This window comes from Mirounga angustirostris, unplaced genomic scaffold, assembly GCF_029215605.1.
Source record: "Mirounga angustirostris isolate CCGP_5_RB_7025 unplaced genomic scaffold, mMirAng1.0.hap1 SCAF_17, whole genome shotgun sequence".
NCBI classification, from domain to species: domain Eukaryota; kingdom Metazoa; phylum Chordata; class Mammalia; order Carnivora; family Phocidae; genus Mirounga; species Mirounga angustirostris.
In genome coordinates this window covers 4,798,970-5,292,665 of record NW_026991725.1, presented here as the reverse complement: position 1 = coordinate 5,292,665, position 493,696 = coordinate 4,798,970, and the positions used below count along the sequence as shown (strand labels likewise).

Genomic DNA, 493,696 nt, shown 5'->3' with positions numbered 1-493,696 from the left:
GCCTCGGGTGAGGTGAGTTCCATATGATTTGAGCCCCGTGTGAGGTGCGCCCCCTGTGAGGTGGGCCCCGTGTGAGGTGAACCCCCTGAGAGGTGCTCAGTGTGAGGTGCGCCCCCTGTGATGTGAGGCCCATATGAGGTGAGCCCTGTGTGAGGTGCGCTCCATGTGAAATGTGCCCCGTCCGAGGTGAGCCCCCTGTGAGATGAGCCCTGTGTGGAGGTGCACCCCCTGTGAGGTGAGCCCCATGTTAGGTGAGCCCCAGGTGAGGTGAGCCCTGTGTGAGGCGACCCCCCTGTGAGGGGGGCCCCGAGTGAGGTGAGTTCCATGTGAGGTGAGCCCCCTGTGAGGTGAGCCCTGTGTGAGGTGCGCCCCGGCTGAGGTGCGCCCCTATGAGGTGAGCCCCGTGTGATGTGAGCCCCGGGTGAGGTGCCCCCAGGTGAGGTGAACCCCGGGTGAGGTGAGCCCCCTGTTAAGTGAGCCCTGTATGAGGTGCACCCTCTGTGAGCTGAGCCCTGTGTGACGTGTGCCCCTGGTGAGGTGTGCTCCGTGTGAGCTGAGACCCGTGTAAGCTGTGTCCTGGGTGAGGTGAGCCCTGTGTGAAGTGAACCCTGTGTGAGGTGAGCCCCCTGCGAGGTGAGCCCCGTGTGCGGTGAGCCCCCTGTGAGGTGAACCCCCGGTGAGGTGCGCCCTGTGTGAGGTGCGCCCGTGTAAGACACAGCCAAGGCCCCTCAGGCAAGCCTAGCTTCCTCACCCCCCCATTACAGGTCTACAGGTGTGCACAAAATTCCACAGGCCGCCCATACCTGGTGGCCATTTCAAGAAGTGAGCCCTGTGTGAGGTGAACCCCTGTGTGGTCCGTTCAGTGTGAGGTGTGCCCCCTGTGATGTGAGGCCCGTGTGAGGAGCGCCCTGGGTGAGATGATCCCCGTGTGGCCAAGCTAGTATATCCCTCTGTGGGGGATTTGGGTCCAGGTTGCACCACCCACCAGTCCCCAACTCTGTAGAACGGAGTTGCTTTCCCTACAAACACCCCTGCACACATACAATGTGGTTAAAATAAAGTGCATTTCATATAAATATCTCCATCAAGCAGTCATACGGGGAAGGCCCAACTGGCCCTTGAGAGAAGACCGGGGTTTGTTTTTTTTTAAATACAGAGTTATTATAAATAACTGTACACAGGGTGGTTAAATACAGGGTAGCACGACAGCGCCTCCTCCTGGTCACTCAGAGTGGTGCAGTCAGAAGAATGTTCCATCCTTTTCACCCACCAGCTGGGCCTGGCACTGCCGATTAAGTCTTCAAGGGACCTGGGAAGGCCCAACTTTCCATTATCCGGGAAGGGTGGGCTCACGGGAGACAAGAGGTTCCACTCAGTCCAGGCTGCTACTCGTAGCGGGTCAAGTATCAGGTTTGGTGGGGAAGGAGACATGAGGCTCGGGGATATAATTTCCTTCCATCTCCCCAGGCCCTGTGACCTCAGATAATCGAGAGTTGGCTCCATCAGTAAGTTCTGTGGCAGCAACTTTAACTTCTCCCGTGGGCTGCTGGAACTCTGGGATCGCTGGGCTGCCTTGCTGCCCCATCTTTTTTCACCTCATAGGGAAACACAGAGCCAAAGATATCCTCATGATAGCGCTTCTGGCTCTTTAAGGGAAAAACAGAACCAGGGTGTCAGCTCTGCTGATCCAGCCACCTCTCATTCATCAGGTCCAGGCCAGGACGAGCCCTGGGGCTCCCCCAGCTTCCTTATCCCACCTACACTCATGAGCCATCTGCCTTCACGACTGTCATGCTTAGAGTTTAATTGAATCCCACTAGACTAACTCCCATCAGCACCTGTGCTGCCGTGAACTGCCTGAACAGCTCCCCAAGCCTGCCTCGTACCTTTCCCCCAAGATGCTCCAGGAAATGGGGGCTCTGAGATAAATACGTTTGGAAAATGCTGCATACTTTCTCCCAGTCTTGAGGAGTCACGATGCACAGTAGCATGTTAGAGGCTCTGAGGAGTCTTGTCACCAAGCAATGTGTTGCCTTTGTTTAACTGAACAACCAGACCAGGAGAGATGGGCAGGCCTTCTAAGAGCCCATCTAGCTCGGACTTCTGGCCACCTCTAGGCTTCCCTTGAGGTTCAGGCCTATCCTGAGCCTGACTCCCCTAGGCCTGACTTTCCTGGTCCTGGCTCCCCCCCTCTCCCGTGGCCTTGAGCCGCATCCCTAGCCTGCACACCAGCTGCCATACCTTAAGCTGGAAAAAATAGTCTTCCACCTGCTCCTCACTCAGGCTCAGCTTGGCAGCCACCAGGAGCTTCAGGGTATGGGCCACATCCCGGGCCATACGCACATCCCCACAGACATAAAGGTGGCCATGCTCCTCATGGAGCACACGGAGCACCTCGCTGGCCAGCCGCTGCTGCAGGATGTCTTGAACATAGACCTGAAACCAGAGGAGATGGTGGGTCCAGGTCCCAGCTGCCCGGGGTGAAGCCTGCAGTCAGGTCTGCTGGCCAGGAGGAGGCAGCGAGGGGCACGATGGGCTGCCCGGCGAGGAACCTCCCAGCCAGAACCTTCTCCCGGGATCAGGCTCAGGATGAGGGGCACTGGCATCCTGCCCAGCTCAGGGCCGGGCTGGGGCTCAAGAGATGAACGTTGGCCACCGCCCCGCCCTCAGGAAGCTGACCATTCAGTGAGGCTCCTGCATTGACTTCGAATTCATCATGCTTCAAAGAGGCATCTGTCAACTCACTTCCCCTGCCCAGGCTCTGAGGCCCACCTGCGTACACCCCAGAACTGGAGCCTCTCCATGCAGACCGTTTGTGGAACCCCCAGGGTAATTCAGAGTAGGGCACAGAGCGCTGGGCTCCCCAATTACACAGAAGTCTAGGAGCCTCTGCTCTTGTTCCCCACAAGATGCCCAGCAACCCCAGCACTGGACACAAAACACTGGGTCTGGGAGGAGCCCAGATAGAACAAATTCCCAAGGCCTGAGGCGAGCGTCTATCCTGACTCCCCACGTTCATGGGGCTAAGTGCCCCCGAGGGCAGCAGGGACCATCAGCGGGGCGTGGTGGTGCCCAGACCACGTCATCCCAGGCAGGTGTGTATCCCAGGCGAGGGCTTTCAGCCAGCTGGGCACTGGGACTAACCCACCGTGTGACCCTGTTTAGTCCTCAATGTCTCAGGGCCCGTCTCTTCTCCTGGCAGAGTGAATGCATTCCTGTGATGGGTGTGGAACTGTGTTAGAGCTCAGATGCAGGCTCGGAGAGCAAGGGGCTTGTGGGGAGCGGGAGCGCCCACCAGTCTGGGCTTATAATGCTCCACCCACTGCACAGGCAGCTGCCGTATTTACCTTGGGCTGGCCAGGCAGGCGAGAATAGGCTGTGTGCACCTCATGCAGCACTCCATTCTGGGCCATCTCCAACATCTCCTCCCGATACAGGTGGTCCTCATCTGGGCGGCGGCACCCGAACACCAGGGTCATGCGGCCGGCCTGGAGCCCTGCAAGACCCAGCGGGCTGCAGTTCCCAGGGTGGCCACCAGAGGGCAAGGTATGGGTCAAGGCCTGCCCTGCCTGACAGACAGCTGACTTGAATTCTCATTTCCTGCCCGCAAATCTAGTATTGTCCTCCCCTTTACAGATGAGGAAACTGAGGCCCAGGGCATTCAGATCATTTGTCCACACAGGCTGAGGCAAATGAGAGAGTGGGCAGTGGCACAACCCCAGGAAGGCCCCAGGGAGATGCCAGGGAACCTCCTAACTGTACCTTTGTGCTTGGTGTCATGGAGCCGCTGCTGCCAGAAACCACGGAAGGGGGCAATGCCTGTGCCAGGTCCGATGAGGATGCAAGGATGGGAGGGGTCCTCGGGGAGCTGGAAGTTGCCGGCACTGAAGGGGACAGATGGAGAGGCTCAGTCCTCAGACACCCTGAGATGGATGCACACGCTGGACAGGGGCTGGGGAGCTGGGGGTGCAGTGGGGCGGGGGGGTAGTGTGGTGGGGGTGGAGAAGACAACGAGCTCAAATTTGATTTCCCAAGTCCTGGAGGCTGCTTCATTTCCCCTGTCCAGGCACACCCTCACCTCGTCGTGGGCTCCTTTTGGAAAAAGGCTGAACCTCGTTGTACTCTGGGGCCCCCCCACCGCTGTCCTCTCTGTCCCTACTGGAGTCCTGGCCATGCTCTATTGCCAGGGGATAGAATGGAGAGGCCCAGTGTGACCCCAGCACCTTCTTCAAGGGCCCAGATTCCTCCCTTTCAAACCAGAACTCCCAGGGGCCAGTGGTGCCACAATGGACAGAGTGGAGAGGGTGCTTACCTTCTCAGGAAGCAGGGTACTGGGTCTTGGGGCTTCAGGCTGCTGAGCCATGTGCTACAGACACCATGGTGCAAGGGACCTTGGCCATCTGCAAGGACAACACAGACTTGACCAACATCATCCCCCACCCTCCCCATCCCAGAGGGTGAATTGTCCCAGAGGCTCCCCCCAGACCAATGAGACTCCTGGGAGTGTCCACTCAGGCTCCCTGTGGGCTTTAGGGAGGGCACAATTCTTCTCCCTGTTCTGCAGTCCACCCTCTATGCAGCCAGAGCTGGGGAAAGCTGCAAGGTGCGTCGAGAGTGGGCCAGCTTCTCCTTCTGCCACTCCAAAAACAGTCTCAGAGAAGGAATGTGTACAAGGTCACTCAGGTAGCAGTAAAATCAGATGACAGCTCAGCTTCCCTGACTCCTACTCTAATGCTCCTTCCAAGAGTTTCCCCAGGGACCCTCCCAGCCCACCACTCAGCTCCGATGGCAGTCAGTGCGCCACCATCTTCATGAGGTAAAGCCCTTGCTGGTAGGAACTCTGAGTGATGGACAGCCTCCTGAGCACTCTGGTCTGCTCTGACACCCTTCCTCCCTGGGGGCCCCTCCTGGGCCTGTGGAAACCCCCACTTGCTCCAGGTTACATTCCCTTCCCAAAGCCCAGCATTTAAAGCTATCCCAACCAACCTGAGAAGTCCCTTTTTCCCTCTGAATGGGATCTGGCTCTCACAAGATGTACCCACCTCCCCTCTCGCTGTCTGAGCACTGAGACTTGACCTGGGAAGATGTTCTCCAGCAGAGCAGGCAAAGTCTGCCCATCGTCTAAAAACTGCATGACCATGCTGTGCATCCAGCTTTGCCAACCCAGGCAATGCTCAGTTACAGAGGGCAGGACAAGGGCATGGTTCATTCAGTGCAGTAGCCAAGTCCAAGTAGACAAGGTTTTGGACCTCCCAGTCTGTGTTAGCCCATCCCCTAACCTCTGCCCTCATAGCACCCTGTGCTTCTTAGCACCCACATCATGACAACTGTCTATTTCGATGAGTCTCTCTTCGCTACCCCCTCTAGACAGGAAGCTCCACGAGGTCAGAAGCTACATGTGCCGTGTTTCCACGCCCACCATCGTGGCAAGCATAGAGAGATATGAAAAAACCCATCGCTGAGTGAGTGAGCAATCAAGGCCTCATCAACTCTGCACCCAGGCTAGACTATCAGGTATACTAAGAATCACTGGGCTCCCACTAAGTATTAGGTGCTTTCTCCATGTGATCTCATTACATTGTCCCAGCGGTAGTAGGACCACAGAGTGAAGCAGGATGGACCCAGCAGTCAGACTGTGTGGGTTGGAATCCCAGGTCTCTACTTGCTCACGGTGCAACTCTGGGGCTTAACCTCTTTGTGTCTTAGCTTCCTCACCTGTAAAATGCAAACAGTACCCATCTCATGGGGTTACTGCTAATACATATATACAGAGGGTTTGCTTGGAACCTGGTTCATAGTAATCTCTGCCACACACCTGCTACTGCTATTAACACTCTGGGAGGTGGGTTTTTTTTTAAGATTTTATTTATTTATGTGACAGAGAGAGACACAGCGAGAGAGGGAACGCAAGCAGGGGGAGTGGGAGAGGGAGAAGCAGGCTTCCCGCGGAGCAGGGAGCCCGATGCGGGGCTCGATGCCAGGACCCTGGGACCATGACCTGAGCGGAAGGCAGACGCTTAACGACTGAGCCACCCAGGCGCCCCTGGGAGGTGGGTTTTTAACTGACAAGGAGACCACAGCTCAGAGATGTTGAACTGCTGCCCAGTAAGTAGCAGAGTTGGACTCTGCTCCAAAGTCTCTGCCAAGCCTTACCTCGGGTGCGGTACGCGAGCACAGCCACCGTGAGGTGGACCTCCGTGGGTGTGCGGTCCCTGGAGGAGCTGATGGAGTAGTACCGGGGTTTCAGAATAGGGAGCTGGGAGAGTAGGAAGCCAGCAGACACCCGCAGGGATGGGAACTCCTCTAGCACCTCCAGGAATGTGGGGCTGTTGGTGAACTTCCACTTGTTGTATTCTGAGGGCTGAAAGCCAAGAGCAGTGTGAGTGACTCAAGGCACGTGCTCACACGGAGGCAGGAGGCTGTCACAATCCAGCATTCGTTCATTCATTCACACGATGGTTCCAACCAACACGTCCTAGAGCCAGGTGCTGTCCAGGGTGCTGGAGAGAAAAGGGTGCCTTTCCTGGAAGCACTCAGGCCCGTGAGTAGCATTTATCTAATTCGTGTGCTCAGAACTCCACCATCAGCCACTGGTGGGCAGGAGTCAAATCTTTATTATAATCTAATTTTGGACAGGGCTTTGGAATTATACAGACCTGGGTTCGAATCTTGACTGGGTGCCCTTACTAGCTGTGGGATCTTGTCCCAATCCCTTAAAATTTGTGACGTGAGGATAGCGTCACCTCCCTCATGGGAACGTCATGAGAACGAAATGAGAGCATGTGTGCAGAGTTAATACACTGCAGCCACAGGATAACGGCTGGAATCAAGATAATTAGTGAGAAAGATGATGGCAATGATGCCATCCAGTGCCTTTTGCAAAAGCATGGGCCTAGAAAGTTGCCAGTGAGTTAATGCATCCTCTCGTGTCCACGTCTCCATTCATCCTCACCATCCATCCTCCAGCACTTCCTAAGTTCCATGCTTATGCCAGGTCTGGGGAATACACAAAGACAAGACACAGTGGCTCTCCTTTTCTAGGTAATTTCTAACAAAGTATGCTTTGGTAGCATCCTGCAGACACTCAGAAAAGTTCAGTTCACTCAACACAACTGTGTCCTAGAGATGGTATGGGAGAGGACACTGATTTCCCACCAGCTTTGACAAGTCTCGCTTTGAGAAGCTGGGTCGGATTCCGCCTTGGAGGTTAAAGACCAGCTCTGGGTTCTAGCTCCCCCTGACTCTGGGACCCTGCCCTTCCTTCACCCACTGGCCCAACCTTCACCTGGCACAGGGTCTTCAGCCTCTGCCTCTCAGCCTCTTCCGTGGCCAGGTGTGCCAGCCTTCGGAGCAGCACCTGGGTAGGGGGGGTGGTGATGTCCAGGAAGTAGGTGAGGGCCTGGCTGAGTGAGCACGGGGGCAGCCGCTTGTCTCTGACCCAATAGCTTCCTGGACAGGGAAAAAAAGGAGTCAGAATGACAAAAAGGCCCTATTTCAGTTTCCTGAAGGGTAATGAGGCCTCTGGGGAAGACACCCTCCACCCTACAGCTGCAGGGGAGAGACATTGACTTTCTAGCTCCAGGAACTGTGAAAGTGTTCATGTGCCCAGAGGTAGGGCTGCCAGGGAGGGCCGATCAACAGCCCTCCAAAGGGCACCCAAGTTGACATGATCCTGGAAAATCAACTATGCACAAGAGTTCAGTCCCCCTCTGGTTCACCCATAGGTGAACTACAGACTCACAGTGACTAAATTCACCAAAGACTGATACACACCCCAGAGGCCAGTTATTCATTTAGAGAAAAGCCCATGACTACAGTCCCCTGGGGCTATACCAACAGGTACTGGGTGAGCAGCAGATCAGCCCGAAGTGTCAAGTCCCAGGGCGTCCCAAGAGTCAGTATGCAGGGTGGTCACAGTGTGGACCCTGGAGCCAGCAGACATGGGTTTGAACTCTGGTTCCTCACTTAATAGCTAGGTGATTAAACCCTCTGAGCCTTGGGTTCTCTCTCTGTAAAACGGATGTGATAACAAAACCTGTCCCCCTGGGTTTGTATGAGCATTGAACAGAATGGTGTATATATAATAGTACAGTGTCTGGTACACACATGCTCAATAAACATTAGGTAAAAATATTACTATCACGTTATTTCATCCAGACCCAAGGTCTGAATGAACCACATCTGTCTTCCTACAGTCACAAGGCCATCTCTGTCTCCTCGCTCACATTTCTCCGGACAGTGGGAGACAATGCTGTACTTTGCTTCTCTGACCCCCACTTTCCTAATGTGGCCACTCTCTTTAGGGGTACACATTCTTTGGAGGCAAGATTATCACTAAGGCTAGAGAGCTATTCCTATGGGCTGGGAGGCTCATGATGGTTGATTTCGTTAGCTTATCTCTCCTAGTACCTATCGCCACTGTGCTGTGCTCCCCACATAGATTGGGCCTCACCATAGCCCGGGAAGGGGGTGCTCCAGGCGCCCCCAGGACAGCGTCTTTTCCCAAGTGAGGATGGCCAGGAGGAGTCTCACTCTCCTGGTCACCCACAGTGTGCCCCTGCCCACTGGCCAAGTGAGGTGGGGATAAATAAGACCCTCAGTGGGTGAGGTTAGAATACCTGGAACATGCAAGGGGGTTATGCACTTTGGAATCCAAGGAGACTCCCCCTTCTCTGAGCTTCTGGACAAATGTTCATTAGCCTGTAGGAAATGGACATTCCTCCATTCCTGCATTTATTTGGTGCCAGGAATTGTGGTGAAGGTTGCATGTGCATCTACTCATTTGGTCTTTACTACAACCTTATGAGGAAGGCTCTCTTATCTCCATTTTAGAGACAAAGAAATAAAGCTTCGAGAGGTTGACTTATAGGCCCAAGGTCACGCAGCTTGTAATGCTAGTCCCTGATGGCTCAGGGACTCTAACCTTCAAAGCGCAGCATTTTTACACTGTTCCCACATCTCTCCATTATGTCATCAGGCAAAGTGCACACACATGTTTATTGTGGGGCCTGAAGAGACAAAGCCTATAAAATGCTAGTATCTAGTAATTACCCAATGAATACCAGCGGCTACTATGATGATGATGATGATGATGATGAAGAAGAATACTCTTGCCTATCTGTCTCCTGTACTAGGTAGTGAGCTTTCTGAGTGTGGACACTGAGTCTCATTCATTTTTGTAGCCCAGGACCTGCCTAGTATATAGATGCGACCAACTAGTTAAAATTTTGATGCAAAAATAAATGAATCCATCCATTAACAAAAAAGTGGCTGAGTGAGCAAAAGAATGAAGGGAAAGAGACTCCCCAGCCTCTGGGGTTGGGGAGAGCCCCAAAGAAGCATCCCTTCTGTTGGCCAAATCGCATCAGCGTGGGCTTGGGTGGTCCCCCCACTCAGCAGGAAGGATAGGGTTAGGAGCCCACAGCACAGGGATGGGACCAGCCCATCAGCGGAGTTGGGGGGCTGCCGGGGTGGGGAGAGGGGGGTGGGATGCTAGGGCCACCATGCAGAGGTCTTACCACTCTCACTGAGCGTCTCCAGGTGCACAGGTTGGTGGGGTGCAGGGCCATCTACCACTCGCTCCAAGATGCCTCGCACCAGGGCTGGCTGGTTGCCCGGGCAAACCCCGAGGTGCTCTCCGGGCATGTAGCTCAGCCCGCAGCTGTCCTCCCAGGAAAGCTCCACCAGGAGGGTGGTGCGGCTGGAGAAGGGAAAAAGAAGCCTCTGGTGACGCCACCAGGATTTCCTCCCGAGCTCCCTGATGGGCGGGCCGACTTCCCCAGGAAATGTGCCCTCTTTTCATTTTCCTTCTCAGTTCGGTGAGCACGGGTCGGGTCGGGTTGCTGGCATCCCCTGGAGCTAGGGTGCTCAAGAGGGCCTGGTGCCCACTGGGCCTGGGGTTTCTCTGTGGGGAGAGGGTGGGCAGCCCCCTCCCTGGGCAGTACTCCCGAGCCCACCTGGGCTTGACCACACCCTCCACCTAAAGAGAGCATCCCCCTTGGAGATCTGTGGGCATTAGAACAAACACTTCCTTGTCCCCAGCACAAATCTGGCTCTTATTAGAACAAAGCCCAGTTTTCCTAATGAATGGGGGAGGACAGCACAGACAAACAAAACCAACAGGGAATTCCTAACACTCGTTTCTCCTGACGGGGAAATGTCCTTCCCTGCTAAAAATTTTCTTGGAAGTTCTTAAGAAAGAGCCAAATGGTTTGAGTTTCTCTTTGCCCACCCTCCACCTTTGGTGAAAGGGTTTAGTGACAAAGGATGGGTAGTAAAGCAGGTGCCTAGTTCTTAAGCTGGAAAACTGGCCCACGGTTAATGGAGACCAGACCTAAAGGCACCAGAGATCACAGGGGTTACCGGCCAAGTCGGTCCTACCCATGACATCATGGCTAATGCCAGTGCACACTTCTCTCCTTTCAAAGACTGACTTGCTCTGGTCTTTCCTTCATTATATTAAACCTGTGGGACATCACCCCTACCTGGATTGGGGACTCTGTAGATTCCGTTGTGATTTGAGCCTCAGGGTGAACACGTTCTTGGCGTGCATACTGCTGAGGGCTGTGGGGGACAGAGAGGATGAAGTGGCAGAGTGGCTCTTAAGCATTGGTGGGGGTCAGCCTCCCCGAGTCTGAGTCAGTTATGCCTGGACACTACCCCTGGGGTGTCCCGCTGTGATGGTGGGATAGAGTTTTCTTTTGCTGTTTCCCTGCCATGTTTCCAAATCACAAATAAAGACACTTGGTCTAACAGGGGTGTTTGTGCTGCTGCTAGGTGAGGAGGGGGAATGCATTAGGTGCCCAAAGAGGGGCATTTCTAGGCCATCCCCATGGCCTGGCATCTGTGGGAGAGCATAGTTGAACTTGGGGGTACCCTAAACACGCAGAAAGCTACACAACTCCTGTACTCATGGTACAAGAAAAGAGGAATCGTGGAGGCCCAGTGTCCAGAAGCCACCGTCGAGCAGCCTGGGATTGCCTCCACAAGATGTTTTTTACAATACTTGGCTGCTGTCAGAGCTGGACGGCTGGGGCTCAAATCCCAGCCTGGCCACATGCTAGCAACCTGCTTCACCTCCCCAAGCTTTCGTTTCTTTGTGCCCCCCCCCCTTTTTAGGTATTCTTTGCACCCAGCATGGAACTCAAACTCACGACCCAGAGATCAAGAGTAGGATGCCCCCACCAGCTGAGCCAGCCAGGCGCCCAGGTCCTTGGGCCCTTCTTGCAAGATGAATGTCAGGGCTTGCTTAGAGTGGGCGGGCGAGGAGCGCAGCCCAGTGCCTGGCACACAGGAGGCCGTCAGTCGGTGCTGGCTCCCCTTTCTTCTACCACCCACCCGGGGCTTCCTCCTGAAACAGCCTCCCTCAGAGATGAAGCAAGCTCTCCTGCCTCGCACCCCAGCAGGCTCTCAGATCCAACAAGAGAGAGTGCCTGGCAGCCCTAGGCCAGCTGCCTCTGTTCAGAGGGTCCTAGTGGTCTCCTCGACCACAGACTCAGGGCGCAGAGACCTCCACCCCGGCAGGAAGGGCCCATGCAGCGCGACGCATAAGGTACCTTTGTTGAGGTCCAGAGGCCGCGAGTCCTGCACAAGCCTGTAGTGGTGTGGGTCCCAGGTCACATTGCAGGTGTAGAGCTTGGGGATCTGAATGCTGTGTTTGCCTCGCACATTGAACATCTCACAGGCCGCCTGGAAGAAGAGGGAGCAGACCGATGTTAACCACGGTCACTGTCATCCTCAACGACGTCATCCCCATCAATGGGGCCACCATTTTGTAGGTCCTTACAAATTGGTGAAGTGCTTCCTATAATTACTAAGCACGTGGGTCAGACTGGGCCGCTGTGAGGACTCAAAGAGGTGGCCGGGCTCGGCACACAGTTGCTACTACTGTTCCATGGATGTTAATATTGACAGTATCTCACTTTACCCACATGCCCACCCCCTGAGGTTGGATAACTCCCATGCTCCTGGTGTGGAGTCACATGCAGGCGGTGTGGGCCTGGCAACCAGGTCTGCCCCGACTCAAGCTGGTGCTTTAAGTACCACTGTTGGGTGAAATGCTCTGCTTACACGAGGAGTTTGTTTGTTTTTCTTTAAGATTTTATTTATTTGAGAGAGAGAGAGAGAGCTAGTGCAGGGAGGGGCAGAGGGAGAGAGAGAATCCCAAGCAGATGCCCTGCTGAGCACAGAGCCCGAAATGGGGCTCAATCCCATGACCCTGAGATCATGACCTGAGCTGAAATCCAGAGTTGGACACTTAACTGACTGAGCGACCCAGGTGCCCCAATAAGGAGTTCTTTAAATCAGGGGCATCAGGCCACAGGCAGCGAAGCCCTACTGAGATTCTGACACAGGTCCAGAGACTCCACTGCATGGTCCCTGTCCCCAGGCTCTCTGTGGCTGGGAGACTGAAACAAGGCAAAGTCATCGAGGGGTGACCTGGGTAATCAGAGGGGAAAAGATCTTAAACCAAAGCTCCTGGAGGATGGGAGGTGTCTCAGCCCTCTTCTCCTACCCAGGGATGCATGCTTCAAGTGGAGTTCTGGGGGAGCTGAGGGAGAGCAGCAGTGACCTGAGCCCTCAGGCTACACCTAGGACCGTGCCTGTAGGACCAGGCGGGGGTCAGGCTACCCAGGATGCCCAGCACAGAAGTCCTGGACAGGAATGGGCTGTGGCCTCCCTGTCCCTGCTGAGGGGGCAGCTCCAGCTAAGAACTGACCTTGAAGGTTTGCACGGCCCAGCTGCGGAAGTCTTCCTCCTGTCCACTGAGCTCGTCCCCCTCCCCTGTTGGGGCGAGCTGAGAGGCCCCCAGATGGGACAGCTTCTGGTCGATGTCATGAGCAAAGGCACAGAACTGAGGGTACATGCTGGAGCCAAGGCCGAACACAGCATACCTGCCCGAGGAGGACACACACATGGAGACTGGAGTGAGCTCACCCCTGCAAGCATCACGTAGCATGACCGGCCTGTAAACCAGCCTCAGACACCCCCACTCCAGCTGGGCACAGGACCAGGCACGCCATCTTCAGGTCCTCTCCAGCTCCCAAGCCACAATTGTCACCAACTCCCGTGACCAATCCCATGCTCAGCTTGCAGACCTATGAGAGGGACTTAGTTTCCCCGGTTTGACCCTTGACACACTCTGAGGACAGGCTCTCATTGTGCCTGGACATCTTGGACGAGACCCCCCCCCCTTACACACAACCAGTACCCTCCCTGGAACCCAGGTCCCAGAACCCTTAGGTCCATAAGGCAGGGCTTGGACAAGTGCGAGTGGGGAAAAGCCTTACCTGAACTTGTTGGTAAGCTCTTTCAGCATGAAGAGAGATTTTTTCAGTTTCTAGAAAGAGAGAGAACCACTGAGTTCTCAGGACAAGATTCATAAAAGCACTGCTTTTACTTTTCTTCTTGTGGCCCACTTCAAAACTGGCCACATCGGTCAGAAGAAGGTTCAGGATCCACAAACGGAAGTCAGTTTATGTGTGGGGCCAACTGGCTGGGGCTCAAGGACCAGTTCAGCCTTAGTAACTCATGTGGGCCTGTAGCCCCGAATAGCCCAGCCCCATCCAGCTCTGGTAGAGAGAGGGCCCGGCATCTCCAGGGGATCTCCTAATGGAGCGTAAGCCTCTTTTCCTGTTTGGAACCTGGTAAGAATGACAACTGGTCCCGTACTCTCTAAGATAACCCTGATTTCCAAGGAACTCAAGATAATTTTAGGTGAAATATGGAACAGTGTCAAATCATATGGTAAGACAGTATTCTCTTTTTTGTAATTTTTTTTTAGTTATTCCTGTTTCTATAATTATTATCGTCTTTACGAAAACTAGGGAGAGTCTCAGCTTGGAGCTACTGGAGCCCGAAGACCTCTAATACTCGGCCATTGCTCATTTTAAAAAAACAAAGCAAGCCATGCTCAGGCAACAGTGTCTAGCAAAAATTCAAGAACTGTGGCTTTCATTGGATTTATTTTTTGTCGGCTTTCCATCTGTGGGGATGATACAAAGTTTCCCTTACACATTAATTTCTGAGTTTAAAAAAGGTGGGTCAACTTACTTAAAAATATAAAGTATGTCCTAGGAAAGGGGTCACATACATATGGTGATAATTACAAAGAAGGCAGCCAAATGCTGGGGCTAGGGCAGCCCAGAGTGATCTGAGCACTTACTTCCAAATGTCCTCCGTAGGACATGCTGAATCACCCAGATCCTTTCCTTGGCCCCCTCGGGCCCTAGCACCCCCGACCACTGGGACCCAGGCCACCCACCTCTCCATTGCCGGGGGAGTCTCCATTCCCAAACGTGCTGGTCACCACCAGAAGCAGCTGCTCCTCCTCCAGATGACTCAGCTTGTACTCGTCCATGCAGAGGACCTGCAGGGCCCCAAAGGAGGACATCAGCCCTCCATGCCGTCCCCAGACACCCTGTGCTTCCCTTCCCCCACCCAGGCCAGAAGCCCCCCTCATCATCTGTTTCCCCCAGGCCCCGCCCACGCCCAGCACAAGCGTGGCACAGAGGTGGGTGCTCCACGAATCCCCGTCAAATAAACCCACGTGAACACCTCGCTCCCCATCCTCCGGCCCCACACAAGCCCCACCACCAGCACATCCACAAGCCAGGGAGGGCTCGCCTCCAAAACCCTGCAGGCCCCCAGTCAAAACGCTCCCACTGCTATTTTGAATTCTGAAGTGTGTGGATGTGTTTTCCACAAAAATGAGATGAGCGCGTTACAAAAATGACGATCCTTTAATGCCTCGGGGATCCGAATGCTTCGCCTGAAGCTAATCTCAGGTGACAAGTGTCACCGCTTCCCTGTTCGACGCACACCCATGTGACGTGGGAGGTCTCCAAGAAGGATAAAATCCAACACTGACAGAATGAATGAGTCACCCTCTGGGGTTCTGTTTTATTTTCTATTCATTCTTTGCCCCCTTCACGTTTAGCACTGTGCCCTGTAGGGAAGGTGTTGAGTAAATAGGAATAAAATCCATCTACAGGAGCTCACGGATGTTGCGACTTGGGTTAGGAGAGCATTTCTCAAACTGTGTTCCCTGGAACACCATGGAAAAGTTGTGTGCTATGTAAATTTGGGAGTCCCTGGACACACACCTATCCTTCTGTCACAAATTTACAATGTACGATCAGCACATCCAAGGCTCTGGGACATTCAGGAGCAGAGCAACCATTTTAACTTTTGCCAACTTGTCTGTACGCAGGCAGAGAAAAAAGGCCCATGTCCAGCTGAGCCGGCTACCTTGGGGTTGAAGGCACAGCTGAACAAGGCCCCCAGGTCCCGGGCCAGCATTTCAGACTTTCCTGTCTCCGTCGCAAAGAGGATTGTGGCCCTGACTCGGGACGCCATGGTCCTGCGCATCAGCATGGAGGCGAAGAGCACAGCTCTGTGTGGACAGACAGACAGACACTGTGCTGACTCAACCTTCCAGAGGAACATGGGGGCCCCAGGAGAACAGGAGAGGGACAGTGTTTAAAGTGTGGCAGGATGAGGGAAAGGAATGCACGTTTCTTACCAGCTACTGACCCTGACCCATGGCCCTTCACCTCCCTTCACCCGCTCAACCCACTACTCAGCCCCTGGGGAGAATGGAGGACAGGGAAGGTTGGGCCAATGGCGGCAGGTGATCCCCCTTGGCATCTGGACCCCTGTGAACCATCCTCCATAAAGATCTCCATGTCTCTTGGTTCCCGGCCCGTCGAGGCCGAGAAGGGCAGCGCCTGGAAGGAAGGGCTGACGTTCAGGCCTCAGCACCAGCCGCTCCCACTTACTTAACCAAGACTTTGAACGGAATCTTTCTTCTCTGGGGTCTCCGCTTCTCGTCCTGCCAGGTGTGGGTTTTCCAGGCCTCCACCTTCAGACAGGAAGGCACACGTATATGAGGGCAGGTGGGCCCTGGCTCGGCTCTGGTGTGGGGATGCGAGGAAGATAGAGGACCCTTCGTGCCCTCTGTGAGGCGGGGCTCCCTGAATGCCCCACTGGGGAGGACTGGGGCTCTGTCTCCCTCGGAGCTACAGCCCCAGTGGCCAGCTTAGAGCCTGCCCACACCGGGGGGTCTGCTGGCTTATTCTCCATTAGTGTCCCCCCAGAAGGAAGAGGCCCCACTTCGCTTCCAGTTTTAGTGTCTAATTACTAGGCAGGTCATATGATGTAGAGTCCAAACCGGGTTCCTCCTTTGAGAGGAAAAGGAGGTGCTACCACAGCAGCTACAAACTGTCCCCAGCAAACAGTCACCCTGATCTGCTACTTAGCATCTTAAAGTAAGGAAGCTCTTCCCCAAATCAAACCAAAGTCCTTTTTTGACAAAAAATGAACTGGTTTCAACAGGTAACGGTGATAAAGTGCATTCTAGGTTGGGCATCCACCAGTTTGTGGGATCCTCCTATCGTGGAGCTAATAATGCTCATCGCTTTTAGAGATGAGAACAGCAGGGCTCACGTGGGTGAAAAGACCCACCCAAGATCCTACAGTTAGGAAGTGGCAGAGTCGCCTACAGGCGTCTCTGACCCGGGAGCCAAGCTCTTCACCATGATGGGCTCTGACTCTCTACAGGTGGGGGTAATGGTGGTCAGCCTCAGAAGTGTAAGCCCCAGCAAAGCAATGGGCCCCTGAAGGTAGAATAAAAGGTCTTTCCTGAAGTCCCACTCTCTGTGGGAACAAACGCTGCTCAGCATCTGTGACTACAGCCTGAAAAGCAGAGGGCTCTGCATCCCCGACCCCTCCCCGTGGGTCCTGCACGAGTGAGCATACACATGCGTGCATTTGTGCACATGCACGCTCATGCACGCGCACACACCTACAGACACACTCTCTCTACCCCTGAGCTCCCAAGACAGACAGGAGAGGAAAGCCCTGCCTTACCTGGTAGTAGTAGAAAGGGGACAGGACATAGTTTAACATCTCCTGGTGGAACACAGGAGTGATGCTCCCAGAAATCGGGGGGACCAGCCAAATCCAGTCAGCCGGGCAGCCCCCTCGGGAGCGGTACTCGTTCTGCATGTACTTCATGAAGGACTCTGCAGCTGAGTGGTGGTCCATGATGGTCACATTCTGCTTCTGAATTAGAAGGAGGCAAAGAGGGGGGGGGTTGAGGCAAGGGATGGGGGAGTCAGGAGCACGGTCGGTTGGCTGCAGGGTTCCCAAGATGGAAAGGCCGGGCACTCAGTAAAATGGGACAGCCATTGCCCCTGGGTACCTCCTTGCTGCTAAAAATAAATGCCCAAGTGGAAGACACTTTCGGAGCCTCCTAAGGAACCCCAGAAATCACCATAGCCATGGTGGGCCCACAGGTCACATGGTGGCCCCCCCTCGGCCCTCTAGGGACAGTGTCAGTTCTCAGGCCACACCTATAAGTCTCCCCCAACTCCCAACAAATGGCTCCCTCTGGATGCTGATAAATACAACCACGGAGTCTTCTTGCCACTTGTTAGTAGAGAGTTCCAGAAGTCACTTCTCTGAGAATGTGGCTCTCCCAGCCAAGAAGGAACTAGACATCTCTGGAGAGGACTGAGTGTTGGGGGGAACCATAGTGTACAGAAGACAAATCACCACCATGTCCCACATCCTAAAATTAAAAGCCAAGGGGTCTAAGCCTTCCTGGAATGACCTAACAGAGGCAGCCACACCCCTCACTGTCTGGGGCAACTCATCGAGTCAAGAGACATTTGTTTAATGTCATGATTCAAACCGTGGCCTCTTATTGGCCGTATGACCTTGAGCTATTAGCTGCTGAACCTCATTAAGCCTTGAAAGCACAGGACATGCGCAGTAAGCGTTAGCTGCCATCCTTACTTCTGTCTGCTAGGGCAGTGCGTCAGGCACAGGTATTACAGAGGTGAACGCAAGGCCCCTTTTCCGCATTAGATTATATTCTAAGGAGGGGAGGCAGTGGAAGTTGGCTGTCCGTGTGGTCTGCTATGAGATATAACAGAGGAGAGTGCAGGTACTGCTGGGGGACGGAGGGGGTTGAGCTCAGACACAGGCCTGGGGGAGAAGGAGGGGATTCCAGAAGCTACTTCTGAGTGGAGGCAAGTCTTTTTTTTTTTTTTTTTTTAAGATTTTATTTATTTATTTGACACAGAGAGAGAGAGAGAGAACACAAGCAGGGGGAGAGGCAGAGGGAGAGGAAGAAGCAGGCTCCCGCTGAGCAGGGAGCCCAACATGGGGCTCGATCGCAGGACCCCGAGATCAGGACCTGAGCCCAAGGCAGATGCTTAACTGACTGAGCCACCCATGGGGCGCCTGGGTGGCTCAGTTGGTTAAGCGACTGCCTTCGGCTCAGGTCATGATCCTGGAGTCCCGGGATCGAGTCCCACATCGGGCTCCCTGCTCAGCAGGGAGTCTGCTTCTCCCTCTGACCCTCCTCCCTCTCATGCTCTCTGTCTCTCATTGTCTCTCTCGCAAATAAGTAAAATCTTAAAAAAAAAAAAAAAAAAAATTAGAAAGATTGACTGAGCCACCCAGGCGTCCCATAAGCAGAAGTAAGTCCTAAGAGACGGGCAGAGTTAGGCAGGGCATGGGCATTCCTGGAGGTGGACACTGCCCCAGTCAAGGCGGAAGGCCCAAGAGCAGCCTGCTGATGGAGGGCTCATCAGGTCTTTCGCGATCTTACACATCTACAAGCAGGTGCCAGACCAATTGTAAGCTCAGAAGCTGATGACGGTAATAATAAATAATAAGAACAATAAGACTAAGGCCTACTGGGCGCCTGGGTGGCTCAGTTGGTTAAGCGACTGCCTTTGGCTCAGGTCATGATCCTGGAGTCCTGGGATCGAGTCCCGCATTGGGCTCCCGGCTCGGCGGGGAGCCTACTTCTCCCTCTGACCCTATCCCCTCTCATGCTGTTTCTCTCTCTCTCAAATAAATAAATAAAATCTTTAAAAAAAAAAAAAAAGACTAAGGCCCACTGAGTGTTCTCTAGGGACCAGGCAGCACAGCTCAGTGTTGTGCATACATTTTCATTTAATTCTTACAATAACCTAGTGAGGAAGGTCCTACTATTTATTTCCATTTTTACAGATGAGGAAGCTTATCCTAAAAGAGGGTGATGAGGAAGTCCTGGAGACTCTCTAGCAGTGGAGGGATGTGGTCAGCAATGATCAGGAGACAGTTGAGGATCAGCAGATTTTCTGGGACATATCTGCATCCTGCAGTGACAGGGCTGGTGCACAGAGCCCCCAGGAGTCAGGATGTGTGGTCCACGGGCAGCAGGGTCCTTCTGAGCTGGGCCATCCCCAGGGGGCTCTTCCTGTTCTGCCTCAGGCCCCCCCGCAACAATCAATCACAAGCTTCACCTGCCTATGGGGTGACCAGCCCTGGGAAGCTGTGCAATTGTAAATATTCACCAATGTTTGTTTAATGTCAACTCCCCACTCCACTCCACAAGGAAAGGGTTTTTGTCTATTTTGTTCACCACTCACATCCTTGGCCAAGCCTAGTGCCCGGCACATGCAAAATGTTCAATACGTTTTGCAGAATGAATAAAGGACTGTCTTCCTAGTGGTCTGGCTTTCAGGGCATCTGCTAGCTTTGGGGAGATGGTTTCAGCCTCTACGGTACTATCTTCACACATCCTCTGCTTCCTTCCCAAAAGGAAGGGGAGCGTTCATGAGTAAGAGCAGCAGACAGACCAGAAGGCTCAGTCCCACACAAGTACTAACCCGTGTGTGGGCCCATGGGGTGCGTACAGTCGCTCAGCAGAACAAGGGCAGCCCCTGCTCATGTGGACATGGGCTCTCATTCATTCAGTACGTATTTCTTCCCGTATCTACAATGGCCAGACATTCTTCTACGCTCTAGAGATAGAATAGTGGATAAAAGTGACAAGGCCCAGCCCTAAGAAAGGCATGAAGTAGATGTACTATGTGATGTCAGGAGCTAGTTAAGAATTATGAAGAAAAATAAAGACAGAGTCGAAGAAGAGAGAGGGATGAGATGGAGGTGGGGTAAGGGTGCCGTCTTCCATGGTGTGGTCAGGAAGAGCAACTCTAAGGAGGCGACCATAGAGACCTGGATGAAGGGAAGGAGGGGGTCATGGGATGATCTGTGGGAAGGATGTTCTAGGCAGAGGGAAAAGCAAGTGCAAAGGCCCTGAGGTGGGAACCATCTTGGTGAGTTTGGAAAACAGCAGAATTCCAGAGTGACCAGAAGAGCGGTAGAGGACAGAAGTCTGACTGGAGTGGCTGGAGGACGAGGATGTGGAGTGAGATCTTTCAGCGGGTTAGCTGTAAAAGGAAGCAGGAAAACAAGGTAGTAGCTGGAGGACTTATTTGGTTAGCTGGTCATTTCTTTCTTGGAGATGGGACCTGTTACAGCCTATTGGTCACTGCTGAAAATGATCCAGCAGAGAGGAAGACACTGATGAGACAGAAGAAGGGGGGCAGAATTTTTAGGAGTAAAGTCCTTGAGAAATGGAGAGGGAATAGGATTCAGTACTCGAGCTTGGGGATGGACAAGTCTTGAAAGATAAGGAGTTGCCTGTTGCTAGAAGCATTCAAGTTTACACTAGAAGACCCAGTGTGAGTAGGAGGGCTTATCTGTCTGCATCCCCAGCACCTAGCACAAACTAGGTGCTCAATACTAGTGTGATGCATATAAAAAATGGACAATGCTGTCAGGGGAGAACCAAGCATGAGATGAGCGGTTGGACCAGATAACCTTCTGACCAGAAAGTCTCTAGACTCACAGAACACGACGTACCTGGAAGCTGTGGAGCACAGCAACATTGATCTCAATGACAGCCCGGTCCTTCCAGAGTGAGGACAGCTTGTGCGTTTCCAGGCCCATCCTTCTGCCCACTTCCTGCAAAGGCAGAGTGATGGAGTGAGTTGGTCCTCACGAACCCCCTGGACGGACCCACATCTGCAGCTGGTCCCGCCCGCTGGGCCCCGTTACCTCCAGAATGTTGTAGCGCTGAACGTCACAGAAGTCCCGGACCCCGATCTCCGTGCCCATGTACCAGCCGTTGAAGGGGCACCCTGGGAACTCGAGGCCACCCACCTCGAGCAGCATGTTGGCCACTGCAGGCAGGGCGTACCACTTCAGCTGCAGCTCACGGAACCACTCATACCTGGCAGGGAGGCAGAGCCAGTGGTCACTGGGGCCTGCGTTATTGCCCACCCTCTCCCTCCACCCCCACCAACAAAAAAGGCTTCAGAAAAAGAGTCAAGCAAGAAAACTCCTTCCCAACTCCAACCTGGAGAGGGGAACAGGGCACAGTAGGTATCATTCATTAATTATGCATTCATTTACCCACTCGTTCATGCAAAGATATGTTAAGCAACAAGCATGTGACAGGCACCATGCTAAATGCAGAGAACCCAACATAACACAGCGGTTAAGGACTCTAGTGTCAGAAAGCCCAGGTTCAAGTTCTTCTTTACCGCTTATCAGCTGTGTGACCTTGGGATGTGACTAACTCACATCTCTCTGAGCCTCAGTAACCCCACCAGTAAAATAGAGATACTAGCACCAAACTCATGGGTTTACTATAAAGATAATGGTATCACTCATTTGTAAATTCATTTATTCCAGAAATATTTGTAATCGAGCACCTACTATGTGCCAGGTACCCTTCAGGTGTTAGGGATATATAGCTGAACAAGAAAGGCAGGATTCCTATTCTCAAGGAGCTTACAGACTAGAGTCTAGACTATAAACAAGTGAACAGATGAATAGAAAAATAATAGCAAGGTGATGTGGTAGACAGAAGGTGAGAGTATCTGCTCTAGATTGAGTGTTCAGGATAGGCTTCTCAGAGGGGGTGACATTCAGGAAATACTTCATTGTCAAGAAGAAATGAATCCTTTAAATTTCCAAGGAAAAGGCATGTCAGGCAGAGGGAATAGTGAATGCAAAGGCCCTGAGGTGGGACTGAGTTCAGCGTATGCAAGGGACAAAAAGAAGAGTCCAGCTCAGTGCCTGCTACACAGTGAGTCTCAATATAAGGAATATAAGGAGTTTTTGTGATGATGATTGCTGCCCAGAGCAGAGGCTGAAGCAGATGAGCTCCAGAAGTCACTATGGCCCTATAGTTTCATGACAGTACGAAGAGGGGTAGCTGAGAGAGCTGGCAGGAAGACAAGAGGCCTGGGCTGCTCAGTGTGAGAATGATAGAGCCTTTGAGGGTTCCTCTCCCAAGGTCACTGCTTTCCAAGTTCCTAGGGCCCCATCTGTCTAAGCCTCTGCTTCCCCCTCATCATCAACATATCCTCCTAAGTCTGAGGCCCAAGACCCAAGTCCAGGGTTGCTGTGCAAGCGTCGACAAGGCAAGCCTTGAGAGCCAGCCCTTTTGCACACCGCCTGCTGCTGGCTGGGCTTTGCGGGCAAGGAGGGGCCTGAGGACTGAGATCTCCCCAAGGAAGGGATGGAGCATGCACGTTGACACACAGCCCAGCACCCCCGCCTGCTTACTTGGGATGTTCCATGGGCACCTCGAGCACAAGGTCAGGCGGAATTTCAAAGAACTCAGGGTCCTGGCCATCCGCCTGTAGCACCAGGGGCACCACGTCGAAGCGGCCGTACTTGGGCTTCCAGCCCAGGTCGATGCACAGCTGCGGGCAAGACGGGCCCAAATGAGTCCACTGACCCAGGCCCCTTGACCCCTCTGGCTCCACTCTGTCAGCCACCAAGGCTGGATCCCGTACCTGAGTGAACTCCACGCTGGCGGGGTCCCCCAGGATGGTGCCGTCCGGCATCTGGTAACCGGCATACCGGATGAGCTGAGCATTCCAGACCCGGAAGTCATGCTTCCCATCGCTCCGCTGGGGGAACACAGTGATGGCCGACCTTCCCCAAGACAAGGACAGTGCCATTTACTCCTCGGCTTCAGTAGGGGCTCCCAGCCAGCCTCCCCAGGTCCCCCTCTGCCCCCTGTCTTCCTGTTCCCCATCCCCCTGCACCTGAGCTAACTGAACCAAACTCCTACAGCAACACAACATGCCAGGCTCTCACTGGCCTCAGTGTAACCTTGCCTCCCTTCCTGACATACCCTCTCTCTCTCCTTCTTCTCCTTCTGGCGCTTCCTCTTCCTTTGAGACCAATACAGGGACCACCCCTTCCAGGAACATTCCCTATCCTTTGGGCGGGGTTAGCTGTCCTAGCCTTTTCCCTCGCTGCACCTTTCTCTCATGCAGTCCAGTTAGCGGGATGCTTGTCTAGAGCCAGGCATAGGTTCACAGTGGGCAGGAGCAGGGTCCTAGGTCTTAGTCACCTCTGTATTGGCCCCACCCCACTGCCATGCCTAGTCATGGGTTGGGTCCCCATTATAAGGGCGCTGTTTGCTGAACAGAAAAATGAATGAATGACAGAGTGGGTTGTTCAGTCCTAACAGCCTTGACCTCTTTGGTTGGGGGTAGAAGAAGGTAAGGTTTGGGGCGGGGGTGGGTACTGATGAGCAGTGACTCTCCAGTTCTAAGAAAAATGACACATTGGAGCCTTGAGCTGCAAAACTAACCTCTCATCCCTTCTAAAAAGTGGGGAGCCTGACCTTGAGCAATGAGATGTTGCTTCTTAAAGATCCCCCATCCCCTCCAAATGGTTCCAAGTCAGAAGGAAACCAAGGACATGGGCTAGGAAGAGGGGCTAAGCTCATGGAGGCTTGCCGAAGAAGCTTGTTTCTTTCTCCTTTCTCTTTCTCCCTGGCTTCTCCTGGGGAAGCCTCCCCTAAACCCATCTGCATCCTTTGGCTCAGACTCCAGGGCAGGGTGGGCCCCAGCGGCAAGGTGAGGTGCACTCACCTGATGTTGCCGTTGTTGGTGGCATAACGCAGGTGTCTGCAGATGTGCTCGAACATTTCCTTGGCAGTGGAACAGCTCCGGGCATCAAAGACCTGCACACAGCCCACCCAGCCCAGACCATCAAGGACCGTGAGGACAGAGGTCCCAAGGGTTGATCAGAAGCTAAGTTATGAGGGACCGGGGGAGTGGCCTGAACGTCGCCCACCACCCAAACTCCAAGCAGAGGAGAGCGTTCTCTTCTCTGCATCAACACCTCCCGTCTCAGGTCTCCCCCATTCAGCCTTTCTCCTGCTGTCCTGCGGGAGCCCAGGCAACCCCTCTTGGAAAGCCCTATCAAAACCCAAATCCCAAGAAAACCTGACTTTCGAGCATGTGAGTGGGGATTCCCACAGCCCTAACCTAGTGTCTCTACAACATCAGCACATTTTACACCAGGCTCCCAGCCCGTTTTCTTTCAGCCCATGTTGGTTTCACTGGCATTTCTCATCAACTTCCCTGTCCCAGCGATTTCCATATTATCCAGCAATGAATGATCCCCCAAGGTAAAGCCGCCTAGAAGGCTAGGATAAAGACAGTGTTTCCTAGGAGCCAAGGATTCAAACAGTCCTCTCTTGAGGCACCAGGGTCTCAACAGGTTCGGTTTTATGTCTGTGTTTAATGTGAGACAAAAGACCTGCTAGAAATCCTGTGCTGAAATCAGATTCTAAACTTCCCGGGGGAGCCCTACGAATCCCCATCTCATGGTCACGAACGTGAAGAGAAAACTGGGGAGTCCCTCCCGACCGCTCAGAGCCACCTGCTCAGGGCCTGCCCGCCCTCCCGTTTCCTTCCCTGCCCGGGTCTAAGGAAGGCCACCTGCAGGTTGGACCACTGGATCCTCCCGATGCAGCGGGGGGCGTTGCGCCAGGCCTGCTTGGTAGCAAAGATGAGCTCATCCGCCGTCAGCAGATAGGTTCCTGTTGTTTCTATCTCCTTTGTTACCGCTTCCACCCTGGCCAGATGTTCCTCTATTTTTGCCCTGGGGGACAGGAAGACAGCAGGAAGATCAACAATGAGATGGCCTTAGATGGGGATTCATTCAATGCACAGAAGCAGGAACTGAGCTCCGCTACCAGGAGGGCAAGATGTCCCTGATAGAGAACCATCCCCCTCTGGGGCCGGCTTCACAGGTGTGGGACCCCAGCCCTAAGCTCAGAAGGGCTCCAGGCTTGGCTTAATGCTCTCTTGTCCCTGTCTTGAAATTCTTGAAATTCTTCATCATTTTTGAACAGGGAGCCCACATTTTCATCTCTCCACTGACTCCTGCCAGTTACCCAGCCGGTCCTGATCGTGTTGGCACCCTTGTTTCCAGGTGCTTTTTCTCCAATCCTATTCATCTCAGCTTGGCAAGCATCTGCAAGGAGTGCAATCCTCAGACACTTGAAAGACTAGAGAAAGACCCATCAAGTCAAGTCACAGCCACGTGCTGCCTTCTGGCCACCATCCCATGGTCCAGAGATGAGCAGTCCCTCCCATGCCAGCTCCCGTGTACTGAGTACCCATTCTGAGCCAGGTACTGGGCGACGCCACTCACAGTCAGGGTCTCACTGAGTCTGTGAGGGCGGCGCTTTTGTGTCCATTTTATAGTCTGGGGTATGAAGGCTCTGGTAGGTTAAGTACCGGCCCAGGAACATAAGTGTGATAAAGAGCAGGTAGGACTCAGATTCACAGTGCCCCGATGCCAAGCCCAGCTCTTAACCTTCCACCCTCCACCCTAGGGGGGATTGCAAGCGCAGAGATGTTGAGGGCCTGCCCACGCCTCTCTGAACTGGGATGGGCGTTCAGGACCCAGCCTGCAGGGCCCCAGGGCCTATTCAGGAAGGAGCCCTCCACAGCATGGTCCAGCCTCGCAGACCCCTCTTGAGCGTGCTTTTTCTCAACCTCTGCCCTGCTCAGCCAGCACTCCCAGGGAGATTTCTAAACTCTTCCTCCTCACCCCTCCCAGGCTGCAAAAATATCCCCCAGGGAGGGATTCAGTCAGAGAGGCTTTGAAACACACACACACACACACACACACAGAGCAACCTTGAAATTTCCAATCAACATCAAAGACAATTTGAAATGGCAACAAACAACACTATGTAAGGAATGAATTCCTGATTAAGGAGAGTGGACAACTCCGAACAGAATGGCCTTTCTATGGACGAAGAGTGTCTTTTTTTTTTTTTTTTAAGATTTTATTTATTTATTTGAGAGTGAGAGAATGAGAGACAGAGAGCATGAGAGGGAGGAGGGTCAGAGGGAGAAGCAGACTCCCTGCCAAGCAGGGAGCCCGATGCGGGACTCGATCCCGGGACTCCAGGATCATGACCTGAGCCGAAGGCAGTCGCTTAACCGACTGAGCCACCCAGGCGCCCTGGACGAAGAGTGTCTTGACGGCTCTTCCTTCATTAAAGAAAAAAGCTCAGGGGCACCTGGGTGGCTCAGTCGTTAAGCGTCTGCCTTTGGCTCAGATCATGGTCCCAGGGTCCTGGGATCGAGTCCCGCGTCAGGCTCCCTGCTCCGCGGGAAGCCTGCTTCTCCCTCTCCCACTCCCCCTGCTTGTGTTCCCTCTCTCGCTGTCTCTCTCTGTCAAATAAATAAATAGATAATCTTTAAAAAAAAAAAAAAGAAAAGAAAAAAGCTCAGAGACCAAACATTTGGGGCTCTTTATCTGCAAGGACACTCCTGGCATAAGGACCTGCTGGGTGAGGTTGCTGTTGCCACACTGGGAGCCCTCCCCCCACCCCACAAACTTCTAGCAAGACTCCCCAGTCTGAGTCCGAGCACGGACACCGTAGTAATCACCAGAACACGGATACCTTGAGCCCACTCCCTGGTGTTAATATGTGACTATGTAGGAAAGGGTTCGTCTTCACATTTCCCCCCGATTTTCCTTTAGAGTTTTATATTTTACCACTGTTTTCATAGAGTCGCACTTCCGAGGCACTACAGATGCTATAATGCCTATGAGTTCTGGAGAAAGAGTGTAGCTTTTGGCATCAGTGAACGGATCTGAACAGATTCAGCAAGTTACAGTTTCTAACTACACATTCCTTCTTTCGCTAAAAACCGAACCTTCCAGTCGTCTGCAACTCTGTGTGACCGTGGGGATGGACAGCCATTTGTCACTCACACCCCCCAGGACCTCTTGATGGGTTCAAGGTTTGGACTTGGGACTGAGAAACGGGCCTTCCATCTGTGAGAAACAAGTGGGTTTGAACACCACCAAGAGCAAGCCGGTGACTTCCCCGGGCTAACACCCACCCAGTGCCTTCCAAATGGCAGCAGGACCTCCCAGGTCCAGTTTGAAGTTGGAACCTTCAAGGTCAAAAAGCTGGATGCTAGAACACAGGTTAAAAGCAGGGGCTCTGGTGCCAAACTGCCTGGGTTCAAATCCCAGCTGTGGGACTCCCAAACTTCTGACTTCATGCAAATTACTTCATCCGTGGGCTTCAGTTCCTGTAAAATGGGGGAGTTCCTACAGGTGTCTGTAAAATGGGGAGGATCCTAATGATACTCCTCTCATAGAATTGTGGTGAGCATTGCTCACAAAGCACTTATGCAGGGCCCGGAACATACTAGTGCCCAGTGAATGTCAGTATTGATACCGTGGCCCAGTGAGGCCCATCTGGAGAATTCCCAGACCCTGAAAGGCTCATTAGTCATTGACAGAGCTGACAGCCCAAGAATCTTGAACCTCCTAGCCACAAAGCACTCCTATAGAGGTTGTGGTTACATAGCAAATAGGGCAGCCAAGTCCCAACAGGTTACTCAACCCAGCTCTATATTAGAGTCGTCAGAGGAGATTTTAGGGAACACAGAGCCCTGCCCCCTCCACACTTCTTGAGATCCTGATGTCCTTGGCCCAGGGTACCCTGGCATCAGCATTTTGCAAAATCCTCAAGTGACTCTATGCACAGCCAGGGTTGAAATCAGTGGCATCCATGCCGTTAATAGTCATATATTTTATGAAACCCAGGAATACAGAACCCCACAGAGTTCAGTGCAAAGAGCATGACCTGCCCTCTCCAAGTCAGACGGCATGGATTCTAGCTGGGACTGGGCTTCCCTGTTCACCCTTGATGGAGGAGGGTTTGACCAGGTGGTCCCCGAAGTCCTTTCTCTTTCAAACGTTTCATAATGAAAGGGTACGTATCAGCTCATTGTCAAGGTTACTCAGTGCTAAGACGCTGTTCTAAGCAGGTTCTATTCTCACTCCATTTTTACAGATGAGGAAGTTGAGGTGCAGAGAGGGTGAGCAGATTCCCCAAGGATACAGAGCTGGTTACTGGTGCAGCCAGGATTCAAAGTCAAACAGCTACACTCCTGGCCCACACTTTTAACCACTATTGCTATGCCTCTTTTTCTTACGATTATGAGAACTGACTCTGGTCTTTCCCCTCGGAAAACTGTACTTGAGCCCTGGCTCCATTGTGAATCTGGGAAGGGAAAGGGCCTGGGGTCAGAGGGAAATGACGGGACACCGAAGAGCTTGGGGAAAGGGGGCCGTAGCGATCCAGCCCAAGTGAGACTTACTCTTTGAAGGAGCTGTAATAGTGGTTGACAAATTCAATAGCTTGAGGTAGGAGCTCGTCTGGGGGGGTAGGCTTGTCCCTGGGTCCTCTGGTCAAACTTTTGGGGTTCATGATGGCTCCCAGACAAGACTTGGACTTGCAAGCAAGATACTGGGAAGAGAGAGACAGGAGGTGAGGGGGCTGCTGGACCCCTCAGGAAGGTGTTGATGGGGGTCCTCCTTCTGGGCCAGCTCTCCTAGCCACCTCCTTCCACTCCAGCTGTTCCAGCTCCCTGCTGCCCCTCTCCACCCCTGTGGCACCTCCTCCTTGGGGTCCACCAAGCTTTCTCACCATGCACATCTCCTTTCCTCTACTGGCTGACCCAAGTGGGTATGAGCCAGGGTTATTCCCACCACCTTGGGCTCAGTCTCTGACTCTGCTCCCCGACCAGACTCAGACACAGGGCCAAGTCAACAGCTTGATCTCTGGGAATATCTCAACTACCTTCTCATTTAAAGAGGCTGATGTGGCTCCTGGGAACACACTTTTGGTATTCAGCCAAAATGAACCGAAAGGAGAGGATACAAATCCTAAAGTCAGAGGATGGCACAGAAAAAATGCTAGAAGGAAGTACACCCAAATGTTAACTGTGGTAATTTTTAGAAAGTATGGGAAATCCTTCCACTTTCAAGGTCTTGAAATTTTCAATTCCTTTCTACTTTACAATCAGAACGCTTTCTATAGTTAGAATAAGACACTTAGGAGAAGGAGCCTTGAAGGACACTAACTCCAACTACTCACTAGCTGCTTGAACTCCTCTCCAATTTCCCTATCAAATAGCACTTGAATCCTTCTAGTGACAGGGAGTTCGCTATCTCCTGATGTAGCTCAGTCCAGCTTTGGGCAGTTCTGTTACAAAATTCTCCCTGGGGGTGCCTGGGTGGCTCAGTCGGTTAAGCATCTGCCTTCGGCTCAGGTCATGATCCCAGAGTCCTGGGATCAAGCTCCGCATCGGGCTCCCTGCTCAGTGGGGAGCCTACTTCTCTCTCTCCCTCTGCTGCTCCCCCTGCTTGTGCATGCATGCTCTCTCTCTCTAATAAATATATAAAATCTTAAAAAAAAAAAAAAAAGAAGAAGAAAGAAAGAAAAAGAAAAAAAAATTCTCCCTGTTACTATGCGGTCTCTCTAAAAAAGACTGAATTTCTTCCTGTGATCCTTTATCCCATCTCCTGGACTATCCAGCAACCATCAGGGGACTACTAGGGGGCTGACATCATCTACATCCTTCTGTTATTTGTGCGGACCACTGGCCTCTGTTCCCAGCACCCTGTGCCCAAGCAGATCACTGTCTGGTTTGCCCAGGGTGACATCATTTGATCTACTAAAGGCCCGAGTGGCTTCCCCAGCTTGGGACAAAGGTGGTTCTCCCTGAGCCACAGACTTCTCACCCCTTTGGCCTTGTGGTGAAGTGTGTCTTGGAAGGTCATCCCGCTGCCCCAGTTTTTGATCCTCACATGTCGCGGGCAGACCGATGGGGGCGCATCCAGCTTGATCAGGGATTCTGGAGACGTCTAAGAGGGGGAAAACACCAAGGATTTACAAATGCCTCCACCCTGGGGCCCCACAGGTCTCCCCTGGGCCCTATTTTGGCTTGGGGTGGGGGGCTATGGGCGGGGACCCAGGTCAGGATGTGGCTCTGTGTCCCTCCTCCTTTCCCGGCAGCCTGGACACCTGGGCCTGTGCCTGCTAAGAGCTCCAGGTGCCTGGGCCGCGGGCCAGGCTTCTCTCCTCACCCAAGACCCTGCCAAATGCTCCCTCAGTAGAATTGCAACAGAAGGGACTGAGGTTAGATGCAAGGCGGACTATCGTCACAGCCAGTACTACAGAGAACAGAAATCAGGACAAGGAAGAAGATACCACTGCTTTCCCTGGAGTTATTTAAGAATATGGAAACCATCTTCTATCCCACCTCCCACCCATTTCTCTGTCCACTTCTCTGGAACGCTAAGGTCCAAAGCTCTTAGGAAAGATGGAACCTGGGGGCTAGAGGCTGGGGGCTGGGACTGGGGCTCAGCTGCTGAGTCCAGGATTACGTTGGGGTGTCCCACCCCTGGCTCCATGAATGGCCGGCCCACACCGGCAAGCGATCCAGGGGCCATAGCACCACGGGGGCCACTATTCCTGCTCACCATGGATCATCCCACTCTCCCAAGGCCCTTCCTCACCCCTACCTGTGCCCCTGGGGGTCCCCACCAGGCTGCTCAGCCTACATCTGCCTGGGCGAGGGAGGAAGGGGCTTCCCACACCCGTGTGACTCACTGACCTTGACCGTCCCTGTGAGGGACTGGGGGGACTCATTCCAGTGCTTGCCGAGGCCATGACACTTGGGGTCATCCTGTGTCACTAGACTGTAAAAGGAAACAACCAGCATGAGTTAGAGTATCTAAGGGCAGAGAGGGATCTTGGAGCCCCGCCTGCCAAGCCCCCATATGATGGGTGAGGGAACTGAGGCTCAGAGGGTGGGAGTGAATTTCTCAGCTGCTAGTCAGGAGGATGTGTGTATGTGGTGGGGGACGCAGCCAGTCAGACCCAATCTCCCCACCATCATCACCCTCCCTCCTCCTCCTCTTCTCTTGCCTTCCCCCTACAAAGCGGGGAGCTAAGTCAGAGCTAGCTGCCCAAACGGTGATCCACAGAAGCTCTGGAAAGATGCCCCCCTCAAAAGCCAAGTACAAATGTGGGAAGAGACTGGGTGCACAGAGAATGGATCCTTCAACCCTGCCCTCCCAGGCCAGCAGCACTGCCCACTACCCACTTGTCTGGGGGGACTTGGGCTTTTTATGTAAAGCCCCTGATTTATCTTGGTTTATTTATTTATTCTAAATTGTTATTATTTACAGTAAATGTTAAGCATAAACGAGTAGAAAGAATGCTGTAATAAATCCCCATGGGCCCTTCACTCAGATTCAACCCCACCCAATTGCCAATCTCATTTGAACTCTACTCTCCCAGCGTCTGCTATCATTTCAAAGCAAATCTGAAACATCATGTCATTCAAAAATATCTCAGTAAGGATATCTGGAAGTCAAGGACTCTTTTAAAAAATATGTTGCTTATATTTATTTTATTTTAAAAACATTTTTTTTATTTATTTGACAGAGAGAGAGAACGAGCGGGGGGGGGGGGAGTGGGAGCGGGAGAAGCAGGCCCCCTGCCGAGCAGGGAACTGGATGCGGGGCTCAATCCCAGGACCCTGGGATCATGACCTGAGCTGAAGGCAGATGCTTAACTGACTGAGCCACCCGGGCACCCTCTCATTTTCCACTTTATACATATTTGTAATGTGTTAGAATGTGAAGAATGAGCATGTATTACTTTAATTATTGAGAAAAGTAATGACTATATATTTAAATTAACATTATATAATTAACTACATACTTTAATAGCAGTACATGATTTATAACTATAAAGAGATAGTGTCTCTTGAAGAGAACGTAAGTATGCATCAGAAAGCAACGTCTATCTGAATGGAGTGATTCAACAGCCTTGTGAAGGACCTTCCATGTGACCATCTGCTATCACCCCGCTGGTCCGAACTGGGGGCCCCGCCAGAAAAAAAGCCAAAATGGGGTTGTCTGTACAGTCAGAACAGGTACATCATGGCTGAGCGATCATCACGGGGCTCCTTACATCGGAAGATGCTTTGAGGCTGGGGTCCTCAGTGAGGCAATGCCTCGCTGCTCTTGATCTTTTGCCTTCACCCCTCACCCCCACGTCCACAATGCTTGTTCTTGCTTCCTTTTTCTTACTTGTGGCCACGGGACTGGAGAATTTGAGAAGCGTACTGGTACACAGTAACGTTTAGATGGAGAAACACTGTCTGCACACTTCACATAACTACTGCCCGCAAATATTAAAAAGCTACCTGAAAATCCACTCTACAGAGGGTCCACAGTCCACCTGAACCCATTGCCTATGGCTGCATATTTAGGTTGTGTCCAGTTTCTCCACTATTATAAATAATGCCTCAAACTGTATACATGGTCTGATGCCGTGTGTGTGCGTGCACGCGCGTGTGCAAGCATAGAAAAACACCAGGGGGAAATGCCAGTAAATATTAACAGTGACCAGCATTAAATGATGACAGCATGGGCGATCTGAATTCTCCTTTATAGGTTTCTGCATTTTCCAACTTTAACAATGACCATGCATTCCTTCATAATTAGGCATCTTTTTTTTTTTTTTTAATTTGAAAAGCGAATAAACAAAGCTATGCACAGTCCCCTTCTCCCCCAGGTAGCTAATTTCTTTGGGCTAGCAGCTGAGAGACGGGGGAGCTGGAAGCCAGGTGAGCATACTAAGGATCTGGATACTTGTCGCCCAATTACTGCCATTTGGCTAAACCCACAGCTATGCTCAGCCCTGTGTGGTCCTTCGTGGGAGCAGTGGACCCTTAAGAACCTTCCATCAGAAAGAGTGCAGGAGTGTGGTGCTTAGACCCAGCAACTATCCACAAGCCTCGGATGACTGAGGATGGCTGAGGTCGGAGCTGCGGTCTGCGGCTTGTTTGTGGTAACGGGGGTCCTGACTTCCCTTGCAGTTCCCACTCCTGACCACCGCCACTGCATACACGGGGAGGGGGGCGCTCTGGGAAATGGGTCTAATTCGTAAAACAAGAACCTCTCTGCTCTCTTAATCCTATCTGTCCTAAAGCGTGCAGCAGCCCCAGTGCTGAAACATCCAGAAAGTTCCCAAATGCTGAAACATCCCCGATTCCTACCCCTGCCCGCATAGACGCCTCTCTTGGGAGCACGCGGGCCTTCCCTGGGTCGTTTGTGGCTACTGAGCTGAGACCTCTGATGCGTTCTAAACGAGGAAAACACTTGATTTAAGTAAATCCGCATCGGAATCCTTCCATCCCTCATACTTTGACGGAAACCCGAGACTTGCAGCGGGTCAGTGCCGCGCGCCCGGGGGTTCGAGCCCGGTCCCGGCGCGGAGCCGCCCGCCACCCTCCCAGGGCGGACCCGGCCCGGCGGGAGTACCTGGCTCGGCGGGGGCCGCAGACGGGCTGCGCCTGGCCCCGGGGCCCGACCCTGCGCCTGGCCCCGGGGCCCGACGGTCGCGCCGCGCCCCCGCTTTCCCGGCTGCGTGCCCTGGCCCTCTACACCCCTCGGCGTCCGCAGGGATGTCGGCCTTTGGCGCGCCCCTGGACCATCTCCGGGCCAAGATCACCGGCCTCCGCGGCCGGCCTCGGCTTTGTTTATCCTTGTGAAATAACAGCAAGGTTTATAATGATCCCACTATACTTCGAGTTTAGAAAGCCAACTTTCCTGTTATTTCATCCACCCCTTGCTAAACCCAGTCCAAAAGGCGGTTCTGTATTGTTTCCTTGTGACTGAGAAGGCAGCTGGGGGCCCAGAGAAGTTGAGGATCTTGCCCCAGACCACACGGCAGCCCCCAGGCCACAGCTCAAGCTCTCTTATCTCACAGGGCTGCCCCAAGGCGTGCTATTTCTCTTCTGCATCTTTTGTGTGGTTCCAGGTAGGAAGCCAAAGGAAGCGCAGGGCTGGGAGTAAGGTTTAGTGGGAGGCATGGTGGGATCCGGGGTCCTGGCCCTTGCTACTTGAAAGGCACGGTGCCTCCCGACTTTGCTCCATCTGTGAGCTGCTCCCAACATTGGAAGCAGGATAACTTCTAGGGTCCAGGCAGGGACAGAACAGTAGCCCTCAACCTCAGAGTACAGGCGGCCCTCCTGCATGTACTCCACTATATTTAATCCCAAACCCAAATTAAAGTGGAATGAAAGAGGGTACCTATTTATTCTGAGCCAACTGCAGCCTGGCTAGCAACACTCAGCTCAACCTTGTTCAGAATGCCATGTATCTTCACCTGGGTGTTCCCACAGTTGCCTTTGTCTCTAAAACACACACGCACACACACATACGCACGCACACACGCACACACCCCATGCTCACTTTCTAATCATTTGTTTACATAAAATAGAGAACCATGAGTCACATATAATAGGTTCTTGGTCTTACTACATCTGAACAGATTTGAAAATTCCTTTTTAAAACCAAAATATATTAATTGGCTCCATTGCCTTCAGGATAAAATCCCCTTTGTGCTGCTACTTCCTTTTCCAGGAACATCCTCCACCCCCCACCCCCCATCACTGTATGATCGCAGTCCAGCTGGGCCTCCCTCCTCCCCAAGGCCTTCTCCCAGTCCCCACACTACCACCAGGCCAGGCCCCCTGCGGTCTCGGCAGAAGAGATTCTGGTGCACCCACGTTGTCTTCTAACCTCATGTCTATCTCTCTGCCTGCCCCACCTCTGCACCCATATAGAAAGCTCTTTTAACATCCCATTCTGCCTGTACGCCTGCTGAAGCAGAGGAAGGCACCGTTTCCCCCATCCATTCCCTCCCTGACAGCAGGAACTCTGTCTCTTTTCTTGGTCCCTTTCTCAGCCCATAGTAGGCCCTCAGGGAGAGCCCGCTGAGTGTAGAGGTTACTATTTTGGACTTGGTTCAAACCTCAACTCTACCACTTCCCAGGCGCTGAGCTTGAGTAAGTAAGTCCCTCAACCTTGTAAAGTAAGGGAAGTAATAGTTCCTCTGCCTCAACACTGACACCATAATAAGGACTTTATAAGCCTTGTTATTTTTAGCTGCTGTGTATGCAGCTAGTAAATGACTCAACTTATTGTTTGTTTAATTGCTAAACAGAAGGGTTTCACGGCCATCTCTAAAACCCCCAGCACCATGCCAGGTAAGTAGCCCTCGGCGAATAATTGTTCATGGGCCGGGACATGCCCAGGACCATGAAGTGGCAGCTTGATGTAGTGGTTATAAGCCAGACTGCTGGGTTTGGCTCCTGGCTCTGTCACTTTGCCAACTGTGAGATCTTAAAAATTACTTAAATCTTCTAGGCTCCAGTGTCCTCATGGCTATGGTAAGAGAATAACAAAAACTCCTTCCTCATGAATTGTTAGGAGGGATAAATGAATTAAGGCGCAATGTTTTCTCTCCAGCGCCTCTAATACCTGTGTGAATCCTCCCACCAGCTCACCCCAGCTTAAGAAGATGAGTCAGCAAGTTTGCCTCAAGTCAACCTACAGTTCAGGTTTCCTGAATGGTCCAAAACCACAAGTCAGGAATAACTGTCAGTGCTGGTGGAAGGTGTGGGATTCAGGGCTCAAGGCTGTAGGCCAGGGGGATTCAGGGCGATCTCAAAAGATGGGGGGTGGGATGGGCCGAGTGGTTCTGGATGAGTGGAGGGAGGAGTGTGCTATGTATGGGCACTGGGGAAATGGGCAGGTGGGATGCCCCCCTTCCCATCTGGGAGGGGTGATCATACAGAATGCCACAGTCAAGTCTCAATGTGGTGACAGGCCATGGGGAGCCACTGCATACTCTAGAGCAGGAGCATGGCTTGCTAGAAGTCAAGGTGGAGTAAGAGAGGTCAGAGCCAGTGTGAGGGGCTGCAGCTGGGAAGTGAAGAGAAGGAAAGGACGCATGATTTGGTGACCTCCTGAGACCGTGGGAGGAGTGAGGAAGTCTGCCCCATTCGCCTGAAGCACCAGGAGGACACCTAGAGGCTCTCCAGCCCTGCGCTCTCACCTCTCGGTCTCGTGGCCGCCACAGCTCAGACTGCCTGGTTTCCAGAACCCCCTCCTCCAGGTCCAGCCACACCCACACGGGGACTGCCTTGCTCAAGAATCTGCAGTGGCTCCCTGCCTCGCCTCTCCTATGGTGGCCCCCCCAAGCACAGTCATGCTTGCTTCTGTCTCTGAGGGTTTGCCACCCCCCCCGCCCCCTTCCTGGAATGTCTTTGCTACTTGTCTTCATCCCTCTGCCCCACATTCTACCCTTTCTTCAGGCCCACCGAGCCCACCTCACTTCTGGGAAGCCCTGAGAGGGGAACCTGTTTAACATTGCTCAGCCTCGTCCTCGCTGACCTCAGCAAGAGCAATGACAGCTGCTGCCGATACCATTTATGGAGCATTTCCTCTCTGCCAGGCACGGGGTGAAGTTGTTTACATGTGAAAACTCATTGAATTCTTACCATGACCCCAGGAAATAGGCCTTCCTGCCCCCTTCTTGCAGATGAGGAAACCGAGGCTCGGCGGCTAGGGGACTTGCCAAAGGCCACAAGACTAATAAGTGGCAAAGCCACCTGCTTATCTCCAAGCCCCTGCTCTTAAACTTGCTGCTTTTCTGCAGCCTCTGGCAGGTGCGCTCAGGGTGGCCCTGCTGCCCACCGGAGTCCACGGGAAAGCTTTCTGGGGCTGTGGGGCTCGGGGGCAGTCCTGTGCAGACTGGGGCTTTGTTCTGATTTATAGGATCGTGTTATTGCAGATTGACTGGGGGCGGGTGGGGGCGTGCGTGAGGAAATCAATGACCAGTCATGTGACCTGGGGGAAGTCACTCGCCTCTTAGGGCTTCTATTTCCTCATCTGTAAAATGAGACGATAACTCACACTTCACAGAGCCGCTGTGGGGATCAGGTGAGATGCAATGCAGGTGAAGTGCCCCATATAATCTTGGCACGGAGTTACTCAGTAACTCGGGGCGCCCGGTCAATGATAATGACCCTAACATTAATTGAGTTATGCTATGTATGGACAACTCTGCTAAGTCCTCTCTATGCACAGTCTCATTTCATCCTCAACATACTATGGGGCGGGTCCCATGGGTGTCCTCATACTATGTCTGAGCATCAGGGAGGTTAAGTTGCCCTAGGTCACACAGCTGGTGAGAGACAGCCCAGGGCCAGCTCGTGCAGCCTGGCACAAGGCTTGCCTAACATCCTGGTACTCTACACCACGTTGATACTCAAAATATCAAACTATTCATGAGGCATACACACCAGTGAATCCGAACTAAAATCAGCCAGGAGGCTGCCCTGGTTCTAACCACTGACCCCCACTGCCTCCCATTCTCAGGTCAGATATTCCATATTCCCTTCCTGTCTTCTTCCCCCAGAGACTCCAGAATCCTCGAGGGGCAGGACTCCGCCATGTCCCTTCCTTCTTCACATAGTATCAGGCGCAACGAGGTGTCCACGAAACAGTGGCTGCGCTAAATTCCAACAGGGACATCCAAGAAGCTACCGGCGAGAACAGATCTCCAGTGAGAAGCCAGAGTCAGGGAGAGGAATTCTGAGCTGGCGGCGCAGAGCAGGGAAGAGGAACCCAGGGGAGATGAGCGGTTGGTGGAGGCAGGCCAAAGCTTACCTGGAGGGGACCTGGCTGGCTTTCCCCACATTGTTGTTGATGTCTGTTTCCTTGGTCAAGTCAAACCGGTAGGATCTGGCCTTGAACAAGAACTGCCAGGGACAGGCCATCTCTATGGCTTTGCAGAGCTGGTCACTTGTCTGGATTTAAACTCCAAGGTTCTTCACTGTGGGGCTGACGAAGGGGAAGGAGATGGTGTCAGGTTAGGAAGAGTTTGCAGAACCGAGCCTCCTCGATATGGTTAGTTTATTACAGAATCAGTACAAGAGCTGACATAAACAGTCTTAAACACGCACTTCATCCCTGCTTGCAACCTCTGTTCCTATTTTGAGATTGGATTTGGGAATCCATGGACATGGGTTTTAATTCGACAAAGCCACATAACAATCTAAAGGAAAGACACTGAACCCCATAGCTCAATGAGGACAAAGCACATACGCTTTGAACCTCCTTAATGGGATCTGCTGGCCCCCCTAACCTCGGGCAAGTTGGGGAGGAGCCCACTTTCGTTGAAACGTGGATGCCTGGTTCTGCAAGGTAATTCCCAGCAGTCTAATTAGCAACTGTCATGTTACACCTGTCATTGGAGAGCGCACTCAAGTTGTAGCTGCCTTTAAGATTTTGCAACTGTTGGCAACCTTACCGTCTGCTCCTTTTTTATGGGGGGTGGGGAGTGATATCTGTTTGAGACTGTTTGTGGAATTGTTTGTGAAAAAATGTACTCAACCCTCAACATTTGAGACCACCTTCTTTAAAAAAGGTGAAAAAGGGACAGCAAAGTTGGGGCACCTGGGTGGCTCAGTCGGTTAAGCGTCTGCCTTCGGCTCAGGTCATGGTCCCAGGGTCCTGGGATCGAGCCAGGCATCGGGCTCCCTGTTGCGCGGGAGACCTGCTTCTCCCTCTCCCACTCCCCCTGCTTGTGTTTCCTCTCTCACTGTGTCTCTATCAAAAAAAAAAAAAAAAAAAAGGGACAGCAAAGTAGAGGCCCAGGTCAGGTCTGGGCTTGCCCCCAGCATGCCTTCTCAATGGCAAAACCCTCCGCCCTGGGAGGCAGTGTGTGATGTGGCCCATGGAAGAATCTTAGAGGCCCCCAAACCTGGGTTCAAGTCCTGGCTCTACTAGTTACATAACCTGGATCAATTTATTTACCTGAGACTCATTTCTTCATCTATAAAATGGATTTAATAATATTCATCTTCCAGGAGAGAGATGCCCCTTATAAGGACTGGACAGGATAACCTGGGTAAAAATTCTTAGTGGATTCCTCCCTGCTCTCCAATCTGAATTTTCCAAAAATGGTTTCCCTTGAAATGTAGCAAATTTTGCAGGAAAAATATCTGAGCGAGATGCCCTTTTCAAATGGCCCAACCTCCTGTGGGCATTTCTTAGATTTTCCACCAGTTTATCTCTGTAGGCAGAAAATTCCCACAGTTTTCAGGGCCTTCCCGGACAGGAAGAAGCAAAACCCTCTTGAAACAGCTGCTTCCCCAGAAATGAAGACAACTCACCTCGCAGCTGGTTGCCCTGCGTCTGCAGAGGATGGACAAACACACAGGGAGACTTGCACCTTGACGCCTTCAGAACCACCTCTAACCCAGTGCTCTTGCCAACGGTGGCTGAGAGTTCCAGAACAGCGACGCCAAGTCCTCTGGGGCCAGACAGTCTCAGGCTCAACTGACTGCACAAAGTTATAAGCGCACCGGCAGCTAAGATGTATTTATACCCACCCCGTGTTATCCAGAGAGCCTTTTTTGCATAAAGGTCTTTTTTGTTGTTTCCAAAGGGAGTGTCCCCAGCTGGGTGTATAGTTAGGTAATTTATGACTGGGGCTCCTGGCCTGTGGGTGACCTGCCCCTGCTGTTACATCACTCTGTGCAGAGCATCCTCAGTAAACCCACTGCTTCCTGGTCCCAGGTCCATGGCAGCAGCTTGTCAGTGGGGGTGGGGTGGGGGGGTGGGGGGGTCTGATAAAGGAGTCATCGTGGAGCCGGGTTTTATTTAGCTAAGCCACATTCGTCTGGCTTTCAGCATCTGGGTCCTTTTTTCCCTCAGCAGGGAGCTCTCTGGTTAATTCCTGTCCGGCCTCTTAGTTTTCCAGTCTGTGGCGGGAGTCCAGGAAGCTGGGGAGTATTGACAGCATGGAACACGCTGGAAAATGCCGAGGTTACAGAAGTCCGGTGATGTTAGATGATGCCAGTGTTCCAAACGGGTCACTGAAATATTCAGCTTGCGGTTTGGGGAGGGGAAGGAGAGCCGCGGGCACAGGGAGACTGCTCAGATGTGGGTGACGCTGATGTCTTACCCTTCAGCTGTAAGTAAGCTATGGTAGGACGGCAGGTAGAATTATTTTCTACAGGGGAAAAAATTCCTGTCTTATAACAGAAATTCTTTTATAACTTATTCTATGGAAAATTATCATTTCTTATGATTCCGTTTATTATAGTACTTCAAATACAGTATTCCTGCGTGGTATGAATTGCTCACCATGATCTCACCATCCTAACATATCACTGTCGCCATCCATCCATCTCCTTCCTGCCCATCCCAAATTAAATGCAGCATTATAATGGATTGAATTTGTGTAAGATAAACTGAGTCACAAAAAAGACATGAAGAGAAGCTCAAAGATCTTGGTTGAATGAATGAATGAATGAATGAATGAATGAAAAATAGGGGTAGACTGCAATGAGTTTCAGCATATCAAAGCCATCCTTCTTTCAGGCTTTAGCCAGTTCAGTTCAGGGAAACCAATCTACTTGAGGAAAGACCTGAGTCCTTGGGCTCAAGGAGTGCAAAGCTTAGAGAAAAGAATGATGGAAAATTCTGGTACAGTGTGATGCTTGCAGTGATAGAGGGATGCCATGGTTGAAGTAGCTGAATCTACATTGTTCAGAGAAGGTTCGCAGGGGAGAGGACACCAGGGCAGGGTTTTGAGGGATGATTAGGAGTTTGCCTCACTCTAACTCCTATTCCCTCTAACTATTTCCACATATTCTGGCTATTCTTGCAGCAAATACATATATCAATTCCTTTAACTCCTCCAGCAATCTTTTGAGATGGGTACTATTATTTGCCATTCATGGAATCCTCTAGAATCCCATCGAGCTGGCATCAGAGCACCTGGTTGGTTTTGGTTAGGAAATGCAGTTATTCAGCTATTCGATCTGTCAAGCATCTGACAGTCGGGCTTTGCATGCATGGGCCGAGAACCCCCAGGACGTGTGTGCATTGCCCTTCACTTGAGGGGGTGACCTGGCTCCATCTCAGATGCTCTCGTTCCCAGATGAAGAGGACCCCTCCCAAATGCAGCTCCTGGGAGTGTCTCTGTGTCCTCATTGTCTTGCTGTCAGCTGGCCTGTGCAAGAGGCCCCCCTTTACGGGACCCCCTGAAGTGCATGGTGCTTATAACTGCCCAGCCACCCATGTGTATCTGTTGCTGCCTGCCATTCCTCCCCTCTGGACAGGCAGGGAAACTGAGGCACCTGGAATCTCAGGGGCATCTGTGGCAGATTCAGGACGGAACCCAGATCCCCTGTCTCCCCAAGAAGTCATGAGCCCTTGGGGGTAGGGCCCAGGCTGTCCTCATCACCCACTATCCCAAACACCTACTGATCGGCGCGGAGTGGGCACTCAGGAAGCGCTAGCTGAGCCCTGAGTGGTGCTGAGCAAAGGGCCTCTGGAGGGGCCTGGGGCAGGGGGAGAGTGGGAGCCGTTTGTCCCCCTGTTCCTTTGCATTCTGCTCCCGTTACCAGCCTGAGTGTCGAGGCTGCCATGACTGAGTGGCTGTGTGACCCCAGAAAAGCCACCTCCCCTCTCCAGGCCTGACTTCTCACGCCACCAGTGGCGGCCAAGATTAAAGTGAGGGGATGAGAACCAAGAAAATGTTTCGTGCTATGGAGCAAAAAAGGCAGCCAAGCGAGAATCTGTGGGTCAGAAGAGTAACAATTTGCCTGTTGACAAAGAGCAAGCGGGTGACCTGAGCTCTCCTCTGGAGTGCCCTTCCTCGGAGGGTCAGCACCCACCCCCCAAATAAATCCCCAACTCTCTTTCTCTCTCTGTAACATTGCGTCCATTTATTTTTTTATTGGGATAAAACTCACCCTGGGGGGGAAAAATCACCATTTCCACTATTTTCAAGTGTACATGTCAGCGGTGTGTAGTATATTCATAATGCTTCGTATATTCACAATCACCACTATCCCCATACTCTCTTAGTCCAACAGCGAGGAGGGGAGTCAAAATAGCAGTAAGGTTGGTGACACACAGAGAGGTTGAGAGATTCACCAAGGTCACACAGCGGGAAGCCTCTGAGCTAGAACGCCGGGTGGGCCCTGGATGCCCTCCCCAGAGCTCCCATCTGCACGCGGGTTCCAGGGCTGGCCCTATCCTGGAGGTGTCATGGATTTCCCTCTCTGATATCCGGTGGCTTTCTGGGCCTGAACTTGGCCCCACTCACCCAACAGGCCGCATTCCTGGGCCTCTTCTGATGATGGACGACGCAGGTGAACGCTGCCGAGGAGAAATCAAAGAGCACCTGAAGGGCAGGTGGGGCCAGGTGGGCCCCGAGGAGTGTGGGGGTGGAGTCCTGAGGCCTCTCTGGAGAAACACCCGCCTCCCCTCATTACCAGCACATCTCGGGCACCGAGCTGACGGCAGGCAGCACTGGAATGTCTCAGCCTCATCATCTTGGGACTGAGTTCCCATCAACTAAAGTCAATCTGGTCCTGCGCCAGGTTATGGAGATGGTTCAGCTTCAGCTGGGCCTTGGGAGACAGACACCTTGAAGCTCTTTCTACAAAAATAACGTTCAGAGAGCACACTTCCTAAGCAAGGCACTTACATGCATCAACCGTTTAATCCACAGCACAGCCGGTGAGGTGGCTGTTATGACTTGCCCCATTTTACAGATGGGCAAATTGAGACTCAGCGAAGTTGAGTGATCACACAGTTAGGCAAGTGGTGAGGTTAAAACCCTGGAGTTCCAGCTCGCAGGCCGAGGTCCCCCTCTGCACCTCTGCACCTCCTCCAACTGTCAGCCCCTGTGAAGGGCAGAACCAGGACAGACAGTGCTCCAGGGGACTCCCCACCAAACTGGACAGCCAGAAATGCAGTCCTGGGTCCTCCCTGTGCTGAAGCCAGGGAGCCGTCCCCTGGGAGACACTGTGCTGACCCCAGTGCTGCTCAGATGCTGAGGGCATGGGGCCTCCAGGAGCAGTGGGGACTCAATGGGGCTGTGATCCTTCAGGCAGGAGAGCCCTGGAAGGACAGAAAGACTGAGATGGGGTGAGGGGACAGAGGAGGGCGTCCCAGGCCAGAGGAGAAGCCTCAACTTCCATTGCTTCTAAGTGAGAGCGATGATGTCCGTTCTCCCAGTGGAGATGCTGTACCTCTCTGAACCCATGGGATTCCCACCATGTCCAGGAAGCTCCAGCTCACTGGGATACCAGTAAGAATAAAGCAAGTAGCAGGGTGTCAGCATGTGGTTGTCATGGTGATCAGAGTGCTTGAAAGGGAGGTTGTGTCACCTGCTATCCCGGTGGCCAGGACGATTCAGCGGGGCCAGGTGGTCTCAGGCAAGTGCTGTCGTGGCTGATGGCCGGGTGATGGCCTTTCTGCAGGGCCCTGCGACAACCGGGCTTCTGGTCCCCGTGCTGTGCGCATGTGGCTGTGAGGCCAGACTGGACTCTGTTCCACTCCCAGCTCAGCCAGGTGAACTTGGCCAAGCCCCCAGCCTCAGGTTCTTTGGCTGCAGCGAGAGCTTCTTTGTGTGGTTTTCCTGAGGATTAAATGAGATCCTGTCTTCAAAGTACCAGGCACCCAAGAGACACTTGGAGTTCCCTTCCTAGCAGATGGGGAAGCTGAGGCCAAGAGTATCTCATGCCTGAGTCTCACAGCTATTCGTCCTGGCTCGCCCCTTCTTCCAGTCCAGAAGGCCCCCACCTCCCTTGTGCTCCTCTGGGCCCTCCTCCTCCTCCTCCTCCTCCCCAGGTTCGCTGGTACCATGCCCCTTTCAGATGGCGACGTGGCTCTTACTGATGATGCTAAAGGCAAGGTCCACATCTGGGTAAACCAGGGTCAGATGACAGGTGTCCCAAAGTGTGGTCAAGGTACCTAAGGCAATCCAGAGGATGTTTGGGGTGGTACCTGGAATAACGCTTTTTTTCTGTTAACAGTTTTTATTGATGTGATTACTGTCTGCGACCATTGACTGGTTTTTCACTTGTGGAATATGATAAAAATTTATTTTAGAAATATATTTTTTTAGGTTAAAAAGGGAGTCGTTTTAAGAAAAAATATTTAAGCAAAGAATAGTGTAGGTGGTATGCAGGTATGACAAGAATGATGAAGGTGGAATACAACTACAAGGAAAATATACAAGAAGGCATGCAAGTTTGACTTCTCAGCAATTGTGTGTGTGTGTGTGTGTGTTGCACGCATGCGTGCGCAAGCGGGATAGACTCATGGCAAGTCACGTGTCCTAGCAAGGCTTCCCTCCCCTCACCTTGATACACTAAGGCATCAAGTCTCCAACAGACCCTCAGCCCCAGAGCCCCATGCCATTTGTCGACTGACCACTGGAGGGCATGAGTCACACAAATTCCAGCCACTGGGTAGACCAGAAGCTCAGTGGCTGTGTACCACCACCACCTTGACTTGGAGGTGACAGAGCAGAGGGATTTTTGTTGGGAATGCCCAGGTGGTCACCTGGGGTGGACAGATCTAATGTGGCCCAGACGATGGAGGACTTTGCTCGCTGAGTCCCTGGAGTGTGACTCATGCTGGCTGGCTGGGCTGGCACAGTGGGTCAGGACCTGACCAGCTTGCGGGGGTGTTCCAGCCAGGAATTTTCTTTAAGAGATTCCTTGCTGACGCTCCCCAAAACATTCATTCTTCTCTGCCCTTCCATGCTGCTTCCTGGGTTGAGGATTAATACATACAGTGACATCCAGGCAGCCTCTGAGGTATGGTACTTTGAGAGGCAAGGATTTGGTTGCAAAGTAGTATATTTGGAAGGTGCAAGGGACATCAGTAGTCAAATGGGGAAGGGCAGGGCGCCTGGGTGGCTCAGTCGGTTAAGCAGCTGCCTTCGGCTCAGGTCATGATCCCAGAGTCCTGGGATCGAGTTCCACATCGGGCTCCCTGCTAGGTAGGGAGCCTGCTTCTCCCTCTCCCTCTGTCTGCCTCTCTGCCTACTTGTGCTCTCTATCTCTGTCAAATAAATGAATAAAAATCTTAAAAAAAAAAAAATGGGGAAGGGCAGGCAGCCATCAAGCGTGCACTATTAAGCCAGTTACCACAATGGGCAACTGGAGTTTAACCCCATAGGGAAACAGAGGATGCAACATAGAGCCCAGAACAGTCCCACCTGAGGGGCCAGGCCGCTAGCTCTTTGCCCAGCAATTCCAGAGCATCACTGCCTGAGGGAGGGATCCCTGCTCCCAGGGGGGATTTAACTCCCCAAGGCCTGCTGTGGGCAGAGTGGCCTTCCTCGGTTCTGGAAAAGCCCTTAGGCCCAGAGATGCAGATGCTGACAGCTGGAATTCACAGGGTATCCTGGAATGAGAGATGCGGGGCAGACCATAGGCTGTGTGCTGCAGGTGGGGGAGGGTTAGGCCAAATGAGGGAGGAAGAGAAGTGTCTGGTCACTTTCTCCCCAACTTCAGCCTCTGAGGATGTCGCATGCTTATCCAAGAAGAAATTCTAAATGCCTCCCAACCAGCTAAACACAGCCTTCTTGGATCCTTCCCTGAAAAGCTGTCCATTTTTTGGTTGGGCCATGTGGGCCCTCTGGGCCTCCGTTTTTTCAGTGGTGATTCTTGGGAGCCTTTACAGCTCTAATAGCTGGGCTTTTGGAGTCTCCCCCACTTCGTGGAGTTCTTGTCTCTGGTGCTCTTGGGAGAGTCCCCTTCCGGACCACAGCGCCCACCAAAAAGCAGGACAATAACCTCCCACTCCACACTCTGGCCACAAACATGTTCAGAGCATCACTGCATATAAGATGGTCATCATTGAAGAAAGGCATGCTGGTCCAGTTTTAGCATCCAGCTTTAGGGTGGACAATAATATAGTCAAAGAAATGAAGCATATTAAGAATTTTTTATGACAAGGAATGATGCTTATGGTATTGATAGAAAAACATCAGATGATAGTGCACAATGATCACCACATCAAATAAAAGCACCGGGGAAAAAAAACTGTGAGAAAAAAATACACTGATACACTGTGCCTGGCATATAGTAGGTACACAATAAAATTCTTTTATTAAGATATAATTCACAGGCCATAAAAGTCACCTTTTAAAATTGTACAATTCAGTGGTTTTTAGTATATTCACAGGGTTGTACAACCATCACCACTATCCCATTCCAGAACATTTCCATCACCCCAAAAAGAAACCCCATAAGCCATTAGCAGTCACTGCCTATTTTCTCCTGTCCCCAGCCCTAGGCAACCACTAATCTGCCTTTTGTCTCAATGGATTCACTTATTCTGGACATTGCATATAAACGGAATCATGCAATATGCAGTCTTTTGTGTCCGGCTTATTTCACTAAGCCTAACGTTGTCAAGGTTTATTCATCTTATAGGATGTATATTCCATTGTATGGACATACCAATTTTTTTTATCCATTCATCAGTTGATGGCCATTTGGGTTACTTCTACCGTGTGGATATTATGAGTAATGCTGCTATGAACATTTGCGTACAGGTTTTTGTGGGAACAGATGTTTTCAGTCCTCTTGGGCATATACCTGGGAGTGGGATTGCCGGGTCCTAGGGTAAGTTTATGTTTAGCTTTTTTTTTTTTTTTTTAATATTTAACTTTTTGAGGACCTGCCAGACTGTTTTCCAAAGCAGTTCCTCTGTTGTATATTCCCCACCAGCAGTGTGTGAGGGTTCTGATTTCTCCACATCCTCACCAACATTTGTTTTTGCCTGTCTTTTTTATTACAGCTTCCAAGTGGGTGTGCAGTCTTTTTTATTATAGCTTCCAATGGCCTTTGGATGGACAAATGGACAGATGGATGGATGGATGGATGGATGGATGGATGGACGGACAGGTAGAAGTGAATGCCATTCTCTGAGCCATGAGCTCTGGTTCTGGTAAGAGAGGCTGCTCCCCAGTCACTGGGGCCTGCACTGAGTAGGGACACAGCAATCCGCAGCCTGCCCTACACTGTGGTTCCAGACATCCACTCTACCTCAGTTCTGGGTGGTTCCAAGCATGCAGGGGGCTTGGACTCCCTGAGGCCCAGGGACTGGCTCTGGATGGGGCAAACTCTGGCACACCTCTAGGCCTCAGTTTCCTCTTCTGTGAAGTGGAAATAATGAGCCCGGCTGGTGGGGATGCGCATAAATGGCCCGCACAGGGCGCAGCACATGATGGGTGTTTCCTCTTTCCAGGCTGTTTTTGCAGAGTTCTGTCCAATATGTGCATCGATGTTGCTTCATTCAGTAACTACTGGAAAAGAGCTGGAGAAGAGGGGGCAGTGGAAGCGGGGGAGGGAGAAAGCCAGCTGAGAGGGTCACCTAGGGCCGGAAGCTGCAGCAGGGGCCAGCCGGTCACTGAGGGGGTGGGAGGGGCAGACATTCCTGGGAGGATTAGCACTGGCCTCAGGAGGGGATTTCTTCCCAGCCACTTGTAACCTCAAGCACTCCTGTTTGCCGGATCCCTGAGCCTCCTGTTTAGGGCCTCCCTGGGGGGGAGTGGGGAGATGGGGTGGGGTGGGGGGAACACCTGAGAAATGCTGGATCGAACTCAACCGAGGCTCCACAGGCAAACCTCACAGAAGAGTTTTCCAGATTCCAGGCCCAACCTTAATAGACAAGTAATGGCTACTCAGAGCCCCGCAGTGTGGAGGATTTTAAGGAAAAAGTAGCTGCAGCCCCTCGGGGCTCAGGAGTGGGGCGTATAAGAGCAATGACCTATATTTACTGTTGCAGCCCACTCTAAGGCCAGCTCTCTGTGGATGGTTTCTGGGTTGCCTAAGTAACTTGTTGGTTGGGGCAATTAAAAGGTCAGGAGAGAAAGAGAAGGATAAAATAAATTGTTGAAACGACTCTGGGGGGAGTAGCAGCCATGGCTCTGTCTGCCCCCCGGGAGCTCTAGAATTATGGAGGGCCCCGCAGAGGCCGCTGTGTAAGTGGCCAGATGATCTCAGGGACACTCCTCACGAAGGGAAAGGTGTGTGAATGGGTGGAGGGAGATCACACACTCTCTGTTTTACCAGAAGGGAAATGGGAGCGTGCGGTGGATTGAGAGAGGTGGAGAAAATGAAGAGAAACATGGGCAATGTTGTGATTGTCACTTTGTTCTGGGTCCTTGTGTTGTCTACAAGTCCATATTAATTGTTTTGTCGTGAGTACTTAACTCCTAGCTGGAGAGACCCCTTCTAGACCCCAGCAGGATATCTGCCCTGGCATGGCCACTTCTGCGAGGTTTTCTGGGCCTGGTTCTCCCTGCTGGGTATCATGTGACCCGGCCCAGTTGGCTGGACACGGTGGGCCCCTCTCCCTGGGGCAGCCGGTGGCCCTGGAGGCAGTGTGCTGGGCCCTCCGCCTCAGAGGGTTTGACCAGGAAACTGAGGAGCAGTGGTTGATAGTAGGGTGGATGTCCAAAAGACCCCAAAGAGAGAAGAGAGTGCAGGGGGGCCAAGGGCCAAAGCCACAGTAAGCAGCACTCCGTATGCGGGAGTGGGGGGCGCATTGCCCCAGACGGGCAGTGTGGAGAGAGCCCAGGCCTGGGGCAGACCAAGCTTGGGGTGTGGAATTCTCCCCAGGCTGCATGTCTCCAGGCCGTGCAGTCCCGCCGCCCAGCTTCCTTATTGCCCAGAGCATTCTACAGTAAGCTCTTATTCCCCGAACCTGTGGAGGGGCTCGCCCTCTTCGGGGTCCCCAACAGAGCCCGCTGGGATACTGCTGCTGTTTTATTGAGGAAGTCTCCTGCTCCGTGGTAAAAACGAGGGTAACCCTTTCACCTGCAAATAAGGAAGAAGGAGAGCTGGACTTACGATAAGGTGTCCCAGTGGAAAGTACCCTGACACTGCATTTTCCCCGGGGCGCCGAGGAAGTAGAACTCAGCGGAAATTCCTGTTGAAGGATGGGGATTAAGGAGGACACTTGTCTCCGCCGTGAGCACTGGGTGTTGGATGTAAGTGATGAATCACTGAATTGTACTCCTGAAACCGATATTGCTCTGGACGGGGACGCCTGGGTGGCTCAGTCGGTTAAGCATCTGCCTTCGGCTCAGGTCATGATCTCCAGGTCCTGGAATCGAGCCCCGCATGGGGCTCCCTGCTCGGCGGGAAGCCTGCTTCTCCCTCTGCGCCACCCCCGCAACTTGTGGTCTTTCTCTCTCTCTCTCTCAAATGAATAAATAAAAATCTTTAAAAAAAAATATTGCACTATACATTAACTACCTAGAATTTAAATAAAAATGTGAAAAGATAAATAAATAAAACGTATAATATTATTCAGTTTTTCTTGGTTTATAGAAACATCTATGCTACTGTGAAAATAAGTAATTTAGAATTAGGATTAAGGTGAGCATTTGCTTATTAAAAAAAACAAGAAAGAAAAAGAAAAGGCAATCCACCTTTCACAGCCTCTCAGGGACTGGAGCAAACGGCCTGTTTTCTGGTGCACCCATCTGTCCCATGGGGAACTCAGAGACTCGAGCTTTCTCACCCCTGCAGTTGGAAAGGTCACATGTCCTTGAAATTACAGGGCATTTACCACCTGACCTGCTGGAAGCGTCAGCAACTTTCTCCACTTCCACTCCATTTTCTGCGCGGTAGGCTGTGTGAAACTCTCTTCCTGTCTGTGGTCCCTCGGAGTGATGAGTCTGGGTGTCAGAAGGGTGGGACAGGATTCCCAGGGCAGGTAATTCCCCACAATGGTTGGATTTTGTTTTACTTTTTAGATTAGCATTGCCTTCTTTTTCTTTGCGGGTGCAGGTCTATGAGTTTTAAAGCTTGTGTAGATCCCCATAACCATCACCACCATAACCCCCCTGTAACCAATGATATGTTCTCTGTCCCTATAGTTTTGCTTTTTCTAAACTGTCATATAAATGGAATCGTGCTCTGTGTAACATTTTGGGACTGATTTCTTTCACCCAGGAAAATGCCTTTGAGAACCATCCGTGTTGTTAGGTATAGATAGTTTGTTCTGTTTTGTTGCTAAAGAGTAATCCATTATGTGGATGAATCACAGTCTATTCACCCACCGAAAGACATTTGAGTGGGTTCCAGTCTTTGACAATTATGAGAAGGGCTGCTTTAAACATTTGTGTGCAGGTTTTTGGGTGAACATAAGTTTAATTTCTCTGGGTTGAATAGCTAGGAGTAAAATTGCTAGGTCACATGATAAATATATGAGAAACCTCTAAACTGTTTTCCAGAATGGGTGTAGTATATCACATTTCCACCAACAACGTGTGAGCGCTGTGGTTACTCCACATACTGGCTAGCACTCGGTATTGTCAGGTTTTTGTTTGTTTAGCCATTCTAACAGCTGCGTGGAGGTATCTCATCGTGGTTTTGCACCCTGGGATCATGACCTGAGCCGAAGGCAGACACTTAACAACTGAGCCACCCAGGCGCCCCTCAGTTTTGATTAACTTAATCAGTTTTGTTTTTTATGGATCATTTAGCTGGGTTTTGAAGAACATATTCATTGAGCTGACAGGGGGAGAAAGGAAGTTCAAGGCAAAGGGCATAGCATGTGCAAAGATATAGAGGCCTGAAAAGTCAGGCTGGGGCTGGAATTCTAAGAAGTTCAGTATTGCTGAAGAGGAGCTTGGTGGGCAGGGGGTGGGGAGGAGTGACTGGACCTTACAAGGAACCAGATCACAAGGCTCTTGGATGCTCTGCTGAGGAATGTGAACCCCTCATCATGTAGTTGTAAAGGAACGACCAAATGATATGATAATACTTACTGTGATTTTGGTTAACTTTTTCTTTTACTGTAAGAATTATATAGAATTTACTGTAGAAAAATATAGAGCAACAAAAACACAATGAAAATCCTCTGTAATCCTACCACCTAGAGGGTAGTTATACTATTAATATTTGGTAACACATACCCACACACATAATTTGTTTACAAAAATGAGATCATGGCAAACATACTGTTTTGTAACATGCTTTTTGTTTTTGCTTCACAATAATACATGTGAATGAACACTCTTCCCATATCATTATTCTTTTCCATATCATGTCCAGAACAGGGTCCTGCTATCCCAGAACTCTGCTGGGAATGGGGCGCATTACTCAGCATTAAGGGCAGGGGGCAGGTTGAGGGATACGGAGGGATGGGGAGGGACGGGGAGAAACGGGGAGGTTTCAACCCTCCTTCTCAGGAGACAAAGGGCTCTTCATGATTTAATTAAAATGCCCATCAAAGGCTTCAGGAGATAGGGATTAGTTGGGATGAAATAAAAATAGTTGGAGTGAACATATTAAAATTTAATTTCATTCTGGGGGCATCTATGAGGTTCTATTAGAGAGACAATCCATCACTAAATTCCCATCTGTCCTGTGATATTGGGGGCATTTCTGAAGATGCCCAAGTCCTGTTTTGAGAGACCTGGAGGGCTCTCAGAAGCTGAACACATCTATCCTTTGTTTCTCAATGAGAGGAGACCTATAGGAGTTGGGGAAGAAGGAAGGAAGGGAGGAACGATGGAGGAAAAGAGGTAGGGAAGGAGGAAGCTTTGAATTTAGAATTTGCCTAACCTAGGGGCAAGCTAAAGCCTTGCATGGACAACTTTTCCTCCAGAGAACCCCATGACTCATTTCTTCTCCTCCTTGAAGTCTTTGAGGCCAACCCTATCACCCTTACTTAAAATTACAGCCCTTCCTTCCCCTGGCCCTCCTGATCCCTTATCCTGCAGGAATTATTGTCTCTTTTGTTCATGGATGTACACCCACTGTCTAGCATAGGGCCTGCCTCAATAAAAATTTGTTGAGTGAATGTTTTGATTAATACGCAGAGAATAAATTATTTGTTAATTGCAATTGTTATCACTTTCCACTACCACCTTCCAAGGAATGGACCTCAAGGATGGTCCTGGGTGAGTGAGCACCTGAAGGTGCTTTATCCCCAGGCACAGCTGCCCCTGCAGACTCCCGGTACTCAGAAATAAACCACAAGTCAGGGAATGAAATACTCTTCTAGCATCAATTCAAAAGCCAGACCCTCATCCCTGTGTCCACTCCCCGGCTCCCTGCCTTCCAGCCAAGTCCAAACACCACATACTCCAGAAATGGTGAGAAATAACAAGCACCCTTCTCCCCCATCCTTAGAGTATCAAAGCAATGTATATAACAGTGGTTTTCTTGGGATGCCTGGGTGGCTCAATCAGTTAAGCACCTGCGTTCGGCTCAGGTCGTGATCTCGGAGTCCTGGGATCGAGCCCCGCATTGGGCTCCCTGTTCAGCAGGGAGCCTGCTTCTCCCTTACTCTCTGCCCCTCCTCATGCCCCACTTAATGCTCTTTCTTTCTCTCAAATAAGTAAATAAATAAATAAAATCTTTTTAAAAATTAAATAAATAGGGGCGCCTGGGTGGCTCAGTTGGTTGAGCGACTGCCTTCAGCTCAGGTCATGATCCTGGAGTCCCGGGATGAGTCCCGCATCGGGCTCCCTGCTCGGCAGGGGGTCTGCTTCTCCCTCTGACCCTCTTCCCTCTCGTGCTCTCTGTCTCTCATTCTCTCTCTCTCAAATAAATAAATAAAATCTTAAAAAAAAAATTAAATAAATAAGCAAATAAAAGTGGCTTTCTTGTCCCTTACTGCTGCCCGGGTTCATGAAGCCAAAGAGCAGGTCCTGGGGAGTGGTCAGGAAAGATCTGGACAGCAGTCATCTGTCCGGAACGTATGAGTCCACAGTCTGATGTCTGCAGAACCTGAGCCTCGGACACTCTTTCTCTTTCACTTACAGAAATAATTAGTTTGAGGTCTCAAAATATTCAGGAATTTCCCTGATTACTGCTGCTGTCGGTACTAACTTACTTAGTTGTTCATAGTTTGAAGCCTGATTTCTCCCAGAAGCAATAATTTGGCCCGGGCAATATGAACAGTAGTGAAAACATTTAAACATGCAAAACTGGGTTCTTTTTTTTCCAAGGGTAGTTTCTTGGAAATCTCACTTTTCCAGCAATAGCTGAAAATTGGCCTAGTGTGGCATCCTTCTAAGCACTGTGGAGACAAGGAATTTCACACATAGAGAGAAGCAACCTCCTTTGCCTTTATGCCTTACCCACCTTAGAGTTGCCCAGAGCATCTAACCCCCCCGCTCTTTCATCTCTTCCTCCTGGGGTGTAGTCTAGAGCCCCTCCTCAGCTCTGAACACACTACAGGTGTCCAGAATCCTTTTAAAGACTAGAGCCCAACCTTAAAAGGAGGCCTGCTATGGTCTTCACTAAATGGTGCTGGAAAAGTGGATTTCCTTATGGAATATTATGAATGTTGACCTCTGCCTCACATCAAACTAAAAAAAAATTAATCCAAAATGGATCACAGACCTAGCTGGGAAAGGTAAAAGCAACAAAGTTTCTAGAAGAAAAGGTAAGAGCATATCTTCATGACCTTGGGGCAGGCAGAGATTGCTTAAACATAACACAAAAAAGCACTAACCAGAAAAGAAAAAAAGTTGATAAGTTAGACCTCATTAAAATTAAGACCTTCTGTTCATCAAAAGACATTGTTAAGAAAGTAAAAGGGCAAGCCATAAACTGAAAGAAGATTTCTCCCATGCTTCTATCTAACAAAGGACTTGTCTTCAAAATATATAATGAACTTCCACAAACCAACAAGAAAAAGACAAACAATCCAATTTATAGGAATCGTAGACAATTTTTACTTCACAAAAGAAAATATCCAAGTGGCCAACAAGCATTTGAGAAGGTGCTCAACATCATGAGTCATCAAGGAAATGCAAGTTAAAATCCACAACACACCTATGCGAATGGCTGTAACTAAAAAAACTGGCAATACCAAGTGTTATCAAGGATGGGAAGAAACTTTACTGGTGAGCGCAAATTGGTACAACCACATTGGAATACTGTTCCAGTATTCTGCAGTATCTCCTAAAGCTATACGTATGCCGATCTTATGATCTAACAATTCACTCCTTCCAAGCCACAGAATGAGTCCCTGTGTTCACCAAAACACGTGGCTGCACGAATCACTGTATCCAAGAGTGGATCACCCAAGTGCCCATAACAGGAGGATGGATAACTAAATATATTGTGATATATTCACATAACGAAATTTTACACAGCTGGGGTCAACACACGTTGTCCCCCTATTTTGCACATGTGTATCCCCCATGGCTGCGTTTGAGCTACAATGGCGGAGCTGAGTAGTTACAGCAGAGAACATATGGTCTACATAGCTGAAAATCTTTTATCTGGCCCTTTACAGAAACGGTTTACTGACTCCTTGCACACAGCACTGAAAAAGACTGAATCTCTACTACACACAAAAACATGGAGAAATCTCACAGACAAAATGCTGAGCAAAAGAAGCCAAACACAGAGTACACCCTGTATGATTCAATTTTAGGCAAAGTTCAAAAACAGGCAAAATTCGTTTATGGTGATGGAAGTCAAAATAGTGGTTACTTCTGGGCAGGGAGGTAAGAGAAAGGGGGCACGAGGGAGCCCATGCTCTATCTCTCTTTTTTTTTTAAAGATTTTATTTATTTATTTGAGACCGAGAGAATGAGAGACAGAGAGCATGAGAGGGAGGAGGGTCAGAGGGAGAAGGAGACTCCCTGCCGAGCAGGGAGCCCGATGCGGGACTCGATCCCGGGACTCCAGGATCATGACCTGAGCCGAAGGCAGTCGCTTAACCAACTGAGCCACCCAGGCGCCCCCATGCTCTATCTCTTGATGGGAATGGTGTTCCACAGGTGTGTAATTATGCAAAAACCCATCGAGCTGCTCAGTTAGATTTTGTGCACTTTACTGTGTATACCTTCTACCTCAATTTTTATTTTTATTTTATTTTTTTAGAGAGAGAGAGTGCACGTGTTTGAGCAAGGGTAGGGGAGGGGCAGAGGGAGAGATTTTTTTTACGATTTTACTTATTTATTTGAGAGAGAGAGAGAGAGCGTGAGAGAGCACACAAGAAGTGGGGAGGGGTAGGGGGAGAGAGAGAAACGGACTCCCTGCTGGCTCTATTCTAGGACCCCAAAATCATGACCTGAGCTGAAATCATGAGTCGGAGGCTCAACCAACTGAGCCACCCAGGTGCCCCTCTACCTCAAATTTTAAAAGGGAAGAAATGCTGGCCTCCAAATAGGATCTGCCACGGGCAAAGCACAGTGGGGGTATTTCTTCTTTCATCCCAGAGATAGGAGTTAGCCATGGAGCGGCCACACCATGGCCCCTTTCTGAATGGGGCATGTCAAGAAGAGAGCATTTTTCCCCACAGGCCTCCATGCTTAGTACAACTTGCTCCCATCAACCTGGCTCTAAATACCTGGATCCAACTGATGGTCCCAAAGGCAACCTCCACACCTGGCCTCAACTTTCAGTACACCTACGAATCACCTGGGAGCTTGCTAGTGATGCCGATTCCTGACCACTCCTCCCCCAATTTCTAGTTCTTCTGGGTCCTGCAAGGCATTGTCAACAAGCCCTGCTGGCGAATCCGATGCAGAAGACCTAGAGACCACACTCTAAGAGATGGATGAGAGGGTGCGAAAGGGAAGGCAAGAGAGCTAAATGGCTCCGGCCGAGACAGGGAAGGAGAGCCTGAGAGGAGGATGTAGCCAGAGGCAGTGAATGAGGTTGAGGGAGCAGGGAGATGAGGCGGTGAGCATGGGAAAGGAGGCCTGGGGGTTTTTGTGAAGTTAGGCTATGGCGGTGTGTAATGGAAAGCCTCTTCCCCATCTCTCCACCAATGTGGTGTAAAGTGCCCCTTTCTTAGTAATAAATATGCTGTGATGTGTGTTCAAGTGTTGAGCTCACCTTTCCAGGATGAGAAAAGAGGCTGTCCACAGAGAGTCAGTCACATCAGGTTTGATAACCATACAGGAAAATGTTTATCGCCCTCCTTCCAACACTAGGGTCAGTCATTCTCGTTAGACTCTCTGGTTTCCTTCATAAAGTCCAGGATTAAAGCTGCTTCTCCCCACATCAGGTAGGTGTTTGCGCAGGCGTGTATGATAGTCGACGTGACTGTCACGGGCAAGACCAGACGCTATGGCCAGAAGAGTCAGCATTAAATAGAGGACATGACATGAACTGATGGAAGTCCTCTGTAGCTGTTACAGAGAACTAAACAGGTCTTCATATACTGACATGTAATAACCTCCAAGGTAGATTTTTAAGGGTAAAAAGCAAGATGTAATAGTATCACATGACTTGTGAGAAGCCAATGGGGGAGTGATACATCTGTATATGCTTTTATGCATGAAATATCTCAGGAAGAACTACAGGAAACTGGCACAATAGTTGCTCCTGGGAGGGTTACCTGGTGTGGGAGACAAGCAAGGTTGAGAGGGAGACCATTTTTATTCTAGACTCTTCGGTACAGTTTGATTTTTTTTTTAGCCCGGGATAAATTTTATTCATTAAAAATTTTGAAATTAAGAAAGGAAAGAAGGAAGAAAGACAGAGGGAGGGAAGGGAGGAAAGAACAGTGTTTTACTAGGCAGACATTGGTTCTCGAAAAGCCAGAGTTCAGAGTTATCCCAGAGCAAGAAGCAAGCACAGGCCCTAGAGGGTTCCTGCTGGCTACACCATGATGCCCGCAGGCAACAAGCCAAGTCTGTTCATCATCCTTGGGGCTGCCTCCTCCACTGCTTCACTCACAGGCTGTGGTAAGAACGAGTTGTCTTGAGGTCGTGCCCACACCCTGGGTGGAAACACCATGCTGTGCCAACATGGAATTTCCAGCAGCTCCTCCAGCACAGTGTAGCAGCTCAGGGGACTCGAAGGCAGAAGCAGGAAGGCTGGAGAGCAGAAGGAACAGAAGCTCGGCAAACACACTAAGGGCTGTAAAAGGGCCTCCTGGTCACTGTCAGAGAGGAAGAGCCCAGAGGCAGGATGGAGCAGTGTTTACAGCTGGAGACCCAGGTTATCCGGGATCAAATCCTGGCTTTTCCACTTAGAGACTTTGAGACTCTCCGAAGTATCATTTCTCACATGTACAAGACAGAACCTACCATCTAGGGTATAGTGAGAATTAAATGAATTGATGTATATAGTATTTAAGTAATGCTTGGCACAGAACAAACACCCAGCAGATGTTAGCTATTATGGCTCTTGTATCTTATTTGAATTCTAATAGTACTCTGTAAGGCAGGAAGAGATTATTGGCCTAGTTAACGTTGATACACCAAAATTTAGACAAATAGATTTCATAAGGGTTAGACAGTGGAGTCACTGATACCAACCTATGCGCCCATCGCTCAGATCAAGATATAATACTTCCAGCTCCCCACAAGGCTTCTTCATGCCCCTTTCTTGTCAATCTCCTGCTTCAGAAACCACTATTCTGATTAGTTTTGCTGTTCTTGAGCTTCATGTAAGTGGAATGATATGGAATGAATTCTTTCATTTTTGACTTTCTTAGTTCACTGTTGTATCTATGAGATTCACTGTATTGTTGAATGTAGCAATAATTCATTCTTTTTCATTGCTATGTGAATTTATTTGATGGAATTTTGGGTTTTGTGGGTATTTTGTTGATACTCTTTGTTATAATATCAACAAAAGTACTTACTGTTAATATCCAATTCAATGGTAAAATATTGAACACTTTTCTTCTGAGTTTGAGAACAAGACAAAAATGTCTGCTATCCCCACTTATATTCAACACTTTACCAGAAGTGCTAGCCAATGCAATAAGTCAAGAAAAAGAAACAAAAGAAGATTGGAAAAACAACTGTAAAGCTCTCATTTTTTGCAGATTGCATGAGTATGTATGACAAGCCAAAAAATCCATTAGTGGAATTAACAAGTGAATTTAGCAAAGTTGCCAGCTACAAGGTAAATATAAAACATCAATTTTATTTCTGTATATTAGCAGCATTGAAAAATAAGATTTTAAAAATATCACTTACCAACAATATGTGTGTGTGTGTGTCTATACATATATCTGTGTGTGTATATGAGAGAGGAGGGGGAATGATAAAGCAAATGTAATAAAAATGTTACCATTTAGGGACTCTGGAAAAAGAGTACATAGGATTCTTTATGCTAACTTTGCAAAATTTCTTTAGGTCTGAAATGATTTTAAAATAAAAAGTCTCAAAATGCATTTACAATAGTATCAAAAACATCAGATACCTAGGAATAAATCTATTAAAAGACACACAAGAGCTACACTAACACCATAAAACATTGCTGAGAGAAATTAAAGAAGACATAAGTAACTGGAGAGAGATACCATATTCATGCATTGGAAAACTCAATACCACAAGATAGCATTGACCTAAAAATTCAATACAATATCAGTTAAAATCATTTTTAAAATACAGATATACAAAGAACTTAGAATAGCTAAGACTGGGGGTTGGGAAACTCTGTAAAGGGCCAGATAGTAAATATTTCAGACTTACAGACCATTCAATCTTTGTCACAACTACTCATTTTTATGTTTGTAACACAAAAGCAACCATAGACAATACACAGACAAATGGGTATGGCTGTGTTCCAATAAAGATTTATTTACAAAGGGGTGCCTGGGTGGCTCAGTCGTTAAGCGTCTGCCTTTGGCTCATTCATGATCCCAGGGTCCTGGGATCGAGCCCCACATTGGGCTCCCTGCTCTGCGGGGAAGCTTGCTTCTCCTCTCCCACTCCCCCTGCTTATGTTTCCTCTCTCACTGTGTCTCTCTCTGTCAAATAAATAAAATCTTAAAAAAAAAAAAAAGATTTATTTACAAAAACAGGCAGTGGGCCAAATTTGTCCTGTGAGTCATAGTTTGCTGACCTTTGGCCAAGACAATCATGAAGAAGAAGAAAAGAAAGTTGGAAACTGACTTTACCAGATATCAAAACTTACTAACCATAAAGCTAAATGTGGCGTATGACTAAAGTGGACTTTGGCTCCAGTCAGACTCAGTTTGTGTGATATAATCTCTCTTAATTTCAGTTTCTAAAGTGTCAAGAATATAATAGTAATAAAATGTAACCTCTCTTCCCCCTAAGTGGTTAACATCAACAGACAGAAAGTTCTCTCTAATGGGAAACTACCCAGCTCTGTGTATGACCTTACCCTCTTCAACATTTTTAGTAAAGACTCCAGTAAAGACATAACACCTGCTTGTATTGACCCAAACCTGAGAAGAATATCTAATATGTTAGGAAAGAAAATTGAGGTTCATAGAGACTTTGATAAGGATGAAAGAATCAAGTAAAACCAACCAAAAACAAGTTGAATGTTGGAAAAAGTACAATCTGGTGGATAAATTGTGAAGCCCAACTTCGATTCAGAGAGATTAAAAGAGAGTTATACACCAAAGTGTGCTTAATGCTATTATTTATAACAGATACTGAAGACAACTGAAATGTCCAACAATAGCAAAATGGTTCAATAAATCATAAAATGGAATATTAAGGTACAATAAACTCTAAATGAAGGAATTTTATATAGCCATTATGATCCTATATAGTCTCTTTATGAAGTGAGGGTTTGAAGAATATGTAATGTCAGAAAATATATGATCTGGGGACACCTGGGTGGCTCAGTTGGCTAAGTGTCTGACTCTTGATCTCAGCTCAGGTCTTGATCTTAGAGTCATGAATTTAAGCCCCACACTGGGCTCTATGCTGGGCATGGAGCCTACTTAAAAGAAAAAATATATATATATATATTTTTTCATCTGAATTTTGTTTTGTTTTGTTTTTTAAAGATTTCCTTTATTTGACAGAGAGAGAGCACAAGCAGGAGGAGCAGCAGACGGAGAGGGAGAAGCAGAGTCCCAAAGGGAGCCCGACTTGGGGCTCGATCCCAGGATGCTGGGATCATGACCTAAGCTGAAGACAGCTGCTTAACTGACTGAGTCACCCAGGCGCCTCAAACTGAATTTTGTTTTAAAAAGGTTAAAAGAGGGGCACCTGGGTGGCTTAGTCATTAAGCATCTGCCTTTGGCTCGGGTCGTGATCCCAGGGTCCTGGGATTGAACCCCTCATCGAGCTTCCTGCTCCTCGGGAAGCCTGCGTCTCCCTCTCCCACTCCCCCTGCTTGTGTTCCTTCTCTCTCTGTCACTCTCTCTGTCAAATAAACAAATAAATAAAAATCTAAAATAAAAAGTTAAAATATACAAATAGACAACAAGGTAGACTGAAGGGCGCCTGGGTGGCTCAGTTGGTTAGGCGACTGCCTTCGGCTCAGGTCATGGTCCTGGAGTCCCAGGATCGAGTCCCGGGATCCAGTCCTGCATCGGGCTCCCTGCTCAGCAGGGGGTCTGCTTCTCCCTCTGACCCTCTTCCCTCTCGTGCTCTCTGTCTCTCATTCTCTCTCTCTCTCAAATAAATAAATAAAATAAAATAAAAAAAAGAAGGTAGACTGAACACTAAACATTTTAATGGTTGATTTGTTTTCTTTTTACCTTTCTACATTTCCCCAAATCTCCCTCTTTTATAATCAAGTTGGGGAAATGGCAATAAACACTCTTTTAACAGATCTTTGGATATTTTTGCAGCTCATAAGCCCAGGATGAGTCAACAGTGAGACAGACACGTCTGCCAAAAAAACTAACACAACTCTCAGCTACGTGAAGAGAGCAGAGTGTCTTGTAAATAAGAGGTGACAACTTTCGGTCTGCAGATGGCTCATCCTCATATGGAGCCTGTGTCCAGGTCAGGAAACCACCTTTTTTAAGAACATTGGGACACTTGGGCATGTCCCAAGAAGAATGACCAAGATCATGAGGAAGATTTATACCATGTATATTTATTCACTTATAAGTTCATCAATTCAACCTCCTAGGCACTGTGGGTGAAATGGAAGAGTTGTATCAAAAGATGGTTGATGAATCTAAGGATACTTATGGGGACCATGATGGCTATGTACAATATTTAAAGACCTGTTGTGTAGAAAAGGTACCCGGAGATATCAAGACATCCCAGGAAGGCATAAATAGTCAAATGATTTTCTACAAGGATGCCAAGACCATTCAATGGGGAAAAGATAGTCTCTTCAACACATGGTATTGGTAAAACTGAATATTCCTATGCAAAAAATTGAAGTTGGGCTCTTACTTTACACCATATTTAAAAATTGACTAAAAATGGACCAAAGAACTGAAACTATAAAATTCTTAGAAGAAAAGATAGGGGGATAGCTCCATGACATTGCCTTTGACAATAATTTTTGTTTTGTTTTTTGGGTTTTTTTAAAGATTTTATTTATTTATTTGACACAGACAGAGAGAGAGCATGAGCAGGAACACAAGCAGGGGGAGTGGGAGAGGGAGAAGCAGGTCTCCCTCAGAGCAGGGACCCTGATGCAGGGCTTGATCCCAGGACCTTGGGATCATGACCTGAACTGAAGGCAGATGTTTAACCAACTGAGCCACCTAGGCGCCCCCACACAACCCAGTTTTAAAGACTTTATTTATTTATTTTATTTTGAAGAAAGAGAGAAAGAGAGAGCAGGAGCAGGGGGAGAGGGAGAGAATCCTCAAGCAGATTCCCCGCTGAGCGCAGAGCCCAACACAAGGCCCAAGGCGGGACTCAATCTCACGACCCTGAGATCATGACCTGAGCCAAAACCAAGAGTCAGACACTTAACTGACTGAGCCACCCGGGCACCCCACAATAAGAATTTTTAATGTGATACTATTTTTAATCTATTATATTGGCAGATATTTATTTAAAATATATTACAGAACCCATTGTAAGTGACAGCAGAAAAGCGCCATTCTCACATGCCACTTGTGGGTAGGTAAAACCATACAACTTTCCTGGAGAGCAATTTGGTAGTATGTATCAAATGCCTTAAAAATGTCCATATACCGGTGCTTGGGTTTGTGAAACAACATAAATGAATCTCACAGATATGTTGGATGAAAGAAATCAGACACAATAGAGTACATACTATATGATTCCATTTACATGAAGCTCAAGAACAGGCAAAACTCACTGGTGACGTTAGAACTCAGAATAGTGGTTACCTCTGGAGGAGGGAACAGACAGGGAAAGGGCACAAAGGAATCTATGGGTAAGTCTTGTCATTCCTTGTGGAAATATTCCATGTCTTAATCTGGGTGTTGGCTACATAGCTGTGTCTATATATAAAAAAAATCATCATGCTGTACACTTAAAATTAGTGTACTTTATGCACTCTATTATTATGAATTTTTTAAAAACAGCATTTTTTAAAAGGAGGAGACATTTTAGAAATTTAGGATCCCGTGGTACATTCGGTTGTGATATCTCTTTGAGACTCTTCCAATCCAAAACAGTTTTTCTGTCTTTCATGACCTTGATACTTTGGAAGAAGACTGGTCAGTTCTTCAATTTTAGTTTGTCTGATGTTTTCTCATTATTAGATTGAGGTCATGCTATTTTGGGCAAGAATAGCACAGCCATGCTGTTGTGTTCTCAATGTCTCTTACTCTCTCCCATTTATAATTGTCTTAAATATTTCCTCTATGTACATTGAGAACCACATCATACTTAGTAATTTTGTATTCAACCATCAAACATAATTTGGAAAACTCAAAAGGAGAAGGAAACTATTGTATTTATCCATAGTTTTATTCCTTCCCTCGTTCTTTCTTCCCTTCTGATGTTCTGAGATTCTTTCTTTTACCATTTCCCTTTTTTTTTTTCCCTAGAACTTCTTTTAGCCAGTTTTTAGGGTAGACAGATTCTGGAAGCAAATTCTCTTAGTTTTTCTTCCTCTGCAAATGTCTTGATTTATTGTTCGTTCCTGAGAGATATTTTCTTTGTCACTGGTATAGAAATCCGGGTTGACAATTCTTTTCTTTTGGCCTTCATGGCTTTTGCTGAGAAATACACTGTCATTCGAAGTGCTTTCTTCCTATAGGTGTCATTTCTCTCTTGCTACTTTCAAGATTTTTTTCCTCTGGCTTAACTTTTTAGAAGTGTGACTATAATGTATCTTGGCATGGATTTCTTTAGGATTATCTTGTTTGATTTTTTTTTTTTTCCAGCTTCTTGAATCTATGTCTTTTGCCAAATTTAGGACATTTTTATCCATCATTTCTTCAAATTCATTTTAAGCTTCACTCTCTCCTCTCCTGGGAGTCCAATGACACAAATGTGTCTTTTGTTATAGTTTTCTAGGTCCCTATGGTTCTGTTGTTTTGTTTTGTTTTTCCTTCAGTCTATTTCTCTCTGTTGCTCAGATTTGGGAATTCCTATTGTTCTAACTTCCAGTTCACTGATTCTTTCTTCCATAACCTCTATTCTTCTGTTAAGGCCATCAACTGAGTTTTAAATTTTTGGTTATTGTATTTTTCTGTTCTAAAATGTGTTTTATTCTTCTTTGATCTTCTGTTTCTTGGCCGAGATTTTATATTTTTTCATTTATTTCAAGCATGTTTGTCATTGTTTGTTCAAGCACTTTCATGATGGCTGCCCCAAAGTCCTTGTCAGGTAATTCTAATATCCGTGTCACCTTGGATTGGTGTCTGTTAACTGTCTTTTTTTTTTAGAGAGGGGAAGACAGCATGCAAACTGGGGGTAGAGAATCTCAAGAGACTCCCCGCTGAGCATGGTGCCCCAACATGGGGCTCAACCTTATGACTCTGAGGCCATGACCTGAGCTGAAATCAAGAGTCAGACACCTAACCAACTGAGCCACCCAAGCACCTCTCTGTTAACCATCTTTTCTCATTCAAGTTGAGATATTCCTGGTTCATGGTGTGATAAGTGAGTTACAGTTAATTCCAGAATTTTGGATATTATATTATGAAATTCTGAATTTTATTTAAATCTGTTTTAGCAGGTCTTCTCTGAGATAGCATCAAGCAGGAAAAAGAGGACACTGCCTCATTGCTTCCAGGTGAGGGTAAAAATCCAGTTTCCTCACTTAGCTTCCGCTGACACTCTGGGAAGTAGAGATAAAAGTGCCTTTTACTGCTCACTGTGTGGTTTCCACTAACATCATGGTGGGGAAGTGTTGTTATCACCAGGTGGTATGAAAGCTTTGACTCTCCCCTAGGCTTTCTCTGACACTACCTCAGTGGAGAGCGGGGAGGGATCCTCCCTACAGACAGCAAATGTGGGGCTCTAGACTCCCCATTCAGCCTTTGAAGATGGAGGTAGAAGTAGAGCCACAGTTCTTTCTGTGGTATTGCCTGGAGTAGAGCAGTTATTCTCTAAAAGTTCTCTGTTTTGCTAAGTTGTCCCTTTCCTTGTACTTTGGCTGGAGAGAGCAGACTTTTCTTAGGCCTTTTTCCCCCCATGCTCAATGGGTGTTTCTAGGCAGCTGAACCCAGGACACAGTCTGGGATATAGTAGGCAAAAAGAAAATCCTAGAGTCCCAAGGTCCTTAGCTGGTCAGCCTTCTTCTCTCTACCTCTATGAGTCTTGTTATGTTTATTTTATATATCAAGTCCAGGATATTTAGGTGTACTTAAAGTGGGAGGAATAGGGAAAAGTGTGTCTACTTCATCTTGTCTAGAAGTAGAAACCCAGCATCATAATAAAATTGTATAAATCTGTGTATTTCTAGGGGCGCCTGTGTGGCTCAGTCATTAAGCGTCTGCCTTCGGCTCAGGTCATGATCCCAGGGTCCTGGGATCGAGCCCCACATCGGGCTCCCTGCTCTGCAGGAAGCCTGCTTCCCCCTCTCCTTCTGCCCCTGCTTGTGTTCCCTCTCTCGCTGTGTCTCTCTCTGTCAAATAAATAAATAAAATCTTTAAAAAAAAAATCTGTGTATTTCTCAAGCAACAAGAAGATGGATTTTGCTCCATAGATGATATTACCACTGAAGTAAACAAGAAAGGGCTTTATGGTTCCCAAGAATATTGTATTTAATAAAATATCTTCCTTTGAGGATATCTACTTTTAAGGACATTTCATTGGTCAGGAAAAATTAGGAGGTACATCAATTTTTTTTTAAAGATTTTATTTATTTGACAGAGAGAGAGATAGCGAGAGCAGGAACACAAGCAGGGGGAGTGGGAGAGGGAGAAGCAGGCTTCCCGTGGAGCAGGGAGCCCGATGTGGGACTCGATCCCGGGACCCTGGGATCATGACCTGAGCCGAAGACAGACGCTTAACGACTGAGCCACCCAGGTGCCCGGAGGTACATCAATTTTTAATTGAACTTTTAATTTTGAGATCATTGTAGATTCACGGGCAGAAATAATACAAAAAGATCCCAGGTACCCTCTACCAGTTTCACCCCATGGTAAAAATCTTACAAAACTATAGTACAATACCGCAACTAGGATAGTGACATTGACACAGTCAACATCAGATAGAACATTTAAATCACCACAGCGATCTTCATGTTACCCTTTTATCAGCCATGTTCATGTTCCCTCCTACCCCCATTCCCCTGTCCTTAACCCCTGACAACCATTCATCTGTTCTCCATTTCTATAATTTCATCATGTCAAGAGACTGTATGAATGGAATCACACTGTATTTAACCCTTTAGGATTGGCTTTTTTCACTCAGAATTATTCTCTGGAGATATATTCCAGTTGTTGGGTGTATCCATAGTTCATTCCTTTTTATTGCTGAGTAGTGTTCCTCGGTGTGGATATACCACAGTTTGTTTGGTCCTTAACTCATTGAGGGACACCTGGATTGTTTCCAGTTTGGGCTATTACAAATAAAGCTGCAGTAAACATTTATGCATGGGTTTGTGTATGAATGTGAGTCTTCATTTACCTGGGACAAATACCCAAGGGTGCAACTGTTAGGTTTGGTAGCTGTATGTTTCATTTTTTAGGAAACTGCCAGACTGTTTCTCAGGGTGGCTGTACCATTTACATCCCCACATCAATGTGTGGGTGATCTAATTTCTCAGCATCCTTTCCAGCATTTGAAGTTGTAAACAATTTTTAATCTAGCCATTCTGATAGGCGTTCAGTGATATTGCACTACAGATTTAATTTGCATTTTCCTAATGGCTAGTGATGTTGGACATTCTTTTTCATGTGCTCATTTGCCCAGTAAACCTTCAGGGACACATCCCTTCATGTCTTTTGTTCATTTTTTAATTGGATTTTTTCTTTTTTACGATAGAGTTTGAGAGTTCTTTTACATTCTAGATAGTCCTTTATCAGACACATCACTGGCAAATATTCTCTCCCAGTGTGTAGCTTGTCTTTTCGTCATTGTAAAAAAGTTTCAAAGCAAGATCAAAGCAAGTTTTTAATTTGATGAGATTCCATTTTTCCTCTTATAGATTGTGCTCTTGGTGTCTAGCTCTTTGCCTGGTGCTAGATCCCAAAGATTTTCTCCTCCGTCTTTTTTTTTTTTTTTTCTAAAGGGTTTAGAGTTTTACATTTTACATTTAAATCTGTGATTCATTTTGAGTTAAGTTTTGCATAAGATGCAAAGTTTAGAGGGAGGTTTATTTATTTATTTACTTTTCCTAAAGATGTCTAATTGCTCTAGTACCACTTGGTGAAAAGCTATCTTTCCTCCTTTTGCTCCTTGCTCCTTGCTTTTGCTCCTTTGTCAAAAGCCAGTTGGACTCATTTAAGCTTTTTATTTGCGTGCTCATCTATCCACCTGGTTTCACCAAGGTCTGAGGCAGCAGTCTTTTCTTAAGGGGTTCTTTCTTAACTAAGTAACTTCAAGATCAGTATTTTACAAGGAGCCTGGGATCCTTTCATGATACATATGGCCTTTGAAGTTCCCTTATCATAAAACGGATCAGGGAAGTCTCAGCAGGGAGCTGACCACGCTCTAGGTGGAGGGTCGGACTAGAACAAGGGATAGCAGCTCAAGGGGTCCTGCCAAGGAGCCAGGTAAAAAAAAAAATTGGGCCCAAATGCAGAAAGAGGCTGGAGCTGAAGGGAGGGAAGCCCAGAAGCTTCAGGGCAAGAAGACAGTCCAGATCAAAGCAAGTAGGGGAACTTTGGGAGCCAGAGAGGACCTGGGGGGCAGGGAGTGGTTGTTGTTTGTGCCCAGGCAGTAATTGAGCTAGGGAGCTCCTGTGTGCCAATCAGGAAGAGGTCACCCCTTCCTTGGGGCGCATGCAGCTGGCACCCGGGCTCGGCAGGTGAAACAAAGGTGAGGAAAGGGCCCTGGTGACTAAGACACTGGCTGTGCCGACCCCAGCCAGCACTGACCCCCTGTGAGAGCCAGCCTCTTGGTGATGACACTGTCACAGAGGTTCCTGACCTGGGGCCCGGGCCTGGGTTTAAGTGGACCTGGAATTTTATACAGCTATTGCATGGTGGCCTGAGATGCTGAGAAGATTTGTTTCTGTTTCCCCAAAACTGAGAACGGCGGGGACTAGTATACCACATAGAAAGGGCCATGAGCCACCGGCTTGGAAGGAAGCGGCCTTCCCACCAGGCCTGCCAAGAGATAACCCTTGGAAGCACCAGAGCCGCAACCCCTTCTCCCCACCACCCCGCTCTATATAAAGCTGAGGGTTGTGGGAGTCTGGAAATGTCTCCTGGGAGAGGAGAGTGTTTGGGAAAAGAAGTTATTCCATCCTTCCTCTGGGGGTGGAGGGGGAGAGTGGGACTTTTGACTAGTTTCAACAGGGACAAGGGTCAATAAAAATCTGAGGGTATCTTCACAATGGGGAGACTGACACCTCATTGTTTATTTGGATGTCTGCAGAGCCACCAGGCAGCCCTGAGGCTCCTGGAGTGGTAGGGTCAAGAAAAGGCAAGGATCACTCCCTCCAATCCCAGGTTCCTGCCCGGTTCTCTCTGCAGGCAGAGCTGGGGCTGTGGAGGGTAAGATGAGCTGGGAGGCTACAGGTCTGCTGGCGGCGAGGAGGCAAGCGGCGCTGGGCACAGAGGCATGAGCAACTGGTGCTCAGCCTGAAGATTCCAGATCTCAAGGGACAGTCAAGGCCTGCCAAAGTGCCTTGACCTCATGGCCCACCAAGGGTGTGTGGTCTGCCCAGGCAGGAAAAAGCACTTCATCACTGACGTTGTTCAGTGTTATCTGTGCATAATGATGGTAGATATAAACTGACTTTTATCAGTCTAACGATTGCTTTTAAATTCTTTGTGGTGTCCTCACCATGCTCCCCACCCTCCCCGTGTGCCACTTGATGCTGACAAATGAGTGCCTACAAGCAGAGCCCTTAGCAGGCGCCTCCTCTGACTTGAACCAATCCAAAGATCAGCGAGGGAGTAACGGAGGGGGACCGAGCGGAGGAGCGAGAGCAGACATCCCTCACATGCTGCAAACACGCACACCTCAGAAGGAAAACAGCCTCCTGGTAGCCTGGGAGGAGGAGGGAAGCTTGGAACTGAGGACAAGATTGAAGGCTTTAAATGGACAGAACTTACATCGTTAATATTACGACTTGATAACTTACATAAGACTGGTTTCTCTCCCAGCTTTCCTGAGGTGTAATTGACACATACAACTATACATATTTAAAGTGTACAAAATGAGATGTTTCAATAAATACAAGTGACTCAGATGTAATGGGGACACACTGAGACATCCTTCAGGTTGCTCGTCGACAGAGGTGTACCTGCAGAAAAGAGGGTTGGGAGCAAACAGAAAAATAATACCATTCCTTTTGAGATTTTTTTTTTTTAAATCTATTTGTCAGAGCGAGAGAGAGCACAAGCAGAGGGAGCGGCAGAGGGAGAAGCAGGCTCCCCAGTAAGCAGGGAGCCCGATGCGGGACTTGATCTCAGGCTCCTGGGATCATGACCTGAGCCGAAGGCAGATGCTTAACCGACGGAGCCACCCAGGCATCCCATACCATTCTTTTTTAAAGAGTGAGTTGCAATTCCTCAAGTAAAGCAGCTATATTGGAATTTTTTTTCTGTGATAAAGCATATACATGTTTTTATGGGGAGAGGTTATATGCTTTCAACATATTCTCAAAGGGTTCTGGGACCCAAAGAAGATTCAAGAGCCTAAGGACCTCACGAGGCTGGCTACCGACCACCCAGACCATTAACTCAAACCACTCTTTCCGATGACACTTTCTTAGTAGCCCGTGTTCAGCAGACATCTTCCCAACGCTGTGTGACCTTGGACAAGTTACTAAACTTCTCTGTTCCTAAAGTCCCTGATTTGTAAACGAGGATAACAACCCCACCCACCTCACAGGGCTCTTGTGAACATGAAATAAGTAAATGCATGGGAAGTGCTTAGAACAGAAGCTGGTACATAATCATTGCTACATAAGAGATGGCTGTTATTACTAATATTTTTATTAATATTATTTGTTGGACCTCTGGGGGAACCTAGAGAATGTCCGCATGGATATCTGGCTCCCTTATGACTGGCTCACTTAAGCGATGCCCATTTCTGAGAGGTGTTTTTTTTCTAGAGCAAAGCCAATACTTAGAGCCAAAAACCGAGAAAAAAAATTAGCCAAAGAGCTGAATCACTTGTCTCACCCATACAGGGGAAACCCCATGCCCGGCATGCTCAGAACTGATCCAGTTGCCTCAGAATGCACTGGTTTACTAAACTGGGGAAGTTAGGGAGCTCTCTTCCTGTCCTTTGACTTGACAGTGGCTTACTGTCCCTCCAGTAAGGGGACAGCCCAGCCCTGTTTCACAATGCCAACTCATGCCCTCTGCTGGTCATAAAACAGCACGCTGTCCTACGCATCATCCCTGCCATTCACTTGGCACCCTGGAAGGAACCTATGCCTCCCAAAGGGCACATAGTTGGAATCTGAGCTGATTCACTGAGCTGACTCCCAAGAGCTTTCTCATTAAAAGGGATGGAAGCAGGAGATGGAATGCCTGCACTCAATTCTGTACCTACCTCCTGTGAGCTATGTTGGTTATTAATCCAGAGAAACTGGAAGCTCCCTCCCGCCCCCCAAATGGCCTACAGGAGTGATAGGGGCCACAGTGGTGCTATAAACACTTGTACCTGCAATGCAGATGTTGGCAGTCGGCTGTGAAAGAACTAGAGGAGAGAAGACAAGAAAACTAGCTCATTGAATCTCCTGCAAATGTGCTTCCGAAAAGCTGCCTCTGTGTACAAAGTCAAACATTGGAACCAGGCCAGTTTGTCTGCTGGTTCAGGAGGGAGAGCTCCAGGCAAGGATATTTGCCCTTGGGCAGGAACCACTCTTCCTACAGACGCTGACTCTGGCTTTCTGCCACCACCCGGGAAGTCCACGCTCCAGGTAGAAATGCCAAAATGGGCACATACTTCGGGAATTTCCAATAGCTGAAGCTCCTGCTCAGTCCACGAGGTCCGTGCTGTTCTTTGTGTCTCCTTTGGTCAAGACTCTCTTGGTTATTTCACTTTCTCTTTTGACGCATCACAAGGGGGCAAATACAGTATTGCGCAACCAGTGTGGGGGGGGGAAGGCGTGGGAGTTTTCTGGTGGTTTGCTGAAGCTGGCTTGTTTGTATCACTTGTGTTGGCTATGTCTCTAAAGTCCATCTTTTTAGAAGTCAACTCATTATGAGCAACCACCTCACATCCCTGAACCAAAGTTAAAAATAAATGTGACATGGGATCAGACTTTGATGCAGGAGCTTCAATATGAGTTAACTGCTCTCCTCAAAAGAGCCATCATTAATCTGTGCTTTCATGATTTCGTGGCAAGACCATTTTCGCTCCTGCAAAATCATGGTTGAAGACGTCTTTGAGCAACTGGTCTCAAGTCCCTTGCATGAGGCTCTACAAAATCTAATTTTCCAACCATGAAATGCCAGGAGAATGTTTGCTCCTCCAAACAAAATCATTCGTAGCTGCTACTGCTTCTTTCCTTCTCCTTCTTCAAATGATAATAAAACTCACGTGGCCTACCTGCCATTTCTATTTTTGCCTTGGGTACTAGGAAGCTCAGAGTTAAAGTTCCTGCTCAAACTATTTTATCCACATTCCTGATAGAATATTTCCTACTTTGCTATAACCAGCTTCTAGTCTCTCTCTTGAAATTCCTCATTTTCACTGTGTTTAAAATTATAAAAACCCCCACATGTCCTTTTTTTTAATAAAGAGGCAGGATAAAATTAGTTAATTAAATCTGACTTTGGGGGTAAGCTCCCATGCCATTTAAAATAGAATTGAACACCTCATGTTCAGTGAAGCTTGGTGACTGCTATTGTTCAGAAAGAATTAGCTCTGGGTGGGGTTTGCGTTACTGATTTGAATCTGTTTTCTTGGAGCTGATTTGAATTGATTGGTGAGGCTGAGGGACAGTCACTTCCTACACTCTTTTGTCTGAAAGGATTGTATTTTGCATCACAGCCCAGGGCGGCAAGCCGGTGCAGAGGCTCAAAACAATCTTTTCTGCTCTTGGCAAAGTCCTCACAGCTATACGCATCCATGTTCTTATCTTTCAGCCAAACCTTGCTACAAGTAACAGCTCTGCGAAAATCTCAATAGAACAAAAGGTGTCCAAGCCCTGGGAATTAAAAGAGGTCCACTTCTTAAAACAATCGTCAACTAACAAAGTAGCAGAACAGCTGAAATATTTGGACTGGGCTCAGGTTTGGCTACAGGGAGGTGGGACGGTTTCTGGTTCATGGAACGTGGGATGTGTTCCCAGCGTTGTCTTAGGGCCCCGTTATTTACAAAACCGATCATGGCAATTCAATCAATTAGAACCCTCAGTTAATTGGAGTCTTATCCACCCCATTCCTAAATGTAGGTGCTCAGTTTTTTAACATAAAAAGCCACATTACAGGAAGTTACATTTATGTCTGAGAGGTAACAAAAGTACCAATATCCAGGGAATGTCCTTGACTTAACCCAAGTTCTTATATAGCTGTCTGTACCCATACTGCGAATAGCATTGCTGTACTGAGCCTGCAGGTGGTACGGCATCCTCAGTCCCTACAGGAAAAAGCATTTTCTTTCACTGTAATTTTAACAAGGGTTCAAAAGTGTGTTAATCAAAATAGAGTGGGTTTCCATTCAGTTAAACCTGAACGGGCAAGATGTCATTGCCATCTCTTCCATGAGCACTTTGGCCAAGCAAGCTTTGTGAAAATGCTTCCTTTCCAAATGCCTCTCCTTGAGGCATTAAAAAACGACAACTAGGGCGCCTGGGTGGCTCAGTTGGTTAAGCAATTGCCTTCGGCTCAGGTCATGATCCTGGAGTCCCAGGATCGAGTCCCGCATCGGGCTCCCTGCTCGGCAGGGAGTCTGCTTCTCCCTCTGACCCTCATCCCTCTCATGTGCTCTCTCTCATTCTCTCTCTCTCAAATAAATAAATAAAATCTTTAAAGAAAAAAAAAACAAAAAAAACCAACAACTAAAACAAAAACAAAACCCAGGAACCTCCTGTGTGGCCCGAAGGGTTCAATTCCTTAAGGAAGTAATTACATCCTTCTAGTCAAAGTTACTGAGTATGTGTGTGGATGAAGACAGACAGGTACCCACATAGCACTGCTCTTCATCCCCGCAGAAGACACGTGGGTTGATGGTCCTGGGGCCCCTGCGTGGCAGCCAACAACCGCTATCAACCCGCGGTGCCCAGAAGACACAGCAGCTCCAACCTCCCACACCAATGTTCGCTGCTCACCTACTATGTGCCAGGCTGGGAAAACAACCATGAATAAGGCGCTGTCCTAGCAGAGCCCACAGTCTAAAGGGACAGGCAGACACACAAACAGACTCCTAGGGGCACCTGGGTGGCTCAGTCGTTGGGCATCTGCCTTCGGTTTGGGTCATGATCCCAGGGTCCTGGGATCGAGCCCCTCGTCGGGCTCTCCACTCAGTGGGAAGCCAGCTTCCCCCTCTCCCGCTACCCCTGCTTGTGTTCCTTCTCTCGCTGTGTCTCTGTCAAATACATAAATAAAATCTTTAAAAAACAAAAAAACAAAAAAACTAGACTCCTATCTTAGCAGGAAAGTGCTCTGACCAAGATGGGTCCTGGTATGGTGTGAGCACCAACAGTGTGGGGCCACCCTCCTGCTCGGCCTGCAACTGGGGGTCAGGAAGGCCTCTTGGAGGCAGAGACTTTGGATTGAGGCTTAAATGCACAACAGCAAAGCGCTGAGGCACACGGGCTCTGGAGGCAGGGGAGGTGGGTTCAAACCCTACCTCTACCACTTTTTAACCATGTGACCTTGGGCGTGTTACTTAGCCTAAGTTCTCATTTCCTCATCCATAAAATAGTAGCAGCATCCACCTTACAGTGTTGTTAGAGGATGAAATTATAGAATCCACAAAGGCGGCTAACACAGTGCCCAGCACATACTAGGAACTCGTAAATATCAGGTAGTCACGCGTTTGGCAAGGATTTAGTAAGCGCTCACTACCTGCCAGGCACTGTAATTGGTGCCTGGGATAGAATGGCAGGCAAAACACAGAAAAGGGGTGCCTGGGTGGCTCAGTTGGTTAAGCAACTGCCTTCGGCTCAGGTCATGATCTCAGGGTCCTGGGATCGAGCCCCACATCGGGCTCCCTGCTTGGCAGGAAGCCTGCTTCTCCCTCTCCAACTCCCCCTGCTTGTGTTCCCTCTCTCACTGTCTCTCTCTCTGTCAAATAAATAAATAAAGAAAAAAATCTAAAAACAAAACAAAACACAGAAAAATCCCTGCCTTCTTGCTTATACTGGTGTGGACACTTGGGTGAAAAGGAAACAAATCAGGGGGCACATAGTCTGTCAGGAGTGGGTAAGTCCGTGAAGGAACACAAAGCAGGGCAGAGCATTGCGAGTGTGGAGGGCTGCAGTTTTTTTAAATCAGGGGACCAGTCAGGTTTTCACTGAGCAGGTGACAACTGAACAAGAAACAGGGAGGCGAGGGAGAAAATCATGCTGCTGTCAGGGGGGAGGGGGCGAGTGACCATGCCAGCAGAAGAGACAGCAAATGCAAAGGTCCTGTTGGGATGGGCCTGGCTACATCAGGACAGAGCAAGGACAGTGTGGTTGGAGCAGAGGGACAGGGAGAGTACTCTCTAGGAGACGGTGTGAGAGGTCATGGGGGCCACACCACACGGGGCTCCTGGTCCATTTTAAGAACACTGGCTCTTCTCTGAGAAACACAAGGAGTCACTGGAGGGCCTTGAGCTGATGATCTGACTTACGTTTTAAAAGAATCAACCTGGCCACTGAAGTCAAGAATAAATTATTAGGGAGGGGGGACAAGGACCAAAGTGAGGAGACGAGTTAGGAGGCTACTAAAATCGTGCAGGTGACAGACGGTGGTGGCTTGGACCAAGGGGCAGCCGAGGAGGTGATGAGAAGTACTCAGATTCTAGATATATTTTGAACGTAGAGCTAACAAGATATGCTAATGAACTGATTAGATGCGGGGTATGAGAGAAAGAGGAGTAAAGAGCCACCCCAAGGGTTTGGGCCTGAGCAACCGGAAAGGTGAAGGTGCTTGTATTTGAGAAGGAGAACATGGTAGGCAGGTCAGGAGTGGGGAGACGAGGAGGTCAGATTTGAGAACCCCCTTAGTGGTGAGGAGGAAATGCCATCCAGGTGAGTACAGTGTGCTGGAAGGCAAGTGAAGGAAGTGTTGAGGGTCGGAGGGAGGGAGGGAGGGATTGACCCTGCCAAATGTTGCCATGGGTCAGCTAAGATAGGGACTGAGAACTGAGCACTGCATTTAGCAACACAGAATTCATTGATGACCTTGACGAGTACACCACTAATTATTAAAGGTTGCAGGCACTGCACCAAGCATGGAAATTCCGATCGTGGGATGTGGAAGATGTTGGAATGAAAAGCAAGCTCTTCACTCCAGCTTCTGCTGCTGTCTTAAGAATCACAGTGGCGAGGCTTATCCAGGCCTGCAACACCGTGGATACTGAGTATCCCATTGTTGATACCAACGAGTCCATTTGTATGAACACAGGTAGCTGCTGGGAGTTCAAAAGCAGGATTCCGGGGGGCGGAGCAAGATGGCGGAGGAGTAGGAGACCTGGATTTCATCTCCTCTCAGGAATTCAGCTGGATAGGGATCAAACCAATCTGAACACCTACAAACTCAACAGGAGATGGAAGAAAAGAAGAGCAACAACTCTCTGAACAGAAAAGCGACCACTTTCTGGAAGGTAGGACGTACGGAGAAGAGAATCCGAGGCGATATTCGGGAGGATAGATGGCGGGGGAGGGGCCTCCGTCGGCCGCTTCTGGCAAGTGATAGAGCCGCGGAGCACAAAATCGGAACTTTTAAAAGTCTGCTCCGCCGAGGGACGTCACTCTGGTGGCTAAGCGGGGGGTGGAACCCTCCGGGACAGTGTGGTCTCAGGACCCCTGGGGTCACAAAAAGACCGGGGGTGCCTGAGTGTGGCAGAGCTCCCAGGTATCGGAGCAGGGAAGCCGGCTGCAGAGGCGGAGCCCAGGCGCGGGCTCTCAGCTCGGGGTGGCCCTAAACCGTGATCCGCGGCACAGTCGGGCCCCTGCTCCCCAAGCAGGGACCCAACAAGCGGCAGATCCGGGGAGACTCACCTTCCTCCCCCAGGAGGAGCCGCATGGGAGCGCACTGCGGGGATCTGCTGGGTTTGGAGACTCCACCCGGGGTCGGGTGCCAGAGATAGAGGCGCGCGGTCGCAGGCCGGGTGAGCACGGAGTGCGGCCGGAGACCGGGGAGACGGGAGTGACTGACGGCTTTTCTCTGGGGGCTCGCTGAGGAGCGGGGCCCCGAGTTCTCGGCTCCTCCGGGGCGGAGATTGGGGGGGCCGCCATTTTCACTCTCCGCCTCCAAAGCTGTACGGAAAGCTCGCAGGGAACAAAAGCCCCGGAGAGCAAACCCGAGCAGATTACTTAGCCGGGAGGGGTAAGGGCGGGGCAAGTCCGCCTCCGGCAGAGACATTTGGGAACCACGGCAACAGGCCCCTCCCCAGAAGATCAGCCAGAACAGCCAGCCAAGACCAAGTTTACCGATCAATGAGAACGGCGGAACTCCAGCACTAGGGGACTACTGCACATAGAATTCACGGCTTTTTTACCATGATTCTTTAGTCTTTTAAAGTTAATTTTTTTTAACTGTCTTTTTGTTTTTTTATTTCTTTTGAATTTTTCTTTTTCCCTTTTTCAACCAACATCTTATCAATCCCTTTTTTAAAAAAAAAAAAACATTTTTATTTTTCATTTTTAGAGTCATATTCTATCCCTTCATAGTAGTTACCCGTATTTTTGGCTTATATATATAAGTTGTTCTCTCTTTAAAATTTTGAGATAGTTTCTTCTAACAGATTAAAATATACTCTAAATCTCTAGTATATGGTGTTTTCTATTCCCCTGCCTGATCACATCCTCTCCCTTTTTTTTTCTTTTTCTTTTTTCTTTTTTTAAATCCTCTTCTTTCTTTTTTCAAACAACTTCTTATCAATTCCTTTTATAAAATTTTTTATAATTTCCATTTTTACAGTCATATTCCATCCCTTCATCATATCAACCCTTATTTTTGTACATATATAAGTTTTTCTTTCTTTAAAATTTTGGGAGGCACTTTCTTCTAAAAGACCAAAATACACCCCAAATCTAGTGTGTGGCACTGATCTATACACCAGCCTGATCATATTTGATCACATTCTGGTTTTTTTTTTCTTGTTGTTGTTTTGTTTTGTTTGTTTTTGTTTTTATCTTTTTCTTTTTCTTTTTTCTCTCTTTCCCTTTCTTATCCCACTGCTTCAGGTCTTTTCTGATTTGTTTAGAGTATATTTTCTGGGGACGTGGTTACCCTGCTAGCATTTTGTTCTCTCATTAATCTATTCTCCTCTGCACAAAATGACAAGACGGAAAAAATCACCTCAACAAAAAGAACAAGAGGTAGTACCGACTGCCAGGGACCTACTCAATATGGACATTAGTACGATTCAGATCTAGAGTTCAGAATCATCACTTTAAAGATACTAGCTGGGCTTGGAAAAAATATGGAAGTTATTAGAGAAACCCTTTCTGGAGAAGTAAAAGAGCTAAAATCCAACCAAGTAGAAATCAAAAAGGCTATTAATGAGGTGCAATAAAAAATGGGGGCGCTAAGTGCTAGAATAAATGAGGCAGAAGAGAGAATCAGTAATATAGAAGATGAAATGATGGAAAATAAAGAAGCTGAGAAAAAGAGAGATAAACAACTACTGGATCACGAGGGCAGAATTCGAGAGATAAGCGATACCATAAGACGAAACAACATTAGAATCATTGGGATCCCAGAAGAAGAAGAAAGAGAGAGAGGGGCAGAAGGTATAATGGAGCAAATTATAGCAGAGAACTTCCCTAATTTGGGGAAAGAAACAGGCATGAAAATCCAGGAAGCACAGAGAACCCCTCTCAAAATCAATAAAAATAGGTCAACACCCCGACATCTAATAGTAAAACTTACGAGTCTCATAGACAAAGAGAAAATCCTGAAAGCAGCTTGCGAGAAGAGATATGTAACCTACAATGGTAGAAACATTAGATTGGCAACAGACCTATCCACAGACACCTGGCAGGCCAGAAAGGACTGGCAGGATATATTCAGAGCACTAAATGAGAAAAATATGCAGCCAAGAATACTATATCCAGCTAGGCTGTCATTGAAAATTGAAGGAGAGATAAAAAGCTTCCAGGACAAACAAAAACTAAAGGAATTTGCAAACACAAAACCAGCCCTACAGGAAATCTTGAAAGGGGTCCTCTAAGCAAAGAGAGAGCCTAAAAGCAATATAGACCAGAAAGGAACACAGACAATATACAGTAACAGTCACCTTACAGGCAATACAATGGCACTAAATTCCTATCTTTCAGTAGTTACCCTGAATGTAAATGGGCTAAATGCCCCAATCAAAAGACACAGGCTAACAGACTGGATTAAAAAACAAGACCCATCGATATGCTGTCTGCAAGAGACTCATTTTAGAACCAAAGACACCCCCAGATTGAAAGTGAGGGGGTGGAAAACCATTTACCATGCTAATGGACACCAAAAGAAAGCTGGGGTGGCAATCCTTATATCAGACAAATTAGATTTTAAACCAAAGACTGTAATAAGAGATGAGGAAGGACACTATATCCTACTTAAAGGATCTATCCAACAAGAAGATCTAACAATTGTAAATATCTATGCCCCTAACATGGGAGCAGCCAATTATATAAGGCAATTAATAACAAAAGCAAAGAAACACATCGACAACAATACAATAATAGTGGGGGACTTTAACATCCCCCTCACTGAAATGGACAGATCATCTAAGCAAAAGATCAACAAGGAAATAAAGACTTTAAATGACACACTGGACCAAATGGACTTCACAGACATATTCAGAACATTCCATCCCAAAGCAACGGAATACACATTCTTCTCTAGTGCCCATGGAACAGTCTCCAGAATAGATCACATCCTAGGTCATAAATCAGGTCTCAACCAGTACCAAAAGATTGGGATCATTCCCTGCCTATTTTCAGACCACAATGCTTTGAAACTAGAACTCAATCACAAGAGGAAAGTCGGAAAGAACTCAAATACATGGAGGCTAAAGAGCATCCTACTGAAGAATGAATGGGTCAACCAGGAAATTAAAGAAGAATTAAAAAAATACATGGAAACCAATGAAAATGAAAACACAACTGTTCAAAATCTTTGGGATGCAGCAAAGGCAGTCCTAAGCGGAAAGTATATAGCAATACGAGCCTTTCTCAAGAAACAAGAAAGGTCTCAAGTACACAACCTAACTCTACACCTAAAGGAGCTGGAGAAAGAACAGCAAATAAAGCCTAAACCCAGCAGGAGAAGAGAAATAATAAAGATCAGAGCAGAAATCAATGAAATAGAAACCAAAAGAACAGTAGAACAGATCAACGAAACTAGGAGCTGGTTCTTTGAAAGAATTAACAAGATTGATAAACCCCTGGCCAGACTTATCAAAAAGAGAAGAGAAAAGACCCAAATCAACAAAATCATGAATGAAAGAGGAGAGATCACAACCAACACCAAAGAAATACAAACAATTATAAGAACATATTATGAGCAACTCTATGCCAGCAAATTAGATAACCTGGAAGAGATGGATGCATTCCTAGAGATGTATCAACTACCAAAACTGAACCAGGATGAAATAGAAAACCTGAACAGACCTATAACCACTAAGGAAATTGAAGCAGTCATCAAAAATCTCCCAAAAAACAAAAGCCCAGGGCCAGATGGCTTCCCAGGGGAATTCTACCAAACATTTCAAGAATTAATACCTATTCTTCTGAAACTGTTCCAAAAAATAGAAATGGAAGGAAAACTTCCAAACTCATTTTATGAGGCCAGCATTACCTTGATCCCAAAACCAGACAAAGACCCCATCAAAAAGGAGAATTACAGACCAATATCCCTGATGAACATGGATACAAAAATTCTCACCAAAATACTAGCCAATAGGATCCAACAGTACATTAAAAGGATTATTCACCACGACCAAGTGGGATTTATCCCTGGGCTGCAAGGTTGGTTCAACATCCGCAAATCAATCAACATGATACAATACACTAACAAAAGAAAGAACAAGAATCATATGATCCTCTCAATAGATGCAGAAAAAGCTTTTGACAAAGTACAGCATCCTTTCTTGATCAAAACTCTTCAGAGTATAGGGATCGAGGGTACATACCTCAATATCATAAAAGCCATCTATGAAAAACCAACAGCGAATATCATTCTCAATGGGGAAAAACTGAGAGCTTTCCCCCTAAGGTCAGGAACGCGGCAGGGATGTCCACTATCACCACTGCTATTCAACATAGTATTGGAAGTCCTAGCCACAGCAATCAGACAACAAAAAGAATCAAAGGCATCCAAATCGGCAAAGAAGAAGTCAAACTCTCACTCTTTGCAGATGATATGATACTTTATGTGGAAAACCCAAAAGACTCCACCCCAAAACTGCTAGAACTCATACAGGAATTCAGTAAAGTGGCAGGATATAAAATCAATGCACAGAAGTCAGTGGCATTCCTATACACCAACAACAAGACAGAAGAAAGAGAAATTAAGGAGTCGATCCCATTTACAATTGCACCCAAAACCATAAGATACCTAGGAATAAATCTAATCAAAGAGACAAAGGATCTGTACTCAGAAAACTATAAAATACTCATGAAAGAAATTGAGGAAGACACAAAGAAATGGAAAAACGTTCCATGCTCATGGATTGGAAGAACAAATATTGTGAAGATGTCAATGCTACCTAGAGCAATCTACACATTCAATGCAATCCCCATCAAAATACCATCCACTTTTTTCAAAGAAATGGAACAAATAATCCTAAAATTTGTATGGAACCAGAAAAGACCCTGAATAGCCAGAGGAATGTTGAAAAAGAAAAGCAAAGCCGGCGGCATCACAATTCCGGACTTCAAGCTCTATTACAAAGCTGTCATCATCAAGACAGCATGGTACTGGCACAAAAACAGACACATAGATCAATGGAACAGAATAGAGAGCCCAGAAATGGACCCTCCACTCTATGGTCAACTCATCTTCGACAAAGCAGGAAAGAATGTCCAATGGAACAAAGACAGTCTCTTCAACAAATGGTGTTGGGAAAATTGGATAGCCACATGCAGAAGAATGAAACTGGACCATTTCCTTACACCACACACAAAAATAGACTCCAAATGGTTGAAAGACCTCAATGTGAGACAGGAGTCCATCAAAATCCTAAAGGAGAACACAGGCAGCAACCTCTTTGACCTCAGCCGAAGCAACTTCTTCCTAGAAACATCGCCAAAGGCAAGGGAAGCAAGGGCAAAAATGAACTATTGGGACTTCATCAAGATAAAAAGCTTTTGCAAAGCAAAGGAAACAGTCAACAAAACCAAAAGACAACCGACAGAATGGGAGAAGATATTTGCAAATGACATATCAGATAAAGGGCTAGTATCCAAAATCTATAAAGAACTCATCAAACTCAACACCCAAAGAACAAAGAATCCAATCAAGAAATGGGCAGAAGACATGAACAGACATTTTTCCAAAGAAGACATCCAAATGGCCAACAGACACATGAAAAAGTGCTCAATATCGCTCAGCATCAGGGAAATCCAAATCAAAACCTCAGTGAGATACCACCTCACACCAGTCAGAATGGCTAAAATTAAAAAGTCAGGAAATGACAGATGTTGGCGAGGGTTCAGAGAAAGGGGAACCCTCCTACACTGTTGGTGGGAATGCAAGCTGGTGCAGCCACTCTGGAAAACTGTATGGAGGTTCCTCAAAAAGTTGAAAATAGAGCTACCATATGATCCAGCAATTGCACTACTGGGTATTTACCCCAAAGATACAAAAGTAGAGATCCGAAGGGGTACGTGGACCCCGATGTTTATAGCAGCAATGTCCACAATAGCCAAACTGTGGAAAGAGCCAAGATGTCCATCGACAGATGAATGGATAAAGAAGATGTGGTATATATATACAATGGAATATTATGCAGCCATCAAAAGGAATGAGATCTTGCCATTTGCAACGACGTGGATGGAACTGGAGGGTATTATGTTGAGTGAAATAAGTCAAACAGAGAAAGACATGTATCATATGACCTCACTGATATGAGGAATTCGTAATCTCAGGAAACAAACTGAGGGTTGCTGGAGTGGGGGGTGGGGTGGGAGGGATGGGGTGACTGGGTGATAGACACTGGGGAGGGTATGTGCTCTGGTAAGCGCTGTGAATTGTGCAAGACTGTTGAATCTCAGATCTGTACCTCTGAAACAAATAATGCAATCTATGTTAAGAAAAAAAAAAAGAAGAAGGTAGCGGGAGGGGAAGAATGAAGGGGGGGAAATCGGAGGGGTAGACGAACCATGAGAGACGATGGACTCTGAAAAACAAACAGGGTTCTAGAGGGGAGGGGGGTGGGAGGATGGGATAGCCTGGTGGTGGGTATTGAGGAGGGCACATTCTGCATGGAGCACTGGGTGTTATGCCCAAACAATGAATCATGGAACACTTCATCTAAAACTAATGATGTAATGTATGGGGATTAACATAAGAATAAAAAAAAAAAAAAAGCAGGATTCCAAGTTCCCAGCCAATCCACTGGCTCCTAGAACACATCCTGAACACCAATCAACCAACCAACCAACCAACCAACCAAAATAGCTCAGAAGCAAAGCAAAATAGTAGCGGAGAGGCGGGAGCAGTGACATCACGAACGTGTTAAGCGACATAATCTCTGCCACGTCCAGAAAGAAGCAATAAGAATCATTAAGTCAGTTCCTTTAGGGCAGGACCGCTCTGCTTCATAGCTGTACCCTGTGCCTGTCCCCGAGCAGATGCACAGTAAATATTTGCTTGTTGACTGGCTGCCATGTATCCTGCACGAGATCTCATCTGATAATCACCACACCCTGCAATAGGACAGGTGCCAATGGGAGGCATATCAAAAAGACAATTCAAACACATGGGCAGAGTATGTTCTGGTGAATGTGGCCAGCACCGAGGAGGCAAGGAACACACCATGTAATTCACTCTGCAGTTGAGATGGTATGGAAGAGGGGAAAGAGGCTAGGGAGTAATGATGACACTTATCAGGTGTCGTGCACCTAAGGTCCAGGCGTGTCGCCACATATCTGTAATTCTATCACAATGCTCCAAGGTAGGTAATATGATTCCCTAATCTACAGAGAAGGAAAATAAGGCTGAATGAGCCAAAGTAACTTATTCTAGACCAATGCACCGAACTCTGTATCTCAGACAGAGTATCTGGAAAAAATATAGGAAGATTGTTAAAGTAGAAGACAAACTATCATGCAGGAAGAAGTCGAATAAAATTAACCCCTTAAGCTTATGCAAGTACTGTGGCCAAACACTGTGAGTGGGCAGCAGGGTGTCACAAATAGAATATAGGTTTTAGAGTTGGATAAATTTGTATTTGACCCAGATTCACCATTCCCTCATTGTAAAGCTCTGGGCATTTCACCTTTGTTGAGTTTCAACTCCTCATCTGTAAAATGAAGTAATAATTACTTGGAGGGTGTTGTATTAAATAAAATGAGATGGTTTGCATGATTGTAGATAGGCAATATATGCTGTTTCCTTTCCCTTCACCTATCAGTCAAGGCAATAGGGGAGACAGAATTATTGTTCTGATGCTTTGCTTCGGTGGTTTTCAGACTGTCATCCCTGCCCAGCAGCATCTCCTGGGAACATGTTAGGAATGCAAATTCTCAGGCCCTGCCCACACTTCCTGCATCAGAAACTCTGGGGGTGGGGCCCAGCAGTCTGTTTCCAGGAGTCCTCCAGGCCATCCCAATTGCCCTCAAGTCTGAGAACCATGGCTCTATCTCATCCTCTCGGGCTGCAACAGAGCAGTGGAGAAAATCAGGGTGACTTGGCGAGATCACAAAGTTATTCACTGGAGACACCGTGTGAATGTGAGTCTCAGGCAGAATAGTGCTCTCACTGGGAATCATAATTACCAATAAAACACAGACCTTTGTCATTTTGCATGGGGCAATAGGGGACTCTCTGCAACTGAGTTATACTGATAAGATTTAAAGACTTTCTTATCAGGCAGCTTCCCCATTCAGGTTTCTCTACCCGAATCCATGGGGAGGACAAATATGTTAACATGTATACATACATGATAAATGACCAGGCTCAAAGTAAATGGGATACATGTTATCAAGGAAATCCTCCTAATGCACCCACAGGGTGTCATTCCAGGACTAGGGGGACTTGGCCTAACACAGCTAATGGAAGAAGAGGGACACTTGGGCCTCTGTCACATGGGCCTGCAGTAGGCTTAGTATTGTGCTCATTGAATCGTAGCTCCTTGTGTCCCCGGGGAAAAGGTAGGGCAGATTAGGGGTGGCAGGAGCTGCTTTTCAAAATATGATAAATCTAGGTAAAATCACAAATACTGTCCTAGGTGTAGCAGGTTCTGGTCAATGGGCTCTTGAAGGTGCCCTGATGTGTAGCATCTGCTGATTTCTGCGGTGAAATTACTCTCACTATGGAAGATTTCCCATTACTAATAGTTGAACAGCCTGCTTGCTGTTTAAAGATAAAATCTTTAAAAAAAAGAAAAGAAAAAAATAAGTAATTTTATATATGTTTGTATTATTTTTAGAAGTTATATAAATATTAAATAAATAAATAAATTTTACATCACTTAAAATATTCAGGAGGTTTTATTTATTCTAATGTTGCTATTTATTGCTGAAACGAATTTTCACTGTATTGCGTTGTTGGCGTAAAGAAGCTTAGATAAAATGAATTAAATATTTTGAAATGAGGTGGTTGGCCATAATTACACAAAAAACAGGACGTTTCTAGAAAGAAGATCATGGTTTTATTTTTTGCCTGTGGTGTCAGGATAAAATAGTATTTTCACTACCAAATTTGTTTTTTTTTTTAATCTTAAGTTATCCCAGGATTCTTCCAACCTCAGACAGTAGGATAAATTGAGCACACTGTTTTTTTTTGTTTTTTTTAAGATTAATTATTTATTTATTTGAGAGAGAGAGAGCACAAGCAGGGGGAGCGGCAGGCAGAGAGAGAGGGAGAAGCAGGCTCCCGCTGAGCAAGGAACCCAACATGGGGCTTGATCCCAGGACCTTGAGGTCATGACCTGAGCTGAAGGCAGATGCTTAACCAGCTGAGCCACCCAAGTGCCCCAAGCACACTGTTTTAACAATATATAAATTCTTTTTTTTTAAGATTATTTATTTATTTGAGAAACAGAGAGAGAGCGAAAGAGAGCCCAAGCAGGGTGAGAGGGAGAGGGAGAAGCAGACTCCCCACTGAGCAGGGAGCCTGATGTGGGGCTCAATCTCAGGACTCCGAGATCATGACCTGAGCCGAAGGCAGATGCTTAACCACCTGAGCGACCCAGGCAACCCACATTATGTAAATTCTAATCTTAAAAATATCTACCTGTGAGGGTGCCTGGGTGGCTCAGTTGGTTAAGCAACTGCCTTCGGCTCAGGTCATGATCCTGGAGTCCCGGGATCGAGTCCCGCATCGGGCTCCCTGCTCGGCAGGGAGTCTGCTTCTCCCTCTGACCCTCCTCCCTCTCATGCTCTCTGTCTCTCATTCTCTCTCTCTCTCAAATAAATAAATAAAATCTTAAAAAAAAAATATCTACCTGTGTGGGAAGAGCATGGGTTGAGCCTCCAACCCTTGGTTTCAGCTCAAGTCATATTCTCAGGATCCTGGAACGAGCCCCTCATTGGGCTCCGCGAATGGCCTGGAGTCTGCTTGAGATTCTCTCTCTTGCTCTCTCCCTCTGCCCCTCCCACTCCTGCTCTCACTCACTCTAAAAAAAAAAAAAAAAAAGAAAGAAAGAAAAGAAATATCTGTCTGTGTATTTATAAAGTTTATCTTCGATTCATTTCTTGTACAGCACTTAATATTTAAAGCAGTTTGTTACTGAAAAAATATAGTACTTAAAAGGGCGAGAATCCCATTTTTGAATTTTTTAAAAAGATTTTATTTATTTTAGAGAGAGAGCAAGCACGTGAGAGCAGGGGGAGGAGCAGAGGGGGAGAGAGAAAGAATCTCAAGCAGAGTCTGTACTGAGTGGGGAGCCTGATGCAAGGCTTGATCTCATGGCCCTGAGATCAAGACCTGAGCTACCCAGGTGCCCCTCATTTTTTGAATTTTTACAAAGCTTAGAAATGCAGAATGTGGGTGCCTGGATGGCTCATTTGGTTGGGCGACTGCCTTTGGCTCGGTTCATGATCCTAGAGTCCCTGGATCAAGTCCCGCATCGGGCTCCCTGCTCGGCAGGGAGTCTGCTTCTCCCTCTGACCCTCCCCCTCTCATGTGCTCTCTCTCATTCTCTCTCTCTAAAATAAATAAATAAATAAAATCTTAAAAAAAAAAAAAGAAATGCAGAATGTTCTTCAATCTGCCTCTGTTTGTGTCCTGTTTAATACATTTTGTCTTAATGAATTGGAAAATGCTCCTAAAAATATGAAGAAAATAAAATCACCTATTAGCTTTTTAAAAATATCAGTAGCAGGCCTCTACCTACAGATTTCCATTGAATTGGTCTTGGGTGGGACCCAGGTCTCAGAGTTCTGAAACCCCTCCCTCCAGATGATTCTAGTGTGTAGCCAGGAATAAAAACAGCTGCAAGTAATATGGGGTAGCAAGCAACTCCCAAGCCTAGAGCCCATTGCCCTTAGTCTCTGCATGAGAACATATGTTATTATACCATAATTCTAAAGTTGTTTCCTGTGTGATTGCCCCCAGCAAGAGGCACTATCCCGGGATAGGACTGGCACCTCCTGCTAGAACGTAGCAGGGTTCTGTCTATAGTATACACTCAGGAGATGCCAAACAGGTGTCTGGTAACCAAATTTCTGTTCACGAAGACCTCCTTCGGGCTTGTCTTCAAATACCTGGCCACATTCGAAGGATCACAACCATCTGTACACATTAAATGACAATCATCAAAAGGAAAGGTGGGGAGAAGTAGGGAGAAGATCCTACCAGGCTATGGATATAGAAGGCTCCAATAAGAATAACAACTCAAAATTCCCAGCCCCTTGTTCCTTAATGCCCATGTACTTCTGGAAGTTCCCTGGAGATTTTTCCTGTGTGTCCATAGTTAAATCCTTTCCTGCTGAGCCCTGGCTTCTTCACAAAATTATCACAGGGCACCACCATGGCCAACAGACACCACAATCTCCTGTCATAGCCATTGAAGTACTAAAGTTGCAGGGTTTTCTGGTGCAAAGAGGAAGAGAACCCCTCTTTGCAATAACCCCTCTTTGCATTACACTCCTTTGAGAGGGGGTCCCTAAACAGTTCAAGGGAAGCTGTGCAGGTATGCAAATTTGAGAGATCATCAGAGTCCCAGCTCTCTTTCCCTGCCTCAGTCATTCTTAAGGGCTCCTTCCTACCCATTCATCATCCATGGCTGTATCTTCTTCTTCCCTTAGGACAAGTTCTCAGGGAGGTTCCATCCTTCGTGTAAATAGGGTTCTGGAAAGTCATCCCATTCAGTCTTCGAACACATCTGAACCCCAGGTTGGATTCCAGCTGGTGTCACCACTCAAGTCACAGTCAATATATGCCAGTAACAGCTGTTGATACCTAGAGGGCAAGGAAGGTGCCTCCAGAATCTAAAGACAAGAGGCCCCTCCATGAGGCATACTAGTCAAATTGACATTTAATGGAAGGGATTGGCCATCCGTAAAAGCAATATTCTGAAAGTAGGAGAAGGGAAGGGAGAGAAAATGAACACTTCTTGAGGACTAGCAGTTTTCCAAATATTTCATATATTTTGGCATTGAGTGCTCACAACACCTTCAGAGGTGGGTATAATCACCCCCATTTTACATGAAGAAACAGAAGCTCAGATCTCTCATGTGGCTTAGATTTTGATCTCAGATGTTTGGCAAGCACTGATCAATTTTCTGTCCCCATAGTTTTACCATTTCCAAAATGTCAAATGGAATCATTCAGCATACAGACTTGAGTCTGGCTTCTTTCACTTAGCATAAGGCATTTGACATTCATCCATGTTATTGGATGTATCAGGAATCCACTTGTTTTCATTGTGAAGTGGTATTTCATTGTATGGATGTGCCAAGTTTGTCTACATATTGCTCAATTAAGGACTATTTAGGTTGTTTCCAATTTGGGGCAGTTACGAATAACACAGCTATAATTCACATACAGGTTTTGTGTGATCATCATTATCATTTCTGTAGGAGGGAGACTTCTGGGTCACATGCTGGATGTATGTTAACTTTATAAGGAACTGCCGAAATGATTTCTAAAATGGCTGTAGCATTTTTGCATTGCCACCAGCAAGGTATAAGAATTCCAGTTACTTTACATCCTAGTCAGCAGTTGTATTGTCAATACTTTTTATTTTTTATTTATTTATTTATTTTAAAGATTTTATTTATTTATTGAGAGAGAGAGAATGAGAGACAGAAAGCATGAGAGGCAGGAGGGTCAGAGGGAGAAGCAGACTCCCTGCCGAGCAGGGAGCCCGATGCGGGACTCCATCCAGGGACTCTGGAATCATGACCTGAGCCGAAGGCAGTCGCTTAACCAACTGAGCCACCCAGGCGCCCCTGTCAATACTTTTTATTTTTATTTTATTTTTTATATTTTTTAAGTAGGCTCCACACCCAGAGCGGAGCTCAACATGGCCCCGAACTCACGACCCTGAGATCAAGACCTGTGCTGAAGGGCGCCTGGGTGGCTCAGTCGTTAAGCGGCTGCCTTCAGCTCAGGTCATGATCCCAGCGTCCTGGGATTGAGCCTCGCTTCGGGCTCCCTGCTCCACGGGAGGCCTGCTTCTCCCTCTCCCACTCCCCCTGCTTGTGTTCCTGCTCTCGCTGTCTCTCTCTCTGTCAAATAAATAAATAAAATCTTTAAAAAAAAAAAAAAGACCTGTGCTGAGATCAAGAGTCAGCTGCTTAATTGACTGAGCCACCAGACACCCCTATATTATCAATACTTTTTATTTTAGGCATTCTAAAAGATGGATAGTCATATAACACTGCGGTTTTGATCTGTATTTCATTAATTACTAATTAATGTACTTTTCATGTACTTATCCATATATCCTGCCATCCATATTTTTTGCCACTCATATATCTTCTTTGGTGAAGTAGCTGTTCAAGTCTTTGCCCTTTTAAAATTGTGTTGTTTGGGGCACCTGGGTGGCTCAGTCGTTAAGCGTCTGCCTTCGGCTCAGGTCATGATCTCAGGGTCCTGGGATCGAGTCCACATCGGGCTCCCTGCTCAGCAGGAAGTCTGCTTCTCCCTCTCCCACTCCCCCTGCTTGTGTTCCCTCTCTCACTGTGTCTCTGTCAAATAAATAAATAAAATCTTTAAAAAAATAAAATAAAATTGTGTTGTTAGCTTTGTTACTGTTGAGTTTTTAAGAGATCTTTATATATAAGTCATTTATCAGTTGTGCAGTCTGCAATGATTTTTCCCAAGTTTATGACTTGTCTTCCCATTTTGCTAACAGTGTCTTTTGAAGACGTCCAATTTACAATTTTTTTCCTTTTACAGATCATACTTTTGGTATTGTACCTAAGAAGTCTTTGCCTAACTCAAAATCACAAAGATGGTTCTCTTATGATTTTTTCTAGAAGCTTTATAGTTCTAAGTTTTGCATTTTGGTTCCTGATCCATTTTAATTTTTGTAGATGATGAGGTCCAACTATTTGTATGTAGATGTCCATTTGCCCCCATACCATATGTTGAAGACTCTTGTCAATTTTGATTTAACAGTTTTTCCCCTTGTAAATTTCACGTTTTCCACCACATGCCAGTGGGTCCTTCACTCATCTGTCCATCATCATTCACTTCCTCTTGCTTATTCGATTCCAACTATGCTGGTCCTCTTACTGTTCCTCTAACACACCTATTATGGACCTGCCTCAAGGTCTTTGCCATTCCCTTAGCCTGGAATGCTCTTCTTCCAAATAGCCACATAGCTCACTTCCTCATTTCATTCAGGTCTCTGCTCAAATATTACCTTATTTAAAAGAACTTCCTGAAGACTCCCAATCCTACTACTTCTTTACCCTGCTTTATTTCTTTTCATAGCATGTATCACAATCTAACATATTATATATTTATAGTTTATGTATTTATTTACTGTATACTCCTTCGCCCAACCACCATCAGAATATTAAGCATTGCAAAAGTAGGAATTTTGTGTTTTATTCACTAATAGATTCCCAGGACCTAGAACAGTTCCTGCACATAGGTGATACTTAATAGTCATTGATCTTATTGAATAAATCCGAATAAGAAATATTTACTGAGTGTCTGTTAGGTACCAGGCACAGTGCTAAGCTCTGGAGATACAAGGAGGAACAAAACAGACATGGTCCCTGCCTTCCTGGAGCTCACAGATCAGCACGAAATACTGACATTAACTGAATAATCTCAGAAATGAAATGGCCTTTTTAATAAATAGCTTCTGGGCCTTGAAGGAGAAATACACGGTGCTGGGGAGCTTATACCTAGTTGTAGAGAATTAGTCATGGAGGTCAGGGAAGGGTGTCCAAGAAGGAGTGGTGACTGAGCTGAGTGCTGAGGATTAAAAGTGGTTAACTAGGTGAGGAGAAGGGAGAATGGGCCTTCTAAGCATCTGGCAACCATGTACAAAGATCATGTGAAGGGAAGGAGCTTGGTATGTTTGAGAAACTAAAGAAAGTTGGATATGACTGAGGGTAGTGAGTCAGGCAAGGAAAGAGGAAAGCAATGAGGCTCGGGGTCATGCAAGGTGCCTGGAAGGAGGTTGCTCTTTACCTAAGAGCAAAGGAAAGCCATTAGAGGTTGGTTCCACCTTTTTAACCACCCGATGTACAATGAACAGAATACACACTCAATTAAATATGCTTGCGTATTGAAAACACTCTTTCACATTGCTGATGGGAGTGTAAATTGATCCAACCTTTACACAGGGCAATTTCGCCATATTGGTTCAAAATTACAAAGGTATTTACTTTTTCACCCAGCAATTCCCCTCTAGGAACATATCTTACAGATCGACTTGCCCATGTATGAAATGGCATTTATTCAGGGTTATTCACTGCAGTGTTATCTGTAATAGCAGAAGAATGGAAGCAAACCAGGTGTCTCTCAACAGGAGATCACAAAAAAGTCGTGATGCCTCCACACAGTGGACTACAACCAACCATAAAAAGAAGAATGAGGGCTTTTATGCAATTTTTGAAAATATTCCAGGATTTATTATTAAGTTTTAAAAAAATGAAGGTTCAGGGCTGAGCTTATAAATGACTAACATTTATATGAATTAAAAAAAAAAAAAAAAACAGGCCCGGGGGAAAAAATAGGTACAGCTTTTCTGTGTCCAGTATTTCTCTGGAAGGAGGTATAAGAAACTGGTACTGTTGCTTGCCTCCAGGCCTTCGGTGGGGGAGTGGGTTGGAGGGGGACTTTTACAGTGTACCTCTTGAATTTTGAACTACGCAAATATCTTACCTATTCTATAACTTAAAAAATTTACATGACAATTATTCATTGATTAAATGAATTAGGAAATTAATTTGCTAAACAAATGGCTTCTGATTAGTAGTCCCCCGTACTATTAGAGGAAAAGGATTTAGGGAGTCCTGGCCCCTGTCCCACTCCCTGATTCCAGGCATGGTCCCCAATGGGAACCCACCAACAGAGGAGTCCTTGGGGCCTTTTGAGCGAGCAGTGGGGTGAAAATGTTTATTTCATTCAATTGGCATCAGGGCCCCCCTCTTTGCCCCTGAAACCAGGGTCTTGTGGCCCCACGGAGGCACATTCATTTGGGGCTTTCTTGAGCTTGTTTAATTAGGTTCTTTGCTGAAAACCTGCACCATTCGTCTCTGAAGTGGCAACTAGCTTCCAGAGATGCAATCACCTCTCCATGGGAACTTTTATTAAAAAGGCTGATATTCATTCCGTGCTTTCCTACAAAAAAATAAGCATCCAAAAGTATTTGCAATATCGGGGAAAACAGCACAAAGTGGGTAAAGCCAGAATGTCTTGAGCTCCCCATTGCCAAACCCAAAGACCTGGTCTGTGAGTTCTGATTAAATTTCAGTGGTTGACAGCGCAGGTACATGTCTCGGATCATTCGATTTCATCACCCTGGCTTGATAAGGAAGATGAAAGCAAGACCAACGGGTTTGCCTCCAGAAGGAGTTCCCTGTTTGTCTGGTGCTAATGAAGGAAAGCAGCTGTGAGCTCTGCCCTGGAGTCCCCTCTGGCAAGTTAAGACTTGGACCAGAAAGGTGGATCAGGGAGGGGAAGAATCATGGGAGGAGCAACAAAGAGAAAAGAATGAGGACAAGGCAGAGTGGGGATCCTTTTGTGCTGTAATGCATTAATTTCTCTAACAACCCTATGGAGAAAGGATTACTGTCCTCTGCCCTACCCCACTCTACAGATGAGGAAGCTGAGGCTCAGAAAAGTGCAGTACCTTGCCTAAGATCTCACAGCTAGCAAGTGCCCAGGTCAAGTTATGAGCCCAGGCCTCTCTGATGCCATTCTCTTGCTTTTGAGGCAATTTTAATATATCAGAAGTACCCTCTTTTAAAATCAGAAATGGGGGGTGCCTGGGTGGCTCATTCGGTTGGGCATCTGCCTTCGGCTCGGGTCATGATTCCAGGGTCCTGGGATTGGGCCCCGAATCGGGCTCCCTGCTCGGCCCAGAGACTGCTTCTCCCTCTCCCACTCCCCCTCTTGTGTTCCTTCTCTCGCTGTCTCTCTCTGTCAAATAAATAAATAAAATCTTTACAATAAATAAATAAATAAATAAAAATAAAGTTATAAAATCAGAAATGAACTACCATTAAAAACCTGTCCCATTTTGGGGGCACCTGGGTGGCTCAGTTGGTTGAGTGTCTGACTCTTGATTTCGGCTCAGATCATGATCTCAGGGTCTTGAGATAGAGCTCTTCATCTGGCTCTGCACTCAGCAGGCAGTCTGCTTGAGATTCTCTCTCTCCCTCTGCCCCTCTCCCACTCTCTGTCTCTCAAATTAATATATAAATCTTAAAAAAAAAAAATCTGAGCATTTTCGTTTTCAATGTTGCATCTCAAAATGATATTTGGCATCTGTAAATTATTTCTATTCTAAAAACAAAGATGATGAATTCTTCCTTTTTTTTCCTTTTCCTTTCCCCAACATGATCTGAATGGGGGAATCTCAAGTCCTTTTAACAGTCAAAAAGACAAAGAGGAGGCCAGTGGTGTGCAGAGCAACATGGCTAAGTTTTATTGTGACTACTGCGACCCATACCTCACCCTGGACTCTCCATCTGTGAGGAAGACCCACTGCAGCCATAGGAAACACAAAGAGAAGGTGAAAGACTACTATCAGAAATGAATGGAAGAGCAGGCTCAGGGCCTGATTGACAAAACAACCGCTACATTTCCACAAGGAAAGAGACCTCCTACTCCATTCTCTGCTCCTCCTCCTGCAGGGGCAACGATCCCATCTCCCCCCAGGACTCCCCCAGTCCTCCCTACCCTAGTATATGCCAGCACCCCCTATGGGGGCCCTCCTCCTCCTCGAATGATGCCAGTGGGACCGGCTCCTGGAGTGAGGCTGCCTGTGGGAGGCCACTGTGCCATTGATACCTGGGCCCCCAGTGATGAGACCTCCCACCTGTCCCATGATGGTGCCCAATTGGCCAGGAATGCCTCGACCAGACAGATAAGGAGAGAGGGGAGCCTCTTTAAATCGTTTTATATTATTTGTTCTACTTCCGCAGGAGACCATGGTGCTATGACTCTGGGTGTTCTCTAACAGCAGGACAAGGAAGACTTGCTCCCCCTCCTTATCAGTGAGAGAATAGTTTTGGCAGAGGAGCAGTGGGACAAGAAAAAAAATTTTATTTGCATTATGAAATGTGAAAATAAAATTGTCAACTGTTTTAGTTAAAAAAAAACAAAAAACAAATGGCAAGATGGCGGAGGAGCAGGAGACCTGGATTTTGTCTCCTCTCAGGAATTCAGCTGGATAGGGATCAAACCATTCTGAACACCTACAAACTCAACAGGAGATCGGAGAAAAGAATAGTAACAACTCTCTGAACAGAAAAGCGACCACTTTCTGGAAGGTAGGATGTGCGGAGAAGTGAATCCGAGGTGATATTCAGGAGGATAGACGGCGGGGGAGGGGGCCTCCATCGGCCGCTTCTGGCAAGTGATAGAGCCGCGGAGCACAAAATCGGAACTTTTAAAAGTCTGCTCCGCCGAGGGACGTCACTCTGGTGGCTAAGCGGGGGGTGGAACCCTCCGGGACAGTGTGGTCTCAGGACCCTCGGGATCACAGAAAGACCGGGGGTGCCTGAGTGTGGCAGAGCTCCCAGGTATTGGAGTGGGGAAGCCGGCTGCAGAGACGGAGCCAAGGCGTGGGCTCTCAGCTCGGGGTTGCCATAAACCGTGATCCGGGCACAGTCGGGCTACTGCTCCTCCAGCAGCGACCCAACAAGCGGCAGATCCGGGGAGACTCACCTTCCTCCCCCGGGAGGAGGGGTGCAGGAGCGCACTGCAGGGATCTGCTGGGTTTGGAGACTCCACAGGGGGTTGGGTGCCAGAGATAGAAACGCTCAGTCACAGGCCGGGTGAGCACAGAGTGTGGCCGGAGACCGGGGAGACGGGAGTGACTGACGGCTTTTCTCTGGGGGCTCACTGAAGAGCGGGGCGTGAGTTCTCGGCTCCTCTGAGGCAGAGATTGGGAGGCCACCATTTTCACTCTCGTTCTCCAAAGCTGTACGGAAAGCTTGCAGGGAACAAAAGCTCCCAAGAGCAAACCCAAGCAGATTACTTAGCCGGGACCGGCAAAGGCAGGGCAATTCCGCCTCCAGCAAAGACACTTGGGAACCATGGCAACAGGCCCCTCCCCCAGAAGGTCAGCGAGAACAGCCAGCCAAGACCAAGTTTACCGATCAATGAGAACGGCAGAACTCCAGCGCTAGGGGAATAATGCGCATAGAATCCATGGCTTTATTACCATGATTCTTTAGTCTTTCAAAGTTAATTTCTTTTTTTTAACTGTCTTTTTTAATTTTTTTGAATTTTTCTTTTTCCCTTTTTCAACCAACATCTTATCAATCCCTTTTTTAAAAAACATTTTTGGGGCGCCTGGGTGGCTCAGTTGGTTGAGCGACTGCCTTCGGCTCAGGTCATGGTCCTGGAGTCCCAGGATCGAGTCCCACATCAGGCTCCCTGCTCAGCGGGGGGTCTGCTTCTCCCTCTGACCCGCTTCCCTCTCGTGCTCTCTGTCTCTCATTCTCTCTCTCAAATAAATAAAATCTTTAAAAAAAATTTTTTTTTATTTTTCATTTTTAGAGTCATATTCTATCCCTTCATAGTAGTTACCCGTATTTTTGGCATATATATATAAGTTGTTCTCTCTTTAAAATTTTGAGATACAGTTTCTTCTAACAGATCAAAATATACCCTAAATCTCATGTATGGCTTTGTTCTTCTCTTCTGCCTGATCACATTCTCTCCCTTTTTTTTCTTAAATCCTCTTCTTTCTTTTTTCAAACAACTTCTTATCAATTCCTTTTATACAATTTTTTATAATTTTTATCTTTACAATCATATTCCATCCCTTCATCATATCAACCCTTATTTTTGTACATATATAAGTTTTTCTTTCTTTAAAATTTTGGGAGGCACCTTCTTCTAACAGACCAAAATACACCCAAAATCTAGTGTGTGGCACTGATCTATGCACCAGCCTGATCATATTTGATCATATTCTGGGTTTTTTTGTTTTTTGTTTTTTTTGTTCTGTTTTTGTTTGTTTTTATCTTTTTCTTTTTCTTTTTTCATTCTTTCCCTTCCTTTCCCCCTGGCTTCAGGTCTTTTCTGATTTGTTTAGAATATATTTTCTGGGAATGTTGTTACCCTGTTAGCATTTTGTTCTCTCATTCATCAATTCTTCTCTGGACAAAATGACAAGATGGAAAAAATCACCTCAACAAAAAGAACAAGAGGTAGTACCGACTGCCAGGGACCTACTCAATATGGACATTAGTACAATGTCGGATCTAGAGTTCAGAATCATAACTTTAAAGATACTAGCTGGGGGCGCCTGGGTGGCTCAGTTGGTTAAGCGACTGCCTTCAGCTCAGGTCATGATCCTGGAGTCCCGGGATTGAGTCCTGCATCGGGCTCCCTGCTTGGCGGGGAGTCTGCTTCTCTCTCTCCGGCTCCCCCCTCTTGTGCTCTCTCTCTCTCACTCTCTCTCTCAAATAAATAAATAAAATCTTAAAAAAAAAAAGATACTAGCTGGGCTGGAAAAAAGCATGGAAGTTATTAGAGAAACCCTTTCTGGAGAAATAAAAGAACTAAAATCTAACCAAGTCAAAATCAAAAAGGCTATTAATGAGGTGCAATAAAAAATGGGGGCACTAACTGCTAGGATAAATGAGGCAGAAGAGAGAATCAGTGATATAGAAGACCAAATGATGGAAAATAAAGAAGCTGAGAAAAAGAGAGATAAACAACTACTGGATCACAAGGGCAGAATTCGAGAGATAAGCGATACCATAAGATGAAACAACATTAGAATAATTGGGATCCCAGAAGAAGAAGAAAGAGAGAGAGGGGCAGAAGGTATATTGGAGCAAATTATAGCAGAGAACTTCCCTAATTTGGGGAAGGAAACAGGCATCAAAATCCAGAAGGCACAGAGAACCCCTCTCAAAATCAATAAAAATAGGTCAACACCCCGACATCTAATAGTAAAACTTACGAGTCTCATAGACAAAGAGAAAATCCTGAAAGCAGCTCGCGAGAAGAGATATGTAACCTACAATGGTAGAAACATTAGATTGGCAACAGACCTATCCACAGACACCTGGCAGGCCAGAAAGGACTGGCAGGATATATTCAGAGCACTAAATGAGAAAAATATGCAGCCAAGAATACTATATCCAGCTAGGCTGTCATTGAAAATAGGAGAAATAAAAAGCTTCCAGGACAAACAAAAACTAAAGGAATTTGCAAACACAAAACCAGCCCTACAGGAAATCTTGAAAGGGGTCCTCTAAGCAAAGAGAGAGCCTAAAAGCAATATAGACCAGAAAGGAACACAGACAATATACAGTAACAGTCACCTTACAGGCAATACAATGGCACTAAATTCCTATCTTTCAATAGTTACCCTGAATGTAAATGGGCTAAATGCCCCAATCAAAAGACACAGGCTATCAGATTGGATAAAAAAACAAGACCCATCGATATGCTGTCTGCAAGAGACTCATTTTAGAACCAAAGACACCCCCAGATTGAAAGTGAGGGGGTGGAAAACCATTTACCATGCTAATGGACACCAAAAGAAAGCTGGGGTGGCAATCCTTATATCAGACAAATTAGATTTTAAACCAAAGACTGTAATAAGAGATGAGGAAGGACACTATATCCTACTTAAAGGGTCTATCCAACAAGATCTAACAATTGTAAATATCTATGCCCCTAACATGGGAGCGGCCAATTATAAGAGGCAATTAATAACAAAAGCAAAGAAACACATTGACAACAATGCAATAATAGTGGGGGACTTTAACATCCCCCTCACTGAAATGGACAGATCATCTAAGCAAAAGATCAACAAGGAAATAAAGACTTTAAATGACACACTGGACCAAATGGACTTCACAGATATATACAGAACATTCCATCCCAAAGCAACAGAATACACATTTTTCTCCAGTGTCCATGGAACATTCTCCAGAATAGATCACATCCTAGGTCACAAATCAGGTCTCAACTGGTACCAAAAGATTGGGATCATTCCCTGCATATTTTCATAACACAATGCTTTGAAACTAGAACTCAATCACAAGAGGAAAGTTGGAAAGAACTCAAATACATTGAGGATAAAGAGCATCCTACTGAAGAATGAATGGGTCAACCAAGAAAATGAAGAAGAATTTTTAAAAATTCATGGAAATAAATGAAAATGAAAACACAACTGTCCAAAATCTTTGGGATGCAGCAAAGGCAGTCCTAAGAGGAAAGTATATAGCAATACAAGCCTTTCTCAAGAAACAAGAAAGGTCTCAAATACACAACCTAACCCTCCACCTAAAGGAGCTGGAGAAAGAACAGCAAATAAAGCCTAAACCCAGCAGGAGAAGAGAAATAATAAAGATCAGAGCAGAAATCAATGAAATAGAAACCAAAAGAACAGTAGAACAGATCAACGAAACTAGGAGCTGGTTCTTTGAAAGAATTAACAAGATTGATAAACCCCTGGCCTGACTTATCAAAAAGAAAAGAGAAATGACCCAAATCAACAAAATCATGAATGAACGAGGAGAGATCACAACCAACACCAAAGAAATACAAACAATTCTAAGAACATATTATGAGCAACTCTATGCCAGCAAATTAGATAACCTGGAAGAAATGGATGCATTCCTAGAGATGTATCAACTACCAAAACTGAACCAGGATGAAATAGAAAACCCGAACAGACCTATAACCACTAAGGAAATTGAAGCAGTCATCAAAAATCTCCCAACAAACAAAAGCCCAGGGCCAGGTGGCTTCCCAGGGGAATTCTACCAAACATTTCAAGAAGAATTAATACCTATTCTTCTGAAACTGTTCCAAAAAATAGAAATGGAAGGAAAGCTTCCAAACTCGTTTTATGAGGCCACCATTACCTTGATCCCAAAACCAGACAAAGACCCCATCAAAAAGGAGAATTATAGACCAATATCCTTGATGAACATGGATACAAAAATTCTCACCAAAATACTAGCCAATAGGATCCAACAGTACATTAAAAGGATTATTCACCACGACCAAGTGGGATTTATCCCTGGGCTGCAAGGTTGGTTCAACATCCGCAAATCAATCAACGTGATACAATACATTAACAAAAGAAAGAACAAGAATCATATGATCCTCTCAATAGATGCAGAAAAAGCATTTGACAAAGTACAGCATCCGCTCTTGATCAAAACTCTTCAGAGGATAGGGATAGAGGGTACATACCTCAATATCATAAAAGCCATCTATGAAAAACCTACAGCAAATATCATTCTCAATGGGGAAAAACTGAGAGCTTTCCCCCTAAGGTCAGGAACGCGGCAGGGATATCCACTATCACCACTGCTATTCAACATAGTATTAGAAGTCCTAGCCACAGCAATCAGACAACAAAAAGAATCAAAGGCATCCAAATCGGCAAAGAAGAAGTCAAACTCTCACTCTTTGCAGATGATATGATACTTTATGTGGAAAACCCAAAAGACTCCACCCCAAAACTGCTAGAACTCATACAGGAATTCAGTAAAGTGGCAGGATATAAAATCAATGCACAGAAATCAGTGGCATTCCTATACACCAACAACAAGACAGAAGAAAGAGAAATTAAGGAGTCGATCCCATTTATAATTGCACCCAAAACTATAAGATACCTAGGAATAAATCTAATCAAAGAGGCAAAGGATCTGTACTCAAAAAACTATAAAATACTCATGAAACAAATTAAGGAAGACACAAAGAAATGGAAAAACGTTCCATGCTCATGGATTGGAAGAACAAATATTGTGAAGATGTCAATGCTACCTAGAGCAATCTACACATTCAATGCAATCCCCATCAAAATACCATCCACTTTTTTCAAAGAAATGGAACAAATAATCCTAAAATTTGTATGGAACCAGAAAAGACCCTGAATAGCCAGAGGAATGTTGAAAAAGAAAAGCAAAGCTGGCGGCATCACAATTCCGGACTTCCGGCGCTATTACAAAGCTGTCACCATCAAGACAGTATGGTACTGGCACAAAAACAGACACATAGATCAATGGAACAGAATAGAGAGCCCAGAAATGGACCCTCAACTCTATGGTCAACTCATCTTCGACAAAGCAGGAAAGAATGTCCAATGGAACAAAGACAGTCTCTTCAACAAATGGTGTTGGGAAAATTGGACAGCCACATGCAGAAGAATGAAACTGGACCATTTCCTTACACCACACACAAAAATAGACTCCAAATGGTTGAAAGACCTCAATGTGAGACAGGAGTCCATCAAAATCCTAAAGGAGAACACAGGCAGCAACCTCTTCGACCTCAGCCGCAGCAACTTCTTCCTAGAAACATCGCCAAAGGCAAGGGAAGCAAGGGCAAAAATGAACTATTGGGACTTCATCAAGATAAAAAGCTTTTGCACAGCAAAAGAAACAGTTAACAAAACCAAAAGACAACCAACAGAATGGGAGAAGATATTTGCAAATGTTATATCAGATAAAGGGCTAGTATCCAAAATCTATGAAGAACGTATTAAACTCAACACCCAAAGAACAAATAATCTAATCAAGAAATGGGCAGAAGACATGAACAGACATGTTTCCAAAGAAGACATCCAAATGGCCAACAGACACATGAAAAAGTGCTCAACATCTCTTGGCATCAGGGAAATCCAAATCAAAACCTCAATGAGATACCACCTCACACCAGTCAGAATGGCTAAAATTAACAAGTCAGGAAGTGACAGATGTTGGCGGGGATGCGGAGAAAGGGGAACCCTCCTACACTGTTGGTGGGAATGCAAGCTGGTGCAGCCACTCTGGAAAACTGTATGGAGGTTCCTCAAAAAGTTGAAAATAGAGCTACCATATGATCCAGCAATTGCACTACTGGATATTTACCCCAAAGATACAAAAGTAGGGATCTGAAGGGGTACATGCACCCCGACATTTACAGCAGCAATGTCCACAATAGCCAAACTGTGGAAAGAGCCAAGATGCCCATGGACAGATGAATGGATAAAGAAGATGTGGTATATATATACAATGGAATATTATGCAGCCATCAAAAAGGAATGAGATCTTGCCATTTGCAACGATGTGGATGGTCTGGAGGGTGTTATGCTGAGTGAAATAAGTCAATCAGAGAAAGACATGTATCATATGACCTCACTGATATGAGGAATTCTTAATCTCAGGAAACAAACTGAGGGTTGCTGGAGTGGGGGGTGGGGTGGGAGGGATGGGGTGACTGGGTGATAGACACTGGGGAGGGTATGTGCTATGGTGAGCGCTGTGAATTGTGCAAGACTGTTGAATCACAGATCTGTACCTCTGAAACAAATAATGCAATATATGTTAAGGAAAAAAAAAAAGATAGTAGGAGGGGAAGAATGAAGGGGGAGAAATCGGAGGGGTAGACGAACCATGAGAGACTATGGACTCTGAAAAACTAACTGAGGGTTCTAGAGGGGAGGGGGGTGGGAGGATGGGTTAGCCTGGTGTTGGGTATTTTTTTTTTTAAAGATTTTATTTATTTATTTGACAGAGAGAGACACAGCGAGAGAGAGAACACAAGCAGGGGGAGTGGGAGAGGGAGAAGCAGCCTTCCCACCAAGCAGGGAGCCCGATGCGGGGCTTGATCCCAGGACCCTGGGATCGACCTGAGCCGAAGGCAGATGCTTAATGACTGAGACACCCAGGCGCCCCTAGTGAAGGGTATTAAAGAGGGCACATTCTGCATGGAGAACTGGGTGTTATGCACAAACAATGAATCATGGAACACTACATCAAAAACTAATGATGTAATGTATGGTGATTAACATAATAATAAAAAAGTTAAAAACAAACAAACAAACAAAGACAAAGAGGAAATAACCAGAAGCCTGAGAGCAGGCAGAGCCCCTCACCAGAGGCAGGATCCTGCTGCTCAGGTTACTTGGGCCATTTCAAATGGCAAAAGCTTTCCACAGAGACATTTGGAGTCAAGATGAGGATATTTTCCATGGTGGGACTTTCCATAAAGTGTTTCATTTACCTCTTCTGAAGACCAAACCCAGAAAAACAACCTCATATTAGCAGTGTGGACTTAGGTTAAACATAAGCAAGAACTTTCTGACAATGAGTGATGGATGTTGGTTCATAAAATGGGTGATGAAGGAAGACAGGCTAGCATTAAATTGATTGGCAAGGTATCAGACATATAATCCAAACTCTGGATTGTAGTTGATTTGATTTGTTGATTATCTCTCACCATCTCCTGCAAACACCTTGCCACCTGGTCTGAGTCTCATCACAGCCCCACATCTCTTTATGCCTCTGAGCCTTTGCTCTTGCTGATCCCTCCACTTGAAATGCGTTTCCTTCTCCCTGACTGTCCTAATTCCGTTTACTTTTCAATGTCTAGCTCAAGTTCCTGGATCTGCTTAAAGCTTTCTCTGACCACTCCAGCCCATATGACTCTACCCTTCTTGAAATTTTAGTAGTCTAGAACTTACTCATGATCATCTGCCTAGAGGATAGCTGGTCCCCGCAAAGTCAGGTGGGAGAGAGGGAAAGGATTATGGCCAGCAGAAGCAGTAACTGTCAGAGTTGTCCACTCTGCAAAGAGCCTGCCACGCCACCCACCTGGCGATATGTAACCCTCAGATCCTCATTTGCATTCTCTGGTCCCTTTCCTGGGGCAAGAATGCCCTAAAAGCACACACAGATATCTATCTGCCAACTACATTCCCCAAATTACACTCAATTATGAAGTTGATGTTCTGGTTCAGTTTTATGTTGGTTTGGAGCACAGCCCTGATATAGAGTTATGTCACCACAGGAGGGATGCTCATGCGCATAAGTTTGCATTTCATAACAATTCCATAAAGCCCTTTTCACAGATGAGAAAACTGAGACTTGGGCAGGGCGAGTGGTTGGCAGCAGCTCACATGGCTAGAAGATAGCAAAGCTGGCACTAGCGGCCAACCTCTCAGACTGTGGGCCAGCGTACTTTTCATTATACCATCTGTGGTATGGAAGCCTGTGCCCCAGTCCCAATTACTGAAATGGGCACGTGGAGGACGTGACCCAGGTTGTCAGTTTACAGATGACTAGCCAATCAGTGTCAGTACCAGTTAAACTTCAGACTCTGACCACGACATAGAAACCCTCCTTCTTACTCATGTCCTGGTCTAGCATTTGCATTCTACTGTCCACAGACCTGATACAGGAGTATCTGGGTTACCTCCGTCATCTGCTGCAGTTCACACCAAAGACAAGAAACAGATCAGCTTAGCATACTGAGCTCTCAGTGTGATGCGCCTCCTGCCATTTCAGCTGAGCTGAGAAATCCCAAAGCTGTCTGTGCCAGTCACCTGGCCCTCTTGGATTATCCCCAACCTGCCCTCCTTCAGGTCCTTCTCTGCCAGACCCTGAGAACTTAGCTCCAGAACACCCCACAAGGTATAATCTCCGTTCTCCAGTCTTCCCAGAACCTGATTCTTGGGTTTCTCTTATAGACTTTGGCTTGATCTTGCCTCCTGGTACTGGAAAATAGGAGTGGATTAGAATGGGTCTTTATGTAAATTAATTAATATTTGTAAGGTGCTTAGAACAATGACTGGCGCAGTAAGCACAACATAAGTGGTTGCTATTACTATCATCCTCATCCCCATCATCATAATGATCACCTACTACCTGCTTAGTAGAACACATTCCAACCACTTAATCCAGCCTTCCCAATCCCTTGGGATAAATTCCCAAATCCATAGCATAGCTCTGGCTAGGCTTTCCTAGGTCATCTCTTATGACTCTCCCCCTTGTGATACGAAACACCTGGACTTCCTTACAGATATGCCAAGCTCTCTAGATCTTGACCCTGCTGTATTCTCCACTGAAGTGCTCTTTGTTTCTTATGCCCATCTGCATCACCGTCCAACCCCCATCCCTGCGCAAATTCATCCTTCCATCCTCAGCTGGAATCTTACTTCCCCTTCTTCCTTCCTTGTGTCCATTCCCTACCTTACCCAACAAGATTAGGTTGAGTCTTCTTATTACACTATCCTATAGCATCCTTTGGTAATTATCCTAATGGCATATGATTACTTCTCTACTGTCTTCTCACTAGACTGTCAGCCTCACGAGAATAGGAGCCATATTTTTTTTAAAGATTTTATTTATTTATTTGAGAGAGAGAATGAGAGAGAGAGAGAGCATGAGAAGGGGGAGGGTCAGAGAGAGAAGCAGACCCCCGCTGAGCAGGGAGCCCGATGCGGGACTCGATCCCAGGACTCCAGGATCACGACCTGAGCCGAAGGCAGTGGCTTAACCAACTGAGCCACCCAGGCACCCAATAGGAGCCATATTTAAAGACACACTGCTGTATCCTCAGTGCCCAACACAATGCTTTGAACGAATAGGAGCTCAAAAACCTACTGAATTGCATTGAATTGAATCAAAATGGGCTGAAAAATGATGATGACATTGATGCCAGTGAAAACAATGACCTTAAAGCTTAATATGCTGTGATTTATTTACTATATATGCCATGACCTATTCAAAACCAGATTCAATAATAAAAGGATGAAGACAGGAAACTGATAATAGAATCAATGCTTTCTTGTGCAATAGCATCTACAACTATTGCTATCCTAAAAGAAGACAGTAATTAAAGCTGAAAAGAAGAGATGAGGATCGAGGCATCATGGATCAACGTCAACAAGCAAGTTACTCATCCCTGATTGGTCAACCCAGAGGGTGCGCAAGGATATTGCTTGGCACTATTGGTGACGTCATTGGAGGAGTTTTGAGAATGTCTTTGCCAACCCAAACAAATACTACCAAGGGAAGTAAAGGTAATAACAGCTCACCTGCCTTCTCACAGTGACAGCTTCTGTCTACCAGAACCTAAGGCTCAACTCACTTCCAGTCAATAAGGACCTACCCAATCCCTCTCCCCGCCCGCGACAGCTGAATAACTTCGGTTTCCACGATGAGCACCGGAGGCCTTGCCCCACAAGACCCATTAAAGCTTGATCATTCCTCCCAGTTTTCAACACTGAGAGCTTTTTACTCCCTGTGGATTAGGGGTAAGAGGCTCTCCCAACACCTCACTTAATGGAAGTGAGAACCAAATGAGATGATGATCTATGATAGTTCTTTGAAAAAGTTGAAAATGTTACATTCAAATGCCATGATTTTACTATTGTTAATAGTGATTGTTTCTTGCTCTTCCCAATTAATTTTTTCTTTCCTATTTCTAGAAAAAAAAATTACTCCCTTCTCAGAAGCATGGGAATGCTATTTAATGAGAGTTTTTTAAATGGCTCTTTATTATGAATGCCCCCCAAATTTCTCCTTTCACACATCCCTTTGGACTAGAAATTCCTCAGGGTGCTGCATGACGACATCTACTCCTGATGGAATGGCCTTTTCGGTCCGACTCAGTGTGGGTGAAGTGAGTGAGTGGTCATCCTGACATGGACCCATGACTTCCTACAACTGCATTTCTGCCCTCTGCTTCCCTGACCTAGCCCTCTCCCCCTAACTTTTCCCTGAGTCCATGCACAGTGGTCAGGCAAGGGGTTTCAGCACCCCATAATCTCCACCATGCTATTGTAAAACTGCCTTATGTAAACACGCAGTCCAGAAAAAGCAGTATGAAGGTTGCCCAAATGCAACTTCAGACCATCCCTTAATGCTCCCTTTCCAACCAGACTGCTACTCCAAGCCTGCCTATCAGGGGATGACTGAGAATGCACAGCCTCCACCACCTGTAGTAACCACCACGTGGCTGAGTAATCCAGTTCAATATGGCAAAACTTGACTGAGGGTTGGAATCACACAGACCCAGTGTCCACTGTGGCTCTATCATTAACATCTGTGAGAGCCTGGACCAGTGCTTCACTTCTCTGAGACCCAGTGTCCTCATCAGCAAATGGGAACAACAATGCCTCCTCACATGGTTGCTGCCAGAATTCGAGAGAATGTATATCAAGCACCTAGCTCCATATCCAGTGCCTACTAAATATATCTGAATATTGGATAAGTGCAAGAAATGTTCTAGAGATGGTAGTATTCTTAGGGAGAGGTCAGCATTACCCATGGATAGAAGTCAAGAAAGACTTTGTAAAGGAGCCTTGAAGGAGCCTTGAAAGAGAGGTGGGTGTTTGGCAGATGGGCCGAGGGGTGGGCACACCTGGCAGGGGAATAGCATGAAAAAAGGCTGGGAATAGAGCCCAAAACACGGGGCCCATTTGGGCGGGTAACATGATGCAGCTGGAGCAAAGAGGAGGGAGGGAGCCCTGGGGTAGGAGCCCGGGGCCAGGAAAGAGCTGGATCAGAAGGGCCTTGCAGGGTTGCACTGCAGAGTTTTAGGGGATGTAGTTGGGCCCACAACATAGCCAGATTCTTGTCAGTAATCCCTGTCAGGATAAATTAATTACAATAGCTATTGGAAAATGTAAAATTGAATATCATGTATTCAAACCGCACAATATAAGGGTCTTTGAGCTAATGGAGATCTTTGCACCATCTGAGAAGTTCCTAACCAGAGAAAATGGCAGAACAATGAGAATGTGGGGAATAATGATGAGGCTGGTTTAGGAGAACTGAGTCCCCCAGATGCCTCCTTCCACAGTGGTGCACTAATGATCCTGTGAATTCCAGTACCATCTGGTCCCAGAGGCGTGGCAGGCAAGGCAAGTCTCAAAGTCAAGTCATAAGTCATAAATAACAACCTCGGAGATTCTCTCTATTCAACCCTTACTGTGTTCTTACCACATACATGGCATTGCTTTTGGCCTTGGGGGCACAAAGATGAACAAGACAGTCAGTCCCTGTCCCCAGGAATGCAGCCTCAGGGCCCAGCCCAGACTGGTACCCACAGGGAGTGCTCAAAGATGGGCACAGGTTGATTGAGGCTAGGCAGGGCCCCAGAAAACCCTAAGGTGGGTAACTACACTCTTGGAGGAGGAGAGGAGCATGGGCTCCCGAGACTCTTCTCCACTACCCTGATGCCTGAAGGGTTTTCCTCTATTATTATATTAGACCCATGCTTCATCTTATCTATTCTGGGGTGGCTGTCTTAAATAAACATGCGGGTTTTTTCCATGAAGGCAAATTTGACAAATTCAGAAATAGAAGGAAGAAAAAATTACCCACAACTTCACTACTGCTATTCACATTTTGGTGGCATTTCTTTACACAGGCAAGTTGTCTGATGGTTTCTTTGTTAAGTGAACACACTGTACATGCAATCTGTATACTACTTTCTCTTGGGAGCATATCATGGGCATTTTTCTTTTCATTAAAAATTATTTTGGGGGAGCCTGCCTGGCTCAGTCGGTAAAGCATGCGAATCTTGATCTCGGGGTCATGATTTTAAGCCCCACGTTGGGTGTAGCGCTTACTTTTAAAAATATATATATTTTGGGGCACCTGGGTGGCTCAGTCGTTAAGCGTCTGCCTTTGGCTCAGGTCATGATCCCAGGGTCCTGGGATCGAGCCCCGCGTCGGGCTCCCTGCTCAGCGGGAAGCCTGCTTCTCCCTCTCCCACTCCCTCTGCTTGTGGTCCCTCTCTCGCTGTGTCTCTCTCTATCAAATAAATAAATAAAAATCTTTAAAATATATATATATATTTTAAATTATCATCCCTTTAAGAGCCTCATGACATTGATCATGTAGCTACATCAGAGACCACTTGGACATGCTCCTGGTTTCTCTCCTCAGTTTTCTCTTCTCGGTTATGATGGAAGATATTAGGGAAATCTTAAAATGAGTTTGTTCTCCCTGATCAGTGAACTAATATGCAAAGAAGTCAGTCTGCAAGCCCAAACTCACCCCAACCACCAGTGCAGGGAGACTACATGCAATTAACAAGTACAGCAGCTACATTTATTGAGTGCTAGCTGTGTACCAGGCTCTAGCTAAGCATGTTCCATGCAGCATCCCATTGGATCCTTACAACTACACCGGGAGACAGCTATGATTTCCATCTCTCTTACACAAATGACAAAATTGACGCTTAACGAGGTTAGGTAACATCCCCCAAGGTCATGTAGTTATTAGTCCATCCCCTACAATATCAAGCCTCTTTTTCTGGGTTGTGGTGGCCATATACAAGTCAGAGAGACACCTCAGTTCGTGCTTCCAGCCACAGAAAACACCAAGAAGACTCCAGTGCTCGGCAACCCTTTTCATTCCCTAGCATACATAAAAAGTGACAATAATGGGAATAATGGGTTGAGGTTGCTTCAGGCAGAGGTGACAAGTTGAGGGCACTCCAGTTAAAAACTCAGTTAAATTATTTGTAATGCAAAGTCACTTCATTTCCCCAAGTCTTTTTGTGCCTCTTAAGACTTCTAAGAGGGGATGAGAATAAAATATTTTTCAAGTATAACTTAATGGAGATTGGTTATCATCTCTTCATACCTTTGGAAGAGCTGCCTTCAACCTCTAGAAAGGATTTAACTTGGGACATGTATGTTCTTGAGATGTGACCTTGGACAAATGTCTTAGCCTCTCTTGGCTTAGTTTGCTGAAGAAAAGTTGAGAACCACCCCCACAGGATTACAAGCTGAGGGCAGGGTGGTGAAGAAGGCATCAGGAGAAGCCCAGTTGAAAAATTCAACTTCAGACACCACTGAAGGGAAAAGACAATTGTTCCTTTCAACTGAGACTAATTGAGAAGGTGAGAATTTTCTAGAAATTGGTGACAATTTAAGTGGTATCCTCCAGACACACTGAGATTTGTTTGGTTTTCTCCTGGAATTTGATTTCTTCTTGGCAGTTTTATTGAGATATAATTCACATACCATACAATTCACATATTTAAACTGTACAATTCAGTGGTTTTTGTTTTTGTTTTAAGTAGGCTCCACACCCAGCCTGGAGCCCAACACGGGGCTTGCACTCAGAACCCTGAGATCAAGACCTGAGCTGAAATCAAGAGTCGCACATTTAACCAACTGATCCACCCAGGCGCCCCCAATTCAGTCATTTTTAATGTATTCAACAGAGTTGTACAGCCATCACCCCAATCTAATTTTAAACTAATTTTAAAATTCTAATTTTAAAATTCCAAGAAGAAACCCTGTACCAATTAGCAGTCACTCCCATTCCAGCCAACACCTGCCCCCCTCTCAGCCCTGGCCTAATCTACTTCCTGTCTCCATAGATTCTCCTATTACAGATATTTTGTATACATGGAATCGTACATTATATCCTTATCTTTTGTGACTGGCTTCTTACACTTAGCATTGTGTTTTCAGGGTTCACCCATTTTGCAGGGTTTACATGTTTTTTTATTACCAAATAATATTCTACTGTATGACTGTGCTACATTTTATTCATCTGTTCATCCGCTGATGGACATTAGGTTGTTTGCTTTTTTTTTGGACTCATAAATAAAGCCATGAACATTTGCATACAGGTTTTTTTCTGTGAACATATGTCATTCCCCTTGGGTATATATACAGATTTGTGTATAGAATTGCTGGGTCATATGGTAACTCCACATTTAACATTTTGAGAAAAATCCAAACTGTTTTCCAAAGCAGCTGCACCATTTTACATTCCCACCAGCAGTGTCTAAGAGTTGCAAGTTCCTCAAGCAGAGGTTTCTGACATAGCCAAGTATGCAAGAGAAAGATACAGCATCCGGAGCCAGAGAGAGAGCAATGAAATCACCGCAGCCAAGATGAAGAAAAGGATGAGAATGTTCATTTACCTCCATGCCTGGGGGCTGGAAGCTGAGGCTGACCTACCAAGTTGACCCCCTGGACAATTCCTCTTATCTCTCCAGTTCGAGAATTTTAAAGATTTATGGTAATAGGAAGGTGACAATGTCAGAAAAAAACTGTTTTCAAAGTGATTCACCATTTTCCAGTCAGACTTGTTAGCAACAAATGTTATGTATGTGTGTGTAAATGCGGGCTAATGTCTATAAATAGGAAAATTTTAGGGAAAAAAACTTTTTCCCTAAAATTGGTATGAAAGAGACTTCTAGATTCCTGGGGGTCATCATGGGTGCCTAAAACTAAATCTCTCCACACATTTCCAGAAACCATGCAGATCAGTGGGGGAGCAAATTAAACCACCCATAATCTCACCTAGATGGAGACATAGATGGAATTTTTGATACATGAGTGCTCAGTGTCTGCTGAATTAATGAATTGGTGAATACATGAATGAATGGCAACACTACAGAGGAAATGAAACTCTGAAGGATGATTAACATGATAGAGGACAGATCCAACCAGTTTGCCAGTCACTATTTCAATAACAACAACAACAAAAATGGTATTCTGTGAATAAAGCAGTTTATTTAGCTCACACCTCAAATAATTGTGTGCTTTTCCTCTGGACAAATGTTCTACTTATGTGTGCAATACAAATGCTTTATGTGTGCTTTCAGCTCATTGCACAGAATATTTTTATACTCAAGGATTGAGATTTAACAAAATTAAACATTTTGCTGTTTCATCAGGGACATTCATGAGTAAGCCGGTGGTGATAATCCCTATCCTGATTCATGCTTAGGTACCAGCAGCAGTTTTACTCATCATTGTTTTTGTACCATCAGTACAAATGTTCACAGAGTGGGAAAGAAAAAGTCTTAGGGTTATTATGAACGTAGTTTTGACTTTGAGGATCCCATGAGAGGGCTTGGGAGATTCCCAGAAGGCCATGGACCACACCTGAAAATCACTGCTCTAGATTTCACTCCCTTTTTTTTTCTTTTTTTCTTTTATTTATTATTATTATTATTATTTTTGTTTGTTTTTTATTCTTATGTTAATGACTCCCTTCTTCTTGATCCCATGTCTTTCTTAATTTGGCCTAAAGATTGCATTCATTTTTCAAGGAACCAGTTGTCATCTGATTGGTTTTCATTCACCAGTTAGCATGAAAAAAATCTTGGAAGATGTAATGCTAGGGGAGTAAAGAACATCTTCATAGAAATAATGCGATAGCTCAGTCTTGACAGAGAAAAGATCTTTTTCAGGTGAATAAGCTAAGAAGGGCACCGCAGACAGGAGGAGAAGCTTGGGCAAATACACATGGAATGAACAGGTTGGAGTGCTGGGAGAGTAAGGAATCTACATGCAAGGTGCAAGGGTTCCGGAGCACATCATGGACAGGGTGGGAGTGAGGCCAGCGATGGGGGTAAGAAACCCACATCAGTTTGGGAATGGGAGTATGTGAGACTTCTGATTAGAGATGGCTGCTTTCGGCTAGGGGCTGAAATTGACAAGCATAGGGGCTGATGGGCTCAACCAATCTCAAGGTTATGATCTGTAGTCAGCTTCAGAAGTCTGATGAAGCTCCTCTTGTGCACTCATTGCTCAAAGCTCAAAGAGAATGAGGTACCTCCCCAGATGTTGGTGGGAAGAGATTCTCTGTCTCCAGAGATGTGTGACTCCATGGTATTGGCAGCAGGCAATAGCAGTTAGGAGGTGGAGGTGGAGGTAGCTCTTAATCTCTTAAGGCACGATTCTTGAACTTCTGGTGTTTCCCTTGAACTACAGTCACCCACCCCATTGTTAACAAGGTCATTGCTGGGGCACCTGGGTGGCTTAGTCGGTTAAGTGTCTGCCTTTGGCTCAGGTCATGATCCCAGGACCCTGGGATTGAACCCTGCATAGGGCTCCCTGCTCAGCGGGGAGCTTGCTTCTTCCTCTCCCTCTGCCCCTCACCCCGCTTGTACTCTCTCTCTCTCTCTCAAATAAATAAAATCTTAAAAGACAACAACAACAAAAAACCCAAGGTCATTCCCTCACATTGAACCTGCCAAGTTTCTCTCTCTCATTCAACAAAGGTAGTTTGGTTTTCTTTGCCCCTGATGCTCATGTTAATCCCCATCCCCCAGGGAAACAAGATGGACAGAGGGACAGGTTCATTTCAGAAGTTGGGAGGAAGTTTGGGTTGTAATTCTTGACAATCTGTGCTTGGGGGAAGGTCTTTTCTCTGCCTCAAGACAAACTTCTTGTGGGAGCCACCCACGCCTACCCATCATGCTGTCAGAGTGAGTGTTCCCCCCTCCATATCAGCCCCTGAGCATCAGTAATAAGGAGAGACCCCCACGCCTCCCCCCCAACCAATACTTGGCCAAGAAATAATCACTACATACCAGCCTCCCCCATTATTAGAAAACAAGAAAAATCTAAACAAAAGAGAGACCTGCCCTCTGAAGAATGATCCCCTCCTGAAGAACGATCCCTATTGTATAGGCCTGTCCCTAAGTCCCCAATACCTAGGACAATAGCACACAATGGGGAACAGCATGTGTTTGGGGAATGAATGAGCACAGCACTCAAGACACCAGAGCTTTCAGGGCGCCTGGGTGGCTCAGTCGTTAAGCGTCTGCCTTCGGCTCAGGTCATGATCCCAGGATCCTGGGATCGAGTCCCACATCGGGCTCCCTGCTCTGCGGGAGGCCTGCTTCTCCCTCTCCCACTCCCCCTTCTTGTGTTCCTGCTCTCACGTGTCTCTCTCTGTCAAATAAATAAATAAAATCTTTAAAAAAAAAAAAAGACACCAGAGCTTTCAGAAATCGATATATTTACTTCATTACCTGCTGATCAGTCCATACAGATGTCCCTGAGTCACTTTAAGTCCTATAATTCATTGCAGGGTCACGAACCTGCTGGCTCATCCCTCTGGCTGAGAGTCCTTGGGGATACGCAAGTCCGGTGTGGCTCCTCCTCTTTTGGCTGCCCCTCCTGCTCTGGCCAGCCCCCCGAGTCCTTCCTGGACGCTTTCCCTCCCTCTGCTGCTCCCCCTTCCCTCCCAAATCTGTACTGTTTGGTAGATTCACACAGACCTCGCTTAGTAGCTTGGTGACCTTGAAAAGGGGTTCGACCTGTCTGTGCTGCCATCTCCCAGTCTGCAAAGCAGGGCTCCCTAACTGTGGTGACCGGCCACAGCAGTGCAGCCGGCTCCCTGAGCCAGCTTCTGCAAGAAGCACCTGGCATGCGTTAGAGCTCAGTACTCCTTGTTGCAGTCCAGGCAGGTAGGTGGGGGCATCACTGCACTGGAGATGGGGAAACCAAGGCTGAAACAGGCCAGGTAAGTTCCCCTACGAACGACTTCTATGGCATTGGGATGCGACCCAGTCTCACTCCATGGGTTTCAGGCTCACCATATCCCACAGGAATGCTTGCTCCCCACCTCCCTCCTTGCTGCCCTGCCTCCATTCTTCCTTCCAAGACATTGGCAAAGCAGGGAAGGGCCAGCAGGAGAGATCGCAGGTTCACAGAGGTCTGCACACTTCGGCATCCGCTGTAGCTGCTCTGCCCTTCTTCCTTGTTCCACGCAGCGTGAGTTTCACCACTTCAGGGACACTAGAAACTCCATGAAGGCGAGGACCAGGACTTCATGGAAGGACAGTGCTGGGAGGAGCGGCTGCTTGGGGGACTGCTGGGCATGGTGGGGCCATGAGCGTTCAGGGACAACAAGCAGGACAGGGCAGGCCCACAATCCCCCGGGCCCGACGAGGAGTGTGCCAGAGAGACATGTGGAGCACTGCGGGCGGGGAGGAAGGCACAGTGGAGGATGGCCTCCTCAGGGGGATGTTTGAAGCTCTTCGACTTCCTTATACTTAATCTTCACACAGGAGGAGGCTGAGCTCAAAGGCAACACCCTTGAAAAGCCGCAGAACTGAGATTCAAATCCAGACCTGGCTGGTTCGAAAACCCATGCCCTGTCCTCCCTGGACAGCCCGAGGGGATGCCCACTCTGGGTCTCAAAGGACAACACCCAGAATACATGCAGCACCTTCGGAGCAAAGTGACAAAACATATTCTCCCCAAATCTCCCGTGGCAGTGGCCAGAAAAGCAAACATAAAGGATGCTGGGACATACACGTGGAAAGAAGAGCCAGCTGAGCAGACGTCAGCTTCTCCTACCCCTGATTTCCTGCTCTCAGCCAATAAGGGCGATGGATATTCCAAAACGGCTGCCGCTGCTGACTTCCAGGAGAAGCAAGGTCTCTCAACCTCAATGTCTTCAGGACAGCTTGGTTCTCTAGGCCCCGGCATCTCAGTTTTGTTTCTTATACTGTAAGGCAGAGAGATCATTAGAAGTGGGTGAGGGAAGCCAATGGGGGAGGGAAGACCCAGGAAATCCCGAGAACCATGTTCTTCTGAGCCTTAGCTGCCTTCTGCAGGGGCTCCTCCGAGGTAGGGGGGCAGGTACCAGTCAAATCTCTAGCTGGCACCGGGCCCCCCTTTCTTCTTTAATGGAAAAGGAAGCTGATGGGCTAAGAGGGCGCACATAAGACAGATACGGGAATGTCAGAAAGGAATGCGGGGCATGCCCATCCTGTTCTTTAAGCTGAATCTTGGTTCAAAGAAAAAAATATCTCAGGGAGAGGAAGATCCTCAGAGGCCATCTAGTCCAATCACTGAGTTTTTAAAACAAACCCCGACCCCCACATTTGGAGACTCTGATTTAGAAGGATGGGTGGGTGGGGGGGGCATGCTCCACCTAGTTCTCTAGGTTGTTCTAACACCAGTGGGTAAGGACCAGCAAGTTAGTCTGTCTTCCTGACTCCCTCCCTTCCTCTACCAAAATAGATACTTGAATGTTTCCTCAATAACCCTGCCTCAGTATGAATACCCCTGGAGACGGGGAACTCACTACGCCCCAACACAGCTTTCCCGTCTGAGGCATCGCAAGGCTGCTGCTAGTCCTGGCACTATTGCTTCCAAGAAGACCTTTCTCTTCCTTCTTCCTGCTACCCCGTCTCAGCTTATTCAGCACTGTTGGCCTTTAGGGACTGAGAACTCCCCACCCATTGCAGAAAACAGATGCAACCAGAAAGGCATCTGCCACCGCCTCTGGGCTTCTGGAAGAGGGGAGCGGCTGGCTGGGGCTGTAGGGTGCCTCTGCAGGCCTGATAGGGCTCAACTGTGGGACAGGGGCGACCCCTGGTGGCCATGGAGATTACCGCTGTCAACCCCCCAGCGGGCAGGGGGAGCCGGGAGCCAAGCACTTACTTTGTTCATGATCCAGTCTGCATCTTCAATGGCTCTTTTAATAATCTGCTGGATTCTCTCAGGATTGTCTTCATCTGAATGAACCCGGAAACTCTGAAAGTTTAAGCATAAAAGAAAGATGACAAGGCAAAATTCACAGGATCAGCATCTTCAGAGCACCAGGCACAGGCCAGACACACTGCGGCCACTTTGCACTCAGCATGGCTCTTAGGCCTCCAGAGAGAGTTAGGATGATCCCACCTACAGATGAGGAAACAGAGGCCCAGACGCCCTAACTGGGACTGTGCATGGCGCCAGCATTCAAATCCCGGTCCATTCTAACTACACAGCCGGTCCTCCTGCCAGCAGAGCAGCTACAAGATGGAAGACTGGCCCCCAAGTTACCCCAAATCAGGCTGGGCCCAAAGGTTATCAGGCAGCAGGGGCCCCAGGAAACTTCCACCTCTCGGTTCCATTTGCTCCCCCCAGGGAGCTGCTTGCACCAGGCTGCACAATAGGAAGAAACAGGGCCTCTCCAGGCCCATGCTGGAAGGCCAAGCAGAGTGGGGGCCGTGGAGGGGGTGACTGGAGACTCCAGCCAGGCCCGGTGCAGAGCAACGTGGGGCTGCTCTTTGCCTTTGACCAGATGTTCACCCTTGAGAAGGAACGAGATTTGGGTTCACTGGTGTGGCACTCACGGCCCTCCAGAAGGGTACCTGGTACCTCCCCTGCCCAGTCACTCTTGACCCCACAGGTCCTCCTATTTGTCTTCAGGAGCACCTCAAATGCTCACTCTGGGAAGTCCTCCCTAATGCCCTCAGGAAGCTAGCTGCTCCCTCCTCCATGTTTTCACAGCCTGTCTGTTGCTACCTTTATTGATTTTTTTACTTTCCACATTACATTTGTATTCGTTTTTTTTTTTTTTTTGAAATAATTTCTAACCTACAGAAAAGCTGCAAGAATATAAACAAATTCCCTACCAGAATCACCAATGGTGAACATCTCACATTTGCTTTATCATTTTCTGGGAGCAATTAGAAGTTACCCTTGACCCCTAAATGCTTCAGTGTGTTTTAACGAGGAGATTACATAACGACAGTAGTCAAATTCAGGAAATTCAACATTAATATAATACTATCATCTCATCTACAGCCCATATTCCAATTCATGAAGGTCTCCAATAACGTCCTTTTTTTTTTTTTTTTTTTTTAAGATTTTATTTATTTATTTGACAGAGAGAGAGATAGCGAGAGCAGGAACACAAGCAGGGGGAATGGGAGAGGGAGAAGCAGGCTTCCTGCCGAGCAAGGAGCCCGATGCGGGACTCGATCCCAGAACCCTGGGATCATGACCTGAGCCAAAGGCAGACGCTTAACAACTGAGCCACCCAGGCACCCTAATAACGTCCTTTTTAATCATTGTTTTTTCTGGTCCAGAATCCAATCCACTCATTACATTTCATGGTCACATCTCTTTAGTCCTCTTGAAAGCAGAGCAGGTCTGCCTTTCTCTGGGCTTCCCGACACTGCCATGTTGGATGAGCCGAGGCCAGCGGTGTGGGAGATGGTCCCTCTGTCTGGATTTTCCTGATGTTTTCTCATGAGTAAATCCAGGCTGTGCATTAATGCCGGTCAAAATGATGTTATGGCCCATACTCTATTTTAATTATCCATTTAGCTGCCTTATTTGAGCCCTGGCACAAGCTGATGTGCTGGATGATACATCTTCTGTTTTCCGAGCAGAAATCAGAGAGAGGAGCTGGGCTGTGGTTTTTGGTGGCTCTTACCAGACTGCCGCCCCTCCCCTCCACCACCACCCGAAAGACCATCCCTGTCCCCTGCCCCCAGCCCTGAGACAAGCCCTCTATCATGGGAACCCCCCATCCCGAGCCCAGTACCGCTGCTCCCACCTGCCTGACAGCATGTCTGTAATGCTCCTGGATGCCCTTGGTGGGCAGCTGCTGGCAACAGCGCATCAGGTATCGGTAGAGCTGCAGCGGCCTCTGCACAAGCTCTGCCCCTGGGAGCGGGGCCATCTGCGAGACCCTCTGTCCCTGGAAAACACAGAGCATGACTTCTAAGGCATCAAGCCAAGCCTTGGCCCCGAGGCCCACGTCCCACGGCTCTGTGAGCAGGTGTGATACTCCGTGGAGGCCGGGTCCCCTTCGTGCCGCACTGCACAGAACCCAGACCCTGAGCTCGGGCGGAGCATTCTGTCCTGCAGAAGTCTCAGCCCAGGGCAGGCCTGCCGGGACCAAAGGTGAGATCGCACAGCCTCATCCTGGCGCCTTCTTTCTGGAAGCCAACTTGCGGTGGTGGGTGAGGAGGTGTCACGGACAGGCAGAGTAGGGGAGATAAGCAGGAAGACCCTGCACTGCAAGACTGAGAAACCAGCTGACTACAGGCAACAGAGGGGAGAATGGCCAGAGGTCTGAGCCTCGCCACTCAAAGTATCGTCTCGGACCAGTAGCACTGACGTCACCTGAGAGCTGGTTAGAAACAGACTCTCTCGCCCCAGACCTGCTAGAGAACAGAATACATTTTAACCAGATGCCCCACAGGCTCATGCCTGGACCTCTACCACAGCATCTTGCCTGCTGTCTGCCCCCACCTTCAGCCTGTCACTCTTCAGTCTCCTCCAGGCAGACGCCAGAATGCACTCTGGAACCAGTGGCCTAGGCCCATCCCCCAAACCAGCAAGTACCTCACCTCTTGGTCCCTTGGCACAAGCAGCCCCTTCAGCATCAAGCTCCCCTCCTCTTCTCTGCCATGGGAGGAACTCATGGTCATCCCTCCAGGTCCAGCTCCGTGTCACTTCCTCTGGGAAGCCCTTCCTGACTGTCCTGCCCTGAGGGGCTGCAGTGCCCTGTTTTGGAGCTGTTACAGCGCTTCCCACACTGCCGAGGATTCATCTGCTGCCAGGCCTGTGGAGGCTGGCCCAGGCCCCGGGGCTTCGCGCCCTGTTTGTTGAACTGGACTGAATGGAATCTGTTATCTGCTCTGTACAGATCTCCCCTCTCTGAGAGGGAAGCTCACAATGTTCCAAACGAAGGAGCTAAAAGACCAAGATTAAGTGATTGGCCTTAGTTTTAAAGTAACATAAAAAGAAGAAAGACAACTCCCTCCCCCTCAAAAAAAAAAGAGACCCAGAATACTAAATCTATCAGAGGTTCTTAAACTAAGAAAGGAAATTCATTAAGTAGCCCATTTCAGAGGCTCCTTCATTCCATTTCCAGCATATTATCTTCCTGGCAACAATAATTGCCTGTCTCCACGGCTAAGTTTGCCAATGCCTCCTGGTCCTCTGGGCTCCGGCCATGACACCAGGGCGGGCAGGTGGCGGTCTGCCCCCCAACCCTCCTCCCTTCCGCTAACAGCGCTGGACGTGTGACTGGCGATCCACCTCTCCCCAGGCCTCCGCCCACAGCTCAGGGTGGGGCTCCACTCCAGGTCTGACCAATCAGAGCCCTGCATCCACGTGGTCGCAGGGATTGGGCCACAGATGGGCACGTGATGGAAGCTGGCCCAATCAGAACACATCCTACCACCTCTGCAGAGGTGACCGGGAAGGCCTCCGTTCTTTCCCTCTACACTTGCTGCTGAGGGGATTTGCTCCTCTCTCGGGGGCGCCATCTTGCTTCCTCTGGAAGCCTGAGAGTGAAGCCACACAGCAGCAGGCAGAGCTGAGAGTGTGAGAGGAACCAAGTCTGAAGAATTCGTTTGAATCCTACAACCATCCACCTGAAGGCAGTCCTACCTCTAGACTTTTTAATGACCTGACTCAATTAATGCCCTTTGCCAAAGAAAAGGGGCTTGGGTTTGTTTTGTCACTTGCAACCCAAAGAGTCCTAACTGATGGACAGGTCTTGACCTCCCAAATTCTGCTTCCACGATGAGGTCTGATGGTTCTAGCTTTAAGAAGGAGTGCAAACACGGCAAGGCCCGTATGGTTCTCCTGCCACAAATCATCAACCTGCCAGTCTGACTAGCTGTGCTAAAGCCCCCCAAAAAACAGGGGAACCCCATACAATGGGGGCAAAGACCTTCAAGGGCCACCACAGAGGACATACCACTGAAGTCCCCACCTGATGGGCAGACTCCACTGGCAGGCTTCCCCAAACTATATAAAGTGCTAATCAAATATTGTAAAATGCTAGTCGTGTAACAGATGGTTACCATCTGCAGTCTTCAAAATTAACATTTGGAAAGAGCACAACTTTGTTTCAGTAGATAAAAACCCAAGCAATACTTAGAAACCAACCCAGCAAGTATGGGCGGGAGATTATTTTCAGCTCAATTATAATACTTAGTCATTCTCAGTAATAAGTAGCAGAAAATACATGTGTGGGTCCACTCAGAAGAGTTAAACTAAAAATGTTTTAATTTAATTTAAAGTGTGGGTGTGCTATTAAGGGGCAATGAACTTCACAGCATCATTGCTAAAACTGTAGTCAAATTCTGCAGCCTCTAACCATTGCTTGGCATATCCTGCTCTTTGCACTTGACCTTAGCCTCTCCTGGGCTCCCTGCCTCTGTGAACGCACGTCTGTCTTCTCAGGCAACCAAACCAAAACCATCACTGAGCCAACCTAGACTCCTCTTCCTGCCTCAATCCCATGCCACTCTCTAAATCCTATCAAATTCGACCTCTGAATGCCCCCTCTCATCTGTCCCCTCCTCTCTATTCCCACTGCACAGCCTTGCTTCAGGCTCTTATCAGAGCTCCCCTGGACAACGGCCAGAATTCCGAGCACGTCTCCCTATCTTCCAACCTATTTACCACTCAACAGCCAGTGAATCTTTCCAAAACCTAATCTCAGCATGGCATGTTCCTGCCTAAACCTCCAGATCTGATATCCCACCCCTACCCTGTCACTCATGACAACTTTCCCCAAATGTAGGAAAACTGTGAAATTATTTGAAGCAGTATATGGGCCAACATCTTTTTATTGTAATGATTTAATATTTATTTTCATGTGTAAAGAAAAAAAATCCCGTAATTTTATAGGTATTGTGGCTTAAACAGTTTTAAAAAGGAATGGGCATAAAACTGATATTTTTAAATGTATCAAAGAAGAATGCAGTTGAGATGTGAATATGACAAAAATCATGGAAGTGGTACTGACATTTGGAAAGCACTGGCCTATGGAACAAAATCCATACTCCCTCCTCCAAGGCCCCTGCCCACCCTCCATCCCATCTCCCACCACTCACCGCAGAGTCCGGGCAAACAGCTCTGAGTAGCGCACTCCATGAAAGTCTGTGTCATGTTTGCATGTCATGGTCTCTGCACCATGACAGAATGCTTAGCATATAGTAGATGCATTAGGGTTCCCCAGAGACACAGAACCAATAGAATATACAGAGAGAATATATATATATGTTATATTCATATGTGTACATTATTTATAAGGAATTGGCTCATGTGATTATTGAGGCTGGCAAGTTTGAAATCTCACAGAGCAGATGTCCCAGTTTGAGTCAACGTCAAACCAGGAAAAGCCAATGTCCCAGGCTGAAGGCCATCAGCCAGGAGAATCCTCTCTCACTCGGGGGGAGGGTCAGTCTGTTCTATTCAGGACTTCAAGTGCTTGGATGAGGCCCACCCATATTAAGGAGGGCAATCTGCTTCACTCAGTCTCCCGATTTAAATGTTAATCTCATCCAGGGGCGCCTGGGTGGCACAGTCGGTTAAGCATCGGACTCTTGGTTTTGGCTCAGGTCATGATCTCAGGTCAGCCCTGGGTTAGACTCTGAGCTCAGTGCTGAGTCTGCTTAAAAGACTCCCTCTCCCTCGTCGACCCCTCCCCAACTCTCTCTCTCCTCCTTTAAAAAATAAATAAATAAATGTTAATCTCATCCAAAAACACCCTCACAGACACACCCAGAAAAATGTTTAGCCAAATCTCTGGGCAACCCATGGCCCAGTCAAGTTGACATATAAACGGAATCATGACAGTAGATGTTTAAGATTCATGTGTCAAATGAATCCTCCCACTCTTGCCCACAATCTGCTTCCTGCAGGTCTCCTGATCCTACAACACTCAGCTGTTAGGTCTGGCACCTCCTCCTGGAAGGCTTCACTGACCCACCATCCCTGCCACCATGTTCAATGGGAGACCTGTAGGTACCTCAAACAGCCCTCGTGTCCCCACATCACTCTAGGTCGGGCTTCAGCATCTGTTACCTGCACTACCAGGGGGATATTTACCTGCCCTCGGCCCCCTTCCAGCCAGCCTCCACATGGCAGCCACAATGCCTTGTCTAACGCCCCACTTAAAATCTTCCCACAGCTGGATGTGACAGGATATTGTGAATTATTATCAATTATTAATTTTCTTAGGTGGAACAACAATGTGTTGTGTGGGAGAATGTCCTCATTCTTGGGAGATGCAAGTGGAAGGAAGTGTTTAGAGGTGATGTGTCATCATGTCTGCAACTTACTTTCACATGGTTCCACAAAAGGCAACACAAAAAGAGAAAAGATAGGGTGAGAAAGATAAAGCAGATGTGGTGAAATGTTCAGATTGTGTTTAGATGGCAGGAATAAGGGTGGACATTGTGCTGCTATTTCAACTTCTCTATATTTTGACATTTTTTGTAACAAAAAGTTGTTTTCGAAAAACCCTTCCACCACTTTCCCATTACCTGGGGGATAAAGTCTTAAACTTGCGAGGCTGGCACCAACTCCTGAAGCCTTCTTACCCCACCCCCTTCAGATTCAGACCTAATCACGCCTCCACCTGCCAGGCACGCTGGCACACCACCAGTAGTTCCTTTAGTAATAATAACAACTAATAAGCACTTACAATGATTACTACAGCAGCCTTACTGAGTATGTATCATGTGAGAGACACTATTCTAAACGATGCACATGAATTTATTTTAATCTTCACAGTAACTCTACAAGAAGAGTTATTATGCTCTCCTTTTACACATAAAGAAACAGAGGCAAAAAGAAGGCAAGAAATTTGGCCAAGGTCACATAGCTATGAGTGCAGAAGCCACGATCTCCACCTGGGAAGTCCAGCCCCAGAATCCAGATGGGTGTTACTCTTCCTAACGGCACCCCCCTCCCCAATTTCTTTCTAAGGGATGACTTCTTCCCATTGAGCCTGGCCTGCTAAGACTGTTGTCCGTGGCTCCATCTCTCCCGGCCACAAGGAGAACATCAGACCCCGGCGAGGCCAACTGACTACTCCCCACCTCTGGAAATGGGCTCTCGAGCAGGGTTACAAAGAGCCTGAAAATGAGTTCACACACCCCAGCAATGGTGTGTCCTCATCAGCCTCTTCCTGCTCTGAACTGTCCTTGTAGCTCTTGCCTCCTGGCCTGCCAGAAATGTCTAGATTCCTGCCCAATCCTCTAGCCTTCTCCCTTGAACCTGTGAGTCCCTAACACTCTTCCAGGAAATTTCTTCTTGCTTAAGTCTTCCTGTCCCCTCTTACTCCCTACACCGAACTACACTCTCTCCCTGATCTGTCTGCCCACAGCTTGCTGTGCCTGCTTAGATCAGCGGGAATCGCCCCGGCCCCAAGTATTTGCCTCTCCATCCTCCCCGACAGGACGGAACTCCCATGATGGCAGGGACTGTGTCCGATTCCCCCATCTCTGTCCTCTCAGTGCCGGCATGGTACAGCCTGGTACCGAGCACACTCCTCCATCAATGTTGGCTGATGAACCTCAGATTCTTCCAGGCCCTGAGCAGTCCTGCCCATCACCTTCGGCAGCAACAGCCTCCCTTTCCTGCCCATCTATGCCAAGCCCTTCCGGTCCCCTCAGCTTCCCTCCACCTCACCTGAAGGAACTCCCTGCAGGCAACCGATGCCTCCTGCCTCACTCTGTCTGGAGAGGCCATCGGGCAAGAATATGTTCAAATCCCCTCCTCTGTGAAATTCATCCTTGCCCGAGAGCTGACTGATGTGCTAAGCGTGGTGCTAGACATTTTTACGACAATCCTCTGACAAAAAGCATTATCATCCCATTTTGCAGATGTGGAAACTGAGGCTGATCATGAATACACAGCCAGAGAGTGGCGGCGCTGGGAAGTGGACTCTAACTCCAGTGCTCCAACCTCCCTGAGTTCTTTAAGGAAAGGGGTCCCTCCTTTTCCTTGTCTCTGTTAGCCTCTCAGAGCCTCTCTCCTGGATTAATTCAACACCCTTCTGACATGTCTCTTCTTCAGTCCCTCCCTAGGCTCAGCCAGAATGAGCAACGAAAAACAAAAATCTCATCTTTGAAATCCTTGCTTGATATCCTTTAAGGGCACACATAGAACAAACTCTAAGCTCATCAGTATGTGTGCATATGGTGGTGGTGGTAGGTGTGTCTATGTGTGTGTGTATGGGCGGGGGGTTGGGGGGGTGTCAAGGCTTTCCCCAGTCAACTGCCAATCTCTATCCCATTTGCAACCAAATTCCCCATTCCCTCCACCCTCTTCCCAGCTCGGCCTCCTCTGCAGCTTTGTTAGGCACATAGCGCCTGGCACGCAGTGATCCCTCAAAAGAAGGGTGTCACATTGAACCCTTCCTCTCTCCAACACCTTCCAGTCAACTCTCCCGCACCCTGAAGACTGAGTGGAGCAGTGAAAGTGCATGGGCCCCAGATCATGGCAAGACTGAGGTGAGGACTGATTAAGGCAGCAAGCATGACTGCCTGGCTCATGGCGGCAGCTCACGCAATAGGAGGCCCTTCTCTGGCCCTGGAAAAGCAGCAAAAGGGAAAACAATATGTCATGATACTTTTCGATGCTTCTATCTGAGACAAAAATGGGCTGCCGAAGGGAGCTGCTCGTGTAAACCGACACTGGGAGAGGTAGTGGATTTCACTGATTTAGTGACCTCTGCCGACATCAGAGAGAAAAAAAATATATCTTTTTTTCTTTGAAATCAAACTAAAGAGCAGGTGAAATTTATTTAGCTTTTTCCCAAATCAGAACTGAGCTCTGGTTATTCATGCCGTAGCCTCTGATGAATTAGAAAGTTATAAAAATACCTAAGGTGGCATGGCTTGACTCATGGTAGGTGCTCGGTCAGAGGTGTTAACTGAATGAGCAGAAAAGCCATCCAAAGTAGGGAGTCTTTCAAAACCAGAGCGCCGAAGGCGACCTTTTCCCATCCAGGGTAAAAGAAATCTCTTCTCCACATCCCTGGTAGGGAGCCCTTAAGCTTTTCTCCCTTAACATGCTCCCGCGTGGCAGGGAGCTCACGACCTCCCAAGTCTGAGCTCTCCACTTCATTGAGCCAGAGCTGTCACAGATTGCCTTTGCTTCTGAGCTAAAATCTGCCCTGTAAACTTCACTCATGGATCTGAGTTCTGCCCTCCGGGGCTCAAGTCTCCCTACCCGACCCCCAAGGCCAGTCTGTCATTGTTCAGCCAGGGACCCCAGCCCCACAGTCATTCTCTTCCAAGATCCCCACCCTGAAGGTGCTATCCTCTCCTAGAGCCTCCCCGTCCCACTCACGCTCCTCAGGACACACACACATCCTTATTATGGTTTCACTCTTAGATTTTTGTCCAGTGGGAAAGCCACAGTGTTCCTGGGTCCTGACCAGGTCCGTGGGTCCTGGAGCTCAGGTGGCAATGTCCCCTCCTTTACCAGGCAGTTCAAGGAAGGCCGCTCAGACTGCATTCTCTGCTTGGGCCCCCATGTGACCCTGGCATTCAGCTCAGAGGAAACTTTTTTCCATGAACTCTTCTTAAATCTGTTTCTCATCTTGTATTTGATTAGTTTAGTCCAGAGTCACCATCTGCCACAATCTCTGCGGTACCTGGCCCTGTCTGTTATCCAACTCCGCTCAATTCAGCACAACAAAAGCACAGAAACTATCCCATCCGGGGCACAAAGGGGGTCCAAAGAGAGAGACATTAACCCCAGCGAGCTGTGTCAGTCACCCATCCAAAGCCATTCAGAGCATCTAGCACGTGTGTGGCTCTGGGCTCGGCCCTAGGACCAAATATGGATGGCCTGACATGTTACCGAGCTGTCCTACCTCGAGCTTTCTGCATGGCTGATGCCATGTCTCATGACCTACCATTCAGGGAGTGATCAGTATGTGCCAGGAAGGTGTTGCAAGCTTCACATGTGTTACTTCATGTACCCTCACAACAATCTTACAGGGTACGTATCATTAGCCCATTCTATAGATGACAAAACTGGGGCTCTGAGAGGGTAAGAAACTTGCCAGAGACCACCCAACTATTAGATGGTAAGGCCAGGAATCAAACCAAGGACTGTTGCCCCGTGCCCCTACCTGCTTCTAACACTACCTGCTATGTCCGTATCCAAGCCATCCACAGAATGCTGCCCGGATCAGGGCTAAGGACCCCACAGAGAACTCTCCTGGGGCTCATTCAGGACCAGGTCCGCATTCATGAAAGCACTTGACTGTGCTATTATCCCGTACTTATTTTTCAACCTTCTCCGTAAAACTTTTCTCCATGCTTTTCTGAAACCCAAGGACATCATCTATAGCCTCCCGCTGCATAAAGATGAAAAAAAAAAAAAAAAAAAGTCACAAGGCTGATGTCAATTACACAGACAAAGAAAAGGAGGCAGCTAAGGAAATACTAAAAAAGCTCTTAGAAAACCCAAAGGGGAATGTAACAGAATAAAGGAAAAGAGTGAGAATAAAGCCACAAAGGGAATTTCCTGGGAGCCAAGGGATATCACTGGTACAGATGCTGAGAAATAGGCCTACAGCCCCATTTAACCCCCTTGGCTCTTTCCCTACCCTGTGCCCTGACATAGGGCACCTAAAAATAAGTGGGAAAAAGTCATATATTTAAAAAAAGAAAGAAAGAATGGAACTAGAGAACATGACCAGAAATTATGCCCTATTAAACACTGATACAAGGCTAAATTAAGCCTGCGCAGGCCATTGTTTAAATATGCAATTATTTCTCTGGATGGGGAAAGTCGCAATATAGAAGCAGAGTGGTTCTGCTCCCCCAGCTCCGGGGCTCCAGCTTGCACACGCACGTTCTCCCAAGCTAGAAGGGGGGCAGCAGTCCATGCTCCTTCAGTCCCTTTCCTTCATGGTCAAGGCTCTCAAGACCCAGACTCCCCATTCCCCTCACCCTCCCTGTCCTGAGTCCCCTCCCCACCCCCACCATGCACCTGGGCAGTACTTGGGCTCCCAGCTTTGTAACAATGCCTTGGTCGGACTATCCGAATATGGCTCTCTCCAGTCCGACCCAAGGATACTTCCTAAAAAACACACCATGTCACTCCCCCTTCTCCAGAACCTCTGTGGAGTGTTCTTTATCCCTCTCAAATCTGCTTCCAACTTCTCTCGTTAAACTCATCTCCTGCTGTCTACATTCCCTGCATTCTAGCCACATACTGAACTTAGAGGCTAAGTTCATGGACTTTGGGAACAGGCAGTCTACGTTCAAATCCTGGCTCCATCATTGGCCGGCTGTGGGACGTGGGCACGTTTCTCAATTTCCACCTCAGAGTCAGCTGCACATCTGTCAATGGGGCAACTAATAGTATCTCCTGCACAGAATCGTTGTGAGGATTAAATAATGCTCCTAATCCACTTAGCACGGTGCCCCGCACATACGAGGCACTTGGGAACTATTGTTAATCGTGTCTCTGAAACGCGCTGTGCTCTTCAACGCCTCTCTTCCCCCTACGCTGGATTCTTTGCCTGCCTCAAGAATTCCTCTTGATCCTTAGATTTAGCTCCCACGTCACCTTCTCAAGGCTCACACCCCACGCTGCCCATACTCCTCTAATAAGGTCTCACACTGTAATCCTTTCTATAAATTTGTGTTGATTGACCTCCATTTACGAGAGAGGACACTAAAGCCAGGACAGTGGCTGTCCTGGAATCACAAAGCCAGCAGGTGGCAGTGCCAGGTCTCAAACCCTGAATCCCTGGCTCTGGGTCCTCAGCTCTTTCTCCCACACCTGCGGTCTCTCTCAGAGGCCCAAGGAGCTACTCTGAACATCCCCTGTGTCAGCTCAACCACCCTGAGCCAGTTTACCAGTTGCAAGTGAACCTGGTGAGCTAGCCCAGTCAAAGCAAACTGGAAAAATCAGACAAAAGGCTAACATGCTGGTCTCAGAGCTGAGCAACAAGCATCGTGAATTGAGTCATTGTGACGTTAGACTGCTTTGTGCCAATGGCCTCCCACACACAGGCCACAACACACCACTGTGGACTGAGGGCGAAAGAAGGGAACCATTATACATCTGCCAGGTGTCAGCCACGGGGCTGGGTACTTCACAGGGGCTACTTCATCTACAACCCTATTACTCCCATTTTACAGAGGAGGAGAACTGAGGCTCCAGGTCACACAGAACTAGGTGAGAGCGTAGCTAGGCTTTGGATCCAGGTCTCTACCCTCCCCACAAGCTCTTTCTACACATATGCAGGGCTCATCTCAAAAGGACCCTTGAGTTGAAAGCTCTGGATTTATCCTTCTCTCATGCTCTCCCTCCCTCCATTACCCAACTACTCTTCCAGAAACCCACGTTGCTCTGCCCCAGAGGAATCCAGGTCTCATTAAGAGGACTTCCCTGACCACTCTGCAGTCCCTTCCATCTTTCTTCATGGCACTCTTCACCACCTGACATACATTTGTTTGTATTCCCTCACTGGAATGTAAACCCCATACAGGAGGGAGTTTATTTTGTTCATGGCTGTGTCCCTAGTATAGTATGGCAGTGCCTGATACATGGTAGGCATGTGTGCCCATGTATTGAAATAGTCACTGAGCACCAACAAGGTGCCAGGTACTGGGGTTACAGAAACAAACAGAAGCCCCTGATGGCGTGTATCTTACATATTAACGTAAAATTAAAACTAATTATTCAGTTATAACTAATTGCTACAAAGTGGAATTCAGGTCCCTGAGAGACTGGCTCATGGGGCCCCTCACCCAGTCAAGGGTCAGAGGTTTCTTGAGAAAAGGACATTAAATCTGAGGTCTGAAGGAGTAGGATTTGGTGAAGGGGCAGTAAAGGCAGAGGCAGCTTGCATGAAGGCCTAAGGGAGGAAGGGACTGCTAATCCCACAGGAGCCCAGAGGGGGAGCAAACAGGATGCTGGCCAGGAAGGCTGGGTCAGATCCAGAAGGGCCTTGGAAAGAGGTGAAGGGTTAAGATTAGTCCTAAGGTCCATCAGCTGATGAATGGATAAATAAAACATGGTACATCTATACAATGGAATATTATTTTGTAATTAAAAAAAATGAAGTACTGATACAGGGTACAAAATGGGTAAACCTTGAAAACATTACTCTAAGTGAAAGAAGCCAGTCACAAAAGACCAACTATTGTATGATTCCATTTATAGGAAATGTGCAGAATGGGCAAATCCATAGAGACAACAAGTAGATTAGGGGTTGCCCAGGGCGGGGAGATTGAGAGTGACAGCTAAAGGAGAGGTTTCTTTTGGGGACAATGAATATGTTCTAAAATTGATTATGAGTATGGATGCACAACTCTGAATATACTAAAAGACATTCGACGGTGCACTTTAAATGAGTGAATTGTAAGCTATATAAAAAAATAAAACAGGGCGCCTGGGTGGCTCAGTCGGTTGAGCGACTGCCTTCGGCTCAGGTCATGATCCTGGAGTCCCGGGATCGAGTCCCACGTCGGGCTCCCTGTTCGGCGGGGAGTCTGCTTCTCCCTCTGACCCTCCCCGCTCTCATGTGCTGTCTCTCTCATTCTCTCTGTCTCAAATAAATAAATAAAATCTTTAAAAAAATAAAACAAATAAAACAGTCCTGGGGACTAAGGGGTTTCGAACTCAGCGTGACTTGCTGTTATGCAGAAGCATCAATCAAAACGTGAAGGTTACTCCAGGCAAGCGCGCGCTCGGGGCAGATGGACGGTGGAGGGGCCCCGTCTGCTTTTATAAATGGCCCAGCCGAGGCTGAGCGCGGAGGTGTGTGCCAGACAGTGGGCATTTCGCAGAGGCGTCTGGAGGCCCCTGGCTCCCCGCGGCCCTCCCCGCGTCCTGGGGCCTGCTCCGCTCCCCCGCGTCGCCGGGACACCGGGCCCTCCGAGGCCGCGAAAGCCGACGGGGAAGGGAAGGGGGCGGCACGGGGCCCCCTGGGTCTTCCACCCGCCGCGCAAGGCCGAGGACGCCCGAGGCCTCACACCCCGAGCCCGCCCCGCCGCCCCGGGCGGCTCCGTTCCCCGTGCGCCCGCCCGCCCGCGTCTCCCCTCCCGCCCTCCGCCGGTGCCGCGCCGCTCACCCGCCTCCACTGGGGAACGTCAACCCCGGACGCGGCGGACGCGGCAGCCACGAGTGCGCCTGCGCCTCGGGACTGGCGCGGCACCGCCCCCGCCAGTCGGCTGTTCGTCGAGCGCCCTCTGCCGGCCGCGTGCGGGGCTGGGGTCTGTTTATAGGGAAACTACAGGCGAGACCGGCTGGGTGCCCCTGGCCTGACCCGACCCGACCCAGATGAAAAAGAAGGCTGTCCCACTAACAGCCTTCTCTACCTTAAACACCCACTCTTCCTTCTGGCTGTTGCTGCCTCGGATATAAGCCCTGAAGGCAGGCTCTTCCCCATGTTTCTGAATATGGATCGCTGCTAAAACATTAGGGGTGTTCAAGATTGGTGAAAAGGCTTGCTGGAGGACTTCCCCTAAACCACTCATGTTGATGACAAGAATTGTATTTGTAAGGGAATCTGCGTTTTGAGTCATTTCATCAAATTACAGTCCCATAACACCTGTCAAAAGAATAAATATGACAGTAATAGGCATGCTTCCTTTCAGACCCATCTATAATTATAATTGAGGAAAAGAATACAGAATTTAAACTCAGAGCTACTGCCAGTATCATTCTTTGAAAATGAAATAATGCTGTTTTATTAAATAGGCTCTCCCCGCTCTCTAATGTTTAAAGCTAAAGTGCTTCTCTGAATTGATTTAAATACAAGTTTTATATCCTGAAAGAAATAAAGATGAGTCTTTATCTTAAGACAAACCCCCTGTTCAATGATGCTGCTGATCTTCTCTCAGCTGTCTGAAAGAGAGTTGGGTTGTTAGTGGATAATATTGCTTCTGTTCACGTCTCACTTCTCCAGGGCTTTTTAAACCCATTTGTAATGAAAAGGCTGATTTCCTTACACAGACTGACTCCATGTGTAGCTGATTTAACAGAACAACTTTTTTTCTCTCTTTTCTTTTTTCTTTTTCTTTCTTCTTCTTTGAAAGGAAAGTATTGCTCCCTGGTAGCACCTGAGAATCTATTTTTCTTCTTTTAGACTAAGAGAAGCAGGGGATATTTCTTAACAGAAGTGGGGTTTTTTGTTTTTTTAGTTTAGGCTTTTCTCTCTTGTTTTTTGCTAACCCCCTTTGGAGTTTTTTCTCTCGTTTTTTTTTTTTTTTTTCTCTTCACCTAATATACTAGCCTTCACCTAACATATGAATCATGTGGGCGTTCCTCCCCTGAAATATTCTGGTAATTGCCTCAACCCTTCAATTTATTTTCAATATGTAGACTTGAACCAAATACATCTGAAAGATATGATTGTACCCTCATAAATCAGCCCTCTTAGTTACACACACAGAGTCAAGGGCACATCATTAGTGAAGATCCAATCAATAAATCATTAAGCTTTTAAATTCCTTATTAGGAACAATCTGCAGTATCACCATCCATTGCTGTTTTCAGCCTTGGGATCACTTGATATTTTGAGGAAATTTCACAGTCCGTTCTTTGGCCCCATCTCCCTTTTGTTCCTAGATCGTTGTGTTCCTGCATCAGAAACATTGTTCTAATACCTAGATCTCATAAAATATTTAAGACTCAAGCTGTTCACTCTACCTCAGAAAGACACCACCTTCAGAATTACTTGTGCCTCTTCTGTCTTTATAAACACACATGATCTTACGGTTCACAAAAATTCCTTATAAGCATCCAAACAACAAGAAAAAAATAATCCAAAGTTGAATAGGCTTGGACAAAAATTTCCAATTTTTGTCTAAGTCATAATGGAAAACCTAGTTTTTCAAAAATAACTGGATTATAATACCTTCAACTTGACAGCAACCTTAGATTCTTGACAGCTTCTGTTGTAAAACTAAAGCATTCTTACCAGGCCAAACTCACTAAAATGACACTGGACCCCCTAATCTAATGAAAATCCAACCATTCTTACTGTGTCATTTTCTTTTACATTGAAATTTTAGCAGATGAACGCCCTCATGTCAGACAGTGCAGGATATCTTACAGATAAATGGAATTGAAAGACTTACGTGAGAAATTTGTCACCCAAGAGTTGGCTGGCCAGGGGACATGTTCTCACAGGGGAGTTTATCGACTTTCCCAAGAAATACATTGCCACATTCTCTTGATTTCTGACACTATGTCATTTAACCTGACAACTGCTGATGTGTAACCAATATTTGTAGGAAAAGATACAAGTCGTGATGCTTCTTCCAGTTTAAACCTGTTTTTAGATTTCAAAGAGAAATGATACATTTGCATCCTCTGGTTAAATCAGGTTATTGTCTCAAAGGTTGACCATGTAAATAATTCAAATTAATTCATCACTGTACAATAGATTTAATAAGCATAATAAACACTATGAAGAAAACACTTAGGACCCTCGGTCTGCCCTTGCTCTCACTCCCATTATCTCAGATTTCCCTGTGAACAGAATGAGTGGTATGGTGTTGCTCCCTTCTATTGAAAATATGCAAAGTTGTTATTTACCAGTTTGCAATTTGCATGTCTCAAATCCTGCCAGAGCACAGGCTGAGGGGCACGGGGTGACTGTTGAATGTGCCAAAAGGGTACACCAGGGCAAAAATGGAAAACCCAAGGAACAGATCTTCTCCACCCCAGGCTGTTGCAAAACATAACCCTCACCAACTACTGAAGATTTGTCTTTAAGACAACAAAAATATTGGGTATAAAAGATTATGTAAATTCTCGGACACCTAGTGTCTTTTTTTCTTTAGTTGCTGGGATGAAGAAGAGGATGAGAGGGGATTTCAAGATTTTTGTAAAAAGGAGTACAAGAGGGGCGCGTGGGTGGCTCAGTCAGTTGAGTGTCTGACTCTTGATTTCGGCCCAACCCAACATCGGGCTACGTGCTCAGTGGGGGAATCTGCTTGGGATTCTCCCTCTGCCTCTGCCCCTGCCCCGCTCACACTCTCTCTTTCTCTTTCTCAAATAAATAAATAAATCTTGAAAAGAAAAGAAAGAAAGAAAAAAGGAGTACAAGAGAGAAAAGAGAACAGTGGTGACTATTTATAACATATACCAGGAGAGTAATTTACAGCCTGGGTTTTAGCCTTCCTGGACCTCTGTCCTGTGTTACTTTCTGCAGCTCCCTAAATCTAAACTCGCTGACTGGTGTATATCATTCAATATCTCCTCGTGTGTTCGGTAGTAATATATTCACAGTGGCCACACGTGAGAACACACTGATCATCAGATGTTTGTCATCTCTGCATATGAGTCTGAATATGAATAAGAGGGCCACAGATAAGAGTTAAATGCCCCAGTTAATAGAAATGGAGACTGTGAGATCTGATCAACTTTATTAAATAGGATAATTGGGGAAGAGGAGAGGCAGGGAGGTGTAAAGGAAAAGTGGGAGAGAGAAGAAGAGAGAAAAACAGGACAGTGGATAATGAGAAAAGGTAGGAAGGAGTTATCATTTCGGTGCTGTCCCAAAGAGAAAGGCCTCATAAAGTTAAGTGGGGCATCGTGAATTAAGGAAAACCATTATTCATTTTGGCCGGGCAATAGGGTATTCTGGTCAATCAAATGTGTAGTTAATAGATACCTTCCATTTCAGCAAACATTTGTTGAAACTCCATACGTGCAAAGCCCTGGGTCCCTGCAGAGGCCTCTGGACCCCTCTCTCCCGCTCCCCTTCTCCTTTCCTTCTCTATTTCTTGTTTGGGGGCAGATCCCATCTCGTCACCGGCCTGCCTCAGCCCTCTCAATGGCCTCGCAGCATTCTCTGCATAGAGGTGCCAGACTCCTTACCTGCAGGATCTATCCTCTTGGGCTTCACTCCATGGCCCCGGTCCCCTGCTGTGGACTTTCTGACCCTCAAATGCACCATGTTCCTTTCTGCTCTGCTTTTAGATCCCAAGTCACAGGTCTCTTTCTCAGCTTCCCTGACCCATTTGACACTGGGGCAGATAACCTTTCCCCTCCCCCCGCCCACGAAGAGTAGCCTGTACCTTGCCCCACGGCATGTGTCACAGTTTATAATGGTAGATACCTTACTTTGGAATCCCCCAGAAGAAGACTTGGAAGCTGTTAGTGAGGGCTGCGGAAATGGCACCGAACTGATGTATTTTACTTTCAATTTATGGTCTAGACTCCAAGGCATTCTGGATGCTGCCTGGGAAGAGAAATGAGAGTCTCTCCGAACTCCCACCCTCGCTCTCAGCGGATGACCTCACTGAAAAGTTAGACACCATCAATGGAGGGCTTCCTCCTCTTCTCACCCCCTCTTCTTTCCTGGAGAGTTGCCTTTGAAAACCCAATCCCTCTGCTGGTTCTCTGGACTCTCTCCCCTCTGCCTTCCTAAAATCTTTGCTTCTACAGTTATCACTTCTCTCCTGCTCCATTAATTTCCTTTTCTTCACCTGTTCATTCTAAGCAACATACCGATGTGGTCTAAGGGCTTTGCTACTGAAGATGTGATTCATGGAGCAGGAGCACTGGCCTCATTTGGGAGCTTGTTAGAAAGGCAGATTCTGGGGCGCCTAGGTGGCTCAGTTGGTTGAGCGTCTGCCTTTGGCTCAGGTCATGATCCCGGGGTCTGGGATCAAGCCCTGTGTCAGGTGTCCTGGCTCGTTTCCTCTCTCTCTCATGATCCCGGGGTCCTGGGATCAAGCCCTATGTCAGGTGTCCTGGCTCGTTTCCTCTCTCTCTCTCTCTCTAATGCGCACGCTCTCACTCTCTCAAATAAATAAATTTAAAAATCTTTGGGGAAAAAAAGGCAGAATCTTCAACCCTAGAGCATTAACAAGATCCCCAATATATGGTTCCTAGGCATATTAAAATTTGAAAAGCATTGGGCTATTTCTCCACTCTCCATTATAGCCAAACTTTTATCAATCCATTCAACAAATGTGTATAGAACATCTTCAAGGTACCAAGTGGACTTTCAGGTTCTAGAGATACAGGAAAAAAAAACAAAAACAAAACCCCACGCTAGAATCATGTATGTGTGATGTCTTAGGGGCAGAGAACAACAAAGAAAGCAAGAAGATATGATCAGATCATAAGTAAATGTTTTGCAGAGAAATAAAATATGGTCACGTGATAGTCACCAGATGGCTACTTTAGGTCACTCCAAAGAGGCGACACTTAGACTGAAATCGAAATGACAAAAAGCCATCATTAGAATTGTCTACATAGGCTGTCTTATCTCCGCACTTGTTCACCCATTCATCCTTCTGGAGGTACCGTTGGCTCCCACCTTCATGCCACCGAAACTGCTCTTCGTGGAGTTTTGGATGGCTTCCATATTGTCAGAAGCAACGGCTCCTTCTCTGTCCTTAGCCTCCTCTACTTCTCCAGCAGCCTTTGGGTCCTCTGACCACACCCTTCTTCTTGAAGCATTGTTAAAATTAAGTTAGTCCCCTACGTAACCTTTTCCTTCCCATATATTGTTCGATGTAGCTATTGTTAGGGGAAAAAAATGACTTTTATGAGGAAGAGAAGAGAGGGTGGAGAAGAGAAGGGGAAGGAGATAAAAGAGATCCTTTTTTATTCCAGCATAAGCATGGAATTCCAAATCAGAAAAAACATTTTTTTATTTTATGTTTCTAAAACCCCTTGTTACGTCAGGTGTATCTGGAAAGTGAGATAGATAGCTGCTTTGATCCAGCTCACAAAGGAAAAAGCTGGTTCAACATGCCTACCAGAGCTGCCTCCCTGAGCCCCAAGTTAGGTCTCAGGGAATCTGGGCGGGAAGGAGAGTTGGCAGGGGCTCTGGGGTTTCCCACAGGACCACCAGTCTAAACTCCAGGCTAGCCCCACATCAGGCTCCCTGCTCAGCAGGAAGCCTGCTTCTCCCTCTCCCACTCCCCCTGCTTGTGTTCCCTCTCTCGCTGTGTCTCTCTCTGTCAAATAAATAAATAAAATCTTTAAAAAATAAATAAATAAAAAATAAACTCCAGGCTAGTCCTGGAGGACAGGCTAGTCCTTAGAGGGGCTTTGGGGGCGGGCAAAAGTTGGGAAGGAGGAAAATCACTTGCTGGAAACTTTATAACCTCACGCAGGAGATGGATGGAAGTTATTATTAGCTGCTGATGTATAGAGAGACCTCATGAAGCACAGGGAAGGTAGCTGAGGGATGTGGGTTCATAAAAGCAAAGGGCAGTCTGTGTTCCACGTTTTCCACACACGTATGGTCAAAACGCTTGACCCAAGTATTTATTTTTTTATTACTAAATACTGTCAAGCCCATGGGGAGCGCATAGCCCTCATGAAGCCCTAGTGCTGGATGCTGAAGCTTGGTCCTGGCCCCCGACAGTGCAGATAACACGCTGCTAATGTCCACATGCACCATCAGAATCACCTGCCACCCTGACATCCAGCGGATCCAGGCTCATCTCTGCTTACAGGCATAGGGCCAAAGCTAAAGAAAAGCTCTACAGGTTAGAAGATAGTTGTAGCTTCACATCCCTGCCCCACCCCCAACAGCAGGGGACAGTAGTACAATCAAAAGAAGAGTATTTTGTGACACATAGAGATGATACGATATTCATATTTCAGTGTCCACAAGTAGAGTTTTATTGGAACCGCCCTTTTGTTTACTTGTCTGCGGATGCTTTGGGCTACAATGGCAGAGTTGAGTTAGATGGGAGAGAGACCACATGTCCCCCAAAGCCTAAAATATTTACTCGCTGGCCCTTAAAAAAAAAAAAATTGTCAGTCCCCTGTCTATAGAAAGCGGTGTGGATTCTAGGTTCTGCATGGTGGAGCCCTGTCCTCCCTGCACAGCATTATCTGCGGGGCTTTCCTTCGTATTCTTCCTGGAATGGCTATAGTAAACATCTTGTTCTTCATTTAAAGTTCATGCTATCCCACCTCTGTGTTTTCTTCCTGCTGTTCCCCTTGTCTGGAAACCACACCCGATACTCTCAATTTGCTTTTATGCCAATTTTCCCCAACCTTCAAGTGGGCCTTCCTGAATCTCTCAACTATAATTTATTTCTCCACCCTCTTTTGGCCATAATTCTTTCTGTACTGTCTCATGACACACCAGTTTCCTACTTTGCATTATAATTATTTATGCACATGTTTTATTCCCCCTCTAGACTATAAACTCCTTGAAGAATGCATTGGCTCATTACAAAATTAGCATTCTGAGAACCCTTATTTGCATCACACATAAGATCTCTTGTCTTCAGCAAAAAGAAGTATACTTATGACACATATAATTGGCACTTATCACACAAATCAATGATAATGGGGAACAAGGGCAAGATGGTTAATTAAAACCCACAGCAAATTCCTCCAAAATTCATTTTTGCCCTACCATTTTCCCAACGTAATATGCACGGGTTTGGACGAAATGCCCTTTCCACATACTTTGTTGATGTGTAACTGTGTTGGCCACCAGGCAGTTGGTGGGAGCAAAAAGATCAGAAGTGAATAATAATCCACCAGCTGAAATCATCAGGCCTCCAGTAATGGAAAGCTTTCGGGGCATCTTTCCAGGGGAGGTTATGAGCCTCTGAACTTTCCACCCCGAGGGCTCCATAAAGATTTGAATTTGTGTGTATGACATTTGGAACTTAGACATGGAACAATAATCTTTTAGTATGGCCTGGGTGCTCAAAAGAATAGACAGATTTAAAGTAAAAAAATAAGTAAATAAAACAATCAGGTTCCCCGCACATATGCTTGATTAGGCAGGCCAGATATTCTCTTGCAAACATTAATTCAACAAGAAATGATAAGGCAATAAAATAAATATGAAGAGTAACCCTGCTTGCCAAAGCAGCATATGCGTTTGGGCTGATTCTCTGCAGACTTGACTAGCGTACACAAATATTGTGTTAAACCTCTCCTCCTAATAGCCTCATTTCTCACATGCTCTTCAGAGGGAAAAATGTGATGCTAATTTAAGATGACTTATCCTGCTAAGCACATAAATAAAAAATAGTTCAGAATCCAGAACATGACAGAACTCCCCTTTCATGTCTAATTAAGTACTTTTAATTGGCAATTCAATTGGCAGACTGTATATTTTGCGCTGGAAAGTGGAAGGCAGAATAGACCCCTAGTAAGATACAAAAGAGATGTGGGCCATGGACAATTGCTTTACCGTATGTGATGCAGCGAAGTTATGTTAGGCATGGAAAAAAAGGCAGCTATCCGTACATCTGGGAAGGAATTAGCAGCGAACAGGGCAAATGCTAGAGGATCTGATGGTGATTATAAAATGTCATTTAGGAAGATATTTACATTGTTAATTAAGCAATGAAGCTGATAACCACTACTCTGTAAATTGTGCTAATTACCCCCGTGCCCTGGAAGGTTCTCTAATCAGCCAGATCAATCGGTTCCTGGTTTATGCTAATAATGCAGCGTCATCCTCCTTCTGAAGTGCTTTGCTTACAGCATTCTGAACCCAGTACAGCTCCCGCCCACCGTCCTGTGTTAGAGGCAGTCAGCATTCATCTGTCGGCCCACATCACAGCGGCGAAGCTGATGCCCGCTCGCCCCCCAAGGCCCACAGCGAGAAAACAAGAATCCTGCCAGGCACCGCGTCTCCATCCATTGTTCAGGGGAGGGGTCTGAGCCTTGTGTTTCATGAGATTTGTGTGTGGCCACAGCCCCATTTTCTTCCAATAATTAGAAAGATCCCATAGTCCTGAGGGATAAGGGCCACGAAGGAAGACCTAGATTCCAGGGTCCACTCTGCCACTGACTTGCCACCATGACCTTGAGGCGGGACAGGCCAGTTGTTTCGATGAGCATGTGTGCGGACCGGGAGGGTCAATTCAGTTCAACTACCGGGTGGACTTGCAGGGGTTTTTGTCTGTTTCGTTTATCGCTGAATCGAGTGGTTGTTAGTATGAACAGACTGGGCTTTTGAGCCAGAAGAACCTTTGTTGTCAGCTTCTCCAGGGCTCCAGCATGACACGAAGAGGTCTGAAATATGTAACACAGGCCAAGACAGTGTCATGCCTAGTGCTCTCCTGGGTTCGCCTGGCTCTCGGTCATCCAAGGAATGGGGAGCATGTGCATGAAGGAGACCCAGAGAGAACTGATTTACCTCATTGCAATTTACTCTTTCTATCTCTTTCCTCCATCAAACCTCAAACAAAAAAAAATCACCAGCCGGTAGCCAAGTGTCCTGGGTTGAAGATTAACTTATCTGCTTTCTCTCTCATTCCTTGGTAGGTGTCCCCATGAACAGTCAAAATCCCACCTGGAGGGTAACAGCGTAGAGAAGAGAATTAGCCAAGCGCTCGGGTAACTCATGGACTGATCGTCAGCCCCCAGGTAACTGTGAGCCGACTACCCGGGAGCTGTAAGCGGCGGCCAAGAGAGTGCTTGGAGAGGGAGAGCCGAGGTGAAGAGGGGTGCAGCAACACAATTAGGGTTGGAAACAGCTGGGATCCATTTCTTCACTTGAGAAATAGAACTCCTTCTGTGCACCTCTGCATGGGGCTCCTGAGCTTTCATCGCCAGCTCCCCAGCCCCCGCGGGCGGAGCCTCGGAGTTCAAGGCCAGCTCCTGTGCTGGGCTTTGGGATGGAGCCAATTTGTTGAGTTGTCTCAGTGCTTTGATGTGTGAACTAATCATCCGTCATTGTGCCCTAATTAAACCTAAGTGGTGCAATGGATTTGCTGTCATAGAGGCCAGGGCCCTTCCTGGGTTGGGGGAGGGAAGGGCAGCATCCGCTGAAAGCAGCCCAGCCCCAGGAGAGCTAGAGCAAGGAAATGCCAGATATGAATATGAAAGAACTGGAAAGCCTGTCCTGGTCCAGGAGGGCTGGAGAAAATGTGACAAACCAGAAATCAGGGCGGATCTATGCGTTTCTGATTTCCTGGGTTATGTTGCCCTCGGTGTGAGTGTCTAGACATAACAAGCTCAGGTCAAGCGGGTAATCACAAGGTGACCTTACTGTTTGCCATAGTAACAGACCTCGCGGGGCCAGCTGGACCTGGCATCGTCAAAATGTAACCCAGTTTCATAAGGCGTAGGAGCAATTTCCACCTCTACACGGAAACCAGATGACCAAAATGTAGAGGGAGGGCAGTTTCAGGACCCCTTAGAAAATGCTGATCTTCGTGACTGTTTTCCTTTTCCCTCCAAATATTTGCGTTCTAACTCAAAAGATGTGCTTCTAAAATTATGAAGGGGAGAGTGGGTCCTCCTTAGGAAGGAGAGTCAGAGGCGAAGGAGAGAAGATGGTGGTGATACAGTTGACATTGTGACATGTGTCCTGGGAGTAAAGCCACCTAGACTCAGATCCGACTCTCCCTGGCTCAAGTGCATCACCAGAGAGGGCAGGCAAGAGGAGGTTTATGTCCCTCTGTGCTCCACCATTTTGTGAGTCCTCAACGTGGATAATGCTGATTTGTGCCCTTAGCTCAATGCAATTGATAAATCCCACTCCACAGAGAGTAGGTAATGGCATAATGAAAAAGGTCTTCTCTCCTTCACCCATGTATTCATTCAGCACTATTGATTGACTATCTAGGTACAAAGCATGCTTTAAGATCAAGGGTGTGCAAGATACAGATTAAAGAACTCATGCCCTCAGAGGACAGATAAGATGACCACACATTGGACAATTGCAAGTAATTCAATAGTCAATGTACCTTGGAAAGAAAAAAAAAAATAGGTCAAGCATATCATATGGAACTATCTGGACACCTACGACAGGGCAGGGTAGGAAAAGAAAGAAGCAGACTCTGCCACCAATCCCTGCCCTCCCCAAGCCCCATATCTGCTCTCTCCTTCTCTGGTCATAGAAATGGGGTCTTTGGTGGTTGCCCAGACCACCTTGTAGCCAGCTCTGGCCCCACGACTAGGTCCTGAGAATGGGGCCTGAATGGATGTGATGTGTTCTCTTTTCAGGTTGCATCTTCAAAAATAAAGCAGCCTGTCTTCCCTTCCCTCTTCACCCCTTCCTGCGGGCTAGAATGAAGATGTGGTAGTGAGCCACCTTCAACTATGCAAATGAAAGGTGTGTACTGGGGCGGGGGGGGGGAGGGGAGTGGAGAGAGAGGAACAGAGCTACTGGCTCGCAGGATCCTGGACTGCCTACCTTGCAAAGGCTCGGCAGCACTTTGGACCCCTTCTACTCTTATTCCTCCATAGAAGCAATACACTATGTTATTGAAATCACTGATATAGGGACACCTGGATGGCTCGGCCGGTTGAGTGTCTGCCTTTGGCTCAGGTCATGATCCCGGGGTCCTGGGATTGAGCCCGGCGTTGGGCTCCTTGCTCAGCAGGGAGCCTGCTTTTCCCTCTGCCTGCCGCTCCCCCTGCTTGTGCTCGCTTTCTCTCTCTCTGACAAATAAATAAATAAAATCTTTTTAAAAAATCACTGATATATTAACCTTTGCTGTTTCAGGGGTATCCCAACCAAAACAGAATGATACAAACCAAATAACAAGGAGGTGCCGAGGAGAGGAAAACCATCATGAAGAGTATTCAGTTAGTCCAGAAATCTTTTTTTTCAAGTACCCATTATGTGCCAGGCACTGTCTTGTCTCTGGGGATTCACGCATGCATGAAGCCAAGTCCCTGACCTCAAGAAGGAAACATGCCAAACAATCATTTAATGTAGCAATAGCAGTGATAGAAATAATCATGGGGTGTCAAGAGGGAGTGGGAAGTGGACACCTATTTCGGCCTAAAGGAGTCTCGCATTCCTTAACCTGGGCCTGGAAAAACCAGGTTGGCTTTTAGTGGTGGAAAGAGCAGAGGAAAACCTGCTAGCAAGAGGCTGCCTCCTTGCCTGGCTTGTGTTGGTCCCCACAGGAACGGCTGCCTGGGAGGTCCACCTCTCTCTCCAGGTTCTAACATTCTCACATGCATGGTTTCAAGCCCTACCTTCTCTGGAAGCCTGCTGAGCCTCCCTCACCCTGACGCTGAAGGGCTATTTCCAATGACACTGCACCAAACTCCCCATGCAAGGCCACATGTCAAGGGTGCTTGCATGATGGACTTCTCTCCCCACTGAGATGAATCCTCCAGGGTTGGAATGATGTTTTCTGAGGTTCTGTGCATCCCGCTCAGCACATGGCCCAGAGCCTGGAACCGGGAGCCCAGAGCAAGGTAAAAAGACCTTGGACTTTGGACTGAGGCTGACACGGATTCAAGTTCCAACTGGCTGTGTGTGACCTTGAGCAAATTATTTATCCCTCTGGGCCTCACCTTCCTCATACACGAAAATAGGAAGAGCAGAACCTATTTGGAAGAATTGTTGTAGCTACTGAATAAGATAATGTTTGTAAAAGAACCTAACAGAGTGCCTGGCACAAAGATAATTTCTTCTCCTTTGTAAAATAAATATTTGTTGGAGAGCCTGGCTGGCTCAGTCAGTAGGGTGTGCGACTCTTGATCTTGGGATCGTGAGTTCAAGCCCCGCATTGGGCAGAGAGATTACTTAAAAATAAACAAAAAAGGGGCGCCTGGGTAGCTCTGTCGTTAAGCATCTGCCTTCGGCTTAGGTCATAATTCCAGGGTCTTGGGATCGAGGCCCACATTGGGCTCCTTGCTCAGTGGGAAGCCTGCTTCTCCCTCTCCCACTCCCCCTGCTTGTGTTCCCTCTCTCGCTGTGTTGCTCTCTGTCAAATAAATAAATAAAATCTTAAAAAAATAATAAAATAAAATAAAAAATAAACAAATAAATGTTTGTCCAAAAATACCCTTAACTCTGCACATTATATTATTTATTAGAAACTACAATATAGGGGCACTTGGGTGGTTCAGTTGGTTGGGCGTCTGCCTTCAGCTCAGGTCATGATCCCGAGGTCCTGGCATGGAGCCCCGAGTTGGGCTCCCTGCTCAGTGGGGAGTCTGCTTCTCCCTCTCCCTCTCCCTGCCGCTCCCCCTGCTTGTGCTCACTCTCTCTCCCTCTATCTCTCTGACAAATAAATAAAACCTTTAAAAAAAAACTGCAACAGGGGCGCCTGGGTGGCTCAGTCGTTAAGTGTCTGCCTTCAGCTCAGGTCATGATCCCGGAGTCCTGGGATCGAGCCCCGCATCGGGCTCCCTGCTCGAAGGGAAGCCTGCTTCTCCCTCTCTCACTCCCCCTGCTTGTGTTCCTTCTCTCACTGTGTCTCTCTCTATCAAATAAATAAAATCTTTAAAAAAAAAAAAACTGCAACATACAAGCAACTCTGCTTGTTCATATTAACGACATGCTGAGGAGTTTGGAAGATTCCCATAGCTAGAGCCTAGATTCAACTGGTTTAAGTGTTATGGTCGTTGCTGGTGCTAATTGGGGGAGGTGTGTGTTGAACGTGTGAGAGGCAGAGAAGGGGAGTTTGCTGGTGAGTCCTGGACCTCATTTACAAAGTTGGTTATTTATTAAGCCTTTAACACTTGCCAGATTGGACCTACAAAAGCAAAGATTGTTGTCAGCAACCCAAGCTGGGAAAACAGATCATCCATGTCCTGCGTGACTCCTGGAGGCATTTCTCATGCAGAGAAAGGAGATAAAGCATAGTATTTGCAATTCCATGGCCTTGAGTTTTTGATCCCTCCCCAACACAGTTTCCACACCCCCCAAAAAACCCATCCCTGCCCTGTGTCAATAAATGGTACCAGCAACCCCCAGTTCCCAACGCCATGAACCCAGAAGTTGTCCTTGATTCTCCTTTCCCTAGTTCCGCATAGGTCCTTCTGGAAGTCCTGTCAATTCTCTCCCCAGCCTATCTCTTGAATCCACCTTCTTCTCTCCATTCCACCACCAAGCTGGTCCAAGCCACCGTTGTCTGTTGTTTGGAGCCTTGGTACTCAAACAATGATCTGGGGACTGGCGACATTTGGCGTCATTCCATAGCTTGTTAGAAATGCAGTCTCAGGCCCTGACCTAACCCTAGGGAATCTGAGATCTGCACTTTAATAAGATCTCCAGGAGATTCGTTTGCAAGTTAGAGTTCAAGAAGCACCCCAAATCCTGCAGGACCCTAACTGGTCTCCCCCTCTTCCTGGCTACTTCTAATCCATTGGGCTGGGATCAGATCAGCTAATTCCCACACCTCTCCATATAATTATTGCACTCCAGCCCTCCAAAAGGCACCGGACTGAGATGTCTTACAGATTCTTCTTTTCTGCAAGACAAAGACAAGATTTCTTGCTTCCTCCCTGGGTTGCCGAAGGAAGGCATTTTAGGCTGTTTCATTAGGGGATGGGGGACCCCCCTGAGGGTCTTGCCGTTATGAAGCGTTTCAGTTCTAAGTCCCCTTTACAAGTAGGTCCAAGCCTGTCCCTTTTCCCAGCGCAAGCATGAAAACTCCAGCTCATATTTGTATTCTGGAACTTTCCTCCAACCCCACTCCCACCTCCAACCAGCCAGAATCCACTTGGGATCATCCTGCTGTGTCTTTAACTCCCCCTCTAATTCTCTGACTCAAGATTATTTGGCTTTCTTTCTATCAAAGTCAGATACATAGTTCAGTTTAGTTTTGTTTAGCTTTTTTTTTTTTTAATGAAGGCATTTCTATGTGTTTGTAGGGGGAAGGGGGAGGAGAGGGGTCTCTATTAGCCCAATTTACCCTGCTACCAGCCAGAGCCACCTTTTAAAAACTTAGATCAGATCCTGTTTAAAACAGGTCAGTGGTTTCTCTTCATGTTTAGGAAAAGTCCAAAATCCTGAGTAGGCAGTCTGGTCCCTGCCTACTCAGCTCTTTAGCCATTTATGCCCAGACACACAGCCATCCTTTCTGTAGTCCCCATGCAGAGGGCTTTCCAGCCTCAGGGCCTTTGCACTGCCTCTGGCCTCTGCCTAGAAAGGTCTGCCCCTCCTTAGACTGCCAGTTCCTTCTGTCCTTCAGGTTCCAGCTCAGATATCCCCTCCTGAGAGAAGGCTGTCCCCCCCCCACCCCAGCCCACCATGCTCATGCTCAGGTGTCCAAGTGACTCTGAAGTAGCTGATCATCACAATCTATAATTACCTGTATATTTGCATGTTTACTTGTTTACTGTACATTGTCCTCTCTGGAATGTAATTCCATGAGGTCTCAGCTAATGTAGGCACCTCACAGGCGCTCATATTCGAGAAATGAAGTTGTGGAAAGAGTTATGGTTTATAGCTGTGTTATCCAGTATAATGGCCACTAACCACATTGGGCTTCTGAACACTCAAAGAGTGGTTAGTCCAAACTGAGTTGTGTGCTCAATGCAAAATACACACTGGATTTCAAGGACTTAATATGAAAAAAAAATGTAAGGGGCACCTGGGTGACCCAGTCGGTTAAGCGTCTGCCTTCGGCTCAGGTGATGATCCCAGCCCCCCCTCCCCCCCATCGGGCTCCCTGCTCAGCGAGGAGCCTGCTTCTCCCTCTCCTTCAGCCTGCCTCTCCCCCTGCTTATGCTCTCTCTCTGTCAAATACATAAATAAAATCTTAAAAAAAAAAAGAAAAAAGAATGTAAAATACCTCAATAATAAATTTTCATATTTTTACCTGTTGAAATGATAATATTGGGGATTATTGTGTCAAATAAAATGTATTTTTAAAATTGATTTCACCTTCTTAAAAATAGAGGATTTTAAATGATGTATGAATCTCGCGATGTATTTCTATTGGATATGCTGTCCTAAGAGTGAATGAAGTCCGTGGAACCCAAGGTGATGGCAGGCATCATTTGAACTCACACCTCATTTCTGTTTGCTCGAATAGTACTGGATGCCTCTGGGAAGCCCAGTGATTTGGGAAGCAATTCATTCAGCGCTGAGCGACATCTGAGCTCATTCCTGACTGTGTTGAGGGATGGGCCACCTCCATGGGGGGAAAAACAAACAGCCCCATCAGGCTTTATTCTTAATGCTACTCCTAAGTGCTGACGACACCCCTGCTGGGTCCAGCCTCCTGGGAAACAGTGGGGAACTGATTGACAGCCATGAAGAAAATGGAATCAAACACCTCAGATCAGACATCAAGGCAGAATCTTTATCAAGCAAGCATCAGACCTTGTCGGCTCTCCAGCTAAGAAGGCTTGCCTTGAGGAACTTCACTGCTTGTGATTGTGTGATAGTCTCCTATCCTATTTACTATTCCAGAATTAGAATTGTAAAGGGACATTACTGTGTCCTGCTATTCACTAGGCGTGTAGGCAAGTTAGCTAACCTCCGTGTCCCTCGGTTTTCTCACATGTAAAGGAGTAATAAGAATTGGGCCTACCTCACGGAGCCTCCCGGAGTGGTGAAGATGGGGTGAATGTCGAGCAGCGCCCTTAGAACAGTGCCCAGTACACACTAAGTGTTTGATAGAGATTAGCTGCTGTCATCATGCGTGCTATTTATGTTAATATGAAAACTTATATAGGGGGGCCTGGGTGGTTCAGTTAAGTGTCTGACTCTTGGTTTTGGCTCAGGTCATGATCTCAGGGTCCTGGGATAGAGCCCGCGTTGGGCTCGGCGCTCAGTGCAGTAGCGTCTGCTTGTCCATCTCCCTCTGCTCATCCCCCTGTTCTCTCTCTCTCTCTCGAATAAGTAAATAAACAAAATCTTAAAAAAAAAAAACAGAAAAGAAAACTTATATACAAAAACCTTTTTCCTAAACCCCAGAATCTTAAGCTAAAGCTGAGAGATGTGCTCCTTATCACCCCCACAAGCCCAACCGCCATTTCTGGAGGCTGGTAATGAACCTGTCCTGAAATATTTTGCAAAAAGGGATCCAAGTTAAGACTCTTCTGCTGCTGTCATGGTCTTATATCATTTTGGCTGTCACACATGCATTTCCCTTCTTAATAGTACCCCAATTTTCTTTTGGGAAATAAAGCTCCCCTTGTTTTCTGTGGGTGGTAATTCCTAGCACCCCTCCCGGTATAAGGGCATGCCTCTCTCTGTGTCCAGGTACACACTAGGGCAAGCACGCGATCTAAGCTACTCCGCTGGACAGGTGTCCTCCTGAGCACTTTGCCCAAAGAAGAAGGGGCCAGTTCCAGGTTAGTCTCTGCAGCTGCAGTGGACTCACCAGGCTGTCCCTGCGGTGAGACCATTGCTAGGGCTCTTGTGATCCAGCTCCACGGCCCTTTTTCCTCTGAGCTGCCTGCCTCAATGACCTTTCTGGGTAACTTGATGAAAGTCAGTTTCTGGGGGCGCCTGGGTGGCTCAGTTGTTAAGCGTCTGCCTTCGGCTCAGGTCATGATCCCAGAGTCCTGGGATCGAGCCCCGCATCGGGCTCCCTGCTCGGCAGGAAGCCTGCTTCTCCCTCTCCTACTCCCCCTGCTTGTGTTCCCTCTCTCGCTATCTTTCTCTCTGTCAAATAAATAAATAAAATCTTAAAAAAAAAAAAAAGTCAGTTTCTGTTGCAACCCAAAGCCCCACTGACAAAACCCTTCTTCCTTCCTTTCCTCTCTCCCTGTTCCCCTCCCCAATCTTTCCTCCTGATGCCACCAGAATAGAGAGCAGAGCAGATGGTCACAGGAATTGTACTTCTATCAGTTCTTTCGTCAGAGTTCGGGGGTGAAGGAGTATTCCGAGCTCCGTCAACAGCCCGAAATCACAGGTCTTCTTGCCTGCAACTGAAGTGTTATGACTGGAGTGATAGCATCCCACGTGGGAAGTCAGCTTTGTAGTAAGAGAGACCCGGGTTCAGGTCTCAGCTGCCACTTCCTGGTCACATGACCCTGTGCAATTACATCATTTCTCTGATCATCAGTTTCCTTACATGTCTTTACACACACACTCACATCCACACACACTCACATGATTGTGAGGGCTGGTAAGGCTGGAAACTCGGGTAGGAGTTATTGTTGGATCCTGAGGCAGAATTTCCTCTCTGGAAAACCTCAGGTTTTGCTCTTCAAGCCTTCAACTGATTGGACTAGGCCCACACACATTATTGAGAGTAATCTCCTTCACTTAACTCACCTGATTGTAGCCATTAATGACACCAACAAAGCTCTCACAGCAACACCTAGGTTAGTGTTTGAGAAAATAAATAGGTACTGGAGCCTAACCAAGTTGATACATAAGAACTATCATAGAGATCACAATACAACTTTGTATCCTTGAGGATGAAATAAAAAATGCACATAAAGTACATAGCACAGTGCCTAACATTTAGTAGGTACTTAATTAGATGGTAGACAATATTACAGGCAGGAAAGGATAGCGTCATTCATGCAATGTCCTGTACCCTGGGCTCTGTTCTAAACAATACAAATGTTAACTCTTAATTTAATCTCCAGCAACCCTAGGAGTTAAGTGATACTCTTCAAATGAGGAACTGGAGGTCCAGAGAGGCTAGGTAAATTGCCCAGGGCCATACAGCTAGAACATGGCAAACCTGGATGCGTGTAACTCTCCCTCTGAATCAGGCCGCCCCTGAGCCATCTCCCCAGGATGTATAACCCAACCAAACTCAAAATCCTGACATAAAGTGTGCCTTGCCTTGTCTTTTTAAGTAAAGCTTCACCCAATCCCACAAACATGGCCAGATTTAGCTGCCAATATGTTTTAGAATAATATTTTAGGGTAGAGTATCATACCCCGCCATCCTCCCAGCTTCACTGTCACCCCCTACCCACGCTGATAAAAAGCCAACACCTTTCCATCTATGAAAACTTGGCAGCAGTCCCCACACACACGACGAATGGCTCCTTCTGCCCACTCCCATCAGGAGCCACACACAACAAATGAACTTTCCAAACAAAGAAATGTCAAGGCAGAAATAAAATCACTGGTTAATTGCGGTTTTTCTGGAATGGATGACTGTATAATATCCTAATCAAAAAGTTGGAACCACATTTGCATTTAGATAAAGGCTTATTAGAAAAAAGATGGCAGGGACGCCTGGGTGGCTCAGTCGGTTAAGCGTCTGCCTTCGGCTCAGGTCATGATCCCAGGGTCCTGGGATCGAGTCCTGCATCAGGCTCCCTGCTCTGCGGGGAGCCTGCTTCTCCCTCTGCCTCTGTCTGTCTGTCTGTCTGTCTGTCTCTCTCTCTCTCTGTCTCTCATGAATAAATAAATAAAATCTTTAAAAAAAAAAAAAAAAGAAGGGCGCCTGGGTGGCTCAGTTGGTTAAGCGACTGCCTTCGGCTCAGGTCCTGATCCTGGAGTCCCGGGATCGAGTCCCGCATCGGGCTCCCTGCTCGGCAGGGAGTCTGCTTCTCCCTCTGGCCCTCCTCCCTCTCATGCTCTCTCTCTCTATCTCATTCTCTCTCTCAGATAAATAAATAAAATCTTAAAAAAAAAAAAAAAGAAAAAGAAAAAAGATGGCAATAAAAGAAGGCTCGAGACTATGGGTATTTCTCCCAAGGCCAGTCTCAACTGATACAGGCAGGCGGCCAGCAAGTGTCAAGGTGCCAAATTTTGGTCAAGCCCAGGGCTCTAGGACTCCAGGAATGTCCCCTTGTGTCCACAAGTTCTTTCAGGGACCCCCAAATTCTACTTCCACTATGGCCATTAAGGGCCTTCAAGCAGCTCCCCTACCAATTTGCTGGAACCTTCTCTCATAGTAGGTGTTTCTTTGTGTTTTGAGACTGTGCTCTGAATTTATAAATTAATTTATATTACTATTAGTTTGTATTACTATTCAGTAAGATTGAATGCCATGATAAAGATGTTTAAAATCAAGGGCCAAGGAATTCTATTTTTTTTTAAAGATTTTTAAAAATTTATTTGAGAGAGAGCGAGCGAGAGAGAGCACAGAGGGAGAGGGAGAAGCAGACTCCCCGCTGAGCAGGGAGCCCGATGCAGGACTCGATCCCAGGACGCCGAGATCATGACCCAAGCCTAAGGCAGATGCCCAACCGACTGAGCCACCGAGGTGCCCCACCAAGACATTCTTGTGAATGCTTTTATTTGGGCAGAAGACAATTCCATATGGCGGGTGTGGGATAGTAAATACATAAGCAAACATTCCTAGGTGTTACTTTCCTCTCAGAATAAGAAAGATATCACACAGACCATGGGCCGTGCTTGGGTGCAACTGTGAAATACAAATATCTCATCTTTGTCCAGCTTCACATTCTCTATCTCTCCTTGTTCCTCCCTGACGTCAAGCTCTGTCTCTTCTCCCCAGAACCTGGACTCGGGAGCCCCAGATCTCAATATTAGGATTTCTGATTGGGCAAAGAGCTCCTCTGGGTGAAATTCCAGAAGTTACTCTCCACTTCCAGACCAGGCAGTAGAGATTGAGATTCCAGGCTGCCATGATCCTGAGATCCTGAGAATTAATTTGGTGGAGTTTGAATGATACGGGTTACGCCCTGGGGTTTGGCTTCCCTCCTGTCTTTATCTGTCAATGTCAGTGTCAAATTAGGGAGAGAAATGAAATAGGACAAGCCAAGGGCAGCCTTTCTGGGAGTTATGCCAGGCTGGCAAGATAAGGCAGTGTGCCGGCAGGAGGTCACGACCAGGTCAGATGACAGAGAAAGAGGTGTGTGCGGGAAGAGAGATGGCGCTTTGAGTCCAGAGGATCGAGCTGAGGTCAGAGGTCGGGGAGGTAAACCGGAGTCAGCATTCAGAAGTCCAAACTGCACAGGAAATGTGTGGTCTAAGCGTGAGCTCCAGGCCAGTCACAGAGAGAAATAATCACAATGTAACTATGTTTTCTAGGCCTGGAGATAGAGAAGAAATCGAGCACGTGAATAGTAAGGGAACACATTTTTTTTTTAAAGATTTTATTTATTTATTTGACAGAGAGAGAAAGAGCACAAGTAAGCAGAGCGGCAGGCAGAAGCAGGGAGCCCAATGCGGGGCTCCATCCCAGGACCCTGGGATCATGACCTGAGCCGAAGGCAGGTGCTTAACCGACTGAGCCACCCAGGTGCTCCAAGGGAACACATTCCTCTCAAAAGAGGATGAGAAATCATCCCTGTCAGCTCCTTCAGCAGCACAAGGGCCCCTGCAAAGACATTCCTGTCCCACCTCCCAATCATTTCCAGGAGGCCAGGGGGATTCTCAAGTGGTGGCCTCTGAAATACGTGGTATGGCGACCGTGAGGCTCTCGTTTTCCCTCTCCAGCCTCTGTTCTGTAAGAGTCCTGGTGGAACCTCCACTGTCCTCCCAGCAGCAAGCACACGCTTCCACACCACCAGCCCTCACAGGCCAGGCAAGCTGTCCCCCAGCACGCTCCACGTGCCCGGGTTTCTGTGGGACCCTCAGGAGAATTACGTTCTGGTTTCCCACAGTGGTAGCTCAATTCATACATCTTTCTCTGACTCCTTTCCCTTCCCTGTCCCACTTCCCTGCATCTGTCCTGGCCTTTCTGGGACCCCTCCCAGATAAACTTCTAGCACTACATTACTTGACTCAGGCTGTGCTTCTGGGTGAACCCATGGGACGTCACCTCCCAGCCTATCTCCCTGCCCTGTCACTGTTGACTCTTCACGTAGCAACCTGAGTAGCCTCTGATAACAGCCATAGAGCAGATCACCTGCCTTGCTCAAAACTTCCCCATGGGCTCCCTGCTCAGCAGGGAGTCTGCTTCTCCCTCTCCCGCTCCCCCCTCTTGTGTTCTCTCTCTCTCTCAAATAAATAAATGAAATCTTAAAAAAAAACCAAAATTTCCCAATGGCTTCGCCTTATGTCTAGAATGAGAAGGTAGAGACCAGCTAGGGAGCTGCAAATATTCTGTGCCTGGATCTGGGTGGTGGTAGCATGGGCATATACATATGTAAAAAATGGATCAGTTTGCACATTTAAGATATGTATACAGATGAGATGTGTGTAAATTATGGACAATAGACTGAGGAGGAGACTGGAATTTTATAGAACCAACCCCGTTCCCACTTTAGGCCTAATGAATATCAGAGCTACTGCGGATATTTTGGCAAAGAAGAAAAAGCTGAAGCTGAAAAAAGGCTCTCACAATTATTTATGAATTACAAAGGGAAAATGGTAACTTTATAGTAAAAACAAAGACAAAAACCACCAAAGTTAATATCACCAATACAGAACCAACATCATGTACCCACTGATATGATGCACTAAGCAGGATATAATATCACTTCACTGATGTTTCTGGCAAAAAATGTGGAAGCTGAATCTAATCATGAGAAAACACCAGACAAGCACAAATGTAGGTACATTATACCGCATAACTGGCCTTTAATCTTCAAAAATGTCAAAGTAAAAAATACAAAGAAAGGCTGAGGAGCTATTCCAGATTAAAGAGATGTGATAATTTAATGCAGCAAGTGATCCTGAAATGCATCATAGACCTGGGAACATATCTATAAAGGACATCATTGTAGTAATTGGGAAAAACTTGAATATGAATTGCCAAGTAGATGACACTCTTGTATCAGTGTAAAATTTCTTGATTTTGATTATCACCCTGGTTATGTGGTTGTTCTTAGGAAACATACACTGAAATATGCAGGAATGAAAGGGACACGATGTCTCCAACTTAATTTTTTTTTTAAGATTTTATTTATTTATTTATTTATTTATTTATTTATTTATTTATTTATTTATTTAATTTATCAGAGAGAGCACAAGCAGAGGGAGAAGCAGGCTCCCCGTTGATCAGGGAGCCCGACGCAGGACTCGACCCCAGAACCCCAAGATCGTGACCTGAGCCAAACGCAGATGCCCAACCGACTGAGCCTCCCAGGGGTCCCCCCAACTTACTTTTTTTTTTTTTAATATTTATTAGACAGAGAGAGAGACAGCGAGAGAAGGAACACAAGCAGGGGGAGTGGGAGAGGGAGAAGCAGGCCTCCCACGGAGCAGGGAGCCCGATGTGGGGCTCGATCCTAGGACCCTGGGATCATGACCTGAGCCGAAGGCAGACGCTTAACGACTGAGCCACCCAGGCACCCCCCAACTTATTTTTTAATGGTTTAGGAAAAAATTTAGGGAGAGAAAACCAATGGGACAGAATGTAAATAATTGGTGAGTCTGAGTGAAGGTTATGTGGGAATTCCTTGTCCTATTCTTACAACATTTCTGTAAGTTTTTTGTTTGTTTGCTTGCTTGCATTTCTGTAAGTTTGAAATGACATCAAAATACAAAGTTATTCCAAAAATCTAAAGCAAAGCATGACGATTTAATGAACAAAACAACATCTGTCTATATAAATTTAAAGACTTTTTTTTAAAGAAGGGGATTGTGAATTATCTCTCCCTTTCCCTATACCTTTGCATGGAAAGCAGGGGGCCAAGGCCAGGTTTGTGAAAGACCAAGTAAAGAGAACACCATTTCTGCCCAGGGGAACATGACTTTCCTGGCTTGAAACAGGAAATGAAAGAGGCACTCTTGGACTAGCATATCTGGACAAGCAAACAGAATACAATAGACAGCTGAAGGACCAGGCCCCCAGCTTCAGGGATTTCCTGGTTAACCTAGTAAGACATTACAAAATTTTCTTCAGTAATAATAGTGTAAAAAAGAATCTCTGCAGCAAGGGACTAGCTTGAGACTAAGCTCTGTTCATGCTGACGTGACAATATCTCAGAGCAGTTAAAGTTACATGCCTTGAAGGAGTTTGTTTGTTCTGGGTTCAAATGCTGACTCCATCACTTACCACATGGACGGCCTTGGGAAAGCCCACCTGATCCTTGTGGACCTCAACGTACTCAGCCTTGAACCAAAGCTTTCAATAGTATCTACCTCTTAGGCTGTTGTGAGAAATAAATGAGAGAATGAATGACAGGCCCTCCGTACTGTGGCTGCCATATAGAAAATGTTCAATACATGGAAACCAAAATATAAAAAAATAATAATAATCCTGAGTGCCTGGGTTGTGCAGTTGGTTAAGTGCCCAAGTCTTGGTTTTGGATCAGGTCGTGATCTCAGGGTCGTGAGATGGAGCCCCGCATTGGGCTCCACGCTCAGCGCAGAGTCTGCTTGAGTTTCCCTCTTTCTACCTCTCTCCCCCAAAACAAATAAATAAATCTCTAAAAAAACGGTAATAATAATCCTAGGAGTCAGATGTGTTCAGAAAACTGGTTAGGGGCTGAAGAGTTTCCTAAGAATAACTTATAATATTTATTGATATTTACTCCATGCCTGGCACATGGAAGACTTGATCTCATTTAATTTTCACAACCACCCAATGAGATAAGCATTATTCCCATTTTACAGATGAGAAAATAAGACCTAGAATGGTTAAGCCGCTTGCTGAAAGTCATGCAGCTAACAGAGTTAAATCCACTATAGAAAGTTAAGGCAACCTAGTTTTGTTCAAAGGAAAAGGGGCAGAGGGGTGATATGAACACAGCCAAATCTGTCTCTGAGGTTGTCCTTCACCTGGTTAGCTGGAAGGTCCTGACCTTTGGATGGGGATCAAGTGGGCTCCAGGGTCAAGGGGGCTGCAATGACTTTTGAAGAAAGCCAGCAAAAGCCATTGCCTATGATACCCCAGCCTGGGTTCTAGAAACTTAGACCACAACCAACGATGACTCAGAAATGGGTCTGCCTGTAGCAGGAAATGGTCTTCTTGGCACAGATAGAACAGTTCTCAACACTGGGCCCTGGCAGCCTCAGTAGAGCTGCTGGCGGGCATCAGCTGCCATGTATCTTTGGTTGGTATCAGCAGGAAACACCTGGTGACAAGCTGGAGTCCTAGAGCAGGAACATGGAGCTGGGGTGGGAGGGTAGGACAAGAGGACCAGACCTAGGGACACATAAGAAGACCATTGCTGGGGATTCCGATCACAATGGGAGAGGAATCAACCACAGTTGGACCTCCCCAGGGCAAGTGGCAGGAGACCAAGCAGTATTACTGCTGGGTAAGAGGATTGTATTTTTCACCCCTGGACCAACGAGGCTGGACGATTGATTATAGCTTACATATCAGAGAAGATTTCTGATGCTCACATTATATTAGCCAGACAGTAGAAAATAGCCAGACCATTTATTTTTCTTGTTTCTTACATTAGTGAAAGGTCTAGGGTTGGTTTGTCTAATAATAGTCCTCATTTAGATCCTTGCAAACAGCCTCGAACTAGAAATGTCCTTACGGGTCTGGGAATATACCAGACCTGGAACAGACTTTCTTAAGATGAGACTCACCCATTGAACCTCAAATACACTGACTCCTGCCTCTGGCTGGGTGGGGGAAAAAATTCCCACAGACTCTAAATTTTAAAACAGGACTTTGCTGTTTTTAAGACCTGCATTATGGGTAAGAATAAAGACAATGCTTGCCCGCTGGGGCCCAAGGACCATCATACCAGCTTCTTTTTTTTTTTAAATGTTTTATTTATTTATTCATGAGAGTCAGAGAGAGAGAGAGAGAGAGAGGCAGAGGCAGAGGCAGAGGGAGAAGCAGGCTCCCTGCCTAGCAGGGAGCCCGATGCGGGACTTGATCCCAGGACACTGGGATCATGACCTGAGCCGAAGGCAGACGCTTAACCATCTGAGCCACCCAGGCGCCCCCATCATACCAGCTTCTTAACACACTAATTTACATGCAGGCTTTCTCATACACCTGGGTATGCCTAAGACCTCCCCTTACACACACAACAGTCCAGGAATTGCTTTGTGGTCCACAGGGGAGAGATGCCTCACACTGGCAAAAAAACAAATTCCAAAAAAGAAAACTGGTAACTTGCATTTGCAAACAGATCAAATATACATTTGAAAACAGGGGGAGTTGGGGTATTCTGAAGAAGAAAAGGGAGCATGATGTTGAAGATCTATAAAGTGATCATGATGGTGGGTCAGAGGAATAAAATACTCGGAATCATTTCTGTTGGTTTGGTTTTAACTGGATAGATGACATGACAGATTTTGGAGCAGTTGGTTTCCTCATCCCCTTCTGTGATTCTGCACAACCAAGGATCCGTTTGCAGCCTGGATCCTAGCCGAGAGTAACTCCTGGAGGGGATATGGGTGTGAGCTGCGTCCCCCACCACGCCCCATCCCCACGGCCACAGTGCGGATGAAGGCAACAGACAGTCCTTCGGTCCTTCGGTTACGAGCAGAGTGCTGCGAACCCCACAGCCCCAGATGGAGGGGGCACAAAGAAGGAAACAGCCTTCCACAGACAGGGACTCATAGCCCAGTTCTTAAAGTCTGAGCATTGAGCAAGTAAAGAACCAAATGCTTGGTGTTTGGCTTTAATAATAAAGATCTGGGAGGGAAAGGCAGGCTGGGACTCAGACAGCTCAGACAGCTCAGGGCAAACCAGTGGGAACCCAGAAAGAGGGTTCTGGCTGACTGGGAACTGCTCCCACAGCCATTCGGGGCCACGAGGACCACCAGTCCTTAGAAGGGGGATGGGCAGGTGCTGCCGCAGGAGCCACTGTGAGGCTTGATCATTTACAGCCTATAAATATGTATCACACTCTACATCTAGGTCTCATTTCAGAGTGTGGGCTCACTTACCCTTAACAAATTCTTGTGTCACTTTCAAAGTCTCAGCTTAGAGAAACCTTCTACTGTTACAAATGGGCACCCAGCCCCACAGAACCATGCCTGCTAGGGTCAAGATGCTGGTGGTGAAGGAGTGCAAAACCCCCTATCTCTTGTCTTACAGAATACTGGTTTTTTCTTTTTTCTTTCTTTTTTTTTTTTGAGAGAGAGAGCGAGAGAGAGAGCATGAGAGGGGGGAGGGTCAGAGGGAGAAGCAGACTCCCTGACGAGCAGGGAGCCCGATGCGGGACTCGATCCAGGGACTCCAGGATCATGACCTGAGCCGAAGGCAGTCGCTTAACCAACTGAGCCACCCAGGCGCCCCCAGAATACTGTTTTAACAAAACTAATGTCTGTCAGGGTGTGCTAGGTACATGTATACCACATTTTTCTTATTTTTATTTTGTCACTGGGGTCTGTGGTGTGTGTGTGTGTGTGTGTGTGTGTGTGTGTGTGTGTGTACACCAGTTAGGAATCTTTCGGTTGCCAATGACAGAAAACCCGATTTATTTATTTTTTATTTTTTTAAAGATTTTATTTATTTGACAGAGAGAGCACAAGCAGAGGGAGAGAGAGAGAGAAGCAGGCTCCCTGCTGAGCAAGGAGCCCGACGTGGGACTCGATCCCAGGACACTGGGATCATGACCCAGGCCGAAGGCAGCCGCTTAACCAGCTGAGCCACCCAGGCGTCCCAGAAAACCTGATTTAAACTGGCTTAACCAATAAAGGGATTTTATTAGTTCATGTAGTCAACAAATATTTATTGACAGCCTATTCTATGTCAGGCAACTGAGAAATTTGGAGGTTATATTAGCTTCAGGTAAAGCCTGATCCAGCAGCTTAAAATGTTTCACCAAGAATTTGGTTTGTCTCTTTGTCTCTTGGCTCTACCTTCCATTTGTTCATTCTTAAACTCCACCGGTTAATTGTTCCCCTCTTACTTCTCACCCAGGAGTTCTCACCAGGAGCTTCACATTACACTGTCCTGTAGATGAGTCTCCCTGGATATCTCCTTCAGAATTCTGAGCACTCACTATGGCCAGGTGCCTGTTCCTGGCCCATCTGGGTGGCTGGGGATAAGATATGCTGATTGGCCTACACTGATGAAGATCCACCCCCTGGAGCTGGGAATGGGGGCCACACCCACCCCAACCGTGTGCAGTGTGCAGGGGAGTGAGCGGGGTAAATTCTGCAAGAGAGAATAGGGATGCTCTTGGCTAAGGAAGGGTGAATGAATGCTGGAGAAGGAAGCAACAAATAGTCATCTCTGCGTTCTATCCCTGTCCCAGCTACATGGCTGAAAGCACAAACCGGAGCCAACTACCTGGGTTAGAATCCTGGCCCCAGGCTCATGCACTGTGTGACTCTGGGCAAGTTACTGGGCAGTTTCTGCCTCTGTAAAGTGAGGGTGATGCTAGTACCTGTCTCATAGGAGCCTGATGAGAATTATAGGAGTTAATATTTGTAAAGCAGTTAGAACAGTGACTGGCACTTAGCGAGCACTTATAACCGTTTGTCAAATAAATGTGATCAGAACTAGTGCAGGATGGTGCACACAGCAGGTGGTCCAATAAATGCTTGCAGAATGAATGGAGTGAGCGACAAAGCTGGCAGGAAGTGCTGCTACTTTCTAGATTTCTTTCTCCCAGCCACTTCATCTTTTAGGGCTGGCCCTCCGGCCCTGGGGTCTGTTGTTCGGAAGCTGTTTTCCCAGGAAAGTGGCAGTTGGGCAGAGATGGGTGCCCCCCCCCCCACCGGCTTCTGTGATTAAGATGGCACTGCCCTAGAAGGCATCCTTAGAACAGCAGACTTTCCTATAAACTGACAAGAAATCTGTAGGGTGGATCCTGGGGGCCCATCAAGGCACTTCTGGAATAAATGATCTATATGTGTCACGATCATCTGTATGACGATTTAGGGCTGGTTTCTCCCCAGCCTGTGACTTTTCACGCTTCTCAAGCTGTATAAAAATGAACTGTAATCAGGCTAATCTATAGATAGACACTTCCTGTTTCTGAGCATGCTGAATGAGGGTGGGTGTGTTTATACATTTGCATAAAGCTGATGGATGTAGAGGGCTATGGTGTTTTGTGTTGCTTTTTTAAAGAGGGGATGGGGTATTCTCCCAGAAGTGAAGCCAGACAAGGAGAGGTGGAAATAGGGGAGGCGAAAATAGGGAGGAATCACAGCTTTTCCAAATGACAAGGAAAGAGAGAGTAAACACAAGACAAAGTTTATCAGTGCTTTGTCTGCAAGGAAAGAATGAGCTGGCTAACAAAGAAACTGACCAACAGGTGAGTGTGAGGGACAGAGGAAGGAGGGTATGATCTGATTTTCCTGTCTGCCTCCTCCCTGCCCTTTTCCTGTATATACATTAGGGGAAGATGGAATCAGCTCTGTTTTCTATGTACAGGGATATTTAGATATGCAAATGAGCACAGCTTGTTAATGAAACAAGGGTGATTACACTGCAGGGAGCTGCCAGCCCCGCTGAACAATAGGTGAAGGGACACCAGGTGTCTGCGAGGGGGGAGTGGATTATTCTGAACACCCTCCCCGCCCCTGCCTCAATGTCACAGACCTGTCTGCAAAATCAAAGCGGTGGGTCAGTTTCTTCCTTCTGTTCCTTCTAGCTCCCAGATCCTAAATCTAATAAGGTAAGATGAGAAGAAGTGGGAGACCAGGTGGGACCTGGGGTCTCATCAGGGAACTGCCCCAGAGGCTGCTGAACTTGACTTGCAGCAAGAAGGTTGGGTGGCAGCCAGTGAAACATGAGGCTTCCTCAGCGGGGAAGAAACACCTGCCAGGTGTGGCGGAATGGGGACAGGAGAAGTTGGTTCCCGTGGAATGGGCAGGTTACTCGGTGCCTCTTCAGGTAGCATTTGGTTAAAAGATGGTGATTGGGAATCTACATGCTTTTCAGAAGTCAGGGCAAAGTTTTGCAGTGGGAAACAGGAAAAAAAAGAGTCTGCTTTGGGGGCGCCTGGGTGGCTCAGTTGGTTAAGCGTCTACCTTCGGCTCAGGTCATGATCCCAGGGTCCTGGGATTGAGCCCCACGTCGGGCTCCTGGCTCAGCGGGAAGCCTGCTTCTCCCTCTCCCTCTGCCTCTCCCCCTGCTCATGCTCTCTCTCTCTCTCTGTATCTCTGTGTCTCAAATGAATAAATAAACTCTTAAAAAAAAAAAGTCTGCTTTGGATTTCTAGGGCGAGATGCTCAGCATTATTGGAAAGGGCATGGACTTTGTAATTACACAGACCTGGGTTTGTTGAGCCAGATCCATTGGATCAGTTTTATCCATGGACCCTGGCTGACTAGGTGCACAGCTAACCTTCCCCTATTGATAATACGTGGCCTGTTCCATATTATTGTCCTGAAACCACTTGAGGATTACCTAGCATAGGAGGCAATTCCAGAAGAATCTTGCGCTCAGGCAGATGCCTAGCCTGGATAGCCCGGTCTGGAGGAGTGGTACAAACCCAGCCAACTCAAGCAGGATCTGCAATGCACTCTCTGAGCTGTTGTTCTGTGAGCAACAGAACAGGACACCACCATTTCCCGTCAGCCTCCCGATCTCCATGACACCCAAATAAAAAACATGGGCTTTTTTCCAAAGGTGAGATGTCTCTGCTTGGACTCTTTTTTTTTTTTTTTTTTTTTTTTAAGTAGGCTCCACACCCATTATGGAGCCCAACACAAGGCTTGAACTCACAACCCTGAGATCAAGACCTGAGCTGAGATCAAGAATCGGACGCCTAACCAACTGAGCCACCCAGGTGCCCCTCTGCTGGAACTTTTTTTTTTTTTAAAGATTTTATTTACTTGACAGAGAGAGACACAGCGAGAGAGGGAACATAAGCAGGGGGAGTGGGAGAGGGAGAAGCAGGCTTCCCGCGGAGCAAGGAGCCAATGTGGGGCTCAATCCCAGGACCCCGGGATCATGACCTGAGCCGAAGGCAGACACGTAACGACTGAGCCCCCCAGGCGCCCCTCTGCTGGAACTTTTATAGACCCCCATGAAAGGCTTGAAACTATCTCAAAACAGCCTAAGTCTTTGTTAGTTCCCCTCAAATCCCCTCCATCTGCCATGTGCCTGGATTGCTGCAGGATGAGGACACGTGCCTAACCTTCTATTAAGGACATCCGACCTTGCCCCATGTCACTGCAGCATCACCCAAACACGTCTATAAATATGGCTGCTATGCTAACAAGACTTATTGCTAATTTAACGGCAATGGGGTATAAGCTTGCGTGCTGCTCACACACACAGAGAAGGGTATTGAAAACGGGAAAGATAATTAGAGTTTAATAAATAGTAATTTGTTCCTTGCTGCTGTGTATGTCAGGGGTTGGGGAGGGATGAAATAGAGTGGGGCCTTCCAGAAAGTGAAATGTAGATGGTGGGTCTACCATGACAGCTTCATTTTGATTCTAATATTGCCCAGGATTGAAGTTAATTCTCATTTACCTATGAGAAATCCTCTTCCCTGAAAATACCCCCCAGTGGAACATGAATGAGGGAAAACAATTAGATCAGAAATATTTATCACTGGGACCAAATTTTAACTAGAAGTCATAGAATGAAGAGGCCAGGGGCGCCTGGGTGGCTCAGTTGGGTAAGCGACTGCCTTCGGCTCAGGTCATGATCCTGGAGTCCCGGGATCGAGTCCCGCATCGGGCTCCCTGCTCGGCAGGGAGTCTGCTTCTCCCTCTGACCCTCCTCCTCTCATGCTCTCTCATTCTCACTGTCAAATAAATAAATAAAATCTTAAAAAAAAAAAAAAAAAAAAAATGAAGAGGCCAGGTCTCCAGAGATAAAGTGAAGCCGGGAATTAAAACACTTACCTGGATTGTTCAGAATGAAAAAAAAAATCATCATTTTTGCTTGAATAAGTGTCTGAATTATCTGAATAATTGTTCCCACCCTCTTTGTGGTCCAGTGACGAAGACCTGGCCAATAGACCCAGTAGCAAGGATTGGAAGTTGTGAGTAGCAGAGAGAGAGGACAGGAAGGCTGGTTAAGCCTGAAGTCCCTTGGCCCCCTAGAGGGTTGTGGGCAGAAGCTGGGCTAGTCAGGAGCTGTGGGGTTCCTTTGAGCGGGTGGCAAGAAAGTAAGCAAAGCTAAAACCAAGGCCCAACAAACCAGAAATGCAGCCTGAAGGGGACTGGATTTGGTGTGGGAAGTCAGGAAGTTAGAAGATCAAGCAAAACAGAATCAGAAGTTGTGTGTGTGTGTGTGTGTGTGTGTGTGTTTAGGAAGGGTGAAAAAACTGCTTACACCAGGGGCTCCCAAACCCGACTGCACATCACATGTACCTGCTGAGCTTCTCAATACAGATTCTAGGGCTCCTTTGGTAGACCAAAAGAATTTGGGGGGCAGGGGTAGACTGCTGGTGTGCAAGTGGGAGGTATGATATCATTCGATGGACCCTGGAAGTCTCTCCTTTTCAAAGACAGCTACTCTACTTAAATGCCCAATGATCTGTCACTTGAGATTCATTCATTGCCTACTTGTGTGTTCATTTGTCAAGCACAAATTTCCCTTGGAAGGCAACCCAAGTTTCCAAGTCTGCTATGGTAATTAAGAATAGCTAATTGTGGTGGATTTAAAATTCCACAAATCATTTTCTTTTCAAGAGATGGAACTTAATTTCCCTCTCCTTGAGTATGGGCTGGACTTAGTGACTCACTTCTTTTTTTTTTTTTTTTTCCATTCACATCTTACCTGAGCAGGTGCATTTATTACAATGAGTAAACCAATATTGATACACTCTTATTAACTAAAGCCCTTAGTTTATTCAGTTTTCCTTAGTTTCTCCCGAATGTCCTTTTTCTGTTCCAGGATCCTGTCCTGGACACCACATTCTGCGTCTCCTTAGGCTCCATTCGGCTTGGGTAGTTTCTCAGACTTTCCTTGTTTTGATGACCTGCACTTGATGTTCATCCAGGTTGAGCCTGGCCGCCAGGGTGAGGCGTTCCTCGTAGCTCGGGTAATGGTTCATCGTGAAATATTTCCTCAGCTCCTGCAGCTGCTCCTTGAGGTACACCGTGCGCTTCTTCCAGGGCCTTGGGAGCCTTTGGGGTGCTGGGGGGCCTGCGGGAGGGTCTGGCTCCTGCATCCTCCCGCTCCTCAGCTGCTGCGTGTCTAGTGACTCACTTCTAACAGACAGAATATAGCAGAAGTGATGGTGTGTACCTTCCAAGGCTGGGTCATAAAGGGCATTGTAGCTTCTCTCGTGTTCTCCCTTCTGGGTTGTTCACTTTGGGGGAAGCCAGCTGCCATGTAAAAAGGACACTCAAGCAGCCTCTGAAGATGTCCATGTGGTGAGGAACTATGACTTTCTACTAACAGCCATGGGAAGAAGCCATCTTGGAAGTAGACCCTCCAGCCCCAGTCAAGCTTTCAGATGACGCAGGCCCAGCTGACATCTGACTGCAACCTCATGAGAGACCCTGAACCAAAACAGCCCAGCTGAGCCACTCCTGCTACCCAACCCTCAAGAACCGAGTTATCTAATAAGCATTTGTTGTTTTAAGTTGCTAAATTTGGGGGTAATTTGTTAATCAGCAATAGAGAATACACCAATCATAGCTAAGATTTACTGAACATCTATATATGTTCACATATGTTAACCTATTTAAATCTCAAAGCAATCCTATGACATAGTTACTATTATTTGCATTTTAAGATGAGGAAATGAAAATTTTCAAAGTTAAATATAGTGGATACTGTTAGCCTCCTTTCCTGGGTAGTTGCTGCCACTCCCCAAGTGCTGATCATGTTAGCTTCTAGGGGCACCTGGGTGGCACAGTTGGTTAAGTGTCCAACTCTTGGTTTTGGCTCAGGTCGTGATCTCAGGGTGGTAAGATCAAGCCCCGCATCAGGCTCTGTGCTCAACAGAGTCTGCTTGAGACTTTCTCTCCCTCTCCTCTGCCCCTCCCCCCCCAAATAAATAAAATGAATCTTTTTTTTAAATGTTGGCTTCTGACTCACAGCCTCCCCCCTCTCCGGAGAAATGTCCTTGGCTGAATGGGTATGGTCTCACTTAGCCTTTTTCCATCAGCCAATAACTAACTGTTGTGGGATGGGTCTCTACAAGGTAGGACTAACTCTATGGCACAATTTATTGTCCAGAGCTACCTGTGAGGTCAGGGGCAAGACTCTAGCTGGGATTGCATCCTTGCTTAGATCTGTCTGCCACCCCTCACCTGCCTCCCTCATCCCTTTCCTCCCAAGAACACTCCCTCAATAATCAAATGTGCTGGAATCCTGTCCCAGTCTCTGCTTTCAGGGAACCCAGCCTAAGTAATTTGCCCAAAGTTATGCAGCCTGGATTTGTACCCAGGCTGGCTGACTCCAGAGTCCACATTCTTATCAATGCCTTTGGTAGACCAACTAATACAAGTAGGTACTGAATTCCAGACCTCTATCCCACCACCAGACAAGTGGAGTCTGGTTTATTTTGGATTTTCGGAGGTGCTAGTTCTGCCTACACACCTCAAACCACATAAAAGCCAGCCACCCACCCCATCTCCACGGTCTTCATCTCTTACCACCCCCCCTTCCTCCGCCCTTACCAATCTGATCCTCACCCTTTCCCTTGGAAAGGATTTAAACTTTCCTTCCTGTAATGGGTTGAATGGTGTCCCACACAAAAAGATATGTCCCAGTCCTAACCCCCGGCACCTGTGAATGTGACCTTACTTGGAAATAGTCTTTGCAAATGTGATTAAGGTAAGGATCTAAAGATAAGATCATCCTGGATTTAGGGTGGGCCCTAAATCCAAAAACTGGTGTCTTTATAAGAGAAAGGATAGAATGGAAACAAAGAGACACACGGGGAAAACCTGTGAGGACAAGCAGAAATTGGAATGGAACCAGACCCACAGGAGCTCAGAGAGAAGCATGGAACAGATTCTCCCTCAGAACATCCAGAAGGAATCAGCCTGGTGGACACCTTGATTCCAGTCTGCTGACCTCCAGAACTAGGAGAATAAGTTTCTGTTGTTTAAAGCGCCCCCACACCCTGGGTTGTGTCCATTTGTCATGGCAGCCACAGGGAGCAAACATACCTCCCTTCAGGTCTCCTGCTTCAATGCAGCCAGAACCTTCACTGCAGAGTGAGCACAGGGAATTCTAAAAGCCACTTAGTTTACTAAGCGCATGTTTATCTCACTTGGGTCTAACCACAACCTTGCAATGTTTCTTAGGTAGGACAGTGTTATTATTACTCCCTTTTTTCTTTCTTCTTCTTTTTTTTAACAGCTCAGGAAAAGGGCCCAGGAAATTTACGTGATTTGTCCAAGGTCCCCCAACTGGATGGCATAGAGCCTGGAATTTGGGTCTCCAGATGCCAAATTCTGACCTCTTTCGTCCACAAGAGGAGACTGGCGGGAGTACAAGGACACTGCTAAAGTCTGCCTGTTCACTGTCTACAACCCCTCACTTGAGAATGTAGATACTGAGTGGGGGCAGGCAGGGAGGCGGGGTCCAGCTTGTCACCCTTCTGCCTTGCTCAGAATTGCAATAGACCTTTGAGAGCATCTAATATCTTCCATAAACTCCAGCAGCAAAGCCTAACTTAAACAGTGAAGTGACCCCTTCAGATCCTTAATGATGCTATAAATGCAATCCTGGTGTGATTTCTACAACTATTAAAATAAACGCTTCCACTAAAATAAACATTGCTACCCTCAGCATATGTTTACTTGCATAACACAGGCGCAAACTTACCTGAATATGCAAAACCCGAAGCCATGATGATAAAGGCAGGGAAAGGGGCTGCACACAAAGGAACAGGGGGTGTGCATGTCTTCAGAGCATCTTCTTCTAAGGAGAGGTGGTCTTTCAACCTTGAAGCCCTCACCTCGCATCTCGGTTCCGAGAAATGCCTCCATGGCCTGATGCCCAGCTGCCACTCCATCCATGAATTTCAAATTATGCACAGAAAAGCACTTTTAAAAATGCTCTCGCCGACCTTTCCGCGTGGTTCAGCTCACATGGAGAGCCTCACTTGGGTCTTTACCATTTCTGACGTCACAGAGATGTCTGTAGGGCCCGGGACCACAGGAGGTTTGGGAGCAGGGGAGGGGCATGACCAGATTTGCTGATCACATCTTGAGTCATGAGCTTTGGGGGCTCTATCTAAAGGAGGCATGAACCCAGGGCCTGAATTTAATTCATCTTCAACATTACGTTCTTTGATCTGCTACGTTTGTTCATTATGGGAGACAGAACATTTGAGAAGAAATTAACTAGGTTTGAGCCGAGGCCCAGGGGTCAGAGGACTCAATGAAGGAGCAACGGGAAAGAGTTTGGTCTTGTCTGTCTTGTTCACTGTGACATCCTCAGTGTCCACTCTGGGTGCCTGGCACACAGAGCAGGCTGGAAATAAGTGCAGAAGGAAGGGAGACAGAGAGGAAAGAAGGGAGGACAGAAGTGGAGAAGGAATGCTATATAATCTACAGCACACAGAGACCCAGCTTCAAGCCCCCGTTCCACTACTTACTGGCTGTGTGACTTCCGGAAAAATTTCTTCATTTCTCTGAATCTCCATTTCCTCCCTTTTTAAAAAAAAAAAAGATTTTATTTATTTATTTATTTGACAGAGAGACACAGCGAGAGAGGGAACACAAGCAGGGAGAGTGGGAGAGGGAGAAGCAGGCTTCCCGATGAGCAGGGAGCCCGATGTGGGGCTCAATCCCAGGACCCTGGGATCATGACCTGAGCCTAAGGCAGACCCTTAACGACTGAGCCACCCAGGCGCCCCTCCATTTCCTCCTTTTGAACTGAGGACAACAATACCTTCCTATCATGAGTCTTACACAATATCTCTTATATATAAAAATATCTAGAACAGTGCGTGGCACAGATTAGGTGCTCCATTCTATAAATGTCTGTTGAATGAAAGAAAGGAAGGAAGATGGAGGGAAGGAAGAAAAGAGAGAGGGAGTGGGGGAGAAGAGAAGGAGGAAAGGAGGGAGGGAGGAAAGGAAAGAAGGAAGGGAGGAAGAAAGTCCGGTTGTCTCCCTGTGGATAAATGGCCCTGGAGCTTGGGGGCATCGGTCAGGTACAGAGAGCCAAGTCAATCCATTCCCCGGGCGCGTCAGTGGAGCGCTGCCTGCCTTGTTATTTATGTGCCAGATTTCCATCATTGACCACGCACACTTAGGGGATTCATTCCTGGGAAGGGCAGCCAGTAACATGCCCGCTAGTCAGACAGCAACAGAGAAGAGCCGCTAAGGCTGTCATTTCTATCCCATCGACAGCCCTTCAACAAAAAGAGGAAGAACGGTTCCACTGAGGGCTTCTATTCAAAGCCAGTAACAGTAAGTTACAAGGGGCGCCATGAGTGCAGGGCAAGCAAGAGGTGGGCAGGAGGAAGGTGGGGAGCCAGCCCCACTCTCGGTGGCAGCCGTGAAACAGAAGGTCCAGTCAAGCTGTGCGCCATGAGCCTGTTTAGATTTTAGGAAAACCATTTAAATTTTCCAGTTTGGAGAAAAGAGCTTACTTCTTTCTTCTTCTTCACTCAATACCTTTGGAAGCTTTACCGTTGTGGCATTTGGAATACAAAATGTCTCAGCTGCTGTAGATAACAGTCTGGTGGTTCCTCAAAAAGTTAAACACAGAATTACTTGATGACCTCACCATCCCGCTCTTAAGCATATACTCAAAAGGACTGAAAAGAGATTCTCAAAGAAGTACATGCACACACACATTCCTAACAACACAATTCACAGCAACCAAAAGGGGAAAACAGCCCAAATGTCCATCATCAGATGACTAGATAAACAAACTGTGGTATATCCATGGAATGGAGAAGTATTCAGCCATAAAAAGGAATGAAGTACTTACTCTTGCTACAATACAGATGAACCTCCAAAGCATTATACTAAGTGAAAGAAGCCAGACACAAAAGATATGATTCCTTTTATACAAAATCATATAAAATGAAATGAAGGGACGCCTGGGTGGCTCCATCGGTTAAGCGTCTGCCTTCTGCTCAAGTCATGATCCCAGGGTCCTGGGATCGAGTCCCGCATCAGGCTCCCTGCTCTGCCGGAAGCCTGCTTCTCCCTCTGCCTGCCATTCCCCCTGCTTGTACTCTCTCTCTGACAAATAAATAGATAAAAATCTTTTTTTTTTTTAAAGGAAATGAAATATCCAGAATAGGCAAATCTAGAGAGACAGAGTAAAGATTGGTGGTTGCCAGGTGAGGAGGTAATGGGGAGAAACTGCTTAATGGGAAAGTGGTTTTACTTTGGCATAATGGAAACGTTTTGGAACTAGATAAGTTGCACACCACCACGAATATACTAAATACCACTGAATTATTCACTTTAAACTGGTTAATTTTGTATGAATTTTACCTCAATAAATGATTTAAAATTAATGTACTTATTTTAATATGTGCACATGATAAAGAAAATTCCAATCCCATGGATGGGTATAAATGAAAGATAGGTCTTCCTTCCACACCTGACCTTCAGATCTGACCATTTCTAGACATTTTTATGTTCCTTTCAGAGATATTTTAAGCCTTTGCAAGTATATATATAAAATGGAAGCACACTATATGCACTGTTCCGCAGTGGAGAATTTTTTAAAGATTTATTTATTTATTTGAGAGAGATAGAGAGAGAATATGTGCGTGCTGTGGGAGGGGTCTGCTAGGCTCCCAATTTCCCAAGGCCACGTCTGGCCCTGCCTGTTGGCTTCTCTCAGGCTATTGCCCAGGGTCAGCATCTTGGAGGCTAGATCTCTAGAACCTGATGGAATTCTCCCCTTGATTCTCTTGCTACCCAATGGCTAAGACACCAACTCACAAAAGTCTGACTGACAAATCAGAATGTTAATGAGTTTCAAAAATGTCTACCGTCCATTGAGCCCCTACTATAGGCCAGGCACTGGGTAGGGCATTTCTTACAATAGCTCTCTCAGTGTAGATCTTATTAAATCCCATTTTACAGGCAAGGAAGGAAACTGAAGCTTAAAGACGTTAAGGAGCTGGCAGGCTAAGAAGTGGGGAAGCCAGTCTAACCCTAAAATCCATATCCTTTCCTCCACATTGCCCCACGGTCCAAAACCTGGCAGTCATGACAAGAAGTAGGCCTTGTCAGGAACCGGAACAAAAACGTCTGCATCCAGGACGGCCCTTCCTGCTGGCGAGTCCCTAGGAACTAAATTATAATCTGAGGTTGAGAGTCAAGGGAACAGAGCATCTAGAAGTATTGTCCACAAAGCTACGGCCACAGTAATCTTGACCCACAACAGAACTCTTGTCTCTGCTGAACTGAATGTTGGCATCACCCCATCACCGTGAACCCTCCCCTTGCAGAATGCCAGGTAAACCCTGGCAGATTTCTGTTTTCTTTCTCTTCCATCCACATATTGACCAGCCCAATCAGCGGGGAAAACAAGCTTTGGAATCCGCAAACCTATGTTCAAATCCTAGTTCCTCCATTTATTAGCCATGTGACTTTAGTCTCAAGATGCCTCACTTCCACTCAGCCCTCCAGGATGTTTCCCGAATGTGTGTAAAGCTCACAGCCCCGGGGGGGGTTAGGGCTGCTCCCCGCCCCTCCTGCAGAGGCAGCCTTCCTCCAGGCTCTTTTCTTCTGCCACATTCCAGTCCCGAGGGCTGTCTCCGGTCATGTTTATGGGACTTGGGTAATTCTTAATCCTCTCTGTCCTGGCCCTCTGTCCCCTTTGTCCTCAATCCAAACAGGCATATGATCAGGTCCTGGTCCAGACACAGGGTAGATATAAAAAAGACATTGTATCTGAGACAGGGATCTTGGAGCTCCTTGGGAGTGGATTTCTACCTCCCACAGCTCACTAATAAGGCTCGGGATGTCACATGGGGACACGTGACACCCCCCCCCCCCCAAGCCCAGATGGCCTCCCATCTCATTGTAGACTGGACAAGCTCCCTGGGACAAAGCAGCTTCCCACTGCCTGACTCCCACTTAGACTCATGGCAGTCTTACCTGAAATGTGGGGCAGCATTTGCTGAATTCTGAATTCATAAATCGAACCCTCTTGTATGCCTGATCATTATCATTATTTCAAGGGATCCTTGGCCTTGGCTTATATTCCCCAGCCAGACTGTGTCTGCTTAAGATGTGGGGCAGAACTAATATCTACTGAGTGTTTACAACGTGCAAAGTGAATTATACATGAGTTATTTCATTTCGTCCTCAAAACAGTCTTGGGGGGTGGGTATGTTCCTATCCCCAGCCCACAGACAATAACTAACATTTATATAGCACTATGTAACAGGAGTCATTCTCAGTGCTGTAGGCTTATTAACTCAGTCTATCATCACTGCAGACCTATAGTGTAGATACTCCAGATGACTCCCTTGACTGAGACTCAGAGAGGTTGAGCAAGTGGTCCGGGTCACACAGCCAGCGAATGACAGAGCCTATGGTTCAAGTCCGGGCAGTCTGGCCCCAGAGGTTCCCGGCACTCTGCTGCACGCCGCCCTGGTTTTCTCAAAGCAGGTTCCACATGTAATTTCAGCAACCCACAGACACTATGACAAATCAATAGGGTGTGAGCCAGATGAGACCTGGCTCAGCCATACAGGTCCCTGAAGTGCTGAAGGACAGACCACACTGATTGATTTCTGGGCTGAGTCTTTAAATGTCAGCATGTGCATGACCACCTCAGACCTTGGGCACAGAAATAAAATGCAGAAGGAAAGGGCATTCTAAAGCAGGCGATGAGAGGGAGGTTAGGCAACAGAAGAGCAATGGCCTGGGGCACACATGTGTGCAGGCTGGGGGGCATCCTGGGCTACCGGGAGGGGCCCCATGCAGTGGGGGATGGGAGCAGGGTGGCTCGGGGGTGTTGGTGAGAGCTGCACCCTTGACCTTGGGCTGCTGGGAAGCCATTTATAGCATGACACCAACCCAGGTGAGCCGGGTCTTAACCTGATTTAGCTCCTCTATCCGTATTGATTGGTCACTGTTAGGAACTGCTCATTTAGACCAACCTGGCGGCTTGAGCGCAGCTTGTCAGCACAGACGCAGTGTGGAAGAGCAAAGACAGCGCGCTCCCTCCCATTTCCAGAATTCACCCAAACCCCCTCCTGTCACCAGGCTCCACTGCATGGCCCTCTGGGCCTGCCCAGTTCAATCATTCACTGCTCTAGCTGCTGAGGGGACAGACCCACACAGGACAGATGGCCCCACCTACTCTCATGCAGCCTGGAAGGGGAGACTGGCAGGATAAGGAGGAAACAGATACATACCTAAGATGAATTTCAGATGAATGCAATAAAGAAAATAAAATAAGGTGAGGCGAGAGAGACTGGTGGCCCCGGGGGGGAGGGGGTGGGGGGACAAGGCAGCCCAGGAAGGCCTTTCCAAGGAAGTGACATTTGAGCTGAATTCTGCGTGCTGGGGGAATATGGACCATTCTGAGATCTGCAGAGGGAACAGCAGAGGCAAAGGCCCTGTGGCAGGAGCAGACTCAGCCTTTTGGCCCATGAGAATATTAGTGCTGTGAACAGCAGAGAGGTAGGTGGTGAGGGGGGAAAAGGAGGGCGGGATCAGATGGACCCCCAACCCCTGATGCTTTGTCCCTGTCCTTCATAAATAGCCCAAATTCACCACCAGGACTTGACATCGATGGACCTCTTTCTCCTCTTCCCATCCATGTTCCTAGATACGACTTTGGGTTGGTCCCTTGCCTTCGCAGTCTATGTCAAAGATTACAGAAAGGAGATGACTCTTGCCCAACCGTGCTTTAGAGAGAGATCCAAAATGGGAGGCTCAGAAAGGACCCTGGGGACCTTCCCGACCACTCACACATCTGCCCTAAGGCTCTGTCCCCGGGCCTCTGCTCCTGCTGGCGCAACATTGGCAATGACCTTGCCCACGTTCCACTTAGGGAAATCCTTCTCATTTACCTAGCATAAATGATCCTGACTCTGTGTAGCCTTTCTTGACTCAAATCACATTTAATTGCTGGGCTGGGTTGGATTTTGTTTTTGTCTTTGTTTTTTAATATTCAACTGGCATTTGTTTGAAGATCTATTTGATCTTTCATTTCCTTTTGTCTTATATTATAGTTTTCTGAATACCTGTCTCTTCCATCATACGGCAAGCTCTGTGGAGAGCAGGACTTCAAATGTCCCGGTTGTGACGCTCTAGGTGAGACACTGAGACTTTCCAGACTTCTGCTTCCTTTGATTCCCGCAAACCAGGATTTAATATCAGAAGTTGACTGGGAGGTGATCCCAGGAACTGCCAGAAGGCAAATGAGGGAGTGAGAGAGAGAAAGGCAGAACCCCAAATAGGGTGCATTACCAAGCAATTTACCACACGGGGTAACTGGAATCTAATCCTGCTGGGCGACCTGGGGAGACAAAGGAGAATGTTAAGTGCACAACTTGGCTGAACATGGTAATTGGTAGGGATTCCTCAGTCCCACCCACAGAGGTTCGGAAATAATTGGTCTGGGGTGTGACCTGGGCATCAAAGCCTTTTTTTTTTTTATTCCCCAGATTATTGAATATGCAGCAAAGTTCAAGAAGGCAGGTGTAGCATGCAGCCCGCGCTGAGTTGGGAGGTGAAAACAGTGGGCTGTTAGCCACCAGCTCTTCATCCATAGTTGATTGAAGAGATACTTCCCAGCGTGTTCTGTGGGTGGTCTTAGCCCTTGGCCAGAAAACAAAATAAGAACAAAAACCCCAAACTCCCAGATGTTGGTAGTCAGCAGTCTTGGGTGCATGAGGGTGAATATGGGTAGGGTGTGGATAGCATTGCTACGTCCTTCATCTCTAATATGGAAGTTTTTTTAAAAAGTGAATTTTTGAGAGGATTAGCAAATGTCTGTTCAGCACCCGGCACACAAGAGGCCCTCGATAAATGTTGTTACTATGATCTCTGCTGTGGGTTATTGCCGTATTCCCTCCAGCACCCAGCCGGGGGATTTGCACACAGCGGATGCCCAGTATCAGTCATTACCTCCCCTCTAAGACAACAACACTGGAAACCTGAATCGATGGGGCTGCTGAGACGCATCATTCAATCCTGCAGTCCCCGAGCATCTGAAATAGTGTCTTCCCCTAGATGATCTGGTATTTTTCACCTTGGCAGCATACCGGAAGCACCTGAGGACTTGACAAGAAAATCCGCACACCTGGGTGCCCTCCCCCCACAAGATTTCTGATTTAAGTGGTTGGGGGTGAGGCCTGGGCATTCCAGATTTGGTAACAGCTCCCCTGGAGACTTGCCTGGTCCAGACATGGTGATTATTAACCAAGGGTGGGGGGTCAGGTGGAGGGGGGTGGGGGATGAGCAGGGCTAGGATCGTGGCATAATTCTCCCGCCTGTTCCATCCAAAGCCTGCCCGCCGCTGTGTCCTGGGGCTTTCAGAGACTCCAGTGTCTAGGAAAGAGGCGGGACTGGGACCCCGGTGGGCACGAGCCTGGCTGTTCCCCTCTCAAAGGGTGGCCACTCACCAACACAGGTACCTTCTTGCTCTTTCTGACGTGTGTCCTCCCCCACATCCGGCTAACATGGCCTCCAATCCACATGGGCTCACCCTGCAGGCCCTCGCTGGGTGTCCCACGGGCCAGGCGCTAGGTGAGGTGCGGGGGCACAAGGAGGCCACGGGCTTCATTGACCCCACTCCCAAGAGGAGAAAAAGCAGCAACGCCCACACGTTCAGGGGACCTCGATGACAGTCAGCCTCCTTGTCGTAGGGCACAAGGGACGGGAGGAGAGTGCTTAAGACTCTGGAAGAGCCTTACAGAAACCCTCTGAGACAGGTAGCGATCTCTATTCAAAAACAAGGAGGGCGCCTGGCTGGCTCAGTCGGGAGAGCACATGGCTCGGCTCGGGGTCGTGAGTTCAAGCCCCATTTTGGGCATGGAGCCTCCCTAAACAAAACAAAGCAAAAGGAATTGAAGTCATCAGGGAGAGGGATGGGCTAACCAGTCTCAGAAACTTCATGATGCTCCTTCCAGGCGCTGTACACACATCGTTAATAAAAGCAGTCACACCTCACCCGAATTGTGGACCTGTTGGGTGTCAGGACTCTTCCAAGTGCTCATTTAATCCCCACTACTCCCATGTCCCAGATGCTGTTGTTAACCCCATTCCACAAACAAGGAAACTGAGATGTGGCGAGGTGGAGTGACTTGCCCAAGGTCACACAGGGGTGGCGCCAGGACCACAGCCCAGGCTGTTGAGCCGCCTGCCTTAACCATCACATCCCCGGCCTCCCATCACCTCCTTGCCTTCCCACAACCCAGTGAACGAGCTATCATATTGTTTTTAATCAGAGACGGGAAAGAGCAAGGAGGCCACAGTCACACGATGGGGACGGTACAGGCCCTGATTCCAGTCCTGGCCTGCCCTGTTCAGAAACCTTCCTGGTCCTTTGCCCCGGCCTGTTCCCATGGCCCCGCATTCCTCCCATGGCCCTACCCTGTTTGGACAAGTCTGGGCTCTCTTAATCATCTCCTCCCCATTGAAGACCAGGCCTGCTTAGCCTCAATGGGTCTCGGCCACAGCCAGCTTTCCTTCCCCACTGGACCAACTCCCACAGTCATCAAGTCAGGCCCACTCGGCCCAGAACGGATGTCTCTAGCCCTACAAGGATGGTGCCTATTGGTAGGGCCCAGGGTGGCCTGATGTTCCTGCTGGGGTGTCTCGCTGCGCCCCATTTCCATCGTATTTTTAACCAGGGCTGTGGGGGCACTGGGAAAGATGTGTTTTGCTGGAGTGAGCACAGCCCAGCCGGTCTCAGGCACCCACCAGCTCCTCATACCCAACTGGGCAGAGGGAGCAGGACTCGCCCTCTCTCCCCTCCCAGGCTCAGATCTTTGTCCCTTTGTGAAAGTTCAGGAAGGGTTCTCTGCACCTCCGGTAAAACACTGTTACCAGCCCAGGGGCTTGTAATGAACCAAACTATGCTGACTTAATTGGTGGTCATTAGCAGTGTCAGGGAGGGGGCTGGGGTGCAGCAGCTTCCACCGAGCCTGGGAAAGAGAGAGGCGGAGGCAGAACAGCCCACAAGACAGAATGCGCTGCACAGCTTGTGCGAGAGAAGAATTCCTTACTGTCAGCTCTTGCCAAAATAGCCGAGGCACCCACTCTCGCCTCTGAGAGCACCTCTCTTCTGAAACTGGACTCCCAGCCTTCAGCTTTGAACGCTGCGCCTCCAGGTGGCTCTGTCCCTGTTCCCAAGAGCCATGACACAGCCTTGATGATAAGAAGGAGGCTGTGTCAGCCCCCACTTCTCCAGCAAGCCTCAGGGTCAAACTACAAAGGAAAATCAGGAGGCCCCATCTCTCGGCTGCACATCCTCCTTCCCGCCTTGATGGAACAGGCAAGTGAGGAGTCCCCAAGTTGGTAATCACATCTAGTTAAGTGTTCGCAGGAAACAGAAGACAGAGGCTCAGAAGAGCCCATGTGATCTTGAGCTGGTGCAGAACAGCGTTGGCGTAGAGACAAGAGCACCTGCCAGGGGGACTCAAGCCCAGACGTCTTCTGCCTCTGCTACCTACCATCCGTATGGCCCTGGACAAGTCACTCCCTTCTCTGAGCCTCGGTGTCTTCAACACAGGAGGGTTGAAATGAATAGTTAATGTTAATCTGTGGGTCTCAGACACTGGGAGGAGGCAGGGGACTTGCGGCCATCATGAAGATTTAGGAATCTTTGTGTACACCCTACCACACATGTCTGTGGGTAGGGAAAAGGATAGCCTCACACTCACATGTAGTATTGTTTTTCAAAGGAAGCTCGAATTGATGGTTATTAATAAAATAAAATTCTATTTTAAGACAGTCACTGAATTCTTTTTTTTTTTTTTTTTTTTTTTTTAAAGATTTTATTTATTTATTTGAGAGAGAATGAGAGACAGAGAGCATGAGAGGGAGGAGGGTCAGAGGGAGAAGCAGACTCCCTGCCGAGCAGGGAGCCCGATGCGGGACTCGATCCCGGGACTCCAGGATCATGACCTGAGCCGAAGGCAGTCGCTTAACCAACTGAGCCACCCAGGCGCCCTATTTTAAGACAGTCACTGAATTCATGGGAGTTTTTGGTCATCGTTTTCTTTTTTTGATGAGACTTTATCTTTTTTATTTTTTTCTTGGGGTAAAATATACATGACATAAAATTTAACATCTTAACCAATTAGAAGCGTCCAGTTGAGGGGCGCCTGGGTGGCTCAGTCGTTAAGCTTCTGCCTTCGGCTCAGGTCATGATCCCAGGATCCTGGGATCGAGCCCCGTGTCAGGCTCCCTGTTTGGCGGGAAGCCTGCTTCTCCCTCTCCCGCTCCCCCTGCTTGTGTTCCCTCTCTCGCTGTGTCTCTCTGTCAAATAAATGAATAAAATCTTAAAAAAAAAAAAGAAGTGTCCAGTTGAGTGGCTTTAATGAAATACACTCGTGCTGTTGTGTAACCAACACCACCATCTGTCTCCAAAACTTTTTCATCCTCCCAAACTGAAACGCTACCCATCAAACACTAACTCCCCATGATTCCCCCTCTCCCAACCCCTGGTAACCACTGGTTATTATTTTCTTCTTTTCTATTTTTTTTTTTAGTGGGGGAGGGGCAGAGGGAGAGGGAGAGAATCTCTAGCCGTCTAGACTCGATCTAGAGGGGACTCAATCTCACAACCCTGAGATCATGACCTGAGCCGAAATCGAGTCAGATGCTTAACTGACTGAGCCACCCAGGCGACGCTGGTTATTATTTTCTTAATCAAAAGACACTAAAAAGGCAACAACTCTTCTCATGCGGGGTCTGTGGGATAAACTGATGTTAAGGAGTTCTACTTCCTGGAAAGTTAGGAGTTCTTGACCCAGATGTGCAAAACCCCTGCCTGGGCTGACGTCTAATGATACTATGTTTTCTTTTTTTTTTAAGATTTTATTTATTCATTTGATAGATAGAGAGAGAGAGTGAGCACAAGCAGGGGGAAGGTTTAAGTTTTTTCTTTTCGTAGGGTGGGAATGTGGAAAGAGCAGAGAAGTCAAAGGAGTGGTTTCCTCCACAGGCCTGCAAAGAGCCTCGTGGGCAGCAGGAATTGTTCTGTATCTTGATCTGCTGGTAGTTACATGGGTGTGGACGTATGTGAAATTCACTGAGCTATTCAACCATGAGTTATGCACTTAGCCGTATGTTTATTCTACCCTGTTTATTCTAATGTGGTTTTAAAAAGGGAGCAAGCCGTGAGTTCAGATGGGTACAAAGAACAACATCCCAGGCAGGGAAGGGCCACATCTTTCCCCTGGCTGGGTTGTGAGGTGAGTGTAGACCTTCCTTGTACAGACAGGGCAGGATCTGTTCTATCCTGAAATTACGCTGGGTTTAATCATTTGTTTATTCATTTGTGAGGCACACATCGTGCCTTCTTCGAGCCAGGCCCTGTAGAAGTCCCGGGAGATGCAGAGAGGGTCCCTGACCTCACGAGGCTGCATCAACCATTACATCTTCCTCGCCCACCTACAATATATACAGCCAGGCTCTGGGCCGCCGCACCCGAAAGCTCCCGCTCAGTCTCTCAGCAGAGGGCATCTTAAAGACTCTCCGAGGGCACATTGGGAAGCTCAGGCCAGGTGATCAGTAGTAGGGAGTAATCCTCTTTGTCAGGCAAAACAAACTCTACTCCTTTCTAAATCTGCTCCTCTTCAAACGCTCTGATCAAAGCACTTTGGTTTAACTCTAACTGGGGGGTGCGGCAGTTTAGCTGTTTCTGTTTCTCTGACCGGGAACTTCTGGAAGCCAAGGACTTGTTATAGTCATCGTTGTGTCAATTACATTTATCGAGCGCCAGATATGTGCATATCGCACATGGCAGGTGCTCCTGAAGTTGATTGAATGGATAGGTGAGCTTACGAGTGGGTAGATGGGTAGAGGAGCCGCAAGCCCAGAGTGGCCACACGGCAGACCGAGGGTCACACAGCCGTGGCTGCACTGCGGGTGACGCTTGGGCCCAGACGGGGCCCCACCTTTCTTCTTTTAGCAGGCACCAGCCACCCCATAAAACTTTCTGTCTATCCCTTTGAAGAGGTGGGTTTGATTTACATCAGCCATCAGGAAGCAAAAATATGGTCCTTCAAGCTTTTATTGCCTTTTTATTATTCCTCGTGACGCACAGAAATATCATCCAAAACATTAGCAATTACTTTGAAGGTGCGTGTCCCAGAGGTGTGGGGATGGGGTGTTTTCTAACCTGATAAGTCGGGGTGTTTCTGCCAAGCAGGCCCAGGAGCATCAGCAATACCGCAGCTGATTCAAAAGCAGAGATGATCTTTCAAGCCTCATTTTCATCTCCATCAGCACCCTCTCGGACACCTTATGCCTGAGCCAGTTCCCATCCATGTATGATTTATACGTTTGATTTCAATAGATTAATCTCTGCCTCATTCACAGGGGGGTGGAGCAGGGAGAGCTCCCTCTTTTATTTTTCATGGTAAGCGATCATGTGTATTTCCATAGATTGCATCCTGCTTCCACCTGGAGAATTATTTTTTTGAAGACGAATTCCAAATTCACTCTCATATTTATTAAGTTTCTAGGAATAGGTGGAATGGTGGCCAGGTATATGGTGATTTCGATTTCTGCCGGAGGTGGGCTCGTCACAAACGTGTCAGAGAGGAAACCAGCCTGTCACCTCCTGACGCTTCGGAATGGCCATCTACTTTGGGGCTGGAACAGGGATGCCAGGAGAAGGCTGAAGCCACGCTCCCCTGGTACCAGGGAACCCACTGAGCTCTGACCCGGGTATGGTTCCCCATCCCCTAAGCATCCAGCCCCTCCTCAAGTAGCTTAAGTAGGTCTCCTAGAAGAAAATCCAGAACATCACCAGAGAAAGACTAAATGCTATTTCCGAAGCCTAACAAATTCCCACAATTCCAGACTCTGGGGTTCTTCCCTTTCTCTCCATTTTTCTGCCCCATTGCCCCCTGTGAGAATCGAATCCAATTTTGGAGTCCCAGAGTTTCAAGAACGACAGTGACAGAACCCCTCTCCCCCACCTCAAGTCCCCCCTCTTCTCAAGGGACTTGTGCTTCACTACGCCCACAGAGTGACCACAGCCTTCCTTCTGGAAATTCTTCCTGGTGGGGCAACGTGGCAGACAGCATTTTCCAAGATGGCTGCAACAAGGTCTCCCATCCCACGTTGTCCTTACACGGTGACACTGATGATTCTCCCACCGAGAGACGTGATCTAAGTTTCCTCCATGCAGATCTAGACAGGCTGGGGACTAGGGCAGAAGTAATGGTTTTGTTTCCAGCCGGTTCTCTCGGAACTCTCACTCTTGGAACCCAGCTGCCATGCTGTGAGGAAGCCCAGACCACACGGAGAGGCTCCGTGTGGGCGGCTGGGTGACAGTCCCTGCTGAGATCCTAGCTGACGACCAGCATCATGGCCAGTCATGTGAGGGAGGAAGACTTTGACTCCACCTCCAGCTCCCGTCTGATGGCAATTGCCCAAGGGATCCTGAACAAGAGCACATAGCCGAGGCCCTGTTAATCTATAGCACGAGAGATAATAATAAAATGTTTGTTGTTGTTTTAAGCCGTTGCTTATGGAGATGATTCATTTCAAAGCAATAGATAACTAAAACAGGCCCGGTGAGCAGAGCGAGGAAAGACAAAAGTGGGCTTCAGGCAGCTTTTCCATCTCCCCAGCTAAAAAGATGCCCTGCATTTATACAAAATCACATGCACATTAGCAGACATTTGAGAAGGAGGACAAGATGGGGAAAAAAGAAAAACAATGTCCGTTCAGTGCCTGCCATATACGAGGGAAGTGACTTCTTGCCCATCATACAGAGGAGGAAACGGATGTCCAAAGAAGTGACTTGAATGAGGTTACACTGAGGACAGGTGTGCTGTTTGTGAAGCGAGGTCTGCAGGAGTAGCCTGTGGTCTAAAACACATGTGGAGGGAAGAGGGGCTCAATACATATCAGCTGGATGAATGAATGAATGAATGAATGAATGCACTCCACTTGCCTTCACTCTCTCTGGCCTTTTTCTTTCCCGGTGGCTCAGAGGGCAGGTTGAATAGTCAATGAGACAACCCACCTGATTTGCTTTTCCTAGGAAGGGGAAGAGAAGGGAGAGAATGGCTGTGAGCTGAACCTAGGACCCCACCCTGGCTAGTCTCACGGAGATAGGCTGGCCTTCCTGCCAGGTGACAGTCACCATCCTGTCCTCCCTCTCTGGCCAGGGCCTTGGGTCTCAGCTCTCTCGAAGGTTCAGCTCCCTGCCTGGGTTCCGGGTTGCCCCTGGAGGCCCACCTAAGCCCCATCCTGGCTGTGTGTATGTAGTCTCTGGTGTCGGTCCCCAGGGCAACACCAAGGCCATGGTGATTGCGACCACAGAGAAGCAGGGCCAACGGGCTTCTCTGCGCACCCTTGTCCTCTCCAAGCACAACTGAAATCAGAAATAACTTTCTCCGTTGCCACAGATATTTGAGGAAGGCTGCAGGCCCTGTGGCTGCACTGCCTTTCCCTTGCTCATTTTTTATTCACCCCAGATAATCATAGTTTTCCAGGAAAGAGGGAGAAGGCCAGCATGCAGCGGAAGCGACACTGGCCAAGCACCTACCATGCCCAAGCACTGTATAACATACGTGTATCATCTCATTTGAGTCTCATAATAATACTACGAGGTACATATTATTACTGCTATTTTACAGATGAATAAAGTGAGGCTCAGAGAGGTTAAGTAACTTTCCCAAAGTCACACAGTTACCATGATCTGGAACTGGATTTCAAGCCCTGCCTAGCCTGTATCTAAAGCTCTTTTCTTCTTTCCCAGGAAGGAGAATCCTCTTGCCCCTGAAGCCTATAGGACCATTGCAGGACCAGGAGATAACCCCATCTCTGCCACCCACATATGGAGCTGGGGCCATAAACACTGGCAAAGATCACAAGCACCATACTCAGTAAAATGAATCTGAGCCGTCCCTGAGGTTCTTTGCTTCTGTCTGTAAGACAATTGAACCCCAGGTATTGGGTTCTGGCCTGAACTCATTCCTGAGCCAGCCACGTACCACAACCCTGCCTCCCAGAGCTCAGACCAAGCCATACGCCTTCCCCGTGTGGCTGACCTAACCCACCACTGAGTTCCATTTCCGCTGGACGTGGTTCATAACAGCACAGTGGGTCAGCACTTAGGTTCAGGAGCTATACAGCCTGGGCTCAAATCCTGGTTCTTAATACTAATTATGACCTCTTGCAAGTTACTCAACCTGGCCTTGGTTCAGTTTCCCTTTTGCAAAATGGGGCTAATGAGAAAACTCACCACCACGTGGGGCTGTGAGGACTGGGCGTTAGCGTGTGAAAAGGCTTATAACGTAGTAAGTTGGCTAACAATGCTACTTCTGGTTTGATTGAAACTGCCTGAGCATACATCCTCCACATCCAGAAAGAACCCTTTCCAGGGCCTGCGGCATCCCATTCCAAAGACTATATGTAACAGCCCCGCCAGCCCCCTCACCTCATCTATCACCCCTTCCAGAGAACCAGGAAGGGACTGGCCGGGAGGCCTTTCCGCATAAAGGAGGATGCCCTTTGAAATGGCCAGGTGCGGCCAACAGTTCACAAGCCGGCTGCACCCCTGCTTCCCTTCATGTGGTACGGACTGTTTCACCACATTCAGGCCTCACCTTGAACCCTCAGACCCTTTCCTCCAATTGCCTGTGCCTGGCCTAGAGGCGGTGCCCTACACAGAGAGCAGGAGAAACAGCTGCTCATTACTGGCCTCCTCTCCTCCATTAGGATATGAAGCACTTCAGAGAGGGGACTCTACAGCCAGAGAGTGAACTGGTGACCTCACTGCTCAGTTCACTAGGTTCCAGGCATCCCAAACGGCCAGCGACCTTTTCTTTCTCTTTGATGAGTTGATGCCTGGCTTCGGTGGCAGAGGTCCCTCCCCCAAGGCCCCCGCCCATCCCCCAACCCGATCCGGGTGCAGAACCACTCTGGCACATCAAGAGATTCTAGACTCTCAATGGCACAGGTTAGAGTTTACTGTGTGTGTTTGTGGTTTTTCCCCATCTGTACCCTGCCCGGTAATAGCAAAGCCAAGTTGAAGCCAGGCTGGCCCAGGATGCAGAAGCAGAATGCTAATTCTGTATTGGGCCTCTTTCAACTCAGCCATCCTGAATGCACCAAGGTAATTCCATTCATCCTCTCCTTCATGCTGCCCCCTGTCCACTGGTCTAGTGGGTAGAGCAGTGCACCTTCCTTCCCTGGTCCCTTCTGTCAGCTGACATGTATTTCCTCCTATATCAGAACTTTAAAAAAAAAGATACTCACCGAGCTCCTGATTAGCAGGTCATGTGCTAAGTGATCAACAGGTACTCTCTCATTTATTCCTCACAAATACCCTGCAAGGTAGGTAGTGTTATTAACCCCATTTTATTGATGTGGAAACTGAGGCTCAGCATGGTTAAGAAACTTGCCTGGATTTCACATCCAACGAACAAACAGCTGAGCCAGGATTTGGATGAGGTCTCTCCAACCCTAGAACCCATTTTCATACTAGCACACCATGTGTCTTCCTGCAAGGTTGCCTTATCCTCCCTGCAGATGCGTCTTCACACTAGTTCTGCCCCCTCCGTGATTCAAGGCAGAGGTTCTTTACCATGAGCACCCACTGCTACACACGGACACCTCTTAGCCACGCTGCTGCCTTAAGTCGCTTGTGTGATTCCGAGCAAAGCAGCTTAAGATTCTCAGTCTTGTTTTAATATCAAGAGGTCTGAGTTCCTAGACCTGTGACATATTCATTGACTGGCATTGCAAGAAATACCAAGATTAAAAATGAATGGGGATAGGGGCGCCTGGGTGGCTCAGTCGGTTGGGCGTCTGCCTTCAGCTCAGGTCATGATCCTGGGGTCCTGGGACGGAGTCCCTGGGTCAGGCTCCCTGCTGGGTGGGGAGTCTGCTTCTCCCTCTGCCCCTCCCCCTGCTCCTGCTCTTTCTCTCTCACTCACTGTCTCTCTCAAGTAGGTAAATGAAATCTTTTAAAAAAAATAAATGGGAAAAATAATTTAAGATGCTGAAATCTTGTAATGGATACCTAGATGGGTATTATCATATAATCATCCCTATTATTGTTAACATTTTAAATTTTCATCATGTTTTAAATAAAGAATTTAATAATTTAAAGAAAAGAAAGAAGAGAAATACCAAAGTTAAAGACTTAGAGCAGCCCCACCAGTAGCTGGATTCAAAATCCACCATCCTGGTACCAGGATCTGAGCACCCCAGCACGGTCACCTAGACTTAGTATATGAAGAAAGCATAAGCCGTGTTTCCCAAAGTCTGTCCTGGGGAACTCTTACCCCAAGAGATGCTACACCAAAAAAGATTCCATAGTTAAACAGGTATGAGAGACTCTATATACTCTAGTTCCTGCCTAAGGGTTTACTACACTCCTTAGCAAATTATAAGGTTGAGAAGTTTTTCGGTGAAGAGGTCTGTCTCCCTTTATTTGACTCAGTACCTCTTCAATTTATGTAATTCCAGAACCCTTTCATCCTTGTTAGGTGCCACAGACTCAGTGTTCAGCGGAACAGACTTTGGGAAATGCTGTCCTGGCATCTCCATCCTCGCCTGACTCAGACCAGGTTTGTCTGCTGATCACCAGCCTGCCAGCTCTAGCCGCCCACCCCATGGGCAGCGCCCACAAGGCCGGCAGCGCGTGGCCCGGGCCCGCGGAGCAGAGCTCACACCCCCGCTCCCAGCGGGGCCCTCGGGCTGCCTCTCTGGCCCCTGGACTCTGGAGCCAGCAGCCTGCCCAGCCCGCAGCTGACCTCCCTTGACTTGATCCCCCACCTTTGGGCGCCCCCTGCCTCCCGACTCCTGGTGCCAAGTGTACATGCCTGCTCCCCGCCAGGGAAGACACGCCGGAGAGCAAGGCTGGGTGACAAGCCGGGCCACACTTGAGCAGAGCCATGTGCTGGGGAATCGGCCTGTGTCTGAGCAGAGGCATCCAACAGCTTGCAGGACGAAGACACAAACAGCCCCCAAGCTCCAAACGCCTTCACAGACTTCCAACGTGTGAAAGAACCCACGTGTCTCTCCAGCACCCTACCCACCAGGGGACACCCGCCGCAGCCGCCTCCGCCCCCAAAAGCCAAAGTCATGCGACTGCTACCAGCCTTTGTCCAGCAGCTCAGAAGGACAGGGCCAGCGTCACTGGTACGTTCTGTCCAGCTCAAAGCCCAGGACAGAGGTCGAGAAATAGTAAGGACCGCAAGAGTCCCAGGATGGGGTGGGCTGTAGATGTGGGGTGTGTGAAATCAGGATAGCCATCTACTTCCTCATGAAATTTGCTTCTCCAAGCCAAGTGTCCTCTTTTTACAGGACCGGGATTAATAGCATCCCCGACTAAGGACCCTGTGTGCCCAAGGATATCTAAAACAATGCTGATGGGTCCACGTGAGTCTGTGTGAGTAGGGGAGGGAGGTCAAGAACACAGGAAGAAGCCAAAATGGAAGGGTTCTATTAGACAGCACTGCCTTTAAGGTCCATGTTTCCCATGATTGACAATTAACTTTGGCATCAATGAACAGCTCCCCTTTCCCACCTCCACTCCCCCCCCACACATGGATCCCCCCCACCAACCATGAAATTTATAGTCCCTCTCTTGGATTCCTACAGTCTACAGCAAGCATAGGACCAAAACAACAACTAGAGGGCAAAGCAATTAACCATTTCCCCAGGCTGAAGTTCTAGCCTCTTATTGCCTTGATAATTTACTCTGTAAAGTGGCAGGTACCTTGGCTCAGAGTCACTTTCCAAATCTATTTAAAAGTCCCTGAATTCTGCTGAGTCTGATTTCACTCTATGAACAGGACAAAAAACAATAAGGTCTTCAACACTTCATTGTTTGGTGCTAAATATCAGCCGTGATACTTAAAAGCCTATAATTATAATACAACTTGGTTCTCCTGCAAAGCTTCCCTTTCCTGGTATACTAGGAGAATAGAATTAGTGGTTTTATTGTTTTAATAATACAATGGATTTGTATCTCTGGAGCAGCGGACCAAAGATTGTATCACTGGGTATCATCCCTTCTCCACACATCTTCCTCTTCCCACAGAGATCCTGCAGCCCTCAGACCCAGCCTCATGGTTCCCGTGGAAAAGTTGTGGAGGTTCTGAGCTTTCAGGGAAGATACAAGAAATGCGAATACCAAGAGCGAAAGGAGTCAACATTTTATCACAATCTGTCCAATTCTGAACCAATGATATTGTCTACTCTGACTTCTCCTCGCCCCCAACTGCATTTTCTCCTGCTTCCTATTCAAGGGAACAGCTCCACCATCCACCACTGGCTCAAGTTACCAACATGGTGGTCCTCTGGGACTTACCCATTTCCCTCACCACTATCCCCATGCCAGATCCACCCAGTCTCCTAAGTCCTGTCAGGACTATTCTTTCTTCTCCAGCCTACCACTACCGCCTTTGTTCAGATCACCATCTCTTCCCCTGGGTTAACAACAGACTCCTACCTGGTCTCCCTGCCTCCAGGCTTGCTCCCTTCTCTCTATTCTCCGCACTAGAGCCAGGATGATCTTTTAGATCAAAACCAAAATAGATCATGTCACTGCTCTGCTTAAAACCCCCCAGAAACTCAGGGCCCCTGGGTGGCTCAGTCGGTTAAGCGTCTGCCTTTGGCTCAGGTCATGATCGAGTCCCGCATCGGGCTCCTTGCTCAGTGAGGAGTCTGCTTCTCCCTCTGCCTCTCCCCCACCCCCACCCGGGCTTTTGCTCTCTCTCTCTCTCGCTCGCTCATTCTCTCTCTCAAATAAATAAATAAAATCTTAAAAAAAACCCTCAGAAACTACCTGCATTCACCAGGACAAAATTCAAACCCTGGTCACTAATACCCTTCATGTTGGTGTCCGTGCCCCCTCTCCAGCTTCCTTTCTTGTACCCCCTCTCTTATCAAATATTAAACTATTGCCGTTCTCAGAACACACCATGCCTTTTCATGCCTCTAGCCTCTGCATGTACTGTTTCCACATCCTGGACCCAGTTTCCATCTTTCTCCTGGCTAAGTCCATTCCATTCTCCAAAGACTCAACTCATGCAAAACTTCCTCTGGAAAACTTGCTAGAGAGGTAAAAAGCCCATCTTGCTTCCCTACTCTTCCCAAGGGTTCACATAAAATCATGCTGTTTTGTAGTTGTTGTTTCTTATCCCTCTGGTATGTGGCACAAAGTGAGGCAGATCTCTGAGCAACTCTTGACCCACAGCATTCATCTTTCTTTGCTCTTTCCTAACAGGGCCCCACTTTGTTCTGGTACTCACTCTCTCCCAAGAAGCTCCAAGTTTCAGGGAAAGCTGACAGCATCTGATTGGTCCAAGGGTAAATGCGCTTCCTTTCACAAGAATTGGCTCAAGAATGTCATGTGACCCAGTTCTGGCCAATGAGATCTGATGTTTCTTGAAAGAAACAAGAGGTGCTAGATGTCCTTCCTTCTTCTTCCACATAGGATGTATGTTTGGTGCCAGGGTCCCTTTGGCAGTTGGGTGAATTCTATGGACCCCTTCTTAGAATGATATTTTTAAATACATCAAATAAACTACATGCAAAGAATTATAACATAACCCAACTACTAAAATATTGAAACAGCATATTTATGATATAATAATATATGCAATACTTTGTTAACATATTCAATATCAAGATCTAGTGGTGGGTCTAATAACTACTATAATTTCAAATTAAGCATAAAGTATATTCATGATATATTCACAATTATAATGCTACTTGAAAATACATGTGATTTCTATTGGCGACAAACCCACACTGCCCTACTACTACTGTAGTTTGTTACCTACATTCATAATTGAAGGAAATAACAAATTTTAGTTAGAGTTTGATGATGTGATTCTTTTTCCCACTCAGGTTCATGGGTCCCTGAGTTTATCCATGGAGCTCAGAAAAGAACCCCCGATCTGGACTTTGTACTCTTTGGTTGTGATGGCTGGAACCACTGCAGCCATTTTGCTCACAACCTAAGGATGAACTAGTATGGAGGTTAGCATAGCAAAAAGATGAGAAGAAACTGGGTCCTTGGTGCTGATGCTGAGTCTCTAAACCAACCAATCCTGGAGCCCATGGACTTCAGTTATGAAGAGTAATAAAATTACTTATTGTTCAAGCCCAGTTGAGCCAGGGTTTCTGTCTCTTTAGCCAATTTTCAGGGAATGAAAAATGGTTAACTTTATATCAGAGTCACTGTCATAGGACAGAACAAATGCAACATCTACGTTGAGCTCCCAATCGAAGAGGAAAGCCCCTCTCCTAACTAAAAGCCATGTATTTTATTTTTTTATTTTAATTACAGTATAGTTCACAGAGACTAAAAGCAATTTAAACTAGCCTGCTATGTTCACAGTGTAGGACAATACTGATCCTCCAGAGATCGTGTCAGCCCAGAGCCCTGGGCCACAGAGGCTAGAGAAGCACCTGTCTCACAGCACCATCTTTTTTTTTTTTTTTTTTAAGATTTTATGTATTTATTTGACAGAGAGAGACACAGCCAGAGAGGGAACACAAGCAGGGGGAGTGGGAGAGGGAGAAGCAGGCTTCCCGCTGACCAGGGAGCCCGATGCGGGGCTCAATCCCAGGACCCTGGGATCATGACCTGAGCCGCCGAGCAGGGAGCCCGATGCGGGACTCGACCCCAGGACCCTGGGATCATGACCTGAGCCGAAGGCAGACGCTTAACGACTGAGCCACCCAGGCGCCCATCCCACAGCACCATCTTGCAAAGCATATTGGATGGAGGTGAAGCCTTGCACAGGGACCAGTCGACGAGAACTCTTTTCCTAACTACTGCATGGTGAGCATGCCTGAAAGCACTAACAAGGATTCTGAATTTAAAAGCTGACATTCCAAAGACTATACTGTTCGTTACTAGAGAAGTTTCTCTGAACATGTAGAGTACCCAAAACCATGAAGAGGAGGTGCAATGTCCCTTTCTGAGCATGAAGCTGGCTCTGGGCATGGCTTCTGCAGCTGCCCTTTGTCATTGATGATCATTCTTCTCCTCCTTTGGGAAACTAGGAGGGAAGGGACACCATCTGAGTAGTTTTTGGGGGGTGGGGGAGGATAAAGGCTGACATGCCATCATCTACAGCAAGGGGTGAGAACAATGTGGGACAGCCAAAAGAGCAGTACTATTCAAACTATTAGTCCCTAGAAAAGATGGAACTTGAGCACATGTCAGAAACACCTTGAATATGCATTAGGAACATGGGAGAGAGCTTTCGGGGCCCTGTCCCCACAGGTTCTGCTTCAATAGGTTGGCAATGGACCCCAAAATTTGCATTTCCAAAATGTTTGGGGTTATGCTGATGCTGGGGACCACACTTTGAGAAGCACTCAAATGTTTCTTGAAAGAAACGAGAGGTGCTAGATGCTAGGTGCCTAGAAGCTGTACAGCAACCCAGAATTACTTCCTCACCTACATGGCTAATGATATCACTTAGGGAAAAGGAAGTGGCCTTAAAAATTCGTCAGGTATTAATATTCTGAGCCACTGATCTAGTTTTCTTTACCAAATGTGGTTTGAGCCAGGATTGTGATTTGGTTCTATCTTTGGTGGTGGAGTGCTGGATAAGTCTAAGTACATAAGTGCACATAAGTATATTACATATACTTACAATGAAATAAATTATGTTAAAAACAAAGGTAATAAATACTCAGAACTCCTCATTTTCCAATTATTTTACCACATTTTATTATTATCTATGCTCTTGAGGTTATTTACATCTAGTCTGTATGGTAGAAATACCACAACTAATGCTGTGCTATTTTGCATCTCTTTCCAAATCCACATTCGTGACTTAAAGGTGGTAGATTGAAATCAGCCACGGTGAGAGTATTTACATCATGGAAATTATTGATTGCATAGACTTAAGAAAATAATGGAGAAATGTCAATAATGGAGATTCGATTTAAATGCATGTTGTATCTATAATTGTTACATTGTGACTGGAACAGAAAATTCAGGAAACCTTCTCCCAGAGCTCAAAACCTACTACGTGATTCAGCAAAGAAGTCACTGTGTCATTAGTGAACAAATGAAGATCCAATAGACATCTTTGTTGTTTCTCTTCTGTCTTACTCCTTAACAGAAATGAAAACACAAACCCATACTCACATCGGAATTATACTCACTTATTTAGTGACGTAAGCGCCTTCTTTGCTGAATAGGATAGTAATCAAGCATTTATTCATAGTCTGATTTTGTCAAATCGTGGTTGAATTGCAACCATAGTTTGGCTATGGACACGAGAGTTCAACAAAGGTCAAGAATCGTGAGAATCAATTGCCTATATGGAATTTACAGTACTGCATTGTGTATCTTGTTATTTGTAAATGGTGTGCTACATTCCTTTTCCATCTATAAAATTTATAAAATTTTATAATAAACATATATAAGTTATATAAAGTTTACAATAAGCATTTTTTTTTTCCTGGAGAGCTGGTTTTTTAACATTTACCAGCACCATCTTTTAATCATCTTTGAATCCTGAATGGGATGGGCCCTCGCTGATCATTAAGGTTATGATTCTGGTGCCTAGAGTAAGCACAACGGGGTGAGCAGCTCCCTTACAGAATTGTTTCACCAGGCTTATTTCTTTTGAATGGGCCGCCTGTAACAATAGTATCTTTCATCCTTGTTGCAATTGTCCTTGAGTGGGGACACTGGTGCTTTCATCCTCATATGCATAGTTCGGTGCACTTGCCCTCACAGGGAGATGCCCTGAAAGTAACAAAACTCGCAGAACCAGGGCCACACCCAGCCTTCCAGTAGTTGTCTTTTCCTACAGGTTTACCGTGACACATGGCAGACAACTCCCCGGAGAGTCTTTCCGTAAGAACAGGACTGGGGAAGGGAGCTTCCTTCCTCCTCAGAGGTCCGGGGCAGCGGGGCAGCACGCTAAGGGGCGGGGGGGGGGGGGGGGGGTGCTCCAGAGGCGGTCAGGGCCACAGAAACAGAGCATTCTGGGCAATGGTGATTACTATGCAACACGAGGCCTGGAGCTCCACCGGGAGCAGAGGGTCTCTCCAGAGCTATGGAGATGTCAGACTGGATGGACGTGTTCACCCACACCTCGAGGACTCCCAGATATGCTAGAGAGGGGAGGCCTATTCCTACAGTTACTCAGGTGGGACTACCCAGCAGCAACCAGTCCCACGACTTAGATCTCATTTGTACCCCATTTGTCAAGCTTCATTTTGCAGACAAGAAAGCCCATCTCAGGAGAGAGATGACTCAACCAAAGGAGTCACAGGGTGAGTCAGAGTCCAGGGCTGTGGATGTGTGTCTGCTTCACCCAGTCTCTGCTCCAGGCAATGAGTCTCCTTTAAATAAGCAGGGGAAGCATCAGCTCCTTGTATAGAAACATGCTGAGCCAGCTGGCATGTCTGTGAATCAGCATTTGTGCTTCTCCCAGACCATTTACAGATTCTGGGAAGGAGAGTGCAGGGTGAGGGTGCTCCAGAAGCATGATGCTCACAGCTTTTACACAATGGCCAAGCCCTCCCCACCTTGGCTCATCATCCACCTGTTGCATTTGTATCAGTCTGGCACCCCAATACAATGCAAGTTCCCATAGGCAAGGAACATGATGTCCATGGGCTTTGCGGTCAGAACTTGGTTTAAATACTGCTGTTGCCACTTATTAGCTGTGACATTGGGCAAGTCCATCAAATGGGGGAAAAGTAAAGGAACAAAAATTTATTGAAGGCCTATACAAGAAGGATCTTTATAGTTGTAAGTGGTTGAATCCCAACTCAAACAGGATTAAGCAAAAAAGATAATTTACTGGCTCAGCAATCCCATTAATCCTGGAACAGATCTTGTTGGCTTTGGACGTGTTTGGACCCAGGGGAATATCTTCAGGACCCACACTCACTCTGTCCGTCTCTGGAGTCCCCATTCTCTTGTGGACTCCATTATCAAACGACTCTTTACTCAGAGTAGGAAAATGACTGATCAAACTCCAGTCATACATATGCTGCGGCTCAGGCCAAGCAGAAAGGAGAATGCATCTCGTCTCAATAACGCCCTCAGGAATCCTAAGAGTCACTTGGATTAGACCGATCTGAGTCACATGCTGTACCTCTGAGCCAATTACTGTGGTGACGTAAATTCAGAGCACTGATTGGCCATGCTTGTGTCACATGCTCCTTCCTTAGCCAATGACTGTGGGGAGGTAAATTCAGAGCACTGATTGGCCATGCTTGGGTCAATGCTCCTCCCCAGGAGGCGGGGATGAAGCCGGGTCCAGAGCACAGGAACTACAAATGGAGTAGGCAGTAGAGTTTTGTAAAGAAATGCTTTCCCTGAAAGCAAGGGGAGTGGATTCTGGATAACCAAAAAAGTGTCGTCACATGCTTGGTTCATTATTTTAATCAAGCTCTCATAACAATGTAATTTAACCTTTCAGCTCTACAGTTTCCTCTTTTGAAATGAGAATAATGATACCTAATAAGAAGAATAGCTACCACTTATTTAGTACTTACTATACCAGGCACTGGGCTAAGTGCTTTATATATTCCAACTTAATTATTTATGTCTTAAGATTGTTGTTATTTTTTTTTAAGATTTTATTTATTTATTCATGAGAGACAGAGAGAGAGGCAGAGGGAGAAGCAGGCTCCCAAGGAGCAGGGAGCCCGATGCAGGACTCGATCCCAGGACTCTGGGATCATGACCTGAACCAAAGGCAGATGCTTAACTATCTGAGCCACCCAGGCACCCTTAAGATTGTTAGACGTAAATTAAAACAGATGACTTAAAAGGTCCTAGGCATTGTACCTGGATATAGTAGATGTTAAATGCTTAAATGTATTTTATTTGTATCAGCCACTCACCTACTACAGTATTAAGCATCTAACTGGTACGTATTGCAAAAGTTGCTTTAATGAATGAAAGTGTGGATTATTTCTGCATTTAATTATTTATATTCTACCTAGTTGCACAAAGGATGTGATATAACACACAGGACGTACATTCAGCAATATAGTGCAATATATAGAGGAAAACAAAATCAGAACCAATGGACTATGTAAATTAGAATAGAATAACAAGGTAAGTGGAAAAGTAAAATGCATTCATGGAGACCATGAAATTAGTTTTTGAATTTGGCTCTGAGTTTCCTGGTAAACAAAAAGAAAAGGGAAACCCCATTAATTGCAGTTCTACAGTTCAAGAGTGTGGTTGGGATGGGGGGGGGCATGGACAGAATATCATTCCTCAGGGAAAAGAATTTAATGCACTGGATTTTAAAAGATAAAGGAATTATGGTCAGGGGTGGGGCAGGTACAGGGACAGTTACCGATAGATGCTGTTCAGGGACAATGGCAGCAACTCTACCACAGAAAGTAATGGGCAAGGCAGTATCTCACCTCTTGTGGGGCAAATGCCCGAGGTACTTCGATAACAGGATGGGATGCCACTTTTGGTCTCTGATAAGAACTTGATCTCTGGAGGCACAGTGCTTCCTACAGCCTTGGAAGGACTTCCCTCTGACAAGAGTCCACATTTAGAGAGGAAGTAGAACCTTGTCTCTAGGAAGAGGCTGACCCCGAGGGCCCGAGCTCCCTCCTCAAGGCCCAGAAAATGTTCCCATGAAGCTTCGGGAGGAGAAATCAAGGGGTTCTCACCTAGCATCGCTCCTAGACAGGGCACCTTCTTTTGACTCCAAGGCTCTGGCCCACAGCTGGGAGAGAGTTAATTGTGGTGACCCAAATCTGCAGTCCCATTTTCAGCATGCTGAAAATTACTTTTTAATCCTGGCTTTCAAGGCTTGCCTGGGGAGCCATCTGCTGCACCCTCCCCCACCTCGGGCACATGGGATTACTCCCACCTGCCCCGCCTCACTTGCTTTTGTGGGTCCTAATTCTGCTCCTGTCCATCCAGAATAATAATAATTTAGAGGATGACAGTTTCATTTGTGGGGTGGGAAGCGAGCCTAGATTTTAAAACAACAAAAATCAAGGTCTTCCAGCCCAGATTAAATAGAAAGCAATTTGAGAGGTCAGAATCCGTAAACAATTTGTAGGTCTAGGATAATCAGACCTCGCAGCCTCAGGGATGCGGTGCCATCTGCTGCAGGCTTCTGGGGCTGGGCAAAATGGAGTTTGGGGTTTTTCTGGGCTTCAATACTTGGACATCAGTGGGTTACAAAAGTCAGTGATGCACCCATGACTCTGGGTTCATTCCACCCAAGGAAACAGCAGAAATCCCTGAGCTCCCTTTGGAGAAAACCCAGAGATTATGGACCAATTTGTGTAGACCACCTACTGTGTGCCTCAGGTTACACTCTTAAGGACCTCACTAACCAGTGGAGGACAGAGATGAGTCAACAAAGAGGACCCAGTATTAAGTGTGAAGTGTGCTATGAAAAGGGGTCTCTGGGAGTGCTGAGAGAGCACCAACCCTCTTGGTTGGGTGGAGTTTAAGCTGAGCCTTAAAGAAAAGGAGTTCACCAGATGGACAAGGTGAGACAGGGCATTCCAGGGAAAGGGAATAATAGCACAGTCAGAGGTCTGAGAGGGGATGGTGCTTCTGAGGAGGGTGCAGGGAAAGAGTTCTCATCCCCATGGCTGATAGAAGCATTGATTGCTTGGGTACCACCTCTATGAAGGACAATCTAGCAATAATTTTTGAAATTTCAAATACACATATCCTTTCACACAGAAATTCCACTTCCAAAAAAAGAAAGAAAAGAAATTCCACTTCCAAGAATTTATCTTTAAACACACTCCCAATGTGCAAAGTGACGTACTCAACAAGGTTATTCAATAGCGAAAGGTTTGGAATGACCTAAATGCCCACCAACAGGAGGCTGGTTAAGTGAATTATAGTACAGCCATACAAAGAATATTCTGCAGTGGAAGAAAGAATGAAGTAGTTCTTTATGTTCTGGTATGAAATGATCTCCAAGAGTATTGTTAGGTGATAAAGAAAAAAAAATGAGGGATCAACCAAATGCAATGTGTAGACCTTGCTTGAATTTTGATTTGAACAAAGCAGCATCTGTTAAAAAGGGGGAGAGAGATAAAGAGGGGGGAGACCGTTAGGGAATCTGAATGCTGACTGGATAGTTTATGATATATTTTTTTACATGTGATAGATATTGTGGTTATATTTTTTAAGTTATTCTTTTAGTGATATATGCTGAATTATTTATAGATGAAATTATATGATGTCTGGGATTGGCTTTAAAATAATCAGGGGTGTGGGACACCTGGGTGGCTCAGTCGGTTAAGCAGCTGACTCTTGGTTTCAGCTCAGGTCATGGTCTCAGGGTCCTGGGATCCAGCCCCGCATTGGGCTCAGTGCTCAGCGGGGAGTCTGCTCAAGAATCCTCTCTCTCCCTCTGCCCCTGCCCCTGCTCATGCTCTCACTCGCTCGCTCTCTCCGTCTAAAATAAATAAATAAATCTTTTAAAAAATAATTGGGGTTAGAGCTGGGGGTATCAGTAAAATAAGATTGATCATGTATGAGAACTCTTGAAGTGGGCTGATGGCTATATAGGGGTTCACACTATTTTCTCTACTTTTGCTTATGTGTGATATTTTTTCTATGATAAAAAGTTCTTAGGGCGCCTGGGTGGCTCAGTTGGTTAAGCGACTGCCTTCAGCTCAGGTCATGATCCTGGAGTCCCTGGATCGAGTCCTGCATCGGGCTCCCTGCTCAGCAGGGAGTCTGCTTCTCCCTCTGACCCTCCCCCCTCTCATGTGCTCTCTCTCATTCTCTCTCTCTCAAATAAATAAATAAAATCTTAAAAAAAAAAGTTCTTAGAAAGCAAGAAGCAGAGTAGTATATTTAATATGCTGCCATTAAAGTAAAAAGAGCAGACTCTCACAAAAAATTACATATATACGTATATATATATATATATACACACACAGATGTGTATTTATTGAATGAATGAATATTTTCTTGGGAACTCTCAGACTATTTGGGAATAAAATTAGCCTAAATAGTCTGATAGTAATAATTATAGTATAGTCTGAAAAATGGGAGGATATGAAGAAGGAAATGAATAACCGTAAGCCGGGAGAGGGGGTAGTTGAGGAAGATTTCTCAAGAGGAGACGATATTTGTGCTACAGCCCAAAAGATGCCCAGCAGCTTGCCAGATGAGGAATGTGAGGAGTCATGCATTTTGAATTGAAGGAAAATCAGGAGCAAAGGCAGGAAACTTGAAAGAATGTAGCATGTTTAACTAAAAATACGACTTTTGTTTAAAAATTACCAAAATCAATACCGTACTGTTGTCTTATATATAGAAATTTAACAATAGCTCTTCAAAAAAAAAAAAAATGTATGCACCCACAAAAAGAAAAAAAAGAGAGCAGAAACAATAGATTTGCCTCTTTGCTTATATGTGTATAACAAGTCTCTGGAAGAAACACATGTAGCTGGTAAAATCAGCGGCCTCTAGGAAGGTGGACTGTGGCTGGAGGACCGGGCAAGAAGGAGACTTTTCAGTTTTCTTTTTTGCATCTTTTGAATTTTTTTTTAAACGTAAGACTATTATTTATTTATTTATTTATTTTAAGTAAGCTCTACCCACAATGTGGGGCTTGAATTCTCGTAGAGCACGAGATCAAGAGTCTTGTCCTCTACTGACTGAACCAGCCAGGCACCCTGTTTCTTTTGAATTTTGAGTCAAGTGAATGCATTACCTATGCTTTTAAGTTGAAAAAATTTAAAAATATATAAGATTTGGCATCGGAATTACCTGTCTAGCTTGAGCAAGTTACTCAGCCTCTACCTCTATGAACCTGTTCTTCATCTATGGGATGGGGACGATAACATCAGAATCTTCGTCATGGCGGTGTTGTGGGATTAAATGAAATACACTAAGTTAAATAATGTAATAAATGAAATTCTGCATGGAGACCACTGTTCTGAACACCAGCTGACATAAACGGCAAGACCAGGACTCAACCCACAACAATTTGATTCCACAGTTTGTGCACTTTCCAATCCAAAAGTTAATCACCCAGTCAAGTTCAAGAGGGTCCCCAGGTTGAAGACGGGAATGGGATCAGTCTGAAGCTTAGATGTTATGGCCTCGTGGGTCTTTATTATCCATGATCAGCTTTGCCAAGAAGACTGTGCAGGCAATCATCATCAGCACTCCGATATTTTCAATGGCCTGTCTCTCCCAGGAAGGATCACTGAAGGTCAAATGGATGAAAGGCGTAATCTTATCTATACAACCAGGACCAAATCTTTTTTTTTTTTTTAAGATTGTATTTATTTATTTGACAGAGAGAGACACAGCGAGAGAGGGAACACAAGCAGGGGGAGTGGGAGAGGGAGAAGCAGGGGGAGTGGGAGAGGGAGAAGCAGGCTTCCCTCTGAGCAGGGAGCCTGATGCAGGGCTTGATCCCAGGACCCTGGGACCATGACCTGAGCTGAAGGTAGACGCTTAACGACTGAGCCACCCAGGTGCCCCCAGGACCAAATTTTACTCTCTGAGAGAAGTGGTTCTTCCCAGAGCTGCTCACAGACCGCTGGCTCCAGCAGCAGAGAACCCTGGCCTGGAAGTCACGAGGTTTGAGACCCAGGGTTGGGAGTTGAGGTTTGTCTTTATTCGCAAAATATATAACCTAAATCATATACCTTAACCTCACTGGGCCTAGGTTTTCTCATCTGCAAAATGGGAATAAAAATGCCTGCCCTGGTTACCTCTTGGGGTTGACGTGAATAGTTAATGCAAAGATATGTGTGATAGTACACCTTCTAACTCAGACTTGAGACTATTAGGATCTTTTCCAATCCACTTTACCCACGCACATTCTTTGGTCCACAGAGATGTATCTTCTACGTAAGTTAAAAATGTGATCAAAGGTAAGTTGAAAATGCTGACCTTCCATTAGCAAGTTGAAGCTGTCACTTTGAAGTTCCCTAAACTGTCCTCCTCTCCTCTGTCAAAGAGATTACAACACACAGGTGGGTGGGAAGGATCCTGTGCCCCATAAATACATGTAGGCGATATCCATCTATTTCAAATGTCTGTCCTTGCTGAGAGCTGCAGCTGTCTTGATGTGGCTAAATGAAGTAGGGAAAAATCAGAAAAATGCAAATGAGATTCTTATTTTAGGCAAATCAATCTTAGCAATGCTCATATCTGATCAAGCTTATCTTTAGGACGATCATTAGGATAATGGATTAATGCAAAAGTTTATTTTTGCCCTGTCTGTTCTCAGCTCTTAAGATCCTTCAGATCACATCTTGACTCTGCCAGACAGCCCCCCCAAAACTCCTTATAAGTCAGTTTGGCAACAGTACCCCCAGCATTAAGCTGGAGGGGACCCTGGCAATCACAGGGTCCAGCTCACCCCAAGGTCACCGGCACCGCGCTGCTCCCACCTCTTCTCACATGACATGAGCCAGCTGCAGCCACTCTTGGACTGCAGGGTTTCCTGTGGGCAGCCCCAGAAAGGGGATGAGGAAGATATGTGGGACTTTTTTTCATGAGGAGGTCTTTGAGGGACAGTGCGGTGAGGAGGTTAAGGGCATGAGCTTGGAAATCAGGCAGTCCTGGTTGAATCCCAGCTCTCTCATTTACCTGCTGGGTGACCCTAGCTTCCATGAGCCTCAGTTTCCTCATCTGTAAAATGGGGATACTGACATCTATTTCATAGTGTTGCAGCGTGATCTAAATGAGAATCATGTGTGTAAAGCACTTTGCGGGACATGTCTGACATGGGGTAAAAATGAGAGCTACTGAGCACTTCATATGCATCAGCACTGTTCCGGATCATTTATGTGCACTTACTTATTTAACACCAGCAACAGGCTTACAGCATAGGTGTTATTAGTCCCCTCTTAAAAAAAAGGTGGGGGGGGGAGAAGCTGAAGACCCTGAGAGGTCGAGATACACAGCAGAGTGGCCGAGTTAAGATTTGAACCCATGGCTCTAGAGCCCAAACTCTCACTCCTACCTTTCAGCTACTGGCAGCTCACTTTTTGACCTGACCAAGATGGAGAAGGGGTCTCCCTACCTGGCACGGAAGCTGGACTTGTCATGAACCTTTCCAGAAGTCTGTATAATGAGAAAAAGAGGGCACCTGGTCAAGAAGGGAGAGGCACGTAAGGAGAAGGTAGAGGGGACACGGTACTTTCACAATGCAATATGAAAGAGGGCCAGAGGTATCCCATCGTCAGGCAGCCACCTTCTGGTGTGGAAACACCATCACCTGGCCGGAGCCCCCAGCGGCCCTCCCGTCCTGAGCCTGAAGCTTTGGCTAAGGTTCTCAGGATGCTGGAGAAACATCCTAGGTCTTTGCGGAAATGAAAGTCAAGGCACCCTCCCAACGCCTTTTTCATTTCAAGCATTAGATCACTTTGAACCAGAGCCACAGTGGGACTGGAAGGTGGGAGTCAGACCGGGGAAAATGGTATTTGGAAATATCCTCCCTCTGAGTCCAAAAATGTCTGGCTATGGAAAAGCCCAGATTCTTAGGAACAGCATAATGATTGAGACTAAGGACTCAGAACTCAGGCCTGTTTCAGCTCGAACACTTACACAGATCCATGACCTTGGGAGATGGTCTTAACCTGGGGTCTTGATTTTCTCATCTGTGAAGTGGGGCTAACAATACCTTCCCATAGGGTTTTGAGGATTAAATAAGAGAATTTGCACAGAGCCTAGATAGGGTCTGGCACGGAGCTAGTGGTTAATAAATAGTAACTAGTTTTTATTATATGTGGTGGTTTTAAATTTCTGAAAGACAAAAATACTGAAACAGAACAAGTGAACATGGTGGGGGGTGAGGGAAAGAGAGGCAAACCAAGAAACAGACTCAACTATAGGAAGCAAACTGAGGGTTGCTGGAGGGGAGCTGGGGAGGGGATGGGGGAAATAGGGGATTAGAGAGGGCACTTGTGATGAGCACCGGGTGTTGTACGTAAGCGATGAATCACTAAATTCTACACCTGAAACTAATGTTACGCTTCTATGTTAACTAGCTGGAATTTAAATAAATATTTGGAGTACAGGAAAAAAAATTAAAACCAAAAATACATATTCAGCTGACTGTGTATGTCAAGTGGGGAGGCTGTACACACATACATATAAACATGCCTTTATACGTGGTTCCCCAGATATGTCACTGAAAAACCAGCACGTGCTTGAATCAATGTGGGGCATATTCTACCTACTCCGTCCAGTGGGGTGTGCGAGACGGCGATTATTACCCCCATTTTAGAGATCAGGAGTCTAAGGGACTCAGCAGGATCTAAGAAGCTTGCTCAAGGATTCGAGGCTAATCCAATGTCCCTTCTACACTTTGCTTAGTTTTCCTCAGATTTTATGCCCACCCTCCCCTCCCACACAAATTCTTTTTCAAACAAAAGGATTATGGATTCCCCCAAACACGTCTGGTTGGGGGGGGGGAGACACGTTAGAAGAGGGGAGAGGAAAAAGAAAGCAGAGGATGACAGAGGAGGGTGAGGTGAAGGGAGGGGCGCTGTCTTTGTTACTAAGACCCAGTCCCCTCCTCAAGGCCAAGAGCCGCACCCACCCACCCTGCCTGCCCCGCCCCCAGCCTTGTCTGCCCCTCCCAGCCTTGTCCTCCCAAGGGCTTATGGAGATGCCCCCCAGCGGGGTCCCTGTAAGGGGCTCTGAGCTCCCGGGACTCTGAAGTGCCTTCCGGGGCCTCTGGCCCACCCTGCTGCTGGCTCCGTGCGCCTGCCTCCGGGCCGTGAAGGGTTTGTGGTACGGCTGAGATTCCAGAAGGGAAGGAGCTGCACGGACGATGAAAACAAAGGGGAAGGCTCTGCAGAAAAGAGACCGGTGTGAGGATTATAGGAAGGAGGGTGCGCACACAGTAGGGCTCTGCGGACAGAGGCCGGTCCTCCCTGCCTCCCAGGGAGCTCTCGGAGGCCCCCGCCTGCCAAAGCTGCGTTTCAATTTGTCTCATACACTCAGGCTTCACTCCATTACACATGGAAATTTGGCTTCATTGATATGAAGGGGCTAATTACTACATGAAACATAATTACAAGACAGACACTGTCAGTGGGACGGGGAGCTGCCGCGGCGGCTGGGGCCGCTTCTGTGTTCCTACGGGGCTGCAAGCTGCCCGGAGCCCCGCTCCGCTTCTGGCCCTGAGAGTTCTCGCTCCACGGAGAGACGTGCTTCTCCAGGGGTCGGCGGTGCCACAGATTTCTGGAACTCAAGTCCAGTTTTCCCTCTGCTTTTGCTCCACAGTTGGCGATAGGTTTCCGCAGGAACCCGCGACGTAATAAACATCATACCTAAGAGCGGAGTTAGTCTTAAAGGAATCACTTAAAGAGGAAAATGACAGGAAATGATACATCTTAAAACCAGCAAAAAGGAGAAGGCCGTGTGGAAAATATAGGGCAGCAGCGGCTGCTTTTCTCTGGGTGACATGAGCCCCAAGAAAGAGCTGTATGTGCAGTGGGTTGCCTGAGAAATATGCTCTTTTCAAGTCCTTTATGGTTTAGGTTTTTTGGCTTTAAAATAATATATCGTAATTTACACACATGTACACACGCACACGCGCAAATATAAACAGGCAATAATCAGAGGTCAAAAGGTCCATCCTTTTTGATAATCAGAGAGACAAATTAATTGCAGCTAATATTTATGGAGCACACTCTCTGCCAAGCCCTGAGCTTTGCGTATATTGATTGTCCATCTTCACAACAGCCCCATGGGGAGGATTCAATCACCCCTAATTGACAGCTAAGGAACTGAGACTTATGGGGAAGCTCTGCCAAGGGGCCCAAGTTCACACAGGTAAACGCCTGAGCAAGAGTTTGCAGGCAACCCATCTGAATCCAGAGTCTGGATTCTCAAGAAAAATGAGAGAATCCCCCAAACTAGCGGTGACATATTTTCAAGAATCTCAAGAAATATCCCTCTCTGAGATCAAGCTTCTGACCCTTGATCACCAATCTTCAGGAAAGAATCTTAAGTATGAAACAGGTCTAATGCACAATGATCTTCTTTGCAGAATTACTTACCTATAATAGGGAAGAAATTGGAAGTTAAATGATCAACAACAGGGGAAAGGTTAAATAAATCTGGCACACTCGTAAGATGGGAGTATTATTCAATGACTAAACCTGATATTTATAAAGAGTTTATAACAACATAGGGAAATGTTTGTTATATAGAATTTTAAAAAGCAAGATTCAAAATATATATGCATTACAATCTCTACAAGAAAGAGATATGCAAAGGAAGACCAAATGTTAGTTGGGGTTTTTTAAAGCATAATCATGACTACAAGAAACAATTTTCTGTCTTTTGTGATGGCCCTTCATTGTTTGTATTCTTAACAGCTTTTCCCAGGCTCTACCCACAATCGTAAGGCCTTTATGGTGAGATCTTGCTTATCTTCCCTCACAGATGTCTGTTTAAAAGAACTACCATCATCATAATTTATTATTCCCATAACTGTAAGTTTTCACACAATGGGCTTCCCTTAAGCAGAAGATATCTGTGCCAAAGTTACCTCTGTTGTCCTGGCCAGTGACATGAGGTATGGAGTAAGGGACTTTTTTTTTTTTTTTTTAAGATTTTATTTATTTATTTGAGAGAGAGCACATGAGAGGGGGGAGGGTCAGAGGGAGAAGCAGACTCCCTGCTCAGCAGGGAGCCTGATGTGGGACTCGATCCCGGGACTCCAGGATCATGACCCGAGCCGAAGGCAGTCGCTTAACCAACTGAGCCACCCAGGCGCCCTGGAGTAAGGGACTTTTTTAAGACCAGAGAGGGGGATGCCTCAGGGGGCAGAGCTGCAGGTTCCTAGGAGTCTCCCCCACACCTGAATGGTCACTGATTCATTCATTCACACAGTCAGCAAACCTTCACTGGATGCCGACCATACGTCAGGCACCACACTAGGTTCTGGGAACATGGAAATAAAAAACATGTCAAAAAGTTTAATTCCTGTTTGTTTGAGGAACATCTCTGCGGCATGCGTAAGAAAAGCGGAGGAAGCTGAGGCTGAAATAAGTAACTGAGACTGTAGCAAGTCATTGGCTGGAGACAGAACTAGAAACCAAGTCATCCAACACTTTGCATTTGCTCCTTTCTTGATAGAAGGAGAAGGGGAGCTGGGGAATGTGGAGTCCTCTTGCTGGTGTGGGATGGTGGCTTCTTTGTAATAGTAATCAGTTCAATCAGTAGTTTCTGGAGCCTGCAGTGGGATGAAGAAGACTGTGGCATGGGTGGCTTGTCTTCCACAGGCCAGGCCTGTGCCTAGGTACTCACAGACTGGGACCCCTTAGCCCCAGTCTTCCTAAGACAGATGCCTGAGGCCTACCCAGGGTGTTCAATAGGCTTGGTCTCTCGAGAAGCGCCATGCTTTTTCAGTCCAGGGGGACATTGCATTCCCCCACTGTGCAGGGGTTTTCATGCTAGAGTAGAGCGAGAATCTTGGGTTTTGTTCCTTACTCCACCACTTGCTAGCTGTGTGACCTTGGGCAAGTTGTTCGTTCTGTAATTCAGGGTCCTCAGAACTGTGGCTGTGGCCAGAAGCCACAGCATCATTTGAGGGATGCTTAGCCTGCTTATTAGTTCCAGGGCTTTTCCCTGGGCCTACTGAATTGGATTTCCAGAGAGGGGCTCACATTCTGTATGTGTAATGACCGTCCCAAGTGGTCCTTATGACCTCATTGTAAGTGTTCAATAAATGGTAGATTTATAGGGTTTAATTTACTTATCAATATCTACCATCAGTTTAACAGTTATGTCACTATTTCCTTCAAGAACAATGAGTGAGTACAGTGTTTTACATTTGGATAATTAAAGGGCTATTCTGAGATTTTTCTTAAAACAGCAATCTTCCCCAAAGATGAATTAAGGTCTCTAAATCCAGTTACAGAAAATGATGATCTGTAAATTGCAAATGAGCACTTTTTCTGCTTCTACCTACTAATGCTTCAAACACTTCAGGGCCTGATCATATATGGACATTATCATGTCAAGCACTCTGTAGAGCCTTGTATACAATATTTCATCTTCAGAATTACATTAAATTCACATATGCAACTTCAACACTTGTTTTTAAAATGTAGCAGACTCAGAAACATAACCCTTGCTTTGGGAAGTTGTCATATATGTTCTTATTACTCAGTTTATTCATCCTTCTAAATCTTTACACCCAAGCGTGATCAGTCATGTCTATCCTTTATTATTATAGATTTTCTGCAGTCTTTTCTACAAATCCTTTAGTATATCCTTTCTGAAACACCACTTCTCTTCTAATATTATCTGGTTTTCCAACTCGTTAGAGTGATACTTTCTTCTCCGTGTAAAATTGCTGACATCAATGAGGTGTGAATTCACTCTCCCGGGTTTTGTTCCTGTATGAATTCTCTGGAGAACCATAAGTCATGACTTCTAGATGAAAACCTTTGCCTATTTTTGCTCATTGATTTCTTAGAAAAAGCTGTGTGACATCTAGATAAGATGAGCCTCTTATGTCATATGAGGGTTGAGCTGTATCTGGAAACTTATCCCATGTTCAACAGACCACAGGACTTTTTCATATGAATTCTCTTTAAGTTTCAATTCCCTTTTGAGGTTGTCTCTTGGTATCTCCAGTGACCTTTTATTCATGCCTTTGTTTTTCTGGAAGAGGCTCATCAAATTGCCCTCCACAACACTGCTTTGGAAGACCCTGCTGGTCCCTACTACTTGCCTAGACCACAGTATAAACACTTGAGGCAGGACCTCCAGTTTGGTTTCCTTCCAGGAATAATAGCAATATCAACTATTCATGTGCATTCTGCTAAAAGCTTTACCTACATTATCCCATTTAATCTTCAAAATAAAACTTCAAAGTGGATACTATTATAATCTGTATTTTGAATATTTAGTTCAGAGTGATTAAACAACTTGCTCAAGGTCACACAGCTAGTAAGTAGCAGACTTACTTTGGACGCTAATGGCAGTGCTTCTAATCTCTGTAGTGCTGCCTAAAATCCCTCTCACTTTTGATCCTGTCCCTTGTGACCTGCTGGGAGCCCCAACCTTGCCAAGGGGAAGTCCACAGTCTTTAAAACTTGCAGCCCAAGGTTGGCACTAAGGTCTTGCCCAGCCCAGCTGGACTTGCACCACCAGAGAGGCTTTATTCTCCAGCCTCTGTGCTCCTCCACAGCCATTCTCTGAGAGATGACATCATGATGAAATTACTTCCTGCTGCTCCAGGCACTCTCTTGCAACTCCAGTGCCCTCAACACACTCCAGTTGCCCAGTTCTAATTATCACCAGGCTGAGTGGACCCTTGGAGAAGCCTCAAGGCAGAAGAGAACTAAATTAAAAGCCCAGGTGGCAAAGATGCTATATTATGTCTCTGTATAACAAATTATCCCCAAAGTTTAGCAGTTTAAAACATTTACTATCTCACAGTCCCCATTGGCTAGGAATCTGGATGTAGCTTAGCTGGGTGCCTCTGGTTCAAGTCCTCTCATGAGGTTACTTACAGTCAAGCTGTTGGCCAGGGATGTGGTCTCATCTGAAGGCTCAACTGGAACCAAAGGATTCAATTCCAAGCTCACTCACATGCTTGTTGGACAGAGGATATTAATTCCTTGCCATACCACATGGACCTCTCCATAGGACTATTTACACATGGCAGCTTGCATCCTCCAATACAAGTGAGCTAAGAGAGAAAGAAGGAAAAAGCCCATCTAAGGTACAAGCCACAGTCTTTTTATAACATAATCTCAAAGTGCTCCATCACTTTTGCTGAATTCTATTTGCTCGAAGTATGTCACTAGTCACTCAAGGGGAGGGGATTACACAGGGGTATGGATACAGGAGAAGAATATCAATGGGGGCCATCTTAGAGGTGTACTAGACAGCATTAGTAGAACTAATTCCTTACCACCATCAGCACCCCCCCAAAAAGAAACATACACACTAACTTTGTTCTTCTCTTTCTGAAGCTTAATTTCTTCTCTAGATAATAGCTTTTACAATCTCTTCTGCTTGACTTTTGGAGACCCCTATCAACAGGATAGTATAATAGTTGACACCTGTCAATGTTTAGGGACTTCTAGATGCTGGGTCAAACATCTCAAACTTGAAAGATGTAGAAACTGAGGCTTTGAGAGGTGAAGTAACTTGCCAAGATCATATAACTGGCAAAGAGCAGGCATATAATTTAAAAACAAAACCATCTGACTCCAGAATCTTGTTCTCTTTACTATGCTGGTCCATGCACACCCCTTATTTTTGTTTCTGCTCACTCTCAATTTACAGTAACTATGACTCCTGCAATTTGGGAGAGGTGGAGGATATTTTAGGCAAAAGGAAGATATGTTTCATTTTAGGGATCTTCCCAACCTGCCTGTAAAGGTAGGGGGGACACATTTGGGGGGGAACTAGATAAGTGAGTGCTTAGACTTGCAAGAAGCCCCACAGAAGTTTTAAGTATAGTAATAAATTGAATATGGAAGAGAAGATTATCCATTGGAATCCCTTGCTCCTTCACTCCATTCCTAGCCAGATGTTGTCAGGCTGACTTCTTTTCCAGGCTCTTGAACTGTGCTCCCACAAGCTCAGATCCACTTGAGATCCCAGGGTCAATGCTAAACAAATTGCTAATTGATTGTTCCCTGTATCTCAGACACCATGCAAAGATTTTTACCTATGTTGGGTCGTTTAACTCCTACAAATATTTCTGCTGATGTGCGCTCATCATCTTGAGGTCGCTCAGCTGGAAATGATCACAGTAACAAGGGCAATGTGGCTCTAGGAATGACCCCAGTATAAGCTAGATGGTTTCATTCTGCTCCCTCAGGGAACACATATGCACGTGATCACAAGGCAAAAGAGGATGAATGGGTCAGGGAAAATCCATCTTGGACCTCATTCAGGCAGGCTCAGCCATACAGTGAGCTGAGACCACAGCCACATGCCTGGTGAGGAGCAGGCAGAAGTGTGAAAAGGCAAGGACCAAGCTGAATGCGCCCTGGGATAACCACACAGCTGGATGCCAAATGAACAGTTCATGCTCACCTGTGGTTTAGCTAGCACAGGCACCAACGTTTCCCAATCTGTAGATTAGGGGGTGGCAGAAGGAATCCAAGTGAAATCAGGCTTCCTGGCCTCAGATAACTGGTCTCTTCACAGCAAAAATCAGGCCAGAAGGACTTAGTATTCTTTGTTCCCATCCCATAAAAAGAGCTTCCAAGAATGAAGGAGGGTTTTAGGACCCCAACCAAATAAGCTGAATTTAGGGCAGTACTTGAATGCCCACAGAGAGCTAGAGTCCTCTGCAGGTACCCTAGGCAGAAGCCCACTCATCAGAATAGTACCAACATGGTGGGGTTGAGGGTGGAAGGATGGGAGAAGAAAGAAAAAGAAGGGAAGGTAATGGGAAGTGCATTTTGCTAAGAATTCAGGAATCTAAGGTTCTAAGCATGTCATATCCAGGTCTTCAGAAGTAAGACTAATTCCAGACCCCATTGGCCAATGGGCTGAGATTGCAGATGGAGGAAAACCCTTGACCAGAACAATTGGTTTAAAAGTTTGGAGGAGGGGTGCCTGGGTGGCTCAGTTGGTTAAGCGACTGCCTTCGGCTCAGGTCATGATCCTGGAGTCCCGGGATCGAGTCCCGCATCGGGCTCCCGGCTCGGCAGGGAGTCTGCTTCTCCCTCTGGCCCTCCCCTCTCTCATGTGCTCTCTCTCTCATTCTCTCTGTCTCAAATAAATAAATAAAATCTTTAAAAAAAAAAAGTTCGGAGGAATTGGAACTTAATTCAGGAGTGAGGGTTGAAGGGGGTGGTCAGGACCTCACGACTCTTTTGCAGGAAAAGCCATTCAAAGCCCTTGTCTCTGTACTTGCATCTCAAGATATCAAGATAAGAAACCATGATCTCAGTAACCAAGAAAGCAACAAAAAAAAAAAAAAAAAAAAAGAGAGAGAGAGAGAAAAGATGGGGGTCTTGGGTTCCAGTTTTGACTTTGCCACTACTTGTTTTGCAGCTCTGGTCAGGTCACTTATCTTCTCTTATCTTTGATTTTCCTGTGAGGAATGAGCCCCTAAACTGTAGGCTCCATGGGGACAACGATCTTGTCTGTACATATCAAAGACTTAGCAGAGTACTTGGCCCACAGTACTAGCTTAATGAATATTTGCAGATTAATTAATTAATTACACTATGTCAAAAGGTTGTGAGAATCAAACATGATAGTTGAGTATTAATAGTCACAGAGAGCTAATGCTACAGAATTGTAATGACATAAAAGTCTGAACATCAAACAGAGATGGACTAAAGCATGCTAACAGGCAGAATATTACCATTCTCCCTTCTCTCTGTCTAAAGCAAGGATCTCACCTTCAAGATGGAATGGCCTTGAATTACCTGTTGTTTACATGGTGACTTCCTTACCTTTTTTGTTTCATACCAAGTCTACTACAACTTAACTTTTCTTCATCTCAAGTGTTTTATGGCCATGCTAGAATCCAAGCTGTCCTATCTGATGTATAGCTTGTAGGTAACTGGAGGGTCTTTGAAGCATAATGGTAGTCTTAAGAGTGGCAAAAAACTCTGGAATTGAGGGCAAGATTAGTGATGCTATCCATTATGAAGAATCTGAAAGAACACAAGGACTAGAAAGGCAACCATTAGATTTTTTTCTCTTACTCTTAATTGTGGAAAAGGGGTTTTTATGGGACACGAGGAAAAAGCGGAAAAGACAGTGACAAAATCCTATCTACAGAATCTTTGTAAAGTCTCTTCATCAATGAACTTGAGATATCATATCACTTATTCTTCAGTGGTTTCTTGGCTTCATGGAGTTGATAAATTTCCCAAATCTTTGCAAGCTGAATTACCTCCTCTGTATGACCTAAAAGTCCTTGTCTAAAGAGAAAAGATTCCTTATACAAATAATGGAGATAAGGAACAGAATGTTCATGGAAGCTGTGAAACAGTGTGTCTGAATGCATGATCCATAGACCACCTGTGCCAGATAACCTACGGTACTTGTGAAAACTTAGATGCTACGCCTTCACCCCAGCACTACTGAATCAGACTCTCTGGAGAAGAAGAAGGAGGAAGGGTAGAAAAGCTGTCTAGTACCCCCTTGGTAGGAAGGTGGGAAGAGAGTCAGGAAATATCTGTACATGATGAAGTTCCAGCCAGGTAGGATATTATCCAAGGTAGACTAACTGGAGATGCAGGACCATCCTTGAGACCACTAAAGATCAAAGTAGCGACGCTGCATTTCGTCTTTAAATTGCAAAAAACAAACAACAAAAACAGGAGCAGGGCTGAAAGCAAGAGACTAAGCCAAAGGGTCAGGAACTTCAAAGTTTCTTTCATCAGTCAAGAACAGGAGCAGGTTGAAGGCCTGGATAAACACTGATAACAGAAAGAGGCTTTTTTTTTTTTTTTGAAGATTTTTATTTATTTATTTGTCAGAGAGAGAGAGCGCACAAGCAGGGGGAGCGGCAGACAAAGGGAGAAGCAGGCTCCCCACTGAGCAGGGAGCCCGATATGGAACTCAATCCCAGGACCCTGGGATCATGACCTGAGCCGAAGGCAGACGCTTAACCGACTGAGCCACCCAGGTGTCCCCAGAAAGAGGCTTTTAAAATTTTTTCCAGAAAGGGGCTTCTTATCTGCCATGTTGGTGTGATTCATGGATGGGTCTGCCTAACCGAAAGGTTTTTCTTCAATTGTTGCACACCCAGGAGGAACACTGTCCTGGTCCACCATTTCCCCTGCTATCACCTTCCATGACTCTAACTCAAATTTGCTGAGATTGACAGAGCTGCCAGAGGAGACAGCCCGGCTGTCTGGTATGTGTAGTTAAAAATAATCTTTAGAGTTTTCTAAGCTGGCTTCTGAATATCTATGGCTCTAATTGATGGGTGATCTTCATGCTGTTATATGAATTTGAAAACTATTGTTTCCAGAATGCATTGTTGCCCTGACTGCTGTCTGCCAAGCCTCCCCATCTTGTCCCTGTCACATGCTGGCCCCAGCCCCACATAATCTGTCACCTCTGGGGTCACAACCTGTGCTTTGATCCACTGGGTTCCAAGTCTTCTCTGGCTTACCAAAAGATACCTAAAAAGCAGCTTGAACTTAAAAGAATAACAAAGGGGCTTTACCACGGCTTTTTGTTTTATTTATTTCTTCTCTGGGATTTCTCTGTTTCAACCACCTCAGGGGGCAGGTACAACAAAATGACAGAAATGAAAACACTGAGCCACATTAAAATGCTCTACCAGCAACTGCCAAATCCTGAGCATTTGGAGAATAAGCTGATGGAAAGTACAGCTGTCCCTCTACTAGCAACAGGGTGTGTAGGCTCAGATTGATGGTTTTGGACTTAAGCCCAGGAGTTTAATGATAATGATAATGATGATGATAATAATTATTATAATAACTAACATTTATTGAGTGCTTTCTACGTGCCAGACACAGTACCACACATTGTGTGTACATATCTGTATCTACATCTATCTATATCAAAAAATTTCATTTAATTCTTACTAGAGTCGTCCTATGATGTAGGTAATACTCTCACCTCCATTTTACAGAGGAGGAAACTGAGGCACTGAAAGTTTCAATAGCTTGAACAGAAACGCAACTCACTAGTTTAATCCAAGAAGGAGATTTGTTGGCTCATATAACTCAGAAATATGGGGTGGAATGGAGTGGGGTTAGAGATAGTTTCAGGCACATCTGGATTCAGGGGCTCAAATGATGTCTCTGAGGGACTTTGTGACTTGCTCTTTGTCAATCTCTCAGCTCTGCTTCCCTGTCTATATTGACCTCATTCTTTGCTGTTACAGTTGGGCTTCTAGATGACCACAGGCAATTCCAAGCTTACATACATCCAGAACCCCTGAGGCTATGCTTGTGAGTAGGCAAAGAACTGATGAATTTAGGAGGACTTGACCTTTTGATTTTTCTTCTCATAGCTGCCAGACCCACAAATCCCACCATGTCATTCCCTTCCTTAACACTCATCCTTGCCCCTCCATTGTCACCTACAGGATTAGGTCACATCTCTTTAGCATAACACTAGGGCCCCCCATGATCTGCTTCTTGTGTTTCACCTCCCATGACCCTCCCTCAGACACCTTGTGTTCCTGGTAGGCTACAGTACTAACACCTCCTGGATGTTCTTTCACACCTTCCTGCCTTTGTTGCTGCTGTTTCCTTGGCCTGCAGTACCCTATCCTCACTTCTGATTCCTCCTGGAAAATGCTTATTCATCCTTAAAGATTCAATAGCCTAGCTCCAAACAGCAGACTCTATGACTGGGCAGGGACTTCCACTCCTGGTTCAGGCTCCTCCCCTTAGCATCATCCACCAGGACTTCAGGGAGACCACAATAGATTCACCACCAAGAGAAACCACTCCATGAATTGAACCATGCCCAGGTTACTGACAATGACTGTTAGGGAAACTTGTGGGTTCCTGGGGCCCAGCCACAGTGGGGAGGGTGAGCAAGTGATATGGCCAGGATAATAATAACCATAAGGACCACAAAACCTGTGGTTCCGAATTTCCACGGTAAAATCCTGAGTTCGCCCACCTTCTTTCTCCTCCTAAAAGCCTTCCTCTTCCTCTTTTCCTCTACCACCAACTTGCCCCAGCCCCAGTTGCAGGAGAGTCCCTGAAGGGCTTACTGTCTATCTTCACTACAGAGATGTGAGGACCTATGCAGAGAACCCCGGCTGAGAGGCAAAAGTCAGAGACTGAGTTCCAAGAACCCAGGAACTGGGGCAACCAGCCCAGAGTCAGTCATTCTTTTTCTTTCACTGAATTGGTCAGTGTTTTGAGGCCAGTGTAAGAATAATAATCCTTTGCACATTCAAAATGCTTTTACATCTGGGGGTACCTGAGTGGCTCAGTTAGTTAAGCGTCTGCCTTCAGTCCAGGTCATGATCTCAGGGTCCTGGGATCGAGCCCCATATCGGGCTCCCTGCTCAGCAGGGAGTCTGTTTCTCCCTCTGCCACCCCCCGGCTTGTGTGCATTCTCTCTCTCTCCCAAATAAATAAAATCTTTGAAAGAAAACATTTATTTTTTTTAAAGTCCTTTTACATCCATTATTCCAAGAGGTATGTGGGGTATACCCATCTTACAGATGAAGAAGCTATGTCTCAAGAGGGTAAGCGATTGCCCAAAGGCCACTCAGCTAATTGTAAAGGATCCAGGACCAGAAGCTGGTCTCCCCTTTGGGACCTGGACACCTCTGTTAGTTGCCATCACCAATGGTTTCCTAGCAAGCGTGATTCCCATTCTCTCCGTGGAGGACAGGGGAACTGAGACTCAGAATACAGTTTCCCAAATGTCAACATCTTAGCTTTAACAAATTTATTTGAAAACACCTTTCTTCAAAATGATTTATTCCTAAACAAACAGTTAAAGCAGGGTGGGGGGTGAGGCAGTTGTCAAAGAATGAATTGAACAGTCGGGATAACAGACAGGTTAAGGGGAATAATTAGAGGTAATTAGAGGTTTTTCTTCTTGTTATTCAACAGCTTCTTTTTCAGGCCTGTCAATCACTGTTTATCACACTTGAACCAAAACAATGATTTTTTTTTTTTCTTCTCTGAGGCCAGGAGGACCCACTGGAGAGATAGTCGCTAACACTGAAGTAAGACCAGCATGACATACAGGCTGGAGCTAGGGTGGCTTAAAAGTGTTTACGGCAGCATGGAAACCAAGATGCCCTTGCCAACGGGAATAGCCCATACCAGTAGCTAATGATACACCTGGCAAAAAGGGGAAGCAGATGTTTTCCAAGCTCCTACTATGGGCTGGCATTCTTTACTTTAACTTATCAACAACCCTGCCAAGCAGACACTCTTACTTCCATTTCATAGATGAAGATGCTAAGGCTCAGAGATGTTAAAAAGCACATATGAAAAATAAAATGCACAGGCTAAATGCAACAAGATTCAATATTAAACAGAACTGCATCATGGGTCCAGAAGAAATGTCCATTTTTACAACCAAGATGAGTATAAAGATCCCAGTGCAGGCTGTGGTTCAGGAAGTTCCTGTCCTCCTGGGACCCCGGGGACTAAGGCAGAGCAATCAACCTGATTCTAGATAAGGCATGAAACAGAGGAAGAGCAACTACTTAACTCAGGGGGCAGAGGGCTGGCGAGGGGGCTCAGTCCTGGCAGAACAGATACTTAACCTGGTTAGTGGCACAAGCACATTCCAAACCCCACCCAGTGAAGTCCTGGGCTTTGGCTGGAGTTCAGACATAGACCTACCTTGGAAAGAATAAGCATGTTAGGGAAAGAGAATGGAAAGTGTCAAGGGAACACAGAGGTGAGACTCTGACCCAGAAGGAGAAGAGAAGACCTCCTAGAGGAAGGGACAATTCAGTTGAGTGGTAGCCATGTAAGTGAAAGTGGGAAAGAGGAAAAGAGAAGAAAATTCCCAGCTTCCCAGCAGAAAAGACAATAAGCAAAGACACACATGTCGGAAACTCAAGAAGTGGGGAGAAAACTATGGTTGGATGTCATGTGAGTGTTAAACTTGAAGCAAGAAGTGGCCATTAATAAGGCAATAGCTAATAATAGCTAACTTCTATTGAATGCTTACCCACCTGCCAGATACTTCTAAGAGCTTTACATATATTATTCATTCATTCATTCCATATATATTTATTGATGGAGCTGGCCACATGATGTGTGAGGCTCAGTACAGTGTGAAAATGTGGAAGCCCTTGTTCAAAAGCAAGAAAAACTTTTTATTTTCTTCTGCAGTCTCTCTCTCTCCATTAGTCATGGTACCTTTTATTTGCCATTTAATGTTGCATTCCTGGAGCACAGAGATACTGGCAGGGCAAGTAGAAGACATCACAAGTGCCCAGTGCCCTGCCCTGCGACTTGAACCATGGGCACACATATGCCTGACTCTGATCTTCCCTGTGCCCATACTGAAGTCTCCTTGGGGACATAGAGTGGCAGCAGTTGCTGGGTAAGGGCGGAGGAGCAGGTAGGCGAGAACCCATCCCAGGGAGGTGGGGAGCAATAGGGGCAGGATCATATGTGAACTGAGGCTCCAGATCCTGGGGTGTGCTCCATTGTTCCATTATACTTCTCTTTTATTTTATTTTATTTTTTATTTTTTATTTTTTTAAAGATTTTTATTTATTTATTTGAGAGAGAGAGAATGAGAGAGCACATGGAGGGGGGAGGGTCAGCGGGAGAAGCAGGCTCCCCGCCGAGCAGGGAGCCCGATGCGGGACTCGATCCCGGGACTCCAGGAACATGACCTGAGCCGAAGGCAGTCGCTTAACCAACTGAGCCACCCAGGCGCCCCTATACTTCTCTTTTAAACTCAGATTCAAAGACAAAATTATTACGAATTTCAAGATGGTGACCACAGAGCATTAACCTCAAAACATGGAAGTCCGCATTCTGCTAGTGGACCCTGTGCAAGCAGCTCCAGTTGTGTGCCGAGGAAGCTGTTCCTGGAGTCCTGCCATGTGTGGGCTTCTGTTCTTGACTGTAGGAAAAGCCATTGAACGAAGCAAACCGGTAACAATCTCACACTCTGGCAGCTTACGTGCAAGTGGGGGTAACAAGCCAACAAAACAAATGAGGCAAATTGGTGGGGATAAGTAAAATGGAGGAAAGCGATGTAGGAAGAGGGCATAACGGTGCTAGGAAAAGTGCAGTTTTTAAAAGGGAGGTCAGGCACAGGCTCATTAAGAAGGTAACTTTTGAGCAAAAATTTGAAGTAAGTAAGAGAGTGAGGTAAGAGCGTAAGAAGAAGACTTGCAAGCAAACAAAACAGCAAATACAAAGGCCTTAAAGCAAGAGTGTTCTTGGCTTATTCAAGGAAGCCAGTGTGGTTAGAACTGGGCAAGTGAGGGGAAGCTGGTAGGAGAAGAGATCAGAGAAGTAAGGAGTGCAGACCACTCAGGTCCTTGTAGACCATAGTAAAGAACTGGCTTTGACTTTGAGTATGATGGGAACTTTCAGAGAGTTTTAAAGAGAGAAGTGATATGATCTAATGTATTCTAAAAGGATTGCTCTGGCTTGTATGTGAAGAAGAGATGACCGAATTGACTTGGTCTCAAATATTGAATGGTAGCAATGCAAGTGAAAGTGGATGATAAGGACTAGGAAGACAGCATGAACCAGAGACTATTGCAATAATCCAGGTGAGAGATGATGGTGTCTTGGGCCAGAGGGATAGCACTGAAGGGTGTAAGAAATGACTGGATCTTGGATATATTTTAAAAGGAAAATCAACACATTTCCTCACAAATTAGATATGGGATATGAGAGAAAAGGAGGACTCAAAAATTATTCCAAGAATTTTGGCCAGAGCAATTGAAAGGGTGCTGCCATCAACTAAGATGGGGAAGAATTTGGATGAAGCTGGTATTAGGGAGAACAATGTTTTGAGAAGGAGAAATTTATCCTCAACATTAAATGCTGCTGATGGATCGTTATGAGAAATGAGAAATGACCTTTGAATTTATCAACATAGAGTTCATTGGTGACCTCAACAATAGTAGATTCAATGGTGTGTTTGGGGGTGGGTGGGTGTGAAATCCTTATTAGAGTAGGTTTAGAAGAGAATGGGAGTGGACCAACTCATTATTTTGAAAATTAGTTTAAAACGGGGGGAAATATTGATGAATCAATATTTATCTTCTTTTTCCTCAGAATGACCAAATAGTTGATGAGAACAAGTTTCTTCTTATAGAAGTATTCAGCTAGCAAATAAGGAAGGAAAAATAGAATATCATTATTTTGCAGACTCTGATGAATAAATGGATCTTAACAATGCTCACTGTTGGCATTATAAAAAGACATGTACTCCTGAATAAAAAGGAACCTGAATGTGATTAAGCCTCTAAATCTAACTATCAGTTTACAAAAACCATAGGAAGAGAGGAACCCATTTAGCAACACCACAGGAAGGCAATCAGGAAAATGCAGTCTATGGAAATCTCTACAGGAAAAATGGCTAGTTTCTTTAACAAAAACATTTCAAAAATGAAAAAAAAAGAGATGGAGGGAGAAACTTATATATTAAAAGAGATTTAAGGGTAAATCAGTGAATTACAGTGAATGACCCTTATTTAGATCTTAACTCAAACAAACTGGGAGGAAAAAGCTTGACATTTGAAATAATTGAACATTTGAATAGTGGTTGGATGTTTGATTTATTAAGTAATTGCTGTTATTTTTTTTGGATGGATATAGTATTGAGGTTTTTGGTAAAGAGTTTCTATCTTTTAGAGGTACATAATGAAATATCTACAGATGAAATTATATGTCTAGGATTTGCTGCAAAGTAATCTAGGAGAAGGGGTGGGAGATAAAACAACCTTTGCCATAAATTAATAATTATTGAAAATTGGGTGATGGGCACATGGGAATATATTAAACCATTTTCTTTTCTGTATATGTTTGGAATTTTGTACAAAAAAATGTTTGTAAAAAATAGAAATCTAAAGGAAAGAAAGAAATTGGAGACTGTGGATATAGACACTTCTTTCAAGGAGTTTTGCTGTAAAGGAGACAAGAGAAATAAGGCAATGACTGGTACTATTTTACTGAATCCTCAATAACAACTTTTTGAACTAGGTGCCATTATTATCATTCCCATTTTACAGACACAGAAACTAAAGTATGGGAAAGTTAAGTAACTTGTGCTGGGATGCATAGTAAATGGCAGAGTTGGGATTCAGTAGTCTGGCTCCAGAGCTTTCAGTCTTTTTTTTTTTTTTAAGATTTTATTTATTTATTTGACAGAGAGAGACACAGAGAAAGAGGGAACACAAGCAGGGGGAGTGGGAGAGGAAGAAGCAGGCTTCCCGAGGAGCAGAGAACCCGATGCAGGGCCCGATCCCAGGACCCTGGGACCACGACCTGAGCCGAAGACAGACGCTTAACGACTGAGCCACTCAGGTGCCCCCAGAGCTTTCAGGCTTAACCACTATGCTCACTACATTAAATGTAGGGGAATAACATAATCAGTTTTGCATTTTTTATTATTTTGAGATATTAGTGGGGGACAAAACTGGAGACAAGGAAACCAGTTCAGAAGTTCCTGCGATAGTCTCGGCAAGAAATGATGATGACCTGAACCAGGGCAGGCAGTGGCAGCAAAATGAGAGAAATGGAAGAATTGCAAAGATAAAGAAATAATAGCAAAGAATTGCAAAGTAATGCCCATCAGTAGATTTTGGTAAGGTTAGGAGAACAAGTGTGAGGAAGGCATATATATGGATCTCAGATTTGCAGCTTGGTTCAGTGAAATAGCTGAGACAGAGAAAATGAGGAAAAGTAGGGTGAGGTGAGGAATTAGTTCATTTGGGACATATTAAATGCTCCAGTGCTCTCTATGCAGGAAAGGATATCAGAATTGAGATCACCTCCATTTATTGGCAGAGTTGTTCTTACTTGTTAGTAACTACAAGTGATGGGTTTCTAGTTGAGGAAGAAGATGAGCATTATTTTCACCAAATGTCTCTATCAGAAAGAAAAGAGGCAATGGAGTTAGCATGGTGCCTTCAGATTCTGGCCTGAATACCTGCCTCCTAAGTTTGATTTCCCAGGGTCACCCTCTTTTCCATGTAATAGGCATGGTTCCACTTAGGTCTTGACGTCAGCCCCAGGTAAGTGTCAGCTGGTAAAAGGATACAAGCTTGGAAGTGAGACAAATTTCATATGCAGAGGCTGGATTTCAAGGAGGGGGACACACCACTTATTAGCTGTGTGACACTGGGTAAATTTACTTAACTTTTCTGAGTCTTGGTTTCCCCAGTTGAAAATGAGAGTAATGATAATTGTGTCTTAAAGGTAAAATGAGTGATTGGAAGTAAAGAACCTACCAGGGGCAATTAGGTGCTCAACAAATATCAGTTCCATTCCCCTTCCCCTTTGTGAGATTCTTGGGATGTGATATCCCCCAAGCCCTTTGTTGTATTTATGGGTCAATTTCTACATTTGGGCAGAGCAAGGGCATCAGGCTTTGACAGCTTTACCTGATCCAGTTGCATTCCATCCTGATCTAGAAATACACCCACTCCCATCTGGGGTGCATAAATTCACTAGGTAAGGCTCTCCTAGGACTGCAAGATTGTCCCATACACTGCTTCTGCCTGTGGCTTCACAGTGGGTTCCCTGCGGGGGGTATCAGCACCAAAGGCATGGACAGCTCCTTCCCCAGGATTTCCTTACTCTAATTCCGGAACCTGGCCTCTGCCCATGGTTCTGATCAGGATTTCCCTACCTTCTTGCCCTCTTGCCATGGCTTTAAGCACTCAAGTTAGAGTCCATAGGTTTGGCATTTAGTAACATCAGAAAGTACCTGGTTCCAAACAAACCAGATTAAACAATGTCTTTTAAAAATTGCTCAGATAGGGGCGCCTGGGTGGCTCAGTTGGTTAAGTGACTGCCTTTGGCTCAGGTCATGATCCTGGAGTCCCGGGATCGAGTCCCGCATCGGGCTTCCTGCTCGGCGGGGAGTCTGCTTCTCCCTCTGACCCTCCTCCCTCTCATTCTCTCTGTCTCAAATAAATAAATAAAAAATCTTTTTAAAAAAATTGCTCAGATAGGTAAACTTCCTAAACCTGTGCCACTGTCCAGCTGTTCAGGAAATGTTGCATAGTTATCTATTGAGGCTGATTCTGACATAAAGCTTACGTTTTGCAAACAGTATAACTTTTAAAAGTATTTTAATGAGCCCCTACTGGGTTGAAATTGATGTCTTTTATAGTTGCATTTTCTGTGGCTTTGTTTTCCATGTCTTAAGGAAATACTTGTATAGTTGCCTTAGCTTTTCACAAATTATCAAGGGATTAAGGGCACATCTGGGGGGACTTGGTCTTCTAGACTTACAGTGAGAGTACACAGTTTAAATAATTCTTTTCTCTTCTCCCCCAGAGACAGGCATGGACTACGGAAAGAAAAAAATAGTAACTGTTGCCATAGGGAATAGTTTTGTTTTGTTTAAGGGAACTAAACTGAATGATACATACATTAACAGAGAGTAGATACTTAAATGTTGACATAAAACGCTAAAATGTTAAATGCTGCATGTTGTCTTCAGGCCTCCTTAAGTTGAAGTCTTTCATCTCCTCACCTGAGTCCTGGGCTGATATCAGCACTCTGGTATCAGGGTGCCTGGAGGAAGAGGCCTGATAAAGACTTCCTAAGAGTACTCAAATGATCCCACTTCTGGAAGGTGAGCCCACATTTACTGCATAACTACTGTGTACCCATGTCTCAGATGCTTTGTGCATGTTATCTCAACAAGTCCTTACGGCAACTCTTAGAGGTAAGTGTTAGAACCCCATTTCACTGATGTGGATGGAACTTAAGGCTTGAGGATGGGTCATAACTTATTCAAGACCACACTGTTTGCAAATGGCAAAGGCAAGATTCAAGCAGTTCAGTCTTAACACCAGACTATACTACCTACCTATGGCTTCAGAGACTCCAATAAGGCAAAAGGCTCTATTAACATAATAGGGGCTGAGTGTGGGGCACAGAGTTGATGGTTGCATGATGAAGGTGGGAGATTCAGGGACATCCTTCACATCTGTGAGCCAGTGCCCTTCAAAAGTTTATCTTAGAAGCACAAGCTGGTGCTAGGATGGCTGTATCAGAATCATTTCTACAGACAGATTCAGGAACCACTTCTCTTGGCAACCTTAAAAGCGCCAGGCTTTCCCCTTCTGCCTTTAGTTATAAAACACTATTCAGGAGACCCAGAGCCAAGGCACTGCAAAGAACTACAATTCCCATGGAAATGGTCACACAGTACTTAAAGATTTGTTAGGACAGTGGTTCTCAATCAGAAGGCAATGTGTCAAAACCAGGGACGTGTTCTTTTTTTTCCCAGATTTTATTTATTTATTTGAGAGAGAGAGTGAGTGAGAGAGAGCACACAAGCAGGGGCAGAGGGAGAGGAAGAGGGAGAAGCAGACTGAGCAGGGAGCCCAATGCGGGGCTCGATCCCAGGACCCTGGGATCATGACCTGAGCCGAAGGCAGACACTTAATGACTGAGCCACTTAGGCGCCCCCAGGGACATGTTCTTAACCCCAACATACTCCATTTGAGAGTTACTGCATATCCAATGAGCCTAGAAATGAACTTACTGGAAGGAAGAGATAACCATTTCCTCAGGGATTAATGTTAACCTCTTCTGCGCTATTACAGAGCAGTCACTACATTCTTCACCATCTGGTATGTCTTCCAGGAGGACTTCTAATTAATCTCCAGGGAATCTCCCAAGTGTCTCCCCCATTACAACTTGAGGGGGTTTGCACTTGGAGGTTCTCTTTGGGCTTTTCTACATAGGGGACTGATGCTTCCTCTTTTCATTTTTGAGTGTTCTTGGACACATTGGCTGCTGCCTGCACACTGAAGGAGGTCTGAGTTCAAATAGGTATAATAGCGCATCTACGTGCTACGTGAGTAGGGGTAACTGAGGTGAACAGTCTAAAGGGAGATGCTGCTTCTCAGTACCAGTCAATCCTTGCTATATAGAAATGCAAGCTCAGTATTACCAGAGGTTCTGATTAAAAAAAAATAATAAGGCCAGAAATAGGGATTTCTAAATGTTGGTTCAAATTAAAATTTAAAAATATCATGTATGCAAACAAAAGATGTCTGTAGATCACATCTGGCCAATTTACAAACCAAACTCAGCAGAAGACAACCACTTCTTGATTTTTGGTGAGCTTGAGAGCAGGCTGCCACACATGGCCATGTCTGCCAAAGGAATCAATTCCATTTTGGAAGCTGCAATCCTAAAGCACTTAGTCACTGCCGTGTTGATTTGGCCATCTGTCAGGATGAAGCTCTTAGTGTGGCCTTTGGTTTTAGGGAGAGAAATTGAGGGAAAAGGGCTGGGACAGAGTCATTCTTATTACCACCAAACATGCTCTGGTAGATTGTGCTAAAGTATCTTACTGACATACTGATAGACTTAAAATTCCACTGCTAAAAACCACTCATATCTTACTGTTGTCCAGACCCAAAAAATCAAACAGCCAACTCAAAGCTGTTAGAATTCCAGCAGTTATACTGGTTCCTTTTCGTCTTGCACATATTCTCAATATCCCACGGAAAAGAATCACCTCCACTGACAAGCACCACCTTCTGCAGCTGGAACAATTCGAAGCTGGCATTACACTCTGCTTATCTTGCCAGCCCAGATGCCAAGTGAGTTGGGGTATTTGACCATTTGTAAAGAATATTTAACCTGCTTCTTTATCTTCTATCATCACAAAATGACTGTGAATTCATTCATTTTCCTTCACTTTCTAAAACCCTTTAATCAATCTTTTCTGTCACAAAGAAGTAGTGGTGGTTTGGGGGGGATCAGTCATCAGAGGAAAAATATCCCACTTGCCTTACAACTCCCACTTCCACCAGTCCTCTTCTTTCCCACTCTCTGGTGGGTGAGAACTCTGGTGGATAAATGCTTTTCCTGAGAAAGAAAGCCTCAACTAGGTGGGTGGTTCTGAAACAAAAATAGTGGCAAAGACCTGGCTGATGGAGAAGTATCCAAGGAAGTTTTGTGGGATCTTCCTGTCTCTTCAAAAGCAGCTGAGCTCTGGAATCACAGCTTAAAGGTGTAGTTCCTTTGATAAAAGGGTCTGTGTGTCTCAAGTTCCCAGCCACAATCTGTGGTTCCCTTGAAATATATGAGAGTTCTCACAAAGATGGGAAAGAAAGAAAAAGACTTTCAGAATCACCTCTGGAGCCTATCCAAAATATTTATTTTTGTCCTCTCAATCCACTCCAACCCTCTGGTTTACCAGAGTTGTCAATAGATAGAATGTCAATCATGCCAAGTTCAGAAAATCTCCCTAAGTGATTTTTATTCACTTCCCTTTCCACTCCCACAATATCCTCACCTCTGGACTTAATTGAAAACCATTAAACTGGGCGCCTGGGTGGCTCAGTCGTTAAGCGTCTGCCTTCAGCTCAGGTCATGATCCCAGGGTCCTGGGATCGGGCCCTGCATCGGGCTCCCTGCTCAGTGGGAAGCCTGCTTCTCCCTCTCCCCCACTTGTGTTCCCTCTCTCGCTGTGTCTCTCTCTGTCAAATAAATAAGATCTTTAAAAAAGAGGAAAAAAAAAAAAGAAAACCATTAAAGAGAATTACCCAGCCACTTGGGTTACTTTGAGAGTATTGTGGCTACACAGAGTCTATAAATGAGGTGTCCATTAACCTACACACACTAACACACACACACACACAACTTGGACCCTAAATAAGATAATGGATGGGATTAGACATATGCATAATCACCCGAAGAGACAGGGGCGACTCCTTTGCATAACTAAAGATATTAACAAGACTAAAGAATGTGTCAAAGTGAGTAGGTGGGTAGTGCAGAGGTAAGAGAAAGTTGGTCAGTCAAGAGAACACAGACAGAAGAAAGTTGCTGAAGCAAGGGGTTGGTAGTGCCCATCTCCAAGGGAGCCTCAGCAATCAGACTTGGAGCATCATGGACCATTGGTAAAACCACCTCTGCCATGAGAAGAATAGATCAGGCCACCCAAGGCTGGTAACAGTAGGCATCCATCAATCTATTATCCCTGGGGCTAATTCCTTGTTCCTTCAAGCAACCTTCTGACCGCCTCTCTTGTAGGGAGAGAAAGTGCTGGTCTCTATTTCTGGTACCTGAGGCAGTGGTCTTTCATGGATCATGGTCTTTTGATGGATCATGATTTGGCATCCCATGAAGCTTGATCCTAATGCCCTGCCTGACATGGCTCAAGCTGCCTCTTCAACCTAATCTAAAACCACTAAAGGTGGCACAATATGACTTCCTTTTTAAAAGGACTATTCTCTTTTTTTAAAAAAGTGAAATTGGCATAACATAAAATGAGCTGTTTTAAAGTGAATAATTGTCATGTAGTATATTCACAATGTTGTACAACCACCATCTCTATCTTCTGAAACATTTTTATCACCCCAAAGGAAACCCTGCACCCATTAAGCAGTTGTTACCTCTTCTCCCTTCCCTCGGCCCCTGGCAACCACAATCTTCACTCAGTCTCTATGTTTTACCCATTCTGAGTATTTTATATAAATGAAATCATGCAGGGCACCCAACTGGCTCAGTTGGTTCAGGATGAAACTCTTGATCTCAGAGTCAAGAGTTCAAGCCCCACATTGGGCATGCAGCCTACTTAAAATAAATACACAAATAAATGAAATTGTACCCTATATGAGCTCTGTGTCTGGCTTCTTTCATTTGGCATAATGTTTTCAGGGTTTATTCACATTATAGCATATATCAGTACTTCAACCATTTTTATGGATGAGTAATATTACATTCCACATATGTGCCACCATTTGTTTATCCACTTACTCACTGATGGAAATTTGGGTTGTTTCCACCTTTTGGCTACTGTGAATATACCCCTACGAACATTTATGTATATGTATTTATTTGAGTACTAGTTTTCAATTTGTTTGTGTATATACCTAGCAGTGGAATTTCTGGGTCAAATAATTCTATGTTTAACTTTTTGAGGAACTACCAAACTGCTTGCAACAGTGGCTGAATGATTTTACATTTCCATCAGCAATGTAAGAGGGTTCCAATTTTTCCACATCCTTGTCAACACTTGTTATTATCTGTCTTTTTCATTATAGCCATCCTAGCAGGTGTGAAGTGGTACCTATTGTGGTTTTGATTTGCATTTCCCTAATGACTAATGCTGTTGAGCATCTACTCATGTGTTTGCTAGCCATTTGTATATCTTCTTTGAAGAAATATCAACCTATTGCATAGCTTAACAAATACCAAGAAAGATAAGAAAAAGAAAGACTCAGTACTTCTCAATAATAATAGCTATTATTTATTGAGTGCAAACTATGCACCTGGTATGGGGTAAAAGGCTTTACATCACCTCATCTAATGCTCACAAGCAAATGTAACATCATAAGGCCTGAAGCACTGTTTTTTCAGTGCTAGGGTCACATGCTTTGGAATGTAAGCTTGTGCATATAGCCAAAGGGAACCTCTGAGATGGGTACATTAATTTATTTAAGTGAATATATCTCAATGTCATTCTTGTGTTTTTTTTTTTTTTTTTAAAAAGGGTGCTGACTTGTGCCAGCATAAATAAAGCCTTAGAGAATCATGCAGTTGGGTAAATGAGTACCTGCAAGTTAAAAAAATCTACCGGGCAATAAAATATACTAAGCCCTACCATAGACATACTGGTGAGGGTAAAACACAAGACAGAGGATATGGGCTTAGCTAGGCGGAGTTGGAACTCAGATGGGGATGGGTCATCAGCAAGCCCTGGAAATCTGCCCATTGGTAGCCTCTCTCTCCCACTACTAATCTCAGGGGTTCACACAAGACCCTGTACAACTAAGTATGGTTTGTAAAGGCTTCTAAATAGCACCCTCCTAAAAAATCCCAAAAGCCAACGCACAGTGATCTCTTATAGTGGAGGCTCCAAAGCGGGTGCTGTTCTGAGGTGAAGGGCCTTGCTAAGGAAGGCAAGAAGCTATGTCAAAAGGACATCCTGAGCTTGGGCTGTGCTTGGCGACTTGCTCTCAAAGAGTCTGGTATGGAAGGAGGGGTGTAGGGAGTGACTTTACAATGGGAAATCTGGCAAGCACAACCTCAGCCAGGTGACTGGTCAACATCAACAGTGATATGTCTTGTGATACCATGTGCCCTTGATATGATATGATGAGAATGGCACTTTACCTCAATGGCACCTTTTTCCTACCCAAACCCCATAGCCCCAGTTTGACACTGAGAAAAATACCAAACAGAAACTGAAGGACATTCTACAGAATAACTTACCAGCACCCCTCAAAACATTCAAGATCATCAAGAACAAGAAAAGTCTGAGAAACTGTCACAGACCAGAGGAAGCTAATGAGTAAACATTTTCTTTTAATGGCAATTGTTCTGTTTCAAGTGTTTACACATCTTTAGTGAGAGGCACTGTAATGTAGTGGTTAAGAGTAAGAGCTATAGCATTAGCTGGGCCTGGGGCTGAATACCAGTTCCCTCTACTTATTAACTACAAGAACTTGGTCAACTTAAACTCTTTGAGCCTCAGTTTACCCATCTGAAAACAGAAATAAAAGAATAATACCAACCTCATAGAATTGTCATGATGCTCAAATTAGTAAAGGCTTGTGACATGCTTGGTATCAGGTCTGGCATACAGTAAACAATAATACGACTTATTGAATTCATCTTTATTTATTTTAGTAAATGGTATGATATAGGGATTTAACTTTTTTTTCACTTCACATTTTTAATCAATTTGTCCCAGCATCTTCTGAATGATCCACCATTTCCTAATTGATCAGAAAATGTCACCTTCATTGAATAGTACTTATACATACTTTTAATTATTAGGGGCTTTCTATTCTGTTTCATTGATTTGCCTGTTTATTCTTGCACAATTAGCACACTACTTTACTTTGTAGCCTTGTATAGGCTTGTAACATGTTTCACAAATACAAGTAGTACAAGTACTCCCATGGTATCATTCTTCATAATTTTATGTTCATTTTTATTCAAAATTTATTGAACAATTTCCATGTGGAGCACTTTCATAAGCTTAGTGAAAGGGGCACTGGAATTAGAGCAGAGTCCCTGCAATGAGGGCTGTGTGTGTGTGTGTGTGTGTAGAGAGAGAGAGAGAAATTGATTCTTCCATTAACCATTCAAAAACATTTCATCAGTGTTATTCTCACACCAGGCACCATGTTTGGTTTTGGAAATACAGGCTGAATAAGACATGGACTCAGCTCTCAAGGAGTCTTCAGTGTAGGGGCAGAAACAAGCAAACCTATGATTCTTAGTACTGAATGGTTTTAGAGAGTGCTATGGGAGCACAGAAGTGTGTCATCTTAATGAAGAAGCAACATCTGATAGGACTTTTGAAAGATTAAACTGTGATGGTAAAGCAGAGGGAAAGTGAGGGTGGGGAGAGTGCACTGGGGGAGGGCTTTCTAGTGAAGGGGAACAGAATGAGTGAAGGTATGTCAGTTTGTGGAAAAGGACAACCGGCTCAATATGGCTGGAGGGGATGAGGAAGGCGGGGGGTGTGGGGTGTGGGGAGATGGACTGGAATGCACATGTACAAACACATAAAATAACTCCAGGATATTTAAAGGGCAACTTCACTGCCTAAGTTCTAGCTGATGTCCTTTCTTCTCCCCGAAGCTTTTCAGCACGTTCCATTCTACCAAGATCTTGTCAATCCAGATCACTGAGGAAGAATTATGTGATATTTTGTGGCATCTCTGTTCATTTTTATTTAATTTCCACTCCTGTGCCTTGAAGGCAGCTTCTAAATATATTTACTTATCAGACATTCCTCTAGAAATTGGGATATAGCAGGGAACAAAACAAAATCCCTGCCTTCATGGAGTTTATAGTTTTAGTAGAGGGAGACAGATAATAAATAAAGAAGTAAATATGTAGTTTGTTGGATGGCAATAAAGGATGCTTTGGAGGAAAATAAGTCAGGACGAGAGGGATAAGCATGTCTTTGTGGTACTTACTACATTGTATCATAATTATCTGTGCCTCCCTCTTCCCCACTAGATAGAGAATTTTTTTAAAGATTTTTAAAATTTATTTGAGGGGTGGGAGGGGGAGAGGGAGAAGGAGAGAGAGTCTTAAGCAGACTCTGCACTGAGTGTAGAGCCCAACAGGGGGCTTGATCTCACGACCCCAAGATCATTCCCTGAGCCAAAACCAAGAGTCAACCACTCAACCGACTGCACCAAATTCTAGATAGAGAATTTTTTGAGGGCATAGATTTGATTTTATTAATCCCTGTAACTTACTGGTCCAATACTTGGAATACTTGGAATAGAGCATGTGTTTAATAAAAATAGAGGAGCAGTGTAGGTTAAACCTGGCTGAGACTGCCTTATTCAAATACAGTCCCTGTCACGTATTATGCCTTTGGGTAAGGTACTTAGTTCTCTGTGTTTGAGTTTCCTCGTCTTAAAAATGGAAATAATGGCAGCACCCTCCTCAGGGCTGTCAGGAAGATTAGATAGAGTAATATATTAAAACACTTAAAATAGGGGTGCCTGGGTGGCTCAGTTGGTTAAGCGACTGCCTTCGGCTCAGGTCATGATCCTGGAGTCCCAGGATCGAGTCCTGCATCAGGCTCCCTGCTCGGCAGGGAGTCTGCTTCTCCCTCTGACCCTCCCCCCTCTCCTGCTCTCTCTCTCTCTCATTCTCTCTCTAAAATAAATAAATAAAATCTTTAAAAAAAAAAAAAAACACTTAAAATAGTTCTCCTGCATAGGTAACCTGAATAAATAACTGTTATTATTAAAGAACATACTATGATCTGAATATGTTCTAACAGTATGGATTTCAGGGCAATTAAAGTAATTTTTTGGTTGAAATATCTGCTCATGCTAGGATAGATCTTCAGGTGAATCTTCTGAATTTACAGCAGCCTATCCTTGCAGTCCAAATATGATCTGAGAAGTTTACCCAGAATATGGAGGTATGAGCAGCTGACTCGGACCTTGGCTGTCCTTTTGTGAACCTCAGACTCCACTTTGCATCCAGCATCTCGTCTGAGCTGAGCCTTTCTGCCTAGTTACTAGGTTTGGGAACATGGCGTTAAAAATACGATTATCCAGATTTATTTGGTGATAACATGTTCTGACAGTATTTAGCCTACAGGCCATGTACATTTCCATCATCTCTTCTCAGTAAAGAGATTGCCCGGAGCTATATCATGTGTCTAGAAATGTTGCCTTCTCAATTGTCAACAAAGTAAAAGGGAGTCATTTCTTAAATTTGTCTGGGACTCCAGTTTGCAAAGCACTCTCCTATCCATTATCATTCAATCCACAGGCGAACACTGCAGAGAGACAAGACAGGGTGACCATTTCCACTTAGCAGCTATGGAAACGGAGGCTTATAAGGTTAAGCCTCAGCCAAATTGGCTGAGCTTCTTCTCACTCATGATTCAGCCTCTAATGTCCTACACCAGGCTTCCCACAAATCCTGGGTTCCCTCCCAATATTCAACATGTGGATATGGGTCCTTTCTTTTGCTGTTTATCCATTTTTATATTTGTTTCAACTTGTCCTATATATCCCTCTGTTTAGAGCCACAATATTGACAATTAATACTTTTTTTAGGTCAGGTGAAGTTGACCTCAATCCACTAGAACATTGCAGGCCCTCTCCATCCAGTCCCTTGCATTTCTGGGGCTGACACCCTCTAGTTGGAGGATGGACGCTAGAATTCTGAAATGTCTCTAAACAGGTTGATAGTTGCCCTAAGTAATAATGACAATAGACAATTTATTACCATAGCACAAATCTAAGCATATTGAGGTTATAGATTCTCTAATTCTCAGACCGGTAACATTTTTTTTATTGGTAGTATGTGGCAGATTAAGATAAGTTTGCTAACTTATTTTACCAAATAATGATAATGAATTACCATCATCATAAAATAACAATATAGGGACATTTTCGCACCAAAAAGATATGAGAGATAGAATCTCAGAATAAGGGACAATACATTTAGCTTCATGAAGAACTCACAAATCATCCTTATATTTCTTGTTCTACAGAGGTCTGTGTGAGACACTTCATCAGGCTCTTGCTCTGGGGCTGGCATTTGGAATCACCGCTCTGGGAGTTATAACATCATTTTTACACTTTTTGTCCTAGTATCCTTAACTCTTGCTGTGTTCAGAGCTGGAGAACTCCAGGCCTAAGAAGATGTGTCTATGAACTAACAATAAAGTTTCTCTATACATCTGAACTGGAGCCAAGACTTATGAATCATTCTTTCTGGATATACTATTAAAAGCATTGAACGTGATATAATTAGGTATCATTTGGAACATTGCATTTGTTTTTGTAGTGGTTGGGATAACATGTTAATCCCAGGAAGTCTTAGTCTGGGAATAATTATGGAATCTGCAGTCAGCAGAGTTGGAAGTGCCTCATTGGATGTCACATGTTACTGTGACCCATGGAGTTGTCACCCGCTGATAAAATCTTGACCTTCCTATATAGCCAGTACCCATTAAAAAAAAAAACCTTATTGTGAAAATTGGGCAGGTATTATAAATGTCATTATAAAGTCAAAAGCATGTTACAAATAGAAAGCAAGGGATGGAAGGAGGGTAATAATATTTTTGAGTGTCTACTATGTGTCAGATACATGCAAGCAAACCAAATATCGTTCACAACAAGCCTGAAAATCTACTTAGTTATCCTTATTTAACAAGTGAGGAAATTGAGGTGGAAGATAGAGAACTTGAATAAGGTCACATAGCTATAAAATGGCAGAGTTCAAGCCTATTCAACTCCAAAACTATACTTTCTCTATCATAATGCTAAAGAAAACAGAACCAAGACCTAGAGTCCCAATACCCTTTAGCATAGTAAAATGTAAACACTAAAAATACTTGCAGGTTAAAACTAGAGGAGACTATCTCAAACTTGGCAAAAATCATCTATGAAAAACCAACCAATAACACAATACTTAATGCTGAAAGACTGAATGGTAGAACACTATTTCCTAAGATTGGGAACAAGGCAAAGAAGTTTGCTCTCATCATTTCTTTTTTTTTTTTTTAAGATTTTATTTATTTATTTGACAGAGAGAGAGACAGCAAGAGAGGGAACACAAGCAGGGGGAGTGGGAGAGGGAGAAGCAGCTTTCCCAAGGAGCAGAGAGCCCTATGCGGGGCTCGATCCTAGGACCCTGGGATCATGACCTGAGCCGAAGTCAGCCGCTTAACGACTGAGCCACCCAGGCGTCCCTGCTCTCATCATTTCTATTCAACAGTTCACTGGAGGTCCTAGACAGTGCAATAAGGCAAGAAAAAGAAATAAAAGGCTTAAATGTTGGAAAAGAAGAGATAAAACTTTTTATTTATAGAGTAATAAAATTAGAGAATCCTCAAGAATCTAGAAAAAAAAGCTACTAGAACTAATAAATGAATTTAGCAGAGCCACAGAATACAGTGTCACTATAAAAAAAAAAATCTATTGTAGGGGTGCCCGGGTGGCTCAGTCGGTTAAGCGTCTGACCTTGGCTCGGGTCATGATCTCAGGGTCTTGAGATCAAGCCCTGCATTGGGCTCCTTGCTCAGCGGAGAGTCTGCTTGTCCCTCTCCTCTTCTTCTGCCCCTCCCCCTGCTTGTGCTATCTCTGTCTCTCTCTCAAATAAATAAATAAAATCTTTTAAAAATTAAAAATTAAAAAATCTATTGTATTTCTATATACCAGCAATGAAGCAGTGGAAAATGAAATGAAAAAACCAATACCATTTATAATAACATTAAAAATCTTGAAATACTTCCAGATAAATTTGACATAATATGTTCAAGACCTATACATCGAAAAATATAAAATATTGCTCAGGGAAATCAAAGAAAACCAAAACAAATGGAGAAATATACTGTATTTATAAGTTGGAAGACTCAATGTTGTTAAGACGTCGAGTCTTCTCAGATTGATCTGTGGACTCAGTGAAATACAAATTGCATATTTGTTGACGCCTTGTTTGTAAAAGCTAAAAAATGTAAGCAACTTTTTTTTTTTTAAGATTTTATTTATTTGACAGAGAGAGACACAGTGAGAGAGGGAACACAAGCAAGGCGAGTGGGAGAGGGAGAAGCAGGCTTCCCACAGAGCAGGAAGCCCGATGCAGGGCTCGATCCCAGGACCCTGGGACCATGACCTGAACCGAAGGTAGATGCTTAAGGACTGAGCCACCCAGGCACCCCAAAATGTAAGCAACTTAAATGGGAAATTATTTAATAAAGTAGGGCAGACCGTGTCAGCATTCTACCCACATAACCTGGGACTTGCCATAATCTCGGTATGCTGGCAGATTTCCAACTGCTAACACCTGCATATACTGACTAAGGACTTTCTCTGGCCACCAGAGCTCTCTCTGCCCAGGTACATGGCAAGCCATAGTACTAGGGAGTTAATGCTTCTCTGAAGCAGCCCTCAACCAATGGTAGATGGGGAATTAATGGATAAATACTTCAGCTCTCTTTAGATAGAGGGGTTACACATTCATGTTTTATATTGGCTCTTGGAGTTCCCCAGCGCCCTTGAACTCTGGTTACCTACAGTGATGACTTGCTTAATGAAACACCCTTTACTGGCTTCCTTCCTCTTCCTTGTCTCACTTCCCTGCTTCCCTATTGGTATTTTCTGGAATCACTTCTCACTTGAAGTACTTGCACTTGAATTCTTGTCTCAGGATCTCCTTTCAAATTCAGCATTTTGGTTTTTTTTTTTTCTTTAAGATTTATTTATTTATTTGAGAGAAAGAGCGTAAGAGTGAGCATGAGTGGGAGGGGCAGAGGGAGAGGTAGAAAGAATCTCAAGCAGACTCTGTGCCAAGTGCAGAGCTTGATGTGGGGTTCAGTCTCATGACCCTGAGATCTAGACCTGAGGAGAAATCAAGAGTCTGTTGCTTAACTAACTGCACCACCAGACGTCCCTGAATTCAGCATTTTGAATGAACAAAAATCAATTCACAAATTATTATGGAAAGATCACCAAAAACATACTGTCAAGTGAAAGCGCATGTTATAAAACTATAAATGTAGTATAATCACATGTATTTTAACACATAACCAAACCCCCCATATATTTCTAAATGTATGTGTGCATGAATACACATAAAACACTCTAGTTTGGATGCACACTTAACTGATAATAGTGATTACCTTCAAGGAGAGTAGGACTGGATAAGAGAATCAAGGGAGATTCTCACTTAAATAGCAAACTTTAAAATTTTTAAAACAAAAATGTATTTGTGAATTATTTATGCTTTTAAAAGTAAGTTTAACATACTTTATAACCTAATGGATGAGTTCAGTTTACTTCAGCTAAAGAACGAACACTGGGCACTGGGGAAGTGGAGAAAAATAAGCACACAGTCTCCAGCCTCAGGGAGCTCCCAGAGCTTCAGACAGGTAAACATCTGTAATGTTGTGTGATGAGCATCATGGCAGAAATAAGCAGAAGAATCTGTGGGAACCCAGAGGTGGGGCCCAGCCAGCCATCTATCAGAAGAAAACGTGGAGGTTTAGACACACTTCAACCAAAATGACTAGGGTTCAATCATCACAGATGAAGGCATAACAATTAAGAATTAAACAAATCGGGGTGCCTGGTTGTATCAGATGGTTAAGGATCTGCCTTCGGCTCAGGTCATGATCTCCGGGTCCTGGGATTGAGCCCCATGTCAGGCTCCTGGCTCAGTGGGGACTCTGCTTCTCCCTCACCCCCTACCCCTCCCCACTGCTCACGCTTTCTCTCTCTTCCTCTCTCTCTGTTTAAATGAATAAATAAAATCTTAAAAAAAAAAAAAAAGAATTAAACAAATCAAGGGCTTGCCATCTGGCCAGAATAAAAATGGTTTTAACAGAAGGGTCATGACATCCCTGGAGGGGTGTCCTGGAGTAGGAATTTATCCGTGTTTCTAGGGCCACCAGGAATTTCTGGTCAGTTACATTGGCACAATGACCCTGGCTCTTCTGCTCTCTTACCAGCCTCCCCTCCATGCCTGAGCTCCCAGCACCCCATGCTCTGAGACCGGGCCCACAAGCGATCTTCCTTGGATGATCTCGTTTCCCATGGAGGCTTGCCTAGTGGAAGAAAAATGTACTCACTTGAGGAGGCAAGCGTTACAATCTAGCTGCCGGTTGTATTTGTCACTGAAAGGCAATCAAGTAGCCTGTTTCTTGCTTCTGGCCCTTCATTATGAGGCCCCTTAGCACCGAAGTCCCAAGTTTTGCTGCACATTAGAATCTACTGGGAAAATTTAAAAATCCTGATGTAATGAGCACTGTGATGTAATGAGCACTGGGTATTATATAAGACTGATGAATCACAGACCTGTACCTCTGAAACAAATAATATACTATATGTTAATTAATTGAATTAAAGTAATTTTTTTAAAAAAGAAAAGAAATTGGGGAAGTAAAGATGTATCTGCCGGAAGAGTTTTAACCAAAAAAGTTATTGAATGGGATCTTAAAAAAATAAAAAACATAAAAATCCTGATGCCCAGATCACACCCTATATCAATTAAATGGGGTGGGTGCCAGGAAGTGGTCAGCTGCTTCCTGGCTCAGAAGACCCTATCGTGTATATCTCTGCCCATCTCCACCTTCAATGAAGTCATACTGGGAGCTTAAAATCAACTGTGGTGAAAGTTTTCACACCACAGAAATGGGCTACAGATCAGGACTTCTTTTTTTTTTTTTTCTTCTTTCTTTCTAAAGAGCCAGTTGTTAAACATTTACCAGGACATCACTGAAGCCAGGCATCAGTAGTTTTTATTTTATTTTATTTTTAAAAAATATTTTATTTTATTTATTCATTTGAGAGACAGAGAGAGCACAGAGAGACAGAGGGAGAGGGAGAAGCAGGCTCCCCACTGAGCTGGGAGCCTAGGGCAGAGCTCGATCCCAGGACCCTGGGATCATGACCTGAGCAGAAAGCAGATGCTTAACCGACTGAGCCACCCAGGTGCCCCAGCAGTTTTTAAAGATACCCAGGTGGTCCCAATGTGCAGCAAGGTTTGGGAAGCAGTCTTAGTCTTTGCCTACGCTATGCTCAGTATAGTCTCAGGAAACTTGGTTTCACTTGCTAACTCTAGGAATGGCTACTTAAGGCTCAGCCCTCTTTCTAACCTGGGGACTTCCAGAGAGGGCAGCCTTTATTCTGTTCTGGAGCCTGAGCTCTGTAATTTGATGTGTTCAGGGTGTATAGTTGGAAGTTTTGTGCAAGGCTCATTATTGCCTGTTAGTAAAAAGTATCTTGTTATATTTGGAGTCCAAGCTGAAAAGGGATCCACAGTACATTTCCTGTATGACATTATGAAACATGCCTTATTTGATTGTATGTCCAATGCATGTGAGTTATACTTTTTTATATTGACTTAAGAAGTCAAAGGAATAAAGGGCACATACAAATGTTAAACATAACAATTTTATTATGTATTTTAAAACTTTATTTAAAAACCAGTTTTTAAGATAAAATATTCATTACTGACTCATTTGGGAGGGGGGGAAATGTTGGACATTGCCTGGCTCTCCTGGACAGGGATGTGTGGGTCGGGGCCTAGGTTTGGTCCTGGGGTTTGGAGATGGGACAAATATCCCACCCAGCAGCTGAAAGACAGAGAGGGGTAAAATGAAGCCAAAGTCCTCAGAGGCATGCAAAGGGAACTCTTACGGAGGGGAAGTAGTCCCAGGTCTTCAGAGGAGGGCCTGGACAACACATGAACTTGAATTTGGCTGGCCTTCCCCAGTCCCCAGCTTGTTACCATGCTCCATCTCATTCTCAGTTGCTATTGACTACTGATACCATGCTGTGCCACATTCTGAGTCTTCCACTGTCCTGTCTGGTTTCCCTGGCTATATGCCTCCCTGTCATTGATTGTGGACAAGGTGTTTATCCCACAGTATCAACAAATGCTCAAAGGTTCACAGCCTTGCTCACACTCTCTTTTATCAAGCCTCTGGCTTTACTTTGGCACTGACAGCTTTATGCCTGTCACAAGGCTGGAAAAGGGCCACACGAAAATAGATGAGGGGAAATGGGAGAAACAATTTACAATTTATTAAGATAGAAGTATCACATCTCATCCCCCAACTTCAACTCCGCAAACTGAAGAGCATTTGAAATGGAGACACCAAGAAAAAAATTGATCAGTCAACAATACATAGAGGTGGGAAGGAAGCTACCTGTATTGAGCGGCTACTCTGTGTCAGGTACTGTGCTAGGTACTTCATATACTAACATAGAAATGTATTTAATCCTCTCAATATCCCTTCAAAGGAGGTATTACTTTATATTTCAAAGTAAGTATTGCTACTCCCATTTCACAGATGAAGAAACTGAGGCTCAAAAGTGTTAGGGGCCTGAAGTCACATAGCTGAAAAGTTTTTCACAGCATCACATGTTTCAAATAAATGTTGCAGACATTGCATGTCTAAGTTCTTCAGGGAAGGGAGACATACAGAGGGCCTAGTATAAGAGAAAGGCTTCAAGAAAGATCCGAGGTTCTAGGAGCAGAGCCTTGAAAAGTGAATGGAACTTAGGTAGAAGAAGAAGTAGAAGGATATTCCAGGTGTGTGGGAAGGAGGCAGCGCCTGGAGAAAGCACCACTCAGAAGGGTGCGTGTGCTGGAAGGCCAGAGGTGGTCCTACCTTGTCTGCCCCTGGGGGTTTGGATAACAAATTGAAAAGGTATCATGGACTCAGTGACGGAGGCCTTTAGCTACCAGACTCCTAAGTGAAGCATTTCTGCCTATTATCCCCCGGGCTTCATAGGATCACTTCCTTGGTCATTCCCTCCAGCCGTGCAGGGCAGTGGGAAGACTATGCCCCAGGGAGCTTGCCACTCCCTAGCTTTGTGAGGTTCAGGTAAGTTCCTTTGGCTTCCTGACTCTATTTCTTCATTTGCAAATGGAATTTTGTGACAATTTATCACAAGAGATAACACCCGTTGAGCATCCAGCTCTGCTGAATGTGAGTTGCTCCCACTGTAGTCCTTTAACACCACCCCCCACCTCTCGGCCTGGCCCAAGTTCTACAAAGTCTCCACAGACAACTCATGGGGGGAGCCAGTTCTTGGAAGAAAGGGAAGATCACCTCCCACTTCCTGCACATTCTATTCCTGCTTATGCATTCTGATGTCCTGCTTGCTTTTTTAGGCTCTAAGTGCTATCCTGCTGACTCACTTCCGACTTCTCGTTCATCATGCTCAGCTCCTGAAAATGGAACAGAATCGAAAGGGCCGGATATTGTACTGTCTGGTGATGTGTTTAAGGGGAATTGGGTGTCTGTCAGGCCAGACCCACATGGATGGAATGCTGGGGACATGAACCGAGTAGTGCCCAAAGTTGTATTTCTCATCTGACACTCAGGACACTTTGCCTTGGATCGTAATACTAATAATAACCACCCCTCTCAGTGTCACTGATGAGAAGCTAGGCAGGCCCCAGGCTGTGTGCTTTCCATGGTTGTCAGTTTGAATCACCACAACTGGAGAAGTCAAGGATCTTCTCTATTTTATGAACAAGGAAATTCAGACTAAGATAGGTTAAAGAATTTGCCCAAGATCACACAACAAGTAAGGGGCAGAGCAGGGAGTCAAACCCATGATCTAGGTCTGTGCTGTCTAATATGGTAGCCACTAGCCACATGAGGCTATTGAGCCCTTGAAATGTGCCTAGTGTGACTGAGGAGATGGAATTTTTAATTCAATTGAGATGGGCTGCAAATGCAAAATATACACCAGATTTCGAAGACTTAGTATCAGACTATCTATCATGTATATACATATTTTTTTACATTGATTACATGTTTTACATGACAATATTCTAGATATATTGGGTTAAGTAAAATATATTAAAAATAATCCTCCTTATTTCTTTTAACTTTTTATTTTTTATTTTTATTTTTTTTTAAGATTTTATTTATTTATTTGTCAGAGAGAGAAAGAGAGAGAGAGAGAGCACGGGCAGGTGAAGCTACAGGCAGAGGGAGAAACAGGCTACCCGCTGAGCAAGGAGTCCGATGTAGGACTAGATCCCAGGACCCTGGGATCATGACCTGAGCCGAAGGCAGCCGCTTAACTGACTGAGCCACCCAGGTGCCCAGATTTCTCAAAGTTTTTGATAAAACTTTTTGAGCATTAATCCCCAATTTATGTATTTTTGTTTATTTATAAGTTATATACATTACACTACTCTATATATTATGTATATTATAAAACACTGACAAAAGAGACATTTTAAAAGATGAAATAGGGGCACCTGGGTAGCTCAGTCAGTTAAGCAACTGACTCTTGGTTTTGGCTCAGCTTGTGATCTCTGGTTATGAGATGAGCCCCAAGTAGGACACTGGGCTCATCACAGTTTGCTTCAGATTCTCTCCCCCTCTGCCCTTCTCCTCGAGCGGGCATATGCATGCACTCTCTCTCTCTCAAATAAATAAATAAAATCTTAAAAGAAAGACAAAATAAAAAATAGGCTGAAAAAGAAGTTGTACTAATTTCCTCCTGGTGCCTAATGGCTCACTTTGTGTACCACCAGGGATGTGCACACACCATTTTGGGAACTCCTACACCAGACTTAGAGCTCCTGAATGGCAAAGACTCTGTTAGGTCATGTATCTTCCCTCCCCCATTGTTGATCCTAGCATCATGCCTAGATAGAGTTGGTGCTCAATAAATGTTTGTTGCAGAAATAAATACAATAACATACAATCATTTTCTGGTGGATTGGATGTATTTTTTTATTTCACATGTATTGAATACTTTCTCGGTGCTGAAAAGTAAACAAAGTTTAAGACTCAGTCCTTTTCTTCTAGGCCAATGCTTCTCAAACTTCAGTGTGTAAGAATCACCTGGAGGGATTATGAAACAGATTCCTGTCCATGAGATTCGGATTCAGTAGACCTGGGGTAGAACCTGAGACTTTGCATGTCTAAGAAGCTTCTAGGAAATTACACTTTGGAGGAGACTGATATACATGGGGAAATTGGAAAGACATCCTAAATATTATGTGAGGATGGGGATAGGCAAAGAAAATTAACATATTTTGAACTTTTACTACTTGCCAAGAACTTTTAAATACATGACCTCATTTAATACTCAACTCGACCTGATGAGGCACACTTTATCTTCATTTTCAGTTGAGGCAACTGAGACTGAAGAAGGTTAGTTAAACTGCCCAAGTCCCAGAGCTAGTAAAGGGAAGAGTTTGGATTGGTATCCACCACCCCTGCACTCAATAACTCATGCAACTCCTTATTAAGTGTCTCCACCTTTTAGACACTGCTCCAGGAACTGGCCATACAGCATAGAGTGGACAGACAAGCTTTTGGTCCTGGTCAAACTCAGTAAATAATTAAAATATAGAGTTTTCAGCATTATGAGGGAGGCAGTGCAATGGAGATACATAACAGAGATAAATACTCTACAACAGAGTCAGGAAAATTTTTCCAGAAAAAAGAAAAAGGTAAAATTTATGTGAAAAGTAAAATTCATCTGAAAGGTAAATTAAAGGAGTAGAGGATAGGTGGGGAGTGTTTGGGGCCAAAGATATGCATGAAGCCTTGGAAGGCACAAACCATTTGTGGAACTGAAAGTTCAGAATGTCTGAAGTATAGAGGGTGAAGGTGATAGATAAGGTCATTGAGCAAGATGAGAACCAGATCAAGCAGGGCTATTACTGACTTTTTTCAAAGGTGGGGGCATGGTCAGACTTATGTTTTTAAAAGATTGCTATACTCTCAGTGGAGGATGGAATAGAGGCGTGCGAGCCTGCAGGCAGGGAGATGCGTTAAAAGATGCTAGTGACATAAATTAGGGTAATATTGTGATAACTGGGGAGAAAGGAGGGTGTTTAGAAGTTTTTAAAAGTGTTTAAAAGTTGATGACTGATTAGGAGTGGGCAGGCAAAGAGAAATCAAAGATGATCTCCAGGGTTCCGAGTGCACTTTTCATAAGGATAAGGTTCTGTGAGCTTATTATTTCATATTTTAAAAGAAAATTCAGATAAGTGAGGTTATGTGAAAGATGTTATTTTAGTAGGATTTCAATGATGAAAAATTAGAAAATACCAGAGAAAATTACGATCTTTGTGGTTAAGTTTATGATTTTTGTTGCTTTAGTTTGTATAAATACCCTTGTCATCCACTGAGAGTGGAGTGGTGAATGCTGGAGACATCACTTCTTTTTGCAAAGATCAGGATTAGCCATGGAGGACCAGCCATAGGCTATGAACTATGGGTCTTCTGAGTTTCTTCTGTGACTTCCTTGTTGAGTAACCTTGGACCTTGAGTTTCTGAAGTTCGACATCCCTTTTTGCTCCCCCTATTTCTTCTCCACACTTGATGACTTAAGAAGGGATAGGACATGGCTCCTATGAATGGACCAGCGACGATTTGGACTCCGCCTTCTTGGCCTCAGTCCCGCCCACTTTCCTTAGACCACACCCCTCCCCGTTGGCCCCGCCCCTGAAGAGGTCGTCGCTGATACGACAGCGAATTCTCCACAATCCTGACCTATAGGAGACCTGAAGGGTGGGACCGAGATCAATCTTTTTTTCCATTTGTCAAATCAAGTGTCTATCTGGCCCCAGTCCCAGCCCACTTCGTCTTCAAGCCAAGGATTGGTTGCTCTGGTCTTGGTCCCCGGCTCATGATTGGTTCTTTTATTCCACCCTCTCTTCCAGTTTTTGCGGGCGGGATTAGCACGCAGCTTCCTGCTCCTGCCAAAAAAATAAAAGAAGAAAAAGAAAAGAGGAGAGAGGCGAAAGAAAATGTCACGGAGATCTTTGGGTTTTAATTCGCTTTTAGTCTTGTCGGTCAGGCCAAACTCTGCCTTTTGATTGGTCCCTCTATCTGCCCATCCCGGATCGGGGGCGGGATTTCCCCAGGAGACCCACACCTTGTTGCCACTGGCCGAACAGTGCGCCTGTCTGAAGCTACGGGCCCAGGATTGGAGGCAGACGCAGACAGGTGGGCGTGGATTGGCTAGGGCGGCCGGTCAGAGCGAGGCGGGGGCGGGGCCTCGGTGGCTGGTTGCGCGTGTCCGCCGCTGGCTCCGCTCTATCCGGCTTTGCTAGGGGAGGTGAGTCCGGCCGCGGCGGCACCGGCGGCTGAGGAGGCGGCGGCTGAGGAGAAAGCGGCCGGCAGCGACTGAGGAGAAAGCGGCCGCGGGGACGGGAAGCCGGGTGGGGGGGAGGGGGGGGAGACGGAGCAGCCTTGAGCCCTGCGGGGGCCGTCGCGCGGGGGGACCCACCCGCTCTCCCCCCCAACCCTCCTCAGCAGAAGGAGCCGGCGGCGGGGGCAGGAGTCAGCCCGCTTCCGACTGCACCCCGCCCGCCTCCCGGGGCTCCTATTCTTTGGCCCCGGGACCCTAACCTCATCCCGGGGCGGTTCCCTCTGTCTGGGCGTCCGAGTGCTGCCCACCTCTCTTTCATTCCTCCCTGCACCTCCTTACCTTCACTTTGCCCCGGTTCTCTTTCTCCTCTCCGTCCTGCCCTGTCGCCTCCTCGGCTCACCCTATCCCTCCTGCCTCTTTCCCTGGCTCTTTTCTGTTCTGGAAAGTTTAGTACCCCCCTCCAATCAGGTCAACCTGACTAGGAGTAGGGGGAGATGTAGGAAGGCCTGAGAGTTCGAGGGGGGGAAGCTGGTTTCCCTGAAAATTTCCCCCCATCTTTTGAATTTGGGGTGGTTGGAATTTTTTTAAATTGTATTTTTGAGGAGGTGGTAGGTGTTTAGAAAAGGATGTGGGAATGGAAGGGGTAGATGAGTCAACCCTCTTACAAGATTCCAAGGGTGGCGTGTTACCTGATCCTTTTCGTGTGTGGAGTTCAGGGGGTCGGGAGGTTTGGCCTTTATTCCCACATTCAAAGTTGGAACCTCCCCCCAATTAAGGATGGAGTTTTAGTACCCACTTGTGGCAGGAAACCTGGGGGGAAGGGGTCCCTTTTTCCTTTTTCTTTTCTTTTTCTTTTTCCTTTTCTTTTCTTTTTTTGGCAGTCCACACCCTTCCACACACGCTCACCCCAAAACTAAACACCAAGATCCTCTAACTTGTTTGGATTGACTGATGAAGACATAAAGCCAGTTACGCTCCATGTTTTTTGAGGTGGAGTGAGTGGTTTTTCTTCACTTTTAAATGGCCAAATGACAGCTTGACCCAGTTTGCTTTCCAATCAAAGGGCATTTTTTTTGAATGTCTCTTTGTGGCGCAAGAGCCAACGCAAAAATGATGGCGGCTTACAATGGCGGTACATCTGCAGCAGCAGCAGGTCACCACCACCACCATCACCACCACCTTCCACACCTCCCTCCTCCTCACCTTCACCACCACCACCACCCTCAACACCATCTTCATCCGGGGTCGGCTGCCGCTGTACACCCTGTACAGCAGCATACCTCTTCGGCAGCTGCGGCAGCCGCAGCGGCGGCCGCAGCTGCAGCCATGTTAAACCCTGGGCAACAACAGCCATATTTCCCATCACCCGCACCGGGTCAGGCTCCTGGACCAGCTGCAGCAGCCCCAGCTCAGGTACAGGCTGCCGCAGCTGCTACAGTTAAGGCGCACCACCATCAACACTCGCATCATCCACAACAGCAGCTGGATATTGAGCCGGATAGACCTATCGGATATGGAGCCTTTGGTGTTGTCTGGTGAGTATCAAGAGAAGAACACAACTTCTCGTGGTTTCTTCTCACGGTTGTGATTGGGCGAGTCATCTGTCATGCTTTTCTCCATGTTGACCAGAGTGGAGCGACTCAACTGGAGGAAGCCACCCTCACCCAGAGGCCCAGTGTGTTGGCTGGCTGGGTTTATGCTTTCGAGTCCTGGCAAATTATGGGAGAACACCCTCTGAGGAGTCACACACATGTTTGCTGTCTACCGAACTTTTGGTTTAGAGCCTAAGCAAGCCACTGAATGTAGGATCATTAGGTGGATGTATGAAATGTGTATTCCTACAGACCTTGGTCATCTCTTAGGTTTGATGGAGTTTGAATCAGTTGCCCGATTGCAGCAGATGTTGCAAATGACCCAAACTTGGTTCCTTATAATAGTCTTGTCACTGGGTCATACTCTGCATAACTACTTTGCTCTCCTTTTTGCCTTTTCATTCCTTCATTTGTGATCTTGATCCCCAGAAGGAAGATAGGGTTCAAACTTGAACCAGTTAAATCGTTGCTTGAGTGGTTTATTTTAAACCATAAAGCTACAGTTGGGAAGTATGTAGCTTTAGCTTTTTGATAAGAAAGCATTAAATATAGCATCACACATGAGTACCACAAATGAGGTCAGTAGACTGTAGCTATGCCGTGGCCCACATTCGGTGTAATGTTTTAGTGTCATTTAGTGTCATTTAGTGCCTCTTAAGTTGCTGTTATCCCTTGGTTGGTTGCTGTAGTATACTTTTTTAAACATATGAAACTGCTTCACTTTGCTAGTGTTAGGGTATTTTAAAAAGTCTGAGCACTTCTTAAATGCCACATTTTGTCTATTTGCTCTTCTTAGTAAGATTAGTAGTTTATAATAAAATGAATTTATCATTGTAGGTCCTGTTGCTATCAAAACTAGAACAAACTGAATTTTTTTTCCTCAAGGTTTAAGTAATCTGGTGTTGACAAATGAATTGATGTTTTCAGTGCATTCAAAAATAGATTCTTGTTAATGTCTAGAAAAGCTCCCATCACCACAGGAAAATGAACTCTTTGGAATTAGCCTGGTAAATGTCTCCTTTTGTCATTGTTGTTCAGGCTATAATTGATACAAGTATCATGTTTGCGTTATATCTGGCCATCTTTATATTTCAGATTTTATAATCTAGACTACAAAGTGATCTGTTTTTGTTTTTGTTTTTGTTTTTAAACTAGTCGGGTCTAGTGTTTTCCCAGCTAGCTCTCCAAGGAGGTTGCTGCTGCAGTGCTCCCTTCAAGGTGTATGGGATTCCTGGTGGGAAAGAGTGTAGCGGTAGCTGGTAATGGTGCCTCTTCATCTGCTCAGGGACCTGTCTGTTCCTGCCTTCGTCTCTTCCATATTCTATCCTTAGGGATTGCACTGTGAACTTCCATTCCTTGCCTAACCCTTGAGGATTTCAAAGCTATGGGGCCTGGGGGGTGTGGACGGGAAAAAGGTTGTTCCTTGCATTAAATTTTGTCATCTACTGACTGAGAATTTGGATTTTCTTAGACCTGGATGCTCTCTTGCATTTTATTGCTTTACATACAATGCTAAGAACTAGAGCTACAGGAGGGGAAGTGGATTGCAGCATTCTTGATTATATTCTAAAACTGTTCTACATTTCTCTCAAATGATGATATGACTTGTAGAAGTTTTCACTTCAAGTCTGTGCTAAAGGAAAAGATTGTGTTTAAGGGGAAAAAGGCGAGGAACTGGAGTGCTGAAACATCTCCCACAGCAAGCATTCTGGTAGTGGCTATTCTGAAGTACTTACATATGAAAAACCTAATGGTTTTGATTTGAATCCATCCTAGATTCTTTTATTGATTGACGCCTTCCATCACAGGCAGAGTTTGTTCCTTGTACTTGAAGTGTACCTCCTTCTGTACACCATTTTCTATTGTACACCAGTTGTTTTGTGTTTGCCTCGTCTCACTACATTTGTAAGCCCCTTGAGGGTATGGACTGTCTACCAGAGTACATCTTTTTCTCCCCTGTGCTTAGCACAGTGCTGTGCAATCTTTGCTGTTTGATTACTTGATCTCCTGGTCAGGTTGTTCTTTCTTCTTTAACCAAGTTTTTCTGGTTAGCTGCATTGAGTGTTTTTAATCAGTTGTTACAGGTGAAGTACAATTCAGTATGAAAAAAGGAAGAGTTCCAGGTATGTGTTTTAGTATGCAAATGCTTTTCTATTTTTATATTTACATATTGATGACTTGCTGTCTGAATTGCTTATTATATTTGGAATTTAACTGCTATATGACCTGAGTAAAATTGTTAAAACTAGAGATTTGAACACCAAACCAGAGTGAATTGCACTAGTATTCTGAAACCCAAGCTAAAGATATTAGTGAGGTTTTTTATATATTAACTGTCTGAACCAGAATTTTTCTTTTTAATTTAGAGAATACCTAATGAACCTGAAACTATTTTCTAAAATGATTAAAATGGGACATAAAAATATTTTCCCAGTGATACATCATTCTATTAAAACACCATATGACTACTTGGGCATCATAAGATTCACTTAGATTCTTCTATTTGTTTAATGCATTTTGCAAGTATTTTTCTTTTGGCATGCTACACAAAAGGAAACTATTTGCTCTCATGTCTTTTTCTGGACATGCACCAAAATTACTGATGGCTGAAAACATTGCATGTAATTTTGAGAGATACTGTTTTTCCTCTGTGTAGACCCGGAAAGATATTTGCAGAAGTGGTATAGCATTTTACCAGTCAGATTTATCACTGAACAATTTAGTCGATTTATCTCTCTGCTGAATTTAACTAGTGGAATAACTTATCAGTATTGGACAGTCATGTAAAAGTAGTGAATTACCTATTAGCCTGCTGGTAAAGATGGTGCTTTGACAGTTCAATTAAGGTTTCATTAACAACTGTCTTCTGTGTTTTATCTCAAAGTAAGGGTTCCAGTTTACCTGGTAATATGATCATGAGGTAGCCTGAGATACATTCATTCCAATGATAGAATATTGTTCATGGGTTATCAAAGCATCATATATAATTTGACTTTCCTTTATCAGATGTCAAAGGCTTCAGATGCTCATAGGGACATTTTCATAATGCAAAACCAAAACACAAAACAACCCACAAACAGAAACCTCAGTCATTTGGTGAGGATAATATAAATATATATTTGTCCGTAGTTCACATTTGCCAGAGGAAAGTGAGTATGCAGTGCTTAAAAATGTGACAACCTCTGGGGTGCCTGGGTGGCTCAGTCGGTTAAGCGGCTGCCTTCGGCTCAGGTCATGATCCTGGGGTCCTGGGATCGAGCCCCACGTCCGGCTCCCTGCTCAGTGGGGAGCCTGCTTCTCCCTCTCCCTCTGCCTGCCGCTCTGCCTACTTCTGCTCTCTCTCTATCTCTCTGTCAAATAAATAAATAAAAATCTTAAAAAAAAAAAAGTGACAACCTTAGAACAAAGAGTATTACAGCATAAGGCTTCAGGGACTCACGAAGTGCATATTTTTGAGAGTTGGAGGAAGTTGACCACATGAGAGAGGTTTGAGGACTGCTAAACTCAGGCAGTTTTGACATTGACAACCTGAAATATTGATTGGATTAATGGCACATAGTGCCACCTTGATAATGAGTCTGGGAAAAGCTTCTACTTAAAATATAGTGTTTTGGTTTTTAATTTATCTGATTAATTGAAAGATCAAAGATCCTGGGGTTTGTTTGGTTTGTTCTCTTTGTACTCCAAGTAAAGTTGGAGAACTTTGAATTTTATTATTCTAATACCTTCAGCGGGTTACTTTTATGTCAGTCTTTCAAAACCTAAGCATCACTGTAGTGATACTTAGTTACTTACTAGCTGTGTCATCCTAATAAATTGTTTAATCTCTCTATTCCTCATTATAAAATGAGGATAATAATAGCACCTCTCCTAGGATTGGTATGAGGATTAAATGAGGTAATCTTTGTAAACCAATGATTACAGCATATAGTATACAGTAAGCATTCAGTAAATGTTAGCTGTTTTTTGTTTTATTTTTTGACAGAGGGGGACACAGTGAGAGAGGGAACACAAGCAGGGGGAGTGGGAGAGGGAGAAGCAGGCTTCCCACAGAGCAGGGAGCCCGATGTAGGGCTCGATCCCAGGACTCTGGGATCATGACCTGAGCCGAAGGCAGACGCTTAACGACTGAGCCACCCAGGTGCCCTAATGTTAGCTGTTTTTATTGTAGTTATTGTTGGTAGAAAAAACCTGTTTTGTTAATATATGCAGAAGTGGCTTCATGTATAGCCAGATTTATCAGGTGAAATCAACAACATGCAGACTATTTTGGAGGCATGACTTCAGATACCATAAAGTGCCCCTTAGTTGTGCTATCTATGTGCTATATATCTGCTATTAATTAATAATTAAAAACAAACACATTAAATATATAAAATACATGTTTGTATGGACTTGGCAGATGTTCTAGTCAGTTCATCTGCACTGTTTTAGAAAGTATTATGGATTTACATAGTGGGAAGGAAATTAATTTTTTCTTCTCAGAATGTAACAAATGAAGGACATTCTTATCGTCAAAGTTCAGCTTTAGTGGAAACTCATTTTACTTGTGTTTGGATGAAAGAGTGTGAATTGCTAAAGAAGATCCCAGTGAGGTGGGGGAAATATGTGTGTTTTAATGAAAAATTATTCAGTGTAAATCCTCATGCATGGCAGATATCATTTAGCTTGCTCATCTTGTGAAAATTAGAGGCATCATTTTTTTCTGATGTTTTTTTGGTCCTTTTACTCCTCAAATAGCCAACTTTAATTTGGAAAAATGGGGAATGCTTTTGGGATATGTTTGGGGAAAATCCTAGAGTTAGTTGCATCAGAAAGTACACTGGAGTGTATTCTGTTAACTGTGTTTTACAGGTTAAGAATTTGTAGTATTGAGAAGTTCCTCTATCAGTCAGGATTAACTGCCACAGCTGGATTCTTGGGGAGGGGGGTACTCTGCTTTGTGAAAAGAGCTTTGAAGAAGAGAGCCTGCACCATAAAAAGGAAACGGTCGCTCTTCTAGACATAACAAAGCATCCGTGTGAAACTAGAAATGTGAAAATATATTGTTAATTTTAACTACAAACGAACTTACTTTTAGAAACTGCAGGTTCATGGTCATGAAGTAGAGAAGTCAAAGGGAGAGAATAGAAGTAACCAATCTAATGATATTGAACTGGTTTCTTGGCGATACAAACTCTATAGCCTTTAACATTGGAAGTTATTTTGTGCTTAGGCTCCTGACAAGATTTTTCCAGATTATATTCAAAAACCAAAAATAAAACAAAGCCACAATACAACAGGAGAACTCATTTTATTCACAACACAACAAAAGAAACTCGTTTTACTCTTGGGCAGAAATTTTATATTAATGATTATTAGCTTAGACGGAAAGAAGATAAATATTTTTTATTAAAAAAAATTTCAGAAAAAATTGCCTTTTCAAACAAGCTAAAACAACAATATCCTTCAAAATTACACACAACTTCTTTTTTTAAAGATTTTATTCATTTATTTACTTATTTGAAAGAGAGAGAACGAGAGAGAGCACAAGAAGGGGGAGCGGCAGAGGGAGAGGGAGAATCAGACTCCCCACTAAGCAGGGAGCTAGATGCGGGGCTCAATCCCAGGACCCTGGGATCATGACCTGGGCAGAAGGCAGGCGCTTAACCGACTGAGCCACTCAGGCGCCCCTACATCCAACTTTTTTAGCCACCAGTGCATGTCCTGAAAAAAAGATGGGGGCAGATAAAGTTACCTTTCAAATGCTTGCTAGAAGAAGAATATTTGCAAAATGTATTAACTGAATATATGTTTGAATCGAAGTTCTGGGGTTTCTGTGGCTTTACCCTCAAAGCATGAGCAATTATAGAAATATTGTACCATGATATAGAAGTCCATCCTCTAATACAGTATTGGAATATTTCATTATCTTTACAACTTGCTATATTAGAGTTTTCACTGACTTCTGTATTATAGAATTGAGTGACTATTCTTGGTGGTTTTTATTAGATTTGCTGGTGTCCTAGCAGTTCAAGAATCAACTCTTTATGTAATGTATGTTTCTTTTTTATGCTAATCTGATTTCTTTGGTGGAAATTGTCAAGGCCAAAGAAACTTCTCCATTTGTCATCCAACCAAACGAAAAGAAGTCATTGGGTAGAAGCTCTTTCATTATAAAGTTCTATTTGGGTTATTTATGATTCCCTGTGCATCCATAATACTCCAGTGAATTATTTGTTGATTGGGTCATCTAATGCAGATCAACAGTGACTTCCTAACTAATATAGCTTGTCAGTTTGATCCAGTTGTTGCTTGGAGGTAACACAGAGAGTGCCTGAAGCAACAGTTGTAATACTGTCAATAAGCATGTGAAAAGTCATCATAGGCTTAGTTGGTAGTTCTAAGGTACCTAGCAAAGAGATATTAGAAAAAATTCTAGCATTCTGACATTATGAAAAGGAAACTAAGGAAACTATTGAGTTGCACTCTAACAGTTAATTATAATGGTGTGAGTAGAGGGAGTGTGTACAGTGATGTCTGTCATTGATTATGATTGTCAGTCTTTACCTACACGTAGCTTCATATCTGTGTTTTGAATTAGTTTGGCTAATTGAATCATATTTACTATCAGACAAAAGGTTTTGACATTGTTGGAACTCACTAGTCAGTGTATTTTTATTATCAACCTGCTATGGCCCAGCACTACTGTAGGCACTAATGAGGATATTTATTTCTAAAAATAATTTTACAAACTCTGTCAAGCTTCTGCTTTATCTGTTCTGTGCTTGTACTGGCATATAGAGTTGTTTTTAAGTCATGATACTGCCCTAAAGGAGCTTACAGTTAAGTAAACAGTGTGCAAAATAATACATCCCTGCTTTCAGGGAGTCTTGATGGAGAGTTGAAACTCAATTTGAAATAAAAATATAAGGATAGGGGTGCCTGGGTGGCTCAATTGGTTAAGTGTCTGCCTTCAGCTCAGGTCATGATCCTAGGGTCCTAGAATCAAGCCCTGTATCGAGCTTTCTGCTTCACAGGGAGCCTGCTTCTCCCACTCCCTGCTGCTCCCCCTACTTGTGCTCTCTCTGTCAAATAAATAAGTGAAATCTTAAAAAAAAAAACAAAAAAAACCCCATAAGGATATATTTTCACTTGTTCTTACAATACTTATTTATAGGTTATTGATTATTTCCCAGGCACTGTGCTAGATGAGAGGGATTTAAAGAAGATTATGATCTAGTGGAAGAAAGAGACTTGTAAATGGATAATTATAATTCATTGCCATTGATGCAATAGTAGTCGATATGTAGTAGTAGATATGACTCAATAGAGATATTCCATGGATATTATGGGAACATAGGGGAGAGATTTCTGTGGAAGGTATGCATGCTTTCTAGAAGAGGTAATACTCAACTGAGTTTTAAGAACGAGAGCTAATGGGGAAGAGCATTCTAGATGGATGGGTTCCTACACAGGAGACTGTAGGGCTGGAGTTACTGAAATTAAAGTGCAGTGGAGAGGGTGGGAGGTGATAGGGTGGAGGCACAAACTAAAGCTGGACCCTGAAGTTGGAGTGTTCTGCTGAAGAGACCACTGGGAGAGGGACAAAATCTTAACACTTCTTATAGATAAAGCACATATATACATATACAAATATATAGCATATCTATGGTATTAAAATTTCATGGGGAGTCTGATTGGGGGGAAAAATGTCTAAAAAGTCTCCTTGGAGGGGGTGATAATGAAAAAAAGTTGAAACACTGGGAATGGCAACCATTGAAAGTTTTTGAGAGAGTGACTTTTTCAGAGAGATATATGTATATATTTAGACATGTAAATAGAAGAGTGGAGGTAGCTGAGGTCTGAGCCTTAGGGAATGTTCTCAGTTGTAGGTGGAAATTATTGGAGGCAGAACTAAAGGGCAGTCAGATAGGAAAATGTGTTCATAGTGATTGACAACCTACGCATGGCAGAAGAATGTTAGGAAGATGGGAGTGATCTTTGGTGCAGATTAAAAAGTCAAAGAAAATGAGGGGGAGAAAAGGCCATTGAATTTAGCAGGTGGATCATTGATGGCATTTGAGAGAACAGTTGTGTGTGTGATTTTTTTTCTCTCTGATATATAAATATATATGTGTGTATATATATATTTGATTCTAAAGAATGTCTTAAGTATTAGCAGCACTCTGTTTTATTATTAATAAAATTCTCCCAAATCCCAAGTTTTTATTTCTAGTCTAATAACCAGAGAACTTAGTGTTTATCATGTTCAAGGTGCCATTTCCTTGGGAAGAATTTTTTTAATGACAGGGTAAAAGAGTAGTCAACTAAACTTGTTAGGAGACAAGTTTCTGGTCCTGCCTTGCTGCCAACAACCCTATGACCTTGATAAAGTTATTTAAGTTTTCTGGGTCTTGGTTTCCTCATTTATAAAATCCTTTGTTTCCTAAGTTTCTATTATAAAATTGCATTAATATTTGTAAAGCATTGTAGCTTTATTTGTGGGCAAGTCAAGTCTGTTAGCGACCATACAACACCTTTCTTCAGGAATACAGATGTTGAATAGCTTCTAAAATTGTTTAAAGGAAGAATGAGATAAATGTAACCCTATTCCAATGTGGTGACTTTCATAGAGTTTTCAAATTTGGGATCAGATTTTAAATGTGCACTTTGTCCAAGACATTTCTTTTCTTCTATTGGCTTCTTGGTAAGGATTATACATATTTAGTTATGAAGAGCCTGCCTATTTGCACATGGGCAATCAATTACTTTCTAAATGTAAATTTGATACTGTTTTTCTGGTAATACTTTACCTTTTACATTTTAGATTTATTTTCTTGCTTTCCTAAATATTTGGAGTGATTTTTAAAATTTTAAATAAAGTTTAATATTAAATATTTTGTCTTTTTTTGGTGTGTGGGGGTAATCAGGTAAGATGATTTGGGGGCCAGTGCTTACATTAGCAAGTTGATTTACAATATTTTGTTTTTAGGCATCTCTCTCTCTCTCTCTCTCTTTTTTTTTAAGGAATCTCTTTCAAATTCTGAATTTGGGTAGGGAATTTACTAGTTTGCAGATTGACCTCCCACAAAATGAGCTGTGTCACAGCTTTAAGGCTGTAGCCATTTAGGGCATACAATGCCCAGAGATAGAGCTAGAGTGTGACTTCCTAAAGCTCTTCCACAATAGGAAGGGAGCATTTTCACAGAAGCCCTCAGCAAACCAGCAGCACTGTCCAGTAGATATATAATGCAAGCCACATATGTGATTTTAAATTTTCTGGTGGCCACATTAAAAAATGTGAAAAGAAACAGGTGAAATTAGCTTTAGTAATATATTTTTATTTAACTCTGTATAGCCAAAATACTGTCATTTCAGCATGTTATTACTATGAAAATTATTATTATTATTATTTTAAGATTTTATTTATTTCTTTGACAGAGAGAGACACAGCGAGAGAGGGAACAAAGCAGGGGGAGTGGGAGAGGGAGAAGCAGGCTTTCCGCGGAGCAGGGAGCCAGATGTGGGGCTCAATCCCAGGACATTGGGATCATGACCTGAGCCGAAGGCAGATGCTTAATAACTGAGCCACTCAGGCGCCCCAGTATGAAAATTATTAATTAGATATTTTACATTCTTTTTTTTTTTTTCATACAAAGTGTACTGACTACCTTATTGTCCAGCACAGTACTAGAGTCTCTTTGGCCTTTGTTGAGTTGTATAACACTCTACTGATAATGACATCAGTAGAGTTAGAATTACTTTTGGAGCAATCAGGTCCACCCTGGACCTGGAAATGGAGTCAGTTGTAAGTGGGAAGGATGAATTCCAGCAACAGATGCTGGGAAGGCAGTCATTAATAACCAAGAACGCATTCATTTAACTTATATCAGACTTAGAAGATCTTGACCGGGTGCATTTATAGAACAAAGTGGAATAATGTTCTCTGTAGAGAAGTTGTCCTGTCTGCCCTGAATTATTTGGAGTTTTTACCTTTTCTTTTCTGAAGCCTTGTTCGCCTAAGGTACCAGAAGGTAAAATTGGTACCTGATCCTTGCCATGTTTGCTTTCCTTCCCAGTTAAATCAGATATCCTCCATTGATTTCTTTCCTCTCTCAGTGTTGTGGGTTTTTTTTAATCTAGATTAAGTTCTCGGTCTTGTTTTCAATTTCAGTAGTGTAGGGTTCAGTATTGTCAGGCAGCAAACTCCTTACGGGAAATGGACAACATAGAAACTTTTTGTTTATCCATTCCTTGACCTAAAATTCTTGCTCTGAGCTACAGAGTAAAGGTGAAGAGAGACATTTGAACAAATAGGTAAAATTAGTCATTTGACCCAGATTGCAGCTATTTTTTTTTTCTGTCTGCATGGATAAAAACCATCCTCCAATTTGCATAAGCAGGTGATTTTTCTTATATGCTAATTTTCTTTTTTTTTTTTTTAAAGATTTTATTCATTTATTTTGACAGAGAGAGACACAGCGAGAGAGGGAACACAAGCAGGGGGAGTGGGAGAGGGAGAAGCAGGCCTCCCGCCGAGCAGGGAGCCCGATGCGGGGCTCGATCCCAGTACCCTGGGATCATGACCTGAGCCGAAGGCAGACGCTTAACGACTGAGCCACCCAGGCGCCCCTTATATGCTAATTTTCTTAATGTACCATGGCAGAGAGCTGCAGATTTGCAAATTGTGTAAGTAAATTGAAATAAACCAGGTGACTTTGTTTCACTTTATTATCTTACCAGTACAGAAGTACCCAAAGGGTGCAATTATCGGGTGATTATCTCATTGCACATCTAAGTTAACAGGCAGCCTGTGCAAAGTTTTTTTTCCCCTTTCTTCTCTACCTCTTTCTCATTTTAGTTTTTAAAAATAGGAAAACTATGGATTTCTATATTTACCTTGACATGGCTAAAAATTTGGTAATACAGATGTGGGGAAATTTGAGCTTTATTCAAAGTAATCCAAAAGCCAAAACAATTGGCAAGTAATGTAGGTACTGTGCAGAAAAAGGGACACAGGTATACTTGGTTTGTGTTTGAATTGCCTAAGAGAATTAGGTGAGAACTTCAACCATGTTTAATTTGTTGGTTTTTCCTTTTCCCAGGTTTTGCATGTTGCAGGAATTGGGGTCATTATGAAGTTAACTGGGTGGGTAGTAAAGCCAGTGTTCAAAACAAATATTATGTGTATCCTTTTAAAAATCAAAATAACTAATTACAGTACACTTTAAAATATTTCATTATGTTAGACATTTTAGAAAGGTACAACAGTTAGTTTAAGGAGCTCTTTTCCCAGAAGATGCAGGAGGACAAAGAATATCAATTAAAGTGCTTCCTTGTATTAAAACAATATTTCCAACAATATTTCCAAACAATAAATTCCATTATTACTCTTAGCAATTAATTCTGTTTAATTCCACAGATGTTACAGTATTATTTACCTAGCGATATGTGTGGAGATTAAGTTATACTCCTTGTAGCTTTGAAGTAATGATTTTGAAATGAATCATAATTTTAAGCTAGCAAATTAATAGAAGTTTGGCCTGTCTTTTTATCCAAGCACTTACATATTATTTCTTTTCAGTTTAAAGAAAAGTAGTTCAGAAGAACTTTGAGAACAAAAGCAGTTAAAGAATGACTGGAGAAGGACAAAATTTTAAGTACAAAGGGACTGTATGGGTTAGTAGTTAAGAACCAGTACTATGATTACAGACTGGATTTAAATTTTGACTCTGCTCTCTTACTAGCTGTGGGCCAATTATTTAACCTCTGTGTGCCTCATGGTCATAGTGTGTAAAATGAGGATAGTAATAGTATATATATTTCAAAGGGGTTATTGTATGGATTAAATGAATCAATATGTATGTAAAGTCATAGAACTGTGCCTGGCCCTAGGTATGTGTTGACTCTCATAATTATTATTAGCAGTTTGAAAAATACAGTACCTCCTTAAAGTTTACTAATTTAGCATAAATAACCCAACAGCTTTTGTCTGACTGTTGATAGATATGTGACTATCGCAGAGACTTTTTTACTGATTAGCTCCAGTGGTTTTTGGAAAAGTCATTCAAATTGTAGAATGCCTTCCAAATGTAAAATTTCCTTTAGCACATAAAAGGAGGGTTTTCCCTTTCTCTTTAACTCCCTCCTCCCAGCTCATTATTAAAGTACTAGTATGTTTATTGTAGGAAACTTGAAAAATATAGAAAAGTTGTAACCTACAACTCAGAGAGAGCCACTGATAGCATTTGAAATATTTTTTTTTCCCAATTTTGCATCTGGAAAGTGTATTTATAATGAGTTGGGATCATGATTGCATTGGGTATTTACATTTTTGTATCCAGTTTGTTTCACTACATTACAAAGATTTTGACCTTTCTTTTTTTTTTTTTTGGAGAGCTAATTTTTTTCATTCTCACACGCCTAGAGCTCTATCTTGAAAGAGAGTTGGAAGATACTTTAGAATGCATCTAGTGTAACTGCCTCATTTTTTAAATGGGAAAATTGAGACCCAGGGAGGCTAAGAGATTTGTTCAAGGTCACACAGCTGGTTAGAGGCTGAGCCAAAACCTTTGCTCTTTTGCTGCTGGTTTACTAGTAATACCTGTTCAACTTAATGCCCATTGAAACTGGAGGAAGTGTTCTTATAAAAGCAAAACAAATAAAAAACAAAAACTCTGAATGAAACCAGGAACAGTGCATCTTAAAAAAAAAAAAGAATATTTACTCCATTGGTTGCTTTTTTTTTTTTAAAGATTTTATTTATTTATTTGAGAGAGAGAGAATGAGAGAGAGCAAGCACATGAGAGGGGGGAGGGTCAGAGGGAGAAGCAGACTCCCTGCCGAACAGGGAGCCCCATGCGGGACTCAATCCCGGGACTCCAGGATCATGACCTGAGCTGAAGGCAGTCGCTTAACCAACTAAGCCACCCGGGCGCCCTCATTGGTTGCTTTTTATGTGCCAGTGACTCTAAGGTTTCTAGTAAAAGTTTAATGTCATGAGCCTCAACGCTTTTGGTGGAAAACAACTCGATCTTTTCACATTATATGTAATTGTGTTATGTATCTGCTTTGAGAATATTGTGCCCCCCTCTTTTAGTTTTTGAAAAATTTTAAACCTCAGAAAATAAGAAAGAATTGAACAGTGATAAACCCATAAACCATTCTTCTAGATTAACATTTTGTGACTTTTGCTTTATCTAGTTGGAGGCTATTTCCACAGAATTTGCTGAGATTGGGTTATGGTCACTGCATCAACTTGTTCCATGTATTAAGTTTTGTAAGCTCTCCAACTAGAGAAGGAACTGGAAGTTTTCAAGCTTGTGACTTTTGGAATGCTATTTATTCTCCTAATACTTAAAAGAAAATTCAGTGTGAATCAAATGTGTAACTGAAACCTACCAGTCAAAACTAGGCTTCAGGCAGAATAGAAATATTCCATTCTGCAAAGTTTTTCTTTTTTGTGGTATTCATCTCAGGTTGGGGGTAAAGGGACATTTTCAAAGTAACCTAATTTCTGGTTTCACAGTTTTGTGACAGAGGACATGATTGAGGGTATTACATTGTTGAAGCTAAATTTTAAGTTATTGTAGTTTTTTTTTTAAAGTAAATTACCCTGTTAGTCACATGAGCTGATGATGCTGTGATTTGTGTCACCCAATTCACTGCTCTGTATTTTTCAGTACCAAATAATTCCTTTGTTAAACTCATTTTCAGTAAATGAGCCATTGTTTCCCAAAGGGTAATGATTATTTCTATATATAGCACAAATCCCTAAGAAATAGATTTTAAAGTCTAAAACATTAATGATTGGAAGTGGTTGAAATCATTGCTCTGTATATCAAGGCACAACTGTGTCTATGAAAAGGGCAGCTGTTGTGTTTGCTCCCTAGGCTACAATATGAGATATTATGCTTACTGGAAACCAACTGACAAGTCTTTAAAAATGAAGTCTTTTGGTTTATTTGCAAAAAGCGTTGTTTTATTGAATCTACGCAGCTATTACATTACATAGTTTCATAATGTAAACACCTAGAATGACGTAGCTGGAGTTCAAATCTAAATGGCTTGTGACAGGTAAGGAAATATATAGGCAGCAGATACTAGTTTACTTGATACAGTTGATGTCAGTATCTGGAAAGAAGTTGTTGACTTCTTAAAGTACCTCAGCAGTAAAGACATTAAAATTGGGACACTGATGTTTAACTGGTGTAGATGCTGAAGATCTAGTTATCAGCATGTATCAGCTTATCTCTGTAGGTGGGCAAACTTTAACTAGTTTTTATACCTTGATTTTTTTCCTTTTAAAGTAGATGCTTGTTTCTTAGACAAATCAAAATTAGTTTCTGCCCTTCTTTCCCTGTCAATGCAAATAAAAGCAAATGCTTATAACCACTTATGACACATTGTCTACCCACTGATATACTGAAAATGATAAGAGTTTCGAAGGCTGGGGCCATGTCTCATTTTATCTCCAGAGCCAGATGTGGTTCTTCGTGGGTACTTATTGTTTGTTGTTACACTGAAAGTTGCTAATGCTAAATTTGATGAGATGGTGACTGTGAAAGAAGAATACTATCGCTGGCCCTTGCCATTATGTAGATCCCTACTTCCTCATGCACTGCAGGAATTTTTATGAGGGAACCCTTAGAGAGTGGTATTCAGACTGCCCTATGATAGTGATTTTGTTTTTTGGGATTTGGTTGTTTTTTTTTTTTTTTTAAGAGTAAAGAACCTATTTAAAAATAGTATACAGTAACCAACTATCCCCCCAAATAGTACTTGGTTTGCTACTGCTTTCTATAGTCTACCTTCTTTTTGGGGGGGAGGCGCAGAGAGAGAGGGAGAGAGAAGCTTAAGCAGGCACCACACCCAGCGCATCACCCAATATGGGGCTCAATCTCACGATTCTGAGATTGTGACCTGAGCCAAAATCAAGAATCGGATGCTTAACCAACTGAGCCACCCAGGTGCCCCTCTGTAATCTACTTTTAAGTTAAGAATGCTATTGAATTGTTCAGGAAAAATAAATTTCTCAATGCAGAACTGTGATCTCATGTTAGAAAAAGAGAAACTATGTCTAAAGTCTCATCTCCTACATCAAAACGGACCAAAGCCGTCCCTGATGCTAGCACAGAAAAAAAAAAAATGCATTCAATTCTAAGCTCCTTATTTTGTGCTATAAACTTGTGAATAAGTGACAGATTAGTATGTGCTAGCCATCCTCTTTAAAATTAGTGAGTAAGAATGGCTTATTTCAGTGGTGTGGCTGGTATACATTTCACAGGGTCTCTGAAAAATAAAACAGCCCTGGTTTGTAGGTATTGCCGAATTCCTGTTGTGTAAATACTCCTGTAATGGCCAATTTCAAGCTACCAGTGTGAAGTCACCAAACGCTTGAATTGGAAAAAGAAACATACTAGCACACCATTATAAGGTATTTTTACCCTACAGGTAAAGTAGATGTTAACCTTAAGAGCGTAAATCATATTAAAATAATTAGGAAGTGATGATTTCTGAGTATTTATTACCTTTGTTTTAGTAATGATTTATTTCACTGTTAGTTTATATAATTTAATTTTTAATAATGCCTGTGTTTCGCAGTCAGCTTGCAAAATACCAGAAAATGTAATAATCTCTCAGGAGCCAGTATGAACCAGCTTTAACACACCACTGGTTTATTAAATCTTTGTTGGGAGGTTTAGCTAGTGTTGGGAGAGATGAAGTTGGATCCATATTTATCATGTACAAAAAGTCCCATGTGGATTAAAGACTTAAATGTAAAAAAATAAAGCCAAAAATAAGAAAATATGGATAACTTTTTTATTTACAGGGAAAGACTTATTACCTTGACTTCAAAGCAAGAAAAAAAATCAGATTTGTCTGTGTAGATATTTAAGAGGTGTGTTTGGTAAAATACACCATAAAAAAGCCTAAAAGAAAAAAAAAATAAGCTGGAGGGAAATATTAGCAACATATATGAAAGACAGAAGTTAATATCTTGAATACTTAAAGAGCTCTTAAAATCAATAAGAAGTAAGGGTGATTAACCTAACTAAAAATGGGCAAAAGCTAGAGAATGGGCTGTTTGTAGAAGAAATAAAATTTGTTTAAAAACATTTTAAAAAGATGGGGCACCTGGGTGGCTCAGTTGGTTAAGCGACTGCCTTTGGCTCAGGTCATGATCCTGGACTCCGGGGATCAAGTCCCGCATGGGGCTCCCTGCTCAGCAGGGAGTCGGCTTCTCCCTCTGACCCTCCTCCCTCTCATGCTCTCTGTCTCTCATTCTCTCTCTCTCTCTCAAATAAATAGATAAAATCTTTAAAAAAATCACATTTTAAAAAGTTCTTATTTTCATTCACAAAAAAATGCAGAAATAGGATATCACTTTTAACCTGCTAGGTTGACTTTTTTTTTTTTTTTAAAGATTTTATTTATTTATTTGAGACAGAGAGAATGAGAGACAGAGAGCATGAGAGGGAGGAGGGTCAGAGGGAGAAGCAGACTCCCCGCCGAGCAGGGAGCCCGACGTGGGACTTGATCCCGGGAGTCCAGGATCATGACTTGAGCCGAAGGCAGTCGCTTAACCAACTGAGCCACCCAGGCGCCCCAAGGTTGACTTTTTAAAAAAAGATTTTATTTATTTGAGAGAGAGCGCTAGCGAGCATGAGTGGGGGGAGGACAAAGGGAGACGAACAAGCAGACTCCCTGCTGAACCTGAAGTGGGGCTCCATCCCACGACCTCAAGATTATCACCTGAGCTAAAGTCAGAGGCTTAACCAACTGAGCCACCCAGGTGCCCCATTAGATTGACATTTTTAAAAAAGTGATAACTCCTTCAGTTGTTACATATGTAGTGAAACAGACACTCTGAAACTTTTGATAATAGTGTAGATGGGTAGAGACTTTCTGGGAGAACAGTTTCTCAAAATTGAATGTACCCCCCTTTGACTGGAGATGTCATTGAGCTTATAGATGCAAAGATGTATTTACAAGGAAAGCAACCTAAATGTCTGTGAATAGTGGAGTGGTTATAATTGAAAGATACTCAAAATTTATTAAGTGAAAATCAGTGTCAAAGATTGTCCCCTTAAAAAAAAATTACTCATATGTTCCAGGAGAGTCTGGAAGGATATCTACCAATAACAGTTATTTTAGTGAGGTGAGAGTATAGCAGATTTTCACTTTGGAGTTTATAGTAACTTCCACTTTATAGAAACACTAAGAGTTTCTTTACTATGAAGAATAGCCCTAAGGAGGTACATGATAGTGTCCCTCTTTTTTAGAGGAGGAGAGGTCTAAGTGACTTGCATAAGGCCTCAGAGCTAATTAAGAGATACATAAAAGATATCTGATGGAGGTTATTAAGAATAATAAAGTATCCATGGGTGCTTGGGTGGCTCGGTCAGTTAAGCGTCTGCCTTAGGCTCAGGTCATGATCCCAGGGTCCTGGGATCGAGCCCCGCATCGGGCTCCCTGCTCAACAGGAAGCCTGCTTCTCCCTCTCCTCCCTGCTCTTGCTCGCTCATCTCCCTCGTGCTCTCTGTTGCTATCTTTGTCTCTCTCTCGCTCTCAAATAAATAATAAAAAATCTTAAAAAAAAAAAAAAAGAATAGAGTATCCACAACCCAGCCTAAGAAGTAGAACATAAAACCAACACTGCGAAGCTGCCCTTAAACACCTCCCCATTCCATCTCTCTGCCTTACCTGCCCTGCCAAGAAGAAACTACTCTCCTGAATTTGTTTTTTTATTACTTAAAAAAAATGGCATGATATGTCACATATCATATAATTCACCCATTTAAAGTGTACAATTTAAGGGTCTTTAGTATATTCAGAGTAAATTTTCTTTTTAGAACATGTTCATCACCATCAAAAGAAACATACCCATTAGCAAATCACTCTCATTTCCCATGCCCCTGGCAACCATTAATGTTTCTGTTTCTATAGATTTGCCTATTTTGGACATTTCGCATAAATAGGATCATTCAATATGTGTGGTCTTTGTGACTGATTTCTTTCACTTAGCATAATGTTTTCAAAGTTCAGCCCTTTTTATGCCTGAATAATATTCCACTGTATGGTTATACCACACTTTGTTTATCCAGTTGGGTATTAGGATTGTTCCCACTTTTTGGCTATTTTGAATTATACTACTTATGAACATTCACAGACAAGTTTTATGTGAACATACGTTTTCATTTCTCTTGGGGGTATGTATCTGGGAGTGGGATTGCTGGGTCATCTAGCATCTGGTAACTATGTTTAATTTTTTGAGGAATCTCTAAACTACCTTCTATAGTGGCTGAACCATTTTACATTCCCACCAACGATATAAGAGGGTTCCAATTTCTTCACATCCCTGTCAACACTTACTGTCTTCTTGATTATAGGCATCTTAGTGTGAAGTGGTACCTCATTGTGGTTTTGATTTGTATTTCCCATTAATATGATGGTGAGCATCTTTTCTTGTGCTTGTTGGCTAATTGTATGTTATCTTTGGAGAAATAGCTATTCAAGTCCTTTGACCATTTTTAAATTGGGTTGTCTTTTTGTTGTTGAGTTATTAAGTTCTTTATGTATTCTAGATGCCAGTCCCTTATCAGATACATGATTTGCAAATATGTTCCCCCATTCTGTGGTTTGTCTTTTCACTTTTTTGGTTGTTAGTGTCCTTTAAAGCATAAAAATTTTTAATGTATAATGTATAATGATATTGTATCCTACAGAATAATTTTGCTGCCTAAAAATCCGCTGTGCTCTACTTGTTCATTTATTCTTTTTCCCTAATCCCTGGCAACCACTCATCTTTTTACTGCCTCCATAATTTTCCCTTTTCATGTCATATAGTGGAATCAGAGTGTATGTAGCTTTTTCAGGTTAGCTTCTTTTACTTAGTAATATGCATTTAAGTTTCCTCCAGGTGTATTCATGGCTTTATAGCTCATTTCTTTTTAGTGCTGAAAAATATTACATTGTCTGGATGTACCACTGTTTATTTATCTATTCACCTACTGAAGGGTGTCTTGGTTGCTTCCAAATTTTTGCAATTATGATTAAAGCTGCTATAAACATTTATGTGCAGGTTTTTGTGTAGACATAAGTTTTCAGCTCCTTTTGGTAAATACTAAGGAGCATGATTGTTGGATTGTATGATAAGAGTATGTTGAGTTTGGTAAGAAATTGCCAATCTGTCTTCCAAAGTGGCTGGACTGTTTGAATACATTCTTACCAGCAATGAATGAGAGTTCCTGTTGCTCCCTGTCCTTGTCAGCAGTTGATGTTGTTGGTGTTCTTGGACCTGGCCATTCTAAGCAGTGTGTAGTGGTATCTTCTATTTGCATTTCCCTGATGATGTAGATGTGGAGCATCTTTTCATATGCTTATTTGCTATCTGTATATCTTTGGTGAGGTGTCCCTTAAGGTCTTTGGCCCATTTTTTAATTGGGCTTTTTTTCATATTATTGAGTTTTAAGGGCTCTTTGTAGATTTTAGATGACAATCCTTTATTAGATGTCTTTTGCAAATATTTTTTCCTTGTCTGTGGCTTGTCTTCTCATTATCTTGATACTTTATTTTTAAAGAGTTTTATTGAGGTAAAATATGCATGCTAGAAAATTCTCCCATTTAAAGTATATAGTTCATTGAGTTTTAGTAAATTTTTAGTTATGCAACTATCACCATTATTAGTTTTAAAACAGCCCTGTCACCCCCCCCCCAAATTCACTAAACAATATATTGTTTAGTTTTGCTTATTTGGGGGCTTTATACAAATGGTAAACAGATTCTAGAGTACTTGGAACTCCTTAGAGAAAAGTATAAATACAGAATGCAGTAACTTTAAACTTTGGGTTCTTTTTCTTTCTTTTTTTTTTTTAAAGATTTTTTTATTTGACAGAGAGCTAGCAAGAGCAGGAACACAAGCAAGGGGAGTGGGAGAGGGATAAGCAGGCTTCCCACGGAGCAGGGAGCCCGATGCGGGGCTCGATCCCAGGAACCTGGGATCATGACCTGAGCTAAAGGCAGACACTTAACGACTGAGCCACCCAGGCACCCCGGGTTCTTTTTCTAATTAACAAACATGATAAAGAGTTGAGATGAGTTTGTTTTTTCTTCATCAACAGTGAATCTTTGAGGGAACAGATCAATCAGGGTTTATACAGAATCTGTATACTTTAGAGCATGGTTGCCCTATTTATTCAAGCTCCTGAAAGCGGAGGAAATGCCAGACTAGGTTAAATATAAAAATGGTTCTTTGAGGAATACCTTTAAATTTCTCTGTAGCTAACTTTTTATGGTGTCCGTGATATCTTCAGAGATATTTGCATAAGTCTCACCACCTTGTTAGCCGTAGCAAATAAAAATCATTCTTTTCTATTAAAATAAACTTAGTTGGGTTTCTTACTTAAACTAATGATTCTATTGTTTTTTGAATCTGAGTTTGGGGGAATTTGGTTTTAGGGATAACCCCTGAATTTCAATACTGAGCAGCTGCTATTACTTAACAGCTGCATCCTGATAACTTGATTCCTTGAGGAATGCTGTGGGAACCGTGGTTTATAAGAGATGGTGGGAGGAACAGTTAGTTTTACAGACTTCTCCAGTGATTTAAGTTGTTGAGAGTTAAAGGTTGAAGTACTAGTTTTTCCAGTTTCAATGTTTTACCATTCTGTAATTCCATGAGGTATTTGTGAAAGGAGTTCATAATCTTATCGTTAGAAGAAAATTGAAAAAAAGACATTTAAAAAAAATGACTTTGTACGACCCCAGAGATGATTTTTCTATTGCCTTAGTTATGATTCAACAGTACTAGTGACAAAAGTAGCAACAACTAATTTGGGTTGTATTTCTATATCACTTGAGTTCCTAACTTGAATTTAAGAGTAATATAAGTTACCACATGCTTTGTAGGGTCTCTGTACTTCATGGGAGTGTCTAATGAGGTCCATTTTTCCTCAAAACTAGAAATCAGTTTATTTCCATAAAAGCTTTATTTTGTGGTTGTAGAGGTAGTAGAGACACAAAGATAATTTCCTCTAATATACTCAGATGATGCTCCAGTAATTGATGATTCCTTTTTTCAGTTTTGCTATACAGAGGGATATACTGGATTTCTCAAATTATTATAAATTTAGTTTTTTAGAAAATAATGTCATGTAATTTAGTGGGCAAGATTTGAAAGGTGATGCCTATTGAAACTGCATGAATTAGAATAGGGTATTGAAACTCCAGAGAGAGAGAAAACAGTTAATAGACAGGACAGGTTTTGACATTTTTTTCTTGGGATCCCTGTAGTGATGACTCTATAATCCTCATTTAGTGACTTTAATTCTGAGTGTTATTGTCCTTTTGGCTTTGTGCTCAAAAGAGTTCTGTATCTAATACTAACTCTGTGCCCATTTCCTTTCATTTAGTTCTCTTTCACTGAATGTTAATACCATTATTAAGCTTCCTATAACACTTAAAAAATGAGGGTGAATGAGGATTCTCAAAGTGAATTTCTGGATTAAAAAAGAAAATCCTTACTAAAATCAAAACCTGGACTTGTACAATGTTTAGGTAGACATTCTTAAATTTACTAAAATGTACTGTGGTGTCTTTGGATAATGATGAAAAGTTTAATATTAAAGCCATGTGTGGTATAATTAACACAGTAAACTATGGAATAAATGCTTTCAGCAAAAGTTATTAAATTATGACAGACTGACAACTGTTTTATCATTAAGACAATAACCAAGTCACCCCTTATCTTTTTTTGTTTGTTATGTTCTCAGTTGGGTAACCCAACTGGAATAATTTCCCCCAAATAAACATCATGGCTGAATAATATTAGTGTCTCAAGATGGCATACTTCAGTTACAAAGCTTGATATATAGTCTCCAAAAGGAAAAAAAAATTGAAGATGATTTATGTATGTACACCATTTTTTCCCCAGTCTACTTATTTTCTTATTTGATTTCTCAGGGTTTGGGTTGTAAAAACAAATCATTTTATTGTATCTTTCTTATTAAACTTTGTTCTTTTAAAAGTATTTGCTAAAATGCTCTCCTGAAAGGGGAGATGATTTTATAGTATGAGAGTCCTTTTATGTTTTGTCTGTATTTGTCTATATAAAGAAAGTTCTTAATTCCTTTCTCCAAAGATGTTTGTAGAGTCAACTTGTGGAAGATTTATCCCTTCAGTCTCATAAAAGTTCAGTTAGTAATATGGAACATCTTATTCCCCACTCTTTCTTCTGGAGCTTTTATGACAAATAGGGGGGTCACAGAAATGAATCATGATATAATGAGAAACCCTGAGAGGTGCATTTGGAAACAAATAATTAAAAACTGAATGAAATGAGAAAGGAGTGATTATTTACCTTGAAAAACTGCAAGCCTTGAGAAAAGTTAAGGCAAAATAATGTTTTATGGAAAACCCTACGAAAGTAATGAGTCTAAATTGTTTAAATAGCTGTGATTTCAGTTAAGTAGTTGGGTGAATGTGCAGATTTAAGATGTTAAAAATAATTTTTTTAGATGTCAAAAATAATTTTCTGAACCCAAATATAAGACTGCAACATTTTTATTGCTAACTTGGACAATAACGTAGAAGGCTTATCAAATTTTCCAAACAACAGGAGCTAGGAAAGACGGCTAACATAGTAGATAACAGTTATTCAGGGAGAGCCCTCTAAGAATGAGAGGCAGAAATTGACAAGTGGAAATTTAGGAGGGTTAAATGTAAAGGCTTGAATTTAGAGTTATCTTTAAATTAGCAAACATTTATTGAAGACCTGTGTACTAGACTTTGAACACTGAGGGTGTATGGGGAACAAAATTTATATGATATTAAGTAGGGAAGGCAGACATTTAAAAATCTCCTGAGATAATTTACTCATTCACATTCTGCAACTTACTGGCCGTGTGACTTTAAGCAAGTTGCTTTAGCTCTTTGTGTCTCATCTTATATATATCTTATATAAAACAGGGATTATGATGGCACCTATCTTGGGTTCTTCTGAGAATTAACTGAGGTAACATATGTAAAATGCTTAATATAGTGCTTACCTATGGTAAACAATAAATACTACTTGTTTTTATGGTTATCTCTTAACTCTTATCATCTTTTTTTTATGGAGGAAAATTAGAGTGATTATGGTACCTAGTCTAATCGGTGAGGCCCAGAAAGCTTCCCTGACAAAATCCCTACCTTGAAGAAGCTTGTACTTGAATCGTTGTAAACAAATTTCAGTTAAGATATGCATGCAGATAGGCACAGGATGCTTACTGTGGGAAGATGTAGGTGGGATACCCAGGCCCTCAGTTTGTACAATTACAAGAGACATTTCTTAATGGCATTATATTGTGAATGGTAGTCCCTGTAGTTATGCAGTGTATTTTTTTGTAGTAGGCCAAATTAGGGGAGGGGCATCTGAGTTAAATTTTGATGGCAAAGGTCAGGGGATGTCCAACAGAAGGAATTTCATGTACAGAGTAATGGGGACGTGTGAGACCATGGTACTCTGGGGACCTGGAATTACTTCATTATGGCTAAAGTTAAAGATGAGCTGGGATGGTTGAGAGTGATTGTTAAGAGATAAGATTAAGAAGGACCTTGTTTTCAGATTTTATCTGAATCTAGGAAGCTTTTGGATAAGTTAAATAGAGGATTAAGTGATCAGATTTATTTTTATAATGTGCTCAGGCAGTACAGAAGGGGAATGGTTTGCAGTAGAAACAGGTCTAGCAGCGAAGAGAAGGCAAGCATAGTAGTCTAGGTCAGTGCTACTCCTAGTGCGGACCACAAACTTTATTACAGGCTGGCAGTGGTGAAAGTACCTTTCTCCTTACTTGCTTGAGGCTCATCCCTAGACATTTAGAAACTTGATGGCAGCTTGGCGTAGTTCAAGGTTGATAACCTTTGCTGAACTTGGAGTGTTCTTGAGCAAGTCTTACACTCGTCTCAAGACAGCTTTTTTCTCCACTGCCCACAACAGCTATTTCAAACCTCTGTCACCTCAAGTTCCTACTCCACCTCTTCCTCACTTTCCACAGATGACTTCATCCTCTCTTTCACAGAGAAAATAAAGCTAAAGGATGCAGGAACTGGATAACTTCCTGTTCCACCCACAGACAAATATGCATGTCAACGTTACTCAGCTTTCCTCCACTTTTCAGGTTGTCTCTAGATCCTATTCTCTCCCATTTTTTTCCAGGGCCTTTTTTCCTTTTATTATCTTAAGTTTTCAACCTGCCTCTCTATAGTACCTTTACCTATACCTATAAACTTGCTCAAGGCTCATCACTAAATTCAGTCTTTATCATCCTTTAGATTACCAATCTAATTTCTCTCTTTCCCTTCATAGCCACGCTCCTTGAAAGATTAGTTTTCAATTATTGTCTCCACTTCTCATTTTCTCGCAATCGTATGTTCCTTTCTTGCGCATATCGTACAGCTCAAACTGCTCTGACAAACTAGCAGGTAGGTACCAAATCCAGTGAGCACGTTTCAGCCCTATGATTTATTTTCCTAATGGCTAATGATACTGAGTATCTATCTTGTTTGCCATCTCTTTATTCCTTTTGTAAAGTACCTGTTCAAGTCTTTGCTCATGTTTAAGTTGGGTTGTTTGTTTTCTTAATATTTGAGCAGTCTTTATATGTTCTGGATATATGTCCTCTTTTAGGTATGTGATTTGCAAATATTTTTCTCTCATTCTGTAGTTCTTTTTTAAAAATATTCTCTCAACATTGTCTTTCGTAATACAAACATTTTAATTTTGGTGAAGTCTAGTTGATCAGTTTTTTCTTTTATGGATCCTGCTTTTGGTATCCTATTTATAAACTCTTTACCTGACAGGACATGAGGATTTCTCTTCTGTTTTCTTCTAAAAGTTGTATAGTTTTATGGTTTATGTTGAGATCTATAATCCATGCTTGAGTTAATTTTTGTATAAGTTGTAATGTTTATGCTGAGCTTTTTTTTTTTTTTTTTAACATATGGGTATCTAGTTTTTCCAACCCCATTTGTTGAAAAGCAGATCCTATCCTTTCTCCATTGATTTGATTTTGTATCTTTTTCAAAAATCAACTGGCCGTATTTGTATGTATCTCATTTTTTCTTTAACCGATAGATTATTTAGAAGTGTTTTTAATTTTAAAAATTGATACTTATTTTTAGTTTACTACCTTGTAACATTATTTTGTTATGATTTGAATATGTCTGCATTATACCATTTTCTTTGAATATGAGATTTACCTACGACTTAGTATATGATCACTTTTTATAAAAATTCTTTGTGTCTGAAACATGTTTATTCTGCAGTTATTTCGTGTAATGTTTTGTGTATGTTCCTTTGCTAATTGTGTTGTTTAAATGCTATATGCCTTATATAATTAAATATTTATGTCATTAAACATTTTATATGCATAATCTTTCAGTTGATAAGTACTGATAAATATATTGTTAAATCTTACTCTGGTGAATTTTTATTATTTCTCCTCTTAGATCTCTCACTTTGCTTTTATATGTTTTGAAACTTTTATTATGTACAAGTTTAGAATTTTATCCTTCTATTATATTGAGCCTGTAAACACGTATTCACTCTTATCTCTAAAAATTCCTTTTCCACAAAGTTTATCTTTTAATAATGTAGCTACCACTTTTTCTTTGTTTATTTTATTTATTTATTTAAGATTCTTATTTATTTATTTATCAGAGAGAGTGCACAAGTAGGGGGAGAGGCAGGCAGAGAAAGAAGCAGGCTCCCTGCTGAGCAAGGAGCCCAATGCAGGACTTGATCCCAGGACCCTGGGATCATGACCTGAGCCGAAGGCAGACGTTTAATGACTGAGCCACCCAGGCGCCCCAGTCTTTGATTAATTTTACTTGTTCTTAGATATTATATATATGGAATCATACTGTATGTACTCTTTTGTGCCAGTCTTTTATAATTCATCCATGTTGCTTGCCTGACTCCAAAGTTATGAAAGTATTTGCCTTTGCTTTTTTTTTTTAGAAATTTTGTACTTTTAGTTTTTATGTTCCATCTCAAATTAATTTTTGTGTATGGAATAACGTAAAGGTTTGAAGGTTTTTTTGTTATTTTGTGTTTTTTTAGTACGAATATCCTGGTCTTAACAGTACTTTTTGTTGAAAAGACTTTCCTTTTCTTATTGACTTGCCTTGCTCTGTAGTGGAAAATCACTTGATTGTGTAAATATAATCTAGTCTGTACTTTTATTCTGTTTCATTGGTCTTTTTGTCTATTCTTATGTTAATGCCATACTGTCTTGATTATTGTAGCTTTAGAGCAGGATTTCTCAACCTCCATACTATTGACATGTATTTGTCATGTTGTTGTGAACGTTCTCTTATGTATTATACAATGTTTAACAGCATCCCTAGCCTCTGCCCACTAGATGCTATTAGCAGCCCTCTAGTTCTGACAACCAAAAATGTCTCCAGACAATGCTAAATATTCCCTAGGGGACAAAATCACCCTCAGTTGAGAACCACTTCTTTAAAGTAACTCTTGAAGTCAGATAGTGAAAGTCCTCCAACTTTCATGGTCTCATTCCGGATTATTTAGCTATTCTAGAACCTTTGTATTTCCATTTCATTATAGAATTAACTCATCAATTACGATTTAAAAATCTGTTGGGATTTTGATTAGGATGATGTTAAATATGTAGATCAATCAGATGAAAATTGACAACAAAATTGAGGCTTCTAATCCATGAATATGGTATGTCTCCACTTATTTTTTTTTTTTCCAAGATTTTATTTATTTATTTGACAGTGAGAGACACAGCGAGAGAGGGAGCACAAGCAGGGGGAGTGGGAGAGGGAGAAGCAGGCTTTCCGCCGAGCAGAGAGCCCGATGCGGGGCTCGATCCCAGGACCCTGGGATCATGACCTGAGCTGAAGGCAGATGCTTAACGACTGAGCCACCCAGACGCCCCTCCACTTGTTTTTGTCTTTAATTTCTCTTGGCAGCATTTTGGAGTTTTCATTATAAAGGTCTTGTGCACATTTTATTAAATTTGCTCCTAAGTATTTAATATTTTCCAATGCTTTTGAAATGGTATTTTTATTTTAAGTTTCACTATTTTATCTCAGTAACTAGTTGTAGGCCCTCTTGCCCTGTCCACAACTTTATGCTCAGTTAAGGCACCATGGCACTAAAAGGGGATCTCTTTCACTAGTCCTATTTCTCTATCCTACTGAAGGCCTTATGGAAAAAATTGGCAGATGTTAGGTCTGCAGATCCTCAAGTTTCTAGTCAATCAAACCAACCCATTTTCAGCAAATAAACGTTTGCTAAAAAGTTTGTTGTTTTTTCCTTAGCCTTCTTAGTGATCAGTTTGCTTCTTTCACTGTGTCTCAGCCTGAAAGGGGCTTTGGATGTTTTCTCTCTTAGCAAGGGCTTATCCCTTTCTGGAATTTAGTTTATTTACATTTGTTTGAATTCTTAACTTTCATGTATACAACTAACCAGGAAACGATGATATTGCTTTTTCCTTTGTTAGGAAGGGTATCTTGTAAATTTCTATACCCTAATTGGAAATGGTTACCTGTTTTCTTTGCTCAGTGTTTTGGTATGTCTTTTAACTTCTTTTTTATTATCTTTTTACTTTCAATATTTCTATGTCCTTATATTTTATATGTCTCTGGTAAACAACATATATTTAATTTTTTTTATCTCGACAGTCTTTTAAGTGAAGCATTTAATCCATTTACATTGAGCGTTGAGTACTGATCTTTTTGAATTTATTTCTACCATCTTAAATTTTCTGTATGTCCTGCTTTTCTTATTTTTGTATTTCTCTTTACTTGCTTTTGAATTGCTTGAGATTTCATACCCCCTTTCTCTAATAAGTTTCATCGCTTGTTTCTGTTTTTTCAGCTGTCATAGAAATTTTATTTATTTTTTTAAAAGATTTTATTTATTTGGGAGAGAGCGTGTGAGAGAACATGAGCTGGGGGAGGGCAGAGGGAGAGGTAGAAGCAGACTCTCGGCTGAGCAGGAGCCTGACACAGGGCTGGATCCCAGGGCCCTGAGATCCTGACCTGAGCCAAAGGCAGACACTTAATCGACTGAGCCACCAGGCACCCCTGTCGTAGAAATTTTAAAGTGCATATTTAAAGTCCATAGGCAATAATATTGTTTGTTTTCAGATCTGGTCTTTCTTTTTTTAAGATTTTATTTTTAAATAATCTCTATACCCAACATGGGACTTAAACTTATAGCCCCAAGATCAAGAGTCCCATTCTATACCGACTGAGTCAGCCAGGTGCCTCTGGTCAGTTTTTTTTTTTTTTTAAATAAGCTCTATGCACAACATTGGGCTTGAATTCAACAACCCCAAGATCAAGAGTTGCATGCTCTACCAACTGAACCAGCCAGGCGCCCCCAAATCTGGTCAATTTTAATTGTCCCCATTCCTATATCATATTTTTCCCTATTTCTTCATATTAAAAATACTTATTTCACATTATGTATCTGATCATTCTATTGTCTGCAGTCTTTGTTGGTCTAACTCCATAGTTTGCTATTCATTGGCTCAGATTCATAGATGCTTCTTGTGATTTTTTTAAGTTGTGAGCTTATGGCCTTTGGAACTTTTTTTTTTTAATTTATTTGAGAGAGAGAGAATGAGAGAGAGAGCACATGAGAGGGGGGAGGGTCAGAGGGAGAAGCAGACTCCCTGCCGAGCAGGGAGCCCGATGCGGGACTCGATCCAGGGACTCCGGGATCATGACCTGAGCCGAAGGCAGTCGCCCAACCAACTGAGCCACCCAGGCGCCCCTGGAACTTTTTTGTAAATTTTTTGAAGCTAAGAATCAGATCTTTTTTCAGAGATAATTTGAGTGTCTAGAGGAATCACCTCTTATAAGTAAATTTTTGATCTTAGTTTTTTTAGGCCACACAGCTAGTTTCAATTGTAGTACCACAGGGGTGCAGACTTGTGGTTAAGAATTCTCAGTGAAGACATGTTTCTGTTTAACTGCTCTACCATGAACCAAAGCCAATAAAAACCCTATTTCTATCATCTCCCGCTGCAGAATGAGTTTTTTCCCTGTTTTACCCTCTAAGGGTGCAAGTTTTGGGGGATTCTTGGCATTAGACAGGTGTTAATCCATTCTGTCTCCATGGTAGGGCTCAAGGTAGCCTTTTCTTTCTTTTTTTTTTAACGATTTCTTTTTTATTTAGAGAATTTGTTAGCACCTGCATGTGTGCATACACATGGCGGGGGAGGGGTAGAGGGAGAGGGAGGGAGAGTTTATTTTGTTTTTACATTTTATTTATTTGAGAGAGAGAGAGAGAGAACGAGCAGGGGGGAGGGCCAGAGGGAGAGGGAGAAGCAAGCTCCCTGCTGAGCAGGGAACCTGATGCAGGGCTCGATCCCAAGACCCTGGGATCCTGACCTGAGCTGAAGGCAGAACCGAATGAGCCACCCAGATGCCCCTCAAGGTAGCCTTTTCATCTCAATCAATAGCCCATTAAAACCTAGACTTTTTCCCCCAAGGATTAGCCAGTAGCTCCAGGGAAAGCTCTAGCTATAGTGTTCCTCACACTTAAGAATTTATGCTTTTTTGTTTTTGCCCTCAGGACTTCCTTTGCTTCCCTCTCAAAGTTAGCCATATGTTTAAAAACATGTATATTTTAAAATACATTTTATCCAGCATTCTAGGTACATTTTCAACCTGATTTCCTATTACCCTATACCAATGTATCTTTGGGAGTTACCTCTATTTGTTTTTGAAGTATGACAAGTGGCAAGGTATAGTATAAGGGGAAAAATAAAGTCTACATTCAGTCTTATCTCCAAGCTTGGAATGTCCTCCTGCTTTGATGGTCGCAAAGGCATCCTATACTTCACTCACTTCAGTTCTTTTTCTCTCTAGATATTCTCCCCTTCTGGCTCAACTCCCACCCTCATCTTATACCCCCAGACAGAATGAATTAATCTCTTACATTTGTTCCCATACTGCTTTATATGTATCTTTCTTAAAAAGGAAGATACCCTGTAGACACAAAGATAGAGACTGGATTTTATTTATTTCTTTTTTCTTTTTTTTTTAAAGATTTTATTTATTTATTTGACAGAGAGAGGCACAGCGAGAGAGGGAACACAAGCAGGGGGAGTGGGAGAGGGAGAAGCAGGCTTCCCGCCGAGCAGGGAGCCCGATGCGGGACTCGATCCCAGGACCCTGGGATCATGACCCGAGCCGAAGGCAGACGCTTAACGACTGAGCCACCCAGGAGCCCCTGGATTTTATTTATTTCTATGTCCCTAGCTTGTATTAGGCATTCACTAAAGTTTGTTGAATTGAGTTCTCAAAATCTTTGTGACTTTTTTTTTTTTTTTAAGATTTTATTTATCTGAGAGAGAGAATGGGAGACAGAGAGCATGAGAGGGGAAGGGTCAGAGGGAGAAGCAGACCCCCTGCTGAGCCAGGGAGCCCGATGTGGGACTCGATCCTGGGACTCCAGAATCATGACCTGAGCCGAAGGCAGTTGCTTAACCAACTGAGCCACCCAGGTGCCCCAACAAAATCTTTGTAACTTAATTTACTGTTTATTTTTAGGAAATAACTTTTTAAGCAGCTAAAGTTTATTTAGCATATTGAAGATAAAATAATTTTATCTAGTGTTTGCTAAATTGCTTGGGCTGATTATATTTAAGGAAAGATTAAAGTGTGATTAAAATGTTATCTGTCTTACAATCTCTAGAGGGACTAGGGTGGTATGATTTTGGAACAGATGGATATTTAGATCCTAGTTCTAAATTCTAGTTTACTTTAAAATTATGGAATATGTAGGGGCCCTAGCTGGCTCAGTTCATGCAAGTCTTGATCTTGGGATTGTGAGTTTGAGCCCCACATTCGGTGTGGAGATTGGGGGGGAGGGGAGAAAAAACGTTTAAAAAATGGAATCTAGAATTTTCTAGAAGCACCCTTTGAGTCTGGAACATCAAAGGGAATTTTTGCCTTTGGGGTACTATTTTTTTTATATAAGATTTTTTATTTATAATTTGTTAGAGAGCACGTACAAGCAGGGGGAGTATCAGGCAGAGGGAGGAGCAGGCTCCTTGCTAAGCAAGGAGCCCGATTCAGGGCTCTATCCCAGGACCCCAGATCATGACCTGAGCCGAAGGCAGACACTTAACTGACTGAGCCACCCAGGCATCCTGGGGCACTATTTTTTAAAAATGAAAAAAAGGGACGTTTTCTACATGACCTTGATTACTTGGGCATGTATAGTGTTTTCTGTTGCCTGAATTTAATTCTCTTTTTCTATAGAAAATTACATGGTCATTTTGTGGCTATTATATACTTGTCCTGTAATAACAAAAACAAGTGGGTGTCCAATGGAGAAGCTGATTTTCTAAACACATATCCCTTCTGCTTAGCATTCTTTTGCATATTTGAAGATGTATAGATGAGGAAAAGAATTAAGTAGTAGTATGAAAAAGAGATGGGAGAGAACAGAGACAGGTAGGGGAGAAGACCAACTAGAACAGAAGTTGAGATGACTTAACAGTAGAGGCACAGGTAAGAGAAGGCAGAAGGAAGTGTCAGTACCAGAGGTTGGGGGATGGACAGCAAGCTGGCTCATATTGCTTGAAGGAATGTGTTTCACATGTAAATGTTTTTCTGATATCTACTTTTTGTTTTAACATCTCCACAATCAAGATGTTTCTTACCATCAGTCATAACCCATAGATTAATAAACAGCATGTTTGTTTTTCTTTTTGGTGTTAAATAAAACAATGGCACATTTACCATTAGTGGCATCTTACAGTTAATGAAATAGGGTATATTTCATTACATATTTACATTGCTCATAAGGAGGAATATTGGCTGTATTAACCTGTTTACATTATATGATCTGGCAGACAAAACAGTTTTTTAAAACATTCAGAAACACATTCTCAACATTAAACTGATTCAGACAGCTGACTCTTGATGTTATTTCAGTAGAAATCTCTAAGGTGGTTTATGTGAAATGAGCAACTATTTTTGTAAAATGCCCACCACTAAACAGGCTGCATTTGCAATTGACAGAAATACTGAATTGCGTGTAAGTAATCACTCGACAGAAATGAAAGTGACCTTTCCCCATCCTTGTTAGTTGAGGGGCTGTTTCCCTGCATCACCTAATTATTCTTTATTAGGCAAGAAAAACTTGTGTTGTAACTTCTTATTGGCATTGTTTAGATAACATCTTTGCACAATTTGTGCCTCAAGTTCATCTCTGTATTTTATTGTTGAATCTCTTTGGAATTTTGACATTAACTGTTGAGCCCATGGACTTGTCTTCTTTGACAGAATTGCCCAATTGACAAATTGGGCATTTGAGTGAAAATAACTCAAAAACTATTCTTAAGTTTTCCTCTTTTGTTTCGGCTGCTATAAAGCTCATAGCCAACTGTGCAGCCTTCTTGGTTAAGGAATGTAGTATAATTTAGCTTATGTTTTGCACACAGACCACCTTCAGTCCCCCCTCATCCTCACTTCAAAACTTTCCTACCCATTTTTTCCCCTTCCCAGACTTATTTCCTCTATTTTTTTTTTTTAAATCCTATACTGTATGTTTCTTTCTTAGCTACCTCTCATTTGTTTTGGAATGGGTAAGATATAAATAAAGGCCAAAAACACCAACAATAAAATCCATCTTTTAAAACCTTTTTTCCACGTAGTGAAAACAGCAAATTGAAACAGGGGAAGCAGGAAGTCCATTTTTGTTTTCCTTTCCTCATACGTGTATTAAGTGAGGTGAGTTGTTTTGAGGAAAGGAGAATTTTGTTTTGCTGAATCGTTTGTGATTGTTCTAGTGTTTGGGGGCTAAAAAGGATTGTGAACTTTTTCAAGTTATTTCTAAGTTAGAGACTGGATTTTTAAAGAAATGGTAATGATAATTAAACATTTGAATGACTTTTAGAGTTAGTTACTATCAATTGGCTGAAAGAGTGTGAGAGAATTTTTTCTAACAGGAAAGGTGCTTCTCTCCTGGCATTTTGCTTGAGAATGGAAAAGGTAGAAAAGTACCCTTATTTCTATACATCTGTGGGTATGTGTTTTAAGTTGAGTTAATTATGTGAATAAAATACGGAGAACCTGTAGTTTATAAAGCAGTGGAAGGAAAGAAATGGGGATGGACAGGGTTAACTATCATTGGTGTCTGTATTTTATTCAAACATTTGTCCTCTTTAACCAAATTGAGTCCACTGTGGGAATTGGACTCCTCTCACCATTGGCATATTTTCCTTTCTCCCTATTTCTTCTGCTTCTGAAGTAACAGTGTAGTGTGAAAGATTGAGAATTATAGTCAAAGCTATACATAAAATGATACTAACCTAATACTTTCTGTCATGCCAACTTTTTTTTTTTTTTTAATGTTTGCTCCTCTTGGTGCTTTCTGTTGTTGTTAGTACCTCTGTCCCCTTTCCTCCCTTCTCCTGTCTTATCTTTTTTTGCTGTGCACTTTTTTCTTTCTTATACTAGATAGAAACCTCCTTTCCCTTTCCTCCCCTGTTTGCCAGCCCTTGGGGATAAAAGTCATTCTGGAGAATTGTCTTAAAATACTGAAATTATAACTATTTCTAAGCCTATTAGGCATCTGGCACTGTAAATTAATCTAAAACATTAATCTAGAGATTAAAATCAGGCATCTTGATCAGTTTGATGCAGAGAATACTATTATATTAAGCCTTGCGTTAATATGGAGGGAATTAATAAGAAAATGTTTGGAGACTTAAGCTTCTTGTCAGTGATGTGTTACTCATTTGTACTAGAGATGATAAATGAATTCTGTGTTTTATATTTATGTTTTATAACATTAACCTTACATTACTATCATAGTGTCTTTCCTATAAGCTTTGAAAGAAGATTAATTCTTTTTAACAAATATAAATTCACAGAAAATTCCAGTCTTTCTCAAGCATTTTATAATTTAGATTGTGGAACAGAATTCTTACAAGGTGTTCATTCCACCTTGAAGTGTATGTTGTTACTTAAACACTGAAAAGAGTAAGTCCCAGGAACGAGTCCTGCATCACCGAGTCCTGCATTGGGCTCCCTGCTCAGGAGGGAGTCTGCTTCTCCTTTTGACCCTTCCCCCTGTCATGTTCTCTCTCTTTCTCGTTCTCTCTCTCAAATAAATAAAATCTTTAAAAAAAAGAACACTGAAAAGAATAAGCAAATAAAATGGCATCGAATGAAGCGTATTAATGCCTCTATTCAGTCAGCTAAAATTATGAAAGAGTACTGCTTCAGTCTGCTTCTATACATTTTTTTTCCCCCAGAAGGTGTATGTGTGCTTATTTTTGGTAAAGGTAGCTGAATGGGAGTTTAGATCATTGCCTATCTAAAAGAAGAGAATTAAAATTTATTTATTAGAGGATTTCCTGAAATAATATACCTTTTTTTCAGGCACTGAAATAAAAATGTCTGTAAAACCTTTGATTATATTATAAAATAAATCATGTTATTTTTAAAAAGTTAATGGACTTTTTTTAGAGCAATTTTAGATTCACAGCAAAATTAAGTTGAAAGTACGGAGTTCCCAGGTATCTCTCTCACCTTCCCCTTAAGTCTGCCTACCATCAGTATCTCATACCATTGTGGAACATTTATAACAATTGATGAACCAACATTGGCACATATCATCATCCAAAGTCCACAGTTTACATTAAGTTCATTCTTTGTGTTGTGTAGTCTGTGGGTTTTTTTTTTTTTTTTAAAGATTTTATTTATTTATTTGGGAGAGAGAGAATGGGAGAGAGAGAACACATGAGAGGGGATAGGGTCAGAGGACGAAGCAGACCCCCCGCCGAGCAGGGAGCCCGATGCGGGACTCGATCCCGGGACTCCAGGATCATGACCTGAGCCAAAGGCAGTCGCTTAACCAACTGAGCCACCCAGGCACCCCATAGTCTGTGGGTTTTGGCAAATGTCTAATGACATATCCAAAGTATCATACAGAATAGTTTCACTGCCCCCCAAATCTTTATCCCTCCTTCTCCCCAAACCGACAATCACTGATCTTTTTACTGTCTCCATAGTTTTGCCTTTTCCCGAATGTCATATAGTTGGACTCAAATAATATGCAGCCTTTTCATATTGGCTTTTTTCACTTAGTAATATGCATTTAAGGTTCTTCCTTGTCTTTTTGCTGCTTGATAGCTCATTTCTTTTTAGTGCTGAATAATATTCCTTTGTAGGGACTTAGCACAGTTTATCTGTTCACCTGTTGAAGGGCATATTGGTTTCTTCCAAGTTTGGGTAATTATGAATAAAGTTTTTGTAAACATTCATGTGCAGGTTTTTGTATGGTCATAAGTTTTCAGCTTATTTGGGTAAATGCCAAGGAGTGTGACTACTGGATTCTATGATCATGTTACTATTTGTTAAAAAAGAAATTCTATAGACAAATAAAAAGCCACAAAATCTTCCTCTTGCTAGCAAAATTAAACCTGGTCCAGGAAATTGTTGAAGACTTTTCTGGGGGTTATTTCAGTTGTGGTTCTAGTAAATTTTATCACTGCTGTTATTTCCTTATGCCAGCATTACTGCAGTGTTCTCATAGTTGGTCTCCTGATAGCCAGTTTCATCCACTTTCCATTTTATTTTGTCCTCATTTGCAGGCTTAGTGGAAGATTAAATGAGATTGTGCATGTAATGTGCCTAGTACAGGGCCAGATTCAGAGTAGTCGTAAAATATTTGGTACAGCGCCCTTTCTACCCCATTTCCTCAATTTGTTTGGTAATAAAGTTCATCCATAGCCCTAGCATGCCATTAAAGTACCCCTAAAAACCAACCTCAGCCTCTATTCCTAGATTTATTGTAGTGTTATGGATTCTTTCCTTTTTATTTATTTTTTTGTTTTTTGCTGTTGTTTAATTATAAAAAATATGACATAAAATTTACCCTTTTAGCCATTTTTAAGTGTACAGTACAATAGTGTTAACTATATGTGCATTGTTGTTTTAATAGATCTCTAGAACTTTTCGTCTTTCAAAACTGAAACTGTATCCCCTGAACAACAACTTCCCATCCCCCATTCCCCAACCCTAGTATCCATTTTCTACTGTGTTTCTATGAGTTTGACTACTTTAGATAGCTTATATAAGTGGAATTATGCAATATTTGTTTTTGTGACTGGCTTATTTCCCTTAGCATAATGCCCTCAAGGTTCATTCATGTTGTGGCATATGACAGGATCTTCTTTTTTAAGACTTTTTTAACACACACACAAACATACACATATATATATGTAAAAGAATATCATATTTTTTTATCTATTCTTTTGATGGATGGATGCTTTCACCTCTTGGCTATTGTGAATAGTGCTTCAATGAACATGGGTGTGCAAATAGCTCTTTGAGTTCCTGTTTTCAGTTCTTTTGGATATATACCAAGAAGTGGGATTGCTGGATCATATGGTAATTCTATTTTTAATTTTTTGAGGTACCACCATACGGTTTTCTTTTTTTTAGATTTATTTATTTGAGAGAGAGAGAGAGTATGAGCGGGGGGAGGGCAGGGGGAAAGGGAGAAGCTGACTTGCCGCTAAGCAGGGAGCCTGATGCAGGTTGTGATCCCAGGATCCTGGGATCATGACCTGGGCCAAAGGCAGACACTTAACCAACTGAGACACCCAGGCGCCCGAGGTACCTCCATACTGTTTTCCATAGTAGCTGCATCATTTTACATTCCCAGCAACAGTGCACAAGGGTTCTAGTTTCTCCACATCCTCACCAGTACTTGTTTTGTTTTGTTTTTTTGATAGTGGCCATCCTAATGGTGTAAGGTAGTATCTCATTGTGGTTTTGATTTGCATTTCCTGAATGATTAGTGATATTGATTGAGCATCTTTTCATATGCTTGTTGTCCATTTGTGTATCTTCTTTGGAGAAATGTCTGTTCAAGTCCTTTGCCCAATTTTTAATCAAGTTATTTTTTGTTGAGTAGTAGGAATTTTAAAAGTATATTTGTGTGATATTAATCTCTTATCAGATATATGGTTTGCAAATATTTTCTCCCATTTTGTAGGTTGACTTTTCACTCTACTGATTGTTTCCTTTGCTGTGCAGTTTTAAGTTTGCTGTTGTTCCATTTGTCCATTTTTACTTTTATCACGTGTGCTTTTGGTGTCATCTGAGAAATCATTGTCAAATCCAATATCATGAAGCTTTTCCCCTGTGTTTTCTTCTAGTTTTATAGTTCCAGGTCTTACATTTAGGTTTTTAATACATTTTGAGTTAATTTTTGTATATGGTATAAGTAAGGGTCCAGCTTCATTCTTATTGCATGTGGATATCCAGTTTTCCCAGTATTATGGATTATACTATGACCTGCAGGTCAGCAGCTTCAGATCTGTGAATCCCTGACATTATGTGCTGTACTTTGTGCGTGTGTGTGTGTGTATGTGTGACTTTTTAAGAAGACGATCCATTAACTTTCATCAGATTCTGGAAGTGATCCCCTCCACCCCCAAGGCGAGGATGATGACAGTCTAAAAGAGATAATTATCTAAATGTAAATTTTTCATTGAGCCTGGCTAGGGAAAATTGTGGTTATCATTGGAACATAGCACACTTATGAATGCAAGGTATGTTCATGCTACTAATGAAGTGGAGAGCCTTAGTGAGAAGCAGGATGGGACCAGTATCAAGTGTAGCATCTGCAGGCACTTTAGTTCTTCAATTAGTTTGTAGTATCATGGACCTGGTTGGCAGATTAGCATGGTATATATTCTTGTCAAATATTCAGAAAATTTGTTGAACGCAGAAAACCAAACATTCAAATACAAACCACAAGAAATGGAGAAAGTCTCTTCCGTTGTGGGGCAAGATTGACTAAAGCTTACCTTTGAGCTTTATCCTGAGGCCTCTCTTTTTAACCCTTCACATAGACCAATGACATATATACTGGAGGAGCAAAAGTATTTGGGTTTTATGTTGATATGAAAGTTATCTGTTACCAGGTTTGCGTTTGATAGATACTTCCAAGCAAATTCACCCTTCAGGAGCATGTGTTAGGAATGCTTTGATTACTCCCCCCACTCCCCCACCCCCACATCACTGAAAACTTGTCAACTACACAAGGGCAAGCTTTCCCCTATCCTCAAATTCATGTTGTTGTTGTTGTTGTTTTGTAAAGTAACTGCATCTATAATACATTAGTACTGGCTTTTTCTGACAGGCTCAGCCGAAGAAAATAGTTTTCTGTGTAATCTTGTATTTTAAAAACATTATTGGCTATTAAAAAGAAAAAGAGTGCTAACATAACATATAAAATGCATTTAAGATACCTGAATTATAAGAAAATATTTTGGCAAAATGCATCTTTACAAGTCCCAGATGCCTAATTATGAGTTTCTGTTAATATATTCGTCTAACTTTTATCAGTTCCTTTTGTCTGAAACCAGGATGCGTCCCTGTCCTTGTGAATAGGAGTCTGGGAGAAAGGGAAGATGGGGTTAAAAGGGAAGCACAATCCCCTGTGTTTCCTGTAGCTCTTCTTATTGCAGGATCAGTTTGGATTGTGAGATGAAATTGAAGAGCAGAATTTAATGTTGACCTCTAAAGTTGATGGTCCAAAAGGGTTTATTTATCTTGACTAAAGCCTGTCAATTGTTGAATTGAGTAGAGTGCTTTTGGCTGTAAAAGCTTTAAAATGTAAACATTGAGGAAATAGCATGTTTGTAATGACTAAATAACATAACATATGCAGGTGCACATCTTAGAATTTTCTCATTTATCCTAAAAGTTACACCTAAGCAGTCATCTTAAGGGAAATTTTAACCGTTAGAATGCGTTATACTGTGTAGTTTAATGCTAAAGTTCCTTTTGTGGCTCTTCCTAAAAAGTATTTTGGTTGATCATAAAAACTGTGTGCAGAGGACTATTTGAAATAATAGACACATGGTTTAGAAATAAGCAGAGGAAAATAACATCCTTATGTTGTGTATTACATCTCCTTTTCTCCACACTATTATTTCTGTACCATCCCTTGAGCTGTTTGATAGGTAGAAAATTGTCTTGTGTTAAGTCTTCCATGTGTTTCCAGAACTATTTGCACCAATGAAGAGGCTTGATTTCTAGAATCTAATTGTATTTGTTTAATTACTAGATTGAAAAGTTCTTGATGTCCGGATGGGTGTCTTGAGTTCCCTTTGTGTATGTTGATAGTGCCTAGCTAGCAGCACCTTATAGTTGATTTATAAATATTCATTGAATTAATAAATTAACATACCATCCTTCTTTGGATAACACCCCTAAAAATGAATTTGTGTTTGAAGATTTTAATTACTTTAAGCAAATATTTTTTGGGGGATAGAAAATAATGATTTTTTGTGATATTGATAGGAAGTTACCTTTATATCATATTCAGAAAGGAAAGGGTTACAGTTCTAGATTATTACATAAATTTGAAACACAGTCTAAGCCTTTGTAGTGAATATTAACCAGGGATGTACATCAGATGTCCACTTCTGATGTCCACTTCCCAGCCCAGACCTGCTAAATCCTAATCTCTAGAAGTAGAGACAATCGATTTTTTAAAAGCTCTGTCAGAAACTTGAATGTATTGTTATTGTTTGAAGGTTCCTTTTTTGATGGTTTTGTAGCAATTAAATATTGCTTTGTGTGACAGAGATTTTCATATATTTATTTAGAGTTTGAATACAACTCATGAGCACAGTAATTGCTTTAAATCTTACTGGCCATTTAGTAGATATTATTATATCTTTCTTTTAGAGATGGGACTTCATATTATCACATAACCATGAAAATTCTTTGTGTGACCTTTAAGTAATATACAGATAGGAAGAGAATATAGAGACGTAGCAACGGAGAAGAGGTTTAAGATAGTTGAGTGGTCCCCAGATTTTTCCCTCAGTTGATAGCTTATTGCACAATGCCTAGCACAAAACAATGTGGAAGGAATGAACTGTGTTATGACACAGTAGGTTAGGACAGTATAGAATATCCATTACGCCAGTATTTGAGAAGACTGAGGCCCATTAGGACTATATGTAGTGGGTTTAGCCCTTGACACAGAGGCAGCAACCTGGCCTATATCTAAATTCTGCATTTAATAGTTGTGTGACTATGAGCACTTTCATTAATACCTCAGTTGTTTTCTCATCTGTAAAATAAAGGTAAAAGAACCAACCTTACATGGTTATCATAATGATTGAATAAGATACTGTATTTTTAAAAAGTTTAACAAATGATAGGTATCAGTAAATGTTGCAGCATGCCTTCACTAGTGTATAAGGATGCTTGAATTAGAAAATACTGTTTTGTTAAATGTCTAACCTGAAGTCTGAAACCTGCTGAGTGATAGAGCTAGTATTAGATAGAACCCAGCCACCTAACTGCCAATCTCAAGATTCTAAAGTCTTCCAGGCTCCTGAATTTTTGGGGCTGTGACTTGTCAATAGGACTAAAAGTTCTGTATCATTGCATTTTTGTAATTTTTTGCAGTATTGTGCATGCTGGATAAATCAAATTTCAGTGCATTAAAGTTCAGTATATGGGGTGCCTGGCTGTCTCAGTTGGTGGAACATGTGACTCTCCATCTCATGGTCATAAGTTCGAGCCCCACGTTGGGTATAGAGTTTACTTAAAAATAAAATCCTTTAAAAAAAAAAAGTTCAATATATGATTAATCAGAAGTGTAGCTAGGAAAATTGTTTTATTTCAACTGCTCAACATTTTTAATTTATTTGGTTAAGTAAGAAAGGATCATATATGTTTTATGCTTTTTCTTTCCATTGACACTATTCTGTTAGTGAATTTTCTGATATTCATGCAGTAAATAAGTTGACTTCAACTTGCAAAAAGGAAGTTTGTGATATTTTCCTCTTCCCCCCAAAAAGACATCTTTCACAGCATCTTTCATAGAGAGAGAGAGAGAGAGGTATTTCAATTTAAACAAGGTACAGGGAAATATATATTTCCATTTGTTAGGTTTATTCTGGGGAAATAGCTAAAGTTCATTTTTTATCATGTTCGGTACTCAAATGTACTCATTTAGAATATGTTTTTAAAGCACATAAGATTCAGAGTACTAGACTGTATTAAATTACTGAAAATTACTGCTTTCTTGTAGACTAGGTATACTAATTGGTTTATTGAGCTAGTTTACTTGGCATCCCCAGCAATTTTCTGATACTCTGAAAATACTGAAATTGCCATTTTTCTTCACTAAACCTGTAATAGTTTTTTAAAGTTACTATAGTCTTTTTTAAATTAATGTGTGGTTTTTTAGAAGAATAAGTAAGGGGTGCCTGGGTGGCTCAGTTCGTTGAGCGTCTGCCTTCAGCTTGGGTCATGATCCTGAGGTCCTGGAATCAAGCCCCTGCTGCAGGCTCCCTGTTCAGCGGGGAGCCTGCTTCTCCCTCTCCTTTTGCCCCTCCCCCTGCTCTTGCATGAGCTCACTCTCTCTTTCTCTCTCTCTGTCTCTCAAATAAATAAATAAAATCTTAAAAAAAATAAGACATTTACCTGTCTCAACACTCAAAATATACAGAAGTTTACACAATTTTCTTTCATTTGTCTCCCCAGTCACTCCTCTTAGAGGCAAAGAAAAGCATGTTACTAGTTTCCTTTTAAGGATCTTTCCTGAAAAATCACATGATAATTCCATCTATATTTCATTGGACAAAATTGGATCACCTGGCCACACTAGCTGCACAGGAGTCTTTAAGCGGGCGCCTGGGTGGCTCAGTTGGTTAAACGACTGCCTTCGGCTCAGGTCATGATCCTGGAGTCCCGGGATCGAGTCCTGCATCGGGCTCCCTGCTCAGCGGGGAGTCTGCTTCTCCCTCTGACCCTACCCCCTCTCATGTGCTCTCTCTCTCTCTCTCTCTCATTCTCTCTCTCAAATAAATAAATAAAATCTTAAAAAAAAAAAGTCTTTAAGCTGAATGCCTTGCTCCCTTGAAAAAGTTCAGTTCTGTTTCTTAGGAAAAGGAGAACATGGTATTGGATGGCAGCCAGGAGTCTTTGCCTGAGATTGTTCTGATTTACATTCACCAGCGATGTATGAAGATATAAGTTTACAGTATTGTTGTTTTGTTACTTTTTACCAACCATGCATAATTGAATTCGTATAAGCTAAAGAACTTAAGTTTTTTTGCCTTAACTTTAGAATCAAATTCCAATATAAAGTGTGACTCTGATGAAGTTTGAAAGACTTTGGTTCACTTTCATCTCATTTAAAAATGAGAGTTAAGTTGATATTGAGTATAACTGCAAGTAAAATAATTCTTACGGGGCGCCTGGGTGGCTCAGTCATTAAAGCGTCTGCCTTCGACTCAGGTCATGATCCCAGGGTCCTAGGATCGAGCCCCGCATCAGGCTCCCTGCTCAGCGGGAAGCCTGCTTCTCCCTCTCCCACTCCCTCTGCTTGCGTTCCCTCTCTCGCTATATCTCTCTCTGTCAAATAAATAAAACCTTTATTAAAAAAAAAACAGTTTAAAAAAATACTTCTTACAAGGATTATGGGTGAGTCTTTTGCTCTTAGGCAAAATAAGTGAGTTTTCACAGAGACAGAAAAGCTAATTTTTTTTTTTAAGATTTTATTTATTTGACAGACAGTGAGAGAGGGAACACAAGCAGGGGGAGTAGGAGAGGGAGAAGCAGACTTCCTGCGGAGCAGGGAGCCTGATGCGGGGCTCAATCCCAGGACCCTGGGATCATGACCTGAGCCGAAGGCAGACGCTTAAGGACTGAGCCACCCAGGTGCCCACAGAAAAGCTAATCCTACATTTATGTATGTGAAAGTTACTGTCTCATTTCTAGCATGCCTAGAGTTTATAACTTCAAAAATTATCTAGGTTGATTTTTTAAACTTTGTATAGGCTGCCTGTATGTACCAAATGAGAGCTAGTTCGGGAAATATGGGTCAGAGAGGAATTAGAGCTACCTAGGTATTAACAAGTAGTGTTTTATACTGTATCCTTCAGTGTCAAAGATACCACAGAAATGCTAATCATTTACCATTATTGTTGTATGTAGGAATGTGAATCAGAAAAGAAAACCATTCCTGGTCCCATTTATGGGAATATTTCAGCTAATGAAAGTAGTAGATGGGGCTATGGCAGGGAAACAAATCAGGCAAGTGCATGTAGACTTGGGAATAGCTATTGCCTAGTTTGGCAGCAGCAAAGAATATATGTAGTAGAGAAGAGAGGCAAAACTAGAAACAGATTGGGCTTTGAGTGTTAGGATAAGAAACTTGTATTTTATTCAGTTTTGTTTTGTTTGTTCAGTTTTTGAAGAAGAAAGTGACCTTGTTTGCATTAGATGAATATATTAGGTAGGTGGTTAGGCTGGATGATCTCTAAAGTAGATGCCTTTTAGTACTATGAATCTATAACCCATGATGGGGCTGGGCTATAGACATATCACCTCTGTGGTGTCAGTTGGACAGATTTAGTCATCAGTCATAAGGTTTATAGATTAATACAGGGGATAAGGTCACCAAGGAGGAAAGGGTAGAGTAACCTGAGAATGCCCACATCAAGGGAGTGGTTCCTTCTTCTTTCTCCCTTTTTCCCCCTTAGAATTTAATTTTAAGGAATCTAGGTGGCTTTTTCTTAGAGTTTACTGAGATTTGTTAGTTGTGTCCATGTGGTTTAGCATGCTAATCTGTTTTGTTTTGTCTTCTGTTCATTAGTAGTTGGATCTAGAGGCTTGATCCCATTCATGTTTGTTTGTTTGTTTTTCCTTTTTTTCATGGATAGGCATGACTGCTTCAATGGGTAGTGGTGTGTAGTTAATCAGGAGACTCATAATATTGGGTTGTCTTACCTTTATGATATTGGTAGATATTGATGATTCATGCCTATATCCATTGATTTGCTAAGGTTTTCAAAATGGTGATATTCTAAGTCTGTTATTCCCTCTTCATTTATGAGCTGAAGTACACCTATAAAGTGAAACTTTGTCTTCTCATTGATTGCCTGTTGATTTATATAGTTTGTATAGGAAAGTTAGGATAAATGCATGATTTGTTCCCTTTATCTGTTTTAAAAATGATGAATTGGCTTCCTAGCATCCTCTAGCGACCAATTAATATTAATTTATGGATTTAAAAATATTTGATATCTTCATTTCATTGCAGTTATTGTTTTTACTGATGTACAAATTATATTATCTTGGCACTGGACTTCTGAGTCCTTTCAACATAAACCTAGTAATCTAGATATGACAAAATATTCCAGACTTAGACCATACATTTCTCCAGGGTCCCCTGGGTGATAGAGGTACTCATTCCTTTTTGGGTTTTTTTGGTTTTTTTTTTTTAATTTTTTATTTATTTGCGAGAGAGAGAGAATGAGAGACAGAGAGCATGAGAGGGAAGAGGGTCAGAAGCAGACTCCCTGCTGAGCAGGGAGCCTGATGTGGGACTCGATCCCGGGACTCCAGGATCATGACCTGAGCCGAAGGCAGTCGCTTAACCAACTGAGCCACCCAGGCGCCCGGTACTCATTCCTTTTGGATTGGTCGTTGTTTCTTTTTTTTTTTTTTTTTTTTTTTTTTTTTTAGATTTTATTTATTTATTTGAGAGAGAGAATGAGATGGAGAGAGCATGAGATGGGGGAGGGTCAGAGGGAGAAGCAGACTCCCTGCCGAGCAGGGAGCCCGATGCGGGACTCGATCCCGGGACTCCAGGATCATGACCTGAGCCGAAGGCAGCCGCTTAACCGACTGAGCCACCCAGGCGCCCTGGTCGTTGTTTCTAAGGCTCATTCTTTCAGTGGACAGATCTTTTTAAAACAAAATGATATCAAGAGTTCATACTGATATTTCAAATTGAAATTACTAAAACTCTGATTTTAGACTTGTATCTCCTTTCTCACATTGAGAATCCTGTTTTCAGTGACAGCAGAAATGACAGAAGTAAAACTTCACAGAAGTACATGTTTATTTCATTCCACAGTACATACACAGAACTCAGCATGGCAATGCTGACAATGTGATTAATGAAAACAGGTGAAGGTTTTTCTTTTCAGCTTTACTGAGATATAGTGGACAAATAAAATTGTAAAAATATTTAAAATGTACAATGTGATGATTTGGTTTATGTACACATTGTGAAAGTATTCCCACATTAGTTAATTAGCACATCCATCACCTCATACACCTTTCTTTTTTTCCTTTTTTGGTAAAAGTGCTTAAGTTTTCTCAGTTATACAATACAGTATTATCAACTGTAGTCACTATGTTATACATTAGATCCTCAGAATTATTCATCTTACAACAGAAAGTTTGTACCCCTTAAGAAAACAGATTAAGATTAAACAGATTTTTTTAATTGAAGTACAGTTGACACACAGAGTTATATTAGTTACAGGTGTACAACATAATAATTTGATAACTCTCTACATTATGCTATGTTCACCACAGGTGTAGCTACCATCTGTCACCTTACAATCGGCTATTACAGCACCATTGACTGTATTCCCTATGCTGCACCTTTTATCCCTGTGATTTCTTCATTCTGTAACTGGAAGCTACTCCCCTTCACCCATTTTGCCCAAACCTCTACCCTTCTCCCCTCTGGCAACCATCAGTTCTCTGTTTTTATGGGTCTGTTTCTGCTTTTTGTTTGTTTACTCATTTGTTTTGTTTTTAAGATTCCACATAAAATTCCACATGTGGTATTTGTCTTTCTCTGACTTATTTCACTTAGTGTAGTACCCTTTAGGTCCATCCATGTTGTTGCAAATGGTAAGCGCACTCTCTCTCGCTCTCTTTCTCTTTCTCTCTCTCTCTCTCTCTCATGGCCGCCTAATATTCCATCATGTATATATCTGCCCCATCTTCTTTATCCATTCATCTATCAATGGACGCTTGGGTTGCTTCCGTACCTTGGTATTATAAATAATGCTATAATAAACATAAGGGTGCATATATCTTTTCAGTTTAGTGTTTTCGTTTTCTTTGGGTAGAAACCTGGTAGTGGTGCTCGCTTCAGCAGCACATATACTAAAATTGAAACCTGGTAGTGGAATTACTGGATCATATGGTATTTCTATTTTTAATTTTTTTAGGAATCTCCGTACTGTTTTCCACTCCACAGTGGCTGCACCAATTTACATTCCCACCAACAGTGCACACGGGTTCGTTTTTCTCTACTTCCTTGCCAATACTTGTTATTTCTTGTCTTTTTTATTCTAGCCATTCTGACAGGTTAAAACAGCTTTATTAAAGTATAATTGATATACAGTGAACTACACATATTTAAATTGTTCAATTTGGTAATATTGATATATGTATACACATTCATGAAACTGTCATCCCAATCAAGATTGTGAACATATTCATCACCACAAAAATATTTGTCTCTCTCTCTTTTTTTTTTTTAAAGATTTTATTTATTTATTTGACAGAGACAGAGACAGCGAGAGCAGGAACACAAGCAAGGGGAATGGGAGAGGGAGAAGCAGGCCCCCCGCCGAGCAGGGAGCCCGATGCGGGACTCAATCCCAGGACCCTGGGATCATGACCTGAGCCGAAGGCAGTCGCTTAACCAACTGAGCCACCCAGGCGCCCGTCTCTCTCTTTTTTTTAAGATGTTAGTTTATTTGCCAGAGAGACAGTGAGAGTACAAGCAAGGGGAGCGGCAGGCAGAGGGAGAACAGGCTCCCCACCGAGCAAGGAGCCCGATGCGGGACTCGATCCCAGGAACCTGGGATCATGACCTGAGCCGAAGGCAGACGCTTAACGACTGAGCCACCCAGGCATCCCGAGATTTGTCTCTTAGTAATCTTTCCCTTCTGTGGCTCATTACTTCCCCCACCATCTCTAGGCTTTTGGTCACTGTAAAGTGGTCTGTATTTTCTAGAATTTAATGTAAATGGAATCATATAGGATGTACTCTTCATCTCACTTATTTCACTTGGCATATTTTTTTTGAGATACATCCATGTTGTTGTACACATCAATAGTTAATTGCTTAGTAGTAGTCTATGTAGGGATTTACCATAGTTTTGGGTTATTTCTATTTGGGGGCTATTATAGGTGAAGCTGCTATGGACATCCATGTCTAAGTCTTTGTATGGATGTATGTTTTCATTTCACCCAGGAGTGAATGGCTGCACGGTAAGTGTATGTATAACTTTTTAAGTTAAACTGTTTTCTAAAATGTTTTTACCATTTTACATTTTCCAACAGTGTGTGAGTTCTAGTTCCTCTACATTCTTGCTAATCCTTAGTAGGGTCAGTCTTTTGAATTTTAGGTATGTGGTGGTATCTTGCTGTAGTTTTAAGAGGTTTTTATTCTCAATACAAATCCTTTATCAACTGTATGATTTTCAAATAAGTTCTCTCAGTTGGTGACATCTTTTTATTCTCTTAACAGTGTCTTTTGAAGAGAAGTTCTTAATTTTGATGACTTCCAAAGTATCAACTTTTCTATATGGATTATGAATATTTTTTATTACTCCATTTTATCCTTTTTGTTGTCTTTTTAGCTGTAAAATTATTTTAGAAGTTGCTTTAGAGTTTATAGTATATGTCTTTAACTTACCACAGTGTGTACCTTCGGTTGAGTTTCTGTCCCTTTACGGATAGCATAAGAACCTTACGTAGTCTACTTCTATTTCTCCCCTTCTGATCTTGATGCTGTTGTTTTACATATGTTTTAAATCCCACACTACATTGTTATTTTGCTTTAAATAGTTGATTATCTTTCAAGGAGATTTAAGTAATAAAAAGTCCTTACCTGTGTTACTATGCCTGTGCTCTTCATTCCTTTGTGCAAATCCAAGTTTTCATCTGGTATCACTTTCCTTCTGCTTACAGATTTCTTTACCACTTAAAATACACGTCTGCTGGTGATGAATAATTTCAGTTTTTGCATATCTGAAAAAGCCTATTTCATGTTCAGTTTTGAAAATTATTTTTGTTGGATATGGAATTCTAGGGCAACAGTTTTTTCATTTAAATACTTATAAAGATGTTACTCTATTGTCTTCTAGATTGCATTGTTTTCAGTAAGAAATATGTTATACTCCTTTTCTTTGTTCTTCTGTTTATAATGTATTTAGTCTTAAATTCTAATATACCATACAGCAATGTTAACTATAGTCATCCCCAGTACTTATTTAAAACTGAAAGTGTGTACTTTTTTACCACCTTCATTCAGTTTTCCCACCTTCCATCCCATTTTAAGCATTTTGGTTATGATGTGTCTTGGTATAATTGTCTTCATGTTTCTTCTGCTTGGGGTTCAGTGAATTTCTTGGATCTTTGGGTTTATTGGTTTTTCATATAGTGGAATATTCTGCTACACATAAAATGAGTGCACTAGCTCTAGATGAATCAACATGGATAAATTTTAAAAACAAGATCAACCCTGGGTGAAAGCAAGTTATAGGTAAAAGTTTAGGCCAGTGGATTCCATTTATGTAAATTTTTAAAACAATAATTATATGGGTTTTTTTTTATGTTTTTCTTTCTTTTTTTTTTTTTTTAGATCTTATTTATTTATCAGAGAGAGAGAGAGAGAGAGACAGAGGCAGGCAGAGGGAGAAGCAAGGCTCCTTGCTGAGCAAGAAGCCCGATGTGGGACTCGATCCCAGGACCCTGGGATCATGACCTGAGCTGAAGGCAGATGCTTAACCGACTGAGCCACCCAGGCATCCCTAATTATATCTGTTTTTATGGATATAGTCTTATGTATCAAACACTAGAGTCGAGATAATGGTTAACTCTAGGGAGGGAAAAATTGAGAGGCAATCTTCTGATGCGTCTATAGCATTTAATGTCTTAACAGAAGGTCTCTGAAGCAGAAATGGCAAACATTTTATCTGTGCAATGAGTGCATCAGTGTCTAATTTCTATGTTTACATATGTGTCTGAAATATATTCTCACTGTTTTGAACAAAGGCCTGTGTAGTTCTTATAGCTTCTATGGCTTCATTTTATTAAATGTATGATAACTGCTCCTACATAAATCATATCCACATGGTTAGTTACATTTCAGTAACCTGCTAAATAAGTTACTCCCATAGATGTAGACCTGTTTTCTAATAGTCTCCTTTAAAAAGTAGACCAAAATTTTCATAGTACTCTATAAAATGAGACTACCCATTCTGTGGGACCATTCCTTTTCCTGTAGGAAACTCTTGTTGATTTTGCTTTGAGGTATCCCAGAAGACACATTGCAAGTTTTATGGCATTTAATCCAAGTAAAACAGTTCATATTGGGTAATGTCCCCTTCTCAGCTTCATTTTCAGTAATGTGGTTGTTATATATCTTCCAAAATAAAAAGCTTTGTCATGCTGGCATCGGATTTCTTTTCTCTTTTGACAACTAGCCTGTCTTCTATGTCCTGAATGTCATTTTATCATTTTTTGAAATGTTGGCAAGTAGGCGCTCCTTGTTGAACAAGAAAGACCTAGAAATCATCATAACTAACAATATATAAGATTTACTTAAATGTGCTGCCGAAGAGCGAAACCTCTTTGGATTGGTGACATGCAGCACCTGCACAGCAGCTTTTTCTTCTCATTTCAAAAGTAAAATGTCTCTGTCAGGACCAATTTTGTGGTGTCATGCTTCTGGTCTTAATACATTAAGATTGATGTATTGCTCATAGCTTGGGAAAACACACAAAAAAGAAGGAGAATAGAGGGTAAGAGAATGGGTAGGCTTGTCAACATTTTTGTCTTCAAAAAAAGACTTTACTTTAGATCATTGAAATGCAACATTTAACATGTTAACAGTTTGAGAAAACTTATGGATATACACGTTTCTTTACAACACATAACAGATCTGGAACATTTTTATCACTCCATTTGGTAATTCTTCCATTTGTGTGATACTTACTCTTTTTGGAGGAAGCCATAGTTTGCAAGGAATTTTCTGTTTCCATTAATTACATACATATTTTTGGAACATTATTTTAGGATATCTCTTACCTTTATTAAGGTTACTCCATCTTAGAGCTCAGTGAGCAGTATTTTATAAAACTTGTTTTCTAGCCTGGTTTACATTAGTAAAGCCCTCTCTTTCAACGAACACTTCTACTGTGTAACAAGTGGCATGCAGATAAAGGTGAAAGGAAACAGACTGTCCAATCCTTGCATAGAAACAGCTGAGAAACTAAATGGTTTTTGTTATATTTGTAATTTTTGTTGTATTTTTAAAGTTTTCTTTAACCAGATTTCTGAGAAATGCTGTCTCCCAACTAATGAATAATAACTGGCTGGGAAGGGAGTTGGGGGAGGAGGGAACATATATTAATGAAACAAAGGACTTTGGTTTCTTTGAAATATTCTTGTGACCAGATGCTGGAAAAATATACAATGGGTTTCTTAAATATAGTTCTGGCTCTGAAATACATACATACTTAATGAAACCAAAATTGAGCACTCCTAAAGTAGGCTGATCTATATATAATAGAATAGCATTTCTAAAAGTAGAACTTTTGTGGGCGGTCCCCATTAACTCTCCCTCCATGTCCTCACTGCGTATTCCCCTTAACTTACTCCATAGGCATGCCCCAAAGGAGCTATTTATAATAAAAAATAAGAAAAAGGAGAATTCTGTGAAATGTAATTGTGGTCAAAGGGGTCCTTAGAAGGTATAAAGGGACAGCTTTGTAATTGCTGCTTCATAGAACTTCGGAGTTCAGAGAGAGCAGCCTGGTATAGAAAAAAGAACACATACTATAGAGTCCAGCAGACTTTAATCCAGTCCCAGTTCTGCCATTTATTCTCTGTGACCCAAGGCAAATTTGTTAACTTCTCTATGTATCCGTTTTCCTTTTCGAAAAATGAAGGTAACAATCTTTCCCATGAAAATTGCACATCAAAGGCTCTCACTATTCATTTATTTCATTTGTTAGGCTAATTTATTGATATACTAGACTCTTTAATGGTTTCTGCTGGTGTTAATAATTGATGAACACTGTGTCAGGCTTTATTCAGCTATTAGACTGCCTAAGTCAGGATATGGTCTGCATTAGAACACATTAGAATTTCAACCCAACATCTCTAAAAAGAGAATGACAGGAGAGATTGCAAAAAAATGGCTATTGCTCAGTAACCAGGATAGCAGAAAGGAGCTGTAATCTTTTACTAGAATATCATAGATTTGCAAGTTTGGGCAGTAGCAGTTATATTCTCATCAGATGATACTTAATAACTTCTGAACAAGCAAAATGATTTACTTTATGTGTGGTGAAATTAAACTCTCTGAAAAGGCTATAATTTTTCACAGCTTCCTTAGGATTTGCTATATAGGGAATGGTTAGATTCTTTCTTCAGATTTCTGAGCAGAAACACCACCAAAACAAAACATAGTTTCAAATCCAAGTAGCTTGAAAGTTGATGTTAGATTGTTTCTGTCCTAAGAACCTTAAAAGCAGGAACACATTTCAATAAAGCTGCCTTTCTTTTTTGCACCTTTGAAATGACTATCATGGATATATTTATAAAAAGTGCATTATTAACCCAGCTATGACCACTTGTCCTTTGGTGGCCAAGTTCAAGGCTTGTATACCAGGAAAGGGAAGTAGTTTTGGGAGAGATGAGGGGAATTCTTGATAAAGGAGCTACTGATTTGTGTCCATGGTAGCATATAATGTAAGGTCAGTGATGAAAGATTAAATGTCTGAAAAGGATTGTTTTAAACAGTGCCATCTCCTAGGGGTGTGCTTGAGGAACAAATTAAAGGTGTTTTGTTTTGTTTTGTTTTTTTAATTTATTTATTTGAGAGCGAGAGCACATGATCAGGGGAGAGGGAGAAGCAGACTCCCCTGCTGAGCAGGGAGCCTGATGCAGGACTCCATCCCAGGACCCTGGGATCATGGACCTGGGCCGAAGGCAGACCATCTGAGCCACCCAGGCATCTTGAGGAGCAAATTAAAATGTTTATGATATGGGAAGGGAGGGAGATACAAAAGGTAATATTTTTACATAGATGAAAATGAGCATCTAGTAAAGGTTGGTATTTGAGCTGGGTTTCTTGGATTATAAAAGTTCAACTCAAATAAAAAGTTTTTGTTGGCTCACGTAACTGGACTTCAAGATAAAAGTAGAACCAGCCTTATGTATATGTGAAATGTAGGACTTGAATATTATCTTGTATTCTTGTCTGCTTTCTCTATCTCTGCAAATTGTGTTTATTTTCTTGAATTATTTCTTCCACATGGCCAAGACAAGCTCAACACACATTCTTACAGCTCTTCTTCTTCTTCTTTTTTTATAGAGAGAGCGAGAGCACGTGTGTGTGAACTGCAGGGGAGGGGGGCTGAGGGAGAGGGAGAGAGAGAATCTTAAGCAGGTTCCACACTCAGCACGAATCCAGGTGTGGGGCTCGATATCACGACCATGAGATCATGACCTGAGCCAAAACCAAGACTCAGAGGCTTAACCGATTGAGCCACACCGGTGCCTCTAAAATTCACTTTCTTGATCAGGATGTGAAGTATCATATGATTCCAAATTTTCTATGATTAAAATAAATATAGTTGAAGTGATTATTCATTAGGCACTCGCCCCATTGCATCAGTCCTTAAAGTTACATTAAAAAATTACAGCGGTAGTGTACCTAGGGGGTGCCTGGGTGGCTCAGTCTTTAAGCGTCTGCCTTCCGCTCGGGTCATGATCCCAGGGTCCTGGGATCAAGCCCCGCATTGGGCTCCCTGCTCTGCAGGAAGCCTCCTTCTCCCTTTCCCACTTCCCTAGCTTGTGTTCCCTCTCTGTCAAATAAATAAAGTCTTAAAAAAAAAAAAAAAGTAGTGTACCTAGATGGCATGTTCTAGGATTTTCTAAAATAGAAAAGTCATCTTTCCCCCAAGTATGTTCCTGTCCTCTTTTCTTGGTTGTGTGTTCTAACTGTTGCACTTGTCTTAAAATCAGAAAACGAGAATGGAGAATGTAACTTTTCCAAAATTTCCCATGTTTCTCCATCCAAGTCTCTCTCATGAGTGAAGTCTAATCGCACATTTACAATGATGCCTTACTTATTGAATAGTGATATTCAAGACGTTGTCAGCACTAACATTCTTTTATAAGTCAAGAATATACTTTTGAGGGGCGCCTGGGTGGCTCAGTCATTAAGCGTCTGCCTTCTGCTCAGGTCATGATCCCAGGGTCCTGGGATCGAGCCCCGCATTGGGCTCCCTGCTCAGCGGGAGGCCTGTCTCTTCCTCTTCCACTCCCCCTGTTGTGTTCCCTCTCTCACTCTGTCATTCTCTGTCAAATAAATAAAATCTTAAAAAAAAATAGAATATACTTTTTAAAAAGTTGGAAAAGAATGATAGCTACTTAGCTGATTACAGAAGAATCTAGTTTAAACAGCATTCTGGACTTATTCTGACTTAATAAAAATAGGAATTAGTTTTTGAAGAAGATGATAAAATGCATAAGTCTTTGATTCTCTACTATGTAAAATTATAATTTTACACATGAGACAAAAGTACAACATAGTTTACTTGTAGTGTAATTTATATAATTAAACCTAGAAAATGCAGGCTGAACAAAACTTTACAGAACTGTTATTATTGTGACTCAGTTGGTATAGACTTGAGTTTTTGAAAATGTAATGTTCTTATATATTTTAAATCCTACAGTAAAGCCTTAGATCTCTAGACCTAAGGGGATATAATCAAAGGAGTATTGAAGGAGAAGAAAATGTCTGTCAATCATTGCATTTGGACTGAGAAGATCATCTGAACTTTAATATTGAAATCCTGACACTTGGGCTTCAAAAGAGAAACTTTCAATTGGCTATTGATAATAAATCAGTAAAAAGCCTATGTAGATCTTGAAGACACTTCTCTAGTTCCCCATTCCCACTTCTATTTCCAAACAGCAGAGAGAAAAGGAAGGAGAATATTGAAACATTTTCATTTTCTTCAGTAAAGAAATGAAACCCTAATAAAAATGTACTTTTACAAATCACTGAGGGAAACAGGGTCAGGGAAACTGTTTAAGAAGTCTCTTACTATTGGCAGATAAAGAATCATTTCCTTTTCTGCTAGAAAATAAGAGGTGCATTCTTCTCCCAGCAGTTGCCCTGTAGAATACATAAGTGAGACACTGTGGGGTCTAAACAGCAGTAGGATGGAGCCTTTCCCTTGTTTCAGGCTTTGTTTGGTCTGGCTGTGTCTTGTATGTTGCAGCACCACATCTCATCACCACCATCTCCAGTCAGACTTTATGGTAGTTTCATTTTCCCATCTAATGCAATTTTGCTTGGGCCAATTGATTGTATTTCAGTTTGGTTTGGGTTATAATTTAACTTAAAAACGAGGCACCAAGGTACAAGGACCATACTACAAGTTATTTTCATTGTGTAGCTTCTGAAGACAACTGCACAGAATGTTCAGATAGCAAAATATTTACTTGATTAAGAAAAATTGGCTCTTCTCCTAAGATTTAATAAATGAGTTATATTTCATGTGTGTATGTATTTAACTTTTTTTTTTTTTTTTAAGATTTTATTTATTTGAGAAAGAAAGAGCCTGAGTAGGGGACAGGGGCAGAGGGAGAAGCAGACTTCCCACTGAGCATGGAGCCCAACACGGGACTTGATCCCAGGACCCCGAGATCATGACCTGAGCTGAAGGCAGACAGTTAACAAACTGAGCCACCCAGGCGCCCCTATATTTAACTTACTTTCTTTGATTTGGCATTAAACAAGTAAAACTCAAATCTTCTTTCTTTATAGTCAAGTTTGCAAGCATTTTACATAGGTTATTTACTCTCTGAATTAAGATATGCTTAATTGCAGGGTAAATTTGTTAGACTTGGTACTGTTAGGTGGAGAGGCAAGTTGTATTTCATTTTTATAAATGGATTATCCTTACTTGATTTGAATATATGAACCCAGTTGGATTTGGAAACATTATTATTTTAAAGTAGGCACAATAAATTATTAGCCTTGAATAACTAGTAGTATATTATTCTTTCCTGTTTGAAATTACCTGTAGTTGTGGGACTGTTAGACATCTTTTTACCTGATGCTGATGTGGTTGCTCGTACCTGATGATAGATGCTCGTACATTTTCACTGTCTTCAAGTAAGATAGATGCTCGTACATTTTCACTGTCTTCAAGTAAGATAATTGACTTTAAATTTTAGCAACTAGGAAACCGTTGAGGATATATCACTTTTCAGTTGTGATTCTTGCCTTTAAGTCTCCTTGACAGATTGAATTTCCATTTTATGTTATAGTGAATGTTCCCTAAGTTTGAATTCACCAAAATTTAATAAGGATCCTAGTTCTTTTTTTAAAAGTGAATATTTATAAGGTATACCAGACTCGTTGACAAAGGTTTCTTTCTTGGCACTTTGCATTTGCCAATTCTATAATTTTTGAAAGTGTTGACAGATTTTTAATAGATTACTCTTCCTTAGAACTAGAAATGACCTAATCCCACACCCAACCATTTTCCTTTTATAGATAAGGAACCAAGGCCCAAATAATACCTAGAAAGTATATCCTAGAACCTTCTGTTACTTCTTTATCGCAGAGCAGACTGTCAGTAGATTATTAAAATAACTAATTAAATTTGTGGGTCAGAGCTCTTTTGAAATGAAATAGTTGCTCATGTCATCTTTTGTGATAATACTGAGTATTTTGTGGTAATACTGAGTCCAAAGATTATTTTTTTCATTACTCATCATAAGAATTAAACAGAAAATATAGCCTCATATGCCAAAGTGGTGTAAAACAGGGCAGGAGCGATTAATTCTTTTTCTTCTAATGATAGAAATCTAACTGTTATGGTAGTTATTAGTTATTGTTTGTATCATAACTCGTACAAGTGAAAGGTACCTACACAGAATGCATTAAAGGGGAAAAATAACCAACATTGAGTACATCTTCATACATCAGTAAGGACACATGTTTGCAACTAATGAATCACTAAATTCTGCCCCTGAAACTAATAATACACTATATGTTAACTAAATTGAATTTAAATAAAAATTTTTTTAAAAGACAAATGTATATTGTTAACATCATTTTAATTGGATGGACATTTCATTATTTAACCAATCACCTATTGTTAGACGTATAGGGCTTTTTTCCTAATTACTTTTCACCATTATGAGAAGCTTTCCAATACCATTTTTGTATATAGTCTTACTTAGTCTGATTATTTCTGTAGAGAAAATTCCTGGAAATAGAATTGCTGGGTCAAAAAATTCACTCATCTTTCAAGAGTTTAGGTATACAATGCCAGATTACTCTAAAGAAATGTATAATTAGCACCTTTTATCAGTAGTGTAATTTTTGCTAAGTCTGTGGAGAAAAAAAACAATATAGCTCATGGTTTCAGTATTAATGTCATTCCTTTTATTGATGAAGTAGAGCACCATTGCCTTTATTTTTTATTTTTTTAATTAAAGTTATATTGGGGTGCCTGGGTGGCTCAGTTGGTAAGCATCTGCCTTCTGCTCAGGTCATGATCTCAGAGTCTTGGGATCAAGCCCCATGTTGGGCTCCCTGCTTAGTGGGGAATCTGCTTCTGCTCTGTCCTTCCCCTCTGCTCGTGCTCTCTCTCTCTGGCTCTCTCGCGCCCTCTCTCAAATAAATAGGTAAAATCTTTAAAAGAAAAATAAAGTTATATTTACATACAATAAAATTCATTCATTTTAATTACACAGTTTGATGAATTTTTGTGATTATATATAATTGTGCAACCACCACCACAGTCAAGACATAGGTCTCTAACTCTAAGAAGTTTCTTCCCATGCCTTTACAGTCAGTCCCCATCTGTAACCCCAGGCAACCATTGATCTGCTTTCTGTCACTGTAGTTTTGTCTTTTCTAGAGTTTCAAACAAATGGAATAATATAGTACATAGTCTTTTGTGTTTGGCTTCTTTTAGCATAATATTTTGAGATTCATCCACATTGTTTTGTTTAATATTATTTCATTTGTTTGTAGTATTGTGTTCTATAACATGGATGCACTAAAGTGTATTCAAATTGATGGGCATTTGGATTGCACATTTTTGGCTATTATATGAATCATGCTGCTATGAACTTCTGTGTACAAGTCTTTACATGGATATATATTTTTCATAGCTTTTGGATAAACACCTAGAAATGGAATTGCTGGGTCACATGTGAAGTATGTACTTAAGTTTATAAGATACTGCCATACTGTTTTCCAAAGCGTCTGTACACTTTACATTCCCACCAGCAATATATGAGAGTTCAAGTTGCTCCACATCCTCACTACCAATAATTGTCAGTCTTTTTTTTCCTCTAGAGCTTACATTTTATCCAAATAGAGAAATACTCATAATTACAATATTGTGTGATTAGGACCAAAAATGTCACTCTTTTTAAATGTTCGCCATTCTAGTGGGTGTGTAGTGGAATGTCACTGTAGTTTTAATTTGCATTTCTTTGGATATCTTTTCATGGGCTTATTCTCTATCGGCATATCTTCTTTTTTAAAGTGTGCAGATCTTTTGCCCATCTTTAATTGGATTATTAGTCTTACTATTGAGTTGAAGGAGAGATATGTATTCTGGATACAAGTCTTTTGTTGTTTTAAAAAATATTTTCTCCCATTTGGTGGCTTGCCTTTTCATTTTCTTAATAGTTTCTTTGGAAGAGCAAAAGTTTTTAACCTTGATGGAGTCCATTTCATCTTTTTTTTTTCTTTCATAGCTTGTACTTCTTTGTATCCTAAGAAATCTTTGCCTAACCCAAAATCACAAAAATTTTCTATTTTTCTTTCCTGAAAGTTAATAGTTTTAGCTGTTATATTTAGGTCTGTGATCAACTTTGAATTAATTGTGTCTATAGTGAGAGATATGCATCATGATTTGTTCTCCATGTGGTTATCTCATTGTTCCAGAACCACTGGTTGAAAAAAACTCTTTCACTCTATTACCTTGGCTCCTTTGTTCAAAATCAGTTGACATGTAAGTTTGGGTCTATTTTTGGACTCGACTGTCTTGTTTTATGTCTGTCTGTCTATCATTATGCCAATACCACACCATCTTGATTTCTGTAACTTTTTAATAAGTCCTGAAATCAGGTAGTGTAAGTCCTTCAGCTTTGTTCTTCAAAACTGTTTTGCATATTTTAGATCTTCTGTCTTTCCATATGAATTTTTAAATCAGTTGTTTGGTTGGAATTATACTGATTCTAAAGATAAATTTTTTTTAAAGATTTGTTCTTTATTTTTTTTTTTATTTATGAGAGAAAGAGAGCACGCAATCAGGGGAAGGAGCAGAGGGAGAGGGACAAGCAAGACTCCACACTAAGTGTGGAGACTGACACAGGGCCAGATCTCAGGACCTGAGATCATGACCAGAGCTGAAACCAAGAGTCAGTTGCTTAACTGACTGAGCCATCTAGGTGCCCTCTAAAGATAAATTTTGGAAGGTTTGCTATTTGAACAATATTAAGTCTTTGAAGCCAATGAACATGAAACCATGGGCATGGTATTTCTCTTTATTTAGGTTGTCTCTAATTTCTCTTCGCAGTGTATTGTAGTTCTCAGTGTAGAGATCTTGCACGTCTTTCATTAAATTTATTCTTAATTATATTATTTTTTCATTCTATTGTTAATTGGGTTTTTAAAATTTTTATCCTGTAATTGTTCATGGCTAGTATATAGAGATACAATTGAATTTTGTATATTAACCTTATATGCTGGAACTTTGCTACATTAACTTATTAATTCTAGTAGTTTTGTTGAAGGTCCCTTAGAGTTTGCTACATGCATGATCATGTCATCTGTCAATGAGGACAGTTTTTCTTAAATTTTCACCTATATGCCTTTTATTTATTTTTCCCCTTATTGTGTTAGCTAGGTATTCCAATATACTGTTAAATAGAAATAGTGAGAGTGGACATCCTTGCCTCGTTTCTGATCTTAGAAAACAGAGAGACTTTCATCATTGAGTATGATTTTAGCTGTCAGTTTTCATCTGGTTGAAGAAGTTATCTGCCTTTAATCATGAAAAGAGTATTGAATTTTGTCATATGCCTTTTCTGCATTTATTCAAATGATTGTGTTCATTTTCTCTTTTATTCCAGTATGGTAAATTGCATTGATTTTCAGAAGTTAAACCAACCCTGCATTCCCAGGTTAAGCCCCACTTGATTGTGATGAATTTTCCTCTGTATATACCATTGGATTCAGTTTGCTAATATTTTGTTTAGGATTTTTGCAATTCATGTTATGTTCTTGAGGGACATTGATCTATAATTCTGTTTTCTTATGATATCTGTGTCTGCTTTGATATTAGGACAATACTGACCTTATAAAATAAATTAAGTATTGTTCCCTTCTTTATTTTCTGAAAATTTGTGGAATTGATTTTGTTATTTTCTTAAACATTTGATAGACTATACCAGGGAAGCCATCTGTGTCTTCAGTTTTCCTTAAGGGAAGTTTTTAAATTATGAATGCAATTTCTTTAATTGATATAGGGTTATTTGGGTTAACTGTTTCTTTCTGGGTCACTTTTGGTCATTTCTGTCTTTCAAGGAATTTGCTCATTGCTAAATTTATGAGCATAAAAGTTTTTATAATATTCCCCTACACTTTTTTTTTTTTAAGAGATTTTACTTATTTATTTGTCAGTGAGAGAGAGCACAAGCAGGGGGAGCGGCAGGCAGAGGGAGAAGCAGGCTCCCTGCTAAGCAAGGAGCTGATACAGGACTCGATCCCAGGACCCCAGGATCATGACCTGAGCCGAAGGCAGAGGCTTAACCGACTGAGCCACCCAGGTGTCCCTCCCTTACACTTTTAATAGCTACAGGATCTGTAATGATATGCCCTTATTCATTCTTGGTACTGATAAATTTTGGCCTCTTTTACTCTTTTTTTCTCCCTTGATCAGTATTGCTAGAGGACTAGTAATTTTATCAGTCTTTTTAAAGAACCACCTTTTGTTCTTTAATTAATTTTAGTTCTTAATTCTTTCCTTCCTGTTTATTTTAGATTTCATTTGCTATTCCTTTTCTAGCCTTTTTTTTTTTTTTAAGATTTTATTTATTTATTTATTTGACAGCCAGATAACACAAGCAAGGGGAGTGGGAGAGGGAGAAGCAGGCTCCCTGCCAAGCAGGAATCACAACCTGAGCCAAAGGCAGCTGCTTAACGAACTGAGCCACCCAGGCACCCCTTTTTCTAGCTTTTTAAAAGATTTATTTATTTATTTATTTATTTATTTGAGAGAGAGAGAGAGAGAGCACGCACACACGCACTCACAGGTGAGTTGGGCGAGAGGCAGAGGGAGAGGAAGAGAATCTCAAGCAGACTCCTCCCTGAGCAAGGAGCCCATCGTGGGGCTCCATCTCACCACCCAATGAGATCATGACTTGAGCCAGAATCACAAGTCAGATGCTTAACCAACTGAGCCACCCAGGTATCGCTTCTTAAGGTGAAAATTCAGGTTATTGAGTTTGATTTCTTTTTCTAACAGTCATTTAAAGCTACTAATTTACCTGTAAATACTCTTTTAACTACATACCAAATTTTGTTCTGTGGTATTTTCATTATTCTTAGTTCAAAATATTTTCAAATTTCTTTTGTGATTTCTTCTTTGACTTGTTGATTATTTAGAAGTATATTAATTTCCAAATATTTGTGTTTTGATCTTAGTGTTACAGATTTCTAATTTAATTCCATTGTGGCCAAAGAATATTTTTTATATGATTTTAATCTTTTTGAATTTATTTATTTATTTTTAAAGATTTTATTTATATGTCAGAGAGAGTGAGCATGTGCACACAAGCAGGGGGAGCAGCAGGCTCCCCACTGAGCAAGGAGCCTGGTGCGGCACTCGATCCCAGGACCCTGGGATCATAACCTGAGCAGAAGGCAGATGCTTAACTGACTGAGCCACCTAGGCATCCCTCTTCTTGAGGTTATTGAAACTTGTTTTACAACTCAGAATATGGTCTGTCCTGGTAAACATAGCCTGTGCTCTTGAAAAGAATATTTATTCTGCTGTTAGGTGTGATGTTCTATAAATACCAATTAAGGAAAGGCCAGATACGCCTTTTTTTTTTTTTTTTTAATTAGGAGGGGAGAGAGAGAGAGTGAGTGTGTGTACATGTGCTTGAGTGAGGGCGAGTGAGTGGAGGGGCAGTGGGAGAGGGAGAGAGAATCTCAAGCAGATTCTGCGCTGAGCTCGGAGCCTGATATGGGACTGGATCTCACAACCCTGATTATCATGACATGAGCTGAAACCAAGAGTCAGATGCTCAACCAACTGAGCCACACGGGCATCCCCTGATATGTCTTATTTGATGTTTTGTTTAGCTCTTCTGCCAATTAATAAGAGAGGTTAAAATCACAACTATAATTGTGGAATTGTCTACTTCCCTTTTTAGTTCTGTAAATTTAGCTTTGTTTATTTTGAAGCTATGTTATTAGGCATATGCACACTTAGGATTGTTATGTCCCCCTGTTGAAATGCCCTTTAATGTATATAAAATGTCTCTCTCTATATCCTATATAAATTTTGTCTTGAAATCTATTTAATCTAATATTAATATAACCACTCCAGACTTCTTATGCTTATAGAAGTGGTATGGTACATCCTTTTTCATTCATTTACTTTTAATCTGTCTTGGTGTTTAAACTGTGTCTCTTATAGACAGCATATAGTTGGATGTTGTTTTATTATTCATATTGACATTCTGTTTTGTAATTGGATTTTTAGTTCATTAATGTTTAACGTAATTAGTGATATGGTAAGGTTTGGGTTTACCATTTTATTTTTTGTTTTCTATCATCTCTTGTTTTTTTGTTTTTATGCTCCTTTTTGCCTGCCCCCTCACTTTGGGATCATTTGAACTATATTTTTAGAATTCTATTTCAATTTTCCTTTTGCCTTTCTGGCCATACTTATTTGCATTATGTTTTTAGTAGTTGCACCAGGGATAGTAGAATACATCCTTATCTTTTCATAGCTCACCTACAATTAGTAATGTACTACTTCTCACAAAATATCAGAATTTTGCAACATTATAACATCTCCTCATTTATGGCATAGTTGTTATATGTAGTGCATTATGAGCCCCACAGAGTCATTTTATCAGATTTTCTCAAATTTTGTTAGTGTTAATTGTAATTTTGTTAAATTTACAGATGAATCAGTAATTTACATGCTAATACTATTTTCCCACTTAATTTTGGCTGTGTAATGCCACTTGAGAATTTAGAGCTAAAAACAACATGCAATCTGCAGTCTGATTCAGTGGGGATAGTTAGTTGCTGCTTCATTGGGTGTCAGCCCTGACAGCTCTAAGGCTGAAGGTTGAAATCACCTGAAAGCTTCCTTCCTCAACGTAAATGGTGGCTAGGCTACAACAGCTAGAGCTCCTCAGGTATCCCTGTAGTCACTTCAGCATGGTGGCTACAGGAGAACCAGCTCAGCTCTAAGGGTCAAAAGAGAATTTTGTTTGATTGGCTTATGTTTGGAAGAATTTCAGCATTTGAATAACATTTGTCACAAGCTTCCCTCAGATTCAAAGGAAGAAGATAGGGCCCATCTCATGAGGGGAACGGTGAAGTTTTGAAGACTTCATTGGTAATGTGGAATTGGTGTCCATTTTTGGAAGATAAAGTCTGTCACCCCCTTCTCTTTCAGGAATGTGGTTAATTCTGTTTATTCAAGTTGTGTTTTGTATTTTTCAGTAAAATGTTACATTTTTATATATCTATATTCATTACCTATGTGTCCTTCATCCCTTATTAGATTTATTCCTGTATATTTTGGGTCATTGAGGATCTCTTTTCATATTACTGTTTTTTTCATCTTTAGTATGATTTTGACATTGAAAAAGACTGTCTTTGCAAAACAAAGTAGAATATTTCTAATGTTATATAAATTTATTCTACCTTCATGTGCTATACTAACTTTTTAGAGGACTTTTAAGCTATATGTTTAAGAATTGCCGTTTGGGAAGGAAATAGAACTTTTGGCTTCTGGTCCAGCATCAGGGAGCTTAGAAGTTGCCATTCCATCCTAAGCAATGGTGAAGTGGAGGGAATTTTATTTTGTATAATATGTGGTTCCTACTCTGTTTCTTGCAACTTTATATAGTGTTAAAAATGTGTGAGAAGAGTGACAAGGATGAGTCCTGTAGGTAGCTCTCTGGAAGGAAAGAAAGTTTAGTAAACCAGCCACCTTTGAGATTATGCATCACATGCCTTTTTAGTGTGAATTAAAATCACACTAAATCAACTTTCTAAGATTATGCTTTACCTCTTTTTCTGAACTATAGAACTATAGAACTTTTCTGATTTAAAAAAAATTTTTTTTGAAAGTTTTTTGTATTCAGCCATATATTAAAAATAGTTCAGGGGCACATGGGTGGCTCAGTCAGTTAAGCATCCGACTCTTGATTTCAGCTCAAGTTATATCTCAGGGTTGTGAGATTGTGCCCAGCGTTGGGCTCGGCGCTAAGCTTGAAGCCTGCTTAAGATTCCCTCTCGGGGCGCCTGGGGGCTCAGTCGGTGAAGCAGCTGCCTTCGGCTCAGGTCATGATCCCAGGGTCTGGGGATTGAGCCCCGAGTCAGGCTCCCTGCTCAATGGAGAGCCTGCTTCTCCCCACTCTCTCTGCCCACCCCCGACCCCGGTTTGTGCACGTGCTCTCTCTTTCTCTCTCTCTGTATCTCAAATAAATAAATAAAATCTTAAAAAAAAAAAAAATTTCCTTTCTCTCTCCTTCTGCCCCTCCCCCCCAAATAGTTCAACAGGAGCTGCTTCAAATAGTCACTGTATATTTAAAGTCCTAAAGATTTGGGGCACCTGCGTGGCTCAGTCATTAAGCGACGCTCTTCGGCTCAGGTCATGATCCCAGGGTCCTGGGATCGAGCCCCGCATCGGGCACCTTGCTCAGCCGGAAGCGTGCTTCTACCTCTCCCACTCCCCATGCTTGTGTTCCGTCTCCTGCTGTCTCTCTCTGTGAAATAAATAAAATCTTTTAAATAAAAAAAAATAAAAATAAAGTCCTAAAGATTTAATTAAGGGAATTTTTAATGTGTATTTAAAGTTGAGATAATAATGGATTTGGAAATATGCTTAGATTTTAAATTATATCTGTTTCACACAGTGGTAGCAAATTAATATGTCAGTGATAACTTTTGAAACCAAATTCTGAATAGTCTTGAAAACAGGCAAAAAACGAATATATTCTTAAACTTAGGTTTGTAGGTTACAGTTCCAAGGGAAATAGTTTTAAGATTGATAAGTTCTTAGAAGAATTTTCTGACCACTTTACCTGCTAGTTTTTTGACTCCTACATTTATCACATTGTATATTCTCATTCTATTTCTCTTATTGGTTGTAGTTGCTACTTAAATTAGTGGAACACTTCAGAATTCCTGTTCAACTTGAGATTCCCTGTTGACCCTGTCTGGTGATGAATATGCTTCCTGCCTGGTATCTACTGCATTACATTGTTCACCAAAACAACTATATTCTTTAAGAACAGACAGGGATTTTTTTTTTTAAGGTTTTTATTTATTTATTTGTCAGAGAGCACAAGCAGGGAGAGCAGCATGCAGAGGGAGAAGCAGACTCCCAGCTGAGCAGGGACCCTGGGATCATGACCTGAGCCGAAGGCAGACGCCCAACCAATTGAGCCACTCAGGTGTCCCCAGACAGGGATTTTGAGATAGGGTCTTGGAATAAAAGTACGTAAAGTTGCTTTACTAGCCTCTTTCTCAGACCATGGCAGTTTCTTTCTTTTCTGGTTTGTTTCTCCTGGGAATTTGTGTGACCTGATAACAAATTGCTATATATAAACATTTTTACTTTACCATAGTGGAAGTTTTCCAGTCAATGGAAGGCAGGGGCCAGGTTTTAGTTACCTTTATTAGATGTTGTGATAGTTTTCAGATAGACTTATTTGGCAAACAAACTTGACATTTCTCATCCTTCATGACTTTGATGGTTATAACGTTTCATCTTTCCTGAAGTGAAGTGAAACTAACAAGCAGAGCAAGGCTTTCAAGGAGAGAGTCAGGATCCATGTGGAAGTAATTTGCATTTATTTGGTAGGAGGTAGTATAATAGTCTTAAAATCTTTTTACATGGAACCCTGCACCTGTAGGTCCGGGAAAGCCTCTCTTTTTCCCTGGGATGGTATTTTGGATTTAAGTGGCAAAAGAACAACTAAGAACAATCTGATGCTGTCCTAATTCTAAATCCATTTTATGGTTTTCTTGTGGTCACCTTCTCTGAACTCCCACTGCTGAAACGATTGCACCATTGAATCCCACTTTAGTTCTGCTTGATTTAACAGCCTTCCATTTTTCTGGTGGTTTTGTTAGGTGTTCCTCTCCTCAGGAGAATGCCAGGCAGCAGACCACTTTCTGTATTCAACTACATTTTGCATGACTGTCTCTGATTGCTACCTTTGAATCTTCACCTTGGTTCAAGATTTTCTGTCTCAGCTGAAGGGAAAGTAAACAGGCACCTCTTTTCATCCAATGCAGCCTTTCAAATTCATATCCCAAAGGAGGATTAAAAATCCTCCTACCATGTAATATACACCTGAAATTCTAGCTGTAGTATAACAGGTGGCTTCTCTAACATGGCTAGTGAGCTGTAGCTGAAGCAAATGCATCCCTCCTTACCTGAGATTTTATAGTTTGCAGTTATATAAATCTCTGTATTATATTAACCTATAAATATATTTTAAACTGGTAATATAAAATTCTTAAATGTGTAGTTGATCCAAAGGCTGGTGTGTTTCAGATCTAAACCTGGGATGGTGTTTTCATCTCCTTTCCTCCAGCTAGCTGTCTTTTCAAGTGGGAGAAAATATGGATTATCCTTCAAAGAGTTGCAGGTGTCATTTGCTGATGAAAAATGGATTTGAGAAAAAGTGAGGTCTCAGTCATCAGATACATCCCTGCCAGGTGTTTGAGCAACCAGATCCTCCCTTTACCCCTTAAGTGAGCCATTGAAGAACATCTAGTAATTTACTCATAGATGGACCATAGAAGAAAGCCCTTGTGGGGCGCCTGGGTGGCTCAGTTGGTTAAGCGACTGCCTTTGGCTCAGGTCATGATCCTGGAGTCCCGGGATCGAGTCCCGCATCAGGCTCTCTGCTTGGTAGGGAGTCTGCTTCTCCCTCTGACCTTCCCCCTCTCATGCGCTCTCTCTCTCTCTCTCTCTCTCTCTCATTCTCTCTCTCAAATAAATAAATAAAATCTTAAAAAAAAAAAAAAGAAAGCCCTTGTTATCTCTTACTAGCAACATTTAAGCCCACCCCAGTTTACCCAGGTGGGTCTGAGGTAAACATTGTTAGTTAATTATGATCACTTTGCTCATTTAGAGCTATTTTGCTCCCTGCATCATGCCAGCAGTCTTCAATGCACAGAGCCAAGGTTGTGTAGAGCCCTGTGTTAGAACACCAACATATGAAAGTTTATTGTTTGTAATGTTTGATGTTCCTTTTGTGGGTGATTTACTTCATTTCCTTTATTTTTCTGTTTACAATAATTAAAAATCAGAGGTAGAATAAATTACAACATTTGCCATTGCATTTTTTCCAAATATGTTTTCCAAAATTTATCCTGCATCAAAAGTGTTCGTATTGTGGTTGAAGAACCTAGCATGAAGTACATAGAATAATGATTTGTGCACCTCACTGTACCTATTTTATTGAAAACATACCTCAAACAAGATTAATTTTTTTACTTTTTATTTATTTATTTTTAAAGATTTTATTTATTTACTTGACAGAGAGAGACACAGCGAGAGAAGGAACACAAGCAGGGGGAGTGGGAGAGGGAGAAGCAGGCTTCCCACTGAGCAGGGAGCCCGATGTGGGACTTGATCCAAGGACCCTGGGATCATGACCTGAGCCGAAGGCAGTCGCTTAACGACTGAGCCACCCAGGCACCCAATTTTTTTACTTTTTAGAATGTTTTTGCATATTCAGAAATTACCCTCAACTAAAATAGCATACTTTATTTATACAGGCAAAATACTGTTTTCCTGTACATTATCACTATAAAATAATTTCCAATTCATATATGGTGAAAATATATAAAGTATTTATCCCAAAATTTCATTTGTAAAATTGGGATATGTCTTACACACTTTGCTATATGCCAGCAGATGTGTTCCAGATTATGTAACAGGAAAACATGGGAAACAAAACCTAATAAATGTAAGAGCTATATATCAAGAACACTTGAGTAGGTGACAATATCTCACTATCAGAATTTCAATTCAAATGAACCAAAAATTAATTGCTCTCTAATGAAATAAATTTTTTAAAGAATGAAATGGAAATAGTAGGCATATATGCTTTATTTAATTTACACACCATTTCTTGATAAATATTTTCAGCATAAGTTTTACATACAGCATCCTTAAATTATGGTGCAGTAAGATTACAAATGAGTAGCAAAACATAGCATATTTTCAAATAGATGAAAAAGGGAAATATATACTACAAAAAGCTATACTACTTGAAAGACATTTAAAAAAAAACATCACCAGGGGTGCCTGGGTGGCTCAGTGGTTAAGCCCTTCGGCTCAGGTCATGATCCCAGGGTCCTGGGATTGAGCCCCACATCAAGCTCCTTGCTAAGCGGGGAGTCTTCTTCTCCCTCTTGCACTCCCCCTGCTTGTGTTCCCTCTTTCGCTGTGTCTCTCTCTGTCAAATAAATAAAATCTTTAAAAAAAAAAATCACCAATTATTCAACTCTTAAGGCTGGCAAAGCTAAACTTAAGGGTTTTATTCAACGCCTATTTCATGCCTATTTCAACGAGAAAAAAATATATGATGGACTAGTTAATCTCAAAAAGATCTAAGAAAACAGTAATAATGTAGACAAAATTAAGATGAGAACTTTTTAAAAAATATATAATGTATTATTTGTTTCAGGGGTACAGGTCTGTGATTCATTAGTCTTCTATAATACACAGTGCTCATTACAACACATGCCTTCCCCAATGTCCATCAGTTACTCCATCCCCCCAACCCCCTCCCCTCCAAGATGAGAACTTTTGGAATGGTTAATTTTTTGTAAAAACTTAGAAACTAGACAATAAAAATTTAGAAGAGTACACTGGATACTTTGAATAAGTCAGTTGCAGTAGGAAACCCAAGAGGATTTGCTGGAATCACTGGTGAATATTTTTCAGCAGATCATACCTGTATCATATAAATAGCCACTAAATACTGAAGGATACTGTTTTATTTTGTGAGGCAGATAGATATGGTACTTGATATGACTGGAACATAAAAATGAAAGCCAATCTTGTTGATGAACACAGATGAAAATATTCTAAATAAAGTAATGAAATAGAATGCATATTAAAAGGTGTTCAACGTAATAAAAAAAATATTCACCACGACCAAGTGAGATTTAGTACAGAAATTTAAGATTGCTTCTGTGAAAGGAAAACTATTAACATAATCCATTTCATTATTAGGAAAAACAGTAAAATCAATTAAACCAACATTCATTGATCTAGAATAGAGAAAGTATTATTCTAGGCCCTGGAAAGTTTCAAAGATACATATAGTAGCGTCCTTGTTCCCAAGGATTTATAATCTGGTAAATTTAAAAAGAAAATTAGTGAAAATCATGATGTCCCCACAATATTTTTAAGTGTTCTAAAAATATTTTATAAAAATCAACACTATTTCTGACAACTTTGAAAAGTATAAAGGAAATCGATTTTCCCTATATAAAAAGGTTTCCCTCTATATTTGTAACTAAAAGTCAACATTAACCAAAATGAAAAAGTAGAGGCATCAACAAAATAATGCTCTCTGTTATCGAATGTCAGCCAGTGTATAAAGGTAAAACAAAACAAGGTATAGATATATGCAAGAAGGAAGTTAAATTATAAGAATGTAAATGATAGTTATATTTGAAAAATCTCAAGAATTCAATGGCAAAACCATTGAATCTAGGAAAGTTGCAAATTTTAAATTAAAAGTATGTTACTGTATCTTAACAATAGATTATAAAACAATAAATGTACACTTATTTACAGTGGTACACATTAAATACTTTAGCTTAATGTTATATGTATGTGAAAAATAAAGCTTTAATGGCAAGCAGAAAAGTTTGAATAAGTAGGGAGTTATACCCTAGCTAAAGGGAAGGCCAAATGTATTAAAGTCCCATGCTTACTATATTAGTATATTTAATATTTAACCAAGTAAGATACTGACATATCTTAAAGGCTTGCCACTAGTATCACCTGGGAGCTTGCTATATATGCAGAAGCTCAGTTCCCTACCCCAGACATAGGGAATCAATCTACATTTTAAGACTTTTAAGAATTCCAGGTGATTCTTACGTATATTAAAGTTATAACTGCACTGTTTAAAGCAATAGGTTCTTGAATCTTATTAAAAGTCAGAGTCAGCTGGGAGCTCTTTAAAATACAAATTTTTAGGCCCTGCCACGAGTTTAATGAAATAGAGTTGCTTTGGTTTTTGTATTTCTTTTTCTAAAGCCCACCAGTTGGTTATGATATGCCAAATTTGATCGTAGCTGCTTTAAAGAATTTGATAAATTGGCAATAAAGTGTATATGAAAAAGTTGTAAGACATTGGTTGAAAAATCCACAAGTAGGGGTGCCTGGGTGGCTTAGTCGTTAAGCATCTGCCTTTGGCTCAGGTCATGATCCCAGGGTCCTGGGATCGAGCCCCACATCGGGCTCCCTGCTCAGTGGGAAGCCTGTTTCTCCCTCTCCCACTCCCCCTGCTTGTGTTCCCTCTCTCGCTGTGTCTCTCTCTGTCAAATAAATAAAATCTTTAAAAAAAAAAAAAAGAAAAATCCACAAGTAAACCATAGAACAAAGTAGCAGTTCCAAAAATGGATTCATGGTTTATATTGTTATAAACCAATACCTCATTGCATACATTATAGGAATTTCCAGGTGAATTAGAGTTAAACCAAACACTGATATTAAAAAAGAGAAATACCATTTTTCTGTATTTCTTTGAATAAGTGATTAATATGTGATCTATGTGGATAAATGGAAAAACTGTAAATATCAAGGGAAGAAACTATACAAATAAAATCAGAATAGGGCCTAGAATATTGTAAACTGTTTATACTCTGAGGTGACAATTTGTTTTTGTTCTAACAGCCTTGGGAGGCATAATGTACATACCATAAAATTCACCCATTATGAATACAATACTCCCCCATTATCCATAGCGGGTATGGTATGTTCTAGGACCCTAGTAGATGCCTGACACTGCAACTGCAGGTTGTACCAAATCTTTTATATATATAAAATATATACATATTATATATATACACACACATTTAAAGATCTATATATAAAAGTATAATATATTTATAAATATAGATTTATTAATTTTATATTTATTAATTTTAATATATTTATATATTTAAATATTTTAGAGAGATCTCTATATTTTATATATAGATTAAATAGACTAATAGACATAGATATATATAGATATATAATATATATTTAAAGATAATATATATTTATAAATATATATATTTAAAGATTTATTTATTTTAGGGAGCGAGTGCGCCTGGGGAGGGGCAGAGGGAGAGGGAGAGAGAATCCTCAAGCAGACTCCCTGCTGAGCACAGAGCCCAACAGCGGGCTCTATTCCAGGACCCTGAGATCATGAGCTGAGCAAAAATCAAGAGTCGGCTGCCCAACCGACTGAGCCACCCAGGTGCTCCCCAACCTTTATATATGTTTTTCCCTATACATACATACATACATACCTACGATGAGGTTTATTTTTAAATTTTTTTAGCTTTTTTTTTAGTTTAAATTCCAGTTAGCATGCAGTATAATACTAGTTTCAGGTGTGATAGGGTTTAATTTATAAATTAGGCATAGCAAGAGATTAACAATAATAATAATAATGGAACAATTACAATAATATACTGTAATAAAACTTACGTGAATGTGGCCTCTCCCTTTCTCTCAAAATATTGTACTATATTCACCCTTTTTGTGATGATAAAATGATGATGATGATAAAATGATGAGGTGAGGTGAATGACATAGGCATTGTGACATAGCATTAGGCTACTGTATTGACCTTTTGACATTGTGTCAAAAGGGAGGGGGTCATCTGCTTCCAGACAGCAGTTGACCACAGGTAAGTGAAACTGTGGATAAAGGGGGACTACTATATGTAATTCAGTGATTTTTAGTAAAATTCACTGTTATGCATTTATCACCACAACCCAATTTTAGGGCATTTCATCACCCCCAAGAGAGATTTAACACTTTACAGTCAATCCCCCATTCAATTCCAAAACTTAAATGGTCACTGAAATGCTTTCTGTCTCTATAAATTTGTCTTTTCCAAAAATTTCTTATAAATGGTATCATGTACTATGTGGTCTTTGTGTCTAGCATCTTTCCCTTAGCATAATGTTTTTGAAGTTCATCCATGTGTTAATAAGTAGTAGTCTGTTCCTTTTTATTCTGTTGTCTATACAACAGAATGTCTATAGGTAGACCACAGTTTGTTTATCCATTCACTGGTTGGTGGATTTCACCCCAGTTTTTGGCTATAATAGTGCTATGAATATTGACATGTCTTTGTGTGAACAAATGTTTGTTTGTTTTTTAGATTTTATTTATTTATTTGTGAGAGAGAGAGCACAAGCAGAGGGAATTGGCAGAGGGAATAGGAGAAGCAGGCTCCCCACTGAGCAGGGAGTCTGACATAGGGCTGTATCCTAGGACCTGGGCTGAAGGCAGACACTTAACCAACTGAGCCACTCTGGCGTCCCATGAACAAATGTTTTCATTTCCCTTGTGTAAATATATAAGTGAAGTTGCTGGGTCATATGGTACTTTTATTTTAACTTTTTAAGAAACTGCCAGCCTGTTTTCCAAAGTGGCTATTTCATTTTACATTCCCATCAGTGATCTATGAGGATCCCAGTTTTAACTGAGACTGCATTGAATCTCTAGGTCACTATGGGGAGAATTGCTGTCTTAACATTGAATTTTCCAATTCATGAATATGAAATGTTTGGTATATTTAAATCTTCTCTAATTTATCTCAGCATTATTTTGCAGTTTGCAGTATATACATCTTATACTTCCATTAAATTTAGTCTCTATGTATTCTTTTTTATTCTGTTGTGAATTTTTAATTACATCCTTAGATTTTTCTTTACTGGTATATAGAAAAACAATGAGTTTTATGTCATGATCTTGTATCCTGCAACCCTGATAAACCTAATTATTAGTTCCAGTAGTGTGTGTGTGTGTTCCTTAGGATTTTCTAGATAGAGAATCATGTTATCTACAGATAAAACCAGTTTATTTTTTCCTGTTCAGTTTAGGTGCCTTTAATTTTTTTCTCTTTTTTGGCATTTTTCCACTGACAGGACCTCTAGTAAAATTTTAATAGACATCTTTATCTTGTTTCTGATCTTAGGGGGAAGTAGTCAATCTTTTATTGTGAAATAAGATATTTATTAGCTCTATGTTTTTCATAGATGCACTTTGTCACATTGAAGAAGTTCCCTTCTATTTCTAGTTTGTTGAATGTTTTTATCATGGGTTCGATTTTATGTTGTTGGATTTGATTTTCTATTCATTTGTTTATGGATTTTCCATCTATAGTCATGAAGGATATTGAATTGTAATTTTCATCTCTTGTGATGTCATTGTCTGACTTTGGCCGCAGAATGAATTGAGAAGTTGTCTCTTTTCAGCTTCTGGAAGAATTTGTGAAACACTGGTACTGTTCTTTAAATGTTTGATGTAACTGATTGATGATGCCATCTGGACCTGGGGTATTCATTGAGAGAATATGTTGAATTACTGATTCAATTTCTTGTTCTAGGTTTAGTCTGATTTTCTGTTCTTGAGATTTTTTTTCATTGATTTGTATCTCTCAGACTTTTTCTATTTCATATAAGTTTCCTGATTTGTTAGCACAAAGTTGTTTTTCACATTCCCTTATGGTCCTTTTAATTTGTGTAGGCTCAAATAGTGATGTCCCCTTTTATATTCCTGATTTTGTCAGTTTGTGTCTTTGTTCTTGATTAGTTTAGCTAAAGGTTTATCAATTTTTAAAAAAGATTTTTTTTATTGACAGAGACAGCGAGAGAGGGAACACAAGCAGGGGGAGTGGGAGAGGGAGAAGCAGGCCTCCTGTGGAGCAGGGAGCCTGATATAGGGCTCGATCCCAGGACCCTGGATCATGAACTGAGCCAAAGGCAGTCACTTAACCAACTGAGCCACCCAGGCACCTCTCCATTTTTTTCTCTCTCAAAGAACCATCTTTTTATTTCATTGATTTTCTTGATTTGTTATTTTATTGTTTCCATTCTGATTTTATTACTTCCTTTTGCTTGCTTTGGGTTTAATTTACTCTTTTTCTAGTACTCTTTAGGTAGAAGCTTATATATTACTGTCTGGAATCCTTTATTTCCTATATAGCTGTTTAAAGGTATAATTTTTCCTCTAAGCACTGCATCCAATAAATTTTTAAGTATTGTGTTTTAATTTTCATTCAACTTGAAATATTTTCTAATATCCCTTGTGAATTCTATGTTGACCCATGGATTATTTAGAAATGTTTTGTTTAATGTCCTAATATTTGAGGATTTCCCAATTTTCTTTCTATTATTTGTAATTCTGTTGTGGGCTAACAAAACATACTTGGATTTCAATCCTTTCCGTTTATTGAGACTTGTTTTATGACCTAGCATTTGGACTTTTCTAGAGAAGGTTCTCAGTGTGCTTGGAGAAAAATAGGTATTCTATTCTCATTGGGTACAGTGTTCTATAAATGTCACTCAGGTCAAATTAGTTGATGTTATTTAAATCTTTTCTATCCTTGCTTAATTTGTATTTAGTTGTTCTGGTTTTGAGAGTAGAGTATTAAAACCTCCAAATATAATTGTTGAATTGTCTACTTCTTCTTTTCTGTCAAGTTTTGCTTTGTGAATTTTGGGGCTCTATTTTTAAGTATGTATACATTGATAATTGTTGTATCTTCTGATATATTGACTCTTCTACCATTATGAAATGTCCCTTATTGTGTACAATAATATTTCTTTTCTTAAAATCTTTCCTGCCTTTATATTAATATACCTTCTCCAGCTCTCTTATTGCCACTATTTGTATGGCATATCTTTTCTATTCTTTAACTTCTAACCTATGTCTGTTTTTGAATATAAAGTATGTCTTTTGTAGATAGCATGTAGTTGAATCTGCTTTTTTAAAATTAAGTTGGACAATCTCTGCCTTTTGATTGAAGTGTTTAGTCCATTCACATTTAGTGTAATTATTGATATAATTGAATTTACATTTGCCATTTTGCTGTTTGCTTTCTATATATCTCACATTTCTTTTTCTGCATTCTTTATTTCTTTTGTTAAATTTATATTTCAAAATTATATTTCTTCTTTTATGTTAAACGTTTTTAGTTAACCATTTTAATTCATCTCTTTATGTTATGTTAATCACCATACATTACATCATTAGTTTTTGATGTAGTGTTCCATTGTTTGCATATAACACCCAGTGCTCCATGCAGAACGTGCCCTCTTTAATACCCATCACCAGGCTAACTCATCCCCCCACTCCCCTCCCCTCTAGAACCCGCAGTTTGTTTTTCAGAGTCCATCGTCTCTCATGGTTCGTCTCCCCCTCCGATTCTCCCCCTTCATTTTTCCCCTCCTGCTATCTTCTTTTTTTTGTTTTTAACATATAATGTATTATTTGTTTCAGAGGTACAGGTCTGTGATTCAACAGTCTTAACACAACTCACAGCGCTCACCATAGCAGATACCCTCCCCAGTGTCTATCACCCAGCCACCCCATCCCTCCCACCGCCCACCACTCCAGCAATCCTCACTTTGTTTCCTGAGATTAAGAATTCCTCACATCAGTGAGGTCATATGATACATGTCTTTCTCTGATTGACTTATTTCGCTCAGCATAACACCCTCCAGTTCATCCACGTCGTTGCAAATGGCAAGATTTCATTCCTTTTGATGGCTGCATAATATTCCTGTGTGTGTGTGTGTGTATCACATCTTCTTTATCCATTTATCTGTCGATGGACATCTTGGCTCTTTCCACAGTTTGGCTATTGTGGACATTGCTACTATAAACACCAGGGTGCACGTACCCCTTCGTATCCCTACATTTGTGTCTTTGGGGTAAATACCCAGTAGTGCAATTGCTGGATCGTATGGTAGCTCTATTTTCAACTTTTTGATGAACCTCCCTACTGTTTTCCAGAGTGGCTGCACCAGCTTGCATTCCCACCAACAGTGTAGGAGGTTTCCCCTTTCTCCGCATCCCTGCCAACATCTGTCGTTTCCTGACTTGTTAATTTTAGCCATTCTGACTGGTGTGAGGTGATACCTCATTGAGGTTTTGATTTGGATTTCCCTGATGCCAGGCGATGTTGAGCACTTTTTCTGTGTCTTTTGGCCATTTGGATGTCTTCTTTGGAATGTTTCCAAAGAAGAATGTTAACATATAATGTATTATTTGTTTCAGAGGTACATTTCCAAATGTTTCTGTTTATGTCTTCTGCCCATTTCTTGATTGGATCATTTGTTCTTTGGGTGTTGAGTTTCATAAGTTCTTTATAGATTTTGGATACTAGCGCTTTATCTGATATGTCATTTGCAAATATCTTCTCCCATTCTGTCGGTTGTCTTTTGGTTTAGTTGACTGTTTGCTTTGCTGTGCAAAAGCTTTTTATCTTGATGAAGTCCCAATAGTTCACTTTTGCCCTTGCTTCCCTTGCCTTTGGCAATGCTTCTAGGAAGAAGTTGCTGCGGCTGAGGTCAAAGATATTGCTGCCTGTGTTCTCCTTTAGGATTTTGATGGACTCCTGTCTCACATTTTGATGGACTCCTGTCTTTCAACCATTTGGAGTCTATTTTTGTGTGTGGTGTAAGGAAATGGTCCAGTTTCATTCTTCTGCATGTGGCTGTCCAATTTTCCCAACACCATTTGTTGAAGAGACTGTCTTTTTTCCATTGGACATTCTTTCCTGCTTTGTCGAAGATTAGTTGACCACAGAGTTGAGGGTCCATTTCTGGGCTGTCTGTTCTGTTCCATTGATCTATGTGTCTGTTTTTGTGCCAGTACCATGCTGTCTTGATGATGAGAGCTTTGTAATAGAGCTTGAAGTCCGGAATTGTGATGCCGCCAGCTTTGCTTTTCTTTTTCAACATTCCTCTGGCTATTCCAGGTCTTTTCTGGTTCCATACAAATTTCAGGATTATTTGTTCCATTTCTTTGAAAAAAGTGGATGGTATTTTGATGGGGATTGCATTGAATGTGTAGATTGCTCTAGGTAGCATTGACATCTTCACAATATTTGTTCTTCCAGTCCATGAGCATGGAACGTTTTTCCATTTCTTTGTGTCTTCCTTAATTTGTTTCATGAGTATTTTATAGTTTTCTGAGTACAGATTCTTTGGTTAGATTTACTCCTAGTTATCTTATGGTTTTGGGTGCACTTGTAAATGGGATCGACTCCTTAATTTCTCTTCTGTCTTGTTGTTGGTGTATAAGAATGCCACTGATTTCTTTCTTTTTTTTTTTTTTTAAAGATTTTATTTATTTATTCATTACAGACAGAGAGAGGCAGAGGGAGAAGCAGGCTCCCAAGGAGCAGGGAGCCCGATGTGGGACTCGATCCCAGGACCCTGAGATCATGACCTGAGCCGAAGGCAGACGCTTAACCATCTGAGCCACCCAGGCGCCCGGAATGCCACTGATTTCTGTGCATTGATTTTATATCCTGCCACTTTACTGAATTCCTGTATGAGTTCTAGCGGTTTTGGGGTGGAGTCTTTTGGGTTTTCCACATAAAGTATCATATCATCTGCAAAGAGTGAGAGTTTGACTTCTTCTTTGCCGATTTGGATGCCTTTGATTTCTTTGTCTGATTGCTGTGGCTAGGACTTCTAATACTATGTTGAATAGCCGTGGTGATAATGGACATCCCTGCCGTGTTCCTGACCTTAGGGGGAAAGCTCTCAGTTTTTCCCCATTGAGAATGATATTCGCTGTGGGTTTTTCATTGATGGCTTTTATGATATTGAGGTATGTACCCTCTGTCCCTATACTCTGAAGAGTTTTGATCAAGTTTTACTTTGGGATGGAATGTTCTGTATATATCTGTGAAGTCCATTTGGTCCAGTGTGTCATTTAAAGTCTTTATTTCCTTGTTGATCTTTTGCTTAGATGATCTGTCCATTTCAGTGAGGGGGGTGTTAAAGTCCCCCACTATTATTGTATTGTTGTCGATGTGTTTCTTTGCTTTTGTTATTAATTGCCTCTTATAATTGGCCGCTCCCATGTTAGGGGCATAGATATTTACAATTGTTAGATCTTCTTGTTGGATAGACCCTTTAAGTAGGATATAGTGTCCTTCCTCATCTCTTATTACAGTCTTTGGTTTAAAATCTAATTTGTCTGATATAAGGATTGCCACCCCAGCTTTCTTTTGGTGTCCATTAGCATGGTACATTGTTTTCCACCCCCTCACTTTCAATCTGGAGGTGTCTTTGGGTCTAAAATGAGTCTCTTGCAGACAGCATATCAATGGGTCTTGTTTTTTTATCCAATCTGATAGCCTGTGTCTTTTGATTCGGGCATTTAGCCCATTCACATTCAGGGTAACTATTGAAAGATATGAATTTAGTGCCATTGTATTGCCTGTAAGGTGACTGTTACTGTATATTGTCTGTGTTCCTTTCTGGTCTATATTGCTTTTAGGCTCTCTCTTTGCTTAGAGGACCCCTTTCAATATTTCTTGTAGGGCTGGTTTCGTGTTTACAAATTCCTTTAGTTTTTGTTTGCCCTGGAAGCTTTTTATCTCTCCTTCTATTTTCAATGACAGCCTAGCTGGATATAGTATTCTTGGCTGCATATTTTTCTCATTTAGTGCTCTGAATATATCATGCCAGTCCTTTGTGGCCTGCCAGGTCTCTGTGGATAGGTCTGTTGCCAATCTAATGTTTCTACCATTGTAGGTTACATATCTCTTGTCCCAAGCTGCTTTCAGGATTTTCTCTTTGTCTCTGAGACTTGTAAGTTTTACTATTAGATGTCGGGGTGTTGACCTATTTTTATTGATTTTGAGAGGGGTTCTCTGTGCCTCCTGGATTTTGATGCCTGTTTCCTTCCCCAAATTAGGGACGTTCTCTGCTATAATTTGCTCCAATATACCTTTTGCCCCTCTCTCTCTTTCTTCTTCTGGGATCCCAATTATTCTAATGTTGTTTCGTCTTATGGTATCGCTTATCTCTCGAATTCTGCCCTCATGATCCAGTAGTTGTTTATCTTTCTTTTTCTCAGCTTCTTTATTTTCCATCATTTGGTCTTCTATATCACTGATTCTCTCTTCTGCCTCATTTATCCTAGCAGTTAGTGCCTCCATTTTTTATTGCACCTCATTAATAGCCTTTTTTATTTCGACTTGGTTAGATTTTAGTTCTTTTATTTCTCCAGAAAGGGTTTCTCTAATAACTTCCATGCTTTTTTCCAGCCCAGCTAGTATCTTTAAAGTCATGATTCTTTTTTTTTTTTTTAAAGATTTTATTTATTTATTCATGAGAGACAGAGAGACAGAGGCAGAGGGAGAAGCAGGCTCCCCGCGGCACAGGGAGCCCGATGCGGGACTCGATCCCGGGACCCTGGGATCATGACCTGAGCCGAAGGCAGACGCTTAACCGACTGAGCCACCCAGGCGTCCCAAAGTCATGATTCTGAACTCTAGATCCAACATCATACTAATGTCCGTATTGAGTCGGTCCCTGGCAGTCGGTACTACCTCTTGTTCTTTTTGTTGAGGTGATTTTTTCCATCTTGTCATTTTGTCCAGAGGAGAACAGATGAATGAGAGAACAAAATGCTAACAGGGTAACCATGTCCCCAGAAAATATACTCTAAATAAATCAGAAAAGACCTGAAGCCAGGGGAAAAGAAAGGGAAAGAAAGAAAGAAAAAAAAAAAAAAGTAAGAAAAAAGAAAAAGGTAAAAACAAACAAAAACAGAACAAAACAAAAAAAAAAAAACAGAATATGATCAAATATGATCAGGCTGGTGCATAGATCCGTGCCACACACTAGATTTGGGGTGTATTTTGGTCTGTTAGAAGAAAGTACCTCCCAAAATTTTAAAGAAAGAACAACTTATATATGTACAAAAATAAGGGTTGATATGATGAAGGGATGGAATATGACTGTAAAGATGAAAATTATAAAATATTTTATGAAGGGAATTGATAAGAAGTTTGAAAAAAGAAAGAAGAGGATTTTAAAAAAAAAGGGAAAGAATGCGATCAGGCAGGAGAGAAGAACAAAGCCATACACTACAGATTTAGGGTATATTTTGATCTGTTAGAAGAAACTGTCTCAAAATTTTAAAGAGAGAACAACTTATATATATATATATGCCAAAAATAAGGGTAACTACTATGAAGGGATAGAATATGACTCAAAAAATGAAAAATAAAAATGTTTTTTAAAAAAGGGATTGATGGGCGCCTGGGTGGCTCAGATGGTTAGGCGTCTGCCTTCAGCTCAGGTCATGATCCCGGGGTCCTGGGATCGAGTCCCGCATTGGGCTCTCTGCTCCTTGGGAGCCTGCTTCTCCTTCTGCCTCTCTCTCTCTCTGTCTCTCATGAATAAATAAATAAAATCTTTGAAAAAATAAAAATAAAATAAAAAAGGGATTGATAAGATGTTGGTTGAAAAAGGGAAAAAGAAAAATTAAAAAAAAAAAAGACAGTTAAAAAAAAGAAATTAACTTTGAAAGACTAAAGAATCATGGTAAAAAAGCCATGGATTCTGTGTGCATTATTCCCCTAACGCTGGAGTTCTGCTGTTCTCATTGATTGGTAAACTTGGTCTTGACTGACTGTTTTTGCTGAGGGGCCTGTTGCCATGGTTCCCAAATGTCTTTGCCAGAGGTGGAATTGACCTGCCCTTGCCGGTCGGGCTAAGTAATCTGCTCGGGTTTGCTCTTGGGAGCTTTTGTTCCCTGCGAGCTTTCCGTACAGCTTTGGAGGCCGAGAGTGAAAATGGCGGCCTCCAAATCTCCGCCCTGGAGAAACCGAGAACTCGGACCCCACTCCTCAGTGAGCCCCCAGAGAAAAGCAGTCTCCCCGGTCTCAGCCACACTCTGTGCTCATCCGGCCTGTGACTGAGCGTTTCTATCTCTGGCACATGACCTCATGTGGAATCTCCAAACCCAACAGATCCCTGCAGTGCGCTACCACGCTGCTCCTCCCAGGGGAGGAAAGGGAGTCTCGCCGGATCTGCCACTTGTTGGGTCCCTGCTGGAAGAGCAGTGGCCCGTCTGTGCCATGGATCATGGTTTATGGCAATCCTGAGCTGCGAGCCCACTCCTCGGCTCCGTCTCTGCAGCTGGCTTCCCTGCTTCGATAACCTGGGAGCTATGCTGCACTCATGCACCCCCGATCTTCCTGTGACCCCAAGGGTCCTGAGACCACACTGTCCCAGAGAGGGTTCCACCCCCTGGTTAGCCACTGGAGCGACGTCCCTCAGCAGAGCCGACTTCTAAAAGTTCCGATTTTGTGCTCCGCGGCTCTATCACTTGCCAGAAGTAGCTGACGGAGGCCCCCTCCCCCACCGTCTATCTTCCCGAATATCGCCTCGGATTCACTTCCCTGCACGTCCTACCTTCCAGAAAGTGTGGTCGCTTTTCTGTTCAGAGGGTTGTTGCTATTATTTTCTTCGATCTCCTGATGAGTTCGTAGGTATTCAGAATGGTTTGATCCCTATCTAGCTGAATTCCTGGAACCAGACTAAATCCAGGTCTCCTACTCCTCCGCCAACTTGCTCCTCTCCCCTCATCTCTTTATTTTTTTAATCCTTTTAGTTTTTAGTTATTTTCTCCTTGATTGTTCTAAGGATTATAGTATGCATCTTAACTTCTGAACAGTCTATTTCGGATTAATACTATCTTAATTTTCATAAAATTCAGTAAGTTTGCTCTAATATAGCTCAATTTCCTTACCCCTTTGTGTTGTTATTGTTATATATATTACATGACATATATAATATATACATACATTTATACAATGTAATATATTAAAATATTTATAAATATGTATAATTTATGTATGTTATAAACCCAACAATATATTCTTCTAGCCTACAAGAGACTTGTTTCAGACCTAAAGAGACATGCAGACTGGAAGTGAAGGCATGGAGAATCGTTTATCATGCAAATAGAAGTGAAAAGAAAGCCAGAGTAGCAATACTTATATCAGACAAAATAGACTTAGTTTTTTTTAAGATTTTATTTGTTCATTTGACAGAGAGCACAAGCAGGGGGAGCGACAGGCAGAGGGAGAGGGAGAAGCAGGCTCCCTGATGAGCAGGGAGCCTGATGTGGGGCTCGATCCCAAGACCCTGGGATCATGACTTGAGCCAAAGGCAGATACTAGCCACCCAGGCACCTGAGACAGAATAGACTATTTTTTTGAAAAAGATTTTTATTTATTTACTTGAGAGAGAGACAGATCGAGCAGGAGGGAGAGCAGGCTCCTCACAGAGCAGGGAGCCTGATGGGGGCTCAGTCCCAGGACCCTGGGGTCATGGCCTGAGCCAAAGGCAAACGTTTAGCCACTGAGCTACCCAGGTGCCCCCAAAATAGACTTTAAAACAAAGTCTGTAACAATGGACAAAGAAGGATATTATATAATCATAAATGGTACAATCCAGCAAGACGATCTAACAATTGTAAATATGCACCCAACATGGGAGCATCCAGATATATAAAGCAGTTAATAACAAGAAATATTTGAAGTAATACAAATAGTAGTAGGGGACTTTAACACCCATTTACATCAATGGATAGATCATCCAAGCAGAAAATCAACAAGGAGACAGTGGCTTTTAATGACACATTGGACCAGATGGATCTAACAGATATATTCGGAACAGTCATCCTAAAACAGCAGAATACACATTCTTTTCAAGCAGACATGGAACATTCTCCAGAATAGATCATATGTTAGCCACAAAATAAGTCTCAACAAATTCAAAAAGACTGAAGTCATATCATGCATTTTTTCTGACCACAGTATGAAACTAGAAATCATCCACAAGAAAAATACCTGGAAAGCAGGAAAATACACGGAAAAACCTGGAAATACACAAATGTTAAATAACATGCTACTAAACAATGACTGGGTCAACCAAGAAATCAAAGACAAAATAAAAAAAATACATGGAGGCAAATGAAAATGAAAACAAAATAGTCTAAAAATCCTTGGGATACAGCAAAAGCTGTTCTAAGAGGAAAGTTTATAGAGATATAGACCTATACCTCAAGAAGCAAGAAAAATCATAAATAAACAACCTAATCTTACATCTAAGGGAACTAGAAAAAGAACAACAGGCAAAACCCAAAACCAGCAGAAGGAAGGAAATAATAAAGATTAGAGCAGTAATAAGCAAAATAGAAACTAAAAAAACCCAAAAAAACAATGGAATAGATCAATGAAACCAGGAGCTGGTTTTTTGAAATGATCAACAAAATCAATAAACCTTTAGCAGGACTCATCTGCGGGGGGGCGGGTAACTAAAAAAACAAAGTCAGAAATGAAAGGGGAAAAATAACAGCTGACACCACAGAAATACAAAAGATTGTAGGAGACTGTTATGTAAAATTATATGCCAACAAATTGGACAACCTAGAAGAAATGGATAAATTCCTAGAAACATATAATTTCCCAAAACTGAATTAGAAAGAAATAGAAAATTTGAACAGACTGATTACCAGCAGTGAAATTGAACCAGTAAGCAAAAAACTCCCAGCAAACAAAAGTCCAGGGCCATACAGCTTCACAGGTGAATTCTACCAAACATTTAAAGAGGACTTAATACCATTCTTCTTAAACTATTCCAAAAAATCAAAGAGGAAGGAAAACTCCTCTAATTCATTCTATGAAGCCAGCATTACTCTGATACCAAAATCAGATAAAGACATTACAAAAAAAAAAAAAAAAGGAACTAACTCTGATATCTCTGATGAACATAGATGCAAAAATCGTTAAAATATTGGCAAACTGAATCTAACAATACATGAAAAAGAACATTCACCACAATCAAGTGTGATTTATTCCTGGGATTCAAGGGTGGTTCAATATTTGCAATCAGTGTGACACATCACATAATAAAAACCGTATGATCATTTCAATAGATGGAGAAAAAGCATTTGACAAAAGTACAGTATCCATTCATGATTTAAAAAAAAAAAAAACCTCAATGATGTAAGATTAGAGGGAATATACTTCAACAAAATAAAAGCTATTAAAAAACCCACACTAACATCATGAATTTCTCTAAGGTCAGGAACAAGATGGGGATGTCCACTCTCACCACTATTATTTAACATAGTACTAGAGGTCTTAGTCAAAGCAGTCAGACTAGAGGAAGGAATAAAAGGCATCCAAATTGGTAAAGAAGAAGTATAACTGGGCGCCTGGGTGGCTCAGTTGGTTGGGCGACTGCCTTCGTTCGGCTCAGGTCATGATCCTGGAGTCCCGGGATCGAGTCCCGCATCGGGCTCCCTGCTCGGCAGGGAGTCTGCTTCTCCCTCTGACCTTCCTCCCTCTCATGCTCTCTGTCTCTCATTCTCTCTCTCAAATAAATAAATAAAATCTTTAAAAAAAAAAAAAAAGAAGTATAACTGTTTGCAGACAACATGATACTTTATAGAAAACCCTAAAGACCCCTCCAAAAAACTACTAGAACTGATAAATGAATTCAGTACAGTTGCAGGATACAAAATTATTGTACAGAAATCGCAACATTTTTATATACCAATAACGAAGCAACAGAAACAAATTAAGAAAGCAATTCCATTTACAATTTTAATAAAGATAATAAAATACTTTGGAATAAACAACCAAGGAGATGAAAGACCTGTACTCTGAAAACTATAAAACATTGATGAAAGATACTGAAGACAACACAGACAAGTGGAAAGATATTCCATACTCATGGATTGGAAGAACAAATATTGGTAGAATGTCCATACTACCTAGAGCAATGTGCAGATTTAATGTAATCCCTACCAAAATACCAACATTTTTCACAGAACTACAACAGACAAATCCTAACATTTGTATGGAACCACAGAAAACCCCAAATAGCCAAAAAATATCTTGAAAAAAAAATCTGGAGGTATCACAATTCCAGATTTCAAGTTATACTACAAAGCTGTAGTAATCAAAACAGTATGGTACTGGCACAAAAGTAGGCACATAGATCAGTGAAATAGAATAGAAAGCCCAAATATAAACCAATGTTTATATGGTCAATTAATCTTTGACAAAGGAGGAAAGAGGATGCAATGAGAAAAAGACAGCCTTTCCAACAAATGGTGTTGGGAGAACTGGACCACTGGCCTATACCATACACAAAGAAATTCAAAGTGGATTAAGGACCTAAATATGATACCTGAAACTATAAAAATCCTGGAAGAGAGTACAGGCAGTAATTTCTCTGACATTGGACATATCAACTTTTTTCTAAATATGTGTCTTGAGGCAAGGGAAACAAAGCAAAGATAAACTGTTGGGACTATATCAAAATTAAAAATCTGCATAGCAAAGGACACAGTCAACAGAACTAAAAGACAACCTACTGAATGGGAGAAGATACTTGCAAATGACATTTCTGGTAAAGGGTTAGTATCCAAAATATATAAGGAACTTATACAACTCAACATTCAAAAATAAATAATCCAATTAAAAATGGGCAGAAGACGTAAACAGACATTTCTCCAAAGAAGACAAACAGATGGGGTGGCTCGGTTGTTTAAACGTCCAACTCTTGGTTTCATCTCAGGTCATGATCCCGGGGTCCTGGGATCCAGCTCCACATTGGGCTCTCTCCTCCGTGTGGAGTCTGCTTGTCCCTCTCCCTCCCCCTCTGCTGCTCCCTGCTCAGGCGTGCTCCCTCTCTCACTCTCTCTCTGTCTCTCTCTCAAATGGATGAATAAAATCTTAAAAAAAAAAAAAAAAGACATACAGATGGCCAACAGACACATGAAAAGATGCTCAACATCATCCATCATCAGGGAAATGCAAATCAGAACTACAATGAGATATCTGCTCACATCTATCAGAATGGCAAAAATCAAAAGCACAAGAAACAGCAAGCGTTGGTGAGGATGGGGAGAAAAAGGAACCAGTTCCTCTTGCACTGTTGGTAGGCGTGCAAACTGGTGCAGCCACTGTGGAAAACAGTATGGAGGTTCTTCAAAAAGTTAAAAATGGAATTACCCTATGATCTAGTAATTGAACTGCGGGGTATTTACCCAAAAAATATAAAAGCACTAATTCAAAGAGATACATGCACTCCTATGTTTATTACAGCATTATTTACAATAGCCAAATTATGAAAGCAGCCCATGTCCATTAATAGATGAATGGATAAAGTGTAGAGTGTGTATTTTTTATGACTAATTCTTTTTTTATGGCTGAAATAATATTCCATATATGTATATGTATTTCTAATATAATATTATTCAGCCATAAAAAAGAATTAAATTTTGCCATTTGCAACAACATGGGTGGATCTAGGGAGTATCATGCTAAGTGAAATAAGTCAGTTGGAGGAAGACAAATACCATATGATTTCACTCATCTGTGGAATTTAAGAAACAAACAAGCAAAGGGTTGGGGGGAGGAGAGAGAAACAAACCAAGAAACAGACTCTTGACTATAGAGAACAAATTGATAGTTACCAGAGGTGAGGTGGGTGAAATAGGTGATGGGGATTAAAGAACACTCTTATTATACTGAGCACTGAGTAATGTATAGAATTTTTTAATCACTGTATTGTATACCTGAAACTAATATAACAATGTATGTTAACTATACTGGAGTTAAAATAAAAAATAAAAATGTATATTCCTCTATTTACCCATGTATTTGCCATTTCTAGTTTTTCATTTCTTCTTGTGGATTTGAGTTACATCTGGGGTTATTTCCTGTAAGGCAAATCTGCTGACAACAAATTCTGTCCGCCATTACTTATTTTGGAATGTTTTCATTTTGCCTTTATTTTTGAAGGATAGGGTCTTTTTTTGTTGGATATAGAATTTTTGCCTGCCCACCACCACCACTGCAAATATGGCATTCCACTGCCTTCTGTCCTCCATTGCATCTGATGGGAAGTCACTAGTCAACAATTCTATTGTTTTTCCTCATTATTTTCAAGAGTTTCTTTGACTTGATACATCTTTGACTCTGACATGTCTAGGTACAGAACTCTTGTGTCTATCCTATATGGGACTTTTGAGCTTGTGGGATCTGTACATTATCATCAGATTTGGGAAATTTTAAACCATTATTTCTTCAGATATTTTTTTCTGCCCCTTTCTTTCACCTTTTCTCCTGGTACTCGCATTAGATGTATGGTAGTACACTCAGTGTTATTGCATAGGTCTCTGAGGCTCTGTTCATTTTTCTTCAAACTTTTCTCTCTGTTCTTGAGATTGTATAATTTCTATTGATCGATCTTTTAAGTTTACTGATTCTTACACTATTTTAGATCCACTATTGGGCCAATCTACTGAATTTTTCATTTCTAATACTGTACTTTTAAACTCTAGAATTTGATTTCTTTTTTGTTTGTTTGTTTCTATATTGTGATATCCTATTTGTTGTCATTATCACCATTTTTTTAATTCTTTAAACATGATTTCCTTTAATTCTTCATACATATTTATAATAGCTGCTTTTGAACTGTTACTGAATACAACATCTGGGCTCACTCAGAAACTATTTCTATTGACTGCTTCTTCCCCTGGTTATGAGTCACATTTTACTGTTTGTTTACATATCTTGTAATTTTTTTGTTAAAAACTGGACATATTTAATAATGTAACAACTCTGGATCTGATTCCTCCCCAGCCTCCCTCCCACCTGAGGGTTGTCATTACTGACCTATTGGTGTTATTGTGTATGTTTGCTTATATTTAAGTGACTTGACTGGGCTTAATGTGCACAGTCTTTCTCCCCCATGGGGTACAGACAGTCGTATCTGCTCAGGTTTTTAAAAATTATTTTAATTTTTAGCCAGGCCTTCTTGGGCTGCCCTTTTGTCTGTGTAGCTTGGTGGTCAGCTAGTGATTGGTTAAAGCTAGTGATTGTGCTCAAACATCTTGCGCCAGTAAAGCTTCTCTCCTTTGTGAATATGTTAGGGAGCTCATCTAGTTTTCAACTATGCCCCAACTTTTATTTTCTGCTGAGCCTCTCAGTTCTTCCCTTCACATGTGGGAAGCCTCTCAGTCAGCCATGGGTATGTGCAGAGCTTAGGCCCTCTCAGGTCAGCTCTGAGTACATAAGCAGCCTCCAGTTAGCCAGGAATATGTGGAGAGTTTACCTAGCCCACTGTGGCTCTCATTTCCAGAATCTCCTTGTTAAATTTCTGGATTTATGTTCCAACTGGGGTAGCAACCTCAGACTTGCAGAGCTTTCTCTTTTATTCTCCAGTTGAGTTTAATGCTTTTATGGTCAGTGCTACTGAGTGTGGGGTTTTCATCCTCCACTTCAGATCACATCAGCAACCTCAGGCAGTGAAGTTGCTGGTTTTCATGGCCAACTACTACATGGACTGTGCTTACATGGGGGTAAGGAGCAGCCAAGCGGTAACACCACTGACTCTCATTGTTCTTACTCCATAATTTTTCATAAATAAACAGTTTTGAATTTGTTGTTTGACTTTGTTTGTTTTCTGGTGTCCTGAAATGGTTTTTTTTTTTGACATTTTTGTCTAGTTTTATAATTGTTTTGAGGGGAAAGGATTTGCTGACCTCTTCAGTTTGCCACAGCTGGAAGTCCTGCCTCCAGCTTTGTATTTGCAGTATTTTTGGTTTTGGTTATTTTTAAAAGGCTAACTAATTAAAAACCTGAAGCACATCTATATATTGTAGCTGCTTCAGCAGTTTGCTTTACAATGGAAGAAGTTAGGAGATTGTGATTAGGTTAGGGGTGGGACTCTAGTTCTGCTATAATTCTGCTGACAGCACTCTCCTGTGGAATGTTTCTTAATAGCATATTCTTGTGTAATGATGAAGAAAACGTTTATTTTTTTAAGTAAGCAAATTCCTTTGGAATTCTACCAAAACATAAGAAAGATAGTATGTATACTCCTTGCTACAAAATAAATCAGTGGCACAAGGAAATATATGACGGAATTCATTGGGCTGGTATAGATGTGTATTTTTACAAAAAATAATAAAAAGAATTGTCCTCTTTGAAAATTACTCATCATACAAATTTCAACGTGAAGTGCTTTTTTATGCTCAATTTTAACTGAGAAATTTGTCTTTACCTTTTTAGTTCTATAATAATAGAAATATAGAAATGTACACAAAATAAAATATATAGCTCAGTGATTTATCACAAAGTACACACTTCTATATCCACCATTCATATAAGAAATAGGCCATCACTAGCACACAGAAATCCCTTCTGGTCTCCCCCATCATCGCCTCCCCGAGATAACCCCTATCCTGATTTTATGGTAACTACTTCCTTTCTGAATAGTTTCTATCTCCTAAGTATACATCCCTAAAAAATAGAGTTCAGCTTTGCTTATATTTTTAATATTATGGAAATGAAATCTTACATTATTTGTGACTGGTTTCTTTTGTTCAAAATCAGGGGTATGAGATTCATGTATGTTGTTGAACGTAGCAGTAGTTCATTTTAATCACTATAGAGTTTTCTATTATATGAATAGACAACAATTTGTTAATTTGTTCTGTCATGGATATTTGGATTGTTTCCAGTTTTAAGAGCATTAAAAATATTACCGTGAACACACTCATATGTTTAGTGATAGGTGTGCACATTCCTTTGGGGTATATACCTTGGAGTCAGATTGCTGGGTCACACTGTATTCATATCTTCATTTTAGTATATAAAGCCAATCTGTCTTCCATAGCGATTATACCAATTTACATTCCTACTAGCAGTCTCTAAGAATTTTTTTTTTTTAAAGATTTTATTTATTTATTTGAGAGAGAGAGAGAGAGAGCACATGAGAGGGGGAGGGCCAGAGGGAGAAGCAGACTCCCCGCCGAGCAGGGAGCCCGATGCGGGACTCGATCCTGGGACTCCAGGATCATGACCTGAGCCGAAGGCAGTCGCTTAACCAACTGAGCCACCCAGGCGCCCCGCAGTCTCTAAGAATTACATTGTACTACATCTTCACTAAAAATTTGGTATTGTCTACCTTTTATTATTAGCCATTCTGGTGGTTATATAGTACTTTCTCATTATGGTTTTAATTTTCATTTCCCAAATGACTAATAAGGTTAAGGTCCTTTTCATATGTTTATTGGCTGTTTGGATTATCCTTTTTTGTAAAATGCCTATTTTGTCCCTTTTTAAAAATTGATATGTATGAATTCTGCATGTATCTGGATAAGCACTTTATTCCTTATATGTGTGGTACAAATGTCTTCTGCATGACTTGCATTTTTACTCTTAACAATGTACAGATAATGAAAAGAAGCTCTTGATTTTAAAGTAGTCAGATACATGAATTTTTCTTTTGCATTCTGATTTGTGCTTTTTGTGTCCTATTGAAATCTTTCCCTGCCCCAGTATCTTGAAGATATTCTACTACATGTTCTCTTCTAAAAGCTGAATGATTTTGCTTTTCACATTTATATCTACAATCCACCTGGAATTTGTGTATGGAGTGAAGTAGGGGTGAAGATTCATTCTGATTTTCCGTATGGGTATCTAGTTGTTCTATACCATGCTTTGAAAAGAATGTTGTATCTGTCAGGGTCCAATGAGGAGAAAGAAACCATACCAGTTATTTAAATAGAGTTTTTAAAGTTGGGGGGATGGTAATTAGCTGTAAAGTTGTTTGTAAAGTTTAAAGTTGTAGGTAATTAAAAAGACAAGAAGAAACACTAAGGTATCATGGAAGTAATAGCTACCTCTAGCTATGGCTAGAGGAGTATCATGAAGAGGTTGGAATTATTAAGACTTAGAACCCCATGCAGTAGAAATTCAGGTATCTAAGGAGAGGATACAAGCTCACTGGTGCTGGTATCTGGGGTGGAGGATGCAGTGAGGCTGCTTCTGCAAATGGGAAAGCTATAAACTGGGCTCAGCTGCAGTTACAGGAAGGCATTACCACTGCTGGGAGTGAAGAAGTGTTGCTAGGGTGACACAGAAACAAGAGACAGGTAGGAAGCTCACAGGAAGGGGCAAGTCCCCTTTACCTCCTCCAGCCTTGTAGTCTTCTCTAAAGCACCCTGTTGGCAGAGCCTAACATGGAACTAGTTAGCAAAACCAAAATGTGGTTTGCAGAGTCATAGCCCCAATATTTATAGAGTTGTGTTCAGACAGATGGGTTTGAAGCTGAGAAACAATAGCTTATGGTACAGCCTTCCTATCTACAAAGACACCTTTATGACAAGCCAAGTGTCTGTATATGTGAGAATCTGTTTTGGGGTCATATTTCTATTTCTTTGGTCTTGCTCCAAAATTATGTTATCTAAACTATTGTAGCTTTATGTTAAGTTTTCATATGTAGTAGAGCAATTTTTGCCACCTTCTTCAAGAGTGTTTTAGCAGTCCATGGCTTATTTGCATTTCCGTAAAGACTTTAGAACTGACTTGTGTAGTTCCACAAAAAGAAAACCTTTTGGGGTTTTGGTTGGTATTTCACTGAACCTATAAATCAGTTTGGGGAGAGTTGAAATTTTTATAATATTGAGTTTTCTTTTTTTTTTTTTTTAAAGATTTTATTTATTCATTTGAGACGCAGAGATAGAGAGAGAAAGCATGAGCAGGGAGAGAGGCAGAGGGAGAGGGAGAAGCAGGCTCCCCGCTGAGCCAGGAGCCCGATGTGGGGCTCTATCCCAGGACCCTGGGATCATGACCTGAGCCGAAGGCAGACACTTAACCATCTGAGCCACCCAGGCGCCCCAATATTGAGTTTTCTAGTCCATGAATATGGTATGTCTCTCCATTTATTTGTCTTTAATTTCTCTTGATAATGTTTTTTAGTATTTTTATGTAGAAGCGTTGCTTACTTAGCTTTTGTTAGCTTTAATCCCAGATACCAGATATTTTTATATTATAAATAGTATCTTGAATTTTTTTATTTCAATGTTTTAATTTTGAAATTTTTCAAACATATATGTTCTGTATTTTTGAATAGTTTGACCTCATTATACTGATCACCAGATTCAATAATTACCAACATTTGCTTCATTTGTTTCAACAATCATTCTTGATGAAGTATTTTAAGACAAATCTTAACTCTCATGTCATTTCATCTATATATCCTTAAGTATACATTCCTAGAAAATATGGACATTTGATTTATAACCATAATTCTAAGCCATATTCAGATTTTCCTTTTTATTTCAAAAATTAAATTGTACTGGTATGTTGGTATGTTCAGTTTGCTTTTAACTAACAGCATATTAGGACTTAAATTTTATGTTAAGTAATTAAAATATTAGCTTAGCCACTAAAATATTAAATAATAACCAATTAAACACAAATTTTTTTCCAATGATGTGAACTTTGCTTTTCTAAATTCATTACAATTTTTCAACACCGTCAAAACCATTCTTTCATTTGGTGTCTTCTATATTTGTAAACCCAATGTGCAACAAAAATTGCCATTCTTTAAAAAAAAAAAAAACTTTATATTTCTCAGTATTCCTATTACTGAATACACATCTTTCAGGAAGTCATCAGTGGGATTAAAAGCAAGCACTTTTTTGTGTGACATCTTTTTTTTTTATCCTTTATAACTTCTTTTGCCATAAATTGTTAAAATGTAAGAAGAAGGTACAGTTGTAAATTTTTTCCTTTGTATCTTTGTACAGAAATCTGTCTTTCAGGGGCGCCTGGGTGGCTCAGTCAGTTAAGTGTCTGCCTTCGGCTCAGGTCATGATCCCAGGGTCCTGGGATTGAGCCCCACATCGGGCTCCCTGCTCAGCAGGGAGCCTGCTTCTCCCTCTCCCTCTTCCTGCCTCTCTGCCTACTTGGGCTCTCTGTCTATCTCTCTGTCAAATAAATAATTGAAATCTTAAAAAAAAAAAAAAAAAAGGAAAGAAACCTGTCTTTCATTGCAGGTGGTTCTCCTTCCCACACAATATTCATGGGTCTGTTTCTAGGAGAAGACTGGCTAGTGGCCTTGAAAACTTCCTAGAGTTGGCAGGCTAGGCTGGGTCATGTTCACCCTCGAACATGAGAAAATCCCTATTGAAAAGACAGTGTGGCAACTTTCCTGCAGCAAGTCATACTCCTCACAAAGATATTCGACAGTGACTGAGGAGTAAGTCTCTGTGTCTTTCCCAGCATCTGCAGCAAGGATGAAACTAATTATTAATTCATGGCTGTCTAAGGAACAAAAATTGTTCTCAGGTCAACAATAATTAGTATAAGAGGATTTTGTGCCTATATTTTAACTTAACCAATGATAATTGATGGGGATTTGAGGTCTTAAAAGTTAGATCTTATTCATTGGTAACAAGTATTTGAAAATAAATATGCCAGCCTGATATTGGATGATTTGCCTGTGTCTTATTTCTCCTCCCTTATCAGCACCCCTGGGGACCTCACTACAGATCAGAATGGCCCAGTGATGTCTCACCTGCTAGGATCATTGCTCTTTACACTTGTTTAAACAACAGAGTCAGAGGATGTTTAAGTTCATATTTAACTCTTTCAAGTAAATGTAGATGTTTTGATTCTTCTGGTCAATAGTGGAATGTGAGGATATGAGAAAAAGAATGAACCATTTCACTGCTTTGGTTTAATCTTTTTTCCTTGTAATATCAGATTAACAAATCTGAAGATCTCTTTCTTATATATAGAGCTAACTCAGCAAATAGCAAATTTGGATAAATACAAAAGAAAAACCAAACATCAGAAAACCCCAACTGATGGAACAAATTACCTAACTATGAGAATCTTTTTTCATGTGTCTTTGGGTGGAGGCAGGGAAGCCTAGAAAATTTATTCCTCTGAACGGTGTGCAACTCTATAAATTATGTCAAAGTACACAAACTGTAGCCTGTTAAAATTTTGGTTAGAAAGACCAAAGAGATGTAAAAATAAATTCTTTATTCCTTAACCTATAGTGTCCTTGAACATGTAACAGGGACTAAGGTACAAATAAGATACATTTTTTTAGATTTATTTGTTGTCAAAAATTTTACCTCATAGTTTGCGATTGTTTTCTCAAGCTGACTTAATCTAAATACAAGTAAAAATAACTTTTAAGGAAATGAATATCAAAATGAACACGAAGGCAATAATCTAAATATTTAGAGTCTAGTTAAGAGGTTCTGTTACTGAGATACGTACTGTATTGGTACAGTTGACGTAGTAATTGTAGTGTGTATAGCAAAAAATAGAAGATTGCTGATTACAAGTTTATGTGAATAGAATTAGAAGAACCTGATTTTCTCAATCCGAGTGAAACATTCTCATTATAAATTATTTATTTGCTTGGAATAGTTAAAAACCTGTATCAGAAACATGAACTTTAAAACTGCTAACCCATGTGGGGAAAAGATTCTTCACATAAAATGAATGTGGAGCATATAATTTCTTGGAGATCTTGCTTAGTAGTTATACTAATTTAAAGCTGTTGTAATGTTAGGTTCTAGTGCCTGGGAATGTATCCCCAATAAGCTTCATTCTTGTTTCATTCTAACCCTTCTACTTGTCAGTAATTTAAGCAGATTTGTGGCAGTGGTCAGAGTTTCCTAGGATTAAGAAAGCTCTACAAACAAAACAACCACACCAGATCTAAAAAGCTTCCTATTTGGTTTTGTACTCTTTTGGCTGACTATATTTCTCTGAAGAATGGCTTGTGGATTCTTCTGGCTGTTTAAAAAACAGTTGAACTGGTATTCTCAGTGTAGAGGATTGATGTACTTGAGGCAGATGTAAGAAAGGATTCTTTTTTCACAACCCTTAAAACTGTATTTAGTGTAACTTGATTGCGCATGAAGATAATGAGGTAAAATGACAGATGCACTGTTTTATATAAGGCTTCCAGTATTTAGTAGAGAAAGTGACCAGTAAGTGAATTGTAAGGGATGGCACCTTTTTTTCTTTAACAAGGCAAGTTGCCCTAAATTTTGTTCATCATTTCTACAGCTGGAGCTTCATTAACAAGTACAGTTGGAATAACCAGGGTATTGCAGCCACAGAAGAACTAAGCACAGCAAGCCTTTCAGTAACAAAAAAAAAAATAGAATTCCTGACAGGCTTCCACACTTATCTGTGTTCTGTGGTACTGTTTGAGCTGAACTAAAGCATCTGCTACCTCAAGTTAAGAGAGAACAAACTCAACATGGCATGAAATTACTGCACAGCCATTCACATTCATTAGAGTTATATTGTTACCAGCCACAGGCATGACTGGCTTTTGCATGAATAATAAAATAAAATGCTGCTTTGTGAATTTTACCTTACAACATTGCAAGGCACAGTACTAACCTTGGGCCAGGATTAGGTTTATCGTAGAGCAGCTCTCCTCACCACAGTAGAGTCAAGACCAGTAAGAAGTCAGAAGTTAGGAAGTATTGCTGTATGAGGCCTGGGGAAAGGGCCTTGTGTTAAATCAATTTACTCATTTTTTTAAACAAATATTTATTGTGCAGACTAGCTATTTGGAGATGTTAAAATTATTAAGCTACCATTTGGCAACCGTCATAGTAATAGTTGACTCAGGCAAAAATCCTCAATGGATGCTAAAGGCCATGGGTCAAAGTCTGATGAGGTATAGAACAGTTATACAATTACCAAGGGAAAAAAGTAATTTTGCAGTGTGGCCACCTGACAGACACCTCATCCAAGTGATCAAAGTTAATCACCAGAAATGGGGAAAATTGACATCATGTGCCTCATAATATATTCACTGAGAAGACCTCACTTCTGAGTTATTCCTGTTAAAAATGCCTGACCTGGGGCGCCTGGGTGGCTCAGTCGTTAAGCGTCTGCCTTCGGCTCAGGTCATGATCCTGGGGTCCTGGGATCGAGCCCCACATCGGGCTCCCTGCTCCGCGGGAAGCCTGCTTCTCCCTCTCCCACTCCCTCTGCTTGTGTTCCTGCTCTCGCTATCTCTCTCTCTGTCGAATAAATAAATAAAATCTTAAAAAAAAAAAAAAATGCCTGACCTGTGGGGCGCCTGGGTGGCTCAGATGGTTAAGCGTCTGCCTTCGGCTCAGGTCATGATCCAGGTCCTGGGATCGAGCCCTGCGTTGGGCTCCCTGCTCAGCAGGGAGTCTGCTTCTCCGTCTTCCTCTGCCTCTCCCCACTGCTCCTGCTCTCTCTCTCTCTATGTATCTCTCTGTCTCAAATGAATAAATAAAAAAATTCTTTAAAAAAAAAATGCCTGACCTGCATCTAATCATGAGAAAACACCACAAACCCAAATCGAGGAGCAGCTACAAAAATGGCAGTGTTATGGGACGCCTGGGTGGCTCAGTCGGTTAAGCATCTGCCTTTGGCTCAGATCGTGATCCCAGGGCCCTGGGATCGAGTCCCGCATTGGGCTCCCTGCTCCGCAGGGAGCCTGCTTCTCCCTCCGCCTCTCTCTCTCTCTCTCTCTGTCTCTCATGAATAAATAAATAAAATCTTTAAAAAAAAAATGGCAGTGTTACTAAAAGACAAAGGAATGCTAAGTAACTATTCTACATTAAGGAAGTCTCAAGAGACATTGACAATGAAACACATTGTGTGGTCCAAAATTTTCCTCCCTTGCTATTTGACATTTTTGTCTTCTAGTCTAGTTATAGAAGTGGTATTGAATAGGAAAAAAAATATATTTTTAATAGTCTGAATTAATACTATACCCAGTTTCCTTCCTATTTTACCTTTATGTGGATTTTTAGGCAGTGTTTTGGATTGGGTTTGGGTTTGGGTTTTTTGGTTTTTTTGGTTTTTTTAATATGGGACATTTCATAAATTTGCGTGTCGGGGCTGTGCTAATCTGTTATGTTCCAGTTTTAGTATATGTCCTGCTAAAGGGAGCACTGGGTAGGTGTTTTTTAAAGAATAATTGCGAATGACAGTTCAAGCTATTGAAAACCTAAAAATTATAATTCTTAATTGTTTTACCAAATTTTCAATCAACGTAAGAATAGAGTCCTCATGCTGTTTAAATAGTAGAATGCACCATTTAAGAGTTTCATGAGCACCTAAGAAAAGAAGTAGTGATCACTAAGATGAATTTATAAAGAAGTCATGGTATTCATAAAGAAGTTTGGTATAGTTTTTAGACAGGTTGGTAGGTAACAGTAATGCTTCATTTTCAGGAAGGCAATTTGATGAGTGTCTGATTTCTTGTGGACAAGATGAAGAAATAAACTGAGTGATTATAGTTAATTAAATAAGTAATTCAATAATAATTGGAGGTCAGGCTCATAAGTAATTTCTAGTGTTGTATCTGTTGCAGAGATCTCTTCTGTCCTGTTAATAACTTGGATAAAGTCATTGATGACCTATGGAACAGACTTTTTAAATGACACAAATCTGGGAGGGATAGCCAAAGCATTGGATAACTGAAACTGGAACTGAAAGATAATGGTAGCCAGGAATGACAGGCAGGAATCCGCAAAATAAATTTGACAGGAATAAATTCTACAAGGACAACCAGTCATATGTGATGGGTGGAAGGAAAAGCTTTAAGATAATTCATGGAAAATCACTTGCAAAATGGTCAGTTGGCCATATTTAACAAATTTATTGCTTTGTTTCCTTTAACTATTTGATTTAATATGTATCGTTTGGGTCCAGTCAGAAAAATGGAAACCATACTAGTATGTCAAACATAGGGAAATGTAATACAAGGAGTTGGATATACAGGTGTTAGAAGACTAAAAGATAAAAAAGGGGGGACACTGAGCTATTAAAGAAAAACTACAGGAGGCACAATTACCACACCAAGAGCCTTATAAGAAGCAAAAGGGAAGAAGTCTTCATAATCTAGAAGCTATGGCCCTAAGTTGGCACTCGGACTTATGAGGAGGGGACACTGTTCAGCTACTGGTGGGATTGAAATCCATATTACTAAAAGATGTTTATTTATGTAAGAAGCCAAAATAATTAAATTGTGTTCTCTATATTGAACTAAATGTAATGACATCTGAATGAACATCTCTTCCATCTTGAATTTGGTTCCGAGAATGAACTAATTTGACTTCAGTTGTATTAATCTGTACACCCCCTCATCTTTAAAATGGCTTTACCATTAATAGCCCTCCTACCTAAGATGTGTTCTTAAGTGACCTCTCAGAAAAAGTGTTTATAGAAATTTAGAGAAGAATTAAAAAAAAAAAAGCATGGCAATTAAGTTGGATGAGCTAAACATTCCCTTTGATTTTAAGTGTGTACTTGTTTTAATTCTTCTTTCTCACTGATATCTTAAACACTGTTTAAGTGGATTGAGTAGTTAAAGATGATTGTCATGCTCTGAAACATTGAAGGACAAAGTTTGGAATTGATTTCTCTCTTTCTTTTTTCCTTCTCCCCCAAATATTGCTTCTTTAGGTCAGTAACAGATCCAAGAGATGGAAAGAGAGTAGCACTCAAAAAGATGCCCAACGTCTTCCAGAATCTGGTCTCTTGCAAAAGGGTCTTCCGGGAATTGAAGATGTTGTGTTTTTTTAAACATGATAATGTAAGTGAAGTTGGTCTTTGGGATAGACTTTTTCCTACGCATGCTTAATTGTGTTAGTAGAGAGCAAAAGAGAGTAAAAAAAAAGGGGGGGGGGATGTGCAAGTTATTAAGAAGTTTGGGAACCTGAGACAAATTAGACCATTTTTTTGTCAAAAATGAGCAAGTTTAAGTGAATTCTAAGATGTATTGATCAACAGATAAACATTAATTGATGTAAAGAAAATGTTAATAGTCAGCTGAGGAATGATACTAATATTTAACATAGAGTGTAATATGTAGTATGAGTGATTTAAGTGGAAATAATTGGTCCCTGATTTTAAATGCTTTATTCTTAACCTTTAATATTTGAAATAAGAGATTAATTTAAAAATGTAGGGAAACAGTTTCTTCTTTTAAAAAACAATATAGCTGTTAAAGTAACATAGGTTAGCTTATTATGGCTGTGTTGAGAGAAGTCAAGACTCATGGGTGAATAGAAGAATCATTGTGGTTTGAGAGATAGCTTCTCCTCAAACCTGAAGTAAATGTTTGATACATGTAAAATTTACCTGGGGATCTTAGCATTGGACTCTGGAGTTTTCGATTTCATATGATAAGAAAAACTGCCTCACATTCTTCATTTGGTACTCAACCCACGTTATTTTAATAGCTAAAATAAAAACTTTATCATAATATAGTAATTCCTTGTGAGTCTGACTGCTTGTTTGCACAGGAACTTTTAGAACTTTGACCAAAGTGTAGGTCTCACTTTAAGAGAGAAATTTGTAGTTTGAGGTGTTTGGTAAAAGTAAGAATATCAAACAGATATGTTTACTTGAAATTCCTTGCTTTGACATATTTCATCTTATTGATTACTCCTTGACATCCATTTTCCTTAAACTTTTTTTAAAAAGTTACTGCTATCTTTCAGTCAATTGGAATTGCCTAAAAATGTGTTTGTTTCAGTGACTTTGAAAATACCACTCGAGTTGCTATTTTATGACTGGTCCCTCAAATTTTGTAAGTGATTTAGAAAGATGTCTAGTGCTTGCTTAGTTATTTATTTCTTGAATTTGAGTGGCATCCCAACATCAAAGAGGACAAACGTTATTTACATTGTTAGAGACTCAAGTAAAGGTATCCATGGTGAAGAAATTTGCTAACTAAGGATTTCAATGATTTATTATATTCAGACCTATCTTGGCTTCTTTTATAAAGGAGGGATGGTGTAATAGGCTGTTATCTATATATATTGGTATCTTTGCTCGTGACTCATTCCTATAGAGTAACTAATTAAGTTAAAAAGGTGGTGTCAGTGAGTAGCGTAAGAAAAGAAATAAAATTCTTGAAAATCATACCTATCAAAACATAGCAACCAGTTGGAGCTCCTGAGCTCTATCATAAGTGAGTGCTTGTGACTTCTGTGGGAATATTCAAAAGTGAGACAGATGGTTAGAGATGAAGATGGTATGGCACCATTATTTTATATATCATGAATTTATGCTGTGCTCTGAGATCTCCAGAAGCGTCTCAGTGCCACATTACCTGTTATGTGTGCAATGCCAGTCTGAGAAGCAACTGGTATTTGATGTAGTTAAGGCAACAAATGTCTATTATTGTCCTGTATAGAGGCAGTGCTAGGTCATGTGGAGGATACAAAAAAGGTTTAAAATGTCCTTTTTTGAGGGATCAGGTATTTAACACTTATTCCTATGTGTCAGGATGTACCTAGAGGCTTTCCATACATTAATTTATTTAATCCTTAAATCTTGTCAGATAGGGTTTGTTATCCTTACTTTGCAGAGAAGGAAACCAAAGCTTAGAGTTAAGTAACTTGCCCAAGGTCAGGGTGGCACAAGGTTGGAGTCTCTCTTGCTTCAGAGCCCATGTTCATTAATTCAAAAAACATGTATTCCGCACATCCTATATTCCTAAACTGTTCAGCTTTAGGGCTTTCTAACCTTAAGGAGTTTAATAATGTGTTGAATACTATGATTACAGTGCTCTGGGAGGACTACCTGCATAGTTAAATATTAATGCAAGACAGTCTGTGTTTTGTGCATGGAAAAAACTGAGCAACCAAATCTAGAAGTATATTATAATCACCACGGTGATCCTTAAAAAGGCAGATTCATGGGTCTCATCCCAGACCCACTAAATTGGAATCTCTGGGGTTGAGGCCCAGGGATCTGTAATTTTTAAAGCTCAGGTGAATGTCACACAAGTACCATAATATTAAGGAAAAGAGAAATTGTTGTGGACTTAGAAGCTCAGAGATGCTTTAAACATGGAGGAGGTAAACCTTAAAATGAGCCTTTTGAGATTAAGATTTGAAAGAGAAGAAAAGAATGTCATGATGAAAATGGCATTTAGAAAGATTACCCTGGCCACCGTAGGAAGGTTGGATTTTAATTTGGATGGCTTTTAATGTTTTTTGTATCCTCCACATGAATAGCTACAAAGCCCTGGGAGGCTTTGGATTTTCTTTTGAACAGAACCTTCAAAGTCACTATATCAGGGGTGCCTGGCTGGCTCAGTCGGTAGAGCATGCAACTCTTGATCTCGGGGTCATGAGTTCAAGTCCCACATTGGGCATAGAGCTTACTTGAAAAAAAAAAAAGTCACTGTATCAAATTCATTGATTTTAGTTGATCTGACTGATTGAGATATACACACACACTTTTCTTTAAGGATAGATTCACCTTGATGTAGTAACTTAGAGAAACAGTAATGGGTTTAACTTTCTAAAGGTTGTTGTTGGCTGGGCTTATCTTTAGAGTCTAGTCAGAATCTGAGCTATTACAAAACCTGGCAAAAATACTCTCTACCCACCCATGCACTTGTGCATGTGTTTATGCACACACATAATTGTCATATTATCAGCATGGAGAAGGCGTGATTGAGGTTGTTTTTTGTTTTTTGTTTTTCCAGTTTTGTGCTCCTTTGAGAATCTGATAAAAGCTCTTTTGGAAAAATGCACATACACATGATATTTATGTCATGTTAGGCTTTCACTAGTCCTCTAAAGCCCTTTCGGAGCCCCCTCAAAGGTCCACTGATTCCTGCAAAGATCCCCTGCAATACAAATCTGGGGCTTTTTCTTGTCCTTAGGCAATAGCACTAAGTATGCAATAGGCAGTCAGTCTATTTGAAGAATGAGTAAGTAAATGAAAGTGACAGAAAAAAGAAATCTCCAAGTCTGGCATGATAACCTCAGTGATCTCTCTCAGTTACTTTTTCCCAGTCTTTTAATTCTGAAATACTCTAGAGGGATAGAGAAAACAAAGAGGAGGAGGTAGTAGAGGCAAAGAAGAACGATGTGTTTTCCTTTGTGTAGACTGACCTAACTCATACCAATATGGGACCAAGAGGACACTTCTCTGAATGCAGACATGCTGTTTAGCTGCAGACATTTATGCTAATGTTTCTGCTGCTAGGGAGTGTGAAAAGACAAAGGATGCTGTAGACTGGCTTACTTTTCAGTGGATTTGGTTTTGTTTGTTCTGTGCCTAAAATTTGTGGTACTGGGCAGTTTCTTCATGTATTTAAAATGAAACATTCTCGTGTTCATGAATTGGAAAAGTCAGTTTGGTTAATATGCATGTTCTTTCCAAGTTGAGCTCTATATTCAATGTAATCCCAATCAAAAACCCAGTAGGGTTTTGTATATATGTGTGTGAGGAAATTGACAAACATTCTAAAGTTTATGGAATTGGAAAAGACCTAAAATACTCAAGACAGTCTTGATGAAGTTGAACAAAGTCTATTTCACAACAGATACATAAATTAATCCAAAATAGATTATAGATTTAAATGTGAAAGATAAAATAATAAAGCTTCTGTAATAAAACATAGGAAAATATCTTCGTGACTTTGAGATAAGCAAAGATTTTTAATGAGACAAGTAAAGCATTAACTATTTTATTTATTTGTTTGTTTTTTGAGGGGGGAGCATAGGAAGAGGGAGAGGGAATCTTAAGCAGTCTCCACACTCAGCGTGAAGCCTGACGTGGGGCTTGGTCTCATGACCCTAAGATCATGACCTGAGCCTAAATCAAGTTTAACTGACTGAGCCACCCTGGCACTCCAAGCATTACTATTTAAAAAAAAAAAAAAAAATTGCTAAACTGGACAGCTTTTAACCTTAAGAATTAATGCTCATCAAAAGTTAAGAGAATGAAAGGACAGGCCTCAGACATATATTCAACAAAAAACTTGTTTCCAGAATATATTATGTGATAGACAATTATAAATATTTAGCATTTGAAGAAGACCATTAGAAGTAAATATTTTACTTGACATTTTTTGAACTGTGAATTCTATATCTAAACATCATATATCTTATAAAGAGCTTCTACAAATCAAGAACTTTGCCCATTAGTAAAAGACTCAGGAATTTGACAAAAGAGGATAACCAAATGGCTAATAAGCATATGACAAAGTGCTCAAAGTCATCAGAGAAAGGTAAATTAAAAGCATAATGAGATAATAATATACCCACCAGAATGGCTAAAATCAAAAAGACTGACAATACCTACTGTTGACAAGAATGCACATTAACCGAAGACTTTAAAATTGCTGGTAAGAGTGTAAATTTGTAAAACCACTTGGGAAAACTGGTAGTTTCTACTAAAGCTAAATACACACCTACCCAGTGATCCAGCAGTTGTACTCCTTGGTATACTCAAGACAAATCATATATCCACCAAAAGACATGTACAAGAGTGTTCATGGCTGCTTTATTCGTAATACCTAGAAATTGGAAACAACCGAAATGTCTGCCAGCAGTACTCTGGTTAAGTACATTGTGTTAATAGTCCATTCACATGATGGTATACTACACACCAATAAAAAGGATGAACCACTGATCCACATATCAACAGGGATGAATCTCATAGGCATAACAGTAGAGGAAAAAAGTCATACACAAAAGACTTCATTCTTTATGATTCAATTTGTATAAAGTTCAAGGACAGGCAAAACAAATCTGTGGTGATGGAAATGAGAATAGTGGTGACCTCTGAGCAGGGATGGGTTTTGATCAGAAAGGGACAAGGGGACCTTCTGGGGTGTTGAAATGCTTAACTTCTTGATCTAGATGTTAACCATGGAGTAAAAAAATCATCATATTATATACTTTGTGTAAAAATTAATCAAATTACACACTTGGCATACTTTTTACAACTCTATTAAAAATAAGAGTAATTACATAGTCTCTACTTTAAGGAATTTAAAATCTGTTGGGGAGTAAGATTGGGGAAGGGGTAGCTCCTTTGCCAAACATGGGATTTAATTGGATTTTATGAACAGTTAAATTTCTAGTTTTTATACTTAGGATTATTTACAGTAGTTGTTTTATTGATAAAGAGTAAGAAAAAAGAAGCCAGTTTTGCATTGTGTAACCAGTTTATAGTGAATCTTAAAATCACAGAGGTTAAAATTCTAAAAAAACAGCCACCATAATGGGCTTTTGTCTAGTTCTTAAAAGATTTGAGAAATGTGCTGAGACACTGTTTGGTAATGACCATTACTTACAGAAGTATTTTAGTTCATTTTTTTAATTAGACAAGTCTGCTTGCTTTTTGTGTGTTTGAGATCCTTTGAAGAGTTGGTGGTATTTGGGGATACTTTGACTCCTTACAAGTCAAAGTCTTTGCAAGAGTCCTCCTATTTACATCATAAGGCTAATCTCACACACTCTATTCCCACAAATAATGGGGTTATAGAGGGAATCAGGCTATTTAAATAGGGAGTCAGGCATGAAGTCTGGAGTTTGAAACTGGTACTGTTCCTTCTTACTTATTTACATCATTTCTGAGATTCCTGGATCATTTCTACTGATCTAAGCACTGTTTTTGCCCCCCTGGAAGCACTGTGGAATGCCATCCTCTGATAAACATTTTGAGATAAAATAACAGTAATATAAAATAAGAGGCATTTTAAAAATTCCAAGCAGAGTTTAAAATATTGTACCTTTGAAGCTAATAATCACAGCTAAATGCTTTAGTGCAAATGTCTGACCCTGTTTTATATGGCTTTTCTACAAAAAGCTTCATCAAATCTGGAATAAGAAAGCCTCATTCTTCATCAAGGTTTAAAATGTATGGTTGTCACTTTCTCTAGATAACCTTTAATTATAGCAGATAGATTTGAAGTGTAAAATAGCTTTGTCTAATGGACGCTGTCACTCATTGCATTCTGGCTTCCCCCAAGACAGGATGTATGTTGTTCAGATACAGAGCGGAGAGTCCGAAAGACGTCAAGTAAAACACTAATTTCTGTCTTCCTCAAACATCAAATATTCATGTTAAAAATTGTTCTATCGCATAATGAGAAATGAATTTGCATGAATTTGTGACACTAGCTAATTATAGGGTTTTAAATTTATAGAAATGAAATAATTTACCTTTTATATGATAAAAGTTATTTTTTGAAGAAACTGAAAAATCTGTTATCTTTCATTTATACCAAGATTCTAAGTATAAACATTTTAATTCAGAAAGGAAAGATCCAGGTTAAAGCATGTAAACTATTTTCGAACTTTTATATGTAACTGGTTTTAAAATGAGTAAAGACTTCTTCATTACAGGAAGTTTTAGTTTAATTTAGAATTTTAAATGCTTGGCTGAAAAAAAATGAGCAAAGGTTTTTCCACATGTAAATTGCAAGGGGAAAAGAAAAAGAGGAGAAATCTATATGTTACAACTTAAAACACAAATCAGCCATAATATGTAAATCTTATTTAGGTACTGATTTAGACTAAAAAACTTTAAAAAAAAGAAAAGAAAATTGGAAATTTCAGAATTGGATATTTGATGATATTAAAAAACAAAATTTTTAGACTTGATAATTATATATTTTTAGTTTTTCTCTTTGGGGCATCTGGGTGGCTCAGTGGGTTAAGTGTCCAACTCTTGATCTCAGGGTTATGAGTTCAAGTCCCACATTATTTAAAAATAAATAAAAGTTTTCATCTTTTACCAATACTTACTGATACATGGCTGAAATAAGTCTGGTATTTGCTTCAGAATTATATAGGGAGAATGGGGATATAGATGCAATAAGAATGGCTATTTGTAGATTACTAAGACTGGGTTTTGATTACATGAGCATTCTTGATACTATTCTATGCACTTTTATGTTTGAAATTTTCCATAATAAAAATTTTTTTTCTTAAAAAAGCTAAAGATAGAAAATTTGAACTTGTACCACACAGTTTATTTCCTGTTAAATAACTTCTTCCATATTCTTTGACCCTCACATTTCTTATTAGTTAGATAGGTTCAGATTCTTAAGTGTGACATCATAGGTGGGACTTTAAAGGCTGGTAGGGGAAGTAGGCCTATTTGTTACGTTTCAAAGGCAGAAGTGACTTTGTTAGTATTCTGCTTTTATAAAGGACTTGAATTTCAGATGCCTTAAAGTCTTCTTTCCACCCTGGTGACTTCCTTTTTTGTACTTGGAATAAAATCTAAAATGCTTAACAAAATTTAAAGAGATTTTATGTGATAATATCCCCTGCCTTCCTCTTCTACTTTATCCCAGTCTGTTTTCCTCCCACCCTGTCTGTTCCATAAGCACTGGCATTTCTGTTTCTAGAATTTGCCTAGTTCCTTCTTGCTTCAGTGCCTTTACAGTACCTACTCATTGCCTGACCAACTCCTATTCAGCCTTCAAGTCTTAGCGTTACTTCAGGGAAACTTTTTGTCCCCATTCCTCTTGACTTTTTCCCTTCAGATAATATACGTCCTAATTAGATAGTTGTGTAACTGCTTGTTTGTTTAATGCTTTCCTCTCTACTAGTCATGAGAGCAGGGACTTTCGTTTATCAGTATAACCAGAGAGCCTACCACAGTGCTGGCCAGGGAGAATGTACTTGGTAAACATTTTTTTGAACAGAGGAGTAGAGGAATGAATGGTAGGTGTGTCTCCTCGTGCTCTTAGAGCAACACTGATTGTCAAAAATAGGGCTTTCAACACACTTTCCATGCAGCGGTCTGGCAGCATGTAGTAGAACCCAACTGCCCCTCTCATTTTAGTTTAGATAGAATTGTCTTTTACATAGTAAGTTTACAAACCCATCTTAATGTTTAGGACTGTTTCTTGACTGATACATTTAGTTATTCTCAGTGGGCAGTTGTAACTAAGCCATAAATCATTAAAGAGTTAATAGTATTACTTGCATTTATGTCATATTTTGCTTCCTTTTTAGTTCTCTAAATTTGACTTTTTTTTTTTCTCCTTTTCTCAGGTACTCTCTGCCCTTGACATACTCCAACCTCCACACATTGACTATTTTGAAGAAATGTATCCTAACCAGGGAATGTGAAAGAAGGGGACAATAATTTATTAATTTATTCTTCTAGCACCTTTTGGGGTTCATGCTTTAAGATGTATAAAATCTCATCCTTGCAGAGGTGGTTGAGTACCTGGAACCAGGTAATTTTGAAATCCCAAGTATCTGACAGAGAGCAATATTATCAATGTATCCTGAATTGTGATACCATAAAACAGGACTTTGGAGCACATATTTTACTTAACCTGCACACAGCCTTATGAGATAGGTTATTACCATCCCCATTTTTGCAGATGAAACCAGTGAGGCAGCTATGTTGTATGGAACTCAAGAAAGCATTCTTGTTGCTATATAACAACTGCCTATCAGTTAAGAGGATAATACCGCCCCTTTTTTCTACCACTTGGGGTAAGGTGAAAATTAAAGAGATAATGTAAGTCAAATCCCAAGTTCTTTGGAATAATGGTGATGGTGCTGGTAATAGTCATTACTTACATAAGTTTTTATCAGATGCCAGGCACAATTCTAAGTTATTTACACATACGAGTTTAATCCCTATACAACCATCTGGGAAAGATACTGTCACTGTTCTCATTTTACAGAAGAGGAAATTGAGGCACAAAAGATAAAAAAGACTTGACAAGATCACAGAGTTAGCAAGTGTTGAGATTGAGGTTCAATTCCAGACGGTCTGACTCTGTGGTCTTTATTTCAACTCCTACATGATTCTCTCAGGATAGAGGTTTTAACATTATATTACTACTGTTAATATGTAAAAATAGTATGTTAGGTATCATGGATAATAAACTGTAAAATAATGCCTAGTATTAGCTCCTGGGACTATACATGAAAATAAAAAATTGAGACATAGGTTCGCCCTAGGCAAAGCAGCACCATTTACCATTCTGCATTTAACTGGGTAAAACTTTAAGTGAAAGACAGGGAGTCCTAAATCATTGGATTCAGTGAGCTCATTACAGTATATTCACTCTAGGCTTTTTATTAACACTAGGCCTATGACTTAGAATGGAAACCAATATGAAAGCAAGATAGTTTTTCAGACTTAGCAGTGAGATAAAAATCTCATTCTTACACAGGTGGTAGGTAATTCTATACTAGACAATTATCTTTGATAATTTCTTTAGTAACTGGGAACAATTAAGAGCTTCTCTAAGGGAAGGAGAATGGCTAAGCTGACTGGGGAATTGGGAAACGTTATAAGGTGATAGAATTGTCACTTATCAACACTGCTGGGATGTTGTGATCTGATAAACCTAAAGCTCTTGAATGCTGTAATCCTCGGTGATAGTTTAACCCACGAATCTTTCTGGAATTAGTAAAGGCTTAACTCAGTGGACTTGGGGTGCTCCAACCCTGCACTTTCCAGAGAAAGCTTCTGGCTGACAAGAGTGTCTTTCTATATTTGAGATCTTGGGCTTGGTCAGATGGTTCTTGACATACGGTTTTTTAAAAAGCACAGAATTACCCTAAGGATAGAAGAATTGAGAAAGTTCTTTTCTCCTCAACTATAGATCAGAAGTAACAACTGAGGAGAAGGCATTGATGATTCCATTTCATAGACTTCCTGAAAATTACCCAGGTTTTCACTGAAGAAGGGACTCGGAGTGGGGCCATACTTGTGTCATTCATCAGAAGTAACTTCCGGGGCGCCTGGGTGGCTCAGTCGTTAAGCGTCTGCCTTCGGCTCAGGTCATGATACCAGGGTCCTGGGATCGAGCCCCACATTGGGGTCGCTGCTTGGCGGGAAGCCTGCTTCTCCCTCTCCCACTCCCCTGCTTGTGTTCCCTCTCTCACTGTGTCTCTCTCTGTCAAATAAATAAATAAAATCTTTAAAAAAAAAAAAAAGAAGTAACTTCCTACACTTTGCCAGGAGTCAACCTTTATCCTTTTAGTTGGCCAGAAAGGAACCTACATATTAGAAGGCATTCCTATGAATGTGTAGTGCTATTTCTACCTATTTGGAAATGACGTTGCTGACAACAAACCTTGAAATTAGAAGAAATCTTTATTAAATAAGAATTTTATTGTATTATAGGTTGTGTCAGGGGTCCCCGAGATTACCCTCAGCTTCCATGATTTGCTGAAATAACTCACAGGATCCAGGAAGGGTGTTCTACCATGGCTACAGTTTATTACAGCAAAATGATACAGATTAAATCAGCAAAGGAAAGCGGTGCATAAGGCAGAGTCCAGGAGAAACCAGGTACAAAGTTCCACTTGGCCTCCCGGTAGATTTGCACAGATCTTGCTTAATTTTCCCAGCAACAATGTATGACAACACAGATAAATTTTGTCAACCAGGGAGGTTCACCTGAGCTTTAGCGTCCAGGGTTTTTATTGGAGGTCAGTCAGGTAGGCATAGAGCACCCACAGGGCTGACCTTAGCTACTCAAGTCTCTGGCCCTCCTCCTCTTTCCCCACCCAGAGGTTACTCTAATACAGCTGGCCAAGGCCCCAGGCAAACAAAACCGGGTATCACCATAAATCATACTGTTAGCATAAACTGTCTGATTTGACCAAAGCCCCAGGTATATTAAGACACTCTTATGAGGCAGGACATTGCAAGGACTCAAAGGTTATTTCCCAGGAGTTGGTCCTGAGCCAGTCCTAAAGACTTTTGGAATGTGTAGGGTTTGGGTAACCTAGAGCTGCTGAGTTAACCCTTTATTGCACCTAGGCCATCTGTGAGGAAAGAATGTTTTCAAGTAAGATAATTAATTGGTGAATATGTTTATATTTAATAACTGCCAGATATATTTAGATTCTCTTCACTGAACACTTAGCTAATTTATAATATTCATTTTCTGTCTCATAGTTCAAGCATGAATTGTTTATATCAGGCATTAATTTTGTATACTTGGGTTTGTCATTCCTTTAAAAACTTTGTGTGCTTCTATAATCTAGGAGTTCTCACTTATTATTAGTGACCATAATTGGAGTCTCGGAGATCCTTGATTGATTATTATTTCAAATACTTGCAGAGCAGAGGGAAAGTTAGCATCGTTATGGTTTAAAACTGTGAGTGGCATAGATAGTATAGTACCTGTTGGTGGCTGATTTCAGCCCATTTCATTAGTTAGCATTATGTTTCTATGAAATTCCTCTCCCCAAAATTGTTCATGAATGTTTAATTAAAAGTCTTTGCCATAAAATATTTGTAGAACCATCTGGTACACGATTTACTTAAATGTTTTACTTTCTTATTTAATTTTTTTACCTTCAGGTTAAAAAATTGATACCTGTTGTAATTAGATAGCTGCAGGAGAGTCTTTCAAACCTAAACCTCAATTATTATTCTTTTCTGTTGTATAATTTTTAGCTATATATAGAATCATGCACAGAAAAAAGGTGTTTTCCACTGGTTGTGCTAAACACTGAATCTTTTTAACATAAAAAGGAATTGTTCCTATAGCTGCCCCAGGATTATAAACACTTTGTAGGAAGGCATGATTTAGCTTGGAGAACAGGATACTAAAAATTTGTGTTTTAGGATAGCTATTAAATGGAAATGTAAGAAATGCCTTAATTACATATAAGCTCTGCCTTTGGTGATTCTTTTAATATCCTAAATAGGAAGTTTTCTATGTCCTGTACTTTTTAATACAAATAAATTTATTGTAGCCAAAGCAAAAACATTTTTCCCTCAGTTTCCCACTGAAAAATAAGAAAACTTACTACTAAAACATAAAAATATTGAAGATTAATAATATTTCAAGTTAGTACTTGATTTCAACTTAATGTATTATTCATCTGTGTTAGCAGCTCCCTCTGTAGTATCTCAAGAACATGGCATACACATTATACATGGTTTTAGACAGTGGCTTTTTTTTTTTTTAAATTGGAGGATTGTTGTGTCTTTGCAGATTTTAGAATGGATAATGTTTTGAGTTTTAAATGTATGATCATGGAATTGTGCTTTGAAGAAACTTTTGAGGTCTGTTTGAGGCTCTGTCATTTTAGGTAAGTTCTAAGTATGTTGCTATTAGATCTAATGGATGTTCTAATAGTTGATAAAGGAATCAGTTCATAGGGTCAAAAATATATATTTATCTTATTATTTAAGTCATTAAAGGAAATAATCTTAAGTAACCTTCCATTATACATACAGTACCACATCATTGCACTTTTTTCTAAGATTTAAAAAATTGTGCTGTTATATTACATATGTAACTGTTAGTACAGAAACATTTTAAAATCTCTTTACACTGATATAATAGTTGGTATCATTTTAGAAAATCTGAGGTCTTTGAATGTTTTGATATAATCAGATGTACAATAAGAGTATAAGCATATAGTATCATGCAGTTAATCATACATTTTTTTTCCCTGAAACTGTAATAAAATGATTACATCGGTGCCCGCCACCAATGGCTTGAGTTTTCAAAGACCATGCATCTTTAGATAGCTCCTTAAGCAACTTATAAAAAGACAGTATCTAGATTATAACTGTTTACCAATCTACCTACAGGGTGCAACAGATTTAGCAGGAGTCCAGTATGGAAGGAGCAATAAATTCTACCCTGTTCTCTGTATATTGTAGCTTTTCTATTTTCATATTTTTAAAATCTAATGTATCAACCTGGAAAATATATTCCTTAATAATTAAGAAAAATTATTTTTTAACTGAACTTTTAGCTGTTAAGGGATTACATTATTCATTTTGCACTCTGAGTTTCTGTTTAGAAAACTGTATGAAAATACTTTGGCGCTTAGTCACTTTGAGCCTACTGAAATTTAACCCAAGAGAAACCAGCTGTAATTATTTGATTGAAAATCATTATTTATCATGCTCTAGTAAGGATTCTGAATTCTGTACATAAACATGCCTTTTCTACTGGGATGCCTGCTGGATTGGAAATAAAAATTTGGCCTGTCTTGGGAAAAGTTTACTTTTAACTTGAAACATAATGAAACATGATCTTAGTAGTAGTACAGGTTTTCTGTACTAGAAGCAGTTACAGCCTAAAACCAGTGGAAATGAGAAGTCTAATGGGTGACTGTGTGTCCTGGTATGTCAGGACTCCTGGATTTTACCTAATGTCCTGTATAATTATTAATTAATAAGTTCCTCCTTTTACTTTCAGAAGTGTCCCTATAATAGGTTTGGCTTGTGCAGGCATTGTTTAAACAGGAATCTCTTGTCATAAAGGCAGCAAGGGAACCTCCATCCCCATTTTGACCAGTTAGAGTCCTTGGTGAGCAGTAATGTAGTTTTGGGCTCCCCAGATGCAGTGGTTTAATTTTAATTGATAGTATTTGTATAGTATATTTTATAGCAACATTTTGTAATTTAAAGAATACACAATACATGATTATTTGGTGCTATGAAACAGCTCTATAGGGATGCCTGGGTGGCTCAGTCAGTTAAAAGTCTGCATTTAGCTTGGGTCATGATCCCAGGGTTCTGGGATAGAGTCCTGCGTCAGGCTCCGTGCTCAGTGGGGAACCTGCATCTCCCTCTGCCTCTCTCTCTCTCTCTGACACATGAATAAATGAAATCTTTAAAAAAAAAAAAAAAGAAAGAAACAGCTCTATAACCCTCAGGGAATCTTAGGAGTCCATGAATTGCTAAGAACAAACAAAATGAAATACATATATACATACGTAAGTGCACTCTTAACTCTCAATCAGACAGTACCAGCAAGGACCAGAAATCTACATCCTAGGAGCTTTGAAGAGTCCCATGTTGTTAGAATTTCCTCTTCATTTATTCTGTAAACATAAGCATCAACTATGTCACTAGAACCAGGAATTTTTTCTCTTTTGCTCACTGTTGTATTCCCAGCTTAGAACAGTGCCTAACATAGAGTAGGTACTACATAAATGTTTGCTAAATGAGTGAGTAAGATAGTCTCTGCCCTCCAGGTGTAATCTAGTGGGGGATACAATCCTATAAATAATAATTATAGGTTGGGAATCATAGCAACATAAAAGAATTAGCATATTCTGAGAGCATTAGGGGTCTGATTTTCACTCATTTCCATTTTAGTGTCCAAGGTGGATTACTTGAAAAGCATTTGATGATTTGAAACAAAAACAAAAACTGTTGCTTACCCACTGTCTACCAGTTCTGGCTCCTTACCCCTGAAGCCTAAGGCAGAAACACAGAGAAAGGCAAAACAAAGGAAAAGCTAGCAGAACAATACACCTGAACTCCTGACTTTAATTGCCATTTAGTCAGTATCTAGTCTGCCTTATTTATTCATTCAGCCAAACATTTAGCACTACTTTGTACATAACATTATACTAATCTCTGTGGAAGGTACAAAGATGAATTGTACATTTGTTTAATTTTTTTTTCCATTTAATGTACCAGGCACTGTTCTAAATACCTGACTCTTATCTCCATTTTACAGATGAAGAAACTATAGCTCAGAGAGGTAAATAACTCATCCAAGGTCACTTAGAAATGACAGAGCTGGGATTTGAACCCATGTTCAAATCAAAGAGCACTGGACCAGGACTGCTCTTAACTCTCTGCTGCCTCTTAGTGCTTTCCTTAAAAAAAAAATACAGTCTGAGGAATGAGATAAGATGTAAAGAAGAAACCTTCATATGTATGTATGTATATGTGTATGTATATATATATATATATATATATATATATATATATATATGGTAGGAAGTGCCAAAAGAATATGGGCAGGTGGTATGGAACTTGAAAAGAAGGAGAGATTGCTTCAGGCAGAAAAAAACAGTAAGACTTCATGAAGAAAATGACATTTCAGCTGAGTGTTGAAAGATGAGGAGGATGGATATTCCAGATGGAGAGACTAAGTATCAAGAGCACCTTTTAGGGAATGGCAGATCATCCATTTGGCTAGAGTTTAGCATGCATGGATAATGAGAAATTAAGCTAGTTGGAGCAAATCATGGAGGGCCTTGAATGTTAAACTAAGAAAATTCATCTTTATTCAGTAGGCATTTGAAGGCACAATGAGAGATTTTTGTGATGAGGAATGACAGAATCAGAAGTGTCCTTTATAAACTTAACAAAGAGTTTCTGTTTGGGCTGATGAGAATGTTCTAGAATTAGTGGTGATAGTTGCACAACATTGTGAATGTACATAATGCCACTGAATTTTACATGTTAAAATGGTAAATTTTATGTTTTGTGTAGAGGCCGCTTTTAGACAACAGGCTTGAGCAATGGAAACTTGATCAAGGTCAAAGGGCCCACAGCGACCACCTGGCTGAATACAGACAGGCCCACCAGGCAACCCACCTTAAGATATTCATTGGCCCTAACTGACCAATGGGCTACTTATAACCAGGCACAATTACCAAGAAAGGGAAAATTCCATACATCCCCATACTTCCTCACCTTCCCACTTTAAATAGAGCCCCTACTAACTGCTTCTGCAGACAGTCTTGTTTGCTGTCCAGCCCTGCCACTACCTTGCAGTGTATTCAATAAACTTATGTTTATTATTCTCCCTTGTTCTGCCTTGGGTGAATCTTTTCATTGCCCGCGCCACCGGCTTCTACCCGATCATTGTCCCACATGTGGGGGCCTGCATCTGATGGAGAGAGACACCACATTATGTTACATTTTACCACAACTAAAAAAGAAAAAACCCTTAAAAAGTATCCAACTCTTAGGGCTGAGAGGCAGCAACTGTTGTGCAGACCAAGAAAGTTGAGCAGAAGGATTTTTGGCAATTGATTGGGACCTCTTTAGCCATGTACTCAACAGCCTGGGCTTTGATGTTGATGGCTGGTTGGGTATTCACAGAGGCAGGACAAGAAAATGAAAAAATTGGGAGGGGGCTCCCTAGACCCTCACAGAATGGCTGGCCGCATTGATACAGAAGCAGTTAACATCAGAAGAGGACTTGGTGTACTCCGAGAAAGGAGAGGCGAGATCCAAAGACAGATGTTGGGGTGATAGCAAGCAAGCAAGCAAGAGTAGTAGTGTGGTTAGAATTTGGAGATTGTGTTCAAAGAAAGGAATTTGTAGTTAGAAAATGTTGTAATCATTTCAAGATAGAAAGTAGAGCCATGCTTTAAGGTAGATGAAGTAGAATAATAACGAAAGTCCTTAGAGTTCAGACAGTTGAGAAATTGAGAGAGAGATTCTTTACCCTGGTTGCACATTAAAATCACCTAAGGAGCTTTTTAAAAAAATACAAATGCTCAAACCCTACATTCTGATTTAATTGGAGTTTGGTCCTAGGTATCAATAAGAATTTTTTGAAAAGTTCTCCCCAGTGATCTGAATGTGCCCTCAGGGTTGGGATCCACTAGGCTAAAGCCACCAGAATAATTATCATCATGAATGTTGAAGTTACCAGTGACCACCTAAGGGACTTCAAATAGCAAATGTGAACCAGCTGTTTGTGTCATCTAGCTAAGATCTGGATTTTGTAAAGGCTGCTAGAAAAGACAAGGATAAGAGACTGTGGAATTAGTTTCTGGGGTTTTTGTTTGTTTGTTTTTTGAGGTCTCTTGAGCATTAGCAGTGGGACCAACCATAGCCTGGAAAAGGAGAGGAGACGGAAGCAGCTTACTCTGTCTCCACTTGTTAGCTCTTTACATCAAGACTGTTCCTCAGAATCATGTCAGTGTTCTTCATGTAATTATCATAAATGCTTTTTGATGACCAAATTAACCGTGATTGATCTACCAATCTTTAAAAACTTGAGGACATAATTCATCTTCTGTTTAGGCTTTAAGAAAGTTAAAATATATTCTATTTTAGGCAAAAAGTTCCAACTTTATTTTCATTCTGACACAACAGTGGAAAGGATTTAAAGTGAAGTATCAGAAGTTTAAGGCTATGTGTGTCTTTGACTTGGAGCCTTGAACTAATCACCCAAAATCTCTGCTTCATTCATTCTTTGACTTTTTAAACATGATTAAAAGAGATAATTACTTTATGTCCAATTCCATTCATTTAGCTGATTTTCCAGAGTGAGCATGAGCTAGGAATCAAGAATGTGCTGTTCCCTCAGGTAATTTCAGCTCCCATAGGCTTCCCTAGTGAGAGAATTTCACCAAACTGAGCATGATGCTGTTGAGAGAGGTAGTTTTATATAGTATGACCCCTTAACAAGAGCCAGCTGTTTCCTATGGGGTTCAGTCAAAGAAACGGCACTCTGCTTCAATGCCAAACACAATACTGTTGAATTTAATGTGAATTTGACATATTTGTCTCCAACATGGTATCTTCCCAGGTGACTTTTTGTGATACTCAGTGTTCATTTTATGCCTAACTTTAGAACTTTACCCTCAGGACAGAGGTACTAGCAGGTAGTATGAAGTATAATGGCCATTGTTGTTATCCTTAAGGGGTTCATGGTTCAATTGGGGATGATTGATGATTTTCAAATAATTACAATACTAGAGTAATCAGTTTAACACTAGAGATATTAACCAGATTTCCTTAAGCAGAAAAAAACTGCTCTGCCTGTCTCTCCTTCCCAAAAAAGAGTTTGGAAGACTTATCTAGTACTTAAAGTTTTCATAGAATAAAATATTTTCTCTAGTCCTTCCTTATACAAGCCATACAAGATCAATGATCTTATTAGTAGGATAAATTATATTTTCAGTAGTTCCAGTTGTATTTTTATTTTCCCACAGAGTTTTAGGAAGTATCTGATTTCGTGTTTATGGGTCCATGTAACTTTCTGCATAGCTGTTCTAATTAAATGGTGTGGAACAGTGCTAATAGGTGGCACATCTAAGTGTCTGTTAGATCATTCATTACATAAATGTTAGAAAGTGGGCACTCTGAACAAATGAAAAAGGCAGATCTTTACATCTTTTTCAAGATATAATTGACATATAGCAAACTTTCTATCTTGACAGAGATAGACCCCTTTAAATGGACCACACCATTTTATTTCATCTCTTCTTACTGCCATAAAAAGTGCTCAGACTTCTCTGATAGACCTCTCCTAGATTCTTTCTTCTTAGAGATTTTTGTTCTCTGTATATTTTGAATCCTCCCTGCCCTTCATAACTGGTTCATTTTAATAACTTTGTCTGTTAAAATCCTTAACCAAAAATGAATTTCATTGGTGATGGGTAGTGCTGGGTAGGTAAGAAAGCATCTGTAGCTTGTCATATTGAGAGGCTTGTCTTCCCTTCAGAGCTGTTTGTGCTTGTTTATACCACTGATAGCAATCTGCTCTCAGGTTTTAATGACATCATTCTTGCAGCTTTACAATAGATCAGACTGGAGTAAATTGCTCTCAAATTCTGTTGGGCAGGAGGATATTTGAAACCAGATTGTCTGGACAGAGAAGTAAGTTTTTTAGACCCGTTAAGAAAGTTTGGTGGGTCTAATTTGAAGGCTCACTGTCCTTAGAGAAAGTATTAAGATTTGTTATAATGACAGTAAGAAGCATTTTATATGATTGATATGTGCATTTATCCTCTGAATGGATTAAGAGGTGATTGAGGAATTTGCCCTTTCTCTTCGTGAATTAAAAAAACTAGAGAAGTAAAATGTTTCTAATCTAGGTGAAGGCTCTTCTTTCAAATATCTTTTTTAATATTTAGAAAAAATAGTGACTACTCCAATCATTTCTTTTGGTGTCTGTTTCTGGGCTCTTAGTCTTTATTTTTTTGTGTATGTGCATTTGCTTTGGAGGGTTATGATGGTGGGAAATTAGTAATCACCAAACTCTGCCATCTCCACAGAGCTTGCCTTTGCCTTCTTCAGGACATTTTGGAAAGAAGAGAGCTGAGGTTTGAAGTAATCTCTTTTTCTCTAGGATGCTCTTTCTGTTTTACTGCATGTGTGTTCATAGCTTTAGTGACAAGGAATCAGCCAACAGAACCTTCTGGGCTATGACAGAGTATGTAGAATGAAGTATGTATTATGTATCTTTCCAGTGATTTTCCCTTTTTTTCTGGTGATAGAATTGATTTTTTTAATTAGTTTTCAAATTGCAAATTAAAGGTAGTTTTAATTTTTAAGTTTTTTTACATTCTATATACAACAGATTAATTACCTTAAAAAATAAAAGGAATTTGCCATTGCCTGGGAAAGAGATTGTTGTATTCAAACATTTTAACAACATGACCTTTTATTCCATTGATTTCTATAGAGAAGCACAGGCATGCTTCAGAAAAGGTCAGTGATTCTAACTGAAGCACACGCTGATTTTTTTTCCTAGTTGCAAAGGGCCCATGCATTTTGTTGCAAAGAAGATGATGAGATTTAGGGCTAACCATTTGTTACAAGAGAAAGTAATTCTCTCTGATGCATTGCTGTTTTTCTTCCACATGGAAAGCATTGTTTGAAATCAACAATATCCATAAACCAGATTTTCATTATCCATGCTATTTAATGCCCTCATTTTTATTTCAGAGGCAGTTACATATCTGAGATCTAGGTTGAAATTTCCCTCCTCTATGGACCTGATTTTGGGGGGAAAAAAGATGTGAGTCTATTAAAAGTCTCACATACTTATGGTTGTGAGATTTTCTTCTTTCAAATAGAAATAGCAAGATTTCAGAATTAATGCTTAATGTGGGTTTAAGCATGTTTTCACTGTCATTCTTGGACTTTTCACATAAGAGAATTCATGGCTGGAGGAGCCAGACATGATAATCCGCATATTATAATTTATTAAACCACAAATTCGCTGTGTCCTTTTGGAGAAATCACCTGACTCATATTTGTTCCAGCATGTATCACACAAAGATAAGGACTCTAAAAAAAAAAGATTGTAGAACTTTTGACCAATATGACACCTACTTGATAAATATTTAATACCACAAGATTTCTTTTTGGTCTGGCTTAGTTTAGTGTTGGTTTTTGTCCAGTATGCAACTGGAAGAAAGAATGATCCAGTTTTCATTATCTGAAGTCAGTAAAGACTGTTTAAGGATTAAAATTGTGTTTGCAAAGCTTTCTGTCCATATTCATTCTGTAGGAAATAATTTGATACAACAAATTCTCCATTTTCTTCTCCCAATCCAGCTAAACCAGTTAAATACCCTTATTTTGCTATCATATCATTAATAATTTTTCATACAAAATCAATTGCTCATTGCACATAAAACATTAAATGTGTTCACTTGAGCAGGCAGGTCAAACCACTGTAGTTCTGAACTGCCGATGGTATAGAGTTTTTGAACCTGATAAGTAGTCTTTTACATAAGACCATATCACAGATTTTCACATTTATACGCAACTTGAGCTGTCCAGGATGATTAGCTCTCCATAATTAAACTCTTCATTTAGCAGTGCTTTTTTATGACATATTTGCACAACACCTTAGCATTAGTAAACATTCCTAATAGCTTATAAATTGCCCCAGTATTTACTGATAATAGAAGCTGTGTAATGAATCGGTTTTATTCTTTATCTTTTGTCTGAGAGGTGGGAATGATCTAAGTCAGAGACTGTTTGGCAGGCCTGAATATGGGAATGTGGAATATTGACCTTCATCCCATTTACTTGTTATATTTGGAAACTGACTAGAGAATGTCTCCATTTCTTCCCCCTACAAAGCTTTGATGGCTCCCTCAATACTAGATACTAGAGCCTAAATTGATATTCTTGATATTAGAGCACTCTAAAATCAGTCTCCTCCATTCTTCTGCCTGCCATACTCATCATCCTTTAGTTCTGCTGCCGGACAGTAGCAGTCTTGAGTTTAATTACTTACTATCACATCATGAAATAACAACAGGGGTCCTCATCCTCTGTTTATTTCAGGGCCTAGCTAGTCAGCATTCTAGCTTGACATAATAGAAAATCTGTTGTAGGGGCGCCTGAGTGGCTCAGTCGTTAAGCGTCTGCCTTCGGCTCAGGTCATGGTCCCAGGGTCCTGGGATCGAGCCCCGCATCGGGCTCCCTGCTCTGCGGGGAGCCTCCTTCTCCCTCTCCCACTCCCTCTGCTTGCGTTCCCTCTTTCACTGTCTCTCTCTCTGTCAAATAAATAAATAAAATTAAAAAAAAAAAAAAAGAAAAGAAAATCTGTTGTAGTGGCAAAGAGCATGGAGTCTGGAGCCAGACTACCTAGATTTTAATTCCAGCTTTGCCTCTTACTACCTATGTAACTTTGTGATCTTATTACCTGTTACCTCTCTGTGCCTCAATTTCCTGGTTAATAAAACGAGAATAATAATGGCACCTACCTCATAGAGTTATTTTGAGGATTAGATTGGTATAGATTAACAGACTGACTTAGAACTGTGCCTGGCAATTAATAAGTGCTATAAAAGTAGTAGGGGAAGGCCTTATAGAAGAGCTAGAACTTACTGAAGCTGAAAGACGGTAGGAATTCCTATGAATTTTCTGATGCAAACAAAATGTGTCAGGCCGACTACTAACTACCTACAGATGGCATTAGCAAGTACCTGTCACAAACATGGACGTTCATAATGGCCTATCATTAACAAACATAGCCTGTTTTTAGAGAGAATTTTTATTTTTTAAATAAGCTGTGAACTGTTAATGAGGAGTGGGTTGTAAACCTCAGTACCTCATGTTTACTTACCTGGTCTCCTCTTCCCACGTACAACTCACTGGCACCTCCAAGACTTCCATCCAGACTGAATCCATATGTGTTTCTTAGTGCTTTCTCCAGTAACTCTCCCAAACCTTTCCTATTAATTAGAAAGATAGGACATAATTTCCTCCTTCAGCCCACCGTCCCCAAGAACCATTCCCTTTCTTATGCCCCATGGTTACGTCTTCTAGTAGTGTCCCTTCCTGCCTGCATACAGATTACCCAGGCTTTAGTTTATTAGCAAATCCTGAGGTTGTTTTAAAGAACTGTTTAAAATTCCAACTCACAGTTGGAATTTTTTTCCCCTCTCTGAAGAGAATCACTATAGATAGAGCAACTTATTCACACCAGCTCTCTGAAACACCTGTGTTCCAGGTGAAGCAAAAAAAAGGCTTGAATCTAGTCTTTTCACCTCTCCATTAAAAAATAAATATGTCTCTAAAACTTCCCAGCTGTGGGAATGAAATGCTGTCAGGCCTCCCAACTATTATTGGATCACAACAAAGCCACACCTAATTTGAGCTGTTGAGAAGCCTCATAACCCCATTGTCCTTTTCCTGAACTGCTTAACCTTCTGATTATTAGCCTCTTGACATATTTCAGGTGTGGGAATTTAGGGAGACTCATAGGACTATTTATTTGATCTTTTTTGTATATCCCACTGTTCTGACTTTATTTCTATTTTTTAAGGTTGGTTGATACTAGGAGGCATGTATTACATGGAGACCCAGAGGTTTCAGAAGCCACTGAATATATCAAACCTGCCTTAATTGGAGGATGTGGTATAGAGTTTTTAGTGGTATAGAGTGGGGCTTTTAGTCACTTCATAGACCAGCTGAGTCTCCTGCTACCAACTCAATTTATCTGAGAGCAGTACTTCAGGGAACTACAATGGAGCACACTAGCACAAATCTGTATTTTAGCCAGATGAAATTTATTTATGTACTACTTAGTATATCGGTTTGCTCTCTGCATACTATATGAATATCATTATTAAATATTAAGAGCACTGATTTGTGCGGTTGGTAATGGATTTAATAATTATATGTTTAATTGATAGTCTTTTCCTTTTACCTTGATACATCACTTAAAGGTGGTGGGAGAGGGCACCTGGGTGGCTCAGTTGGTTGAGCGACTGCCTTCGGCTCAGGTCATGATCCTGGAGTCCCAGGATCGAGTCCCACATCGGGCTCCCTGCTCGGCAGGGAGTCTGCTTCTCCCTCTGACCCTCCCCACTCTCATGTGTGCTCTCTCTCTCTCTCTCTCTCATTCTCTCTCTCTCTCTCTCATTCTCTCTCTCAAATAAATAAATAAAATCTTTTAAAAAAAAAAAGGTGGTGGGAGAACCAGATGGTAGAAAATAGGATTAGGTTGAAGTGGCTTTTTTCCAAAGGAAGTACGTTATCCATGAGCTGAGCAGTTTTGTTTTGCATGTGTTTGTTTTTATTGTTTTGGATATGTAGAATACTAATCAGTTACTAATTTTTACCACCCTGAGCTCAAGACGGAGAAACCCATTAGGTTACTAGAAGCCCTTTACCAGAACCAGGGTCCCTGTGTGGAGGTTCTCAAAAGTCTCACAGAGATTAGCACTTCTATAATTGTTCCCTTGAGTTTCCAATCTGTCCAAAACCAACCCTAGGTCTCTCTCAAAAACAATATGCCCTGTAGAAAACTTTTCTTGATCTAAAAAGGGTTTTATGTCCTAATATGAAGGATTGTGACTATCATTGACGTACTGTTTGGTGCCAAAAAGAACCACAAGGCCCCATTTAATAAGTAAGTAAAATTTTCTTCTTTAGCAATGATAGCCTTTAGAGGTTGCCTTAATCTTTCCTTTTACGATCAGTAACTTAAAGGATCTTTTTAAACTGGTTGCCTATTTTGTGTTTTTTTGTACTTGCATTCTTTTGGCTTTTTCTTCAGGGAGGGGGAAATGTTGGGAGAAATAAGAACACAGTCATACATTTTGGCAAAAGAATGGACTTTGATATTGGGCATTCCTGAGTTCATATCCTTATTTCCCCTCCTCCCATTAGCTTTTTGACCTTCAAAAAGTTACTTGTTACTCTTCCTTGAGCCTCAGTTTTCTCTGTGATAAATGGAGATATTTTTCTTTGAAGGACTGTTGCAAGGAATAAGTGAATTTGTGTATGTAGTACATTTGGCACAGTGCCTGGCTTATTGATATTTAATAAATTCAGTACCCTTCCTCTCTCCCATCACAATGATGATGATAGCAGCTAACAAGTAATCCTTGTTCCCTATGTCCCAGGCATTTATATATGATTCACACACAACATCTAAACCCTGGCAGTAACCCTGTGTGGTAGATATCATTGTGCCTATTTTATAAACGCAGAAACTCAGAGAAGTTATTTAACTTGCGCAATATAATCAAGCTAGTAAGTAGCAGTTGAGATTTTTAACCTGGCCTTTCATTCTAAAGCCTACACCACACTGCCTCCCACTGCCTAAATTCGTTTAACTCCTCATATTTAAAACCAGCTTCTTGGTCTTTGCTTCTGAAGTAGAATTATTTTCTTCGCCATTTTCCCCAAAGTTTACTTTATCTTTTGAAAGACAGAGCACAAGTTAAGAACAAAGGCCAGGATCTTGCATTTGCTCTGCTGCATACTAGCTATGACCTTTGGTTGGTTCCTTTACCTCTCTAAACCTCTTGGCTTGTTTGTATAATGGAACCAGAATAGTACTTCTTAGAGTAATTAACAGTACATGAGGCTAAGTAAATTTAAAGCTAGGTGCTTAATCTATAGAAAAGTCTCAGTAAATATCAGCACTTTTTTTTTTTTTTTAAAGATTTTATTCATTTCAGACACAGAGATACAGAGAGAGCATGAGCAGGGGGAGAGGCAGAGGGAGAGGGAGAAGTGGGCTCCACGCTGAGCCAGGAACCTGATGTGGGGCTAGATCCCAGGACCCTGGGATCATGACCTGAGCCGAAGGCAGACGCTTAACCATCTGAGCCACCCAGGCGCCCCTATCAGCACTTTTTTTGTCAGTAAATATTTTTCTTTTCCAGTCAAGCTTCTGTGGCCATGTACAGTACATTAAAATCTTTCTGCTTCCTTGTTTTCTGTACTTGATTTTTACGTATCAATCTCAGTCTTTTCTAACCTCTTGAATGTTGCCTTGCCTTCATCCATCTTTTTTCACTGTTTTGTCATTGAGTTAGCATGCTCTCTACACCCACTTGGTGCCCAGTCAGTATTTATGGATGCTAATGATGATGGTTACACAAAGATGGTGCTGGCACCAGCCCTGCAGCCTCTAAGACTGCTTTGAATAATCATGACTTCCTAAAAACAGAAAAGGAGTCATTCATCTTACTCATAATTGAAGGTCAGAATCTGGTGTCAGCATTTGTTTCTGTGGTGATTGTGTAGCTTTTTCTGCAGAATTACCTTTGACAGAGTAATCAGGTTTTCTGGCATGGGGCTGATTATGATACATTCTTACATTACTTCCTAAAAATAGATGCAGCATCCTAGAGGTGAGTTAAGCAAATACTGATCATAGTACAGATTTGTTTTAATTGGAGGAAGGGGTTAGGGGAGGCTTACCATTGAGGGTATGGTGGGCTGCCAGGCTCTAGATAGTTTCCTAGTCTTCTTGCCCATAATCATTTTTGCATCAAGGAAAATTGTGCAAAACTGGTTTTAATATTAAATACTTCTCTTTTCTCTGACTTTCCGGTATCTCTAATATAGTCCCACCTCATTTCTTTGATCCTTAGAAGATTCCTTTTTTATTTTTTGCTTTTTTTCCTGCTTCAGTCTCTGTCCTTCATGAACACATTTTCATCCTCAGCAACTTTTGTAGAATTATAGCAGGGCGTCCTGCGTACTATATTTGGGCACTATGCACTAAAAATTCTGCTAATGACACTGATGTGCATTATTCTAAAGAATGTCATGATGTTAAGTTTGAATTTGTAACTCATTAATGGTGATGTGCTTCCATAATTTCAATATCCAGGTTTTTTAAATAAGAAAAGGAAAGAAATGAAAAAACTTTTACTAAAAAAAGAAAAATTTTGTGCAAAGAAAAGGAAGATTGTGACTAAAAGCAGGATCGATAAAAAATCTATGGCAGACTTCATTTAGTAGAAAGTACAGATTATTTCTTACTGTATCTAATGATTCCCAAACTTATATTCTCAACTTAGACCTCCCACCAAAGGACTGTCCTATATTTCCAGCAATCTCTAGTGAAGGCTTTTTTTTTTCTTCCCATTTTCTTGTCAAGGGCTGCTAGCTCAACCCTCTACCCCACCACACACAATATGTTAGCTGGGAGTCCCTATTATTTTTATATTTATATATTTATGAATAATAGGCTGACATATGCACACATATGCTAATTTTTTAAGTTCTCATCTATTTAAAGAGGATAAGGAACATGAAGCTATTCAAGAAGCTATTTCAAGTAAGCATATATGATTCATAGGTACAAGGGAATGTTTGTTAACATCAATTTTAGCTTTATAATTTGACTAAAGAAAGGTAAAAGTAAGATTTGAAGGAAGTGGAATACTCAGGAGGTAGAAAGAGACAGAGGCAAAGAATGTGAGGTAGAAAAACTCATCTCTGATTTTTTAACTTTTGTCTTCTTTTCCTGTTGTTGGCAAAAGGAGCATCATTATTTAACCTGTCACTCTGACATTCCTCACCCCCAGTCTAGATCTGACATGGGAATAGTCCCAGATTGTTATGAGGATTAAATGAGAGGACCTATGTTAAAAATGGCATATAAGTAGCCTCAAAAATACTTTTCAGAAAACTGAAATAATCCCTTAGCAAATTGTGGGGTTATTTCTTATTTGAGGCTGTGGCCTACTAGTGACAGAACTAAGACTAATTCAGGTGCTAGAAGAAATGAATAAGAGTACTTGTGTGGATTTGGGCAATTACTTCAGACATCTTCGGATTCAGTTCCTTCCAAAAGGAAAGATTCAAATTCAAAAAGAGAACAATTAGTTCTTTATAATAGCCTGTGACTTGTGTTGTGAGAATTCTTTGAGATAATTCAAAGTGCTTAGAATGTGCCTGGTGCATAGTAAGAACTCAGTAAGTGTTAATTGCTTTTATTTTTATTATTTCTCATGTTTTAAAAAAAAATTTTTTTTAGGTGAACCATTTTAAGGAAACCAAATGTATGTGTTTTTACAGATAGAGGTAAATTGCCAATTAGAATGTGCATCTAATTTAGAAATCCAGTAGCAGCTGAAGAAATCTTGATGGTTTTCTCACATTTTTTTTTTAAGATTATATTTTTAAGCAATCTCTACATCCAGTGTGGGGCTCGAACTTAAAACCCCAAGATCAAGAGCCACATGCTCTACTGACTGAGCCAACCAGACACCCTGGTTTTCTTACATGTTTAAAGGTCTAAATCTCTGTAGTTATTGGAATTTAGCAGTCCTAATAATTTAGAGATTTATCTCTTTAAAAGAATATCTGTGGGCGCCTGGGTGGCTCAGTTGGTTAAAGCAACTGCCTTCGGCTCAGGTCATGATCCTGGAGTCCCGGGATCGAGTCCCGCATCGGGCTCCCTGCTCAGCGAGGAGCCTGCTTCTCCCTCTGACCCTCCCCCCTCTCATGTACTCTCTCTCATTCTCACTCTCTCAAATAAATAAATAAATCTTTAAAAAATAAAAAATAAAAAATAAATTGTAAAAGAATATCTGTTGGTTGGACTACCTTGTTTCTCTTATTTCTGTTGGCTGTGTGATGGCAAGTCTGGCATATTCAATTGCAAAGCAGTGCCTAAAGGGCTTTATGAGATTAACAGCCGTGATGTTGTAATCTTTGAGCAAATCTATTGTAATTGCTTGTTTAATTGTCCATCTCCCTTGTTAGACTATAAAGTCAGCGAAGGCAGTGACATTCTTGCACACCATTGAATTTTTAGTGCCTAGAACAGTGCCTGGCACATGCTCCTATTCAGAATATTTGTTGAAGAATAGAGAGTGACTTCCCATTTGAAAACACATGGCAAGGGAGGGATTCTAAAAGATGCATCATGTATTGTAGTATTGAATTTCTGATTTTTGTTTGAAACCTGGTTTTGCAACAGTGCAAGTAATGGCATTCTCATGAATTTCATTTTCTCTCTTAATAGTAAACAAAGTGAAGGAAAGTTTTGTGGAAAAGGTCAGACTGCAGAATCATTACAACCTAGGTTTGAATCCAAGCTCTGTGTCAACAGCTTAAAGCTCTCCCAGCCTCAGTGTGCTCATCTCTTAAATAGGGATAGTTTCAAGTTAGGTATTGTGAGAATTAAATGAGGTGACATAAAAAATGGCACATAGAAGCTTCAACAAAAAGTTAGGTTCCTTTCTCCTTTTCTTCTCCTCATAGCACATAATTAAAAGTAATTCGGGGGCGCCTGGCTGACTCAGTCGGCAGAGAATGGGACTCTTGATCTCGGGGTTGTAAATTCAAGCTCTATGTTGGGTGTAGAGATTACTTAAAAATAAAATCTAAAAAAAAGGTAATTCAGCTTTTCTTTATTTCAAAGTAATCTGCATACTATAATGATATTTGGGTAAGAAATGGGAATAGTAGTAGGCAGGCTCCTATGGGAAACAGGTTGGTTAGACCAGAAATTGGGAAGCCAAAGGTAGTTATAGCATTTTTTCTGACTGGGAATGTGACTTGGGGTAAATCACCTAACCTCCCTGGCCTGAGTTTGTTTCTATTAAGTGATAGCCCCCAGTGACGAATAATATTTGAGAAAGCATCAAAAGCACTGTTTTCTACCCCGTTAAAAATAAGTTTCTAGAATGTCAACATTAGCAAGAATAACAAGATTGGCAACAAAAAGGTCTTTAAAACAACATGGAAACACTGTTGTTTGTCTTGGGCACCTGAGTCATCAGAGCTGCCCCCCACCCCCCTGCCGAATTTATAATTGTTAATTTGCATCGTTCGTTTTTCTGAAGCAAATCAGTACATTTAGAAATCCATATTTCGTGGAGCTACTTAACTAATTGCTGCAATCAGCAGCAATTTATTTTATAACAGGGCTGTTCAGATCACTCTCAGGTTGGCATACCGTGCAGTGTTTTTTATGATCCTAGTTTTAATGATGAGTTTTAATAGGGGAAAATGGTTAATCTGTTAGTATTCTCCTGAAAACCCTAACTTTAATCCTATATTTTCTCTTTACCCAAAGGTAACTTAAACGGCCATAGCAAAGTCATTGACCCAGTGGGTACACCAGCTGTTGGAGAGGCTGTCCCATTTAGAAGGACCTAGAGAGGAAAAGCATACCCTGTTTTCCCTCTTGTTTGGAGACCCTCATTAAATTACTCAGAAACAATCATCAGATAGCTGCTGTTCAAATTAATGGCACCTCTGAGTCCCTGTCAAGAGAGCTTTATTTAATGCGCAACAGACCTGGAGTGATGCAGGTGCTTTTTCGGGCCCTCATTTAATTTAAGCTGCTTTAGTTGGCATGGCAACTAGTTGAGACATCTGGGAGACATTATGCTGGGGATTGAGACTTCAGAGGATTTCTGCTGGAGCAAAGCAGAAACCTTATCATAAAGTGGTGTGTGTTGCTTCTAAATTTCTGAAGCTATAATATTGTTAAATCTTCAAATTCAGGAATTGTATTGTACAGAGAAATCAAGTTTTTAAAGGTTTGGCCTGTTTGTTGGCTTGTTTTCTGTGAAGAAAAAACCCTTTTATTTGTGGAGTGAAAAATGTATTTCCCCTGAAGAGTTTACTTTGTTAAACTAAAACTTGATAAAACTTAATTCTCTGCAGAATTGTCATTTTAATCACTTTATAAAAATAATACATTTAAAATCTTTCAGTCTTCTGTGTTTAAAATATTTTTTTTTTTTTAAGATTTTATTTATTTATTTGACAGAGACACAGCGAGAGAGGGAACACCAGCAGGGGGAGGGGGAGAAGGAGAAGCAGGCTCCCCGCAGAGCAGGGAGCCTGATGTGGGACTTGATCCCAGGACCCTGGGATCATGACCTGAGCCGAAGGCAGTTGCTTAACCGACTGAGCCACCCAGGCGCCCCTAAAATATTTTAGAGGAGGGACACCTGGGTGGCTCAGTCGGTTAAGCATCTGCCTTCGGCTCAGGTCATGATCCCAGAGTCCTGGGATCAAGTCCCACATCGGGCTCTTTGCTCAGTGTGAAGCCTGCTTCTCCCTCTGCCCCTCCCCCCCATGCCCTCCCTCTCTCTCTCTGTCTCTCTCTCTCTGACAAATAAATAAAATCTTTAAAAATAAATAAATAATAACTCAGTGTTAATAAATCAAAATAATTAAATACGGGGAAACAAATAAATAAATAATAAAATATTTTAGAGGAGAGGAAAGCCCCTCTGCACAGAGGTAATAAACAAAATGGTAAAGGTGGACAGGGGCTCTATGTGGTTTTGCCCTGGACTTTCTGGTTAATTTAAAAGTTTATCAACCTACCCCCATTCAATTTTTTTTTCATTTTTATTAAGTTTTTTATTTTAATTCCAATATAGGTAACATACCGTGCTATATTAGTTTCAGGTGTACAATATAGAGATTCAACAATTCTCTACATCACTCAGTGCTCTGTCTCATTCTCTTTTTAAGTCAGCTTATCATCTTCTTAAGCAGAGGTATGAAAGTCGCACTCTCCTTAAGTATTACAACAGGCAATTGAATAAAAGGTTTTTCAGACTCACAGATCCTGAGGACAGTGACATGATAATCTAGTCATTTGTGTTTAGCAGGGGGAATACCCGCTAGTTTATATTTTATGAGAAATTATACACATATGTATGTGGTCTTAGTAGAGAAGAATTGACTTTACCGTTTGAAATCATGCTTTATATTCAATACCTTGCTTTTCATTTTGATACCTGATATACTTTTCTCTGTGTTAGGGTTAAACCATATGAAATTGTTATTTTTGTTGGTCAGTAATGGTCCAGTATTGTCAGTTCAGATCCAATAGATTGAGGGTGAACAACACCCTGATCTGGAAATACATGTTTTGTAATGCTAAATGAAATGTACGAATTTTTTTCTGAAATGAATAATTTTTTAAAAATTTTATTTATTTATTTGACAGTGTGAGAGACAGTGAGAGAAGGAACACAAGCAGGGGGAGTGGGAGAGGGAGAAGCAGGCTTCCCGCCGAGCAGGGAACCCGATGCGGGGCTCAATCCCAGGACCCTGGGATCATGACCTGGGCCGAAGGCAGACACTTAACGACTGAGCCACCCAGGTGCCCCTGAAATGAATAATTATTTATAAAATAATCTGGTTGTAGAACCTTAACCATTCCAGCCGGACAATGTTTTCCTTTTCCCCTTTCTTTGAAAATGTAGTCTCTGTTAGAAGAAAGCATATGATATTATTTTATACTTTTCTCTGTTTATGGCTTCTGTGTCGTTTATTCCTTTTATAAGTCAAAGCAAGATTTTTCAAGTGCCAGCAATATGAATTCAACCCGATAACTTGAAAATTAAGATGTTTTCTCTCTGCTACTTGCATGCATACCAACTGTCACTACTAACAGTAAAGATTCTGGCATCACAACTTGGCTACCCATTTTGTAGATATGAAAGGTAGAATAGAATATAACCTGCTTTTCACTTCCATGCAAGAACTTTTCAATCCTTGCAGGAACAAAAAGTTATCAGACTCATCAGACATGACTGACAGCCCATACAGATAAGTGCATCATACTGTCTTTAGGAATTTTTTTTTTTCTGAGTAAAGTCTCAAGTTAACAACCCTTAATATGGTGATGGCAGTTGTAAAGTTTTTTTGTTTTTGTTGCTGTTGTTTATGTATAATGTTTCTGTTTTTGGTCCTTTGAGATTTTGGAACCAACTCAAAAATATTGGGACTTCTGATTAAGGCTTAATGGTACAAGTAGAAGTTTTTTCCTATCTCTATGATAAGATTTCCTAGTGGGGAAAAAGGTTTTAAGTATATACAAGAGGGAAATAGTAAGATTCGGATCTTCTTTTTCTATCCTGCAGAAGACTAAAGCTTTATTCCCTGGAGCTGAGTTATGGTGTCTTCGGCCCCTTCCCCAACTCATACAGAACCCTGGCAGCCTGGCCTGTGCCTTCTAAGACAGAAGTTTGGAAGACTTTTCTCCAGAGAAATGGATTAACCCAAGAGAAAGGATCTATACATAATTGAGGATCCCTCATGAAACAAAACTATAAAGCTCTAAGCCATCCCACAGAGCTACATTACAGTTCACAGTAATAACCTAAATGTCCAGTGTTAGGGATTGCTTAAGTCATGACATATTCCAAAAAATGGAATACTATTTAAGCACTTAAAATTATATAAAAGAATTATATACCATGGAAAGTGTTCACAAGTTATTTAAAATGAAAAAATAAATATATGTAATATGTTCTACTTCGACACCATAATTCCACTTACAGGAATGTATTAGAAAATAATCATTCACATAAAGATATGGATAGAGATATATGATGTTTATCTCAGGCTTATTTAAAGTAAAAAAAATTAGAAATAACTTGGATTTTCAACAATGATAGATTGGATAAATGAATTCTATTTGTACATTAGAACACTATATGGTCATAAGAATTCTGCTTTATTAGAATATTTAATAACAGGAGAAAATGCTTATATTTTATTAAGTTAAGAAAACAGGCAGCAACACCAGGTATATGTTATAATCCCAATTTCAAATACACACACGCGCGCGCACACACACACACGTACAACATTTTCACAAAGATGTTAATAGGTTCATTCACAGAGGTAGGATTCTGGGTAGTTTTTCTGTTCCTTGGCTTTTTTGTATTTCCCCAGTTTTCTACAGTGGAAGTTTTTTTTAACTTTTTTGGAAATTTTTCAAAAATACAGAAAAGTAGAGATAATCATGTAATAACTATCATTTACCCAATACCCAGATTCAACAATTATTCATCATTTTGCCAATCTCATTTCCTCTCTCCCTTTTTATTGAGCGCCAGAAAAAGAAGGCTGGAGTTATTTTAAAGTAGATCCCAAACATCAAATTATTTTACCTATAAATACTTAAATATGCATTTCTAACTGTTAAGGACTTTAAAAGCCTAACCATTATGTCATTTTCACACCTAATAAAATTAGCTAATTTCTTAATATTCCCTGATTTCCTCAAAGATCTCTTTTTTAATCAGGTTTGTTTGAATCAGGTTCTAAACAAAGTCCATATATTGCGTTTGGTTATTACATCTCTTTAGACTCTCTTATCCCGAACATTCCTACCTTCCCTTACCCTCACATACCCACCCTCCCCTTTTTTTTGGTCATTTATTTGTTGGGGAATTTTTCCTGAAGAATGATCCACACTGTGTTTGATCCACATTGTGTGTTTACTGATTGCTTCTTCATGGTGTCTCTTGTTCTTTTATTCCCCATATTTCTAGTAAACTGGTAATTGGAGCTAGAGGATTGATTATATTGAGGTTTGTTTTTTTTGTTTTTTGAGAGAGGCTGCAGGGGGCAGAAGAGAGAGAGTCTTAAGCAGGTTCCATGTCCAGCACAGAGCCCAACACCGGCTCAACATGGGACCTGATCTCACAATCCTGAGATCATGACCCAAGCCAAAATCCAGAGTCGGACGCCTAACTGACTGAGCCACCCAGGCACCCCTATATTGAGTTTTTTTAAAGACACGAATACTTTTTTGGGCAGTGGTGTGAATATCACATAGACATAATATCGCACATTAAATGTTGCTAGGGTTGAGTGGTGGATTGAGGTGATGCTTATCAGTCTCATCCCTTTCAAATGGTTTTAGCAGCCATTGATAATTGGTGCCTGTATCCATGATGTCATAGAGGTTGAAAAATGGCAATTTTTTTTTTACTCACGTAGCATTGCTTTTGCATTGATTAGCTGAAAGTCTTCTATAAGAAACAGTGAACATATAGTATATTTTATTACAGTTTTTAAAATTATAACTCAAAAAAAGGAAAATAAAATCCAGCCATTGAAACAATCTTAAACACAGTCAAGTCCAACTTTACTACTGTGTAAACCTTAGGTTACTTGCCTTCTGTTAGCCTCAATTTCCTCATCTATAATTGGGAATACCACCACCTCCCTTGTAGGATTGCCATGAAAATTAGATGAGATGATATATTTAAGATATTTAGTAGAGTGCTGGTGTACCTAGTTACCCATACATATATATGTGTGTGTGTGTGTGTGTATATATGTATATATATATAATTTCATTCACCCAACAGATGTTTATAGGAGACATAACTGTATGTAGGCATTTGTTTCTGAGAATTTGGGATAGACTTGTGAACAAAACAGACAAAAACCCTTGCCCTCATGGGGCAGGGTTGGGGAGACAGATAAACAATAAACATAATAAGTAAATTATGTAGGGTAAGTACTAAAGGAAGAAAAAGTAGAGCTGTGCAAGTGGGTAGCTATTGTATAAGGCATGCAAGATGCAGTATTAAATGGTCAAGGTAGGCCTCATTCAAAAGATGATTTGAACAATAACACAAAGGAGGTGAAAGCCATGGTGTCTGGGGAAGCCCATTCCAGGCGGAGGGAACAACTAGAGCAAAGGCCTAAGGTCAGAGTGTGTCTAGTATGTTTAGAGAATAGCAAAAATGGTAGGAGAGAAGGTCAGAGAAGTAAGGAGGACAGATCATTTATGGCCATGTTAAGGACATTTTAAGGACTTTGGCTTTGACTCTAAATGAAATGGGAAACTTTTGCAGAAGAGTGACAATCAAAAAAATGTCCTGTGAAATGCAGCCAAAAAAATAAGATGAATTGATGAATGGAAAGAGCCATGGATAAACATATACTAAAGCAAATATGGCAAAATGTTAAGTGTAGAATCTAGGGGGTGGATGTATATATATGTGTGTGATCACTGTTTAATTCTTTCAAGTTTTCCATGTGTTTAAAAATATCTGTAAGAAAAAAATTTAAGCTATTAAGAAAAAAACCTAAATCTAACCCTGGTAATAATATCGTAATTTAACTGATATGTATTGTTTTATAGGACGATTCTAACATGTCACCGAAAACTCTCCTTAGGAAATTCTACATGAGAAATCTTATTTCCTCACTAACCTTCATTATGGAATAGAATGTAATTCTTTGGAAAGAATCTGATTAATAAAACCTAAAATAAAAGTAACCTAAGAATATAAAAACATTAAAAATTACATTTTCTGTATAGTAAAGTCACTGTCAATATTTAGACAAAATAGAAATATAAGAGTCAAAATTTATTCTGGCTGCTGTGTTTTAGAAATCTAAAGGTCTCATGGGCGCCTGGGTGGCTCAGTTGGTTAAGCGACTGCCTTCGGCTCAGGTCATGATCCTGGAGTCCCTTGATCAAGTCCCGCATCGGGCTCCCTGCTCGGCAGGGAGCCTGCTTCTGCCTCTGACCCTCCCCCCTCTCATGTGCGCTCTCTCTCTCATTCTCTCTGTCTCAAATAAATAAATAAAATCTTAAAAAAAAAAAAATTAAAAATAAATAAATTAGAAATCTAAAGGTCTTGGGCCAAGGGAGGTAACAGTGGACATGTTAAGAAGTAGTCTAATTCTGTGGCTAGATTTTGAAAGAACCAACAGGATTCCCTGATGGATTGGAGGTAGAGTAAGAGAAAAAAGCAATCTGGGATGTCTCCAAGGTTTGTGGCTTGTGGTATGAGCAGCTTGCTGGAAAAATAGGTTTGTTATAGCAAAGCCTACAACTAGAATAATTTGGTGGGGGGAAAATGGAGAATACACGTTTGGACAGTTTTGGACAGTTTGAGATGTCAGACATCTAGAGGAGATGATGAGTAGACAGTTTGATAAACAAGGCTGGGCTTAAGGAAACAAGATTAACTAGAGATATAAAATTGGGAGTCATTTGCATGTATATTGTTTAAAGTCTTGGGATTGGATCCAATTACCCAAGAAAGTGAGTGTGGAAAGACAAGAGGACCAAACCCTGGGGCATTTCAACATTAGTGGTTGGAGAAGGGAAACAACAAAGGAGGATTGAGAAGGAACAACCAATGAGAGAAAAGCCAACAGTTGGGTGTTCTAGAAGCCATTTGAAGAAAATGTCTCAAGGAGGGCGTTTTGACTGTGTGTCAGGTGTTATCAGTTATTAATTCTCCTCCCTACTTTCAACTTTTACTACCTGTTTTTGATTTTTAAAATGTTAAATTAGAAGGGTTTTTAAATCACTCTCCCCAGATAATGACCACTTACTACAAGAGTCTTTAAAGCTCATAAAAGTAAAATCCAAAGCCTAACAACACTTTTTAAAAATTTGAGTTTTGAAAGCAGACTCCTCATCTTTATTTTTATATGCCTAGCATTTACCCTTACAGCAAGCATGTAAATGCTAAAACAGGAGTCCTGGGACCGTCTTAGTTCATTTATAGTTCATGCCAAGCACCCTAAGACTACAGCTGCCCCTTAAGATTGTCTATCTTCTAGGACTAGCTGTGGGACAATACTGATACAAGAAGTGTTTCACAGGCTGTCGGGTGGGTTGTCCTTCCAAAGATTCCATAATATTGCTCTGCAAGAAGAAAGTTAGGATCTGAAGAACTAAGAAAGCGGAACAACTGCAGCCCAGTAACAGCTCTGCTTTGTTGCTGTTTTGCCTTTCCCTGCTTTGAGTTGTACAGGGCTGGGGGAGCTTTAGTGTTCCAACTCAGAACATGAAATTGACTTTCACAAGGTGTCCAAAGAATTTGAAACCTAATAGGAATCTCCTGAAATCAAGGGTAGTCTCCCCTTGTCTTAAGGAAGGTTAAAAAATTTAAATCATAAAATTTACCCATACTTGTAATGAGTCCTTAACTGCACAGGGTAAGACATGAATTTGTCCTATTTTAGATAAAACAAAAGAGTTACTTTCATAAGAGTTCTGAATTCCACATCTTCATTGCTCCCCAGGCTCCAGCCTTTGATTATCTGACATGTGTTGTTTGAACAAAACCCTGAGAGTATAAAAGTACAAAACATAGGAAGCTTAAAACTTAATAAAGGAGCCATAAATGTAAAAAAAAAAAAGTTAAATACTAAAAGAATTAAGATTGTAGATAGACTTGGATTTGAACTAATCATTTTACGCATTTCTAGGAATACTATTCTTCACAAAGCAACTTATGCCACAGTTGATGGGTAGGTTGTCATCCTTTCCATTGGTGCCATGGTGGCCTAGGGTGAGACCCCCAATCCTCTCTTGTTTGGATTCAGAGGATGCTCCAGTAACATGTCTGAATAGATCCTGAGACTGTTTGGTCTTCACATTCTTCCTGGCCTGGCTGTCATTTAAAGTGTTTATCCTTGGGGGGCCTGGGTGGCTCAGTCGGCTAAGCGTCTGCCTTCGGCTCAGGTCATGATCTCAGGGTCTTGGGATCGAGCCCCGCGTCGGGCTCCCTGCTCAGCTGGGAGCCTGCTTCTCCCTCTCCCTCTGCTGCTCCCCCTGCTTGTGCTCTCTTGCTCACGCACGCTCTCTAATAAAATCTTTTAAAAAATAAAATGTTTATTATTTTTGAGAAGATATTTGCCAATGACATACCCAATAAAGGGTTAGTATACAATATATATAAAAAACTATGCAACTGAACATCCAAAAAAAATAATTAAAAATGGGCAGAAGACATACAGATGGTCAACAGACACATGAAAAGATTCTCAACATCTCTTGTCATCAGGGAAATGCATATCAAAACTACAATGAGATGTCACCTCATACCTATCAGAATGGCTAAAATTAACAACATAAGAAACAACAGGTGTTGGTGGATGTGGAGAGAAAGGAGCCCTGGTGCGCTGTTGGTGGGAACGCAAACTGGTGTAGCCACTGCGGAAAACAGTATGGAGGTTCCTCAAAAAAATAAATAAATAAATAAAATACCTTAGGATCCAGTAATCTCACTACTGGGTATTTACCCCCAAAATACAAAAACACTAATTCAAAGAGATATATGCACCCCTATGTTTATTGCAGCATTATTTACAGTAGCCAAATGATGGAAGCAACCCAAGTGTCCATCGATAGATGAATGGATAAAGAATATGTGGTATATAGATACACAATGGAATATAAAAAAGAATGAAATCTTGCCATTTGCAACAACCATGGATGGATCTAGAGGGTATAATGCTAAACAAAATAAGTCAGTTGGAGAAAGACAAACACCATATGATTTCACTCGTGTGGAATGTAAGAAACAAAACGAACAAAGGAAAAAAAACCAGACTCTTAACTACAGAAAAAAATTACCAGAGAGAAAGTGATTGGGGGGATGGGTGAAATAGGTGAAGGGGATTAAGAGTGCATTTATCATGATGAGCACTGAGTACTGTATAGAATTGTTGAATCACTATATTGTACACCTGAAACTAATAGAACTCTGTATGTTAACTACATTTGAATTAACTTCAAAAATGTTTATCCTTATTTTTCTTTTGTAATGCTAATTATAGAGACAGTTTATTTCTGCTAACTTCTAAATGGTAAATTCTTTAATTTTGGCAATTTTTTTTATCTTGTGAGGGCTGGAATTTTTACCTCTGTAATGCTGTCTAGAAGCTTTCTTTCCCTAAGCTTTTCCCAGCTTTAAGAATGGAAGTTATTCTTTAGACCTAGTGCCTACTTTGAGGGGATTGGGGGCTGAATTCTTGGAATTCTCCTTAACTTAAAACCTCAAGATATGTTGTCACAGAATTGATGCAGAGTGACCTACATAAAATTATCGTCTCTCCTCAACCACTCAGCTCAGATCATGTCAAAGTTTTTCTTTATCAGATTTTGCGAGGTAAGATTTTCTTTTTGAAGAAAAAGGTAGTGGCACTGTATAAGTGAAATGTTTTGCTTTTCATTTGAATTTTAATCTGACCTTCCAAGGCTTTTTTCTTCCCTAAAGACTTTTTTCTTTTGACCAAGGTATATTTAATAATCTCTACACTTGATGTTAAGAGGCTTTTAAGGGTGGCCAAATGGTTCTTACTTTCACTGATGGAAGAGAAAGCCCTAATTCATTACTCAGTTAAGTAGGTTAATTTAGGGAGGTATATAAGCAGGATGGTTTGTGGAACCCTGTGGTCTGTCACAAAGTTTCCTTTAAACAGCCTTTAGTAGGAGTATGTGGCTGGCATCAGGTGACTCAATTGAAAGGTAACTATGTTCCTTATGGATGACATTTATTCTTCAAGTGTGGTCCAAGTGTTGGCTGGTATACCTGAATCCAACTCTAGAAAAACAAGACTCTTAAAGCCAAAGCATCAAGGAGGCTGAGAAACAGCAATATAATTCTCCAGACCGGCTCATTAAAGAGCACCGACTTGATAGGCAGTTTGAACCGACATTGCTAGAGCTTCTTCTGGCCACCAGGTATATCCTCTGGAATTTTGCTGTTACAAATGGGAGAATCGTTTAAAGCTGATACAGCTTTCTTACCTAGTAAAACACTCTTCTCCCTCCGCTCCCACACCAGGATTCATAGATTCAGGTATTCTTTATGGAGATTAAAAAGCATCTACCAAGAGAATGAAAACACACACAAGGCGTTAAAACTAGGATGTTCACCTTCCATAGGTGTGTTGATATTCTGTGGCAGGGGACAGAAGGAAGATAGTAGATATTGGGTCTTTTTTTACACTTATAAAAAAATGTATGATTTGCTGTGTTTTATTCAAAAGACTCAGCCTTGAAACTGTGACCTTTTTCTAACAGTGCTAAAACTCAGTCTTTTAATATGTGTCAAAAATATTTTAAAGTAATTAACTACCCCTCTTGAATCTCAGTGGTGGGGAATACTACTGACAAACCTGGGCAGGTTACTGAATTTTGTCTTATCAGTGAAAATCTGCCCTGGGAAGGGCTCCCTGGGGGGTAATGAGGATTTGTTGGAGCTGGCTCAGAATCACAGGTTGAGAGTACCAAGAGCAGAGCTCCAGTAGCCACCCACACTTAGGAACAATTCAAGGATATTGGTATGGTCAACTTTAATTCCAGCGCCTGAAAAGCTTATCTATATTTAAACCTAACTCATCTTTTGAATTATAGGCATTATCTGTAGATTGTGCAACCTTTGATGACGCTTTATTTTACAAAATTACAGTTTTTTGAGGTAGGACTAAGTCAAGCTTTTAATAACGTTTATTATGCCATTATTTAGAGAACAATCTTAAATCCTGTATTCTCTGTTACCGTGGTTTTCCCCAAATCATTGGTTGAGTGAAAAGAATTAAATATCTGCAATTAAATCCGTTTGTTATTTCAGGTTTGAAATATCTCCATTCAGCTGGCATTTTACATCGAGACATTAAGCCAGGGAATCTCCTTGTGAACAGCAACTGTGTTCTAAAGGTAGCTTTTCAGTTTCTTTAAATATCTGAGAAAAATTTAGAATGCCAAGGCATGTTTAAGAACAGTGTGTTTTTGTGAAAGAGTTAAATTTATTTTTATCACTTTACCAAATAATTAAAGAACCGAGTTTTCTCTAGCAGTATCACTAGTCATGGCCATAGTAACTGATTTGTCATCTTGACTCATGGTTTCTTCATGATAGTTTGTATATGTTTTGGAAACACTGAAATTGGAATTACAATGTGACCAGAAAGAAAATAGAGAAGGTAATTTCTTTTTAGATTGTTCCAATGCTAAAGGAAGTATATATCAAAAGAAATATTGCAAGACTAGTAAGTTATTTATATGAGAATGAAGTATGGCTTTCAAGAAGACTGTGTTTTTGCACAGCTAACATTTCTATGCCCTGTGTGACTGAAGTAGCCAAGTAAAGAAGTGGAAACACTTAAAAGTGAAAATACTAGGGGCGCTTGGGTGGCTCAGATGGTTAAATATCTGCCTTTGGTTCAGGCCATGATCCGGGAGTCCTGGGATCAAGCCCCATGTGGGGCTCCCTGCTCAGCAGGGAGTCTGCTTCTCCCTCTGCCCCCTCACCCTGTTCATGCTCTCTCTCTCTCAAATAAATAAAATCTTTTTAAAAAAAAGATAAAAATACTAAGCCAGAAAAGGGTCAAATATATTTGACAATATATAGTAGCCAATCCTGCTACTCCCTCTGAAGGGGAATTGATTACAGGATTTAATTGTAGTTAGTAGCCCCAAAATTTCAAGCCATCAATTTCAATTTTACTTTCCCCCAGTATCTCCACCTACCCCCCATCCGTTGTTTCTTGTTAGAGTGGCTCACAAATCGCAAAATCCACATATATGCATTTCCCTGCCTCTAATAGATGTATTAATGGAACTCCTAGTGAGAGGCCTACCATATTTTCCCCACCATAGAAATTAGAGATAAGGGCCTTCCTAGAGCTGTGTGATCTCTGTGTAAGCAAATTTAAATTCTATTTATTTTATGAGTGGCTACAGTATTAATGGTGCTTCAGTCTGCAGTAAATATTCTTAACATTCCAACTGATATATTTGAAAAAGAAAACTTTTTTTGTTTGTAGTTTCAATAAATAAAGTTTATTTATATTTAAGTTTAAATAAATAAAGATTTATTTATTTGGAAGAAAGAGTGTGCACAGTGGTGAGGGGCAGAGGGAGAGGGAGAGAGAGTTCCAAGCGGACTCCAGGCTGAGCACAGAGCACAACGCAGGGCTTGACCTCACGACACTGAGATCATGACCTAAACCGAAACCAAGAGTCAGATGCTTAACCGACTGTGCCACCAGGCACCCCAAGAAAACTGGTTTTTAGATGTTGCCTGCTTTATAAGTTATCAAGCTGTCATTGTTACTTAGTTTGATGGCAGTTAAACTAAATATTAAAAGCAAGTATATAAATGAATATCATTTTGTATTTTAAATGCTTTCTTTAAATTCTGGCCAATTTTCTTTAAAAGCTGGTATGTTATACTGTGAAAAAAAATCACCCTTCCTTATAGCCTTGAAGAACTGTTCCTGATTTAACTCTAGAAAGATTTTTTTTTTTAAACTATCTTTCAGGGGCTCCTGGGTGGCTCAGTCGGTTAAACATCTGCCTTCAGTTCAGGTCACAATCCCGGGGGTCCTGGGATAGAGTCCCTCATCTGGCTCCCTGCTCAGTGGGGAGTGTGCTTCTCCCTCTCCGCCCCCCTCCACTCATGTTCTCTCTCTCTCTCTCTCTCTCTCTCTCAAATAATATCTTTAAAAAAAAAAAACTATCTTTCATATTTTCCCTGAAAACAACTAATGTTGTAGTTCAGTCTCTTTCACAGAGAAATTAATTGTTCCCAGTGTCCACTAAAGTAAATATTCCTTCTATAGGTCATTGAGTTCATTTCCCTGCTACCTTTCCACTTTTTAAAGAGCTGCAGCCTAGGGGCGCCTGGGTGGCTCAGTTGGTTAAGCGACTGCCTTCGGCTCAGGTCATGATCCTGGAGTCCCTGGATTGAGTCCCGCATCGGGCTCCCTGCTCGGCAGGGAGTCTGCTTCTCCCTCTGACCCTCCTCCCTCTCATGCTCTCTGTCTCTCATTCTCTCTGTCTCAAATAAATAAATAAAATCTTAAAAAAAAAAAAAAAAGAGCTGCAGCCTATCCCCATAACTCTAATTTTAATTAAAAAAAAATTTTTTTAAACCTTGAGTATTCTTTATTCTGTTCAGACCAAATCAGTTTTATGACGATTTAAAAATGCCAGTTTCTTCTTATTTTGGTTTCTGGCTGGAGAACTTCCCAAAGCATTTTGTTTAGAACCTGCCTTGCTTGGTGCCACTACCTGCTTGAGGTCCATTTTTCAAATTATCTGTTATGGTATTATAACTTCTAGCTACACAAACAAATAACTAGAAGAAAATGTCATTTATGAATAAACAACACAAAGATCAGGATAAATTGAAATTGTGCCCCACTCCTTTGACTTGTCTTAGCAGCCTACTTTTAAGACCCAGAATGGAGTGCCAAGCTACGGACACTAATTCTCTCTTCTCAAGTGTACAGATTCATCAAAAATAATATGATAAAACATTTCTTTTAAATTAGTATCCTTTCGGGCGCCTGGGTGGCTCAGTTGGTTAAGCGACTGCCTTCGGCTCAGGTCATGATCCTGGAGTCCCGGGATCGAGTCCCACATCGGGCTCCCTGCTCAACAGGGAGTCTGCTTCTCCCTCTGACCCTCCTCCCTCTCGTGCTCTCTCTCATTCTCTCTCTCGCAAAAAAAAAAAAAAAAAAAAAAATTAGTATCCTTTCATATTCTGAATATATTTTGTTTCCTATTAAGCACAAAATGGATAATTTTGTTGGAAATCTCATTATCTTTTTGGTTGTCTGATCATATAAGCTTCTTACTTTGGGTTTAGCTTGTCTTCCAGATAAGTTGCCCAAAATGACTCCAGACAGACTAGTGTTTTTAACAGAGGATTTGCTTTATAACAGAAAACATTTTCTGTCTGGTGGGTGGTTGGTGGTGGTGGTGGTTGTTGTTGTTGTTTTTCTATAAATCCAAGAAAGATATAGGAAAATGGATTTAAGTTCTTTGGTTTTGTTTTGTTTTAAAAGATATACTAAAACGTCACGGCCAAGGAAGAGAGTTTTAAAATATTATGTGTTATTTGAACACTAGCCTTTGGGAGAATTTGATAAGCAGTTTATAGGCTTTTGGGGTGTTTTTTTTTTCCTTTTTGGTATGGTTTTCAAACATTTTTTTAAGCTGCCAAGACCCTTTTTTTCAAATAAAATCTTATGCTGCAACCTCAACTTAGAAAACAGTGTTAGTTCATCACTTATAATATTGACTCATGAAGTTAATCAGTGAAAATGCTGGAGCTTGGAAGGCCCTTACTCTCTTATCTTAACCTCAGTGCTCCCTCCCACTTTTTGTTTTGGTGGCCCAGTATTAAGAAAATTTTCTTAATATGAGAAATTCCTGAAAATAAACAGAAGTTGCTGGTGGTGGCACTGCTGCTGTCTACTAACAGCTCACCTTGTAACCTCAGCATACTTTTCAGTTAAACAGAAATAACAAGAAAAGATTTATTCCTAGGTCTGCATATAAATTAACCACTTTCTCATTTACTGTTGTGTTACGGGGTTCTAGCATACTTTCCAAATGATGAGAGGCATTCATTTAAATATTTACAGCACAGAGAAATGAGTGCAACTAGTAGCATTGGTATCCTACAGTGTGCTACATTTTGACATACATATTCGAGTGTGAATAGTATTTTAAATAGATAAGTACATGGGGAGTTTAGGACGCAGTTTGAAACCCATAGATCTAAAGAAATTTTACTATGTGTATGCCATAAAGACAATGAACATAGCTCAGGAGGTCTTCAAGATAGGCACTTTTTTTTTGTACAATTCCTTGATAAGCCTTGAAAATACATAGTCTGGTTTGTACATTAAACCTAGAAATATGCATTGAGCTGTCTTTTTGGTTTAGTTATCAGTTGAAAAGATGAGTGAGAAGAATTTTTTTTTAAGATTTTTTTTTTTTTTAATTTATTTGGCAAAGAGAGAGAGAGCGCGCGCACAAGCAGGGAGAGTGGCAGGCAGAGGGAGAAGCAGGCTCCCTGCTGAGCAGAGAGCCGGATGCGGGACTCGATCCCAGGACCCTGGGATCATAACCTGAGCCAAAGGCAGATGCTTAACCGACTGAGCCACCCCGGCGCCCGAGAAGAATATTTTTAAGATTCATCATTTTATATAGAAATAAGGAATTTTGAGACTTTTTTCCTCTTATGCAAATAAGATCAAATTATATATTGACACAAATACACTCTACCTATATCATTCGAAACTTTTCAAAGCTCAGAGATCTATCAAGATTTTGATTTTTTGCTTATTTTGTTTTACTTTACCATTTGTAAATATATTTGTCTCTTTAACAATATTTTTATAATCTTTTCTATTTAGATTTGTGATTTTGGATTGGCCAGAGTGGAGGAATTAGATGAATCCCGTCATATGACTCAGGAAGTTGTCACTCAGTATTATCGGGCTCCGGAAATCCTGATGGGCAGTCGTCATTACAGCAATGCTATTGACATCTGGTCTGTCGGATGTATCTTTGCAGAACTACTAGGACGAAGAATACTGTTTCAGGCACAAAGTCCAATTCAGCAGGTATGATTTTACTTTAGGCTTTAGTAGCTTTCAGTTCTATTACAGATTTAAAGGAAAAACCGTCTTGCACACATGTGTGGGGCTTATTCATTGTACTGTCTAAGTTGCTTTTAGCAAATTGAGGTTCATTTAAAATTCAGAAAGTCAGGAAGTTGAAGATTACAGAGAGATTCATTTTGTAACTTATGAACCTATTAGAGGGAGCGTTGACTTTATTACATGCACTGATGCATAGCAGCAGACCCTGCTGTAACAGTTTGCACAGGTGTAATCTTCCACTGTTAGAGGGCCTCTATTCTTTCTGACTGAATGGGTCAGACTTGAAAATGCATTTGATGCCTTAATGTACTTACACTTTGTGCTTAGAATATAAATTTTGAGTGTTGATTTCCTTAAATGTGAACATTTAAGAACATTTCGAACCTTTATTTTTGGGCTAACATGTTTAAATATGGCAGAGAACATTAGGAGCTTATTAAAATGTAGCTTTAGGAAACCGTTGGTGATACTTTATCTGCCCTAAGAGCTAATTCATTACCCCACATATTTTCTTGAGATAATTCTTAAGTATTGTTTTGTCCTTAACAATAGTGTTTGCATGAGAATAATGTATCAATGATGTGCTCAGCCTGTAAAATCAAATTGGGGGGTTCAAATCCTAGCTCTGCCACTTACTATCTATTAATTCTTAGGCAAACTAAACCATTCTGAGGATTGTTGTGCAAATTAAAAGAAATAATAAAGCTGAAAATGAGGCCTGGCACATAGTAAGCACTCAGCAAATATTAGCGACTGTTATAGTAGTTATATGCCAGGATGTTAGGATTGCAGTGGTAAATAAGAAAAAGTTAGTTCCTGCCTTTGTGCAACTTTCACATGAGACAAAATAAATAAGTACACAAATAAATATAATGTAAGTAAGCTAAGTAATGATAAATTCTGTGGAGAAAAATTGAACCAGGTTAGGGATAGGGAATTATGATAGAGCAGAGCAGTGCTAAAGGGTTCTCTGAGAAAATGACATTCGAGGCATGACTCAAGTGAAATGAGGGAGCGAGATACTGAGCGTGTTTCAGGAAAAGGACAACCAACATAATTAAGCCTCTGAGGCAAGAACAAGTGTGGCCTGTTGGAGGGATGGCATGATCAAGGGGGAAGATTGTAGGAGACAGGTCAGAGAGAGAGAGAGCCTGACTGTGGTGACTGGATAAGGACTTTGGATTTTACTCTGTCCAAACTGTAATGGAAAGCTATATGAAGGTTTTGAGCAAGGGAGTGTTAAGATTTGATTGATCACATTTTAAAAGATCACCCTGACTACTGTGTATCTTTGTAAATAATTCATACACTTGGCCCAAAATGGAATAATTTCTTTTATACTCTTCTACAAAGAATTAACTGATACATTTGAAACTATATATGCTATGATCAGCATTTGAAATTATTTCTCTGCTATACTTTCAAAGTCTATTTTTACCAAGTTTACATCTTAAAAATTGATCCTAGTGATAAAAAATTATCATATATAATTTTAATGCTGGGTACTACTGATAATACCCACTTTACTATTCAATTTCTTTAGAAAGTAGATTTTAATGGACCTACCTGTAAGACCTATCATATCTAGACATAAGAAACTGCCATACAGAAAAGCTTAAATAAAAGTTAAGGGGTTGTTTGAGACACCTGGGTGGCCCAGTCAGTTGAGCATCCGACTTGATTTCGGCTCAGGTTATGATCTCAGGGTTGTGGGATCAGCCCCACATCGGTCTTTACACACTTATCGGGGAGTCTGTTTAAGATTCTCCCTCTCCCTCTGCCCCTCCCACCCTGTGTGTGTGTGGGGGGGGTGGTGCACGCACGTGCGTGCGCATGCATGCTCTCTCTCTTTCTCTAAGAAATAGATCTTTAAAAAAAAAAAAAACGGGGTTGTTCAAATCCCATATATTGAACAAGGATCTTGGATTGCTGCTGAAAAGAACTGTGTGTGTGTGTGTGTGTAAAGTGTGAAGCAACTGGCGTAGGCAGGATTCAGATACCTGATTATCTAGAGAAATGCATAGGTCTTGAGTTTGCCAGTCTGATGTAGCCACTGACAGAGAACTCACATCTATCTATCATCAGTGTATTTTAGGATGAGAAATCAAGATCTAAAATGGGAAAAGATCTAACTTCTAAATGCAAGTAGTTATTTTCTGTAGCATATTCTCTGTATCTTTGAGAAGTAAAAACCCTAGCAGACTTCATAAAAATGTTTCTCACCCATGGATCTTACCCATTTTAGACAACTTTCTGAATGTTTCCATTGGTTTTCATGAGCCAGTCATTTTCTTCTACCTTTACAGTAGTTGTTAGAGGTCCAAAAGTATCACCGACATACTTTTCCCAAAAAGCTTTGTATAGAGATCTTCTATGGAATACAAGCTACTTGACCATCTCCATTATCCTGGAGGGCAGTGATCCTTATCTAAACTTGATAGTTTTCTTTTTTTTTTAAAGATTTTATTTATTTATTTGACAGAGTGCGTGAGCAGGGAGGAGGAGCAAGGGGAGAGGGAGAAGCAGCTCCCCACTGAGCAGGGAGCCCAATGTGACTCGATCCCAGGACCCTGGGATCATGACCTGAGCTGAGGGCAGACACTTAACCAACTGAGCCACCCAGGCGCCCTAAACTTCATATTTTTGATAAGTGCAGAAAGTAGTGCTTTATATCTGGCAATCCCAGTACAAGGAAAAGAAGTATTCTGTAGGTAAGAATTTTCCATCCTGGAGGGATCTGAATGATATGTTATTGCTAATTAGGTTATGCAGTTAGAACAGTTTTTGCACTACAGAAGATTGTAAAGGTGGTTTCCTACCTACCAAGACTTGTGAGAAGACCATTTTCTATCGTGCTCAGCTGATTACATGTGGTCTTATGCAGTGTCATAGTTTTCTTTCTTTTTTTTTTTTGCAGTAATTTTTTTTTAATTTTTTTTTATCCTTATGTTAATCCCCATACATTACATCATTAGTTTTAGATGTAGTGTTCCATGATTCATTGTTTGTGCATAACACCCAGTGCTCCATGCAGAATGGGCCCTCCTCAATACCCACCACCAGGCCAACCCATCCTCCCACCCCCCTCCCCTCTAGAGCCCTGTTTGTTTTTCAGAGTCCATCGTCTCTCATGGTTCGTCTACCCCTCCGATTTCCCCCGCTTCATTCTTCCCCTCCTGCTACCTTCTTCTTTTTTTTTTTTTCTTAACATATATTGCATTATTTGTTTCAGAGGTACAGATCTGAGATTCAACAGTCTTGCACAATTTACCAGTGTCATAGTTTTCTAAGAACCACCGTTTTCTGCTAGTGTAAGAGATTTCTAGCATAACTAGAACGAGATGTTGTGTACAGGCCCAAACATCAATAGCTTAGCTTTCATTTCAGATGTGAATATTCTCAGTATTTACTGAGTCACAGCTGCCTGATTTATGGATTAGCTCCTTGATGAGCCTGAATCCATTTGAAGCATCAGAATCCATTCATTCACTATTTGAAAAGAAGAGTCATTAGCCATGAGCAAAAGAGCAGTTCACCTCTGCAAGGGTCATAGATACTGTCTTATCAAGACCCAGGGCAGGTACATGCAGACTCCTAAGTTACTATAGCCTTAGAATACCCTGCTTGCCAAAATGTATTTTATTTCTGTCATATGGGTTCCTAATAAAAACATTTTCCTGGCTTTTTTAATAGTCCAAAAGTGAAAGTAGGGGCTCCTATTGGTTAATCTGGAACTTACCTTAAGAGCTTGTTTTTCCCCCCACATTTGGTCCTCATCTCTAAGGGCAGTGATTTAAGAGTAATGGAAAGTTGTTTCCATGAGCTCTTACTATCTGTCTGTATTTCATATTTCCTTGCAGCTGGATTTGATCACGGATCTTTTGGGCACACCATCGCTGGAAGCAATGAGGACGGCTTGTGAAGGCGCTAAGGCGCACATACTCAGGGGCCCTCATAAACAGGTAAATGGGAGGGTGGGGCCTGTAGTTTGTAACCACCTGGACAGGACTTCTCTTCCAACAGAATAATGACTTGAGACTTTTTAAACAAAAACATGACTTACATGTTTTATTTAGTCTTTATTTCACAGTCATAAATAAGAAAATGTTAAATATTTGTCAAACCAAATAAAATATCGTCGTTCCCAATGCTGTGGGAGAAAGTAAATGCTTCTGTAGCATTGTTGCCAAGAAATGACTCCTGGCTTTTTGTCTTCTGGTCTTTGATGTGTCTGGGAAAAGTTACTGGGGTGGAGCTTTCACTTCAGTGCCGTGTATATCAAGATGTCTTTTCTAAATAGTGAGCCAAAATACCTGGTTTCTCTTATTCCAACCAGGAATATGAGGCTGTTTCCATTGCACTCTTACCACTCACACAGAATCAGGCTTGAATGCTTGTAGAAAAGTAGTATGAAGAGAGACTGCCAGATTTGTACTGATCAATATTGCTTGCAACCAGACACGTCACTGCTGAGAAAGACAAGAAGATAGGTATACCACCTGTTGGTTTAGCAGCATTTTTTAGGTGGATAGAATAGCTTACTGATGTGAAAACTGAGCAAGAGAAATAGTTTTCCTCGGAACAACAAACTGAAACAGAAAGAAGACTTGATCAGGAAGACTCGGCAACTAATTTTCATGGGCTCTGCCTTGGTTTCTTTTAAATTAGGCATTTAGATGATCTGATTGATCATTACATCTGATTGATCTGAATGACCAAATGACAGACCGAGTTTGATACTCCTCTCAAATTACCAGCCAGACATTTAGGCAAGGCCTTGTGCCTTGCCCTTGCAGTTTCTCTCTGTAATTCCAGTGTGACTCCAGAGCTCCATTTTCACAGGCATAGGGGGCAGTGGGTAAAGTGTGTTCTCTTCTAAAACCAGCCTGAACTAGAAAAATAGAGATGTTGACGCTGGTATTTTAAATAACTCCCTGCCGGTTTTATCTTTCTGTTGCATTTAGTTTATAAACTGAAATAATTTGAGCCCTAACTCTCTTAGAAGAGCACACAGTAAGTCTTAACCTAGAGGAAGCTCCTATATTAATGGAAGGAACTCAAAAGATATATTATGTTCTATTTATTGGCCATTATCAGGAATATTAAAGTAATTTATCAATAATTCATGGTAAATGTGTCCTTGGAACTAGCAAAATAATTTTCCTCTTTTACTGACCTTAGGTTAGTAAATCTTTCCTGGCTAAAGGTAGCCAGTAATGAAATGTGATTAAGATCACATACCCTGGTGCCACCCTTCCATCTCTAGAGGAATTTTAACTATTGCTAATTGTTGCCAGCTAATTAATCCTTTGTGTCAGAGCTGCTAAAGTGCAGCTGAGAGAGCAAGGTTTCCTAAGGAGTTTCCTGCCTGCCTTCTAGAACAGCTCAAAAATGTAACATACTGCACCAAAGGTAACTATGCTCTCCTTTGAGCATTCCTGACAAGTGAGTCCTTTACCTATTAGAAATTTTTAAAAATCTGTTAGTTGTAAAAACCTAGAACTTTGAACTAAATAAAAAAGAGTTAAGTATCATATTATTGTCTAAAACAAAGGAGGGAAGAAAGGAAAATTTAAAGTCCTATGTTTATTTAATTAGTTAAATAAGATGTTAAGCAGAATTTTTTCCTATACATTTTTACATGAATCGGCCTTTTAACAGTAATGCCTCTTAGAATTTATTTTGTTTATCATTAAGTTTAGTGATGGTCTTAAGAGAGCACCACAGTAAAAGTTAGGGATAGCCCTGGCTAGTCTTGGTATTGGAATATTTTGTTTTGTTTTGTTTTTTAGATTTTATTTATTCATTTGACAGAGAGAGAGACAGCAAGAGAGGGAACACAAGCAGGGGAGTGGGAGAGGGAGAAGCAGACTCCCCGCTGAGCAGGGAGCCCGATGCAGGGCTCGATCCCAGGACCCTGGGATCATGACCTGAGCCAAAGGCAGGCGCTTAACGACTGAGCCACCCAGGCGCCCCTGGAATATTTTGGTTTTGAAGAGAAGACTGGTGGGGTGGAAACAAAGTAGGCAACCATTTTCCCTCAAAGGCTAAGATACACTTTGCACAAAACTTTTAAAACGTCTTTTTTTTTTTTTAAGATTTTATTTATTAATTTGAAAGAGAGAGCACAAGCAGGGAGGAAGGGCAGAAGGAGAGGGAGAAGCGACTGAGCAGGGAGCCACATACAGGGCTTGATCCCAGGGCCATGACCTGAGCTGAAGGCAGACACTTAACCAGTTGAGCCACCCAGGTGCCCCATAACTTTAGAGTCTTATCTTTAGATGCTTTTAACCAGTACTAGAAATGGTCTCCTGAGACAGGTGTTCATGGTCTTTGAACAGTAACCCAGGTAGATTGGTATAGAGTAAGGTTATGCCTACCATATGTAATTGAATGTAAATAAACTTAGCATATTACTTAGTTCCAGTTTTCCCCCAGTATGGAAATTCAGGTTTTCATCTACATTTGCTAGTTGATCTTTATACCACTACTGCTCTCAAGAGAAGTTAGCAGAACCGTGAAGCTCTTTACTTAAACCATCAGTCAGACTTGACTTTTCCCCTTCCTACTCTCTACTCCTTCCCTTACCCCATGATGGATATCCTTTATGCCTCTTGTTGGCCTGTTAGCAGCTGCTTGAAGGTATCTCCATTCACGTTTTACCTATTTAGAGCTGAGATCAGAAGACACATACATACCCACACACAAGTATATTGGTGTGTAGCCACTTGGGTATATTTTTTAACTTTAAAAGATAATAATTTGGTCCCCAAATCAGTATAGACACTATAGCTTGTGTAGTTCTGTACATCATGACTATTCTACAAAGGGCATCATTCTTAGCTCAACGTCCCACGCCACATATATGCTCTGTTTATATTTCTTTGGTCTGTAGTGATGAAAAGTGCAGGCTGTGGTGGCAGCCTCAGGCTTACCACAGTGCACAACATGTTGACAGCGTCCCAGGAGTTGTATGCTACAGTTTTCAGACAGACTGAATGTGAATCCAGCCTCAACTGGTAACTCACTTTGTGATCTTAGGTAAATTACTTAACCTCTGTGTGCTTCAGTTCATCGATCTATAAAATGGGAATAAAAATGGTTCCTACCTCATTAAATTGTTATGATGATAAAGAGATAGTACATGCAAGGAGAGCATAGAATAGTGTCTGACATTCTAAACATGTAATAAATATTAATAAATATTACCAATTAAAGTTATCACTCTAAAATGGTAGCTAGGGCACCTGGGTGGCTCAGTTGGTTAAGCGACTGCCTTCGGCTCAGATCATGATCCCAGGGTCCTGGGATCGAGTCCCACATCGGGCTCCCGGCTCAGCGGGGAGCCTGCTTCTCCCTCTGACCTTCTCCTCTCTCATGCTGTTTCTCTCTCGCTCGCTCTCCAATAAATAAATAAATAAAATCTTTAAAAAAATAAAAATAAAAAATAAAATAAAATGGTAGCTACAGCTTGTGATGATTTTTTTATATATATAACATGATGATCAAGTGGAGTTTGTCCCAAGGATGCAAAGACTGTTCACCTAGAGAAAATTTATTAATATATTTTGACACTTTGAGAAAAATCATGATTATCTCAGTTGATGCAGAAAAGGCATTAGATAAGGTTCATTCCTTTTTATGCATTACCATGATAGAAGTTCTTTACAAAAACCTATAGATAAATTTATAGATAAATATATGAACAAGGCAGAATGAGCTGTATTAACACATTACTAATTACGTGAGATAAAAATGCATGCACACAGAAAAAGCCTCTAACTTTTAGAAAGGACTCAGAATTCTCATTGAAGCTGCTTAGGCTATTGGAGGTCTTCACAGGGCAAGCTTTACCTTACTGTACTTACTCTAAATTACTTGATATAAGAGTTAGATGAACTATATTTGAACTCATGAGGAATACTTCTAAAATTTCAATACAAGTCTTTGAGTTTGGACTATAAAAAGAAAAACTAAGCTTTTTTTCAAGTAGTTCCCACTTAAGTAGCTACTCAAAGTTAGATGGAAATAACCATTCTTTACTACTAATAATCATTTCTAACAATAATTAGAAGTTTGCTATGTACTAGTCGCTGTCCCAACCATTTCTTGTACATTAGTTCATTAAATTCTCACAGCACTATAATGTACCATTTGCTCCTTTTTACAAACAGGAGATGAAGGATTACAGAAGTCAAATAATAAGCTTAAGGTCATAAGCCAGATCTTAAAAGTAGGTTTCTCTACTTCTAAAACTTATGTTCTTAGCCAGTATGCACTGCCTTACACATACACCTTCACAGCAGATTTTTTTATTAATTTCATTTGTACATATGCAAGTAATATGTGAGTACATGTAAAATAAAAATTTTACAGTTAGTCATCCGTAGCTACCCCCCCACACACACTGTCCCAGTCACCTCTGGATTAATTTGAGAATATCTTCCCAGACATATTTTTCTATGCATTTATTTATATATATTTGTACATATAGAAATACATACTATCGTTTGTTGGGACTTCTTAAAAAATATAACCATACATATACAAAAGGAGAATCTAATTGCTATTTTCTTAGAGTCGCAGATTACTGTCTCAAATTAATTTTCTTGTGTGGTTGATTAATATACATATTCCCATATAGTGTATCAGTCAGGACTCTTTTTGGGTGAAACTCAATTAAAACTGGCTTAAACAAAAAAGGGTTCTTACTGGCTCATAGAATTTTTTATATGAAGTTGTTGGGCTACAACTGACTCAGGCTTTGCTGGATTCAAGTAGTCAAGTGATGTTCCGAGCCAGGAATCTGACTCTTCTCTGTTTTGTTTTCCTGTGTGTTGGCTTCATTTTCAGACAGGCTTTCTTTTTCCCTGCGTGTTTGTAAAAATGGAACCAGCAGTCCAGGCCTACGTTCTACTAGCATACCAATCCTTCAGGAAAGAGCTTTCCCAAATAGATAGAAAAAGTATTTGGAAGGTCTCTGATTCAGTTATGAATATGTTTGGTTATGAGCAATAGAAAATCTTCCTTACGTGGTTTAAAGAAATAGGGGTTCATTTTTTTCTCGTATCAAGAAGTCCAGAGGTAAGCAGCCTGGAGCTGGTGTAGCAACTCATCAAGGACCTAGTTTTTTTTCTTTCTGCTCTGCCATCTGTAGAATATTGATTTCATACCCTCTTGCTTATCTCCTCCTGGCCATAAAATGGCTGTAGCTTGAAATCATATTCACATTCAAAGCAAGGAAATGGAGGAAAGAGGGAACGCTAGTAGTATCTGTCTCTTTTATCAGGAAAGGATATTTTCCCAGAAGCCTGCCTAGCATATTTCTGCTTATGTCATTGTCCAGAACTGTGTAACATGTAACCTCCCAGATGTAAGACAAGCTGAAAAAAAAATGAGTGTTTTCTGTCTTTTATAATAAAGGTAGGTAAAGGAGAAGAGGATTGGGAGGGTATGTGTTGGATTAGCCAGTCCATTGGCTGTCCCCCGTTTTAGAACATGTGTCTTTCCCAGAGCCAGTCAACGTGTTCAGGGCAATACTTCGTTCAGTTGGCCAGGCCTGGGTCAGGTGCCCATCCTTGGAGTTGAGAGATTGGAATCAAGCTCAGCCACTTGATTTTTGACTGAAGAGGGAGTGGTTCCCCAAAGGTCAAGGAATGCTGGGCAGACAAAAACACCGTTTGGTATTTTTTATTTATTGTTTCTTTCCTACAACTCAAAATCTTGGATGAATGCAATCTTAGCTGCCATGGCCCAAGTACCTTTTAAAGTAGATACTTGTTGGGGCACCTGGATGGCTCAGTCAGTTAAGCTGCCAACTCGTGATTTCAGCTCAGGTCATGATCTCAGGATCATGGAATCAAGCCCCACATCGGACTCTGCACTCAGCACAGAGTCTGCTTGAGATTCTCTCTCTCCCTCCCCCTCCCCCCCGCTTGCTCCATCTCTCTAAAATAAATAAATAAAATCTTTTTAAAAAAAGGAAAACAGGGGCGCCGGGTGGCTCAGTTGTTACACATCTGCCTTCAGCTCAGGTCATGATCCCAGGGTCCTGGGATCGAGCCTCGCATCGGGCTCCCTGCTCAGGAAATCTGCTTCTCCTTCTCCCACTCCCCCTGCTTTTGTTCCCTCTCTTGCTGTGTCTCTCTCTGTCAAATAAATAAATAAATAATCTTTTAAAAAAAGATTAAAAATTTAAAAAAGGAAAACAAAGTAGATACTTACTGAGGCACTGACCTATTGGTAGGATTGAAAAGTCTATTATCAGCCCTTAGTCCTTCTGTTCATCTCTTATAAGGTTTAGATTTTCCTTTTTCCTCAAATTGTTCCAACTAATTGCAACAGAAATACATGTAATATTTTTGCTAAAGTGAAAATAGTTCTGTCTCCTGGCAGGAACCATATCTTACATTTAATAGATTATGTTAGAGAGTTCATTCAATTCAAACTGTTCTTCAGGTCGAGATTTCTTGTATATAACCCCAGAGCGCTCACTATATGGTGCACTGCACACTGTGCATACTTAATTAGCATTGCTGACTGATGATCACAGCTTTTTTGCCACTAGCTGAAAACTTACAGGACAGGACTCACACAGCCAGGCCAGCCTAGCCAACTCTATTGTGGTGACCAGCACTCTGCACTTGGCTTATGATGATTGTGACATATCATTTAGGGCCCCTCACCCAGGCCCAGAAGCTCATCCTTGCTTCCTTTCTCTGGCAGTTAATCATAGTCATTAATGGAGTACTCTTTATAACCCTTCCTGTCCTTGTGATTCAGCACTGGCACCCACTCACTTCTACATTGCTAAATGGCTTATAAACTTGCAGAACAAACAGAAAATGGACCGATGTGTCTTAAAGGGGAAAAAGTAATGGGTGTGAATGTTGGGGGAATTGACAAAAACTTTTTCCAAATGAAATATTTAGGGCATATTTCTAAGCATTCTGTTTTTTCTTTTATTCAGATTGATTCGGTTGCACTTGATGAGAAATATAAACTTCTTATTTAGTTCTGATACTTTGTGCCCAACTGGTTTCAACCAAAATGGCTGGTGAATTAGAGGGGAAGAAAATGGAATTAAACATTTGGCATCTCTAGTATTGTATCTTTCCTGTGGAGCCAGTGCTAGGAACTAAATTATTAGTGGTTATCTTTCTGGAGAAGTGTTGGCATAACTGAACTGACTTCTTTTTCTCTGTGCCCCTTCTTTTTTTTTTTTTTTTTTTTAAGATTTTTTAATTTATTTATTTGACAGAGACACAGTGAGAGAGGGAACACAAGCAGGGGGAGTGGAGAGGGAGAAGCAGGCTTCCCACGGAGCAGGGAGCCCGATGTGGGGCTCGATCCCAGGACCCTGGGATCATGACCTGAGCTGAAGGCAGACGCTTAACCGACTGAGCCACCCAGGCACCCCTGTGCCCCTTTGTAACATGCAACACAGAAACGCAGAAAAGGAGAAAATATAAGATGACTGGCAGTTCCAGGCTGTGGTGAAACTTAGCTTTATTATTAGTGTGTTTGTTAGGGTGTAATTCTATAAAGAAAGATAAGATGGGAGAGGGTGTAAAATTTCACATTGCCTTAACATCCACTCATTTGAATTTCACAAGCTCCTCACGTATCCAGTTGTCCTCATGTCTTAACAAATTTTGCCTTCTAATTCGTCCTCTATTCTCCATCCTCTAGAACTGTTTGTTCATATGTTTTCCTTGCCCATCCAAGACCCGATATTCATCTTTGTTGCTCCAACACCTAGCCCACACCCTGGCATTTGGTGGATGGTCGATGATGAGCAGTGCTTTGGGGTCGGTAGGCTGGTCTGTGCCAGTACAGTCTAATAGATGAGAAAGCGGAGGTTCTAGTGATTTACCTGACTCTAGTGATGGCAAAGTTAGAATTGGAACCCCTGTTTAGTACTCATCCCAATGTTCTTGTCCCTAAGCTATAACACACCTCCACCACAAAAATAGGATTAAGGCTGGATTCACTTAGAAAGTAGAAAAGAGGGTTTCCTGGCTGGCTCAGTCAGTGGAGCATGCGACTCTTGACTTCCTGTTTGTGGGCTTGAGCCCCATCGTGGTGTAGAGATTACTAAAAAATAAAATCTTAAAAATTATTTTTAAAAAAAGTGGAAAGGAAATAATTGCTTATGGTGAGATATTTTGGTCAGTAAGAATTGGCTGGAATTTGGCTGCCAACCTGCATAAGCCATTGAAAAAGACCAGCTATTTGCAGTCAAACCAAGAATCAGAATCTTTTTTTTTTTTTAAGATTTTATTTATTTATTTGACAGAGAGAGGGAACACAAGCAGGGGGAGTGGGAGAGGGAGAAGGAGGCTTCCCTCGGAGCAGGGAGCCCAATGCGGGGCTCGATCCCAGGACCCTGGGATCATGACCAGAGCTGAAGGCAGATGCTTAATGACTGAGCCATCCAGGTGCCCCAAGAATCAGAATCTTTAAAAAATATCAAATTATTTCATTTTACACAATAAAGAAATTCTTAGGGAAAATAGGTAAATTAAATTGTAAATTAAGACCTCTTCTCCACACTCTCCACACGCCACTCCTTGACTAATACAGATAATTTCAGGGCTACCATAGACTTACATATTTTTAACAAGAAATAACTTCTCTATCTGCAAACAAATATTTTAGTGCCAATTGTGAACGGGTTCTATGCACATAATGCTTTTTAGCTGTCATAATCCTATCGAGTTTCATACAATTTTAGAACTCAAGTGAACTTCAAAGATCATTTAGCCCAACCACCTCCTTCTGTGCTTAAGGATACTGGGATTCTGACATGTTGATTTATCTAATCAGTTAGTGAATTAGAGCCCTCATCTCATCTTATCTCTGTTTGTCCTTGATCCTACAGAAAACTTCTATAAGGTGAATAATTCTCTCCTGATGATTCTGAGACACCTTGCTGCTATTCTTATTGGGTTTTACTATGTGGCTTTGTTGGAAGTAGGCAGACCTGTAAGACAGAGTTCACATACTTCCTTTGCACAGTTTCTGTGCTTGATTTTGCATGTGCCTATGGTTTTAAATATTTTTGCCTCCCACTTCCAGGCATGTCTGGTCTTCCCTTCTTGCCTGAAGGGAAGGTATAAGGTATAAGGCTAAAAGCAGTACCATATTTACAGGATTAGCTTTCATTTTTTGTAGACTCCTTTGTGAGCTAACCTATAATAGGTAATCCTGAAATATAAAATATTCTACTAGAAGTCAGTGACAGTTGCTGCTTGTGAAGATAGGTTAATGAGAGGAATACCCATTCCCTTTGAAGTTAGATGTATGTGCACACATCTTAGCTGGATACTTGTAGTAAATTGGCTGTATTCCATATCTATATACACAAGACTCACATATTTTAATTCTTTATTTTTTACAGCCATCTCTTCCTGTACTTTATACCCTGTCTAGCCAGGCTACACATGAAGCTGTTCATCTCCTTTGCAGGATGTTGGTCTTTGATCCAGTAAGTAGTGTTTATTTTTATATTGTTTTAATGAATTAAAAATACATGTGTTCTAAGAAAAACATCCTGGCTTTAAATAGCTGAGCAATGTAAAGAATGACTTTTCAAAAATAAACTTCAGTCCCGTTTCATGTGTATCATCATGCTCGCTCATTGCACAGAAGTTTGATTATTAACACATAAACATCTAGATGAAGAGAAATAGGGAACTATACCATCTTTATTTCTCTCAGGATTTGAAAAAAGAGTTTGACACCAAGGTAAATCAGGAGAAAAGAATTTTAACATTCTTGGGAAAAAATCTGCCCATTACATTGCATAAGGAACTGTTTACTCATTTGGTGGTTGAGATGGTAGCCTTATCAAATGCCATTTCTAGACTTGACTCTTCTGAGACAAAGTTCAGGTCTTCATTTATCTGTTCATCCAAAGACTATTTATTATTCATCTCTGTGCTGGTAACTATTGCCAAAGAAGACTCAAAAATGAAAACATTTAGAAAAGAACATCTTACTTGATGAGAGTACAAGGAAGTCCTCAAGTACAAAACACAACAGGTATTTAAAGGGGAAAAAAGCCACAGAAGTACCATTTATGAAGTTTACATTGGTATGTTCATAATGAGAAAACAGCTACATCTCAGGGGACAGAGTGAATTTTTTGTTCATTTGGTGTTTATTTTTTGGTTTCCATTTGTTTGCTTCAACATGTGAGGTGCCTCATGATACGGGAAGCAAAACAGAGTGGCGCTTCTTGTTTCCATACCCTCCTTGTGGTCAAGCTCCTACCATTAAGGACTGTTTCAACTACATAACTTGCTCAGTGAGCTAGTGATTTAGTGTCATTAGTTTGATTTTTTGTTTTATTTGGCAAGTTTATCTACATAGCTAAACTATGTATACAACAGGAGATGTTCATACATAAAGACCTTTTACATATTTTTAATGTATCTTTTGTGGTTAACGAAATTAAAACCACATGAACTTCAGGCTTCAGAGGTCATTTCTGTCTGCCTCTAGAGGATATTATAAAGGCCCTGAGGTTAAATTTTACTTTTATGTGTCAGAAATATGTTACTCTCTTTATTCTGTTAAGATTAGGGAAGAAGAACCATGTGATTCACCTGTACCAACTTTTACTTGCAATACTTAGAGCTATAAGGTGTCCTATTTCTCTGAGATCCCATGATTATTAATGATCCTGACCTGCCAGGAGTTCATAATCTTTACAACCCTAAGGCTGGAATTCCTAAGCCGTAGAGTGGATACCAAGCATGAGAGGCTTTTTAGACATCAGTTCTACACATGAAATGTCCTTTTTCCTTAAGAGTGGGGTTGTCACACCTAATTAAAACGAAACTTTTGGTGTGCTCATAGTTATACATTAGATTTATCTATAAGAAGGAGGTAAGATTTATCTGGTTCAAAAAAAAATAGAGGATAGATTCTTATTGGACCTGTGCAAATAACTACATGGTCATTTAAAAAAAAGAATTCCATTAAGGCACCCCATGTAATATTTACCCATTTTTATCATTGTCTTATAGGACAAGGTCAACCAATATATATTGTTATTTATTTACAGAATCATTTTAAATTGGCCTGATGCTTTTTTAGTTTCTGACTGATATTAAGGATTCTTTTCTTTCCAATTCTGAGGGTTCAATTAGAAATAGATACCATTTTTAAAGAGTGTTTCATTCTGATTTAACCTGTTAAATTGAAGGCTAGCGATACATTAAGAAGAAAGAAATGAGGTTTTTAAAAAATATCCATCAAAAATAGAACATTAACCATAATTAAATCAGTTAGTCTGAGTTAATTTAGTCCAGTTAGTCTGAGATAATTATTTAATTACTTTATTGATCTTGGGTTAAGCAGTCTCCTGCCACATGTCTGCTCCTGGACTGACACATTCCTGGAAATCCTGGCTCAGTTACTTGGTTTAGTCTAGGTGATGGTTGTCTGTGCTGGTAATATCAGCTATACCCGTAAGTTTGTATCCTGAATTCAGTAGTTGGGAGTACCTGGTGTAACAGTCCTTTACTGAGGTTCTTGTGACGTTTCTCATGGAAAATTTAATTCCTTAGCTTGTAGTAGAAGCCTTTAGACAAATATAAGGAGAAAGCAGAAACCACTAGAGGATAAGTTTAAAGGGCTCTGGTTCTTTTATTGTAACACTATCAAATAGTATTAGAAAGGATGGGATGTAATAAATAATCAGTTTATAAAGATGTAATTAACTATTAACTCAAATAGTGAAGGCATTAAACAAACCTCCAGAGACTTTAATTTATCTAAATGCAGTGAATAGTTACAAGCAATATATTTTTAAAGCACAACACTAATTATGAGGAAGTTAGACAAAATTATTCACTTTTTTTCCTCTTGCCAAACATCTGTCTATTATTTTGCATATACATCTTCCTATCATCACATATTCTTTTATACTCTTTACAAAAATACATATTACTTTACCCAAAGATATTTGCATATCTTTTTTAACTGTTTATTGATGGCTCCTCTATAATGTATTAATGAAGAGCCTTTGTATATTAAAATTATGTTGTCCGGGTATCCAAAGACTGTTTATTAACTCAAATTAATTATTACCAAGGTTTTAATGTTTAACTAAGAATCAGATTAAAATTTAAGTTGACAGATTAAGTCCTTATAATTGTAGCATTCTAAAACTGATTTATTTTTAGAAACACATTACCTATTATCATTCATCTAACGTAGTTGAACACATAATTTTGTAATTCTGTAATCTTATACAAAGGGATATTAGTTTATCTGACCAGCAAAATCAGTAGAAAAAAAACTAAATTCAAAATGACTAGGCTTTTTGTGGGAAAACAAACCCAAAACTTATAGAATATTGTGGTGGCATTATTTGTACATGGCAGTAAAATCAGAAAGAAAACAGATATTTTAAAATTTTTATAACTATTAACTCAAGCTGATTTGTCCAGAGTCACCTTGCATAGTAATATCACATGACCTCTTTATCTTATACAGTTATATACCAGATATTAAAACTTTTAAGTTAAGAGAAATATTTTGCTTTTTACTCTGTAACCTACTAACCAAGAGTATTATTTTAATTCATGGTTAAAGCTTTATTTAATCTTTGAGTTACAGCTTTTTTTTTTTTTTAAGATTTTATTTATTTATTTATTTGAGAGAGACAGAGATAGAAAGAGAGCAGCGGGAGGAGCAGAGGAAGAAGGACAAGCAGACTCCACACTGAGTGCAGAGCCTGATGCAGGGCTCAATCCCAGGACCCTGAGATCATGACCCAAGCCAAAATCAAGAGTCAGATGCTTAACTGACTGAGCCACCCAGGCGCCCCTATGAGTTACAACCTTAGCAAGAAAAAATTTCTAAATAGCCAACATATTTAATACTTAAGGAAGAATAATGTTTTAAAAATCTTTTCAGGGGCGACTGGGTGGCTCAGTCGTTAAGTGTCTGCCTTTGGCTCAGGTCATGATCCCAGGGTCCTGGGATCGAGCCCCACATCAGGCTCCCTGCTCAGTGGGAAGCCTGCTTCTCCCTCTCCCACTCTGCCTGCTTGTGTTCCCTCTCTTGCAGTCTCTGTCAAATAAATAAATAAAATCTTTAAAAAAAAAAAATCTTTTCATTTCTTTGTAAAATGTCTTTAATGTGTTGATTGGTTCTAAAAGCCAGCTAGAACAGGAGTTTGCTCCATTTGCTTTTTAAGAGATCTCATAACATGATATATTAACTCCCTTCAGGAGTATACAAAGTACATCAATGTGTTTGCTTAGAAATATTTTTTATTTGTAAAATGGAAAGTTTTATCAGTTCTTCAAAACTAAGCCAACTCTGATAAAGCAACAAAATCCAAGAAACAAGTATCCACATCTATTATAAATGTTGATCAGTTAAACAAGGTATGTACAATATGTAATTAAGAATATATATGACATGGGGCACCTGGGTGGCTCAGTCAGTTGCATGTCTGACTCTTGGTTTCGGCTCAGGTCCTGGGATCGAGCCCAGTGTTGGGCTCCCCTGCTCAGGCAGGGAGTCTGCTTCTCCCTCTCTCTCTCTGCCCCTCTCCCAGCTTGCACTCACATGTGCATGCATTCTGGCTCTCTCAAATAAATAAATAAATCTTAAAACATATATATATATACACACACACATATATGTGCATATGTATATATATATATAGGACATAATTAAGCACCACTAGGTCCTTCCAAAGAACATTATTGAAAATCTGAGTAATTTTGTGATCTCTTTCTCAATTTAGTAAGGCAGTTTTTCTTTTCAGTGTTCATACCCATTACAAAATGACAGTCTTCTTTCTTTAGCCTTGTTTCAGAAGTTCTAAAGAGACATTAATTTGTTTAGAAAAATGAAAGTTGATCATTGATTGCATGCTAGGGATTTGATTTACTTTTTGTTCAAAGGCTTCTCTTAGGTAAGGTACTTTAGAGGACCCCATGTTGGTGCACACAGAATGAACAAACACAGAGCTTGCTATCAGTAGTTGGGATAACACCAAAATCTTTCCAACCCTGCATTCTGGAATTTTAGGAAATATCAGAACCCACAGGCAACAAAACTAACAGGAAAACCAGGTTCTGAGAGAGACCCAATTTCTCACATCTGCCACCTGACAGAAATGACTTAACGGTCAGATGATAAACTTAAACTCCAGATTCAACCACTGCTGCCACCAGTGTGTGCACGATTGGCCATGCTCAGTCAGAACCAGAAGTAGATTTGTCCAAGACCCAGCTGTAGTGTGCAAAAGCCAAGGAGCTCTGTCCCTCACTTGAGACCGGCCGGAGGCACTGAGGACTCCAAGGGGCCCAGTCCCAGGCAAAATGTACTGTCAGCCAGCTTGTTTCCTTTGGTTCTGATAATAGAACTTTATCCCAGTGGAACCTCCAGGAATAGCTGGACCCATTTAGAAAAAAAAGAAGAAGCTTACTTCTAAGAGTGCCAGCGAGTCAGGCTTCAGAAGGGTTGGATCACCAGATATACCATATGACCATATGACCGGTAGTGAAAGAAACAAAACCGAGGTTGTCAAGTTTACAGTCATCTGTTCATGGTGGATAAACAGCAGCTTTCTTTTGTGATTATCATATCCTGAAAAGTCATGACATGCCTTTTAACATCAGCATAGCAAAAAATTAGATAAAAGTGGTTTTTTTGTTTTGTTTTGTTTAAAGTTTTTTTTTAATTTATTTATTTGAGAGAGAGAATGAGATAGAGCATGAGAGGGGGGAGGGTCAGAGGGAGAAGCAGACTCCCTGCCGAGCAGGGAGCCCGATGCGGGACTCAATCCCGGGTCTCCAGGATCATGACCTGAGCTGAAGGCAGTCGCCCAACCAACTGAGCCACCCAGGTGCCCTTGTTTAAAGATTTTTTATTTTTTATTAGAAAGAGAGAGCACAAGTAGGGGAAGTGGCAGGCAGAGAGAGAGGGAGAAGCAGACTCCCCGCTGAGCAGGGAGCCTGATGTGGGGCTCGATCCCAGGACACCAGGATCATGACCTGAGCCGAAGGCAGACGCTTAACCATCTGAGCCACCCAGGCGCCCCGAGATAAAAGTGTTTTTAGGGAAACCAGGTTTATGGGAAATATTTAACATTTTGTTATTTGGGGGACTAGAACCAGTCAGGATGATCCAGTTATTTTTGGTTTGAGTACCAAATGGTTTTGTTTTTAATTGTGTTATGTGAAGTGCTTGATTATACTGGGAAAGGGGCAGAGTGTCCATTCTTGTTCTACTTGTACTGAGTCCATCCTTAAATACTTTAAAATGTACTTATATGTCCACTAAGCTAAAAAGAGGAGTTTTTTTTTTTTAAAGATTTTATTTATTTATTTGGCAGAGAGAGACACAGCGAGAGAGGGAACACAAGCAGGGGGAGGGGGAGAGGGAGAAGCAGGCTTCCCGCCGAGCAGGGAGCCGGATGTGGGGTTCGATCCCAGGACCCTGGGATCATGACCTGAGCCGAAGGCAGACGCTTAACGACTGAGCCACCCAGGCGCCCTGAGCAGATTTTTTTTAATGGAGAAATGAGTTTATGATTTATGTAAACCTGAAACTACTACATTAAGTATTCTGATCTAAAGTGCTAGAAAACCACAGGCCACTGATATTCGGATGGTGCTGGCTGTCAAAACATGGCATTCAGACCTTATCTGCTGCCTAACCCGAGCAGTTACCCATAGGCTTTTGCCCTAAGTTCAGTTGGCATTCTAAGAGAATAAAAGTTTGTAAAATTGCCACTGTGATCACATCTCTACCAAATGCTGAAACATATTTAGAAAATATAACTGTTATTTAAAATGTAAACTTACCCCTCCAAAGCATTGCATATTTAAATGTCATGGTATTTGCCATTTTTTGACCATGCATATGTCTATTTCAAGGTAGGAACTCTTCAGGATCTTAGCAGAGTCACGTCTAAGTGCTTTCTAGTGGTGTCAGGTGGTTGGTTGTCCTACATTATATACTCCCTCTGCTGCTGCATTACCTGCCTCTACATTCAGACGTTCCTCTTTATACAAGATACACTACAGACTAAGGATAAGCTGTGAAAAGCAGTTACTGTGTCTTATGAAAGATCCTTTGTGGACAGTCATGTTTATCTGTGGTGTTGATGTGCTGGTCTCTAAATTTGATTTCAGTCCAAAAGAATATCCGCTAAGGATGCCTTAGCCCACCCCTACCTAGATGAAGGGCGACTACGATATCACACGTGTATGTGTAAATGTTGCTTTTCCACCTCTACTGGAAGAGTTTATACCAGTGACTTTGAGCCCATCACCAATCCCAAATTTGATGACACTTTTGAGAAGAACCTCAGTTCTGTTCGACAGGTTAAAGGTGAGTATCTTTTTTGGCCCTCGGCCAGGCAGGATGAAAAATAACATTTTCCATTATGTGGCTGTGAAAAGCTGAATCTAGATGGTGACCAAAGTTCCTCCATATGTTTATTTTACAACCTTGCATATAGCTTTTTGTCCAGGGCATATATGCCCAGAAAGCTATGTGTGTTATAAAAACACTGATTTAATATTGCATCCAGTGGAAGGTCAGGCTGACTTATTTAGTGAGTGTGACTCAAAGTAGATAATATGTATTCACTCAGTGTGATTTCACTGAATGAAACATATTGGACTTTTTTATATATAAACATGCAAATTATACAAAGGATATAAACACCCACTGAGGGAATCATTCCTTGAATGGTCACAAGAAAGGGGAATTTCTGATAGTCTACTCATAAAATTCCCTGACAACGATCTCCTATTGGGGTGGGGATGGAGGTTAATGACATCCAAAATTCTGAATGATTTTAGACATTTTAGGACGTTTTAGAGGAGTAGTCCCTGAGGTAAACGGCCAAAACTATGTGCCTAAACAACTGCAGGGGTTTTTTCAGTGATTTTCAAAAGAGCAATAATTACCAGCAACCTAGAAGATTCATTCATAATGCCAACTCTGTGGAATCACCCTCAAATTTATAGACCATTTTACTCCTCCCATGGACGGAGTTTCAAACCTGTATAACACCACTTGGTCAGCGGGGTATGGAGGTTGCCTGTGTTTAGCAGCCACTGTCATTTTGGTTTCAGGAAAGTTCCACTGGATCCTGCCTGATACATGATCTGTGTGTTTGATCTAACTGAACTAGTAGGAAATGCTGTTCAGATGCTGGCCAGTTAGCTGAGAATCCGCTGTTCCCAGGCCTGCAGATTGGCATGGATTGTATGATGTTTGTTTTCTCCACAGAAATTATTCACCAGTTCATTTTGGAACAGCAGAAAGGAAACAGAGTGCCTCTCTGCATCAACCCGCAGTCTGCTGCTTTTAAGAGCTTTATTAGGTAACTATATATATGTAATTCTTACTTTCTTGTTATTAAAAGGTTGCCATTGTGATTTAGTTATTTAGCATATTTCTGTTTTTATTTAGATTAGATAATATAGACAAAAAGAAGGTTTCCTCTACGAGTTTTGGCTTTAGTCAAAAGCAAATTAAAAATGTAAGCATTTGGGCACCTGGGTGGCTCCGTTGGTTAAGCGACTGCCTTCGGCTCAGGTCATGATCCTGGAGTCCCGGGATCGAGTCCCGCATCGGGCTCCCTGCTCGGCAGGGAGTCTGCTTCTCCCTCTGACCCTCCTCCCTCTCATGCTCTCTGTCCCTCATTCTCTCTCTCGCAAATAAATAAAATCTTAAAAAAAAAAATGTAAGCATTTGTTTTTACACTGACGCCACTTCACGGTGGTTGATTGGGGATGGTGCTTTGGCAGTTTTGTTCGCAGATGACCACTGTACTGCCTGATCGAGCACATGCTAGGGACCCTCCCATAGCAGCAGCGTGGCGGCTGCTGCCCTCGACATAGACATGGTTATCTTGGCTCCCACTACCATCCCCACCACCTTAATAATAACTGCAAGCAAGGTGATTTTATAGGTATAGTGCTGGTGTATCCTGTCTAGAGTTTTGTTGAAAGAGCTTCATAGCTGCTTTGGAACCCGACAAGCCTCGTTCTCTTTGTCTCTCTCTCTCTGTCCTTTCCTTCTCAGTGTCTTTTTCCCTAATCCTTGCATCAATTAAGGTCCAGCCAGGTGAAAGAAACCACACCCAGTAATGTGGACAGGGAAAATTTAATAGTGAGAAGCATTAACTAGGAAAAGATGGTTAACTCTAAAAGGTGCATAAGAAGATTCTGGAGGGTCCCAAAGTAGCCAGTGCAGAAAGCAGGTACTCCCTCCAGACTAAGGAAGAGTGAACAAGGAAGAAATTAAAATTTGGAGGAGGGCCCACCACCCAAGGCTTATAAAATTTGGACCTCTTTGTAGAGGATATGACTGCCACAAGAACACACACAGCTTGAGGGTGGTGAAGAAACTTTGCAAAAGGTGTGGGCAGAACTGGTCCAGAGACACCTGCTGGGTTGCAGAGAAACTTGCCAGAAAGTTTGGGTAGAACAAAAGTGGGCCTTCCACGTCAAAAAAACCACACCAGAAGCAGGAAGAGAAACTGCCTCCTGATGCTGTGGCCTTGCAGTGTCCTTCCAGCATAAGCTGGGTGGCAAAGGATAACTGAGTAAGGTCTGGCTCCAATATCACAAAGCAGGACAGAGAAGGGTGGATTTAGATCTGAGAGACCACAGTCTTCCTCCTTTCTTCCCCACCTGCCTTTCTGCCTCTCCCTTTCCCCTCTCCTCCTTGCTTCCCTTTTAATTGGCCTTGACCTGGTGTTGAAGTTGATTACATTTATTAAAGCAAAGTCAAGAATTTTTGTTTAGGGGCGCCTGGGTGGCTCAGTCATTAAGCATCTGCCTTCGGCTCAGGTCATGATCCCAGGGTCCTGGGGAGCCTGCTTCTTCCTCTCCCACTCCCCCCTGCTTGTGTTCCCTCTCTCGCTGTGTCTCTCTCTGTCAAATAAATAAGTAAAATCTTAAAAAAAGAAAAATTTTTTTAAAGAATTTTTGTTCAGGATTTTTTAAATCAGGGGTGACTTTCATTTCTTCCATGTATTTTTCTGTGGAAAGAAGGAATTAGGTTGCATTTTTACTTTTCTGTGGTTTAAAATTAATTTATTATTTTCCCCTAAGAATCAGTGACCCAGTCAGTCATGTGTTTTAATACCTTTCAGGTGCAGGTTATTCATTATCCCAAAGCAAAGTGGTTATACACACACCCTCAAGTTTATAATCTAGTTAGCAAAATTAGACAGATATGTGAAATAACTGAGAAAACCGATCTGTGGGTAACAAATGCCAAATGATTATCCATTACTACTGAACTCATATTGATAAAAGAGTGCTTATAAGGCTCATTCACATAGGTTCCCACTTAAAGTCACTGTATTTTGAGAGGCTGTTTTTAAATGGATAATTCTACATCCCTTAAGGTTATTTTCCTGGTTGATTATAGACATTATTTTTTATAATACCTACCACTTACTTTATATTACGAAGTAGACATGGTGGAAGACACTTTACCTACATTATCTCGTGTATTCATCACAATGTCCTATGAGGTGGTTGGCAGGCATCATCCCTTTCCAAAAGAGGAAAGATGAGGGGATTTGCTCGGCATCCCACGGCGAGTAAATGATCTGTCGTCTTCAAGCCCATCACCGTTGCCTCACTTATAGATACAGATTCTTGAATGAACAATTTGGAACAAACGTAGCTTTAGAGAAGTTAAATAAAAATCTAGAAATGGACTTTATAATTTTTTAAAAGGAAGAGAGGAAAACATGCAACATTGACTCGCCCTCTTGCCCTTTGTGGTGTCACAGCTGGTTTCACCGTGTCTCTATTTTTTTCCAGTTCCACTGTTGCCCAGCCATCTGAGATGCCCCCATCTCCTCTGGTGTGGGAGTGACGGTGGACGATATTGTACTACTGAAGATGTAATGTAGCTTTCCACTGGAGTCTGGGATTTGCAATTCTGGAGGTTAATCATGCTTGTACTGTAATTTTACTAATGAAGTTTTAAATTAACAACCACTACTTGTATGATATGAATAATATTTAGAAATGTTACTAGACTTTTAATCTTGTAAAGTGGTTGTGCTTTTAGAAGAAAAATATTTTACCCAGAGTTGCACATGTTTTATGAATTTAGTGCAGCTGTTATGGCTCACCTCAGAACAAAAAAGAATTGAACCAAATCGGGATTTGGGGGTTTTGTGTTTTTGTTTTGTTTTCTTTTTCTTTTTTTAAAATGAAGTGAGATTGTTCACACACACACACACACACACACACGGACAGTCGTACATTTTGATATTTGAGCCATTCCTGAAAATTTGGGGTTTTCTAAAACAAAAGAATCTAGAAACCTTGCCTGCGACCAATCATGGAGCCACATGAGGGGATCGTGGCTGCACCTGGGGGGTGGGGGTGGGGCATGCCACCTAATGATCAAGCCCTATAATTAGCTTCTCATTAGAGCTGTGACGGTGATGTGTGCTGTCTAAAATCCAATGTTGTGGGTAGAGAGAATGAGTTTGTGACTAGGAGAGACTAAACTTCTGTTTTCCTTACCCAGTATAAATATATATATATATATTTAATCTATTTTTATTAGAAGTTTTTCTGCTCTTTCTTACATAAAAGAACCCCCCAAGCATGCATCTTTCATGTGTGTAAATAATTCATTTCTGGGCTAATTTCAAAAGAATCCCAATATTGCTGTATAGAGAGAGAACTAGCTTGCACATTTTAGGTCTGTGAAATTTTGTGAGACTTTTCCTGCACTGGACAGTAAAAAAAATAAATAAATAAAGACAAAAACAAATTTTTAAAAACTTTAAAGCCACAAAAAAAGGCACATAGGGAATTATGTCAAATGTGTTTGTGTCCTTAGGCAAAGCTGTGGGAGTCTTGAAATGTCACAGTAGTAAATAACTTATTACTTTTTGACAAATTCTTTTTTCTGTTGGAACACTGAATTCTTCTGTGCATATGTATATATGAATACAAATTGAAGGCCTCTACCTCCTGGAGTTATACAACTTGGCTTGTTTACCTCCACATGCTGATGATGACTATTTTTTTTTTTTAAGTTCAATGTGGAGACTTGAAACTTGAATGTCCCTTCCAACTTTTATATTAAAAATAAAAAGACAAGAAAATTGAAGATCGTTTTTCACCTGTACAAGGAATACTAATGGATCGTCTTAAAATTGGTCTAGGAAAAAACCTTGGTGTGTGTTATGGACAATTAACTGTTAAAGTTATTGTAAGTTATCTGTATTTAGCAGAGTATTTTCATCTTGAGTGATCTGAGCTGAATTTGAAGACTATTAATAAGTTATGTTTGGAAGTTTTAACTTCAATGAAGTAATTATTTGCTGTGAAAGAAACAAACATTGAATTACTAAACAAAGATGGTGCAATATCTTTGTTTTTTTTTTATGAGGCTCCTGAGAATCAACCCAACTGAAGCATTTCAATTCACTTGAATGAGAAACGTGTTTAGTATCAAAAGAGCCCAAGAAGACACTGGTGTGAAAGGTACAATCTCAGAGGTTGGTCAATTACCGTGGCACACTTACTGGTCACTTTGTACAATGTAGATTTGAAGTACAGTGGTGAAAACATTAAATGTGACATTTGAAAAAGATGTGTCATCTGTTTTCTTTAAATTCTTTTCCTTTGTTTTCTCTTCAGCACAGCTTTTATTCCTGATTTTGCAGTTTTAAGACATTTCCTATTTATATTTTTATTTTGATCTTTGAGGAAATTAGTTGTGGTTTTTAAAATTCTTCCCAGAAACTTTACATTGCCAAAAATATATCAAAAACTTAGTTAAGTAATATTAAAGATATTGTGAGTCAAATATATATAATTTGAAAGTCTTCCCAGACCTTAGTGTGTCTAATCCAATGGTTTTCAAGCTTTTTTTTGAGCAAAGAACCTTATTTTCATGTGAGATTAAATTTCAATACACTGGAGCCCAAAACATTAAATAAATAAACTGGATGAAACAGACTGCCAAGGACTTGACCTCACCCTTCTTTTCCTTTCTGCCTCCTACCCCTGGCAGCCCAAAGGTAATTCCAGCGAAGGAAGAAGTCCCAGCTGGGGTGCCTGGGGCTTAGTCAGCTGAGCATCTGCCTTCAGCTCAGGTCATGATCCCAGGGTCCTGGGATCGAGTCCTGCATCGGGCTCCCTGCTCAGCAGGGAGTCTGCTTCTCCCTCTCCCTCTGCTGCTCCTCCTGCTTGTGGGGGTGGTGGGGAGAAGTCCCAGCTGGATGGTGGTATAATTACGACCTGACACCAGACTGCCTAACTTCAGAATACCTTCCCTGTGGTGGATAAGGCAACATGACTCTTGAGTTTGTAGATGGTATGTATTTCCCCTGTCCTTCCTTGATTTAGCAAAATGAATGGATTTTTTTCCTGACATGGAGGGAATTGGCTGTTCTAACTCATATAAATTAATACACATACACAAAGTAGTTTGTTCATCCAATAAACTTTTGAATACCTACTGAGTGCAAGAATTACTTATAAGGACACCTTGTTAATATCAATAGTACTTGAATAAAAAAACTAGTTTTCATCACTTACAAGAGAATTATAAATTGCACAACAAATTTTTTTTTTTTTAAGATTTTATTTATTTGACAGAGACATAGCAAGAGAGGGAACACAGCAAGGGGGAGCCCGATGTGGGGCTCGATCCCAGGACCCTGGGATCATGACCTGAGTGGAAGGCAGATGCTTAACGACTGAGTCACCCAGGCGCCTCTACAACAAATTCTTCACTGATAAATACTAGAGAAAATATATTGACCTATTCCCACTGAAACCTGCTCAGCTAACCAAGGGATGTATGCCTCGTTTTTTGTTTTTTGGGGTTTTTTAATTGTTGATAATTGCAAAAATGTGGAATTTCTACAGCCAGTGGAATCAGTATGGACCGGTAAGTCAGGGCTCTCATCAGCTGCAATTTGTTTGCACTTTAGGTATAAGGACCCAGAAGATGGAGGGTAGTGTCTTGTGATAGTTCATAAGGTTTGGAATTTTTATTTTGTTTTTCTTCTATGGTATATCATTTAAAATACTACTCTTAAAGAACAGAATATGACATTTGCATGAAATTTGAAATAAAGGCCACTTTGGGGGAGCTGTTTCCTACTATGCTCTCAGGAACGTCTAAACAGCATGGATAGTAAATGAGAACTTTGAGGCTCCTTTTCTTCCTTAAATGGTCTTTCCTTGGCTTCCATAACACCACTGTTTTTCTCCCTTCTTAGGGGCCACAGTCTCCTATACAGGCTCCTTCCTCTGCTTAATCTTCACAATGTTGTGTTCCCTGGGAGCTAGGGATCAATCCTGAATCCTGGCTTCTCTTCATGCTCTAAAGCCACAGGTTCTTGACTTGGCTTCTTGGTAGAATCACCTGGAGAACTATCAGGAATTCCAGTGCATAGGCTGCACCTCAGACCAGTTAAATCAGAATCTCTCTGGAGACAGATCAGGCATCAGTTTTGTGTTGTCTTTTTTTTGGTTTTTAAGATCTCCAGTTGATTCCAATGTCCAGCTAAGATTGCGATTCACTGTTGGCTACTCTCATCTTGTGACCTCATCTGCCCTCAGTGAGCATAAGAGAATGAACCCAAATCTCTTACTATATACCCAGATTTTTCTGCTAGGTGCCTATTAGAAATTTCCACTTGGTTATCTTATAGGCATCTCAGACATGTCAAAAACTGAAATTAATAATGTTTCCCACACAACTTTATTATTAAATCCTTCTCACTTTTCCATACTGGTTCTTTTTTCCCCCTTCCCAGACTAGGGCCATCCTTAGCATATAATGAGTAATTGTGGAAGAGAAAAGAATTGTATGTTTGGGGGCAAGAGGGACAGAGTTGGGAGTTGGCCCAGGCTATAGCACCCTCTCTTCACAGTAGGTTAGGACCTGTGCCAGAGTGGTACTCTTGGCACCATGGCACCAGGTTTTCCTTTTTTGGCAGGGGAGGTGCAAGAGAATGGTTCAGGCTACAGTGTTCCATCTGCTCCCTTCCCCTAAATCCTGGGCCAGGGCTTCACCATCCACCCCGTTACTTAAGCCAGAAATCAGAGTCCTCCTCACTCCCATCTTCACTCCAGAATTCATGCACATTTTTCATTCCATTCTTTAATATTCTTTTATCTTAATGTTCTAAATTACGTGCCATAAAAGAAAAATAAAACTTTCCCAGTTGATGAGTTAGATGGCTATTGAATCTTGTTTTCCATTTTGGAAATCAGGGCTGAATTGGAAGAGACTGCTACTACTTGCTGAACTTAACATCTGGTTTCTCGTCTCTCAAGATTAAAATATTTTGAGAATCAAACCCATAAGTGATGACATTTTGCCTACACATTTTTTATATATGTGTCAGGTGTACAGCTCTATAATTCAACATCTGTATACACTACAAAGTGATCACCAGCAAAAGTGAAGTTACCATCCATCACCGTACAGTTGCCCCACTTCACGCATTTCACCCACCCCCTAACCATTAGTGTGTTCCCTGTATGTTTTTGTTTTGTTGTTTTTAGACTCCACATGAGTGAAATTATATGGCATTTGTCTTCATCGGACTTACTTTGCTTAGCGTAATACATTCAAGGTCTATCCATGTCACAAATTGCAAGATTTCATTCTTTTTTATGGCTGAGTAGTATTCCATTGTATAAATATACCACATCATCTTGATCCATCTATCTGTGGACACTTAGGTTGTTTCTATATCTTGGCTATTGTAAATAATGCTGCAATGAACATAGGAGTGCATATATCTTTTCAAATTAGTGTTTTCGCATTTGTCAGATAAATACCTAGAAGTGGAAACCTGGGTCATGTGGTAGTTCTTAATTTTTTGAGGACTCTCCATAGTATTTTCAATAGTAGTTGCACAAATTTACAATCCCACCAAAAATGTACAAGGGTTTCCTTTTCCCCACATCCATTCCAACACTTATTTCTGGATTTTTGTTTTAATAATAGCCATTCTAATAGATGTGAGGTGATACCTCATTGTGGTTTTGATTTGCATTTCCCTAATAATTACTGATGTTGAACAACTTTTCATGTGCCTTTCAGATCCTCTGCCAATTTTTTAATTGCATTGTTTTTCTGTTGAGTTGTATGAGTCCTTGTATATTTCAGCTGTTAACCCCTTATCACATAACTGGTTTGTAAATATCTTCTATTCAGTAGATTGCCTTTTTGTTTTGATGATGGTTCCTGTGCAGAAGCGTTTTAATTTATTTTTGCTTTAGTTTCCCTTGCCTTTGGAGTCTGATGCACAAAGATGCTGCTAAAACCAATGTCAAAGAGTTTACCACCTGTGTTCTCTTCTCGGAATTTTATGGTTTCAGGTCTTAGATTCAAGTCTTTAATCAATTTTGAGTTAATTTTTGTATCTGGTGTAAGATAGTAGTCTAGTTTCATTCTTTTGCATGTGGCTGTACAGTTTTCCCAGCATTGTATTGAAGAGACTATCCTTTTGTCATTATATGTTCTTGGCTCCTTTATCATAGATTAATTGTCCATGTATGTGTGGGTTTATTTCTGGGCTCTTGATTATGTTCCATTGATCTCAGTGTCTGTTTCTGTACAAATACCATACTGTTTTGATTACTATAGCTTTGTAGTATAGTTTTAAATCAGGGAGCCTGATACCTCCAACTTTATTGTTCTTTCTCAAGATTGCTTTGGCTATTCAGGATCTTTTGTGGTTCCATACACATTTTAGAATTATTTTAGTTCTGTGAAGTATGCCATTGGAATTTTGATAGGTATTGCATTGAATCTGTAGATTGCTTTGGGTATTATGGACATTTTAACAAAATTGATTTTTCTGATCTATGGACACAGAATATCTTTCCATCTGTTTGTGTCCTCTTGACACAAGTCTTTCACTTCCTTGGTTTAATTTATTCCTAGGTAATTTATTCTTTTTGATGCAAGTGTAAATGGTATTGTCATTCTTTTTTTAAGTTTTTATTTTTTTAACTAATCTCTACACCCAGTGCAGGGCTCGAACTTAACAACCCCGAGATCAAGTTGCATGCTGTACCCACCGAGCCAGCCAGATGCCCTGGTATTGTTTTAATTTCTCTTTCTGAGTCTTGTTATTGGTGTATAAAAATGCCACAGATAGGGGCACCTGGGTGGCTCAGTCGGTTAAGCATCTGCCTTTGGCTCAGGTTGCTTCTCCCTCTCCCACTTCCCCTGCTTGTGCTGTCTCTCTTGTCAAATAAAAACCTTTTTTAAAAAAATGCCACAGCTATCTGTATATTGATTTTGTATCCTACAACTAAATAATTGTTATTCTAATTGTATTTTTGGTAGATTCTTTATACATACATATATATATCTCTTTATACATACATACCTATACATATGTATGTATATATATTCATGTCATCTACAGATAGTGGCAGTTTTACTTCTTCCTTTCCAATTTGGATAACTTTTATCTTTTTCTTACCTAATTGCCATGGCTAGGACTTGCAATACTATGTTGAATAAAAGTGGCATCCTTGTCTTGTTCTTGATCATAGAGGAAAAGTTTTCAGTTTTCACCATTGAGTATGATGTTAGCTATATGATCCTCATATGTAACACTTTCTTATGAGGTACATTCCCTCTATACCCACTCTGTTGAGAGTTTTTATTATAAATAGATGTTGAATTTTGTCAAATGCTTTTTCTGCATCTATTGAGATCATATGATTTTTTTTTTTTTGTTAATGTGGGATATCACATTGATTTGCAGGTGTTGAACCATCCTTGCATCCCACTTGATCATGGTACATGATCCTTTTAATGTATTTTTGGACTTGGATTGCTAATATTTTGTTGACGATTTTTGTATCTATGTTCATCAAGGATATTGGTCTGTAATTTTCTTTTTTTGTGGTGTCCTTGTCTGGTTTTGGTGTAAGGGTAATACTGGCCTTGTAACATGTGTTTAGAATCTTTCCCTCCTCTTCAGTTTTTTTGAGGAGTTTGAGAAAGATCAGTATTAAATTTTTGAGTGTGTGGCAGAATTCTCCAGTGAAGCTGCCTGGTCCTGGACTTTTGTTTGTTGGGAGATTTTTCATTACTGCTCCATCCTCCTTACTACTAATCCATCTAGTCACATTTTCTATTTGTTCATGATACAATCTTGGCAGATTGTATGTTTCTAGGAATTTTAATTAACATATAATGTATTATTGGTTTCAGAGGTGGAGGTTAGTGATTCATCAGTCTTACATAATATCCAGTGCACATTTACATCACATGCCCTCCTTAATGTCCATCACCCAGTTACCCCATCTCTCCACCTCCCTCCCCTCCAGCAACCCTCTAGGAATTTTATTTTTAAGATTTTATTTGTTTGTCAGAGAGAGAGTTCAAGCAGGGGGAGTGGCAGGCAGAGGGAGAAGCAGGCTCCCCACTGAACAAGGAGCCCGATGCAGGACTTGATCCCAGGACCCTGGGATCATGACCTGAGCCCAAGGCAGACACTTAACTGAGCCACCCAGGTGTCCCTGTTTCTAGGAATTTATCCAAATTTTTTAACTAGTATCTTTATTTTTTAAGATTTTTTAAATTTATTTATTTATCTGAGAGAGAGAATGGGAGACAGAGAGCATGAGAGGGGGAGGATCAGAGGGAGAAGCAGACTCCCCGCTGAGCAGGAAGCCCGATGTGGGACTCGATCCCGGGACTCCAGGATCATGACCTGAGCCGAAGGCAGTTGCTTAACCAACTGAGCCACCCAGGCGCCCCCCAAATTTTTTTTTAGGTTGTCTGGTTTGTTGGTGTATAATTGTTCTCCCTACATTTTTAAGTGACTTTATCAGTAAATGAACAATGCCCAGAATTTTGGGAAAAAGTGGTAAATTGCTGTTGGTAGAGCTTTTAACAAGTAGACCTTCTTGCTATGAGGTCAGCATCTATGTTAGGTAGCAGACTTCAGAGGTCTGCGATCCAGTGGTCAGTTTCCTCATGTGTCAGGGAAATACTCATCAAAGATAATCTAAAGAAAGATGGATTTATTTTAAATTTTATTTTGATAATAACACTTTTGATTTTTTAGAGCTCATTATCCTCACAGCCAACTTATCTTCATCCAGGTCTTAATTGCAGCAACTATATCATGGTTTTTAAGAATGAACAGCTTTAAAGAGGGCACGTATTGAACGGAGCACTGGGTATTATACGCAAACAATGAATCATGGAACACTACATCAAAAACTAATGATGTAATATATGGTGATTAACATAACATAATAAAATAAAATTTAAAAAAAAGAATGAACAGCTTTAGAGTCTTTGAGAATGCTTATCCTTGAGGAGAAAAATCTTTTTTTTTTTTTTAAGATTTTATTTATTTATTTGACAGAGAGAGACATAGGGAGAGAGGGAACACAAGGAGGGAGGAGTGGGAGAGGGAGAAGCAGGCTTCCTGCGGAGCAGGGAGCGCGATGCGGGGCTTGATCCCAGGACCTGGGATCATGACCTGAGCTGAACGCTTAACAACTAAGCCCCCCAGGCACCCTGAGAAGAAAAATCTTGTACAGACAATACGGTGGGTTCCTTTTAAAAACGATATTGGTTGTGTGTGTGTCTTAGTATTACATTCACATGGTACAACCTACAAAACGACAGTAAAAAGGGAATCATTCTCCCTAAAGTCAAACCACCATTTCCAGTGTCTGTGGATCATTCCAGAGTATCCAGAGGTACTCTGCATAATCAAGCTTATGTATTTTTATAGGAATGATAGCATAATCTGCACACTCTCTTGCATCTTGCCTTTTTCCATGTGATATATGTGGAGATTGTTCCACATGAACACACACAGAGCTAATGCTTTTAATTTGAGCCACTATTTTATTATGAAGGTAAACAATGAATAACTTGAATTAATTGCCCCTTGTCCATGTTTTTATCCTTTGTCATGACATTGTTTTCCATGAGGACAAATAATTCAGGGTAGAACCAACTAACCCAATTTTCCCTCCAGATAAACCATTGCTCATATATATAGTAGTACATGTCCTTTAAATCATTTTTTATTTTTACAGATTTTCTTAAAAGACAAGTATTCAAGCCACATTTTTTTTCTTAACTAACCATTTTCCATCTCACTAAACACACTGAGGCATTTAGTTGTATAAACTCTTAACTTGACAAGTTCAGATGTGGCCCTATCTACTCCTTTTTCTCTACCTTTTTTCATTCCATCGTGTTTGCCAAAACTCGTATCATTCAGGAGTTTTTCAGTTATTTTACCAACAAGGGCCTTAAAAATTAACATGTCTTCACATACATCATCATGCATATGGCAAATAAAGGCCAATAGAATGACCACATCTTTAATACCCATGTTCTCAGCTAACTATCAAGAATCAGGTGAAGCTGAGTTTTGCAACCAGTTGTGTTCATGTGTCTGTTTATTTTTTATTTTTTTTTTTAAAGATTTTATTTATTTATTTGAGAGAGAGAGAATGAGAGACAGAGAGCATGAGAGGGAGGAGGGTCAGAGGGAGAAGCAGACTCCCTGCCGAGCAGGGAGCCCGATGCGGGACTCGATCCCAGGACTCCAGGATCATGAACTGAGCCGAAGGCAGTTGCTTAACCAACTGAGCCACCCAGGCACCCCATGTGTCTGTTTAAGTACAGCAAAAATATTTTTATTTCCAGCAATATAGATGATCTGATATTCTAAAAAACAAGCTCTATTAAACACCTAGGAATTCTTGATGAAATATAACAGTAAATAGGCAAGCTTACAGAAAGAGGGAAATCTTTAAGGACCAAAACCAAAGTAGTGGGGCCACTGCTTCCCTAAGGCCATTTGCCAACTGGTAAAAAATATAGCAGCTAACACTAAAGCTAATATTTATCAACTGATTATAATATGCCAGGCCCTCCTTTACCATACAAATACTAACTGTACAACAATCCCATAATGTGGGTACTATTATTAGCCCCTTCTTTCAGAGGAAGAAACAAATTCAAAGAAACACATTAGAATCTTGGCTAGTAACTACATGGGAGACAGGAGATAAAACCTTGAGCAAGATACGGAATTAAAAATCAGATTCCCACATATAGCTGAAATATTCAAAGAGCTATTCCCTCAGTGAAAGGGAAAAAAACAAAGTCCCGCCTGCCACAAGGAAATGTGTCTGTTACAACCTTAGCTCTTGGTAGGAAAGTAGACTTCCACAAGAATACTAAACCACAAGTTTACCCATACACATCATTTAGAGTTCAGACTTATGCTACCATGGAAGCCTCGGGAATGCAAATCAGAATATTAAAGTGGCTCTCAGTTAATAGTGCCCTGGGGTGCCTGGCAAAAGCAAGCATAGGTGCTCTTTTGGGGATGCATACTTAACTGAAACCTCAAAAGGGTTCCAGTAGATAAAACCCACCCAAATTTGAGCTCAACCCAAAGTAACAAAACAAGGAAGTAAGCCACTATACATGAGTGGCTATTAAAAACTAAGTAGTAAAGATACTGGAAGTACAAGATGCAGAATACAAAATGATTATGCTTTAAAATATTAAGAGAAATGAAGGTATAATGTACTTTAAAAAAAAAAAGGGGGGCGCCTGGGTGGCTCATTCAGTTAAGCATCCAACTCTCGATTTCAGTTCAGGTAATGGTCTCAGGGTTGTGAGATTGAGCCCCACATCGAACTCTGCGCTGGGTGTGGAGCCTGCTTAAGATCCTCTCCTTTGGGCGCCTGGGTAGCTCAGTCATTAAGCGTCTGCCTTCGGCTCAGATCATGATCCCAGGGTTCTGGGATCGAGCCCCGCATCGGGCTCCCTGCTCGGCAGGAAGCCTGCTTCTCCCTCTCCCACTCCCCCTGCTTGTGTTCCCTCTCTCGCTGTGTCTCTGTCAAATAAATAAATAAAATCTTAAAAAAAAAAAAATCCTCTCCCTCTACCTCCCTGCTCTCTCCCTTAAAAAAAAAAAAAGCCAAACAGAAATAAAAGTCATAACCAGGCAAATTTGAAAAATAATAAATGTATTCAAATGAAAAAGTCATTGAAAGTAAAAATAGAATGGATAAGTTAAACAGATCAATTGAACACTGCCAAAGACAACAAACTAAAATCTGTGAAAGATTACCAAGAATACATTACCTAGTATACAGCAGAAACACACAAATATGCACAGGAAATAATAAAAGACATTAAGAGACTTGGGGAATAGAGTGAAAAAGATTGAATCTGTATAAAATGGGAGTTCCAAAGAACAGAAGAGAGGCAAAACTAAATAATAATTGAAAATGTTCTAGATTTCATCATAGTAGGGAATCACTGGATTTAGGAAGCACACAAATCATAAGCAGGATAGACAACGCGTTCTAGTGGGACTGCAGGATGATGAAGCGGTCTTAAATGTGACAAAGAAAAATTGCCTAAAATGAATAACATTGAAAACTTGACTTCTCAACAGCAACAACTTAAGCTGGAAGACAAAAGAATGATATAGTCAAAGTTTTGAGAAGAAATAAATGTTAACCTAAAATTATAAACTGTCATTTAGTGCAAGGACTTAAAGATATTTTCAGAACAAAAATTCAGTTTACTATGAATAGATCATTACCAAAGAATGTACTAAAAGAAGAAGAAAAAGAATAAGCAGATCTCCAAGAATGGTGAATAAAGAAATTGGTGAATATGTGGGGAAAACTAAGCAAATGCAGATCGCATAGAGCAATAATAATAACATCTAGTTGGGAGGGGAATAAAATCAGATAGGGATTCTCTAAACTGGAATACACATACCTCTGGAGATAAATGAAAACTCTGGGATGTACAGAGGCACATCTGTTTTTTTTTTAAGATTTTATTTATTTGTCAGAGAGAGAGAGACAGCACAAGCAGAGGGAACAGCAGGCAGAGAGAGAAGCAGACTCCCCGCTGAGCAAGGAGCCTGATAGGGGACTCCATCCCAGGACCCTGCGATCATGACCTGAGCCGAAGGCAGACGCTTAACTGACTGAGCCACCCAGGCGTCCCAAGGCACATCTATTTTTAAGAGTCAGCTTCAAGATGTTCTGCCATCATTCTACAGGGTGTTCTCCACTTCCCCCTTCACAATCACCATTCTCCTGCTTCACAAAAGAAAGACCTACTTCTTACACCATAATTATTACTGTGGTGCAATGACCCTTTGTGTAAAAAGCCTGGTTGCTAAGTAAAAGGGACAATATGAAACAGTTTTTGTTTAAAAAGCCCTCACCTCTTTCATCTCACTGCTGTCAAATAATACATCAATCCTGAGAGATATCCTCTCAAAAGTAAAGCAAAGAGAGCATTAGTAAGAAATATTGAGACTGGCAGAATTTTACTTCACTCAGGCAACAAATTCCTACCACACAGCTCGGTCTTAAAATTCAGAAGTGAGAGGGTTTTTTATGGAAACATGTATAAAATGAAGCCAGACTTTTTCTAACAGAAATTAAATCTATTTTGACTGCTTGGTTTGCCAATAAGGACTTTCCAATCAGTTCATATGGTAGTCATTTTTTCCATAATTAGAATTAGCTGGAATCTGCAGCTACCAAGTTCTGACAAAAATAGGCAAAAGATTAAAAAATTATCAAAAAATATTGTACAAATGTTGGCAAGAATGTGAGAAGTTGGAACCCTTGTGCATGGCTGATGGGAGTGTAAAATGGCGCAGCCGCTATGGAAAAGTGTGGTGGTGGTTCCTAAAATTAGAATTATTTTTTGATCCAGTGATCCCATTTCTGGGTATATACATAAAAGAATTGAAAGCAGGGACTTAAACAGATATATGAACACCAATGTTCATAGCACTAATTCACAATAGCCAAAAAGTGCAAACAGCCCAAATGTCCATCCATGGATGAATGGATAAACAAAATGTGGTATGTGTGTATATGTGTGTGTATACACATATGTATACATATACAATATATATATATACACACACACCATAGAATATTATTCAGGCTTTAAAGGGAAGGAAATGCTGATACATGATACATGGATGAGCCTTGAACACATTATGCTATATAAAATAAGCCAGACACAAAAGAAAAAACACTGTATAATTCTACTTATATGAGGTACCTAGAATAGTCAAACTCATAGAAGGTAGTATAGTGGGTACCAGGGTGAGGGAGGAGAGAGGGAGTGAGTGGGGAATGGAGAGTTAATGTTTCATAGGTATGGAACCTCAGTTTGAGATGATGAAAAAGTTCTGGAGATGGATAATGGTGCTCGCTGAACAACAATGTGAAAGTACTTAACGCCATTGAACTGTACAGTTAAAATGTTTAAAATGGTAAATTTTGTATATGTTTTACAATATACACTATACATATATATATATATATATGCCATATATATAAAGCTGTGCTGTCCCAGAAATAGAAAGATGTTTAATCATTAATTTTTCTCTTTTCTAAGTAATAAAATCATTTTAAGGATATAAAATAAATTAATTGTAAATTTAAGGGTTCACTTCTGGACTCTCAATTCTATTCTACAGATCTACATATCTGTCTTTACACCAATTACTACAGTGCCTTGATTTTTGTACCTTTACAGGTAGTTTTGAAATCAGGAAGTGTGTGTCCTCCAACTGTGTTCATTTTCAAGAGTATTTTGGCTCTTCTGAGTCCCTTGCATTTCCATATGAATTTTAGGACCAGCTTCTTAATTTCTGCAGAGGCCAGCTGAGATTTTGATAAGATTGCACTGAATCTGCAGATCAGTTTGGGGAATATGCCATGTTAACCATATTAAATCTTCCAACCCATGAACATAGGATGTCTATCCATTTATTTAGCTTTTCTTTCAGTTCTTTCAAGGTTTTGTAACTTTACGTTTTCAAGTCTTACGCTTCCTTTGTTAAATTTATTTCTGATGGAAATTTTTTTTTTTTAAGATTTTATTTATTTATTTGACAGGGAGACATAGCGAGAGAGGGAACACAAGCAGGGGGAGTGGGAGAGGGAGAAGCAGGCTTCCCACTGAGCAGGGAGCCCGATGCGGGGCTCGATCCCAGGACCCTGGGATCATGACCTGAGACGAAGGCAGACACTTAACAGCTGAGCCACCCAGACACCCCTCTGACAGAAATTTCTTAATTTTTGATGAAATTTTCTTAATTTCATCTTCAGATTATTTATTACTAATCTATAAAGATACAATTGATTTCCGTATATTGATACTTATCCCAGAACCTGGCTGAACTCATTGATTAGTTCTAATAATTTTTTTATGTATTCCCCTTAGGATTTTATAATTAAGTTTAACGTTCTCTGGGAAAACACTGCAATCCCCAAAATTTTATATAAAGCTATTGTTTTTTTTTCTTGAGGGTAAAACAGAATAATGAAAAGTTTCCAGTTATGTTTAAAAAAAAAAAAAATGATGGGGTGCCTGGGTGACTCAGTCGTTAAGCGTCTGCCTTCGGCTCAGGTCATGATCCCAGGGTGCTGGGATCGAGCCCCGCATCGGGCTCCCTGCTCCGCGGGAAACCTGCTTCTCCTTCTCCCACTCCCCCTGCTTGTGTTCCCTCTCTCGCTGTGTCTCTGTCAAATAAATAAATAAAATCTTTAAAAAAAAAAAAAAGAAATGATGATGCCATTTAATAAGGAAACTTTTTTTTTTTTTTTTAAAGTAGGCTCCACACCCAGCATGGAGCCCAGCACGGGGCTTGAATTCACGACCCTGAGATCAAGACCTGAGCTGAGATCAAGAGTCATACACCTAACACTGAGCCACCCACATACCCCAAGGAAATCTTTTGTTTGTTTGTTTAAGATTTTATTTATTTATTTGAGAGACACAGAGAGAGCACAAGCGAGGTGAGGAACAGAGGGAGAAGCAGACTCCCTGCCGAGCAGGGAGCCCGATGCGGGGCTCCATCCCAGCACCCTGGGATCATGACCTGAGCTGAAGGCAGACACTTAACCAACTGAGCCACCCAGGTGCCCCTGTTTTTTGTTTTATTTTTTTCATTTTGGGGAGCAGTCAGGCATCACTATCTCTGTCTTGCCAAGAACTTTTTATTTTCAAGATGTCAAACCTATTAAAAAGTAGAAAGAAACAGTACCATTGACCCTTGAACAACATAGGTTTGAGTTGTGTAGGTCCATTTATATGTAGATTACAGTACAATATTATTAACATATTTTCTCTTAGGATTTTCTTTCTTTCTTTCTTTCTTTCTTTCTTTCTTTATTTGACAGAGAGAGACACAGCGAGAGAGGGAACACAGGCAGGGGGAGTGGGAGAGGGAGAAGCAGGCTTCCCGCCAAGCAGGGAGCCTGACACGGGGCTCGATCCCAGGACCCTGGGATCATGACCTGAGCCGAAGGCAGACGCTTAACGACTGAGCCACCCAGGCGCCCCTCTCTTAGGATTTTCTTAACACTTTCTTTTCTCTAGCTTACTTTATTGTAAGAATATAGTATATAATACATATATAAAATATGTGTTAATCGACTATGTTATCAGTAAGGCTTTCAGTCAACAGCAGCTTATTAAGTTTTGGGGAGTCAAAAGTTATACAGATTTTCAACTGCCTGGTGGGGGTGGTCAGCACCCCTAACTCCAGATTGTTCAAGGGTCAACTGTATAATGAAAACCAAATACCCTTCACCTAGATTCACCAGTATGAAACATTTGCCACATTTGCTTTATTAGTCTATACACAAATATGTCTTTATTTATGTATATAAATATATGTACTTTTTAAAATTTTTGCTGAAACACTATGAAACTTCACCCCTCATGTATCCCCCCAAAGCAAGGACATTATCCTAAATAACTGTAGTTCTATCAGACCTAAGAAATTTAACAATTGGTATTTTACCTAATATCCAGGACATAGCCAATTTCTTTAATTCCCCTCAAAATTTTATTTATAGCTGGGTTCCCACCACCACCACCACCAATTCAGGATCTAGCCCAGGATCATGTCTTGCATTTGGTTGTCATGTCTCTTTAGGATTCTCTAATAGGAGAGGCTTTCTGCCTTTTCTTTTTCATGGCATTTGGCATTTATGAAAGTGCAAAACCAACTGTCTTGTAGAATGTCCTACAAAGATTTGGATTTTTCTGATTGTTTCCTTATGATTAGATTCAGGTTACAGAATCCTGGAAAGACTATTATTACAGAGGTGATGCAGTATACTTCCCATTCCATCAAATCAGGAGGCACAACGTTTGTCCCATTTTGGGTGATACTAAGTTTGACCATTTGATCAGGTTGTGGTTGCCAGATCTCTCCATTGTAAAAGTACCCTTTCCCAACTGAAAGCTTTTCTTTCTTTTTTTTTTTTTTTAAGATTTTATTTATTTATTTGTGAGAGAGAATGAGAGACAGAGAGCACGAGAGGGAGGAGGGTCAGAGGGAGAAGCAGACTCCCTGCCGAGCAGGGAGCCCGATGCGGGACTCGATCCCAGGACTCCAGGATCATGACCTGAGCCAAAGGCAGTCGCTTAACCGACTGAGCCACCCAGGCGCCCCGCAACTGAAAGCTTTTCCCCTAAGGTCAGGAACATGGCAGGGATGTCCACCATCACCACTGCTATTCAACATAGTACTAGAAGTCCTAGCCTCAGCAATCAGAAAACAAAAAGAAATCAAAGGCATCCAAATCGGCAAAGAAGAAGTCAAACTCTCACTCTTTGCAGATGATATGATACTTTATGTGGAAAACCCAAAAGACTCCACCCCAAAACTGCTAGAACTCATACAGGAATTTAGTAAAGTGGCAGGATAGAAAATCAATGCACAGAAATCAGTGGCATTCCTATACACCAACAACAAGACAGAAGAAAGAGAAATTAAGGAGTCGATCCCATTTACAATTGCACCCGAAACCATAAGATACCTAGGAATAAATCTAACCAAAGAGGCAAAGAATCTGTACTCAGAAAACTATAAAATACTCATGAAAGAAATTGAGGAAGACACAAAGAAATGGAAAAACGTTCCATGCTCATGGATTGGAAGAACAAATATTGTGAAGATGTCAATGCTACCTAGAGCAATCTACACATTTAATGCAATCCCTATCAAAATACCATCAAATTTTTTCAAAGAAATAGAACAAATAATCCTAAAATTTGTATGGAACCAGAAAAGACCCCGCATAGCCAGAGGAATGTTGAAAAAGAAAAGCAAAGCTGGCGGCATCACAATTCTGGACTTCCAGCTCTATTACAAAGCTGTCATCATCAAGACAGCATGGTACTGGCACAAAAACAGACACATAGATCAATGGAACAGAATAGAGAGCCCAGAAATGGACCCTCAACTCTATGGTCAACTCATCTTCGATAAAGCAGGAAAGAATGTCCAATGGAAAAAAGACAGTCTCTTCAACAAATGGTGGTGGGAAAATTGGACAGCCACATTCAGAAGAATGAAACCAGACCATTTCCTTATACCATACACAAAAACAGACTCAAATGGATAAAAAACCTCAATGTGAGACAGGAATCCATCAAAATCCTTGAGAAGAACACAGGCAACAACCTCTTTGACCTCAACCGCAGCAACTTCTTCCTAGAAACACTGCCAAAGGCAAGGGAAGCAAGGGCAAAAATGAACTACTGGGACTTCATCAAGATAAAAAGCTTTTGCACAGCAAAAGAAACAGTCAACAAAACCAAAGGACAACTGACAGAATGGGAGAAGATATTTGCAAATGACATATCAGATAAAGGGCTAGTATCCAAAATCTATAAAGAACTTATCAAACTCAACACCCAAAGGACAAATAATCTAATCAAGAAATGGGCAGAAGACATGAACAGACATTTCTGCAAAGAAGACATCCAAATGGCCAACAGACACATGAAAAAGTGCTCAACATCACTCAGCATCAGGGAAATCCAAATCAAAACCTCAATGAGATACCATCTCACACCAGTCAAAATGGCTAAAATTAACAAGTCAGGAAATGACAGATGTTGGCAGGGATGCGGAGAAAGGGGAACCCTCCTACATTGTTGGTGGGAATGCAAGCTGGTGCAGCCACTCTGGAAAACAGTAGGGAGGTTCCTCAAAAAGTTGAAAATAGAGCTACCCTACAACCCAGCAATTGCACAATGGGGTATTTACCCCAAAGATACAAATGTAGTGATCCAAAAGGGCACATGCACCCCAATGTTTATAGCAGCAATGTCCACAATAGCCAAACTATGGAAAGAGCCAAGATGTCCATCAACAGATGAATGGATAAAGAAGATTTGGTGTGTATATATATATAATGGAATATTATGCAGCCATCAAAAAATGAAATCTTGCATTTACAACGACGTGGATGGAACTAGAGGGTATTACGCTGAGCAAAATAAGTCAATCAGAGAGCACAAGTATCATATAATCTCAATGATATGAGGAATTTGAGAAACAAGACAGAGGTCATAGGGGAAGGGAGGGAAAAATGAAACAAGATGAAACCAGAGAGGGAGACAAACCATAAGACACTCTTAATCTCAGGAAACAAACTGAGGGTTGCTGGAGTGCTGGGGGGTGGGAGGGATAGGGTGGCTGGGTGATGGACACTGCGGAGGGTATGTGCTATGGTGAGCGCTGTGAATTGTGTAAGACTGATGAATCACAGACCTGTACTCCTGAAACAAATAATACACTATATGTTAATTAAAAAGAGAGTTTTTTAAAAAAAAGTACCCTTTCCCTTTGTAATTAATAAGTAATCTATGGAAAGGTACTTTGATTTTTTTTTTTAAGATTTTATTTATTTTTTGACAGAGAGAGAGAGACAGCCAGAGAGGGAACACAAGCAGGGGGAGTGGGAGAGGGAGAAGCAGGCTTCCTGCAGAGCAGGGAGCCCCATGCGGGACTCGATCCCAGAACCCTGGGATCATGACCTAAGCCAAAGGCAGACGCTTAACGACTGAGCCACCCAGGCGCCCCTGGAAAGGTACTTTGAGACCACATTCCTCAACAAACTCATCCAGTGCCATCAATCAATGATCTTTCCATGAATGTTCTGAAACTGCCCCTAAAGGAAGCTGTGGCAAACACTGTTCATGGACCACTGAAATCTCTTTCCCTGGCACAAGATCAGACTACATTCCCAAGCCCCTGGTGGCAACATCTAAATTCTCTCCACTGGAATGTCATTGGAAGGGATGTGTACCACTTCCAGGCCTAGGCCTTAGTATGATGGATATACTCCCTCCATGCTTTCTTTCTACTTACTAACTAGAACCTATGGCCACCTGGCCTTGACCATGGAGATAACAATACCTTAGAGCAGGAATCAGTCGACTACAACCACCATGGGTCAAATCAGGCCCAGTGCCTGTTTTTGTAAATAAAGTTTTATTGGAACATGGCCACATTTGCTCATATACATATTTTCTGTAGTTGCTTTCACATAATAAATGGCATGGCCGACAAAGCCTAAAATATTTATGGTCTGGCCATTTACAGTACATTTTACATTACAGTAAAAGTTTGCCAGCCCCTGCTGTAGTATATAGTGGGCACTTGATAAGCGAGCAATGTTAACCCTCCCATTACATGGGCCCCTTGACTTCCCCCACCAGATGTATTTGAAACCCATTTAATCTTGAAAAAAAAAGCCTGACCCTAATACCTCCCGCTCTTTCCTTTTTTAACTGTTAAGCTTCTGGAAACACACTCTAGTTATACAAATTCCAGGATCTCATCGCTTCTCCGCCTTTTGGCTAAGATCAAGTGTACAAATTCCAGGATCTTGCTTCCAGCCCTCTCCCACACATCAATCAGTCCACCTTGCGCATTAGGGCCAGACGCATCTTCCTGCAACGTGATTGTCATCCCAATCTGCCTTGCTCAAGATCTCCCACTGTCTACTGCCCTGACATCAAACCTAACGGACTCTTAGCTTTCCAGACCCAGTAATCTGACCCTTCCTCCCCAAATCAAACTTAGCTCCACTCCTACCTGACAACCAGAGCTGGGACAAGCGTGAGGTGAGGGAGATATTCCCCAAGGCACAAAACTTAGGTGGTACCAAAAACTCAGTAATCAGGATAGATAATATCTTAATGCAGTATTTTTTTTAAAAAATCAAAATTAAGGGGCGCCTGGGTGGCTCAGTCGGTTAAGCATCTGCCTTCGGCTCAGGTCATGATCGCAGGGTCCTAGGATCGAGTCCCGCATCTGGCTCTGTGCTCAGCGGGGAGTCTGCTTCTCCCTCTGCCTCTGTGTTCGCTTTTGCTCTCTCTCAAATAAATCCTTTAAAATATAAAAATAAAAATTAATGCAAAAGATCCATGAACAACAAAATATCCAAATTTTAAACAAAGTCTTCGAGAACTAACTTGCACCCACTCTGCCCCTCCATCTACGTTCCCGGGGTCTTGGACATGAAAAGGAGGTAATCACTCAAAACTCCACAAAACCCACAGATCTCAAGAGAGATCATTCTGAATCTTCCCCTCCCACAGCCCCCTTGCTATGCCTCCAGCACCACCAGAATCGTAGCTTTTGTTAATGAATGTATCAGGTTTGGGCTTTGAGGTGTGAAGCCATCTGCAGATCCTAGAGCCACAGTGGCTTCCTAGGTCTTAGCATTTTCCATTAGCAGGTGGCAGTGTCCACGAGCCAGGAGGCTTTCGTACACAGTTCAGTCAACAATGACTCCGCCTTTGTGTTAGTGAAATGGCAGATATGGAACCCACAGTCCAGCAGGAAAGGTGTGTGGAGACACAGAGTCAGATCAGTGTGGCTCAGAGTGAGAGGAACAGACGTGTCCCAGAGAACGCCACCAAGGCTCAGAGACGGCAGCAGCACCACCAAACAGAGACCAGCTGGGGAGGGGGCCTCTGGGCCTTCAGATATGCAGGGAAGGGGGGGTGGGAGCTGCGAGAAGTGTGGGTGCGTTTTAAGGAGAGAGAAAAGTGAAACGAAAGCAGAGGAAAGAACTCTACAGTTGCTGCCAAACAGGAACTCCTCTGAGTGCTCCTCTGAGCACCTCTCAGCTGGGGTTCCACTTCCAGCACTACTGGGCTAACGGCGTCCATCTCATCACAGTACAAATCATTTTCAAAAGGTGCTAAACATTGCCTCATCTCACTCAGAAAGACAGGGAAACTGCTTGGAGAACACCCCCCCCTTTTACAAGTCAGTCTTTCACTTCACCCTTGCTTTGGGTGGGGGGCTCTGTGGATTGATGAGCCGTCCTCCCTCCTCCCTCCTCCCTAGGGCCATTTGCCTTCTACCACTTATCTGACCTCAAGTGAAGAGCTGCAGCTCCCCCGCTAAAGGAATTTCAAACATAAGGCAGCAGCTGCACGCTTTTTTCTTTTTGGATAGAAAACCCTTGCAGGGAAAGTGCTTGGCCTTGCAAGTCTCTATCTACAGACAACCAACTTGGCCGGGTGCGAGGTTTGCCGAGGATCAGTCACATTAGCAGCCATACACTTACACATTCCCTGGGCAAACGCCAGCTTCGGGGCCCCACACGCCCTCCCCCGCCCCCCAGCGAGCAGTTCTAATCAGCACGCGGTGCAGCTGAAAGCCACTGCTGGGGCCTGGGCCGAGCACCCTGCTGCCAGGCCCCTCCGGAGTGGGTGTGGGAGAGTGTGTGTGTGTGTGTGTGTGTGTGTAGGGGGGCTCCACCTGCCCCTCCAGAGTGGGGTGTGCGTGGAGGGGGTGTGGGGGGGCTCCACCTGCCCCCGACAGGCCCTGGGCCGCCAGAACTCTGTGCTCTGACCGCGTTCAGCCATGAGTGCCCTTCATCCCTTGCACACCACACCGGAAGGAAGCTTCACCTCCCTCCCCTGCTATGCTCTCCCGCCAGGGGCTCTGTCCCGCCGTCCTCCCTAGTGAACAGCCCCCTCCTCTCCAGAGCCCAAAGTCCTCCACACCCTCAGCCTTCACCTGCTGCAGGAACGGACACCTGGCTCCCTGCCCTCCCAGGTCTCGGCTTCCCCACGGCCCTCTCCAGTGGAGGCCGTTCATTTGTTCACACACCTGACCTGAGGGTTAGGAGGTGGGGTCACCGGCCTCCCTGTTCCCCAAGGCCACAAGCTCACCATTTCCCCTCCACTCTCTGAGGTTTAAGCCACGCCCCAGCCCGTGCCCACCTTCTCCTGGTTACTCCTCTTGGCAACAGGCTCACAGCCTTCTCTCCACCCAACTGCCACCACCATCATCCTATGTGGTTTTCACCGTCCATCCATCACACGCCCTGGCTCTCTGTCCCTTGACCCCATCTCCAAACACCTTCCCCCTCCTCTCCATTTCAGCCACACCTTCCCCTGCACAGAATCTCTTCCGACACCAGAAATTCTGACCCTGTGACATTGTGTCCCCTTGTCCTAATCTCCCCGCCTTCCGGCCCATTCATCCAGTGACGCCCACCATGCCGACCCTGCCTCCTTGGCCTCACACCCATTCCCTTTCCCAAGCTCTCCCAGGCTGCCAGCCCCTCTGGTCCCACGCGGCCTCCTCCCTATCCAGCTTGAAGTGCATGCTCCCTCTTTGCAATCGCTCTCTCATCCAACGCCTCAAAATCACCAGTCTTTCTGAACCCCAACCCTGCATAAGTCAACAGCCTTTTTTGCTGAGCAGACCCCACCATGGAGAAAAGCACACAGCCTAGGAGATCGGGCCTCCAGATCCATGGCCACCCACCTCAGCTGGGCCCTCTACACTGCCACCAGTTTCTCTGGCCCAGTCCCAAGGGGCCGGCCCCGGGGAGCACAGAGCTCCTCTGACCTAACCTTAATCCTTCCATTCTCTCCAGCCCTTGGGGGCCTTGAGCCACATTTCCTGCTCCCTTCCTCCTAGAGGGACAACCTCTCCCCCGACCCAGAAACTTAAAAAAGCATCTAAACAAGAAAGTGTTCTAGTCTCTCCCCTCTGAGAAACGAATAAGTAAGCCCTGTATGGGGCACATCTCCCTCAAGCTACTCCCCTGGCTCTCTCCTCTCCTCCTAACCAGAGGTCTACACTCCCTGCCCCGCTGTCATCTGGCCCTGCCTCCACCACACCACAGGTGCTCTCACAGGGCCACCACGGGGGCCATTCAGGGTTGCTCCGACAGGACTGAGCCCCCCCCCCACACACACACATACACACCCATGCTTCTGTGACATCACACTCCTGTTGTGCACCTGTGTCTCAGCCCCCTCCTCACACCACCCCTGAGGCTGGAGCTCCTCTAAGACCTCTTACTGGCCCTCTGCTCTCAACACTTCAACTCCCATCACACGCTATTGCCACACAAACCTACATCTCTAGACAGGTTCATCCAACTGCCTCCTAGACTTCTCCACTCATATGCTGCAGAGACCGCTGATTGTCAACGCAGCCAGAAACAGATTACTTTCTCTTCAACTCACTTCTCCTGTGTCCCACTGCTCAGTGAATGGCTGGGCCCAGCAGAGAGTTAAAGATCAGTATTTGCAGAATGAATAAATCCTCCCTCTTTCTTCACAGCCAATCACCAAGACCTGTCCATCGTCTTACTATATCCCTGTGCTTCTTGCTTAATTGAGGCTGGCTGCCTCCTAGGCAACGTTCGGAAGGCCCCGGGACGCCTCAATGCCTGCGGGACAGGGATCTTGCCGCTGTGCCCACGGCCCGTGAATGCCGAGCCACCGAGCGGATCACAACGCACTGTGCGGCCGGCCCTGGTCTGCGGCACCTCCGCTGCACTGCGAGCTCACCTCCAGAAGCGCCCGTGGCCCGGCCCACAGGAGCCGCTCAGTCAGCGCTTTAGGTTTGCGGTGAACGAACGGAATACCGAGCGAAAGGGACCAGAGAGCGCCACGGAGTCGGCGGCTAGAAGCCCGGCGGGCGCCAGGCCCCCGCACGCCCGCTCAGTCCGCAGGCTGCGCGCCAACCAGCCGTCCCACGCGGCGGGCGAGGAGCCCGCCCCTGTCCCACGCGGCGCCCCCGGCGGCCAATAGAAATGGTCTGCGGGGCGCCGCCTCGACACGCTATACACGGACGAGCCAATGGGTGCGCTCTGCGGCGAGCGCCGTTCCCGCCGCAGCTTCGCAGCCAGCCAATGGGAGTGGCCGGCGTAGCCCTCTAGGGGGCGGAGGGGCGGAGGGGGCGGAGCGGGCGGCCGGGGCGCGGAGCCCTGGGACGCTGTGCGGCCACGGGCCCTCTTCCCACGTCGGCGGTCCCGGCGAGCGCGGCCTCGGCTCCCGCCCGGCGTAACCAGCGGATGATGGGGGCTCTGGGCGCCCGGCGCGGCCTGGAGTGGCTATTGGGCCTCTACTTCCTCTCCCACGTCCCCATCACTCTGCTCCTGGACCTGCAGGTGGTGCTGCCGCGCGAATTCTACCCGGTCGAGGTGAGGGCGACGGTTGGTCCTGGCCGCCGGTCGTCGAGTTTGGGGCTCCTGCGCGCCCTGCGGTTGTTGTACCCTGGCGTCCCCAAGACCTCCCCTCCTCCGCCCGAGCCCCCCCCCCCGCCCGCCCAGGGTTCTGGTTCTGCCCCCCCCCCCTCCCTCCCGCCGTCCTTAGGTCCTGCCGGTGCCCCGGCGCCTCCTTACCGGTCAACTCGACGTTTTGCTTGGGGTTTTCTTTGCCCCAGACCCTTATGGGGCAGACACTTTGGTCCTTTTGAAGACAGTTCTTCCCTGGGTGTGTGTAAGGCCCCCACCCGCCACCTCTGGTCAGTGGTCAGTATTGGAGGGAGTTCAGAGATTGATGGTTTTGTTGCTTCTTTATGGGGAAATAATAATAAAATCCTTGAGTTATTCTCAGATTCTCTTTGAAAAAATGCCGAATCTTAACATCTGTTGTGTTGTTCTTCCCTAAATAGAAGGAATTTTCCCCTAGAACTAAAAAGTTTGCGGAGCTCCCATAATGGTTGGGCTAAAAATTGCCAATTAAATATATTCCTTGGTTTGAACCGATCAACACTCGGAAAAACTTACTGTGAGACCGTAAGGATTTAGTTTGACTTAGAACGTGGAGAGGATGGGGAAGCATTTTGTAGTATCATTTGCAGCTGGGTAGCCTTGCTTCTGCTAAAATAAGGAAAGATGGGGAGCACCTGGGTGGCTCAGTCGGTTAAACTTCTGCCTTCAGCTCGGCCCATGATCCCAGAGTCCTGGAGGTCGAGCCCCTTGGCAGGAAGCGGCTCCTCCTGCTTGTGCTCTCTCTCTGTCAAATCAATAAAATCTTAAAAAAAAAAATAAGGAAAGATAATCAGTCTGTGCTCGCATTCTTTTTTTAAGAGAGAGCGAGCATGATTGGGGAGGGGCAAAGGCAGTGAGAGAGAATCTTAAGCAGGCTCCACTCCCAGCGAGGAGCCGGACAGGAGGCTTGATCTGATGACCCAGAGATCATGACCCGAGCAGAAATCAAGATTTGGACGTTTAGCCAACTGAGCCACCCAGGCGCCCCTGTGCCCTCATTCTAAGGTAGGGACGTACAGGTTTATTCAGTAGCAACTCCTCGTTTAGAAATCCCTGTGCAAAGGTCAGGTGAATAGTTTAGTGGATAACAGTGATAGGTTGAGTCAAATATGAGTCAGGTATAAACCTTTTTTTGGGTCTTACCTAGTAAGAATAATTCTTACTACGACCAGTTGCATGGTGAGATTTTAACGGGATTAAACTTGAATTCCTCTGAGTATGTGTTAATTACATTCACTTAAGTAATGGTAACATTTACTGTGTGCTTGCCATTGTTCTAAAGACCAAGTATGTTAAGTCATTTTATCTCACCAATAGTGAGGTAAGTACTACAATTGGGAAACAAGTTGAGTGAGATTAAGCGCTTTGCCCAGAGCCAGGGATTGTGCCCCCCACGTCCCATGCTCTTCCCTCGCCAGGGACCTGTGATTTGCCTTCCATCTGCCCTTAGTCCAGGCCTTGTTTTGGCATCACGTGGCTATTATGGGACTGTGGGCAGGTGCTTCGATCCTAATTGATTACTTCAAGAGCTGGCTGATTAGATTATTTTGAGTTTTGCTAATCTCATCCTGCAGCCCTCAGAAATGACCCGTGCTGTGTAGAACTGTCTGGATTTATGAAATAGGTGGATCTGAGAGGTTGGAATACAGATTGAATAGAAAATGAAATTCAAACAAACCAGAATGCCTTGTAAATTCTACGGCAAATCTTCAAAGCAGGTCATTCCCTCCGGTATTTTTTTTTTTTTTTTAAGAAAATCTGGAAAGCAAAAAAGGACCTTAAACATTTGGTCCCAAGTTGCTTGTTTTACAGATGAGGAAACAGAGCCCAGGAGAGGTGCAGGGACTTAACCTTTATGAGTATTTTCTACCCCATTACCACCCTGAAAAGTGCCTAGAAGGAAGCTAAGGGTATTGCCGTGGATTTCGATTTCGAATCAAGTACAAATTTGATATCACTTGGTCAATAAACTGGTTATCGAGCCAGAGCCTTCCTGCAATTAAGATCATGCTAACAGAATGTTTGTTTCTGGATATTTGCTTAAAGCTTACTTTCAGCAGTGAGGCCTCAATTTCACAATAGTGAGCCTTAATCTTTTGATTAAAAATTAACAGGAAAAATGTCTTTGGATTTTCCATTGCAGGCAAAATTCTCACACTGGAAGTTGCCTTTATTTATCATAATATCAAGACACCTATTTGGCTTTGGAGACAGGTGTGTCAAGACAGGATGTAATGCAACAGACCCTCCGTAGTCCATGTGGTGTGGGGAGCCCTGCGCTTCGGGTTCTTACAAAGGGCACAAAATGGGCAACCTCAAACCTTCCTGCTTCCTTCCTCTGCCCCGGCAGCCACGTGTTCACAGGGCAGCCACGTGTTCACAGATCGGCGTCTTTTGATTTAACAGTGTAATTAGGAGGGTGGGCCCCAAGCTGGAACCGGGACTGCTAACCCTCAGGCCGCGACATAGCCTAGAAGCTCTGTAGTTTGTGGTTTGGGCAGTTTGTTCTACAAATAGCCTACTGGTGTCCTGCAAGAAAACTCTGCAGAACTAGAGTAGTTAAGAGTGATGAGGAGCTTGAGGTGTAGGCATTAAATTGCATCTTTATAGAAGTTAAATGCGTCTCCCTTCCATCCCCCCCCCCACACCCCGCCCCCAAAAGACAAACGCGGCTCATCTCCGTATTTGAGGCGGTCTGGCCCTCGGAGCCCGGTGTGCGGCTGCTCTTGTTCCAGCCAAATGGTAGCACGCTCTTCACGGCTGTCCTTTACCGGGAAGGAGGTTGCTGGCAGATTTGTTGCCTTTGTCGGTCCATTCCTCGAACTGAGAGCGTACCAAGTGCTAGATACCGTTGCTCTTGCCAGTGGGCAACACAACGGGCTGTGTGTTGTCACGGAGCCAGGAGCAGATGCTGGGTAGCCCAGAGGGCCTGGAGGAGCTGCGAGAAGCCTCTGGGAGGAGCGAGGGAGCTTTTCTGAAGCGACCACCTGGGCTGCCATGGGACGGAGCTGCTGGCCTGTCCTGCCAGGCGGCTGCATGCGTCATGACCTTTCTCTTCCTCAGTTGACAAACCTGCTGAAGTGGTATACTAAGGAGTTCAAAGACCCTCTGCTACAGGCCCCCCCAACATGGTTTAAGTCCTTCCTGTTTTGCGAGCTTGTGTTCCAGCTGCCTTTCTTTCCCATAGCGACGTACGCCTTCTTAAGAGGTAGGTAACTGGTGGGGTAACAACCACCTTTGCTCTGAAATTAGGTCCCAGAAATCTTTTGGGAAAGTGTCTCAGAGAAGGGGAGCGGTCCCTGTAGTTTGTGCGAGGGTGACCTGGGGTGGGGTGGGAATGGCAGGAGGGAGCTGGTAAAGGGACGTTAATGTGGCTCAGGCCTGTGCCTGTGCTTAGCTGGAAATCTCCCTACACCGGAGGCTGCCTACAGATTGAACTTGTTCCTTTTTCTTGTTTTTACCCCTGCAGAATTTTCCTTTTATCATTGGCTTTTATTTTTCTGATTTGGGTAGCACCAGACTGGCTTTTGAGCAGTAGCATCCAGCTCACCCCGGAAGGGCTTCACTTCTCATTTATTCTTACAGTGTTCCCCTGCGACTAATGCTTTTATAAAGACGGGGGCCACACTAATGTACATGGTAACTAAGCTCATGCAGCCTCTTTCCCACTGCAGCCCCCAACTCCATGTCTTGGCAGAAGCTATTGATCTTCTCACCTATATAGAATTACTAACAGATGCTGGTGGTGGGCCCCTCCCCCCTGCCTTGTGTAAACTGCAGTGGCCACTTTACGGCCCTAGAGTTTTTCTCCATTAAATCCCGCCCCCCAGCCTTGGTTCTCTGGCCAGCGGTGTGCTAGAGCCCCAGCTCCGCGTGTTAGGTAGTGTTAGAGCACCTCCAGTTCTCCATTCGTTTGCAGTGGGGGGTAGACGGAGTCAGCTGAAGGGAGCGGGCATGGAGAAGATTGTGGGCACCCCTAGGGTCACGAACAGGCCAAACACTTACCTCTCTCTCTCTCTCTCTTCCCCCCCCCTTCAGGAGGCCGCAGGTGGATCCGCACCCCTGCAATCATCTACTCAGTTCACACCATGACAGCTCTAATCCCAATTCTCTCCACGTTTCTATTTGATGATTTCTCCAAAGCCAGTGGTTTCAAAGGACAAGGACCTAAGACCTTCCACGAACGACTTACCCTCTTATCGGTCTATGCCCCCTACTTTCTCATCCCTCTTATGCTTCTGCTTTTCATGTTGCGGAGCCCCTACTACAAGTATGAGGAGAAAAGAAAGAAAAAGTGAGAGAGATAACGACGGGCCGGGGCGGGGGCGGGGGTGGCGGGGAGCTGCCCATAGGGCAGTTTTCCGGGTGCGCCCAGGAGGAGGAGAACTGCTCAGAACCCATGGCTTCGGTAGCATTTGAAACACACCAGCGACGCAGAAAGAGCAAGACCCTGGCAGGAGCCACATCAGAGCCCCCTTCTGGGGACACTGGCGCAAACAGACCAGTCACCTGAGCATGGACGGGAGGGTGGGGCTGGGGTAGAGGCAAGTGGTGCCAGATGCCTCGCCTTGTGCCAAGTTCCACTGTGAGCAGGACCAGACCAGATCCTGGATAAACTTCCAAGAAACGTGGCCCGCTTGGCACATTCGGGAATCACCTGACCCATAGTGCCCATGGGATTAAACCCTCGACTCCCGATTCTCTGCGGCATATCCTTTACCAGCAAAATGAAAGGTGGGATTTTTCAGGTCATTTTTAAGTTTGAAATTATGCCTCTTTAATACTCATTAAAAACTGTATCATGGGGTTTTTTTTTTACCACCACCCTTGGTTGGGGAAAGGTTCTGCAGGAGGCCTGAACTTGGTTTTACTCAAGGGTCAGCTCTGGCCTGACTTTCAGAAATGGATTAAGCTGGAAGGTGTTTTGTTTCTGTCTTAAACAGGTCATCCCAGAAAAGACTTTTTTTTTTTTTTTAATCATCTCCTGATTCATTCTTTCCATACCTTAGTCTTCTGTTTTTACAGACCACCTGACATAAGTCCCTTCCCTCTGAGGTCTGGTGTCTCAAACCTGATCTGGAAGTGTGCTTCCTGTTGGATAACTTCACCCTTCCTGAGAGTTTCATCATCCATCCTGGCTTGTTCTCAAAGTGGAAGGGCAGCTGGGCATCACATGTCCATTGTGTAAATGCAGGGTCTCTTCACTGGGTTCCTTAGCTTTCTCTAAATTTGTACTCGAGGTCAACTCAAACACACACACACACACACACATACCTGTGAACACATGGAAAATGATAACTGGTCCTGTTTGGTTCCCTCTTTTGGTCTGTTTTGCTCACAAGCCATATTGGTCTGATTGTTGGGACTATCATCTGACTCATGTGTCCGGTCCAAATAAAGGTCCTACTGACCACTGCCTGGTTTATTTTGTGGATGAGGGAGGGGCTCAAGAGTCCAGGGTTCTCCCAAGATGTTAAATGTACACTTCAAGGGCACCAGGAAAAGAGGTAGATCAAGCCATTTGAAAACAATAATTTATTGCTCTTCCTTTCCAAAGCTTGGAATTTACAAAAAAAAAAAAAAAAACAATCATTTACAGACTGCTCAGTTCAGGCTAAGAATGCCAAGAGGTGAGAGCCTGGACCACCATGGCCACAGGTGTTCAGCAGCTGCGCATGGACATCTGCAGCAAGCTCCCCAGATCTGTTTCCCGCCTTTGGAGATGCTGCGTTCGTTACACACCGTCCCTCAGGACATACATGGGCCATTAGTCAAGTCACAGGAACAGTACAGAGGTTTTTTTGAGTCTTATTTTTTTGCCCTCCTGCTATAAAATGAAATTTTCAGTTCATTTCTGAAAAATAAATTGGTCAATAAATTCATTTTGTTCTGCTTCTACTTTACACAAAGCTTCATATTCAACCCGATACCTGAAAAACAAAATTGTTAGAAGCCCTAAGAATGGATGAAATAAACCATGGATTTAATTCTTCTAGAGAAGAATATAAATGATTTAAATAATGCCAAGAAATGATGTGAGTTCACAATGAAGAAGTGAGGGTAAGAAAGAACAAAGAGGCAAAGCCCAGCCTAGGGCCACCCATGAGTAGTCTCCAGCCCCGAGAGGTGTTTTCCTTTAGGAGAACCAGCCAAGCCTGGACGCTTGCTACCTGAGCTTTCAAGCTCTCAATATTAGAGGTGGTTTTATATTAAGAAATTTTCTTTCTCATCAAGTGTAATTTTATTTTTTTAAATCTTCAAATCAGGGTAAGTGAGACACTATTCCTGGGAGAACAATGATGAGGAAGAAGGATAAGAGGTGACCGTTCAAGAAGGAAGAATGGAATTGCAGTTAAGAACTTGCTTTACATCTTCTTACCTTTCAAGCTGCATTTTCTTTTCTGCTATTAGGGCTTGGAGTTGCTGCTGTTGGGCTTCTCTCTGTTTTGCTATAGATTTGAGCAAGTTCCGAGCACCAATGGCCTAGAAAAATAGTATCACCAAAGAAGGTCATGGCTTCATTAAAACCATCTTCAGCTTTTAAGTCCTCAGCCAAGGAAGGGCCACATGGGGGCTGTCTCAGTGCCCAGCTGGCAAGAGAGTCGAGCCCCCGAGAGCCTCAGGAATAAGGGGGAGGAATAACTGCATGATCCCAAGTGCCTAATGAGACCTGGACTGGAGTTCAGGGGCAGGTCTACGAGTACCCCAAGTCTAGCACACAGGTGGTCAGTGGCCCATTTAGTGTGCCATTTAGCCTTGGGTCCTTTGCCAAGTCATCGACACCCTGCATGCCTGCATTGCTTCACTTATAAAATGAGCATAAAACCACCTATCTCGGTGATGTGAAGATTAAAAGCAAGAATGACAAAGTGTACTAGCATATGAGTTCAACCGGAGGTTAACTGCACTTGTTACTAAAATCCTGTTTTGTTTTGTTTTTTAAGATTTTATTTTTTGGCAGCGAGAGAGGGAACACAAGCAGGGGGAGTGGGAGAGGGAGAAGCAGGCTTCCCGCGGAGCAGGGAGCCCGATGTGGGGCTCGATCCCAGGACCCTGAGATCATGGCCTGAGCCGAAAGCAGACGCTTAATGACTGAGCCACCCAGGCGCCCCAAAATCCTGTTCTAAATAAAATCCCACACCCCCCTCCCCAAGAAAAAGAGCGACTGAACCATGTCCCAGGACAAGATTTAGAAGACCTGCTGATCTTACCTTCATCTTCTCATTTTCTGCTTCTTTTGCAAGTTGGTCAACAAGCTCAATTAAACCACCAACTATTTTCTGAAACTGGCCAATTTCTTTTAGGGAAAGAACAGAAAATAAAAGGTTTTATTTTCTCGGCATCACCACTCCCTCTGTGTTCCCTTGTGGCAAAAGGGCAGGGCTAACTGCCCCTTCTAATTTGTGTCAAAACAATTTGGTGCCCGCTGACCTAAAGTCTTCCACCCTTGGTTTAAACCGAGAGAAGGGTGGCCAGGTGCCCAGAGCTGGACTGGGGCATACTTGGACCTTGAGTCCCAAATGAGCCAGCCAGTGACTATTAACCTTAGGTATGAGGCTCCTGATGGGCCCATCCTCTGCGCAGGCTCTGTCCTGCTTTCCCAGGAGTAACAGGAAGCACAAAGGCCATGTTCATGAAAGAACTGACTCAGAACTTGAACAGAGCCTCTTGACTAGCCCCAGATAAGGAACTGGATTTCAGTTAATGGTGGTTAGGGGGGCAGTAGTTTGCCAACTGTGACCAGAACTAATAAAGAGCTCAAAGCATTTAAGTACCTAATCTCCCATTTGCTATTTTCAATGTCCTTGGGTGTGGTGGGACCTCATTCTACTGAGGAGTGAACTAGCACCCAGGGAGGAAGGACAACAGGCGGTGGGTGAGAAGACTGGCAATGGAGCCCATGCCGCCCTTCACCAGTCAAGCTTTCTACAGACTATGGAGTGCACAGAAGACTCAGAAATCCCTGCTTTAGCTAGAGCTGCCCTGTATTCACTGCCACTGGGCTTGCTTGCCAGCTGGGACAGGAGGTGTCCTGGATATCTAGCTAAAAAATGACCTCATTGAGTCTGTTGAACTTCCAAGAAATCAAATCACGAGTACATAACTCTTTCCCACCCTCAAGCCATAGTTCTGCCCCATGAAGTTCAAGGTTTCTGAGAGCAAAAAAATCAAAGATGGGATATCCTCTCTCCACTTCACCATTTGTCTTGATTGGTGCTCTGTGTCTGACTACACGTGAGCATTAGAGAGCAGGGAGACAAGGTGGTTGGTATGCGGGAATTCACAAAGCCCAGACAACATCCAGAGAGCCACTAGCCCTGTTCTGGCCAGGATGACAGCTGCGGGTGGGGGTGGAGGCAGGGCACCACGTCTCCCCAAATGACACTCACTGTCCACAAAATCCTTGCACTCTTCCTTGAGCTCTATGGTCTGCTGGGTAACCTCAGGGTCCAACACGCGCAGCTTGTTCAGCTCATCAAAATGCAGGCCTGCTTCACCCAGGATGTCCTTGGCCATAGCTGTGAAGAAAGCAGCCTCAGTCCCCGATCACTTCCCAGCCACCCAAGGAAATGCCCGCTTCCAGGCCAGCCCCACTCCTGCCCCCAGACACCAGCGCCAAAACCACAGACGTTCTTCCAAAAGCTCCCCTTCCCTCTGCCTCCACCTCTCTGAGCCTCACCTGTTTCCCTTCCGGTTTCCCTAGAGAAGAGCAGCTCTGCTCTGAAGGGGTGCTAGTGGCAGCCAGGAGGAAGTGTGTCATAGGAGCAAGGGTCAGGAAAGAATAAAGTCCAGTTGCTTGTCACGGGCATCGTTCATTCAACACACATTTCTTGAGTGCCTACTACATGCCAACACTGCTAGATGCTGGGGGTACAAAGATGAGTGCGACATGGTGCCCGCCCTGGAGGAGCACATAGTTTAGCTGGAGGAAGACAGACACGGAAACTGAGAAAGTATACGGTGTTAAGTGCTTTTACAGAAATATCACTCAAGTGTTGCAGGAGAACAGAGCAGTTAACAGGGTGAGGGAGTAACATTTGAACTAAATTGTGAGAAGCCATAAGCACATTTATCCCCAATTATGTACCCAAAAGGACATGAAAAAGCTTTTCCAGTACAGTCCTAGCATAACACCAAAAGCAAGTAAAAGAGGAAATCTGCATGACTTAAAAATGAGAGTTAAAAAATAAGCCAGGAATAAGGACATTACCCACAATGTATGTCACAGGCATGTTGGCCTGAACTAGGGCCAAAGTTGACTGTCTCTATCTAGCAGAAAACACAAAAAGGAATGAAGCATCAGCAAGAACATACCAAGTGAGGAGGCTAGGGAAAGGCTTCCCAAGCGGAGAAAACAGCACGGACAAGAGTGTGAAGTCACTGAACCGGCCAGAAGACCTAGAAGATGAAAGGACCGAGGAAAGAGCTGCAAAGGTCGGCTGGAGCCAGATCAGGAAGACCCTGTGTGCCCAACTAAGGAGTTTGGGTTTCTTTCTGTAGGCAAGAGAACCAGCAGAGAGATCTTTTCCCTTCCCAGGCCACCCTGCATTCCTGGTCCAAAGGATGCCTCAATTCTGGGAAGGAAACACTGAAAACTCACGCTCGTTCTGGCAAACACACGAACACACAAAAAGCACACACAATGCTACTTAGGGCTAGCCACTGGCTGCCATACCAATTCCCAAACCCCAAGCGTTCCAAAGGCTACCACCCGCTGGCCCTGTGCAGCCCTTTCCTCTGCTCCCACCTCCCCCAGCTGTTTCCCTTCCGGCTTCCTTAGAAAAGTTCTGTCCCCCCCGCAAAAAAAAAGAAAAGAAAAGTTCTGTCCCAAATGGGGTGATTATGGGAGTAACTTCCCAGAGCAGGTATACCATAGGAGGAGCAATGGTTAAAAAAGAATTAAGTTCCCCAGCTGCCAGAACTGATTTTCAAGACAGCCAAAAATCCAGATTTAGAGATGAAATCTGATTTTTATTTTTATTTTTTAAAGATTTTATTTATTTATTTGAGAGAGAGAATGAGATAGAGAGAGCATGAGACGGGGGAGGGTCAGGGGGAGAAGCAGACTCCCCGCTGAGCAGGGAGCCCGATGTGGGACTCGATCCAGGGACTCCAGGATCATGACCTGAGCCAAAGGTAGTAGCTTAACCAACTGAGCCACCCAGGTGCCCAAAATCTGATTTTTAAAGGGAAGTATTGAACTCAAAAGTTTAAAGGAAAAATCACATCTAACACTGTGGGCCAACTAATGCATGTCTATAGGCTGTCTGTGTAGGACTGAGCCGTTGGCCTACTGGAATCCACTGAAGGAACTAAGCTAGCATCTTCCTTTTGAAACATTTTAATCACCCTGAGCTTCCTTTTAATCGAGCTTTTTTAAAAGATCTGTCTTCCTGCTGTTCTGTTACATTTACACATAGAGTCCGAGCATTTAACACCTACCAGTAGCTGGTCTGATTAGTTAGACCAGCTACTTTAGGAAGCTTCCAGTAACCTGAGGGAGCAAATATCTGCTTCCACTTCCACTCCCTTCCCTGAGAGGATGCATTTATTCAGAAACATTTCTGATCTCTGGACGGACAGTATGAGGAAAAGCACATGGTGCTATATGAAGCTGCAGCAAGAGGACATAATTCATATGGGGGGTGTCTCAAAAAAAGCTCCTTTTTAAAAATTATTTTTAAAGGTTTTATTTATGTATTTGAGAGAGAGAGAGAGAGAGAGAGAGAGAGAGAACAAGCAGGGAGAGAGGGAGAGGGAGAAGCAGGCTCCCCGCTGAGCAGGGAGCCCAATGTGGGGCTCCATCCCAGGACCCTGGGGTCATGATCTGAGCCGAAGGCAGATGCTTAACCGAGTGAGCCACCCAGGTGCCCCTCAACAAAAGCTTCTGAAAACATGACACTCAAGCTGAGACCTAAAGAATATCCAAAAGTTTGCCAAGTGAAGCAGGGAGGAGGCATTCCAGGCAGAAAGAAAAGCATGTGTGAAGATCCTGAAGCTAAAAGAAATGTAATGCATTCCAAGAACTGAAAGGCTAGTGTGGTTAAAACCCAGTGAACTAGGGGGAGTGTGGAACAGGGTAAGTCTAGATGGGAAGGCCAGAGCTGGTTCAGGGAGCGCTCTGAAAGCCGCCGTCATGAGCTTGGATTTTATCATAAGGGTAGTGGGCGGCCAGCAGATTCTCAGCGGAGAAGCACAGCCTTATCTGCCTTTTAGAACGATCACTCTGACCCAGGATGGAGAATGAACTGGAGGGAACGAGACAGTGGGGCTACACCTACCTTGTTCATCACTGTAATCCTAGCATCTAGCAGGGTGCCTGCACACACTGAGCGCCTGCACTCAGTGAATGTTTGTGGAACGAATGACTGGAAACAGAGAGGCTATCACAGTGACCAAGGCTTGGAGCTGAAGAAAAGTGTTCCAATTTGCGATGTTACGTAAGTTGATGGCATTTGGTAAAGCACTGACTGAATGTAGGAGTTTGGGGATGAGGGAAGGAAAGAGGCAGGCAAGATTCCCATGTACCCGGCCTGAGCGCCAACTGTATGTTTGGAGGGCAGAGTTGAATGAGATGGATTGGACCGGAGAAGGAGGGCAGGGAGAGGGTTCCCAACCGACTATCAGATTCCCTCCCAACTCCCACCACACGTGCGTGTCTGAGCATCTGAGGAGCACCGGGCACAAGAACAGCACTGAGCTCCCTGAAGAGGACGGCGGCGACACTCTGTGTCCACCCCCTGGCTCTCCCAGATCCACTCCCGGCCCCGCGAGCAGGCGCCATCCGCGGGATGAGGGGAAGGGGCACCGCGCACATAGTTAGGAAGACCCGGGTGGTGGAGCTGGCTGTCCACACTACGTAAACGCCTTGAACTTTTATGAGCCGCAGTTTCCTCACAAGACAGTTGCGAGCATCACCGCGTAAAGCTCCAGGCCAAAGCTGGGTGTCACACGGCTCGCAAAGAATCGCGCGGAATCCCCACGTTTCTTTCGGCCTGCTGGGTTCACTCGCCCCGGGTCCGCCCGCGTCCCCCGACCCGGAGTCGCTGCCTACCTGCCAACCCCGTAGCGGCGGCGCGCTGCCGCCCGGGCTGATTCCGGCAGGCCGCTTCTCTCCCGGGTCAGCGGCAGTCGGTGCCTCGCCCGCCGGCCTCAGCCGCTGCCACGGCTACAGGACCTGTTTACCCGTAACGTCATTACCTGACTGCGGAAGTACTTACTCCGCCCAAACCGCAGAGCCTGCTGGGAAACAGGCCTGAGAGGAGGGACGGCTGCCTACAAGACCCAGGGGCCTTTGCGCCGGAAAGGCTGCCGGAAGTAGCTAAGCACTCACGGTGGAATTCTCTCAGGGACCCCTCCCTCCCCCGTGATTGGGTGCTGGGCAAGGCCCGCTTTAGAGTCCCAGGCTGCGGGGCGGGCGGGGGTTGTGCTGGGGCTCCAGGCGGAGGCCGCGAGCGGAGGATGTGAGTTCACAGCCGGGATTGCTGGCGGGCAGGCGGCCACAGCCCAGGGCGGCACAGGGTCGACTTGCAACCCAGCTGAGAGGAGAAGCGCCGCCCGGGGACGGTGAGAGCCGGGGTGCGGATGCCCTAGGGGATAGGATGGACAGGCCCCGGGCTGGAGCAGAGAGCCCCACCCAGTCCTGGGGAAAAGGCGTGGGACGGTGTAGGGGAGATGGAGAGCTCAAATCCTCCACTGGGATGGGTGTCAGAATCGGTCTCAGTTTCTCGGTGGTGAGGAGGGGTGCGGGCCGGGGAAGACTCACCACAGACCACAGAGAGGTTGGGTCTCGCTAAATCTTTCCAGTCCCTTTGGACGAAGCTTAAGATTTACACCTACAATTTCTGCTAGATCCTCCTCTACCCAAGATCGGTTACCAGCCCGCCACCACCGAGTGTGATGGATTTCTGGGTCCTTTTTCCTTTAGGACCCCACCTTCCATGGCCGTGGTTGTTGTCCTGCCCTTTATTCTGCTTCGGTTCCCATTAGCCTCGCTGAGGGAGACTCGGATACGCCCTCAGCCCCAGGCATCCCCAAATATCCACACACAAAGTCCGGAAGGAACAGCAGTGAGGCTATCAGTGGAAACTTCATTCTCACTGGAATTACTTTCTGGGGCGTCACCTGCCACAAGATTCCTGGAGCCCATTGGTCTGGGAGGAATCTGAGCGGGCGGCATCTGAGCTGACGTCATCCAGGGGCTCAAAGCAATTGCTTTATGTAGGCTCTGTTGGCCACCGCCTAGCCTTTGAATTCCTTTACTTTGGCAGAACATATGTGTGCTTGCTTTGATCCTTGGGGAAATCGGGGCTAGACCCAAAGTACGTAGGGAACTTGTTAAAACCTGTTAAGGGGTGGACTTATTCCTTTGGAGTGGGTGGAGGAGGGTGAGGTGATTTCATACTGTTCATGTGTTACTTAGGGATTGGGCAGTCTGCTGGTGAGGGTTCATCTCATCCATACTCCATCCTTGGGGCAAATGAGAGTCTGCTGGACAAGCCACCAAGGAAATTCGGTACTTCACAAAGCACCCGCTCTGGTCCTTCCTTGGACATTCTTCTTAGGGGCCTACCTAAATCTTTTCAGGGACAGTTTCAGTCTAACAAACTGACATATTAAATACTTTCAGATGTGCATGGCGTTGTGGTAAGCACTGCTTCTGGATCTCACTTATAGGAGGTGACGTGCAACCGCAAATTTTGCGTGTTGTGAGGACTATGAGGCGATTTTACCTTTTTTCTTTCTCCATTGCCAGCACTGCAGTCCAGGCCTTCACCACTTGCCTAGACTGCCGCTTCCTCTGGTCTTCCCGCTTGTTCTCATGCACCCTTACGATCCATTCTCTACCCGGCAGCCAGAGTGATCTTTTCAAAATGTGAATAACTCAGATCCTGTCACTCTCCTACTTAAAACCCTCCAATCAATGGCCATCGCAATTAGTATAAAATGCAAACTTTTTAATATGAACTGGCCCCTGCGTCCTGACTTTACATCAAGCCAACTTCCCCCTTCTTTCTATGCACTAGACATCTTGGCCTTATTTCTGTTCCTAAAACTTGTGTCTAACTGAGAAACTTTGCACTTACTCTTCCATCCATCTGGAACGCTCTTTCAGCCTTCAGCTGGAATGTCACCTTCCCAAAGAGGCTTTCCCCGGCCCCTACCCATTTTAGGACTTCTCCCTAGTCACTCTCTTATCACTAGCTTATTTATTGCATTTCTTACCCTCTGGAACTGCTTGCTTATTTATTCATTGTCTTGCTTATTGTCTGTATCCTCCCCCTAGAATGTAATCTCCGTGAGGCCATGACTTATTTGTACTCTTCTGTATCCTCAGTGTCCAGCACATAACAGGGCACAGTAAACGCTAACTCTTATTAAGTTTTATTCTTGTTAACGTTATGATGCTTCTTGGTACTCCTTGAAGGCAAAGTCCGTATCTTTCCATCTCTCTGTCCCTACCGCCTAACGGAGTAGGGACTCAGTCTTGTTTTCTCGCTGAATGAGTTAAATGAAGTAATGTGTATATTAAGTTGCCTAGACTAGTACCTGGTACATAGTAAACGTGCAGTGAATGTTTGCTCTTTTTTTTCAATGAATGGATTTTAGTGATTCCTTAAAAAACCAAGACATATAAGAGAGAATCTAGCTCGCGGGGGGTGACCTGGCTTTGCTCTCCTTTTCTTCCCTCACTCCTCCCTCCCATGAATGCCTATCAGTGTTTTAGTTTCCAAATCACTTCATAGTTGTTTTTAGATTTATCATCCGGTCTTTTCAAGCCCCTTCTCCCCGGTCTTGTGGGTAGGGAAGAAAGGAAGAGATAAGGCTGGGCCTCCTCTCAGGAAAAAGAAGTAAAAATAGCCATCCTGTAGTTGTTCTGTCCTGGAAAATGGTGACAATTTCAGGAACTTGGGACAGGGCTGGGACCAAGAAAGAGGAAGGTCAGGAAACTCTGCTGCGGCCCGGGTAACCTCTGCCAGGAACACTGGCTGGCGCCCTCTAGCCTGGCTCATTCTGTGCTCTCCTGAAGCTGCTTTTACTTTCCTTCCTGAAGCCAGACCGCGGTGGTGCTCAAAGTCAGCGCTGGTGCAGACTGCTTCTGGGCCTGGAATCTTTAGAAAGGAAGTGCATCCTGTCCCTCTAGCTCCTGGGAATCTCCTGCGCTGGCAGGATTCCCAGTAGGTTTGGTGGGAAGACTTGGGTCCTGGGAACCTTGAGAGGCAAAGAACTGGAATTGGACTGTCGTTCCCCAGGGTAAAGACTTCGGCTGCCCCAGCTCCTCCTCAAGCCGACTCGGACTAACTCCCAGGGTTTGCTTGTCCTCCTTGCTGCCGAGAGCTGAGCCGAGGCTCAGGGGGACTGGCGAGATGAGGGGCAGGCTCTGGGAGACTGTGCTGGTTCCTGTTACCATAAAGAAGAACAGGATTGTCCTCTTTTGCTGTTGCCTAGGGCCTTAGCCTCTGCCAGGGAGTCTTGCTTGTCAAGGAGAGAATGACTGCATGGTCCCCTCCTGTCCCCTCTCAGCTGAGGGCTCTCCTCTGCTAACTCCTGTCTTCTCTCCCATCTCCTGCTCACAGTGTTGAGAGTATGAGGCTCTGGCCTCCACTGACCACTCGCTCGTGATCCTTCCACCACGGCGGAGCCTTCCAAGCCGACCTCCTGCCGTGTGGTGATCTACCTGCAGCGGGAGATGTCAGGGGATACCTGTCTGTGCCCAGCCTCGGGGGCCAAGCCCAAGCCGAGCAGCTTCAAGGGAGGAGGCCTGGGCAACAAATACGTCCAGCTCAATGTGGGGGGCTCCCTGTACTACACCACTGTGCGGGCACTAACCCGGCACGACACCATGCTCAAGGCCATGTTCAGCGGGCGCATGGAGGTGCTGACTGACAAAGAAGGTGAGGCATTGGGGCTTGTTGGGCCAGCTGAGGAGGGAAGAAAGAATTCCTGAAGAAGCGACTTCGGGGCAGGGCTTGAGCCTGGCAGGTCTAGACTCTAGATTCACTCTTCCCGTTACCTGGTCCCGGACTCCTTCAGCTGGAGTCTGTGGTAGAGCCCCGGCATTCTTTGAGGTTGTATGTAGAAGGGTGTGCGCTTACAGGTTTTCCAGGGCCAAGATCCATACCTTTTATATAACAAAAGGACTAGATTCTCCTGAGAACCATCGCTGTACTGACCGGGCAGTGCACAGAAGGCAGGGCCTGGTGGCGTTCGTGTCGCCAGGCGGTGGGCCTGAGCACTCCTGAGCTGAGACCTCTGAGGGCTGCCGCAGAGCCTGGAGGGCCTCTGTCCCCCGCAGTCCGGGCCACCCTTGGTGGAAAAGAACAGCCACAGACCTAGGAGCTAGAGGTGGCGTTCCCACTTCTGTTACCCTGTGCTGCGGGCTACCTGGAGGCAACGAGTAACTGTCGGGGGCCTGTCTGAATCCCTAGGCTGGATCCTCATAGACCGATGTGGAAAGCACTTCGGCACCATTTTGAATTACCTCCGCGATGACACCATCATCCTCCCACAGAACCGGCAAGAAATCAAGGAACTGATGGCCGAGGCCAAGTATTACCTCATTCAGGGGCTGGTGAGCGTGTGCCAGACTGCTCTGCAGGTAGGGAGCTAAAGTGGGCTCAGGTTGAGGAGGTTGGGAGTTGGCCCCTCCCTTCAGGGACATAAAGGTCCAGTTCCTGGAAGGTCACATGACCGGTACGGTTGGTGAGTCCGAACCTCACTGTTATATATGCTGGGTGCTGCCCAGGCCAAGGACACTGGCAGCCAGTCTGTTTGTAAGGTGACAGACTCGGGCAGTAGGACTAAGCCCAGCTTCCGGTTTCTACACCTTGCTATCTGGATTTTAGGTTTTCTGGAAATGGGGTTCTGCTTGCCAGCTGGCAGTTTCTATTGCCAGATGCCTCCTCAACAAGCAGAGGGTGGCCTTGGCAGGGGGGCTCCAACAGCTCCTGGGGAACGCCTGGCTTAGCCTGGCAAGCAGGAGATCTCAAAAAAGATTCTCGGCTATGTGTATCACCCAGGACAAGAAGGACTCCTACCAGCCTGTGTGCAACATCCCCATCATCACCTCCCTGAAAGAGGAAGAGAGGCTCATCGAATCCTCCACCAAGGTACTGGGACCCCTGAGGGCTGCGGGCAGGGACGGACGGGACCCTAGCCTGGCCCTCACGCTCTCCTCCCTCCCAGCCCGTGGTGAAGCTGCTGTACAACAGAAGTAATAACAAGTATTCGTACACCAGGTAGGGTGGGCATCTGGGGGCTGGGGGGCCAAGGCTCGGGGAAGGGCTGCAGAAGCAGACCCAAGAGAAGCCCCCTGTACTCCTGGCATGGTTGGCAAGGGTCTGGATCTCAGGCAGGAAGAACAGAGAGAGAAGGGGAATGAGGGCAGAGACGTTTGGAACTCGGTGCAGGGCCCTGGCTGGGATATAGAGGGGAACGAACTGGAACCCCCCTAATGTGTCCTGTCGGGCACCGTGCCAGGTGTTTTCCCAGCATTAGCTTATGAGGTGGAGGAGGGACCCTGGGAAGCCCGTGGCTGGGACTCCTCCTGAGCCAGCCTCTCTGCTTCACAGCTGGGCCACTTTCTCCCTTGCCCAGTGTCCCCTTGGCCAGCTGCAGTTAGGTATATGCACAAGGCCGCAGGCTCAGGGAGTCCCCACAGACAGACGTGTTGCCAGCAGCCCCCCTACGGCAAGGGAAGGGGTCCTCCTGCCACGAGGGCAGCGAGCCTCCCTCCTTCGGGGCCCGAGGAGAGGAGACCGCCTGCCCTCAGTTCTCTCTGCTTCAACTTCAGACCAACTCCCCCCCTTCCCCTCACAGGCCCCCAAACCCAGAAGGTGCCCTGTGCCCCTTTTCCCTGCTGTCCCCTCTGGCATCCTGACTTTTCCTCAGTTCTGCGTGACACGGAGGGGAAGGGGGGAAGCGCCCAGCCAGCACCGTCTCTTGTGCTGGAACCTCATTCCCAGGCCCCCTGGCCTTCATGGGTTTTTCAGCAACTCGGACGACCACCTGCTGAAAAACATCGAGCTGTTCGACAAGCTCTCCCTGCGCTTCAACGGCCGCGTGCTCTTCATCAAGGACGTCATTGGCGATGAGATCTGCTGCTGGTCCTTCTACGGCCAGGGCCGCAAGCTGGCCGAGGTCTGCTGCACCTCCATCGTGTATGCCACGGAGAAGAAGCAGACCAAGGTGGGGGGCTTCCCTCTGCGTGGGTGGGGGCGGGACACACCCCAGCGCAGCCCCCGCTGTGCCCTTCACCACAGGGAGCTTGCTCTCTGTTTCCCCCAGACCCACATGATGGTGCTGGGCAAGGACGAAGCCAGTTCAGGCAGTTCGGAGATTGGCTCGCGAATGCTTCGTTCTGGTCACCTGAGCGGTGGGGGCTGTTGACCAGCAAGAACAGCGTGGTGCGGTGGGAAGGACCAGGTCTTTGGAGTTGGCCCAATTCAGGTCTGAATTCTGGTTCTACCACTCACCAGTTTTCTGACCTCGTACAAGCCATTTAAACCAGCTGGGCCTCAGTTTCCTCACCTGCAAACCTGGGCATGATAGTATGCAGTTAACGGAACTGTTAGGAAAACGCGGCGGTTCCTAGGAGCAGCAGTTCAGGGTCTGATCTCCTCCCTGGCCCTGCTGGTCGGGTGTTCCCGGCCGACCAGCTTAGCCTCTGCAGGAACAACGCAGCGCCAGGTACGTGTGAGGGATTTGACAGGTGACAGTTGACACGAACTCTGCAAACCCCGTTCTCCCAGGCTGCGAGCACTTGGTGTCCTCCCCAGAGAGGAGCTCCCCCTGCCCCCCTGGGAGCGTGTGCAACGGAGGCAGCGGAGGTCTTTGCTGGGCCAGGAGGGTAGCCCACTTGGAGGGTCGTGTGCATGAGGGGCTCAAAGCAGCCAAGCCTGTGTAGCACCTGCTTGGCCTCCAGGCCCCCGAACTGCCTCCAGCTGGGCCGCCAGACGGTTGGGGAAGGACAGCTTACAGGAGGTGGCCCTGCTTCCTCCTGGCATTTTGGGGGTGCGGACTCCCGTGTGCACGTATCAACAGAGTCAGGATTCAGGGTCAGGTCTCTGTGGGGGCTGCTTACACTTGGAAGTGGCAGCAACCCCTGACACCTTCCTGAGCGTTTTCTCTTTCGTGGACTTTGGGACTCCTCAGGCAGGGCTGGAGCATTCTCCCCATTTGACAGATGAGGGAACAGAAGTCAAGTTAGGCTAGAATCCAGGTTCCTTTGTGTCTTCCACGTAACGTTCACAACAACTCTCTGAAGTAGGTATTAGCCCTGATTTTACATGGGCGGACACGGAGGCCTCGCGGCCCGTAGGTGCCGGGCCCGTACTGAAGCTGGCTCTGAGCACAAAGCCAGGGCCCTAACCCTGCACACACCAGCCCACTGCTCCAGGCTCGCGTGGGGCACGGGCAGCATGCTAGTCTTTGGCGTCCTCATGTCCACAGAGTACAACTCCCCACTTCTCCAAAGAAAGACCTCCCCTCGCTCACCTGTCTCAGGAGAGAGTTCGGGAGGAACTTCGAGAGCCAGCACAGGGGCGAGGGCCCTGCCATGTTGCTGCCTGTCGGATGAAGCCTCATTCAGTCCTCTTGTCCCCCTGACCCCAGGTGGAATTCCCAGAGGCCCGCATCTATGAGGAGACCCTGAATGTCCTGCTCTATGAGACTCCCCGAGTCCCTGACAACTCCTTATTGGAGGCCACCAGCCGGAGCCGCAGCCAGGCTTCCCCCAGTGAAGATGAAGAGACCTTCGAACTGCGGGACCGGGTCCGCCGTATCCATGTCAAACGCTATAGCACTTACGATGACCGGCAGCTCGGCCACCAGTCCACCCATCGCGACTGACAGGACCCTCAGGGAGTCAGGGCACGGGCCACCCTGTCTCCCCTCCTGTGGAACCCTGCCCCGCTGGCCGCCCCACGCTGCTACTGGCTGGGTTTCTGCTCCAGCGCCCAGAGGCCTGACAGGAAGGCAGAGGGCCTGAGCAGGAGAGGGACCACATTGTTTGCCCTGCTCCCTGAGCACTTCCGGATGCCCGGGTCCTGGACCCTTTGCTCACCCTTCCTGACAGGAGCTGCGTCTGCCCCTGGGGCGAATGGACTGACCTGCCCACCTCCCACGAGAACAATCCCCTTGCCCCCTTGCTGAGTGTCCTTTTGCTCCACTGAAGGGCTACCTTTAGGCCTCTGGGGAGGTCCATGGGGAACGAGCTCGTTCTGGTGCTGTGGAGGCCCAGTTTCTTACAGAAGGTGGGGCTCCTTTTTCCCTAGGTGTTTAAGCACAGGCCTCATGATTTTGGTTTTTAAAAAATTATCTAGGAAATGAATAGTTTTGAGTCTAATAATGAGGGGAATAGGTATTTGTGCTACCCCTCTAGGGTGCCAAGACCCTGGGTAGAGGGCAGAACCTTTGGCCTTCCTTGATGCCTTTGACATCTGTTTCTTTAAAGCACTTTGTACTTTTATTCAGGAGATTTGTATTCTGCCCTGACACGCATCAACTTTTTCTGACCCTAACCCCTCTTCCCTCCAGAATCCGTCTGAGAGAGGGGCTAGAGAAGCAATAAAACAAAATACGGACTAACTTTGGCTTTGCTGGGCTGGCCAAACAGCCAGCCCAGAGAGCATGGACAGGAAGGAAGGGAACTGTAGTCCTAATAATGCCCATGAGAAAGGACATTTTCAGGTCACGTAATGGAGTCCTGGGGCCTAACATGATTGCTCTTTTTGATTCTCTTGCCCTCAGCTCCAAGGTATGCTTTGCTTTACTTTCTGGAAAGCCAAAGGGCCGTTACAGGGGCCAGGAGCATGAGCCGCAGCGGGAAAGCTGTGGGGCCCATGGGCACCGCACTCAAGACGCCCACCAGCTGAGGACAGTAAATGTGTGCTCTGCGTTCCCAGCAGCCCTGTGCAGAGGTGGCATGTGCTTGGCCATATGGCCCCTGCCCGCCCCATACTGTTGGTTTTGTGTCCCGGCTGGGGTGGGGGGAGGTGGTGGTGTTCTGCCCAGCGTTGAGTCTGGACGCAGGGTGATGGGAGCAGCCTAAGTCCCTTCAAAGGCTGGGTGATGTGGCCATGGAGCTGCCAAGGCCCAGCTCTTGGGCAAGGATGCAAGTTACTCCTTGGGGCTTTTTTTCACTACCTTCTGTTTGGCGTGGCCCTTTGGGAGGCTGCTTATCCGAATTCTTTTCCAAAGGAATGCCATCAGGCTGGGAGCTGCTCAGCCAGCCTAAGAAAACCCCACAGCCACTGAGCGGTAGCCACTCGGGAAGGAGTGCCAGTTATCAGGCTCCTGGCTCCTGACAACTGTCGCTTAGCTAAGTGGCCTGCTTATGGCCGACGCAATGGAGCCTATGGGCAAATGCTAGGCCCGGGTTCGTAGACGCCTACAAGGACCTGAAATGACATGATGGGGCAGGGGAAGTGTGACTAACCAGGCATTTGACGCTTGTCACAGCCTTGCAAATGTAGACTTCCAGGTGAGGCACCCTGGTCATCAGCTCGGAACACTTCACCCAGCCCTCCCTGGAGTAGAGGTGAAGACAAATCCATTTCTTTGGCCAGATTCCGCCTTTGGCTTTGTGGCTTTCCCACAGAGACTGGAATGCTTCTTCTGCCTGAGGCCTCTGGCCTATTTCCTCCGCTGCCCTCCTGAGGCCTCTAATACTCAAAGCCCCAGCTTCCCACTGAGGTATTTTAATGCCTGTCCTTTGACCTCCCCAGCCCTGCAGCCTCTTTGCTCTCTGACATTTAGATCAACTCTCTCGGTGGTGACTATTCTTTTTTCCTGAGAAAGCACAGTAATCCTGGACTGATCAAAAATATCTCCCTGGTCTTAAGAAAAATACTAACATTGAAATCACTGAAGTCAGCTTCTTTAATCGAACTTTGTGGCATAAGGGTTGGGGGAATTTTTTTTGCGTTTCTCAGCCCCATTCAGAAAGCAGCTCTTGGCTGTGTGAATTTTTCAACTCGGAGCAGCCCAAGGGAAAGCAAAGAGTGTGGATGAAGGTCAAACCTTCTCGGTTTCTGAGAAAACTGGAAGCCTGCTGTTCACCACAGGTACCAGGACTGGGTTTTATTCCATTTCTTATCTGACCAATGTCTGCCTAAAGGATGGCCCAGGTCCTGCCACGAGAGAAGGTCTCCTTTGTCCCTTAACTGCAATCCCTTGTTGCTCAGCATGGGTGATGGAAACCGACACTAATTTCTAATAAAATTGTGTTACACCGCAGTGGTGCGGTGCTTGCGGTGCTTCGAGCTGGGTCAGCTCACTGCTGTGGACAAAGTTCTTGTATTCTTCCCGCTCATCAGCTTGTGTTCGCCCCAGTCGGAAATCCTACTGCACTCAGTTGCCCTGCAACCCAGGCTCCCCCTGGTGGAGGATTAAGGACAACACTAATAAGGGCTGGAACTGAGATTTAATATTATTCAAGAATAAAACGACCTCTTTTAACAATCACTATGGTAGTAGGGAAGCAGGAATCTCTAAGATTCGGGGGGAAATGCAGCACATTTCATCTCTGGCTCTTGGAGATTTGTGAGCGGCTCAGAAAGTAGCTTGGCTCAGTCCCCTCCTCGGCTAAGTTTCTGCATTTGCGGTCTGGAAAGGCCTGACAGACAGAAGCTCGCGGCTGGCAGGCCTGTTATTCCAGGGAACTCACACTGCTTGCCTCACTCCTTCCCAGGCCCAAGGAGGCCAGCGATGTCAATGGTGGCCAGTGCTGAGAGCCCGAGCCTGATGCTGGCCTCCTGCTCAGCATCTGGCAGAGGGTAAAGAAGACAACAGGAGTCCAGTCTAGTCCCCACCCCACTGGCTGAGAGGCACAGTGACCCTGGGAGACGTCCAGCTAAGCCCCAGCCTCAGGAGAGAAAGAGATACACTCTAGTAGATGGGGCAGTTTGCTGGAAAGGCAGCAAGGACAGCAACCAAGGGCCCCCACTGCGTCAAAAAGGGAGCCTGAGACCCCGGGGGCAGAAATGGCGAGGGGGGCCAGGTGTGCACTGGTTTATTGACCAAACCTCATATTCCAAACAACTTGTGTGACAGGCCAGGAAACCCCAGGCCTGTGGCAGCTGAACACAAACGTCCTGGTGGAAAGGTTTACTGGAACAGTGTAGCCAGGGCTTACGGGGGAGGCCAGCCTTGGAGGAGTCCTACACAGGTCTTCTGGAGAAAACGATTATACCCACCCACCAAAAAAGAACCCCACAATCAAATGGCGCAAACGATAAAGAGACCCACTGTGGCCCATGGTGGAGAGTTCTGCAGCAATTGTGGGATGAGAGCTGTTCTTCAGGGGCCGAGCCTAGGCACTCAAGCCTCAGCTGGCCTACCAGTGAAGGCCCGAGGGTGGTGTCTTCTCATCTTTATTGCTTTCTAGGGAGAAGGGAGGGATCCGGACATCAAAGTGGGAACCATCAGGCCTCTCGAAGCGGAACGTGCCCCTGTGCGTCAGAGAGAAGCTGGGTTAGAGGGAGTGAGGGCTGAGGCCCTACTGAGGATCTTGAGAGCCCAAGGCCCTCAGCTCCGGAACTGAACACAGCAGGATGAGGGAGGATGGGCTCTCTCCAGCCTGGCTCATGTCAGGATTAACACTGGTCCAGAAACCCGAGAGCCCTTCCTGGCCCTACATGAAAAGAAGAAACACAGCTGCCCTGATTCTGGCCCTTAGATGTACGCTGCATAAGCTACCCAATCATACTTTCAGGTTAAGGAGTGAACCACCAGGGGAAAACCAGCTACATGGGCAACTCAGTGCAGCACCAAACCGTCAGACCTCTTGGGCCTAAGTCCTTAGTCCATGAAATCACAGGAACTAGAAAACAGAAAAAAATCAGACAAGTCCCACCCAAGAATGAACAGCAGCTAAAGCTCCATCTCTAGATGTCACCTGGCCCAGAATTAATGGCAAACTCTGAGCTCTCGCTTTTCTGAGCTGCGGCTGCGTGTGTGGAGTCGAGGCGCCCCGTCCCACGCGAGCCCACTCACCACATGTGGCCGCTGGAAGCCTGCAGGGAGACGTGGCTGCTATACTGGAATGCGGGCTGCTCCTTGGATAACACGGGTTCCTGGGAGGGTTCAGGCAAAATCCGTAAGGCCGGGCCAGCTCCCTGTACCCCGGGGCCACACGCTGCCAGTTCATCAGGATGATGCCCCTCCGGCCTCCCACAATGACTGCGGGCCAGTACCACCTCCCGGAGCACGGCCACTGACGTGGGCCTTGCATTCTGCTTCTGGGAAAGAGAACCTCACACTCAACATCCGAGGCCACTGGGCAAAGATGCCGGGCATAGGACCTCCTCTGTAAATAGCCCTTCCAGAGTCCATTCACGGAGTGCCTGAGTGCCAGGACCAGGGCGGTGTTCTGCAAACCTTTGCTGACTTAAATCTCCTGGTAATTATGAGACTAATAGGTGTGACTCCCATTTAACAGGAAGAAACTGAGGTTTTTGGTTAAACTGGCCCAAAGTTATGTGGTGAGTAAACCACACGTAGCTGGCATTCAAAGCCAAACTATCTCACTCCAAAGGCCTGTTCTCACTCAATATCCCACCCTGCTTCCCAAGCCCGTGCTGATGGGGATAAATACATGTTAAATGTGGCCACTGGCCATTTCTCCTGACTCTATTTCTCAGGAAACAGGGTGGGGTAGTGCAGGATTTGCAAAACCAGATCTCTTCTGGACCAGCAGAGGCGGCAGGTGTGTAAAGAGGCAGAGGAAGGGGCGCCTGGGTGGCTCAGCCACTGGGCGTCTGCCTTCAGCTCAGGTCGTGATCTCAGGGTCCTGGGATCGAGCCCCACATCGGGCTCCCTGCTCCGCAGGAAGCCTGCTTCTCCCTCTCCCACTCCCCCTGCTTGTGTTCCTGCTCTTGCTAGCGCTCTCTCTGTCAAATGAATAAATAAAATCTTTAACAACAACAACAAAAAAAGAGGCAGAGGAAGGACAACCAGAAGCAGAGGTTCGGCGGGGGGGGGGGGGGGGGGGCGGCGGGGGGCAGGGGGCGGAGCCCACCGAAGGGCACTCATGTTCATATGTTTAATAAGGCTCCGTGCTGGCAACAAGGACTCTACACAAGTGCGGATGTCAGACACCCTTGGATTCAGATCCAGGTCCTGCCACCATCAGCCACGGCACCATGCGCCAGTTAACTCACTTCGCAACCTCTCTTCATCTGTGAATCAGGCTGTAAGAAACCTATCTCATGGGGTTGTTGTGAGATGTCACCCAGAACAGCCCAAGGCATTCACACACTGAGCCTCTGTCCCTAGCCACAGAGGAGAGGAGAGCAGGCACTCAGCCCCAGGCCTGCTGGGAAGGACCAGAAACTGGGCATTATTAGCCTGATGATGCTCACCCTTCCCACCACGCCTCGGCCTCGCACTGTCTCCAAGGTGCCAGATAAACTGAATATCCTCCAGTGTCGCTCCCGGAGCTGCACCACGTCACTGTCAAGGTTCTCTAAGCGGATACAGTAGCGCCACTGTGGGGGGTGGAGAGAGTTCACAGCTGAGAGAGAACAGAGCTGGGCTAGCCCACCCAGAATTCTAGGAAAGCAAAAGGCAAAAGACGGACACCTGCAGTGCACAGGCCCCTCCCGCCAGAGGCAAACTCCCCCCCTCCAAACCCCCACCCCCACCCCCAGGCACACACTCACCCAGTAGACATGGGAATTCTGGGCTTCCTGGGGAAAAAACAAAGAATTTAAGTCCCAGAGGGCAGGACCAAGTCTGTTCCAATCAACAGCTCTCCAACTGAGTAGGTGTATTCCAGAAAGGTTGCAGAGACAGAACAATGTCACGAGTGTCTGTGGGATGGTGACTGGACTACGGCCAACAAGCCCCAAAGAAGGCAGCCTCCCCTGGCCCCGTCCCTGGCCTCCCTCCTCCTCATCCCGTCAAGATCACCAACGGAGCTGGGTGCCAATGGAAGTCAGCCACAGGGCCCCCTTCCCTTTCTCACCAGTCTTCCAGATAGCTGCTGCCCCCTCCCCCCGCCCCCGCAATCACTCCTGGCTTAGGCCACCTTCCTCCTCCTCGGCCCTCCCAGGCCCAACACTATGACAACACTTGATGTGCTCTCTGCTAACCTCTCCCACTACCATGAGCTCCTGAAAGGCAGGGACAGGGTTTCATGTTTATTTGAAGCTCACAGCCAAGCAAGAAATAGCTCAATAAACATCTGACTAATGCATACAAAGTGTGAAGATCAGCCTCTACTTATTTAAACAAGTATGTGTGTATTCTTCATAAACAGGAAGGCTTTGAACCAGAACAGAAGGGAGAGTCAGCCTGGAGGACTCCGTCCCAGAACCTGAGGGTCTCGCTGCTCCAGATCTTGGGAGTCCACCCAATACGTGCAGCACTTGGAAGAACCACTAGGCACATGGTTTAAATGTGGAACCCACTCCACAGTCACCCTGGGGATATCACAGAAAATCTGGGGGCCCACCCCGAGGGAAGGGGCCCAGGCCAGGTACATACCCTCATGCCCATGTAGAAGGGGATGACGGTGACACGAATGTTCTCAGTCGTTTCCCGGTGGACATCAGAGAGCTCCAGCCAGGGGTGATTCTTCTCTTGCCAGGCCCGGAGTGTCTCCCGGGCCACAAAAGGGGGTGCTGGGGCAAAAGATAACTAGTTAGTCCAGGCCAGAGTCCCGGGTGTTCTCCAACTGCCCCTCCTAGAAAAATCTTCCGAGTGCCAACCCAGGTTAACGAGGCACCTGGACCTGAAGCAAAAGCACAGGCCGGAAGAAGGCACCAGGCCAGAATAAGCCCCGAGCAGCTACGGGACATCCTGGGAAGAGAAAGGGGCTGGGAGTGAGGACCCCAGGTCTTCAGACCCTACTGTAACCTTGACCTTGCCACTCACTAGCAATCAGCCTTCTTCTCATCCCTGAGCCTCACGTTTCATATCTATTAGGAAGAGATAATAGCCATCCGCCTGATAGATCTAATGGGAGGTTGAATAAGGTTGTGGATATACAGCTTTGAAGTTACTTCTGTGATATTATCCTTTGAAGAAAAGGCTCTCCCATTCCAGCTTCCCTTCTTGAGAGAGCTCACCTTTTGTCTGGTCATACAGAAGAAATCTTTCAAACAGCTCGTGCTGGATGGGAACCTGATCAGTGGATGTATAGGGAAGGATGTCTTCATGGCTGACATAGTCCAGGCCTGGCACAGAGAGGGAAAAGAAACAGTGAAACTCACACAGGAAAAGGGAGGAACAAGGCTGAGAAGAAACACAATGCCCGGCCTTGTCCCAAGGTGGGACAAGCCTGGCACCATCACTCTCAGCTTCTACAATCCCTCCTAGCAGATTAAAGGACATTGGAAAGGCATCAGAACCTTCTCACTGAGACACACCAGATAGATGCTCACTACTCACCTGGGATGGCATAGAGGGCCCGGCTATCATCATGGTTAGCCAAGAAAGTCACAGCTTCTGTCTGAGATCTCTGAGACTGAGGCAAGAAGTGAGTCAGAGATTTTCTTAGTCACTATCCAGTCCTGAGAACTTGGGGCCCAGGGCTGGGCTCTCTTTGACCCTTCTCCCTCCCTCTGTCCCCATCAGGTTCAGGCCTTTCCCATGGAAAGAAACCCCAGGCCCAGCCATCCTGCTTACTTACTATATGTGGACAGTCTCGGGCATCAATCAGCACCTGATAGTAAGTGTGAGTTTTGCCTTTCACCTCCTTAGAACCATGGCCGGCAGGATTCTCTGCTCTAGAGGGTAGGAGGAAAAGCCCATGATCACCCCAAGAGAAGCAGAAGTGGTGCCTGCCCTAGCTCCCTACCACCTCCTTACCTAGACAGACTAGTTAGTGCCTGATCTGAAGGGGCTTTGGCATCAGCTGGGTACCTGCTCAGCAACACCAGGCCCAGCCCCTCCCCAATCAGAGGCCAACAAGGAAATATGGAGGACCCATGGCACAGAGTCTCCATTTGCCTTACTCTCTGGCTGCTTCTTGGAAGAAGGGAACCATGTTGAGAAAATCAAATTGCTGGTTCCATCCCTGAAGCCCCAAGTACCCCACTCTTCTCACATCCCTGAGGTGGTGTATGATTACTTAATGGAACTAGGCCTTTTCTTTTTTAATGTACTCTAGTGATAAGAAATTGAAAGAAAGATTCTAACTGAATGTCAAAAAATCAAGAAAATTAGTCCCTCAACGCCTTCTGGGCTACTTATAATGCAAATAGAGAACAGCTTGGGAAAGCATCCTGGGGATTCCTAAAGGGACCCTCTGGCTTTTAAGACTGTCCCTGGCACTCAGCACTTTTGTCTCCATGGTGTCTGGAAAGTACTCTGGGACTGTTCCGATGGCCCAGGAGGATGTTGAATTCCCCCCCCTGGGACCCCAATTACTTACGTCAGCCATGAGTCAGGCCTCCTCCTGAGGGTACTGTGAGGCACAATGACAGGGGTACTTACTTTTCTGGAGCTGCAGAAGCCACATCCCGGTCATATAGTCTGGCCTGCCAGGGAAACAGGACGACACCTCGGTAGCCAAAAACACTATGAAGGAAGAGCTAAGAGGAAAGAGAGTCTCAGTGAGTGTGCAGTCCACAAGTCCTTCCAGGTGGGACTCAGACCGCTAAGCAGCACGAGTAGCTGCAACCCCAGCATGAGGTCCTGCCGATCTTTCTCTTGAACTCTGTAATCCACCCCCACCAGCTTCGGAACACTCTTACCGGCACACGTCTACGGCCATCCCACCCTGAGCACGCCCAATCTCGTCGGAACACTCTTACCCCCTCTTCACCTGGCTGACTTCTGCTGATCCTTTAGACCGTAGCTTACAGCTCTAGGAAGACTTCCCTGACCTCCCCTCCACTCAGCACAGTGCATAGCCACTGACCCCATCGTAATTCCTTTCTTTTTTTTTTTTTTTAAGATTTTATTTATTTATTTGAGAGAGAGAGTGAGAGAGAGAAAGAGCACAAGAGGGGGGAGCAGGAGAGGGAGAAGCAGACTCCCTGCTGAGCAGGGAGCCCGATGCGGGACTCGATCCCGGGACTCCAGGATCATGACCTGAGCCGAAGGCAGTCGCCTAACCAACTGAGCCACCCAGGCGCCCCGTAATTCCTTTCTAGACTGCCAACTCTACGAAGGCACTACTTTCTGGTTCAAGTCCAACGCCCAACACCCGGTCCGCTATAGGCATACAAGAAAAGGGGAGTGGGAAGCTGAATAAACAAAAAGTCCTTACTTACAAGGGCCCTAAATCTCAGTGGATCTGGCACAAAGTTGATACAAAAACAAGAGCCTCACACCCACAGCGTATGTTACACTGCAATCAGTTCAACTATGACAAAGTATTAAAGGTTTGCTTTCCTTTTTTTTTTTCTCTCTCTCTCTTTTTTTTTTCTTTAGAGAGGGAGGAAGGGGAGAAGGAAAGGGAGAGGGAGAAAGAGAATCTTAAGCAGGCTCCACACCCAGCACAGAGCCAGATGCGGGGCTCAATCCCAGGACCCTGAGATCATGACCTGAGCCCAAACCAAGAGTCAACCGCTGAAACTTCTGAGCCTCCCAGGCGTCCTCAAAGCTTTTCTGAAAGCTCCCCCCACTGGCTTCCCACCTTCCACTAAATTACAGGATTCTTCAACAACCTGGCCCTCTCCTCACTTTGGTTCAAATTATCTGTCCTGGGCGCCTGAGTGGCTCAGTCGGTTAGGCGTCTGCCTTCGGCTCGGATCATGATCCCAGGATCCTGGGATGGAGTCCCGCATTTGGCTCCCTGCTCAGCGGGGAGTCTGCTTCTCCCTCTCCCTCTGCCCCTCCCCCCTGCTCATGTGCTCGCCCGCTCTCTCTCAAATAAACAAAATCTTTAAAAAAAATCATCTCTGTCCACACTTACTTGGAAAGGGTACCCACTGACACATGAAAAGGATTCACATCCAGGAAAACAGAAACTCCATCTTAAAAAATTTGTGATTCTGGTCTGGCACTAAACATCAAGGCAGAAAACCATAACATTCAGGCCTATGACCAAAACTGACCCTTTCAGAAGCAGGGCGCACCCTGAAAATGACAGATGAGGGGCACCTGGGTGGCTCAGTTGCTAAGCATCTGCCTTCGGCTCGGGTCATGATCCCAGGGTCCTGGGATCGAGCCCTGCATCAGGCTTCCTGCTCGGCGGAGGCCTGCTTCTCCCTCTCCCACTCCCCCTGCTTGTGTTCCTGCTCTCACTATCTCTGTCTGTCAAATAAATGGAAAAATCTTTAAAAAAGAAAGAAAGAAAAGAAAATGACCGATGACCCAGCCCAGCACTCACCTGCCCGGTCTCATATTTTCCGTTCTGTTTTGGCACCTCAAATACACCAACCGTCTCCAAAACTTTGCCCTCTGGTCGGTTCCTGATTAGGAAGGAAAAGAACAAGCAGCTGAAAAGCTGAGAAGGTAATGGTACCTATCCCATCAGAAAAAGCTACTAGGAGACTGAGGGGCCAGGCAGTGAGAGCAGCGAAGGGCCAAAGCAGTGTGGCAGGTGAAACAGGTAAGGGTCCTCACAAACCACCACTCCAGATTCTGCCTTTCCCCCTTTGAGGTCCAGCCACAGGCCCTACCTCAGTTTCTGTGTTAGGTCTGACTGCTCCCCGATCACTTTCTTCTCTCTTCACTCTCAGCATTCCTCATATCATGCCCTCGCACCCTGCTTATTTATACCCCTTGCCTCTATTTCCTCCCTGACCCACCCTCCTGACTTCCCACAGCATTTTAACCGCCCTTCCCACCTTGCATTTCTGTTATTTGTGCTCATGTCTTATCTCCACTAGAGACTGTAGGTTCCCTGGGAGCAATGCCTGTGTCTGATTAGCCGTGTTCCCCCTCAGAGCCACTGTGTGTGAAATATTTGTTCTGTATAACTCCATCTATGTCTACCCCTGGAAACTGCAGCCTTCACCCTGCCCTTGAACTGCTTAGCAATCCTCTCCAAACATCCTAGTGCACTCCCTGCATTGCACCTAGTAGACTCTCAATCTAGTTTTTGTTCAGACTCACGTCACATTTCACAGGGATCTTACACTGCAAATACTTATCATCTCTCCCCAATACCAGTGTCTAATCTCAGCCACCAAAAGGTCAGTTCTCTCAGTGGTCTCTCTGGACAGGGCTGCTCTTTCTGGGGTCCTTCCAAGGTCTGCTATTCTTAGCATTTTGGAGATGTGAACCTTATGCTTCCTTCCTCTCACTTGATCCTCCAACCCCAATTTGACCTGCCTGTCCCATCGCTAGAGACAATGCTTACACCATTCCCCATGGCCTCAAGCCCCCTCCCCAAGTCACACAGAAAGAACCAATCTCCCCAAGGTCACGCTGAAACCCGGAACCCACGCAGGGCTCATTCTCAAGAGTCCAGTTTCCCACTTCGAGCATCTTTCTGAGGGTGGCTTTGTCCCAATCCGGGGCTGGCGGTTCAAGTCAAGAGCCCTAGGGCTTAATTAAAAGGCTGCCCACTAACAACAGCGCTCGAGATCCCCATTTGGGGAGGGAGGATTCGCTCCGGGAGGGTTACTAGCTCCCCCTCAGAGCCAGTCCTGCGTAACCCAGGGCTCTGGGCCGCGCTCCCTTCTGTTCCTGGCACACATCCCAGGCAGGGCAGGTCGGCTCCCGGCCGGAACCCTCTCCCGGGTCGAACTCCAATCACCCTCGGCCGGCCGGGCCTCCTCCCTGGATGGAACACACTCCCTGGGCTCCACGTACGGGCCCCGCGCTCCGTCCCTCACCGGGACGAGAGGTGCCTCCGCGTCGTCGTGGTCGCCTCTGGTGGGAAGGCCCCAGCTCCACCCGACGCACAGAGCGGCCTCGGCCCCCGGACCCCGGTTAGCGAGCGGGACCACCAGCGGCTGCCCACGGCCAGGGCCCGCCGGGCCACACAGCCCGCCATATCCCGCCAGAGCGCCCGCTCGGCTGTTGACACGGGGCCCAACCCGCCGCCGGAGGCGTTCTGCTCCCGCCCCACACTGCCCCGCGCTGCGTCCCCGCCCCCTTGGCCCTCTGCCCCGCCTCATCCCGCCCCGTGAACTCCATGCTCCTTCCGGCGCGCGATGGGCGGAAGTCCCGGCCCCCGGTCACCTGACCGTAGGTCCGCTAGAGATGGCGTCTTGCTTGCTGGCGGGCAAGCGTTTGGTTCGCGCTTTGGGACCCGGTGGGGAGCTGGAGCCAGAGCAGCTTCCCCGGAAGCTGCGGGCAGAACTTGAAGCCGCGCTGGGGAAGAAGCACAAGGACGGTGATCTTTCCAGTGGCTCCGCGCGCCTCGTTTCCTTCCGCCTGATCCGAGAGCTGCATCAGTACCTGAGAGAGAGGGGTGAGCCGCAGTCTCCAGCCCGGACTCGCCTCTCTTTTTCCAGAGTCTTTTCCCGCTTTAGTCTTTTCCCACCTCTAGCATCGTTGTGAGGGGGGAAAAAAATCCATCACTCTCCTCCACCCGCGGAACGGTCGTCTAGCCAACCCAAGAGTCACCTCATAAACCGTAGGACAACCCACTCCAACAGCTTCCATGGGGATTTCTCGTGGGTGACAAAATTTACCTGTGCCGTTTCTGCTCTCTTGAGAGTCTCCTCTTCACTACCAGGCCGCCTTAGGGCCGCCTGACCTTTGAGGAAGTCCAGTTCTAACCCAGTAACGCCGCACAAGTTCAGTTTCTTCCTTTTAAGCCACATTAGAAAACAACTTAGGATAGTGAGCTTGTCCTGTTTGGGAATCTGGATTTCTTTGCATCTCAAAACCAAGTTAAATCTGGGGCGCCTGGGTGGCTCGGTCGGTTAAGTGGCTGCCTTCCTCTCAGGTCATGATCCCATGGTCCTGGGATCGAGCCCCACGTCAGGGTGGGGCTGAGCAGGGAGCCTGCTTCTCCCTCTCCCTCTGCCTGCCTCTCTGCCTACTTGTGCTCTCTATCTCTCTGTCAAAAATAAATAAATAAAATCTTTAAAAAAAAAAAACAACTTAAAAAAAAAAAAGGAAGTCAAATCTGATAGTTTCTTTTTTTTTTTTCCACATAGAATGATGGAAAGGTGTGTTGAAAGACCTGAACTGGGAGTAGCATCTGAGTTTTAGTCATAGCTCTGCCACAAACTCCCCTTGGAGAAGTCGTTTCTCATCCTTGGGTCTCAGTTCCCTTAACTGTAAAGGGAGGGACTAGGACAAACTGGTTTGTAAGGTCTTTTGTCAGAATTAACATAGCCTACCCAGAAGTAGGGTACCCTTTGTAGACTGCACAACTACTAGAACTATTGGAAGTAAAAAGTTATCTTAGAGATCATCTAGTACACTATTCTCTGAGTATTTAGCATCACTGTGACTTAAACCTATTTAGGGCATTTCTATTGTGGCCACAGTGTGACTTAATCTAAATGCAAATGTGAGTGGCTTACTTGTTAGCTGTGACATTGGCAAGATAATTGAGAGCTGACACTTAGTCAGCTGGGCGCACTAGGAGATATTTTTGTGGAATTGTCCTCAATTCTTCTCAGTTGAAAATGATCTTGGAGATGAATTAAGATAGGGATGGGCATGTTTTATTTTGGTAGAAAAAATAGAAGGGTCAGACCCTTTTCTGATCTTAATCCTTCAACCTTAGTCCTATGCATCATTATGTTTGTAAAAATCTTTTCTTCCCAGGTTCCACACTATACCTTCATGAGCTCCTAGAAGGCAGTGAAATCTATCTCCCAGAGGTTGTGAAGCCTCCCCGGGTATGTAAGGGATATATTTCTGAGAGTGGGTGTTGGCTGAATTGGACTTACTCACGATACATTCAGATTTATGAATCAACCTTCGGGCTCAAAAATTTGTCTTTTAAATCCTTGAGAGCTGGAGTGGGGGAACCAGATACTGTCCTCCTTGCTTGACAGCTTGGAAAACAGATCCCCCCAAAAAAGTTTCCAAAGCAGTGGAGGCAGAATGAATGCATGGGTCTCTTGGCACTCTTTAGCAGTGCTTTGTCCCCTGAAACCAATGAACCAATGATTGTGACATGGCTTCCTAGCAAGCCAGGAATACCCTTCTCATTTGATTTTTCTGCCTCAGAACCCAGAGCTAGTGGCCCGTTTGGAGAAGATTAAGATACAGCTGGCCAATGAGGAATATAAACGGATCACATATAATGTCACCTGTAAGGTAAGGGCCTGCTCTTCAGTACAAGGCCTGAGTAACTCCTGAAAGCAGAGCCCTGTGCTGGGAAGAGGTACAGAGGGAAAAAACATCATGGAAGCTTGGTTTTTATATGAGTCAGGGACCACAGAAGCTCTGCTGCATACAAACCTAATATAATTCCCAACTCCTTTACTGAGACTCTGGGCTCAGATGGTGACTGATTCTTAAAAGTCATAGAGATGGAGATAAGCCTTGGAGCCTTTCTTCTGACAGGGTTCCCTATTGTTCTGTGACATGCTCCCACCCTGGAGCAAGAGAGGAGTAGATGGGTACTGGGAACCTATGTCCTTTCTCTGAAATGCTGGATCTGTGGTTCAGAAAAAAATCCAGCTGGTCCCCGACAACAGAATCCATGGAGAAGGCAGAGTTAATGTGTTGGGAAATAAAGAGAGCAGAGCCCAGACTGACAAATGGATACTCTCTGGGCTGCCTCTGAGCTGCTGCCATTTGGAATCATTTGTGTTTTCTTTTTCCCAGGATTCAAGGCATGGTGGGACTCTTAGTGACCTAGGAAAGCAAGGTGAGGTCCTGGGAAATCACATTGCTAAAGCCTCTCCCTGGGAGGGGTTGGTCATGGCACTTCTTCCCACCCCAGTGCTCTGGGTTTAAGCCTGAGCTATTCAGGCTTGCTGTTTGAAGGAAACCCAGTTGATGGGGGAGGCAGCCCTGAGATAAGAGGGCCTTGTGGAGGATGCTGACCTAAAGGTTTCTTTCCTGGGTTCTTCCCCAAAGTGAGGTCAGTGAAAGCTCTGGTCATCACCATCTTCAACTTTATTGTCACGGTGGCAGCTGCCTTCGTCTGCACTTACCTTGGAAGCCAATACATCTTCACGGAAATGGCCTCAGTAAGTATAGGCACTGGGCAGGGCAGGGTGCTCCGGGTGGGAGTGTTGGTGGGAGAGAGAGGACGTATGTGAAGGTGCCTTGAACAAGTTAGGTGTTAAGCAAGTAGTAAATTTATGTAGTAAACAAGAGGAGCATTTGAGCTGTCCAGCAGTCATGGGAGTATATAATAACCTCAAGAGAATCCAGATCCTATTTTCTTCCTTTCCCCCCAACTTACGGGTCCCCGCACGCCCCCCCCCTCCATATTTACTAGAGGTGCCAGAGGCTGCAGAGCTGGATGCTGCCCTGCATCCCCTAAGCCTGGTTCTCTCTCTCCCCAGCGGGTACTGGCTGCTTTGATCGTGGCCTCTGTGGTGGGCCTGGCCGAGCTGTATGTCATGGTGCGGGCGATGGAAGGCGAGTTGGGAGAGCTTTAACTGATGGGTCATCATCAAAGTCTGGAGCAGGTTTCGGGAGACTCCAGCTCCCAGCTGCCAATCACTGACTCTCAGTCAACCTGTCAGGCCCTTTGTCCACAGCTCTGGTTAGTCAGAGGGCCAAGCCAAGGCCACCTGCTCTTCCTGCCAAAGCCCTGTACTCTGTCAATTTTCAGAGGGGCAGTAAAGGAGAGTCAGACAACAACTGAAAAGAACTGGTCTTTCAGTTCCTTCTCCTGAACCCAGTGCCCATCTGCCTTCTCTAGTCCATCTGGGCACTGCCAAGGCTGGGTTTTTCTCCTTCAGGAGTAAATAGAATCCAGGTCTTCCCAGAAGTAGACCATATTGCCTTGAACTTCCCCAAGTGCATAAATCGATGGTCACCCTTGCTCCACACATCCTTGATGCAGACCTGTAATTTAGATCAGTAACCTCCAAAACAGAAAGGATTCCTTTTCTCCAGTTTGTGTCAGAAGAGGAACTGATCACAGGACATCAAATAAGAGAAAGGTTGGTACAGGATGGTGAAATTGGGAGCTAGGCAGCTGCCTTTCCGGAATCTTAGTTTTGGTCTTCATCCTCTGCTCGCCTTTTTCAGATTTTCTATATGCTTCTGCCTGTCTCTACCACTCACCAGCCCTCCTTAAACTTCCCACCTTTCCATCACCCTTTGCTCTGCCTCCAAAAATGAAACCAGTTTAGATGGCAAAACAGTATGTCTGCTTTTAATTGAAAAATCTCTTGTGCTTTGTGTGTGTTGGTGGGAAGAGTATGCCTACTGTGGATTGTCTCAGCTAATAAAGGGAGACGTTCTTTGTAGATCGGGACTGTTTCCAGATTTAAGTGTATATGTGAATATGAATAAGCATACGCATGAATACGTACATGTAATATATTATGAATACGTATACATATCATCATACATAAGCCTAACGGAGGATATTTTATGTAGGTTCTTAAAATATTTGGGTTTGGGGGGGCGCTGGGTGGCTCAGTCGTTAAGCGTCTGCCTTCGGCTCAGGTTTGATCCCAGGGTCCTGGGATCGAGCCCCACATCGGGTTCCCTGCTCATCAGGAAGCCTAATTCTCCCTCTCCCACTCCCCCTGCTTGTGTTCATCTCTCTCTTTCTCTCTCTGTCAAATAAATAAGATCTTAAAAAAAAATCTGGGTTTGGGTGAGTGCAGAAAATAGTTTATAAACATGCACAGTTGAATAATTGTTTTACGTGATTACTTTTGGTCTTCATAACAATCCTGGAGGTTGGAAGAGGAAATAACTTTAGGCCCCTTTTCCCGAAGACAAAACTGAGGCTGAGAGAAATCAGATGACCAGCTGTGGTTTTTCCTCTGTTAAATGGAGCCAAAGACTGATAGGTTGTTCTGAAGTCCCCATGTAATGTTAAACTTCAAAGAAATTAGATTAGCGGTATACTGATAGAATCTGTGTAAAGGTACTTAAAAACTGTCAGTTTTTTATCTAATAAATATTTATTGTATCCACTGCATTCTTATTTCAAATCTTGTGACAACACACAAGCTCAAAGATTCCTTAGTTTTGATATTTGTTCAGGGTCTGTTCCTAATGGTTCCTATATTCCTTTCCATTTGTTCACACTATGAACTCCTATGGTGTTTTTTTTTCCCCAGGGTACTCTTCTGTTCTTAGAAATTACACACTTAGGGGGCACCTGGGTGGCTCAGTTGGTTAAGTGTCTGACTCATGATTTCAGTTCAGGTCATGATTTCATGGGTTATGAGATTGAGCCCTGCATCAGCTCTGAGCTCAGTGGGAAGTCTGCTTGAGTCTCCCTCCCTTTCTCCCTCTGCCCCCCCCCCCCCACTCTCTCTCTCTGTCTCTCAAATAAATCTTTTTAAAAAGGAGGAAAGAAATTACATGCTCATGGGTTCAGTAGACATTTGCTCTACAGTGCTTGCTAGTTTCTACTTGGTACATAGCCAGTCTGAGCTTCCCCAGACAGTACATGAGAGAGGGAAAGTTTCATTCCTTCTGTTCCACCATAGATGACTTTGTTGAGAAATCTTAGAAGTTCTGTTGTTGGTTGAAAGAAATGTCAACTGTGAGAAAAAAGTTAAGATGGCATTTTATAATGTTTCTAGCAACCCAGACCATTTAAGACTGAGTTTAAAAGCTACACTGAATGTTTGTGGAGATTTGTGGCTATCGTACTTTGCTGAACTCTGTGGGCCAGGTAGCGTGTGGGACCACATAGCCTTCAGCGTTCACACCCCCCAGATACCTGGATTGGAAGGTTGGAAGGCTTGTAAATGTTAGATAAAGAGCAGGCCCCCTCAAACAGCTTCTGCCGCAGGGTGTCTTCTCACATTGATATTGGGGTCATTCCACACACACACCCGTTTCACTAGAATGGGGTCCTTACCTTGATCCCAAGCCCCTCCTCACAAGTCAGCAGGCTTCTGTGGCCTTGAACACTTTTGAGAACTGCTTTATGAGCCAAGTACTGTGCTAGCTGCTGGAGATCAAAAGGTAGAAGACCTAGTTTCTTTTTTTTTTTTTAAGATTTTTTTTTTTTATGTATTTATTAGAGAGAGAGTGAGAGAGCGCAAGAGGGGGTAGGGTTAGAGGGAGAAGCAGACTCCCCGCCGAGCAGGGAGCCCCATGTGGGACTCGATCCCGGGACTCCGGGATCATGACCTGAGCCGAAGGCAGTCGCTTAACCAACTGAGCCACCCAGGCGCCCAGAAGACCTAGTTTCTGCCAAGGGATTCTTCACCGTGCAAAGTGTTTTTCCGCGTGCAGGGGCAGAGTTGGAGATAGCAATAAGGTGGCCTGTCCTCTGGTTCTCGTCACAGAGAAGAGCACTCTCTCTGCTCTCAGCCACTTCCTCCATCTCTCACTACCCCATACTTTTCTCCAGTGCAGTCTGGGCCCAGGGCTTCCCAGGGCAAAAGGGGAGTTCTTGGCAGGAGGCCAGAGGATCAAGAAGTTTGGTGTCCTCCCAGTTTCTCCTAGCCTGCTGTATGGAGACGGAAGGCACCTCCGGTGAATTGAGAGCTTTTATAACGCATCACACCACATGAAGCCCTTCACTTAACATTATTGCTTCTCATTCCTCAAATGGAGAGAAGACAAGTATTATCACCCCCCATTTTTTGCAGGCTCATAGACTTTCAGAGAGTTGTAAGGTTACATAGCAGAGCCAGGATTTGAATCCAGCCCAGACTGATTGCAAACTCCATGCTTTCCTGGAGCAGAGCAGCTCCAGAAATGGAAGCAGCTGGAGCGGCCTGGAAGCCGTGGGAGCAGGAGCAGAACGTGCTGGCAGAGGCTCCCATCTCCCAGCCAGAGCCCTAAGCCCTTCAATTAACTGTCCCTCTAATCCCAGTAGAAGCCTGGGTAATGCCTCCCACCCAGGATCTGTGTGAAACCTGGCCCTATTTAGGGATTAGGTGATGGAGATACATCTCAAAAGCAAACGGCACTTGTCCCCATTCATTTGCAGCACCCAACAATCCCGATTAAGTGTATAGAGTTTGGGTTTTATTTGGAGATTAGTTGGTATTACAGATGATGGTGATACAAAAACCCAAGGTTGCCAGCGCGCACGCCCCCCCCCTCCCCCCCCCCCGCGAAATCTGTCAGGTTGTCTCCACAGCCTCAGGTCAGAGGGCAGCCGATCTGATCTTTGTGAAAATTAAATGAACATAAGCCCTGGGCTCCTCTTTCTACTTTATTACTTTAATATCACTTCCTCTTCAGATCCATGGTTCCAATTCATTTGTCCAGGTGGTGGCAGGTCAGAAGAGGGGGCCCTGGTTCCCAGCAGGCTGGAATTCATTTCCGTGCTCTCCTCACCGAACTCACCTAGCAGCTAGCTAATGGCCTGAAAGTGAGGGGCGGCTGCCCGTTCTTTGGAGGAAGGAGGTGTTGTCAGCCGGGGTGAGAAGAATTGGGGGCCAGGCCTGGCTCCAGAGAGGTGGACAACCCGGCCCTTACCCATCTCTCTGAAGGTACCTCCTGCCATGGTGATGGGCGTAGGCTCCAGGAGGGGCAGGGCGCTGTGTAGCAGGAGCCAGGCCCTGGGGACTCTGGGCCAGCCTGGAGGACAGTGGGAGGGAGGGATGCCTCAGCTAACCTTCCTTCTGATAAGAGAACTCCCTGTGTAACAGGTGGGGTGGGGGATCCACTTCTGATGTCTTTAGTCCTAAGGGGCAGGGTGGGCCGCAGAGCCAGAGGAGCGGTCTCCCAAGTTCTAGGCTTCAATTAGGAGTGGTCCAGGTTGGTGACGATGGCGGAGGCATAGATGAGGTCAGATAAGCTGCCCAATGAGGTCTGGGGAGTGGCTCGCTCTGAAGAAAGGTGGACCCCTGAAGCCCTAGCTGGTCCCCATGGGGCTACAGCTTTAGCCCCTGCCCAGCCCTGCCCTGGACTCAAGCCGGGAGCTGGGCAGGAGGCATGTCGACTCATTGAGGCACACTGAGGTGTGCTGTTGGAGGACGGAAGCTGGCCTAGTGTTCGGGGCTCCCGGGCCTGCTGGAGGGTGTCTGGAAGAGATCGGGCTCTCTGGGTATGCTCGGGCCTGGGGCTTAGGCCTCCTGCCTTCCTGTTCTTGAGTCTCTTGGCCCGGCGGTTCTGGAACCACACCTGATAAGGGAAAAAGGAATCTCTTCTGGCTTCAGCTCCCCCTTCCCCAGCTACAGGGAAAGCAAAACCTGGAGGCGGGATACCCAGAAAAAAGGGACTGTGCGAGAGTACCCCCACCCTGAGAGGGGGTCACTGCTCACCTGTATCTTGGCCTCAGGAAGGCAGGTGACCCGAGCCAGGTGCTCACGGGTGCCGATGTCAGGGTAGGGCCGTGCTGCAAACGCCCGCTCCAGCTCCAACAGCTGCCCCCTGCTGAAGGTGGTCCGCTTTCTCCGGGGGGAACCCAACCCACTGGCATGGCCTGCGGGCCAGAGTAGGAGTCAAGCCAGTACTCCCTGCAAGAGCCTCCATCCCAGCCTCAAGACTCCCAGCCGACTCTGCTCCCTCACTTCCACCTTCCCCACATTCTCCCCCTGCCCACCCTTTCCCCACCAGATCACCTGGTGAGGATGCATCCACAGGGCTGGCCATGGAGCTGGCGGAGAATGAGGAGCCAGAGGGCCATGCCAAGGCTGTGCCCGCACCACACCCCTCCTCCTGGCATTTTATCCTGCTCAGAGGGTTGGCCCCGCCTCCAGGAGGGGAGAGGTTTCATGTCCAGCTTGAGGGGAGCGGAGCTGTCCCAGAGGAAGGAGGGGAGGCCAGGGTCAGTGTTGGGGCTTGTGTGGGTATGGCTGGAGCAAAACTTCTGTGGCCCCTGCTCCTCCGGGGCTTCATAAAGGAAGCCGGTCCGAGCCCTGCTCCTCGCACCGCGGACTCCAGCAGTCTGTGTCTGAAATCCTGTATTTTGTGAAAATCTTCGTAGGATTCCTTCCAGGAAGCCGAAAAAATCCCTCTCTCTAGTGCTCCCAGTGCTTCACCTGCCCCTTCTGGAGCAGTGCCCTGGCGCTGGCTACCTTTAAGGGAGAGTGGGTGGAGTCCTATGCCACAACCGAAGGCTGGGCAGGATGAGGATGACAGGGATGGCAGGTGATGACAGGGATAGCAGGTGAACTGCAGCCACCCCGCCCTCAGCAGGGCTGGGGAGCAGATGTCACTACCAGCTTGCCGTCAGGTCTGCTTTAGAGACTCGTCTGCATCCAACCCTTTGAGAGCCCAAATGGGCTTCTTGGAGTCCAGGAACCTAGAACCAGAGGAGGTTCCACAGGTACAGTCAAGGCATTCTAAGAAAGATGTTTGTATTTGCAGAGTATCATCCTTGTAAGTCTTTAGAGCCACTTTTCTAAGAGAAGTGGGTGCGTTTGAATTTCTTTTGTGTTCTTGCCCTTCCCTCTCCTCTGACTTTCAGTACCGCACACCCCAGACCCAAGACAGAGTCCTCAAAGAAAGGCTCATCCTAGGGGTGGGTTTGGGGGAGCACACCAGTTCCCTAGGCTAACCACATTGCAGGCTCAGGATGGGCAGGAAAACTAAGCCAGAAGCCTACCTCCCTCTGCCCCTTCTCTATCCTCCAAGACCCTAGTCAACTCCAAGAGGCAAAGCAAGCCCAGGGCTAGGAGGGGCACTTGGTAGCTCCTGTCATCATCAGTGGGGTTCAAGCTCCTGCTAATGTTGGTAGGTTGGTAGGAGCTGCTTAGTTCAGGAGGAAGGCTAGCACTCATGAGGCCCTCCTCAGCCCAGAGCTTTTTGAGTTCATGGAGAGGGCCTGAACTCAATGTGGACTGGACACAAGGTGGCTCTCCTCCCCCAAGACATTGTGACGGCCCAGCCTGCCTTCCTTTCCCCAAGCAGATCCCTGTCTCCTGCCTGTCCACCCCAGTCAGGACAGTAGTCTTAAACTCAGGGTCAAGGGATCTTTATTGGGCTGGGAGGAAGAGGTTGAGGAAGGAGCAGTGGAGGGCCCAGCTGTGTGGGCTCAGATTCCTACTGGTGGCCAGGGGCTGAGCAGCCCAGCCAGTACTGGGCGATGGAGCGTGGGTAAGGAGGGCTCACAGTGTCCACTCGCCGTGTACGAAGGTTGACTCGGTAGTACTTGTCTGGAAGAGAGGTCGGGAGAGGGTGTGTGAGACCCAGCCTGGCCCTGCCCAGTCCTGCCCTGCGAAAGAAGACATGGGTCTCTCCTGGAAGGGTAAGTGAACATCCAAAATGCAGCTAAGGACTCCCACCCTGGCTTTCTGGAGTCAGCACCCAAGGGCCATGTTCAGCCCATGGGGGATCAGGGACAGCAGGGAAGACCCAGCCAGACAAGCTCCAAGGATGGCAGAGGCTCCCACCTTGTGAGAAGAAGTAGACACTTTGGATGGGCTCGCAGGCGGCAGGCACAAGCCAGTCCATGTCGTAGTCATCATAGTTGTAGGTGCCCAGGCCGCTCTCCTCACTGGAGAACCAGGACAGCCAGGTTGAACGGGATTGCCGCTGGGGGTTCTGGCTGCGGCTTCGGCCACGGTGACGGTTACGGCGTGAACGATAGCGCTTACGGCTACGCCACTTAGACTTGGGCTTCTTGGCCCAGGATCGGGGAGCTGAGCCCGAGATGTAGATGCGGCCGGCCATGGCCGCATCCACCTGCGTGGGCACACCAAGCCAGTCCTGGCTGATGAACCGGAGCTGTCCAGCACCACCTGTGGCAGGGGATGGGTTAATGAGAACCCTGGGGGCCTGTAGAGTTCATCTGGTGCCCAACAGTGGGCTGTGTGCCTTGCCCAAGGACACCGCAAGCTCATGGCAGAGCACAGCACCCGGACCCTCTGACTCCCTGTTCAGTGCTCTTTCTCCTGGCCTTCCTCCACTACAGCCCTCCCCACTTGCCTCAGCCACGGTCACTCCTGCTGGCTATGCCCTTGGCTGTGCTAGGCAAAGTCCAACGTGTGGGGTCCAGGTGGACCTCCCCCCAAAGGTCAACAGAAACAAAGTCTGGCCTGAGCAAACAGCTTTTGATCCATAGCTCTGCAATCACAGCCCCCTCTGGCCTGCTGTGCCCTGCCCCTCCCCAAAGGGTCCCAGGAGGAGAAAGCGAGACTTGCCCTCCCTCCATACCAGAGGGTCTGCTCCGGAAGAGAAGCTCGAAGAGAGTCTCCCAGCTGTCCCTCTGCAGCAGGGCAAAGTGTTCAAACACGGCAGACAGGGAGCTGCCTTCACACTCCTCCTGACGGGGTTGCTGCTGGAACTCGTACTCCCAGTACTGTCTCCCTGAGCGGGGAAGCCGGTGGGGGGGGTGGAGGGGGGAACATGTGAGCAAGGCTGGAAAGCCAGCCCCAAGGCTGCTGAAGATAGGAGCTCCTGGCAGGAGGCAAGCCTAGTTTGACCCTGCCCCTAGAGGAGTGTGGAGGCAAACCGAGACCACCCCCCTGCCTGCTCTTTCTCGCACCCACTCCCTTAGTACCCTTAAAGAAGTAGACCCGCTCCCGGCCACTGTAGCTATGAGCAGGGAGAGCCAAGGCTGCATCCACGTTGTCCGGAATGCCCTTGAAGCCTTCAGAGATGTTGCGGGGGAAATCTGGGTCCAGGACACCATCCTCGAAGCGCCAGTACTGATTACCCTAAGGGGTAGAGAAGGAGGAGGGAGTGAGGAGGAAGCTGGCTGGCACAGGCAGAGTCCCCCACCCAAGGCAGCAGTCCCAATTCTAGGCTTGTCGCCCGGGACATGGAGCCCTGGCCTTGCCTGTCCTCAAGAGCCCCAGTCAGGGACCACAGGCTGGGATTCAGCCTTCCTGCCCACCCTAGTCCTGGGCAGAGCAGCCCTCCACCCCTGCCTAGACACCCTTGACCCTGACCCACAGCCCCTGGGCCCGGTACCTTGAAGAGGTAGGTCTTCCCCTGACAGTTGATGCGAGTGAAGGCAGCATCAATGGGGCCCTCAATGCCCCAGACATCTTGGATAAGCTTGGGGTACCCAGGCCTCACTCCCTCTTCATCCAGCTCATAACAGTACCGCCCTAGAGTGCGGGAGGCTGTGTGAGGGAGGGGATGTTCCAGGGGCAGACCCCTACCCCCAAGACGTGCCCCTGGAGTCACCTCGGAAGGCAAAGAGGGAGCCATTCTTGAGGTCAGTGAAGGCGTCAAAGGGCTTCCCACTGCATAGCTCCTCCTTTGCTGGGGACTCAGGGATGTCTTCGGCATGGGTCTCAGGCTCTGAGGTCTCCTGCCCAGTTTCTGGAGCCTTTTCTTCAGTGATCAGAGTAGGTACCTGGGCAGGAGACTCCTCACGCTGGGTCTGCAGGCCAGGGCTCAGCATGGTGCTCTCCTGCTGTGTGAGGACACTCCCTCTCGACCCCTCTGGGTAGTCAGTGGCCCCGTACTCATCTTCTGGCAGAGTGAATACATCCCCACGAGTCACTGCGGGCAGAGTGGGTGGTGGTGAGTGTCCAGCTGCAGAGGGGACCCCTGGCCCAGCCAGCCCCTCTGGACGCACCTTGGGGCTTGCACTTGGTCACATAGTCCTCGCAGCAGCTCTGGTAGTAAGAGCAGAGCTCGTCACACTGACACTTCCTGTCGGCGTTGAAGCCCTCTGTACAGCGGCCCATGCAGGACTCTGTGGGGAGGAGGTGTTAGTTGGCATGGCTAAGCCCGGACCACCCTTGCCCACCCTCCATTGGCCCGAACAGCCGCCAATCCCCTCTTGCACCTTGGTCAGCCAGAACAACGCAGGCCAGCAGGGCTAGCAGCAGCAGGGGCCTTGGGGAGGCCATGGCAGGCCCCTAGCTTCTAGCCAGGTGAGCTGGGCTCTGTGCTCCTGGAGGGAGGTCTCCACTTCGATGCTTGAGGAAGGGAGGGCGAGGTGGGGACTGGGAGGCAGGAGCCAGAGAAAAAGAGCTGTGCCTTTTCTGCTGTTTGCTCAATCTCTGGCCCAGCCCCCAGTGCCCTGGGCCCCAGAGGCTGCTGCAGCAAAGGGTCACATTCCTGGAACTCCGGGCCTGGGAGAACTGTGAATAGGATCCTTGCCAAGCTCCGTGTCATAACAGAAGGGAAACAGCACAGTGGATCTGGAGGACATAAAGAAGGCCCACTGTGCCACTCACAGGCTGTGTGACCTTGGGCAAATGGTTTTACCTGCCCTGGCTTTCTTTTTGGTTAAGTGAGATTAATAATTCTTGCCTCCTGTTGTGGTGGGGGTTACACAAGCTAAAGCAGACGAAATGCCCAGTGCCTGGAGTAACGCCAGCTTCATTCTCCATAAATGGTTATTTATCTGTGATCTGTTTGATCAGGCACATCTCTGACTGTCTCACCCACCCACTGTGTATTTAGGGCAGTGAAGGGGGGGGGTTGGAGGAATGCTGGTAAGCATCCTGGGGGAATTTTTTTATCATAAAAAAACAGATTTTCGTGTTTAGGTTCAACTCTTGGGTGCATTGATTTCCCCAAGCTGGGCTTCACAGCACAGCAAAATTGGGTGAATATTAACCATTTGGACTGGATTTGATTCCCTAGTCTCCCCATATTTCACTGCTCCTTGGTAGGCACTGCTCCGTCTCCACCTTCAGACTTCCTATGGGTAAAGAATAGCATCATTCCTCACACTTTTAGACTAAGTAGCATCCCTCTTTCCAGAAAATACCCTTGGCACAGAAGGCCTGATTTTGTGCCCACTGTCAGGGGTCCATTGGGCCTCCTGAAATCCTGCCACCACCTGGAAAAAAATGATTGTCAGAGTTTCCAACTGACTTTTTCAGTTCCATGATCAGAGAGGGGTGTGTGACTTTGGGCAGTCTCTTTTCTGTGAGCTTCAGTCAGTTTGGCTGTTAAATGGGAACACTAATCCCTACCCTTTAGGCCTGTCGCAAGGCTTCATTGAGAAACAGGCATAAAGGGTCTCGAGAGTTGTACCGAATCGGTACCATGATTGCTTGAACCACTGTTAGGGGAGGGGGGCACGCTCCACGGCGTTGCCGTCACGTTGCAGTGTCACAGGGTTTGCGGGGAAACCGAGGCAGTCCTCCCGCTCTGCACCCTCTCCCCCTAGTCGCCACCCCCATCCCACCGCAGGGCGTGGGCGTGGCTGTGGCTGGGTTAAGCCTGGGGGTGAGGCTACTCAGGAGGCCGGGGAAGAGTCCCACGTGACCGAGAGGCGGGGTGTCAGCTCCCCGGCTGCGGCTTCTCAGGGGCGGGGCTGCTGCAGAGCATCTCCTAGCTGGAGCCGCGCTTTGTTCTTGCTGCCTCCTAGACCCGCCGGCGTCAGGGTCCATCCCTCGCTCCCCTCTCGCTCCTCCCGCCCACGCCCTGCATCTGGGCCCGCATCCCTTCACCCAAAAGCTCCGTCCCAGATCCTGCCCTCGCCCCTCCCCCAGATTTCTGGCCAGCGCCCTTGCCTGGTAGGTAGCCTTCTAACCATCCCTCCCTCCTGCACCTTCTTTTCCCTGGATCCCTCTCCTGTCCCCCTTTCCCCAAGTGCCGGGTCGCTCCGCCCCTCCGGACCGGGGATGTCCCCCGCAGCCCCGCACCCATGGTCCTGACGCTGCTTCTCTACGCCTACAAGCTGTGCCGCTTCTTCACCATGTCGGGCCCACGGCCAGGCGGTGAGCGGCTAGCTGTGCCGGGGCCGGACGGGGGCGGCGGCGCGGGCCCATGGTGGACCGCGGGCGGCCGCGGGCCCCGCGAGGTGTCGCCCGGGGCGGGCTCCGAGGTGCAGGGTGCCCTGGAGCGCGCGCTGCCCGAGCTGCAGCAGGCGCTGTCGGCGCTGAAGCAGGCGGGGGGGGCGCGGGCCGTGGGCGCCGGCCTGGCCGAGGTCTTCCAGCTGGTGGAGGAGGCCTGGCTGCTTCCGGCCGTGGGCCGAGAGGTAGCCCAGGGTCTGTGCGACGCCATCCGCCTGGATGGCGGCCTCGACCTACTGCTGCGACTGCTGCAGGCGCAGGAGCTGGAGACGCGCGTGCAGGCCGCCCGCCTGCTGGAGCAGATCCTGGTGGCTGAGAACCGGTGAGGGTGCTCACGGGCTGAGGGGAGAGCGCGGGGTGCTGTGGGGCAGCAAGGGCGGTCCACGGCCCGGGTCTCTGGTGCGACTTTTCCCGCCTCACCTCACCGCATCCCTGTACTACATCCCTGCTGGGGATCAGCGTGTCTATTTTACAAATGAGGAAACTGAGGCTTGGGAAAGTTTCATGCCTTGCCGGGAGTCACAACACAGTGTGAACTGATGGTGCAGCCGGGATTCACTCCCAGGACTGCTGGGGTGAGGAATGAGACAGGGACAGGAAGAACGGAGTGGTAGGACAGGAATTTGTCCCTGGTTCCGAGGATGGAGCTGGGATCCTGCTGCCAATGCCCCCTAAACCCACAGACCTCCTCTCTACAGGCCCGTGCCCTTCTAGGCTTCCTTCTGTGCCACTGAGAAAAGAAGAAAACACAATGCTCGGGAAATGGGGTAGGAGGAGGGGCAATGATTATGGAAGTGAGTACTGATCTGAGGGTTACTTGCCCCCTTTATGCCACCCCCAATCCACCTCCTGCTTCCTCCTTCTTCATTTTGGCCCTCGTAACAGGCCAGACATGATCTCATTCTGCAGCTGCTAATGGGGCACAGAAGGTTTTCTAGTGGGATGAATGGGTGAGAGAAGAGGACACAGGTGAGGAGCTAGGCAGAGGCCAGAGTATGTGTTCTCTGTCCCTTCCCCACAGAGGGCCAAGATACAGTAGGGGGGTCCAGTTGGGGTCTGGCTGCCCCTCTCTTGCCTGCCTCTTGGGATCTCCCCTGGAATATGAGGACCCTTGCACTCACTTCCTCTCCCCTCTGATGCCAGAGCAGACCAAACTGTCACTCAGTAGTCACATGCTGAATTCTCAGGCCCCTCAGATTTAGAAGGGTTTGGGAAGGGTCACTTTCAATTCATGCAGCTCTCACAAGTGTGATGGGCATGGGTTAAGGGTGCTTTCCTTACCATTTTCTTTCTTTTTTTTTTTTTTCTCTTACCATTTTAAAAAATTAAACATAACCTTGTGGACAGTGGTAGTGATACAACTGTCAAAAATGCATGAATGAAGCAATTTAAGTTGGGGAGAGCAAGTTAGTGTCTGCTTACTCAGCAAGTCATTAATTTTCCGTTTAAGATCAATCATCAGTACATTTGGAGGGTTAGCAAATACAGTGGGTGCTCCCTGTGGTGGGCACAGGGTGGCCGTACCTGGTAGCCTGGTATGTGGGGCGTGGCAGCTATAATTAGAACCCTTGGCAGAAGCGGTGCAGCCAACATCCTAGGAACAGGAGGGCTGCAAGATGCAAACTGCACTGATATTTTTCAAGGTTGAAAATAACAACACCTGGTTCAGAATTACTGAGGGGGGAGTCACACTCCCCATCATCCCTGGTCTCAGGAAACCACGCGCTGGTGCTGACAGCACTTCAGGACCAAGGACAGAGCCCAGCAAGCCCCCGCCCATCAAAATTTTTTCCAAAGAAAGGCAGAATCTCTTCACCCTTTAGACTGCTCTGGGGGGAGGCTGGAAAGGAGGGAAGGGAGGTGATACACTGAGAACCTGTGTTTATGAAATCTCGCCCTTCTTTCATCAACCAAACTCCTCTTAAAGAGAGTTCCTCAATCAGTTCACCCACTCCTTTTCTCATTCCTGTCTTCCCAGCGTGCTATTACACCCACTGCCCAGGAGCCTAGATCACAGCGTCCCTCACCCCCAAATGCCAAGAGAAGTCCAACAGGGTAGGACCCTCTGAACTTGGTCCCATGACACCAGTGAGGGCCCCATGTGATTGCTAGCCTTTGAAATTTATAGCCCAGCCCCATCAGGAGACCATAATTAGGTTAAATGGTTTAACTCAGGTTAAATGGCTTTCCCAAAAATACACAGTGAATAAGTGGAGGAGACATATTTTAAAAAGAAAACAAAACAGGGACACCTGGGTGGCTCAGTTGTTAAGCATCTGCCTTCGGCTCGGGTCATGATCCCGGGGTCCTGGGATCGAGTCCCGCATCGGGCTTCCTGCTCCGCGGGAAGCCTGCTTCTCCCTCTCCCACTCCCCCTGCTTGTGTTCCCTCTCTTGCTGTGTCTCTGTCAAAAAAATAAATAAAATCTTTAAAAAATAAAATAAAACAGAAAGCTATGGCATATAAATTAAAAAAGGGCAAAGGTACAAAAAAGTCACACACTTAAGAATTTTTCTTTCTACCCAGACCCCCTCCCTGGACGAAAATCAACAAAACAATTTTCTCGCACAGTATGTCCTTCCAGAGAAATTCTAGGCATACAAGGATTTACGCATATATGTATATTATATATACATGCTTGTATGTATATGTGTATGATTTCCTCCCTCCTTTGGAGCTAGGATTTGAACCCAGACCCATAGCCTCTCAGGCTGCAGAAGCTGGGAGCTGAGCATATAGTTCTCACAACAAGGACATAGTTCAAGTTCTGTGAAGGTGCCAAGTGCATAGGGAAAGGGGAGAGCTGGGGGTCAACAGACTCAAAATAAAGTCCTCTTGTTTTTTTTTTAAGATTTTATTTATTTATTTGACAGTGAGAGAGAACAAGTGGGGGGAGTGGCAGGCAGAGGGAGAGGGAGAACAGGCTTCCCTCTGAGCAGGGAGCCTGATGTGGGGCTCGATCCCAGGACCCTGTGATCATGAATTGAGCTGAAGGCAGACGCAACTGACTGAGCCACCCAGGCACCCCAAAAATAAAGTCCTCTTAAAAAAATTTAAAAACGGGGCGCTTGGATGGCTCAGTAGGTTAGGCGTCTGCCTTCGGCTCCAGTCATGATCCCAGGGTCCTGGGATCGAGCCCCGGGTCAGGTTCCCTGCTTAGCAGGGAGTCTGCTTCTCCCTCGTTCTCTCTCTCTCTCTCTCCCTCTCAAATAAATAAATAAAAAGTAAAAATAAAAAAATTTAAAAAACAAAACAAAGCAAAAAAAGAATAAAGTCCTCTCTGAATTGATATTCCTGAGCAAGGCCTTCCCTTCACTGGTCCTCAGGAAATGAGAGTGTTGGATTAGATTATTGCTTAAACACATCCTGGTTCTGATATTCTCAGAGTTTATGTAGTCAGATTGTTCTGGAAGCACAAAGTATAGATGAAGAATCTTGACCTTTGAAGACAGACAGATGCAGGTTCAGACCCTAGCTATGCCTCTCACCAGCTGTGTAACTCTGAGCATGTCATGTAAACTTTCTGAACTTTGGCTTTCTCATTGGTAAAAGGAACAAGTGAATGATTAGAACCCACCTATTCTTTTGGACTTAGGGGCAAACTCAGTGATCAACTCAGCCAAGTTGTGCCATGTTATGGGCTCAGCTGGGACCTGCAGTGGATACAAAGTCACAAGTGTCACTGTGATGCTCACTGGGCAGGGACTCCATGTCTAGCTGAGCCTCTAAGTCTTTGGGGGTAATGTCAGTTGTGGAGGACATCATTTGTGGAGGTCAGGAAGACACAAAACTTTCACCTCTGCCTAGAGTGTGGCAGCTTTTCTGCCTGCTCTGCTGGCATCCAGGCTCCCTCCCTTCTACCTTTCCTCCCTAGAGCAGTCAGAATATTTCCTAAAACCCATGTAAGAGCAGGTCTCTCCCCTTCCTGAAGCCTTTCAGTGGCTCCCCATTTGCCACCAAGATAAAGTACAAATGCCTGGAGGGGGCTCAGAAGGCCCCCAGGACCCTTTCCCTTCTCTCCTCTTGAACCTTCCACCTAAGCCACTAGAAATGGCTTCACTTCAGCATGGCTGAGGTGGGGGCAAGTCCCCAAGAGCACCAGCTCTCAGATACCTCCAAGCCTTTGCATGCATCTGCACCTAGAATACCATCTCCACAATCTCCCCTTCTCCTCTTCGTGAATGTCCCACCATCTTTCCAAATTAATGCCCTAGGCACCCATCCAGTATATTTAATGTGTGTCTTTATAGCTGCATCCTGGTAAAACCTTTATTCTTGTTTTGTATGCATGTATTTTTAATTTACACAAATGATGCTGTGTTACATAGCACATTCCGGTTCATACTTTCACCCACTCCGTATTGTTTTTAAGAGCCTTCATGTGCTATGGTATCATCTGTTCAGTCCGTTGTAACTGCTCCATAGTCCTCCACAGTGGGCACCTGCCCATGTTACCTCTCCGCTCTCCCAGGCTCGACACCCAGACCGCCGCCATCTTCCCTCACCACAAACGACCCTGCAGTGAACAGCCTTTTCCATATTCCTTTGTGGATCTGTGATGATTTCTTTGGGATTTAACTCAAAAGCTCCAATTTCTGGCTCATAGGGTGCATATCTCTTTAACTTCACCCACCCATCCCAGCCTGCTTTCCAAATTGACTGCCTCAGCACGCACCTCTAGCTTCAGGGTGTTCATAGCCCCACACCCCGCCAACCTTCTCTGTTACCCAGCTTCTGCTTTTTGCCTATCCAATAAGTGTAAAGTGACAGCTGATTTAATTTTCACTTCACTGATTACTAATGAATTAGAGCATCTCTTTATTTGCTTGTTAACATTTTGGATATTCTCTTTTGTAAGTTGCCATTTATATCCTTCGCCATTCCCTATTGAATTTGCTACCTTTTTCTTGTTGACTTGACTATTTATATATTCTATCTATGAATCCTTGTTGCTTTTATATTTTTCATTGTTGGTTTTAAACATTGCAAACATCTCTGGTCTTCTTTCTATTCCTCAAACATGCCAAGCTCATGAGCCCTCAGGGCTTTTGTCCTTGCTGTTCGTTCTGCCTGTAATGCTCTTCTCCCAGATACTTGCAGGCAGGAGTCTCTGGATATCGTACTCTAAAATGTCACCTCCTCCTCCGCCCAAACATTGCCCATTACATCACCTGCATTTGCTAGCATTGTGGCCTGTTCACTCATTGTTCACGTGCTTATTGTTTGTCTCCATATTAGCTGTGTATAAGTTCCAGGCACTCTTAAGTCACTGTTCAGCTTCAGTCCCTAGCACAGTGCTGGCACACAGTAGTTCCTCAATAAACATCTGTCAAGTGAATGAATAAATACACTCCAGTCACACTGTGTGGAGTGAAGAGAGGTTTGAGGACAAGGCTAAGAGGGTGTACTTCGAGTGATGCTTCAAATGATGATAAGAAGTTAACATTTAGTGAGTCTTCCCTATGTGCCAGGCACTGTGGAAAGCATTTTACATGGATCATCACCTTCCTTCTCATAATGACCCTTGGAGTTGGTATTCCTTTTATCTTATTTAGAGGTGAGGAACTGAGGTAGAAAGATAAAGGAAGGCACTCAAGGTCCCACAGCTTTCTAGGGAAAAAAAACCCAAAAAACAAAACAGCTCCCAGGGGATGTCTGCAGAGTTAGGGTTCTTAACCACGACACACACGACACACACTGCGGGGAAGGAGGCAGAGGTAAGGGAGGAAATGGGTGTGGCCAGGACGGAGCACCCTTGTAATTCCTTCCAGGGCGAGGTGGAAGCAGGAGGCAGGTAGGATAATGCTCTCCCTCATGTCCTATATGACACTAGTGAGGCCAGAGGGGTGTAAGTGACCAGGGCGTGGCCAGGCTCCCCGGGGGCACCGCCATTCCATCGTCCCTGTCCCACTTTCTTTCGGCAGGGACCGCGTGGCGCGCATCGGTTTGGGCGTGATCCTGAACTTGGCAAAAGAGCGGGAGCCGGTGGAGCTGGCGCGGAGCGTGGCCGGCATCTTGGAGCACATGTTCAAGCACTCGGAGGAGACGTGCCAGCGGCTGGTGGCGGCCGGTGGCCTGGACGCCGTGCTGTACTGGTGCCGCCGCACGGATCCGGCGCTGCTCCGCCACTGCGCGCTGGCGCTGGGCAACTGCGCGCTGCACGGGGGCCAGGCGGCGCAGCGGCGCATGGTGGAGAAGCGCGCCGCCGAGTGGCTCTTCCCGCTCGCCTTCTCCAAAGAGGACGAGCTGCTGCGGCTGCACGCCTGCCTCGCGGTGGCGGTGCTGGCAACCAACAAGGAGGTGGAGCGCCAGGTGGAGCGCTCCGGCACGCTGGCGCTCGTGGAGCCGCTCGTGGCCTCGCTGGACCCCGGCCGCTTCGCCCGCTGCCTGGTGGATGCCAGTGACACAAGCCAGGGCCGCGGGCCCGACGACCTGCAGCGCCTCGTGCCGCTACTCGACTCGTCGCGCTTGGAGGCGCAGTGCATCGGGGCTTTCTATCTGTGTGCGGAGGCTGCCATCAAGAGCCTGCAGGGCAAGACCAAGGTGGGTGTGGGGTGAGGGAGGGGGCAGGGGCTAGAGAGCGTCTGGGAAGCCTTCCCAGAGGAAGTGACATTCACCTGGGACTTGAAGTACACATAAGAGTTAAGTGAAGCAAGGAGAAGGATGAGAGAGCAGTCATTGGCCTTGAAGGCAAGACCAAGGGTTTTAAGCAGGCAGCATGTGCTTTACAAAGATTACCCTGGCTGCAGTGTGGAGATGGAATTGGCAGGGGTGAGGATGGAGGCAAGGAGGTCAGATAGGAGGCCATGACGGGGACAGTTGGGAAGGGGGGCTGGAGCATGGCAGCAGGAGCAGCGAAAAGCAGACAGATCCCAGAGGTGCTGAAGAGATAGAATTAGGAATTGGTGGCTAGTTGGGTGAAGGAGAGGGAAGAGTTGAGGGTGACTCCTGGCTTTGGACACAGGCGACCCCATGGGTGCTGGCACCTGGTACTGAAATAAGGTTAACTGATGAGAGGTTGCAGTGGGGGAGGGGAAGAAAGTGAGTTCACTGGGACAGGTTGAGCTTGGGGTGCATGAACAGTGACCAGTTGGGGCACCCCAGTGGGCCATTTCATCATGTGGGTCTGGAGTGCAGGAAGGAGATGAAGTGCAGAGACAGAGGCTTGGGGGGCAGGATGTCAGTGTGTTGACCAGATAACTCCCACCTGCATCCCAAGAGGTCCTCATGCCCAGGGGCTGATCTGAAGCTTTTGCCCTCAGCTTTAACTTGCTGTGTGACCTTGGCTAGCTGGCTTCCCCTTACTGGGCCTCTATATGCTTCCTTTTTAGCCTCTGGAAAATTGAAGAAGCAGGCCACAGCAGCAGTTCTTACCCTGCACGTGGACCTAGTAATAGTTAAATGATCAAAAGTTTGTGGGTTTTGTTTTTTAAATATTACAGAATCAAGATTATCCCTATAACACCCCTCTCCCTCCTTTGCATTCTTCTGGGGGTCTGGGAGTTGGCGGACAGCTGGGACACAGGGAGTGGTGGGCACCAAATGGACCACCCTGGCTGTACCACAGCTGTCAGCTGGGCTGCTCAGAGGAGAGTGTCTCACAGATGATTGTCACCTATTGTATGTGTCCCCACAGATTAAAAAGAGACTGTTGGGTTAGAGGGTCTCTAAGGCCTCTTCCAAGGTCTAATGTCCTAAGAGCTTCTGATTTTCCCCTCAGTGCCCCAGAGTTGGGCCATGGGGGGACTGGCTTTATAAATCAGGTCATTCTGCTTTGGGAGAAAGGACTTGAAAGGAAGTGGGGAGTGAGGACAGTGTCTGGGCAGTAGCCATGACCACCAGCTGTGCCATCCCTTTTCCAACAAGACCAAGTGAATGCAGTTCAGGAAAGAGATAGTCAGCCCCTACTCTGTACCCTGCAGTGTGCCAGGTACAGGACTCCAAAGGTGACTAAAACATGACCTCAGCTTATCGTTTAGTGGACGCTGCATTATCAACAAACAACAGTGGCATTTAGAGTACAAGGCCTAATTGGAGGGAGGGGCCAAGCTGTGGGTAAATCAAAGCAGGCTGCATGGAGGGAGTGCTAATCAATTTGGATTCCACTGGATGACCCAGGATTCCCACAAGCAGGTTGGAAGAACTAAAGGTCTGGGAACACCATGACTGAGCCCAGAGGTAGGAGAGTCATAGTGGGTGGGTGTCAGCCAAGTGTGGGTTGGAGAAAGGGGAAGTGAGCTGAGAATGGTGGGCAGGGGCTGCACTGTGCCAGGGTGAGAGCTCAGACTTCATCCCAGGGAGATGGAAGCTGCTAGAGGGAAGACATGAGGGCAAGAGTTGAGAGAGTTTCAGGAGGGGGAATTCACAGAACTAGGTGATATATTGGATGAAGGCAGGGCAAGGGCAGACGATGGGAGTTTCAGCGGTGAGAAGAGGCAAGGGGAGGGACTGGGCACGTTTGGGGATGGCTGGTGAACTGGGGGACCCAAGACACCCTCTCCCCACCCCTCCCTAGGTATTCAGCGACATCGGAGCCATCCAGAGCCTGAAACGCTTGGTTTCCTACTCCACCAATGGCACCACGTCGGCGCTGGCCAAGCGCGCGCTGCGCCTGCTGGGCGAGGAGGTGCCGCGGCCCATCCTGCCCTGCGTGGCCAGCTGGAAGGAGGCGGAGGTCCAGACGTGGCTACAGCAGATCGGCTTCTCGCATTACTGCGAGAGCTTCCGGGTAGAGCAGCGCATGCCCAAGGCGCGCGGCCGCTAGGGGCGCCCTGAACAAGGCAACAGCGCCCCCTCGCGGCCAGCACGCCCGCGGCGCCAGGGGTGATTTCGGGTGTGGGAGCCTCTGCTCAACCACTTCTGGGGCCACTCGGCTCTAATCTGGGTCCCATCGCCATCTCCAGTTCCCTGTCCTTGCATCTTATGCTTGGGGTCCAACGGCTGAGGAGGAAAGCCCTTCCTTACATCTGACCCCTCCCCCAGGAGCAGCAGGTAGATGGCGACCTGCTTCTGCGGCTCACGGAGGAGGAGCTCCAGACCGACCTGGGCATGAAATCCGGCATCACCCGCAAAAGGTACGGAGCCCCCTTCCCGCCGGTCCTCGCCCTCTGCCACTAGCCAGTCCCACTCAGGACCTCAGCGTCCTCTTCTCCCCGGGCTGCAGATTCTTTAGGGAGCTCACGGAGCTCAAGACCTTCGCCAACTACGCTACGTGCGACCGCAGCAACCTGGCTGACTGGCTGGGCAGCCTGGACCCGCGCTTCCGCCAGTATACATACGGCCTGGTCAGCTGCGGCCTGGACCGCTCCCTGCTGCACCGCGTGTCCGAGCAGCAGCTCCTGGAGGACTGCGGCATCCGCCTGGGCGTGCATCGCGTGCGCATCCTCACGGCCGCCAGAGGTCAGCCCGCCCACCTGGGACCCCACCCCTGTCCTAGCCCCCAGCCCTGGGGGGGCGAGGGGAGACACGTGGTGGGGCCTCCGAGCCTCACTGAGGGTGGATTGAGCACAGATGCTGTGCCAGACTGGATTCTGAGGATGCAAAGAAGTTCCCCGTCTGAGCTGAGCAGGAGGGTGGAAGTAAGGCAGGTAGGTGATCACAGCAGGAGGCATGCCCAGGATTCCAGTGGGAGCTGAGAGGAAGCGCTGCCTACCCTGTCCACCCAGGTCTAGGCATTTATAGGACGCCTGACCAGGTCCTGAAGGATGTACTGGGGAGGAGGGTGCAGCAGGAAGAACAGCCCAGGCAGAGGGAGCAGTATATGCAGATGTCGAGGTTAGACAGCAAGGAGGGTGCTTGCTGGGGATAGGGGATGGGGTGGGCAGACAGGGGGCTTATGCGCTTAGCCAACAGCTTACAAAGTGTGGGTCTGGAGGTGCTATAGGGCTGTCACTACGGCAGAATGGATTCTAGGGCTCTAGCAACCCTTTTTACTTACTTTTTAATTTAACTTTAATTTTAATTTGCTAATTGACTATTTTGCTAATATTGTCAATTACTATATGTATTAAGTTTTAAACGTATTATCTCATTAATATCTATATCCATTCTATTCAGTGGGTGTTATTTTTTTTTAAGATTTTATTTATTTGAGAGAGAGGGAGAGAGAGCATGAGCTGGGGTGGAGAGGCAGAGGATAAGCAGACTCACGGCTGAGCAGGGAGTCTGTGGTGGGGCTCAATCCCAGGACCCTGGGATCATTATTGAGCGGGAGGCAGACACTCAACCAACTGAGCCATCCAGGTGCCCCTGGGTGTTAGTTTTTTTAATCAACTTTTATTTTATTTTATTATTTAATTTTTTTTGAAAGAGAAAGAGCACGAGCAAGCGAGGGGGGAGGGCCAGAGGGAGAGAGAGAATCGTCACGCAGACTCCCCACAGAGCATGGAGCCTGACTAGGGGCTCAATCTCACGACCCTGAGATCATGACCTCAGCCAAAATCAAGAGTCAGACACTTAACCCACTGAGCCACCCGGGCGCCTTTCTATAATCTACTTTTTAAAAACTTTTAAGTAGTAAAAGAGGTATAACTTAAAAGTGCCCGATTTGAAGAGTTTTGAAAAATGCATACATGTTTAACTACCATCATAATCCAAGATGAAGAACATTTCCATCAAGAGTGTTCATTTTAAAGATGATGAAACTAAGTTTTAAAGAATTTAAATACACTTCCCAAGGTTATTCCTTGGGAAATCCCAAATACATATCCCAAAGCCATTAAATAACAACTAGGATTTGAACCTCTGTCTTTCTGCTTCATAAACAGACAAGGGCTGTCTGTGAGTGTTAAATCTGAATATTATATGAAGATGGATTCTTTTCTTTTTTTTAAGATTTTATTTGACAGAGAGAGACACAGTGAGAGAGGGAACACAAGCAGGGGGAGTGGGAGAGGGAGAAGCAGGCTTCCCACTGAGCAGGGAGCCCGATGCGGGGCTCGATCCCAGGACCCTGGGATCATGACCTGAGCTGAAGGCAGACGCTTAACGACTGAGCCACCCAGGTGCTCCAGAAGATGGATTCTTTTCATTCAACAAGTTCAACCAAAGCAGATCAGCTTTCATTATTTTCACATTGCAGCTCCCAATAAAACCCCAAGATTTCATTTCTTAAAAACAGGGAGGGGCACCTGCATGGCTCAGGTTTGCATTCAGATTTCTCCTGCTCTGAATCCTTTCTGGAGTTCCAAATGGCACGGTTTCCTTCTGTGTTGCAGGCTGAGTCCTCTGGTATGGCTTTGGAGCCAAGCTTCTGGGGGTGGTTCCTCTCAGAACCCAGCCTAGGGTTAGGGTTAGGGCCCAGGAGCATGGACGGTCCGATCTATGGGCATTGTGGTGACCTTCCCGGAGGGCTGAGTTGAGGGCGTGGGTTAGGGTTAGGGATCCAGGGGGGATCATGACCTGGGCAAAGGCAGACGCCTAACCGACTGAGCCACCCAGGCGCCCCGCCATGCATATTTTTTAAGTGGAGGCAGTGACCCACTGAGACTTGGATTTTAGAAAGACCCCTCCAGTTGCTGTGCAAACAGGGTGGACTAGGCAAGTGTGGATTTGGGGAAACCGCTGAGAAGGCTGAGTTGGGGACCTGCACATAGGGAGGGCCCTGGGGCTGGAGTCCAGGCTGTTTAATCGGAAGAATCCAGAGCACGGAGTCAGGTGTTACGAACAGGTGTTCTGTTCACTGGCGTATCTCAAGCACAAAGGGTAGTGCCTGACACAGTAAGTACTTAGTAAATATGTGTGGAATGAATGAATGAGAGGTAGGGGTTCAGGCTAATACACAGGTTCTGGCTGTGGTAGGAACTAGGAAGGGAGGGGCCCGGGGAGGATTTGGGATGTGTTGGGTTTACAGTGTCTGTGGGCAGCTGCCCGTGCAGGTCTGGGGCTCCGGAGAGAGGGCGGGGCTGGAGGTGCAGATCCGGGTCCCTAAAACACAGTGCCTGCCTCTTGAGAGGGACTCGCCAATAGGAAGCAAACTTCCTTCCTGTAGGCCCAGCTCTCTATCTCAGTGACCCTCTTTTGGACAGGCCACCCTGCCTGGGCCAGGCTGGGTGGGCAGGGGATGACGTACCCTATGGTGAGTGAGGGGGAGGGGCTACCCTTACCAAGCTGTCCCCTTGTCTGCCTCAGAAATGCTACACTCCCCCCTGCCCTGCACTGGCGGCAAGCCCAGTGGGGACATCCCAGATGTCTTCATCAGCTACCGCCGGAACTCAGGCTCCCAGCTTGCCAGGTGAGAAGGGGTGGGCAGGCGGGTGGCCCGGGGCCTCAGGGCCGGGCCAGGGCAGTGACACGGGACCTCTTCTCAGCCTCCTGAAGGTGCATCTGCAGCTGCACGGCTTCAGTGTCTTCATTGATGTGGAGAAGCTGGAAGCGGGCAAGTTCGAGGACAAGCTCATCCAGAGTGTCATGGGTGCCCATAATTTTGTGCTAGTGCTGTCGGCCGGGGCCCTGGACAAGTGCATGCAGGACCATGAGTGCAAGGACTGGGTGCACAAGGTAGGTGCTGCCCTCTGTGGTCCCAGCACTGGCCTGTGGCCAGGAGTCAAGGTCCTCCTCCCCTTCCTTCTCATCCGCACTCCCCAGCAACCTCCGTGACCCAGCTTTGAGGCAAGAGCCACAGTAGGACTGTGACTGGCCTTTAGCAAGTCGTTTAGGCTCTCTGGGCCTCAGTGTTCTCATTCAGAAAATGGGGATAACTTGTCTGTCTTATTCACCTGTGGGATGGTCGTGAGAGTCAGAAAAAGAGGAAAACGCTTTGACAAATAACCTCAGTGCGGGAAGAGGGGCAAGATAGCCTAGCGACAGGTGCAGTGAGATCATGAAAGGCACAATGCTGTGAGTCTGAATCCCAGCTCTGGCCTTGGGCAAGTTACATAACCGCAGTGAGCTTCATGTTTGCTACTGTAAAGTGGGAGAAGTATCATCCCTAACTCCCTAGGATATTGTTATAAGAATTAAAAGAGCTAAAACCTGTCAAGTCCTTAGCAGAAGGCCTCGTTCTGTAGTAATTGCTCTATAATGGTAGCATTTATTCTTGTAATCAGTGTGAGTGTTTACCACTGTTTAATTAATGCCATTGTATCTTAAGTGTCTGGCACACAGTAGAAACTTATTGAATACTTGCAGAATGGATGGATGGATGAAATGGGTCCATATCACATCTGCAGGTTATTAATTATTAATCAGTGAGGGATACAGCAGTCATCTGAGATGGAACCCTGTCCTGGAGCAGCTAAGGAAATAAGAGTATGCCCAGACGTGGCTAGTTCATATATGGTTTGGTGTCGCTGCTAAGCTACGTAGGTGAACCTCTTACTTGCCATAAGAGCATGGAGAAGGGAGAGAATATTAAGGGCTGGAATAACCAGGGAAGGCTTCGTGGAGGAAGCAGAACTTGAGAAGAGTCTTAAGAATTTAGGTAAGTGGAAGAAAAGGCATCCCAGGCAGGGCGACTGCACGAGCAGAGGACAGAAGTGGGGATGAGGAAGGTGCATCACTGGTAATTGCTTACAGATGAAGAAGCTGAGGCTCAGAGAAGAATACTTTTTCCCCTGGCTGGTGTAGAAATCCGAAAAGCTGGGCTCTGAACTCCATCGATCTGACTCCAAAGCCCATGCTCTTTCCCAGCACCTGACTGCCCTCCATGGCGCAGATCTGAGGGGGTGGGAGGGGAGGTGGTGGGGTAGGGCAGGATTCAGCTGATACCAGAAATGATTGTCTGCATCTCTTCCCAATTCCCTGTCCAGGGACGTCATGTTGGTAGCTTGAGGTCAGCCCTGGTGGGAATATTTACACAAAGGAAATTGGTAAACACTATAAATCAGGGTTTTATTTGGTTGGTTGGTTGGGGTTTTTTGCCCCCAGAGATTTACCAGCAAACCACTGGGGCGCCTGGGTGGCACAGTCGGGTAAGCATCTGACTCTTGACTTTGGCTCAGGTCATGATCTCAGAGTCGTAAGATCTAGCCTCTTGCGTCAGGCTCCGCACTGGGCCTGGAGCCTGTTTAAGATTCTTTCCCCTCCTCTCCCTCTGCCCCTCCCCACTGGCTCTCTCCCTCTTTAAAAAAAACAAACAAACGAAAAACTACAGAACCAGTTTGCAGGGTACCTAAAGGCTGGGAGAAGATTTGTGTTTAAAGCACTGGGAAAAAGGATCCCACAAGGGCAGTGAGGCCAGGCCAGCAGTTGTAGGGAGAAGGCTCTGACACCAGAGTGCATCCAGACCCACCGTAGGGAAGAGGGTCAGGCCCTGGAAGCCATGTTTTAGGAGCTGAGCACTGGGCTCGGTTGGATGTTGGGCCAAAGAGACACCTGCAGGATCATGGTTGATGGCCCAGAGCAGGTGGCGGGTGGCCTTCTGGGATAAAGAGAGGAGTAGCTGAGCTCCATGCAAGATCAGACCTTGCTGTGTTCACTCTATATCCCAGATGCCTACAAGCATGCGTGGTACGAAGCAGGCTCTTGACAAGTTTATGGAATACTTGAACCAGTGACCAAACAGAGGAAGCTGAGATAACTGGGAAGGCCATACATGTCCACCAGGTTCACCAGGCCAGAACACTCGACTCGAATCCAAGTTTTCATTCTTAACCTGCTGGATGACCTTGAACAAGCCATTCTTCCTCTCTTGGCCAGATACTGAGTCTGTGCAATGAGCAGTGTGCGGTCTTTGGGTCTGTGTAATTCTGGATAAAACAAATGTCTAAAGGCTCTCAAATAAATTTGTGCAGGGTCAGAATTCATATAAGTTCTCAGCAGAGAGGCAGAGGGCTTGGCTAAAAGAGCCCTGGGCTTGGAATCTAAAAGCTTGATTCAGAAGCCTGGCCCCTCTTGGGCTGAGCATTTGTGTGACTTGGGGGCAAGTCCCTTCCCCTCTCTGGGCTTCCTTCTTCTCATTCATAACATGAGAGGTTCCCCAAAAGCAATCAGTGCTGGAGTTATGTGGATTCTTTCCCCAGGAAGGCTCTGCTCCCCACGCGTGCTTGACGCCCATCCAGAGGGAGGAGGGGTGGCGAGAGCCTCTGCCTTGGACCAGTCCCAAAGGCTCCACCAGCCTTCCTTGGTTGTTGTTAGTGCTTCATTGCCTCTGGTTTTAAAACTCCTTTCCCCGAAGCCACATTTGCTGGGTAATCAATATAGAAAACCACAAGTGAACTGCACTCAAGAAATCCCAATCCCTGAGGTTCCCCCCTTGAAAGGGAAAAAACATTTAATAAGCACTTACCAGAGCATCCATTAATAGTAAGTAATATCCTCAGAACCACCTTGTGAGGGAGGTTTATTATCTTTCTTTACAGAGGAGGAAATCATAACCCCTGTGATTGATTAAGCACACACTACATGCTGAGCGCTGCTTTAACCACTTGCCACGGGACATGGCAGGTATCCCCCCAACAGAAGAGAAAACAGAGGCTTTGAGGGCCTGTTGGTTGCCTGAGACCACAAAGCCTGTGTCAGAGATTCGATGTGAACCCCAATCTCATGATTCCAGAGTGTAGCCCCTAACAGCTATGCTACGTTGTCTCTCCCATTCATTCATTCATTCATTCATTCCAACCATCCAGCCATCCAATTAAGTATTTGGCAAAGGCTGAGTATGGGCAAGGCTTTGTGAAAGATGCTGAGATACAAGGTGGATAAAAACCAGACATGATCCCTGTCTTTATGTCTGGTGGGGAAGACAGATATTAAGTAAATTACTCATTAAGTTTGCAACTGTAGCATGTGCTAAAGAGCCTGTGAGAGCCTACAATAGGGAGATCGTGCCTAGTCAGAGAAGGGAGTGGAGACTTCCATGGGAAAGTATGGATTGAGCTCAGATCAGAAAAATGAGTAGGGATGAGTTAGGTGAAGGGGCAGGGAAAAGCATGTGCAAAGGCCCTGTGCAGGGAGGGAGGATAGCAAATCTAAGCGGCTGCAGGGTCTTTGTGGCTGGGAGAACGGTGCGGGGTGGAGTCTGGGAAGGGAGCTGTGGCCAACCACACAGAGCCTTCAGACCACAGTAAGGAGTCTGAATTTTATTCTAAGAGCCATGTAAAGTCTTGAAGATTTTTAAGTAGGGGGTGACATGATCAGATTTGCATTTTGCAAAGAGCAGCTAGGTGAAGGGGCAATGTAGAGGACAAGTTAGAGGGGGCAAGAATGAATGGGGAGAGACTTGGGGGGGGACAAAGATGGGGGGTTGGAGCAGCGCGGTGGTGGGGTGGAGGAAGAGACAAAGTGGGTGGATCTGAGAAATAAGGAGTACAACTGGCAGAGATGGTGATGGATCAGTTTGGATGCAAAGGATGATGTTTTTCTCCTGATACCAAGCTGTGTGGGTTTTTGCTGACACCAACAACCAGTTCTCCAATTTGCCAACACCAACTGGGTGTCCCACAGTTCAATTCAGTTCTTTTTTTTTTTTTTTTAGATTTACTTATTTGAGAGAGAGCAGGAGACCACATTGCGTGCCTGGGAGTGTGAGGGCGGGGCAGAGGGAGAAGCAGACTCCTCCCCGCTGAGGGCACACCCAACACAGGGCTTGATCTCAAGACCCTGAGATAGGACCCGAGCTGAAACCAAGAGTCTGACACTTAACCGACAGAGCCACCCAGATGCCCCCAGTTCAGTTCTGATACTGACTTACCCAGAGCAAGTGTCAGACTCCAGAGGGTTAAAGGCTCAGTCCCACGTGTCCGTGCTCACTTCAGATGCCTGAGAGTCCTGGGTTCCCAGGCTACCTGCACTTCTGTCTGACTTGACTAGCAATTCAGGGGTTCCCATGACACACACATCCCTCCCCCCGCCAGTTCAGTAATTGGCTAGAATGACCTGCAGTACTGAGAAAGCACTTAACTATTCCTGGTTCCCTGTAGGAACACTGGCTCACTCAGGCACATTGGAATGTAAGCCATGCATAGGGCAAAGGTTTGGGGCGTGGGGCTCAGGCAGGGAGGCACAGAACTCCCATGCCCTCTGCAGGCCACCCTCCCAACACCTAGATGTGTTCACCAACCCACCCCATCCTTGGGGGACTTGGTGGTTTCATTATGGAGGCATGATGGAGTCATTGGCCACTGGTGAGTGAACTCAATCTCCAGCCCCTCTCCCCTCCTGGGAGGTGTGCGTCTGTGAATGTATGTGGGATACTTAAAATTTCCTGGCAAGCAGCCCCCATCCAGAAGCTACCTAGGCACCCCCATCCCCAACCTCCACCCATCCGGGGATTCCCAGTGTTTTGGGGAGCTCTACGCCAAGGACCTGGGGCAAAACCAAATATTTGATTTTTATTAAAAAAAAACGGGGTGAGGGAGAAGTCAAAGTGGACTTCAGCATCAGCACCCCTCCCGGCATCTACCTGGCCCCAGGGTCCCTAGATGGGGACCCAGGCCTCTTCCTCTCCCCTCATTCTTTCTGCAGGAGATTGTGACTGCTTTGAGCTGCGGCAAGAACATTGTGCCGGTCATCGATGGCTTCGAGTGGCCAGAGCCCCAGGACCTGCCTGAGGACATGCAGGCTGTGCTCTCCTTCAATGGCATCAAGTGAGGAGAGGGGGGCGGGTGCACAGCCCCCAGCCAGCAGCTCCGCCCATGCAGCCCCCGGACCCACCAGCCCCTGTGCCCACAGGTGGTCCCACGAGTACCAGGAGGCCACGATTGAGAAGATCATCCGCTTCCTGCAGGGCCGCTCCTCTCGGGACTCATCTGCAGGCTCTGACACCAGTTTGGAGGGGGCCACACCCATGGGCCCAACTTAACCAGTCCTTAGTTCCCAAGCCCTGCTGCGACCCCCATTTCCATCGTCCGTCCCGAAGGAGCAGCTCCTCAAACTGGCCTCTCTCGGCTGCAACCGCCCGGGGCCCTTCTCTGGAAATGGCTGTCGCTCTGCCCCCTCCCTCACAGTCCACCTCAACCCAGCCTCCTTGGTGTCTAGAAATGGAAGGGAAGCCAGGCACTGGGGGTGCTCAGGGCCAGACCCACCCCCTCCCCCCGGCCCTGCCACCAGGCTCTCTATCTCAGGTGTGGGAGAGACTCTGGAGATTGAGGGTTTGCCACACACGACATCCCCTCCTGCCCAGAACGCGGCCAGGCAGCCTCCCTCTGACAGGAGTTTGGGCAATGCCCACCCCTCAGGGCTAAGCAAGGGCCTGGGCCCAGGGGCCAGCCGGAGATGGGGGTCCGGTGATGACTCTCCACCTAGATCGTGCCTGGCTTCTGGCCTCACCGCTTCCTGCCACCCTGTGGCCTTGACCTGTAACCACTGTGTCCTTAGCTGGCCTGGTCCCCAGTCCCCTCCCAGCCTTCCTGAGGTGCAGTCCTCTTGGCCACACCCGGGGTCAGGGTCACCCTCACTCCGGCCGGCCTGCAGCTGCTCTCCTCTGTGCAAGGGAGCCACCTGCTGGGGCCCGGGCCTGCTCAACAGGCAGCTCACCACCCTCCACATGCCTTGTTGCTGTGCCTCAGTTCCCGCCGGCCTGGCTCAGCTGGCTTCCCCAGCCCCTCCCCACCCACTTGCTCAGGGGGCAGCCAGGGGAGGCAGCCTCCTGTGTCAGCAGCAGTCAGCTGGACAGAGCCTGCAGCAACACGGGAAGAGGCAGGATCCTGAAGAAGGGTGATGGGTGCGTTGGAATCACAGGGGAATTTTTCTAAAACTGCATTCAGGAGACCTGGGCAGGGCCTGGGTTTCTGCATT

General features: G+C 43.9%; 11 protein-coding genes, 1 long non-coding RNA gene and 2 pseudogenes across 24 annotated transcripts; 8 read left to right on the top strand and 6 right to left on the bottom strand.

The window, feature by feature from the left end:
* Positions 1–1,045: 1,045 nt before the first annotated feature.
* On the bottom strand, positions 1,046–30,681 carry NOS2 (nitric oxide synthase 2). The gene is made up of 25 exons (XM_045889458.3): positions 30,603–30,681; positions 29,728–29,850; positions 28,302–28,450; positions 24,600–24,762; positions 23,745–23,836; positions 22,653–22,794; positions 22,420–22,559; positions 20,902–21,076; positions 20,707–20,808; positions 16,870–17,064; positions 15,780–15,862; positions 15,250–15,394; positions 14,264–14,368; positions 13,290–13,339; positions 12,719–12,893; positions 11,556–11,688; positions 10,485–10,563; positions 9,519–9,700; positions 7,286–7,449; positions 6,154–6,361; positions 4,313–4,400; positions 3,763–3,884; positions 3,348–3,496; positions 2,242–2,436; positions 1,046–1,646 (listed from the first exon to the last, which is right to left on the bottom strand). The coding sequence occupies exons 2-25, from the start codon at positions 29,764–29,766 to the stop codon at positions 1,527–1,529; spliced, it is 3,195 nt and encodes a 1,064-aa protein (XP_045745414.2). The 5' UTR covers positions 29,767–29,850; positions 30,603–30,681; the 3' UTR covers positions 1,046–1,526.
* A 61,543-nt stretch (positions 30,682–92,224) lies between these two features.
* LOC123841366 (U1 small nuclear ribonucleoprotein C-like) lies at positions 92,225–92,681 on the top strand (annotated as a pseudogene).
* An 18,547-nt stretch (positions 92,682–111,228) lies between these two features.
* On the bottom strand, positions 111,229–127,980 carry LYRM9 (LYR motif containing 9). Its single transcript, XM_045889462.3, has 4 exons — positions 127,923–127,980; positions 115,617–115,760; positions 113,729–113,821; positions 111,229–112,787 (listed from the first exon to the last, which is right to left on the bottom strand). The coding sequence occupies exons 2-4, from the start codon at positions 115,740–115,742 to the stop codon at positions 112,770–112,772; spliced, it is 237 nt and encodes a 78-aa protein (XP_045745418.1). The 5' UTR covers positions 115,743–115,760; positions 127,923–127,980; the 3' UTR covers positions 111,229–112,769.
* Positions 127,981–185,074: 57,094 nt separating this feature from the next.
* LOC123854847 (small nucleolar RNA U3) lies at positions 185,075–185,269 on the top strand (annotated as a pseudogene).
* A 50,548-nt stretch (positions 185,270–235,817) lies between these two features.
* NLK (nemo like kinase) lies at positions 235,818–427,574 on the top strand. 7 transcript variants are annotated; one of them, XR_010408752.1, is made up of 12 exons: positions 235,820–237,414; positions 335,005–335,134; positions 343,365–343,420; positions 373,615–373,721; positions 375,189–375,274; positions 379,771–379,980; positions 383,880–383,981; positions 393,422–393,508; positions 400,191–400,389; positions 401,299–401,392; positions 403,854–403,980; positions 405,448–409,170. XR_010408752.1 is itself a non-coding variant. In XM_064583580.1 (11 exons), exons 1-11 carry the CDS (start codon positions 236,957–236,959, stop codon positions 401,612–401,614), a joined length of 1,662 nt encoding a protein of 553 aa, XP_064439650.1. In that variant the 5' UTR covers positions 235,818–236,956; the 3' UTR covers positions 401,615–401,634. The 7 variants fall into 7 exon arrangements, 5 of the variants coding, with proteins under 5 accessions (XP_064439650.1, XP_064439651.1, XP_064439653.1 ...); XR_010408751.1 differs by having other exon boundaries at positions 405,092–409,170; XM_064583580.1 differs by lacking the exons at positions 403,854–403,980; positions 405,448–409,170 and adding an exon at positions 401,482–401,634 and having other exon boundaries at positions 235,818–237,414.
* On the top strand, positions 343,427–370,606 carry LOC135363041 (uncharacterized). The gene is made up of 2 exons (XR_010408753.1): positions 343,427–343,552; positions 366,921–370,606. It is a non-coding gene; the product is annotated as an uncharacterized LOC135363041 (long non-coding RNA).
* Positions 427,575–428,123: 549 nt separating the features above from the next.
* Positions 428,124–433,849, top strand: TMEM97 (transmembrane protein 97). The gene is made up of 3 exons (XM_045889468.3): positions 428,124–428,366; positions 431,502–431,646; positions 432,477–433,849. Exons 1-3 carry the CDS (start codon positions 428,238–428,240, stop codon positions 432,734–432,736), a joined length of 534 nt encoding a protein of 177 aa, XP_045745424.1. The 5' UTR covers positions 428,124–428,237; the 3' UTR covers positions 432,737–433,849.
* Positions 433,850–433,955: 106 nt separating this feature from the next.
* Positions 433,956–440,655, bottom strand: IFT20 (intraflagellar transport 20). Its single transcript, XM_064583589.1, is given in 7 exon segments — positions 433,956–434,368; positions 434,818–434,921; positions 435,650–435,735; positions 436,829–436,957; positions 437,119–437,146; positions 437,149–437,361; positions 440,494–440,655. Coding segments are annotated over 6 exon segments (480 nt in total). The 5' UTR covers positions 437,200–437,361; positions 440,494–440,655; the 3' UTR covers positions 433,956–434,286.
* Positions 440,656–440,805: 150 nt separating this feature from the next.
* On the top strand, positions 440,806–450,677 carry TNFAIP1 (TNF alpha induced protein 1). Of its 3 annotated transcripts, XM_045889467.3 has the most exons (8): positions 440,806–441,005; positions 441,862–441,954; positions 444,017–444,334; positions 444,869–445,038; positions 445,460–445,549; positions 445,626–445,678; positions 446,432–446,627; positions 448,053–450,677. In XM_045889467.3, the coding sequence occupies exons 3-8, from the start codon at positions 444,130–444,132 to the stop codon at positions 448,287–448,289; spliced, it is 951 nt and encodes a 316-aa protein (XP_045745423.1). In that variant the 5' UTR covers positions 440,806–441,005; positions 441,862–441,954; positions 444,017–444,129; the 3' UTR covers positions 448,290–450,677. The 3 variants fall into 3 exon arrangements, with proteins under 3 accessions (XP_045745423.1, XP_045745422.1, XP_064439657.1); XM_045889466.3 differs by lacking the exon at positions 441,862–441,954; XM_064583587.1 differs by lacking the exon at positions 441,862–441,954 and having other exon boundaries at positions 440,806–441,017.
* Positions 450,678–450,845: 168 nt separating this feature from the next.
* On the bottom strand, positions 450,846–460,477 carry POLDIP2 (DNA polymerase delta interacting protein 2). Of its 2 annotated transcripts, none has more exons than XM_064583586.1 (11): positions 460,155–460,477; positions 458,725–458,806; positions 456,882–456,979; positions 456,076–456,172; positions 455,835–455,910; positions 455,513–455,620; positions 454,929–455,065; positions 454,103–454,129; positions 453,803–453,928; positions 452,436–452,515; positions 450,846–451,891 (listed from the first exon to the last, which is right to left on the bottom strand). In XM_064583586.1, exons 1-11 carry the CDS (start codon positions 460,460–460,462, stop codon positions 451,777–451,779), a joined length of 1,254 nt encoding a protein of 417 aa, XP_064439656.1. In that variant the 5' UTR covers positions 460,463–460,477; the 3' UTR covers positions 450,846–451,776. The 2 variants fall into 2 exon arrangements, with proteins under 2 accessions (XP_064439656.1, XP_045745420.1); XM_045889464.2 differs by having other exon boundaries at positions 460,178–460,429.
* Positions 460,478–460,506: 29 nt separating this feature from the next.
* TMEM199 (transmembrane protein 199) lies at positions 460,507–465,363 on the top strand. 2 transcript variants are annotated; one of them, XM_045889470.3, is made up of 6 exons: positions 460,510–460,758; positions 462,072–462,145; positions 462,480–462,569; positions 463,083–463,125; positions 463,338–463,450; positions 463,772–465,363. In XM_045889470.3, the coding sequence occupies exons 1-6, from the start codon at positions 460,548–460,550 to the stop codon at positions 463,865–463,867; spliced, it is 627 nt and encodes a 208-aa protein (XP_045745426.1). In that variant the 5' UTR covers positions 460,510–460,547; the 3' UTR covers positions 463,868–465,363. The 2 variants fall into 2 exon arrangements, with proteins under 2 accessions (XP_064439658.1, XP_045745426.1); XM_064583588.1 differs by lacking the exon at positions 462,480–462,569 and having other exon boundaries at positions 460,507–460,758.
* Positions 465,364–467,473: 2,110 nt separating this feature from the next.
* Positions 467,474–470,119, bottom strand: SEBOX (SEBOX homeobox). Its single transcript, XM_045890259.3, has 3 exons — positions 468,932–470,119; positions 468,632–468,792; positions 467,474–468,491 (listed from the first exon to the last, which is right to left on the bottom strand). The coding sequence occupies exons 1-3, from the start codon at positions 468,960–468,962 to the stop codon at positions 468,111–468,113; spliced, it is 573 nt and encodes a 190-aa protein (XP_045746215.2). The 5' UTR covers positions 468,963–470,119; the 3' UTR covers positions 467,474–468,110.
* Positions 470,120–470,270: 151 nt separating this feature from the next.
* On the bottom strand, positions 470,271–473,296 carry VTN (vitronectin). The gene is made up of 8 exons (XM_045889471.2): positions 473,056–473,296; positions 472,843–472,962; positions 472,446–472,766; positions 472,227–472,366; positions 471,814–471,970; positions 471,468–471,620; positions 470,705–471,052; positions 470,271–470,467 (listed from the first exon to the last, which is right to left on the bottom strand). The coding sequence occupies exons 1-8, from the start codon at positions 473,117–473,119 to the stop codon at positions 470,355–470,357; spliced, it is 1,416 nt and encodes a 471-aa protein (XP_045745427.1). The 5' UTR covers positions 473,120–473,296; the 3' UTR covers positions 470,271–470,354.
* Positions 473,297–474,598: 1,302 nt separating this feature from the next.
* SARM1 (sterile alpha and TIR motif containing 1) lies at positions 474,599–493,011 on the top strand. Of its 3 annotated transcripts, XM_045889472.3 has the most exons (9): positions 474,599–475,343; positions 480,946–481,564; positions 483,537–483,749; positions 484,004–484,095; positions 484,185–484,420; positions 487,151–487,253; positions 487,330–487,519; positions 492,425–492,546; positions 492,632–493,011. In XM_045889472.3, exons 1-9 carry the CDS (start codon positions 474,874–474,876, stop codon positions 492,759–492,761), a joined length of 2,175 nt encoding a protein of 724 aa, XP_045745428.1. In that variant the 5' UTR covers positions 474,599–474,873; the 3' UTR covers positions 492,762–493,011. The 3 variants fall into 3 exon arrangements, with proteins under 3 accessions (XP_045745428.1, XP_045745429.1, XP_064439649.1); XM_045889473.3 differs by lacking the exons at positions 492,425–492,546; positions 492,632–493,011 and adding an exon at positions 489,451–490,852; XM_064583579.1 differs by lacking the exons at positions 492,425–492,546; positions 492,632–493,011 and adding an exon at positions 484,532–484,608 and having other exon boundaries at positions 487,330–487,472.
* The last annotated feature ends 685 nt before the right edge of the window (positions 493,012–493,696 follow it).

What these genes read in the sequence shown, in the direction of transcription:
- NOS2 (XM_045889458.3), bottom strand. Translation starts at nt 29,766, where the DNA reads ATGACCTTCCAAGACACACTTCACCACAAGGCCAAAGGG. An exon ending in CCGTTCAAAGTCTTGGTTAA is followed by an intron (nt 15,395 to 15,779) that starts GTAAGTGGGAGC and finishes CTGTCCACACAG; the next exon opens with AGCTGTGCTCTTCGCCTCCA. An exon ending in CCATGACACCAAGCACAAAG is followed by an intron (nt 3,497 to 3,762) that starts GTACAGTTAGGA and finishes TGGGTCTTGCAG; the next exon opens with GGCTCCAGGCCGGCCGCATG.
- LYRM9 (XM_045889462.3), bottom strand. Translation starts at nt 115,742, where the DNA reads ATGGCCCCGCTCCCAGGGGCAGAGCTTGTGCAGAGGCCGCTGCAGCTC. An exon ending in ACAGACATGCTGTCAGGCAG is followed by an intron (nt 113,822 to 115,616) that starts GTGGGAGCAGCG and finishes TTAAACTTTCAG; the next exon opens with AGTTTCCGGGTTCATTCAGA.
- NLK (XM_064583580.1), top strand. Translation starts at nt 236,957, where the DNA reads ATGTCTCTTTGTGGCGCAAGAGCCAACGCAAAAATGATGGCGGCTTAC. An exon ending in CACAAAGTCCAATTCAGCAG is followed by an intron (nt 379,981 to 383,879) that starts GTATGATTTTAC and finishes ATTTCCTTGCAG; the next exon opens with CTGGATTTGATCACGGATCT. An exon ending in GCTTTTAAGAGCTTTATTAG is followed by an intron (nt 401,393 to 401,481) that starts GTAACTATATAT and finishes GTTTTTATTTAG; the next exon opens with ATTAGATAATATAGACAAAA.
- TMEM97 (XM_045889468.3), top strand. Translation starts at nt 428,238, where the DNA reads ATGATGGGGGCTCTGGGCGCCCGGCGCGGCCTGGAGTGGCTATTGGGC. An exon ending in GCGAATTCTACCCGGTCGAG is followed by an intron (nt 428,367 to 431,501) that starts GTGAGGGCGACG and finishes TCTCTTCCTCAG; the next exon opens with TTGACAAACCTGCTGAAGTG. An exon ending in GACGTACGCCTTCTTAAGAG is followed by an intron (nt 431,647 to 432,476) that starts GTAGGTAACTGG and finishes CCCCCCCTTCAG; the next exon opens with GAGGCCGCAGGTGGATCCGC.
- TNFAIP1 (XM_045889466.3), top strand. Translation starts at nt 444,130, where the DNA reads ATGTCAGGGGATACCTGTCTGTGCCCAGCCTCGGGGGCCAAGCCCAAG. An exon ending in TGTGCCAGACTGCTCTGCAG is followed by an intron (nt 445,039 to 445,459) that starts GTAGGGAGCTAA and finishes TGTATCACCCAG; the next exon opens with GACAAGAAGGACTCCTACCA. An exon ending in AACAAGTATTCGTACACCAG is followed by an intron (nt 445,679 to 446,431) that starts GTAGGGTGGGCA and finishes TGGGTTTTTCAG; the next exon opens with CAACTCGGACGACCACCTGC.
- POLDIP2 (XM_064583586.1), bottom strand. Translation starts at nt 460,462, where the DNA reads ATGAGGCGGGGCAGAGGGCCAAGGGGGCGGGGACGCAGCGCGGGGCAG. An exon ending in CCTTCTACATGGGCATGAGG is followed by an intron (nt 454,130 to 454,928) that starts GTATGTACCTGG and finishes TTTTTTCCCCAG; the next exon opens with GAAGCCCAGAATTCCCATGT. An exon ending in GCTTCCAGCGGCCACATGTG is followed by an intron (nt 451,892 to 452,435) that starts GTGAGTGGGCTC and finishes TCTGACGCACAG; the next exon opens with GGGCACGTTCCGCTTCGAGA.
- TMEM199 (XM_045889470.3), top strand. Translation starts at nt 460,548, where the DNA reads ATGGCGTCTTGCTTGCTGGCGGGCAAGCGTTTGGTTCGCGCTTTGGGA. An exon ending in TCAGTACCTGAGAGAGAGGG is followed by an intron (nt 460,759 to 462,071) that starts GTGAGCCGCAGT and finishes TTTTCTTCCCAG; the next exon opens with GTTCCACACTATACCTTCAT. An exon ending in CATATAATGTCACCTGTAAG is followed by an intron (nt 462,570 to 463,082) that starts GTAAGGGCCTGC and finishes TCTTTTTCCCAG; the next exon opens with GATTCAAGGCATGGTGGGAC.
- SEBOX (XM_045890259.3), bottom strand. Translation starts at nt 468,962, where the DNA reads ATGGCCAGCCCTGTGGATGCATCCTCACCAG. An exon ending in TGTGGATGCATCCTCACCAG is followed by an intron (nt 468,793 to 468,931) that starts GTGATCTGGTGG and finishes TCTGGCCCGCAG; the next exon opens with GCCATGCCAGTGGGTTGGGT. An exon ending in TTCCTGAGGCCAAGATACAG is followed by an intron (nt 468,492 to 468,631) that starts GTGAGCAGTGAC and finishes TTCCCTTATCAG; the next exon opens with GTGTGGTTCCAGAACCGCCG.
- VTN (XM_045889471.2), bottom strand. Translation starts at nt 473,119, where the DNA reads ATGGCCTCCCCAAGGCCCCTGCTGCTGCTAGCCCTGCTGGCCTGCGTT. An exon ending in GGAAGACCTACCTCTTCAAG is followed by an intron (nt 471,971 to 472,226) that starts GTACCGGGCCCA and finishes TCTACCCCTTAG; the next exon opens with GGTAATCAGTACTGGCGCTT. An exon ending in CTTCCGGAGCAGACCCTCTG is followed by an intron (nt 471,053 to 471,467) that starts GTATGGAGGGAG and finishes CCCCTGCCACAG; the next exon opens with GTGGTGCTGGACAGCTCCGG.
- SARM1 (XM_045889472.3), top strand. Translation starts at nt 474,874, where the DNA reads ATGGTCCTGACGCTGCTTCTCTACGCCTACAAGCTGTGCCGCTTCTTC. An exon ending in ATCCTGGTGGCTGAGAACCG is followed by an intron (nt 475,344 to 480,945) that starts GTGAGGGTGCTC and finishes TTCTTTCGGCAG; the next exon opens with GGACCGCGTGGCGCGCATCG. An exon ending in CATCCTCACGGCCGCCAGAG is followed by an intron (nt 484,421 to 487,150) that starts GTCAGCCCGCCC and finishes TGTCTGCCTCAG; the next exon opens with AAATGCTACACTCCCCCCTG.